Genomic DNA, 531,976 nt, shown 5'->3' on the forward strand with positions numbered 1-531,976 from the left:
CGTCTATTTATCAATTAACCGCCTTTTGCTGAATGACTCGGTAGCGATGAATCAACTACATCAGTTAAATTAAGTGTAAACCAAGTTTATTCTCAAGCAATGCACCCTTAGATGGTTTTATACATTTCTAATTAAAAGAGACCCATATGCACCGTGCTGGATGTTGGTGAGATAGTTTCAGGGGGGGATGGGCTGGAGAGGCGGGGCTGTTGGGTCTGCAGTCTCGGACAGAGCTGGGACACTGTCGCCTATTGATCTGCACCCCTGGCACCTCTCTGCAGACTGTTGTTGAGAGCAGGTCTGATGGCCTTTTCTCTGCAGAGCCGGGCAGATTTCAGTGGTGCCGCAGCCCAGCGGCTGGGATGTGCAGTGAACACAGTCTGCACAACAGCGCCTTGTTTAGCTGTTTCTTTGCCGCTGCTGAGCCTGCTGATAACAGCGGCGGGAGGGCAGGCGGCCCTTGGCGGCAGTGGACGAGGCCTGGGGAGGCAGACTCTCTGGCAGCAGCAAGCTCCCTTCCCACATCCCACATCCACCCCCCCCCCCCCCCCCCCCCACTCCAGCCTGCCTAATCTCACCTCTTTCCTATTCTTCTCTTCTTTTTTTCACAGAGGAGGGCTGTGCCAGTTAATTGCCAAGTGAGAGTGAAAACTATCAGTCAGTAAGCACAGAGGATAGAGCGAGAGGATTTGTAGGAGACCAGCAGTGCTGAAGTACTTCATTATGTAACATGTATGTGCACATTCACAACATAGACAAAGTATATTCAGGCTCAATCTTTCTCTGTCACTCAACAAAATCCATTGCAGTTTTGGGAAAGATTTTGTTGGGTTTTGATGTGTTTAATTTAACTGATGTGAATTCCAGATGAAGCTAGATTCATTTTTGATACAGCAGGCTGCCATAGTAGAGGTCCCCACAGTAACACAGTGAGTACACACAGGAGAGATGGGAGTCAAACTGCTCTCCCCTTCGACACCACAAGCTGTCATCTCATTGTCTTGGCCCGGCACCAGGCGCTGGAGTAATTGCAGCAGCGTGGCATTGTGTGGAATACTTTACAGTCCTACTTTCACATGGACGTTGTTCTTCTTTCCCTGCCTGACACTGCAACCTGCCATAGATTAAAAAAAATGTCTCAAACTTAGTTTTTTCCACTGTCGCTCTGAGACAATGCTGCTGTGTGTCGGGGGCAGAGGAGGTACAAAGGAGACTCCTACAATACTGAATACCAATCCACAGTGTAGTGAAAGGTGAAGGTGGTGGTGAGTGTGTGAGTAGCGATCAGGAGTAACTTGCAAAAAATACAGAAAATAAGAAAATGTTTGTGTTCGACAACTGATGTAAACATTTCTATAGCCTGTAAATGTTAATGCTATAAAGAATTGAACAGTTGCACGCTCAACTTCTCATACCTTGTTAGCATTAAAACTGGGTTTTTTCTCTCTTTTGCCCATCTGCCCCCCTACCATTTCAATTTCTTATTTTAGACCTTAGAACCCTGCTGATAGTCCAAACATACCAGAGGATTAGCAATCAATAATGCGGGTATGTTTTGCTTAGAGCCCCCGCCCCCTTCCCCTCATTCAGGACCCCCTCCCCATATTCTCGTCTTAGGAGGCCACATCTGTTTTTAATATCCATGCCTCTGTGCTGCACAGTTACACAATCATGATCAAGTGTGCTTTCTGAGAGGCAGAAACACTCACAAATACAGACAGGGATTCGTGCCAATACCAACACACACATACACCCTTTCATGGCTCACCAAAGGAATGAAGAACAAGATTTCACTGTGATCCCTGGGCTTTGTGGATATGTTTTATATGTTTAATAACATATCAACGCGTAGCTGGGACGCATATGGCTGGAGGATATTGTGAAATCAATGATCAAGTTGCGAGAAAATTGTTTTCGCAATTAATGTTATGGCACTACTGGATCACAGGAAGCACTGTTTTTACCGTGAATATACAGAATTATTTAATTTGATGATAGACTTAATTATTGGTATGGTTGTAAAGTACAACAATGAACAACGTTCTCTGCCATTAGTCTGTTTTTATAAACGACATATAACCAAAGCTTACATTAAAGTGGAAGGACAAAATCAGTTCTCAGATTTTACAGCTGTCCTTGAACGCCATTGAAGTTTGTGCTTGTGCTGTTCTTTTATTGTCATGCTTGCCCAACATTTATTGAAATCTCTGTACGACACGCATGAAGTATTGAACATCTAGTCCTACTTAGATGACTCATTGGTGTGACTTTCACAAAAAAGCAAGTGGCGGTGACTGTTGTAAGGAAAGAGTTAGGCTGCAGGCAGTGAAACAGAGGCATCCTGTAGACTTTTTCTATTATTCTCGCCACTTTATCTTTGTTTTTTGCCACAGTGACCACATTTTGAAGGAACTACAACTGGAATGAATCTCCTACCGAGAATTCCCGATAAGTTACACACTGGAAGGATGCCATTGGCTGGTTGGGCCCAGCTTTAAGCTCCTCATGCAGAGAATGACAGCCGTTATGACTCCAGATCACCTTACACTGCACTTCCCATGCGGCTCCGGGATTCCTGCACTTACACTTAGATGTCAAGTTATGAGTTCTGTGGAGTGACAGTGGAATTTTTCACAAACTTGTATACCTAGCTGGGGGGGTGGTGGTATGCTTTTGATTACCACAACTGTAAAATTGTGAATGAGGCTAGTTAAAGTTTAATATGGCCGCTCAAATATAACGCAACATCCTTGAGTTTCAAATTGAGATCTTATGTCTTTTGTAAGTTAACTAAAGGTTTACACCAAAACAAAAGTAGATATACACAGAGTATTCACAATAAAAGTCCACATTCAACCACAGATACCACCCCAAAACAAAAACAACATAATATTTAATCCCTTTCTAACCACCTCTCCCTTTTTCGTTTCCTTTCTTCCATTGTGATTCAACGCTGGCATCTTTTACGACTCGGCCAGCTCAGACAGGCTCAGCTCTGCCACACGGACTCGGCGCTGTTGGTTAACAGCATTCTCTGATTCTGTACTCTATAATAATTATCAGCGCCATTATATGATTCCCAGCATTTTAACAGTGTGCCTGAACATACTCAGACATCTCATCAGTCCCAGTTAAAAGCCCAGCGTCTCAGTGTCACAATCTAGAGACCGTCATTTATTAATCATATTGTTTGAGGACAATGCATCAGACCTTTCTTGTTTGGGTGTGTATGCTGTGTGAAACATGCAGGAGTTTATTGTAGGAGCCTTGTCATCGGGTTACTACAGAGAAAGCAAGCTGTCCAAAAGCACACTGCCCCTCCCTCTTCACCTTGTCCTCACTCTGCCACACAACATTCATCTTTAATTATATGCTGAGTGGCACAAATGCTATCTATCAACACGTTTCTTTTTTTTATGAGATATTACCGACAATTATATATGGATGACTAATCTAAGAAGCACTCAAACTGGTTATTGGCTCTGACAGATGCTTAATGAAATACAAGGCATGGGGACAGCTTCTGAAAAAGAGAAGTGAGCACCTTGTAAAAACCTTCCTCGCAAATATATACCTCTGCCTGCGGGCTGGAGCTGATAAAAAGCCATAAGCTTCTCACTCCACCCAAACCTGCTTGTCCACTACCAACAAGTGGGGACTCTGGGCATGGTTGAGGCCAGACAAAGCAAACAATATGCTGACCTTGATGATGGAGATAGAGTTATATTCACTGGAGGCCGGGTGATAACATTTGTGACCTATGCCTCTGGCTGTCTCTGTGCCTGGCTGGCGCTCTACTGGTGCCACGCTGTCTTCTGCAAACCAGCTGATAGAATGTTTCTTGTCTGTTTTCTCACAGCAGATTGCAACCTGTCTAGCCATCCTTGAATACTACTTCCCCCCGCATCAGCAACTCCACCCGTATCACCACGCTTGACTGCACACTGTGAGCGCTACCAGTGCTATCTGCTTCATCAGACCCTGATGATAGTGTGGAGACTGGCGTCTGAGTGGGCCGATAGCCGACAGGCGGTTCAGAAATAGAGATGTGCGAGAATGAAAAAATATCAAGAACTCAGCCATTATTTCCCATCTATCCCTACCGCTGGAGATGACGCAACAACATATTTAATGCTGTTGTTGCGTCAGTGTTAGCGTACGCACCCCCATCAAGCTCTGACCCACAGAGCATCTTTGTTTTGTTTCTTTATAACAGAAAAGTGGTACAATATAATCCTACCCAGCATGCTGGACTTTATCCTTCCCTAATGTTGAGTTTTATACAACATCATATACAGTGGAACGTGCCGCTCTACATGTCCCATCCTTCAGTCGTTTTTCTTTAGCTGAAAGGAGGGGTGAGTGCAGGTCAGAGGTTGAGCCCTGGTCTGCTGTGCATGTGTGCTGCTGTTTCCTGACGACTGTAATTCTACAGGTAGTCTGGCGATGGGGTCACCGCACAGGACTTTGTATTCAAAGAGGAGAACAAACAACCGAGACCTTGACCCTCCAGACCCTCCCCTGAATATCTGCATCTAAAGATTCAGGGATGTTCATTTCAGTGTGGGCTGTGACTGGGGAGAGACTATAAGTAGAACAATTGAAAAGTTTCAGAGAATTGCCCCTCATTGAATTTTTTCCTCAGATCGTGAAAACATAATGGCCGTTTGTTTTGAAATGAAGCCACAGCAGCAGAGCAAGGCAGAGAATTCTCAGCTTTTCTAGCTGACTGGCTGCTCTGATTGTAGCCATCTTTAGCGGGGTCAGTGGAGACTCGCAGTAAATGGCCATGTCGCCAGTTCTCTCTGCTGCTGAGCCGACTTACGAAATAATGAACCGCACAGGCCTGTTTGATTTCCTCTGGAGACAGCTGAGCAGCAGTCTGATCCACATGCAGCCTTGGCTCCCAATAACCCAATCTGCTTCACCGCGCTCCTTCTCTCCGTCTCTGACCCAGAGAGTGCGTCTACACAGGCCTTTTTGTAGGGTACATCTATTCACTGTGATTTATAGAAAATTAAAAAGCTGGGAGCTCAGCTGCACTGCTAACTCTCTGACAGCCTGGCCATGCTCCACTCTGTCTGAGCTGGAAGACATGTCCTCGTATGTCCACTTGGTTGCCATTGTAAGCAATAATTCACATAAAATTGTGTGTTTCCAAGGAAAGGTTCATTCAGCCCGGCAGTGTGGTGCATACTGATCACGCTAAAATAAGACAGCTGGCGAGAATGAATATGATATGTACCACAATATTATGTAGCTGTACATATAGACTCTGCTGTCAGGTGTAAAACAGTATAAATAGTGATTTTGGATTGACGGCCCAGCACTATAGCAGTCACATAATTATGGGTCCATGATATTACAGTGCAAAAGTCAGAGGGACTGGTAAAGGCACAGTCATGAAGGAGTACACCGAATCCAGTATTTTTCTGTGAAATAAGGAGGTTGGCTAGCATGCATGCAGGCAGCCAGTGGTGATGTGTCTTGGCAGGCACAGATAGGGGCAGTGTAGTCATGGACCCAGTCATCATCATCTGGCCGCACATTCCTACCCTATCTATGCAGTAAACTGGATCTCCTTCTCCCTCTTATCAGCTGTCCGGAATTTTCTCTCTCCCTCCCTCCCTCTCCCTCTCCCTGTCCCTGTCCCTCTCTCCCTCCTTGAAGCTGCAGAGCTGACACAGAGCAGAAACGGTTAATGGTCATTAAGATAAGGAAGACGTCAGGCGGCTCCTAGGACGGGCTGGAACCCAAACAGCTCCGGAGCCCACTGCGTCACAACAGCAGGGAAGCACCACGCACATAGGCAGACGTGTAGTACAGATAATAAACATTACAACCTGTTATGACCTGTTCCTCTGGATTTACTAAGTGGAACTTTTATGATCAAAATCAGATTTGTTTTTGTTTGAGATACTTTTATTGTAGCATTTAGTCAACAATCAGCCAGTTATTACATCATGGTGCATTCCCAGAAGACCAACTAACGATTATTTTCAAGTATACTTTAATCCTTGATTGTTTTATAGATATATCAATTAAGTGTTTCGTCCGAAAAAAAACCTGACCCTACCTCAAAAGATATTCAGCTACCATTTGTTGTTACTTTAGCATGAAAAATACTTTATACCCCTTTTTTGTCTATTTTAAATGTATTTTATCGCATTTTTGTCTTTAAAAGTTGCTCTGTAGTATTTGTAAAGTTTTATATATTCATATATAAAAGTTTATGTTTTAATGATTTATTTTGGAAATTTCAATACAGTGTACAGTAGTCCTCACAAGTAAGGATATTAAGAGGGTAACAATGTTCACAGTCAAACCAGGTGAGGATACAAAGGACCACCCCCAATCCCAACAGATGGAGAAAAAAAAGCAAAGCAAAGTTAATGGCTAGACCAACTACGGCAATTCAAACAAAGCTGCTGCATGCTACTAATGCGGGCTACAGATTAGGTGGTGCGGGGCGTCGGACCTTTCATAATGGCAAATGATGTCTCTCTCTGTTGATCGCCCGCTTATAGTCACATAACATTGTAATCATACATGAAACACATTTCAGATTATTAACAAGGCGTGTTGTTTGAGTTTCTGGTTTTTTCTAAACACAATAACATGGATACTTGTTTTTAGCTGTCAGTAAAAAGTGATTTTCTTCATTCAAGAGTTCATACAGTGTTGCATGACATTAAACCAGTGGCTGAGGTTGTAAATCACATTGCATGATTTTAACAACTACGCATATTGAAACATGTATAAAGGTTTAAACACGTTTCACATATTTCTACGATGATAATTCAATGCTCTTATAAAGTTAGTGTATAGGAAATTTTTATGAGGGAATCTATAAGCACAATCTGATCTGTAATTCAAAGACAGTTTACAGGTTTCTCAGCGTGGCATGGTGCTGCCCCTGCTATGATAGACCATTTTAGCTCCTGCAGAGAACAAATAGAGAACAAATTCAGTGTTTTCCAAGTTTCAAATGTGAAGGATTCCTCTGCTTTCCAGAAGCCGATGTAACAACCACAGTTTTTCCTGGATAAAATGCATCTTCTAGCAAAGAAACCATAAAGCCAAATATCTGCTGTGAAATGCAGCATTTCCCTATAGGAAGTTTATGGCGTAGTTTGGGCTCACTGCTGAAATAGGGATTATGCAGAGTACCACTTCACTACGGTCCTTTCCCGCATATAATCGTAACATCTGGTCTTCACATACAGCTAGCTAAAATATGGCTACAATCCATGCCACTGTGCCCATAATCCTGTAGTATCAAAGGACAGGCAGAGGGGTCTCTCTTTCCTCCCTCTCCCTCCCATTCACCCCTGTGTGATGACAGACCCCTGAGAGGAGCCCTTTGTTTGTAATTGAGCTTACCTCATTTTCAAAATACCAGGAGCCCTGCTGGATAATAAAAATGTGCCTATACCGGGGTACATATTTCTGGCAGAAGTCAAACAGTGTTATGCACAGAACACAGAGCTGTACTTGTTGAATTAGACCAAGAGAAGGAAAAGGTTTGTTTTTTTCATTCCGTGACTTCTCTTTGGTCAAGAATTTTTTCCCCACTTCCTTAACTACAGCGGGAGAGTGGCCTTGTGTGGAGTCTGAATCGCTGGGACCTTAGTAATATCCACCAGGGAGCCTGTAATTACTCAGACAGCAACGCTGCCTTCAGGCCACGCCCCCCACTCTCTGCAGGCTCTGCGTCCTGTAAACGTGTCAGTGGCAGGATGTCTATCCTCTCTTTTAATACACTTTCTTACTCACAAGAGGATGGTCAACACTCTCTCAATGCAGACACATAACAGAAGAGCCCTTTAATGTTGCATTGGCCCTATAAAAACCATGAAAACACAGTTATTCATGCTGGTATGATTACTATCCATGTCGTGTAATAATGTTGGGTTTGAAAGCTATAGGACGAAGTGACAACTGCTCCTGGGTTGTGTTCATTGTTTTCAATGAATATCCTCCATAAGCCATCTCCAAAAATGCAAATCTCTCGGAACCCTTTTTTCTCTTTGATAACTGTGCATTTGCACAATATCTTCCATACTATTGGTAGAGCAAAGAAGCGACAGAGTTGCCTGTGGTCATACAAAGGCTCAGAGGAATTATTTTCTCCTCCTAACTTGCACACAATCTCTAGCTCTAACTATCATCTAGATCTAACATCAGTGTGGAGGCTGGCAGACACAAGAATTTGAAATGTGATCCTTGGCCAAGTCCGCCTCCCTCGCCCTAATTGGATGATTATATCCAGAACAACATTATTTTAACTTGAAATGAGACGGGGGAGTCCTTTAATGATAAGTAAATTCCTGTTGACTTGCTATTTGTACCCGTGGCACAGAGTTACCAACTTCACCCTGTCAGGATTGGGAACAAAGCGGGGAATGGCCTCGTCAGCACTCTATCTTTCTCAGTGGTCATCTGTGTATGAAAGAATCCTAAAAACAGACGAGGCCTCTTGAATATTTGCTTAAACTTTCAATGCCCCATAATCATGCCAGTAATGATAGTGTCTTTGCTTTGTCCAAACAGCAGGGGCTCTGTTGTAAACACACAGAAACACACACATACACACGGGCAAACACACACAGAGAGCCCTGGGACGATGATGGACGTGAAGAAATTACAGGCCCAAGGTACTTAGTCTCCTTCTAGTCATTTAAAAACACAAAACACATAAACATAGAAGGAATACACTGAAATCACATTCAATTTATACTAAAACAAATTATTAGTAAAATCATAGCATTCACAGCACGGTCAACCAGTTGGCAGAACGATACTGAATCACTGAACGTCAACCTGACTATTTCAAAGCAGAACAAAACAATCATGTTATCCTAGTTAGTTCTGGATATTACTGAGGTTGTGTTTTCATATAATTCATTACATTACTTTATGCAAGCGTTTCGTATTCTTAGTAATGAGAAACACCCATGTTTTAATGGCTCAGGTCAATGTGTTGGAGTCAATGGCAATGTACTACTGAGTGATTTTGTCAGGAGACATTAACATCTGGAGTAAAAATAGGTTTAAATATCAAAGGCTTGGGTTAAAAAAAACAACAACACATGGGGAAAATTGTACAATTACCTTCAATGTACCAGGCTGCTTGCCAGTTGAACATAAGGTCATGGAAAATGTACATATCCAGCGCAGAGAAAAAGCAAAACCACATAGCAACATAAGCAGTCCAATAGCATTGTCATTCTCAATTTAAAAAAAAAATATTTTCTTTGTTTCCAAATCAAGAAATTCTGCAGGAAGTCAGTGTGATTTTGCACGAGTGCGAGTTTCAATTCATGCACGATCATTTCCTCTCTGCTGACGGAAATGAGTCAGAATAAATTACAGTAACATAAACACGTATACTAATTCAAAACCTGGTGCATGCATCACCCCCATCACCTCTGGTCTCCACGCTGGCAGCCTAAAGGGTGCCATGGCATTACTATAAGAGCAGTATGAACCCATGCCAGAACATGGGCATCCTTTCAGGACATTGAGCGCATGTCAGGGAGGAAAAGGGAACTTGTTTCCTGAATGCTGCACACCAGAAATTAGCATTAGCCTTGTTACAAGCTCAGGGTTCACATCAGGGGTAAGGTAGTCAGTGAGAAGTCACATGACAGCCTCAATGGAACCTGATGTTTGAGGTTATTGGCTGCCAGGCCTTCAGCAGGTGAACAAACACTTCACTCTATATTCTGAACATGCAGCTGCTTCTGGGGAGCAGATGCTGTCATCACCAGGCACAGCGCAAGAGGTAACGCTGCTTTCAGACGCTGGCTTCTCACACATACAGAACTGTCTTAGTGGGTCTGGGTCTAATTAAGATTTGTCATTCCCCTGCAGTATCCTATAAAGAAAGCTGTGCTACTATTAGCTCTTATTTAGCTCCAGCGTGTGCTTCTCATCTATCATCATTACATTTAAATGACATTTGAGGCAGAACGACTTCAGAAAAAACAATATGATTCTTCCAGCCCGGGAGTTAAACATAAACATGCTCTTTCTAAATTCAAAACGTAGTCAGCAATGACTCATTTAAAAGTTTAACTATAGATTCCTTTTTTCTACCTTGATATCAAATATAATAGTCTTCAAAAAATATATGTATTAATATTAATAAATATATCTTTTTCTTGTATTGATCAAAACAACCCCTGAGATATGCCAGTTCAAGGAGAAACTGATACAACTTTGTTAAAATGTGTTTTTTTATCTTGAAGCGTCAGAGTATTTAGCATCCAGATGCTGTAGAGAGTTTACAAGAAATCAGGAAATGCCTTAAAAAGCTATGACAGAATTATAACTCATGAGATGCACAAACTGGAGGAAATGTCCATAAGATCTGAGATTCTTTATATGGTTACCGTAAGCTGACAAGTGTTTTTTTTACTGTAGCATAAAAAACACTAGGATAACAAATGACTTGCAACATGTGTTTGCCAGAGCTGGTTGGCATTTCCTCAGAATGGTACAGACAAAGGCTAACCCAAGAAACACATGACGTCGAACAAAATTAAATTGTTAGCGTGGGTGTATACTGTAAAGAAAGTGCCTGTCATGCAGGGCCTTGTTTGTTTGCACTCTTTCCCAGGCTGCCTGGATCATTAACACGTGGCCCTTTGGCAGCACCCTCTTTGGCACAGAGTGGAGCTGCAGGACGACCATGGCTGAGCTGTATCCGCACAACACGAGATGAGGGCATGTCTTACCCCACCCATCCAAACTCAACCTTACCCCACCCTGCAGAACAGCGTTCTTTGGCACATATCAATCCCCCCTACATTTGCCTCAATGTTACCGGGCCCAGTCCTTAGGCCAAATGTATTGCACATTTTAATGCTTTGGAGACAGTTAACCCAGAGAAATCTTGAGAAATGTATGCAGGTTTTAGATTACAGAAACAATGAGCATGGTGGGTTGAGTAGACGGCCATTTAGTGACCAAGAAGTCCAAAGATGTTTTGTTTCCAGTCATTACTGCCTTGCTTTGTCTAAACCCTTTCAGCTGGCCAGGTACACCCCCTCCGCTCCTCCTATCCCTCACATTCACCCACAATGCAACTGGAGCAAGGCCAGGGCTGCTGTTAATTTTGCCTCATTATTAAGTTAAATGCAGCGCGGGCGGCGGTGCTGGAGCTAATGAGCAGTGCAGAGCTGGCTGTGCAGCTCCCAGCCTCCTGTCCCAGCCATTAGAAAAATTAGAGAGTGGAAAATGAGTCAAGGGTTGTGGAGGCCTTAATTGAAGTCTTGAATGAAACTGTTTCTGATCTGAGTAAACCCTGCGCCGGTTGGGAAGGTATCAACCCTCACTTAGAAACAGAATAGCTCCTGTTGGGACCAGAATGTGCACTTGTGTCAACAAAATCAACATGGTGTCCCACAAGGTGTTTCAGGTACGAACTGATACATGATACACAAAGAGCCTCATTTCAACCAGAAAATGAACTGACCATTTTTCCAGCCAGAGTATGGCTATATTCATAATTAATTTAGTGTGTTTTAGAGACACCCCTTTGGTTGTGTTTATGCAAAAGATGGTATCTGAACTGTGTGGGTGGCAGGGTCTCTGCTCAGGGAGAGCTGTGGTTTCAGAGGAGAAGCTCAGAGCCCGGACACTAGAAAAACACACATGTGAGAGACAAACAGAGCACTCAGCGTATCAAAAGACAAACTTACACTTAGGGCTTTTAAAGAGTGGAAAAAAATACTGATTGCGTAAACTGTTCAAAGCTGTCCACTCCTCTGGTCTTAAGTAATCTCAGGGACCGTCTATCATCCAGCCACTCAGTCAAGACCGTGAGAGACTGGGAGGTTTAGCAGTCTCTATGTTTAGATGACTTTGAGGGTTTTTCCTTTGCAGCCTTGCTAAATTGTCCAAACACGACCACACTGGCATTCATTCGCACTTCATCCCAACGCTGCTTATTCTGACCACACATTGACAATGTTTTTCTGGGAGATACGGCGGAGATAGCTGGCCAAATCTTTGAAAACCAAATCAGGAGCTTACGAAGATCAGCAAGAGGCTCCATTTCGATATTAAAAGAGAGAGAAAGATCAGTCCTCTGTTTAGGTTTGGCTGAACTCTGCGAGTAGATAATAGCCTGAGGTTCGAGGAACATGGGAGGCAGATGATGACGATGCTGTTCTCTGTGTGTGTATGTGTGCAGTTCGAGGGAATTTCCTTAAATTTGACAGACATCTCTGCTTAGATTTATCTCAAGGGTCAGAGGTTGTAGTAACTGAGCTGCATTCAAGTGGTTCATCCAGCCTCTTGTCTCTCTCTCTTCTTTGCTGCAGTGTGGCTGGGGACAGTGAACAGCTAATTCCTGTCACAGCATTGTCCTCCCGCAAGCCCGCTTCTGATGGAGAGCACTTAGCCATGTTTATAGCTGTACAGGTTCAAAGAGAGGCCAGCAGCACAATGGATCAGGGCAAGTTGGCTGCAGCACCACTGTGTGGGAAACACCATAGCACACCAAGGAATCAAAACAAAGACACAGAAGAAGGAAAAAAACGGTGCAAGAATTAAGGAAATGGCCATTTTTTCCCGTTCTATTCTGCCGCGTTGAGTTTGACCGAAAACATTTCCTCAGCACAACAGCGATATTAGCCAAAAACCACTCTGATACAATAATGGACGTTAAGGGAAACTGACAACAGACATTAAGGTCACTAGTGCATCAGTCCAAAACATTTTGTATTCAGCCAAAAATATTTTTCAGGCATTGAAAAAAACATTTACAGATACTGGCCTCTGATTGGAGAATGCCACTTACTCAGTGAGCCATTGGCGGAGGGAATGGGTGGGGGCACAAGGCCATCTATAGAGCAGTGTTGTCAAATTATTACATCAGTGTGCATGACACTGCAGAGTGGTTGTAAAGACTGTTACTTTAAGTTCACTTCCCGTCATAAGAACAGAAATCTATCCATACTTGGCGCCTGAGTAGGCAAAGGTTACGCCACATAAAAAGGGATAAAACTGGACTTTTGGTTTTGTGTAAATGTTTGGCTAACTCAGCTTCATCACATGTCCGGCATTTAACTAAATAGTGTGCTGACTTGACCATCACATACAATGAAGGCAGCCAGTCTTCTCATGGTGGCCTTCTCACCCCAACCAGCCCCTGTGACCTGTCCTTCAGCCCCCCCCCCCGCCCCTCCAATGCTTTAATCCAGCTAACCTTGTCAAAACCACCAGACCTCATTCAGAACAAGCAGATGACTCTCTGCACGCCAGTGGCCTCTATAAATAGAAATTTCATTGAGGAGCAGCAGGCTGAATGGGAGGTATTGTAAACAGCGGGCCAGCCTAAAGCCTTACCCAGGGCTAACCTGGGAAAGTGATGGAAAGAGACATGCTGCAGCCATGAGGCACGCAGTACAATAACAAACTGGTACCGATGTACCACTGCCCTTCACTTTACATGTAAAGGTTTTACCTCACGCTGTTCGCTGGCCAACATCTACTTGCAGACAGAATACTGAGAACATTCTTTGGGTGGATCAACAAAACAATGTGGTTTATGTTTATTTCTGAAGTAAGAACTCTGTCCCTGAGAGATTTCAACTTCCCTGTGGCCCCTTTAAACAATAAAAAATAAGATGTTGTGTAATGACAAACAGGATTGCTCACTCTGCATTATGTGAAACGAGTCAGTCCATACTCTCTTCCACAGCATGAGCGTGTACCTAGTATGTCTGCTTCTTCTCCACACATAATAAGTATACAAATGATGGCTGTTTTTAGCCACATCTCTACATCAATCTGTGTGTTGGGCACAGAGCCAGCAGCCTGTTTCACTAAATCATTATTCAGTTTACTTTCATACACAACGCAGTGCAACAAGCTTACTCTGGCTTGGGTTTTAAGGTTTGGCATGAAAATGATGTCTTCCTCGGGGGGAGAGGGGGGGGGGTTGAATAAATCAAATGATTATTTTGTAAATGAAACTGTGCCGTTCAGTGACGAAACATCTCATTCAGTCAGTTCAGCTATTTACAACGTGATGGATGTTTGACAATTTGATAAGCGAGGATAAGCAGACACATTTATTCTGTCAGTCTGAGCCTGCTGTTGGAGCTGCAGGACAGCAGGGGGCTTACTTTCACTTTGACACACATCTTAAAAAAGAAAAGAGATTTTAAAAGAGAGGAAGTGTTTCCAGATTATTGGTAGGTGCTTCTCTCCATCTATTCACTTTGTCAGTACTGTAACACATGTACCAGCTATAGAGGAGCCTAAACAGGCATCAACCTCATCACACAGAGAGAGAAAGAGTGGGGGAAAGCGAGAGAGAGGCTGAACCGTTTTTAAGCCACTCATTTGATTCACAATTCACACGCAGAACCCAGCCAGGGGGCAGGGATTTTGAGGAGGAGAGATCAGTAGCCGGGCTTAACTTAAAATGTCAAATGCTTTACTTTGACTTCATGGAAAAAAAAGACAGTTCAGAGAACCCGACAGACCACATGCTGCCGAGCACTTTCCCTACTAACTCAAAAAAAATCTCAGGAGCAACAGGTACAGACTGGCTCTGTCAGCGAGCCGTAGTAAAACAACGAGGTGCTTCAGCCCTGAAGGCCAGTGATACCTGATCATCAAACTGCCACCAATTAGAGCATTAGGAGAAGTCATTTATTTTGCCAATGTTTAAGAAGGTGCTAAACTCCATGAACCATTCCCTCATACCCCTGCTGAAATTTCATCCGGAGCCCGGCTGGCCCCACGGAGAGAAAGAGGGATATTGAGGGGCTAAATGAGACGAGGGCCCTGGAGACCTGGCTCACCGGAGTAGACCCTGCCATGCCAAGCCCACCAGAGAAACTACCCCCCCCCCCCCCACCCTCCATCATTCCTGCCCTCGCTGCCCTCCTCCCTTCACCGCCAGGTTGGAGGACTTGTTACTACAAATTCATTGTTCAGGACAGAAAGAAAATCTGCACGCTCAGAACCATCAGTCATGGAGGGGCTACCAGAGCGCAGGGGGTTTGAGGTGGTGACTGACGCCCCCCCCCCCCCCCCCTTTTTTTAGGCTATGACCTAATGCAGGTAAAGGGTGAGGCTTGATGCTATAGACCCCTCCCCTCCATACAACCCCACACACAAATCTCCACATTAAGGTATTTGTTGAGCCTCCTGCACTGAAACTGCGGCTCATACACCAACGGATTGGGTGTTGGGCAGTACACGAGTTTCCATGCATGGCAGGCAATGAAAGGAGAACTCAATAAGCTTTGAGCATAACCAACTCCACAACTCAACCAAAGTTTCTTGAATAACTGAAACAGCAGGACTAAGCAACCCTTCAGGTTATCAGCAGATACAACTGTCAGCAGAAAGACAGGGATTTACCCATAAATCAACATTTAGAAATGGAAATTGCCATCAGTGAACAAAAGGAGGAAAAAGACACGATAGAGAGATGAACTCTGGAGCGCATGCAGGCTGTCTGGTTGTGTGAACAGGAAATAGCGTGTTTGCATGGTGTCTTATCTGAGAGGTGTTTCCAGGTGCTGCTCAAGTGCTTTATCTGATTTAGCCCCCTGAAGATTGTCAGCTCACACCTGAGCTGTGAGGGGTTTATCCAGCTCACATTAATACATCACCATGAACACCTCCAACTGGATGTCTACCCCACTGGCATGAAGACGGATGTACTATAATTCTGGAATTACATTTAGTGAGAAGCAGTATTGAGGAAGAAATGTGGTTCTTATAAACTACCATACAATAATATCCCTAGTTTCTGTTGCCAGTGAATATCCTTGAAACAAAAAAATGTGAAAGAATAAAATATTTGATCTTTCAAAAAGTAAGACGTGCTTGAAGTTGTATCTGTTGCTTCCCTCTTCACAGACCTGCTACAGAGGACTCCCCCGTTTTGATGAACAGTACCCTCTGCTGGCCAGCCGCTGCACTATCCATCCATCTACTACCTGTGCTGTTTAACTGTTCAGCCTCAAGGGGGTGGGAGTATATCCCAGCATGCACTTGGTGAGAACATGTCACCAGTTCACGATGCCAACTAATAAAGACAAAAAATACCATTCGGATTTGCACATATTATCTAAATTGGCTTTGGGTTAAATCAAAATACAGCATCAAACATTTGTTTTTGCAAACAAAGAATCATATCACAACAAATCTATTGAGAAGATAGACTTACATCAAATAATTTCAAGCACCCATAAAATATGATAAGGCCTATTCTTTGAAAGTTTATTTAAAGTCTTAAATAGAGGAAAGTTACCAAAAACAACCAAATCCACGAGCATTAATCTCTGGAAGACTGACTCCTTAGGACAGCCAACTTTTAACTTCTTTAAAACCAGAAAAATGCAAATTACAGGAATACAATCAAAAATAATTTGCAGTGTGAATGTATTCAGTAATTGTGCAAGTGACCTCTTAACTTAAATGTATATGTTTGGATGTAAATCAGTCTCTATTAAGTGTTGTCTGACCAGCTCAAGACACATGATGAGGTGTAATTCCCTACAATCAAGAGTGGCTTTCCTGTATCAAGAGTCAATCGCAAACTGGGGAAGAGGATATTTCATCCAGCGGCTCTGCACAGGGCTCCAACAATAACACCTCCCCACTGAAAGGAAATTCCTCTGCCTCCTCTGTTCTTGGCTGGAACACACAGCTCTCTTAATCTGGCTCTGGTAATGAGGTCATTTCACATAATAATTTTCTCCCTTCCTTTTTTTTCACTTTAACTAATTGAAATCTGGCCAGTTATAGGAACACAACTTTGAGATTGATCTCTATCTTTACTAAGATGCTTCACTGAACTATACGATTAAACATAATATGATGAAAGGTTATATTTCCATATGAGAACCTTTGATCCTTCAGATGTTCAGTCATGTTTCTGCAGCTCAGATCAGAGGCCTTCAGTGAGGTGGGAGTTGGGGGAGAGGAGGGGGGTATGGCAGTAGTAGAACAGACAGAGATGTTGTTGAGAGCTGTGTGCTGCCAAAACCAACTCTGATCACTTCTTCGAAGCCATCTGATCGCAGGAGCAGCCGGCCTGGCCTTAAGTGGAGGTGACAGTGTGTCTAGGAGACACATTACAAGTCAGAGGAAATTGGAGATAAACAGATAAAAGAATGCAATCTCTGTTGGAAGCAGCGAGGCACAGGGGGCAGGAAATAAACCTGTATTTAAGCTGATTACCCGAGCAGAGTCCTGGCCCCTTTCAGCAGCTCCGTACAGCCCGGGCCTCATCACTACCAACGCTGTTAATTAGAGATTTGCTAAGGGGAAAAAAGGCAGCCTTGTCAGACTTGCAGGAGTGTTAGTGATGGCTGGCTGGAGGGGGACATGCAGGGCTCTTAATTGGGTCTGTATGCTGTATCGGTGGCTGGCTGGAGCGCTGGTGATGATTGCTGTGAGCAGGTGGCCGTGGTGGCAGCTCCATGCAGGCCGTCCCAGGCCAGCCTGTCTGTTCTTGTCAGGACCTGGAACACTGAGCAGACAGCTCCTGAGCCCCGCGCTCATTACGCCAAGTTGCCCACCCTGTTGCCTAGCGACGCCTTCACAGTCCCTACACAACACTTCCTCCCTCGTCCCACAATGTAACCCGCAGTCGTGGAGGACTACTTCCACACGGTCCAGCCAGGGGACAGAGAGATGAGTACACTGCTACCCCAGAGTCCTCTTCAGATTCAGCATGCTGTACATTAAGCCAGCCTTCATGCCTCATATTTTCCAACCAACAGTGAACACCAAAAAGTATTATGTCAGAGGCAATCTATGAAAGCTGCAAAATCACTCTGATCCCTCACTGTCTCGCCAGAAGAACAATCCTCACCTTTAATATGTTGGCTGCTGCAATGGGAAAATGGCATTGAGGACACGATTAGAGATTCAGCCTCTACTTTCATCCAGTGTTTCTGGAGTTCAATCAGACAACGTCTCAGACATGCCACAGCTGGTCATACATGACATTTGTGATTACAATCTGTGTCTAACAGCACATCAAACATTTGAGCACACAAATGCAGACATGAACATGTGCAAGCTTTTACACACACGCACAGCAGCATCAGTTAAGATCTTGGAAGCATTCTTGTTAAATCTGCTGTCGACTTTTCTGGCAGCAATCTCCATTTGCACCAGAGTGTAGCAAAAGCAGGAGTGGAGAGGGGAGGGGGCAACTTCATGCAAATACTGCGCTGAACTAAACAGAAATCCAGCGACTGGACTGGCCACAGCAGGCTGGAAGTCAGTGTTCACCTTTATTCCTTTATTCTTCTTCCTAGAAGTGCAAAACGAGAATGTAAAACAGTTGTGAGTGACAAGAGAGCCTGAGGCTAGCCTAACAGGGAGAACTCTGGACTGCATGGGGGCAGAACATGGAGTATTTGTGTTCTATTTGTATTACCAAATGTCAGAAGTTCATGAGGGAAATCTATGTCCCCAGAGGACCTAGCATTTCTTTAGCTGTGGTTAGATTGCTTTGGACAGTAGTCAGCCAAAGTGTCATGATTGAATGGGATTTTGATGAATGCTGCAAATGAAGTGTAAAAGAATCAATCATGTCAGGGTTTGACTGGACGGATTTTGGAGGAGGGCATGTGGAACAGCGCCTTAACTGGAAAATGACAGGAAACAGTAGAATGACATCAGTTATGGCACAGTGCAAGGCCTGTTTAATGAAGCGGAGAAGTCAACGGGCTTCTTTAATGCCTTTTAAAACATGAAGCACACCTCGTGACTCCGGTTGTGAATTAAAAAAAGGACATATTTAATGCGGCCGCAGAAGAATTGGAGCAGAGTTGGAATCCAATCAAAACCAGCATCCCCCCTAACATGCAATGACTAATCTTGCAGTAATAGAACTTATTTTCAGGCGTTATGGCTTCAAACTAAAATGATACCATCTAATATACTGCTGTGCCTATGATCTGTATTATTCAAGTTAATGTAATCAAGTCCAAAGTCTTCTAAATGAAACACAGTCCCTACAGTCCTATCAGTGTTCTAGGTTCAGGCTTTCCGGGGTAAAAAGGTCAAAATTAAAGCATAAAACTACTCTGAAACTATCTACAACGTCCACATTCTGCGCTGCTGCTCCAGTAACTGAAGACGTAGAGAGGGGAAAACTCTCAGCCCCAGACCCATTTCCCTGTGCCAGGAAAGCTTGGGGCATGTGAAAGCTGAAAACCCAAAGGCTGATCATTTGTCATGGGCCGTTCACACGTCTGGAATGTCTCAGTTTGTGCACTCAGAATATCAGACAAGATGGGTGGTGTTCCTAGAGATCAGGGCCGCTCTCATGCCGGGGCGATCAAAGTGAGCGGGGCTAGCGCTACAGAGTTCACACGCAGCTGTGTCTTCCCTGGGGTTGCACTTGGGCTGCGGGTGCTAGACCTCACTGTGGAAGCGCCTGTAAATAAATGGTTTTATCACTGTGTTCACACATTCCTCCAACCAATAGGCAGGCTCGGCCTTATTAGCATAAGCTGCCATCCTCACAGCTGACCGATGACATGACCTCATCACACACTCATGGACAAAACTAAACGAGGCTAGCAAAATGGACTACAGGGAAAAAAAAAGGGAAAAAAAAACATTTTTAATAATAATTGAAATGTATATTTTTTAAAGGAATACTTTATTTTTATTTATTTTTCTGGCTTTAGCTCAATATTTAACAAACAGATGTGAGAGTGCTATCAATTACGAGGTAACTCAAGGAAAAACAATAGATATATTCTGAAAAATACAGGTCTTTAAACATTATTTCGCCATGGGGAATGGGAGTGACTGACTTTGAGGCGGTAAAATAGGAGCAGAGGTCTCGGTTATTGAGAGAGGAGAGTGAGGAAGTCAGGGGGAGAGGCAGGAGGGCATTACCTGTGCTGTGGTCTATCCATGAGGAATGCAAGGAATGCCCAAACCTCTGTAGTCAATATTTGCTTTAGATGTAGTGATAAGAAATGCTTGGTCTATTATCAAGTATAACTGGGAGGCCAGCCAACACACAAAGCCCAAAGGAATACATTCAAACCTGCAAACTCACCAGCTAATGTTTGAGTTATGTTACATGTATCTACCATTTAGAACATGACACGCATAAACAAACATTGATTACACCCTTACTGATGCTATATCATGATCTGACGTTGAGTTATTTGACCTTGGGTGGTCATATGACCTTTGTCCTTGGCATCAGCACCTCAGACTTTCCTTGGCCCAGTGCAGTAATGAGCCTCATTTCACAACCCTGTCATTATCCGCTCTTTTGGGTTGTGGTGAACGGGGTCAAATGGATTTGTTTATTTTCCCCATTCTCCAAAACACCTCTCACCACATTTTGTAACCAGGCAATTGGATATTTGAGATTGAAAATGGCTCAATAAAAGAGAAAAATGAGCCTGCAGACTCACAAATAATGAATCATTATGAAAAAGAAAAAAAGCAGCAGAAAAGGAAAACAGTGGATTTCCTTCTGGCTGGTCTGACATTACAAGGATGTTTAACTTAGGGCACCGAGGGAGGTGAACCACACAAACTAATGCGCCAGACTCAGGAGAGTGAGGGAGAAAGAAAGACAGAGAGAGAGGGAAAGGGAAAATGTAATTAATCACACCACAGTCAGCGGGCCGGGTCTGGAGGAGGTGTTCTTGAGTTCTGGGTTTGTTTGTCATTCTTGAGAGAAAGGCCAGTGGAACAGCAGGGCGGTGCATGGGTGGTCAATTAGTTTACAAACTTCAGCTGTAACAGAGGCATTTCACTCAGCCCCTACTGCCATCCCTGACCAGACCACATCCTATCAGGGCCAAAACCTCATGATCTGACGCAGTCCCCAGGCTCCAGCATGAAGAAGATCATTGCATGTTGCTCGACCTAAATCAACAGCCTGTCACTGTGGTTTCATTGGATTGCCTTACATCCAAGATCTGCCGTGCTTTTAGCCCCTTTGCAGTTTTCCATGCTTCCAATGATAGTCTGAGAACCAGACCTCCTCCGCTCTGTGGATCTGCTATATCCCTTCTCAGGGATCTGTACGTGTTGCACATCCTTTCCGATCGGACTGAATACACTTAAACCTCTCTGGACACATCAGTTTAACTAAAGCTAAGTTTTTTTAAAAATCCAAGGGAACTGAAATTAAATCTGAACATGTGATAAATAAGCTTTCCGGAGCTTGTCAAGAATAAGTCACAGAACCAAGAGTGTCTCCTGGTATGTAGGAGCTTCAGATAATAAAACGCTCAGGTTTTCCAGTTGGAGTAACGCTGGCTTTTACTCTACTTGCTTGACAAATGAGGACGGCATCATAGCTGCAGCGCACCTACCTACACACTTACACACAAGCCCTACTAGTGTTGATGGACAGAAAACACACTATGGATTATAGCACACAGCTGTGGTTTATAGGGTGATAAACACTAGTATCCATCATCTTCTGTGATCAGTGACAGCAGGCCCACTGGGATTAAGAAGCTGACTGGTTTAGTGTGAAAAGGTTTAATGTGCAAAGAACTAAAGCAGACCAAACCCTAATTCTACATTTCCCTACACGTAGAGGATTTTTGGCTCACCAGATTAACTTTATAAGATGAAATATCTCGTACTGTGCTGGACACTGCAATGTCAGGGTGTACGTGCCGACCAACATGTCACATTATGTTCATTTGTGCTCCCATGGATTTGTATCAGTACACTCACACATCCTTATGCTCTCCAGCAAAATATGCATCCATATCTCTGGCTCTGTGTACGTGCAGAAGATTGGGGCTGATTACAATGAATGAACTCAAATCCATTGGTCCTTCTGTGTGCGCGTGCCAATTTGCACGGATATATGTGTGTGGGAGTTCAGGACAGGAACTGTAAAGGTTAAGGTAGTTCCTTTGAAACAAAGGCTCTCCCGCATCTTTGCATCTCCATGAGTCCTTTCCTTCCATACAGTGCAGGCGCCAGAGGCTCCAGACAGCATCACTGCGACTCCTGAGAGGGAACATCCTGGAGCCGCCACCCCCACATTTCCCTTCAACTCCTATAGATGGCTGGACCAATCGTGTATCACATTCATGTATATGTATCACACAGAGGTCCAAGACGTACTCAGATTACTTACTTCAGTTAAAGTACTTACTCATAAGTTCAAAATTGTATTCAAAATTGTACTTAAGTGAAAGTAAAAAATTATTAGCATCCTAATATGCTTTAAGTACTCATGATGCAGAAAAGCCCATTCAAGCAGATATTTTTAATAGTTGTTTTATAATTAATGATGCATCCGTGTTCATCTCTTCACTGTTGCACTTGGTAAATGTGGGGTTTATTTGATTTAAATCATATACTACTGGGCGTGTTAACCTATAGTATATATGAAAAGTATTAGTTGATGTATATTTTGTATTAATAATGTAAATCTGTACTAAAGTATGCACTAACTAAATCTGTAGAATGAATGTAGTTTATTTTGCCAAGAAAATGTAGTGGAGTAAAATAATAAAGTAACAGAAAGGGAAAATACTCAAATAAAGTAAAAGAACAACATTTTTTTCTGAAGTACAGTACTTGAGTAAATGTACTTAGATACTTTCCACTCCTGGTTTCACATAAGCTAATGTGTTCAGCAGTGTAACACAGGCACATGTCAGGCTCTGCTGGACTGGTTGCCTTGTTCTTGAACTAGAGACTAATGACGAGCCATGCCGGCCCTGATCTGGTTTTGCTCAGCTGTGATTGCATAGAGCCCCAGATTCCCCTGTGACTCACCGACCCCATCAACTTCACAAACGCTCCACTGCTGTTTTACAATCTTATCTCTCCGGGCCTCACCTTACACTCTGTATCATCGTCTTCCCCCCATCTCTCCTGCTCCATCCTTCATCCCTCCTCTATTTCCATGCTCTTACTCTGTGTTTTACTGCCACGCTTGAAAATTGAGTCATAACTTCCTGACGGCTCTGTTCAAAGGTCAGCCCCCCGCCGCCCCCTTCCCTCTATTCCTCTCTGTGTTGCCTGCCTCCTTTCCTCCTCTCCCTTTTGGGAGGCCCCTCATCCAACACGCCCAGCACTGCATTCCTCAGACGGTGGGAGCACCTTCAAACGTTGCAGCATGCATCGCTCGCAGGGTGACCGGGCCCCGGCCTCAGCTGCCACCGGCCCTCAGCACCGGGCTCAAGCCCCTGCATAAGAGACCTTTGATTGTTGGGAAATTGCAATGTAGCAGCAACAGAGTCTCCGCGATGACAAGGAAAAAGCAACTGTAGCTCTCAGGAGCAAAGTGATAACTGTATAGTATTAGCCACCTCCAAGCCGCTGAAACCAACTCCAAGTAAAACCCTCATGCCGGAATGGGGCCCCTCGTGTCTGTGCGGGGAGGGTGGCAGCTGCGATAGTGGGGAGCAGGCCTCCGAGCACCTTTTCGTCTGACCCCCAAATCCTTGAGGTCTCTACTACACTGACACGCAGCTCCAGTTTCACCCTCCCAAGGCTTACTATGTGCTCGGCTCTCATAACAATAATGTTCTGGTACACGGTGACATACCACAAGACAGCGAATGTTCAGGGCTGTAATGAACAGTCAATTTGTCCATGAGTCGACCAACACAAATTTAATGGATTCCAGTCTTGACTATTTCCTCTAAGTAGCAGCTAAGCAGGGACATCAGACATTTCATTGCAAAGATTACGACTCAATTTGTATTTTGGAAATACCTGCTAGACTTCAAATGTTTTATTTCGCCTCTGCATAAGGGGTTCATTATTCTGTTGAATAGTAGCCATTAAATGTCATGTACTGGAGGTTTTAAAAATAACGTGTGCTTAAATTATTCTGACATGGAAGGATACCGAATATTGCGATCATTCTGGCAAAAGAAATGACAAGTTACTATCTATATTTTGGCAAACACAGCAGGAATCAGTGACGCACAGTTCAGAGCAGTATTGACAGGTATAACTGATATCAAACCTGTAGCAGAGACACATGTGCACACTCTCTGGTCAGCTCACATTACCTGAGTAGCTGTGTTATATCTGGGAGGCATCCTGGGGCACTGTGTTGCGCTGGACAGCTGCTGCTTTTCACCTAAAGCACAGGCAACATAGAGTATTTCTAAAAAGGGAAATTATGGGACACAATTTCAAGGCGCGCAGTTTACAAAAAAAGGAGCAATCAGATTGAGACATGCCATTAAGATTCATACAGGTGCCAGAACGGTTAGTGAGTTACATCCCATTGTGATTAAAAAAACATGTTACTACTGTACAAGAAGGTCAGTCAGTGTTTGTGTAAATAATGTAAGTATTTTGTTGACAGGATATTTACAATAAGCCCATTCCATAAACTGTTGAGCAATAACTTGACAAAATTATACACGTTTTACTATTTCATCACATAGTAAAGACCAGGGTTTTTGTATCAAAAGAAAGCATTTGGTTAGAAACATTCAAGGACTCCTACATCCTGCACTAGTCCCGTTTGTGTGTGTGAACAGGGATGGCTAGGCTAGGCTCTGTCTCTCCCTTTGGCTGGGCTCCATTGTTAGTCTCCAGCCCTGCCTGCGTGCTGTGATTATCAATGCAAACATCTGGAGGGACTTAGCCAAGGAATCCTATAAAGAACCTAATGGGCTCTTCTAACATTTTTGAAGACTGATTAAGAGCCGTTTCAGATCTTGTTCACATCAATGAGTTCCATCTGTGATTTATTTGAGTTTTCACTGAATTCGTTATCTACACTTTGCTTTTCTTTCAGTGTAATGGGGGTTTGGGGATTTAAAAGAAACTCTCGTGCTTTCTAGGCCATATGAAAGACTGGTGAATATTTGCTTATAGGGCAGCTCATACTTGAATAAACATGGAGGGCTACTCCATCATTGTAGCTGTTTCTTTACCATGAAAATAATCCTAGCTACCTTAAAATGCATGTGAATGCTGAGACTCTTACATACATTGCCCTGCAAACTTTTGTTGACAAGTGTCACTCAATTTAAGTATTGCTGATCATAAACAGGCAAACACTTGCAGTTACTCTAGCTAGAAAGCTAATGTACACTTTACATATAGCCTAGTGAAGTGGCAACCAGGCCTCGCTTTTAAGGCCTATTTGCCTTCCAATAGTGTGACCCTTATGTTTTATGAGGGAGACTAACACCATGAACTACAGTTGTTACAAATTAGGCTTCCTAGAGCCGTAAAGTTGACACCTGCCACTTCAAACCTTTTTCTGGAAGAAGGGACAGCCATTGATAACCGACTAGAAAGAAATACCTGCATTAATACAGGTTCATTAGCCCGCTAGCTAACTAACGTTAATGTCCAACTGGTCACAAGACCACAGGGTACTTACAGGAAATCAAGCTGAGCCATAGCATTGCCTAAGCATGTTGGGTTGTGTGCTCCACGAACTCAGTTCGGGTACTTGTAACAAACAACTTACATGGGTTTCTTTTTACCTTGTTATATCAAACAAGCAAAGCGACGGTTTACTGCTGTTTGACCACAAGATGGCGCCAAAATCAACGTTCCTTTACCAGTAGTGCTGCGTTTAGGTGCCCCTAGAGTGAAGTGTTTTTTCAAGGGTGCGTTGAGGTTTATTTATTTCACTGCAGTAAATGTCAAAATGAAAACCTGGGGATATAAATGTATTAACAAAAAATCCATTCAATGCCAGACGTTGTCAGAATGGTTGTTGTTGAGAGATTTCAAGTAAGACACTTAGTCCTGAATTCATGAAAACATTTGTTAGCTCCCCAGCCTGAAGTTTTACATTTCCGATAGCTGTAAATGCTACCATAAGTCCGGATATGACATCATAACCACAGGAACCACACTTTAGCTCGTAACGGTAGCTGTAGCATAACAGCTAACTTATCAGTATTCAAAACAAAAGCTCTCATAAGCACAATATCTTCTTTATCTCCTATTTGGACGTTAATATGGAGCTGTAGGCAGGACTTATAAATAAAGGTAATAATCTTAAGTAGGGTTTATTTTGCATATGTGGAAAGAATACATATGGGGTACCGCTAACGTTATTATACAACATGTTTTTGTAGCAAGCAGCAACTAAACAATACATTTACCTTTTTAAGATGTGTAATTTGACACAAGCTGTAATTGTAGTAACTGTTCGAAGCTACATGTGATAGCAGAACTACCATATTTTACTACTAGGAAACTAGCGTTACAGCGGATGAAAGATGGAAAAGTAGAGTTAAGGAATTGTCATATTTTTCAATGTTATCCTAAAAAATGAGACAGGAACAGGTTGAAACTGTATATTAACTATATGTCTGCATTATTGGAGGTTTAGTAAATTGACTTGCTGACATTTTGACGACTTGAAATGTAGCCACCCCCATCCACTATGTACTGGATATAAAATCTGACATAACACTGTAACGATGACTACTGATCTCTTCGCTTTCAGTGTTGAGGAATGGTCTGACTGCAGCAGAACCAGCAAAGATGCACAGCCGTCTGCAGGAGTTGAAGAAGGAAGAGGAGACTCTGCTCAAAATAAAAGTCATGCTACAGGACCAGCTGAACAGGCTGAAGGTGAGTGAGAGAATCCACAATGAGTGCAGGGGTTTGTGCTTATGTTTGTGGTAAATCTGTTTTATATATAACATTTTTCCTCTGTGTTTCAGTTCGAAGAGGGAGCTTTAAAATCTATCATTAGTGCACAAACAGAAGAAGGAGCCTCTGAACGCTCTTCCCCAGAAGCTGAGGTAATCACTGTCACATCAGGGGCAACCCTGCTACTATGTACAGGTTCCAATCTGTTTGAATGAGTTTTCTGATCATTTCACACCTAATTTGATTTTTTGAGAATGAAGTTAAGTTCTATTTTACCACACAACACTACAGTGTGCTAGCTGGGGTGTTACAGCTTGCAGACCTGCATAACCTCATTGATTCAAATCCACACTTAAGCCATGGTACTTCGAGTAATAATGTTAAGACTGAAAAGTTGCCAGCTTGTTTATGTGAGTTGGCATAAACTGATTAATTTACCACCTAAGTTTACATCTGTACGACTAAGTTATACATACCCATGTAATCCTGTTTGTCTAGTAGAAATGTTGCTGAGTTTATTGGGTTGTTTTGAGCGCCTTGAATTGTGATGGATAATCAGATTATTTTCTTGCACGCAAAGGCTATAACATTTTAGGACTGTTTTAGTTTTCATGATTTAATTGTATTTATAAACATATTGTATGTACAATTTTTAAGAAACTTGTTTATGTCATATAGCAATTCACATATTGAATTACAGAATACTAGGATTTATATTCGGTTTACTACTCTGAGAACAGTATTTATGGTTTTATCTGCCTTGTAAAACATTGAATATGAAATGCCTTTATGCTACTCAAGCAATGAACACTGAACACTGCTTCAACTTACAGTTTGGGGTTTTCGACTTAACATTTCTAGGAATGACTTTTAAGGCACATAGTTATACATATGAAATATCGCTAGGAAAAGTACCTAAAATAACTAGCAGAGACATACTGCTCTAGCTGGAAATGCATTCTCACTTTGACTTTGTTTCAGGTTCATATTAACCTTGATGATGAGGCCGAGATCAATCAAACCAAACTGCTACTGAATGCCGCTATAGATATCGATATGGAGGAGGAGGAGGAGGATGATGAGGAGGAAGATGAAGAGGATGATGAAGAAGATGACATTGAAATTGAGTCTGGGCCCGATGACAATGAGGAGGATGATGATGATTACTGAGATTCTCAGTGTCTCATGGAGCTTAACTATTTGCACCACTGAAGAAAACCACATGTTAACAGACATATGTTCATTTGTTCACCTGTTTATCACTTATAAAGTTTAATTTATTTGAATGGAGTGAGTAACAGTTACAGTGTAATGATGAGTGGTGCTAACGGTACCCTCCTTGGTCTGGTTTAAGGCACAACAAACCACATAAGAATTTATTTGTCAAATGTTGTGAAAAAGGTCTGAAATGCAGTAAGACAGTGTTATTAGCTGCTTATAGCTTACTAGACATATTGTGCATTTTGAGGATAAGCATTATAATGTGTGGCTGGGCCATATAAGAAGATAGTACGTATACATTATGCAAGAGATGATAACTGTAAGCACAAAATAAAATGTTTTGCATAAGTTTCATCTGACTGATTTTTACAATATACACTTCCACTCATTCTTTGCAACATATGGTATTGTTTTTTAAGATGCAAGGCATACGTATGGCCAATAAGCAGATTCATGTTATTTTAAATTGAGGTGATACCTATTTAATTGTCCTAACCTGACCCAGGCCAATGGGTTATGCAGTGCAAACACTTTCCACTAGCAAACCATTCAGCATTTTCTAAACAGCTAAAACAATACGGTGAGCCTCACAATAAGGCCAGCATTCACACTGACAGCAGGGACAGCTCTGGAGAAGGGTGGTGCTACAACAGGCAACATACAATAGAGAACGCAGCGATAGATATATTCAGCTTTCTACGTGGGCGGCTGTTCCAGGAGAGCTCCCATTCACCCAGGGACACACCTGCTGCAAATGAATTCTTCATAAGGTACGCAGGTAGTTAGACATAATTAATATGCTGAGAATCAGATCGGACTGATGGTTGATTGATTGATGATTGATTTAGCTGGTGATTTAAAATACATTACTAAAAGTATTATTCATATTTGTTATATAAAAAATAACACCTAAGTGTTTTGGTGAAAAATTATCTAAAAAAAATAAAGGTAAAATGGGTTTCCCAATTAGTGTTCATAATTCCATGAGCTTGAGATGCTTAAGGTGATGATTTTAAATGACTAATTTTATCATGCAGCAATGCCATATATTTTGCATTATATGATTAGGCTTTTATTAAATTGATTGCAGACTTATAAGACTAAAAGTCTCTATTGTGAAATGAACTGCATTTAATTTAAGATAATTGGGCTTGTTTAGTTGTAAGGACTTTGACATTAACCTTCACAATCTAACAAGTAGCATTAAATATCTTATTGTTGTCTAATGGTGAGGTTCAGAAATTACCCAAATTCAGATATGGTCTTTATGTGTGCAAACTGGTTCATTCACTGTCATGTGATTGTGCACTGTAAATATATCACCCTCGCTAACATTAACTTTGCTTACAGAGGGGAAACCATAGTTTGTATGGGATCTGTCCACCTCAGCACGATGAGCTCACACTCCATTGAGTTTTAAAGGGGCTATTTGGCTCTGCATTAGATTGGCGGGACCCCCCATAGTCTATCACATTGGATGCTTTTAGAGACAGTTTGATAAAAGTTAATTAGGATTATATCAAAGATTAGTTTCTGTTATTAGTTTAATTTTTTCAAACATTTTTTGAAATGAGGGGCATTAGCATGTGTGTGCAGTACGTGTGTTTTGATGAAATGACATGTTTGCTAACTTGTAATAGTGATTCAGAGATGAAGCAAAGTTATTCTCCTTTGCTTGCAGACGTGAGTGAAGGACTGGAGCAGAACCAGACAGTAACTGTGCTGCAGGCTCAGGAGTACAATGCTGCCCCGCTGTGCGATCAGTGTGTGTCATGTGTTTGTGCTGGTGCTGTGTCTGTCTTCGGCTGAGGACTTCGACTGGACAAAGAACGACCACGGCTCCTTCTATTATGGCACTTTTCCAGCTGGTAAACATAACCTTTTTCTCCAGTAGGATGGAGTTAGTGCATTTGAATGAACTTTTAAGTGATATTATACCTCCTAAGAGCTGTTCAAATATATTTAATAGGATTTTCGTGGGGTGCCGGCAGTTCAGCCTATCAAACAGAAGGAGCCTGGGACACAGATGGAAAAGGACTGAGCATCTGGGACGTGTTCAGTCATAAGAAAGGCAAAATCCAACAAAATGACACCGGGGACTCATCTTGTGAGGGCTACCACAAAATCAAGGTGGGTTGATCATATAGATGTGGAGGGAACAGAACGGGGGGAAGAGGAAATCTGAATATTTCACTGTGTGTGTGTTGTACAGGATGATGTTGGTCTGATGAAGGAGCTGAAGCTTAACCACTATCGCTTCTCCATATCCTGGCCAAGACTCATCCCCACTGGCATTAAGTGTGAGTAACTGGCTGTTAATTCAAGTTTCACTGAACTGAAGTGGCATATAGTAGTTAATGTATTAAATAATAAAAACAATAATAATTAACTACAATTTTATTATTTGCAGCTGACCATATAAATGAAAAAGGTATACAGTACTATAACGATCTGATTGACCACCTGCTGGAGAGCAAGATCACTCCCATTGTAACTCTGTATCACTGGGATCTTCCACAGGTTGGTATAGAAAACATTCATAAACCTTTAAACCTTCATCTTGAATCACAGCACTATTCTTCTTTGCTAAGTGACTGCATTTTCTCCTTCTAGTTCTTACAAGAGAGATATGGTGGATGGCAGAATATAAGCATGGTTAATCATTTCAATGAATTTGCCAACCTGTGCTTCGAAAGATTTGGAAACAGAATCAAGTACTGGGTGACTTTCAACAATCCATGGGTAGGTTCAATATAAAGGATTTGCAGGTATATCATTGACACCCGCCTCATAACATATTCTTTCTGACATAATATAGCTTTGATTATTTGTAAGACCTTGGAATTGAACTACTGTTATCAGACAGATAATCTGCTCACCTTTTCATTTAGTCTGTAGCAGTGGAAGGCTATGAGACCGGTGAACACGCTCCTGGACTGAGGCTGAGAGGAACAGGAGCATACAAAGCTGCACATCACATAATCAAGGTAGGAGAATTCGTGAATATTCACTTATCAATAACACTTTGAACTGAAATGTTAATAATATCTCAAATAATCCTCTTTTTCCATAGGCACATGCTAAAGTTTGGCACACGTATGATACACAGTGGAGGGCAAAACAAAAAGGTAAACAGGGTCAAACTCAAGTTACTTAATTCAATATTTACCTCTACACAGTACTGTTTTGTGTTGAGAGCTGCTGTTTGCATGTGCAGGTCTGGTCGGCATCTCTCTGTCTGGAGATTGGGGGGAGCCGGTGGATATCACTAACCAGAAAGACATCGAAGCAGCTGAGAGATACGTCCAGTTCTACCTGGGCTGGTTTGCCACACCCATCTTTCATGGAGACTACCCTCAAGTGATGAAAGACTTTATTGGTAAGTTAAATATTTAACATCCTGAATCATGAAGTTATATTGGTGATTTGGGAATGAACTAACTACTTGTTTGCACTGGTGGAATAAGTGTTCAGATCCTTGATTTAATTAAAAGTTGCAATATCAGCTTCAGTCAAAGTACTTGAAAACAAGTCCTGCATGTAAAATATAAGTACACGTAGTATAAATCCAATATACTTAAGTATCCTAAGTAAAGTAAAACAAAGCTTTTGTGGGTATTACTATCATATATTGTATTCTTATTATTCATTTATTTTATTATATCTGATTCATTCATGTAATTAACATGTCACTGTAAGTGGTCGAGGTGGAACTGATTTGAACTATTTTGTATGATGATGCATAGTTTAATATATTTAATGAAACAACACATGATAGCCTTATAAAACATAATGCATTGTTGTCATGTTTTATTAAAATTATCAGATGTTTTTACAAAGTATCTAGTATCTTGAGTTAGATGAATACTTCCCTCTGAAATTTAGAGTAAGAGTAAAACCTTGTATAAATGAGAATACTCTTTAACGCTTTAGGTTAATTACAATATCCTCAACGGTATACTTGAGTAAATATACTCAATTACATCCCTTCACTGCTTGTGTGTGCAGGTAGGAAGAGTGTCCAGCAGGGCCTTGGGACGTCCCGTCTGCCCTCATTTTCTCCTCAGGAGAAGAGCTACATCAAGGGGACTTGTGACTTCTTAGGCGTCGGTCACTTCACCACCCGCTACATCACCCAGAAGAACAACCCATCAGGTCGTAGCAGCAGCAGCTACTTCACTGACCGGGACCTGGCGGAGCTGGTGGACCCGCGGTGGCCTGACCCCGGGTCTGAGTGGCTCTACGCTGTGCCTTGGGGTTTTAGACGTCTGCTCAACTTTGTCAAGGTGAAATATGGTGTATACATTTGAGTGAAAGCTAAAATAGTTTTGTGGTCTTATTTAAGGCAATTCATTGGATATTGATATTTTCCCCATCTAGTCTCAGTATGGAAACCCAATGATTTATGTGACGGAGAATGGAGTCTCTGAGAAGATGCTGTGCACAGAGCTGTGTGACGACTGGAGGATACAGTACTTCAAAGACTACACCAATGAGATGCTGAAAGGTAAATTAGTTAATAGTTTAAGCACCTGTGCATTTATGTTGTTTGGTCATTTGTAACATATTTATTTAAAGACCAAACCCATTGTTGTGTTCAACTCACTCTCACTCAGCTATCAAAGATGGAGTCAATGTGAAGGGCTACACCGCATGGTCCCTGCTGGACAAGTTTGAGTGGGATGAAGGCTACTCCGAGAGGTTTGGCTTGTACTATGTGGACTTCAGGAACAAAAACAAGCCTCGCTATCCCAAAGCTTCTGTTCAGTTTTACAAACGCATTATCAGCTCGAATGGATTTCCAAATCAGAGAGAGGTAATAGACACAATGAGTCCTGACTCTAATCCCTTCCAGACAAACCTTTTAAGATAGTCCACCTTAATTAAGAGTCATTGTGTAATGCTCTAATGTGCTGCAAAATCAATTTCAGTTATTTTCTGAAATGGCATTGTAAACCTCCACAGGTGGAAAACTGGAGGAGGAAGGCAGTGGAGACATGCTCCTCTAGTAACCAGCTCCTCGCTGCAGGTCAGTATGTCTTACAGGTGAACTAGCTGGGGTAAACAAATAAAGATTCTGACTTATATATCAAACCAATGGCCAATAGTATTAAAAAAAGGTAAATAATAGCAATTATTAATTATAATTTGACTTGAATATGTGTTGCTGCCCCTCAGAGAACACATGGACAAATTATCAGCTGAATAAGAATGGAAGTATAAACCAAAATTAACAAAATCTCGAACAGAATATCTGAGATATCTTTTTTGTTTGCCCCTCCAGCTAGAAGAAAATCCAAGGAACATGCAGAACTGCCAAAGGTTTGGCTGGTGCATGATGAAATTTAGATCTTGAGGGTATATGTTTTTTTTTACAATATCAGTTTTAGTGTTGTTGCTTTTTGATTGTGCTGTATTCAAATCAACTAACATTATTGCTGGTTAACGCTAACACATGCCTCTGAAATAAGCGCGTACAGGTGTGTACAGGGTGCAACCACATCTTCATCTATTCAAACTTATATCAGTGTGCTTTAATCTAATTTACAACCATAAGCAGCCCTTAAGATTTCACAGCAGCTTTGAAAAAAACTCTGTTGGCATAAAGCCTATATGTGGACTTGTGTTCACAGGGTATTTCACAAAGCAGGATTATAAATTCACTAAGATAACAAAATTAAACAACATTTCAGGGGATTTGATTATTTCAAAATAAGGTGGCCATGTCACAAATTCTACTTTCTGAAATATTCCCATAGTCTGCGTGCAGTTCTCAAAGGGTTAAAGTGTTGTCAATCAACTCTGAGTACTTTCTCTTTTTTTTATTAGAGGAACAGCGGAGTACTGCTGCCAATATTCTAAGACTAATACATGGTAAGGAATCACTTATGCTCACAGATAAAAGATGATTTGAATTAGGAGGAAAATATTAACCCTTTGAATGCTGTGCTTGAGCTTCATCAACCGCTTCATAAGCAATGTCTGAACTATAAAAGAAAGATGCTAGTGAGTTGTTAATGTGTGTGTGTGTGTGTGTTTTGCAGACCCTTTGACCAGCCACATGGAGATGGTAACTGAGATCGTTGTTCCCACTGTGTGTACACTCTCCATTTTGCTCAGTGCCGTCTTCCTCATGTTCCTGCTGCGGAGGCGCAACTAAAACTGTGTGATGCATAAACATCAATACACATGCTTGTATTTAAATGAATCTTTTCTTGAATGGATGATGTGTGAACATAAATACATTACTTTTAAGCAAATATGTCACTTCATTACAGTCATTTGATGTGCATACAATGTTTGCTGAAACAACTGATTGACAATTGAGCCTTTTATAATGAACTTAATACTGGGTAAGGGTTAGTGTGATAAACCCTGCTGCATGTTGGGATTTTCTTACAATATTGAATAGGAATGTTACCATTGCAAACAGCCCTTGTGTTATATTGTACTTTTGTGGTTTGAGTTATTCAGCCAACATCTTTCAACTGCATTATTGAACATTAACAAATTCTGTAAATGTGAGAAAAAAAAATCAAGAACACACTACCAGGGACTAATATTTAATTATTAAAAACAATTGACAATAATACAGTATATAAACAAAAACAGAAACTTTGTAATGTGGTATATGGTATTGCGGAAAGTACATATGGCACATTTACAACATGTTGATTACTGTTGAGACAACAGAAAAAGGCAATAAACAACTCCTTTGTTGTTAAGTTGTGCTCTGTGTGTAAATTCATGCAAAGTTGACGAGACTGCAGCAAACCAAGGTGGTGAAGAAGGCAGTATACTCACTGTCCCCATTCACTGTTTCATTTGGGTTATCTAAAGACAGAACAGATAAAGAATATTACTGTTATCCGCACTTTATTAGGATGATAATTAGTTACTATATATATCTCGCATGAATATTTTGAAGTGGGCATAAAGATCACCTGTTTCAAAGATGACATGATCCACCAGCGGTCTGTCACTCAGCTGTACGGATGTCCGGACCTCACGAGGGCCGTGGCCACTGGACAGCTCAACCGTCCACACCACGGGGTTCTCTCTGTGGAAGACACACAGACATGAGTGATGAGGAAATAGTCCCTGTTTAAACTGTACAGTTGACACTAAAGCGTATATTAGGTGATCTGATTTAGTTTGAATTAGTTACATTTTCATTCACTACAGCTATATTTGGAGGCAGGCGTGCACTTGTGAGCACATTAGAAAATTGTGTGAAACAAAAGTGTTAAAAATACAAATCATAACAAATGTTAGTGGACTTGCTTCCTACAAATGGCCCCTGCTACCTTTCTTCTAAGGCTGGAAGTTATGGCCAAAATATTCACAATAGAGATCCTTTCCTATCTCAATTTATATATAAATATATAATACGTCTTCTGGTAAGTCAGTAAGTTATTTGAAACATGAGATGAAAAATGAAATAACTACACGGTAAGGCCCCTTTGTATATTCACATAATAAATAACTGAGAAATAAAAGTATTGTCATTATTTCTCATGATTAACAACTTAAGGGAACTTCATTTTCACTTTTTCCGAATGAAAATAATGAGGGAAAATAAACACCTGCATTTATAAATCATTTGTTAATTTCATTGAACAATATTCAAATGATATCGGGTTAAAGTATTACACATCAGAATGCTATTTAAAACTTAAATGTTATTTATTATCACAGCCCTACGTTGAACTTTTTGGGCTGTGCAAAGGGTTATATTTCTTACTTCTGGTAGAAATGGCTGATCAGCGCAGGTTTGATTTGCAGTTTGAATTCATGCTCCTCATCATATGGGTATGTTTTGTAGTGCTGCAGACAAGATCTGTGGGGAAATAAAATGGTTCATCTTTAATCTTATCTTTAGCAGATTACATTTAGCACACTTAAAAATCTGCGGAAGAAGATGAATTGATTTACTGTGTGAGAAGGAAAAGTCTGTCGTAGGGCAGACCCAGGAAAGTACTGCAGGTCACAATTACTTCCAGCAGGTGGTGCAGTTTCCGGAGTCTGATCACTTGCTCCTGGGGGTCAACTTCAGTGCTCAGGAAATAATACTACGGAGAAAAGTATTCTAACTTAGAACACTTTGGCGACAGACATTTGAAGATAGTTCACAGTAAAACAGTTTTAACTTACCAAGTGGTTGAGAGTGGTCAATTCTTCCCCTGAGGGAAAAAGAAAACGTTGAAAAAAAAAGAAGAATATCAAAGCAGCGTGTGTGTGTGTGTGTGTGTGTGTGTGTGTGTGTGTGTGTGTGTGCTGTATGACTCACACACTGAGGTTCACTACGACTGTTACACTCTGAATGACATGTGAAGGACAAACATTTATAAAATAAGTAAAAGGGTTACCAATGAGGTAGTTAATGTAGTCCTTTCTCATCTTGTCCAGTCCCATCTCCAGCAGCATGTGGACAGGGGTGACACCCGTGAGAGACACGTGATCGATCTGCTGGTGGTACGACTGCAGGATGAGCTTACTGAGAGAGCTGTTGCTGTCTCTGTGAATCTGGGGGTAATTCAAATAAACAAAGCAAACTTTACACACAACCATCTTTTGGAAACACAGTTTTCTGATGCTGCGTCATATCATACCCAGGGTTTGATGTCACCGTATCTTAGAGCTTCTGTGACCAATTTGAGGCAGTCTCCAATATCTTGATATGAAGTCACACCTGTGATTAAAAACACAATGGGGAAAAAAGGTTGGCACTGTTGCTTTGTAAGGATAAATCAATTGATTTTCAGCTTTCTTAATAGAGGAACTGACTCACTCTTTCTCATCCGAACCCACAGCTGCTCCACAAAATCCAAATCGCCTCGTTCCAAGAAAGAGTTGAAAATGGGAGTGTCCATGTCTGTCTTCGGCTTTGGGTTCTTTTAGAAAATATGAAAAAGCAAGAAATCTGTCTTATTTATCTTGAAATTAATGAACTTGCAAAATTAAAATCCATTGATTTCTTGATTTTGACACTATCTTACCTCAGCTGTTTTTGCAACCTCATCCTGTAGTGTCTTTGCAGTGCCCTGAAGCTCTGGATGAATAATTAAACAAAGACAATCTTTATCTACTATTGTCTTGAAATTCTGATGCAGGTGCTTTGATTGAACAACACAGATACCTTCTAGGAAGGCCTTGGTCAGGTTTACAGCTGATGTGCTTTCCAAAGGCTCCATCCATTCAGTCTCACCAGTTCTCAAACCATCTGCAAGAGTCTGAAATAACAGGAATCTGAATATTTAGTTGTCTATGTACGTACGGATACTGACGATCGTTCACCTCAGATTACTGTGGGACACCAACCTGAAGAAACTCTAGCTCCCTGTACATCTCGTACATTGGGCTCCTCATGTCCCCAATGGCAACTCTGATATTCTGCATGTGAATAAAGATAAACAAGGTACACATCATCCATCACTTTATCCTTTACTTGAAAATGTTAAAATAAAAGTCAACTTGAGACATATAAAAAGTAAGTATTCATGTTAAAGGAAGGTAATGTTTTGAGCGTCAATTAGTGGTGCTTACCAGTGTTGCTGTAGAGGACAGGGGTGGGGTCTCAAGGATACTTTCCACGTGACTCCATTTGAAATCCGCCGTCACACTGCTCTGAGATTCAACCATGGTGTTTTCAACAACAGTGGAGCCAAACAAGCTGAAAGTGGCACTGCCTTTAATCGCTGTCTATAAACATCGACAGATGTTAGAGAATGAACATTAATTCACACTGAATTACAAGAAAGGATGCACACTCACATACCGAGGATGGGGGGTGCCTTTTCTTGTGCTCCTGTTTCAGCTCGTCCAAGGTTATGAGAGCTTTTTTGTCCACAGTTGAGCCTAACACAATGAAGTCAGATTAAAACAAGTGCCAGATTTAATGAAAAACAAATATTCACTCTTTGATAAAGGTTCAACAAAGGGTTATTCAAAGCGGTTAAAGCACTTGAGTTTTACCCTTGCAGGTAATGGAATACAGTTTGACACCAGACACTTTATTGCCCGTGCAGACGGTATCAGCTCCAACCCAGGTTGTTCTAGCCGGATCTGACATGTCACATCGAACCCACAGAGGGTGTAAGGCAGGATTGTTGTCCACAGCTGACACACTAGCATTTTGGGACAATGTGTACCAAGACAGCAACTGCCTGAAAAAAATAAATATATTTTGATTGCCATCAACATTGTGTTAGATACATGGGTTATACAAACCCACTAGATCTGTGTCATTTAGATGAATTTTTCTTAGAATCGGTCACCTTGCTTTCATGATTGTGAACGGCTGTGGTCCCAGTTCTGGGAGAGCATCAGCATCATCCTCATCCTCATTAGCAGTATCATCAGAGCAGTTAGCTGTTTCAGTCATTCGTTGATCATCGGGTTCATTTATTTTTGGAACCTTGTGAAATCACAAAATAAAAACATGATCCAATGGTTAACAATAGGAGGGTCTTTTCATAATATATATATATATATATATATATATAAACAATATCTGCAAGTATCTTGAGTATATCCCTAGATTTAACAATGATGGAGATTCTATTACACAATACAAGTATTGCTATTATTATATCGTTTTTTGTTAAAGCTATTACAAACAATACCAATATATTCATGTGTTCATATTATCTTTATATTACACAGTGATACTTAGACTTGCAGGCACACATTTACATATCTTAACAACATTAACATTACTCACAGCTTTTTCACAAATGAAGACTGTCTGGTTTCCACAGTATATATTCAGCACCGGGATTTTGTCTCCATTCATCTTTAAGATTTGAATGTCCTCCTGAAATCAATCAGATACTTATCAACATCATTAATAGATACATACGACAGATGATACTTAAGTGATAATGAAATTACCTCATAGTTACATAGACTGTTGCTTTCCTGATCTTGGAGAGACCTTTAAACAAACGACATTAAAACACACATTACTACGACAAGATAGGTAGTTGATGGTAATCAAGTAATCAAATATGAATTAATATAAAGGGTGACGGTTCATTCACTGCCTAGCTGTCATTTGACGTAAGCTAAAAAAAAAAGGCTAAACAAGCAACCTTACTAACGTTGAACATTCAAAAGTAAACTCACCGAAGAGTATTGTAAAACTCCTTTGCACTGGAGATCACCCTTGAGCCCATTGCAAACAAAAACCGATCAGTTGTTACAGAACTAAGAACATGCAGAAAATACAAGAGTTAGCAGAGCGAAGTTTGAGCTACTGCTGTTGTTATTTTTGATACTCGCGCGCTCACTTGGGTCCCGACGTCATGAGTTCACAGGTCATCATTTGATCGAGGTTATTTTTAAGTTTAGAATAAATATGGTGAATTGATTAACTCATCATAATTCATTTCTAACATAAACACAAATAAAATTCAACATATAAAAAAATGAAATAATATTTTTTGTAAGAAACGTTTACTAAGAGGTAGTTCGGGCTTTCGGTTCTTCCTGCGCCAACATGGCGTAAAGAAATAGTCCCCGCTGAAACAACTAACTTAAGGTTTTTTGTTTAGCCATGTGATTTTAAACGTAAAAGTCAACCCAATAGTGGGTTACTAATGTACACATTTATTATATGTGTTTCCTTGCGATAAGCAAAACAATTTTGAAAGAATAATCTTTCGGCGGAAGTGATACTCGTCAAGGCGGAGGCATAAACCTCTAAGGGTGACTTACACACTTCCTTTTTACTGTGGCCGCCATACCGTAAGGAGCGTGGTTCCCGGCGAGCCTAAAATAAATAAACGAAAATGGTAAGAAATCACCCTCAGATCGCTATGGAAATGTTGTTCTGTAAGTTACAATGTATGTCATTGCTTGTAGTTGTCAAATAAACCCGTATTAATTGTCTGTGGGAAGCTTAATTCCTGTTGAAAGTGGCAGCGAGATGAAATGCTCTCGGCTAGCGGAGCTAACACGAGGAGCCATTTTGGACGAACAGACTCAATAGACCAAGTTACACGTGTGGCTATCGCCTTAGTGCTAGATATGTTACATGCAGCAGGCAGAAAGCACTTTTTTAAATGGCATCTACTTTTGTTTTGTTTATACTAATGACATGATACTTACTTTGAAGCATTCAAACGCGTTAATGGCATCTATAATGCTTTAATGACTGTTCGGATAAGTCAGGTTAGCACACTCAGGCTAAGGCCAACAGCCTGACAGTTCACGTTGAATTTGCCGAAATACTTACACTTACTACACGAAAATTAGCTTTAGTTTTTTCGGTTAAGTGCGAAGTGCATCTGATTTGACATGTTCTCAATTGCACCGAGTTGCATCAGACTGGTTTTTAAGTTAAGGTGAGCAGTGTGGCCCCCACATGTTAAGAGATGGGTTTGCTGATTCTTAAGACAAGTTTAAATTATTTACATTTCTTTATAACAGACATCTTATCCAGTGTACATCTCATTCGAAGTCCTTTCAATTAATCTGTATCTCAATGTTGTTAAATTTGCTTCCTAGGCCTGTGCCCGACCTCTGATCTCGGTTTACTCCGAGAAGGGAGAATCCTCTGGCAAGAATGTTGTCATGCCTGCTGTGTTCAAGGCTCCAATTCGCCCTGATGTTGTGAATTTTGTTCACACCAACATGCGCAAGAACAGCCGCCAGCCTTATGCAGTCAGTGAACTGGCTGGTGAGTAACTGTATTGAACTGGCATGTTAAACGATTTAACATGTACATAAAAATAAAGTTTCACAGCCCACTTTCATCATGCATTCCCTTAATTCATGTATATTTGTGATTTTGTCTTTTTCAGGCCACCAGACCAGTGCAGAGTCCTGGGGTACAGGAAGAGCTGTAGCCCGTATCCCCCGTGTGAGGGGTGGTGGTACACACCGCTCGGGCCAGGGTGCTTTTGGAAATGTATCCTTTTAAAACAAAAGTTTTTTTTTACTCTTAAACTGTATGAAGCTGGCATGAAAGACTTGCAATGATGGTGTAATTTGCGACTGACTCTGTGACCAGTGACGGTATGCCTGCTGTCATATGCTGGCACAGATGGCTGACGAACATTGAGTCTGAGCAGGTATTTAGAACTCCAGTATTTCTGACTCAGTTGTTGTCAAAACCTCCTTGACTTGGGTCTAGATGTGTCGTGGAGGTCGTATGTTTGCCCCCACCAAAACCTGGCGTCGCTGGCATCGCAGAATCAACACAACCCAGAAGCGTTATGCCATCTGCTCTGCCGTTGCTGCAACTGCCATTCCCGCTCTTGTGATGTCCAAGGGTAAGCTCCAAAAACATTTGTGATGGCTGAAATGGGCTTAAACATTGCAGTTAATATAGAGCTTAACATTTATCTTGCCATGATGGTGTAATTTGCGTCTGAGCCTGTGAACAGTGACAGTTGCCTACTGTCTTTAAGCTGTCATAAGGTATTGAAGAGTATGAGTTTCTGAGCAAGCTTTAGCAACACTGCAGTCAAGTCCACTAGGAGTTTTTGTGGATATCTTTTGTTGACTATGATTATCTTGTCGTTTAGGACACCGCATTGAGGAAATCCCAGAGGTCCCACTGGTGGTTGAAGACAAAGTTGAGGGCTACAAGAAGACCAAGGAGGCAGTGCTTATGCTGAAGAAGCTCAAGGCCTGGAATGACATTAAGAAGGTAATTTAACATGTTCAAACTGGATTTCTTGTGCCATAAGTCTCTCGGCGTGTTCTGGGGTTTCTAAATGGAGTTTTTAAATACTTTCTTTCATTTCTCAGGTCTACGCCTCTCAGCGCATGCGTGCTGGTAAGGGTAAGATGAGGAACCGCAGACGAATCCAACGCAGAGGACCATGCATCATCTACAACCAAGACGCTGGTGTCACCAAAGCCTTCAGAAATATCCCAGGTGTGTTTGGTATACAAATGTGGAGTTGGGTAAATGGCTTTTATTAAGTCATCTTAAACCTACAGATGTATAGTTTAAATGTCTCCGGATGTAGTGGTTGCCAACCAATGGGGCCTCCTTTTACAGCCTTTACCTGGGCAGGTTAAATCTTTCACTCTTGATAAGAATTGGGCGACAAGACTTGCAATGATGGTGTAATTTGCGACTGACTCTGTGACCAGTGACAGTATGCCTGCTGTCATATGCTGGCACAGATGGCTGACGAGCATTGAGTCTGAGCAGGTATTTAGAACTCCAGTAATGGTGTGACTCCAGTTGTCAAAATTGGAAGGCTACAAGCCTTGTATGAATGTGTTTAAATACTGCCTTCTGCTGTATACGTCCTTGAAGTACTCTCAAAGAGGTTCTTTATAAATGCAGTCCATTTAATATGCAGTGGGTATTAGAAACTTAAATGACATCCCTAGTAACGGTGTGCTATCCTTCATTTTTGGAATATTTTGGTAAAAGTTGAAATGAGTTACTTCAAATTACTATTTAAATCAAACAAGATCATTGAACCTCAGTGTTGCTATTTTCCTGTTAAGGCATCACTCTGCAGGACGTGAACAAACTCAACCTCCTGAGGCTCGCCCCTGGTGGTCACGTTGGACGCTTCTGCATCTGGACCGAGAGTGCTTTCCGCAAGCTTGACGAGCTGTACGGAACCTGGCGTAAACCCGCTTCCCTGAAGGCCGGATACACGTAAGAACTTGAGGAGCAATTGCCCTGTAGCACAACTGCTTATGATCAGATCAGTGATGAGCTTCCACTTCATGGTCCGTGTTTTTGAATCTCTGTGATATTAAAAGAAGTTCTGAGTTAAGCATCAACATATTTGTCCTTTACTGTTCCTAATTTTCAACATGTTTACTTAAATGTTCACTGTCTTGTTTCAGCCTGCCCATGCACAAGATGACCAACACAGACTTGAGCAGGATTCTGAAGAGTGACGAGATCCAGAAAGCACTTCGTGCACCTAGGTAAGCGCCTTGAGCTTGTTTGTATTTATTTTAACTTATGAACAATGATGAGTTTCCCACTTCAGGTCCGTGTTTCTGAACCCTGATTATATGGAAGTCCTGAGCAACACAACAGTCATTGAAAATTAGTAATTGAGCAGAGGTTCATATTAAGACTGTGTTGTTTTGTCATTGCAGCAAGAACATCAACCGCAGAGTGCTGAAGAAGAATCCTCTGAAGAACTTGAGGATAATGCTCAAACTGAACCCTTACGCCAAGACAGCAAGACGTCTTGCTATTCTCAAGCATAACCCTGCTGTAAGTACTTTAACAATTCAAGCTGGAAGCACAATTTTAAAATGTATTGTGACTTTGACGTATTGTTCTTTCTCTCAATAGATCAAGGCTAAGATGCTGAAACCCAAGAAGAAGCCTGGAAAGAAGGGAGCACCTAAAAAACCTAAGGCATAAATTTCTAAACTTGCAGACAAGGTTCAGTGATGAATAAATCATTTGTTTCAAATGAATGTGTCAGACTTTTCATTGAACAATTCAGATTTTAAGTTTATTTATTTTATAAATTCTATAATCTTGTAGACACGAGGCAAAAAGGATTAAATCCCACGTAGAGCATTTGTCACGGTTATAAAAGTTAGTTCAAACATAATGGCACTTATGTAAATGTATAAACTAAATACAAGTCTATTTATTGCGTGTTATCTCATTTACAACTTAATATAAATCGATATACTTTACTGTAAGACAATCTCAGCCATCGGAGCACCGAAAGATGAGTGGTTCCTGCAGACCGAAATAGCTGTTGGATGGGTATCACAGGCTGAGGCCGATGGTTCCACGCGGTTGACCTGCTCTGCTTGAGGTTGTCTGATAAAAGGATACCCTGAAGACGGTTCGACAGGGTGAGTGGTACGAGGAAGAATCTCAGATGGCTCAATGCAGAGGAGCACACGTCTACAGCCAAGACCTGTCACCAAAGCCTTCAGATAAATCCCAGGTTTGGTATTCAAATTGTAAATGGATATTACAATATTAACCTTCATTTAATAGTTTATAAATTAATTGCAAAGGTAAAAATGTACAGTTAATATGCAGTAGGTTTTACAGATTTCAGTGACTGACAACAACTTACTGCCTCGTCCCTTTGAACCGCCGGAGGCTCTCCCCTTGATGAGCTGTGCGGCACCTGGTTTAACCTGCTTCCCTGAAGGTCGGCTTAAAGTGAGTATTTTAAGGAGTGATCGCACCATAAACTGTTGTTGGTTATCAGTGATGAGCTTTCACTTCATGGTCCGTGTTTTTGAAGCTTTGTGATATTTAAAGAAGTTCTGAGTATAAAAGTCAAGACATGTCGATACTATTTTCATAATATCGAACATGAGAACTTAAATGTGCAATGTCTTTGTTTCAGCCTGCCCATGCACAAGATGACCAACACAGGCCAGAGCAGGACTCAGAAGAGTGAGGATCCAGAACGCACATACACGTAAGAACTTGAGGAGCAATCGCCCTGTATCACAACTGCTTATGATCAGATCAGTGATGAGCTTCCACTTCATGGTCCGTGTTTTTGAATCTCTGGGATATTAAAAGAAGTTCTGAGTTTAGCATCAACAGATTTGTCTGTTACTGTTCCTAATGCTCAACATTTTTACTTAAATGTGCACTTTCTTGTTTGTTTCAGCCTGCCCATGCACAAGATGACCAACACAGACCTGAGCAGGATTCAGAAGAGTAAGGATCCAGAATGCACTTCAAACACCTAGGTAAGCGCCTTAAATTATTTTATATGTATTCTATTTGTGAACTATGATGAGTTTCCCACTTCAGGTCCGTGTTTCTGAACCCTGATTATATGGAAGTCCTGAGCAACAAAACCTTTTAACAAAATTGTAGTTTAGCAGACATTCATATTAAGACTGGGTTGTCATTTGACTACAGGAACATCAACTGCAGTATGCTGAAGAATCCGCTGAAGAACTTGAGGATAATGCTCAAGCTGAGCAATCACCCCAGGCAGCTTTCAGCCTACCCAGGCTCAAGATCATCAACACGGATCTGGTCAACCACTACCTACACCTAGGTAAGCACCGTAAGTTCTTTTACATTTATTTCAGCTTGTGAACTATGATGAGTTTCCCACTTCAGGTCCGTGTTTCTGAACCCTGATTATATGGAAGTCCTGAGCGAAACAGTTTGTAAAATAAATTGTAGTTTTGCAGTAGTTCATATTAAGACTGGGTTGTGTTTTCCTTACAGAAACATCAACTGCAGAGTGCTGAAGAACTTCAGGATGATGCTCAAGCTGACCAATCGCACCAGGCAGCTGTTTCAGCCAACGCATGCTCAAGATCAGCACGGATCTGAGCGGGAATCAAGACTGAGGAGATCCAGAAAGCACTTCGTACACCTAGGTAAGCACCTAAAGTTCTTTACATTTCAGCTTGTGAACTATGATGAGTTTCCCACTTCAGGTCCGTGTTTCTGAACCCTGATTATATGGAAGTCCTGAGCGAAATAGTTTATAAAAGAAATTGTAGTTTTGCAGTAGTTCATATTAAGACTGGGTTGTGTTTTCCTTACAGAAACATCAACTGCAGAGTCCTGAACTTCAGGATAATGCTCAAGCTGAACAATCGCACGAGGCAGCTGTTTCAGCCAACGCATGCTCAAGATCGTCAACACGGATCTGATCGGGAATCAAGACTGAGGAGATCCAGAAAGCACTTTGTACACCTATGTAAGCGCCTAAAGTTCTTTACATTTCAGCTTGTGAACTATGATGAGTTTCCCACTTCAGGTCCGTGTTTCTGAACCCTGATTATATGGAAGTCCTGAGCAACAAAGCCATTTTAAACTAAATTGTAGGTTAGCGGAAGTTCATATTAATACTGGATTTTGTTTTCATTACAGTAACAACTGCAGTGCTGAAGAATCTTCTGAAGAACTTGAAGATAATGCTCAAGCTGAACCCTTAAGCCAGGCAGCTGTTTGTTTCAGCCTCCCCAGGCTCAAGATCATCCACACGAATCTGAGATTTGGACAAGCACTTCATACACCTAGGTAAGCACCTAAAGTTATTTTCATTTATTTCAGCTTGTGAACTATGATGAGTTTCCCACTTCAGGTCCGTGTTTCTGAACCCTGATTATATGGAAGTCCTGAGCGAAATAGTTTATAAAAGAAATTGTAGTTTAGCACACGTTCATATTAAGACTGGGATGTTTCATTACAGGAACATCAACTGCAGAGTGCTGAAGAACGTGAGGATAATGCTTAAGCTGAACAATCGCACCAGGCAGCTGTTTCAGCCTGCTCAAGATCATCAACACGGGTCTGAGACTTCACTTGTGTAAGTACCTAAAGTTATTTTCATTTATTTCAGCTGATGAACTATGATGAGTTTCCCACTTCAGGTCCGTGTTTCTGAACCCTGATTATATGGAAGTCCTGAGCAACCAAAACTTTTAACAAAACTTTAGTTTAGCAGAAGTTCATATTAAGACTGGGTTCTGTTTTCCTTACAGGAACATCAACTGAGGGCTGAGGAAGAATCCTCTGAAGAACTTGAGGATCAAGCTGAACCTTTACTCCAGGAATCTGAAGTGAAGAGCTCCAGAAAAGCACTTTTCACACAAACGTAAGCACTGCTCAATTTGAGTTCTAAAATATCTTTTTAGCTTGTCAACGATGATGAGTTTCCCACTTCAGGTCCGTGTTTCTGAACCCTGATTATATGGAAGTCCTGAGCCACACAATGTTTATTACTAACAAATGGAAACAAACACTGTAGCCTTAAATTTATGCAAGTTTAAAAACCTTTTTTTTCTCTCCATAGATCAAAACCAAGGTACTGAGGCCCAAGAAGATTCCTGGAAAGCAGCCAAACCTGTCATGAATGAATAAATATTTGATCTCAAATGAACGAGTCAGACATGTCATTTTAAAATTTGATTCACAACACTATTTATTTCACAAAAGCTAACAAAGACTATAATCTTGGCGCTGTAAGGACACGAGGCAGAGGTAAATCAAGCACACAGGTTGAGCAGCATTTGTTATGGTTAAATAATTTGATCATTAGAAAAAGATGGCTTTCAGGAAGGCCTGTAATGTAGCCTTATTGAATACATATTAGTAATTTCACTTGGCATGTAGGTTTGTACACTAAATATACAACTATTAATGGCACAACTTTTAAACCTATTCAGTACTTGGTATAAACTGATACATTTTATCCATGATAAAAATCCAGTCATCAGAGAATCTTGGGTTATGGAGTTTGCTGTACACGCATCAGGCCTCACATTGCTGTACCGTGAGTGGGTGTCAAAGGCTGGTTGAGTCCAATGGTACTGCACAACCAGCCTGCAAAGTCCACCTGCTCTGCCTCTGACTGTTTGATAAAAGAATGCACCTAAGGAAGAGAGTGGGTTAGACTGCTAAAGGGGAAACATTTGGGAATAATGCTGGAAAAATAAAGACACCTACCATCAACTGTTTAAGGTCGGCTCTCTCTGCAGGATTCTTCACCAAACTGTAAAGGAGACGCACATTATTTTAGAGTGTAATGTATTTTAACACCACTAGATGGCAGAAAGTCTGGGCAGGTGTGGATATGGGAGTGTTTGATGCCAGGAATTACTTCCCAACATACCATTTGTTCACAAAGTCTTGAAATTCAGAGCTGAATATCCCGGGCAGCTTGGGTGGGGGCTGAAATGGGAAAGGGTCCAGTCAGCACTGCATATTTAATGATGAAATGGTAACTAGCTGGCTATTGATAAAGCAGTTTACAGATATGTTTGTAGGGGTGCGATCACATGAGCCCACTCACCTCATTTACTATGTAATCAAGCAGCTCAAATATTGCCATCGGTGGTCTGTCTGTACCGTATGCTGTTGGTAAAAACAAAAAGAAGTCGGTCTCTTTCGTCCTTAAGTGTCCTCATCGCTCAAGGTCACTTTATTTCATAAAGATGCTGTCAGTTTTATTGTGTAAAACATGCTGTAATTAAAAGCCCTGTCAGACTTACAGCTGCCTGGTCGCCCGGGGGGCTGTGGCTTTGGGGAGGACTCGCCGCAGGCTGCCTCTCCTTCCACTGGGTAGCCAAAAATCTGTTCAAGCTCCCTAGCATCAGGTGGAGGGATAGGGAAGCGTCCAATGGCCATTTCAACCAGGGACAGACCCATACTCCAGATGTCTGACTGAACTGAGTAATGGGTGCCCTGTAAACGCTCCGGCTGCACAGCCCACATGTGACAATCAGTTAGTGATTTGAATAATAGAGATTGACACTTACAACAATGCTGAAATTCATTACATACAGTGACACTTCCACATGTTTTTAATTTTCACTTGTTCAAATGGTGTGAGAAGAGCCACAGTTGATGCTAAAAGGATATTTTGCATACTGTATATAAATGTATAAAGACAATCGCAGTTCATTTGTGAGTGTCTTGTTGCCTTACACATAAATCTGATTCTTCTGGAACAGGAATTGTAAATGCAAATGTGTGAATGAGAGTAGCAGGAAAGGAGGAGTGTGTCCACTATAACTCACAGACATGTAAGAGCGGGTGCCCACAAAGGAGTTAGCCATGGAGTCTATGAGCTGTCCGCTCACTCCAAAGTCACACAGCTTGATCTCACCGCGGGAATTCACGAGGATGTTAGAAGGCTTGACATCTGAAAGAGTGACAGCAAAATATTTGGGCCAACATTGTTGGCAAGTGTTCAAGAGGGAACAGACGGCTCACAGAGGAGCTGCTGCAAAGCGTCAGTGCATGCTGTGTACTGTGTGCTTGTCACTTATAACATTTATTTTCATTATTACAACACTGAACAAAAACACAGATTACCTCTCTACATTCAAAATAGAGAATAACTGAGGTGGAGAACAATGCTAAGTGTCATGTAAGCCTATTTAAAGCACACAGTGTTCATTCATAAATTGATAACATCTTTTATTAAATGAAATAGTAACTTACCTCTGTGCATGATCTTGTGTTTCTCCCTCAGGTATGAAAGCCCCTTAATGACCTGGAAAGAAAAATATTGTATATCAGTGCATTAAGAGATTTAGAGGATTGAGTTGTGCAATAGACATAATGTACTAGCACATTTGCATAAAAAAAAACAATACAAATGTAGCTGTAGTGTGACGTTCAGAGCATGAAACTGGTAGGAAGTGTTGGAGCTACCCACAGCGATGCTGACTTTGCCAAGGATTTGCTCGGGGATCTTGCCTGCCTTCTTCAGCGACTGGTCCAGGGAGCCACCGTCCTACAACCAGCAGAATATTCAAATATAAACAGTATTTAGGACTCTTTGAAATTCAAATATGATTTATGACGTGCAACCCAATTAAACAAAACCCTTCAACACTAATGAGGTTGTACATGCAGGGAAACACATGCCAGACACTTAGAGCACAGTCTGTAAAGCAGCACTCTAAGTGAATGCTGTATAAACATACTGGCAGCCAGAAGTTATTAAAGATAAGTACCATATGCTCCATGCAGATGCTGATTTCTCCATCGCTGTAGAAAGCTCCGTAGAAGCCCACAATGTAGGGGGAGTTACACTCATGCAGCACCTGCAGCTCCCTAATGATCTGGTTCCTGATGGCTGGCTTGATCTCCAGGTGGATCAGCTGCAACACAGCAGGCAGCAAGTTTTATTTATGATCTTTTATCACGAAGAACAGAAAAAAAAACTGAGATTCAATCCCTCCTTCTGGACTTCTGTGCGCACATGTACACACACATTGTATAATACATGCTATGATCATCAAGAAAATGTTTGAATTTAAATACGACGTTATACTTGGCACTCTTTATTGTGTGTAAAAGAAAAGTAAATGTACTTCATCTTAATGCAGTCAATTAAATAGTACATTTGTCTTTGAAGTGATGAAGTAGTATAATGTATTTATATATCGTGAAATGTAAAATAATAAGTGAAGAACAAGTTTTTAAACATTATACTTATGTACATTTCTTTTATACATGTACTTTGTTATTGTCGACCAGTCGATTTGCATATATGATAGTACTCTTGGATGTTGTGACACAAATCTCTGTAAAAATCCAGTTTGTTAAAGGTTATGAATGTAATACCAATGTACACCTCCTCTAGCTACAACGCTTTTAGTGTCTCCAGCAAAGCCCTCCCATCAGCATCTTTCAGGGCCACAGCTTACCTTCCTCGCCATGATCAGACCTGAGGGTCGGTGAGAGACCTTGAAGACGACTCCCCCGTTGCCGGCACCGAGCTCACAGATCTTCTCAAAGTCATCGTCCTTCAGCTCGCCCACCTTCTGCTTCTGTGTCAGAAAGGCCTCCAGACGTTTTCGCTGCTGCTCATCCAACTCGAGCTCCTCGAGTTTCTTCTGCAGGGCCTCCAAGTTTGTTCTTAGAGAGCAGATCAAAAAGACAGTGAGTAAAAGAGGAGTTATATATTATTAATGTATTCTTCTCAAGATAAAAATGGGCACGGAGTTCATTCTGACGGATTTTCTAGCAGATGTTAATTTGTGCGAACATCCACAATTCATCCCTACCTACTGTATTTAATATGATATTAAAACCTTGGCAGAAAGACAGCATGGAGTGTGACTGCTCCAGGTTCCTCCAGCAGAAAGACAGAAAGTGTTGCAGGGTGTGTTTCAGTGTGATGAAGCTCTTGAGTTCCTCCTAACGCTGATGCTGTTGTTCTTCTCGCTGTTGTCATGGCAATGCCTTTTCTTGAGAAATCTCTTACGGAGCGAGATCTTACGGCATGCTGCTCTTTGACCTCTTCTTCCCCTCCCACTGCACGTTATAATGTTTGTGAAAAGCCAGCTGAGAGCTACTATCATTAACTTTATAAGAAGGTGATGCAAACAATAAGTCATGTTATTTTGATGATGAAATGTAGACTGATTTAAAGGATAGACTTCCGCTCATGTTGACTAACATATTATATTTTAAACTTAAAACACTTCCATGCAAAATTCACTAATAAGGACCTAGATCTTTATCTGTCAACACCAATATTTACCTTTATTTAAAGTACTAGTCTTTTTTCTTTGGCCTGAATATCTGAGGATAATAATATCAGTGGGCTCAGTGTTAATTATGCATTTTCACAATCAGATAGAGCGTGGCAGTGCGCTCTTCTCTGGGCTGCTCTCCACCACACAGCAGAGAGAGGGTTAATTGGTTTTATTTTTGACAGTAGGCCTGCATATCCATGGAGACGAGGTGCTGAGTTTGAGTTGGTTGTGGGAAGCGTGGGTGCTTTGTCGACAAGAGCTGGAGGTGGAGGAGGCCGAAACACTCTCCACACAATACTGTGAGGGACGTCAGTAGCTTCACACTGCAGCCCTCCCCACTACAGGAGAGATTGAGCACGAAGCTGGCCTTTTATGCTCCATCCACACAATGTCCAAGGACATCAACTCGAAGGCAAAGACTCATTATTTCTACAGCTTGGCACAAAGCTCAAGAGAGAATAAGCCTCTTTTACCTTTTGACTGGAACTGCAAAAGTATTTGTCTACTTTAAAGTACAACATTCTATGTAATTATTAATAAGATCCACAACATGGATTGCAGTGGACTGCTAAGGGTCCCTGGGAGGTAGATCATCATGGCATCCTTGCTTCTTTTAATACATGAAATTCTCAGTTAAATTCAGGTAAAATGCACATTAATAGAGTAGTTTGATAATGGATCACAAGAAAGCATGATGGCATTTTCAATACATTATTTTCTGCAAGAGAATATAACAGTGTTTAAAGTTAAGGGAAATTAATAGTTTTGTAGGCACGCATATCTCAATAGCAAATAAGAACCAATTCCTTTGATGTTAAGCAGGATATGGAAGTTGTATATCAAAGAAAAACCAGCAGCACAAACTATGGCCAACTTCTCTGTTGGTTAATCATTTATTTTCTTTTTACACGTTCACATGAACACTGTATCAATATGAAAACAGGTTATAAAGTACACTAGACACTGATATAAATCAATGAATAGCAACACTTCCCTGAATAATAACTGTATAGAAACATCCTTTAGAAAAAACAGGCATATTCTGTAAGTTAGGATGTCTGTGATAGTACGATCTTATACAACATTTCCAAGAACAGGTTGTTGTGTATTTGTTCTCGGATCTGCTCTGATAATATTACATGCTTGGCTGGCATTATGCAGGCCACTCAGTACACTTCTGCCATGGCTGCCAGCCATTTCACGCTGAGAAAGCATTTTGTGGGCTATAATGGCAACTCCTTTCCACCAGAGTGGAATGGTCTGGGTTCATTAGAGGCTCATCGATTGCATCCAGCTCATCTGCACGCCATATGCAACACTTATGCTGCTAGTATGAGCATCAGACAATCCTGTGTGCATGTCCAAACTACCCAAAATCATGGGCTGATGTATTTCTGAAACAAAAGAACTGGTAGGCTTTCAATATTTTTTAGCTAAAACATTTATATGGTATTACAGGATCATGTATAATTGAAAGCTAACATCCTACAGCACAGGCATACTCTGACTAAACAGTTGGATCTGTGTTAAAATGTAAAACATTACAAATGGTGGCGTTTCTTACTAACTGCTTAAGGATCTTAAACAGAATAGAGCTTTATTAATGTCATAAGGGGCTTTATAACTAATTAAACACAATCAGCCAAAATAACAAAGGCCTGTAGGGGTAAACCAAAGCTGTGTAAATGTACCCAAAGCAAGAATCTGTGATACTATTTTAGACTTGTTGGGGGGTTTGTAGCTTACTTAAGAAGAACAGCGTCCTACAGTGTGTCTTGAAAAACACTTTTTGACAGCTGTAGTCGAAGGGAAGCCTAATTTGTGGATGTTAAAATTCTAGTTCTCAGAATAAGCCACCCCCCCCCCCAAGTCTTAAGTTAAGCTAATGCATGTTTCTTCCTCATAGCAGCCTAAAACATAAACATCCCATCATACCCTATGATTAGACAGCAAAGAAGCATGGTTCTTCAAATTCAGTCCTCCTATCTGCTGGTATACAAAATGTTTGGCTTTTACTAACTTTTGATGGAATTCAACCAATGTCTGACCTGTTTGAACAAGTCACATTAATTATACAGTAGTAGTACTGTGGATAAGTCATCCACAACAGCAAATTGTTGTAGGATTATAATGTTCATTTATTAAATAAAAGCAATATTCAACCTTTAAAAACGTAGCTTACAGCTCAGAGATCACCCTTACACCTTTTGGTTCCTTAAGGCCCCTGCAGAGCTAAAATAAGGACATATTACACATTTGGCAGAGAAATGTGTCCTGTTTGAAACTTTTGGAAGTAGCCATGCACCGGTCTACCTCATGGTCCTACTTACAAGTTCAAATGCTCTTATTTCATTGGTTTGAAAACATATTTGGTTCCTTTTTCATCTAACATACAATATACAGTTTCCTTATAGCAAAGAGGTCAGATTATTTTTAATGCAATACAGCATTACTGGACACGTGCACACAGACACTGTACGTTTTGTCCAAAGCAGAGACTTCCTAATATCTGATTCAGAGTTCCTGATCATTGCTTGATCCCGATGCGCTGCTCCTCAGTCAGTTACAGCTGAGCTCCAGCCAAACATTATCTCATCATCAACAAACAAAGCCAAGGCACATCTCTCCCCTGTGATCATTCCCACTTCCTAAATGTGAGAATGTGCTGCTTTTCTTTGTCCTAATAAACTGCATATATTTGTAATTTAAACCCCCTCCCCAACATTTAAAGACATCACCTTGCTAAATGATCAATTCATCAATATAAAAAATACTTTACAGACTAAACATCCAAGCTGTGGAAATAGATTTTTTAAAGTGTAATGCAGAATCAGATCTAACGCCCAATTTGATTTCAGGACATCGCTTTTAACGTCATTTATTAAAAAAGAAAATTACTTTAAAAAATGTAGCACCCTCAGATATATGACCTAATGATAAAAACATTAACTGTTCATGCTCTACAGGACACAACAAAATAAGCCGTCATGAGAGATGACATGTTATGTAATGTTCCTATCAACTCGTGCAGCTTGTTGCTTGACTGACTGGCTACCTCTCTCTGTGAATTGACAACTAGAGCATGTTGTCACAACTGTTTAATATCTCCATTACTGTGTTTTGTTAAAGAGTGGTGGAAACAGGTCTTACACAAAACCCCTCCAAGACACAGCAGTATTATTCTACACGCTTCCTCCGAGCAAAGGTCAATCTCTGTAAAATGATTGTGCACGCAAAGTGGAAGAGATAGAGCGACAATGAAGAGACGACCTGAGAGCTGCACATTATACACCTTTAAAATGGCTGACAAACAAATACAGCAGTTGACCATAATTTGTGGTACTAGTTCTTCATTAATTAGATACAACTTCCATATCCTGTTGCATCGCAAAGGAATTGGTTCTTATTTGAGATATGCTTGCCTTTTTTGCGAAACCATTAATTTCCCCTAACTTTAAACACTGGTATGTTCTCTTGCAGGTCAATCTCTGTCAAAAGACTGTCCACTATAGTGGGCTGTGCGAGTGATGGAGCGTCCACCTTGAGACGACATGAGAGCTTCACATTATACACCATTACCATGGCAGACACAAAGGTGATACACATTTCACTTACTATGTCTCAGTTCCATAAGGTGTCCCTGTAATCAAAGCCAGTGAGCCAACATGCACACTGGCAGAGCCTAAAACCACCTCACCTCAATGGAATGCGCTGAAGACATGCTGAACATTATTAATTATAAGTTTGCTTTTCCTGCTACGACACGCAAACATTCTTAAAAAATAAAAAGGTCTACAAACAATGATGTTAACATTTTCTCTGCTGATAAGCAATGTGGATGTTTTACAAGAGCCTATTTGGAACATTCAGCAGTTTCAATATTAAGTGTAAACTATTGTGCATGAAACTATTAGTTGATCAACAAGGAAACAGCAACTGTTATAGTAGCTTACTGATTGAAGTCATTATGAAGCATAAATGCTGTGTGTTTTTGCACAATAGGTCTGACTGGAAATGCTGAAGCTGTCTACTTGAGTTTAAGGTAAATATTTAGTTTTTTTTACTGTTCCAAAACAGAATACCTTTATTCACCCCAGAGACAGGACATTTACACTCTTAGATTTTAAAGTTCAAAGTATTGATTTAAAAAACAAATCTACTGATTAGTCTAAAATGAAAATGACACACACGCATTCTCAAAAACAACCAAGGACACACACACACACACACACACACACACACACACACACACACACACACACACACACACACACACACACACACACACACACACACACACACACAAATTCATCATCATATTAGGACACTTAAGACATATGTGGAGGAGGTATTCTGTTATGTTAGTGCACATGTATCAAGCCTTTACAGCACGTTGCACATGAACCTGAAATACACGATCAATCAGAGATCCCTTGTCAATGCTCCTCATTCACCTGTCTGAACATCCTCTGATGAATACGTAATATTGACACTCACTCTGTGGCTCCGGTGCCATTGATAGTGTTTCCATCGGGGATTGGGTTGAGTTGGATCGGCTCTGGCTTCCTTCTCTTCTGCATGTTACACAAGATACACGCTGGTGCTGAGACACACGAGCTGCAGGGAATAAAGATGGACACAACGAGGAGAAAGAGCTCTACTGTCAAAAGGCACGGTGAGGTTACTCGACAGAGAATAAGACACACAGCTGTGCAGGAGGGGCTGATGCTCTTCTCAATGGGTGGATGTGAATGATCCGACAGATGAAACGTCACAAAATATTTACATTTGTCTTCCGGACAGCATGGCTGAACTTGGGATAGCGCCCCCTCTGCTGGTGATGGGAGGTAACACCATCAGTGGGGAAAGGTTCTCAGATCTTTTACCGGGTGTTCTAGAATGTGAAAAAATACTCTTGAGTAAAACATTTTAGTTCTGTTAATGTACTAATGTCAACTTAAAGGAAAAAGAACTCATTATTCAGATGGTCCACTGCAGAAGAATGCATTTTATTTATTGCATTTTTATTCTATTGAAATCTGCACTATATACAGTACTTAGCGTACCAAGACAAGACCCTACAGACTAAGCTACTGCAGCCCAATAAAGATAGAAAATAAAGTAGTCATACATTAAAAGTAGTTAAGTACAGTACTTGGGTAAATGCATTTAATAACATACCATCACCGATTACTATGTGTAGTCTAAATCATGGTTTAATTCAGAACTGATGCAACAATCTGGCATTGGTGCATTATTTACACAGAGCATTTCCAACATATTTTGTATTTATCATTTTTGTGCTAATTACAGCGTTTTGAACACTTAACGATAGATCCGTAATAAAGCATTACTATTTTAACACTATTGTAGATGTTGTAATGGACACATTTTTTTACATTTGTATTTTTAGTTTTTGTTAACTTATCTTATACTGTTTGATTCTACTCTCATTTTAAGACAGCTCTTTTAGAATAATCTCATCATCTTTTTTTCTCCAGGTTTTCATCAGCCCTCCACAAGGGACCCTTTCTGTACATGCTCTGGCATGTATTCTTTATTTCAGTCCCAAATCCCTAAGGATTCAGTGTCTGATTTCACCGACAGCAATACCCTTCCTGCTTTAATACCTCCCTTTACACATGCGATACATGTAATAACTGTTGACACTTTCTGTGGCTACTGTGAGGATTAAAAGAAGTTGATGATCTGTTTTATATTCTACTTGAGGTTTGACCTTTACAGGAACTCAGAGATGTTTAACCCCCAAGAGATAGCTTTGCTTTTCCATAAATGCCCCATTTACCCAAAATAAAATGTTATACAAATAAAAAAATATAATATTTCCAGTTTTTTCATTTAACAAAGATGTTCTATCAGGATTCATCTATGAATATAAAAAAAGATTTGAACGTCAATTTTTTATTGTTCTAACTTTCTGATGTATTCTCTTAAATCCATCCTTCCATCCATCTTCTCCCGCTTTTCCGTCAGGGTCGCGGAGGTAACAGCTCCAGCAGAGAGCCCCAAACTTTCCTTTCCCTGGCCACATCAACCAGCTCTGACTGGGGGATTCCAAGGCGCTCCCAGGCCAGTGAAGAGATATAATCCCTCCACCTGGTCCTAGGTCTACCCCTCGGTCTCTTCCCAGCTGGACGTGCCTGGAACACCTGCCTAGGGAGGCGCCCAGGTGGCATCCTCACTAGGTGCCCCAACCACCTCAACTGGCTCCTTTCAACGCGAAGGAGCAGCGGTTCTACTCCGAGTTCCCTCCCGGATGACTGAACTTCTCACCTTATCCCTAAGGGAGATGCCAGCCACCCTGCGGAAAAATTCCATTTCGGCCGCTTGTATCCGCAATCTCGTTCTTTCGGTCATGACCCATCCTTCATGACCATAGGTGAGGGTAGGAACGAAGATGGCCCGGTAGACAGAGAGCTTTGCCTTCTGGCTCAGCTCTCTTTTCGTCACAACGGTGCGGTAAAGCGACTGCAGTACTGCTCCCGCTGCTCCGATTCTCCGGCCCATCTCACGCTCCATTGTTCCCTCACTCGAGAACAAGACCCCGAGATACTTGAACTCCTTCACTTGGGGGTAAGGCTTCATTCCCTACCTGGAGTGGACAGTCCATCGGTTTCCTGCTGAGAACCATGGCCTCAGATTTGGAGGTGCTGATCCTAATCCCAGCCGCTTCACACTCGGCCGCGAACCGATCCAGTGAGTGCTCAAGGTCACAGACCGATGAAGCCATTAGGACCACATCATCTGCAAAAAGCAGTGGTGCAATCCTTAGCCCACCGAACTGCAGACCCCCTCCCCCACAACTACGCCTCGAAATCCTGTCCATGAATATCACAAACAGGATTGGTGACAAAGTGCAGCCCTGGCGGAGGCCAACCCTCACCGGAAATCGGTCCGACGTGCTGCCGAGGACCCGGACACAGCTCTCGCTTTGAGAGTACAGAGATTGGATGGCCCTGAGTACAGACCCCCTCACCCCATACTCCCACAGCACCTCCCACAGTATCTCCCTGGGAACCCGGTCATACGCCTTCTCCAAATCCACAAAGCACATGTAGACCGGATGAGCGTACTCCCAGGCCCCCTCCAAGATCCTTGCGTGAAAAGCTGGTCCGTCGTTCCACGACCAGGACGAAAACCGCATTGTTCCTCTTCAATCTCTTAGATCCCAAAACGGAAAAACGTTTTGATCTATTCCGTCTTTAATTTAGGGTCCATACTATATCAGTCAGATTGTTTGACCTCTGTGGAAAATATAAATCAGAACCAGCGAGGAATGCTTTCACCTGTTAGACAGGAGCCCATCACCTCCCTTAGTGAAAGATGTTTCAGCTGTCAGCCTAACCGGTCCAAGCAGATTAGACATCAAGCACAACTTGAAACAGGCTGCCATTTTACAATCTGCTCTGAAGTCTCTACACACTGCCCTGACAGACACAAGGCCACTGAGGCGTGCCTGGTTTACCGAAAGCATCTTACTGCCAAAATTATCTTTTTCTCCATAAACCAAGACTGACAGAGAGGAAAGATTGGTCGTGTCCTATCTTCAGGCCATGGACAGGAACTGTGTGAATTCTAAGTTGCTTTTGACAAATTGGGATGTGGGAACTCAAGCATATCAGACCTGACTACAGTCCTCGTCTTGCACATGGATCATAAAACATCGACACCAGTGGGTTTCCTTCCTGGGGGGCAAGTAGTTGTGAAGTACAGTGTATTGTATAAAGGTTTCAAAAGCCAAAGTAGTTTGGGTCCACTGATCTGTACTCTCAATAGTTTTTAATTCATCAATTTGTAGGAATTTCAAGCGATTATAGGAGGTGCAACCTTTTTTTTGTTTTCATTTCATACTTTATGTCACACATTCTTCAAGCAAATGGTATTTTGGTTAAACAAAATCACAATATCATCAAAAATTATGCCTGCCACAGATAACTAAATTATTGATACATCATATGCACCACACCATTCATAAAGCATATGTTTATATGGAGGATTCCCTTAACTTAATTGGTTGTGATCTGAACATTGGAACACTAAAGTCCTGATCTAATGACAAATTAGTTTTGATTATTATTTACCCAATTCGAGTTCCAATTCACTTGAATTTGATCTTATCTAATCAGCCATAATAAGTGAAAACACATTGTGTGGGCTGAATCCATTCAGTTAAAATCCCTCCTACACAAACACACTCCAAAACGTTTTTCTTTTTGCTACTTCACTTTGTTGTTTAGCTACACAGTGAAGAATGACACAAGTGAAGAGTTTGTCCCACATATCTGCTGAACAGGGAAAGTTTCTCTGTACTCACCTTTTGTATTGAATCACGTCGTGTATGTACAAGCATGATTTGCTTTTTGACAACATCCTTTAGCTAATGATGGTAGCTAATGAAGTGACACAAGTGAGAGCAGGAAACTTAAAAACACCAGTGATGATAATAGATCGCTGAAAGAGGAGACATGTTGTGTCCATCAGTTAAACTCTTGATATGAATAATAGACATTATTCAAAACTTTTTCAATCCAATTGAATCTTTTTTATGGAAAACGTCTTAGCAGATCCATATTATTATTCAATGCGGAGTAGTTTGTCATTATATCTTAACATGTCTTGAGGGGATCTTTAAAAAATTCAGCAGCAGCATTTCTTTCCAGACTCAGAGTCTCTGATTCTGTGGGTTATCCACAGGCTTCGCTGTCAACAGATTTGATGCTTTTTCATTGTTAAAATGGAATAGAAATGAAAGCTGTTGACAGTGAGGTCTGTGGATTACTCTGTTGATGTCGCAACAGAATGCCATTTCTCAAAGCTTTGACCACCAATTACAACAATTACAATTAACTTATATTATATTTATTTATTACATTTCTTTCCCCTCAGATTTGACCTTAATGTTGATATAAAAATACCTCACAGACTCATATTCTGTCTTTGGTTTGCTATTTTATATATGAATGTATTTTTTCCGTTTTTTAGCGCAAGAACAGTACATACTGTGTGAAGCTTATACAGCAGTATCCCTATCTATGGCTGTATAAGTAATGCACATTTACTGTATTTTAGTTGATAAACCTTACCTGTAAAATGAATGCTATCTATTTTTCTATTGTTCACTTGATATCATATATGATGATTTCTTAATACTTCTTTAATCCCTTCTTTCCAGTCATTTCTCCTCATTAAAATAATGTAAATTGTTCTATGTAGGTAGACCTTTATTTGTTAAGAGGAAAGGCAAAAATGTATACCAAAAAATCATTGCAGCGCAAACCCACATAAAGGAAGATGTTGATAGAACAGATGTGACATAGGCAGCCAATTTACAGCTCGATAATTTCAGCCCAACGCTGTCTCACCAGACATTGCAGCGCCGTGAGGAGACATAAAAGGAACACACCCAGATGCTCTGATTGAGGACAAGCAGCGGTGGTGGGGAACCAGAATATGCTATGTCTTGTTTGATGCTGTGCATTTGTTGCCTCATCCACCACTACTTTGTTTGGGGAGTCTGGGATTTGCGGTCAGGGATTACAGCAGGCCACAAAGGCAACTTCTGAGGCAGCCGATAACAGCAGACAGTCGCTCGGGCTGAGGAGAGGGGCCAGCAATAGGGGTCCCAAACATGCAAATCTGTGCAATGAATAACACATGAATGTTGCCACAGAATGGGACAGGCATTGTAGGACAAGTGGGTACTCTGTCGCACTGTTTTTGTTATTGTGGTAACTGTTTCATGTTATTAAGCAGCATACTATTTCCTTTTTTTGTCATTGGTTGAAACTCATTTGGAGTGTTTGAGATTCCCTCCTTGTTCCACTCTCAAGGTAATGACAATGCAACACATGTATTTCATTTTCAAGCGTTGGTATTTAAGCTCTTTCATGAATTGAAATTCAAATAATTGTTTCCTTCACTTTGAGTGTCTCCTCCTTGGTCTATCAGTTGCAGACTAAAGCGGACTTCTTAAATTAATTTCACCAAAATGAATTGATTCTTAATTGTTCAAATGAAACCCTTTAAATAGTGTGTTTTTCTTGACTAATGCCTCACATACATCAAGATAAATCATTCAAAAGATAACAGTTATAGACCATGCATTCATATTATCAAAAGAAACAAAAGGAAAGGAAATACTAATGTTGCTCCTCCAATGGTGTAATGGACTTTCATGTTTCATGCAGCATAATGTCTCTTTGGCAGTGGTAAAGGGAAGGTGGAGCTGTGCCCTTCTGTTTGGGTAAGATAACTCAGCGAGCTAATACAGCAGCAAAGGCAGCTGTGTCTCCTTTTACTTTTGGGCAGATGTAGTTCATCTGGAGCTAAGCCAAAGACACCACACAGAGGACTGCATGCTCCAAATGTGGCTGCAAACACATTTCTGATAAAGTACGAAAAACAAAAGTCCAACACTAAGATGTACTGAGGCAGAACAAGAACTTGTAAGGGATTGAGAAATGAACACACACAAAACACACACACACACACACACACACACACACACACACACACACACACACACACACACACACACACACACACACACACACACACACACACACACACACACACACACACACACACACAGTGGGGTACAGTGCTGGGAAAAGTGCAGGTTTGTTTTAGCGGCATGGAAAATGTTGAACAAGCCTAAAGCAAACATAAACAGACAGCAACTACTCAACGAGTCTGAGGTTTCATTCACCAAACTAGTTCAAGGGGCCCTATGCTCTTTTCAATTTTCCCTATTCTGTAGTGTGTTATATAGGTTTTTGTGCATGTAAATGGTCTGCAAAGGCTAAAATCCCCAAGTTCCCTCCAGAGGGAGTTCCAAAACCATTGATCTTATAGTCCACTTCTCCATCTCTCTGACTTTATACCCTGTTAATGTCTGTTAGCCATAATCTTAATTGTCTTTCCTACTGAAAATGTAAATCACAAGACTCACAACATAGTTTCAATCTTAAAATGGCTCCCTAAAACAGATGGTGACTGCAGTTTTAAGGCAATGTTACTCAAACAGGAGTAAAAAATACTGCATTTATTGGTTACTATTTTCTGAAACAGGTTAATACGTATTGCTGAGTGTTTACAGCAGCAGGCGGTGTAGGTGGAATGGACTCAAAACAAAGTAAAGTGCTAGTGATCATTGTAATAAAGGAACCTGTCAACAGTGTGGCTCCTTGATGTGTTTTTAATTACAGAGGGATTAAGCTTTATCAGGCTTTGGGTACACAAACAACACTTATTAGTAGGATCCGAAAAAATATTAAATGCCACAAGAAGTGTCCTTTTAAAATGTTTTTTCAGGTCAGAGAATCATTCAGTTAAAACAAGGACATTTACCTTAGATGGCCTATCTGTCACACTCTCCAGCCTCTGACCTTCCACTAAGAAACATACCGCTATTAAATGTCACAGTGTGAAACTACATTCAAAGATTTGCAAATCTTTCATGTGGAAAATCCAAATGGGGATCGTTTCTGTTCTGGCAAACATCCGGATGGTGGAGTTTGAGTTTGTCTGAAACCTTGCAAAGACTTTCTGCAACCAATCATTACTCAACTTCGTCTCTAATCCAAAACCAAAATGTTTTGGAGGCAGATAAGGATATGTCAAGTGGGTTTGGAGCAATTATCTGAATGCTGAAGGTGAAGCAAAAACTCATTCCAGCTGATCTGAGTTGATCCTTTTTTTCTTGATTCAGACGACAGCTGTAGTGTTCACCCTTGCAGAAAAATATAGGATCTAATTATAATAATCACGCTGCTCCTGGCAATGTACCCACCATCACCTCATATAATTTTAAATGCCGCAGCCATGTGGCAAGCTGACAGATGGGAGCTAATCTTTAATAGAAATAAGTACTTTATTACTTTTTGAACTTTAAAGTCTACAGGTTGGTTACCTGTTCAAAGGGCATTTCATGTATCTTGTTATTTAAGTTATAGGAATATTGTGGAATGATGTTAAAGTGGTGTGTGTGTGTGTGTGTGTGTGTGTGTGTGTGTGTGTGTGTGTGTGTGTGTGTGTGTGTGTGTGTGTGTGTGTGTGTGTGTGTGTGTCTGTGTCTGTGTCTGTGTTGAGGCTCGGTGAGGACGGGGGGCGTGCATCATCAGCATCACCCCCATGACGTCACCAGAGTTTAAAGTGGGCCGCGCTTCACCAGTGAAGGAGAGGAGAGAGAAGAGGCAGGAAGCAGCGGCAGGTCCTCTCACTACACCTGACTTCTGCCTGCGGTGTGTGCTGAACAACGCCGGTCTGAACTCCACAAACAACCTGCTTTAACCCACCAGCGTTTTGAGTTTTATCACCAATGAAACATGGAAGCCCGAGTTGCACCGTGGACCCGCTGAATCCTGTTTTGTCTAGGGCAATAACTTTAAATCTCAAGTCTCCAGCCGGGTGAGTTTATTTTCGCAAAACAAAAAGGGCTTTGATTTAATCGGCAGATGATGCTAATAATGCTGCAGTATTCTGTCGCCACCCCTTTACAGTATATGGTGATAAAACAGATTTTCAAATGTTTGTTTAAGGAGATTTGTTACATTTTTAGTTTGTGTTGTCGAGATAGCCCCGCAGTAAGTTGGGGTGCAGTCTTTTGGCATTTGGGAAGCCTGCTGCTGGCTGTTGATGTGACAAATTGTGCTTTCTAATTAATTAGGCGATTGGCGACTCTAGCCTATGGAAATGTGCGTACTTTGCCAAATAAATCAATCCAGAGAGTTTTATAATACTGCAGACATGCTATTGTTGTTTTTGGTTTCTGCATGGCTCGAAAACCGCATTTTCTTCCAGCAATGCTATTAGTTTGAAGACGCATATTTTAAAGTCTGTTCAAAAAATGCTAATGCTGCAGAGGTGTGTTTAAATGCATTAGTTTGAACTGCTTAAAAAAGTTTGATTAATTATGGTGGGCTTATTAATAAGTTATGTGACTGTAGCTGATCATAATATTGTGTTTATCGATTTCCCTGGAATTAAATAATTTCTCATTAACATTGGTTAAAGAAGCGCCTGCGTGACTCCAATGGCTTTCTCAATTCAAGCTGAATTTCTCGGTGAAATGTACAAAAATGTTGCGTCTATCAAAATCAAATATGAGGAGTGTAACATGCAGCTGTGATCAACAACATGCTTCAGTCTAGAAAGACCCAATGCTGTATGTTATGTCATTTTTGAGCCACTAGATGACAACATAGTGCAAGCTAAAGCAACTGATTAAACTTTCATCAGTCTGTTAGTCAATGAGCAGATCTGCACCATGGTGAAATAATGAAATCACTACTGCTGTTGATTTTCTTTTTACAAAAAAAATACATAAACAGACCCAGGTGGCTTTTGTAAAATCAATTCATTTTAAAAAAACTACTGACAGATACAGGAGGTGCACACACACACAGACGGTCTCATGTAAAGCCTACAGTAGAACATGTTGTTTTTTCCTGTTGGAGCTGCATACACTGTATCCTACACTCTGCTTGGGTTGCCCGCATTATAGCAATTTGTCATAAAGTCATTTATCATAAATGTGCCTTGGCACTCCAGCAATGCAGGACTTGTTTTGAACCTGAGACTGACGCTTTGTACAAGATGTATAAGTTCATGTTTTCAACACCAGTTTGCTTTCTAACCATTTGATGACTTTATTAAAGTCTTTAAAGTTTTTTGAGTATTTAACAGTGACACGTCATTTTTAATCACTTCCCAATTGTTTTATCCTACATTATTTCATGCATTATAACCACCCAAATCCGCCACTGTGAACAAATTAACAATTGATCATTTAAAGTATTTTTTAAATCTGTAATTACTATTTGCCTTTTGTAATTAGAAATTACATTACGAGTTACAAAGTCAAAACTATTACAAATCCACTAAAGTAACAAATAAAGGCAGAAAATGTAGACTTCTTCATGTTTGTTTACTCCCACATAGCCTTTATTTTGAATGTCAAACAAGTTGACAAAATCCACATATTCCTTTTAATTGTTTTATTTTACTGTCCTGTAAAAACTGTCTCCACAATATTTGATCCATTATCCCGAGCATAAATAGCCACATTGGTTTCTGTTCGAAATTGTAATTTCTGCCAACCCAATAGGTTTCAAGTAATTTATTTATTCTTTATAAGGAGATTTTTCCTAATCTGTCAGTATATCCGATCAATACTTAATCAGCAAATTTGGCTTTATTTTACTACAGGGGTTAATAATCTTTTGAAGTCAATGTATCCCATTATTATGCGTATATACTTAACTTTTTGATGTACATTAATAATATGAAACCTTTTATAAAAATATATATCATTATGTGCAGCTTATGTGATCCAATATTCATTGTTTTTTCTTTTGCACAAACGGTCGCTTTACTCTTTCTTAGAATAGCATGCACTTGCTGAAGTGGTGTGACATGTTCAATGAGCATTCCATTTATTTGACCCTCTAATAAAGTGTCTATTCATCATCACATGTGAGCTGTATGTTGCTGTTGAATACCATCTGCCGGTCCTCAGGGTTTGGGGTTTGGTTCAAGCTGTGATTTCATACAACTTTTTCCTGCGTGGAGAGGTCATGCTGCCAGAAAACAAATTGATACTCAGTTCAGCCTCAGTGCTTCAGCTCTCAGTCGAGCCAAGGACGGCATTTGCCTCCGAGACGCTGTGAATTCTGACTTTGTTTAATGAGAAGTGAGCGGACACATCTTTGTCTCATTTTCTGAGCTCTTCCAAAGCGACGGAGCCTTCAAGGGCACATGAGTGGCTTGTGCATTTGGTATTTTTCTGTTGTTTGCACTTTACAGTCTAGTAAACCCTTTCAACTGGAAATCCTGATGTTTGGCTAAATCAATTCTTTTAATTAGTGTTGATTAATGAAAGTGTGGCCGTGGAAGGCATACAGCTCTCTCATGTCACAAGACGACATTCTATTGGGATACAGAGAAATTGCTTTCCATGCTAAGAATTTGATTTGCCCACTCATTCACAATGTAGATAAGACATAAGTAAAGTATACGTGAACACTGTGTAAGGACAATTTACATTTCTGAAGGATTTAGAGGACACACTAATTCATTCTTTAAATATTCAATGAATGCAATTAACACTGGTTTGGACACATGCAAGCTCAATAATCTCTTAATCACACGTGAATTAAAAGATTTGGAAGCACTCACCAGCACATATGCCGAGAAACAGTTTTTCCCCATAGGCCAGATATGTTGAATAGTCTCTAGCAGCATATCTAGGTTTGCAGTATACTGTGTTCTGTAGGAAAATAAGTGTGATGGGTGCCCACCAGGGCAAAGCATAGTAAGCTCATTGTTGTAAACTTGACTCTGATTTTGAGAGCTATAAGTGAACACCTCAGTGTTCTGTAATATTTTGAGGCAGTGTTTGTTGTTTTGAAAACTGTTTTTTCTGTCAAAGCCCCTCAAAAGTAACAGCTTGAATGACCTTTATTCTGCAAATTAAGCTGTTTTTGCTTTACGCTGACTGATAGATCTTATTATTTCAGCAAAAGTGCATTGAGCAAATACCCTGGAGCCAAAGCAACTGTACAAAAGTTAATGAAATATAGAAGGCAGGACCTGAGATTTTTTGTATGCTTTTAAAAGCTGTGGCATTTACATTTTGAATGTCTGTGTAGGGGGAAAAAAACAATATTATGCAGCAAACACCCACATCCGATCTCTTATAAGAGATATGTGTCTATGTCAACATTGGAGCTTTTACTGTATTGGTTTACGTTAGCAAACATAACCTTGTTTGAGTCCCTTTTGTCCAACTTTTTTTTGTCTGTACAGTAAAGAAAAGTCCTGGTCAAGCATGATTTGCATCAACCAAGTTAAATAAGTGCAAAGTGATGCTAAATTTTAGAAACAGCATAGCAAGCTGGCATTGAAAAATAAGAAGAAATCTGCAATTTAGATTCTGCTTCAATTCTATGTTAGCTGTCCCAAAGGTCTTACCATGTCTGCATCTGATTACGCTTGCATGCATTTAATTAATAATTCGACAATGCACGGCATTGATGTCGGTCAGCCAGTGCTCTGCAGGGGAATAGATTGCCTGAGTCTGATTTCCAGCCACAGCCTCTTAGCAAGGAGCAGAAACGATGAGCTCAGGCAGATTTCAGATACAGGAGCTTCAGTGTGTTGCTGTGTTAATCCCCCCCCCCCTCCCTCAGGTGCAGGCGCTCTTGGGGAGGAACGCCACGGACCACAGCTCCCCGCCGATGCTTGGCTGCGCTCTGATTAATGCACTCATCAGTTCTTTTCTTGTTTGTTTTAATGACAAGCGTGTCCCTTGTGGGAATTTGGTGACTTTTTGCAAATACTGCTGATGCATCTGCTTACACCTGCCACTTTTTTTCTTTCTTGTCTTGTGAAAGGAACGTTACCATAAAGCCTGAGTCTTTTTGACATGACTAGGTTGTCAGTGGGAGTGCAGGGAAACACGCGACACATTTTCCAACTGAGATACAGGAAGTACATGAGCTGAGGAAATGAGCAGTGATAAGATCCCAGCGTGTTGGGATGTGTTGTGCTTTGTTGATAAGGCTATTATTCATCATTATGCCTTAGACAGCAAAAATCCGCTTCTCCATCTCAGGCATATGCTTTTTATGCAAAGTTGACTTTGCAGTTTGTTGTACTTGGTTTTATAACTAAAGTTTTAAATGATTTAATCACTTATTTAGACTGTAAAGAAACTACCGATAATCAGTGAGCATCCTAAAATGGCTTTTCTTTTTATTGCAAGATCATGCTTGCATTAATGTTGATTTGACAGCATCAAACATATACTGAGAGGCTTTGAACCTGCCTTTTTGTTTGTAAAAAAACCCCAACCATACACATCCCTATTAAACAAACTCAACCCTTTTCCAGAATCCTGCAGTGTGAGCTTTTCATGGGTTTTAATTCTATATTTCTTAGGTTGTGTTTTGATTATCACACAATATCTTTTCATTAATTAAAATTCCTAACATTATGCAATATGTAATTAATATGAACCGCTGACCTGCACTTGAACTCTTAAGGACACAACGTAGGTGGCTCAATAACAGTAAGTCTCCTGTAGGCCTTGCGACACAGGCATGATCATTACTATTCAGTATTCACATTTTATGTTAATTCTGCAACATGATGGATCATCATCATCATCCCGACAAATGCAGACAGGGAAGACTTGTGGTCATGCCACATTTGGCTGCATATATTTGACTGATGATTGATGATTAAAGTGGACAATGATTCTCTGTGCTCAACTGTCCATTAATACTGTGACGCCTATTAGAGTGTGATACCTTGCCTCTGGCACCTTTCAGAGAGGGACCTCATCATAGTGTTTTTGTGCTACTGTGTGTGTGTGTGTGTGTGTGTGTGTGTGTGTGTTTTGTTCTTGCTGTAGAGATACATTTACAGTGCAGCTAACTTCTGTGGAAGTAAAATCTGATTTAGAAACAGAGATGCTTGCATACACTCAGCTTTATTGCCTCATTGCACGTAAACCTGACATAGAACGTATTACAGCCACATTTCAGCCACATGCTGTGCTACTCGTGTTTAATAAATGTTGTAGATGCATCTCCTCTCAGCCTGTCAGATCAGTTCTAGCAAGCAAACTCTGGCCCATTTCCAATGTCTAGTGATGGATCGTTGTGCTATCAGTGAGGCGCTTTGAGCTCTATAACATAAAGCCCCTGTGCTTATTCAGCACCCGGATACCTCGGTATTGATCAATGGCCAGCAGTCAGGGCAGTGAATGGAGCACAGATTGAACCACATATGGGATTTAGATGCTGAATAACTGCCCACTCAACAGGGGTGAATCATGAATAATACACCAGGCAGCCGAGTGTCCCTCCTTTGGCCCCTCGCATGCGATGCTTTCACACTCGGACCTGTCCAGAGAGTAGAAGGTCAGGGCACAGGTACTTGGCACCCCAAGCACCAGTTCCAATCCTGCCTGCCATGGCCATGGGAGAATGGAGAGAATAATGCCTGAAAAAGTAGCAAGTAAGTTTGTAAGGGTGTCAGGGAGGTGTAGCAAAACCTTTGGTTGGATTTGTATGGATTCTTTAAAGCATTTTTATAAAGAGCACAAGGCTATGTAGGTTGAGATGGCAGAGAAAACTGCAATCACAGTCAGTGAGAGCATCAGAGTGCATTACTTTTATTTATTTTGTTTTGGGTTTCATGGTGATGTATTACACTATCGTGATCCATGACACAGTTATATTGTAGTATTTCACCCTACAGGGAAATAGAGATACAGAAAGAGTTTTAACAATGTGAACCTCTTATGAAGCCGATGATTTATAGAACATGTTTCAGTGCATTGTTTCTTCAGCCCAGTGGTTTTATTGTGTATCCTAATGATTATACAAGCACACTCCTGCCTTTGACTTTGGATTTATGTGCATTCTCACCATCAATTACTTTTTGGCTTCATTTGATTCTGTCATGTAGTGATGAATTTAGGTATCTTCTTTGTGTATTCATCAGGCAGGCTGAATAAAACCAAGCAATCCTCTCTTTGGATCATATTTTAAAAATGCATTCAGTCTAAGTAATGGAGGCGTGTTATGCTTAAGGGGATTCAAGGACATTTGAAAGGTCAAAGTGGCAAAAATTAGGCATACATCTTTAATGCAAATCTGGTTGATGGAGCTATCATTTTACTAAATTTTGATCATCTGGTTGCATGATGGCCTGGTTTTATGTGCTGCAGAAGCATATTTTCAGACTTAATAATCATGATGGTAAATCATCCCTCTTGTAGTCATTGACTAGTGATCCAAAAGGTTGGCTGGCTTGCAGAGGGAGTAAACTACTGATATACCCAGGAAAGTTGGAGCTTTTACTCTTTAATATTCTATTGTAATTGGTTATTTTTACAAAAGAAATGTCACCTAAATACACACAGATTCATATTGTGACATATCCCACGGTGTCTGGATTTATCTGAATTAGCAATGAGTTTGGCATGCACTGGTTTGATAGTTACAATACCAAAACTACAGTCCATCAGTAATGGAAATAATTGAGTACAAAATGTCAAGTACAATTGTAGGTACTTGCAATTTACTCTAACTGCTACCTTATGCTTCAACTCCTCTGCATTTCAGATGAAGATATTGTAATTTTTACATTTCAGAGCACTGAAGTTACTTTTCAAATTCATATTTTGTGTAAAAGAATTACAGGATAGATCAATGAAACACAACACATGTTAAAGATAACCCTAGTGGTTACAACGGTACAACAGTAGTGACCCCTTTTGAAGAAAATCAATATCCTGTTTCAGATGTCTGAGCTATTGGCAGGTTCAACAAGAACACTTTCCCTTTAGAGTACTTACACAATTTAATATCAATAACAGTTCAAATTGTCAGTGGGTCAGAATAATTCAAATCTTAGAGAAACATTAAGAATACAAATAAATATATATAGGAATTTAGCTTTTTTTATTACTTGTCTCATGACCACCAGATTAACTTGAGACCCTAAGAGTTAAGAGGTATTTACCAACCAGTTTTTAAAGAAGTGAAAATGAGCTACACCTTGACAAGCATAGTTGTGTTCTGCTTGCACACTGCATCGTCATGACCTTAAGTGGTTCATCAATGTATTCAAAGTCTAATTACGTCAGATATAATGATATATCAATCTCATAGACCATGTACATCATGACTTTGTGTGTATTTTGCTGATAATACTTCTGTACTTCTACTTAAACAAGATCTTAAGTTCCTGAAGTTTACTGGAGTGTTCTCTACACTGATGCTTTGGTACTTCTGTATCTGCTTCTTCCACTGCAGCACATACAGTGATCAGTGAACAATTACACACTTTTATGTGTACCACTAATGTGGAGTGCAGTACTCTTGGTAGAAAAATATCTAGATTGTCTGCACAGGAAGCAAGGTTCATCCAGGCGCAGTGGCTTTTATCTTCTCGCTCCCCCTGTCTGCTTCACACACCGCTTACCCTGCGACATTTGGGACGAGTTTCTCACTGCTTGGCTTCTCACATCTTGGACACTGACACAAAATAAATGAAGACACCAAGAAGACACAAGGTTCAGAGTTGCAAGGGGGTTGGTGACTGAGGTGTGAAACTATTGGAGTGTAAAATTGCCCTGGCAGCCGTGCTGTTGTTTCAGCATTTCATGGCAAGCTGCTCAACTAGTGTCCCTACTTGCCTGTTCAGTGCCTTCTTCCCTTCGCTTTTTGTTCATTGGTTTTTCTGTCCACACCCTAACTCTGCTGAGTTCTGCCCTCTCTCTGTAGAGGATGAAACCTATATAGAATATACTAATAACTGTCTAGGCTGCTTAGTGTGCAAGATTGTGTGTCTGTACTTCCATGTACAGACCTCCAAAGTAATAAAGTAGTTCAGTTTTGTTCTCCTGGTGGGACAGAGCAGAAGGTTCAACAGGTTAATAAGCATGTTAATTTGTCCTTAGATGTCCAACTGTTACGTTATTTTTAGTCAATCACAGGGTGGCTAATTGTCTTTGTGGGGAAGGAGAGCCTTACTGGTGCGAGAAGGAGGCAGCCTGGTGCTTCCTCCTGGTGGCAGCAGGAGGCCGGAGCCAGGCCGTGGAGAGAGGACAGACGTAGCGCAGAGGGCATAGCAAGACATTTGGCTGTCACTATGATGCCTGGGGTTTGTTATTAGAAGCATGGAGTGAAACATAGTGACTAGTCTAAGCAGTATGCAGAGATATGTCACACTGGCATATTGTTATTTTGATTCATCGAGTGGTGTTGTTTCACTAATTAGTTTTATCACGTAAAATGTAGGCCTGAAGCCGGTAATTGGTGGTGCGTTTATGGCTGTGGATTCTGTGCCTGTTCTGTGGATTAGGACCTTAGTCAAATTAATTACAAAATATGTAATAATGTTGACAGTAGAAAAAGCATGACAAAATTAAGGGCAAAGTTGCTATATGCTCTATTCTATTATCTATATTTGATGATTATGTTTACTCACATTAGTTTCAAATTGTCTGCTCTTTCTTTGAACCTATTCTGAACAGATGGATCGCACGGCCCCGCTGCTCTCCTCCCTTGTGTGCCTGATTCTACATTCATAAAGCTAACGTTAGACTAGATTAGTTCCTCTGATGTCCATGAAGCAATTTCTTATTATTGCCTGTGGTGGAGAGCGGACAGACTGCTGCCTGCGAGCACACAGGACTGTGTGTCTGCTCTGACAAGCTGCAGAAAGTCTTTGTGCCCAGACTGAAAGAAATTAAAGTATGAGGAGAGTCCCCCTCCAATGGGCTGTGTCTGGTGTTGGCCTGCCCTGCGGTAAGGCAAGGTTATTCAGATGAAAGATGGTGTTGAGATTAGTGAGCCCTGCCTGAGCCCGTGGACGTCCAGCATGCCGCACTGCGTGATTTATGAGAGTCGTGATATCAGCGGTCGCCGCATGAATAAACCATGTGGCCAGAATTAAGCTGCTGTTAAACGACGCACAGCTTTTTCCCAGGTGCCTCCCCCTCCAAGTGGAATCATGGAAGTTGTGTTGTTACGTTATAGCAGTTTCATAAGAGCGCATGTTGAAGGCCCACTGCCGCAACTGAATAACTACCAGTGTAAATCTTCTCTGAGGATTTTCCTAATCACTCATAATTCCCACGACTTTACCACTGCTGTCAGTGGAGGGTTGGATGTTATAAATTCATTAATGGTTGGCGAGTGACATGCAATGCAACCAAGTTAAAAAGGTTTGAAGGCTTGACACAGGAGTATGTTACTCCACTAAATAATGTATTTCTATCCTATAATTTATTCAGTACCATAATAACTTGTTAAATTCAAATGTTGGTATATCTATCCCCTTTTCAAAAACATATACCAGTGTTAAAACTAATGGTTCGTTTTTATAATTGATTATTTCATCTGCTGGTTTTTCTTTTCGGTAAATAAGAATTACTTTATTAATCCCAGACTGGGACATTTTTTAAATCAATGAACCTTTTATTTGACACATATATCATCAGAAGCACAGTGTTATAAAGTGGGAAACTGAAAAACATAATACAGCTAATAAGTTTCATATTGCACTAATGTGATCTTTCCCTTTTCATTCTCTGTCGGAAAATGTTCAAACCCAGAGCTCAAGCCGTGTGGTACTTTTTTTCCTGTCTTTTGATAAAATATTGAGAACTCACTAGGTCCTATATGTCCTATGTCCTCACAAATGAGTTGAACTAATAATATCCATAACCAGAGCCGAGCAGTGTTATAGTCCCCCAGTGTCGGTCTGAGATTGAGAGATTGTGAAGTTAATCCTTAGCTGGATCATGTCAAGCTGGCATTCCTAATCATTCAAGTGTAATAAAAGAAAAGTACCCAGGAGTGCATTTTTACTGAGATCAGGTATAAGACATTGCTGCCTTGGCGGCACTTCATGCTGTCAGCATTACTGAAATTCCCATAAATGCAGCGACAAACACCCTCTCGGGCTTAACGACTTCAATACGCTTGAAGCCAATGAATTTGGCCTCTTTAAAGTGATGTGTATATAGAGAGGAATACAATGAAAAATCAAGAGAAACTAAGAAAACGACTTGTTGCCATAAAGATAAAAACTGACAAACGTTTTGTTTTCTGTGGTGAAAGAAGTGTAAGGTCTGTTAAGTAAAACTAAAAATACTGTAATGTACTCTGTTTTAAAAGTTAATTAAAAGACCTCTATTTTAAGTAGCTGAGTAAAAGTGCAGAGGATCATGAACAAGATATAAATAAAGTTTTTTTTAGTACTTCTTTTACAGAATTCTCTTATTCTTAAGATGCACAAATGAGCTTTTTTACAATTAATTGCTGGGTTAAATTGAAAACAAATATTTATAACAAATACATCTGATGTCTCTTTTTCTTAATCTGCTAAGCAGCCTGGAACATTTACTGTCCGATAAATGTACTGGAGTCTCTTTTAAAAGAAACACATGTGCAATACCAAAAGGGAAATGAAGACAAAGTTTATCAGCTAAAGCAAATAAGCATTTAAATGACCCTGGAAACAAGAGTTTAGTTGGGTGGTGTTAGAGGATATAGGCCTGACTCTGGATTCATTTACTAAAATAACGATTAAACATGACATCAACTTTAGTCTCTGTTGGTATTTGATACCTGCTAATACATTTAACAATATAGGGGCAAATTAAAGAAAACATTATCATTACACCATGCTCTAACTTCTCCAGCACTTACATTTATCTTACCTAATTGCTTTCCACCACTTAGCACAGTTGAAACATGGGCCTAAAAGATTGCAGAGAAATCCAACAAGCTTTTAAACAAAGTTTGTGCAGGGGGTAGAAACAGAGTTTGGTTTTGTGCTGTTTTCATGCTTCGCTTGTCAGAAACCAGCAAGGCCCCCGACATGTCATCATCCCCCTGGCCTATAACACCATAAAACGCTCAGGTGTGTGGCTGCAGATAGTGGGGGGGAGCAGTGTCTATACTGCACCACAGCGCACCCTCTCTAATGAGGCCTGACTCTTAATGACTCTCAGCCCCCAGCAGCAGACAGGGATGGCCGGCAGTTGGCTTATCTCATTGGCACTCTGTGCTGCGCGGTTACACCTGTAACCTTTAGATCACTCCAAATTAGGTTGCTCCGGGAATCCTTCAGTTGTGATTACAAAACAGATTGAGTGGTCGGGAGGATTCTCATAAAAATTGTATATGAGCCCTCCGCTTGAATCTAGAGGAGGGATAATAGGCTGATGGTGCAAAGACATGTTAGCCCACAACTGATCAGGCATTCTGTGTACTGCTCCAGACAAGATTGCAATACCAAGCAATGTTTCCGTTGACTGGTTTCCATTATGTAGATGTAAATTAACACAAGCAAGGCGAAATTGAGCATTGTGATAAATGAGCACATAGAGCACTAGGATGAGCCTGAGAAGCAGCTGGGATAGATGGGAGGCGAGCTTCTGACTTGTGCCAGTCAGTCATGTCTGCAGAGCATCATTCATGCAAGAGTGCAGGTGCTGGTCAGCCAGGGGACGGGGTGGTTAATTGCATTGCACTTTAATAAGTCACACGCTGAAGACACATGGCTTTAATCATGCAGATGTCTCTGCTGGGGACAGAGGTCTGGCTCATCAATGTTTCTGCAGGCAGGTGTCTGATGTTAACCATAGTGTCTGTGTCAAGATTCAGAAGTCCTTATCCTCACATACCCTAGCTCCGACACACACCTTCACACTACCTGCTTTTTGTACTTTGCACTTGTGTCTCCATCAATAGCCTAAGAGATGTTGCTATTTCAGCAGTTTGTCAGCGGGATCAGATGTAGCAGCTCAGCGATTGAGAGGGTTTCATAGTCTCAGTAATCAAAGTGACGGGGAACAGGAGAGAAATTCATTTAGGGGGAGTAAGGTCTCTGGAGAGCATTTAGTTGGGTGTAAAGTGAACATGTTTGAAGTCAAAACAGAAACAAAATGTTTTTGCGGATGTCGGCAGATACAGGGAAGAGGAGAGGCATACAGAAGAGCCCCAAGTGATGATGAAGCGGCATATTGATCCAACTTCTCTCTCTTGTGCAGAGCTCTTTGTACATCCTCGTTTCTGTATGCAGAATAAACATTGAACAAAAGTCACTCCGACCCAGTGTACCATTATAAAAAGTGGGTTACATTTTTGTCTTTATTTTAAACATGTTGAACCATGTTAAAGGACAAGCCAGGGATCTGTTCAGGTATGAAACAATATCAAGGAGTTTCTTGTCCTTGACATTCAAATATTTAAAGTCACCAGCCTTTTCCTCTGGCTAATCCTTCGCTGCACACAAATAACTCAGCGGAGGCACATTAGGGAAAGTTTGACATGACATCTCAGTGTGATAACTAACAGAAATGAAGAGAGAAATATTAGGTCAGAATTTGCATTAAAAATCATTTCTGTTTACAAAAAAACCCCAGAACTTATCATGTCATCTGCAAATCTGAAGGGTCCTGAATTAAGGTAAGTGCTTTGGTACCTACTTTAGGAGTTAATTAGAAAATCACATAGTTTCAGTATATGTGGAACTTTGCCCAATTGAGCACTAGCAAAATAAAATACATAACAACCTTTACTATGGTTTCTGTTGGGTGAAACAACAAGTGAAGGTGTTTTTTTATCTGCCAAATATGATCCAGTTATCCTAATGTTATTCTATTTAAGTATTAGTGCTTGTTGATAAGGGCTCTCAGTAGACAGGTTCATTTAAATTCAGTTCTGATTATAGACATGACAGTCTATTCTATCTATAATTGTTCAGTCTTCTGTGTCAATGTCTCGCCCTTAGCAACAGCTTACATGCAAAGAAACATCTTGAATTATTTATTTAGCCGAGAACAAAAACAGCCGATTTATTATGTCATGCATATGTTTACATGCTATTCAGAATTCACAACACATACACGGCAGCAGAATCTCATACCCACCCTCTGACCTCCTGGAGGAATCATTAAGAGCAGCTCAGTGAAAGGGATGATAAACACATCAGTGTTCACTTCATGCGTGCATTATCATTGCAATAACCCTTTGTGTATGCTTTGTTAATGAGCACACTTAATGTCATCTTGTCACATTGTGAACAAACCACTTGTAGTGTTTGAAGTGTGAACAGAGTTCATTGTACGAGACCCTCTTCAGTTAATGTAGGCTTTTATTTATGTGGGTAACTAAGAGTATCAGTGGAGAGCAGGTAGGAGGGATGCTGGAAAATGAAATGAAAACTGTGTGGTCGGATGTGCAGGCTTCGCAGAGTAAATTGGCCTTTCAAGAGCAGCTTTTGTGAACTATATTCCTGTTGAGATCCTTGATCCCATAAGAAATGTACGAGTGTGTGTACGTGCATGAGTGTGAGAGCAAGCAAGGGAGCGTGTGTCTTCTGTGTGTCATCATAAGCTCATTATTTTTCTTCTCTCCCACAGATCTGCGACCTGTCATCACCTCTGCCAGTGAGTGTGTGTGTCTGGGCACAGCAGCACTTCTGTCACTTTGTGCTTCCCGAGCCCCTTCAGCCGCCACAACAAACACCCGGGGACCACAGGCTGTAGAATTAGGTGAGCTCAAGGCCACGTGCCTCTGGCTGCTTAACCTGCCTTACCTTGTCAGGAAAATCCAAATGTTATCACCGTTCTGCCTCCCTCCACAGGATTCTGACAGAGAACTTGTGAGGTTTGCAGAATGACGTGAGAAGTTATGAGTATTTCCACTTGTCCAGAGTCATTCAGAGAAATGACTAAGGGTGGTGGTGGTCTAATCACAGGAGCAATAAAAGCTTTCAAGTCAATCAAGCAGGGTCTCTGTAGTATTTAACAGGATTATTTCAGAGGAGGGCCTGAATATGGAAGTAGCTGTAGCCCTTTAAAATCTGTGTTTCTTGATTAATCATCCTGTTAAGGAAATGAACATGACTTTAACCTCTGCCTGCTCAGATGAACTGCTACTTAGAGGAAGTGGAGGCCTGATTGATTTTCTTTCACATGTGAGTGAACTACATGCGGCTATCAATGCAGAAGATTAGCTGAACATGTGAATGCCTGTGTTATTGGATACAGTCACTCAGAAATATTGAACACAATCCTTTTTAACACAACGTGGCACATGAAAGGCACACATAGCTTAATATATAAACAAACTGTCACATTATATAGTATATATATATATATATACACTCCATTGAGCTTTATAAAGATACATAAAGTCAGTTTCCCTATTTATACTCATGCGTTTGTATTTATAAAACAACAATGTGTCTTCTGTTCTCAAGAGGCCACAATCCATCACTATACATAAGATACAGTTGCGCCACTGCTCTGGCATGCAACCGTTAACCTTAAGTACGAAATATGTCGTGTGTCAGTCATGCATGTGTCATCCAAACATCCTTTATCTTTGGTAGCAACGTGCTAAGGTAAATTCTGCTGGTGTGGCGAATCCATCACTGTCATGTCCGTTGATAATATGCACCCTTCCGCCTGTAGGTCTAATGAAATAACCTGCTGGTCTAAACAAATCAGCGTCTCTGTCACTGTCACAGGGAGGTTTCATCTCTGAGATGCTCACTGAGCAGAGCACATGTGGTTTTTGAAGGACTTATTGAAGGTGAAAGGCATAGGAGCAAATGTTAAACAAGCATAGACTTAATCATTTATTGTTTCAGTTCTAGCTGGAATAATGTAAATAAAGTAATGGAATGGTTTGACTTTATGGCAAATACACTTTTTCCTGAAGAGAGTATGATGAGAAGATTAAAACCACTCTCTTTGTAATTATGAATCTAAAGCCAGGAAACATTTTCCAGCTCTTTTTCAGCAATTTTCATAAAATCTTTCTTTTTCGCTCATCTTTGTATGTTTACATAACCATCAGGAGAAGAGCACACAAGTTCAGCTAATGATGTTCCACCTGCCTGAGTCCAAATACATTTTTTAAAATTGTTTTACTGTTAAATTACAATTAATTTAACTTTTTATAAGCTCTGGAATTGCTCGAAGGAAATGTTTTCTACCTTTAAACAAAGCAAATCTCTGTTGTTTCCTTTGTTTTATGCTAAGCTAAACTAACAGCTGTAGTTGTATATTAACTATAGCCTACAGGCATGAGAGTGGTATTTCGTAAGTAAGAAAAATATGTAAAGCATATATTTGAAAAAAAAATCAAGCTTATTGTCTTTAACATATGTAACATTTTTAATGGTAATTTCTATTATTGGAGATTTAACACTTACAAGTTAAAATATGTTCTTATTTAAAAGGCCAATATGAGAACTGAAGTTACAGTCATGGTACAGCCATATATCTTTCTTCCCTTTCTCCTCTCAGAGTGAAGTATGTGGTCATCTGTTTCCCTGCCGGCTCTGCTGCTGGTTCTGGGAATGACCTATAATGTATGGAGTCTGAATCCAGATGACCCTAATGTCTGCAGCCACTGGGAGAGGTAAGCATCATCTGTATGTGTTACCCACAATACATAGAATTTTAGGTTTGGAAGAGGATTGGCTGTATTTAAGTAGCGCCAGCCTCCAGGACTGAAATTTTTGATCCTGGAACTTTTTAAATGTCCTTCCTACAAATGCTCTTAACTAAAGTTTCAGATCTATTCTTAAAGTCCATACAGCATTATCGATCTCACACAGCTCATGTCGCTAGGCTCTGAGAGATGGGAGGAGTTGCAGCTTCAAATGAAATACGCAGGGAAATTGATCAGTGTACTCTCATCCCAATCAATCACAACAGCGATGGAGCCTGAATAATTATTAGTTGTGGCGGGCAATGTCACTTATGAGAAATAAGCAGGAATAATTCCTGCGCTCGATGCAAAGGGGAGGAAAAAGAGGTGTGAAGATATATTATCTGGATTATTGCCTGACCAAGGTGAGTGTACTTAGGGATTGTGGTTCCACCTTGTTGGCATCGAAATGAATTCCCTAAGTGGGCTGTGTTCATGGCTTTGAGGTCCTCCAATATCCTCAGACTGCCTCCAGCTGCATAAATCTCGAACATGAATCACCTAAAAGCTCCTTTCAAGTCCTTTCTTTGCATATCAAAGTTATGGTATTACTTTCATTGGAATGATATCCACTGACAGGACCTATGTACTGTGTATGTATTGTTTTATTTTCCTCCAAAATTCTCCAAGGAGCATCAAAACCTATGTTTCAAGCAATGTTTAATATGATTGCAGTGTTGTCTTTAACTGATGAAGAATTATTAGAGTGGAAACAGTAAAAATACCAGTACAAGAAACCCCCAAAAATTCGATGTATAGAATCAGCAAAATGGACTTAAAGTATGAATGTTTGTTTTGAAGTAAAAAAAACCCTCCTTTTGATAAATTGTAATATCCTCAGGCGTGTTAACATGGATGTAACAGCAGAATTGTGCTGCTTTTAGTCGGTTGAGGTTGAGCTACCTTAATCATTTATTCAAGTGGTTTTCATCCCAGGGGTTGGACCCCCCTCCAAAGAAGGGTTTTGAGAGGATTAAGGGGGAAGGTAAGAATAAAAAAACTAATTCTGTTTTTGTAATATGCTCTCATCTTTGTTTTTGTGAAGTATTGTATTTTACTTGTTGGGCCTTAAACCATTTTTGTGAACTGTTCGCCAGAGGCAAACTCTCTTTGGTTGAACTGCTTAAAAAAAACTATATACATCTGAAACATAACAAAGGGAACCACTCGGTACATTTTTAAAGAATTTATTGTATTTTTTAGGGTATAACATGACATTTTAATATAACATTTCAATAAGGTCATTATCTCAAAATGACTTTACATTCCTTTCTTTTAGCTACGCGGTGACTGTCCAGGAGTCCTACGCTCACCCGTTTGACCAGATCTACTACACCAGATGCACAGACATCCTCAACTGGTTTAAATGCACGAGGCACAGGTACATTTGGAGGAGCAGAATTTGTCCCCATATTTGTTTCATGAATGACTCCCCCTTTGCTGTCCCTCCAAAATCTGAGCTAAGTCAATTTGGGCCACAGTGAATGTCCTTGTTAATGAGTCAGAGAAGTAATCAGATCCTCAATGCACTGACTATGATCACTCCACAGTACATGTTTTAATTATTCCATTAAGGTTTAAAATGGGCATCTCACTAGACACAGACACACACAAAGTACAGCGTCACCTCTCAAGTACTGAATTTTTAAGTAGCAGCTAATTAACATAGCTTTTAATATTTTTTTCTTGCTGTACTTTAAAAAAAATTGCCAATGACAATGGAAAGATATGCCACGGTTTACTTTCAACTTCTATAGGTTTTTCTGCCCTTCAGTAAGGGTCACTCTTTGCATCACGCAGCTGTCTCTGTGTGTCCATTTTTCCAGGATAAGCTATAAGACGGCTTACCGGCGGGGAGTAAGGACCATGTATAGGCGCCGTTCGCAGTGTTGCCCGGGGTATTTTGAGAGTGGAGACTTGTGTGTTCGTGAGTATCCTTTGTTTTTTTAATTTCTCAATGGTGTCAGTCTGTATGTGCAAGATATTCAGAGAACAGGAGTACTTTCAGAGAACAGGAGTACATATTCTGATTGATTATTACTGTAGGCAAATAAAGCTAAAACAGCCCACCTGGACGCTGTCGTCCCTCCGCCTCTGTTGCCCCACTCCTGTCTGATCCTCTTCATCACCACCACGTTCTCAGTTAGCATACCGCCATCCATGTGAATTTACTCAGTTTTAGGTGGTTGAGAATGATTTATTAGGAGGGCACAGCAGGCTGCTCTCTGCTTTACTCTTCCACTATAAGTAATTTAATTGAAGTTGTATAACAATGACAAAAATTAACGAGCCAGGACAGTCCTCGTTACAAACCCAGTAGGTAAAGCACCCGTCATAAAACCACTGTGCAATTGAATAACATAAAAAAAATCTGAGCCTGAGAAAATTGGACTAGCTGTTGTGCTGATTACAATACTGTCATTTTTTTTTTAGCTTCATTAATTGTCATTCTATTTTTATTCACACACATCAAACAGAATATTCTGCATGTTGGCCAAATAAAGACAGAATATATAGCTTCTGAGAGTGAAATTTATGATATTCTCGCTTACCTAATGTTTAATTCCCTTTTTTAAAATAAGATTGGAATCGGACTATAATATTTATCTAAGTTATTTCACAACATGAGGGAGTTACTGATACGGGATACTCGTGTGGGTATGCTCTTTGACCACAGCTGAGCTTGTCCTTGTCTAGGCTTTACCAGCCTCAGGGAAGCAGAGTACCGGGAAGACAGCCAGCACAGAATAAGAGCCGCGATGATTATCTGGGGTTCTTGAGGAGGGAGGCGCAGATTGATCAATAATGTATTCATTAACTATTTGACTGCCAATCGAGCTACTTGATCATTGACAGACTCTCCTGGGTGTTAACCAGGTGACTCTGCAAACAGAGGAGGTGCCTCTCTCTAGTCTGACCTCCCCATTGTATGAACAATAGATTTTATTTTGATATTAAATGTCAAGCTGAGTGTAAAAACAGCGACTCCCCCTTTGACCCTCCTTTAGGTGAAGTAGGGAGACTGAGTTGATAGGGGCCAAAAGGGCAGTTTGGCTTTCTGCTGCCTTTGCAAACTGTTCCTCCGCTTTTAATCCTAGCACTCTCACTACCAGGATTAAGAGATTTGTACTCCCCAAGCTGTTTTGCATGCAGTGACAAAAGGGTGCATTGTAGAGTAAATCGACCCAAAATTAACTCAAGTCATCTATTTCAAGACACTTTGTTGTTTGCTGAATGCAAAATACCCACTTCCCCTTGTGTATTGTTTACTGTAGCTTTCTTCAGTCCATTTCATAAAAAGTCTGTAATGCTTGAAGAGCGTTTGACGTTTTAATCCTGCTTTTTTTTTATTATCATATGGCACAACATCAACACTTACATTAGCTCCAATTAGAGGTGGCAAAACAGATATGGGGTTGTGTAGACCTTGAATGAACCAAGATTATCACACATAAGTCAAATTTGCTTTTGACAGTAAATCAGCAACATTTCCGTTTATGGACGTTTTTTTTGTTGTTGTTTAGAGCATCTTTCTATTTGAAGTAATCGTTTTCTCAAGCTCTCCACAATAGGTTAAACTTTGATCGGTTTTTGCTAATTAGTGCTTGAAGTTTTCGACTAGAGGTCTTTATTAATTCTGTGACCTTTGATCTGTCGTAAGTCATTACCTTAATCTGTAACTAGCCTATATAGAGGATGAGAGGAACTCATTTCCCCCCTAATAAGCATGATTATTACAGTTGTGCATGAGGGGAACTCTCTAATGACAACAGCTTGTAATATCTTCAGAGGCTGGGAGGCTCTGAGGCTAGGAGTCCGTTTTTTGCAGAGCATTTGGGTCGAATGACTTCTGCATGACTCTTGCCTGTCCACTGGTGCAGAGTAAATCTAAAAATGGTTTTGGCGGCAGGCTTGGTTTGGTCCTGACAAAGTTTCAGGCGGCAATGCGCTAGCACATTTCACATTTGGGTTTTGATGATGGAGATGATGAGATTTTTCTCCAGAAAGGGATTCAGTGCCTTTGATTTCATTTTCATTTTTGGCTTTGTTGCATTTTTTTTAATGCTTCAAAGACACGGTTTTAAAATGAATCATCTCTGTGCTAGATTGAGGCATGGGGAGGAAGCTTTGGATCGAGTTGTTTGATATGTTCTGTAGGCATATCTCAGAGATTGATTTATCCATCAGCTACCTCATAATGTTCCACATTTTGTTCACTTCATTTTCACTACCGGTGTACAACAGAAATGACAAACGCATAGAATTAGACTTGGGCAGTCTTTTTTTTTTTTTTTACTGCAGAAAACTCTCAAAAACTTGGAGAGAAGGATACTTTGAGTAAAGTCTATAAAGATATTATACATTTTAAAAGATTGTAGTTTAACTGGGCTAGAATATAAAATGTATTAACACTGAATGACAATCACCAATTAGTTCCATTGTTCCCTGTTCTGATAACACCTCTGCATAATGAGTTAGATTAGCCTTTTATCTAGATGAAAGACTCAATTTTCCAACAGATTCCTTAGACATGAGTTAAGCAGAGTGATTCATGAATTTCAATTAAAATGAAAGACCTACCTCCTCCTACTTTATTATGCCATCCCTTCAGAACACCGGTTCAGATCTCGGGAGAACGGTGTGCTTTATCCTTCTCCATATTCAAAACTTCATTTCCACATCCTTTTTTTTATTTATATAAAGGATGTGACACATTTGCATTTCCCTGTTCTCGCTGATCAGAATTTGCTGATTGAAAGTAAACGAAATCAAGTCATCATGGTGACATTGAATTTGTCTCCTCTTCTCTTTGAATACTCTGCATACTGTGGACTCATTGATTACAGGTAGTCGATCTCACACCTTCGTCAGCACAAATGTTCAAGCTCTTTTCCCTTTTCTTTCCACTTGCTTACTATAATTAGACAGTTTTCTGCCAGAGTACTGATGCTCAGAAATTATCATTCAATCTCTGGTTTACCGTTTTTGCCTTGGGAGCATTTCTGCGATTAGCATCGGCTCGTGGGTGTTTGGGATTCACTCGTCTTTCTCCTCTCCTGCTGCATCTCTCCCGCTGGCGGTGGATCCTAATCGATGGCTGATTGAGTGATAATCTATAGCAGCCCTGTTTAGGCCTGCATCCAGCTCTATGCTGACCTCTCTGCCGGCAGGATGAGCACTATAGTGTTGCACACAGATCTGCAAAGCACCCCAGGGCGTGGGTTTAGAAAGAAAAAAAAACCCCAGCAGATTTTATCCTGCTGTCCTTTTTAAATTCTGACCGTAAAACAAGAAAAAAGAACTAAAGAAGCAGGACTTGAATGAAGTGTTCGGATTAGTGGACTAAAGTTAAAGTGATGGTATGTCTGCTGCCCTTGGAATGTGTATCATCCCTTTTAGCAGTCCACTAAAATCCCTGTTTTAGCGGACTGCTGATTCCCATCAGGCGGGGTTTCTCTCGTCATAGTGGCCACACTGTCTCATTTCTCAGATAAGAGCCTGCCTGTCTTAACCCTGCTGGCCAGATGACCTTGGCTGCCACATATTTATTCATGCTGAGCGCTTTTTTTTGTGATTCTTCTCCTTCTTGTCTTCACTGAAAAAAAGTGGCACTGTGGCATAGGAGAAAACTCTTTGTAGGTCACTTTATTATCCTGCCGAACCGAATCTCCAACTCTTGTGAAAACGCTCCCAGGAATACTAATGCAGACCCAATCAATCGGGTGCCGTGTTGCTCAATATGAATGATCAAGAAAACTGCACACTTAGTAAACACTGAGGTGCCTGGACCTGCTACATTAAAGCCTCACTATATGACAAAGCACTGGCTGATCAAATTAGAAGGGATTTACAGCTTGTTCCTTTATAGCTCAGCCTATAGATAACAGCTCATTGTGCAAAGTAAAGCTATGTGATAAACAAAGATGTTAACCAAGGACTCAATCTCCAGAGAAATCGTTTAGCCCAGTGTCAAGTAGTGGGGATGAATGTTGAATATGAGTGCCATGGCTAAGATTTACTCCCCTGGCAGTATTAGGAGATATTGAGTGTTCAATTTTATGGGCCATTTTCTTTCAGCTGTTATCTTGGTGGTTTTCATTATGCTGTTTATTGGCGGTTTAATGATGTTTTTTACTCTCTGCTTCTATATATGTATGTGCTTAACTCAATTATAAACTAGACTAATGAGGGAACGTCTCTGTGTGTCTCAGCTCTGTGTACAGAGGAGTGTGTCCACGGTCGCTGTGTGTCTCCTGATACATGCCAGTGTGAGCCCGGATGGGGAGGACTGGACTGCTCTAGTGGTGAGTGTACTTTACTCCTAAACCCACAATTACTCACACTCATTTTAATCCTGAATGGCTTTCCATTTACTATGAATCAGCTGTTTTTGCCTCAATGTACGTCCATCTCAAAGCTGCTCAGCTTTATATCCTCTCTTCTTAGCAAACACAGCCAATGGAACAGGTAAGTCACAATGAATTCATTTTCATTTGCGGGAAGTGGAAGTGATTTGCTTGATGAGTATAGCGGATGGATGGATGGATGGATGGATGGTTGCATCCCCCTGTGTCTACCAAGCTCTCTGTTATGGTCTTAATCATGATTAGACTGGTGCCTATGACTTGTTCAGTGGAATGAGGAATCAATGCCAAGCTGAAGCAGACCATTGTTGGCCTTTCTGTTTGCCGGGGTTTCCTCCCAGCTCCCAGAGCGGGTCTCCAGGAGGGATGGTGGGGTGGAGCTACGCATATCTATCCTGCAATTAGCTAAATGCTGGAGCATCACTGAGGCCAGACAGGAAGAAAAAATCTATTTACTCTTTTGTGATATTTATGTCTTCAGATATATAGCGCATGTATACAGGAGGCTATTATTCCCAGGTCAGGACTGAGATAGCAGTCAACATTTCTAACCTCAAATTATTAACTCCAGCTCTCTTCTCCCAGTTGCATTTAACTGTTATTGCCTATTGCATATTTAGGAATGAGTAATGGGAGCTAAAATCATATCAGTACTACAGTTATTGTATAGATCTATGAGTTTTCATTAGCAAAGAGCCATTCCCTGATTAGCAACTGTGTGTAAATCAGCTGCTCTCGCTGCAGCGCTGGCCCATTGGCGGTGGATTCATGGGCATAAATGACAAGCCTGAGCTGTTTGCCGCTGCTCCTGCAGACTGCTGAGATTCCTACAGGGAGGATTTGAGGTTCAGGGCCCCCAGGGACTCTTGTCCCACTCTTGGTTGGTTAGGAGTGCAGCCTTGTGTGCCTTTCAGCCTGCAGGTGCTGGGCTAATCCACCTTATTAAAACAGACTTGATGATTGAGACAGAGGCATTATTCATAACTTTAGATTTCCATACCAGGCATGATTCCAGGCTTTTTCATTTACGAGCTTTCATCTGTAGAAATGAGGAATGCGTGCCAATTTTTAAATTAAATCTGCCCTCTTTTTTCCTTCGTGTAAATGGTTCAGGATATTTTTTTTGTCTTTCATGGTAAATTTAACTTTCACTCAGCTCAGGTAGGATATGTGAGCTTTAGCAGTCTTGTGTGTGGATCTAGCATCACATCTTGCCTTATGTGAGCTGCAGAGCACACATTTACATCTATTCAGGATTCACAATCAATGCCACGGTTTATTTGCTGTTTGTTTTACTGCTATTATATTTTAGTTGAGGTATTGGTGTTAACATCAAAGCCAATTTCCAGAGTGTGAGGGCAGAATGAGCCGATCACGTGATGAAGGATGTGTGAATGTGATGAAAAGTGTGTCGCCCAGGCTTGGAGATGAAGAGCTGCCGTGGGATGCTGAGCGGCCTAAAGCTGAAGTGACAGCCTTTCAGCCAGTGATCTGGAGCCGCATCAAAGGCTTGGACCTCATTTCTGGAGCAGCACCCACCAGAAAGCAGTTTTGTATTTGGGTCAGGTGGTGAAAATAAAGAGTCGGAGTGTTTGTGGCCAGAAGAGAGAAGGCGATAAGGTGGGAGAGATTCAGTGAGTTGTGTTGAAGGCTGAAGAAAGATTTCACCTGTTTTTCTCCTGCTGGTGTCCACCTGCTGTAGCTAGAAAACATTTCATCCTCTCCCCCTGCCCGAGGCAAAAGCCCCACTGAGACCAGCCCTGCCCTGTGGCCCGCCTTGAGTCCTGGAGTGTCTTACATTCATGTCAAGGACATAATGGTATATGTGGACCACAGATAAAACAACATGTTTGCTGTTGGCTTTGTTTGAAAATGCGGAGTCGTTCTACATGTTTCACACATGGATTTGGAGCATTCAGAGTTGAGGTTGTGTTTTCCCAAACAGCTGATGAATGATTAATTGTTGTTGGTTGTTAGTTGTTGTGATGCCTGTGTTTTGTGTTTGTCGAACATATTTCTCTGATTTCATTCATTTTCATTAAAAAGCTCAGGACATTAAAGCAGTGTGGTTACATGCCTCTGTTTATGTTTGCTTTGTCTGTTTTTCTATGTTGTGTTTGCATTTTATGTAGCTTTGCTTTGTTCTCTTTTTATATTGAAATGCAGTGTTTGTTTTCTCTATGAACTGTGTATACCTTTGTTGGTATGGTTTTTCATCAAAACAATATTGTTTTCAACACGATTTTCACCGTGTGGAAAATAAAACATTATCAACTTAAATAAAACGGACATTTTTGCAAAGGCAATAAAGACGGATGGAGCACTGTTATGGGTCTGAACAGTGTGTCTTCAGTCATTTTAGTCTACTGAAGTTTAGCACTGGGTATTGCCAAGTAGTTGTATTATTAGTTGTAGTTTGCAACAAATAGAGTATATTGCTGTAAAAAGACAAGACACGTTATGAGATGAAATGGTAAACCAAATCTTTGCAGCATATTATGAATTTATTGAATAAAAACTATATATCTTTCTTCCCAAATCTAATGAGTTTCTTGGCTTTAAAAGTAGACTTTCTCATTTTAAAGTTAAAAAGAAAGGACCCAGTCTTTTTGCCTTCTTTGCTGTGGACTTTTCAACCCTTGTGATTGAATCCCTCTTGATGAGTCTGTCACACAGGGTCACTATACATATGCTGCAGTAATAACAGCTTTCAGATAAGTATGTACAAGGTATATTTAGCTATGACTGCCATCACTTGTAAAATATTAGGTGCAATGAAGCACTATCATTGATTTAATGTGCTTCAGTCAGATAATGATATGTTCCCAGTGCTGGGGAGAAGAAATCATCGTGCATAAATATGGAGCTTTAAGTGTTTCTCCTCTCTGCCTTCTTGGAGTTTGCTTTCGCTTGGAAATATTCTCCCACTTGTGCACATTAAAAAAATCAATGCAAGAATCTGAAAGGTCCCAGGGAGTTTAGCTTTGTTAACCATAAAGCATCCTTTGTGTTCTAAGAAGAAATCTATCATACTTAATGGTCAAATCTAATGTGGCTGGTCAGCCGTGGCCCATGAGGTAACATATTCCCCCTTAATGTATTCAAATGGGAAGGCAGCCACTGCTGCGGGTGCTATTCACATGGTTAATTGATGAATGTGGCCTATGAATTCTTGTTTATGGTATATTGCACCAGACAGGGTGGTACATGCTACTTATTTTATGTTAATTGTCTTACTAAAACAGAAAGATTATTCATTACTTCGAGTTTAAATCAGTGTTTGGGTTTATGAGATATTGGACTTATTGTTGAAGTAAGCATTTGTGCTGGTGGCCGATATTTACTTTAGCTTTATTAGCTTATTTTATTGCAGATTACATTGCCCCAACCAGAGGAGATGCAATATCAAAGAATAACAAGATCAAAAACCGTGCCAGTGAACTTCCTTTTGGCTTGAAAAACACCCTTGTGAGGACTCCCTCTGGCACCCGTCGACAGAATTTACACATTATTCTCAAAAGTGCATCTGAGCCAGATGGTTCCTCTCCAATCTCACAGCAGCAGGACATTGACATGCATCGCTGTCAAAGACCAAGAGACTGTGAATAACACTGAACGGGACACAGATTTGCTGTGGCTCCACACATCACTCCAAATGCCTCTATACTTTTCTCACACAACTTCTGTCTTCATTAATCTCACAGATTGAGATTTCAATATCTGTGAATGTCTGTGTGCCTTTTGAATGTGTAGAAAAACATCACTTCATTTTTCTTTCGGTTGATGACCCCATATCAACCAAGAAACCCTGAAAAGTGAGATTTGATCTCCACACCACCTCTTTTATAAAACTAAGTGAAACTCAGTTGAATTTCTCATTATATAACCATATAACGATAGACATTTTGCGAGCACTATAAATATTCCAACTATCTTTTTGAAAGGTTTTACTTGCCGCATGTAACAGTTGAAGCCGTCTGCCTTTATTTTGATAGATCAAAGCGCCTGGGCAACTGTATTTCTCAAGGGGACACAACATGGACCAATCTATGGTGCCTCGTGGGACAAAGTGTGTGTGTGTGTGTGTGTGTGTGTGTGTGTGTGTGTGTGTGTGTGTGTGTGTGTGTGTGTGTGTGTGTGTGTGTGTGTGTGTGTGTGTGTGTGTGTGTGTGTGTGTGTGTGTGTGTGTGTGTGTGTGTGTGTGTGTGTGTGTGTGTGTGTGTGTGTGTGTGTGTGTGTGTGTGTGTGTGTGTGTGTGTGTGTGTGTGTGTAGCTGTCCTGTGTTGATGGAGCTACGTTTATGAATGTTACATGGGGCTCCTTGGGAGTGTTGCAGCCAGTTACTGCAGATTTGACAGTGTTAATTGAGATACTACCTCTCTTCTAAATCCTTATCGTACTGATGAACTGCAGCCTTTTAATCTAGGTATCATTCAATCGAAATAGGACAGTTAAAAAATACTGCAATTTTCCTTCCACCAAAGCCACATACACAAGTGACTGAAATAAATTTTCCAAAATGATCAATCAAATTAAAGCTGAATAATGCCTTTAATGTAGATGTTCTATGGGTTAATATGGTATTCTGGAATATTTTTGGCCTTGTTATACTTCTCTTTAGAGGATTTGACATTGTGACAACCCTAATTCTTACCGTACATAATCTTCATGTATTTAATAGTTTCCATTTCATAGGCTATGAATTAAAACAGTTTATTGGACTTCATTTGTGGTAGTGAGAGGTATCTCTGAAATAATGAAGTGGACCTCGTTACACCGGTCCCCTTGCTCTGATCACAACCATCATAAAACACAAATTGTATTTTATTCTTAAAACACACCTGTATATTACATATAACTGAATATTAACTGCAGTTCTGGCAATACTGTATGTATTTGGAAACATCTGTTCACAGACAGACAAGAAACATGTGCCATCACGGATTGGAGACAGGCTTCATTTGTTTTCAGACACAACCCAGCGTTGTTGCCCCCTTTCATTGTATCCCTGCATCCAGACTGGTCATTGAAATGCAGGAGGCTGCATTTTTTTCAACCAGGGTTTCAGACAGCCTGAACACCCCCTTAATGCATGACTAAATAAAACGGGGTGCACCACAACAAATTCCTCGTACGTAGAGATTAGCTGCTATCAAACATTTATCTGCAAGATGTTATTTTTACAAACCGACTGAACAAACTGACAAGGACTTAATGTCAATGCAATATGCTCATCTCCTCTGACTAAACGCTTGAACCAAATGCTGTTTTAACGACAACGATAACTGTGACAAACTGTATACAAAAACAAACATCTTAACATATCATGCTGAAAGATTAGTGAAAGAGATGTAGTAAGGTTAGAGTAATCACATATCTTCCATTCATGATCACACAAATCCACAAGATACCTTTGAAGTTAAATATATTGTTTTAACCTTTTAAACCTTAAAAAAAACTTGATACATTACAGTCACAGTTTTGACCGGTTCATTAGAGTCCCAAAAGCTTCATAATTGTATACATTTCTGCACATCTTGACAATAATACTGGAAATAAAAGCAAAGTATTTTTGAATTGTCTTAATTGCAATAAAATCAAACGTACATAAACAGTCTTTTTAATAGTCACAGACATTACATAACACTAAATCATTACTATGATTCTGTTCTTTGGACAGCATGTCTCCTAATTTCCCAGAATTGAAATAATGGTTGGATATGTTTTGGTATCTGCATCTGGTGTTTTCATCATGTTGTTGCAATTCATGAAAATTAAGCAATGGTTCAAACTTACACAATAGTGTACATGCAGAGGCTGAGAGGGTGCTTCATGCAGACTGAGATACAGTATATATGTTTACTCAATATTTACATATACATTCACATACTATAGTCCACAAAATATTTTATTCAATTTTTGAGGAACTTTACATTTAAACCTTGTTTTAAATGTGTTATGCGCAGTTTCGACACTGATGATGGTCGTTGAATAGGTCAGATTAAATTGTGGATGCTCCTGGCTCAGACAGAGACTGTTTCAGGATGTGGCTCGGACAGCATGCCCCTCAGATCTTTACTCGCATGTCTTTTAGTGACTAACGTGACTTATGTGTGGTATAACTCACTACGCTGAGACTTCAGCTGACTGATGGTGAGTCAATGGAATGAATTGTGGCATACGCTATTTAGCTGACAGCCGCTTTCACTACTGAAGACACAGAAACACACTCAAGTTAAATATTAATAAAATATTCTCACTTAAAGCTGCAACGATAAACCTTTTAAGATATTTTGCATTAGTGTTCTTCATCTACTGGTTTGACTCACACACACATCCAGTACATGTCTTTATAACATTTTCCGCACATGTAAGCCTCATTGGCTGTGTATGCAGATTGACTTTGCTCGGCTCTGAAGATTTTTTGTACCATCCCATTAAGCAGGATTTATTGTTCCCCAAGAGCTCACTGCTCCATTACCTTTGGGAGAATGCCTAAAATGTGTGTGTGTGAATGTGAGTGCCCTTTCTCTCCATGCATATACCTGAGCACAAAAAGCCGGTTGATATCACCGCATGTCGTGTGATGGTTAGGATGATACGATCATTTTGAAAGGAACAGATACAGCATCTAGTCCCACTGGTCATTATCACCGCGATGCTTATTAGTCACTAAGAGAGTAAAGAGTTCCTGAAACACTACACAGCGCTGGGAGTCTGCATAGATGGCTTGATTTAATAAGGACATTGAAAGCCTTATCTCCTGTCCTTAAGAAAAGGTCAGTGTGTCTAAAATAGCTGAAATCCTATGATAACAGTTTAGAGCGATAAGATATCCCCTGAATACTAATTCAGAACAAAGCTGCTTGAAGCTCATTTCACAGTCTATAAGTCGCACTTGATTTTGTGGTCCTTTGCCGTGTTTATGAAATGTGTTAGCAAAGATTCAATACATTTGTATTGATCATTGATTTTGACGACCTTTTCACAGTTCAGTGTGTGGTAGATTGCCAACCCCTGATTCAGACTGCCATGGTGTTACAAATGCTGCTAAGCCTAGTTTTGTGAAATCACCCCAGCAGCGCCGGACGTTCTACTTTCAGTCTTCAATGTCGCCATTTTTTTCTATAATTGAGAAGTGTAACTTAGCCTGTGACCCTTTTAAAGCAAAGTAGTGTCTTCCTTTGGTTGATGAGAGAGTTAAAATTACTCACTCTTATTCAATAAAATAGAAAGATTGGAAACGTCGTATAGCTCAGTTGGTAGAGCTGATGTGTACTGGAGCTTGGTTCCCAAGCGGAAGATCCGGGTTTCAATGTTTCATCCCCTCTGTCTACCCCTTTTATAGCCGTCACTTTATGACCCCTTGGTTGCAAACTGCTGATACAGACAACTGGACCTGTTTGGGTCCTCATCGGCTGCACTTGTCAAGTAGTTGTGATGAGTTCAATGAGAGTGAGATTTTAAATTAAAAAATGTTTTTGTTATTTTTTGGGGGCTTTTTGCCTTTAATCGGATAGGACAGTGGAGAGTGACAGGAAAGTGGGAGAGAGAGTCAGGGCTGAGAATGAGGTATTTTTCCTTGTTCAGTTTGAATCATCTAAAAAAGCTAAAACCCCTAATATGACTCAATAATTAATGAAAAAGAAAGAGGTATGCATAAAACATTAAACTGACCGTTTGATTAAATTTCCACTGTCTTCGCCTGGGACCTACTGACTACACTCGTGCAAAGTCTAATACAGTATTTGATTTCCAAACTATTTGTTTTTGGCACCCGTATCGTCTCTGGGAAGCTGAGGTTCATGATGATTTTGGTCAAAATAATAGGTGTGAGGTGCAACTCATTTATTTGGTATCATCGCAGTCCTTTGGGAGTTGTGTTGCAGTGTCCTTGGTTTGCTTTGGGATTGGGAGCATATTAGCAGTCTTTCTCAGATCCTCTGGTGCACCTGCAATCTCCCGATGTTTAACCCTGGACTTCATTGGAGTGTTGCAGTGATTACAGGCCGTCCTGAGGGACATCGATTGTCCTGCTCCTCGTAGGCAAGCCCCACACAATGCTGACGAATGAACTTGTGGCCCTGCCAAGTCCAATTAACTGTCAGTGCCGCATCGACGAGCTCCTCCGTTTGTTGAGAGTGAAGAAAAACAAACTTTTAATCAAATTTGCCTCCAGGCCCTAGGGTATTTGGGGTTGTATTTTGCATTCTACTGTGTTCTGCCTCGCCTGCAGTCGGCCACTCTCTCCGAAGGTTATATTGCATGTTGTTTGCGTGAGATAGTAGAAATCCTGCACCTTACTTTAATGGCAGCCCTATCTATCCAATGTTTGTGACTGATGAATCATCCGGCGCTATCATCTTGATATTATACACGCAAAAAAAAACTAGGATGCTAGGTCAATTCATGTAAAATGTATTTGCCTGCACTGGCATAGTTTTATATTAAAGTAATTGTCTGCTCTTTGGAATCCCAGTAAAGTTTATCTTTGATGTGGGTTTACAGCATTTTGTCATGTTTCCTGTGTGTTAGTGTCTGGAACATCTATAAGCATTTTTGACTAGTTGATCAGTATAAACTCAGGTTTCAATCTTGATGAAATGTTTCTTTTGAAAGCATTAACATCCACTAATACCCTCTGCTAAGTCTACCAAGGTCGAGATAAACTAATCTACTTTCCTTTCCTCTGATTAGAGTAAAGCAGACATTAAAAGCCCAGAAATTCAATTAAATTGGTGGCTTTTTCCACAGAGGAAAAAAGGAAAAAGGACCAAATGTGAGCAGACTCTATCTCATAGCTAGGGCGTACTAAGTGGAACAAAGAGATGAAGCTTGGGATCTAAACATCGACAAAAGGGCATCTGGCTGATAAGGATCAAAGGAAATTTTAGAGGAAATGTAATCATTACCAGACACAAGGAAGCATTCATGAGGATCCAATCTGTGTTGTGCAGAAAGTTCAAAATGTGTTGTAAGGCTGAGAGAAAAACAACACAACAAGAAACAAGGTCACTGAAGTTGAATTTTTGCACAAAACAGCCTAGCATGTATCGTCGGCCAATGCAATGTTTAGTCTGAGCAGAAAAGGCAGACCTATAGGAGTTCATCATGTCCTGTAGTGTGCACTTCATTAAGACCCTTCAATTGAATTTAGATGGATAAAAGACAGAAAATGCTGACGTACTGGTTCAGGCACCCGCATTCTCAAAGTGATGAATCCCCCTTGAGAAATTAGATTTGCAAAGAAACTTGACACGATGCGGTTCTTTCAGCCTCACACTTTACACATTAGCTTATATTATGATTCTGGGACTCACTTCCTTTCAAGGCCAAGTCTTGCTGTCGTTTGAATGACAAAATTGCCCTCAGCCACTGAACAAAAAGAGGGTTAAGGTCCATGGATCGATATCACTGGTGCTTGACTCTGAAATAAGGTTTTGGATGGAAATGTTCCTGTATCATCTGTCTGCCCTTTACCTAGACAACTTCACTTTAATCAAAAGTGACCAATGATTAAATCTTTTCTTGCGCTGATTTTAAATACTTTAAACGTTGTTCCGTCAGTCATAGTAAATGTCATGTGGACTGAGATTCAGGATTTATGCCCCATGCTGACAGGTTCCTGGAACCTCCTGCTCATCCCAGATGGCTCCATTCATTTCTTAGATGCCTCTTTAATGTTTATATCTTCCTCCTTCTCTCTCTCTCACACTCTTTGTCACACACACACACACACACACATGCACGATATTCCCTAAGTTGCTGTTGTATTCTTTTCACTTCACTTTGACTTTGAGAATCGGGGCGAATAATTCATGGGCCTAGCGAGTTTCAGAGACTGAAAGAACAACACTGCTTTCAGAGCCAGCAGTTCATTTGAGATGAACACTAGGATTTCCTTCTCATTCTTTTTCCCTTTCAAAGGGTCCATATTATCCTGGAGAGATGATGGTATGAACGGAAAAACCCATAATCTATAGTTTTTCTGTGTTAATCAAAGGCTAGAGATGTTTTCCTGTTTCTGTCCTTTCATATGTTACCAGCTCTATTCACTGCCACTGCTCTACATACCTAACTGAGCATTATGCACTGCTGTGGTTTTCAAACTTCTCTTTTCAGATATTTGAATATTTCACAGGATCCAGTGCTAATTTAGTAGGCCATTAACCACACTTCTATGCCACATTTCATCCGTTTCTATATAAATGTCAATCGAACAGAGTTGTTTGAAAGTAAATTATACATTTCTGGTATTTGTGGCTTAGTTTAGATAATTTAATATGCACAGTATTAAGGTATATGACTCACAGATAAGAAGATGGAGGCCACTAAAATGTGTTTACCTTTGCTCTTACAATATAACAGTCTATATGCATTACTGATGGTCAGGCAGGTAGGAGCTCATTCAAAGATTTATTGCTTCATAATAATCATTTGCATAATGTGAGATCATTAAAAAGCTATTATCCTTGTGTTTCTGTGTTATTGGGATTAATTTGGGGCGTTTATAGGCGCCCTGATTGTCTTTTTTTAAACTAAATCATGTGTGTGTTTACAGTAAGGGATCCATACACTGTGGCATGTTAGACACATTAAACTGTTTGTTTGAGTAAACAGCTGATAGGCCCTGTTTGCTTACACTCCACAGAAGGAAATGGGCAAATGCATACAACAGAACAAGTAATTACTTTTCCTACTTATACATTCACAAACTTCTTGGTGTTTGTTGATATGTTTTATTGCCCTTTGACTTCAATTGTATTTCTTTATTACTTATTGCGTTTGTACAGCAAAAGGTCATTCAGATAATTAAATTGTCAGGAACATGAAAAATAAATAATTCACTTAAAATTGTTATGTTTAATGAAAGGTATGATTGTAGACCAGTAAAAAAATAAATCTGATACGAGGGCAAAGCTAAGCAGTGATTAAGGTATGTCCTTTCTGTCCATGATAACAAATAATGTATGCCTTATTAAACTGTTTTAATTTTAGTTTAGTTTTTTCTTTTGTATCTTGTATTTCCCATCCTTGTGTTCCTTGAGAGGTAGCATTGCAAAGTTTACAGTCGACTCCTTCCCAGAGAACAGCGGCTGTGCTGTTAAACTTGGATTATCATCAATCCCCTCCTGCAGCACAACCGCTATTGACTGTTTTTAAAGTATATTGCGAAGACTTGTATTTTTGCCAGAAAGTGCCAAAATATATCTAAATCGACTCGTTCCATCTGCAGTGGCAATTTGAGTTTTGAAAGCACTGCATTACAGCAATCAACACCACACGAGACAAATACATGGGAAAAATATGTGTTTGCAGAACAATCGGCATGCTGGTAGTTTCTTGTGAATTGATTCTTTCTGTAGGAGGGATTATTTATTTTCAAGCTGACCACTATTACATTAGTGTTGTAAGAGGTTTTGAATATTTGGCACTTGAATGACATTAAATGAGCTAACTGATACTGTTGACATTTTCAGATGGCATGTCTGATTGACAACAACAACCACATTTGTTATTTTTGGCAGTCTATTTTGTCTAACATCACCTTTTCTGTGTATGAAGTTTTCATGTTAGCTACTTTAATACAACAAATGGTGATTTCATTAAATGTTCAAGAGAGAAATATTAAACATTTGAAATGAATATGCTATTTTACGCTGTGGACAAACTATCTACATTTAACTGTTTAGTGTTTTCCGTGCATTTATTTTATTAGAAAAGTAAATTGCATCTGAAATGTTAAGTCTATCATCACATAAAAAAGTATTTGCATACAATTTTGTAACAAACCTAAACTATCAAAATTGTTCTACTCCTTTTTATTCCTCACGACTTTCCAAACTCATACTTTCTTATCCCATCCCTTCCTCCTTCATTCTTGAAATGAAACATTGAGCCATTGTTCCTTGCTTATTTTCACATGCTTTGTCCTCTTTAAATGCCTGGTAGATGACAGAGAGGATACCATCATTACAAAAATCAATACTGTCAGAAACAGCAAACTGCTTAGTACACAGCATCTGTGCTGAACAGACCAGCGTAGCAAAAAGGCAATCTTTTCCCATTTGCATCAGAAAAAAAATATTCACAGATCAAAGCGTTGTTTTGCATTTTACTCCAGTTTGTGACCTAATACAAAACGGATCCTTAACCTATTTTGGTTCACAATCCTAATTTTGGTATATACTGGTTTTGAGAAATACAAACTACCCAGAGCTCTATTCCCTAAAGAAGAATTATACATGTAGCCCGGAGCTGTTGAATAAGTTCTGAATACGCGAGACCAGGCTGAGCCTGACAGTTGCAGGCTGCAGATGTCGGTAATATTCTGGATGGGGAAATCTGTGCTTTTATTATTATTATATAAAATAATTATATATAATAATAAATTATTATTCTTTATGTAGATATTAAAACAGACTCTTTCAAACTCGTACCCCATGATAGCGAGTACTACATTCACCTATGAGGGTCTGTGCCTCTTATGTCTGAAGAGAAACCAACTTAGGCTTCATGAAACTCATCAGACACTAATATTTACAATAAACCAACATCTCTTAATGGGCTGTGATGAATATTCTGCATCTCTGCTGCTGGATAATTTCAGGCTATGCACAACGGTGCACTAATTATTAGCATGTGCACATATTTAATATCGCAAGATTTCTTAAACGTTTTACTTATTAATCCCACTTATGCAAATCAGGTCAGTCATCTTTCTCTAATTACAATACCTGAGGCACAACAATGGCCCTCACATGAGCCTAAATGAAAGACACTGCAGCTGAAAGAGCACACTGTGATGTTTCTACTCTAAACCACCAGAGGCTGTGAAATTAAGGATTAAGGTGTCTCAAAGTCATCTCGTCTTGACTTTATGTTTAAGTTAAATTTTTGTGACTTCAAGAAATCTCTTATTCTATTTATATAATCTGCTAACATTTAAAGATTTAAAAAAGAAGTTTTGTGGTTTTCTTTTAGTAACTTGTTTTTGCATCTGTTTATAAATAAACATCTAAAACATCAGCTCTGGCTTTTTCAGGGTGAAGGGAAGTACTTTAGTAGAATAAATTGATTAGGATGTACCTAAAGAAAAAGTAGTAATCCCATAGAAACCTGCATTACACTTTTAAAATAATAAAAGCACAGAAATATTTACCCAAATGATTTTTGGATCATAATTATTGATGCATTAATATGAGCAGTACTTTCCAGTTTAAGTGGACCAAGCTAGAACACATTTGAACTGCCTGACTGTTGTTAGTTTTATCTACGACAATGCTTTATATTGCATTGCTTATTGATATGTCTTTTAAGGTGTACTCTAAATCTTAATTGGTACCTTTAAAATTGCTTTGAAATTCATATTAAAGTGCAATGTTTGCCTCTGAAATATAGAGTAGCATCACTTTTAAATCCCACAGTTCATGTTTCAAAAAACGATACTTCAATGCAGTATTTAAGAAAATGCACTTGGAGTGAGAGTTTGAATTGTGTACACATCAACACTATGGCAATCATTGATAAAATATTGCCCTGATGGTTGTTTGACTTTCGGATGATGGGGGTGCCCCTATTGGCATTACTTGAACATGCATCAGTGTCCACTCTGTGACCGCACCCCTTCCCATCGACTGCAGCTGCCCCGTGGCACATTGTACTTCATCCTAATTACAATTAATAATTGAAAATAGGAAATCAATATGTGCAAATTAAGTGTTGTAACAGTTGGCTTTATCGGTTTGACATTGTTTTTCAGACGACTTCAACATTGCACATGAGACGTGACTGCATCAATGTTTTTTTGTTGTGTCTGTGCTGCAGTACAATCGTGGCTTTATTTATACTCCAGTCACTGCGTTTCGCTATGTACTGTAGATAAACGTCCACCTCTGCTCTGATTGCTTTTTTGTTGTTGTCCTGTGGCAAGAGAGCAAAGGGTTTGTTTCCTGCAGGACAGGGTGAAGGGTAAATTATTAATTGGAAGGAGCAGTGGGCTGTGTAACAATTTGCTGATCCAGAAGCTTTCATGAGCCGTGTCAGGTTCTGTTGAACAAGTGACTGGTTTACTGCACTGATGGCAAAAGCATCTCTCACAGCCTGCGTGCATTACTGCTCAACAAGCCCTGTTTTATTAGAAGTAGAGGGCTGCATCTCTCTTAAGTACTTGTTTTTGAATAAAACGTGAGGTGACCTGGCCTTGTCTGTTCTAAGGAACCCCTGGCCCTGTTAACCCTGTTAGAGCTGCGCTGCAGAGGAGAGCCTGGCACCTGCACGGCTCTTATTGATCCGGGTTCACATCCGGAATAGGACTTGGACAAATGATCAGATCCTCCTCGGGATAAACAACCAGGATGGACTTTTTAATCAGTAATGTACCGTCTTCAAATAATTAAGTTATTCCCTCATTAGTTTGTGGTTCTAAATAGGCAACAGTCAGATCTTGTTACTTCTTATTGAACTGCCAGGTGGTATCAGGATGGAGTATATTATGTGCAGAGTCAGAGCAGCAAACTCTGTTAAAAGAGTCCCTGTGTTGGGTTGTTGGGTTTGGCCCGGTGCTGCTCTTTCCCCCAGGGGGAATGTGAACACCCAGGGCTTGGCTAAGATGAATTAGGGCAGGACGAACGACACGCCCAACAACAGGAGCTGCAGCGCACTGTTATTCCAATTCAGCAGAAGTGTCCACATGACTATTGGCAGTTTTTTTCTGTTTATTTAGAAATTCATTTGTCAAGCTCACAGGGATGTTTCTAAACTGTTTACTTGTCTTGTCTGGGTTTTTCTGAGGATTTATAAATAATAGTGTAATAGTAGAACATGGAGCGGACAGTGGGACCTGCCTTGTAGCGTATTGGCAGCTTTTACAGCCGCAAGTTTAAGAAAGCTGGGAGACATTTATCACTCAATGCGAATTCTCTCTTTTACACAGCAATCATCACTTTCCCTCAAGACCCTGGTACTGTAGCAGGCCTGTCGTCTTTTCACTCTATTAGTCTGCGTCATTGAGTCTGGGAGCTGTGATGAATAGCTGAATGTTGAGTCGGGCTTTTATTGAAAAACTCCTATTACAAATGGTTCATATTGACTGAAGAACTGAATATTACACATTCTTGTGTCAGCTAAATTGTAAGCACAATTGTTTCATTGTTCCTTTCAAGAATTAACATTTGAAAATCTGTAAAGAAAGCCTGTCTCTTCATGCCAGTTTGATATACTGACTGGCCTGTATTAATTCTGGTCATAGAGTGTAATTTGAAAATTCAGATCTGTCAAGGAAAAAAAATGAACAAAGCTTGGGGTACAAAGCGTGAAACAGACAATATGAAACTCGTCGGTGCGCTCTTGTAAAGGGGCAATGCAGGATACAATGAGTCACGCGGCTTTGCTTTGCCACAAGCTCTGCTAAAGAGTAAGCAATGAGTGAAAGGCTCTCCGCATTTTGCCTTCTAATGTGTTGTAGGGTTGAGTTATTCCCTGAGTGTCAAAAGTGTGTGTTAATAATAGTTATGTGACAGTGAGGAACTCAGGCAGTGGGGAGTGAAGTTGGGCTGCGTGCCAAATTTCCCAAAAGCAATAATGTGGTTTTCCTAGTTAAAGTTGGCAAAGCAGCAAGTAAATTTCTGCACACACCACCTTCAGTGGCCAGCGTTTATACCCATCCAGCCATGACTGGAATTGAATTCTGCTTTGCACTGCGTCCAGCGGAATAAATGAAGTTGGTGTCTTTTGAATGGGGAGGGATATTCTGCATTTTAAAGAGCTTGACTCAGGCCCTCATTTTATATTTAGCTTTGAGAGGCTTTCTGTGGCACAGACTCCCCATCGGAGAGAACAGTGGCCAACATTTCGCTGAAGAGACCAAGTTCAGGAGAACTTCAGAATCAAGTCAGCTGCAGAAAGTTCTTTGGTTTTAATCCTGTTGCAGCCAGCCTCAGATCATGCAGACTCTTGAGCACACTTCAAAGCTCAGCACCACCATGATGGCTCTCTCAGCCCATTCTTTGGACATCACCTTCAGAAGTTTACTATCTGCCGTACCCCTCAACCTGATCTGTTTTGTTCCAGCCAAGGGGATTATACCTAGCACCATGGGATTCAACCTTTCCCTGTTTGTGAGGTTATCCAATTTCCAGCTGTTCTGTATATTATGAGCTCTGAGAGTCTGGGCTGACGAGTGTATGTGTCCTCTGGTTAGGCTAGCTGACCTGGGCCGGGACATTTAATGAGCAGGGTCGTAGCTTCTCTTGTTTCAGCCTTGAGTGGGATTCACCGCCTACACACACCACAACCCACAGGGGAGTCTTCATCAGCTCAAACAGTTTATCTGTACTCTCCAGAAGCTGAAACCTCCTTGCCACATGCTAGTTTCTTCTGCTGTTTCTCTCTGTTTTTGCCCGTGGCTCATCGTGAACTCTGACTCCTTAATCACAGTTAAATGCAGTGAGAGCTGGGAAGTGAGAGACTATTGGGTAAAGTTTGAGAACCTCTGTGTAGGAGAGAGACAGCTGGATAATGGGCTTTGCTCTCAATGTGCTGAGGCCTCTAACTGCAAGCTAAAGGAGGTTTAAAACTTCAAATGGTAACATTTGTTGAGCTCCTAAGCGCCAGAAAAAGTCTGCAAATTAAGTGCTAGATAGATTTTGGTTTATTTCTGTTCTCCTCTGCCGCTCTGGGTATTTCTTTTTAAAAAATTTTTTTTTTACTGACATCAAATTTTGAGTTATACATGTAGGAATATAAAAACAGTCTTAATGTGGTCAAGATTGAAGCTGAAACCAGAGGTGATGATGCCTCCAGTTATTTAGGAATTGCATGTTTTTGTACAGCTCTGAGCGAGCACTGTTGGGCTGAGGGAGCTCTGATGAGTGCTTATAGAGTGCTAAACCAAGTTGCAGCTAAACTGCTCATCCATTACCTCGGCCGCCCGCACACCCCTCAGATTTAATGTGCCAGGGTCGTTTGCGTGGCAGCAGCTCAACCTTCAGGGAACTCATTCATGCCGGACTGGAGGCCAGAAGCACATTATATCAAATCAATGTGATCCCTGTAATGTGGCCTCTAGTCTGCCCGACCACAGAAGCAATACAGCACTAGGCCAGCGTTTCAGGACCCCCATCAGGGCAGACCTGTCTCTATCAGGGAAGACCTGATCATCTTCCTGCTGTGCATCTGGAAAAACAAGCTTCAGTGCCGACAATGAAACAGGGTTCATTAACCTCCCGCTCTGGTTGATCACAGCTCTGGCAAAGCGAGCATACAAGGAGGGAACGTTGTGTCTCTACATTTTCAACTGAGTCTGCCATGATGCGAGAATCAATAGTGAAATATTCAGCGTCCTGGATGCTGTGCCGGCCCGGATCCGATCTCAAGCTGAGCTTTTATACAAGGCAATACTGCTGCTGCTAGAAATAAGGCCATACCAATCATTTAAATCACCACTAGATACTCTAAAGAACAATTACCCTGGTGCCAGTGAAGACTGCCTACTACCCTAGCTCAGGGCCGATTGCTCTTCACATAAAAGCTGTTTGCTCATTTAACCTTGAAAATAAACTATTTGCTTGAAGTTATGTGACTTATTGAGTTTTTCTAAACAGATACATCCCCTGAGGAATGTGGGAATTACTTGTTTTACACCCCCTTTAAGACGCCATTTAGTAGTTTGACTGAGCTATTTACATTAAGCCATGTAAAGCAGCTACGTTGTATAGCTTAACCAATGTTCCTGCCAATATCACAATACAGCTGGGAAGACCAATTTTCTCTTTAATTGTTAATGAGGAATGCTATGTGGTCTGCAACATAGAGGATTAACATTGTCTCATCCTGGTGTGACTCCACCAAATTAAAGCTTTCTGCACTTCAAGTTCAATATTAGTCAGTTTAAAGAACATTTATTGAAGTTTGGAAAAAGTGAGCGATTGTCACCAAAGGTACAACAGGTCGATAGTTTTACCTCCTGCAGAACATTTCGGTTTGTTCCCACTTCCCGTTTTGACAGCTGAAGCTGCAGCTCAGAAAGGTGTTAAAAGACCAGTAACACAGTGTTGTATTCAACATTTCTGTGTTCCTCGTTCTTAATCTTCGCATCCTCTTCACTTCTCTTTAAATCACTAAGAGGTGTAAACAGCTTGCCCATCTGCTTCGCTTTTTGCAGATTAAATGCAGCGTTTTGTTCATGTCTTTCTTTATTAGTAAACCTTACACATCTCATTTATATCAGGGTCAAAGGATATCTTCACCAATTTCTGAGTGACAACTATATTTTAATTTGGCACTTGTTTGATAATTTCTACTTGTTGGTTATGCAGATTTTAAGTCATCTACTGTACTGCAAGGGAAGCACCAAGAACAAGCTAAAGCACACTGAGCCTGCATTAATAGGTACACCGAATCTTAACACTGATTTGTAATGTCAGTACGGCTGCTTGTTTCACAGGAAGTTAACCCAACTCCACAAAACTTTCGACCTTTTAACAATTTGCTATGCCTTGTTTTACCATATGGTTGATTCTAATTGTTCAATATTTTTTTTATACACCAAATAAATAAAATATGCATTTATCAAGCTCTAGACTTAAAAAAAACAAACTTAATCAGGTTTATGTTAATGAGCTTAAGTAATCTGAGAAAGTATAAAAGCATTTTAGAGATCTGTCTGAGTCTAAAGGGACAGAAAATCCGTACTTTTACTATTTGTTTTTTATAGACCGGTCCACAATGCATCCATCTATTAAGTGACTTGTTTTTAAAGCCATTGAAATGTTTATCCTGCAGGATTTGTTTTGCCAGAAGCACCCTTTCATAGGTTCTCTGTGGTATTCACCTGTCTGGTTACAGTTTGCTTAAGGTTTTGGAAGAATTACTGATAGGCAATGTACTTTTTTACTGCAGTGTTTGTTGCTTTGCACATACCGGAGGAGTGTTTATAGGTGTGAAACAGAAGCTCACAGAAGTCTCATTTAGATTTCTGGTTCAGGATCTCTCTGTGTGGAGCTTGCATGTTCTTCCTGTGTTTGTGTGTACTTTTCTGTGAAAGTGTGAAGTGATTGTGGTACAGTAGGATGTCAGATCTGTGATGGATAGCAACCTGTTCCTCCGCTCTTCACTCAGTGCATGCATGGATAAACTCCTGCATCATATGAGCCTGAGCCAAAATAAAGACCTTAAATCAATTAATGGATACAGCTTGTGATATTCAATATTTTTTATGAACAAAAAAATAAACAGGAAAAAAGCAAAACCAACAATTCATACTTTCAACTTTTCAACTGCTTAACATTGTCTGTGGCTCTCAGCCTAAAGCCATTGGAAGTATGAACTAGGTTTGTGATTAAATGTGTTTTTTTTGTTTGGTTTTTAGTTTGAATTCTAAATGACTTTGGATGAGTTAAACAGCTGGACACTGCAACTTCTAATAAAATACTAAAACAGGAGAATTCAGAGTATTTGTTGATGCACTAGTGTGTATTTAACTACAGCAGCACAATGGTGAATTTGGGATTGACTCAAAATAAACTACAGAGCCCATGAAACATATTTCCTAGTGCAGCAGTGGGGCTCATTGATGTGTTTGTAATACTTTTTTGACGATAATCAAGTTCTAGCACTCGTACTATATTAATAAAATAAGCATAAGCTGAACATGAATGTCAACAGTCACAAGTGTATTGAAAACTGTCTGAAGTTTTCACAGGGATAAAAAATGTGTTGTGGTGTGTACTTTTCTAAAACATCCACTATTAATGATTAACTATTATATGAACTTCATTTTTGAGTAATCATCGATTGCTTGCATTAAACAGGACTTAAAATTTTCGCAAGAATAATTGTGGATGAATCATCGTCTTTTGTTTTGTCGCTCAGCTCTGTCTGATGCTACTTCTCTGTGTCTGCAGGCTGTGAGAGTGACTACTGGGGACCTCATTGCAGTAATCGGTGCCAGTGCCAGAATGGAGCTAAGTGTAACCCCATCACAGGTGCCTGTGTTTGCACTGATGGGTACCAGGGATGGCGATGTGAGGAGCTCTGTGAGCACGGCTACTACGGCAAGGCCTGCCAACTTCCCTGCCAGTGTCTCAACGGTGCCACCTGCAACCACGAAACAGGAGAGTGCATCTGTGCACCGGGCTACTCGGGGGCTTTGTGAGTACCAGCAACATATTAATTCCTTTGCAACTCTCTCTTTGGTGTCTGTAAAATAAATGTTAATGCAGCATTTGTTGTTTGTCTGAGCGTGCTTTGTTGATACAAAAAAACTGCAGGCTGATTTATGTCTGATTTGTCTGACTTTTAACATATTTGGTGACAGCTGTGGAGAGCGCTGCCCCTCTGGTAGTCACGGGCCTCAGTGTGAGCAACGCTGCCCCTGTCAGAACGGAGGAATTTGCCACCACATCACCGGAGACTGTTCCTGCCCCACTGGCTGGACGGTAGGTCACACGAGTACAGGTGGGAAGGCAATAAAAGAAAAGAAACTAAATGTTGTTGGTGTTCTTCGGGGGAAAAGCGTTTATAACTCTAATGTAGTCTTTACTGCGGAGACTGACATGTTGAGAACATGGACCTCAGGATCAATAGGTTGTGTTCAATTATAAATGAGAACGTGGGATTCTCTACTCCCTGAAAGAGAAAAAATAATTGAAGAGCCTGGTGGGGAGGTTGTGCATGCTTTCTCAAACCAGAGATCACAGAGTAATGTCAAGTACACATGGCCACCTACAGTCAACAATATAGAGTGTTACTTTAAGGACGTCCCACTGGCCAAGTGTTTTAAGGATATAATCCCAGTTGGATTACAGCTGGGATCCTTTGTTGCATGACATCTTGCTTTCACTCTCCCCACATGTCGTTTCTACTGTTAAACTATTGAATAAATGCAATAAAGACAAATCAAAACCTTTTACAGGAATTGAATGCATTAAGAAAGCAATACCTGGTTAGATTTGTAGCATTCCTTTGAATGTGAGAGGAAGAGAAATTCTTCTTTCATGCTATAAAAGGTTGTATTTATGTATCGTAGTGTAATATGTTTTCTGGAAATTCAATTGCGAAAACTGATTGCATATGAAACGACCAGATATGAAAGTCGGTTTTCAGCTAACGTGAGAATTAAGTACCTTACAAATTGAGGTACTTCAGCACATTTTTTTTTTTTTTTCCCAATATTGCTGTAGTGCCTTCCTGCTCATCGATGTGCAAACATCCCACAATTACCTAAAGCAAGAAGGAATTTAAAGGGACAGATACCATAATATAAACTGATTAAAAAGTCTGATTTCCATTTTCTTTTTTTCATTCTGTTATCCATCCCCACTGATTAAATCAACAATGTGCCAATAAAGAACCTGTTATTTGTTAATTAGTCAAATCAAATATAAATGTCCAATGCTGGTGTCAATGATATTCCCACCATGTTCTGGATGTTACTTCAGTTTAGAAAGTGTTTTCAGTTTATCTTAAATATTTAAAGTTAATTTTATAAATATCAGGATATAAGGATATTGCAGAAACATTAACAATATGTCCAAACCGTCCACAAATCTGTAAAAAAACTAATAGTTTAGTGTTTTCAGTCCAGACAAAATAGTGAGTGATGTATTTCATACAATTCTTTGCCTTCTGTTGCAAAGGGTTCAGTTTGTGCCCAGCCGTGCCCTCTTGGCAAGTACGGCATCAACTGCAGCAAGGACTGTTCCTGTCGTAATGGAGGACTCTGCGACCACGTCATGGGGCAGTGCCAGTGCGCAGCAGGCTTCAGTGGACGCAGGTACGCAGCTCACACCTCTGGCAGACAGTCTGCTGAAATATTGCACACAGAAGCCTTTTGTGAAGTACAAACTTTTGTACTCTTTAAAATAGGTCAGATGGGCATGAGTTATTGATATAAGTACTTAATGCAAAGAATGGTTTCATGGAGACTGTTAAACAGTTACTCATTGACCTTTTCTCTTTATTGACGTCCCAATGAAGCACAAACGTGGCTGTTCTTTAGAAAGACAAAGGAATTGCAGGAACAATATCACACTCATGAGAAAAAGGCATTTATAAATGCCTATTAGTCCTTTTGAAGGTGGATTGGAAGCTTTTAATGGGGATGTTTATGTTTAATTAATCTTATACTTCATGCTTGCCTGCAAGGTTTCATGTCTTAAGCCTTCATCCTCTTCCACTCCCAGCTTGACCATTGATCTCACCATGAGCTACATGCTGTTTGGATTCTGCTCATTAATTATAAGTAATGGGTTTATATTAAGGTCTCATTGACACCACAGATCTTTTTAGTTCCCCATGCCTGCCAGAGTAGCCCAGAGCAGCGCAGGTTTATTAGTTCAGCTAAAGCAATTGTCTCTTGGATGGAAACACTTCCTCGACAGGACCTTTACTTTCCTTTATTATTTTGCAAAATTACCCTCATTCATTTTGTCAGTGGCAGGTGAATTAACCTGCCAGGAATAATCTGAGATTGTGTTAGCCCCCACCCTCTCTGTCTAGTTTAATAATACCATTGTCCCCAGATAAAACTAAAGCTGGGGTAATTTAAACATGGACATAACTCGCCCATTTTGTAATGCAATTGTGCTATTTGTAATAGCTTTGTTAGACTCTTGAGATTGAAACTCCAACAGGATTGCATAGTTAAGTCAGTATATTTAAGTGAAGATAAAACTCTACTTCAGTTCTTCATGTGGAGAAACTCATCGACTCTGATGACGGTAAGTCTTGTCCGACTCATGTTGAGCAGTCCCGGCTGCTGATGGCTGGGCTTCCCTGTTATGTACTCATGTGTCAGTTTTGTATTTCAGAAAATGTTTTTAGATTAAATATTCATCATTTAAAAAATGAAATATAAATAATGTATCATTTTACTAAATGACAGTAGTAGCTGATAACTTTAACTCCTTAATGAAATAGCCACAATTTTGGAATTAAGACATCCATTTTCATGAAGGTTCTCACAGTTACATTTATCATTCGTCCTTTCCTTTCAAAACATGTTGTAGATATTAGAACAATACACGTTTTTCAGAATTTTCTGTCACCATGTTAATCCTATGGGATAATTAATTTTAACATTTTAGTTGTGATAAGATGAAAGTTGTAGATTGTGCAACAGTAACAGCAGTGTTGGTATAACAAAAGTGGAATAAAAATAACTAATATTTCAAATGATTATCATCAGTCATTCATCATGTCACTTGAATTATATAAAATATGTACCTTTTTTTTAGGCCAGCAATTTTGCTTATTCTCTCTGTTGAATTATCCTTCAGTTAGTTTATTGATTAATTGCATTGCAAAGTGAATAAAATGTCAAAATATAGTCCAAGATGTTGTTAGACTAAACAAATTACTTGTTTTGTCTGACCAACAGTGGGGGAAAGTATATGCAATATGAATTTTAAAAACAGAAACCTCAAATAAAACAAATCAAAACAAATCTTTTGATTAATTTGATTGCTGTCAACTATTTGATCAACCCAATTTTTTGTTTTACCTTTCTTACATTTGATGCTAGTTAACACACTCCACCCTAATTGTTTAAAATCTACTTTTTAGATGCCTAATTTGAATATTGTTTCTTTTAGGTGCCAGGATGACTGTCCTGTGGGCACCTTTGGGCCGCAGTGTAACCAGAGGTGTGAGTGTCAGAATGGAGCCAAATGTCACCACATCAATGGAGCCTGTCTGTGTGAAACAGGCTTTAAAGGCCCTAATTGCCAAGAGAGATTCTGTCCTCCGGGCCTCTACGGCCTCATCTGTGACAAGTACTGTCCCTGTAATACCACCAACACCGTGAGGTAAGTGATACATCACTGCAAGGCATCACACTCTGACCAAGCATTGAAATAAAGGCCTTTGTGAATCAAGACTTTTCCTACTCAATTTTGCATCTTCCTACAGTAGCTCTAAGCCAGCTCTCATTTTGAAGTCTGGACCCCTCTTAGCCATGTCATCCAGTTAGCTTTTAATCGCAACCTTTGCTTCATTCATAATTTCTCTGCAGCATTCATAGTTAATGCAATGTTAATGCTCTGATTCCGGCTGGAGTTGGGCGCAGACCGTGGAAGTCATTATAGAAAGAAGGAGAAAACGGACACCTCATCTATATGAAACAAGCACATAGACTCAAAGATGGATGAAATGCAGCTGGGGCATACTTCATAATTTGACCCTGCTAAGGATGGAAGTGTGTTGATACTCTACGAGCTGAAACTTTTCTCACTCTTCCTGTGGTTGTCCCATCTTTCTTTCTCATTACGTTGTAGCTGCCACCCGCTTTCTGGTGAATGCACCTGCTCTGCAGGATGGACAGGGCTTTACTGTAATGAGACCTGCTCTCCGGGTTACTTTGGAGAGGGATGCATGTCGCCTTGTAGCTGCACCAACGGTGCCGACTGCCATCCTGTCATAGGCACCTGTATTTGTGCCCCTGGGTTCATGGTGAGTGTCGTATTTCCTCATTGCTATTTAATTATACCAAGATCAGTGGCCTCATTCCGGTACTGTTTTATTGTTATCTAAGATGTTTTATTGTTATATAATTCAACCTTTAATTTGTCTCATGAGATCTAAATGAACTGTTGGAGACTGCAAACATCTGAAGAAGCTTATCATAATTATTTAACAACTCGAAGCAAATGTGTACTGAATGGACAAAGAGTTGGGCAAATAAAAATATATAACTCAAAATGTATTAAAACAGATTGACAAGAAGAAATGGGTGAAAAATCAATACACAAAAACTATTAGAACAACTTTCCTTGATATACAAGTTGATGTGACTTAGACTTAGTAATATTACATGTTGTCCCTTTGTAATTATATTGTTGGGTACGTTAGTTGTTCATAAAACTGCCTTAGGTTAATTGGCATTGTAACTTAATAATTCCATAATAAAGGTAAAAGCAGGTCTGTGAGGGCGTCAGTATTGTGTCTATAATATAGCTCTTTGTTTGATAAGGTTGTTGCTATGGTTTATCATTCATGTCATTTGTGGCTGCATTAAAATGTTTGCGTCATTTTGGTCTCTGGAAGTGGTCCCGGTATTACTTTAGAAGCTTTTTGTACGCAGGCAGGCATAAGCAAGGTGAGATATTTTATTATTGCCTTATTATGGATATGCTGTACTGCACCACAAGAAATCCTAAATGAATCATTCTCTGTTCCAGCCCTTAGCAGACATTAATGATCAGTCGTGCGTATTTTACAAAAAAGGTTTATACGCCTTAACTTGTGGCATCACAGAGACAAGTCGAGACCAAGCTAACAACTATATTTCTGTGCCTGGGAGAGAATTGAAAGTTTGACCTACATACCTTTCCATTTTAGCAGTTTTTCTGCAGCAATTTTATCCCTTTTTACAACTGTCCAATTAGTTGGGTAACTTCAATCAGTTTTCCTATTGTATTTCTCGTCTGGCAATCTGAAGTTACAAAGCAACAAAGACCGAGAGGGTACATTTCTGCCAACATCACATTTCAGTGGAAATTGCTTGTGTCTTACAGCGGGCCACTGTGGTGAATTGAGCTACCGAGAGGGGCCGCAGACTGTGTCTTAATTTGCTCCACCTGTTCTCTTTGGCGGCTGCTGGGAAGGGCTGCCAGATCCATTAAACAGACCTAGAGGGCAGGAGCTGGATAGGAAGGGAGGCAGTCAGATGGGAACAGACACACATCATATGGTGGATTGGTGTGTTGGAGAGGGAGAGAGGGAGAGAGAGAGGGAGAGAGGGAGAGGGGGAGAGGGAGAGAGGGAGAGAGGGAGAGAGAGAGAGAGAGAGAGAGAGAGAGAGAGAGAGAGAGAGAGAGAGGGGGAGAGATTTTGATGCCAGAGCTGCTGCTGCTTTGTTAGAAAGTTAGAGCTAAGAATATTTGTCTTACCTGTAAGTATTTAACTGTGTGACACCTGATCATTATCCCGCAGTGGAGCTTTTAAACATGATTGATGATGGCGTCTGGGTTTTGATCGCTGGTACAGTCTCTTCCTCAGGGGACCGCCGATAGGACTTAGTCTCCCTCCGGCATCTTTGTTCTGGAGTATCATCGGGGGACAAACCAAGCAAAGTGTTGGAGCAGACCGAGCTCCTGCACGCTTGATTTAGCTCTAGTAATTGGACATGCTCTTTTTGACTGGGACAAAGTGATTACATGTTACCTATTCAGGCATTGTCCCTTGCAATCTGCAGCATGTAGTTGCAGTAACAATTCTTCTCCAAAATATGTTTGCCGTTTTTTACAGATTCTGTTGTTACTGCTGTGTCTGAAATATGAATGCATTAGGAATGAATTCCTGTCTGCCTTTGTAGGTGTGGAAAACAAATCATTTTCCTATCTCTCAGGGCTTTCCAGCCTCATCAAAAGGTTCAGAGGTTCATTTTCTGTCTTGCTGCATGAATTTTAAACTGCAGTCACTCATCCAGCAGTTAGATGGACTGCTAAGGAGTGAGACTGATTGGTAATTAGTGGTGCCATTTGCATCTAGTCTCAATGGGTACAAGGCTGATCAATGTTGTGTCAGTGAGAGGCTTTCTGGAAAAAGTGCTCTCCAATTACATTAAGATACTAATAGGTATGAATTTAGTGCCTTGGCCAAGGACGACCTGGCTGCCTCTCAGCGGCTCGGGTCTGGTTACAGCCTCCACTGGCTGTGTAGTTATGTAAGGTCCTGCTGCTCTCGTGCGATGGACTGACAGCCCGTGTATTAATAATGATTCTCCACATACAGACTTCTATCCTTCACCGCTCAGAAGGAATATGAATCAGACGACTAATGAGAGGGCTGCCGTTACCCTCCTGAGAGCAGACCAACCACTGCTCTCTGCGCCATGAGGGTGAACCCAAGTGGAATCGTACGCAGCCGAGGATGCAGCAAAATCCATGTGGTCATTTGTGGCGGCATGACGTTTTATCCATGAGTCCAGTCACCAGTAAATTGCCTGTGCTCTGAAGACAGGTCGAACCCCTCCCCCCTCCGGCCCCCACCGACTGGTCGAACTCATCTCCACACTTAACGACTGGAACTGGACTGCTATTGTTAGCCGTCTAGAAGCTGTCATTTTCAACAGAACAAAGGTTATTGCAACCGATTGATACATTTTTTATTCACAGACAGGCGCTTTTATGTGCCGTTCGGGGAGGAGCGATGTTTTAAGATGTGTGTTCTGCCCCTGGCGTCCACTGGCACATCTTCTCCTGCCTCCTGTTTAAACTGAGTTCAAAATGATAATGAGAGCAGTGAGCAACCAGCAGTCCCCCAGTGCTCTGGTGAGCAAAGCAAGAGCCACTCAGGACTCCTCTGGGCCACTAATTGGAACTCTAAATCATCGTGTCACCTGTCACTCAAAGCAGGGTGTGAAAGGCAGGCTGTGGGAATCCATAGACTGTCTGTGATCTCCAGCTTAGGGAGGGAAGAGACGAGTGAAGGTGGGCTGTGCTCGGCTTTTAAAGCAGAGAAATTCTAATGACATCGAGCTGCAGAGGACAGCAGAAGAGCACTGCATGTCCTTTACCAGAATAGTTAATAATAATAATAAATAAATTAATTAATAATACCAACCCTTATGCAACGGTAAGGGGCTTAAAGGATGTGCGAACATAGCTGCCAATCTTCCATCAGTGTGGTTATTGAGGGTAGAAAGGGAATTGGCTGCAGTCTCAAGGTACCTGCTGTTCACCTTTCTACCCTGTTCACCAACATGGGGTTTATTTGTTTGTTTTTTGTTCTTCCTCAGTTTCGTGTCAACTTCCTTTTATATGCTGTTGGCTACAGGCGGCTGTAGTCAACCATGTGTTTGTTTTGATATTCATGGTGTGGCCAACTGTTTCAGCACTGGGGTGTTTACAATATTCTTCTCTGATCCCAAACCATTATGTGCTTGTGCCTCCACCGACCTGTAGGAATCTGTCATTTGTGGAGTAGTACATGAAAACCACATACTGTCAGTGGTTTGAAGAATGGTTCTCTGGTCCTGAGCACTGCGTATCTTCACCCTTGATTTTAATTATTCGTGATGCTCCAACTTACTTGGGTCTACAAAATCCTTAAAGCAGTGTGCACATTTTTAGTTGCATCTTCCAAAAGGTGTTTAAATCAGAAATGAGAATCCGAATACCTTTATTGGTCCCACTGAGGGGAAATTTACATTGTGACTGCAAAAGTAAAGAGGCAACATATTATTAAGATGCATGCATAAAATATTAGAGATAGAAATGATACAAATTACACCCAGTAGTAGTAAGTACCCATCCAGATGGACAACAATAAGTACAGTAGCAGTATGATTTAATAAATAAGTGTAGCATGTTGAAGTAGTGTGATAAACAAATACGGAACCACATCTGAAGTTTCATTTATAACAGAAATGGTTGTTTTAACCATTAAGAAACACTATTCACTGTTGTATGAACTAATGGTGGACATAAGGGCAGCAGTAGTTGTAGCTTGGCTGGATTTTCTTGCATTAGAGTCCTGTCAGCCTCTCTACTGACGGAGGTGGAGCCAACCCCAATGAGACAAACATTAAGGGGAAGAGAGAAGTGGAGAGATGGGGTGTATTATGTTTTCAAAAGGCAGAGCGTGGCTGGGAGTAGGTGCTGTCTGAATATATAGAGTGCATAATTGGAAGCTGTGAGGCGATAGCTTCAGGGGGGCCATCCTCTCCTCTTGAACTACATTTACCATCAGATTTACTGTTGCTTTGCACCTCATTTGGTCTACTGATACAGTATGACTGGTCTAAATAAGCAGTTCAGTTAGCTATGAGTAAGTTTAGGAAACCTTTCCTGTTTTTCTGTCTGAATCTATTCACACTATATTACTCCTATTTTTCATCTGCCAGAGTCAGCATTTAATGCCATGCGGATTCTTTGCCTCCTGACGTTGCATTATTTCTACCTCAGGGTGAGGACTGTGCTACAATTTGTCCATCGGGTCTCTATGGACCGAGCTGCATGTCCACCTGCTCCTGCCACAACCATGCCTCCTGCTCTCCATTCGACGGCTCCTGTATTTGCAGGGAAGGTACAGTATAATGGACTCATTGTAAAAGGTTAAGAGCAACTCCTGAGCTTTATTAGATATGCTACACTGACTGCACCTTATACACCTTCACATCTTCACGGCTGAACACTTGCACGCATAAAGAGTTAGTACTGATTTCTCTTGCATTCTGTGCTTAAGAATGTATGACTCAAATCATAAAGGATGTTGTTTTTGTATACATACTGACTTGTGCACCGACAAATTAACCCAGCCCTTTAATAATACCCTGCTTGAAAAATTACATTGGAGTTCCCACGTGTAAACTCAGAGGAAAAAAGCACAACAATAGAAAGCACACATTGTAAAGGTTATACCTTTGACTTAAAGATAACGTACATTTATTTGCCTTTACTTAATAACACCTACTTTTACTGTGTATAGTATCAACATAGTTAGGTGATTGGTTATAGTGAACTATCTTTAAAGGTATCTTCTCTGCACAAATCATTTGGGAAAATGAAGAAAATGTTAAAAAAAAGTGAAGGCCTCAATGCTAAAAGTTCAATCGTGTTTACACTTGCCACAGAAACTTCAGTTTGCCACGGGCATCGAAGCAAAGATTTCTGACCTCTAGAACCCAGCACAGGTGTTCAATTTGACCTGTTGAAGGCACTGCAGAAAAACTCAAAGGATCTTCAAAGTGAGTGAGATTCGTCCCGATAGGAATATCTGACCACCAATCCAATGGTTGTTGAGATATTTCCGTGACCAAAGTGGTACACCACCCATCTGAACAACATTATCAGTGCCATGCATTGCAACACATGTATTTTATCAGAACAGAAAATATTTCACCTTTCATAGCAGTTCATCATGTTCCTTAAATGAGTCCCTTTCATTTATCAATGCACAAACACAAGGTTGAGAACCACTGTACTGTATACTGTAAACTATTGTTTTGTGTTACTCGGAGTGACTGTATTCACAAGTTAGAAATAGCCAATAACAAAACAGTTTAATGTGTCTCTACTCTCTCTAACCCCAGGCTGGCAGGGCGTGGACTGCTCCATCCTCTGTTCCAGCGGTACGTGGGGTCTGGGCTGTAATCAGACATGCTTATGTGCCAATAGAGCTGCATGTGACCCTATAGATGGCACCTGCACATGTTCACCTGGGTGGATGGGACTGCGCTGCGGCGAGTCCTGCCCTGTAAGTCTCTCATTTATCTGTGCGGCATCATTCAACGTGGCATGTCTTTGCCCACATGTGAAGTTTTAAAGGTATGGCAGTGAGTTTTTATCATCATCAGGATGGCACCTACGGGTTGGAGTGTCGTGAGCGCTGTGACTGCAGCCATGCTGACGGCTGTGATCCAGTGAGTGGATACTGTCGCTGCTATCCCGGCTGGACAGGTCAGTAATGGTTAAAAAAATATTATAATAATCAGAAAAGGCAGGAAATAAGGACTGATATAACCTCTAAGATCTCAACTCTATTCATTTGTACTCATCATCAAATCAAAGACATCGGAAATGAAGCCAGACGTGCTTATGATACAAAATAATATGACGGGGCACTCATGATTTGAGTTTTACAGTATGTTTACAGAATGTCTGAGCAGTGTTTTGTTAATTAAATGTTGAATTTGTTTTGCCACTGAGCCGGCGGGTGTGTGAATGAGAAATGTTGAGAATGGAGCTCTAAATTAATTCTCTTGGATAACACACTCCATGCTGGTATGCATTCATGCTTATTGCATCCATTATTGGTCATACATCTGAAGTGACTAGCCAGATAAATATTTGGAGACGGAATCAAATCATTGGCCCAGAGTGCTTTCATAAGTTTTTAACACAGACTCTGATACTTTTTTTAATTGGCTCTGTTAATTATTTAAAGTTCCTGGTTGTTGTGAAATCTGACTACTATATTTAGTAATTTGAGTGTTTATTCTTTCTGAGTTGTCACAGATGTATTGAAAGTAAAACTCAGCTGGAAATTAAAACAGAATTGCAGCTAGTAGCAATATGCACAGAGACAACAGGAACAGGGGTAAAAATGACACTTAAATCGAAAAACATTAAAGAGCAGAAAGCTTACTGATTTGGTAAGCGGGGTTATTAACCGATAGTCTGGTTGCAAATAAGGTGCAAATAAATAAAGTGCAAAGAGCTAGTGTGCAAAGAGCAAGGGTATTAATAATACGAATGACAGCAGAATCATTTGCATAGGCGTCCTGTTTGAACTCTTTTCCCCTCTAGACACAAATTCTTACGTTTACATGCCGGCTCATTGTTTCTTGTCATTTCAAACATTTGTTTGCAGCGAAGGAGGTGAGGTAGGAAAGTATGAATGTCGCAGCAAGGGTGAGGATCATTATGCTCAAAAATGAAGCGTCGCATCTGAATGTCAAATACAGGGGCTATCCGAGGACCGGGTCTCTGAGCCTGGGTGGAGAGGTGCAGTCAGGGAGGGAATAGATTCAGCAGGAAAAGGTCAAGCCTGCGAGCTCTCAGCAGCCCACTCCATTCAGCCTCTTGAGCTTAGGGCATTTATTCTAGGAAACAATGTGGGTTTTATTATCTGCAAGAGCGGTGCCGGCAAAATGTTCCTCACATGCTCTGAATCCTGCACAGGTCGGGACCATCTGTCAGCCTTAATTGAGTCACCGGGGTGCGTGGCTGGGGGCAGCATCTAGCCCATTGGGCCGGACAAACACACATGCATGCGCACTTCAATCGCAGAGGCTTGACAATGGGCTCTCTGAAGGAAGGAGCACCTAGAGAGAGGCAGATGTGGGTTTCGTCTCAGGACTGAGTCAGGGATGAAATAAAATGGCTATTTACAGAAACTCTGGAGTTTTTTTTCTCTTGTAAACACTGTCATATCACTGAGCATGCTAGCTCCAGAGTTGGTGTTGCATCCTACTATGCTGTCAACTTGCTCTTTGTATTATAGTGGCTTTAGCATAAACTGTCAAGAAGCTTGACTCTAGATATGTGTGCAAGTCAGTCGTCTACGACCCACACAGTTGTTGCTGAACTGTCGTAAGTCTGACATCAGCCTAAAAAGATGTAAAGGAGTGCTGTGACTGGACACTCGATGCAGGGTCTTCAAGCCAGTCCATGTTTAATAGGACTTTTATTTTATGAAGAGATCCCATGTCATAGAGCAGGTAATGTGAGTGTTTGTTTACATGCACTGACAGAGAGAGAGAGAGAGAGAGAGAGAGAGAGAGGGAGAGAGAGTTAGAGAGAAAGACTCTTAAAGAGGCAGAGAGAGGTTTGCGTTTCTCTGCTCACTCGTACAAATTGGATAGCGGGACCTCTGGCACTTCTCAGTGAAAAGCGTCCTTTGAAGATGCATCAGTACTGGCTTCTCTCGCTCTTTCTTCTTCTCCCTCAGTAGGCATCCAAAGCCCCTCTGTTTGTCACCATTAGACTGAAAAGTGTGATGCTCTGTCCGCATTCCTTTTCTGACAGTGAAGGCAGTGAGGGTTTTTTCTGCCTGGCCTAGCAGAACCTCAAACACACTTGCACAAGCCTTACCCTCCTTTTGATGTCCATGGCAGGGCCACTGACTGAATCACTGCTACCGTGCCCCCCCTCATCAGCACTAACATTTCCTTTCCTTTACTCCTCTGTTCCAGCCCTTAGGCGCCCTGGTTACTGTATAACATTAGTCCCCAGAGTTTAGCCCAGGTTTAATTCAAAGGTACTGCTCTAATGCTGCTTTAATGGCCACACCATTCTCAGATATTCTCACTCAAAGAAAATTTCAAATGAGGCTTCGAACTAAGGGCTGGTGCTTGAAAGGTTGTAGTGTGTGTGTGTGTGTGTGTGTGTGTGTGTGTGTGTGTGTGTGTGTGTGTGTGTGTGTGTGTGTGTGTGTGTGTGTGTGTGTGTGTGTGTGTGTGTGTGTGTGTGTGTGTGTGTGTGTGTGTGTGTGTGTGTGTGTGTGTGTGTGTGTGTGTGTGTGTGTGTGGATATGTGTGTGTGTGGATATGTGTGTGTCTGTACGTGTGCATATGTGTTGGAGCAATATATATTTTAGTTTTGATTCTGCCTCCATGTGCATTACATGTGATTTGCCCCTTAGTTTTTGGTTGGGTGGGACTGAGAGAAAGCAGGCTGCTTTGATGGATATGCTAATGCGTTCATGTGCAAAGCTAGTGTACTGTATGGATGCAGTGTTTTGCATTTGTTGGTTGGAGATTCAGCAGAACACCAAACACACACAGTGACACTTTCAGACTGCGCTCTTGTAGCCTGAGTTCCTCGCTCGTCTCTGTACACTACCCCGGCTCTGCTGAAAGAGAATGGGAGACAAGCTTGGCTTCTCCGGAGACCCAACCTTGTTAATCAACACAGTGAACTGGCAGGGAGCCCCAGTCAGATCAAAAATAAAATGCATTTGAAATGGAAACGGAGTCAGAGAGGATGGGCTGAACTAAAAAAAACACACTCCAAGCTGCTTCCTAATCAGGACTGAAATCAATTGAGGATCCTTGCTTGGTGAATAAACCTCCAAAGACACACTGTGATCAGGCATTGTGAATGCTGTCCTTTTGATGATGTGTTCTTATAGATGGCAGGCTATTGAGAGTATTTCATACAACAACCTTTGCTTTTTTTGTGCACATTTGCTGAATATTTTCATGTAATGTTCCTGCAGGAATCCACTGTGATAATGTGTGCTCACAAGGCTTCTGGGGACCCAACTGTTCAGTCAGCTGTTCCTGTCAGAATGGAGGATCCTGCTCTCCAGAGGACGGGACATGTGTCTGCGCACCTGGATACAGGGGGACATCCTGCAAAAGAAGTGAGCCTCCTTTATCTTTTTTTAAGCATCCTTTCTTTATCCAAACAGCACAAGTCTTTGAGCGCCGCCGTTACAAACTCCATCACAGAACTGACCTTGCTTTGATCTTTGCAGAATTTTTGAAGGGTGAGCCTGCTGAGGAGAACACTCAGTTGTCGGCCATAACTGCTTGAGTGTAAACCCTTCATCACTGCTATCACTTAATCACAGTGTCTTTACCCCGACAGCAACACACACATACACTCCTCACCCCCCTGCCCTGTCCTCAACAGCCAACTCGCAGTGGGAGACTCGCAGTCCTCGCCCAAGGCTCATCAGAGGGTGTGCTCACTGGGAGTGCTAGCCCTGGTTTCTGAACAGGGTCTGTCTGGGGCTGCTCTCAAGTGATGAGCTCACTGATTGGGAGTGAAATTCACAGTCACAAACCTGTAAACATCAATTTGAGTGGGATGTAAGACAGAGACTCGAACAAGCTCTCTGTGTTTTTGTGTGTGTATGTGTGTGTGTTTGTGAGGAAGTTATTACTCATTACAAATTCAATGTTTACACAGATAATGTTCTCATCAGGGGAAAACCTCGTAACTGCAGCCATGCTGTTTTCTCCTGTAGAAACTTTAATTGAAGGATTAAATCCTCCTCCAGACAATAAAGGTGTATCCCACCTGGTGCTTTAAATCAAATCAAACCCCTTGGGGAACATTTAACATAGCATTGTTGTCAAACAACTACCAAGGTTGTCTTTGACAATTCCTAAAAGGTTTCTTGCTTTGAAAATACCAAATTGTCTTCTGAGAGTGGTGATTATTGGAGTAGGAATATAACCAAATCACCAGCTATGAAAATAGATACATAATATTTCATTTTTAAAGAGTCTCGTAAAGAAATACAAATATATTTTTAATAAGACTGCATTCTCTTATCATGGTTGCGCAGTTAACACTCTTTGTATAAAATGTTAGTATAATCACCTTTCTACCACCTTTTTAAATATATCTTCACGGTCCACATTATTTCCATAAAATCTGCATTAACACACAGTGATGTGTTTCCTAAGGTTTATAGATCATCAAGACTTAACATAAAAGGGACTTTCATGATTCTCTTAACTATTTAACTACATCTTTGGCAGCGGATGAAATGGGAGTGAGTGGGAATAAAGACGGGCTTTTCTGCTTCCTCCATCCTTTTACAGTCTCTACCCATTCTTGATTTTTTTCTATATAATCACTCTTGTTATGGACGGTTACTGTATTATATACCTCTTGTTGTCCACTGACTCTCTCTCCTCTCCTGCCATGCTCTGCCGCCTGCAGTCTGCTCTCCGGGGTTTTACGGACACCGCTGCAGCCAGTCCTGTCCGCAGTGTATGCACAGCACCGGGCCCTGCCACCATGTCACCGGACACTGTGAGTGCCTGTCTGGTTTCTCCGGTTCACTCTGCAAACAAGGTAAGTAGCCTTATGTCACTTTGACCTTTTCCTGCTCTTGTCCAATTTTTTCTCAGTAGACTTTTTAGCCATTGCTGAAAAACTTAAGTACAAACCATGTCTGAAAATACTTGCTATTTTGTGTTTACAGGAAATAGGAGAGAAAAGTATATAAAATAAAAAACATTTTTGTATATAATGTACATATTTCCCTGTAAAAATGATATGTTTTTGAATGTTGCTCTATACCACGATATCTTATGGTTCATTTAAAGATCAAAAAAAGTATTCTATCCCAGAATTTAGTTGGGGAACCTATACCTTTCCCTTCAGCCCTCGCTATGATCAGTGGCTCTAATAAGATCAAATGGATGACCTGCTGCCTCTCCCACTGGCATCTGAGCCTTGAAACTTTGAATAATGGCTATTATCAGTGCACTCCAGACCAAAAAGAAATGAAAAGACATTCAACAGGATCCTGAATACCGCTGAGACCCACTATTTTAGACAAAGAATTTGTCAAGTAAACGTTGCCATCCCCTCAACTGCAAAGAGAGCTGCATACAAATTAGTCTTCATGAAAGAAACATGTGCAGAACAAACGTCTTCTTGTTAAATTTATTTCAAGGCAAACAGGAAATTAATTTCTTTTTGTATTGCCTTGACATTTGAATCACATAAAAGATGTAGTTGACAGATAACATCCTAACTTCAGTACAGTTTCTTTTTTCCATTTGTGTGATTAGCATGCTGTACTTTTAAACATTTGTGAGACATGTTAGCATATCTAACTTTAGATTTTAATACGTGTTAACACTTCAGTGCTTGACAATTTCTTAAATGTTACCAAACATTTAAAGGAAACATATAACGATATTGCATGTAAAATGTCTACTACATATTTATTTAGAAGTATTTACTTTTACTACAGTACGTATAAGTTATATTTCAGTGCATCATGGAGGCTTTTTGTCTGTCCATCCTCCATCCTTCAATAGCTTAATGTTAACAGTTTGTCCCCTTATTGACCTGTGAGTGATGATTTATGTGGTCCAAGGTATTTGTCATGTCAGTGATTCTTCACCGGCTATAAAGACCAGTGAAAATCACTGAATTGAGAAAAGACAACTATATAAGCGTATTGTAGATTTCACTTCTAATGATACACCATTTTCTTTAAAAAAAGAAAGTCATAAGGGAACTTTTGGATTCTCTATCATGGCTTTGAGCGATGTCTTTCAAATAAAAGTTTAATAGCTTTGCTGAAGGAAGAGGAAAAAATGAGAGCCCTAATTTGTCTGGTCTGTAATTACTGGTGAGCGGGTGGTAGGACGAAGGTGGCCAACAACACACACATTCTCCTCTTGTCGAACCCTGTTATCGTTGTATCTTGTCCGCTGTCCAGCACACAAAGTCCCCACCTAATGAAGCTCTCCTGGTGTTGAGGCTTGAATCCCCAGAAGCAGCAGTATGGGGAGCCAACCTCATGGCCTAATGACAACCTGCTTGAAAGAGCTCTCGAGAAGAGGGGAAAACCAGTTGAAATGTAATCATTAAAATCAACCCACATGAAAATGAGTCAGACCCATTTCCTTCACAGCCAGCCACCTTATCTGATATTTCTAATGCTGGGCTATTCTCTTTATATGAGACCTTTGATGTATCTGCTGGTGCTGCAGCTCCCTGATGCCGATGCTTAGATTCACCTTGGTTCAATTTGTCTCACGGGCGAACATGGAAACACAATGGTGGTTTCACTGGGAATGACATATTTTATTCAAGAGTGCCGGAGAGCATTGAAATATTAATTTCATGAAAAATGTATTCAGTGGTCTGTGTACATGGTCTATTTTAATTATGTGGCACATCACTCATTTCACTCCAGTGAGTGGAAATGGGGCAGTGGTGCCACAGCAGGCAGTGATTGACTCCTCCTTTTGTTTAAACAGATCACTTCACTTCATGTCCACTCTAATAGAACAATATCATCCATTAGAGGAATATGTTTACACAACCTTTCACAGAATTAGTTTGCCTGCATAAATGGACTCACAATAATGTGTCCAAGTTTGATGTCATAATGTTAATGGATTTTATTATTCTCTGCATGTGAGTGATAATATGCAAATCAGGGTTTGGTGAAGTGATTATTTCCTCTGTGTGTGTGTGTGTGTGTGTGTGTGTGTGTGTGTGTGTGTGTGTGTGTGTGTGTGTGTGTGTGTGTGTGTGTGTGTGTGTGTGTGTGTGTGTGTGTGTGTGTGTGTGTGTGTGTGTGTGTGTGTGTGTGTGTGTGTGTGTGTGTGTGTGTTGCAGTTTGTCCAAGTGGCAGGTATGGCAGGGCCTGTGCTGAGATTTGCCTTTGTACCAACAACGGCACCTGCAACCCCATCGATGGCTCCTGCCAATGCTTCCCTGGCTGGATAGGAGAGGATTGCTCTCAGGGTATAGCTTCTTTCGTTCACCTTGTGTTGGATCGGCTTATTTTCTTTGATTTCCTGTCTCATTGTCTGTCTCCACTCCTAATTTCCCCCTTATATCTACCTTCATATACATATATCATTTTCATGACCCTACACATCCCAGGAACTACCCTCAGCCCGGGCTGATGTAAAACTGATAGCTTGTTTAAATGATTGTTGTAATACATTATGCTCTTTGATTTAAAGTGCTGGAAGCCAAAGATCAATAGCAGAGCTTTGAGCTGTCTTGCCATGAGAAATCTATGTGTGTTTTTTTATTGCATTGACTACTTACGTACAAAGAACGTACGATCAAATTTATGACACATAACCATTGCTTAACTTTGGGTTACTCAACCTGACACATACGTCTGCTCTTCGTCTGCTAGTCTAAATGCAGCAATTTCCATTTCTCCAAGACATTTTTCTCCCACGAGAGACAATAAAGTTGCCTTGACCCGAATATTAACCTTAACACATTTGCTCTAGGAGGGATGTTCTGCAAGGATCTTTGTTATGTGTGTGCATTATTTGTATGTGTAGAAAATATTTAGGCACTTTATCAAACATATGGCTTGTGTTTCATATATGCATGCATACTACATTGTGTGTGTGTGTGTGTGTGTGTGTGTGTGTGTGTGTGTGTGTGTGTGTGTGTGTGTGTGTGTGTGTGTGTGTGTGTGTGTGTGTGTGTGTGTGTGTGTGTGTGTGTGTGTGTGTGTGTGTGTGTGTGTGTGTGTGTGTGTGTGTGTGTGTGTCCATGGGCTTGACTGTGTCTCTGGCGTCTGCAGCCTGTCCCTCTGGGCACTGGGGCCCTGATTGTCTCAACTCGTGTAACTGTCACAACGGAGCCCAGTGCAGTGCCTACGATGGGGAGTGCAGGTGCAGCCCCGGTTGGACCGGACTCTACTGCACACAGCGTGAGTCTCTGCCATCCAGCAATGTAGACACACACTGGCATCTACTGGCAGTCCAACAGAACTGCAACAGATGCCATGTGAGAATCATTTTGGGAAACTGGATGATATTAGGTTTTTATTTACCCCCTTTTTTCTTCAGAGGGAGCAACACCAAATAACGCTAATGGTCACTCCATTGATTTGCTAATTATACATTCCAGGCATTCTAGCAGGGATATTGCACATCATCTACATCAGTCAACTAATTTGAATTCCATTATCTAACACCCCAAGCGTCTCTCTGCGGTGTCATGCTTCTGCTCTTTTGCATGGAAATGACTTTTGTTTGAACTGTTTTGCTTGTTTCCCATATAGACTCTCACTATTTCGTATGGTGTCATTCTTTATCTCCATGTTATGCTAACAGCATAACCACATTTTCTGCTGAAGCAGGAAATGTTTCAATTCCATTCATTCACAGTGTCCTTTATTGAGTATGCTGCAGAGACATTAAATAGTATTGATTTTGGTTTTCCTCTGCGATATGACCTTGACTCTTTACATTGTCTTCCCCTCTCTTTGTTTTCTCCTCCCCTCCCATCACAACATTTTGACATCGGTGTCCAGGCTGTCCTTCAGGGTTCTACGGCAGAGACTGTTCTGAAGTCTGTCGCTGCCAAAACGGTGCAGACTGCGACCACATGACTGGCCAGTGTGCCTGCCGCACAGGCTTTATTGGGACGAGCTGTGAGCAGAGTTGAGTAGGCCCACCACATTTTATCGCTGAGCAAAAATTACCTTGTGCTGTGTGTGTCCATAAACACTTTGGCTCCCACTCCTTAAGTGCTTTAATTTTGATGGATATAGTAATGCACCTCTCTCCCATGCAGAGTGTCCTGCTGGTACATTTGGATATGGCTGCCAGCAGCTGTGTGAGTGCCTTAACAATGCTACCTGTGACTATGTGACTGGGACGTGCTACTGCAGCCCTGGATATAAAGGCATTCGCTGTGATCAAGGTGAGAGGTGATCGAGATGATCGAGGCTCTCCACTGTATTATCACTCAAACACAGATTTGTACACAGTGTTTAAACAACCCACTCTGTGTGTTTTCTCTGTAGCAGCTCTGATGATGGAGGAGCTGAACCCGTACACTAAGATTAGCCCAGCAAGAGGTTCAGAGCGCCAGTCTGCCGGAGCCGTTATGGGCATCATCTTTCTGCTCCTCATCATCATGTCCATGCTTAGCCTGTTTGTGTGGTACAGGCAGAGGCAGAGGGAGAAAGGCCATGAGATCCAGCCCAGTGTGTCCTACACACAGGCAATGCACATCACCAACACAGACTATTCCCTGTCTGGTAAGAGGTTTTGCAAACTATATGGACCAAATAAATATATTCTCAAGATGGACAATTGCTGCATACTACGATGGAAAAATGTATCCTTCCTTCAGCAAAAATATCTAAAACAAAAATATGAAATATCTAAATATCTGTGGGTTTCTAGGTGTTGATTGGTAAAAACAAGCATTTTAACTTTGGATAAATGTATTGTTGGCAAAGACAGATATTTGTGATAAGTTCTTTGTGCATGCTCTTGTATGAAAATCGTACACAAACTGATTGACAAAGATCAAACCTGGCCTGTTGTTAAAACCTGCAGAGTGTGGCAGTACGGTCGCGATGAGGACCAGCGCTGCTGAGGTCAACCAGGCCCAGGGCAGCGGCAGCAGCAGTGGTCAGTGCTTCTCCAACCCCAGCTACCACACTGTGGCCCAGTGTAACGTGGTCTCTACCATCTCCAGCAACCTGGACGGCACTCTGACCCTCAAAGTAAGATCACTCTCCATATGTATTTACATTAAACGTAACTTACTATATAATACAATAACTTACTTATAAAAACATCACACACTGTGCTCTTTCTTTCACAGCCGAGCACTTTAAAAAGTCGGAATGGCGCAGAATGGAGAGCCTACTGCAACCTCAATGACCTCGGTCAGTTTACCTCCCTTACTTACAATAAAACACCACACACAGCTCATCCGGAATTTTTGACTTTGTAGAACCGTTACTTCAAGGGCAAAGGCACATGAGTCGTTATTACAAACCTCATATAGGCACATCCTGGACACAGCTACCCTGTTGTGAATGAAGATGAACCGAGGGTTTCTTGTTAGACATAACCTTTGCTCTGATTTTGATAAGATATGCGGGTTGGACAGGGAAAGCTGTGGTGAGGAGGTGTACAGGGGTCACTGTGAGCTCATTAGTTCTCTTTCAATTCCCCCAGTGGCACATCTCTCTGTGACGGCTTACTCTGGGTCAGAAACTGCTCTCCTGGGCTGTGAATTATAGAGAGTTAAACATAACAGAAAATGACTCTATAATAGCTTAAATCTATTCTTCAAATACCCATATTAGATTTATAAACAATACACAAACATCTGATAAGTGGTTTATAATGCGTAACTCATATTATATGTACTGTAGTTGTTTAAGAATCCTCCTGTAGGCAATCAAAGACTGTGTATAAACTCAAAATGAATAACAACAAAGAATATCGCAATTGATAATATATGATATAAAATATGCTTATACCTATAGACCTTATAGGAAAAATTATCATTTTAACACAAAGTGTAGATCAGATGAAGTCTGAATTAGCTCCATTCATAAATTAACATATAAAAGTATAATAGTGTGTATCTGGTGTGGGGTTTTTTTGGGGGGAAAAAGTATAATTTCCACATTGAAAATCCTTAAAAGGGCATTAACTCTTACCCAATTAAGTTAAAATAATATGTACATGAATATGCACACTTTTTTCGTTTCTTAAGTTTTCCTGAGACACAAGATTATTGCTACCCCGCAAAAAGCCCATTCTCGATGTATGCACAGGTGGCTGCACGTTTTTTTACATTCATTTTGTAAGAATTTAAATTGGATTAAGAATGACTTCCAAAATAGTTGTGATGATCACTCACATCGAGCACAGAGAAACTCCACGTTCAGCAGTTGAATGTGAAAACAGCCTTGTGTCAAACTCTGCACATACAGTACTTCTGCACTGTGCAACACATCCAGCTGGTGGAACACGAAGAAAAACACATTTGCAAGTGAAGGGAGGACTTTAAATATGTGTTTCTTGGTTTGTGGTGATACAAACTGAATGATAGTGTTAATACGGTAGTACCACAAAAAAAAAACGATGCATGTGTCCTGAACACAGGCTCCCCACTGCAGAGAGACATACACAAATCTAAATGTCCATGATTCATTCATTCTCTGCCGTGCTTAGACTTACAGTCTGATGTCTTGATTTGCACATTTTAATTTAGTGTTAGAGCACACAGCAGATTGATCATAATGACAAGCTCCTCTCAGAAAGCAGTCTTGTATGTTAATTGATGTAGCGTTAAACAGGCTTGTCCTCTCTTCACGATGTGTTGTTGTTTGGCACACATCCCATTATGACCACAGTCAATTATGCAGACTTGTAAGCGTTGAGGGAGACATACAGTAACTCCTCACATTCTTAATTTTTCCAAAAATAATGACAGACATAGTGCTTTTTAATTAGATATTTTCGGTCAACTCTTATGCATTTGGGGAATTCATTTTGGTTTTCATATTTTGACTTTCTTTACAGATGTTCAACAGGGGGAGACACAAACACAGAGAAGCTCCAAAAAAGGTAAATTATGTACTATGGATAACTGGGCAAGCGTGCGTGCGTGCGTGTGTAAACAGGTTAGCAGACATGCTGCATGTGGAATCCTGTTCAGCTTCACCAGCACCAATATGCTCAACATCTCAAGAGTCAATTTCCCCATTTGGTTTCAATTCCCATAGGAGACTCTCTCTCCCCAGAATCCTATATCCTTATATTCTCCATGATTTATGTGAAAACTGTCTGCACTTTGGACAAGATCATGGTGGGCTGAGGTTTTGTTCCAAAAGTAATTGCTCTCTATGGCTCAGTGCCCGATACGTCATTTTGTCTCCCACACTGTGCAGTGGCTGCTGAATGTGAGGGACCCATGGGTGTGGAGAGTGGTCTGAAGGAGCTCTGCTGCGGTCTCTAATGAGGCCTCTTATCAGACTGATGAGACTGTTATGGATGAGATGAGCCTTCCACTCTTTTCCCCTTTGTACTCTGATTACTATCTACCACCATTAGTCACCTGATGGAGACAAAAAAAGTACAACTCTTCACAATATCCCTTGCCATTCTCCAGACCATACCAATGTCTAAATTTTAGTGGTCATATCAGAGTTGAGCTTTAATACCCCTGCAATAAGTCCATGACAATCCCTTAATCTTTATTGATGGTGAATATGTCCTTGTCTCACGGCTACTGCAGATTACATCAAGAGCTCCATGTGCAGCAACAGCTCCTGCTCTCTGAATAGTGAGAATCCATACGCCACCATTAGAGACCCACCAGGCCTGGCTTGCAAGCACACAGAGAGCAGCTATGTGGAGATGAAGTCCCCCTCCCACCGTGAAGTGCCCTTTGGAGGCACTGCCACCCTCCTGGGCAATGCGGGCAGGAATGTCTATGATGTTGGTGAGTGCGTTATTGCTCTGCTGCGTGGAGCTCAGCAGGGTCCTGCAGCTTATAGCCTCGCTGGTCATGCTCCCTGCTGAGAGCCTGTGCAGAATGTGTAAGCCTTGATATGGGAAATGTGAGCTGCCTTTCTATTGCATGCGCTTCTTCTTTCTCCTTTTGTTCCTCAGCCTGTGCCTGACACTCTTCCTCAGTGTTTCTCATGTATGTCTCCTACTTGTTTTCCTTCCTTCTTTCCTAAACTACTACAGAGCCAACAGTGAGTGTCCTGCAGGGACCAAATGGCATGGCCACCGGCTTTTCCCAGAGCCCCTATGACCTCCCTCGCAGCAGCCACATCCCCAGCCACTATGACATACTTCCCATGCGTCACAGCCCCACACACACACCCCCGCCACCCCCAGAAAGCCCCAGCTCCCTGCTCTAGAGGGCAAGACCCCCTGCCCCAGATCACAGGGAGCGGCATTGTCAACCAACTTTCAACCAAGGGCCCTCCCTCTGTCTCCGAGTGTGTTCAATTAGATACTGAGATGTTGAGATGTTGAGATGGAGGGACAGCCACAGCTCTTCTGGACCCTACGCTCTTTGGCTCCTTCACTCACGTTTTTTGGAGGGAGTGGAGGAAAGAGTGTCCCACACACCAGCGACCTTTCAGCCATTTTATTTTACTATAGAACTGATCACTCAAACTGCAGCCCGGCCTCTTTATGGACCTCCTGAAGTGGAACATGATGGTTCCAAGCTGCGCAAAGGGCAGCGTACACGGATTGGGCGGACAGATTATTTACAGGAAGAGAGATATCCTCACGCTCATTTTTACCCCATGATGTAGGGTTACTATTCAAGGGCAACCAAGTGTTTATAATGCCCCCTAAACAGAAGTGTTTTTCGCCACAGGAAGGAAGGTATATACTCACCTTGACCATTTCCAAACAGAGAGATTTACTACATATACACATCAGAGTTTATGAAGTGTCACTGTGTGCAGAAGCTGCAGATCACAGTGCAGCTGACATGGAGGGATAATGGTCTTCTGCTCTGAGGTTAGAAAGGTTCAGTCAGAAAACAAGAGGACTCTCTGTTATAAATGTTAAACACAGAAATCCAGAAGAAAACTAAGTATACATATACAAAAATATATAACATACAGTAAGTCTGAAGTTCGAGTCCCCCCCCCTCACTGATGAAGTGGTCAGATATTGTGTTGTTTTTTATGTGAAAGCATTTTCTTCTTGCAAATGTCTTAGTTTACATTTTTTAAATATTGGGTGTTAAGAAGGGATTGATTTTACCTTTTCTGTTTTGTATTTATAAAGGTTTATTTATTAATTTATATTAGTGATGGTGACTTTTTATCAATGTGACACTAGAGTTAAAAAAAAAGATGAGCATGATCAGATAATGGATACCCACTGATGTAGGTAACACACAATTTATCTTCTTGTGAGATGATCAATGTCATTTCGTGTGTGTTTTTGAAGTTATTAAAAATGTTCTTTCTCTCTCTGTCAGATTGTAAATTAAATATAAAGTTTCAGATGACCAATTCAAGACCCACGATATCCTGTGCAGTATTTACAAAGGGAACCACTCTGTATGTAAAAAAGTCAATTTCTGAAATAATTTATGTTTGTATCAGGCAAATTAACTTATATATTATTGAACTGAATTTATTCATTCACTATGTGAATTCCATTTCACCCCCAGTAGAAGCAATAACATGTCGACAATCGATGCCCAGGCTTTCATTAGTGCTGGATATTATGACATCCTTGACCAGTGTGGTGACAGTGGATCATATTTTACGTGACTGTTTTTCCTTCGAGGAACTTTTTTCCAATTGCTGTCATATCAATGCTGCTTGTTGTTTTGGTACTTAAGTTTCAAATTAAAAACCTATTCTGCCATCAGACACCTTGTTGGGTCAGGTTCTCGTGTCACTGTTAGACAGGATGTTGCATTTGTTGCTGTGAATATTAAAATGTCAGGAGTATGAATGTTGACAGGACTGATGGATAGAGGATTGAACTCTAACAAATTAGACATTGTATTTAAGTCTGCTCCTGGGTGACCAAACTGTTGCCAAGAGTCTACAAGTGAGGAAAATCATGGCTACCAATTTTGTCAATGTGCTCTCAAGTTTAATAAGCTTTTTCCTAAATGAAAGGCCTCACCGTGGAGTACAACTTGTGAATTTAACAACATTTTATTGTTGGAAATATCTGATATATGGAGATTTCTTTCTGATGGCATTTTGTTACTCTCTAACAGTTTTTTGTATATACAATAAGATAATAAATAAAAACATGATGTATAGTTTTATAACTAACCGTCCTTGCTTTAAGTAGTTCAAATAATCTCCACCTTGACTTGCTACATCGTAACATGTTATTCGATGAATCAAAAATATATAATACATAAAAAGGAGGGTCATTCACAATGAGTAGTTTTAGTGTTTATACTTTGAGCATTTTTAGCTGGTAAATGTATTCAAGTATTTTAGTTGTTAATGCAGGACAAAGCATTATTTTTGACACTGGTTTTGCTTTATTTAGTTAACCGATTAACCAATTCATAATGGCTGCTTTCAAAAATACTTAAGAGTCATTTTAACCCGTAAGGAACTTTTTCCTGAGCAAAGAACGATTTGACTGCACTGCAGCTAGGTGAGGAGTAGAATCAGTGCAGGTCTACAAGGACGACATAAGTATAAACTTAATTTTTAACGTTCTGTCTAACAGGAGACTACAAAATAGGCACCAACTTAAATTCTGACTGATTATTTAGAGACATCAGCCACAACACCAACACTGCATACATTATCATCATTAACCCTGTAAGGCCCCAGGTTGTCATTTGGTCTTGTTGTTCAGCCTCACAATGGTTTTGGGGAGTAAATGTATTTAAAGGTCCCGCCCTCTGGCTATGAACTCACACAACCCCTGAATCTTCGATCAAGCAACATCTCTTTGTCTTATTGGACTGGATTTCTCAGATTCAATAAGTAAAATGCCTCTAATATTTTTTGGGGGGATTATTACAATGTCTACAACATGTACATGTTTTGCTATTGTGGAATACATTGCATCTTAAGCAGGTGTTGTGTTAAACCTGAAATATGCCTGATGCAGCAAGATCAATGTGGATAATTAGTAAGTAAGTTCGGAAATGTGACATTTTACGGGACCTGTTAGGAGTACTACAGTAGAGGAGTTCTTCAGTTGTAGGAAGCAATTTTCCCGAGCTCGACAGATGATGGACATGCCCTACTGACAGCCAACAAGCCCTGAGTGATGCCCACCGAAAGAAATGCAGCCAGTGAGTCAAGAAGCTAATGGACCAAATAAAACCGAGTACTTCAGAGAGAGCTGGAAGGAGAGGGGCATGAAAAGACGAGGTCACACTGCAGCGGTGAGCACTTTGAGAGATGTTTTTTTACAGCTCTTGCAGCTTGTTGAATACCCTTCCAACAATGAATGGGGTTTCTTACAGTTTAGAGGGAGCCTAGAGAACAGCATCAGAACAGAGCTATAATTTAAATCATTATATGTCAGTTCAAGGGGCACATACTGGAGGTGAAGAGCTCAAGCTGTGTGAAAATCAAATTGATCTCGGCATGACTTCCTGTTAAATAAGTGCTTAAACAACTACTCATTTTCGAAAGCAGGTACTGTAGTGCTGCTGGAGAGCTGTGCTATGCTCTCTGAGACAGAAAAGGAAGGGAAAAAAAGGATTTATAATGGGTCGACTTATTGTTATTGTGTTAGTTAGTTCCTACAAAACTCACACAAATCTTAACAGTGAAAAAAGAAGTTGATTCTATTCCTATTCTAATTTGAGTGTGATGCAGAGAATAATTAAGTTATGCAATGTTTGTTTAACTTAATTCAATCAATATTCAGATATGTACAACAGCCAACATTATGCAACTGGCATGTTCACTGGTGTGACAAGGCAAGACAATTGTTGTTTGTTTTGCATTTTCCTTAAATAAACTAACCGCTTTGAACAGAAAATATGATATATAAATGTACCAAATGAACAGATGTAATCAAGCTGCAGCACAACAACCAACCTTAGCAACAAGAGGCCACGTTTCTTTTCAGACCACGACCAAGGAGAATCAGTATTGGTGTGCTCATAGACGCGACACATTGAATAAAACAACGAGGACTATCTATCAATTCGGAGTAGGACTGTCTCCAGCCTGATTATTAAAATGTTGTAAAATATTGCAGGGGCAAGACGCAGGGACTGTGCCTCAGTAATGCAGGCCTTGGGCATAATCCGTTCTGCTGCAGTCAGCCTGTCAGCTATATCTTTTAGCCAAAGCTGTTTTTCACAGAAGCTGCCTGTGGGAAGAGGCCATACCTCTAAATGCTCTGACAGAGTTGCCCCTTTGGTTTTTCCTCAAGAGGCGGCACCTGTATGCTGACCACACTGCTGCTGGATAACCTGTCAGTTTCAGTTCAGCCTGACGCAGGATGTTTAGAGCCAGGGTGGTATAAATGTGAGTGAAAATATTACATCTCTGGTAAAGTTAAAATTTTGCAGATTAATTACTTCCATCAGGAATCTTTGCTCCATTTAATAAGCTTTTATTTAAATGTGTACTGTTTTACTGCACTCTGCTGTTGATAAGTCTATAGCAGAGCTCAGCTGCAGATCTTTATTGCAGTCACGTCCAGCTACAGGAACTGTGAGGATCCATCACACCAGAGCTGGATCTTTAGCCACTCTTAATGCATAATCAGTATTCATCCCAGACAGGCTGATCATTTTCACTTCTTTCATGTCTACTGCTCCCCAATTCAGATCAAAATGTACCTTGACACACATAACTCCAAACAAATATGGTCTTTAAAAATAAGTCTAGAACATTTTGTGAACACAATATATTCTGAAACATTATAATGGACAGTAAAACCATGAGAGGACACTTTGGTTGACTCCAGATTAGTTTAAAGCTAAGACAGACATTTTAATTTAAAGTGTTCATTATCAACATAGCATTTACATTATACAATATGCACTTACATTCATGTATAATCATCTATATCAATAAACTCACTGTGATAGGCTTTTGTTTTGAGGTGAACTTACCTTAGGGAGATACTGATGATTGATTCAGTCTGGTCATCATTTTTGAATTAGCAAGGGAAAGCCAGTTTATTTATATAGCAGCTTTCAACACAAGGCCATTTAAGCAATAGACTTAATGCACAAATAATGCTTGTAAAAATACTCATATCTAAAGTTATTACATATGTCGTGTTTTTTCATCATTGCACTCATTTTAGTTTGAATTGTTCACCCACTATGAAGCCACAATTATATCCAATATCATGTCATATTATCATTATTATTATCATATATTCACTATCTGTATATTTGTGTATATGTATTATTTTCATCACTATTTTTTTTTGCTGTGTTTCATATTGTTTTGTATTTTGCTGTGGTAACAACAAAATGTCCCAATTTGGGATAAATAAAGTATTTCTGATTCTGATATTACAAATTGGTCTTTAGACATGCTTGTATCTAAATATATTAACCCTCTGGTATCATGGTATCACTCTGGACATTTTTGTCCCGAATGACTAATTAGGATAGTGCATTTGAATGATACCAGAGGGTTAAGTGTTGCTTGCAATAGGCCTGCAGACTGCCTATAGCAATAATGGCGGTTCAAACTGAAATGGCTTCACATCCGACCTTATGAAACTCTTAATCGAAATGGCGTTAGTTAATTACAAGTTCTGCCACGAAGAAAAATGAAAAACTCCTGCGAATAGTTAAAAGAAATGAAAAAAATGACACAAACGACAATGGAAATATGTTGAGTTAAACGCTGCTATTCTTCCTGGTGGCCACCAGGGAGCAGCCACGTCGACCGCACGTGGGAGAATGGGTGAAGAAAATAAATCGCCAGTGAGTTAACTTTTGTATGGGTGCCAGTCGATTATCGCCTCTCAAATAAAAGCACATATAATTCTAACCAAATACTACATGACAAACAATGAACTTAATGTACATTTTACAACAACACCACAGTTTGTGTATATCGGTTCTATGGTGTAATGGTTAGCACTCTGGACTCTGAATCCAGCGATCCGAGTTCAAATCTCGGTAGGACCTGTGTTTTCATGTTGTTTGTGTGTTCAGAAGACGTCATTATAGGGATTAAAAAATAAAACATGTTGACGGACAGAAATGTAAGATAAAGGTCAGGCCTTTCAAACGTTTTAATCAAATGATTATTTCTGAATTCTGGCAACCTTCTTGTTCTTGTTAATTAATTACAAAGGCAACTTTTTGAAGAAATAAAGCACATGGAAGGGTTTGCACATAGTCCAATTTAAAGGTTTTGCAAGTAGGTTTGCATAAACATGTTTCACAAACACAATTTTAACTGAAAATATTTAAATAAATCCTTGATTATATGACTGTTTTGCAGTCGTTTTGAAAGAGGCCTATAGAACACTGAAAGGAGCTTGACCAACATCTTGTTTTACAAAGCCATGGTTAAAGTTTAATAAGGTAGGAGTCAAGCTTTTAATATGGATGATACTAGTCTACAAGCTGAATTATTTATGAAATGGTGACCCCTTGGTGAACCAGTCTGGCATAACTGTTTCTTACATGACCTTTGGTATAGAATAACAACAACAACAAAAATGCAGGAGGCTTGTCAACTGGTTTGGCTTGCATGACATATTATCTGCATTGTGTCAAGTTTTTTGTATTTTCTGCTAGTTACATCAGGCTGCAAAAAGGTCATTTCTTTTGAAGATTTCATCAGTGATATTGACTGTCTATAAATAATAATGTCTTTATTAATCATAAAAAATGACATGCTGTCTCACACCTCAAAGATGACTGATTGTAATTCTGTAAAACAGACCAGAAGTAAAGCTGTCACAGTATTGATCTTCTTTTAAATCTCGTAATTACCCCTTACAAAATTGGTTCTTAATTTCTCCATGAAGCCCCCTTTCTGAGTATCCTTAGATAAAACGGAAAGTGCTGTACCTGTAAAAAGTCTTGGTCTGACAAATGTGTGAAGGAGGCTCGGACTGTTCAGATTACTCTGTTAAGCATGTAAATACTCCTTCTCTTTTCTATTGGTAATCTAAATAGGCTGGCTTGCTCAGTTCAACCCCTTTGACAGCAAAAGTGCATTGACAAGCATTCTCTACTGGTGCCATTTTGACATTCTCCTTGTTATTTGATGGAGTGGAACGCCCACAGGAGCTGACTGTGTTTTGATATATAGCTCCTGCAAAACAAGTCAGTTGATGTGATATATAATTCATGTTTCTGTGTGATGAAATGACTTCAGGCTCATGTTTAATACAGTAACCACTGCAGTTTGCAGACACTATAAAATCAGGGATCTTGACTGACAAAAACATAAAATGTAATTACTGTATGACCACTTGTATTATTTTAAAACAGCATTGACAATGGATGGTTTAATCCACTGATGATGCCATCAATACAATATTAAGTGGCTCTGTTTGGTCTACATGGAAGTAATTGTATTAGTACATAAGAAATTGTGCTGTAAACTGCAGATATGAGGTTGAACTCACTTAACTTCAGAGATTCAACACTTTGTCTCTCTTCCTGGCAACACACCTATCTGAAAGCAAGGCAACATCCCTGTGTGAGGAGAAAGTCTTGGAAGCGGATGATAATTTTTTTTGTTCTTTCTGCATAGATAACCTTGAATGGAGTCAGATTTCTGACTTATGATTAAACCTCACACAGATAAAGGAAAACCCCTCATACTGTCTGCTGCTGCTGACTAGGCAATCAGCTAGAAGTATTCTCATTCAATCATACATCTTGGATTCATATTTATCATGTTCTTTTATTCAACCAAATCTTCTTATTTGAAAAGAGGCAAACAGTGATGGGAACATTAGTTTTATTTAACTCTGCCTCTGTCTATTTTCTCTTCTAAGTCATCTTTTACTTTCAAATCACATGACAACACACCTGCAATGGCAAAACCCTGCAGGTTTCATGTCCGTAAAGATAATTACAACTTCAAAGATTACACAGCAAGAACTGTGATCTCTGGTACACAAATGAGGACAAGGGTACATTTCAACAAAACTGTATGTCTTGGCCACAGAAGGGCAGTAGAGGGCAAGACATTCGGCCACGTTGTCTTAACCACATCAGACACTCTCCTGCATCAATACAGCCTGTCCAACCATGAGAGATTGTGTCTGCTGACTGCCGTTGCTAACAGAAAAGTTAAATCCTTATTTTACATTTTATGCATGTGCAACTTCCAGTTTCTTTTGTGTATTGATCTGATGTATTTTTCTGATGATAGAAAATAGAATACTTTTAGAGTTTCTTATGCTGACAACATTTTTGAAGACTTCACCTTGGACTGTGAGAAATTATACCAGACATCTTTCACAATTGTATTGACATTTAATCACATAGAGATAATATTCTTCCTTTCCTTTTTTAAGAAGAACATTGTATTCATTGTGTTTGGGCAACAATTTCTAGAGGGTCAGTTATATATTAATAAAATAATCATAATCATATCAGTAATAATTACAATAATTGTAAATAAACATCAGACATCATCACAGTCCTAATAATAAATATGATAGTCATTGATAACCATTATCATACTTATAATCATAACATGGCTTTGAAAAGAAAACTATATGAATATGTTTTAATATTCCTCTTGTACGCAGTCGTGCTGCTCATTATAAACTATTTTACATAAAACATTTCCTCACATCCCAGCTGTCATTAGTGTCATCAGTGACGTCAGTGGAGGTTGTAATCAGTCACGTGACCCACGCAGGTCTGGATAAAGCGCAGCTTGGCACCCCACAGCCTGTTCGCATTCATCCAGCCCGCTGTACATTTGTTTTTTTAACGATAAGACATTAAGGCAACGATAATAATAGTCAAAGCAAACACAGAGGATTCATATTTCTTATCAACAGAAACCTGGGTTTTTGTTTTCTACGCAGGCTCATATTCGACTGACCATCTTTTAACCGCGATGTGAGTAGATTCTCCTTTTACTCAGAATAAAAACAAACGACGCCCTCTCGCAGTCTCTAATGAAGCTCTTTCTCATGATGTTTTTTTTATATGCTGTCATAATTGTTGCCGATTGTGTCTGTTAGCGGTCGAACGAGATATTTGATTTAACATGTTCATGTTGGAAGATTGACAACTGACCTACACGGTTAACATATTATATTATTGTGTCGTCTAGCTATTAACTGCAAGAATACTGTAATGCTTTACAGTAAGCATTGCAGCCTGTATGTGATTGATCATGTTTACTTTGCGCCAATTTATCACAAAGAAGTCATATGGAGCCTTTTTATTATTGCATTCCGTGTAGATGCTCCATAAGATGGCTTCTTGTGATGTGGACAGAGGAGAAACCCCCTCTGTAGTATTGTGGCCGCTACAGTCAGTTGTGTTTTTTTAAAGGCACATTTGCTGGATTTGTGGTAAACCAGATATAAGCATTGCACACAATGCAACGTTGAAAGCTTTTAATGCAGGGTTCTTTTTGAGTGTTTTCCAGCACCACATTGTGATATTTTCTCCTCCATCGTTCTGCCCTATTTATCCTGGGCGTGTGTGGTTTCCTCATTGAGCAGCCAGGGTCTCCCCTGTCAAACATAAGGAATGCAAATGGCTGATGAGGGGTTTTCTTCATGGCTAAGAGGGAGCAGATGCTGAGTGAAATGTTGTGGTGCTCCCCTCTCCAGATCAAAATGCCCATCCTCCATGCCCTCCTGCGGTTAACACAACCCTTTAATCCCTGCAGAGCCTGAGTGTCCAGCAGCCCTGCCTCTGTCTCTGGGGTCATAATTACAACAACACTGTGATGCTCATGGCAAAAGTCAAAAGCCTTCATTTGACTTCACTTCACATTGCATGCAGTGTAGAGAGAGGCTCAATCTAAATCTATAAGATATATTTCAAAATCCTGCAGGGCTATTTGGGGCAAAATATCGAACAAATAATAAAAATGTATGAAATATTAAATGGTGTGGATTAGAGAATTGAAACCTTACATTATAAACTGCTTATAGAATTCCATCTCATTCCAGGAAGCATTTAGAAATATGTTGTCACTGTTTAATCTAAAATAAATAACATACAATTTTCAAATAACAATTTTGTCAAAATGTAGCCTATTTTATCTGACAGTTCTTCACAAACTGGTTTAGCGAACCAAAACAAATTGTAATACTTTTATTTGAAATTTTATTGAAGTCTCTTACTTTTCCCTAGATAAGAAGTGTTTCTGAAAATGCGCTTTTTTATTTCTTCATTCCGTCAGCGGTTCATCCACAAGACGTAACAATATTTTAAATGAAGAACTTAAAATGTTGCTAACATTATGGCTCAAGTTTTACAAAATATCAACAATCTGTCATATTCACAAAGCTTACTGATAGAGGTGACTCATAAAAACATTAGTGGAATGGAGAAGTTGGCTTGGTAGCTGCCAAGAAGAGGAAATCCGCTATGTCCTTATTTGTGCAGCTCTTTTGTAAAAAACAACAACTGGTGAATAAAAAGATTGCAGTTTCTGGAGAGACCATGAGTGACTCACTTCTAGTCATGGGCTAACATAGGATTGCCTACAATGAGTGAGCAGGAAGAGGGTTCAAAATGATGACTGTTTGAGGCAGGTTTATTAACAGGCATTTTTTCCACTGAAGAAGGTTTCTAAGGATTTAAGAAGACACCTTTTTTGTTCTAGTCTGATGGAATGAACAGTCAAAGGGATATAATACTGTGTAAAAACAACACAATGAAGCACATGACAGTTAAAGGAGCTAGAAACATTTCTAAGTGAGCATGCACTGCAACATCAACCTCAGAGACTAATGGAAAAGAAAGTACACTTTTTTACAAAAATTATTATTATAGCTTTTCATTTTTATGTTCTGTTGATATTAAGGTTTATAAGATTTTCTCTCAGGCTGCTTTAGAGACTTTCTGAACAGAAAACATATATTGTAACGCTCCAGCATTACAGGAAAAATGTTCACTACTTTAGTTCAGTTTAAGTGTTGTTGCTATGGCGTTGTTGCTATATTAGATTTCATTTCTGGTATGTGGGTCCTTTTGAGGGGGAGGCATAGATGCAGTGGATGTACTGTAGTCCTAGTTGGAGCTAGAGATTACATCTTTATTTAATCCTGAACCTTCCAAGTATTAAACGACACATCCAGCATGCCATCGGTTTTATATTTATTCATGTGATACCTACTGAGAGCAGGTATTTTACAGACTGGCATAAGTAATGTGTCCCTTAAATAAAAGGTGGAGCTACAGAAAAGAGAAATGTTCTCTTTGTTTGTTAGCAGTGAAAATATGCCTGTTGATTTTCATTTTTTATCAAAACCGTTGTGCTTGACATCATGAGTTTAAGCTTTTACAGTGACGACAGAACGTTTGTGAATCTTTGAGCAATTCTACCTGAATAATACAAGTTCTCAAAATGATGCTTGCCAACTACATAACTTCATGTATTTGGAATACTGATCCACATATACAGTGGGGCAAAAAAGTATTTAGTCAGCCACCAATTGTGCAAGTTCTCCCATTTAAAAAGATGAGAGAGGCCTGTAATTTTTATCATAGGTATACCTCAACTATGAGAGACAGAATGAGAAAAGAAAATCCAGGAAATCACATTGTAGGATTTTTAAAGAATTAATTTTCAAATTGTTGAGGAAAATAAGTATTTGGTCAATAACAAAAGTTCATCTCAATACTTTGTTGTATACCCTTTGTTGGCAATGACAGAGGTCAAACGTTTTCTGTAAGTCTTCACAAGGTTTTCACACACTGTTGCTGGTATTTTGGCCCATTCCTCCATGCAGATCTCCTCTAAAGCAGTGATGTTTTGGGGCTGTCGCTGGGAAACACGGACTTTCAACTCCCTCCAAAGATTTTCTATGGGGTTGAGATCTGGAGACTGGCTAGGCCACTCCAGGACCTTGCAATGCTTCTTACGAAGCCACTCCTTCGTTGCCCTGGCGGTGTGTTTGGGATCATTGTCATGCTGAAAGACCCAGCCACGCTTCATCTTCAGTGCCCTTGCTGATGGAAGGAGGTTTTCACTCAAAATCTCACGATACATGGCCCCATTCATTCTTTCCTTTACACGGATCAGTCGTCCTGGTCCCTTTGCAGAAAAACAGCCCCAAAGCCTGATGTTTCCACCCCCATGCTTCACAGTAGGTATGGTGTTCTTTGGATGCAACTCTGCATTCTTTCTCCTCCAAACACGACAAGTTGAGTTTTTACCAAAAAGTTCTATTTTGGTTTCATCTGACCATATGACATTCTCCCAATCCTCTTCTGGATCATCCAAATGCCCTCTAGCGAACTTCAGACGGGCCTGGATATGTACTGGCTTAAGCAGGGGGACACGTCTGGAACGGCAGGATTTAAGTCCCTGGCGGCGTAGTGTGTTACTGATGGTAGCCTCTGTTACTTTGGTCCCAGCTCTCTGCAGGTCATTCACTAGGTCCCCCCGTGTGGTTCTGGGATTTTTGCTCACCGTTCTTGTGATCATTTTGACCCCACGGGGTGAGATCTTGCGTGGAGCCCCAGATCGAGGGAGATTAGCAGTGGTCTTGTATGTCTTCCATTTTCTAATAATTGCTCCCACAGTTGATTTCTTCACACCAAGCTGCTTACCTATTGCAGATTCAGTTTTCCCAGCCTGGTGCAGGTCTACAATTTTGTCTCTGGTCTCCTTTGACAGCTCTTTGGTCTTGGCCATAGTGGAGTTTGGAGTATGACTGTTTGAGGTTGTGGACAGGTGTCTTTTATACTGATAACGAGTTCAAAAAGGTGCCATTAATACAGGTAACGAGTGGAGGACAGAGGAGCCTCTTAAAGAAGAAGTTACAGGTCTGTGAGAGCCAGAAATCTTGCTTGTTTGTAGGTGACCAAATACTTATTTTACCGAGGAATTTACCAATTAATTCATTAAAAATCAGACAATGTGATTTTCTGGATTGTTTCCCCCATTCTGTCTCTCATAGTTGAAGTGTACCTATGATGAAAATTACAGGCCTCTCTCATCTTTTTAAATGGGAGAACTTGCACAATTGGTGGCTGACTAAATACTTTTTTGCCCCACTGTATGAAGTCTGTGATGTGGTATATTTTCTTCACACCACCCACTGTCAAAACGCCTCTGTAGTTAATTCGATCTAATAAGGAGGAACAGCATTTGTCTCCTTATAGCCACACCAATAGAGAACATTTTAGTTTTTGTCTTTTTTATATTATTATTTTCAGTAAAATTGCTTTTGTGCCACTTATTAGTAAGTGCTAGAAAAGTGTAACTTATGGAGCAACATGAAACCGTTATAATTTAAATTAGCATCAATGGCAAACACAATATTACATCCTGTGTAAACCTTTACAGGTCTTTTTATGTTTCAGAAACTGATGGTACAGCTCATAAACACTAAGCTGAATTTTTAAAACCAGAGTGAATATAAGTAAAAGTAATTGTTTTATCCATTAGTGCAACTATACTGTATATATATATTTTTAAATGTTGCATTTGGGCTTGCTGAGTCATCAGTTATATCCCCAGGGCTCATCACTGCAGAGCACAAAATAACTGGCATCAGAACCAGTGAATCAGGGAAAACACTCATGAACACATGTTGACCAAAACACTGCAACACAATGAACAACCTTATGATGATGTGTCATGATTAGGAAGACAACTCTCTCTGATGTGCTGAGCGATGTAATGAAACAGGAAAATATTTCACCGAATTTAGTTGATAACTGGTTTTTGAATAGTGGTACGGCTCAGATTTGTGCATTTTACTATATATTATCTTCCTTTTTTTAATGCTGTTATGTTAGCATTGAGTTTACGCTATAAGCCTGTAAGCAGTGCTTAGCTTCCTGCTCCATTACTCGTCCATTCGGGGAACGGCGCATACATCCATTAGCTTTAAAGCCAGTGGTAGCCAAAGTCCTAAGTGGTTGAGATATGGTCACAGCTTCTCGTGTGCACTGAGTCCTCGCAGTGACACATCCAGCACAGAGGAGGGGAATAACTTAATGCTAACTCCTTCACATCCCAGTGGGGCAATAACAGGCAGCTGTTTATCAGTGTGCTGGTGAGTGTGGGCGCACTGCAGAGAGAGATAAAGCAGGCTCTTCAGCTAAAGCACAATAAGCCAGCACAGAGCAGAGAGCTCTCCCAGGGCTCCGTGCTTTGTGGTGAAGCTAGACTAACAAGCTGACTCACAGGTACTTCTTCTATTCCTTTCTTTTTCCCAACATTGTTGAGCGCAGAATACATGTCGACTGATTATTACCTTCCTGAGAGCTCAGAAAAACCTTTCGTTGCACTTCAGTGCACCCCCTCTTCATTTCCCAATGCTCTATTATTGTTCTGGTATTTTTCCTTTCTGCACACTTTTCTTTTCTTTTGTTTTTTACAAAGGCATGTGTTTTATTTAACATAATCGGTCATAGCATATAGCAAGGTCAGTGGTCTTAAGCCCTCCCATATTTCTTTTTGAAATATGGTGTTTTTGCAGAAAGGAATGCACACTAAATGCTGCCAGATGCTCTCATTATATTCTGATGTTTCTTTAGTGTAGTTTGCACTTGTTAAAAGAGCTTATGTGTTACATGCTGCATGGAATCTCGGTGTGTGTTGATTCAGGGAGACAATTAATGCAGTATGCTCAGAGAGGTCATTTCCCGGATGGCAAACGCGTGTTTTCTCTTTTGTTTTTATGATAAACCACAGCTAGCAGTATCATTAAAATGTATAATGGAAGCCCCCTCCTCACTGCCCTTCTCTTTTCAGCCCACAGTGTGGGAATGGGAAATGATGGAGGATAAAGGGCCTCGTGTAGCCGACTACTTTGTGGTTGCCGGCTTCACCGACTCGTCCAAGCCTCTGGAGGAGGAGCTCCACTTTGATGATGCCGGTCCCAAGTCCGTGAAACCAAAAGCCCCCATCACCGACGTAGCTGTGGTGATCCGCTCCCTGGGTGAAGAGGTGCCTCCGGGTTTCACCTGTGTTGAAAGCACCCCCTCAGGCCTCTCTGCAGAGCTCAATGCAGCCAGCCTCAGGGGCCCTCAGATATTCCTGTGCTTCAAACGAGGCAGAGATAAGCCCCCACTGACAGATCTTGGGTAAGTAGTGTCACTGACCCTTTACTCAACAAGCACCACTAATCGCTTCTTTGCCTAGGGTCACTTTAATCTGCTTTAAACACATCCTCTAGTCTGACATCTCTTCCATGAATACATTATCAGAGCACTCCAGTTATGTTTCTTAAAGATGTCTTGTTTCAAACGGATCCGACGTGGCTTTGTGTTTCAGGATTCTGTATGAGTGGAAAGAGAAACTGAAACCTGGATGTCACATCGTCCAGACCACGCCCTCAGGTCGCCCTGCAAACATCAGCAGCTCCTCGTCACAACGCATCTACATCACCTACCGCCGCGCACCAAAGAGCCAGCCCCACACTTCACTGGCCGTCACTGATGTCTGCATCATCATCCCCGGCAAGGGGGAGACACCCCCTCACACCTTCTGCAAGGTGGACAAGAACCTCAACAGCAGCATGGTGGGTTAAAGCACTGAAAACACAAACACATCTCCAGTGTGTCGTTATGAATAATGCAGGTTCTGATTGATCTGTAATGTCTTCTCTCATATTCCAGTGGGGATCCTCAGTCTACCTTTGTTACAAGAAGTCTCTGGCTAAAGCGAACACAATCGCATACAAAGCAGGTAAACATGTGTGCAGGATTTGTATATTGACTATGTACTTAAGAATTCTCAATGAGGACATTTCAGTTGTATTCATGTAGTCCTGTAAATGAAAATATAAGGGAGTTATGACAACTGTTTTATACAGTAATTTGTGGATTGGTGTCCAGGTCTGCTGTGTAGGTACCCCGAAGAGGACTACGAGTCCTTCCCCCTGCCTGAGTCTGTGCCTATGTTCTGCCTGCCCATGGGGGCAACGGTCGAGTGTTGGCCAGCACACACAAAACACTCCCTGCCTGTTTTTTCCACATTTGTACTGACGGGTGCCTCTGGAGAAAAGGTAATACAACCTCTTTACATTTTTGTTACCAATAATCATGTTCCTTTTCATAATTATATGTGCCTTTGCGAAACAAACCAAAATATACTGATTTTGACAAATACCACTCTGTTCAGAGGCCTGCAATTGTGTTTTCATCATCATTCGTTAATAAGATTTCTGCTTTTGAATACCTAAATTCTCCCTTAATTGCATCATTTCAGCCAGCTTCTCCAAAATCCTCCCTATGTGTTATAATCCCTCATGGATCAGTTTGTTGATGAACTGCAGTACTTTTTTGTAGAAAACCAGACAATTGTAATTCAAGGCTTGACTGGAATCAAAAATGGTCTAAGGGCTGTGTTTGGAATACTAAAAGGCTGAAGTCTTTGAAAGCAATGCAGCATAAAAGATTTTTTGCAGCTCATCTTTTGAATAATGGATAGCTCATGCACCACTTGGGCTGTCGCATAAGTTTTAAATGCTGAATGCCTCAGTGCTCAGTGCTTCTTCCCTGCAACCTCTAGTTTGCAGACAAGTCCCTTGGAACTTTATGCCTGAAATATGTTGTTTATTTATTTTGGAGGAACAACTTCAAAGGATGTAAGAAGATTTTGTTGATTTGTTATGATGAAAATTCTCTTGTGAAGTTGCCACAACAGCTTACCTTTTTAATAAGTTCTTTCAAAGGACCTCTGACTGCTGTGGTTTGTTACTTTGTAAAGTTGCATCAGGATGTTAGCAAGTCTTTTTTATCCGTGCTCTTGTGCATTTTCTGGATACTTTTCATTAATATGATCCGACTTACATTGTGATCTTTTTGTTTGCAGGTGTACGGAGCGGCCATCCAGTTCTATGAGCTTTACTCAGAGGAGAATCTGTCTGAGCGTCAGCGCTCACAGCTCAGCCTGCCAAGCTCTGATCTGGTGTCTGATGGGAGCAGGAGTGTTTACAGCAACAAGAGCATCTGTCTGCTCTCCCACTGGCCCTTCTTCCAGTCCTTCAGGAGCTTTCTCACTTTCCTCTACAGATACTCCATCTCTGGGCCACATGCCCTGCCTATTGAAAAGTAAGAAATGTTTTCATTCTCTTTGTGTCAGTCCCTCTGGTTCAAATGTGTGTGTCCTTGTCTTGCCCTTATTGCTTCAATAAGTTGTTTTTATTTTACTTGCAGGCACATCTCTCACTTCATGCAAAATGTGCCATTCCCCTCCACTCAGAGACCACGCATTCTAGTGCAGGTGAGCTCTTAATGCGATATTTGACGAGTGAAGTCATGACCTCAGTTCTGAATGCTTATATCATTGAAATGTATTTAATCACGCTGTAGTTTTGAGCTTAATCCCTTTCCGCCAATGCTCTAACACTCTCCTGTGTCTATCACAGCTCTCTCCACATGACAGCCTAATGCTGAGCCAACCTGTGTCCTCTCCACTGCCTCTCAGGTAAAGAAAGATCACTAAAATACCCCATTATTACATAAGGGCCATACTATATCTGATTCCTTCTTGATTTAAAACCTTTGTTTAGTGGGGGCAGCCTGTCCACATTACTGCTGAATCTGGGCCCGAAGAACGCAGCCACTCTGCTGGTGCTGGCCGTCACGGAGCACAAGATCCTGGTTCACTCCCTGCGTCCAGCGGTGCTCACAAGTGTAACCGAGGCCCTGGTGTCTGTAAGTAATTTCGAATCAAGCTTTATTTGTAATGCACTTGTCATACACAAAGCTAACTTAAAGTGCTTCACAAACCAAACACTTGATACCAAAAATAAAAACAATACCCTCCCACTTCCCAAGTATAACCAGTGTAACACATACTGTAGCTTTGTGTTTAAATGGAACACTTTATACAAACACAGAACTGAATAAGATCAAATAAAATACAATAAAAATAATAATAATAAAATACAATTCAGTTAAAACCTCAATTAAAATGCTGGGACTTGAGTTTGTCTTTGTTTTCACTGTGGTTCTGAACTGGCAAATCTAATAAATATCTATACCCAAGAGCATTAAGAGCCTTAAAAACCAACACATAATATAATATTTGTTTAATATTGATTCTGTAGCTCACAGGGAGCCAGTGTATGGAATTTACATGTATTTGTTTCCTTCTTTTAAACCTTTCCTTATAATACAACTAAAGAAATAAGAAAGATTGATGATTCACTTGCGTGTGAATCGATCACATTGTAATTTTTTGATAATCCCTTTCAGATGATCTTCCCCTTCCACTGGCCATGCCCTTACATCCCTCTGTGCCCGCTGGCTCTGGCCGGTGTGCTAAGTGCTCCTTGCCCTTTCATCGTGGGTGTGGACTCCCGTTATTTTGACCTTTATGTGCCCCCATCTGACATCAGCTGCGTCGATCTGGACACCAACACAATCTCCCAGTAAGTGCCCGCTAACTTCTCTGTGATATAAAGCTCTGGAAAAAATTAAGAGACCACTCCACATTTTTCTTAAATCTTTATCTCTACATGTATGGCAGCCATTTCAGTGACTGTTGAATTCCACCATAGAGAAACATTGTCAGTAGTTTATAGAATACAATAATAAATAATAATAATTCAACTCAAAGACATACCTTTAATTATAAAACCAGAGAAACTGATAATGATGCAGTTGTCTCTTAATTTTTTCCGCGACTGTATGTCCACCTTTAACTTTAAATCACCCAGCCAAAAATAATCTACCCATGGTTTAAGTTTTTATAGATCTGCTGTTGAAAGTTCTTTCCAAGGTTAACTGTATCTGTCAGTGAGAGCGTCTTATGTAATGATATGAGCTGGAATGTGAAATGTTCTTTATACAAAAAAAGCACATTTGGGTTAATGCTGGTCTCCCACATCAATTTAAAAGCTGTGTGCAAAAGATTAAATTGTCAGTGCTGATGTCAGTTAATCCGTCTCCCTCCTTCTATCTTTTTACAATGTTTCTTGACTGTCCTCCCCTGTAATGAAAACCATATGCTGTGCTTTTAGAAAAGACGACAAGAAGGCTTTAACGTGGAAAATCTTGCCAAGGAGAGCCTGTAAACATCTTCTGAATACCCTGAATACGATCTATCAGCAGCTCACGGAGGGTGAGTCCAGTCTGATGCTGCTGTGGCCTTTATATTTGGATTGATGAATAATTTATCTTGAGTCTGTTGATTCAGCCTTTACAGTCCATTTTACAGGAAACTCATTGGATGCTTACACTGCTATATGAAACCACAATGTTTAGTAGATCCCAGGGGACTTGAAGTGTAATTTAGCCTGTCTCCACTTTTGCTCCACCTGTCTGATCGAGATGTACTTAGATTAGTCATTTACTGCAATTCCCAGAAATACTTTTGCCCCGATACTCAAATTTCAGCATATCAAGTGGCTAAATGTATTAGGGTCTATTATAGTCTGTAAAAACAGAAATATCTGCCTCTTCTCTACAATGTATTTTCTCCTTTGTGATGGTTCAACATTGTTGTAAAAGCAATACCAGTCTTGAAAGAATCTCTTTGATTGCATCACATTAACATTTATATTTTATGTTTTACTTTCACACCGTGTTTTAGCTGAACTGAAAAAATAATGAGAATAGTCATACATCATGATACGTTTAAAAAACACCCAAAAATGAATTGCTTGCTAAAAGCTGTCGTGCACTCTGGCATTGTTGTTCCACCATTTTAGTCCGGAGTGAATATTTTCTACAGACTCTTGGTCCCCAGGGAATGAATACTTTTGACTTTTTAATAGATAGGCACGAAAACAATGAGATGGTTTGTAATCTTTTATGATGTCTAACTTATCGCCCAGTACCATATTCTAAGTTTGTATTTGCTTTTTTGGTTTACGCACAAATACCTGCAAAGTTAATTACATTGTCACTAGCTTCAGTACGATCCTTTAGCGTCACCAAATTGTCAACATTTTCATTTATCACATGATATACATCTTTTTTCGAGAATGATTGGTACAAAATTGAGGACAGATCATAGACTGCATTAAATAGGTTTACAGTCTTTTAGAATGAATTCAGATTTATCTCTAGAGCCATGATGTATCAAGAAGTCTTGAGACATTCCTTTTAGTTTCTTGACATCCGTTTATCCGATCAACTTCACACCTAGGTTGGTGCATTGGTGATGATTCAAGGAAGTACAGTGTCGAGTGTTAAAGTGTCTTGATCAGCGGTTGATACAGAAAGAAACAATCAGCTGAATTGGCAAAGCACTCCTGTCAAATGTATTTGTTTGTCCAGTTCTTGATCTTTATGTCAAAGCTCAGCTGTACTATTAATATTACTATCCTGCTAACACATTCAAAGGCAGTGCTGAAACTTAACATGTTAGCATTGCAGCAAATTACCTTAGCTTAGTTTATGCTGGTTATTTTTGCAGCCAAACTGTGGCAACAAAGTGCCAGCATTTTCACAGCTAGCACAGAAAGGATGTCAGCATGACTTTTATTTATGCCCATTTTAGAAGGTAAAATAAATAACAGTTATTTTGGCTACCTAATATATAATCAGAGCTGTGTGCTGGTTTTAAGGAATAAACCCTAACCTCTTTGATAAAAATTAAAACTGCTATATATTTTGTGATGAAATCCATTAGTGCTTAATTTGGATGGTTTTAAATTAGCATCTTTTTTGTTGTTCATGTGCTGATGCGTTCTACATAATGTAATGTCGTGTGCACTCAGGTGGTCAGCTGAACCGTGAAGATGTTCAGATGGAAAACACAGTGACTGACAGTGAGCTCAACGGTGGGAAGAGCCTCCACACTCTGGAGCTGGAGATCCAGGAGGCCTTCCTGCGCTTCATGGCGGCCATCCTGCGAGGCTACCGCTCCTACCTGCTGCCCATCACGCAAGCCCCCTCTGAAAAGACCACCGATGCCAGCTCCCTCTTCGACATACAAGGTCAGTTTTACCTGCAATGCCTTACCTTATTCACCCCAAAAAACATACTGAAAGCTATTTTTGTCATGCATATACATGAGTCAGGGCTGTAGCAGGACAGCGGGTGAAGGTCTGAGTGCTGCTTCATGTAAGTCTGGCCTATATCACAGTTGTAAGGACTCTGGTGATTTAGCTGAAGCCTCAGTGGAAATTAGTCTTGGATGACAAATTGGAGAAACGGACATGATTAACAGCACAATGTCCTTTCACATCTGTGTGCTCTTATGCAAGCGGAGCAGCAGAGAACAATTTTTTTCATATGACAGTATTCATTTCCTGTAACGTTGGTTAAGCCTTCATGTTGACCCCGCTTGCGTTACAAAAGGCTTGATAACTAAATGTACAATCATTTGTTTTCTCATATCAAGGCCCACATGTCATGTTTGTCATTACATATTGTCTTTTGTTCCACAGGTTTTCTCAAGAGCAGAGACCGCTCACACCAAAGGTTTTACTCCCTCATGACAAAGACTCAAATGTTCAGCCGTTTCATAGAGGAGTGCTCCTTCGTCAGTGATAAAGATGCCAGCCTGGCTTTCTTTGATGAGTGTGTTGATAAGGTGAGGAGTAAATCTTTACTATGGATTTTTTGTGTCGGAGATCATTCATCAAAACAAGTACGAACAAATGCTTCAATAAATATATATCGTCTGGCCTCCACCTGCTCCCAGAAGAGACGGAGCTGAGGCATTTAGAGGCAAGATTAATCACTTGCTGTCCTCTCAATTAGGATGTCTTAATTAAGGTCTTGGTTTAATTTGAAGGCCCTAATAAGTAAATAACAGGAATTAATCGAAATAAACAAAGCAATTAAAATTGTAATAAGCATCTCCCTTGAGCCTGGTGTGAACGTCATTGATGAGCTTTTTCTAATCCATAGTAACATCAGCTACTTCAGACACTTTAAAAGTTATTTTGTGCAATTTCTGCTACTGCCCTCCTCTTCTTCTTTCTGATTTTCTGCCTTTTGTCTTTTCTGCTGCTCTGTTTGTCATCATGGCCTATTGCCTGGTAGCTATACACCACTGGATGCAAGGTAAGAGCTTGCATTGTAGTTTAAACCTTTTATGTTTGTGAAATGTAATCTTTAAAAAACTTTTCACCCTTTTTAGCTGTAAGTGTTTTCCTTTGTTCTTGGTGCGTGACTCAGCTCAGAGTATTTTGTCTGTCTGTATTGAATAAAACAAAGTGAGGGGAAGGGAGTGAAGCTAAAAGTGCAGGAGATGTCTTGGAAGTGCATTAGCTGTCAGTGTGTGTCAGCAATCTGCATTATTGAACCAGGTGCCATAATGAAGCACACAGAGAGTTCATGCAGAACAGTTGGAGACTCTGAGGTGAGGCTGACACAGTGAAATTAATAATTTGTGCTTGCCTTTCACTGAGATGACTATGCACTTAAAGTCTCTTTAAATTATAACAGAAGAATGACAGAGAAAGACGGAGGCGATCATCCTTAGTTGTCAAAATGTAAAGAGTTTTTTTTGTAGAAATCCCACAGGATGTTGTCCTGCTAATTGTTAGTCAGAGGGTTATTCATTTGAGGATTTGACAGCTTTTCACACAACCTGCCCCCACATGTGTTGTAACACATAACAAAAAAAGACAAAACATTGCACTATCCTCCAAAAAACAACTCTGTTCTTGCAAACTTGTGCAATCAGGATGTCACGTTTACATCCTGCATGCAGAGTACGTGCTCCTGTTAAAGTGGTCATTGCGGTTGTTATTGAGAAGTGGAAGCATTGATTCATTCAGCGTCAATGCTGCTGAGGTTGACAAAGAGTGTGTGATTGAGCAAGACTTCTTGGGTGTAAGAGGAAGGGCACAGAGCAGAATCGAAGCGAGGGTCAGAGAGAGTTAGTTGACTGAATCATCCACTTGGCTGAGTGGAACAAACCATGTAACGCAGTAGCACTGGGGAGCTATTCAGCAGCTGACAAAATATTAACGTTTTTGTGAAGCACGTCCCAGATAAGCTGGTAATAGATTCCGATAAGCCTAGTGCATGCACATCAGCATAGCAGGGTTTTTATGATCTCCCATAAAGCTTTCTGTCATGATTTTTCTCCTAAAAGAGAATGTGATTTTACCTTGTAATGAATCACAAAGGAGTGCTACCGCTGTCTTGTTGTTAAGTCAGACAGGAAGGCAGAGGTTTCTACATTTTTCTTCTTAGATCTGTCAGTTCTGAGCTGAGGAAAATGTGGCACTGCTGTCAAAGTGGTACAATTGAATTGTTTCATGTCCCTACAGAAACATGGCATTCATTTTGTCCAGGTCACTGCATCCTGGATTCATTCAGTCTTTGGGGAGACATAGGATCAACCCCCAGCCTTGGCAGCGCCCTTTAGATAAATTGAAGTGGGACACAAGCCATATTTCTGATGTAGATGGACTCATTACTGACATCTGTTTGTCCTCGGTGACCCTCATAACTGATCTATGGGCCCTGACAGTATCAGATGCCCATGAGCCCCCAGGCTCCATTGTATTTCATGCTAATCTAAGAAGACAAAACAGAGGGAAAAATGACAAATATGTTTTTCTCTTGAAACCCAGATGGACAGTGAGCGACCAGAGGAAACCAGACTGATCGAGCTAGATGAATCCCACCGCAGCGAGCACACGGTCTACGTCAACCCTCCAGAGCTGCCTCCACTACCAAAGGGAGAGGAGCATCCTCTGTGCTATAGGTACCACAGATCAATCTCTTAAGATGGGCTGCTTCTTTTTTCTGACACGCACTTCTCATCGACCCTGGGTGCACACAATGCTGCTCCCGAAGCAGAGACATACCATAAAATGTCTCTTGTTACTGCTTAAGGGATGTGTGATTATTTTGAGCCTTGCTTTAGGATAGAAATGTCAGTGTGCAAGCTTACAGGGTGTCAGACAAGCTATTGTGCTGGTCAGTATTCATGCAGGGTTGTTCTTTATTTCAGTTTTTGTGTAAATGAGTGATTTTATGTCTTTCTTCAGCTACTCTGGATTCCCTGTGCTGAATGCAGAGCTACTGGAGCCGCTGGACGGACCAAATCCTCATTCAGCAGGCATGACGTCACGTCACAGCAGCCCAGCCAGCCCCACGGCCATCTTCAGGCGCTCTAAACAGGTCAGCCGTATGAGTAGTGAGAATTTTCAAGTTAACTTCGGTCTTAGAGGTGAAGAAGGGTTTATTGATCTTTTACCAGCTTTTGTTATTTTAAAACATAACATACCTTTTCATTCTTCAATCTGATACTTATTTGTGAGTATTTGTTTATTTTTATGTTTGCAATTTTAAGAGTTTAGCTAATTTTACTGCTGCATTCCTTCCACATAATGATGGAGAATCGTTAATGCAAAATTCAAATGTGGTTTCTAGAGGATTATAAATGACCCCTACATGTGATGTTTTTTTCTATTTCAGGAGATCAAATCAGCTCAAAGGATGGCCAAAACCTATTCGTCAATGCCTCAGATGTGGTCCAAGTGTCTGCTGCGCCACTGCTATGGCCTCTGGTTCATCTGCCTCCCAGGCTTTGTTGACACCTGTCACTCAAAGGTGCGGGCTCTGCGAACAGCTTACGACGTGCTGAGGAAAATGCAGGACAAGAAGCTGCAGGCTCCAGATGAGGTGAGAAACTATCAGACAACACACAACTATAAACACATTGAGCAGTGTATAATCATTTTAAAATCCTGGTGTTTTCTGTCCAAGGTGTGTTACCGTGTGTTGCTGCAGCTGTGTGGGCAGTACAGCCAGCCTGTCCTCGCTGTCAAGGTTTTGTTTGAGATGAAGAAAGCTGGAGTTCAACCCAACGCCATCACCTATGGGTACTACAACAAGGTGGGTGTATGTACTGTGCATCCTCACAAGGATGAAACAAACAAGCTAATCTGACTATAAATCAGACAGTTTTGTTTAAATCTGAAAATGCTCATTGTTCCAGGCGGTGTTGGAGAGCACGTGGCCCTCCACCACCAGAGGAGGACACTTTCTGTGGGGAAAGCTGAGGAACGTGGTCCTAGGTGTGTTCCAGTTCAAGAGAGCGGGGAAAAAACAACAGACACCACAAAGAGATCCTCAGCTCTCAGGTAGGAATATAGATGTCCTGACACATGCATTTTATATATTATATATACTGTTATCTAATATGTGGTCCCCCCTTTCTTACGATTTATTCTTATAATAACCATGCTTAAATGTTACATTTTTGAGCCATTCTTTAACAAACATCTGGTGAATTATGCTCCATGCAGTGATTACTTAAGCTGTTAGAAACACACAGTTAGATATGAACTTTGATTTATTCATTTTTAAATTTGCTAGTCATATATCACTAAGATTATAAAACACTAAGAACACTCTCTTGTAAAAAAAATGAATCAATCAAATATGGAATCCTTGTATTTTATCAACCATAACATATTTTCAGGCATATTGCCCAATATGATAACAGACATCATATATCATAAACCCCCACACTGACTACCTCCAACCGCAAAAAAACACACACCAGTAGTCATTGGTTTGTACCTAAGAATAATCAGGTCTTAACTTTGTTTAAGATTGCATTAGGTTCAGTGGTAATTACTTTTCAACTATGCACACATTAAGTAAATAAAGTAAATCACATGGTGTTTTTAATTATGAGAAATTAAAATGAGTATCATCCTGTGGGGGCAGTCGTTTCTTCAAGTCTTCTTTTCTGGTCTAATAAGAAGGTTTTTCCCAACTCCAGCCCCCTCCAGCGCATTACATTCCCAGCCCCGGTTTTCTTTAATGACACTCATTAAACAGAGTGAAGAGGTTTTCCTCCCCAGCAGACACGGCACACAGGTCCCTCTTTATGCTGGTCTCTAATTCCCAGTTATACTCTCATTACCATAAGCAATGTTGTGTAAGGGGCTCTGATGAAAAACATCATGCTTTAAGCATATACTGCAACCTTGTTGTTTTTATTCTTGAGAGTTTATTCTTAATTTATTATTGTACACGACATTAATAGTAGCATGATCCTTTAGTTATTTAAAAAATAATTATTTAGTGATTTTACAACTAGTGAACTGAAAATGTACAATTTAATGGGATTTGTTCACCCCCCATGTGGCTGTCCTTTGAGTTAAAGATAAGACATAAAAGGAAACCTTGATTCAGTTTTTCGTCCTTTGTATTTCAATCCCAATGACAGTTATGTGGCATTCAAAGCATTTGTGTATCTTTGCATTTGCTGATAACGATTGCGTCACTATTTTGTGATTGTTTACCCACAGCCCTGAGACCAGATGGGCCCAGGTCTCATAATCCTGTTGGTACGTCATTTGTTTTAATCATCCTTTTCTGTTATCTCCTTGCAGACGGCAGTGATCTTGACACAGTCAGTCATGGCAGTTTGGACAGTGCTAATGACTCTGCTGAGCGCACATCCATCGACACAGACTTCACTAAAATGGACTCCAGTGATGATGGATTTAGTACAGGTAGGAAACATAGTTCTGCTTCTCTCGTTTGAACTTTATCACTCTCATCCGTTTATTGCGTCACCCCTGCTACTCATGTCCCAACTTTTCTTTTGAAAAATCTATTTGGTTTAATTCACCACTTCAGAAATAATGATGGCGCCAGGGATGTCTGCCATGTCTCTTGCTCCTCTCCAACTTATTATTGAGTTATATCCTTTTATAATATGCTGCATTGTTGGAGGAGCTCGCTACCTAAGATTTTCATTGCCATAACTAGACTGTAGCATCTGACAATAAAAACCGTTGAAACCTTGAGTTCACAACATTTAATTTAGCCTCTGACTACCTCAATGTCACTGGGCTAAATTAAAAAGTGTAAAGGCTAATCCAATAACATTCAAAAGTGATTGTGGAATATGTTAACCATGCAATCATCAGGAGGCATAGCACATCCATAAAGTATTTACAGGTGCTGAGGAACAACAATATGCACAAAGACCCCATTTATATTATCCTATTTAAAGCGGAGGAATGGAAAACCATTTCTAGACAAAATATTATCATGTCAAACATTGTAAAAATAGAAAAGGAACATTGGGAACAAGCTAGCAAGATGCAAGATTTCTCTGTATTTTTGCAAAACATCTAAATCAGACAATAAATGGATTGGTTGCCTTGGAAAAGACTATTAGTCTAAGGCCGGTAGAGGCAACAGGGTTTATAGTTGTCCATCAGCATGAAAAAACGCTTGCAATAACAATACCGTGGATGTGAATCTGGCTTACTACCAGTTATGTATATCTTAGCAGAAAAACAACTGTGTAAAGCAGAAACACTGTGAGGAAAACAAGCTTTGTACACCTTTATGCTGTTTGACCTTGTGGATGTGATGAAGATTTTCAAAGAGTCTAGTCCTCTCTTGCTGCTCCTGCTTTTCTATTCTGGGAGTGCTGTGTGATGTAAGCTGTAGGGACTATGACTGCACTCTGTTTAAGAACAACTCTCAGATCACTTGTCACATATAAAGCCATCCATGAATAGCTATTTTCTGATTCACTCAGCTCTTTCTAAAAGAGGAAACTTAGAAATGTGAAAAAAATACAACAGGAGAGTAAAACCTCTTATCTTTTCCAGGTGGTCAGTCAGACCAAGGCTACGATTCATTATCCAAAGAGGAGGAGAGGATATGCACCAGAGATAGTGACAACACACCACCGGTGGAAGACAAAAGTCCGAGGCAGTCCAGTGAGTTATGGATCAGTTTCTATCTCTAATCTTTGACACTGAGCTACCATGTCTGCAGTAGTGAATCACAGCTTACTGGCAGCACAATGAATGTTCTCCCTCTAAAAGCTTCACTCTCTAAAAGCTGGGGGATCATATGGCAGTGTGGGTGTAGTGTATTCTCCACTCCTCCATTTGTTGTTATATTTAGATGTTCCTGAGAAAGACTGTTGACGGATGAATGTGTTACCTAAGCAGGTGATTGTTTAAATGACAGGTACTGTGTCAAATGCTGTGCTTAATTACAACTTGCCATGTTTGATGCAATCTCTGTTCATGCTTTTTTGAGCAATCGCCATCAAAAATCGCTATGGGCGTTTCAGCAGGGGCATAATTGTTACTTAATTTTTGGGGGATGCAGGTTTAGCTTTATGCTTGCATTAACACAACATTAAGGTTGATGTTGCATTGATGCAAGCATTCAATGAGATTTTAAAGAAGTGGATGGTTTTACCAAATGCACAAAGATATGTTTTAATGTTCTATCACCCTAACAATTTGATCTTTAATTTTAATGTCACTCTTTAGCACCTGAGATTGAGGTTGCAGTCAGCAGCATCTCTCCTTCTACCAGAAACTGCAAGTCAACAGATATCAGAGCAGGTATGTTTTGCAAGACTATCTTAGAATTGAATAACAAAAGCCATAGATTGTAGTCTTATTGTGTGGGAGCTGAATGTCCTGACACATGTGTTTTTGTCACAGTCAATGGCTTCATGAGGGTTCCCAGTCCATCTTGTAACAGCAGTCTTTGTGGAGTTCTCCCAAAGAAAGAGAGGCCCAAATCTTTGGATTTGTCAGATGGACAAGGAAGTCTACGGCTTACCGTCCCTCAACTAGGGTCAACAAAGCAGCATCACCTAGCTGCTGACAGACTGCACGGAGTAGAAGAAGAAGAGGCAGAGACTGATAATCAAAAAACTATGGTGGAGAGAAGTGTCAGCTGCAGCGGTACAGCAGAGAGACCAGGAGTCTCCATAGAGAGGAGTGTCAGTTGCAGTGCTGGAACAGTGAGCAGAACAGGAATCGAGAAGGGGTTTGACCCTCTGTCACTGATGTCGTCAGATGCAGCAGAGTGCGATCAGGAGAACGGCGACACACCCACGGCCCGACGCGACCTCGCAGAGGAGATTGAGATGTACATGAATAATGGCAACAGCCCCCTGAGCAGCCGCACACCCAGCATGGACCTGCAGAACCCCTCAAGCCCTTTGTTTCACCCCACCTCGTCGCCTCACACCTCCCCTCGAACCTCCGCCCTGCTGCGCTCCAACACGCACCTCCCACTGCCTGTGAGGTCCAAAGAGCGGCTGAGGACGTCACCGTCTCTTCCCCTGGGTATTTGTACCAAAGACAGGGAGAGGCCTTCCTCCTTGGTTTCACCCTCCTCACCTACCCCCTCCTCCTCATCATCATTCTCCATGGACTCTCTTTTTACCCCAACTCTTGACATCTTCAAGAGCAGCATGTTATCAGCAGGGAAGGGCGTGGCTGAGAAGGCCAGTCGCCTCTACTCCCGTCTGTCCTCTCAGACTTCATTGACACAGGTTGGTAGTGTAGAACTTTTCCCCTTACTAATGTTTACCAATTAATCTGCTGATGAAGCTACCTCCTATATTGATATTTCTCTTCTCGCACACAGGATGCAAACAGTGACCGGATAAGTGTGTCCTCACTGACGTCAGGAGAGGCGGACTGCTCCTCACTGCTTGATCATGACTCCTGTCTGGACCCGGATGGCTTTACCTCCCCCCAGCACGGCAGCGTATCCCGTCTGAGGAGAAGCCCAGTTGTAGGTCATACCAACCTAGGCAGCCCCAGCACCCCTGACAGAGTGTTCAGGCACAACTCCTTCTCAGGTTTGTAGCCCCTACTTTAAGATATTGTTGGAATAATGCTGCTAAAGTTTTAGTTTTACCATGAATCTTAAAATGTTTGCCTTAGACGAACAACACGATCCATCTTTATTAAGTGTAGCTGGCAGCCTTTACAAAGGCATCAACGATGTGAAAAGTCATAGCTTACAGCCATGCTTGTTAAATTGCTTTAATGTTGCATTGGATCCTAGCAAAACACTCTCTTACGATCTAAATTTAGAGTTGTTCTCAGTAATGGAGAGCGTCGGCTGCTCTGTACAAACTAGGCCAGCAACGGTGAAAGCTGATTCAGTGTGTAGGCTGCTGTGCACCGAGCCACAGGCCCAATGCTAAAGATAAACCCATGAACATGCATATGTGCATGCATACTTACCTACACAGACCCAGTCACACAAATTTGAAATAAAGATTGCTAAACTGCAAGACAAAAAAAGTCTGCTTTGATTTGCTGCTTAATTTAATTGTTCCACTTTTGCTGTATTTAATCCAGACATGCAGCTTTAATAATAATTTGAATCTTGGCTCTGTCTTGTGTGTCTAATTGTAAAATCCTCTATTGTATCAGGTGGTTTGGCACTTCCATCTAAAACTCCTCACACTCCAGATTCCTCCCCCGACACCAGATGCTTCCAACCCACTCCCAATTACACCATAGAGGTATATTACTATCTTATATAAATCTCTTATCAGTCACTCATCTGGAGATTATCTCAGACTCTCATGATTGAGTGTTATATTGTCTCTGCTGCTTCTTATCGCAGGTGCTGATGTCCAGCTGTTCACTTTGTAAGACGTGTGACTGTCTGGTGTACGACGAGGAAATCATGGCCGGCTGGACAGCAAACGACTCAAACCTGAACAGCACCTGTCCTTTCTGCGGCACAGCCTTCCTGCCTTTCCTCAATGTGGAAATCAAAGACCTGAGACCACAGAGCAGGTAAATGTTCCCTTTATACCAACCAGTACAACCTATATATGCGCATAGTACTTCAATCAATTCACTAAACTGATAATATAAGGTTGAATGTATTTGATCTCACACTGTATGCTATATTGTTTTATTTGTAGTGGCTAGCTGCCTTTTTCAAGAGTGCTGCACACACACTCAGACTTCAATAATTTATTGATATTCTCTGCGTCTCCCCTCAGGTCTTCTAAGGAGAGTAACCTTGTTACAGAGGAGGACACGTCAGCGACTCTCAATCCTGAGACCAAAAAGTCCTCTACAGACGATGAAGCTCAGTCCTCTGCAGGTCCCATTCAGAAGCAGGGGAACAGCGAGTGGGCAGGGTCGGCACCGGTGACGGTGCCCTACCTGAGCCCTCTGGTTCTGTGGAAGGAGCTGGAGAGCCTGCTGGTAAATGAGGGTGACCAAGCCATCTCCTCCCCGAGTGTCGTCGACCATCACCCCATCGTCTTCTGGAACCTGGTGTGGTACTTCAGGAGGCTAGAGCTGCCCAGTAACCTGCCAGCTCTAATCCTCGCCTCCCAGCACTGTAGCCACGGAGAACAGGTAAACACGTGGTATTCTGTCAAGCACACCCACATATACATTGCGTGGATTAACCCACAAGTCAACATTTTAATAACTCGGCAATGAGGGAATCGGGGAAATTTGCTGTTCTCACCTTATTGTTCAGTTAGATGTGGATATCGATAACACTCTTATATCTGTATGAAGTCCGACCAAGAGATTGGGATCGATCTTTCTTGTAATTCTCTCCATGAAAGTAAATGAGTTTATTTCCCAGATGTCAAACGACTACTTCAAACCTCTTATGAAAGAAAGAAGAAAGTTCTTTAGTGACCCCTAGTGGTAGTAGACAAAACCAAGCAATGCATAAAAGCAGACCATAGACAATACTTATTGTTTGCTCTCTATTTTTTTAACAAATGAAAACTAATTCCTCATCTACATAAAAAAAAGACATTTAAATTATTCCTGTTACAGCTATTACATGCATTAATCTGTTTGTCCCCCCCCCCCAAAAAACACTCCTCAGAGCGTTTCATACGAGGACAGTAAGCAGGTGCTTGTGAGGATAATGTGGGACAACCTGAAGTTGCACAAAGACAGAGTCCTACCCTGCTATGTCCTGTGGAACTCGCATTGTAAGTTACAAACGTTATTTTTATCTTATTTATTTGATTATGTTTCAAAAGGTTAAATTAGCTTTAGGTTATTATTCTGTTGGCAAGTTTGATCAAGGTCAGATATTTACATGTAAATTAAATAATGCATATGAAGTAACAGGAAAACATGCATAATTCAGATCAGGACTCATGGAGTCACTCTGACCTTATCAATGCTTTACTCTCAGAATGTTGAGTGATGGAGATGAATGAGCCTTTGATCAGAGCAACTTTCTTCTCTTGATCTGTGCAGGTGCAAACTCCCTGGTTCGCTCTGGGCTGTGTGAAGAAGGGCAGCTCTTCTCTGTGGAGCTCCTGCAGAGTTTTGTGAGGAGCATCAAGAAGAGTGATGTCTATCAGCCCATGAGCCAGATCATTCAGCTGCTGGGGCCAGAGCTGGGCTTTAAAAGACAGAGGTGAGGCGATAAAGGATTAAGCTGTAAGCTGTGTATTACACATGATATGAATGCAAAGTGTAATTGGTTTTTTTTTTTTATACAAAAAGGAGCCTGTACCGAGATTTACTGTTCCTCGCTCTGGTGGCTTTGGGAAAGAACAACATTAATATCAGTAAGTTCAAAAGCATGATGTCCTGTTTTAAGCCATACACACTGTCTGTCTGGTGCTCTGTCCACTACTTTGATCCAGACTAAAATATCTCTTAAGCTATTGTAATGGATTGATATGAAATATGGAACCGTCTACATTTTTTATTATCTCGTGAAATATCTCATTCACCAGAAGGATTGGCACAAGATGTCTCTTTATACCCCCTTCAGGATGAATTGTGATCCATTTTGTTATCCCCTGACTTTTCACCATCAAGGAGGCATGTTCCATTGACCATGTTAGCATGCTAATGTTAGCATTTAAATTGCCTCTGCATCACTGGTTTTGTGAAGTACAGCCTCACAAAATCCTTGTCACTGCTGTATACTACTCTTTCTGTATTTCCTTTTTAAATATAGTTCAATCACATAACATCCACATTTCTAACAAACTATTACGTCTTTGCAGTTGCTTTTGACCGGGAGTACAAGTTGGCATATGATCGCCTCACCCCCAACCAGGTAAAACTGACACACAACTGTGACCGTCCCCCGGGAGCTGGAGTCATGGAGTGCAGGAAGACTTTTGGGGAGCCCAGTCTGTAAAATACTTCTCTTGTCCCAATATTTTTTCCTCTACCCATGGTCACTACTGTTTTATTTAGGACTGCTCCTCAGACTCAGGATCGGCTCACCTGACTAAGCACAATAGGAAAATGACACTTAATGTAGAGCAACTGCCACGAGTTTATACTGTTAGAGCTGAGAGACGTAGAGGGACGGCCTTGTGTTTGTAAATATTTTAAGAATCCACTGTATTTTCATTGTAACTATGGTGAGATGTTTGTACAGTTATTATACAATCTATTTTATGACTTTGTTTCTGTTAAAGCTGTGAGTAAGTATGTAAAAGTAAGTGTCACATTGAAATTCATAAGTGGTCCTGGTGACCTTGTTAAGACAGTTGTTGTTGTGTGCGTGCGTGTGCGTGCGTGTGTGTGTAATAAGTACTTGCTTTGAGTCATTTGTGTTTTACAAAGCACTTTGACAAGATGAGCCCTTGTCATTCATTCCCATTACGTAACGCTGTGACCCAGCAGCCTACGCTTAAGTGAATTTTTATTTGACAGTTGCGCGACTCACTGCACTGTTTAACATTTCCACTGTATGCAGTTAATGAAGGCAAAGCAATGCCTCCTAATTTTCACCCTGTACAGATAGCAGGGCCATGCTCATATTCCTGAATACACTAAACTAGATGGTAACAAAAAATACAAAACATTATCATTTCTAAAAACAAGGGAGTACCTAATTATTGTATATGCACAATGTTTGTTCATGTATCCTTTTTTGTAAAATGTACCAAAATAACCCAACAGGGAAAAATCCTTTTTGATTAATTAACATTTTATAAGCAATACTTTTTTAAATGCAATGAGTTATGTGATTATGGGACCACCGAGGATATATTTCCTTAAACCGAGTACAATCAAACTAATAGTAGATGAATAAAAACAGAACATATTGTTTTCTGTTGGTTAAATCAACACAATGTTTTTGATAGAGAAAATAATTTATTGACACAGTAATGGATCTTTAAAAACATATTGGATTCTTGTATTTTGCATATATCCTTTTGGTCTTTACTGTATTGTGTATATGTCAGTTTTACATATTTGGACAAAAGTGCACTGTTTAATGTGACATACAGAACAAAAAAAGGACATTTTAAATCTCTTTGAACAGACGATGGTGCACGTTTCTTTGCACTGAGAACATTAAAAGATGTTAACGTCTGGACGACAGCTCTGCCCTGCCCTAAATCAAAATCATTTCGGAAAATGTGTGTGATTGTTCACTGTCTTTCACTTTTAACTGACAAAAACCTGCCTAGATACCACAGCTTATTACTGGACTCACCACAATAACTTATGGTGAAACGATGCTGGATTAAACATGGCTGTGTGTTTGCAATCAACACCAACATCACAACATGGACTGTACATTTCCATTTTAATCACCTTATAATTTGTGACAAAAAAACAAACACTGATGACCAAAACATCATTTGATGTGTACATGTTGTTTACACTATTTTTCAACAATGTGAATGACGTATTATTTATCATTTGTAACAGATAATAATTTGTATGATTTTTATATAAAAAAGAAATCAAATTTCTTCCCTGGCTGGATCTATAGTTTGCTTTCATTCATAAATAAACACGTTTATTCTACGGATGTTCAGTTTGATCATTTCCAAAATGTGTGTTGCTATGCCTGACCTTTGCTTTATAAAATGCATGAAATAACAGTGAGTTCAAGCAAGCTCAATTTCTCTATAATGAATGTTATTAAATATAAATAACAAACAAACAAATGTTGGTGCAAGTGTATGCATAGAGACAATACAAAATTCACATTTAGAAACCATCAACCCTTGCATATATTCTAGATTTCTAAGGACATCATGTAGAGGCTGATTTTCAAATGGGGAAATATTGCTCATATCCCTATTGGTGTTCATTCCTTTCCACTTCCTACAATATATTACTTCGTAGTAAAAGATGCAATTTTTACAAAAAGTGCGTATGTAACAAGTTCTAGGACAGTGACGAAAAATGGGTTTAGTTGATGACATACCAGACACATTTTACTGTCGTCAATGCAACTACACTAGCCTTCTGCACAGTTTCTATAAATATTTAGAGCCATGTTCATGAGATCCATATACAGTACGTAAGTAATTCCCTTCAGGAGTCAATACACAGAATGCCTGCCAAAGAGTTAGCTTCTGCTCACACGTTCAGATGGAAACAGGGCAGACAATGATGCGATCCTCCAGCATCACACTAAGCACCAGGAAGATAAAGTAGAGCAGGAACATGGTCAAACCCAGCGTCTTATTCATCTTCCACTTACAGGAAGCAATTGAGATGATGACAAAGAGTAGCATGATGAAGAGCAGCACGATGGCACAGAAGAGCCCGTTGCTGCTGACGGCCATTGGAGCAAAACCGTGGAAGGATGAGTACAGGAGCCATGGCACTGGAAGACTTTTGAAACAAAGTGACAGAGCGAGAAAAATAGGAGACCATGGAATTCATCAGTGAATCAAGAGTGTTCATTAGAATTGTTGTTCGTGATACATGAGGCAATTGCAGCTCACCCCACTGTGATGTCAAAGATGTTGCTGCCTACAGAGCTGGACACAGCCATGTCCCCCAGGCCTTTACGCGCCACAATCACACTGGTAATGAGGTCCGGGATGGAAGTCCCTGCAGCCAGGATCGTTAGGCCCATAATCTCCTCTGAGATGCCGATGGTCTCACCCACCTACAGGGGCAAACTAGAGTTACATGTTCATTATACATGCATTATGTAATAGCCAAGCAAAATGAACATCAACATTCAAAGAATGCTGTATGCCATTATAAACACAATGTTGATTTATGCATTTAATCACAAATTATACTGACTCAAAATTCATTTTAAAGGATAACATTAGTTCAGTAGATCATCTTTCATTGGCCCAAGCTACTATATTGAGTGTACGGATAAAGACATTTTGGTTGAGCATTACTTAATGCAAGTACAATTATATTTTTTATTAAAAAGATCGAAACTGGGGGAATATGTTACTTTGTACTATGTTAATGTTTTCTAATTATAAACGCAGAAGATAAGCACAAAATGTGGGTGTTATTACGAAATGAAATTCAAATGTATTTCATTTTGTCAGGGTATTACATAATAAGCTGTGTCCATGGTCACATTTCCTACTCCATCTCTAACCTAAACTCCAGTAGCTGACCTGATGGGCCCACCAAACCATGAAGTAGGAGAAAACAGCAATCCACAGGATAGAGCCCAGAAAAGTGATGACAAAGAAATGTCTGGATTTCTGTACAACAAAGGAAGTGATGTTATAGCAGGCATTTAAGATAAAGCAACTTGTCTCAGAAATGCTTTTGTCTTTACTTGGTTGCGAACATCTGGAACTGTGAGCCACAGAGGGAAGATTATGGGCAGCAGGAAGAGGTAGGTGACTTGTTTACGTCGTGTTTCAGGCCAATTTAAAGACAAAGGTTCATCTTCTTTCTCATCTTCTTCTTCATCACCCTCCTCCTCATCTTCTTCTTCTTCTCCTTCTTCTTCACTGGACTCTTTGCTATCTACTTCACTGTCATCTTCATCACTGTCAGAGCCTCCTGACCCATCATCTCCTGCTGGCACATCATCCTGACATGAAGAAATCGTAATGAACATTTGAAGCAGAAAATAAATAAAAGAACAACCAAAAGAAGCCTAAGGTAAGGAGACCTTTGCCTACAGTGGTTGCTTCATTCATTTTGACTCTTACATAGACAGGTATCAAAGACTGACTTCTGGGCTTTTTAAGTACCACCAGGACCCGGGTGAAGAGTACCTTCTTGTCCACTGGTTGCTCCTGCTTCTCTGGTGCTGGGGCCGCCTCTCGCTCTTTGGTCGCCTCAGGTTTATCTCCACCATCTGTGAAATGAATATCTTGTGCATTTTTAAAAGATGTTATCATCATGGCAACTGAATTGAATGAACTGTCTGTATGTATGCACTTTTTATTTTACTACTGCTCACCCACCCAAATGATGCTAATGAAAAAGTTACACATAGGTCGCAATATCTTAAATCATTATAATGGAGAAATTGTAGCATAGACATCCGTTTGACTAACTCAGTCAACATGTTGAAGTATTTTGGCCACATTCCACATTACCTTCACCTTTCTCTTGAGTTTTGTTCTCTGTTGGCCGTCTAGCCACATTAGTCAGTGTCTCAGCCTTATCCTTAAATTTTGCTACAAAAAAAAAAGTAAAACAAATTTAGGATTATATGATGAATCATTTCAATTTCACAGGATAATGCCCTAAGCCCTTCATAAGTTAGGCATTGAAAAAAACTGGCAGTAAAACACAATAACCTAAAACAGCATCATAATCTTATTTGAGCAAAGTCATGAGAGGACAAGTGAGCTTATCAAAGGAATAAGACAAGGGGCACAGCATAAGACAAGACATTTAAAGAGTAGTACAATAAAAAACCCATCATACTGAAGTACGCTGTTACAATTTGTTGGACAAGTATGTATTGTTTGTTTTTTTAATGCAGGAATTTGCTTTTCCCCTCAAGCAAGCATGGTTTATAACAGAGGTCAATATAGATTACTATGCCATACACGGTATCAAAATATCAATTTTTATATAAACTTGATTTGATATGACATTTAAAGCATGTCTAATCTTGGAGTCAGGCTGATACATTGGCTTCTGGCTGTGATCCAGATGTTTTGACTCTTCAAAGGCTGATTATTGTGTTTGTTGCCTGGAGGCCTGGTCAAACCAGGAGTCAGAGCCAACACATTTTGACATAGTGAAAATATGAACATTGTTACAAGAGACACGACTACCTGAGATACAGCTTAGATCACTCATTTATTATCTAACTGTTTAACAGCTCCCACAACATTTCTTATAATCATAAATGATTCAATTACTAAAGGTGAATAACAATAATCTGTTGGCAGAGACAGCTGTGTGTCTTCAAGATTTTTTTCCACTGTGGGCCCACACCAGATGACGCCATAGACCGAGGTATTTATCTGCTTAGAATAAATCTTAACTAATCCATTTCCAAAGACAAGAATGTAGTTCCCAACCACTCTTTACAGGAGCCCTTTTAAAAGGCAGACAATGAGCAAATATTAAGCTTCAGTGTGGTGATATGGTACTCACCCTCTCCTATAGGGTCTAATGTGTGGATCATGAGTTGGAAGACGGTGTTTCTCATGGTGCTGTTGTGTAAAGAAGCTGAGCTCCCCCCTCGCTGAAGGGATGGCTTTAACTGGGGAGAGAGACAGCTGATGACACCATAGCTTCAACAATGAAACATCAATGATAGACAATCGTGTAGTAGTGGGTGCAATGTTTTTGTTTTCTTCTTAACAACATAATGAAGCAATTGAAGGAAGGCTTGTTTAATACAAGATAAATGCAACTGTAGAAAAGTCAATAAGATGTAGGATAACAAGTAGATAATTAAACATTGTTAGTGTCTAGGAGGATGTGGTTTTATGTGTCTTTCTTATTGCAGTTTATTGTTGTCTTTTTTTACCTTTAACCGATTCTTGTCCTCGATAGCAGGAAGGGCAGTATGTTCAGCATCGCCGTTTAACTGCGTGCAACAATGATATTAACAGAGATCATTCATAGGAGAGATCAACCAAAGTTCTTTCCTTTTGATAGAGCCTAAATATCCATATATGCCAAAAACCATATTGGGGATTTTGTTTGTCAGAATAAAGAGATAGAACTCTGTTTCATCAACAGGATAATGACTTGATCAAATTATACCTCGTCCTGTAACATCTAAAAAAACGGTCAAAGATGATTATGTATGATGTAAAAAAGCATTTTAAATAGATTAAATAATTACATTTGCTGGACATACAGCTCCATCAGTATAACCATGTGTGCTCATACTGTGGAGCAGAACCTCAAAGGATTAGTTTGATGTCATTGATCAGCTTGGGAGCCACTAAAGCCTTTGCTAGAATCATTTCACTCTTTGACAACATTTGCATAAAACCCCACAGGTTGCAGTAGAGATGTCACGAGTGATGAGTAATTTCTGTTACAGTAACAAATTACACTGACACCAAATGATGAATAAGGGAAAGGACACGTTACACATTCAAAATTCAAAAAAAAGATTTGCAAACGTGTAACTCGTGACGAGATACTTTTGTCTTCAATAGCTGGATATTTAGTTCTTTAAAGCTCCATAGATTTGTTTTCAATTGCATACCCCTGTAATCAAAAAGTATGCTAAAGTCCTTAGGAGCAATACTTTCTCTCAGATTTAAGAAAACCCTTTGATTTAAATTCCTTCAAGAATCATTGTTGTGTCAATTAAGGACATGGAAAAACAACATTTAAGAGTCATTTTCTGACGCCGGAGCGCTTACCTTTTCAGGGTCCCCTATAGCAATTCTCACAATGTTCTTGTTTTTGAAGAGTAGGGACTTGAAGCTTTGTTCAATTTGCACATTAAACTTCATGAAAATCACATAGAAAGTGTAACAGGCCAACAGCATCACGCTCTCCCACCACATTATGACATTATCCAGGAAGAAGATGATGAGTAAGATAAGGCCACATATGTAGAACGATCCATCTCTGAAAAGTGGCCACCAGGTGAGATGAAGTATCTCCCGTGAAAACAAAGCACACATCCCAATCACAAACAAAATGTTGAACACAGCTGAACCAACGATTGTGCCGATACCCACATTGCTATGGGCGATGAAGACTCCTATCAAGGAGGTGAACAGTTCGGGGGCAGAACCTCCAGCAGCCATAAACGTGGCTCCTGCTACATCTTCAGAGATGGCCAACCTTTCTGTGATCACTCCCAGCGCAGGAACAAAGAACTCATCACACACTATTGCAAGGGAAATGAACATGTACATCATCCCAAAAACGTGGAGGATAACCCAGCCTTGTCTACGGTCTTCAATAGAAAAAAGATCTTCAGGGTAGTCTCCTTTCAAGTGTGGAGCTTCACCAGGAAGAGCTGAAGTTGGTGGGGGGGTCTCCTGTGGAGGCTCTGGGGCCACATATATGCAATGCACAATAGTCCTTTTTGTAGTTGCTGATAATGGAGGTTCAGTGGGGGTGAATGCTTCAAAATTTGAATTTATATCTGAATGATGCGTCACATGTGTCTCTGGTGTTGTTTGATCTGTGGACTCAAATTCATGTGTTGCCGTGAAAGGTTCCTCCAACCCCCGAGTCTCTTCTGTGGCCTCCTCGACCCCTTCTGTTGAACCTTCTCCAAAATCCCCTCCAATCTGAGGCATTGGTAAAGTCTCGTACAGTCTGGCACTTACTGTCAGCTGGTAGACTGTACAAAGAAAAACCCCAGAGATGAGAAACAGGACCCTGCCGAGCTGGAGTCGCTTCCTCCTTGCACAAAACATTTTCCTCCAAAGAAGTGGTGCTACTGCCTATGGAGACACCCCAACTCCAGCTCTCTCCCCAGCAGACCGTGGGGCGATAGAATCTAAAACTCTGGTGGCGTGACTCATGGCATCCTCAATCCCTTGGCAGCCTGTTGTGTTCCAAAAGAGGCATCAGAGACACAATGATTAGATAGCAGGTTGTACAGAAGTAGGTTTCATTTGAAAACAGGGGAACTATTCAAACAACCACCAGATAATCAAATCAATGTCTACCATAGTATTAGTGATAAGCTCATTTAGAAGCAGCTTCATCCGCATGTTTTACCAAAACGGAACGCACATGACAAAAGACAAAACAGAAAACATTAGACAAACAATAGAACACTGAAAGGAAAAATAAATAACTCAAATGAAATGTCTTTTAGAAAATGGTTAATCTAATTTCTACACAAATCACAGAGAGAAGAACGCAATTTATTTCAATTAGAGATGCAGACTTACCACAGAACCAATGTTTTCCAGAGTCGACAGTGCAACAATCTCTTAAGGCAGATTTCCTCTGATGGTTATTGTGGTACAAACAACTCCAAACTGATGCAAATGGCCGCAGTGTTATGTAGGACACGGTACAAGTCTTTACAATGGCTCAGCATAATACCTGAAGTCTTCTAAGAGGATTATGTGCATTGTCTCACTCTTACTTTATCAAGAGCCTACCTTAGTAATATTTAATTTAAGGCAACATACGTATTATCTGGCCCTTGTTTGTAAAGATTGATACAATAGACAATAAGGGCTTTTTTCTGTGCTTTTATTAAACAAACAAAACTAATAATAAAATTAAGAAATACAGATTTAAGAGAAATGAAGGTTCCAAAATCAGGCAGAGGATACAAAGATATATTATTAAGAGTAAAATGTGTAAATCTGTGTATATGGTTATTATTTTTTCAAGCTTTTTTGATATAAAATATTAATGTGAAAATAGTAGTACAAATGTAATATATATCTACTCTAGTATATACAGCTCCGGAAAAAATTAAGAGACCCCCTCCAAATTATTCTCAAATCTTTATCTCTACATGTATGGCAGCCATTACAGTCTCTGTTGAATTCCAACACAGAGAAAAAATGTCAGTAGTTTATAGAACACAAAAACAAAAACAAAATAATAATTTCACTCAAAGATGAGATGAAAATGAAAATGATAATGCTGAAGTGGTCTCTCGTTTTTTTCCGTGGCTGCATGCATTATAGTAGATGTGTTTTACTTTTGGAGCAATAGGGTATTTGAAATTCCAAAAATGTTTCCACAAAAATAATCAACATCATAGAAATCAGTTTAACCATTAGGACATCGATGTGGTTATATGGTACAAATATGACTCATCTAAACTCCCTACAGAACTGACCACACTCCCTTCAAGTTTACATCTAAGTTCTTGGGAAGACGCAGTGTAGCAACAGGTTTTCAAAGATAATTGAGATCATAGTTCTGCATAAGGACCTGGAAATATCTTTACTTCATTTGGGCCACAGAATATCTGCAGCCTTGGGTCACAGCAAAAACTGAGTCACACTTAGCATTATTGGCTAATAGCAGATTAAACTGTTACACTTGCCATCAAATAATAAATCCTACAAATCAAGGAGTAATTAAGGAAAAATAGAAAGCAAACAAATATGCATTTTAACATGAGCTTTTGTACAAACATAATTCAACATAGTTTAAGCCGTTTCCCACCCACTAAACAGGACAGACGATGATGTGATACTCGAACATCAGGCTGAGCCCCAAAAAGGTAAAGTAGAGCAGGAACATGGTAAAACCAAACATCTTATTCAACTTCCACTTACAGGCAGCAATTGAGATGATGAAAAAGAGGAGCATCATGAAGAGCAGCACGACAGAACAGAAGAGCCCGTTGCTGCTGACGGCCACTGGAGCAAAACTGTTGAAGGATGCGTACAGGAGCCATGGCACTGGAAGACTTTTGTAAAGAAAAAGATAAATAAACCTTCAGCCTGTAGCCTGTATGTCAATCAGAGTTTATTTCTAAATTGTGAATCAGCAGGTTATTGCAGCTCACCCCACTGTGATGTTGAAGATGTTGTTACCCACAGAGCTGGAAACCACCATGTCCCCCAGGCCTTTACGCGCCACAATCACACTGGTAATGAGGTCCGGGATGGAAGTCCCTGCAGCCAGGATCGTCAGGCCCATAATCTCCTTTGGGATGCCGATGGTCTCACCCACCTACAAGTGTAAACCAGCCCTCACAATGAATATAATATACAGAATTAATCTCACAGGCCAGAAAACAATCGTAGATTCGGTTTCAATACAAAATCATGATTTCAAAAATAATTTGATCAGAATTAGAGAAAAGGGATATTCATGTTGAAATAGAAAATCATTCTTTACTCAATTAACCTCTTTGTTGAAACCACAACTTGTCCCTTTAACTGTATTACCTGTTAGCCTTGTCTTTATTTGCCCTTCTGTAGTTTAATCTTGTATAATTGTTCTTATATAATACGTAAGGACATGGAAATATATAATAATAACGTTTTTTTTACTTTTTTATTTATCTTTCCTTATTTCAGTCTAGACCTACTGCAAACCCCTTGAATTTTCTCACTTGGTATTATCAAAGGTAAGGCTTATCTCATGTGATCTTATATTAAACTTGACTATAGTTACTGACCTGATGGGACCACCACACCATGGTGTAGGAGAAGACACCAATCCAGAGAATAGAGACCAGGAAGGTGACCACAAAGAATTTTCTGGATTTCTGAAAGACAAAACACTTGTGGGATTCAGGAAACCAACAGCTGGTCTCGGAGATGTGTCTGAGTATTTACCTCGTTGCGAACATCTGGAACTGTGAGCCACAGAGGGAAGATGATGGGCAGCAGGAAGAGGTAGGTGATTTGTTTACGTCGTGTGTGAGGCCACTTTAAGACAGAGGTTTATTTTCTTTCTCCTGTTCTTTTTCTTTTTCTTCTTTGTCATTTTGACTTTTATTAAAGTGAATGCTGCCTCCACCCCGTCCAGCATCTTCAGAGCCCCCTGACCCATCATATCCTGCTGCCATGTCCTCCTAGAAACAGGCATTGGATGTGATCATGCTGAGCAATAGTTAATAAGGCACAGGAAATTAGAAAAATAGAAATGTGTGTTTTCTCATTCATACATTTCGTAATGATGCTTTCTAAAAGATTTGACATATCACAAACTGTGTAATTATTTCCATAATTCCAGCAGTAGCTCAGTCAGTAGGGGCTTGGACTGGGAATTGTAGGGTTGCCGGTTCAAGTCCCCAAACAGACATGAAATATGGGAAGTGGACTGCTACTTGGAGAGGTCCCAGTTCACCTCCTAGGCCCTGCTGTGGTGCCCTTGAGCAAGGCACTGAACACTCCAATCCCCCTCCCATTGCTCCCGGGCACTGCTCCTAGTACTAGGATGGGTTAAATGCAGAGTGTGTGCTCTGCTGTGTGCATGTATGTGACTAATAAAGAGGGCTTCATCCTCCGATTCTATCTATCTAGTTCTATTTTAAACTAAGTGGAGAAAACATTTGTCATTGTTCCATAGACTTTACTCAGTTACGTATAAACCAGTATTGTGAACTAAGTATTCAAACATTCTTAAGTATGAACTCCATGTTGATCAAATGCCTGAAAACTGTTCCATGGAAAATACCAGATGTATTATATTTACTCAGTGAAGAGTATAGTGACACAACAAATATTCAATCATTTTAAGGCAAAAATATGTGTTGAAAATTGCTTACCTTTTCAGGTTCCTCCAGAGAAGTTCTCACAATCTTCTTGTTTTTAAAGAGTAGGGTCTTAAAGGTACGCTCTATTTGAACATTGAACTTGCATATGCATATCACATAGACAGTGTAACAGGCCAGCAGCATCACACTCTCCCACCACATTATGACATTATCCAGGAAGAAGATGATGAGTAAGATGAGGCCAAGTATGTAGAACGATCCATCTCTGAAAAGTGGCCACCAGGTGACATGAAGTAATTCCCGTGAAGCCAAAGCACACACTCCAATCACAAACAAAATGTTGAACACAGCTGAACCAACAATTGTGCCGATACCCACATTGCTGTGGGCGATCAATACTCCTATGAGGAAGCCAAAGAACTTAGGAGCTGATCTTCCAGCAGCCATGAAGGTGGCTCCTGCTACATCGTTAGCGATGGCTAACTTTTCTGTGATCACCCCCAGTGCAGGAATAAAGAATTGATCACACACTATTGCAAGTGAAATGAACATGTACACCATCCCAAAAATATGGAGGATCACCCAACCTCGTCTACGGTCTTCAATAGAAAAAAGATCTCTAGGGTAGTCTCCCTTCAAGTGTGGAGCTTCACCAGGAGAAGCTGGAGATTCTGTAGTATTCAAATGATGAGCCACATGCATCTCTGCTTCATCTGTGGGCGTTAATTCATGTGTTGCTCTGAGTGATTCCTCCAACCTCTGAGTATTTACTGTGGACTCCTCAAACCCCTTTGTTGAACCTCCACCAAAGTCCTCTCCAATCTGAGGCATTGGCAAAGGCTCATACAGTCTGGCACTGATGGTCAGCTGATGGAGGGTACAAAAAAAAAAACAAGAGAGGAGAAACGGGGCCCATTTCCATTGCACTTCTTTGTTTTTTGCAAAATACATGTTGAGGTGGTATTGGCTGCATAAACCAAGAGGCCTAAATAGGCAACAGTCAAGTCCAGGTTTCCCACTTGCAGACCATGGAGGTTCAGAATCAAAAACTGTGTACTTCTGGTCCCATTCTGAAATCCAGCCTATTGTAATAATATACAATTACAATCAAGCAGCAGGTGGAGGAGCACAACAAGTTTGCAAGAACAAAATTATATTTAAATAATTGATTCTTGCCTGCAATAATCAAAACATAAACTTAGGCTATTCGTGTACACAAAACATTGTCTACCTATCACAATAATTAGCCTCTTACCATTAACTAAATGCACAAAGAAATTGGAACCACAATTGTAGGACGATGATAGTTATGGATTATACCCTGAGTCTAAAAGGATTATGTGTACTGTCGTATTTTATCAAAAAACACTGGTCATTGGATCCTGACAGCCATTTTTTTTATTAGATGACAGACAGTGTGAGCTGTCTTACCTTAAGTCGGACGATTCTTCCTCACTCGTTCCTATAGAAAGGATTCACCAACGTATTAAATCCTAGGATTCTTACCGAGATCACTATGCCAAAAGCTAAATGTGCACTTCTGGCTGGGACACGATATGCTATTTCACAAGCACCACTTCCACAACACGTGCAATTCTTTGCACAAAAACAACTTCTCATATTGAATACTTTTTTTCTACCCCGAGTAAGCGCCGGGAAGTTACCTAAATCAAAACTTTAACCCTTAAATGTATAACCTGCAAAAGGTAGTCAAATTTAAAAAATGTCCTCTTATTGTCTCGGTTTATTTTTCAGCCCAAAGGTTAAAAAAATAAACTCTAGAACACATAGGAACTATTTATTCTAGAGGAAACTGCGGTCACCCGGACGGAAGTAGCGTTGCACCTTATAACACAAACAACACTGGATGGCGATCGAAACGTTGAATGGCACGTATATATTTATGTTGTTCTTATATAAATCATTCACTATATAGTTCAACTTAAATATAAGCATAATCATATGCTCGTTTAATATCAAGCGCCACATTTATTCTGTTATGTTTCAAAATGCTTGCGTATGTTAGCAGAACAACTAGCCAACATTAGCTAACAGTAATCTGCTGGAACATGTTGTTTTTCTGTTCAGCTTTTAACATAGTTACTGTTCGCTGTGTGTTCAAATGCGTTTCAGAGACAGATGCCTCATATTTTAATTCATCTAACTTCCGCATCTTTTCTTTTCCTGCAGTGGGAGCAAGTAGGAGGTTACTTTAATTATATTGTATTCCTGGTGGTCTATATAAGCAATACACCATGCCTACCGTGATCTTGATGGACGTGTCTCTGTCCATGACACGGCCGGTGTCACTGGACGGCAGCGAGGAGTTCCAGAGGAAGAACCTGGCTGTCCACGGACTAAATATGTTATTTGAACACATGGCCTCAAACTACCGCCTGGAGTTCACATCACTGATGGCATTTTCTTCCCTCTGGGAGCTCTTGGTGCCTTTCACTAGAGATTACAATGCATTACAGGTAAAATGATAATAAAGTGCATCAAACAAAGCTTTGCAATCAAAGCCAGTCTTACTTGTGAGTAGATTTGGGGATTTTCTAATAGATGTTTGTTTTTTTGTGCAGGAGGCTCTGGGCAACCTTGAGGACTATGACAAGACTTGTGTTGAATCAGCTCTTAATGGAGTTAGTAGCGTGGTACAGCAGGAGTGGGGCAGTGCCTGTCCCTGTCAGGTAATGTTGTCTTTATACAATATCATTACACCAAATGTTTTTTCCATAATGATTTCAGCCACTTGAACCTATTTCCTTTGTCCTACAGGTGGTGCTAGTCACTGATGGATCTCTTGGTATTGGAAAGGGCTCCCTTCGCCATTCCCTCCAGTCACTGAAGCATCGTGCGGATGACAAAAAGTTCCCCCTTCCTTTCCCCTTCCCAACAAAAATGTTCATCATGTCTATAGCCAACGCAGAGGAGGTACTGAGCGAAACAACATTTACTTTCTATTTGCCTGTATCCTGATCTTGAGTGTCCAGTGTTAAATCAAGAAGGACTTATCTGTATTTTATGCCAGCAGCTGATTAAAAACAACATGGTGAACCCATTGACTTGGATTTTATATATTAGATGTTGAATAAATCCTATGACGAGGTACCCCATTTCTTGTGTAATTGCAGCTACAGATGACTGATGCCATGAACAACTTGGAGGAGCTACTTCATCTCAGCGGAGGTGATGGACAGATCTTCACTATGGAGGGACCTCTTTGCATGAAGAGTGTACAGGCCATGTTTGGGTAAGACTCTAAATGGAAAAATGGTCCAGAATGTGTTTCTATTCTTGTTTTATCTGTTTACTTTGGTGACTTTGAACATGTTTCTTCTTTTGTTTGTCTTCAGGAGGCTGATTGATCACGCGTACTCTCCCTTTCATGCTGTCCTGCACTGTGGGAACCTTTCCTCAGACGTTCAGGTGTTCCCTCGGCCGGAGCCTATAGTGATGGATGAAGAAGTGGATCCCATGCCACGCTCAGTCAATCCAGGTACCTATATCGTTTCAAATGGCAGCTAAAGCTTAACCATGTTTTTGTATTACTCATCTTTGTTATGTTTTACATCTTTCAGATTTGGAACTAGTGGGCTTTATTGAAATTGCTGATATATCCAGTCCTCCTGTTATATCCAGACACTTGGTACTGCCCATTAACGTAAACAAAGGTTAGTGTTGTTTTTTATTTTTATTATTATTTTAACTTTTTTAAGCTTTTTGTTACAAAGTATACAACATCTGACAATATTACATAACATAATTTAAGTAATAAAAGAAAAGACAGAGACTACACCTGACAGAAATGTATACAATAACCAAAATAGTCCAGTGTTCTCTGTCTCACCATACCGTCAGGAGTGAATAAAAAAAAACAACAACAATAAGACAACACAAACCGCAACAAAAACAAACAAACACACATGAAATAAAAGAAAATAATAATTAAAAAGAAACAAAAATAAAAAAGCCCTGAGAGGAGAATCCAAACCTTTGATCAGTACAGAAAAAATACAAAAATAAAATACAGATATCACATAGCAGCCAGCTTCAGACATTTACTATTTAGGTATCATCAAGCAAGGTCAAGAACGGTTTCCACATTTGTTCATAGTAGTTTGGTGCATTCCCTCTGCTAAGGCGCATTTGTTCCAATCTGGAAACAAAGACCATTTCGTTAAGCCATCTCTTATAGCAAGGGGGTGATGAAGACTTCCTGTCAAGTAAAGTATTTTTTTTAGCTGCTACCATGCCTTTTTTAAGGATCTGCCTACAGTGGGAAGGAAGGGTCGAAGTCTTCTCAGAAGAGCCGAAAATTGCCAGGGTACAGTCTGGTTGAATGTTTATTTTATATTGCTTAGAGAACCAATTAAATATATCACGCCAAAAGTTGTCCAGTACTGAGCAGTGCCAGAATAAATGTGAGAGTGTGCCTTCGGCCCTGCCACATCTATCACACATGGGAGACACTGATTCAAATATTCTATTAAGTTTAGTTTTGGAATAATGCAGTCTATGCGTGACTTTAAATTGAATTAACCGATATCTAGAGTTTATAGAGCATTTATGTATATTTGACAGGCCCTCCTCCCATAATTCCTCCGACAGTGGGACTCCTAGTTCTTTTGCCCATGTATCCCTGAGATGACTAGCACTTGCTGGTGCCTCAAAAGCAGTAATGAAGCGGGAGATCAAATGTTTGGAGTGTGGTTGTAATAGGAGTGTATCATAAAAATTACAATTGTGTGGTCTTGTTGGGAAATCAGAGACTTGCTGCCTTACAAAATGTCTGACCTGTAAGTATCGATAAAAATGTGACTGAGGGAGGCGATATCTAGCCTGGAGCAGGGGGAAGGACACAAAGGTGCCTCTCTCTCCAGTCCAAAAACACCCCATCCGTCAAACCTGGTTTAAACAAATGATAACCAGTTATTGGGGCATTCACCGAAATCTTTGATAATCCAAGAATTGTTCTTATTTGATTCAGTATCTTTAAAGAATTACTAACAACAAAATTGTGGCCAGATAAATTGTGGGACAGTTGTACATTTGAAAAAAGCAGTGCTGGAAGCGAGGTTTGTGACCAAGACGTGGATTCAATCTTAAGCCAAAGTGGAGAGGAACAGTCATCATAAGGAGGGCCCCGCTGCCAGAACATAAGAGCCCTCGCATTCGCAGCCCAGTAATAATGCCTAAAAACAGGAAGGTCGAGGCCACCCCTTTTTGCCTTCCTCTGCAGATGTGCCTTAGAAGTGCGGGGGGGTTTTCTGCCCAGACAAATGACAAGATAGCTGAATCCAATTGCTTAAAAAAAAATAATGGTAAAAAGATAGGGAGGTTTTGAAAAAGGTATAAGAACCTTGGAAGGGCCACCATTTTAACGGCATTAATGCGGCCAATCATAGAGAGAGGGAGCAACTTCCATTTCCTAATATTAGCTTTTAGTTTATCCATCATATCTAAATAGTTCAATTTCAGTAAAAGTTTGGGATTTTTGGAGATCTTGAGGCCGAGATAATTAATATGGGTAGTAACAAGTTTAAATGGCAAAGATTTCAAAAAAATAGGACAGATATTTGTCAATGGCATGAATTCCCATTTGTCCCAGTTAATTGTACACCCAGACAGTTTACCAAATGATTCTATGTAATTCAGGAGGTTGGGTACTGAGACCCTTGGGTCTGATAAGCAGACCAATAAATCATCAGCATACAGATTGACAAGGCTTTCAACATCACCAAACTTCACCCCGAGAATGCCTGGGTGGCCCCTTATACCCACTGCAAGTGGCTCCAAAGAAATATCAAAGAGAAGAGGAGAGAGTGGGTCGCCCTGCCTCACACCCCGCTGCAGATTAAAGGGTCGGGATCTATCTGAGTTAGTGAGAATAGAGGAAACTGGTTTAAGATAAATTATTTTCCACCATTCAATGAAATTTTCCCCAAATCCAAATTGTTTTAGTGTCTTCAGCATGTAAGGCCTTCTGGGCGTCGAGAGATAGAACCGCAGGTTGTGTATTTTTCCCATGCACCGAGTATATTGTGTTTAAGAGCAGACGGACATTACTAAAAGAAAACCGACCTGGAATAAATCCAGTCTGATTGGGGTGTATGATTGTGGAAATATGCCTCCCTAATTTTGTAGCCAGGACTTTAGTTATTATTTTCAAATCAGAATTTTTAAAAAAACAGGTCTGTAACTTGCAGGGTCTAACTCTTCCCTTCCTCCCTTCAAAAGCAAGCAGATATTTGCTTCATATAATGAACTGGGGAGCGTTTCATTTCTCCTAGAGTCATTCATCATCCGCAGCATGAGCGGAACTATTTTGTTATGAAATGATTTATAAAATTCACAACCGAAGCCATCTGGGCCAGATGCTTTTCCAGAGGGGAAGGATCGAATAGCAATCAATAGGTCAGTTTCAGAAAATGGGGCGTCTAGATCCTCCCTCGCTACACTATCTAATTTGGGAACATTTAAATTGTCAAAAAAGTTACAGAAATCTGCTTCAGTAGCCTGTACCTTACTCGAATACAGTTCTTTATAGAAGTCCCTGAAGCAAGTGTTTATCTCTGTCGGATTGGTTAGGAGACTGCCTGATTTGGGTTTTATCCTGTGAATAGCCTGCTTAGCCCTTTCGCCCCTCAGTTGGCTGGCTAGCAGTTTCTCTGGTTTATCACCAAGTTCAACATTTTTCCGCATAAGTTTGAGTAGCAGGCTTCCAGCGCGTTTATTGAGAATATTCGTATTTTAGCTTCAAAATCTTATTATAATCAGTGGATGAGAGAGAGTAGGTCTCCTCCAGCGCCGGGAGCATCTTTTCAATGTCCTTCATGCGGCTATTAAGTTCTTTTTTCTTAGCTGATTCAAATGAAATAATGTGGCCCCTCATAACTACTTTGAAGGTCTCCCACAAAATAGAATCAGAGACTTCCCCATTATCATTTGTAACAAGAAATTCGTCTATACGTGCCGTCATATGCTCAGTAAAAGACTGGTCTTCAAGAAGAAGAGGGTTGAAGCACCAGCTATATTTTGGGCTAGACAGAATGTTCTTGAAGTTAAGAGAAACTGGACTGTGATCCGATATTAAAATATTATGATATGTAGAGTTAGTAACACTGGGCAGTAATTCAGAAGTTATCAGAAAGTAATCAATCCTGGTGTAGGATTTCTGGACATGAGAATAAAAAGAAAACTCTTTATCTGTAGGATGTTGCAGTCGCCATATTTCAACCATGTTCCTCATTTTAATTGAATCATTCAGAATTCCCACTGAGGTTGTTGAGGGAGGCGGTTTCGTAGAAAGTCTGTCTAAGACTGCGTCAAGATAACAGTTAAAGTCACCCCCAATAATAACATTTGGGGTAGAGGCTGGTATCAAATCAAATACTTTACGGAAAAAATCTGGATTATCAATATTTGGGCCGTAGATGTTAAGCATCGTTATTGGAAAGGAGTTTATGTGCCCAGATATCATCAAGTACCTGCCATAAGGGTCTGCAGTCATACATTCGAGGCGAAATGGTATATGTTTTCGGAAAAGAATGGCAACCCCCCCTAGAATTGCAGGTAAAAGGTGCTTGATAAACTTGGGAGATCCAATTCGCTCTCAACCTGCGTTGCTCATTTACACTAATGTGCGTTTCCTGAAGAAAGATTACGTCCGGCTTTAATGACTTAAGATGCGAGAAGACGCGACCCCTTTTAATCACATGACCCAACCCCTTGACATTCCAGGAGACCAACGTAAATGTATCATGTATACTGCCATGTGTTATATTATCAGGTACTGACATTATCTCTAAAATGGAAGAAAGCTGGTAACCTCTCAAGAGTGCACAAAACAAAGTAAAACGAGACACATAAAGAACATACGTTGTAGCATGAGGTAACACACTCACACAAACCCATGAACCTAAACATGACCCCCATCCGCCCCCAAGCACTTCCCCAAACGAAGCACGGGCATCCCTTCATGCTCGGGGCCGCTACGCGCACGGCCTGAAACCCGCTTTCAAAGTTACCTAACTGTTGAAGCTGTAATGGCTAACTCATTATTTGAAATCTGAAAAATCAAATTGACAGTCTCAGAAATTGTTGCACACTGTTATCAATATGTGAAGACTAGCATTGCAATAATGCTTTTAGCCCTACACACCATGGGCCACAGACCCCTTTAAGATGTGTTTCTTACGTCAGTGTTAATAAAAGTCATTGCCTCACTCGGTGCATTAAAAACCTTGAACCGATCCTTGTGCTTTATCCGGAGCCTCGCTGGGAAAAGTAAGCCGTGCTCCACCTTCAGCTCCCGTAGCATCCGCAGGGGCTCGGTGTAATTCCCGCCGCTGCCGCATCACTTCAGGCGTGTAGTCCGGGAAAATCAGCACCTTGTTTCCTTTATAATCCACTTGTCGATCCCTCCGGAGGCGAAGAATGAGCTCCTTCTCCCGATAGAAGTGGATCCTGGCGATGATGGCGCGAGGATTAGCTCCAGCTGTTGGAGGCGGCCGGAGGACCCGGTGTGCCCGGTCGATAACCACCGGTGACCGAAAGCTGCCCTCGCCGAAAAGCTTCGGGATTAATGCCTCAACGAATTCTGTTGGTTTGCCTAGGGTGACCAGATTTGAGGTGGCGAAAAAGAGGACACTTGCGATTGTTGGGGGGGAAGTCTAAGTACAGTAGACTTAAGTGCAAAGCGCCATTCAATTTAAGTACACGCTTAATGGTCCCATGAAAAACTGTGAAAACCGGACGTTTTCATGAATTTATAAAACCCCCCCGGACGCTCCGGACAGGACATTAAAAGAGGACGTCTGGTCACCCTAGTTTACCTCCTTCTTCATTCTCAGGAATGCCGATAATTCTGATATTATTGCGACGCGACCGGCCCTCGAGGTCATCCATTTTTAACTTGAGCGCGTTGTTATCATCTTTCAGTCCCGAGACCGTCTTCTCTAAGCAGGTGATGCGGCTCTCATGGTCCAGGATTCCCTCTTCCACCGACTCTACCTTCTCCATTAGTTCCTTTTGAGAACTCTGCACTATCTGAAGTGTCTGCTCTAGCTTGTCAAACCTGTCGTTCATTTTTTCAAGAATCTTGTCTGCAATTTTTTAACGGCATCTGCTCCGTGTCGCTGCCGTCGGAGTCATGTCTTGGCTGATCACCGCTAGCACTGTTAGCGTTAGCAGAGGATTTTTGAGATAGCTCGACGATTTGATACTTCTTCCTCGGCATTTTGTTGCATAAACTTAACTGGGTACGCTTCTCGTGTGTGAGATTATTCCCGAGGCTAATGAAATAAATGTGAGACTGTCAAAATAGTTAATTTAAGTATTGGCACGGAGGAGCTCCTGAAAGTACGTCTACTCCATGCGCTGCTCACTAGCGCCCCCCCCCTTTTATTTTATGTTTTAAAAGGAAAAACTAATAATTCCAATCAGCTGTATTGCATTGCTTTTGATGTAAGTGATTTTAACAAAGACATTTTTGATTTTCTATAAGGGGTGGGAGGTTAAAACCAGTATTCCCCCTGTTGTTTATTTCCCTACATTTAAATGTTCCCTGCTTCAAGAAAACACAATTCACTACAGTTAACATTCATCCATGTCTTTTTGCAACCAGCAGCAGCAACACAAATCTGCTTTGTTCTTGTGACCTTGGGGTGAAACCCTGCATAAAACACAAAATCAATGAGCACTCAGCAAGCCACATGTCAGGTTTCAGTATTTTTAATATTCTTTATTTATTTTTGATTTCAGAGGTGGATGAAGTTGGCACAGGAGCCACCGATGAGCTTGAGGAGGAACCCTCTGCCAGTCAAATGGCAGGCAAAAATCCAAACTTCTGTGTACTGTTACATGGCAGCCTTAAAGTTGAGGGCATGGTGGCACTGGTCCAGCTGGGGTGAGATATTTCACTTTTTCAATTCTGTTGTGTTCAGAAATTAGTGCGTTTAAATATTAAGACACCTGCTGAGTGAATTGAGTTTTTCATTATAAAATGGCCTAAACTATGTGTGGTTTTCTTCAGGCCGGAGTGGTACGGCATGCTTTATTCCCAAGCAGACAGCAAGAAGAAATCAAACCTGATGATGTCTCTGTTCGAGCCCGGGGCGGAGCCTCTGCCTTGGCTGGGCAAGATCACACATTTGGGACCAATTTCAGGTAACTCTTCACTGCTCCTTGTTTATTTGCAGTCATGTAAAACAGCAGTTATTACAACAAAGTATAAGATCTCTTAAGCATACTGTTCTCTGGCTTCTTGTTCCTGAAGGTATGATTTAGTATAAGGTCATTTTAAGGTTATTGTTTATCTCTGCATTACAACATAACCTATGACACACTAACCTTTTACAGGTCAATGCTTATTTTTTTCCTAAAGACCAAAGGCCTTGGTGTTTATTATCAAGCAGTTAATAATTACACAGTTTATATTTGGCTGGTATTCAATGTGTGGCTTCACTCTGCTGTTTTGTTTGTATTTCAGAGGCAGCTGAAAATCCCTACGGAGAGGATGACAGTAAAAGTCCTTTCCCTCTGCAGCCTTCAGTCAAACGAAGCTATGCGCAGAATGTCACTGTGTGGATTAAGGCCAGTGGTCTACAGGTACAGTAAAATCACTGGATACAAGCACCGCTAAAGCCTTTGGATAATTTATGATTAGAGTCCACGTGCCATTTTTCAGAGGGAAGGTCTTCCCTTAATCAGAAATCCTTTATTTGTCCCGCAGTGTGGAAATTTACAAGAATAGCTAGGACCTATTTAAATTAAAAGTATCATCATATTTTCTGCTCGTTGATGCAGACTCAACAGGCTCCTGTCTATAGGGTTTATAGGAAGGCCTGCAACTAATGACCTTTGTCCATCAATTAAATTAATATTAATTTTCTCTAAAATGTCTTTAAAATGTCAGCCCCAGATTCCAAGGTGTTGTCATTTAATGTTTTTTGTTTTTTTTGTCATTCCCAAAACCAGAAGATATTTTATATGAAATAAAACCAGGAATAGTTAGGAAACATTCATATTTGAAAACAGTAAAAGCTTGTTTGTCAGATATATACGAGTAGAGCCTTTACCATCTGTTCAATATAAATCACATGTTTAAATGAGTTGTTGAATGACTGTTTCTGTTTAAAACATGACAAAAATGAGTCAAAATGTTTAAAGGGTTACTTCTGGACATTGAGTATTTCTTTTTGTTCTCATCTAACAGACAGATGTGCAAAAGATCCTGAGGAATGCAAGGAAACTGCCTGATAAAACTCAAACCTTCTACAAGGTAAATCTAGCTGAAAATGTCTCTTAAATTAGAACTTGATCAATGTTTTCCATCAATTTAATGTCGATTTTGCAATTCAATGTGTCAGGAGCTGAACCGTCTGCGGAAGGCTGCCTTGGCGTTTGGTTTCTGGGAGCTCCTGAAGGGAGTGGCCGACCTGCTGGAGAGAGAGTGTACCCTGCTGCCTGACTCGGCCCATCCTGACGCTGCTTTCCAGCTGTCCCACGCAGCACAGCAACTCAAACTGGCAAGCACCGGTGACTCCCAGTATGCTGCTTTTGATCACAATATTGCTCCCATGCACACTGACTTCTCCAGCTGAGCCTCGTCTGAATGAGTTAAGAACTGACTGAAATCCAGCAACCTCTGCGTGTGGGGACCAACGATGACACAGCGTCTGCTGAATGTTGTTTAAAGGACTCATCATAGGGGCCGCTTCAGAAACCGTGTGCAACCAAGATGATTCAGTTGTGATACCGTGCACTCCTTCTTTGAGACTGCCTAGACATGGCAAAATGTAGCTTGTGAAGGTTTTGTAAAATGTAAGTGTACATATATTTTTACATGTTCCTTTTTCACAAATTGACCATCATTTTATTAACTTTTTATTCATTGTAGTAAACCTGTCAACATTGGTTTTCAAAATTCAGATAATTGCCAACATACAGTTTCTACAAATCAGGTTACTGAAGGGACAGAAAACTTGTATTTTAGCAGTCACCAGTGTAATGGTCCCTGAGGTTTGTGAGATGTTTCAGAAATCCGGACTGATAACAAATACAGTATTTGTTGAGAACTTCGTGCTTTCTTCATTCATACACATTGTATTATAAATGACATCAGCAGGACTACACTGCATTAAAAATCACAGACGATAAGAAAAACCAATGTAATCACACAGGATATCAGGTTCTATGGCTTATTACAGCTTTTAACTAATCTACAAAATATATTTTTACATCCAAGAGATTAATCATCAGTAAATGAGACTGTCAGTACAATGATGAAATATTGCATCATCTGTGAGATGTTCATGTTGACCACTAATTAAATTATTTTAGTAAGGAAAACTGTGGAAAAGGAAATTATCTTCATAACAAAAACTGTTTGACCAGAGCATGGTTTAAAAACATTTTAACCATGCGGGCAGCAGAGATGTTGTTTCTGTTTTAACTGTTCTCAGTTAGCTTTCCTCTTTTTGGTGCGGAAACGCTTCTTCCTCTGCTTGTACAGATGACGAAAGTTGATAAACAGTCCTAAAATACAAAACCAAAAGATTGGTATCAGTACAAACATGTTGACATTAGACCACATTTGCTCAAATGTTTATAGATAATGATTTATATGCAAACTTACCAAGAACATGACGACCAGATACATGTACAGGACGTAAGAGAAGCTGACGGAATTACCGATGGCTTTCGGCAGAGGAATGCTGAAGAGTTTGGTCTCATCAAAGATGGGAATGGATTGTATTACAGCAACAGCTATAGGGATTCAGAGACACATTAAGTACTTGTACGTGTTTATTTTTTATTGATACCAAGAGACGTGAACAAGCTCACCTTCTGCTAAAACACCTAATGGATAGAGTGGTATCCAGATTGTGTACCGCAGCCACGTGAGAGTTTTCCACTCTGTATTGAAGCAGCCCAGCATGTAAAATGGATACCTGAACACAACATTCTCATATTTTAGAAACTGGTACCGTGAAATGTTTGTCATTTGTATGATATACATTTACAACATTGTTTAAACGTCATATCTTTTTGAAAACAATATCCACAATTCAACAACAGGACTTAAATATACTGGCTTCATACAAAAGAGACTTGAGAAGAAACATGCCTTAGTCCAATGACATGACAGTTCCCTACCAACCATGACGATGCAGGTGCTTACTTACCGTACAATCTCAATGGCACTCCACAGGTAGAAGACGAAGAACACAACAGGCCGGTTGTGCATTTCTTCCAAACTACCAAAAATGATGAAGAGGACAAAATTCCTTCCAACCACCTAGAAAGAGAAAAAAAACCCACACAAAAAAGTACTTTCATTCAAATTGTTTCAGCTCTTTGTAACACAAAGCAGGTTTCACTTCACATCAAACAAGCATTGAATACCTGTATAAGAGTTGGAACGACACCCGAGTGGACAACACCAAAAGCGGCGTTGAGGACTTCAACTGCAGCCAAGATCTGGCAGAAGAACATCACGTACGATATGGTGTGAAATGTGTCGTAGAGAGAATCTGGAAAGAGATTTGTATTATAAATGATAAGTCCTGATCAAAGAAGGAAACAAAATTACAAATGTAAAGCCGAAGCCGTTTTAGATTTCCTCACCTTGGCCAAAGATGAAGAGCCGCACGGTCATGTTGACAAAGATCCATGAAAAACCAAGGAACTGCACCAGGTTATAGACAAACAGAAATGCTGTTTTCAGGCTGATAAACCCTGGAATATTTGAAAGAACAAAAAACATTGAAGCAACTTCCATCAACTTGCTTGAATAAAGTTATATATATATATATCGACTACATAGAGAAACACCTCAAACAATCATGGGAGATGTGCTCTCACCTTCCTCTTTATGCCTGGAAGCCTTCAGCCTGTTCCTTTTCTCCTCCTTATTAAAGAATAATAAAATAAAATGTAGGTTTATAAGTTTTCAATCTTGCTTTCTGTATCAGTAGTACTATCTTAATAATCCAGTCATCTGAATTATTGAGTATGTTATTTAACTAGTTGTTAAATGTACTGCATTTAAATGTCCTTATGATATGAAAACTTGTGTCTTACTTTTTCCCGGATCTCCATCTCAGCATCTGACTCGTCCAGCCAACGGTCAAAGTCAGGAGCCAAGAACACTGGTTTGCGCTCCTTCAGCGTCAGTCTCTCCCACCAGCCTCGCTGCCCTTTCTGCACCGTGATGCTCACCTGCCGCTGCGTGGACCTGTGGCTCACCTGAAGAGAGATTCATTTAATGAGCACAGTCAGCAAAACTAGAAGGAACAAGAAAAAAGGAGCAGCAGATTACTAGGAGTGAATTATAAATAGAGACATACCTCTGACTTTACTGGGGAAAGAAACTCCAAGCTAAACTCGTAGTCATTTTGTCCTTTCGCACCATGGCCCTGGGCTACACACACACACACACACACACACACACACACACACACACACACACACACACACACACACACACACACACACACACACACACACACACACACACACACACACACACACACACACAAAAGTCACAAATCATTCATTTCATAAAACATTTGCATTGACAAATAACAATGAAATGTATGTTACCTCTAAACTGAAGCACGTTTTCATGTACATGCACATCAATATCCTGCAACAAGAAGCAGAGAGGCAGATGACAAATACTTCCTCATACAGATTTAGATTTAAATTAAATAATTGTATTACAACCTCAACACAACTGGACAGAGACAATAACACCGTTGAATTTGAATTGAATGTTACTTTTACACTTTAAAATCCATCAATATTGAATTATAGTGACATTAAAATACCAGCAACAACAACTTGTTCTTAGTTTCAAGATACTTTCGAGGAAATGAGCTGTATTCACACCCCGTGTCCGATATTGTTTCCATTTTCTTTGTAACACACAGTATAGTGAAGTGCTACAGGACAAAAAAGTATGACTATGATGCCATATTTTAAAAGGATTAACTAACCTATGCAACTGACTGTGTAAAGACTATGGTACACACATTTTATTAAAACCATGATAACAGGCCTTAACAGAAGGCTTTGTTAATATCTCTTAAAATGATCCTTACAACATGCAAAGTGTACAGCTACCCAGCGAGGGCATGTTGAGGAAACAGCGCGCTTCATTTGCGTAATTTAATATTTACCCTTAGACGCACAAAGTAATGCACATGCCCGGACAGAAAGCATGTTCCTGGGTAAACGTAGGTCCTGTCTGAGACTATTGTTAGCTGACCTGTGCGTCTGTGAGCTCCACTCGCAGGTAAATGTCTTCGTGGCGTTGAGCCCAGTATACGAGAGGTGTGAGTGGCATTGTTCCGCTTTTTTTGAACAAATATCAGTTTGAACAACAATGACTAAAGTCTCCTCGCGTCATGCTAGCCCGTCAGCAAATACTCGCGCGTTCGCCATCTGTCAACGTTACGACGTGCTCGTACACGAGAAGTCGGTTCCGCTCTCCTCTGATTGGCTGGTGGTGAATATGTACGGAAGTAGTAATCCAGAAGTGGTTTACATGAGCCAGATTGGGGTTTGTTTACACTCTTTCTTGATAGCATGTTAATATGCAGACAGAGGAGCATGATTCAGCTGTAAAAGCTGGTTTGTTGAAATCTTGTGGGGCATGCTGTCGTGTTCTTGTCGGCGTGACGGGAAGCGTTGCAGCGTTGAAACTGCCTGTGTTGGTATCCCAGCTTCTTCAGCTCTCTGGGGTGAGCTGCTTCATAATCATTTATCTGCTGAGCCTCCTTTGAATGACTGAATGAATAGTGAAACAAAGAACCTGCTTTACACCGAGCTGATGTCTGATAACTGAAGGTTTATTGAAACATTATAAAGGATTACGGACAATGACAGAACAATCAGGACACAGAGGAAATGTCCACAATGTAGTCACCAGCATTTCTGGCCAACTGTCATTTTAACTAACCAAGTTTCTTATAACAAACCAAACATTATACCTCAGGCCGAAACATGTTTAAGCGCCAAAACATACTATATGGACGTCACAGCTTCTTTTCTTATCTCTAACCCCAAGTATAAATACTTTAGATTGTATTGTTTATGACTGCTTTCAACAGGGCATGATTAATGAGCTTGTAATCCTCATCTAAGCAACTGATCCTGTTTGGCAATTATCAGACACAGGAATGTCCCAGGCTCAAAGCAAGGGAGACACACAAGTATTCAGAATAGTTGTGTGGTGGATTAAATCTGTTCATACATACAGTTAGTTAAATCGGTTCGTATATACAGTTAGTTACTCTCTGAGGTCATGGAGAGTAGCAGAGAAGATGTCGTTCAGGGGCCATATGGTGGGCAATCGGATGTCGCAAAACAACGTCTGGAATACGTTAGGGGACCCCTATACATGTCATTTAGTGAGGCATACATTGTCATTGATTACATCCTGTGAGCACCCACATTTTGGACACGCGCACACATTTTCTTCTATAAATTGTATGCACAAAGACAGTTCGGGGGGACTTCCACAATTGGCTCTGGGAACCTCGTATTGCCCGTGTTGGTGTATGATACTATGCTGTTTGTAATACAGCTTATTATATACAAGCTGGTGTCTCCGGAGACTTCTTCATCATCTTCACAAACATCGCTACAAGATATACCTCAGATTTGGTGTCACGAACAGGATGTAATCAATGACAATGTATGCCTCACTAAGTGACATGTATCCGTTCCTACGGGTCCCCTAACGTATTCCAGACGTTGTTTTGCGACATCCGATTGCCCACCATATGGCCCCTGAGCGACATCTTCTCTGCACTTTCCATGACCTCAGAGAGTAACTAACTGTATTATGAACCGGTTTAACTTACTGTATGTATGAACAGATGTAATACTCCACAGTGGATTTAATTTAGACTGATTGGGGTCAATGCTTAAGAGTTGAGGACTTAATACGTAATGCTATATAACTCTCTATCTATGGTACTTCACTTGTACAACAACCACATTCATCACATTGTTTCTCCACATGGTAGCATCTCCTCACCTTAACCACAAGATGGAGTTGTTGCAGCTGTTAGCCAGCTGCAACATCCCCAGCACTGAAGTGTGCGGCTGTTATTACAGCCCTCTTATTCAGAAACACTATCGTTATTTCACTTTACATCCAGCCGTTTTCATTTAAAGCTTCTCAAAGTACAGTGGGAAAATATTGACAAAGCAGGGGCTTCATCATACTTGCAGCTTTAGAAGAAGCGGCATTCATAGAAACCTCAAAAGGCCGTCAATGGGAAACTAAAACCTAAAACAAGAAGTGACGCCTGTATTACTCTTTACCATGTTTTGCAAAACTTAAAATGCTGTAAACATCTTTTATATTTGTTATTGGACATTCAGCTTGAGAGAGAGAAATTCAAACCCCAGGAATTAAACTAGTCAATGATTGAATTTTATTATGATAATATTGTCTAATTCAATTATTAAATTCAATGGTTCTGAGAAGTCAAAACCACATGCCCATGTGTTATTGTGCAACCCTGACAAGACAATTCTGAGAAAGATGTTCATGTATACTAAATTGCAATACCCATAAAATGTTTTCTAAGAAAAAGATCAGTAACTTCCACTTCATATTCCACTCTAATTAGTTTCCCATATTATCAATATCATAAAGCAATAGAAAAGTATGCTTTTAAAGACCCTGTGACTGTCACTCTCTTGTTTTATGCTTAAGGTGGACGTAAGAGTAGTCACTACAGAACATGCCAAGCACTTCTACAATCCTGCAGAGGTTCCAGTTAAAATCTACGATGACAAGGATGAGTGGGAGGTAAAAATGAATCTATCAAATGTCATAGTTAACCCATTATGGTGCTACTGATAAGCTGACAAGATTGTCTAAGATTCCTTACATTTATATTTGAATTAAGACAGGAAATCCGTGACACCTATTTGAACAATTTGAACACATTCCACTTCATGCACCCTTCATGTTCTTGAAATTAAAATATAAAAGAATGCCCTACTCAAAATCACAACGAGTGATTTAGAGTGTGGCGTAACTTGTCCAGTAGTTTCATGACAGCTATCACGTTGCTGAGGTCAGGACATGTTGAGACATAAAAACATGGTCAAGAGCCAGAAGGATTGAGAAACTCTGGTCTAAAGTGTCAAGCTATCTAGAAAGGAAGTGAGGAAGTGTATTATTGGTTGTGTTCCTCACGGCATGTCTCTGTTCTAGCTTTGGACTCAGAGATCTGACCCTGTGTTGCACATTGAACTAAGGCGCTGGGCAGACCTTCTTGTCATTGCCCCCCTTGATGCCAACACTCTTGGAAAAATTGCTAATGGAATTTGTGACAATCTCCTGGTGAGAACATCAAAATATTATCTGACTCCCTAACAAATGTGCTTTCATATAATATATATTTATATAATAGGCTTTAAATTATTTCCAAGTTGATTGGTCTTTGTCATTGGCAGACATGTGTGGTAAGAGCCTGGGATACCAGTCGCCCTCTCCTCTTCTGCCCTGCCATGAATACAGCCATGTGGCAGCATCCCATTACAGCCCAGCAGGTATCCAGGCTCACAGAGTTTGGATACGTGGAAATTCCCTGCATTGCTAAGAAGCTAGTATGTGGAGATGAAGGTGGGTTTTCAGTACAATAAAACAAATTAAGATGTAAAAAATGTACACATATTAAGTCTTATCTTATGAGACTAAATTTGCATCAACCTGTTGGTTTGGCCAATGCAATGAATACATTGGAGACATGAACAGTAGAAAAACTAACTGATAATACCCTACACGCATTATATTCTTATCAATTTAGTTTTATAATTACTATGTTAAAATGCAGGTAAAAAATAAATAAATAGTACTGAATATAAATAATTATTAACTGAAATGACAAATAAGTTGTCCTCAAGGGCAGTGATTCTCAATAGAACTTGCAGTGCAGGATAAATCATGACATCAATGGTCTAAAGGCAAATAAACTGGAATAAATTGCAAAAATCATATTCATCGCGCCCAGAGGTAAACACATATTTTTGCACAAGAAAAGGGTATAGAAACTTATATCTAGAAACTTGCTAAAAGAATCCAGAAATTTTTCCAACTCCAGCGGTTCAACTTCTAACCAAGTGTAGTTGCTTGGTACATGCAGACATCACTGTTGTATGGTTCCAGAAGCAGCTAAGGTTGCTCCACCTTCAGGTGTCATTACCAGAAGTTATATACTTGTATTTTTTCATGGAGAGTAGAAACTTCAGCTGGCACTTTGACATTAATAGTATAGCTATATATACTTTACCTTGTTATAATTGATTAAGATCAAATTGATTCCTTCTGTCATACCTTACCGTTCGTTTCCAACAAAGGAGTTCGTTGTCCGATTTTCATACCTGATGAGTTTGCATCAGTGTTCTTCTTCAGTGACCTTTTTGCACTCATACACATCAAGTGTGGAAGCTGTTGGGAAAAAAACTATGTTTTTCTGGACAAAATGCACATAAAACTTTAAAAATAACTATCAACCGATAACCAAAATTACAAATGAATATTCTGAACTTTGTTTTAAAAACATTTTTTAATCAGCAATCCGTATCAAATATAACCCTTTCTACAGTGTGCCATCACATCCATAGACTAATAGATATCTAAAAAACCTTTGCTTTGACTTAGTTGCAGCAAGAGGGTAGGTTTGTATTACCAGCATAATCAGTCTCTGCACAACACAATTCGTTTACTCTGCAGAATGTGTTCGTGTAACTCTCTTACTGTTACTTTGTTGCAGGTAAAGGGGCCATGGCAGAGGTATCCACTATTGTCAGTGTTGTCAAACAATATCTTCCGATACCAGATGAGACATCTCAGAAAACCTAACATGTTATTGTAAAATGATCGTTGCACCAAAGGCAAATAGAAAATAATCGTGTTGGCTTGTCTTGAACATGCACATGATAATCTGCTCTCATCTATTTTACCTAGTTGAGAAAGTGTGGATGTGTACCTACTTTCACTGACAACTACCTGGCCGTTTTGTTGCATGGTTTGAACATGTAAATGTACTTAAACGCCTCTTGCTAGTACACATACAAGTACAACTATTTGGAATTATCTACCATTACTCAGCAAATGCAAGCTCTGCAGCATGATGAGCCAGAGTAACAAGAACGACTTGTGTGGGAGTGTCCTTTGATTGATGGCTATTAAAACGATTCAGTGCTGTTCTTTCACATGAAACGTGTATTCATTATTAAGCTATACAGACAAAGATTTTAAACGCTTATGATTGTACATTTCAGTTGTTTACTCGGCACATATAATTAGAGACATTTAATCAAGCTCATGTGAATATGTGGAAGATGTTGTTCATGGTATAACAGGTTTTCCTCACTGTCCTCCACACAGGTATAGGTACATCATTGTTTACAAAATAAGATCAATATTCTTCCTTCTTTAAAAAAAGTCAAGGTAATGTATGGGCTTGTTGACACCCTGTTGTGTCTTCATCAACACAAATGAAAAAATACTGTCAGTGTCAAATGTAAAAAAATGTCAACCATGTTTGTGAATGTTTTGTTTTTTTCTTTTGTCTTAATAGCAAAATGCCTCTGTTAAGGTCAAAGGGTTTCTTGTTTTTTTTTTTTAAAGTGAGATTAGGTTTTATCAGCAAATTGTGGAATGTCAAACATTTTGGTAGTGGAGATATCAGATGTTTACTGTGCTAGAAGCAACAGATGTGTACTTGAGCAAACTGGTCATTAGGCAAAAAAGTCACTAAATGCACATCCTTATAAGGTCATCCATTTAAGTGCATACAACACCCTTCTTATTTGAGTATTTAGAAGATGTCATGGCTCCTAAGGGGTTAATTATGTGTGATAAGCAGCGGAAACTGTCCCCCGTAAGGCAGACTGTCTATTGCATTCATAACATCAATGTGTCAACTGAAGAATGGATGTTCTAGAGTCAATTACCATTGGGTGCTGCTCGTTCCTTTTTTATTGAACATACTTTCATTTGTTCTGACATTTCAGTTTTAGTATTAAAAGAAAAAAGTATTTATAATGTAGTGGCATAGGTGTTTATGATGATTTTAAGAAGTAAATGTCGGCTTTTTCCCCATAGCTCTAGGCTCCAAAGGTTAAGTGAAGAAACCCATGGTTAACATAGCAGTCTGAATTGTGTCAAGAGAAGCCAGACCAGAATGTCAAACTAAACCAGACAAAGGGTTTGTGTATATAAGTGAGTGGAAACAGATGTCATGAACAACTGTCTTACTGGTAATAAACTAAAAAGGAACTCATCCTTGTGGGTGGAAATCTTGGAGGTATATCTCGTCTTGATTATTGCAAAACAGATTGAGATTGATAACAAAATAAATCAGCAGTGTTGGTATACAGTTAATGATTGTCCTGGATCCGAGACCTTAACACTCCCAACATTAATCAATCGAAACACATTAACTCAGAAATGGATGAGGTTAAATATTATATTGTTACGTAACAAACATAATATGTGAAAACACAGAGTTGCTCCCAGCAATCAAACGTGTGGCGTCTCCCAATGGAATGGAAGAATCGAACAGGTTATCTAGGAACTCCCCGCACACACACATCCCAAGTTTCAAGCGTTAGCCTGCCCAGTGAACATATTAGTAGATGCATAGGTCCCGGTCTTTTGACCTTGGGAGGTGACAAGTCAGCCTACTATCTTTTTACCTTTTAAGGCCTTACTCCCAGAATATGCAAGTCATACATGTCAAAGATGTTGCAATATTGCAAACATATGGTGTGTATATTTAGACCACTTGCTTCCAACTTTCTGAATCAACGTGGTTTTATGTAATTAAATACATTGAACTTAGATTGCATTAACAATTAAATTCTCCTTTTATTGTTTTACTGCACTATTGAGAAACATGGAAGTCATCCTGATAACATGCATCACCAGTAAATCATCATTTGTATTTCTTTGTCATCGACCTGTAAAAATGCACTTTTTTCAATTAAGAAGGTAACCTTTCCTTTAATAGCAACATTTGTGCTGGTTATGCTTTATTTGTATATACTTTCTAAGTAATGGTAGTTCTATTTTATCGTAGGTAATGTTTGTTCTCATCAAATCCAAAGGCAGGCAGGTGAAATTTGGTTTGCAAATAGCCTGGGGCTTTTACACTGCTGAGCTGTTGAGGTTTCAGCACATGGCGGCATGTGAATGGCTCTCTAGATGGAAAAACATCCTCCCCTGAACCGTAACCTGTCGTGCTGCTATTGGCTGTTGTGAGGTTCCATTAATGATGCCAAAGGGGCATTACATCAGCCATACCTGCATGGGAGTGTTGCTGAGACTTTGACAGCTCTGGGGAAGGTACAGCGTGCAGTTGCGCCTTATAAAAATAACACAACTTTCTCATAAATATGGACAAATCTTCAAAACCACAACACAATTGTCTTCTCGTCTGCCACTTCAACACCTGTTTATCAAAAGATAAACAAGAACTTGCTGAACAGACTTCCAATAATATTATTGCATTCTCAGCTTATCAAACCCTTTTGTTTTGAGAATGAATGTAAATGCAGGATAAAACTTTAAATCCCACAAACACTAATACAAATACTAAAGGCTAACCTGAGAAATGACAAAGCACTAAGTGTATAAGAGACCCATACAGCAACATAGCAACTGGTTCCCGACATGGCCTTCAAACGTAATTGTAGCTCGTGATTTATGACTAATACTAGTTTGTCATTCAACATTTGTTTGTTATTCAATTTGGTTGAATCGTTACCTCGGTTGCTCGACAGTGACTTTTGACTTGAATTATCCTCATTCCAATATCAACTAGCTAAACATATTTAAATCCATTATTGTTACTTTCGATATTTGAGATGAAGATACCTGAGGGGCCACATATGCAGTTACTGCTGCCTCATAGGCAAGTTTGTGTCCCGAGCTGGCCGATTCATTCGGGGTAATCTCCTCCCCTCTATCTTCTTCCTCTATGTTCTCTAATAAAAGTACTCTGGCCCAAAAATACCTTTTAAAAAAAGAGAAGACACCCGAGAACAACAAGCATTAAAAGTCCACACAACCCCGGTGTTAGAACAATCATCTTAGATACAAATTACAATTCAAATCAAAAACACAAGGAATTAGTCATCAGATATTAATGCTTTAAAATCCTATGGGAGAGTGAGAGAATATTCACAAAAGCATCGCGCCTGAAACTGGGTCAGGTAAAGTACAAACTGGATTGTGTTCTATTCAATGTTTTCATGAAAGGAGAGATGTGACAGTTAATACAAATAAATAGTCAGATACTGCATCTCTGAGTATGCAGCAACAGCTCCTTTTTATCAGGAGTTCAGTGCAAGTATGACTTTTTGCCATTTCCTTGAGCTTATTAAATAACATTTAAAAAACATCTTACATTTACTATAATCAAAATCACAAAATACATGCAGAAGCTGAGCAAAAACTGATTTTAAGGTGTCTGTAGTAACTTGGATGTGATATGATAGACGGTTGTAGGTTCAGCATGATAGAAAAAGACAGACTTTGACTATCAGTTGTCAACATTGCGCAATGCATACTTTTCATGGTGTGTCCAGTAGGTTCCATACTGTACATACATGGAAAGACAAACATGCATTAGATCTATATGACAACTTGTTCTCTGTCTCACTTTGTGTACACGCTCAGGTCTGTGTCTCCTGTGTGTCTGTCACAACTGGAGCAGTCTCTCTGGGCTCAATAGTTCCTGTCCTGTGGGAGTGTTACATCAGAAACTACATCCTGAGAGATCACCTGCTCTACTCCCTGTGTCACCACAACTCTTCTTATTGACTGTCAGGCATTTAAAAGTGGTAAACACAAATACAATTACTGAGTTACATTTGTCTTGACATATTGCACTTGTATGTTTGTATTGTGAGCTTTAAGATAAGATAAGATGTACCTTTATTAATCCACGTGGGGAAATCTGAGTACATGCATATTGCATACTTAGATACATATTGCAATGTATGATACACAAAAGCATTTAAAAACTGTGCCTTTTCCATAACAAATGGTAAAATGGTTCATCAAATAAAAGTCTTGACAATTAGTTGTTTTGATTAACTGCTGCCTTTAAACAACAGCTACATTTTAGACCTACATCGAACAGTCTGGCAAACTATTTTGCTGATGGTCTTACCTCCATCTTGATACTTATACGCCTTGTGGAGTATTAAATCTGTTCATATATACAGTTAGTTACTCTCTGAGGTCATAGAGAGTGCAGAGAAGATGTCGTTCAGGGGCCATATCGTGGGCAATCGGATGTTCTGTAACAACATCTGGAATACGTTAGGGGACCCCTCTGAACGGATACATGTCATTTAGTGAGGCATACATTGTTATCGATTACCTCCTGTGAGCACACACACTTTGGACACACACACACACATTTTCTTCTATAAATTGCATGCACAAAGAGAGTTCGGGGGACTTCCACAATTGGCTCTGGAAACCTCGTATTGCCCGTGTTGGTGTATGATACTATGCTGTTGTAATAAACCTTATTATATACAAGCTGGTGTCTCCGGAGACTTCTTCATCATCTTCACAAACATCGCTACAAGATAAACCTCAGACTCACCATGATGTTCAACTACTTTTTATCCAGGATATTATGACCCCTTTGAACAAAACATGTTATTGACATTGATAGCTTATTGGGGAAGACAAACACTTCTTTGAGATAATGAGTTAACCTTAAAAAACTGTTACATTCATCAACTCAATCTTATTGATTATTTGTATGTATCTTGGATATTTAGCACAAGGAAGTTTCACAGAAGGAAATAACCTTCAGCAGGAAATTACAGCCAGTAAATAAGAGGAAGTAGAATTTAAAAGAAAGATAATCCACCTCCTCATAAGGTATATTCATTCAAACTCAGCAAACAGGTGTACAGTGGGGATATAGGTTGGAGAATTACTGATTCTTTCCTTTCCAGCCCAAAAAAGTATGTTTATTGCATCATTTTTGCATTGTATGTTTAAGCTATGTGTTGCTGTTTCCATATGGCACATTGTTAGCCCCTTAATGTTCTGTGTTGTTTAGCCTTGAGCGGAAATTCCATGGTAACTGGAAATAAGGGAGATGTGAAAGCTCTCTGTGGGGAAAAGTTCCTGCCTCCTCTCCTCAGTCAAACCCCCTGACGAGCGCGTCTTTACCTGCGGGGCCACAGGGCCTGATGGAAGCCACCAACTTGTCTAGACTAAACTGAGGCGTCACATGGGACACACAAATTAGCCTCCAGTCCACAGGTGAGGAGGGACTGGTATGATGCAAGTGCAACAAGAAATGAACTCATTCATTGGAGATTCAATCAAGTGGAAGAATTTAAGTTGACATTAATGTTGGGTTGCCTGTGTCTTATAGTGCTATATAGTTAAATCTATTTTATTTACTATAACGTATTTATTAGTATAAAAGCATAATGCTCATGAATGTGTTGAATAACAAGATGTGAAACACAGACTGTCTGAGGTAATGGCTGACCTGATTTTAACTTTGGTCAACCATTAACTACATTAGGATGAGGTCAACCAACGGTGATCCTGTGCCAGAATGTTCTTTTAAAGCAGTCTTTTGTCTACACATGCCACCTATAAGATATATAATGCGTGTGACAGATGGCCCAACCGCTGTGTTTTAAGGCAAAACCTGGAATCGCAGATATTGGATAGGTGTAGGTGTGATGTATTACATCTGTTCATATACAGTTAGTTACTCTCTATGTCATAGAGAGTGCAGAGAAGATGTTGTTCAGGCTATGAACATATACATATCACTTTAGTGGTGCATACATTGTTATTGATCACCTCCTTTCGGCACAAACACATTGGACACACACACACATTTCTCCTATAAATTGCATGCACAAAGAGAGTTCAGGGGGACTTCCACAATTGGCTCTGGGAACCTCGTATTGCCTGTGTTGGTGTATGATACTATGCTGTTTGTAATAAACCTATTATACACAAGCTGGTGTCTCCGGAGACTTCTTCATCATCTTCACAAACATCTCTACAAGATATACCTCATAGGCTACTCCAAATCCTTTAAAATCCTTTCCTTTGTCTGTGCCAAAAACGATTCAGAGTGAATCCTTTAACACCTCTGTGATTCTCTTCTCTTTATGTAAATGTGAAGTGGTATCACTTAGTGACCCAAACTTGTTTAAGCAATGTGAATGGAAAACACATAATAAGATGTGATAAGTAGCATGCTTGCAGAAAGACCTTCTTCATGTAATGTCTTTTGCTCACTTTTATGGAGTGAAATAATATTATCTTAATTATGTGGACCCCCTGGATTTCCCTGACGGCTAGACAGACCAAATTCAGGTTTAGGAAAACTGAAAAAGTAGTGAGAAATCTGGCTGGAGAAATCTACTGCACATATTGGCTCATTAGGGACATGACCCCACCACATTTTGAAATGGACAATTATATCCCCACAAAGTATAATTTCTTTACAATGTCCTGAAAAATGTGATAAAGAAATATGATGACATCTCAGAACATAGTTTACACGTTTACACTTTGTGGGTGCATTTCTGGGAACCAAATTGGTGCACTTTGGACATCTGACGCATTTATCATTATAAGGCCTACTACTTTACTGCACCTTTATTAAATAAATGACTGTTTTTAAATCCCTTTGTATAATGTGTTATACTGCACTATTTATATATATACTGCGCTCTTAATGTCTTTCATGTTTGTAAAGCACTTTGAATTGCCTTGTGTTGAAAGGTGCTATATAAATAAACTTGCCTTGCCTTATTTTCAAATGAGTAGCTAGCAACATGTTTTGTAATTATATTATTATCCTGTGGCGGCCATGGCATGCTGATTAAATAAATGAGATATACAGGTTGCTCTGTTTATTGTGACAGCATTTATTGATAAGAGGTATAAAGGTTATAAGAAATGCAGGTTAATGTATAATTATTTGGCAGTTGGCGCGCAATACTTGTTCCCCCTAAATTCTTAAACAACAAATATATTGTCAAAAACAGAATAACAGGGAGAATAAGACAGCGCAATACTTTTTTATCTGAAAAAACATGTCCCAACCACACTAAAACAAAGTGACGCAAAGCACACACTTGTGTCATTTTTCTAATAAACCAACAAACTCTTACTTCACTTAATGTAGCATCCGCAGCCAGCTGGCAGTCGGACACTAGATAAAGCCAATACATGGCGGTGGATGGACGGAGGGTGTGACTCCGCCTTTTGATCAGAGAACATCCTCCTCCCTTTTGTCTTGTCTTCAGTTTGTTAACTTCTCCAAAAGCCGCATGGACTTCGGGCGCGCGGCTCACCCATTTTGGCAAACATTTCCTTTCATTGCATGGGATTTAAGCGCATCGGGGCTGACCCAGTCTACTCACAAACAGATATTCCCCCTCCTTCCTCACAACTTGTGTTTCATGGAGTCTTCGTGGAAATCATTGATTGTCAACACGGCAGCAAGGTAAGAAAAACAACTTTAATGCTCAATCTCAACATGTCCACATTTACCAGTGACTAGCTATAAATCAAACAAATATTGGTTTTACAAACACACATGGGTGTATCTTGGGAAAAAAGCATGACCGATTGTAAAAATATTGCATGCACACATCGCACTGCAAGTGTGTGAAACTGTTTTTTTTTTGTGCCCACACTGTGGTTTTAGTTTTACAGTGGTTTATGACGCTTTGGCTGCCTGTATGGAAATCGCTCGCACTCTGTCTTGTGTTATTTTCATATTATTTGCGTCCTGTTCATTTTTGCAGGCGTACTGGTGTACTGAACAACGAGCGTTGTGTTCTCCTGCAGTCCAACCCATGATACATATGTGCCGCATTATCTAAATAAAAAAAAAGCTGCGAAGACACGTTTAAAGTTCCGTTTTTATATCTGTGCATGAGTCATTTTATTGGTTACTTTGAGGAAAGAAACGTGTCATGTGAACTGGCTGACATACTTGTCTGGACCTGACAGACTCGTGAATGAATCATAGGATAAATGATTTAATTCAACATTTTTTGACAGACCAATTAAGTGATTTATTTGTATTTTTTTTGCCCACTTACTCTTATCCCACGTGGTTTGAGGCTAGTTTGTCAGTTTAGGACGGTTTGCTTTCGGAAGTCGCACTCTCCATCACCCCTACCCTACAGATCTGTGAGAGCTAACACACTTACACGCACACAAAACACACATACACATTGCAGCACTTTTCAGTCAGTTAAAACAACCCTGCGCAGTTTCCTCCATTCACATAAACCACATTTCTCCACACCATGTGCAGATAAGGGATCGATCTGTACTTTCTGAAAGGTGTCAACAGGATGACCAGATAACATCTCATAGCATTGCATTTGCTGTATGAGCCTGAATGAGGCCTTATTGATGTAGTGGTCATTACGGCCTACATGTAAGTCATAATTTTTTTCATATATTCTGCAGTTTGCTGGATTTGATCCAGCTGTTTCAACATATATTGTCAGATGTGAATTTGGCAGCATGTCAAACGGCAGCAGCGATGTTTTGCAATATGATCTAGTTTTGGGGTGTAATCTGGAAATGATTGTGGATATACAAATAACACATGTAGTAATACAGTTAAAATAAAAACCTTAAACTGTCTCATCCTGTTAATGCTGATGTCAGTGTGGCAGATGAAGTCACCTTTCCTGCCCCTCCTACCCAAACTGACACCTTTTTTTAAAAAAACTGAAAATAGATCTTACACCTGATTATGTTTATGTAAATATAAAATATTTGTTGCTTGCAGGCTCAGTTGTGAGGATATGCTGCCTGCTAATAATAAACTGAGTATATTGACTAACTGTCAGACATGAGAACACAGAACCTCAAATGGTAGGCTTTTCTGTTTTTGGTCATACATGATATATCTTTTTTAAAACTATTTTCTGACAAAGCGTACCAGCAGCTTAACTGAAAATAAAAATAACATGTATGCAGCCCTGGAAGAAGTGTGTGAAAAAGGAACTGTGGTATGACTCACCGTTTGTGGTGATAAAATGCAGAATAGAAACGTACAGTCCGCTGTAGTGTGGGGTGTCAGGATAGCGAGATGAGAGCAGGAGATAAAATCTGTTTGTGAACAGCAAGACTGATGCTTTCTGATGTGGTGTTGATGACACATCTGAAATTAGCCATATGTATTGTATTGTTAACATTCATTTTGGCAGTTTTCTGTTATTTGGCAGTATAGGAAAAACCAGAACGAACTCGGGGTGTTGTGGTAATGTGGCATGCACCAAAACCACCAAGTGACAAAGGTGATATACCAAGTATGACTCAAATACAGTATCACAGTAATTCCGAGCTGTTGTCATTTTCATATTTGCAGTCATGGCAATGAAGTGAACACTGCTTTATATGACACGTGTATTGTATCACCACCATAACCGGTATTGATAAGGGTTCCACCATGTTAGCTGTTTTGTTTAATGTAATGTGACAACTATGACGTTGGCTATTTGTAGAAAACTGATTCACTTATTTTTCTTGCATTAAGTTATGGTTCATACTTGCACATTTGTACTTCTTTGCTACTTATTGCGTTTGCTTCCCCTTATGTGCACCTCATGATAAGGAAGTGTGTGACTTAAGCTACAAGATTCTTCAAGGTTGATAAAATGCCTAAAGCTAGCTGTTATCTAATGATGACTTCTTATGTGTGTTTTTGTGCTCAGTCCTATCTGATGTCTGAGGTGGTAGTTTATTCAAGTCACATTTAAAATATGGATCCTTTTAACCAATTTTGCACAGATGTTAAATTAAAATTCCACTGACTAATTGTTTTTATTCCATTCACAGGTTTGGAGCCATATCATTGCACCTTCAAATTAAAGTAACTACATGATGAGCAGCCAGGCGATGCACATTGACCCGTTGTTTCGACACAAGATGCCGTTATTTGACGGGACCATAGCATCCACGGGACTGTCCAAACCTCCAAATATGTCTGGTTTCCTGAGTAAGCCGATGCTGCAGTACAACGGCGCTTACTTCACTTATGACCACAGAGGAAAGGACAGAGCAGGATTTACTCCTCCTTGGAGCAACTCAAAGCCCTCTCTGCTGGATGGCAGAAGTCCTGTGAGTCACCTTTCTGGCATGGAAGGACCAAACCACATCATTTACAGGCAAGAAAGCAAATCTTTAGAGGAAGGCCATTCTCATTCTTCCTCTTTGCATCATGCCCCAGTAAAACAGGGCTTTGCGTTATACACAAAAAGTCCAGGGTTCAGGAGTCCTGCTGCTGCTGCTGCTGCTGCGTCCATAGCTGTTAGAAAACCAAAAGCTGGAGGTGAGAATTCATCTCCCCCATCTGAAAACTCTGTTTACTTAGCGATTCCTAAGCCACATTATGTGCATAACCCCTGCTGCGATGAAGTGGGTTGTGTGATAGGACATCAATACAGTGTGGAACATGGCTCGCAGAGGATACCCAGCACTGTATATGAGCATGATTGGATGCAAAGTGATGCTCACTACACTGAAAGACTGCCCATCCAGAGGACAGGACAAGACACACTGCTGCAACAGAGAGGTTTACAGTTTGAGCCCAGAGCCGAACCAATAAAGAGGGGGACATACAGCCCAGGTAGAGCAGGGACTTTTCCTGCTATGATAGACCCAAACTATAGCAGTTACCCCTGCACCCCGACTCGCTCACTGTATGGTTCTCTAAGTGAGCAGAGCCAGCATTTACAAACCTCCCCCAGAGGCTACCCTAGCCTATACTCCTCCCATCCCACATATGAGCATATGACATCAGAGGTTTATCAGGAACATTCTCCCATGTCCAAATATGGCCAGCTAACACAGCACCCGATGTTTTACTACTCCCAAGCAAATGTGGAGGTAGAAAACAGGTCACAGTGTAAGCAGAGGGAAGATGTGCCTGTTATTCTCAAGCACACAATTCCAGACCCCCGGGAGCATTACATATTGCCTCAGTCTTTTCATGGTGAAATTCCTTTGTCTTGCAGTGAAATGTTGCAAAATCATGTCCTAATGCGGAGTTTTGACTCTCAATGTTATGCAGTTCCAAGATTTCATTTGAATGCAAGCCAAATCAGATCCCCCCCAAAAAGGCAACTTGCACCGCCAAGCTTGCACTCTGATCACATTGTTTCCCAATCCAGCCAAAGCATGGCGCACCACATGGCCTCTGCTACAGACCAACATAAGGACACACCTAGCCTGCATGTTGACCAATCGCACACCAGCTCACCATTCCGACGTGTTAAAACAAGCAGTCCTGCCAGGCATGTAGAACCACCTAGTGTCTCCCCGTCCAGCATACAGATGAACAGATTTCATTCCCCCCTCACCAGCATGCACATGGACCGACCAATCTTTTCAGCAACTGGCTTGAACATGGAAAGAATCCTAGACTATTCTTCCAATGAAGCAAATGTTAGGTGCCCAGAAAATCCCAAAAGTCCTCCCGTTTCCCCACAAACATCGCTGCCCCGGTCACTGCATCACAGTTCAAATCAAATCCAAGCAGCTGTAGTAAATCAGGGAAGTGTCCGTAAGATCATTTATTCCCCCCTTGCACCAGGAAACCAACACAATGGCCCTGTGTCAAGTTCAATCACTGCTGTTCTCAAAAGGCGACTGAAGAGAAGTATTTCTAACTCCTTTACACCCATCAAAATAAAAGAGGAGGATAGTGATTTATGTAAAGTGGAATTTGTCACAAAACGACAAAGAGTAGAAATGGAGGATGAAGAAGAAAGAATCCAAACTAGCTCCCCTCCAATGCCAGTTATTAACAACGTCTTTAGTCTGGCACCTTACCAAGCATACCTGCAGGCCTCTGGAGTTTTGTTTTCAGGCAGAGTACCTCAAAGAGCCGTCCACCCTTCTGAGCACCGTGACATAGAAAACAAGCCGGACATCAAAGTGAAAAAGCCGGATCAAGATGAACATCAGCCTGTTGTCTGTCTGGTTCCCCAAAAAATCTGTGCAGCTACTCCAACAGAGAAGTCTGTTGTGAAAATATTCGAACCTAAAACTATTAAAGTGGAAAAAGTGGATCCAACGGACACAGATGACATTAGTCAGAGGTACTGCCCTAACATAACAATAAAGAGGGAGCCTGAAGAGACTGACTCCTACATCAGTGGGTCAATGTTGGTGATAAAGAAATGTGAATCTGATGAACTTGAAAGTAAACCCTCATTAACCGATGGAAATGAGGCTTCACATAAGACGTCAGATCATTCCAAACCTGAAGTGTCTAACCCTAACGCTGCACATACAAACTCATCTTCTTGGGTTGACACATGCTTGATACCTAAACCGATTACTTCACCTCACCCACCTGAGATGAAAATACATTTCAAAAACATTCCTCCAGAGTGTCTGAAACTTTCCACCTTCAATATAATTCTCAGTGATACGAAGCCTTCTCCCCCTCCGCCACCCCCAGAGAAGCCTCCTGCGCCGCCGATAACTGAAGTCCCAGCAAAACAAGAGCCCCAGGCGCCAATCCGCAAGCACTTCTTAGAGTTGCACCTGTCCCTCTGCAAGCTAATATCTAGCTGTGTGTTGGCCTCCCCAGAGCAGGAGCTCAGAACCTGGCTGTCTCAGTTGGAACTGACTGTACCAGCATCTCCTCCTACCAAAGTTCAGAAAGTGTCATGTTTTTTGGGGGTCAAAGCCAGAGTGGGGTGGCTCAATGAGGAGATAAAATCAGCGCTCCATGATGTCCTGCAGAGGTTGAGAGAGTACACCTTTCAGAAAAGCTGTCCTTTTCCACATGTCATGAGGACGGGGGCCGTGTTCCTCCCCATGCTGGTGGTGAAGGAGCTGCTGTTTCCGACAGTGCAGGGCAGCTTCATCGATCAGGTGCTGCAGGAACACAGAGTGGAGCTGCGGCCTACTACGCTCTCAGAGGAAAAGATCCTCATCCAGCTTCATAAACGAGCCTGCTCGTCCAGGCTGAGGAGACTCATGTCCCTCAAACACCTGCCGGACATCTACGCTGATGTTGTCAACCTTTTGTATCACGCTTGTGTCTGCAAATATCTGGGTGAGTGCATGATCGCTGCTATGAAGTAGTTATTTGTATATTTTTTAAATGAAAAGTATAAAACAGGTATTGAAGTAATGTAATGTCTCTTACAGTTATCTTTTTTTAGTCCTTTTTCCATTTTCTTCCCCCAATAAACGTTGGTCTGGGGTGGTAATATGTCTGATTTTGGTAGCATCATTTCAGACAAATTAAAGGGGCTATAGTTTGCAACGGTTGTGTTTTTGAACATTCATGGAAAATGTTGGACACAACTACTTTTTTGACCAAAACTGCAGTTCAAATGTGCTTAAGGGAGACCGAAATTAATCAACAGTATACATTTGTCCGTAAGATAATTTACATGAACACAATTTCAATAGAAACCTCACACAGGGGATTTTCCCAATAACTTCTTCAGTGATAAGATTTGAATATATTTGACAATCAAGTACAGTTTATTGGTCCTGCAGCTGTAGAAATGTAACCTTTCACCTCCTCATGAATCAAAAGTAGAGAAGAGTTTTGGTGTCATTTGTTATAACTGTCATTTATGATGGATCATAAGACTGAATGATATCATTCTCATGGTAATGTCTGAGATAGATCCAATAACATGATGTTTTCATGTACAACTACCTAGCAAGATTACACCTCTAGCTGGACCATTTGATATGTACAACAACACTGCCAAACCAGCCATACCAGCCTTTTCTTGCATATTCCTGGAAATCCCCATGTGAGATTCTCATTGGGTAGATACTAGTATGACTTAGTGATTCCTCTGGATTTGTTTTACGAGGTATCATATCATGACGGTTAAGTGTATCATTTACTTCCCTCAAACAGTCTTTTAGTAATCCTATCATTTCTGCACAAGTGGCCATTATTATAGAGAACAAATTAAATATTCAATATAAAATCCATTTATTTTTTACAGAATCAACTTCAGCTGACGTCCAAAAGAAAGTCCAGGTATATTTATTTTTTATGTTGTCCCTCAATCTCACTCCTCTTTGCTTTTGCTAACAAGAAAGCAGGACACCTTTCTGCTCACTTTCAGTAACTAATCACATTAATTTGCATGATTGCATTGTACCTGTTATGGTGGGTGCTGACCTGGGTTATCTGTGTAAAAATGAAACTCATCTCCATGATTTTGAAAAATAGTATTAGTGGAACTTAAGGGTTGTGACACAGGCTGTTGAATCACATTACTGGAGGAAGGAAGTGAAAGTCTGCAACACACGCGGTGGGATTAACTTTGGCACTGTTTGAGCAGAGAGAAGATGCTGATAATCTTTGAACTGACCACTTCCCTTTTCAGTTAAAACGTGCATCTTTGCTTGTTTAGTCTCAATGGGAAGTGGTGTTGGAGTTGTGAGAAAACAGGATTTTAAAGATAAAGCTGTCAATATTCTCTTTTTTTACTATCAACAAATCCCATTAAAAGACCAACACTTCCTGATTTTCCTGCCTGTGGCTCTCAGCCCGAAGAATATTTGTTCCTACTGAATGTTTTATGCTTTTGTTTGGACTATTTTTGCACATTTAATCCACTGGATAGTATTGTTTTGCTCCACTAGGATGCATGTTGTTGTCCTAAATCACCTACAGTGCACCCATGTTTATCATAATGAATGAGCATGGTAGTGCAGTGGCATCGCTCATGTATCTGTGTTAAATCATTTTCAGGCACCAAAAAAAGGTCTATAGCAGAGAGCAATAAGCAACTTTAGGCTTTGGCTGCACAGACCAGTTCATTATTGATGTTAGTCTTTTCATGGGATTAATTGGCGCCAAAAATATAAAATGTAACCTGTTTCTAATCATCTTAATCTTTAACATCCAAAATCATATGTTTCATGTAGTTACTGGGCTTAATCAAGTTTCTGTTCAAGATGACTAACAGTTCATATGGTGTGGGAGCAGGTGACTTTGGCATATGAGCATTTCCTTGTCTTACTATTGCTTCACTGCTGATTTATCCCTGACTGATAGTACCCCTCGTAGCAGCTGAGTCTTTCCCCAGCCTTCGTGTTTAATCCCACAGCCTTCTTTTCTGTCTCTGCTGAAAGGGTGTTTCATGGTGGAGGATCATGCTGTCCAATCAGCTGGTCTGCTGATATTAATAGAATAGTTTCTTGTTTTTCTGGTGTGCTGAATAACCGCTATGGGAGCAGTGATATAATTCAACCTGTGTTGGACTTTGTGGTTGCTAGCTTGCTTTTGAGAAATCATCTGGTGGGAAACAAAGACTCACAAATCTTGAACGTCTATATGTATGTGATGATTCCCTGATTACTTGATTCATTCTATTAACACCTGCCTTCCCATTTTTATATTTCTGGCACATCTTTGTATTCACTTTGACTTATTCTAATATCTATACTCCCTGTGTTGCAGGCTTAGCTTTGGATGAAACTGCTGACAGAGAAAAAGATGGAAGTTGTGAGGAGACTACTGTTTGTTCAGACATCACTGTCTCAGCCTCAGAGTCACCCCCACATATACATACCAAGGACCACGAATCAATGTCAGATTGGGACAATAATAAAACAAAAAGCAGGGTGAAGTGGAGTTCGAAGCGAATGTTTCTGGACAGCAGTTCCTCAGTTGATGACGATCCAGATGAGACAAGGAAGGCCTTAAGTGGAAGCTTGCTGGATGCATTTAGTGAGGAAAACTGGAGTGGGTTTCAGTTTGAAGGGATTGAGAACAGAGGGAGTGACTGTATGGTTGCAGATGAGGATTCTTCACTAAGCATCCCTCCTGAGAATTCATGGATGTGTCCTGTGACCTTGGACAAACTTTCTCCATCTCCCAGTGACACCGAAACAGAAAATGACTGCAGTCTGCCTCCTGTCAGAGACAAGTCTCCGGTGAGATCCAAGAAATGTTCAGGCGTGGTTCTCAAACTGAGGAGGATGTTTGGCGAAGGTCTGAACAGAAAAAGGGCTTGCTACCAAGCAGTCTCAAACTCTGGGACAGGTGCAGATTCTTCCTTCTTGCAGACAGGTGATGGGGAAGGGAGCAGAGACAGGGACATTTACAGAAGGACGTCCAAAATAACCCACAGGTGGCATAGGACAGGAAGCTTCTGTCACGCCTTGAGACCTCTTAGCTCTTCTAAGAGGAAACACAGATCACTCTTAAAGATCAAATACTGTCCCTACTTGACTGCGTGCCACAGCGCTGAACACAGAAGTCGGTGGGTCCTGCGTTCGGCCGTACAGACGGCTCGGAGGGCCATGAGGTTCTACTACCCAGACCTGGTTGGGAAGAGGATTCGCCATCTGTATGAGGAAGACGACAAATCTGAAGTGTGGTACAGAGGGGAAGTGCTGCGTGTCCACGAGGCCAACACAAAACCTCTAAAGACTATATTTGAGGTCAGGTATGACAGCGAGCCGGAGTGGAAGTACTACCTGGAGCTACTTATAGACTATAAAAAAGGCTGGCTCAAAATCGAAGAATAGTTTTCCCACACCAATGTCTTAATTCAAGTTTAGCCTTTTGCCAAGTCAACGAGTGTAATAACAGTTCTTAATTATTTCCTTTTCGCCGTTTTTTTTATTTGCCTTAAATGTCGGTCTTGCCTCCCCAGAAATGAAGCTGGACTGGATTCTTGCTTTTGTATTTGGAAATGAGGTTAGCTTAACATTCTTGTCACTTGAGTGCAACAGGATGCATTTTTAGGGACTGACTGAAGCCAATGTGCCACATCCTGTACATACCGGTTTGAGCTCTTATCTTTTGACACATCTGTTATCTCTGGAAATGTGAAAGAATAGAAACAATCTTGCCTAATTTTAAAACGACTGCTAAAACACCTGGTTTTACTTTAACTGTAAGCAATTACGACATTTGGTATTTATTGTTGTTTTCTGAATTTTATTTTGAGTGAAATTAGTGACTTGTACAGTTTTTCAAAAAAGATTGCCATTAAAATTAAAAAAGCACAAAAACAAACACAACGTAAAGACATCTTTAAAGGCCTTCTCTGTGCCAGCCTCATTTATGTTGGTTTACATTAAAATGCCAGTTTTTTAACTTATAACAATGACTGTTTATTTACCCTGATGACTGTAGTACATGTGTGTGTTGTGTGTGATTGAAGCTGGACAGGCATTGGTTTGGGTCTGTACTAAAGCTGCTTAAGGTCTTTAATGCCACCCACGCTGCCACCCTGCTGTAGCGTTTTAATCACTGTGAACATAAAGAGACTTTCACCTCAGATCATATTTTATTTTGTATAATTCTGACTTCTGCAGCTGAATTTTTTCATGTGTTTTTCTCACGGTTTTGAAATAAATGTTTGTAATGATCAAATGTTTTGTCTCATGATGATGAAATGCCATTTACTGCTAAACATATTAGCGTATTAAATCTGGTGATATACTAAGGTAGATACTCTTTGATGTCATAGGTTGGGTAAAAGGAATGTTGGGTGAGAGGAGAGTGAAAAACAACATCTGGAATCTTTTAGGGGGCCCCTATGAACTGACCTATGTCACCTTAGTGGGGCACACATTGTTATTGACCACCTCATGTGAGCACACACACTTTGGATGCGCACACACATTTTCTTCTATAAATTGCATGCACAAAGACAGTTCGGGGGGACTTCCACAATTGGCTCTGGGAACCTCGTATTGCCCGTGTTGGTGTATGATACTATGCTGTTTGTAATACATCGTATTATATACAAGCTGGTGTCTCCGGAGACTTCATCATCTTCACAAACATCGCTACAAGATATACCTCATATACTTTGGGACTACTCTGTTGTATTTTACTCACCTGAGTTGCATGAAAGGTTTTGAATATCAAAGCTATATTTAACAAATCTCACCATCTGTAACACCGGGATTACCAGCTATACCTTCTCGCCATGTAGAGCAGTTTTACCAACCTTTTTGGTCTCGTGTCCCCCTTGAGCTCGTCGTCATTCTATAAGTACGCCCTCACTCATCTGTGATGATTCGCCTTTTTTTTTTTGTTAAACCCTTTGTAATCATATTTAACCCAACTGCTTCTTAGATGAAAATCACTTGTATAAGTAACACATGCATTACAAATAATACAGAATACAAATGCATTTAAACTTTACATTTACACTTCTTTTCAGTGAAAAAAAAATGATACTAAGACTTACTTCTAACAGCTTTTGTTAAGACTAGATCTTTTAATGAGACACTTGAGCTGGCTTGTCTTTCATACGTGTTAATAGTTCTGGCGGCAGGACAGCAGGATTATGAAAATTCACACAAGTAACCCTTGGGCTCACTGTACCCCCGCTTGGGAACCACTGATGAAGAGGACTAAGTCAATTAAGGACAACTACAGTCTTGTGTGACTATGTTGTCCTAAATATGTAGCAGAGTCAAAACTATATTAACCTATCACCTCAGAGCCGATGAAACTTGGTCATTTCAGAAGTTGTGTGCCGAATGTGTTTTTTCCCTACATCGGTGTAGGTGTCATACTGTATCTGGTAAAACAGATGAGTATACAAATGAGCAGATCGTTTTGTAAACATTACCTTTTGAAAATAACCTAAAATATAAACATTCAGTGGAATAGCAGTATCTTTGTCTCCATCCGGTGGCAGAATACTGACCTGCACATTTATTTTCTACATTTTCAAAATAGCTTTTTCTTTTGCTGGAAACTGTTTTTCCAGAGATGGGTTCAGCTTATACATCTAATAACCAAAGTACACAATGGCAGTCTTCTGAAAGTAAAAACCTAAAAGTATTTTGAATGAAACAGAGATGTTGTGTCCATTATCAAACAATGACCCGGGCCAGAGTGATATTTGCAACATTTTGCACTTTAATATTTTCTCCAAAACAGAACACTAATTTCCCCACATTTTTACACTAATAGGAAATAAAACAACTTCGATAGCATAAAGAAAAAAGATATGTAGAAAAGTATTAAAAGTTTTTGGATGTCTCAATTTAATGTAAATAGCTGCTTATGTTACTTCAAACGGTAAGTCAAAAATGTTCATGAACTACTAGCAGACACAATGGAACAGAGTGAGCCCTGGAGTGTTTAGTTTAATGATCCCAGCTGAGCTGGTGTGTGACTGCAGGACAGCTACGCCCATCTTTGAATACTAGCCATAAACTGTCATCAATGGTTTGTGACTTAAGAGACAAAATGAACTCAAAAGTGACATCATACAAACAACCAGCTGATCGTTATCATACAATCTGCATTAAAAGTGGTGCAAAGAAGTAACATTTTTTGCAGAAAGTCAAAATGATCCAAGGAAAGTTACCAAATGAAATCCACGCAATTCTGGAAGACACAGCTCTGCCCAGGCCTGTCGTTCCCTACATCGCAAAAATACACAGCGTAGAAATGAATCGTGGATGTTTTGGTAATTATGATTGCGATCAAACCTACTCTAATGACTCACACAGTACTCCCAAAAATGAGATTTCTCATGACATTTATTCAAATAAACAATACAGTTTATAATTTGCTAGGATGAAATAATAAGTTTGAAGACATAAGAAGCATTTTGGGTGAGAATTCCCCAAAGATCTGAAACTGGGTTAAAAGATGTGTTTTAATGAAAGCTGACACGTTGGTGTCATCTTCTGACTTGCATCAGTGCCTGTTTATCCATGTCCCCTCCAGTCAATCGTGTGAGGACTGCCATATTGCAGAGAGATGAACGAGCATTTACAAGCAGAGAGCTTGACAACCAGAACCACCACATAGAACAATGCAAATCCTGGAGGGGCACTGACATTTCAATGTTGAATCCTCAACCCATGTGCGAAAAATACAGTCTTTAATGCAAAAGCATAACGTTTTTTAAAAAAACTGTCCAATAACCTTTAGAAGTTTATCCTATATTCTTCATTTGCCTAGGATCACAAGTCCACCTGTGTAGCTTGGTTTAAAGCTTTGTTCATCCTAACCACAAGGCAAGAGATCTCTTAAAGGAGGCACAGCCACTATCTGCCACATGCCACCCAAGTATTCCCTGCTAGAGTGATGCAAACGCCTGACCCTGTCTGACAGTGATCCAGCCCAATTAGCAGCACAAAGCTGTGCAGTCAGTACATTCTATTACCCTCATTCAATCCCCAAGGTGCAAGCCGAGCTTCAAGAGGGCTACCTCAAGCCACGTCGGGAAAGAGAAAAAAAGAAAAGAGTGAATGTCACTCAGTTTGGCTCTTGCAAATAATTAGTAATATTCTTAAATGTTAAACACCTCTAAAAACAACTATGGGGGTAACGGCAAAGGTTAGAATATGAGGACACGGGGCGTTGCATTCAACCTCCCCTCTGAACGGTAAAATGGGTCTCTAACTTAGCAGTGCACTTTAACAGAGTCATTCAGCTGATAACTTCGCAACTAATAGACATTCTTTCTACCAGTCCCCATTTAGAATGACTTATAAAAAGGTGGACCCTGTGTACTGCGCTGAAGAGACTGAGGATGATTGGACGAAAGGCTTGTTGCCAAAGACATCCGAGCTCCCACACAGTGGCGGGAGTTCACAGACTCAACTTACATGGCCAAGTACACCTTTCTCGATATGGGTAAAGAATAAATACTTCAAAATTTCAAAATTATGCAAACACGTGCCACTCTTGCTCTTCCATGCATATGGACTATTTACAATTTGGAAAATCCAGACTTACTAATTTGTTCTTTAGATGGTTTATTTCTTCTTTCCCCCCTGAAATGTCTTTGCCCCTTTGCAATCAACCTATCAACATTCAGCCACTCAGACAAGGATCTCACCACATACTGCACACATGGCCAGGACAATTAAAGCTGTGTTGAAAACATTTTCACACTAATGGGAAAACAAAAGTCAAAATCAAAAACACAAAAGATTCACAAGCAAATAAAACAAAGGAAAATAAGATAGTTCAGGGGAGGTGTTACAATACAAGCCCAAAGGATGTATTTGTTTAAGATGGATTCTCTGCTTTCTCAAGACTCCACTCTGTTGCTAACAATACTGTAGTACACTTTCTTTTTATTACTCTACCTTTTATTTAAATATAATTTACTTTGAAGATTTTGTTAACAAATCCAGGAAAAATGATGCAAAAGTGGTTGGTTTGCCAAAGGAGAGGCGGCAGAAGGCCCGTGCTGCCCTGTTAAATTGCATCAGCGCTCTAGTTTGTCAAGATACTCAAGAGTCCGTTGCATTGGGACGTGTCCTCAATCCTCTATGTACTCCCACAGGTCCTTCTCATAGCCTTCATGCACGTGCTGTAGCAGCACTCTTCGCCTGCTCTCACAGTATCTGTAGAAGAACAAAACACTTAGCGTCTGAGAACATGCATGAATGTAACCGTGGATGGCAGGAGATGACGATTTACTGACCTGTACTTATCTTGTACTTTCTGCTTGATATCCTGCAAGGAATCCTGGGAGATATCCCGCTCTAGGTAGCCAGACAGCACCTCAGTGGCATTTTCCAGGTCTGCCTGGTTGTTCTGATGAACCAAAACATTGGTAAACACTATTATTCTGACAGAAATGTCACCTACACTTTAATAGCAGGGCTCGTCAGGATCTTTGAGACCAAGGGCCCCTAAGCTGAAAAACTAAAGAGCAGGGACCCCGGCCAACAACATGTGTAAAAAGTAATCAAATGTATTAAAGCTCTGAAATATCATTTAGAATAAGTAACATTAAGCCACCAGTTCAGCGTTAAGGATTAGTAGTGCACAAAAAGAGGTTGAGATTGTCTAAATTAAACAGGTTGTGTCTTTTTATGAATAAGCCATTTAATTTGAGTAACAATATGTTGCGTTTTCTATTTAATTACATTTTTGAAAAACGTTCAAAAGAATTAAAGTATAATTTAGGGGGCCCCCAGCAGTAACTCTGAGGGCCCCCTCGTGGTCATGGACTTCATGCTGATTACTCCTGCTTTAAAGCCTTCTGCCAAAAGGCCTAGCTCAGACTACAGGACTTTTGGGTCATTTCCCTTCCATCGCCCCTTTCAGCAGTCAGGTGACTATTTTGGTCAGTGGACTCGAACTGCAGAGAGGAAGGATGAATGGAGATGATGGCAGCATTTAGTGGGATTTCTGTTTGTTTACCTCAAAAATGATGGACTGGTTGTTCTTCTTGAGGTAGAAGGCAAAGACGTAGGTGAACATGAGTGTAGAGCGGCACTGGCACAGCACATCCACTGCCTTCTTCAGAAACTGCACCTCGATCCAGGACATGTTGTGCTGCTGCATCTCCTCCATCTTCTGCTTGACCTGAGCATAGAGCTTGTGCTCAAAGCGCAGGCTCTGCATGTGGTTCATGTAGCGGTTGCAGTAGAACAGGTACCTCTGCAAGGCTGCCCTGGAGCGCTGCACACAGGAGGGAATTGGCCTTGACTCAAGCTTTTAAATCCAATTCATTTGCAAATCTTAAAGAGACTGGGTACATTTAAAAAAAAGAAAGTCTCAATTGTATTCTGCAGGCGTTTCAGTTAAGAAGCCATTCTTCAGCATCTACCATGTTCTAAGAGTTGTAAAGGACATGTTTTATTACTTACACGTAGCATCTTACCCTGCATTCTTTCAACTCCACTGCTTTTGGATTGACATACGTTTACGCGATACACAGTACCTTGTTGAATTTCACTCCGGAAAACGCCAAAATAAAATGGCATGCAAGGGCTCCTAAAAGGTATTATTATAAGTCAATTTTTTTTACCACCTCTTGAGCATCTCTGGCTGCCTTTGCATCATCTTCATTGTAGCGATTGCAGTTGTACCTGTAACATCACCAGGTTAGAACCATCTATGCATGTCACTCCTAATTGACAATCAATAGTAAACCACTTTATATGTGGTCTTGCTTTCTCACATTTCAAATATTTAACATTCTAACACAGAAATGGAAGTGCTTTTATGACCATCTGTATATTGTATGAGCTCTTACCAGGCAGAGCCGTGGGGTTCCCATGGACCCAGGCAGACCCAGCAGAACTCAGCTTTGCAGTTCTGGTTCCGACAAACCATGTGATTGCAGCCACCATCTTTCTCAATGGTCACATGGCATTTTGGACACTCCTGTCATGAGAGGAAAGTAATGAGTTTTGCGAACAAATTATCTGAGAAAATCAACAATAAAAGGCTGTAGATGTTTGAGAAGCAGTTTGTATCTTATAGAAGTCTAGAGTTGTGTGAATAGTCGTTTATAGAGGCCTGATGTCGTGTGCCAAGACATTCAAATGTATTGTGGGCCCACAGTAGTCACACCTATAAGGTGAGCACACCGCTATCAGAAGTCGACCATATAAAAGTGATGAAATGTATGTACACCTTATTAAAAGGGACTGTACAGTCCTTCATTTTACCCATGTTTAAAATCATATTATTGTTCAATATGATCAGATCAGTATCAGTATGTACATTTCCTTATGATCATCAAACTAGTAACGTAACACAAGCCAGACACACATCTCTGATTCCATACCTTAGTATTTGCTGCAATCCAGTTTGAAGTTTCACTGTCATCATCACATTTCTTAATCCATTTTCTCAACCACTACAAAAGAACAAAAATAAGAGATTCACACAATGAATGCTAATCTTAATAGGTTATTATTTCTATTAATTATATACCCTTTCCCGATTAGCTTACCTTACACTTGACAGGATCATGCCAATTCTCTCCACAGTTGAAGCTGCACCAAGAGAAGGCAACACAATACAAATATAGACAAAGTTTAACAATCAATTCTAAAATTTCATAATCAATAATCAAGGAGTGTCCCTGGCTGTTTACAACAGTCTAATACACTCAACTCTAAACAAGCCATCTTACCAGAACTGACGGCCACACTTGCACCTCACTGGCTTGGCATCAGGGTACTGGACTTTGACAACATGATGGCAGTCTGGTGCAGGGCACCACTTTAACAGTCGATTGCACTTTGAAGGAGTAATGAGAGGTAGAATATCAATCCATAGTTTAACGGGCGCTGAAGTACAAATAAGGTCCCTGCTAAACATCACAAATCCAGGCTTCATATTCCAATAGATCATACTGTTAAAGAGAAGAAAATCTCAAAGCTTACCTCTACAAAACTATTCGTTATTAAATGCTGGTACTTCAACTTCACTTTTGAATCTGTTATGAGGCGCCTATAGGAGAGGTCAAATCATTCATTAGCCTTCATTACATAAAATAGATGACTTTGTTCAAAGGCTTCTTCCTTCATGTGCATGAACTCGAAAAACATTACAGAACACAAAATAGATTTCAAACAATTTAAAATCTTATCGAGTAGCTCAGTCAAATAAAATGTCAATTGGTGTTTAAATATTAATTTGTCCGCAATTCATCGCCATTTAACAACACATCTGCAAATAAATGCAGGCGTTCAACTAGGTGGTACAAAATGCACTTCATGAAACTCAATGTGAACCTTAACTATTGAGTCGGCTAGATGTCCTGCTAGCTGGTCTGATCAGAATGTAGGTTAAGACAATTAGTCATCTTAAGAGCTGGCAGATGGGATTAGTGTCTGCACTTTCAATATGAAGGTGTACTTTGCCGGACTACAGGCAGAACATCAACAATGTAAAGCAGCCGAGTAAAGAGGAACTAGAGAACCCTTCACCTCACTTTTCGTATGCCAAATACCCAAATTGGGATCAATTGGGATCAAAGTAAATCTATTCTATTGTAAATGCAAGGATTTTAATGAACAGTTTCTTTTGTTATTTAGGTTATTGTTCTTTGTTAAATGCACTAAATAAATCTCATTTTAGAGCAATGACATCATCATCATCTTCCTGTTATTTACAACTTGATTGTAACTGCTTTACCCAACAGTGTAATGTACAGTATGTGCTTTATTGTTTAGCACAACAATGTAATTGTTTAATGTTGCAGATGTAACAATGCTCTTTCTCAAGTAGTTTGTAATTCAACTGCGTCCGTCTGTTCACAAATAAAAAATAAAAAACAGAAATCATTCGTTTCCTTTCGCTCACAGTATATATATATGGGATCACTGCTGACTAACATGCAACAAAACATCAAAACAACTAAAAGCACAAACCGATATACTCACATGACTGTGTTGTCATCAACCAAAATGTCACAACTATGAGCAGGACAGGAAATGGTCTGGGAAAACAACACAAATCATTTCCGTCAGCTCTACAAACATCCAACAGTGACTAGTGCTTTATAAAACAGCTGAGTGGGTACCTGTCCCATTCCTTCTTCTATGATTTTGGTGGTCAGGTAATCTCCCCAGCACTGCATGCAGAACTTGTGTCCACACTCCAGGCCTGTAAAATACTGTGAGAGAGAAGCTCCTCATGAATAAACACAAACAAGACATCACATGATTAGAAGCAAATGCACCTCTGGTAACCATGCAACCCGAAGCCTTCAGGGTGGGACCATTCAAATAAATCCAAATCTTTCATAACTATTTTTTTAACAAAGTGATTTATAAAACAAGTGGATCATTTTGTGTGCTTCAAAACACTAAATATCATAGCTGAAACACTTCCTGACCGAGATAATAGAAATGTATTCTTTTTGGAGTTTGAACCTTGACTTTAAAGTCATTTTTATTGGATTCATTTAACCTTATTTACATTATGAAATCCTTATTAAGTGGTCCGTCATCAAATGTGTGAAGTGTGTTAGAAAACACAAAACTCAAGAATGCATTCTGTACTAGATTGAATCAAAGATGTCATAAGGTGAAATCAACCATCTTATTATGCTCAACTTAAAATGTTACAAAAATAAGTACTAAGTTTGACCACATTTGACCATAAGAGCGCTCAAGTTTCAGAGGTGTTACTTAAACAAAATAAAATTGCAGCATTCAGATGTTTGGATTAGAAGAACATTGATGCTTCCTGACGGTTGCTGGGTAGATGCCTTTTGATGTTTGAAAGGGTTGAGATTAAAGTGGTACAAAACTGGTTAAAACAAAATGTGTACGGAAATTGAATGTGATTCAAATGTTTCTGCATAACTCAAAAGGTGTGGGGTTTTTTCTTTTTTAAACTTCCCTTCAACACATAATGGCCATTAATGGTTCAAACTGTCATTAGGCACCGACACAACACATAAACATCAGACTTAGGGGCGTAGGAGCTAGTTAGGCAAAAGGTTGCACTTGAACACATAGCAAAGACTGAGAGGAAACAACTCGCCACACCGGCAAGAGTGGGTATTCATGGTTTGAAAGGGGAAACCGACAGACCCAAGACTGCAGCCTTAGTTTTGATACACACATTATAACACCACTCTCGGTCACCATTTAGCTTCATTCCAAATGGCGTTATGAAATTATCCATGTAAGGAAATTATCCAAAGGAAGTTGTTTTCCACACTTCCCTTTTTCTTCTTGTGCGCTCATTTTCTTGAACTGAAAACCCTAACAAAGGGGATTTCTTTAATCAAACACCTCCACCGCTGATAACACATGCTGATGCAGGACCAAAAGGTGCATTCTGGGTGGGACACCTTGCAAAAAACTATGGCGACAGACACTCACTGAACGGCATGAAATTGACCGACCATGATGTCGTCAAGGCCTTGAAGGATTGTACTGGCAACACCAAATCGGTATGCAGGTATTCATTGAAAGGGGCTTGCAGGCAGTATGACCCTCAAACTATGTACTACTATCAGACCTTAACATCAGGACTGGTGGGTAACATTATTGAGATTTGATGTTTTTTTTAACATGCACAGTAAAATTAGATCACAGTAGAGATTACAACTTTAAAAAACGGTGAATGTGGTTTAGTGTCAATTAATGAACTCAATGTTTAATGGGTCTAAAAAAACAATTGTGTTATTTATGACAGTGCCTCAGTTTTGCATTAACCAGCTTAAGAATCTCTCTTAAATATCTTTAAAAATTTAAGCCAGGAAGACACAGCTTTGTAAAACAACTTACAACATTATCGCTATCATAAACAACGGCATGAACCAGAACAGACATTGAGCGACTGAAACACAATGCTGGTTTTATAATGGGACTTACAGAGTTGGGGAAGTTCAGATAGCAGATCTGACAAGGCATGTCCTGTGCCGATGATCTAGTGTTGATTGCAGGACGGATCCTAGGCTTCTTGCTGGGGTTAATGACATGACACTCGGAGAAAAGCTTGTCCAGATTACCATCAAAATACCTGTAATAATTGAGACAAAAATAAATCAGTGTTAGGAAGCATTAAGAAAGAAACCCTTCCAGCTACTTTAAGGTGACAGAAAAAGATTCTTACCTCTCCATGAGCTTTTCTTTATCCCAGTTGAAGTGACTGAGAAGGATTCGTGTTATTGTTGCAGGATTCTAGAAGAACAACAATGGTTGGTTAGAAATAAAGTTTGACATGAAAAGAAACCTCCATAAATGCCAAGTTGAACTTTCTTAGTGGCAAAACACACCGCTTTATAACATAGGTTTCAAAAAGGGTTAATCGGAGCGGTAGATTAAATAGTTTTCACTTCCCGTCATGTTTACTGCCCAGCCATCTACGTTAAGCGGTGTTCCTGCTGATGGTACGGCCCTATTCAACGCTTCTCACTTACGGGGTGTTTTTCAGATTTTTGTTTCCCCCTGCTGATAGTACCCCTCCCAGAGTAGTCGGGGTAATCAGCTGTTCCCCATAGCAACACTCCTTGCAAGGGCTGTGTGAACGATAGAGTTGTTTGAGCCTGTTATTGCAAACCTAAACAGGTATGTCTTTTTGTCATTTGTAAAGCATGGTGTGTGTCAAGTTTTGGCTGCAAGGTTTTTTTCAAATCTGGGTTGAGTGAAGAAGAACAAAATGCCGCCAGGTTTGTGCAGCATATCCTGTGACACGTAAGTAGCGATTGTCTATAATCAATTAGTGGTCTGCAGTGTGTTTCATCATCATCAAATAGAAACCTTCAAATTAAATCCACTGCATCAATTTCAAACCCATCCAACTTCTTCTGCAATCTTAGGTTGTCCTGTACACATTGACATTTAATATTGTATTTGTAGTTATAGGATTGTACAATGTCCAAAGCATTGCAATATTGATGACGATGTGGCGAATATACTGTACATGTCACAAACAGTATTGTTACACGGTATGAGGCAGACACTTGTTAATAATGATTAATAATATTCAAATATATTCTCTGCAACCGGTTCTCTACTCTACTCTAAAAATAACAGAGCTTATTCACAATTTGGTGCGCCCTGCAGTTAAGTTATGGGTCTACACTGCAAACTAAGTGCTAAATTAAGAGTTGACATGCAAAGTCAATGGAAAGTGGCAACCAAATGCAGATTGGTCATGGGTTGTGTCTGCACAAGTGGAACGCAGCATGCTTGTGTGAGCAGAGTAGTGAAATATGAATCACAAAATCTAATCTCCTCATTACAAACGGCTAACAAATTAATCATCGTAAGAAAACACAGCCATGGTGTCTGTTGGTTGATCAAACGTCTCCCCAAACTGATGTGTCACTGGAAATAGGCATTTAGGAGTTTCCCTGTAATACATGGGTATTATGTGTTAACTTCAAAAAAGGGTATTAAAAACATGTTTTTCAAATCTGTAATGGTCAACTTGCATGAGAATAAGCATTGTTCATACCATCTTATATCTGAATGATGGTGCAACAGTACACTACATTATGTCAGTGCCATGGTCCAACCCTTAAAACAAAACTACCCACTGAAGATTGTTCTCTGGAATTGCAAGATTAGATAAGGCAATTGTCTCAACGTACCTGTTCATACACACAATGCTCATTTGATTCCATCTTGGTGTAGTTTAGGGTGGGAATCACGGGGTGATTAATGAGACACTATTAATAAAAATACGGTGTTCAGTTATGTGTTATGTGATGATAAGTGTATCGTAATTCAAGTTTTTTATGTTGAGATATTATTTTTATAATTATCAAAGGAATGTTTTTTCCAACAGGCTGAACTGCCACAAAGCATAACAGTTCATGAATTAAAAAAATATACAATTGAAGATGAATACACCTCAAGAAAATAAACCAGAACATTTGGTACCAATGTAACAAAAACATATCACATCAAATATATGTGGAACAAATCTGCTCAAATCATCAGTTTTTTTTATTTTTATAATCAGTATTTAAAATCAATTCTGTCCCTGAAATATATTCAGTAGACAGTTTATTACATATACCTAGCTAGAACTATTTCAGTCCAATACAACCACTGCACTAAATCCTATTTTTATGATGGTTCCAATAGTGTTGTGAAAGAGTTGTTGATTCAATTTGACACTCATTTCAGAGGATGTAGTTTATTTTGCTGTTGACATGTATTACAGAGGGGTGTTCCCAATATTTGTTTTACCATTACTGGGGTAAATTGGGTTAGGAAATATTAGAAATTAAGTTGAGTATATCCAGCAATAATCTTCAAGACCGTATACGTCTTTCGTAAGTTTGCACTGGAATCTTTGCCTGTCAATAAAGTCTCTATGGATGAAATAAATCCATCAGCCACTTGTAACTTTACCCCCGATGAGCATTCAGAGGCCAGGAACATCCAGTCACTCTTGACATTTGAAGGCAACGTCACCACAGTAATTTACAATAAAGTAAATCCAAGTGAAATAAACCTATTGCCACATACTATACATTGAAAACTTTTAAGCAGAAAATAGGTGTGGTTATTTACATTTAATGAGTTGTGCGTTGCTGCAAATCAATAAAATAAAGCATGTAAATGTGAATACTAATTATATGAAGAGTCACCATGTCAGTTTTTCTTACTTTAGAAACAATTGCCATGCGGCTGTACTGTATCTACTGTATTGATATTTTAGCCATATTCAGCTTTGGGCTTGTTAATATTGAAATAATGAAGCACTTCCTTGTATGAAATGCAAAACTTATGAAACTATAATAATAGTGACTGGTGTATTACGAACCCTTTTCATTTTATTCTGTACTCAAGTGTAGCTGAGGGAAAGGAAATGGAGGCCCAAGATAACGCTAAGCCAAAGGGCTCCGATGGGTTCCCCCTTATAATTAATTTACCGTTCGCTGTGTTAAACTATACGTTAGCTGTTACAAAACCATAACAGTGTTTCTTGGAATCTTTCAAAACTTTGTTGGAAGTCACGGTTAGATAGCTCGTTATAACGTTCATAACCTAGCATGGAACTTGCTAACCAAACTCAATGACCAAGCCTTTCGACCATTATTAAAATAACGTAAGCCTGTATGTTATTTACACAACATTTGTAACGTGGAATTGAAATTGCATGTTTAACGCAATCCAGCTGTCGACTCGTGTGAGTTAGCACTTACCTTATTCCATCACTAAAGACGTTATGCCTTTCAAGTGAGCTGATGGGTTAACGGTTACAGTTGGCTAGTTAGCAAGCAAGCTAGCTAACTTGCAAGCTACATTAGCAAACGGTGCTGCCAACTTCTCAATGGGATTAGACTACTTCCTGGCATAACATTTGTACAGAAATTGCTACATAAATGACTACCTGTTACTGTTTTCATATGTTCATTTCAAATACTACACACAGAAGATAATTATGTTGAGAAATGTCTAATTCTAGAAATGTGTTAATCTTATTCCTGTAGTGGAGCTTCCAACTTCCAGCAAGTAAACTACTCCTTACAATGCTAACGGCTAAGCTAACGTCCATGGCCTGTTTATGCTTCACCCAAGCCTGGACCCCGGTCTTTCCTGACGCCAGCATACCAGAAAACCTACCTGTATGACCTCGTTGACCTCCCTGATACACTCCACCATATGCTGGAGGATCTGCTCGGCAGTCAAAACCTCGAAGCGGTAGTCCTCCTCCTCCTCCTCGCCGGGACCGTGGCCACCTCCACCGGTCTCGCCGCACTCATCTCGCTCCCCACCGGCCACCACGGGATCGACCAACTCCACATCTCCGAGCTCCAGGTTGTCGTCCTCGGGCTCCTCTTCGGCGCTATCCTCGCTACATTCCTCCTCTTCGTCGTCGTATTCATAGTTATAACCCTCGTCTGAGTCCATTCCTAGGGTGGTTATCAACTTGTGACAAGCACACCTAAGTCTACAGTGTGTGAAATGTTGATTGCGGTACAATACGAAACCCCAAATTATCCGAGCCTGTTTTTCAGCTGCAGCGAAAATAACAACAAAACGTCGCCGCTGCTAAGCCAACAAAGAGACACAGCGTCACAAACTGACGACGGCCTTACGTCAGATGGACCGTACAGGAAAATGTCAAACATATACTTTTATTAACATGACACACTTTTATTTCACATCTATATGTTTGGAAACGTTTTTTAAAATACATGTTTTTTTAAACGTGTAAAAATGTACGCCCTATTTAAACACGCGAATCTAAATTTGTTCAACAAGTAGGCTATAATCAAAACACCTCCTCCCGATTGAAAAATAGAATAAGATATTATAACGATTAGGCGAACAATTCAAATCAGACTTTGTCTGTCATGCCTCTTGTGTTTGGACTTTGTCAAACTGGCGTATTTTAGGGAGTAATAGCAGCCTTATTTTTGTGGCCCATATTTGAATCATGGCAATTCATTTATTTTCTACCAGTTACAGTTTATCCGACGTAATCGTCCCGGACTCCAACTATACTCGTAGAATAAGTATAATTGATGCTGTGTGTGCTTTATTAAAAAAAATAAAAATATAGAAAACCATATATTGTTGTGGTCTATATAACGTACAAACTGTATGATTGTTTTTTTTACATTCAGATTAAGAAAGAAAGAAGTAAATAAAGAAATAAAGAGAGACAGCCAGCCCCATCGGAAAAAAACACCCACACCTTAAACCCCGGTCATGTGACTGCTTGCTCTTAGGCACCTGACTTGTTCAGCTGGACAGTGCAGTTGCTCTCATTGGAGTTGTATGGATGCCACCATGTTTGTGCTTAGTTCCAAACGATGCAATCGTCCAAAATTTGATTTGCTTCTACTAATTATCCTTGCTCTTGGCTTACACACAGTGGAGGGAGTGTGGCCACTACCGCAGGCTTTCACCACCTCACTCGAGCGATACCCTCTGAACTCGCAGGCTTTCTACTTTGGATACGGAAGACAATCAGCTGCACAGCCCGGCTGTTCTGTATTGGATACTGCATTCAAGAGATATTTTTCTCTCATATTTCCTGACTACACTTCTGGTAAGTGATTTGAGGTTAAAATGAGACTACGGCTAAACGAAAGAAATGTAACGCCTTCCTGTAGTTAAAATACTAACGACAATGAAAATAGAGAAAAATGCTCACAGGGTTTGTTTATAATGGTTTGTTTTTCATGTTGGCTTTTGAAGCAGTTCAATAGGCTTTGTAGAGACTGCAGCTCAGCTTTCAGCCTGACTGCCTACTTTAAAAACCCACAATGACAATGACAATGAACCAGTACAGCACAGCTTCATGTTTGTGTTGTGTCAAAATACCACAGGTTATAGAATAACTTCAGTGTGATACAAACATTAAACATGTACACACTTTAACCAAGCTACTAGCATCTGTAATCATTTTCCTTTTATGACCAACAGGTAATGGTCCTCTGCGATTCCATCAGAATAAACCATTTACTGTTGAGATCAGTGTTGACCATGATGATTGTGAGAGTTACCCCAACGAGGACTCTTCTGAGAGATGTAAGTATTGACACTTTATTCTGAGCCTAAGCATCACAGGTAAAGTACACTTTGGTAACAACTGTCCCAACCGTTTGGATTCAAGGCTTTACCTAACACTCTTATTTGTGTTACAGACAATCTGAGTGTATCAGCGGGAAAAGCAACTCTGAATGCAGAAACTGTGTGGGGTGCAGTAAGAGGTGATTATAGCAAAAACATGTAGGCTATGTCAGAAAACAATATAATAACATCCAAAACATGAGGACCTAAAGATTAATCTAAGATGCAGCTCAGCACCGCTGAGTGTGTAAATTCATTTTTGGGTTGTTTTCATTTGATACAGATTAACCAACATTTAAACTGATGGATCATAACCTGTAACTGTGGAGTGTTATGTAGCACCCTTTCTGACAAGCAAGCATGACAGAGCCTCCCTACGACTGTAAAATCCAACTTAATTGCAGAGTTATTTACTGTTGATTATACGCTTTATATCCTCTGATTAAGGTCTGGAATCCTTCAGTCAGCTGGTGTATCAAGATGAATTTGGCTCAGTAAGTGCTCTAGAGTTAATGTTTATTTTAAAACACAGTCTAACTTTGTCATAGAGCTTAACTAATGTTTGACATGGCTCAATTAAATCAAATCTTTGTTTGTTTTTTGTTTTAGTATTTTGTTAACAAGACTGAGATTGAGGACTTCCCCCGGTTTCAGTTCAGGGGGATTTTATTGGACACTTCACGTCACTATTTACCTGTGCCGGCCATTTTGGAAACTCTGGTAATAATCACTTGACATTATCCGAACTTCAGCCTTGTGTTTCCGTTCAATGGAATTAATATGTATCTTTTTTGTTAGGATGCAATGGCCTACAGCAAGTTCAATGTGTTTCATTGGCACATTGTTGATGACCCCTCCTTCCCTTACCAGAGCAGCACATTTCCTGATCTTTCCAATAAGGTATGTCATGTGGATGAAGCCAGCAGTCTTGTTGTATCATGACTTTACTCATGTATTTTAACTGCAATGTAGCTGCATTAGATGACTCTAACCTTTATTTTAAAATAGCTTTTAACTACGTACACTGCTTTTGAATATATGAGTTAGGAAACTGCAGAAAATTTGCACCCGCGCTGAACAAAGGCTTCTTGCTCTAATTCAGGGGGCTTTTCATCCGATGACTCACATCTACACACAGTCAGATGTGAGAAGGGTGATCTCTCATGCCAGGCTTTGGGGAATAAGGGTCATTCCTGAATTTGATTCACCCGGCCACACCCAATCCTGGGGAAAAGGTAACAATATAAACATTGCTTTATCCAAAATGATTCCAGCTACTTGATTTTGAACATATAGAGGACTGGGCTTTATGCTTGGTTTTGGTCCTGAAGGAGTCCTGTCTGCCAAACCTTAAAAGGAAAGTCTATAAATAGCCAAAAGACATGTACTGAATCTTGTGTTACAAGACCTTCTCTGTGACTAAACAAATTCCTGCACTCAACAGACAATGCGATAAAGGTATTTAAACTATTGCTGAAGGTAATCTTATTGATGAATGTTTATCCCCCAGGGCAGCCTGATCTGTTGACCCCCTGCTACAGCGGTAGCACTCCTTCAGGAACTTTTGGCCCTGTTAACCCGGTGCTACCCTCCACCTACCAGTTCATGACTAAACTATTTAAGGAAGTGTCATCTGTGTTTCCGGATTCCTATATTCACCTAGGAGGGGATGAGGTGGGGTTTACGTGCTGGTAAGTTGAAATACGATTGATCATTTCAATTCATGCTCACTGTTTTATTACCAGCTTTGTTGCTCACATTCTTAATGAATGTTAATGTGTTAATTTGTTTAACCTATTCATCTAGGTTGTATCTTGTCCCAGTTAGGTACATGTCTCTGAAATTACAAAAAAACAAGTCTCCCATTCACTCCTTACACGTCCCGTAGGAGATCCAACCCTGATGTCCGAGCATTCATGCACAAGATGGGATTTGGAGCGAACTTCGCCAAACTGGAAGCATTCTACATAGAGAGGTGTGATTTTTTTTAAAGGCAGCATACTGTAGAATCTAGAAAGTGTACCAACAAGTCATTGTTATAAATGTCGTTAATGTCTCTATTTCCAGCATTGTAAACATCACGTCAGCTCTCAACAAGACATCTATTGTGTGGCAGGATGTGTTTGACTACCATGAACGAGTAAGTACACCCCAACAAATAACCCCTCTATACAGTATGTAAGTAATATAAAACATGTAATTATATTATAGTTTAGTTTTAATATAAACTCATTTCTTCCTTCTTTATTCCTTCAACATTGCAGCAATTTACACAATCAGTATTTGAAATGCTGTTATTTTTCATTTTTTATATTATTTATTTGATTTTATATTATTTTATTCGGTGTCCAAGTATCTGCATTCACTGAATGAGATAATTAAAAGTTATATTAAACACATTTTTAAAATCATGAAACATATTTTTGTCATAATAATTTCAAACATCTTTATTGTTGATTTTATTCCTGTGGTAGGTTGATCCTTTTAAGATGCTGAAATGAAAACATTTTTTGTTGTTGTAAATGTTTAAAGTGGGACAGCTGCTCTTTGGTTCACACATGCTAGCCATTTTTACACTTAAATCAAATTAAACCTGTGTGGCTAAAATACACTCAAATACACCCTTATTCAGGCAAATTACTTTTATCTAATACATTATTATTTAGAACAAAAAATCAGCACGGTTTAATGGTTTGAACCAACTGACCAACATTTTTAAACAGATTACAAAACCAGTTCATGTGAGTCTGATAGAGTATAGCATTGTGTTGCAGCGCAGTTCTCTATCAGTGGTGGAGGTGTGGAAAGGTGGCTGTTACCTGTGTGAAGTGCGCAGAGTGGCTAAAGCAGGGCTCAGGATCATTCTGGCCTCCCCATGGTATCTGGACCAGCCAGGGCCCACACACGACTGGGCCCGCTACTACACTGTGTGGCCCCTCGATTTCAAGGGTCAGAAAAGAGCCTGTGTGCTGTGGCCAGTTGAAGTTTGACTTTCTGCTGTGGTTTTTGTTTCTGATAATAATAATTACCAGTTAAACATGGTTTCCTCTAAAGTACACACATATTTTCTTTTAATAACCACACCACTAGGTGGCAGTGAAGCCTAAAAGACATAATCTGGTTCTCATTTCAATAGAGTGTAATAAAGGTATACAAAATGAAGCATAGCATATTGGTTTGTTGACAGGCTAGTTTTATGGAAGACTCTGCTTTTGCAGCATGAAACCAATGTTATTATCCTTTTGGAGTTCAGATGCTTTGCCGCATTGTGTGAACCATGTCTTGGTAAAAGCTTGTCCATAATGATAAAAGCTTTTGAAAAGCTTAAAAAAAAAAGATATGTCATTTGCAATATAGCACAGAAGGGCAAGACCGCATGTTGTTTGTATCCTTGATCAGATCCCTAAGGACACAGTGCTGCACATCTGGAAGGGCACACCAGCTAACTATAAGGAAGAGCTAAGCAGGATGACCAAAGCTGGCATGAGAGTCGTTCTAGCTGCCCCGTGGTACATCAACCACATTGCCTATGGCCAGGACTGGCGCAACTCCTATACCGTGCAGCCACAAAACTTTTCTGGTGTGTTCATGGCCAAGTTATTTATTATATAACCTGGGTCGGTTATGGGCATGTGGTGGGAGCATGTAGAGAACCCTTTAAACATTGACTTGCTAAGTGTGTAGACTTGAAGTGGTGTGATACATTTGAAGTGAAGTTTATGATTAATAGTCAACACATTACCATTTTTAAATAAAACCCATCATACTATTAAATCAAAGCTTTTTATTGTCCTCACTTCACAGGCACTGATGAACAGAAGAAGCTGGTGATAGGGGGTGAGGTCGCCATGTGGGGGGAGTATGTTGACGCCACCAATCTCACTCCACGTCTTTGGTATGTGATTAAAAAGACTGAAATCATATAACTAATCAATATTTGTAAGTGCAGTAACAACTTGCAGGACGTGAATGAAATCACTCTAAACAATGTCACTTGTTGCACCCCAAAAAATCACAGGCCAAGGGCAAGCGCTGGAGCAGAGAGATTGTGGAGTGATGAGAAGCAGACCTCAAGTGTAGACAAGGCGTTTCCTCGCTTGCAGGACTTTCGCTGCATGCTCGTGAGGTACTCTAACTTTTCCCCCCCAGGACTGGTAAAGAGGGTTATGCTGGCACAGCATAACATGACACTGTGCTCTTGGTCATAATCTTTGCTTTTTTATACATTGATGTTTCTTCTTCCCTTTTTTTCTCAAGGCGTGGCATCCGGGCAGAGCCTCTGTATGTCGGACACTGCAAACACGAGTACCAAGGTATTTGAAGATTCCGGATGGATTTCAATCCCAAGGTCCTGCTGGCTAATCTCTTAACTAATCAAGTTAAAATGTGCCTTCTTTTAAAGTGGTGTTACATCTTTAATACATTTTGGATGCATTGATTCTTTCTCAGGGAATTTTTTATTATCTATATTTTGTAATCCTCATTTTCACTCTTCAAAGTGCGGCACTCTAATTTTAAATTGAAATTGATGAATGCTGTATATAGTATAGAATGTTGCTGCAGTTTGTACTATTTCACTGAACTTAATAAAATGATGTAGCTCTGAATACTTTGTCAGTCTTTCTAACAGCTGTTACTGTAACACTTAAGACAATTCAAATCTGAATGCTAAAAAAGCACAAAACAAACAAATGTAATGGATTTTTCACACAAATTGGCAGTTTAGATGTTTCAGGTACTTTGATGTTTTCTTGGTGGAAACAAAACATGACAAGAACATGTACACTTCACAAAGACACTCAACTCAATGTATGTCATTATCAGAAAGGTCGGTACCAAAAACCATATCGTCTGCCAACTTTTCTTGGATACATGCTAATCAGTTTTCCCTAATCCCACTTTGATCAGATATGAGTGAAACATTCCCTGGGAACCTACTTTCATAAAACAGGCAAAGGGTGTCAGGGTTGGGGGAGAGTGTAGTAAGGAGGAAGGATTCAGGATTTAACAAAAAGCGAGCTTTATTCTAATGAAAGGCTGTTAACAAAACACAAAACTAAGGAAGCAGGCAAAGTAAAAACCAAAGGCAAAAGTATCAAAACAAAACTATAACAAACCACAAAGGAGAAGTTGGACAGGGGAGGGCAGACGATAGAGATCTAGACATGACATGAAGTCCAACTCATGGGAAGGGTGACGGGGGAAAAGCGACGGCAAACGAACAAGGAATAAAAGGAAAGACAAGACTAAATACACAGAAGAGTAATCGTAGGACAAGACACAGCTGGGGAGGGGAGGAGAAACACAAGGGCAACAGGTGATCACAATGAGACAATCAGACAGGAGGGCAAACACAGGAAGTGACACCAGACAAGACACAAGCAGTAAGATACATTTTAGAATAAACTAACAAAAACCCTATAACCATGACAAAGGGTATCTGTCTCCCTAAGGGACACGTGATTTCTCAGAGCACCCTAAATGTTCGGCCAGTTTTCAGTCACTTGGACGAGGGCAGCTCAAACAAGAGATTGTGAACACTCATAGTCAAAATGGCCATCAATTTTAACATTATCTTAATTTGTGACTGAAGACTCTGAGAGGATCGGTCCTTCTGCTGACACTAATAAGTTATGGTTGGACTAAGAAACCTTGGCGATGCCATGGGATAAATTATAGAATAAGATATGGGGCTGGATCAAACAACCGACCTTCAATCAATTGAAAGGACATAACCCAGTAAGCTTCTCAGTTCCTTTGTCAGCGGTAACATGGATCTTCTCTCACTGATGTTGATTTGCTTATTGAGTTGAGCTGACATGACTTTGATACGGACTGAGACAACTGATTTTCTCATTGTATGGATTACAGTAGTGCAGATGGCAAGGCGGGGCAATCCCTGGTAGCCCTAGTGCTGACACCTCTATCCTTCCACTTCATCTGACTTGGGGGTGACAACAGGAATTGCTGAATTGAACCTACAAAGCTTAAGCGTGAGCATTGGGTTAACCATCCTCTACTGCTATACTTGAACTCAGGCAGTCATCCTGAGTCACAGAAGCTTATGCTGTAATAGCAGACACAAGATTATCCTGCTGGGAAATTTAACTGCAGTCATTCATTACAAATTAACTTTTCATTTGAGTTTTTTCTCTTTTATTTTTAAAGTTTTGCAATGGTGGACACATTTTATTTAATGTCAAAATATATTATAGTTTTATCAGAGTCCTAGATTGATTTAGGGTTAAAAAAAAATCCACAAAAACCTACTATCAGTTATGACATATTTGTATGCCTTTGCAACTCAGACACCTGTTCCATGTGCATGAAGAGGACAGCAACAACTCTTAACAAGGTAATCTCCCTCTGACAATAATACAAACAAGGAGATTATATAAAAAAGCTGCTTAGACTGACAGAGGTTTGTGAACTACCATCCAAGGTCATACTCAGAAGGATAAGAAATGTGCACATATGTGCCTTTACATGTTTGATGCGCTGCAACGGACTGCAGTGAAAAGTATTTTAACTCTTATATGGAAAGGTTAATTAGCTCTTGAATAAATGAATAGCTTAATCATGCCAAGCATCTGAGCTAGGGTTTAGCAGTGACGTGTGTTCAATCACCTACAGGGCTCTGTCATCATAAATGTTCCCACTAAATACATAATCATCCAGCTGGCTCATAACGGTGTGTTGCTAAAGATTGTCTGCATCTGCGCAACAATCACAGGGCTGAGGAGTGAAGAAACATGACAGTTATCCCACCCAGGCAAAACCTCAAAGCAGCACTTAGCTGATGGTAGCAGCATCTTAGCTGTGCCGACAACTGGAGAATCATAAAGAAAAAATAAAGGACTATTATATGTTTGACTTTGATAGAAATCTTAAGAATCATTGCTGTAGAGGACCATTAACAGTGATCAAAACTTTTCAGGTTTAGATACTTTTAGTCATTTCTGTCTGTATATGTCTGTATAGTCTAGTGTGAACAAACTTCCAAAACATTGTCTGAGCACGAGAACTCAATAAAGGTGCATTTGAGGTGTTCTGATGCCATGTTTGAGTTTTTTTTTGTTTTCTTACTCTGTTCGAACACATTTTAAATACAGTCTGGATACAAGGTGATATAGAATTTTCAATATGGCCCATTAGTCTTTGTTCTAGTTATCTCGTCTCTCCTCTCACTTAGGCCTTAGAGCTCCTACAGTCTTTCCCCACAGTTTTGTATTGGTATGAGCCTGATAGTTGATTTGGCTTGCCCAAAACATTCATAAAACAATGTCTTCTTCAGATAATAACAGGACCAAGCTGACGCACACTGTCAGAAGCAGTAAGGACAACCAGGAATCGATCTTATTAGGTGGATAGCTCCCTGGAGCCAAGCACTCCCTGCTAGGAACAGAGCTTGTTTTGACTTGTCATTGAATGTTGAATATTTTCTTAGGGATAGTTTAATATTGAGGAGAGAGCAAGAGAAACTTAGAGTAGGTCCAGCAGGGGCTGTATCAATATGGTGTCACAGAAAATGTCTATAAAATACATCTTCTGTTTCTGACATCAGTTCGAAGCTCTCCTTTGTGCTTTTTGTGTTCCTACTCTTTCCTCCAAGAATTTCATCACACAAGGTACTGTAGGACAAGCTACCAGAACTGTTGGCCTCAGGTTGGGACTTTTTCTGTAAACTGTGGCATGTAAATTTGCCTTGGGCAGGCATGCTAGTCAAATTGTTTTTTTGTTGTACACAAGGCAGAGCAAGGAAAGTTTTTATGGCACCTTAAAACACTGTGTTTTAAATTATAATCAATTGTATGCTATTGAAAGTGTTTTACATAAGGGTCAGTCTTGTACAACTTTAAACAAAGTGTAGTGAATTATAAATAAATTGTTTCACATGCTCAATATATGGATTTAAAAGCACACTGCAGTGCTCAAAAGCAACTCAATACAATGTGTTGCATACTATAATAACAACTTTGCAACTATTGGAGCCGTTGAAAAAAATCTAACGTGTTTTGTTTCGGTTTCAGGATTACAAAACTGATTCAGACAACAGATTCAAACAGGTCTTTGTGCATAGCCCCCATAGACTGCCCCTCGTTTGTAATCCTTTTATAAACCAGTTAAGTCCAACAGAAAGAGCTCTGTTTCCAATACTACTTTGTTTTCCTAAAATCAAAAGTGACTTAACAGGGATAACAGAAATAAGTCTGTTGACACAGCAGGCAGTCACATTCGTATTTTTAGTGTCTTTGCCACTTTTGATCTGATTAATGAGCTGAGCTACATGCCATGTAGCAACAGTGAATATAGTCAACGCTGTAGCTTGATGGACCGGTACAGAAAAAAACAAGCCAAGTTGTTGATGTTTCTGCCATATATATTTGTTACCACCCATTGAGTACAAGTGAAGAGAAGTCTGAAAATCAATGTTTGCAGTAGTTGTACAAGTGCACAACATTTGGGACACCAATTAGGCAGCCAGAGGCTCCAGAGAGCCACCATATGGCAGAGGAGTGGAATTAAGGGTCAACTTGTTGCTGCTCTTTGAATCTCTGCACTAATTGTTTTTCTTGTCATCGCCCCCATTCACGCTCCCCCTCTAATAGGACCACATTTCATGGAAGGTTAAGCTACTTTGCTGATTTGGGGTAGCTGTATTCTCCTGAAGCCATTAGTGTCATTGACCGGGCCAATATGGCACAAAGGGACTGTCTTGAGTGTGGGGTTATTCTACCCTGTTAACAGTAAACTGAGACATATGTTTACTAGAAGTAAGACAAATGATCCATATTGTATTGAATTTTAATAGCAGTGGATTTATTCCCTTGTTGACTAAAAGTAAACTAAAACCTCAAGTTAGTACTGTAGGCAGAAGTTAACATATTTACTTACAATTGCTAAAACATGTGAAGCATCTCTGTCTGTAATGCTTCTATAGCTTTTCTTATAACACAAATGAATGTAGGTAGCCTATGTACTGTATATGTTTTAGAAGCAGCAATCTGTGAAATGCATAATAGGAAAAAGCAATAATTTAGACAACAATGTTAATCGCCTTTACTCTACGGAGACACTGATGATATTTACCATGAAGCAGCCAAATTTATGAGGCCATTTCATAACAATGTTGTTGAAAAGTTAAAACATATTTGGTTTATTTTCTTTTTCAGTGGTCACCTTTGTTTAATCCAGTTATGCATGTAGGAGGTGTGACTGATTGATTTACCCATAAAGACAGTAAAGATTAAGAGGATGACAAATCAGCATTTGCTTACACAGCGCTTAGTGCTAATCTCCTTGTCTTCCTTCAGAAATCCCCCAGACGTCTCACACTCGTTCTGGCAGAGAGAAAGAAAGAAGAGGACAAGTACTGACTCTATTGACCCCCATTACATGAGAAACCACCAGAGAAGGACAACATCCCTGGATCAACATCATCGATCATTTCTGGAGTAACTCTCTGATGACCACCGAATAAATTAGGCTTTAACTAAAAGATTTAGTAGAAAGAAATACAAATTCTGCGCTTTGTAGGCATTGCCATTCATCAGGACTTGACAAAAACGCTCTGATCCAGCTGGGCACCTTAAAAAAATACTTTATACAGAAGAGGAAATACTTCTATTTATCTAAAAACTCTTTATGAAGTGAAGTTCAGACAACCGGACAATCTGAAACATCTCAAAATGGAGGACCACATGACCAAAAGGAACCCGTTTTCTTCTTACACATGTAATGACTTCTCAGATGGACCACAAGGTGAGCCACGATGCAACAACATTTAAAGAAAAATGATGCAAATATTATGTCAAGGAAATGATTTTGTAAGAATAATTATCTCTGCAATAGTTGTTTTGTGTACAGTGCCGGCGCTAAGGGGGGGCATTCGAGGGCCGTGCCCCCCCTAGCGGTCATTGATGCCCCTCCTACCAGCTGTGAAGCATATTCTCGATCTGTCACAATCATAGACTGTACAGTCTATGGTCACAATCGACTATAATTGACGCTGAGTCAATGACCCAATGCCCCTCCAGTAGATCTGCTCTGGCGCCGACTCTGTTTGTGTATACCCAAAAGAAATCTGTGCGTTTTAGTCATTGATTGATCCTTGTAGTTTCTCCTATCTGCCCTCTACAGAAATGAGTCCAGTCCCAGGTAAAGCACATGGCCACAGTCTGCTGTGTAACGTGTGCTCTGATTCAAGCAGCGGAAAACATTATGGCATCTACGCTTGCAATGGTTGCAGCGGCTTCTTCAAGCGCAGCGTGAGACGAAGAATCATCTACAGGTTACATGTTTATGTAATAAGGCAGACATAAATGTCTTATGTATGATAAGGAAATACAACTGGTGTAATAAGTCTTTATTGGTATTTTAACACATTACTTTTTGACGATAACACAGGTGTCAGGCTGGAACAGGCAGGTGCCCTGTAGACAAGGCTCATCGAAACCAATGTCAAGCTTGTCGATTAAAGAAATGTCTCCAGGCTGGCATGAACAAAGATGGTGAGGAAACTAGTATCTAACGTGTGCATTCATTATTTCTGTGGCGTTGACTGTTTTCACAAGATATATTGCTTGTCTTTTCGCCAGCTGTGCAGAATGAGCGACAGCCTCGAAGCACAGCCCATGTGAGTCTAGACTCTATAAGTGTAGATCCTAAAAGAGAGCACCTGGCCACCACACAGGTGCTCCCTTCCTCTGCTAGCTACCCGTCAGTCATCCGCAGACCTCTGGTCACTTCTTCCGTCCCCACCTCTGCCACCATACAGCCCTGCAGCAACCCAAACAACTACCAGCGATTTATGGCCAGTCTGCTGACTGCAGAGACCTGTGCAAAACTGGAGCCTCAGAATGGTGAGATCTTATGAAAGAAGTTAACTTAAGGTGGACACAACAAGGAACTTATTAAGGATTTGAAATACATGTTTTTATTTGGTTTGGCTACTTATGACTATGATAAGGGGAGGTTTGCCTTTAAAGATGAACAAGATTAACATAATAAAGAAATGTCTTAACTGAATTGTAACAATGTTTTACTCCCAGTAACCCTATTGTTTGTGTGACTCTCTTTTTGTAATGCACAGCAGAGGAGAATATTGATGTGACAACCAATGACTCAAAAAGAGATCGGTCTCCCTCTGACTGTCTTATGTCCCCGTACACCTCCAGCTGTTCAGAGAATATATATGAGACATCAGCACGCCTCCTCTTTATGTCTGTCAAGTGGGCAAAGAATTTGGCTGTTTTTGCGCACTTGCCATATCGAGACCAGGTGAGCCTGACCAACACATTTTTGTTTATTGAACAAACTGAATTAAACATACATAAACCGTGTGTGAGACCATTAACATGCATTTCTGTGACGTCCTCAGGTGATTCTGCTCGAGGAAGCTTGGAGTGAGATGTTCCTCTTGTGTGCCATCCAGTGGTCACTGCCCTTGGACAGCTGTCCTCTTCTGTCTCTGCCAGATCTTTCTCCCACACGGCAGGCCAAGACCAGTCTCCCCAGAGCTGACCTGCGCATCCTGGAGGAGGTCTTTAATCGCTTTAAGGCCCTGGCGGTTGACCCTACTGAGTTTGCTTGCCTGAAAGCCATTGTACTCTTCAAGCCAGGTGATGAGTTTTTCCTTCAGCAATATGAATTTGTTTTATGGACATTGTGACTAATGTCATGCTGTTTTATTGCAGAGACACGCAGCCTCAAAGACCCAGAGCAGGTGGAGAATCTGCAGGACCAGTCACAGGTGTTACTAGGTCAGCACATCCATTCACTATACCCCAGCCAAGGTGCCAGGTGAGCCTAACTCTCTCTATGATCTACAAACATAACAACACATGGAGTATATCCAGTTGGTCCTATGAAAGCCTAAACAGAACATGATGTTCACAGTAATTTGTTTTTGGATTTTAAGGTTTGGGAGACTAATACTTCTGCTGCCATCCCTCCACTCTGTGAGCCCGGAGAAAATAGAGCAGCTGTTCTTTCAAAGGATCATCGGCAACACACCCATGGAGAAGCTGCTGTGTGACATGTTCAAAAACTAAGACACAAATAAAACGAGCACAAAGGAAAGCCAAATGACTCCTGGTACAAAAACACAATGAACCAACCCTCAAGCAACATGTTTTCTGTTTTTTACCTTTTTTTACCAAAGCAATGTTAAAATAGCACAGGAGGAAACTTTTCCCCCACTTTAAGTCAACAAGTATGCACTCTTCAAAGTTCTTCACGTTCTAATAAATAAGCATACAGGTTAAATTCAGTGATTATTTCGTGATTTTCTTTGTAAATATTGTAAGTAGTTTGTATTTGAAAGAACTGAGTTGGGAGGAAGCATGTTTTTTTATTAAAGTAAATGAAAATGAACACATGTGTTTTGAAGAGTTGTCCTGATTAAATAGAAATTGTGCTTTCGAGTATATGTCCAGCTTTAACTTATTACAGATACATTTGAAATGTTTTACCAGTAACAAGTCATTGCAGTGTGTCATTGCAACCATTTCTCTGAGGTTACTTACTTAAAAGAGAGCCCTCACTTATTATCTTTGGTCACAATTTTCAAATAAGGTTGCCCAAAAAAAAACGCCAAATCAAGACCAAATCAAATACCGGTCGGGACCTAATAAGCTTGGTCTACTGTACAATAATAAGAATGAGGACAGAGCACCCTCGGGAAACTTTGCATGGTGCTGGACTGAAAATAAAAAATACCTTACATTTGACCATTAAAGTAGTCCAGTATCTAACTGCAAATATATGTTTAATGTGAAATCTTGAAAGATAAAGATGTATAACATTGTGCTATGTTGTACATTTAAGCAGCTACAGTAACGATAGGTGGCGGTAATGGTCAGATGTAGCCTACTGATGAACGTGAGCCGTCAGTAAACACCGAGAAGAAGAGCAGGACCAAAACACGGAAGAGCTTTCCGTTAGGTATAAATATAAAGCGTCCATTTAAATAACCAACCAGGATGTTCGGTTGACAGATGCAGCGGAGGTTGATTATTAGTAGGAAGTTGCTTTAAATAAGAAATAACAGTTGTTTGACTTCATAATGTTCAAAAACTCGTACACGCTGCTCTCTCAGAAGGACTGTCCCAAGAATCCGGGCCTGTTTGTGGACCCTGGCCGCTTCACTCAGAGAGGACACTACACAGGCTTCTCTTTTGACAACATCCCCAATGTCTCTGAAAATGACTTTACTGGTAGGCAGCTTACTTTACGTATAGAAATGAATTATTGTAAGGTTTGCCATTGGGCTAAAGTCAAACAAACCAGCCTCAAATATTTTAATACAATATTAACACTATTTTAATTTATATATTTCATTGTTTAAAAATGAGCGGTTTGCTATTAATGATCAGCAAAGTGTTATTACTGCGTATTCCATCGTTGTTTTGGTCTCCCTTTACCTTTAACTGTACTGTCCTCAAGGGAAATGTGTCTTCTACCCAGGTGATACAAAATGCATATGCACTCTCGTTTAACATGAAGTATAATACATAAAACATTTGTAAAACAAAAGCCAAAACGCCTCACTCTACAACAAATATAACATGCATTAAGTTAAGGTTCAAAAAAGCTTGCATGAGACATCTTGGTTACTTTTAGAAACCATTACATCCATAAATATAGTTGCTATGATGAGTGAATCCCCAAGGACACTGGATATGAGCACTTCCCATAACTCCCAATTTTCTCACGTTTTAGAAATGTCGCCTTTAACACACAGATTACATTATACAATTTTCCCATTCTGACTGGTTTACTAAAAAGTACTTCAAAGACTAAGAGTCCTTCTTTTTCTTTAAGATGCCTCCCAAGGATGGCTGTCCTGGATCTGCAACCTAATTGTCATCTTCTTGGTGTACATCTTCACCTTTATAACATTTCCTATAACAGGGTGGTTTGTACTGAAGGTAAGTTGAAAGGATCTCTCATCAGGTATACCCTATAATGTCCACTCTCTTAATAAACAACTGTGATTGTTTTTGTTTGTAGACGGTACCTAACTACCAGAGGATAGTAGCATTTCGTCTGGGTCGAGTTGGTCCTCCAAAGGGCCCTGGTATCGTCCTTGTGCTGCCTCTCATTGACCAGTGGCAGAGAGTAGACCTGCGCACTCGTGCTTTCAACATCCCTCCCTGCCAGGTAATCCACTATACTGAGTTCATAACTAGTTTGTTTACATGCTGTAGTACTGATCGAATTACAGAAAGTCTTTACTAGCCAAACTTAAAAAATAAAAGTAAAGAGTAACATTTATCAGCATTGCCTTGAAAAAAATCAATCATAAAAGTTTCACATTACCTTGGAATATATTTTTGAACCATAGTAAGACTGTGGAGTTTGTGCCCAATCACTTTGTTAAAAGTGCATTAAAAATAATTCACTTTATTGCCAGGAATGACTACAGCAAGCAAAATGTGTCTTAATTTAGTTTTCCCTGCAGGTGGCACTCATGGTGCACTGTTGAACGTCTGAAATGGGGAATGTAAACTGATACTCAGAGATGTATAAATTATTAGTATGTGATAGCACATCAGGTTACACTTAAAGATGTAACCTCATGCTGCCTGCAATTTATTTCCAAATAATTATTCAAAATGTTATAGTCGTACTTTTCCAGCTTATACTTACAAACAAATAGATACAAACAAAAAAACCTTTGTATAAAATAAGTTTGTAGGAAAAAGAAAAGAAGAATCCGCACCGGGGTTATGGTAACATTTAGTTTTAAGTTCAATTCATGTGTGTACATTTTGTAATCTTCACTGCATTTTACCAAAGCTTTTACATTTCAATAAAACTAAAATATCAAGCTCATGTCACAAGTTTCTTATGAGTGCCAAGACTCTCCTTATAAGCAGGCAGCATTTATCAACAGACAGTATATTCAGCATTACACTGTAAATATTTCATAGTCAGCATCAGCTTTAAAAATTAAGACTCAAAATTCTTTAACCTGTGAAAAATTGATAAATGACCGCAGCATTCCACTTAAATTTAATTCTGCTACCGTAGGTGATCACTCTGGATGGCGGTGAGTTGTTAGTGGGAGCAGACATCCAGTTCAGGATCTGGAACCCCGTCATGTCCGTACTCTCAGTCCAGGACCTAAATGCCTCAACCAGGATGACTGCACAGAAGGCTTTGACCTACAGCCTGGCCAAGAAGACTGTCAGGGAGATTCAAACTCAGAGAGTTAAACACGGAGAATATCTTGTGGTGAGAATACACTGGACCTACTCTGTCTGCTGACTTTTCAGTGCATCAGGTCAAACTAACATCCTTTATTGTTCTGTACAGATGGACATAAATGAGATGACTCGACCCTGGGGGCTGGAGGTGGACAGGGTTGAGCTTGCTCTGGGCTCTGTACTCAAAGCACCAGAGCAAGGCTCCTCTGCACCGCTCATCATGCCCCCTGCTATGCCTGGACTGGAAGGTATCACTGGCCCTATTCAGCAGTTGGCTATGCACTTTTTGGGCCAGAGTGGCATTCAGCAGCCTCAACAAGGTATCAACTCACATGTAAATAACTGTTTCTGTACAACATGTACTCATTCTGGTGTTGAGTAATACATCTGTTGCTTTTTCTCTTCAGAGGACTGCATAACTTTTACAGATGAGCTCAGCAGTGTAGCTCAGACTGTCAAGGCCACACCATGTTCTGTTGAAGAGCTGCTCGACGCTGTCAAGCTCCTGCTCTCTGAGACTTTGGTCCAGGAGGTTGGGGCCTGCTTCCAGTTTGATGTGAACACGGAAGATGGTCAACATCATAGTTACTTTGTGGATTTGAGCCAAGGTAGTGGTTTCTATATTACAATTATACAAGCAATCTCCTTGAGATGAGTTCTGTATTTGTGTAATAATATATTAAGTGTAATAACAAAGTACAGTTTTATTAATATAAAATATTTTGTGTGTGTGTGTGTGTTCTGTAGGCAGCGGTGCAGCTGGAGTAGGGTCTTTGTGCAGAGAGCCAGATGTGACACTGAGCATGAGTGACAGCGACCTTCTGGCCATGTTCCAGGGTGGGCTACGACCGTTTACTGCTTACACCAGCGGCAGACTGAAAATCCAGGGAAACATCGAGACTGCCATGAAGCTGGAAGAACTCATAAAGTTACTTAAGAAATAGTGATTACATTGGCATTCCTATCTTATTTATTCAATCTTTAATTGAACCTGTACAGTGCCTGCTTTTCATGTATACATTGATTATGTATTAAACTGATTTCCTTTTACGGACGTGTCTTTCTTTTTCACACTTTAAAAAAACCACAGAAAACTCTTGAAGGTCGTAAGCTCTAGTGTAAGTTGGCGTAGCCTCACAGTTTATACACGGAAGATTGCAGGGGCCATGATACAAGGTAAAATATACTAACTAATACAATTAATACAGCTCAACATACCCACACATACTGCATTGAGAGGTATTCTGCTTATGAATCTATTTATCTACTGTAGAGATTAACTGAGGAGCCTTGATGAGCATAGCAAGGGGGGCCAACTATTTAGACCAGCCTCCTTTTTTTGCAACAGATTTTCCTGGGAGATCCAGAGTAGTTCCTGAAGGTAGAGTACAGTGAGAATTTATGTTGACATGATGGCCAGGTCGAATGTGTGGCGCAGTCCGGTGATGGTGCTGACAGCAGGTGTGCACTGCAGCAGCAGCAGCAGCAGTTTGCCGACGGTCAGACAGGCGTACTCAGACAGCAGCATTGTCCGGCCTTTCAGTGAGATTCCCGGACTGTGGAAGAATGGAGTGGCCAACTTGTACAACTTTTGGAAACTGGATGGCTTTAAAAACCTTCACCGTATGATGTTGCAGAACTTCAACACTTTTGGACCCATTTACAGGTATGGAAGGCAAAGCAGTTTGCATATATAGAAGATAAGATTACTATACATGACACCATCGTATATCTTAAGTTAACAACAACATAAGCAGGCAAAACTAATGAGGACAAGTTTGAAATGAACATTTTTGTCTAAATATAAACTTTTATATTCTTGAAAAATAGTTGTCACTGGAAATGTTATCTGAAAACAAAGCTGACTTGTTTACCCTTCTTTTCTTTTGACTTTCTGTATGCCAGGGAAAAAGTAGGTTATTACGAAAGCGTTAATATCATTAATCCTGAAGATGCTGCTATCCTGTTCAAAGCGGAGGGCCATTATCCTACCAGACTGAAAGTTGAAGCCTGGACATCATACAGAGACTACAGGAATCGCAAATATGGAGTTTTATTAAAGTAGGTGCTCTCTTTACCCACTTATACCTGTATGAATTCTGTTTTACCAGTATTTTGAACCAAGGATTTAAAAAATTGCCATAAGATTATGCTTATTAGTTGTTAGTCTAAGTTATCATCCGATCTTCCCACAGGAATGGAGAAGATTGGAGATCAAACCGTGTGATTCTGAACAAGGAGGTGATTTCCCCAAAGATGCTGGCAAACTTTGTGCCATTACTGGAAGAAGTGGGTCAGGATTTTGTGGCCAGAGTTCACAAAAAGATAATGCGAACCGGCCAGAACAAATGGACCACTGACCTTTCTCAAGAGCTCTTTAAATATGCACTGGAGTGTAAGAGTGACTCTTTCTCGACCCATCATACTATAATTTATTTTACTCTCTGTGCAGGCCAGTGCCCATTTATTCTCACATATTGCTATCTTTGTTTTCTCTGTTTAACACAGCTGTGAGTTCAGTGCTGTATGGGGAGCGTCTGGGCTTGATGCTGGACTACATCGACCCTGAAGCTCAACATTTCATCGACTGCATCACCCTCATGTTCAAGACTACCTCACCCATGCTGTATATACCTCCTGCTCTGCTGAGGAAAGTTGGAGCGAAGGTATGGCGGGACCATGTGGAGGCTTGGGATGGGATCTTCAACCAAGGTAAGACTACCCAGGATTAACATTTCAAACATTGTTTGACTGTCACAAATAGAGTCTTAGTTCTGTTTTTTAAAAGTCACCTATTCTAGTTTTTGATTTTAATGTACATGTTGCAGTTTGTAATTTCATTTGTTTTCTTTTTTATGTATCAGCGGACCGCTGCATCCACAACATCTACAGGCAGCTACGTCTGGAAGCTGGCACTCCAAAGAAATACCCAGGAGTCCTGGCTAGCTTGCTCATGCTGGACAAACTCTCGATTGAAGACATCAAGGCCAGCATCACTGAGCTAATGGCTGGAGGAGTAGATACGGTAAATACCAAATAAGAAAAATCCTGTATTTCCCGAATGTGATACATTTTTGGCTTTCTGCTTGATTCTGTTTGTGTTATTCAGACTTCTATCACGCTGCTGTGGACATTGTATGAACTAGCGAGGCACCCCAACCTCCAGGAGGAGCTGAGGGCGGAGGTGGCTGCAGCACGGGCTGAAAGCCAGGGAGACATGTTGGAGATGCTGAAGCGGATTCCTTTGGTCAAAGGAGCTTTGAAGGAATCACTGAGGTGAATCTAACATTACAGTTACAGACATACAGTACTGTTAATGATAGGCTGCTGTAGAAATGCTAGATGTACATTTTTTAGGGGATAGTTTGACTCTTTCAGTTATGTAGTAATTCTTACTAAGTAGATGGCAATTGTGTCTTCCATAAAGTTCCTAATATAGACCCTTACCTTGATCCCTCAGGTTACACCCGGTTGCAGTGAGTTTGCAAAGATATATATCAGAAGATATCATCATTCAAAACTACCACATCCCAGCAGGGGTAAGAGGCAGTTTCAATTATAAATAATCTAATTTTGTTTTTGTGTTTGCGCATCATTATGGCAACTACTAAACTTTTTGTGTTTTATCCTGTTGTGTCTAGACTCTGGTTCAGTTAGGACTGTATGCAATGGGAAGAGACGCCAAAGTGTTTCCCCGTCCGGAGCAGTATCAGCCCTCCCGCTGGCTGAGGACAGAGGCGCACTACTTCAGGAGCCTTGGCTTCGGCTTCGGCCCCCGTCAGTGTTTAGGACGCAGAATAGCTGAGACTGAGATGCAGATCTTCCTCATCCATGTGAGATAAACGGAGAATAAGATGTTTTTCTATATTTTGTGTGTCATTTACACAGCATATTAACTGTGTTTATTATCTCTGGTCTTTGCAGATGCTTGAGAACTTCAGAGTGGAGAAAGAGCGCCATGTGGAAGTGAAGAGTACCTTTGAGCTCATTCTCTTACCAGAGAAACCTATAATCTTGACGTTGAAGCCCTTACATATTAATCGGTAACAACAACTTAGAGAGAAATGTTTTGTGCATGATAAGCCAGACCTTTATCACTCACAATTGTAACAGGCTTCCTAAACCATATATATACTAAATAACCACTGCTAACCTAAGATGTTAATGGAAAAAGCTAAAAACCATTTACCTCTGTAATTCTATAACTAATGAAACATAACTATATGTACTGTATATTACTCAATGAGATATTTTACCAGTAATTGTAATGTGTAGTTTCTGTGTTTAAAATATTTCAGACAGATGCTTTATTCCGTGTGCACATGGCAAAAGTATTTTAACATATCAACAAAAGATTAATAAAACAATACTTTTGATTCAAAATATGTCCTGTAAAATGTCATTTTATTACTAGTTTATCTAAATATATGAGTTATCTGAAAATATTGGTATTTTGAATATTGAATCAAAGACATCTGTGAGTGTTTAAGTTTGGTCTGGGTCAACAGATCTTCTTCTGCTTCCTCTGTCTGCTTTGCTCACTCAGTGATTGTGGTACAGATCTCTATTAGAAGCACAAATGACCCACGTCACATGAAATTAGTCATAAAGCACAGCACAGTATCTTTCAGGTAAAATTGCAGCAAATTGCACTCAACTGACCGAAGGAATATTATGAAGAATTGTGGTAGACGTCCGGTCGAAGCCATGCTTGTGCTCGCTCAGTCTGGTCAACATTTCTTGTTTCTCTCTCCCCCATAAATGAGAGTTCTCCTCCAGCTGTAATACATGCAAACAAAGGCAAATCATCCTCTTAAACATTAACGCAGAGCTGATAAGTGACAGAATACAAATTAAATATTGTATACATATGAGATCGTTTTTGCACCTGAGCCTCCAGTGTTTGAACTCTTGCCTCGGCCCTCACCAGCTTACTTAGTAGACTCAGTCTCTCCTCGACTGGAAGGGCTTCTTTGGTCTGAAGGGACATGAAACATGACACATTTAAAATACAGTCCTGAAAACACGAGGAAAATCTAAGCTGCCAATCCCCTAAACTTTAATCAGTTGACAGTATAACATCATTTTCACATCAGACTGTCTCTGCTGGTCTAATGTGTAGGTGTACCTGTGCCGACTGCTGTTTAATGACTGGGGCAGGCTGCTGGGGAATCCTGTCCAGCTCTCCTCTGAGACGACTGTTTTCTGCTGCCAGGGCTGACTTTATCTCTTCCTTTCTGTTATCAGTGCCAACTACATAGGAGGAAAAAATGTCATTGCTTCTGCAAATATTCTTCTGTGAAAACATGTTATCTCACCACACTGAATCCACCTACCTTTTAGCTTTTTAACCAAAGGCTTTCTGTCACCACTCTGTTTACTGTTCTCTCTGAGCTCTAATGCTTTCTCCATCTTCCTTATCACCTGAACATTGGATGGAACAAGTTTATAGTATGCTATACATTTCGAGCTGTCATAGAAAGAAGCATTCCCTGTTTTGACACAGATTGAAACAGACTGTTCACCATTTCCTGATGTTTCACTGTTGCCTCCAAGCTTGCCATCTTTGCCAAGCGGCTGGGGTGGTGCTGCAGATCCTCCTGTGGCTGCTGTTGAACTCTCTGAAGCTTTAGTAGCTCCTTCTCCTTGTTGTTCTTCTGCCCAGCACAACATATTAAATAACAGAGAGTAAAATAGAATAGAAAAACTATATAAACATGACCTATACAATAACACTAATTACTTAATTTTTTCTTGTGTCACAAGTTTCTTCTATACCTTGATCAGATCATTCTGCAGTTGTTGGATTCTGTCCCTTTGAGAGGCGGCCTTACTGGTCTCACTAGCCAGCTTAAATTTAAGAGAGGCTAAAACAAATAGGGGAAGACTCATCATACACAGGAGTATAATAGGAGCATGATGATTCTACACATAAACCATTTATTTGTACATATGTGTACAGGCATAGAAATGTTGCTTTATTTTCCTACATTATTTGTTGAAATCAGAAAAGGGACAGCTTATTTTATAGAAGTTGAGACTCAACATCTGCTAATGTATAAAACTTCATTTTCAGTGACTTTTCAAATTTAAAATGATTAAGATGTCAGTTCTGAAGCATATGAATAAAAAAACCCATCAATAAAACTTTTGAAAAGTAATGGATTTTCTGTTTGGTGGGACTTAAATCTGTTTCCTTTGCTTTGCTGCCAGCAGAGAGACCTTCATGAACATCCTTTCATTGAGGGTCGGAAACTGTCCTTCAGCAGATAAGGGATGAACTACCCACAAAGCTTATCTGGGTCCATGGCCAAAATGAGCTGCCTTATCACAAAAAGGCACATTCTGCTTGGGAATAGACACTCACAAGGATTAGTTAGCACACAGCGAGCCACCTTGCAACATCCCTCCTTCATCTGCTAGTGAAATGCCCTGAATCCATCCAATATGAACTGAAGCTTCAACAACTGCTGAATGGATTATAAACTTTATGACACTAATGAATCAAATTGTTTTTCTACTTTTGATTTCAACCTTAAAGAAACAAATGTTAACTATTGCTTTTGCATGGTTTTGGTTCAAGCTCAGTTTAACACAGGAAACAGATAAATGTGAATGGTTGGGTTATTCAAACTTTTCTTCTCTGCTGTGGTTACCGATACAATCAGAAATCTCAGCCCTGGTCATGACGTGGTGTTTGCCAAGGTCCTGCTGCAGAGACAGAGCAGTGCGGAGATGGCTCTTTTCTGCCTCCAACCTCACCACCTGCGTCCTCAGCGCTATGATGTCTTCTGCCATCTTACCCATGGCTGAGCGATAGTTTTCCACCTCCTGATGTAAAGATGTCATATGTTAATTAACGTCATTTAATACAATACACATATCACTTTCAGGAACAAAAAATGGCACAAGAATTTTCTATATATCTGATGGGACAATTTCATGGTGATGTTTCTATATCACCACCACCACTAGATGTCTCTTCAACCCCATTATTAAAGGGGTCGTCCAGTATGTAGACAACAACACCTTTTTCTAGACTAAGAATTTAAAAACATCCCAGCAGCACAGTATGTACAGTTTATTACAAAGTCTCCCAGAATGATTGTTTTCTGCTGGTTTGGGATAGGTATAGACATGAGAACTGGGACATGACTGGAAGCCAGAAGAGAGAACATTTTGCCATAGAGTGGGATGCTCTTGTAATCGATTGACTAAGGTTTTGGTACAATGAATACATGACTTGGGCTCCTCAAATCCAAAGGGACACCCTATCCTGTGAAGCTTGTTTGTCATGGGGGCTTTAGGCAGGGTTTTTGGATAAATCCTAGTCGTGCATTCATGGAGCATCTTGTGTGAAAGCCCATTTGCTGAACAGAAGAGGAAAAACTCATGCCAAATTCATGAGGGTATTTCAGGAAAACAGACACAAAAACAAGACTGAATAAATAAAATCTTGAGCCTTTTTGTTTGTTTTGTTTACATGTTTTTGCCCTTCTTTCCCTTTGAAGACATACTGTATGCCATTCCTGTTGGCTTTATGTTGCTGCAGAGCCCTATTATCAAGACATTTCTCTGTGAGGCGTGTGCGTGGTGTCTAGCAGCTTATACATGCTCATTGTTCTCTGGTCTGACACATGCTCATTCTAACACATTGAATAGACAGAATTGAATGGAGACTGAGGGCAGGGTCCAGCTGCATGTATGAGGAGGGGGCGACGATCATTCCAATCTTCGGATGGTGTGGTTGTGACTCCCGTGGGACTAAAGAGTGAAATTGAGCATCTAATTGAAAGGGCAAGGACAAGGTGACAATCATGACTGTAGAGGAGATGGTGTCCCTGCTGGGGGCCCACAGGCATGATGGGAAGGACGCCTCCCCATGATGAGTCTGGAAAGTCCAATCATGTGTCAAAACATAAAGGGGAGTCCTCCTCTGCCTGTGAATACTGGAGGTTCCCCCATCTCGCTGTGATTTGGGGACATTAAAGTTGCCTTGCTGTCATACATACTGTCACTTTGGGAAACGTGTATCCCAGACAGAAGGCAGCTGGAGCAGTGTTGTAATAATGAGATATTTAATTAGGTTTTCCTATACTATTATCATTGTGTATGTACAGTCATTTTATACAGTAATTGTGTGCATTGTCACTATGAATTCTCTGATTAATTCCCAGATGTTTGCTTTCCAACACTTAATCTTTTAAGACCGACATGCATTAACATAACATCGACATGGATAAGAAGTTATTAAAATTATGAAGAAAACCTTTCAGTCACAGGAGAAGTCATGATAGCATTAACAACAGCATGGGCCAACAGCTTCACCGCATTTTTCTCAAACCTCCTTGAGTGCATTAGTCTAGGAAATGTTAATCCTCTTTTTATCTGCCATTTAGTCACTGATCTCCGACACTGCTTCACCATACTGTCCCATTTCATCCGCCTTTCCATGTCCCTGTTCCCTAACTAAACGTGACAGAGGGGATTGCTTCACTGATTCAAGAGTTTAGGTATTGATTTTGTCTAATCACCTTAGTTTGGAGGTCGGTGATCTCTGCCATGTGTGGATCATCTTCAAACTCATGCAGAGGGGGTCTGAGGCACGAAAACATTTAATACAAATAATGGATTAGGAAAATATTACATGAAATTATTTGTGTTAGTCATACTAAAGTATCATTCATACAATGATCATGACAGAAAATCCATGCCTCTTGAATGTAGCTGTTTTTCTCACCGTTTATGTGGATGATGTATATGATAGGTGTAATTTATGTTGGGTTGCTTGACCTTTGGTCTCTCCGGTTCTCCTTGGGCTGCTCTCTGTGGCCTTGGATTTGCTCCAGTGAAAAGGTAGCAGCCATTTGGTAGGATCTGTGCCAGGGCATCATGGTATGGGAGGTTGTATCTATCCTTTAGAAAATAAGATGTAGAGGAAATATTGTTCACATTGATAACATGTATCTCAATATTGGACTTAAAATTGTCCCAGATAATAGCTCGTAACGAACATCAACCTATGTTCTGTTTAACCAGATTGATACTCAATACACAACATTTCCAAATCTTATCAGTAGTGTTTATATACACGATTTTAAACTGATGTGTTTCAGAAGTCTCCTAAAATAATTTGACTGTGTTTTGTTCCTCAGAAAGCCCAGCTGTAAAACACAGTTAAATGGTTTGGATTTTCATATGCTCTTTATTCGTGATATGCGTTAAAGTTTAAAAGAAGTCTCCTTCCCAAATCAGTCTTAAATCAGAATTGATGTTACGAGAGATTGTTCGTAAGAAGTCCAACAGGGGGTTTGGAATTTAGTGTGGACTAATTGACCCCAAGCTTATGTAACATCAACTACATCAAATCTATAGGTCTAGTTTGTGCTATAGAGAATGGTTAACATTTCTGTATTTCAATTTTTCCAACATATTTGGTTTAAACTGGTTGAAATATCATTATTATAAATCAGAGCGTAAATCGGATTTCAATAACACACAAGGGTTAAATACACAAGAGAGCCACAAGCGAGCAGCATTCATTTGTACATTTGGTTGTTAGTAGTCCAAGCAAAGTTGTATTTTACAGAAAATGAAAGCTTTCATCCAAAAAACATTGTAGCTCTGCCCCCTCAATACACACAGTGCTCGTGTGTGGCCTGTTCTACCTCTCCATCTTTTGATTATAAAGGCTGTTACATCACTATGCATACAGCACCCCCTCTACAACAAGAGAGCACTTAGTCAACAGCCCTTAAGTCCTTCAACATGAGGCATGCATATACAGTGTTCTTTGTCAAATACTGTGGTTGCCAGGTAGCACGCATTCAAAGAAATGACATGAAAAAGAGTCATTATCTATTATGTTCCTACAGGCAACACACATACCTCCACATTAAAGGAGCCTACCTTTATAGCTGCAGGGTTGCAAAGTGATTTAGTCTTTTTGGATGCACTCATCCAACCGAAAATATCAGAGTCCTCGTCAGAGGAGCAAACACCTAACTAATGGTGGATGTGAGAGTTGGACCTCTGTCATTAAATCAGAACAATCAACCGGTAACTACAACACGAGCCTTAGCAACTGTCAGGCCAATGAGATTAATTCATGTTATGTACAAAATAATGTAGTATCATGTTTCAAATTCAACCTAAAGCAAAACAATGGTGGGGAATTTGTTTACATCTTCAATTCTCTAAATACAATTTTTTCAGTGGTCTTTTTAAATTACCTTGCTACAATGACTGAACCAATTTAGCAATCATACCGATGCTTATTATTAATTATTCTGAAGTGGGCCAATCTGCATAAAAAAAGATTTTACTTTTGGTACTTGTAACAGAGTATCTCTGACTTCTGTTTGCTTAAAATCTGAGTACTTCTGCCACCGTTTCACTTTTGATTTGAGCATTTTGTAAACAAAATCAACCTTTCTCTTCATACCTGGAGGCCGGGTGCAAGAATCTATTAAATCAAAGGGAGGTTCCTGATCAGTAAATGCCAGCCCCCACATCAATCCTGTCTCTGGATAAACAGATTGATGGGGACTGACTAATGATTTCTAAGAGACGTGCTGTGCAGCACCTGTGGCTCCTTCTGAGCATTAATACCAGATTCAATCAACTCAGTGAGAGTCTGATGTCAAATCTCTAATTCCATGATGAAGGAATACTTGACATAAATTCAACTATAACATTATTTAAAAACTCAATGACACTAAAGCTGGATTTTTGGATAACAAATCAAACACATTTTCAAATAGCAATATGTATCTCCAAATTTGGCCTTTTCATAAAAAGGTAAAGAATATACCATTCTGTGCACTTGCTTATATGCAAATGTATGGAACCGTCAATAGCATGGATCGATGACTCTCCTGCTTGGGTAGCTCATTAGGCAGGAATAGACTATCATTGATGGCACAAGATCTGATTAAAACCAAATGATTTAAAAAGGGGGCAGGAAGGAAGAGTAATCCATTATGTAAAATGCTTTGCCTGGCACTCCTCTTACTATCTCAGTTTACTTTATCTGCAATCTGTGAAAACAATGTAATATACTGTATGTTAATTTGGTCACACGTGCATGTTCTGCAAAATGTACAAGACGTACAGTAAACAGTAGACTTAAACAGGACAGGATTTTAGTGCATAAAGAAATCTGCACTTCCCTTTTGCCTTTGGTTTTAGCAGGCAATGAATAGTGTTGGACACAAATTAGCTTAGAAAAACAGCTGCCTGAAATGGCAAAAACAACCCCCTGAAAAAATGAAAAAACTATTTGAAAAAGTGTGTTCAAATGTGAACACAGAAAAAACATTGTATCATTGTGCAGGTAGCTAAACCCAACATTGACAGATAATTAAACACAGTTGTATGTAACCATGTGCCTGAATATCTGTTTCAGCTACACATGTAAGAGTCTGCAGTCTGGCAGTTTTTAGATAAATATTTGTATAACTGGCTCTTTAATTCACGATAAATAATTCACTGGATGCTTGCAGCTATGTGCTCTGTTAGAAGACATAATCTCTTCTAATCCAACAAGGGAAAACCTGTACAAGTGAAAACACTTCCCGCAGAGTCTAATATCACATTATCATGTATGAGACCATACAAAATGATTCATATGCACATGTTTTGCTTTGCGTTTGCTTGTCGTGTTCAGAATGCCTCTGACCCTGTTACATATAATCTGTGGAGAGCTGTGGAGGGGATTGGGATGTGTGCTGTGTGTCCCCATGCAGGAGAGGGGGGCGTGTGGGGGGTGGGGGTCTAGGCTTTCTGTAACATCATCAGAATTCAGCACACAGCCTACAAAAATGCAGCAAATGGGCTCTTCATTGGAGTGACAGCTCAGAGCTTCAATTAGCCTGCCAGAGCAAGGCGTCTCCCGGGAGCATTCTCTACGTCCACAATTTCCACCTTTTTCCGGCCACAACCTTTTATTTTTTTCAAACCTTCATCTGATCCAGACATCACTCTTTTCCCACATTTGACCTCAGCATCCTCTCCATCTTTCCTCTCTTTAAAAGCACCATCCCATGGTACCAATCACAAATGACAAGCAGAGCAGAAATACTTGTGTGCTAAAACACGTGCAGGTAAAAGCGGTGTTTGATAACTGAAGCAGAAAGGAGAAAAGAAACTGAGAAAAAGAGGATGTAGTGGTTTGCACACCAGGTGCTCTCCCGTCACCACAGGAATTCGACACAGCTGTGTGGCAGCTTCTCTCTTATTACTTTACTGCAGCAGAGACGTTAAACAAGAAATAATGTGATTAGAAAAGAGAAGCCAGAGTGAAACTATTTCACTTGGATTTAATAAAAATGCCTTTCTCAGTTCTCATATTTTGGATGGAGATATGAAAATAGAAATGTCTAAATCCTCATTCATTTTGACATTCAGTAGAGACATTGTGTTTTCACAAGATATTTAATATATATTTAACTCTTATAACATAATTTCATAGTTACATTAGAGAGTATTTAGATATGGAGATATTAAACTGCATAATTCTGAGTAATTTTTTTTTTTTAAAGCAATAATTTATTATAGAACTGAATTGTATCTTGGACATTTCGGATTCAATTTCTGATTAAATAAAACTGGTGATAACGAACCTGTATTTAGTCAACATTTAATTTCACCTTATTGTTGTTGCAACCAGCTGTGGCTAAAATGTCACCAAAAAATGTAATTACTGGGCTACTGGGAGAAATTGGCATTTTGCTATATATAATCATAACTGGGCCCCTGTCAGAAAAATAAAATCACATCTGCAGTCAGGCGGTATGTGGGTATAAAGGTTTTTAAAATATTGCAATAGAGAGAGATACAGACCAATCGGAAGAATGGAGAGAGGGGTGTGTGTCAAGGGCATCATGCAGCTTTGATTCAAGGACGTATGACGCTGCCAGCCAATCCTTATGAGGTCCACAGTGAGACCAAAGCCAAGGATTATCAGTAAATCAACATCTGTCAATTACGGTTATGCTGTCGTGAAACCACAGTGCTCCGATAACAAACAGGGCATGCACCTAAAGGCAGGGTCGGCCCTGAGCATAATGACTGGTGTGTGTGAACGAGTGCAACACAGCACAGTGTCAGTCAAAAAACTAAATCCAGATTTGAACAAACAGCACATCATTGAATCCTATTTCTGATGATGACATTATGAGTATTACTGACTGTTTGATTTTCTTGAATACCTCATATTTTTTACACTAACTACTAATATGTACTTGATTTATACACTGTCTGAGTGCTTCCTTTAATTATAACCATAAGATAACAGGGGCTTAGGAACCACCTGATTTGAATTAAGGTACAAGTAGTTAAAATGTGTTGATAAATACAGTAGTTTAGTAAATGCAATTAGTTAGAATCATACAAACTATTAGAAGAAGAGATTTTTGCATTGAGACACCAAGCCCCCTTTAATTTAAAACTGATTTTTAAATACATACATGTACATACAAACCAAGTCTATTACCTATGCTGACCATTGACATTTTAAGGTTTACTTGACTGTATATCCGGTGTGTTTCTGTGAATCCCTGATCCTAATCAAACATGTATAAGTAGTGTGACTAAGCCTTTTGGGACAATGAAGCAATTTCAACCATCCCTAAAGCCTTACCAACAGCAGCCTGGTATCCATGTCGCAGTCAGCCACAGCACAGTGAGTATCAATGACTGCTTCCCCTGCCGGCTACACATGACCTTTCCGAAATGCTGTACAACCGAAGCTTAATGACTAACACACCAGTTGACATTTACCGAAGCCAGCTTGCTGTTGAATAGTTCAAAGAAACATCAAAATGTTAATGTTGCTTGTACCCAAAAGGGACCCCAAGAGTGAAAGATATGGAGATATGAAACTTAGCATAGAAGAAGTAAACACAGAATACAGCAACAAAGTTTCAGTTGATTTATTAAAAAAATGAAATGGCAAAGACGGGCATCTAGTTGAAAGTCATACTGGGTGGCTATAATAACGACTGTCAGGTTAAAACAAACAAAGCTTAATAAATTAAACATCTTTGCTTGAAATTAAAAGCACGCCATATCCTGTCTGAGGCTGTGAAAAGGGCATGAAGATTGATGAGGGAGTGGAAGGCGTGCATGTTGTGTGATACATCATTCCTACTTTGGCAGGACTGTCACTCGGATTGAATTTACATCAGGAGGCACACAAGTGATGCAATGATGTCAACACCCAGCCACACACTCCTCCCTCAACCCGAGGTCACACGAGTCCACCGATGTGATTACGAAGCTCTGAGAGAAACACCAACTTCCACCCAGGAGCCTGTCAGGAGATGGAGATCATGAGAACACTGTGTCTGAAGAACAATGGCCTGCATCTTGATTATCCCAGTATGGGAGAACAGGTCAGGAGAGCAACTGCTATAAAAAAATAGGGTCAATGGATCCAAATGATGACCACATAAATTGTTCCCGTTCCAGTGTGTACTTACTGTGGAGAAGATGACTACTTGGAGTGCTGTTTGGTATGCCCTCATCAGTCATATAGCTTCTATACAACCTTGGAAAAGACCATTTGTCATTTGTAGAGAGGAAATAATGGCATTATCCCGGGGTCCATCAGAGGGTTAAAGACTTACATTAGCCTCACATCGACCGAGGCAAGCAGAGCACGGAGGGCCGACGGGACATTGTGCATTCAGGGTACAACATTAACATTTCTAAAATCAGATAAGAAATAGTGATAGAGAAGTTAACCCTTCAACCCTTTTTGTGCAGCACATTCTCTGATCCTTAATGAACAGGCTGGGTTATTCAGCAGGGCTTCCTGATGGACAGCTCTGTATAGATGGACAGCTGAGAGGCCATTAGCTGAAGCTGAGCTGATAAAAGACAAGCCAGACAATAGCTGACATTGCAGGAACAGCTTCATTGTGAAGCAACAGTCGCAGCACATCTGTATTCAGATCAGAGATGATTGCGCAGTAACACATTTAGCTGAGGTGGGAACAGCAAAATAGCCTAAAATCCATTCTCCACAGTATGCTCCGGCTGCGGGTAAAGATACAGGCCCCTGCATGACACTTCAAACACAGCAGGCAGCCCAGTCTGCGCTCCAGACAGGAGCCGAGGAGCGCCGTGCACCCCCACTCCGTCCTTATCAGAGAACAACAGGAGAACGAGGTAAGCAACTGAGGAATTAGCAGTAAATAGGCCTGGTAAAAGCTGTTTAATCACTCTACTGTCTGTTAAATGTAGAATCATGCGGTGCTTTATGCAGGGTTTACTTCCCAGGATATGTCTGTAGGGTAAGTCAAAGTGGGAATTTACATAAATGTCTCTTTCTTGTATTTCCGTGCCGTGTTACACATTAGAAAGAAAAGATTAAAATGTTGGTAATAATAAACACGAGCTTGGGGCTTTTCCAAAAAACGTCCCTCAGAACCTTGGCTTGTGATGACCCAGTGTCCAAGGTCTCAATGAAAAATCACTCAGCTCTTATATTTACACTCAGACTGAGCCGCCCACTTCCATGACCCCCCCCTTCCACATGCCTGGTTTGCTCCATATTCTTTCTTCCTGCTTTTGTCTGTCAAGGCCAGCTCATATCATTTTTAGTTTTGGCTACATTTAGACAAGGACAGTGCAAAATGCCTGTTGGCTTGGGTAATTGCATTCTCTTGAGAATTTCTCGAACAAAACAGAAATGGGAAACAGAAACAGCAACAGTATGGCAGGAAGGTATTTCTGATGAAAGAGAAAAGTCATGCAGTCAAGAACTAGCTTTAGAATAGCTTTTAGACCTTCAGGTAGAGAAGCTTAAATAGCCAGCTTCAATCTAAATTGGGTTCCTTATTGGCTCTTTTACGAAACATATTGTGCAGAGGCCAATATAGTAAAAACCAAACAGGACGATCAGAATCCACAGCACACCTCACAGTGACAACGAAAAGCCACCAGATGTCACTGTGGCCCCATTTCATCTCCTATCAGCTGATCGACTGACACTCTCTGTGTGTGAAAAACACTGCAAGACTCTGCTCTCTCTGCTGTGTCTAAACTGCACAGCTGCAGTGTGTGCAAAGCGTCTGTAAAGCTATTACTATTCAGGACCAGTTCCACTCTTCCCGTCCATTTGTCTGCAATACTCTCAAACCACAACAGTGCCTGGCGGCAAGAGGCTCGGAAAATGACTGTACACTGCAGCTCTGCTGGAGTAGGACTGCATATATTATGCTGCATCTGATCCCGGGGTCTGGCCTGTAGGGAGTACCACAGCCCTGCCAATAAAAAATACATAAAAGCTTCTCACATTCGTTCTGTTATTATTGAAGTAATTGCAGGGGTGATTGGAGAGCAGTGTGACAATGAAATGCATGATAAATTTGATGTCATGTGCCAGCAGCACATGGGATGAAAACGAACGAATTACACATAGTAATACATGTCATTTGTATATACAAAGGAGAACATTTATGAAAATGTTCCTCGACCCGTTTCTCTCTTTCCTTCCTTCCTTCTGTTATCCACATACTGCATTTACAACTTTCAGTCAGATATCACAAAAAGTGAAAGTATTATTGCACATATCTACTTGAATGCTGCTATAAAGCTTCTGTTTGTTCTGTCAGATGGAAAAAAAGTAATCAGATTCTTTTCAGGGCAGCCATTGCACGAATCAATACGACATAAGGGTACCTGATGAATTTGAAATGTGTACTCAGTGTGGATATTGATCAGGCTCAGTCAGAAGACTTTTGAAAGCCCATGTAGATTTACAATCAATGTGTAGTTTAAAACGCATAACTCCACCATTATTAAACCAACTTGAGTAAGGAGAATGTATTTGAGTATCATAAGAAATAACATTAATCTACTTCTCTAACCTGATCGCAGTCTGATGTTGTTTTGAATAAACATAGAAGCTTTCTTGTTTATCAGATACGGATTAGACAACACATAGTACTGATACTAACAGAGAGCTGGATGGGCGTGGTGCTCCAGCCTGGGAGGGCCAATATGAGTAAAGGGCCCCTCCTCATGGTTGGCATCAAGCAGGAAAGATGGGTAAGTCATTGAGAGTAGCGTGGAGCATTTCAGGATTATGGATGTTTAAAACCATCACACAGTCAAGGCATTGAATACTGATTTAAAGTACTGATTACTGAAAATTCAAAACTTGATTAAGAAACAAGCCTTTGATATTTTTTGCTAATGTTATGTAATGTTGATGTGCTTGAAATTGAAGATTCATACAGCCTGACTTAACATGGCGGTCTATCAGAAAGGCTGTATCATGTGCGACTGATCACGTTCCTGTGGCCCATCAAAATGAGAGCTGTGTGCTAGAAGGTACTCTCCAGACTTCTTTCTAATATCATTAAGGGCGGATACACATCGCCTGGACTAATCCAGCTGTTCCCCACAATTACATTTTAGCCTCTTAGACATATCTGGCCCAAGTTCATTGCAATAGTGCTTTCCGGGCATGACTTTATGATTGAGTTACTGCCTGTAAAGGGAGTCTCGTGAAAATACTTACGAGCCCTACTCAAAGTCAATCCAGCTGTACAAATGGACTTCTTTTAATTAAAGAAAACCCCTAGTTTTGTTAAAGGATGATCCGAATTAAGGCTTAACCCATACCTGCCAGAACAATACACAGAGAATTACAGTAGAACAGTGATACATTTCCCCTGTGTTTACCTGGTAAAATACTTAAATTAAAATCAATATACAAAATCCTTTTATCATTCACTGTATTATGCTTTTAAGGTAAGTCAGAACAAAGTTGACAAACTGTAGCACAAGAGACATGTTTACATAAAAAAAGACGTACATAATGTATGTGCATTTATAGAAATCAGTCCAGCCAGCAGGATGAGACGGCGCACGTCTCAGAGACAGTCTAGCTTGACTCTGTGTTCCGTATTTTGCAAATTGAATGCTACCTGAACAAATGAATCCTTTATTAACCTGGCATCTGGAGGCCATCTCATAAGCAGACTTTTCCTTGAAGCACAGCTCCAATCAGTCTCTGAAATAAGGGTGCTGAACTGCGATGAGCACCAAGGACACGTAGTCTGTGTCTGGGCGTGTTTGAGGAAGACAAGAGATGGTCACGGAGGAAATACAAGGCACTAAGCTATGCGTAGTCACACAGTCCTTGTCTTCGTAACATTTGTGTGTTCTGCTTGTCTGGGCCACCTGCCACCTGCCCACTGACACATGAATGATATTGTGGCGATGTTTCTCTTTGTTCTATTAAATTCTGATTTAATGGGCTATTGAACCTTTCGATCTTTCTGTTTGGGCCAGCTCCTTCCATCCGTAGCTGGGCTTGTAATTTATGGTGTTGCAGCGTCTGACAAACCAATCTTCTGCCTCAGCAGAGGAGTGTATTGACAGCAGCTGCAGAGATAGCGGCTGTAAAGTGCAGCTGTGATGATGTGCCTCTCCATCCAGCAGCGGGCAACCAGTTGCAGCGAAGCCCCCTGCTGCAGCCCATGAGGCTGAGAAGAACAAAAGCATCAAAGCCTGAGCTCTCCTCCTCGCTCCTCTCTTAAAGGGAGGGGCTGAGCTGTGAAGGGGGGAGGCACCATGTGTACTTGATTCAATTAGGCAGTCTGTGAGGCCTCCCCTGGGAGAAGGCTGCACAGAGAGGGGCTGCAGGCCTGTCTAACAAAGACGTTCAACCCAGCCCTTTGCCCCTTCTGAATCCACCTCATTAGTCAGCCGAGTAAGTGTTGATCATCTCTGTCCCCTCTGCAGTACGAGGAGGAGCACATCATCTGACTGTGGCTGAAGCAGGGCTACATGAAACAAATATTTCTTAACCTGGATTTTCATTGCAGGGTGAGTATTTGCACTGCAGAGACTCTCTAACTAAAGAGGACAAACCCCTTATTTGGTACAAGTTATGTATACCATATAAAGTGTGTAAACTGAATGTGTGTTCATCTTGCTGTGAAATGTAATATCTGCTGCTGTCTGTCCATAGTAGTTGAGTCCCTGCAGCAGAAACAGAAATTGATACAGGGATTCAGGATGAGAAAATAAACCAGCAGAAGTAATTTCTCATTCCAAGTTGTGTGTGAGCATCAACAGAAGCCATATCTCTTGGCAAACATCAGTCATTTCCACTCTCTGACTCACACCGCAGAAACCCCGGCGGTTTTCAAAGTTTCCTCTGTATCACAGAGAATAAGTAGAGCGTTTTGCTCTTTTTAATGTCAGACAGATAAATACGGTCGGGCGACATTAGTATTCATTTTCTGTTCTGCCGGTCCTTTGAAAAGCAGCAGATGTCTGTGTTTCTGCATTTGCACGTTGTCATAGTCGCTTAGGAGCAAGGGTGGAAAACGAGAAAAAAATAGAAACATCTGTTTGGTCCGCTTTAATCAGTGCCAAGCCATACCTGTCAACACCAATCTGTTCTAAATATATTCTCAGATCATTATAAAGAGATTGTGAAATTTAGCAAGATGCTTTCCATGATTGTTGGAGGGACGGTGTTTGATCCATGGGGAGACTTTTGGTTTGCATGCCATTATTAGCCATCATGCAATAAATTGAACTCAAGTTACTCACAAAAGTAACTTCCAACTTGATATGATCACCACAGATAAAAAAAAAACCTAGCCACTGGTCTGTTCAGTCACAATGATACCAACTGCTGGTGTGCACTCACACCCATCCACAGGCCTACAAACCTGAAGCCTGACAGTGACACCTGCTGTGCTCTGGGACCACTTGGCTGTTTTAGCAATCATTGCCATCATAGGAACCGGAGATAATTACACAGCTTCCACCCACCAGACTGGCCTGCTTCACTAAAACTGTATTGCTCCTGTGCTGCAATAACACTTGTCTAAATGAATGCACGGCACTTTACTGCACGACTGACAGCGCCCATTTATTCTGCCATCCAACTGGGAAGAAAAAACAAATTAATTTGGCACTTAAGGCCCCCACCCCTGTGAATAATGTATCACCCATCCCTCAAACCGCAACCCCACCCCCAAAATCACCACCATTATTCAACCCTCTTTTTATGATTCCCAGTTTTGAGTAACACAACTGTTCTATTTAAGCCTATCACATTTGTACAGAAATGATCACTGCTGTTTGATTTCAATCTGCTCTTGTCAGCATTGCCATCAATCTTGAATATAATTGCATTTGTCTAAAACTAGCATTTATGCACCGTCTCCACATTAAATACAGTGGAAAATGTCCATCTGTCAAACTCAAAACTGTAAATTGTACTTGTGCCCTAAACACAAACCAATTGATCACACATTTCTTCAAAATCAAGTGAATTAAGAGCTTTATCTTTTAGCTGCGTCTGTTAAAGGTCCATTACATACAGTATTTGCTAGCCAGTCTCTTTGTTCTCTTCACACCGTTTAGTTTATGGACTGGGCGTTGGAATAACAGATCTCTAACAATTATCACTTGTGCACCCAGATCCCAGTAACACCTCTCCTCCTCCCCTAGAGGAGGACAGACGTTGGGCTTTACACTCTCATGTGCCCCATTATATTTATGCAAATGAGACTAAAATCAGGGGAAATCAGGGGGCATCCTTTCCTGTAAGTGTTGATTAGCAATAAATGCAATATTGTATACATTATGCATGAAGTCCCTCTCAGTGCAGCTATACATTGTGACCTTGAACACAAGGCCAAGTATGGGTTAATACACCAAGGCTTCATTTTAATAGTAAAATAATAATAATTTGTCATTTTTTATATTCCTTAAAACTCTGTATTAAGGAACTCAGTCGGAAAGTGACAAATTATGTTATGATCTGCAGTTATTTACAAAACTAAAAATATACTACATACTACTTAAAAGCCTAACACACAAGAGAGCCATCCCAACTGCAAGGAGATCTATTAATATCATTTGGCTACAGCCTGCCAATGAATCAGGCCTCATAAAATAGCCAAACAGCAGGAGGGAGACAGACCTGGCACACAGGTGGCACAACACATCACATCCAAGACTGTCACTCTGCTCCCGAGAGCTAGTAAACGGTATTTTCTCAGATCCCATAAAAGAGGCTGCATTAAGATAACAATGTTGAAAAGCAATTATTATAGAGCAATAAAGTACATTTAGTACCCTCTCCAGGCAAGTGGCGCTCATATTTTTTGAGTAACTGAGCTGAGAAGTGAGGCCTGTTGCCCCACGGCTATCTGGAGGGCTCCATGAGTAAGAAATTAAAGAAAAATGACAGAGCAGACATTCATATGTGCTTTGTTAGCGTAAGATCTTTGATAAAACAAATACCTTTAACCTTTCTTTTTAAATGAGGTTAGTGATCAGCTTAAAGGTTTTTTTTAAATAAATGCTAGAAAGCGGATAAAATTAGTTGTAAGATCCAAAGTTTCAACGCCAGAAAATGTAGGGAATTCACTCTATTGTAGCTCCGTCACTGATCCATTGAAGGTAATATATTTTTTTATAACAGGAATCAGAAATATGTGCATTATTCACCTGAAGGAGGGAACTTGTATAATATAACAAAAGCTGTTTTTACAAAGGCATTCGCTCAGGATTTGGAGTGTTTAGTGAATATAGTATTTACTTGACAAAAAATGTCACCATGACTGGATCTAAACTGTTAAGACAATTTGAAATTTGACTGTAGGGAAAATCATCACACACAATAGCTGTTGTCATGATAATACTGAACAACACATTCTGTAAAACCCAGATAATTAAATGAAGCTGTACAAAAGTAAGTATCAGAAAGTGAAGTAGAAGCAATTAAACTCCCTCTGCCTTGTTTGTGTGATCAGCTTCCTGTGTGGCTCCTGGTGGAGTTATTTGCGTACATCAGAAACATACAGTAAACACTGGTGAAACCCTACTGAAAGGATTCAGAGCATTTTAAAAACGTAACATTCCTTATTTAGCGAGAATGTAACTTCTTAATGTTCTCCCTTTATATGGTATAACTCCAACATCAGTGTAGCATATCCAGTAAACATGTTAGCGCAGTGTCGTGCAAAAAGCTGGTTCAACACAAACTGCATCTCGAGGGGAAACAACCCGGGAGGCAGGCAGCAAACACAGAGGAGGAGCACAGCAACACACAACAAAGTCTAAATTAATGTGGCTTTTGGGAAATTCATCAACATACTGTAAATCCATCTTTAATCTGCTGTAATTCTATATTAAACTCAGCGTGTCCCCGGGTTAATAATGAGAGGACATGATGATCAACAGTTGGCACAGCGAGGCTGACCGCAGCAGGCGGTGCTGTTGTGGTATAGCTGGTGGGAGAGCGTGCCCAGCACCTGGCTGCTGCCCTGAGGGGAGCTGGCAGATGGTACTGACGCTGGGGTGTGCATCCTCATATACTGAGCACAACTAAGCCTTACTCCCTGGGCCTGCAGGTGAGGACAGGAGTGCCAAACAGAGTCCAATGGACGGGGCTGGAGAGGGGCTACAAGGGTCACAACATGCCCCTGGCAGACAGATGTTTCAGCTCATTAGAGCTTATCAAGCCTCTCTGCATATTTTACTGAACAACTGAATTATTTATGTCGGCAATGTCTGCATCTTTCTGTAACCTGTCTCTCACCCATTTTCAATATGTTCTGGCTACATGCTATGACATATAGGCGTGGCTCATGCTAAACACACACTGTGGATTGCTTCAGTGCATCTATATGTTTTACCAGGCTGAGCATGGTTTAGAAAACTGAATGCCAAAAGTGTCATTTACATGCAGCCTGATGAGTGCTTATCCATGGGGACCTTTGAGCCTTAAATGTCATTGGCTGAGGCTCCTCTGAGCCCACACAAAGGTCACCAGTGACACCGACTCCTGAGCTCCTTATTGATTCCCAATCCACCATCATAATGTCTGACAATTACAGACGAAATGGAAATCTAAATCATGGAAACAGTCTAAGGATGTATCTAGAATCATAATACTGTGCAAATACATGTATAATTCAATCTAAGGTCATGGATTCCCTCGTGTGTTGGTGGACACTTTTCCTACTTAGGCATAATCACGCATTGTGATTTAACCATAGTATAAATACTTGATAATTCTATTAATATTAAACATCCACAGTTAATCCAAGACGTATTTTGAATGTGTAAAAATAGAGATGCCCAAATCGGGGAATGACAGATAAAGTGTTTAATCTGACCATCTATTATTGCATAAGTGACACAGTTAAACCTAATCCAAACCTGCTTTAAATTAAAGTTGGCACAAATGTAACTATTAGTATAGATTTTAAATAATTCAGGAGTGCCATGTAATTAAATGCCGGCATCAGACTGGCACATATTTGTTTTAAAATACTGACACAAAACTGATGACATTTTAATAACTTAATAAAGCAGAAAAATAAACAAACAGAGCAATGTGCAGTATGGAGAGGGTGAGTGTGTATGAAGTGGCCTGTTGCCTGCCTGAGCACAGATGGCGGCAGAGCAGGATGTACCGACCTGTGCTTTTGCCCACAGGCGCGTGCACACACACATATGCACACACACATACATATATACAGAATAATCTCATATGCATGGATGCATATGTAAATACTGCCCTCATACATACACACCCACATACAGTAGGTGATGCTTAGCCAAGTTAGGGCTTATTCTTCAGCCTAGAAACTGCAGAGAGACATATTGGTCTTTTGAGAAAGTGTCACACTTGTTTTTACAAAGATCAGTAGTCGAATCCTAAACATACTTTTAATAATCTGTAATAAAAACAGCTTTTGTCCCTTTTTAACGGTAACACAAGACATCCAGACATGTCGATCAAAGGCTGACTGCAGTTCACAGAGACATCCAAGGCCAAGCAGTATAATTAGTGCACTGAGCGATCAATATTGCTTGCGTGGGGGTTGAATGCAGAGGAAAAAAGCAATCTAAGGTTTGGAAGAGAAATGCTAAGGAAAGCAAAATCCAAACAGGCGGCATATATTACAATGTGAGAGATTTGCATCAGTTGGAAGTACTCACGGTATGTAATGAGGACATACCAGGAGCAGGATATCCTGCTTTTGGGATCCATAATAAAACTACTAATATTCATTATTTATACTCTTAAGAGAGAGGTACACAGTGTATTGATTACTAACAAAAGCCATTGAGAAATCCTCAGTGAGCATACAGACAAGTGGTAAAGACCGAAGACAAATGGCAAGGCGTAAAGACAGGAAGACGGATAGAAAAGGTAGATGAATGAAGGCGAGGGTTCAGCGTATCGATTGACAGAGGAAGAGTAGAGCTCCCCCGGGGGCAGAGGGGCCTTTTTAGCACTGTGTGAGAAGAGAAGGATGACATGTTTCCTTTTTGAGGTGTTGAGGGACCGCTTGCCATCATGGCCAAGATGGAAAGATGCATTTGTGGAGAGTGTGTGGCCACGGCGCTCTGTGGCGTGACAGACGGTGATAGCGAGTGACAAACAGAGCGCTCTGAGAGAGGAGAGGAAGACATACTGGAGTCCAGCTCCCCGCCATGACTCTGGGACGTCAGCCATGCCCTGCCCCTCCTTGCTCAGATACAGCCATCAAGAGGAACATGGAGCTTTTGATTTGATCTGGATGCTTTTATGATACATCATCCCGTCGTCTTTCTGGAAGCACTTCAGGGGGAAACCCAATTAAAGTCGGCCAAAAAGAGCAGAACAAGCACACCTGAAGTCAGCTCAGTCCAGCGAGGTGTGGAGGAGGAAGGCAGGAGGGTGAAAAAATATTGTGGTCACAGCCAATCCTGCTGCTTGTGGGGTGGAAAGTGTTATCCTTTAAAGCAAAATTACACATAAAACATTATTCATATTAACAATTATTCATTGATAAGAATTCTACGACGTACAATTATTTTTCACAATACAATAAAACTAAAATCTTCAGATGCTACTTCTGGTATATGTATTCAGACAAATGCCATTTGCATTAAATTGAGTGATGGAAACATGGCTTCTGTTGAAAGAGAGAATTGCTCCTCCATTTACGGAGTAATAAGAATTTGAAATGGCTACCCCCGCTGACAAAAAGGCATAAATGAAAACATGATGTGGGCGTGGACGGCCATCCCTGCTGCAGATTAAGGTTCTGACACTTTGCTAGGAAATCCATTTGAGCGAACAAAATAAATAAAACATTGAGTTGTACCATTTGCACCTTGGCAACAGCTCTACTATTATTAGAAGGCCGGTAGGTGCAGGATACGCAGAGATGGAAAAGCTCCAACTGTGTCCAGACAGGCCAGACTCACATAACACAGTCTGAATATGTTACCAGGCTTTATATAAGACTTTACACTCACACCTTATTCACTGATGTTTTCATCAAAGATCAGAAAAGAAGATAACAGATGTATTAATATCAAACATCCAGTACAGAATATTTTGGATGAAACTGATTCAAAAGCATCTCCTGTTCTCTAAATAATACTCTGCTGGCAGTTTAACATTTACAAATAAACAACTAGACATTCAAGAAAATGCTTATTTGCTTTTTTGAATCAGATCCGAAGCATGCTAATAAAATGGTTGTATGTCTTTATTCTGTACAACAACAAAACCAATGGTTGAGCCATTGTTCTTTTTGGCTGGAAGCAGTGACTTCCTGAACTCACGCATCATCATGAGGTTATCAGGAAACCTCCAAGTCACTGCACCTGGCCAAGAAAAAGTTTGGAAAACCCTGTTTTCACTCTCAACGCTAATACTAAAGGTACATAGTTGCTGGCTGTAGCTTCATATTTATCATAAAAAATTAGAGTTTAGCAATACTATCAACTCAGTAAAAAAGAAAAGAAAAAGGGTGGCAAGAAATAAGACTTGGCCTTGGTTAGAAAATGTCACTTTAACAGATGCATTATTAGTAAAGGCGGTTCCTTTCAAAACATAATCACGCCCATGTCTCCTTCCCATGTTCAAGCCTTTTAGCTTGCAGTGCACAGGACAGTTGTCCATTGTCTCTCTTAATTGATGTCAGAGCCCCGAGGTGCATTAGTGCTTTGCAGGGTGTGTGCACGCTGGTGTGCATTTGCCCTCTGTGTTAGAAGCACCGGCCTCGCCCACCAGCTGCACAACACAGACAGAGCATATTGATTATACTGCTCATGGAGGCAGAATAAAAGCTGGGGGGGGATATTTTTTCTGACTGACCTGTTTGAGTGATATTAAGGGACAATCATAGCCGCACTGGGCAGCATATCTAGTGTAGAGATATTTTCATCAGGCTTCACCATAGTCTGCAGGAACGCCTAAAAGCAAGACTGATTTATTGAGCAGGAAGGAAAGGAATAGAGCGTGCACATCACAAATCTCTCACACGGCCCAATCTGCAAACATAGCACATCTCTAATGGTCAGTTTAAGTTATGCAGTATCACAAGCCGCATTTAAAATCATGCTATTAAATTCCACCTGGTGGGCACAAGATCAATGGAGAGATTCAGTTAATATCAAATTCTCACTTTGCTTGATTAAGTTAGCATCTTTTTCATCTTACAGAGCTGTGATTGGGTATCTTATCAGATATTCCAAGATCTAATTAAAGCAAAACGATTTGTCCACTTTATAATTGCTCCAATCCAGAGCCCGTAAACTCCTCCTCACATCTCACTGGATATTCATCACCACCAGAGGCTTTAATTCATTTATCAGCCAAACGAAAGGGAAATTTGAGGATGATAATAAATATATAAACCAGCTGATGTTGGATGGGGAAAAGTGAGTGCACACCCAGGGAAGGTTGTACAGTATATGTAGTTAAAGGGAGGAAATAGGCACAATGGGCAAAGCAATTTTACTGCCACAGTGGGGCAGTAGTCCATTAAACTACAACCCAGCTCGTAGTATGAAACCTCTCCAGCAGCAGCAGTCACTGCTTTATTCACCTAGTGAGATATAGTGTTGAAGGTTAGTGAGGCTAGCATCTGTAGATAGGGGAAAAAAACACAGGACTTCACAAACAGTGATTACAGCTCAGAGCTCTCAAGAGGGTCCTCCATTAACAACGCTGCACAAATCAATGTTTACGACCACCATAAAAAAACTGCAAACTAGAAAGCCCCCAAAGCTCGAATCATCCATACAATCTGTTCTTTACACAGCATATTCAAGCAGTTTCAAGCAGATTTAAACTGATACCAGTGCACCAGCCCTTCATCTTCCTGCTGCAACTGACCCTGTAGTTTAGTCACTATGAGATACAACATATGTACTGACCTTGATGCGATAATATACTGTATGAAAGGCATTACCAAGATGTTCACTACACCGTATGAAGCTGGGTAGAGTAGAGAAGGCTGCTGTGGAGAAGTTAGTTTGTTTGTTTTGAGACAATACAAAATGCAGAATATTGGTTAATTAAAAAAATTATTGTACAAATAAAATAACATGTGTAGGTGTTCAAAGAGCCCTACCAACATCAAATGAATAATAACACATATGATTAGGGTCATTTACCCTGGGTGATTGTTCACCTTGACTAACTTTCCTTTTAAAAGTAGAACAGACAGAATAATAATTTAATTTGATGTCATACATGGCAGAAATAATTAAGAAATGTTTGCTATTTTAGTTGTAAAATGTTGGTTTGGTCATTATTTTCTTAATGCAATTATTTTTAGTCTGATAAATATGGAGATTATGTTTTGGTACATGCCATATATCCCAAAATAATCTTAATAAAATAAAGATAACTGTAAGACTAAAAAAAGGAATAGCTTAAATATCAGACATCTTTATCAGATTTTCTTTCTGTAAAATGTTAAGGTAGCACTGAGTACATCAAATCTCCCAATTATATATTTTAAGATAAGGCCTGGATGTTATAAAATAATAAGAGTTGAAATGAATGATTAATACAAATACAGTTGGATATTTGAAGAAAAAGCAACAGAGATTGTAATGGGCTAGGCATAGTTACACAGGAAAGGGTAAAGAAAGCATGGATTATTCATGTCTATTCCCACAGTGCAACAGCTCCTTTCTGATGGATTGTGCCCGGGGCGCTGCTCTCTGCTCAATACCAACAGTCGCAGGCAGCCCAGCCTCACGCTGCTCCACGCAGCCGTGGTGATGAGCTCCCCAAGAAACACAGACAGGGCCAGCGGCTCCGCTCTCCTCTCTGTACGCAGACATAACGATGGTGTGTGGTCTGAGGTGAACCTAAATTTAAACTAGAGTATCAATAGGAGGGTAGTGGAAGAGAGAAGTAGCAGGAGACAAGTGCTGCTGGCGTTTGACTGAGCTTATTATAATTTAACTGGAGTAGAGGAGTTAACGTGGATCTGTCATACCAATCAGATGACAGGTTGAGGTGCAGGGAGGCAGTGAAATGTGGGCAGAAACATTGTCACCTTCAGTACAGTGCAGTAACATGTACTGAGCAATTTCTCTGCACCAGTTTGTCATCCAGAAAGAGATGTTGGAGTGTTTGTCTTTGTGTGGATGTGTGAGCTCACCTGGACTGGCTCCAATTTGGAGTTGTGTAAAGGCTGCAGGGGTGTTAATGCAAGAAGCAGGAGGTGATGCTCCCAATGTCAGCCATCTCTGCAAATAGAAAGGCAGGTAGATCATTTTATTGTCATTATTCATTCGGATTTTCAGCATAGATTGTGCTCCTTTTTTGTTGTTGTTTTAAGTTGTTTGTTTGTCTGTTAGTCATGTTCGGCAGTATAACCTTGAACACAATGGATGTTGACATTTTTAATTCCACACAAGAAATTGAGAAATCTGTTTAATCCCTGCCTCCCTCAGTCTGCAGTGCTGAAATAGCTTTCCTCCTCCATGAGCTCTGAACTGAGAATGAACCTGAGATTTTTTTTCCACTTCCATCTAAGAGGCCTTTCAGTAGACAGCAGGAGTCGTTGCCAAATATCTCTTGGCAGAGGATTTAAAAGACGTTCAATATAAAGAAATGCAACATGATGTGGGTCAAATCTCAATAAGAAATATTGCCTGAAGCCATCAACGTCCCAGACAGCAAGTGATAGTGCAGACTGTTTGGCCTGCTGAGAAACTGAGTAATCCTGAGATTTTACTTTTACAACAAATTCCATGCCATCTCCTAGCAATCAGCAGGTGACGATGGACAGCAAATGATGTCCTGTAAGGGTCAACTAACCATTCAAAATACCTTAGCAACAGTTGAAATTGTTCACTCTGCGGGCCTACATGTCAACCCGTGACTTTGCTGTCCTCCAATGAGCTTGCTTCGCAGCAGAGGGGGGGAGGCGTCCGTAGGCAAATACAGCAGGAACCTGAACAAAGGGATGAGGCTTCTGAAACATTGTCAGACCATCAGTATTCCCCCCACATCCACTACTATCACTCTGCGTACTCATTCACAGTCTTATTTAGCTTTGTGTGTAATTATGCTGTCACTTGACAGGCAGACACCGAGCCCCATGAATACACAGACCCATGCTCGACAATTATCATCCACTGGGCCACTTTGCACATCTAGGTAATGCAATTTTTACACATATATGCATATTTTGCTTGCAATACTCCCCACAAGCTACTGGAAAATATAATGCATTAACATCCAGAAAGAGACCAGTCAAGTGCAACAGTTTCTCAAAGCATAAGTCTACATTTTCACCTACAAATGAATGTTTTTTTCTAAGCGACAGAGGGACATCAGAGACATGCATTTCGATGTGTTTCCTTCTCTTGATGTTGGGAATTCAGTCAGTACTTGAAAGGCTAGTTGTACTGAACGCAGGGATAAGAAAACCACATTTCCTAAATATTATGAGGACTTTCTGAAGACAAATTTGCATCATTGCATTTAAACAGAGCTCTTTAGTTCACTTTGAGTCAGTTACAGTAGTGTGAAATTGAAAGATTACAGCACAAAAAAGACATACAAAGCACTAGAGGCATTCAATCTTAACATCAGCTTGAGCTAGCATGATGTGTATTATCTGGAACAAAGCTTTACAAACAGCTTCCCAGTTTTACGATTTCTTGCACACACACAGCCTTGATCTCAGTCAACCATGACATCTCATATCAGTTATAAAGTAAGTCATGTTTTCTGCTGGTTACTCCTTCCAGGGCGCGGCATTGACAAAGTGCAGGGATGATTACAATGCTTTGCTCCAGAGCTCTGCATTTATAACAGTTTAATGCATCTGTAGATAAAATAACAGAAATTCCTCCCTGTTTCTTGTCTACCACATTCAATTACAAGATTAAAAGACCAGTTTGTTTTGAACATTAGATAGAGTCAGATCGCCTGAAAGCATTTATGGCTTTTAGCATGTCAGTAACAATTAAAATTCAGTAGGGATTCGCCAAAAATCATCCTAATAAAATGAGCCACAGCGAGATGGTAACCCTCGACCCAGACAGATCATGTTCTGTGTTCTGAGCTCTTTGTGCTGTAATGTGCGATCTGAAACCGAGCCCACACAACATCACCTGATAACTCTGTTCTGTGCGGTAGTGCTGTACTCTTTGGCTGCTCACACTCTCCGTAGGCATGCAGCTCCCGGAGTCCTCTTCTCCCAGGAGGCGCAGTGTGTGGGCTGGTGGGTGCAGTGGGTCACCTCCTGACGCCCCCGCCTACCATCGCCACTCTACCCTGCCTGTGAACGCAGAGATGCAAACATATGCAGTATGCTGATCAAATAACACTTATGTGATTTCCAATGTTCTTATTCAGCTAGTTTTTGAGAATTCTCCGTCCTGCAACTTTACGCCACACAGCTGAGATTTATGTTGGTGTATTGTTAAATATTATGTTGGTTTTTTTTGTACATTAAAATACACAAGAACAATGCTTTTGGGATTTACCAACAAAGTAACTTCATTATGAACTGTATAAACAGAGATGAAGGTCATTGGAAAATGTTGATGTTTTGAATGACAGTGTTCAAATTGAGACTCCTGTTTCAAGCATATGTGCAATAACCATTTATCAAGTTCTTGGTGCAGTATATTTTAAATTTTCATACTGTGTGCACACAAGTAGCTGACTTATATAAATTTCAGAGAAGGCACAAAGCTAAGAGGTCATTTCCATTGAAATAACAGCGTTTTCTTTCGCAAGACGTTACAAAACACACCTCCTCAGAAATCGGTCCAGCTCAAGCTAATCACATGAACAGGCCAGCTTCCCCCCGAACCTTTGAACAGGCTAATCAAATATGCTCTCTCTCCCTCCAGAGGCCTAATCCCTCTTAGCTTGGACGTAGAAAACGTGCCACCTGCTTCCGTCGTACAGCTTGAGGCCTGACTGCCCTTGTGACACCACGCTGCCTCTAATCTCTTGAACAAATGCATAGCTTCATCTGGATGCCACTGCTGGATCTGGACTCACCACAGTATACATACATATATCCATCATCGCTCACTAAAGTCAGGCTGGCTTGCAGGCTGGGATTAATAGACTTTAACCAATTGACTATATAAGAAATTAGTTTTTTCTCACTAAGGCCAAAGACTCTGAGAGGAACATCTGTTCCAAATTCCCAAACAAAGGACCAGGAATCAGGCATGGATAACTTGGATTACTGCACATCAATTGGCTACTGCAGTAATCAAGAGGCCTCTGTCAAGCAGAATTTGCAATGACTGTAATGGAGACTTCTGAAGCAACAGAGATGAAACTCAGAGAGACACGGGAGAGCTGGAACTTGATGGCAAACACTGAAGGTTTATTATGAAGTTACGGCTGGAGATTTGACAAGACATTCGCTGCAGCCATGAGTTGACACAACGGTTGCCTGACCAATTCTGAAGATTGACACCAACAGGCAGGAGTAAGGAGAGACGAACCTGAGAGCACAGCACCACAAGGTTGCAGGCCTGTGCTCAACGAGGGCAGTAAAACCAGATATACTGGGTCAATGGTATGGGCCCAGGAAAACATTTCCCCAACAATGACTACATTGTTATTCATTTTCATTTAAATATCGTCTGAAGTCAGAAAAATGAAACTTACAGGGGAGTTAATGTGAAGATGTGTTGAGTTTCACAGAATTTACACCAAGCTTGTGTCACTTCTTTCAGTTGAGACAATACGTTAATGTGTGAAATGCATCATGATACATTTAGTATGAAACATCATCCGTCGCTGAATTGTACTTGACGTGTTGAATCCCCTAATCTACGCTGCATACATAAGAACTTGACTGAACAGTAAATGAGTAAAATCGTGATTTTTGTGTTGAAAGTGCTTTCATCTTCCACATCTGCCTACACAATATTTTCAGGATCAAACCAGACCAGGCTGAGATCTGAGTGTACAGAGAAAGTAGAACACTAGAGTTCAGATGCGAGTTGCCTTTAATTTGCCGATGCAGTATTCCATTCAGGATAATAGAGGTTGTTTAAACAAGGATGGAGATGTCAGGCTACATTAGCATCCAGACAGGCTCTGCACCCAGAGGACTCAGCAGTGCCGGGAAAATCAGTCATTAAATTTGCAGGCGCTCTGCAGATCTCCACTGTCTGTTTATGGGATGCGGGACAGCGTTTTAAGGCCAGGATGTATTTACCCAAGCACAGGTTCATATTTCAGATTCACCCCGCAGATAAAGAATCGCCCGGATCAGATGACACTGAGGCCCAGGATGATTTGGGAGAAGTTCAGTTGTACAGCGATAAGAAATATATTAACGTTTCTGCATTTTGAAAGAGATAGTGTGCCGTCTTTGAAGAGCAGGTTCTTGGAAGTGCCCATTCAATATTTAAAGCATACTATTAAGACACCGGCTACCAAAAGGACTGTGCTAAAAATACACATTTGCCTGTAGTTCAAGCTTGGAATAAAATGTATTATTATACTGAAGGCTTCAAGAACTGCTTACATGTGCATTTCAAAATAAAAGCTCAGCACCAATATAACTCATTTTTGAGGAAGTAATTTCAAGGAAATCAATGAACTGCTGTGTGAAAATCTGTGAATTTGTTTAGGTACACCTGTACAATCGAACACTGTAAATGTTGACAACATCATAGGGAGAGAGTTTATTCAATTGCATGGTCAAGCCATTAATAGCCTATTGGTTTTTGTACGTTCTGTTTATGGGATTTTTAAAACATGTATAGTATTTGCTCACAAGATACTGGCAATTGTCGCCCTTATAGAAACATCTATTCAGTGTCGACGCCATCAATAAAGATGCCTGCAAAAACAAATTGTTATGAATCTTTTCAAGTTTGTTGATGTGGCAGCAATTATTTGAGGCATACAGTTTACACAATTGTTGCTCTGCCATTATCTTTTTGATTGCCGATGTGATGTTTGCTACTCTGCTGACTTCAGCAGCCACATTGACTTTGTCAACAGCTCCTTGTTCGTCTATTGTAAACAAAGGATTTTGTTGTTTCTCATTTCAAGTGCCCTTCCCCCGTCTACCTTTTGCCTCCCAAAGCCCTGGTTTGTTGTTAGAAGCCTTCAATTGGAGCCTGCCCCCTCTCTTGCCTCAAAGCGGGTTGCAGATGAAAAATGTATGACTGTATGCCTTGAAAACCTCCATTTGAAGTGCTGCAGTTCCTCTGATGCTGCCCCCGCTGATGGCGACTGCGTCTGCCGCCTTCGTTCCACCCGCGCTTTGCCTCACAGTGGGAGTGCTAATCAGGGAGAGAGGGTAGGAAGGTGACCACTACACTTACTTTAGCAGTATTCCCTAATCAAGAAAAGACTTCTATATTTTGCCGCTGTATAATAAGACGTTGATTAGCTACTTTTAAAAATCATTGACTGCAAATTCCACCCAGTACAATTCTCAGTACAGCAACACGTCTGCATGAGTGTCTGTCTCTGTCTATAATCATATAAGAAAGAATCATTGTTGTTTTAAATCTCTGGCAAGAGCTGTGATTTGGCGTCTGATTATCTTAATTGTAAAGGCTTTGAGCACTTTCTGGATGACCTTTAATTTCAGTTGGAGATTTATTATCAAGAATTTCCCTCCTTTTCCTCATAGTTGAATGTGCTCACTGAGAGTAACATATTCAACACCATTATTTCAAAAGCCAACTATTGCGAAATTGGTATTTTAATATGAACTGCAGAACTCCGACAAAGCTTTATCCAACTTTTAGTTTTGTTTCTTTCTTTTTTAAGTGATCAGGTCTCTTTAGAAACACCAGAATTTAAGTACAATTTTCCATGAAATACCATGTAAACAAAAAAAAAAAAGAGCTAAAAAAGAGGATCAATCAAACTGGTGAAAGTGCAGTCAGGTTCACCGGAGATGAACAATGGGACAAGTCCTAGACAGTGTTTATGTTTATGTGTATTATTGGGATTGTATAATCCTAAAAAATGAGTATTGCGTAACACTTCAGCTATGCATATTTCAAACACCTGTGAAGCATTGAACCCTCAGTGAAGAAGGATTTAATCACCATACAAAGCCACAATGACAACCCGTGCTCCAGGGCCAAACATGCGGGCCATATTTCTAATGCCTCTTCATCACCCACATCCAGTAACCTGAAAAAATGTTTTCACACATCCCTTTAAACGGTTGTGAAATGTGCATACGATGTAACAATAAAAACAATATGCTAAGTAGTGGATGAGTAACACCATTTAGACTGATTCATTAACAATCAGTTCATATAAGAACAACAAGAGATGAAAAAAATACCAGATCTCTTAAAAATAGTCAAAATAAGGATCTCTTCAGTAAAATGAGAAGATACGATATGAAAATGTGAGCCACAAAGTAATCATAGAGTACATAGAAAGTATAAATAATTTACATTTGACAAACTCTTGTAGATGAATTCCTGTGTTCAAAGACCTTGGCAAAGCCTGCTTTCAAGCACCAAGTCACACTGGTTCCTAAGCAACAGGTAATTTCACAACACATACCGCTGTACGTGCAGCAGCGGCTTTTCATAGCAGGGATTCAAGCCAATTTAAAGTCACATCTGATGGCAACCTTGAGCCACTCAATACTGTTCAAAAACCTCTGTTCAGAGCTGGGGGGTGATGTCACACTTGTCACAGGAATAATAAGTTGAGGACAATGAAGCACAATGAAGGAGCATTCATCTTCAGCAGCACGGTCTTCCTCACGCCGCGTGAAACAACATTCCCCTGCACAAGCTGCCGTCTCCGGGCGCAGCCTCAGGTTACTAAGTTTAAACAAATATGATCAAAACAGACTCATCACAAGGTGGCCTCCGACACATCAGCTTTTTAGAGTTATCAAAATATTGTATTCAGGAAAACCTCATGCTCAAGTTTACATGACTCAGCCACACTGTGAGAAGTACTCAATGTTAAATGGATGTAAAGGGGAGTTATGAGATAAAGCACTGAAGATACACCAAATCAATGTAACGATTATCAAAACATTTGCAGTAACTAATAACAGGAACGAGCCATCACATTTTGAATCATGAGGGAGGATAAGCCCAGTGATTTTCCATAGTTATCTTATTGTTTAGAAAATAAATAAATAAATAATTGATCCACATATAAATTATTTCAATATAACTAAAGGTTGATATGACTTCATTATTTGTGCCAGAAAACCTAATCCAAAAATAATTCAAACTAAAATCATTGTTAATTAACTTTAATATGAAAATGGACTCAACCATAAAGATGTTCATTTGTCTTCAGTAGGGACAAATGGGCTTTGGGGTCACAAAGGTATAGACAAAAGAAAGTATTTGAGAGGGACTAATATATTGTTATTTTTCATCTTTGCACTGTTGTTGTTGTGTTGTTGTTGTTGTTGTTGTTGACAAATGGCAAAAATAAACAATATTGCCAGTCTTGACTCTTTAAGTGTTTTCTATATTAATACTAATATTCTCGGCACTGTATCTGCAGGACTCACTGATAACCTTAAAGATCTCTTGTCTTCAATGGATTGAACTGCACACACTTTGACACTCTTACAGTCCAATCAATACATTCCAAGAATCAGACTTTTTTCTTGAAAAACATGTTGTTGTAAAGCTAGAAAAACAGTAAATCATTTAATAGGATTCTTTGCAAATCTTTTTACTGTTTGAACCATGCAGTGTATGGTTTGCAGCCAAATTCATACAGTAAAAATGTATGTATTCATACACTATGTTCTCAATCAGTATGTAGCTGTTATTAGAAAGCAGGGATTGAAATGCTATCCTTCCCCTCACCTTAGACTCTAACAAACCCCACCATTTTGGTTTTGGGATTCACAGCACAAAAAAAAGAAGCTCTGAGCTGCTGCTGATGGACAACTACACCACACTAGCTCAGTCTCACGGGACCGCAGACTAGTCAATAATTTACAGCAGAGCAAGAAATTCTATAAGGAGCAGAAATATAGTGGACAGTAAAAAAAAAAGGGAGGAAGTGAATAGAGTAGATATGGAGGAGATTGAAGGCTAACCCCTGTTTGCCAGTTTCTGACCCAGCGCAATAAGATGTCAGCGGAGGCTTTCAGGGATCCTAGCTGTCAAACAACTAGACACTTAAGTACAGGGGAGCGGTCAACATGGAGCACAGGAGGAAACACAATCTTCCATTTTCTGTGGATAGTGTTTAACAAATAAATACATTTGATATTAGATCATGTGAGGGAATTGGTGCACTACAGGTATACAGAAGAATCAGATTTTAGACAATGGAGCATTGATGTCTGCAGCTAAATGCAAATCACTGCAGAGCATATTTGCATCAGTGTTAGTTAGCAGCATGAAGACAGTATGAGGGACGATGTTAGATATTAAACTGGCGCGTAGCATGTGTACATCTGACAACAAGCCAGACAAATGATAGAGATAATGATCTACAAAAAACAAATTAACCCAGGTTATTTTACTCATGGAGGGACAAAACCATATGCAACTGAAATATAGTAGAGTAACAAAGTAAGTATGTGTGTTTTTTATATTAAAAAACATGTCTGATTATAATTATGAAAGGAAACAGGAGAAATCTGGTCAAAAAGTCCCTCTTTGTTGCTTTAATTCACAGTATCTTGTTTTTTCCTGTTCAATTTTACATGTAATAAAAAAAATGTGTTTTCAGTCTAAATGATCCAGCATTCAGTGGAATCACAAACACGTTACATGCATTTAAAGGTACATTGCAAAAACTACACAACATCCCAACATGATACCACAGAATAGATGTTATATCAATGCAAGAACAAAGGCTTTTTTTACTTGAAAGCAAACAGCCTTAGGCATGTAACATATAAATGTTGCTGCCTGCTGAATAAAAGGAGGAGTCTTACAGTGCTGCACAGCTCCTGTTCTCCCGAGACAGAAATTCCCAGCAGGTATAAGGCGGGTCTTTTGTCGGGATCAGGGCACACTTTGAAATAATGACGCTCTGTTGAGTTTCTTTATCTGCAGCGCACATCAATGGATCAGTGAAGATGGTGAACAGGGAGAAATTCAAAGACTATTTCTGATACTATTAAAAGTGCTAAAACGCAAAATCAGTCTGAGAAATAAGGTCATTTTGGGGTATTTACTCAAGTTAATTTAACACAAAAGAACCACTCACTGTACCTGTAAAACACACAGAAGATTTTGAACAATGAAATACATTTATCCACTATAATTAGCTACAATAACAACCCTTCTGAATTGACTGCACCTTTGGGGTCTGTTAAGCAAACGGGCCCTGAAGTGCCACTATCCTTCCCCCATATGCACGCCACCTCCCCTCTACTCACTGGGGCACATACATGCAAATGACAATCTGCTGCCGTACTAATTAAGGTCTGCTGTAGGTCACGTGAAAGAGAGCTGTGTGACTCCTTGAGCTCAAAGAGGCGGTTTTTATTATCCAATCACACTGTGAGCAGCCTATTGAGGCAGATACGGTAAGGGCCGGGATGTTATGAAAAGTGTGTCATAAATCATTTTTGAAGCAGCATCTGAGAGACTTGTATAAAAAAAATAAGAAGCGACATGATGTATTCTGCCCTGCCCCAAGTATGCCCGCAGGAGGTTTCCTTACTGGCTTATCCTCAAACCTCTCCAGGAAATGTGACTCAGTTCTCCCCAGCAGTCATCCGGGGAATCAATAGCATGATGTCATTGTGACAGCAGGTGGATATCAAAACCAATACTGATAATACATCAGGGAAACCCTAATCACAAATGCAGTAACATGATATTTGGAAGACAAAAGTGCATGAAAACACTACCGCTATATTAATGCAATATTTTATTTACTGCTGAGCACAACTAAATAGTGCTCTGTGGGCTGAACTACAGAAATCACCTCAGAATTTACATTATTATTATACACTGTGCAAACAGTATCAGGAGGGGACACAATGTTTCTTTGATAATCAACTCCTGTCTTTAAGAATCACCTCTCTCTTTTATCATCTTGTCCTGACTATGAAACACATCAGCTCAGATAATCTGAAAGTCATTTCATTACAGATCTAACACTCCTGTCGAGCACTGCAGCGAATACTCCAATCCAAAAAAGTTAGACATTGTTTTTTTTATTAATTACAAAGACTCCTTTCTCGTGTCAGACCGTGTTTACTGAAACCTTATTTATGGCTGCTAGCATTCCTCCTTTAGTGTTGGATGAATACACGTCTCTTTGTTCAAAAGGTGACATGTGGAGCGAGGCCTTTTGCTAATGGAGTCTGCCGTGAGTGATGTTCGTAGGAGAGCTACGCGGTGTGACGGCACTACAGTCTCTACGGGATTTACCGTCAGCTTCTGAGAACACCCAGATTCCCGCTCGTCTGGCCATTTGTGCTGAACTGACTTTTACAAATCATCACACTGATCACTTCCCTGTCTTCAAAGCAATGACCGTCATCCATTAACAGTGACATGAGTGATAGGAGTGGTTTTAGGAAAACCAAACTAAACTTTTCACTGTACAAATCAATGCATAATCTTTCTGTTTTAGAAAACTATGTTCAACTCATTCAAAGAGGTTATCAAGATTTTGCATGCAGTGATACTATCTGTTGCTACATCCAATTATAACAAAGGCACTGCAGTATCTATTTTCTGTCATAAATGGTCTGACTTGTTCAGAAGTAAACTAAGCTATTATCTCTGTTTTCAGATAAGAATTGCTTCAGTAACACTCATAAAAATATGAATGTTTTATTGCTGCGGGTCAAAATCCCTCCGCTGACAGGAGACCAAACAGAAAAGCAACTATTATGTTGATAAGAAACCATCTTTGCTTTGCTACAATGAATTCTGTTATGAAAGGAAAACAGATATAAGTGCATTTGTGCCCAACGGAAGAAATGTGATCCTTGATATTGATCCACTTAATTGATGACCCACTAGGCTTCATAACTACTGCTGTTGTAGGAATAATAATGAAGACGGTCCCATGCTGAGGAGATTATAATGTAATATTAACAACGCCTAAAAATGTGTTGCATTTGGAAGTTGTACTTATGATTTATGTTCTGATAATTGTTGGGCGATTTCCTCTAATGCTTATATAGTGTATTCATTTAAGGATATGGCATGGGTGAATCTCTGACACAAATAAACTAAAATGCAAGCTTTATAGCACACTGCATATTGCAAACTAGTATTGTATTGCTTAATATTATACACAGTAAGATGATATTGTCACCTAATTTTAGTTTAATTTCCATGCCAACAATCATTATGATATTAAAAGGAATAGTCCAAAAATGGACACAGAGCCTGAAAATATGTAAGTCTAACTATCAGAAATCCACTTGTGTGGGCAGTACTTAAGTGTTCATCTCCTCATGTAGCCTTAGAAATATCCCAATATCACAGACATTTTCTGTGTCTTTAAAGCATAGCAGGATATTCCCCACATCTGTTGATATCTGAGACAGGCTCTTGATTCAGCCTCATTTCAGCAGAGACGTGTGAAAGTCAAGCGGCTCTGAACACACAGTGAGACGCGGCTGCAGCTTCAGACTATGAATACATTATTCATCAGAAAAAAAGCTTGCAACGCTTTGAAAAATGGTCAGACTCAAATAATGCTAAAGGCACGCAAAATAACCAGACGTTGGATTTACAAACCGCATGAAAGGGTCACTTCAGCTTTGATTCTAACTATGGAAAATAGACAAAGGCAATCCTTTTTTTCTTCCTTATCCAATATAATGTTAAATGACTCTTTTTAAACACAGTGGTGATCAGAGCAACCAGCATCCTAAAATAAAAAAAGGTAGGATGTTTTACATTTAATACTGCATTTACACTTAATTTTACCACAAACAGAAGCTTTACTGTATTTATATGATAATAATTTCATAAAGCACACACTTTACATCTCTTAACAGAAACACTACAAAACACTGATGCTAATTCTTGTGTCCCCAGAAAATGAAACCTAAAAAAAGAAAATCTGTATTTCTCTGCCCTGAAATGTCCTCTTTTTCATTGTGGTAGGCATGCTGGGATAACATTTCATTGCATAATTAAAAACTCTGAGATGTGAGAAATGCAAATCCCCCATCAGACTGAGATCGGACATGTTGCTTAAACAGCAAAATGCATATTCATAGCACGTTTTCTGGGATAAATTGCGTGTGTGCATCATTTCAGAGCAAACTGATTACGGTGCCTTTCATTTTCCTTTTCCTAAATGAGACATTTGTTGTGTTTCCCTGTTTTAAAAGCCAGATATAAAAGCTGAATGTAGTTTATTGGCCATTGCCCAATACCCAAGCGATGTAATATCAATCCTTAAGAGTAAAGTACAAAATAAGAACAAACAAAGCAAAGAGGTCACAAGATAAACCTTCATCATCCGAAATTCAACAACAAACCAATAATCCACTGCCGACATGACCCCCGTCGGCAAATCCTTTAAATGTATGCTCACACAGACCACCCAAACAACACACACACACACACACACACACACACACACACACACACACACACACACACACACACACACACACACACACACACACACACACACACACACACACACACACACACACACACACACACACACACACACACACACACACACACACACACACACACACACACACACACACACACACACACACACACACACACACACACACACACACACACACACACACACACAGAATGACAAAATAGAGGCCATGGCAAGGACATCATCTATCACACTGCCACGCATCACCCCAACATCACACAGATATCACACACACCAACATCACACACACCAACACACACACAACATCTAAAAGAGCAATAAATACTCAAGCAGAAAATGCTTGCTCGGTTCGCTTTTTCAAACCATGTGTCATGCTGTTTATCTCACTACAAAGTATGATACAGTACCATAAACCAGGTAAACAGTTATTTAAGTACACCAATACAATGTTTTAAAAGTGTGAAACAGCCATAAAATGAATTGCATCTGTTTAAAGCATTAACTGTTCAGTAATGAGGAAACTGTCAGGGAATTATCGGTTAATTTGTAATTTCCTTGCATTATATTGTAATAGTTAATATTTGTCCACCACTGTTTATACACATTAAAATAATAGGTGTACCTTATAAACCGGCAAGTCACACAACACACAGCTATGATATCTAGTAAGTATTTATCCTGTAAAACCTCCGGTGTAAACTGTCATTTAAGATAAACAGATCATGAAAATCAAATCAAATTCCTGAGTGTGTGCGGTGTGTCTGCCAAGGTGGTTATATAAAGAGGATTATTACACAGAAACTCAAACATGACCCTGCCTCACTGCCATAAATTCAGGCGGCCTTGTCAGGCAGTCGCAGCAGGAACGTGAGAGACTGAGCGCTGCACACCGGCGTGTCTGCGGCAAAGTGATCACGACCACTTTAATAACTATAAGGAAGATTTGTACTTGTCACAGGCTCCTTAGATATAACATCCCATTCTCCGTGCTCATAAGCTGGGAAATAAATCTTTCACTCCCCGGCCCACTACAATAACAGCAATATATCAAAACAGAAACGACCTGTGGGACTGAAATGGATTTCTTTTTCTTTTTTCTAGAGCTCGTTTAAATTCAATCAACTGTAGATGTCAAAAAGCAAAATGAAAGCTAATCTACCACAGATTATTAAAATCCATTAGAAGCCAGAATACTATTTGGGCCCGGCTTTTTAGATTTAATCACAATAATCAGTGTGTCATGATACATCTGGAAAAGGGTTATGTACATAAAGTAAATATAACCTAAGTTAAAAGTATCCTTAAAGCACAATTTCCTAGTCGTCTTCAATAGAGCACGGTGTTCAATTTGAGACTGATGGTCCTATTTAGAGTAAAAAATACAAAAAAGTGTTGTTTGCTTTAGGGTGACGACCTTGTGATTGATAGGTTGCTAACACAAGACATCGCCATGTTTGGGGTCTCTGAGTTTTTGTCTTACTTCTATAATGCTCTCAAAATATGTTTTCAGTTAATTGTAAAATGTTGGTTTCAATAAAAGTCTAATTGAATGTTTAATTCCACCTTTTTGTTCAAAAAACCAAAATGGCAACATCCTAAAACAAAGATGGCAATGGCCAAATTTGCCAAACTCAAGGCTTCCAAACTGTACTCCCCAAACCAACGAGTCACAAAACAGTGAATTTGGAGAGAAGTCTTCAATAAACCAGTAGCAAGAAAACCACTTGTGTCGAGGGAGTTACACTCTGAGTGGATTGAACAACTTCACAGCAAACAGGGACCTGACAAATGTGGACCAAGAGACTTTTTTATAAATCTTTATCAGTACATAATTAATATAGTACAAGCTTGTTGAAAAAGGGTTTCTTGTATTAGTCGCACACAAGAAGTTGACAGCATGTCTCCTAGCAACACCGGGCCTCAGATGTCAGTCAGCTGCTGTCATGGAAACTCCCTTCCAAAGGCTTAAACTTAGACACTTTTACTACTAATATGTCTCAAATATGTTTTAGCCTCGTAAATGCAGCTTCATTGTAGATCCTTACAGCATAAGTGAGAAGAATGTCAATGTCATACTATCCCACCTCAACTAGAATGTAAACAACAATGATACAACAATGTAAATAGTACACATGGACTCATATTAACCCATGGCCATGTGCCAAAGTGTAAATTATTAATTAAACATCATGACGTAAATCCAAGCTGTTTTTAAACCGAGCCAACTGTGTAGAGCTGGAGGGGGCGTGCTGGAATATGCTCACACTTACTGAAATTGTACTGAAATTTACAACTGGCCGACCCAATTCAACTTCATTACAGCTGTCAACAGAGATAAGCAGTTCTTTCATGTCCGCTCAAATGTAGATGTTTTTCCACCTCGAACACACGCAAATCCAATTATGTTCTAATTGAGTGTTACAAGGCTCATTGATTATGACAGAGGCAGTGCAGAAGACTGAGCCAGAGAAAAATATCCCCAGTAATTAGCCCCACGCACCCAGGAGGCCTTCAGCAGGCATGATTTAATACCGATGCAATATTTCTTGATATTACTCAATTTAAACTGACTTCGCCAAAAATAAAATGCCAGGATTTCAAAGCAGATACAATTGTATCTTATATCAAAGAGTGGGTTTAAAAACTTTTACAAGCTCCAAAGTATAGTTATAATAATGTCTTTACAGTATTTCATTGTTCTCTGTGTAAGGGAAGCTGTGTTGGCAGATTGCTAACTCAGTCCGTGTTTTGTTTTTTTCAAAAGAGAAACCACAGTCAGCTTGTTCATAATGGTTTGATAACTTTGCTCCCTCAAAAGTTATTTTAAGTCCATAGACCAAAATGCTGGGAAACAGCAGCAGGGAATATGATGTACTCACTTGCTTTTGTGTAGAGGTCAGGAGCAGGTCATCTTTGGTTGCTGTGTGGAGGAACTCTTGATAATACATAAAAGCTTGCACTTGAGATTCCTTCTTCAGTGTCCCTGGCAGGAAGCTGAAAAAAGAGAAGAATAACAAGCAGGTCTTATATTCAAACTATAGGACACACTTTAGCAGCTGGGTAACCTCTAAGGGTACAATCCCAAAATACAAATTGTTGTTTTACTATGAACATAAACAGAATCTAATTTCAATAAGGAGACTGTTGCCTCTATTGAGGCAGTAAGAGGCTATCACAGCTCAAATGCAATTGTAGGACACCAATGCAAACAAACTGTTGATATAATGATGCATACTTCGAGTTTTTTTGTGAAACTCACAGCTGTGTCTTAATGATAATTGTTAAGAGCAGTTGCAGTAAGGCCAAAACACCTTTTTTTTACCAGCTTGAACATCGACATCTTGATCTGATCCTCTCACAAGCACAGCGTCTGCGTTCAGATGATGATTCTAACAAAAGAAACACAGCAACAAAAAATGCATTATAAACATAAAGGCAAACGTTTTTTGAGATGGTACAAACCCTTCCCATGCTGGTCTGCACAATGATGTTCAATGCGTCACGAATCTGTCTGACAGAAGTCTCCACCACAAGGTCGCACAGTGGGTACTAGAAATGATTGCCCTTGTTGAACTTCACACTCACCTTCGTTCATTCCACTTTGGTGGGAATCTCCTGTGTTGTAAAAAGAAAATCCTGTAAAATAAGAAATATGTGTCTGTATACAAAGTAAATGTTTGCTTTGTCGATACAACTATGGCAGGAACCTGAAATGTCAAAAGAGCAATAAAAGCAGGTTGACACAAAGATCATTAAGTACAAATAACACACAGCTAAAACAGAATATATAACTTAGTTTATTTCAAAAGCCTTAAATATATTTGTTATCAAAAGCCATTTCTGCTTGGAATCTCATAAATCAATATATTACAAAATTGCAGTTATCTTAGTCTTACATAAAACATGACACTATTAGTCAGCTCTACATGTTTCACAACAATGATTCATCAGTTTGCTTGCAGCAGCACGTTTATGATGTTCATAAACAACAAGATAGAGATTGGTCAAAGTCCAAATCATACTGCATTTGAAATGTCCGAAAAAAGAAGTTGAACAGTCAGATTGTTGTTTTGTATATGGGAATATTGATCTCCTCTGAGGTGGATGCATAGTGGAAAGAGATTTAAACTCAAGTCATTTCAATTTGTCCAAGCCAAGAGAGCACAAGGTAAGTGCCTGACATCAAACTAAAGAGCATTATGTAGGCTTTAGAGTGCAGTTTGGAAGTATTTGGGGTAGTTAGTGCTAGAAATGGTCAAGAAAGGCCAAAAATGCGATGCCTTGGTGCTGTATTTTAGTTTTGGCGCTTGATAAAAAAACAGCTGCTGGTGCTTGCAGTCCTGCTTTGACATTATTCCACCTTGCACGCCCACATGGCGCTGCAGCACACCTGCAGGCGGTCGGTAAGTAGAGCTAGCATCACAACGTACAGAAAACTGATTAGCCTGTGTTGCTTATATTAAAATAAACTCACAGTAAAACATCCAGGCTGTATGCTATGTTTCCCTTCAGGAGTGCCTGTCGGTCTATCATATACGAGTAAAATACACATTTAATTCGCAGAGTCGCTGACAGTCCTGTAGGCCTCCACGTGAAACAGAGGCACAGGTGACTCAGTTACCTTCCGTGGCTCTCAGGCTGAAAGTCTCTTTGTTGTCAGAAGATCAAACTCGGCTTCAAAGGGATGAAATATGTCCATGATGTCTGTGAGAAACCAAATCCGGAGGACCCTGTTGCAGCTGCCCTCCACAGAGACACGCATGCTCAGCTGTGAGAATTAGAATAATGTGCGAACAAAAAGGCATTTAATTCAATCGTTAAGAGCTAATTGTTTCAATGTATAACACAAAATGTTATTTCCCTATGAAGGGTTTTGCATTCCACACAGTGAGTTACAGTCAGCATATTTTCTAAAATGTACGTTGTTTTTAGAAATAATAATAGTCATGGAGGGGGTGGGATAAAACCTTTTAAATGTAAAGCATTATATCCATGCATTATATTTTGTATTGTGTTAACAACTTTTATAAGCACTGAGGTATGTCTAAACTGTGTCTCTTCACTTTTAACTACTTTTTGTGTGCTTGACTTGTCACCGTTGATGGTGTTTCTGTTTGAATAGTTAGAAATGGATTAGTAAATCAATTATGTTTGTTTTCACAAGGCTCATGCTTAATATATTTCCAACCAAAAGGCTTAAAAGCCGACTTCCTAAACCTGATTCAAGTGAACTGTCTGGTTAAATCAAAGTGTGGCTCTCTGATGTAATTATCACTGTTCAAAGCATTCTTTGTTCAGTGACCCTTTTATTTGCTGGGCTGCTTTTTCTTTGGGAACACATTTGGAGGCTTACTATGCCGGGCAAACTGTTTTCCCTGTTTCTCAGGAGTGTTAGGAGGAAAGTTTTGTTGCTTTTTAAAGTTGTGTGACTGTAATCCCGGCATAATGAGTGTATGCTGACATGGAGGCAGTGTTGCAAAACTGACTTAGTCTCCTCCAGCTGCAGCTTAATGTAAGAACCTCTGCAGGCATATTCTAGATGTGTACAGCCCTCTATGTATGTATTTGTGCATAAAAAAACATGGGAATGTGAGTGCATTTGCTGACGCTTAATTCAACTTGTTGCTTATAGAAAACTATTTGAGCTAGGTGTTGCAATGACCCTTGGCCTTTTCCTGTCTGTGTAGCTCTCACATTATTGTGCTTTACATATGTTGGAGGCTCTTTGTGATCATGATGCCCGACTTTATGAATGCTTTTCTCAATAATTCTCTTGGATTCAATAGGAAAAACCTTCCTATCAAAAATATGTAACAGCAATTAACCTATTTAGTTATATTTTTGTGAACAACATGTGCGGCTGGACTGTGATTATTATAGAACGGAGATTTGTCATGACTCAAGATATGGGCTTCTGCCCAGTGCAAGATCCAAGGATGACAACAGCTGGGTCACACTGACATAAAACATGTAAATGACCTCCAATAATGTTAAACAGTTTTGAAACAGAAAAAGATTGAAAAATCAGTAAATCCTCATAACTGGAATCTTAAGACATTCAGATTTTTGTCTTTACATAATAATAAATGAGTTCAATTTGTTTTGATAGAGACCGCTGCAGTGATTAAATACTATAGTTACTCTATTCTTTTTTTTTTAGGTCCATACAATGGAGAGTTGTCTGTGATTATTGTGGGATATTATTTGTGTCTTATCAGCTGACAAAAGACACCACAGGAATGGGAAAAAAACTTGGATGAATTTCCTCCCTCTGGGCATTGTGACTATTGTTAAATCCAGCTCATTCACATATCATGTTCTCATATCACGTTCAAAATTTAGATTTACGGTCCTCATTTTCTGTCTATGATCTTTATCAGTTAACAGGTTTACTTGTGTTGCGATCTGGAAATCACCTGTTGTCCCATTTGGGTAAGTCATGTTTTTCTTGTAAACAACATGTTAAAATAACTCGATACCAGTGGGGAACGTAAACAATTGCAGGCATTTGGTTTAAAAAAACGTTTTAACGTGAATATGCCCTTGGACATCTTTATTTTAATTGACCTACTGTAGACAAAGTACTGGGATGAAAAAACCCTTCCTTGATTCTTATCAGGCTGAAGATGCAGAGTTATGTTGTAAGGTGTCACTGCCTGGCCTTTACACTTCGTCCATTGTCTGGCTCCATTTGGCCTTTCCCAAAAAGTGATCATCATGATATTTCCCTGTTATCAATGAGGAACTTTGGCCTGATGGAAAAGGCCCATCACTCCCAGCTTCCCACACAATCCTAGGTGGAGATTTATAACTCTGCAACTCTAACCCCTTCCACCATTGGCCACAGGTCCAATAACACAACACCAAAAGTAGATGTAATCCCAGTAAGCCGCAGGTGGCCTTCCAGATTGGCTGCCCAGATCTCAACTTTTTCCCTCCTTTCACACACTGCCCCCCTCTCACTCTCTCCCCAGGATCCCAGTGTGGTGGTAACCCTCAGCTGAAAAAGGGCCTTTGCAGGGTTGTGACAGCACGCTGCAGCCAGGACCTGTCACTCTCAGCTCCACCGTGGGACGAGGGCACCTGAAAACCGCCTGTGAGGGAGAGTAACAGAGCCAGAGTGAGACGACACCAAACACAGGGAAGCAAGGAAGTGTCTGGTGCAACAACAGAGTCCGACGTGGGACTTGGGAGACATTTTATCTCTCCATTCAAGGGGATCTTAGCAGTGTGTCGCCTGAGATATCCCGGTTAACCGTTCTTCAGCCTCCCTTTTAAGACTTTACACCTTTTTTTAAAAAGAGACGGCACAATGGATAAGAATGCTTTCGTGGACTATGAGTACCCAGACTTGGATCCTTTGCCATCCAAAATTGAAGCAGAGTGAGTACTTTATCCTCTTTCAGTAGACTTATGTTTGACGCTTTTAGAATGATTTTTCCACTTCAGTTTTGTATGCTTTAATTGTTTGTCTACAACCTACTATCATATAAAAATCAATGTCCATATTTAGGTTTTTCTCAACAAGTCTTAGCAACTTTACAGCTATCATTAAGATATCCGATGGAAGGTTGGCACACAGTAACAGCGTGTCTCATTCTGATGCCCCAAGAATGCACGTTATGTCAGTTTTGCCCACAACATGTTTGACAGTATAAACTAAATAAAAGTGTTTTCAACACGAAAACATTTAAAAATGTTTTACTATCTGTTTTCGCCGACTAAAAGTAAGGATGTGGTACAACATGCCAAGCAAAATGGATCATAAGACCTAAAGCTCATACAGGCATCATCCTTTGCTCCTGGCCCATCCCACAATGCAACAGGGCACATGCAGAATTTCCAGTTCTTTTTAGGATGTTTTTTAAACCTACTTACTATATATTCAATGGCACAGACTGTTAAGAAGAAAGAATATTAGTATTCAATAATTGCCTCAGATGACCAATATGACAGAAATATGACCAATCTGTCAAGTGTAATGAATTATTAGCCTCCATGTTGAGCTAAAAACATCTGCCTGTAAATTAATAGACTGTTGAGTTGTGGTTAGAAAGCTTTCATTTTGCCACTACTGTAGCACACTTTATTTTAGGTAGCTGATTTTTAGATATCTAAATATCCTGCTGCGCTTCCTCAACAGTTGGCTCTGACTCAAGAAATCTTGACATTTCCTTAATTCAGTTACAAACAGTCTGCTCTGAGTGAGAGTTACAATTTCACAAGTTGTTTGGAAAGGTAAAAGACTGTTGTCAATAACTGTATTATCAGAAACTATGCACGTCTTTTTTTCCTTAATACTGTTAGTCCCTCAGCCCTGAAAAGCCTCCTCTGAATTTGAGATTTGTAATTACTACCCCATGACCAGGCATTCCTGCTCTTCTAGTGTACAGGAACGTGAACATTGGCATTTGTTGTTTTCCTGTGTCACGCTGATACCAATCCGTTTAAATGCAAATCTCTGCTGCAGGATTTCAGCCACAAAATTTCCAGCCTCAAATAGTCCTCACAGTGACGTGTGAGAGGTTTAGTGAGGTGTGGGTCTGCTCAGTGAGTCAAATCCTTGAGTCTAAAGTTTAATTGTTTTGCTCATGTGTGAATGTTTTGTTCCTTTTTTTAGAATAATCCCTCCATGTGACCCCACTGCTGATGACAGGCTCTACCACATTTGCATCACTGCGATATCTGTAAGTCCGATTTCCTGTTGCAACCTCGCACTCACGTCATTGACTGTCATTCCTTCACAGTGTGTATAATATTGCACCTTGTTGACGGACATAAAGCATGTTTTATGGTGTGCTGCAGAGATATGATTTTTTCTTCCCTTTAATAAAGCTATGCAAGGTTTGACTGTTAAAGTCAATCCTGTCTAGTGTTGTCAGTTGTCATGGCTGCTTGACTATTAGTTGGCTAGCTGTCACAAAACATTTTACATTTTTTGTAATATAATTAAGCAGAATGAAGGGCCCTTGTTCAGGGGTTTTGATCAGATTCAGGTGTAGATCTGGGAAAGATACGCCTATCCTCTTTCAAAATGCGAGCCTGGCCCAAAACATTATTTAGTATATTTTACATGCAGTATTATATATTTGCTCTCCAAGTGATTCAGAGTTGCATTACATTAAACAAGTAAAACAACTGAAATCTGAATATATCATACAAAATACGTTATTTACAATGGTAGCCCTCACACCATAATGATGAATCCTCTGCACTCACTCACCATTATGAGTTCTATTAATGTTCCTTATCATTACTGTTTTGATTAGCATCGCACATAATAACACCATGTTTCCTAATGATGTTACTCTGTATTCACTTCCTTCACTTCCTTCTTCTGATCTCTATTTCAAAGATGGTCCAATTTAGAGCACGGGGGTCTTCCCATCCTTGTGTTTCCTAAATGTGTCACAGGTCACGACAGGTCATTGAACCCTCCCTGGTCAGTGATCCTGACTGATGACAATTCATTTAGACCACATCCATGGGGAGCCCACAGCTGCATGCAACTCTGCAAATAATGTTAACTGATGTACCTTCTCTTCCTAGCTCGTGGTCATGCTGATCCTAGCAATCTTAGCCAGACACCGAAAAGTGGGTGACAGACAGAAAGGACTCCCAGGTTTACTCAGGTGAGGCTCTATATCTCTTCATTCTTGAACGATGATGAACATCATGGTGAAATGTGACATCATAAAGCTACTTCCTTAATATGCTAACGCTAGTTGCTTTGCCCAGTGAAATGCATATTATTTACACTTCTGGTGACCATTTTCCAAAACATACAGCCAATGTATGTCGTTTTTACCTGGTAGTTGTTAAGTTCAATTCATTAGAGAATGTCTCGTTCCATATGCAACACTTAGATTACCTTGAGACTATATGGAAACGAGATAAGAACCATTAGCTTTGGCGACTTTTAGCTAACTCTTAAGTACAATGATGACTGGTGTTTCCCAAAATCCCTTTAACACAGCAGCAAGGAAATTATATGAGGGCCGAAAAGATAAAACAGTGGTCATAAAGGGTCATTTCTAGGTGTGAATTGTGTTTTTGGAGGTGGGCGCTGATGAGATCCTTCATGCTCTCTGAACCTTCCCTGGATTAGTTGTGGGTGAAAACTGGGATGGATTTTCCTATGTCAAGCATGTCTTGTAGTCAATCTGACTATACTGACATGAATGGAAGAACAGCCTGGAAGGTAGAAAATCCCCAAAAAATCTGATACATTTTAAGTCAGGATGTTAGACCGCGTTTCTAATCTCAAACTTTTCCTAAAAAGTGTGTAATCTCTGCTCAGAAACCGTTTCATCCAAATGTGAGGCTACTAACATGTGGGCTCTAAATACCTGCCGCTTGATTTCACAGTCCAGTCAACTTCCTGGATCATACGCAGCACAAGGGCCTTGCAGTGGCTGTGTTTGGAGTGCTCCTGTGCAAACTGTGGGGCCTGATCATATCGCCAAACCCCCTCCCCTTCATAACAGACACGGAGAATAAACGTGAGGAGGTCATCTTGGTTCTTCAGTAGCATCAGCCTGTCTTTATTCAATTTTTACACGGACTGTAAATCTTCTATTGCCACTTTTTCATGTTTATCTCAATAGTTATTTTGGAGAAGAAGATGTAAGAAAAGTTCTGTTATAATATTAGACCAGCGTAAATATTATAATTATTTTGTAAAATATCTGTTATGTAATTAAATTATTTTGTTGCTGTTATTTTCGACTTAGTATGAAATAAGATGAGTGAAATAAGGATTGACTGTAAGGAGTTGGTTCCTTGCTACTTTACACAATCCCCAAACAGTACAAGGTGCAGCAGAGTTAGATCTTAGTTCTCATCTCAATCTTACAGTCACTAACACACACATTTTGGGGAAATGGTTTCTTAATCTTAACAGCGAAGCAGAATTATTTGTTAAAGTTTCAATCTTGTGCCCTTTGTTTTAGTAAATTACAAATCAGTTATATGACTTTTACGCTGTGTGTCTTCACACACTTTGGTTGTGTTTGCAGAGAACTGGGTGATCCTGGGAATCTTCTACTACCCCGCACTATACTACCCTCTCCTGGCTTGTGGCACTTTGCATAATAAAGTTGGCTATGTTCTCGGTAGCCTCTTGTCCTGGACGCACTTTGGTGTTCTGGTCTGGCAGAAAATTGACTGTCCCAAAACAGCTCTGGTAAGCAAATATGGCATCTACAACTGCCTTCATGAGACAGCGAAAGATTCATGAGGAGTTGTATACATTATCAGTGGATTAATTGTCACTTTTTTGTCATCTGCAAGAGTTTTTAAATGTTCTCAATAATTACCAGTATATGTAAGAGGTGTGATTTGAAAAGATGAATATCAGGCTTTACAGGAATTCTTGAATTCATGGTTGGATCTTTTAACCTTACCCTATCCCAGATTAAGTGCAACATCCACATTGTTTAGGTTTTCTGTGCATGAATGCCTACGACTCAAAACAATTTGTTCCCCTGTCTGTTTGTCTTAATCTAGAAGCTTTGTCACAGTGAATCAGTTTAGTGCGTGTCAGCGAAACAGACATCCAGTCTTTTCTTTAACAGTGACGATGAGCCCACCATGAGCTGGGACACATCATCAGTATCTGAGCTGATCTGCATGACTAAGCTTGACAGGAAGACAATAGATAATAATACCTTTCTTAACATGGAAAAAATAAAAAGTGCACGCTATTAGATCACATCATTTGGTGTAAATGCATTTTCTATGGCCCTCAATCATAATTCATGAATCAATTCATTTTTCAGATATGCTTGTGTTGTTGTTGGGATCCCATTTGGCCATTATGCAGACTCCCATTACAACACCAAAGCCATGTGTTTCCCATCTCTTTGTCAGTCCAACATGCAGTTTTACTCTGTCACTACAAAACTCTCAAAACAAGTTGCTGGGTGATTTAAAGTCTTCTTTTATTCCTTTGCAGATACACAAGCACTACTCCCTGTTCTCCAGCCTGCCCCAGATAGCTTGCTTGGCATTCCTTAGTTTCCAGTATCCCCTTTTTCTATTCAAGGGCTTACAGGGCAATGAGAAGAACAACGCGACAGAGGTAAGTTTGCCAAGCCGGCTTCAGGTCGGTTGAACAGCCCTTATGGCACTAATTGTTTGGCTTGTGTCTATGTTGATTTATAAATTGTCAACTTCTATGTAGGCCCTAACTATTATAAAAAAAACTCCCTAAGTCGCACATATCTTCTGAACCTGTGCACGTGAGGATGTATGAAAGCCCCCTGCTAATCAAGGGGCTTACCGTGCTCATACAGTCTAGGCTGAGGGAAAATGTGAAGTCCAACGCAGCATGCAAGTATAATCATTTTAAGTAGATTTGACGTAATTGGTTTACGTTATGTTCTTGATCAGATTATGAAAAGGTTGCCTTGTTTTTTCCCTGAGGACACACAATGCTCTGTTTATTTGTTGCTAATCTCTGTATGGGTGGGAAGAGGGGGTGAGGCAATTGCCTCGAGTTTGACACACTTCCCCCCTCCTTCTCGGCTACACCCCACAGCAACGTACCTGACACCATAAATCTGAACAGATACAGAAACGTATCTTAAAGAGGCTTAGTTTGTGAGCAATGTTTTTTTTCTCATGTTGATTTAAAAAAATATATTTTTACGTGTGTTCACCTAATGCCTTATATGTTTAGCAGTTTGAAGCATTTCTAACCCAAATACACTATGCTTTGCCCAACTAACTTAACCGTTTTACTATTTGCTATTGTTGGTTTAAACATGGTTTCCATTTTTAGGATCTGAGCAGCAGTTACTATAACGACTATGTGAAGAAAATCCTTAAGAAGCCCAACAAAATCAGGTGAGAATTTTAGTCTGTTTTCAGTGACGCTTATTATTATTATTAGCATTTTTGTTGCATGTTATCTTTATCCTTAGACTGCAAAATGTTGAAAATTACAAATGCACTGAGCCTTTAAACACAGCAGCAGTGGGGACTTTCTTCCCCAAATAATAAACTCGGATTAACCCAGTTTGTATCACTGGATGTTACTTTTAAGGAATCTGGTAGCTTGAGAGATTAATCCCCTTAAACAGGCACATTTGTCAGGGCTCTGGTAGACATTGTTTCTAGTGCAGATTTCTAAAAAGGCAATAGCAAGAGACAAGCCTACCAAACACCTAGAAATGGGCCCAAATCCTTTTTACATCCAGCATTTATTATCTTGTTTCAAACCCATTTGAACAGTTTGAAGGGTGTGAAATAATAACATTTTAAAAGGATGAAATAACTTCCTGCTTTTATTGTAGCCCATCCTTCTGTAATCCATTTTCTTCACTGATATTATAAGTGAGCTTTTACCTTAGCAAATGCACAATCTATATACAATAGAAATATCAATGATAGTCTGGAAGGAAAACTATCCACGGGAAATAGATTGCTGCCCTGTTTGTAAAAACTAATTATGTTTCGTCATACAGTCGATGCAAATGACCCCTGTGTCATGCAGAGATTTAGGATGAATTAAAACCAGAGAAATTAAGCATTTTTCCTCCTTTTGTTAAGAATGCTTACTTCTTTTCTTAATATATATTTCATGTTTTTCAGCTTGATGGAAAACTGTCTCGTTTATACCAACATTACCTAATCCCATGAATTCATTGAAGTGTAGTGTAAATGTGTTTCTCTGTCTACCTTTCCCCCCAGCACATCGAGCACTGAGACACCAAAGCTTCCTCAAAGGATAAGTGATGCTGTGAAGTCATACATTTATACACCAGAGGAAGGTAAACATGTCATCTTGCTCTTGTGTTACGGCTGGTCATGTTCCAGGTCTTTTGTCTTGTGAAACGTTAAGAACAACTGATGTTTTGTTTTTTTTCAAACAGCTTTCCGTTTCCCTCTGAAGTTGGCTATATCTGGTGTGGTGTCAGTTATTACCCTGTATCAGGTAAGAACAATATCTCGAGTTGAAAATAAATAAAGACAGTCAGTAGACACCTATAGCTACACACTGTATTCACCTGATTGATGATCCAAATAATTGTATAATTTCCATTGGTTGTTAATTGTTTGTTTGTTTTTTTTGTAGGTGGGTCTTCTTCTGATCTCGGCAGTGGTGCCTCCTCTCCAGACTGCCCGCTCAGGAGTCGATGAAGACATCGCCAACGTTTTAGCTGGCTTCAAGATTATGCTGTCTCCCGACAAACATGAAGTGGTTAGAATAGTTACACATTACATGTGGTGTGTAGAAGGTGAGTGAAACCAGACACACCCAATTAGTCGTATAAGATATGCAGAATATGCACAAGCTAAATGGTTTGGGAGCATAATGCATGTCTGACATGCTGCTCTGCTACCAGCCACCAAGAGATCTCAGATCATCTGGGAAATTATTCCAGGTGTCAGAACAAAAGATGCAGAAGCAGCTTTGAGTGTTTATGAATAAACTTCCAGATCTGTTGAAGTCCGCACTAACCCTTTAGTTTGTATACATCAGAGTGAAAAACCTTTCTGTATACCATTCGTTTTCAATAGGGTCATTTCACATCTCATTGTTACACTTCTGCACATCTTGCAGCTTCAACTGTATTTCCAACTCTATTTGAAACTACCTTTGATCTCTTTATGAATTGTCTTCTTTTCCGTTTACTTTTTTATTGTCTGTTAGTTCTTATGTAAAGCACTTTGAATTGCATTTGTGTCTGTAATGTGCTACACAAATAAACAAACCTTACCATTAAACTTACGACACATTAGAGTCTTATAACATTACAAGGTCGTCCTTTAATGCCTGTTGCACATATATTTGCCCTGCTAATTGTCAATTAATGACTTCCTCCCACAGTTAACAAGCTGATAGTTGTGTGCTCTCTTTCCTACAGTGTGCTTCATCTCAGCGATGACCCTATCTGGCTTGGTAAACCTGGCCATGCTCATGCGGTCCATGGTCCTGCATCGGTAGGTGTGAGAACAGGACAGTGCAATCGCTGTGTTTTTCTTATGTTTTTCTTTTCTCTTCCCAAAATGTTGAAGCATTATGAGCATGATTTCCATTCTGGTTCCTTCATTGCAACATTATAGTTCACTGAGGAGTTATTAAAACATAATACAGTACTAATCATCCAGAGAGACAGACTAGCATTCAGTCAGTGTTAACTGCTGCTAGGATTGAAAATGGCTATTAAGATAAGAAATGAAATACTGTCCCATCACCATAAATTAAGAAGTATTCAAATAAATGGGTTTCCATGTCGGGTATTGAATTGGTTTTCGGCTGTATCCCATGCTAAATTACCTCTTCAATTTACTATGCAATTTGTGCATTTATGGATGAGTGTTTTGCATAGTGTTGCATTGTCTTGATTGTGTCTTTGCGTGTGTAGGTCAAACCTGAAGGGGCTGTACAGAGGAGATATCTATAATGTTTACAACTGCCAGAGAAGCATCAGGGCTTCAAGGCCAGCGCTGGTCTGCTGGATGGGATACACCAGCTTCACTGCGGCTCACGTTTTCCTCGGTACAGTTACACATTTATTAGTATAGATAACATAAGAAATCGTAATCCTTTATTAGTCCCACTGGGGGAAAATTGTGAGTGTTACAGCTGCGAAAGAGATAATGGTATATCAAGTAGCATCAGCAAACAAAGTATGATAAAATAAATAAACCATCAAAAGTAAAACAAATACACAGACTGAATGGTTGAATTCAGATTATTGCACAGGGGAGACATTGATTTTGCGAAGTTTAGTATATTATAAGTGAAGAAATAATAGAGATTATGATGATTTCAACAAATATTTCCAGCATGTCTTTACTATTTAAATCTGGTTTTGCTGCTAAACCTTAGATCTCTATTTGTACTTTACATATTAACCACTAAACAGAGGGGATATTGTTTCACATCATAGTGCTAAAACAGTAATTACAGATTTAGATTTGGTCAAATAGCCTCAGTCGAAAACCTCATGCCATATTAATATCACTCAGTTGTCAGTTCACAACTCCTTTTATGTCGGTGTGAGTTTGTCTGTGTCTCAGCAACATTAACTACATTTTGGGTATTTTCAGGGTTTGATTTGTGACTCATGAATGAGTACTTGTACAAAATCTGTTCTTGATGTTTCCAAGAGAAAGGTTATTCCATACCCCTCCATTCACAGTGATATGGTAGTGAAGGGGGGGTGCAGTGTAGATTTGTTGGATGCTGGACAGGGTGTAAGCGTTGAGGCCATAAAGCTCTCATCTCTTCTCTACAGGCATGATCATCCAAACCATGGTGTTCTTCCTCTGCCTTCTGGTCGCTGTCTTCCTCATCATCATGCCTATACTGCACGGAGAGAATCTGATCCTCTTTCAGATCCTGTTGAGCATGTGGTGAGCGCTGTCATATTTTGACCTCTCTGTCCGCCGACTGCATGACTAAGGCAGTACAACACGCTGTTGTCTTTTTGAAAACCAAATCATTTCAGTTTCAGTTGTGTTTTCCTTTGAAATCATTTGAATAGATACAGGTTAACCTATAAATAAATGTAGAATGGGGATGCCTTTTGGGTTCTTGGACATTTGAAACCTGGAGAGTTCAAAGTTTTAACAACAACCTGATACCTGTATGTTGCACTGAAATGGCTTTTGGTTATACATTGTTATGTGAGTTGAAAAGGGTCATTTGTTCCACTGTCTTTCTTGTATCCCTGCCAGAGATGTCTGATTTGTTCATTTGTGCCCCTTCTAGGCCCTTCTGGCTGATGATTGTCTTGGCTGTGCTGATTCAACATATTACCGGCAGGTTTTGCTTTATCAAAAAAATTGCAGGCACACGAGACCTACACAACAGGTGAGTCACTTTACTTGTTGTCTCTATGTGCAGTTATATTATGGTTTTTAACTGGTGTGTTCAATGCATCCTATCCTGTGTTACAGGGGTAATTTGTTCCTGCTGACGTACCTGCTGTTTCCTGTCAATGTTCTGATCGGGGTGCTGCTGGCAGTGTGGCGCATGATCATCACAGCCCTGTTCAACATTGTCCACATGGGACGCATGGATATCAGTCTTCTGAACCGCAACGTGGAGGCGTTTGACCCAGGTTAGAGGGATACTGCACTCTTTACAGGTGGTGACCATTATGTCACTGTCTGGTTAGCTGACCAGGTCAAACAACAGGTTCAATCTCATCTGCATTACAACCTGTCTTAATATAAATGATAGCTTGTTTATTGGACACCCGTTTTCTTAGGATAAATAAAGCCTTAATTTCTCCATTATATTTGACATGTTCCTACATTTGCTCCTTTTTATTTTCAGACAGACAATGTTAACATATTCACAGGCATTAGCATTATGCTCTTACTGTTTTTTTCTCACTGTGGAGGCTTAAAGAGAAGCAATTTTGTATGAGTAAATGCACTTTTACTGATCCCACTTAGAGGCTAGAAATGCGTATCCTTTCCACTTTACCCTGCTAGTAGCTCTCTGCAGCCCGTATGATATCTGTGTGCAATGGACGGGGCTGTAATTGCACACCGACCTCTGAAATGGCTGCAGATTTAAGACATCTGTTGTCAGGAAAAGCAGGTGGTTTTTAAAAAAAAAGTGTGATTGTATGGCCTATTATGTGTGATTGCCTTAAAGCCAACATGGGGTGCAGTCCCATGTGTTTATTGCTTTTGCCCAGTCAGTGAACCCCCCCCTCCTGTGTCTGCCTGCAGCCTACCGCTGTTATGCTCATTATCTGAAGATTGAGGTGAGCCAGTCGCACCCGGTGATGAAGGCCTTCTGCGGGATGCTGCTGCAGTCCGGGGGCCAGGAGAGCAATTCTGCCCAGAGGTCACGGGATGCTGAAGAGGGTCTGTAGCACAAAACTTACATTATAAAGACTTTTCCTGATGATTTAGCTCACACTGCCATCAGTGTATTCATAACTTCAGATATTAAGGATGGTGTTTCTCTTTGTTATTATTATTGTCTGGTGTACGCCAACGTTCCTCCAACGTAAATAAATTGCCATGCCCTTTTTTTGCTTTACTGAGTATATAAAGCAGCAGGAAGCTTTAAGTGTAATTTATTCTAAATAAACTGTAGTGTCAATGTGTATGGGTATAAAAGAATGTCACATGGTGCAACAAATTGTTCATGTTGTTCTAATAGTTTTTAGACAACAATGGAGGTCTATGGCACAGATGAATACGCTATATAGTGCTTTGGCTACACAGGCGATACTTGTTGGAGAGATAACCTCATTGTTGGATTTTCTCTTCTTCATGACGAATACTAACATTTAGAATATTGCCGGCCGTATGCTTTAGAGATAAACGGTAGATTTACATCGATATTAAGGTCAATGTGACATTTTTAATTTCTCCAGAGAGGTTTAGAATTCAGTGGCGTGTCACGGTAACACATAATCAGATCATCACACCGTATTGCACGCGCAGAAGAAATGAAAGCTTAGCCGTTGTGATTTAATATGTCAGGAGCAAATTGAGTCTTGTGTGGAATAATTTACAGTCCTGCTGCTGGTCTCAATCAAATCTGTCATAAACTAATCAGCTGTCCTTTACAGCGTGCCCACACTCACTGAGCCCTCTGCCTCTGTCTACTAGAGACAGTATAGTCCTATAGGTCCCCATTATACATAATAATCCCCCAATGTATCATTTATGTAATTTACAAACAAATATAAATAGCTACTTTAGGGCTGGTTGCTGATCTTCAGTGATGGTACGGGCTCAAACAGGAAGTGATAGTCGCCTACATGTGTGGTGACCAGAATACATACATTAAAGTGGCCAATTAGAAGGAAAATGCATCAGGATTCATTTATTGTTGTGGAATTCAGCTCTACACAGCTGAGTCCAATTACACATGTGCAGTGGAGTTGTTGTTTGAATCCAAGGAACAATGCATCATCATAAATAATCTATTGTATTACAAAGATTAGTTCTCGAGTAGCTGATTACACAGATGAGCTATGCTAATTGCCTGTTTCGTATTCATGTTGCCCAAGGGCTTAAGCTTTCAGTGTGTTAATGGCATGCCCAATATGCTCCCACTATGCTTAGAGGATTAGAATATGATTGCTTTCTATTATTACTCTCTCTGTAGTATCTAGTTAGTCCTTAGTGGCCTCCAAGTATTGGTCCATTTTAGAAAAAGATAAAAAAATAATTGTGACAATAGGGCTTTTATGTGACATACCATAGGTGCTATCATGACATTTAAATGTCCTCAGGGATCCAGCTGGTCAATCAGGAGAAGAAACAGCACAAAGTGTCCACTGCAAAGAGGGCCCGCAGGCACTGGCATCTCCTCTACACGCTGGTCAATAACCCCTCCCTGGTGGGCACCAGGAAGCACTTCCAGCGTCAGACCACTGAGAGCTTTCTGAATGGGAGCCTCAACCGCAGCGCCAAGGACGGGAGCAAAAAGGAGGCAGCAACCAAGGAGACGGAGGTGGCTGCCAGCAACTAAACAGGAATGTGACCCTAAGGATAGGTACAAAGTCTTCTGGTTTTGGGGGCAAATTCTACACCGAAATAAGTGCACTTATTACTGTTCAGTGCCACATGTAGAGAAATTCACCAAGCCTTTCCTGTGTGGAGATTGTGTGTCCACTTTGTGCTTTTCATGTTCTCCTGATCTTTATGTGTCTCCAGTCTGATGGGAAAGCTTGTGTGGAACTGATCTCATCCAAACACACTCATTATGTAACCTTTTTTAATATGTTTGTGTGCTTTTTTTGGGAGAGCATTTATTTGCTTTGTGTTTCAACCTGTAGGTTAATCACATACATCTGGTATTATCATATACTGCAGATAAATCAGATTTGTAGTCACCCAAACTAAACACACAGACATGCATTCCACTAAAGCATCCCTTTTTTCAGAGGGTAATCATTTGTAGAAATTTCACTATTTAAGAATTTACATAATGAGCTATTTTCAAGACAGGGTAATACATTCCTTTTTTTCAATTTTACACATTTGTTGTAATTGAATAACCTGTGGAATGGGAACTACCAGACAAATTAAGGTGTTTGTTGTTGTTTTATTTGTAGATATTTAAATCCAAAACCACTTGCTGCTAACAGCGTTTTCTTATTGTTATATTCTACAATCTTACATCGTTATTTCTCTACATCTAAATGTAAAACAGCGACTTTTAAGTGATACGAACAGCCGAATTGTCCTTCTGATTACTGTGAAAATAAATGCCAAACTAAAGTGTCTGTTTTTATTGAAATATGTGTTTCTATAGCAGGTTAAATGCATGGTGAACAGCTGTTGCTTTGTGTTGCGAAATGAACTGTACCGGCCAAAGTGAAAACAAAGGGAGGCTTTGTGTTGATCTCCTATTTCAGACGAGGCAATTTTTTTCTTTTTCACCTCTTTCTTCAACACTTTTCAAAATTCTATCTATTGTTTTATACTTAATCAAAAAAACATGAAAAAGATATTAAACCAAGATCGTATTATTACAAAAAGGTCACAAGAAAAAATCACGATTCAATTAACCGGGTTTAAATTGTTTTTAAATCAAAGCTGCTGGTAAAGATAAAACATTATTATTTCAGATAGGCCTACAATAAAGTCTAATAGATTTTTATATTTATTTTTTTTAAATAATCCACAAGGTCAAAGACAAATCAAGAAAATAGTCGGTATAGTTTCATGTTTTATTAATTCCACTTACATAAAATGATATCAAAAAATCTTGAAAGGTCACGGGTTTTGTTTTTATTTTCGTTTTACAACAGTTCACAAAAACTCACTATATCCAATTACAAGACAATCAGTGCGCCCTTTCGTTGAGGCTTCATAGAAACTTACCGTAAAAAAAAAATAATCATTTAAATTCACATGGCTTTACATCACAGTTTGACAGTAACATCTAAAGTCCTCTACACTACACTAATAAAAACCACACAAGGAAATACGTGTGACATGCCATGGACACGTTTATTGTAAAAAGCGAGAGTATAGCAAGCACCCGTGGATTAAGAGGTCGAAGTCGCACACTTTTAAAGCCTTACATTACGTCAAACAACATTTTGTTGGTAAATATCCTGGGATATCCCGTCAAGCACAACACAGTTAAGAGTGATATTTCCCTTGTTGGACTAACAGGACAGTGGGCAAAATCAGCACCGACACAAAATGTGTGTTTCTAGCATCATTAAATGAAAATCAACATCCAAATCTGCGACTGGATGCGTAAAGCGGAGCTGGAGTGTCGACACCTGAGGAGATGGTAATTATGAGATGTATTTCTCATCCTCATCAGACCCAGTTAAGAAAAAGCAATTGGTCCCTGATGTCAGTGTATTTTAAATGGCTTTTAAAAAATGAGGCAATTTTTGTTTCTTGTAATCTCCAAAACAGTGATTCAATATCTATTTCTCCTTTAAATTACGCATAACTCCGACAAAATCCGCACCTCGCCGGTGTGCACAATTTACGCCCATGCCCGTGTGTCGCTGTCCTGCAGAAAGGGAACATTTCTGCTGCTCTCCTGTCAGTTTTCGGGTCTTATAAACTGTAGAAATCTGTGCTTGCATTGTAAACGTATGTTGCTTATTTTAACCGTACAGTAGACTACAAATGCCACATGAATCAAATCACAATCTCAGGTGATCGACGGACTACTTTCTGAGGTAAAAAAAAATACAAGATCCACCACTTTTTTTTTGTATGATAAACCATCGTTGTTCACGTGAAGGAAATGGTGGGTGAGTTACCTGCTTGGATGTAAGGCTACTTTAAAGTAAAATATGTTACAGCATACTCGCAGGTATCCGCGGATCTCAGCGGCTGGGCTGCTTGTAGTTTCCGTTGATCTCCTCCGAGATGTTGACTGCCTCTGCCCCCAGCGGTAACCTGTCACTGTACTCCGAGCCCACCTCAAACTCCTCCGGGTTGGTTTTGGTTGAGGATCCGGGGATGGACCCTGTCACCACGCTCCCCTCAGCCTCTCCGTCTCCTTCCTCCCCATCGGCCTCCCCCTCCCCCTCTCCTAACTCGCTGGGGTCGAAGGTTTTCTCTGACTCCACAAAAGACGCTCTGGGATCAAAATCTCCAGTCATTTGTTTCTCCATCTGGTCCGGATTCTGAGCCTTCATGATCAGCTTGTAGGTCTTCCCTTGGTACTTGTACAACAAATGGCAGCAGGTGGCCCCCAGTAAGGGAACAGTGGCCAGGCCCAGTAGGAAAATGCTGACCACCACAATGATAAGCAGGGAAGGGATCTTCTTCCTGGTTGTGAACACGACTTGGACTTGGCAATCCTGCCCCCCATAGGTGAGACAAAGTGTGTAATTGGTGCCAGGCTGTAAACCATGGAAGCGGTAGGCGTTAACCCCCTCCTCTATATTGGACCACTGAACCATGGAGTGTCCATTGCCTGTATTTACACAGAGGTAGAGCATGTCCACTGCGGTTTTACTGGTCGAGGACTGTAACAGCCCGATTGCATCTTTATTTACTGTTTCCTGGTTTTCAGTGTGACTCAGATGGAGGTTAGATTTGCTGCTGGGAAGCTGCAGGGGATTCAGCTGCACTTTGGCCTCTGTCTCCGACACTTCTAAAGCAATAACACCAAAATCAAACGTGTACTGCTTCAGGTCATCCAAGCTCAGGTTGAAGGCGTGGTTAGAGATGTGTTCACTGCTTTCTCTCACGCCGCACTTGCTGGCAAAGTTGGGGTTCTTTGAGCCATCGACCTGCCCCGTCACAGCACTTTTGTCTGATGAACTGCCAGCACTGCCCTTTGTCTTTTCATCAGGCTTGTTCCAGTTTATGTCATTATTTTTGGACATCTTGGGCTCTGCAGGCTTTTTTACAGAAGGACGGATCTTGTCCACCGTGGAATCACTGCCACTTTTTTGGGCGGCTTTCATAGTCAGTTTAATACTGTTCTCCGCCTTACCTAAATCATTCACCGCAGAGCAGCTGTAATTCCCATCTTCTTTTTTGCTCATGCGAGGGATGATGAGAGAGCCGTTTCTAAAGATGAGGAATCTATTGTTGGTTGTTTTGTCATTAATTGGCACATCATTTACCTCTCCAGTAGAGGGCAAGGGGAACAGATAATTCTGATTTCCTACAGTGACATCCCAGCTGACCTGTGGTGTGGGGCTGGCTAGTGCCTCACAATTTAAGATGACCATTGAGCCCTCGTAGAGCTCAGTGTTCTCAATGTTGGGCTCGTAGGAGATTTTAACAGTGGGGGCCTTGCAGTCCAGTTTGGGAATCAATGTAACCATTGTGCCCTTCAGGTGTTCAGGGGCCTCGCATGAAACTGAATTTGTCTCAGGGACAGAAATTTTTGTTGTCAGGATCCAATCCCTCAGCCACTCCAGGCTGCAGGAGCATGTGAATGGGTTGTTAAAAATCTGAAGGTGTGACAAGGAGGTGAGAGCACTGAAGGTGCCCTGCACGATGGTGGTGAACTTGTTGTTGTTGATGCGCAGCGACTTCAGGTCTTTGAGAGAGGAGAAAGCGTCCTTTGGAAGGTTCACCATCTCATTGTTGTTCATTTTCAGAAGCTGCAGGGCTGTGAGGTTGAGCAGACTGTGCCATGGAAAGTTCACAATTTTGTTGTAGCTGATGTCCAGGTTGCGGAGCTGGATCAGGGGGGCCAAGGAGTCTGTTTCTATGGTAACTATCTCATTGTGGGCCAGCCAGAGAGAGGTGACCTGCATGATATTGATGAAGCTTTTACTTTTCAGTAATTTTATTTTATTGGCAGAAAGGCTCACGGTGGTAACGTTAGAGGGGAGACCCAGGGGGACCACCAGCAGATCTTTGTAAGCACAGTCAGCAAACTGGTGGGCAAATTTATCCTGGCAGCTGCAGAGCTCTGGACAGCACTGCACAACCCCAACCACGGTAGTCCACAAGGCAAGGAGCTGCAGGAGCCGTCCCGCCATTTTCTGCACCTGCAAGCATCAATTATCAAACATTAGCCAAAGGGCACATTTTGAGTGGGCAAACACACAAGATGCATTATGTCCATTACACCAGCGGAAATGCAATGGGAAAGCTTTTACATCTAATATCCACTCAAACATAATTAACTGTGTGGTTATGTATTTGATTCAAGGCTCTTTAATGCAACATCTAAGACACTGAAAAAAATCCGCCAAAGACAAAAATAAAACTGCTGCTGTCTCACAATCTGATACCAATGATCAAATTCAACGTTTATTTTTAAATTTACAGAGCATCTTAACCAAGGGATTGAAATATAAACATATATACATTTTTTAGCAGCTTTGGACGCGTTATAAAAGCATACATGCACATATGCTGAGTATCATATTTGCAGCAATTTAAGGGTCAGCTGTTCTCTCAGCGCGCCTTCACAATCCGTTCCGGACACACTGTCACTATTAATGGAGATGTTTGCAGTTAATCAAAACTATTTGACTTTCAGAAATTAAGGTTACATTGCACTGTTGACATGATCAATTTGAACAGAGTTATTAAGCCCTCATGATCTCAAGGGCATCTGTCCTTTTGATACAGAGTTACAATTAACCTACGTAGGTATGTTTTCCACTTGTAATTAACATCTCGATCTAAACACTTCTTTTCTCATCTGTAACCTGCTTTAACAGCGCCATCAACTACTTAATCGTCTTACCTGTGCAATGTTAACTTCTATTCCTGTGTCTTATCACTTCCTGTTGAGTTTTACAATCCTCTAAAACAAGTTTAATGGTCGAAAAAACTGGAGTCCTTTAATGATCCGGATCTGTTCACATGACTTTTGAAGGCGTCGACAGCGATGATCAAGGGCGGTGGAGGGAACATTTTCCCTGTGAGTCGCTGTATCCGTCCGTCGCTTTTTTCCTCTCGAGCGTGTGTGAGATCCACTGCGCGTTCCCGATGCCACGGAGCGAGAGAAGAAACCGTGAACGCGCAGCCTCTCCCATCTCTCTCCTCACTATTAAAGATACAGAAGCTCCGGGTCCTCCACCCTCAAAGAAAATTCATAATTCAGGACCCTATGTTTAATTTATTACCCCGACCCAAGTCTAATCTTTGACCTCATTCGATGTGGCTGCAGACTATTGTCTTTAATTAAAGGAAATGACAGCAGCTTCCAAAAGCACTGAGTTAAGTTTAGTTGAGCTGCGACTACCGGGCTTACATTTGCTGCAATATAAATATAAATACAACAACAACAACAAAAGCTAACAAACAAACAACACAGACCATAGGCAGAATTCAGAGGAAACAAATAAGAGGAAAGACCCATAATCTTCACATCACATCAGATAGAGATAAGTTGATTGCATTTCATTATGTTATTTGACACTAGCCTAAATGAAGCTTTAGTGAATGTTGCAACCGGATTTGGCAAAAAAATAATACACGTCTTTATCGAATTGTTATTTGCAAATATTCTCCATTTCAAACATGAAGCCCTGTATTTATTTAAGGCTAACCCATTGGTTTACTTGTAATGTATATGGTCACTTATATCTATAACTTTATTATCTTTTAAAAAAACGTCATTGTTGTTTTTTTGTTAGATTTCAATCATTTGTGAGCCTTTATAAGTCATAATTGTCGCTGAGATGTTTAAATCCTATGATTAGTATCCGAGGGGGACATGTTTTCTGCTCACATACTGCCATCGTGTGGGGTACTGTGGTATGAACTCTGCTAGTTTAAACAACAGCCCACTTAGCTACAGTGGCCAGTGCAAAACACTGGTTAAGTTAGTGATAAGATCACAGTTGAGAAATGTATAGACTTTGAATCATATTCTTCTAATTCCTACAAGCAATAAAGTAGAATCCTTGACTCATAGCTTTGCATGAACTTTTTTTGACATGAGTTTATCTGATTAAGTGTTGACACTGTACGGCATAGTTCACTAACAGGTGGATTGCAGTCCGGGTACGGACCCTGACGCCGACCTATGCGGACCCGGACCTATAATCAATACAACAATAAGGGATTTTCATTTTGACCGGGCAATTCCATTTTAACCGGCACCAACAGGGGGCGAAAGAGACGAGTGAGTGATACAGGGAGATAAACACAAGAAGAACAGACAAGTTAACGGGAGAGAGAGAAGAGTGAGGGGAGAGTCAAGTTGGATACAGAGAGAGAGAATGTTGTGAGTGGAGCACTAATCAGCACCTTCACATGTGTATGAGAATGGCCCTGGCACCATTTCAGCCCGGATTTAAAATCCTGGCCGGACAGGCTAGAGCTCAGTTCTCTCACTGAACAAAAGAAAGTCAGTGAGGGAGTGGAATATAAGAGGGAAAGAAAGACAAACCTTAAAACTGTTCAATTGTTATGATGTGTTCAGACTGATATGTTATATAATTGGCTGAAACTGTTACGTCAAGATGTGACACGGTTAACAAAGAAAAGGGAAACTCAAGCTGCTGCATGCTGTATGCTGCTGCCTGCTGCTGCACTTTATTTAATTTTTGTAAAATTAAGCACTTTTAAGATGCACACATTTTCAAAAGCTGTTTTATTTATTTTCTCTATTTTATTTGAAATGCAGGACGAGTGGAACATTAAACACATCTACAGTATTATACTGTTTATCTGTATAGTTCAAGTGACAATAAATATTGTTGTTTTTGAATTGCACTGTTTGATGAGACAGTCAGTTGTTGATTACATGCAGACGTTGATACAGCTACTAGGTCACAGCTAATGTATATCACACTCATTAACGTGAGTTAGACATTTTGATGTTCCGGACCTTTGCTTGAGGAAATGTTCTCTAACTGGTCCTCGTTGAATTTTAGTTGAATACCCCTGCTGTACGGGTAGGGGTCCACTCTAACTTATTATCTTTCTTTGTTACCTATTAACAATGCATTTTGTGATATTGAGGTTCAGTATTATGATATTTATGTTGACACAAGTCACACACAAAGTATAATCACCACCACAATGTCTTTGAAAGCTAATGAATAGTTTCTTAATCCCTTTAGGGAACATGTATACATTTATTTTAGGAGACTAAAATCTATGTTCACTATTTGATGTTATTTAACAAAATATCACATTGCCCAGGCTGGAACTGGTAAAATGTCTAAATGGGCATATGAGTTGTTTTAGGACTTAATATTTCTTTGTTTTAATTATTATTATTGTGACCCTATCTTTGAAGACTTGGTTTTAGGGTTAAGGTTCAGTTGTATGTGTTTCTTCTGTTAAACAACAGTGACCTCTATTGTCAGATGACTGCAACTCATGGTCCCAAGCGTCCCCAGTATAAATGACGCCTATGCTGCAAATACGTACATAATCTGTTTAATTGAATTGAATGTGTTGTTTGACCTTGAGGCTGCACGTTGACTGAGAGACATGTCTGATAAGAGTAGATTTTATGCTGAGGGTTAGGTGTATTATGCTTTCATAGTTTGATATTTGAGGTTGTAAATATGTCAGTCCTGTTATCTGTTATGACTGTAGACTGAATCTGTATAATTATTGTACACTTAACCATTCTGTAAAAGCACATTTTACTGTATATTCATACAAATAGTACATGTATTTTGTATAGTGTTGATTTTCTGTGTTAAGTATGAAAAGTGGAGTTTGTTTTTTAAAACCCAGGGTGGGGTTCCGGCCATGAACGGTTTGGTCCACTTAAAAGGTTTGATTGTTTGTTTTTTGTATCACAATTACTTGGCAGTCTTCCACCCTTCCTTTTCTGGAGCCACAACAGGAAAACAGAGCTGTAAACTGTGGCCCAATAAGGCATCAAGGTCTCTTCAGGCTCGTATCAGAGCACAGCAACCAGCAGAATCTCATGTCCCTTTATCTCAAAGTTTAGAAACACTTTATTCATCCCAAACTGGGATTATTTTGTTTTGTTACAGCAGCAAAATACAATATGAACAAATAATTAGAAATAAAAATAAGAAATTCAAAGTGCTTCTTTTTTTTAGTTAACAACTTTTTATTGTTATTTTTGATTAATTCATGTTAACAGAAAAGAGCATGTATACACATTCAGATATCATTTTAAATTAAACTTAAATAAATTCATGGAATATTGTGCATGTACATACACCAGGTAATTTGCAAACAATTCAAAGTGCTTCTTAAAGGGCAACAACATAATTCCAATATGTTATTTCCATTGCCTGGGAAAGCTCAGTCAATCAAGTCTCAAACTTTTGCCATCATCGAGTATAACATCTGGACATGCTTAGTAGACTACAAATGGGAGACTTTATATTATTGTATTGTTCTCATTTGTTAAACAGAAAATGTGCTCATACACTTACACCATTCTCTTGGGCGCTTCCAGTGTGAATCATGTTTCAGCACTCATGTCCTTTTGGATTTGGAAGAAAGTTGCTCATGATTACCAAAATGTTTTGACTATCTTAGATCATAGGAATAAATTGCATAAAAGGAACCCAGTGATGCTTATTCATACAGCATGTAGCCATGGTTACATGCATACATGCATACAGAGGTTCCAGCATACATTTAACAGGGTGGAGCAAACAATGACTAATAGTGGTGAATTTGACCGCAGCTCCATGAAAACATTTTGTTTAATCTTCCCCCCTGAACTGCAAGTAAGCTTCTCAACTGGCTGCAGGCCGGTAGACACTAAACTACAGGAGGCAGTGAGCTGTAAGGTCAGGTGACGCGTCAACTGCAGCTTAAGCCAATGACTCCATGACCCTAATTAAAGTGACCTGATCGCAAGATTGTACAGTAGGTGACTCTTCTGTAGCCACATTGCACTCACTGCTGTTTAAGCTACAAAATAACAGTTTTAATGTGTACATGAGGCTAACTCTTTCTCAACTGTGTTTTAACCACGGATGAAAACAACTCAGTCATTTACGGTATTGGTGGAGTCGAACACCACACTTAGTATGACTCCAAATTTATAGGCAATGCATTGTTGTGATGATAAATGTTTTCCTAAACTTAGGGTGACACCCTTACATCGTAACAGCAGGGTTGGTCGCAAAATAACAGAGCGAACATGCCTAAACTAGTACCACTTCACTCACATCAGTTTGTTTTTGTGTCAGATATCTGAGAAAGGAAAGCAGAGTTGTGATCTGGGTGTTGATCTTAAATGTTAGATGACAGAAAAAGAAAACAGCAAGATCAGAAACATTAAAATATAATATAATATATATACAAATATTCTTATCTGAGAAAAAATCTGACAGGAATGCAGGATTTCCCTCCATGTTGACGTGGCCAAAGAGATAAGTAGTTTTGTTGTGAATAATTATTCTTGTAGCATCAAGATGCCGTCATTAGCAAGGTTGACACATTGGATCCAGGAATAAACAGATTAAGATAAAGATCATTACATCTTGTCTCTACTCCGCTCAAGCTGCACGTGGTATACTGAGTCTGATAAACGCATGACCTACTGAGGACAAAATGAACTCTGTTCTCGACACCACTTTCAGGTGTAGAGGAATGACTAAGGATCGTTTACAGTCTTTATGTACACTTTTCAAGCAATCATTATACAAAAATAGGACACTCTGGCTAGTATAGAAGGTATCGTACCAACATTTTATTAATAAAATAAATATATTTATTTAAACATCTAAAGAATAGTGTGTAGTTTAAATTAAGACAATGTAACTTTTAGAAAAGGAGGTCTTCCTTTTACAATAAAGCATAACAATGATTAATTGAATATTCTCAGGATTTACTGCTGGAGCCTTACTAGGTCTGAGACTTGATGAGCTTTTGGTTCCTAGTGATTGCTCACTTTAGCCGTATAGTGCTCTAATGGACATTACTAAGCTGGTTCTTTTATCTATTTTCTCCAAATTATCGCTTGTGGAAACACTGGCTACTGTTTGAGAAAAGATACATAACTTACTTTAAGATAAATAACTTACTTGAAAAATACCTTATTTAAAAATAGCTTATATATAAAACTCTGTGTACATGCTGCAAAACTAATACATTATTAGACTTAAATAATGTTTACCCTGCAGCTTCTCCCATTGCCTCCCTGACCACTGACTGTTTCGGCAGTGGGAGAGTTAGACCAGACAGAAAACATGTGCCCCCACCCTTCCTTGAACACAAATAATCTGTTAACAGTGTCCAAGTTGGACACAGAAGGAAATGACACAGGAATGTTACATTTATTTCTGACCTCTGATAGATCTTGCCTCAACACGTGCACACTCTTATACATACTAACTTTGTACTGTAGTGACTGTGCATGAGATTTGGAGCCTGGGATGATTTTAAAGGGTTTGGTTTGGCTCTTGTTGATAGGAATTCACTTCTTACATTTTCCCTTTTCTCAGTTACTCAATGACATTGCAGTAACTTATAAAGGACACTAAGGTTATTGACTGATAATGAGAAGATCCAAACACACACCATTAGTGACCATCTCATTACTTAACATGGGCCCTGCTGACCAGTGGTTCTGCTTTTTTGCTCCATCGTACACCACCTCTTTATACAAAGAAACCTGGCTACAGCATGTTTCTATGGACTTAGAGCTCTTACTTTTCTGCCGAAAACAGTGACCACTTTGGGTAAAGTGTGGGTTCCCTGCAGGAGTGTTCCTGCTTCGATTGTTGAGTTGCAATCTCCGTGGAAGTGAGTTTCCTTTAATGCTGCTTACATCCTGGACAAGGACAAAAGGGCTAAGGATATTGATGCTTGGTTTGTAAAAACAGGAGGTATGGCCAAACACAAAGGCTTTATAAAACGAAACAAATGCTAAGTTTAAATAGTAATTTGTGCAAAGCCTATCTGAAAATCGCAGACACTGTGACAGCCAGTGTGAGGGGGATCAATGTTATCTGCAGCACCCCAGCTGATGCATAATTAATTGTTATATGGTTATTGTCTCTTTCAGTGTCTCTTGTTGTAACCTGGATCGTTTGCTGTTTAAGCTGATACGTTTTCACCACTTTGGTGTAGTCTCTCTCCTTGGAAACACACTCATAACCACCATAGTTCTCTTGCGTCATGGCGGGGATGAGGTGCAGGCAGTTGGACTGCATTTGTAGACAAGGGCTTCCCTGGCCTGTATGCTCCCAGGTGTACACAGCGTGGTAAGAGTCTATAGGACATGACAGATAGAAGGGGACACCCAGGGGAACCGAATAGGTTGTCCTCAAATCCACTGTAGATAATGAACCAGTCTCCCGTTTGGTCCGGTTAATTTGCTTTTGCTCTGCAAGTAAAAAAGAAGATAAAATAAAGATGAGACCAAAAGCTGGTTATACCTAACTAGGTGGGTACTATTAATAGTCTTATCGTTAAGTTACCTTCGTCAGATGGGTGACACACACTTCTGTTACCGTCAAGGATATTTTGGATGCCACCACTGTGAACAAAAACATAATATAATTCAACAGGTGAATTTCTTTGTGAGAGATGAGTGACTTTGCCCAAATTATCTGATTTCTAAACCTATTTTAATCGTTTTCCTACATATTTTTATGTTATCACTTGCAGAAATGCAATATTTACAAGAATATGCACATGCTCTCCAAACTTACGTGACAGTCGGAGTGCATCCCAACTCCGTCCAGACACAGTAGGGGTCCCGGGCCAGAATACAATCTGCACAGGACTGGTTGTACTCCTGACATCTCTGAAGGTCAATGATCAAAATTTTCTCCGAAAAACCCACCACTAACTTTCTCTGAGCAAGAAACAGAAACATGATTTCCCTTTAAATCTGCATTTAAAAAAGATTTGTGTTCTTTGCAGGCAGTGCAAAAAGCTGAATTAAAAAAAAAATTTGGTCAAGGGAGCCCCCGCAATGCTTACTTCCGGGTTGGCCTACAAAATACTTCATCCCTGCTCTATCATCACCATATTTGTTCACCCAGCGCAGTGTCTGTCACAAACCAACAACAGACGACACCGCGCTGTAAAATGCATGACATTTATAATACCTTTTTGGAGTCAAGCTTCATTGATTGTACGGTTGAGCGGCTGGAGAGCTGTGTTTCAGAGATGATGAAAGGCTCTGCCCCATCTTCTAAGACTTTATGGATCTTCCCAGAATCTGTTGGGACAGCACACAAACATTTTATGACATATTCTGGGAGGAATACTGTATTATCAGCACGTTGTGTCTCAACAACATGTATAGACAATGCCTGATGACAAGCCAGATCAACAGGGAAACACTCAGACCTTGAAGTAGCTAAAAATAAGTGTGGAAGCCAAGAGCTTGTCTGACTAAGAACAATCAGTTATTTCTTTGCAATTAGAACATACCAGTAGCTAGAAGCAAAATGTTATGCATGCGACCATCTGCTGCCCGCACTCGGTCCACAGCAATCTTCGTGTAGTTGTTGCTGCTAACATAAAACGGAGCTGTTTGATGCATGGATTGAACCCAATCAGTCATTTCCGGGTAATCCTTCACCATATTGACGGTGGTCAGTGGCAGGTTCCTGCTGTTTTTTACACACTGAACAAATGCACAGATTTTTCAGATTGTATACAGTGTAGGAAACTCAGGCTAAGCAAAAATTTAGGTATACAAAGCTGAAGGCACCCCCAGATGCAAGGAAAAGGGTTTTCTTTACAAAACATAGCAACAAGTGCTCCTCCTTCAGGGAACCATTATGCACTATGAGTCAGAAATAGGGTTGAGCTCAAATACATTATATTTAAAAAAAAAACATGTGCTCTTGATCTACAGAAGGAAACACTGAACAACATTTGATGGGGAAGTACTGAAAATACATATTTTCCACATTCCCACCCATTTATGCCTGTGTTTAGACTTTACACCTTGTTAGAGACATGTTATGCTGTTTCTGCACAGCAACATGGTAACAAAACAAATGCTTACTGTTCCTGGCCTTGGGTTGGGAATATCTTTGTTGTAGCCCTTGAAAGTTGAATTCTCAAATACGTCTTCAATCTTCCCTATTGTATATGTACACACGGCTGTGGCGTTCCTAGAGGAGAAATAAGATAACTGATGTTAGCATTAAAAGATACAGATTATGGTGGTGGTGGTGGTGGTTATGATTGTGACCCCATGCCTCATTCTGTGTGCCTATTAGCAGAAACACTCAAACAGTAATGAGTGGATTTTTGACCCCAAAAATATTTTTGGCATAGTGCAACAGAGATTTGACTAACTTTTAAAAGTTTGGCCAAATAGGGTGCTGCACTTTGAAAATGGAAATGCAACCCTGTCAATCCAACTTTGTGTAACCTACCAACACTCCATAACCCTTACAAAAAAGTTGAATTTACAGATCAGACGATCAGAAGCCCTGCCAATTTTACGAACCTGGTGGAGTGGCCTTCGACTACTCACCTTAACTAAAAGGGCTGAAAGTCAGGTTAGCTATTGATTTTGAACATCCTTTTAAAAACATGTGTTTTTTGAGTTCCCCAATCCTAAAGTAAGTGTTAACTCTCTGTTCATCTCCTTATGTAGGACTTATGTCCTACATAAGGAGATGAACCAACAAACTTTATAGTTTGTTGGTAATGAAAGGAACACTCAGTGAATGTCTGGGTGTAACCTGTCTGGAAAATGGACCATTACATAAGAGGGTCACAACAACACATGACATAACCTCAGGCGCAGATTTGGACTAGGTCTTGGTTATATTTTTAGAATAGAATAGAATAGTGGTGTTTAGTGAAAAACACTTCAAAATGCGGAGCTTTCAATTTAAAGTGAGGGCTATTCTGTGTCTGCATGTTGCTCATGTTTTTGCTTAGTTGCTGATATTAAAAAAGGAAGGGAAAGTGTCTCACCAGCTGCTTGTAAAAAGGCCATAGACTGTCGTGTCAACCCAGTCCTCGCCTTGCACCACATAAATGTCTCGAAGATGGTTGAAATAAAGCGACTTCTCAGGAAATCCACAAACAAGCCGGGCCTTGAGGAAAGATGTCCATATGTTCTGGAAAAATCTTTTCGATCCACCTTCATCTACCTGCAGAATTACACAAATGAATTACACCAGGTAGACTCTTTTCCACTTTTCATGCAAACTGAAATGAAGGGTTATTTGATAGGACTGATGTTACATGGACCTTAACCTGAAACACAACACCTAACCGCTTTTGGGGAAGGTTGAGTTTCTCCACAGGTTTTCAAAAACAAGGGCGTTGAAAAGATTGTGTTACACCACAATAATAATATGCAAGGCTAGTTGTGTTGAGGGAGTAGAAGCCTGATGTATTCATGTAGGCTTAGTGAGCTTCAGATGGTTGCACTGCTGCCAAATATATGAGTATGCATTTGTCAAAGCCTGACAACCATAACACTACAGGAAATCACTTGAGTATATTTCAATCCCACTTTTTAAAGCTAGTGCATCTAACTAAATTATATCAAACCGGATAATACATTATCAGTGCAGACAGCCTAAGAACTCAATATGTACATGACAATATGTCATTCTCTAATAACAAAACCACAATAAATGGTGGCTCACCCACAGGTGTGTTCATGGAAAAATTCTAATGTCAACATCAAACAAAACCTTTCATCTCCTTTGTCTGGTAAATTCAGGAGGGGTGACTGTGGGAGGCACAGACAGCGCTTTCACAAAACATCAACATAAGAATCTGCTGAAGTGACAAACGTTTAAATATCTGTTTAATTTTAAAAGAAAAGAAAATAACAAAGTAATTGTGTGTTAATCATGCAAAATGTATTTGTTTATGTACTGCTTTCAAAAACCTAAATTAAGTGTGGTTGATTTGCTTTGCAATCATGTTTGAAGACACAGCTTCAAAATGTATCCTTGAGCTTGGTAACAGTTGACAAAATAATCTTACCTCAAGGTCTATTTAGTAGGTATTCTGATACCTTCGCTCATATTACATGACCTTCATTAATAATTCATTTATTTCCAAGGAGAGGGAAAAAGCGTTGGGTGGATTGATACAAAATGATTGACAGTGGTAATACTAAGTCTTGTTTTGAATATCAATGTTAGTATAAATAGAACTGAAGAGATTTTAGGAAGTTGTGTGTTACAGTTACAGTAAAAGAGCTCCACTGACGTAGGCTGAGTCCACTTCTGTGTCGCACGTACCTTACAGACTCTGGCAACTCTCGATATCCAGGGGTCAGCCTCCGGGTTGTGATCCGAGTTCTTTTCCCGGAAGAATATGTATATTTTCTCGTTGTCAGGCTCTTCCCTCCGCTCCACCCACGTCGCAGAAATAAATGTGGGCTCTGTGAGAGGAGGATAAGTTTACCAAGCTGCTTCCCTGTTTTCAAGATGAAAGAGCTCTAATGAGGGGCAAAACAAGCTGACAGACTGGTACCAATCAGGAGCATACTTTTTAAACAAGATGGAGTCAATAACTCCTGCAGATTTTTCCTGCTTGTCTTCTTGAAGTCAATCAACATTATGAGTTTACTTCAGTCATTTACCCACCTGAAATCCAGTTGTCATACATCCAGACATTAGTTCTGCTACCAGCTTTCCTTCTGAATTGTAATGAACTTCCGTCCGTGTCCAAAGGCGCTGCTGAATAAAGATCCCCCTCTGAAAATAGCATCAAATGAAAATCCTCAGAGATGTTTAATTATTGAGTGGGTATATTTCTGAGAACTGGTTACCAACTCATGACTTGAAGTGGTATATAACCACTAGTCCGCAAACCACAGTCACAATTTTAAATTGTACTTAACATACCTACAGAGAGCGAAATAACGTTGTGCGTGTACACAAACGGAGAGATACCCATCCCCTCATAACTCTCCACTATTTCAAGAGACTGGTTGTTCACTGAAGGAAACTGTAGAACAACAGGAAGTTAAACAGAATATTGGGATTAGTTCTGCTGGACACAGAAGCCACTGAACAACCGATTGAAATTACACACAGGATGCTGATCAAAGTTTAAGCACAACCACAGCTACACCAAAGAACTCCATGCTTTAATCATCTTTGCCTAGTTGCCAGTAAAGTACCTACCCACATGAACGACGGTATGTCAGATACATGTGACATAAATGCAACATTTTCACTGATGTACGCAAACACTTACAAGCTTCCAACACTGCGGTTTGTTTCCATTTGTTCCACAGACAAACAGGCTGTCCTGAAACTTCTCAATCACAGTGATAACATTTTCACATCGGCCCTACAAATACAGAGGCGAATATTAAACAGACATCACACAGAACTGATTATATTTTCATTTTCAATATATGTTTTTTAGAAAACCTGTTCAGCTGTCATTTCTGATTATAAAGACCATCACTGTCTACTTACTTACCTCTTCGCAGTGTTGCTGGCCCGGGGCTTTCAGGGAAAAATTCTGCAGGGGGAAATCAATTGGTGTAGAAATGTATTAAGGTCTCACTTATGGATAAATTATACGATATAAAGAAAACAATAACATATTTTAAACATCAGGCTCTTCCTAATAGAAGGGCTTTAAAATGTAAGAAATAGCTGGATAATAGATAAAAATAAGAAAAACGTAGGAAAGGTTTTCTTTCTTGGACCAAAACAATTCCACTTAGGTTAATGTCTTCTTCTTAAGTAGCCTTGGCCGCTCCTCCCACAGACTAATATCCATTAGTGTAATGAACATTTATGTCTGACTTATGGTCAGAACAGAGGCCATGTAAAGCAAAAGACAATTAACAATCATTAGCCTATCATTTATTATTTTATGTGGATTAATAAAACAGAAGTTTTCTTTTGTAACAATCTGTGTCTGATGGCCATCTGCTGCAAATCTAATTATGACCCCATCAGCATCACGAAAGGACTGCCACCTTCATGAACCGCAAATAAATCCAGCTGGGAGTCCATTAATAAACCATGAGATAAAGAATATACAGGCAAGAGACACCCACCTCCATAATATGAAAGCCCTCCACATCAAGCTTCAGCACAAAATCCGTAGCTCCAATATACATCTCTCCTGAGTCCTCATGATAAAAGAACACACTATGGTTCTGATGAACTGGGTATTCAAATCCACCGCAGACTATATCTAGAGGGGGAATAACATCACGCTGTTATCAGAGAGTACAGTTGGACTACGTTTTAGCGGCTTTAAAAAAGGATTTCATGACAAAATGAACTCTATAGTTCACTTTTCAAAACATCGGATTATAGAAGTGTTTCCTGGGGGAAAAAAACATGTCAAACATTTCAGTCATAGCGGCGAAGTGAAGCTTACCTTTGCTCAGAACTCTGGGATTGTCTTTCGATCCCAGAGTCGGTGAATTAAGAACTAGTCGAACATTTCCAGCAAGCCAGATAAAGAATATAATAAATTGCATCATGTTGGTCCTTACAGGGTCAACATTTCTCTTTTTCTGTAGGGCTCGACTGTCCTCAATCCATCTGCGAGCTGACTGTCCACCTGAGGACACGGACCGTAAGAGCAGCAACAGTAGCCAAAAAAAGTACGTCGGGAGGCTGAACCGTGGGCGGCGACTGTATGTCCTGCACTGTTGCTGCTAATGTTTTGTACAAATACAAAAGTATTACCATCACAATATATTTAAAGTACATGCAGATTGGCCGATTTCAGTGTTATATGTAACATCATTACACAAAATCCTAAATGTGTTAAATAAAGATTGAAAACAAAACATTGAAAATGCTCAAGTACAAGTCCCTCAAAATTGTAGACTAGACCTACTTTACACTACTGTTTATAAAAATATATTTGAAGATTAATTAAATAATACTATGTAGGCTAATAAACAGCAGACCTAATAAGAAACAAGTACCATTATAAAATAAGTGTATGTGGTACAGAGAATACTATGTGATGAACTCATTTGAAAGTGCCATTCTTTGAAATAGCCTTCAATTTCCATGCACATCTACATTTGTAAGTACCAAAGCAAAGAGATAAGACTCATTTAAATTAGTAAACATGTCTGATTGCTTTTGCAGACAATGTCTTGGCAATCTTATTTATTATGTTGTTGCTGTCTGTTCTATCCCACACAAAACCCATGTAAAGGCATTAGGCTGATGTAAAGTATTGTATTACCTTATTACCTTACTTATTTACTAAATGAATAGCACACATGTGGCTCACAGACTCCGTTAAAGGATCTACTGACTCATCTGATCTGGAAACATTTCCAAACTGCCTAATATTTCCTTCCTTCTCTTCTTCCTTTTTCCAATATCAACATCAGCAAAGGTTTCCACGTACTCGTACTAGTTTTCGGCTTTTCAGCAAATCAAAAATAAAATAGCTGGCAGTGAATGAGACAAAAGGCTTAGCTGCAGACTATACTCTGGGTCATCCCGCAGGACGGATTTATATGGAGCAGGTTGATTATTCCAGTGGAAACAAGTGTGACTTATCTGAAGCCATGAGAATCACGCCCTGTGCCACAAGTCCTGCAGAGAAAGAGAACAGAGAAGAGAGAGAACAAGCACATAACATATTTCAATGAAATAGTTAATTAATTACATATCAAAACCAATATGAAAAGCTGAAAAAATCATATGAAAATAAGATGGTTTTTTTCACCATCTTTAAACCTAGAAAAGCAATTCCCACCGCTGTATTAATTATCAAGGTGAGAAAATAATGCAAACTATCCTCTTAACCAATATTAACTTTTGAAATGCATGATAACAACCATGTTTTTTTTTAATCAAAGTAAGTTTAAGAACCAGGATTTAAAATACTCTAACATCAGGACCACAATAACTTGTCTGAAGGAACGCCCACCTTTCCCTCGTCCAATCGGTGTGAGGAAACGGAATAGACTTCCGATTCCGTTCTTCCGTGTTCAACATCAGCTGACTGACACAACCATGGTAACACGTTGAATTATCTTATTTTTGACTGTAGTTTTATTAATAAGAATCCGATTTATTTATAGGACATTATAGTCGCATGGTTTATAAATGTCTCATGGTTAATATTTACTTCAACTTTATCGATATGCACTCCTGCTTTATGGGAGCTAGCAGGCTAGGCTAGTTAGTAGCTGTAATGATGGGTGGTTAAAGTAAGTCAGACGCTATCGTTACATTGTTCAAGGACTGAATTTTGTTACTGTACAGTAAAAAACATATCTGATGTCTTGTTTTGTAGCGGTTCCGTTTCTGTGGAGACTTGGACTGCCCCGACTGGGTACTTGCCGAAATCAGCACATTAGCTAAAATAGTGAGTAATAATGTTAGTTTATTTGACTTTAAGTCTATCGTGCGTTTTATTTTTAAACTAATACCTGTGTTTTCTTAATAATCTAACAGTCTAGTGTCAAAATGAAACTCCTGTGTGCTCAAGTGCTGAAGGATTTGCTTGGGGAGGGCATTGATGTAAGAGTTTGATCATATTTCCACATAATCTCTTACTTTTTAATATATATTAAGAATTCACTCAAACTGATCATCTTCTCTTTCATCTTAGTATGACAAAGTTACAAAGCTCACTGCAGATGCAAAGTTCGGTAAGTCTCCCTCATACTGCAAATCTTTTACAAAACAACACCACAGATTACAGCACCTCCATTAAAACAATGCAAAATAGTGCAAAAATAAAAATGTAGTTGTATTAGTAGATGTTTCAATGTGTTTGTAGTAAACTGAGATCAAATACTTTTACATTTACAACAATGAATCATGTGTTGTAAAGCTCATCGTGTGTTTTGTGTGTAATATCTTAATTGGCAGAGTAACTATAGCTGTCAAGTAAATGCAGATTATTCGCCTTTTATATGTAGTGATGTTATGTGTAAGATAGCAATAAAACTTAAGCACTGATCTAGACTGCAGAATAGTTCTTGACAAGAGTGCTTGATTAAATGTGGGTCTACTTAAGCATACTACTGCTGGTGATGTAATAAACTTATGCTTTACACACAAACCTAAACATTTCTTCTAAAATACTAATTCATGATGTCAATCCATCTTGCAGAGAGCGGAGATGTCAAAGCTACTGTGGCAGTGCTCAGCTTCATTTTCTCCAGTGCAGCAAAGCATGATGTTGACAGTGAATCTCTGTCCAGTGAGCTGCAGCAGCTTGGTCTGCCTAAAGGTAAGTTTATTGGTGTCCTTCATGTTTTGGTATCAAAGTATAGGATAATGTCATGTTATCTGTAGTAACACAATTAACACACCTCTCGAAAAAATGTTGGCATTGAAAAGAGCTTGTGCGGCAGAAACCCAGGGGTTACTAAACAACAAAGGGTCTCTGAAAACAGAGTTGTGTATTTGTAAGATTTTCACACATGAAGAAACATGCAGGTCCCAGATTATAGCCTACTGTATTATTATTAGAAATGAAGCCATAGCATAAACGGCTATTGTGTAACTAAATATGATAAAACACTGCATTCAGCTTGACTTGAAGGTGACCCTGTCTATGTATGTGCAGTTTAGAAAAGGCCTGATTAATGGGGTGTGTGATGTTGTGCATTGTGACTTTGGTGCATTGACGTATAACACCATTACAGCCGACTTTAGATTGTTTTTAAAAAATTTGTCAAGATTTCCCCTTTATTTGATAGACATAAACTACTTTTCAAGTACTTTTTGGCATTACTTTTTTTCTGTTACTGATTGGATAGTTCTGTATTAATGCACCGATGACAGTTCTTCTACTCAACGTGTGTTTTAACACTTTTCTTTGATTATGCACAATAAATCTTGAATTCACTTTAATAACTCACACAATTCCATTATTTTAGAGCACACGACGGGGCTCTGCAAATCATATGAGGACAAGCACTCTGCACTGCAAGGCAAACTAAGAGAGACAAGTCTGAGATGTAAGTATTTCTGTTTGTCTTGTCCTTTTCGAAGAGGAAGACAAAACTAACTGATGAGGAGTGTTGTCTTTGGGAGGTTTTTAGCTGACAAGTGCTATCAATTCTTCCCGGTAATGAATTTCAGTGGGCAGACTGGAGTCTGTGTCCTGGCGTATCGACTATACTCTAAGCTCCAGTGAGTTGAGGGAAGTCAATGAACCACTGATTCAGCTGAAACTGCAGGCACAAGGAGCGGAGTCAGGTTCATCAGAGACCACTGTTGTTTCTGTTTCTGCAGACAAGTTCAGAGTCCTGCTTGCAGGTCAGCATTGCTTTTTGTCAATTTGCAATTATTTTGTCAAATATCACTGTTTTATTATAAATGATAATGTTGTGATTGTTATTTCCCTCTGTGTTTCTGCAGAACTCAAACAAGCACAGGCTAGGATGAATGCACTACAGTGAAGATGGGACAAAGAAGTCAGACTTGGATGTTTGATCAAGAGCTGGACACAAATTATGCTGATAGTCTGCCAAAAGTGCCATATTTACATCTTGTACAGTATAATTCTTTTTAAATTATAGTAATCTCAAAAGTCATGTGAATGGCTTTTTATTTGTATTTCCATTGACTGATATTTAGTCACTGGAAGAGAGCACATGGCTAGTCTTAACTCTTATCAGTTGTGCAGTGTTTTTCTAACATATCAGGAAATATTGGTACACATGTTTACAGACTGAACAAGAATGCTGAATGGACCATTTTTGTAAAATATTGTATATTAATTCACATATCTTGATTGAAATTATGTTACTACGCTGTGTTGCCAACAATAACAAATAAAACGTGAAATGTAGAGAATTAGCCTATGTTTCCTTCCAAAACGCATATACATGTCCCAACATACATTGGGACAGGACTGTTTGGTTCTGTAGTGATCATAAACTCTATTCTGCAATTCGTTTTTCGTCATTTAGTATTAAACATGAGAAAAACGTGGTTGAGAAACACGTTTAAAACACCGAAAATAGCTAATTATAAATAACGGGATTATAGGCATGGAGATCTCGCGACATCTTTGGAATCTTGAAAGTACGGCGGAGATCTTATGAAACCCAACAACCACAACACGTTTTATAACAATCATGCTGTGAAGCCCTGCTTGTGCAACACTTGCACACCTTGCAGCCCCACAGAGACTGGAGAAACCCGGAATAATCCGTGGGTTATGGGATATTCCTGAGGTTTTAAATTAAACTGACTAGTTTGTCCGTGGCGTGGTCTACTTCCTGGTTAGGTAAGTTGTTTTGCCCCGTGATGCCACTCGCAACACCCATCTTCGCAACTCATTGAAAATGCCTTATTTCTCTTTTTCTGACTTTTGCAAAATACACCCAGGCCATGCATGATTTGTCATATTGTGTTGTCTGTAGCTAAGTTAGTGTATTCTTAGTAAACTGAAGGCATTGATGTGTCGTTGTTAGTCTATGAACGAGTGTGAGTTTTTGTGACTGTTTATGTGCTGTGTGTATGAGGCAGAGAGGCCAGGATTTTAGAAACACTGAAGTCTTCCACCACAGTCCCAACCCATGTTTGAAAAAAACATTTGAAAGTGTCCCTGCCAATATCTATAAATGCTTTTTGGAAACTGCCTCCAAAAATTCTGTAGTTTTTTGTTGTTGACCTAAAAGCAGTGTGGCACACAGTGTACTCAGTGTCCATTAAAAGTAGCTACAGCCCTTAATGTTTAACTTTGCTCTACCACTTTATTATTTGCAGTTCAGCTTCAAAATGCCTGAGGGACCAGAGCTCCACCTGGGCAGCCTTTATGTCAACAAAATGTGTGCTGGAGTGGTGTTCACTGGCCCTGTCAGAAAATCTGAAGTCAGCAAGAGCCCTGATGTGCCCTTCACCTGTGAGGCCTATCGCATCACTGCCATTTCCAGAGGGAAGGAAGTGAAGCTCACGCTGACGCCTATGAAGAGTGATGAACCAAAACAGAGATCCAAGGCAGGCCAAGCAGACCAGGCCATGGATGTAGTCTTCCGCTTTGGGATGTCAGGCTGTTTCCGCTTCACCACAGAGGATGAGCTGCCCAAACATGCCCATCTGCGTTTTTATTCTAAAGAGACGCCCTGCAGAGTGCTGAGCTTTGTGGATACACGCAGGTTTGGCAGCTGGCAGCCCAACGGGACTTGGCAGCCTGACAGAGGGCCCTGTATCATGTTTGAGTACGAAAGCTTCAGGTTAGTACTGATGAGTGTCACTTAAGTCAGCTGCTAGACCAACGCCTCACTCCATCACTGACCAGTGTTTGCTTTTCCAGGAAGAACGTTGTGACGCACCTGTCTGACCGCACCTTTGACAGGCCCATCTGTGAAGCTCTGCTCAATCAGAAGTACTTCAACGGTATCGGGAACTACTTGAGGGCTGAAATCCTTTACAGGTGATGCACATAAACATACCACTGAACTATAAAATTAGAAATTGTATAGATATTAATTAGGGATGCACAAATAACAAACTTATTAAGTGAATCGGGTATCAGCAATGACATGAGAACGTGCTTTGAATATGGGCCTGAAATTAACCATGATTTAAACAATGGAACATCAGATTTTTATAAATGAGTTTTTTCAGTAACATTTCATAAAAGAGTTAAGTTTCCTATGGCAAAAAAATGTTATCCTCAAATAACTTACCAAAATAGTTGCATATACATTTTTATGCCGATGAACTTATCATTACATCTCTCATTAAATACAAGTAGGCAGATTCTCAGGGCAGAACACCTGACAGACCTTGACTCACAGTTGGTCTGAACACACAGCTAAAGAAACAAAACAAAACTTTAGCAACATGGTAGTAACTTTTCTTTGCTTTTGTTGCTTCCTGAGTTCACAAATCAAGTCAAACATGAAAGACTATTAACTACTTTCTACTATGTATAAAATGAGGTTTTTCCTGTGAGTTTCAAATTTGAAGAAAAGGACTGATTGTCTGCTTTGTATTGTCGATCAAAAGACAAAACCCACTGTCATGAGTCTCAAGGTCTGTCTCCATCCAGATATGAAAAGAGTATCTTTGTTCAGTTTTTGGATCCTTTCCCTGCGGGCGTAGCATAGATTCAGACACACTTTGAAAACAAAAGAGCCTCTGTTTCACAAAAGAATGGATCTAAAGTAGTTTCTTTTTTTAGGTTGAACATCCCACCCTTTGTGGTAGCGAGGTCCGTACTGGAAGGACTTGAGTCAGAAGATTTATTTGACAACGAGAAGCCTGTAAAAGCTGAGGTGCGGGACACAAAGGTGACGTACCCCAGACAAAGACTTTTTTTTCGATCAGACATTTGACAATCACAGCTTTACATTATTAAACAGTGTCTTTCTTTCTTCTGTGCACTAGGACTCAGACAGAGTTAAGAAGGTGAAAAAGGAGATGGGGGACCTGCTCAGACTGTGTCATACAGTTCCTCTGGAGGTGGTGAACCTAGGTTAGTTTCAAATTGAATAAAACACTCTTTCATAAATTAATTAAGAGATATTTCAAGTTGATTTGATGGTGTTTTCGTCCTAGGTGGAAAGGGCTACGACCCCCAGAAGAACGACTACTCTGCCTTTAAGGCATGGCTGCAGTGTTACTATGTGGATGGGATGAAATCATTAAGGGACCACAATGGCAGAACTATGTGGTTCAAAGTGAGTTCATGGAAATAATCCTATATTTCAATATCTGGCTTCTTATTTTATATGTCACTGATACAAATATCTACTGTTGTTCAGGGAGATCCAGGTCCCATGGCAACTAAAGGTACCTTGATAACATTAAACTGCAAAGTTTAGCACAAAATGCATCTAATAACTGATGCTTGAACAGATCTGTCTTTTCTTACTCAACAGATTTAAAGTCACCCAAGGTAAAAAAGAGAGCAATGAAAACCGAGGACCATGATTACACAGATAAGAAAAAGGTATGTCGCTTTTTTTTCACATGACAAGTAATGAACTTGACAGATGTAACTTTTAACATGTTTGATTTTATTAGGGGGCCAGAGGAGGCAGAGCACACGAAAGAAGAAGGTGGTCAAACAGGGAATCCAAAACAGCAAAGAAGGAAGAAGTTTCAAGTCTTAAGGAAACTGAGGAGTCTGAAAAAGTAAAGACGCCTCAACAAAAAAAAAGAACAGCGGCTCGTGGGAGGAAGACCAGCTGTGCTGAGCCAGCTGCAGGTCTGCTCATGATATTTTCTCAACATTAAATTAAGGTTTATCTCTACTGGGGGAGTGTTGGAAAGAAAAATTTAATCTCATAGTCGTCCTTGTTGCAGGTCCAGAGAAGCGGAGCGGGAGAGTTACCAGACAGAGCAGCAAATGAGGAGAAAAAGGGGGGCCCCACTGTATTGGGTGTATGTTTTTATACCTTTGAACAGTTTGTAATAAAACACAGATTACTGTAAGAGTTCTGCAACTGTTTATTGTTTTGATGCAAAGTTTTCAAATCATTTTTTACATATTCTCATCTACAAGTAGCTCAGAAAGAGGTAGTCCATGTAAAGTTTCCTAATAAACTGTAGCACCATACATTTGATACTAGTTTCTAACTTTTAGGATTTGGTACTTTGTGACTACCCTGGGGTTGGTACAAAAAAATATGAATGGTGTCTTTTACAAAATGAGGAGAAGTGACACAATTTGAAAGGGGCTGAAGTCCAGAGTGATTCCCCCTGACGCATTGTCTGCCGGACGGGTGGGGTCTGGCTTCTCAAGCAGATTACAACTGAAAGGGAAAACAAATGTTCTTCTAAGAAGACAGTAATAGATGCCAGACAGACGTAAACATGATACAAATAGAAACACTTACTGCCAGGCTTCCCTGAGTGGAAAGGTGGTTCTCAGAGTGGCAGTGACGCTGCTCCCATGGGACTCATAAAGTCGGACTACGAGTGCGTCTTTCCTGTCCTCAGCCTGTTATGGTAAATGGAGTAAATAGCCATTAGTGGGCTAAGTGGATTAAGTCACACAGTCAAGCTTAGCACTTACTGGGTTACCTGTTTAATGGTCTCAAGGATCACTGCTGTAGTGCTGACGGAAAAGGCACTCCAGGGCTCGGTGTCAGCAGTGCACCGGATTGACCTCAAAGGGAAGTTGAGGTTGTACGCAGCCTGGATGACGGAGGCATCTTGGAAGGATCCTATATAAATGAAAGGGACTGTTCATGAATATTACAGTGGGGTTTGTGAGGTTCTTTTAATGGAAGTTAATTATCTACAGTAGATGGCAGTCAGTTTGAGGAGCAAACTGGGGTTATGGCTTGGAAGTAAAGTACATCAATGTACTGCTGCGGACAGGGGCAGCAGTTAAATAGTTTTTAAGCCACTTACATTTTTGAGAACTCAACCCTACCTGTGTGTGGCATGATGGCGTAGGTGAAGTGATGAATCCCCATGTCAGCATTGACATCCGGAGCCTTAGGTGCTCTCAGTCTAATAGAAATACATCTACTGTTAGCTGCAGGAATGATAGACAATAGGAGAAACTCATTTGTAGAGTTGTTTTAGTAAAGCAGCGGGAAACCTTACAGGGACAGCGTCATAGTGTTCTTGTGGACTGAATAGCCGTATTTACAGTCGTTCAGCAGTGCGACCCCAAAGTTGTGCTCCGACAAATCGGCCCATTTGTGACCCCAAACCTAAGAGAGAGAAGTCATGATGAAAATAGCAAAAAAATACACACAAACCATGTTTGTTGTGACCCCATCTATGTTGTTATACAGTTAAGGAGTGCAGGACCAAAACAGGACACTTTGAGTACATTAAGCTGTACATTAGCTACTTGTGTAGTTGATTCCATGGCAGTGTACCTCAAATCTGGCCCAGTCCCATGAAGTGTTCCTGTGTGTGGGTCTCTGCAGATGGCCAAACTGGATCTCATATGTAGCATTCGGGCTGTGAACCCGCACAGGGAATTCCACCTTAAGAAACTTGTGTGACTCTGCCCACGTCACCTAAAATAGGAAGAGGCAACATTAGGATTTACTTTGCGATCAGTGATTCTTAAGATCTCTCCAGATATCATACATGTTAGAAGGTACCTTTGTGTTGAATTTGATGTAAGGACACATGGCGTCCATGACAATCTCCTGTGTGATGGTGCTCTTATCACTGATCCTGAGCGTGTAGCTGACACTGGCTCGGAGCCGGTCTGAGTACACCAAATGAGGAGGCTGCACCACCTCCACAACCGGCTTCCTATAGGGTTAATCCTGCAGTTAGGCTCTTTATATACATTTCTACAAAACCTGCAAATACTGTGGTGTGTATCAAGGGGGCCAAAGATGGATGTAGGAGTAATAAACAACACCTTGTCTGCAGATGGTAGTCCATTACATCCCAAGCATCCCAGTACAGAGGGACATCATCAAACATGACAAACTGGTTGCCATGAAAGCTGTCAGAGATGGCTTCTCTGAAAACAACCAAAGGGTGGGTCATGTTAATACAGTACATAATAAAAGGGAATTCAGTGTAAATGTTGTAGTAGAAAATATGTGCTCCTACAGTACCTGTTAGCGTTGATCAAATACAGAGACGCCAAAGTGCCATCTTTGTTTACGACAGTTCGTAAAATCCCATTCTCCATGAGGAATGTTCCGTCGGCCTTTAATGTTACACAACATCTCGGTTAGCCAAATTAAATTACAACAAAGCTAAATGAATTAAATGCTCTCTATATATAGCACATACTTGAACAGTGACAGTCACTGGAGCCACAGGCTGCATGTCTCTAACAGGAGACAAACCGATGCTGGGAACTCTCACCAGAGCTGCAATACAACAGACACCACATTACCATATAACATATGCAGTTGTAGTTTGGAAAACAACAACATGAATTCTGTAAATATGTAACATACCCAGATCAGGTGTACCAGGGCCTTCGTGCATCTGGATGACTTCATGGCGCTCCCATGGCAGAGAGTTGAACACACCAGAGGAGTTGCCTTTTGAGCCGAGGGCTCCACAGGCACCTTGCAGCAGGGCAGCACCATCACTGCGGATATCTAAAGACACAATGAGTTGTTCTTTTTCATTTATCTTAAACGTAAATATGTATATGCCTGTGTTTTTAATGGACAGCTATTGAAAACTAACCTTCATAATACCGGAGTGCATCATCCACAACCATCTCTATACAGCTGCCGGGAATCACATCATGGAATTGATTTAGCAGGAGAAGCCTAAAAGGGAAACATGTTTTTCATTCTGGAACAACAGAGACTATTTATTTATTCATCATCAAACTTTACAAAGGTGTATCCGGACCTCCAGAGCTCCTGCAGTTTTTCCACAGGATATATAAAAGTATTGTCCCGACAAAGCGCCAAGCTGCTGGCTATCTCAATATCATGAAGCAGCGTCTCACACTGACGGTTCCCCTGTTTAATCTGGAGATAAACCAAGCATAAAGAAATATGACTTTATCATACAGAACTGACATCTTTGATATGTTTTTATACTTCACACATTTGATTTGTATTTGTGGTAAAGTAATACCCTTTTCCTCGAATGGTATATTTAGTTTTTGTTATTCCTCTACATTTATTAATTTATCTTTACATTTGGCAATAAAGATTATGAGTATACTATCATGATAAGTGAAATGCAACACTCCAAGTATATCATGCATGTCAATAATATATATTTTCCATAAAGCCTACCTGTTCATAATGCTTGACCAACCATATTTATACCCAACATCAAATACCCTTGAGTTTCATTGTGCTACTGTTGTTGCTATGTGTTTCTAAACTATTTGTGTACTTTGGTGGGTTTTATTTTGTTGTCATGGCAAAGTATAATTTCTTCCTATAAATGAAGAATCTGGTTTTATTCTACCTTCGCCTGCGTGGTGTATGTGCCATTGTGCAGCTCAAGAAAGAGCTCTCCGGTCCAAGTACAAAGCAGGTCGGAGTCAGCCTGAAGTTGGGAGAAAAGCTTGTCAGGACTGGACATCTGGACCCTGAGAAACACAAGAATCGGACATGGAATTGACGAAAGAAGTCTTTGGTTACACCATTGTGGTTGATTATGACTAAAGCAGGAAAGCATTCACTAGTATTGTAAAAACACCCCATGATGACATCAGCTGAAATCATTCATATCCTTTTGAATCTAACAAGCTTGGTGGAATCCACTGTCTACGTGCAGGCACTCCCCATTACAGAGGTCCCATAGAGCTTTAAAAGTCATATAAAAGTCATGACACATTTACTTGTGGGAATTGTCTTTGCGTCAGTTTGGGCCTGGTTTTTTTAAATCACAAGTGCTGGGTTCAAAGCGTGTGACAGGAACTGACTTGGGAAGTCCATCTGTGTCCTGGACCCGCTGCAGTCTGTCTAGCATCAGCTGTGTTGGTCCACCGCCACCATCTCCAAAACCAAACAACACTGAACTGTGGTTCGCTCTGCCCTTGTCTTTGTTGTTCTTCACAGTTTTCACCAGCTGTGGACAGAGAAAAGCCCTGATGTAAGCTTTGTAAGGATTGTAAATATTCTACTCTCAGACTCAACATTCACTATGTTATGTGAACTATAAAACAAAAACTCACTTCTTCCACCTTCCCTTTCATTTCATAGGAATTTCCTGGTGGGAAATGAGTTAATACCTTCGAGCCGTCAAGACCTTCCCAGAAAAAGGTGTTGTGCTTAAGGAAAGAGAAATCAATACTGAAAATCTGAACTAAACAATTCAAAGGTTTTTTTTGTTTTAAAAACTGGTGCCCAGTACCCTAACCTACTTACAGGAAAGGTGTTGACCAGGTTCCAGCTAAGCTTCTGTGTTAGGAAGTTAGAAATGCCAGAGCCCTGCATTATCTGAGGAAGTTGGGCCGAGTAGCCGAACGTATCTGGAAGCCAAAACTGAAGAAAAGAAGATCAAATGGTGCAATTTCACGCAAATGTGAGGAAAAGCAAACATAGGTCAACTCAAGTTACGAAAACATCTTTTTATGAATCCCTACCTCATTGCAATGGATCCCAAACTCGCGGTCAAAGAAGCGTTGGCCTTCCAGGAACTGTCGGATCATGGACTCGCCTGAAGGAAGATTGCCATCCTGACAGGCAAATGTTGAATTAGTTCATCTTAACGGGAGATGTCATATGCCATGTGGAGATGTTGTGTTAATAACTGTGCAATATATACCATGGCTCTTGTATTGTATTTTGTAAATTGTGTGCTTCTTGAATATATTTTGTGTATCTTGGGTGTGATAATATTAAGCTGTTTTTGGCTCTTTCTGCTGTACAAATGAAAATGTCCCCTTTGTGGGACGAATAAATGTATTCTGATGTTCATAAAATAGTATGGAGTGGTAGCAGCCCCAATAATACAGTTAAACTCTTAAGATACAAGAAATGTGATCACGTTACCATTTCCACCCATGTTCCTCCTACTGGAATGAACTGGCCTTTCTTAACGTAATGCTGAATCTCAGAAAAGAGTCCTGGGTACCAGCTCTTTACCCACTGGAACTGCTGGGCCTGGATCAAAAGCAAAAAAAAAAAAAAAAATCCAAACTGTTAACGGCTGCTAAGCTTAGTAAATACTTCATGGTCTTTACAAAACTATGTCAGTGATGGATTACCTGGGAGCAAGTGAATACAAACTCTGGGTTCTTCTCCATTAAACGGATCACTGTCACCCAGCTTCGGCCACATTTGCGAATAGTCTCTTCGTAGGGCCATAGCCAAGCTGCAGACACAGAAATATTACCTAATTAGAACAATATTTTGGAAGATTCTTCAAATAGCAAGTTTCTTCTTCAAAAATAGGCAGAATCTCATTTTAAAGTATATAGATTTAGAAAAAAAGGCTCAACAAAAGAAAAAGCCTGAATTGTATTATTTCTAAATAAAACAGTCAAACCGTGTCAAAATTATAATTGAATTCAGTGACTGCAACTAAAACATCTGACCGTTATTTGGTGGAAGATTCTCTTCACAGAGGGATGAATTTAAACATTTTACCCAAATTGGGATCAATAAAGTAATTCTATCTATCTATTTTATACATTAATTTGAGACCTGAGTCTATGTGGCAGTGACCCATCGCATGAGCAACGTGCTGGCTTTCTCCGTTCCTCTGGCTGAAGAAGGTGTGAGCCAGGCTGTGAGCTTTAGAGAAGGAGCTTGGGTCAGACGGATCGCACAGGTTCACCATCTCATTCACAGTGAAGAGTGCCTGGTAGCCCCTCTGCTGTCCCTCTCCAAGTTCCTGTGAAGGAAGAGACACGTTAACTGCCATTTGAACTAATGTAACATACCAACATGTACTGTTTTGTGTGACTTCACCTTTGCGATGTCAATCATCATCTCAAAATCAGTCAGCAGCTCCTGAACATCACGGTTAAATACCACCAGCTCCGCCTTCTGTACAGAAAACTTCCTGTTTGGATCCGGAGCTGCAATCATGGATCTTGACCAGCTCCAAAGAGCCCATTACAGGCCATTTCTACATAAAGGGTGATACTGGAAAACAGGAGAAAATACAAACATTTCAGTGAGCAATTGATTACAAAAGCAGCAAGGAACTCATGTTTTAGGAACTGACCTGTGTGGCTCCTCATCCTTCAGACAGTCAGACAGGATATAACTCGTCTTTTCACCCTCTTTAGAAAGGCCCTACAAATAAAGATGTCAAAGGGAAGTATCGTCATGTGTTTAGAACTGCATTTTGCTACTTTAATGCAGTCTGCTGCTAAATTACCTGAACTGGCTGTTCATCTCTCCAAACCATCGCTTCTCCATCACTTTCCCACCGAAGATGCACCTCTTTCCCTCTCCAGGACTCAGGGATGCTCAGGGTCACTTTAAACCAGCAGGTCCACCACCTTCAACAAGCATCAATCATGGGTTACTGCCAAGATAGATGGCCACAAAACAATCTGAGGGTGATACAAAAAAAAAGCTGAAATGTGTACTTACGTTGGTCCAAAGGTATCACCCACTTTATAAGGTGCAAAGGTCTGATTGGAGGCTTTTGCAAATGGGATCCGTTTGGATGACAAGAATGAGTCAATGGACTGCAGCGCACAAGAGTCTCCATAGAGTCTGCAGACAATAATCACGCAAAAAGTCCCTTATTTATAAACCCCCAAATCACAAAGTCAATTAAATATGATAAGGTCAATGTTAAGTTAAAACTACTAAACTCCCAGAAGACATTTAACAGTTTTGTTTTCATTCTCACTATTTTACAGATCGTTGGTACTGATCTGCAAACAAACACTGTAAGTTATCATACTAATATTGTGAATGTACATGTAGTATATGCATGAATGTAACATAAAACATTCCTCTCTTACTGAAAGCACTGTTGTCTGCAGTTGAGTAGGCTACTTTAGTTAATTATTGTCAAAGTGAGTGCATCAGTGTAAAAGAGTCATTACCGTCCTTTCAGGTTGCAGTCTGTGAAATAAATGTCAGAGATAAACTTCTCTGCCCTCTCCAGGAGAGTTCGCCTGTTCTTCAGCACAGGCTGGTGATACATCACGAAACACAGAAAACACCTGCAGGCTTGCGGACAAAGGTGAATCACGGAAAATGCACTGAAATCTACAGAAGACCCGGAAGTGAAACGTATTGTTATTGCAGCTAATGTAAGCAGCCACTAGATGGCAGTGCTGTCAAGGGACTGACCACTGACGCACTCTTTCACTGTAAGGGTCAAGCTCTCTTTATACATCTATGGTCATAACGGGTAGGTGAAGTGTGCAAAGCGTCGCCAGTGGGCATCCTTTTGCTTTTAACAGGTAACATAAGACATCTTTTCTTTCCTTTTTGGGAGGTGGACTTCAAAGTCAAAATATGTCCCATACAGTAGTTGAATGTTATTACAACATCTACTGAAGTATTGTAGTACCTTTAAGAACAATGATGAGTTACTTCTACTTAACATTACTCTCCTACATACTGGAGGCAATCATTTCACTTTCTTTTTGTTCCATTAATTTGATCACTCACATTTCTTTGCAGATTTAGCTCCCTCTTTCCCAGTTGCAACATCATGTTTTCCACAAATAAATGGATCCATAATTAATTTGTTGCTTATTCTTGTAAGATTTTGGATGCAGGACTATTTATTGTAACAGAGCATTTTTACACCGTCGTACAGTTTTTTCTTATTCAATAACAAAATGCAATGAAAATGACATTTTAGTTCATAAATATCTATTTTATTCTGCAATTCTTCAAAACCGAATACACGCAAAGTATGCTAACAACTGAAGAACAGTATGGCACAAATAAATGTACAAAGAAACTACAGTTTAACACATGGATTGGCACAAGATTTAAAATATGGCAATGATACATCAACTGTGTGATGAGGCTACAAGCAGCAATGACCAGGCAACATGATCTTCTGGTGGAGCACTGATAAATGTCATGGGAGATCATGTGTGCTGTTGTTACATTTTATTATGGAGAAACATGTGCTTCTCTTTTCCAAAGTAATTTTATCATTTTACGAGATAACTTATTCAATCAGTGAACAGTAATCGCAGTTTTCTCTCACAGTAAGTCTTGCCTTCTAAACTATAGGCATGCAAATACTGAACATAAACTGTAACATCTAAAATGAAATGGCTGGGGAAGCCCTGTAACGATGACAAGTGGTCCCTTGGTTAACTGTACATGCTGCAGTCTAACAGAGATTCTCCCATAGGGGCTGGGAAGTTAGTCTTGTGATCAGACGGGCGGACAGAGGTTAGGGGTCAACCCACGTATAGCCTGAAAACACAAAAGCCTTTTTTTTCTCAGCATAATTCATCGGGAAGGAGCTGTGTGCTTCTGTGTTTGTACTGAGCCAAGCGCCCTTTTATTATAAAATCCATGTAGCAGCTCTAAGTGCAGGGTTGGTGGAATAATGTGGTGTAGCCCTTCCCTCTCAGGCCACCCTACCATCAGCGATGTCTGTCAGGTCTGTGCCCCTATTGTTTGGCTTGTGGTCAGGCTTTCCACAATGCAGGACAGCCAGAGGGAACGGGTGCCACGGTCCGACTTGACCTGAGTTTCTCACCAGTTCAGCCACTGCCTTATTGAATTTGCCTGGAAGCTCTCCTTTAGAAACTCACCACATCATGTCAGATAAATAAAAGGGGGATTAGAGGGGACAGCTGTTCCTCTTGCTCTAAGGAAGTAGTCAAACAGCATAAAACAACCAGCATGAAGGCCGACCATGTTCCGCCTGCCACAAAAAAAGAGGAGTCCAGACTGTGGCTTGGTAAAAAAAAGGAATGCTTCCCAAAAACCCTGCATGCAAACTGAATCATGTGATCTACCAAAACCATTCATGCTTCCACAACGCATGGGAGAATTTCACAAATTCAGGATGGGGGAGGACAATGGTCTCAAGTTCATTTGAAGAAAGATCCAGAACTATGGGCTATACTCTTGAGCCGTACTCGTCTTTCTCGCCACCGTTGTATCCAACACCTTTGCTTTTGTCCTGTTCAGCACCAGCTCTAAGGGATAAAAGAACCGTAATGCATTCAGAATTGAATTAAATCTTTAAAAACATGCAATTTGCATTCTTAAATTAAGTATTCTCCCTTAAGCTGTAGATCTATTTCATCATTGACGAAGTTTTTTGTAACTGAGTTCCAAGATATATGAGCAAGAGGTTCGCCGTGTATAAACAGAGATTTGCTTGATGTTTTGTGTTTGTGTAACAAATCATATGGTTATAACTCCGGAAGCCGGATGTAAGAGCCAGAGAAGGAACATTTGAAGATGAGAGGAACATTTGACAGAGTTTAATGCTGACAGCGTGCCAGAAACCCATCTGTGGTGATAATGTCATTCAGACTTACATCTCCAAATGTGGACTTAGCATCATTAGCATAAAGAAATGAAAAAGGGGAAGTGATATCCACTGATGGGGAGAGACAGCTTCAACCCTCTGTAGAGCTTCTAATATTTCTGCATTTTATCTCAAAGACATTTTAAGATACCATATATGAAAGCAGATGTACCTACAATGTATGATGTCTTTAAACAACTTCAGCCTAAAGATGCATTTTTAGATATTTTGTTTGAGATTTGTTCATTTCACCATCACAATCACAACAACTGTATAATCTCCCTGTCAGGTTTTAATTTGAAGACTATGAAAAACAATATATTAACTATAGACTCTGTCAGGTCTTTTTATCTTAAATTTTGTCTAAACTTTCTTTAATTCTATTTCAAATCAGTAGTTAAGCCACTGAAGTTTTAGATACATTTATATTTTCATCCTCTCCCTATTTTTTTCCTTCTGAATGTATGTAGGAGTAATCCAATGGTTACATAGCACCAACACGAACATTTTCTTTGTGGGTTTGGATTGTCACATACTTCAACATTAAAAGATTAACCTATCATCCCTTCGGTTCCTATCAAAATAGCAAACCATTTCATCCATCTCATGTTTATTACAAACAGCTTTAGTTGTCTCTTGAAGTCACACAGCAATGCAAGCCAAAGTCAGTATTCCCAGGGCACTAGTCTTTTTTAGAAAACCACATTTGTACCAAGTTGGCTCATAATTTATGCATCGTCATTGTCGAGAATGAGGGCGGCACAAGTGATTGCATGTTCCCAAACATCTCAACTAATGAGGACACAAGTCCTATAAAGTCTTTGATTCTTATTTTTTTTTAAACCCAATGTTTGAGTCAGTTAAGGTTAACTACGTTCTTGAAATACCCATTGCAATCGTACACTTTATAGAAACAGTAAACATATCTTCCCACCTAAAATAAATCATTGAAAATCTAAATTTGTGAGCTTGGATTCAGACAGACCAATGTCCTCAAATGGACACCAGGTTTGACAAACAATTCGCTAGCTTTAGTCTATGTAATAATGATGGGAATGATGACAGTACTGGAGATCAACAAATTTAGCTGTTGTCTTGATTTGTTGTTTTTGCCCTTTGCTTACCTTTTCTGCTTTAATAGACAGCACAATAAAGAGACAATAAGAACAAGTCCCAGAGCAGAGCCTGCCAGAATGGTAACCAGTAAACCTGCAGAGCATGAAGCAACACAAGCAGAGAGATTATGTGATGATCAGTGTGTCACAATCTTCTCCATGTTTTCATGTGCAGAACTATGTGTGAATGTGTGGTAGTTTTGTTATTATTTTAAAGCAGTAATATATTGTTGTAAATTAAAACAATAGGCTAAATATTCAACTTTTAATTGTATTATTTATGCATTTTTTGTTATGTTAGTATACACCACACTAATGTATCATAGGATGCTCTATGCAAAATATACATGTATCCCCTCAAATGGTATGGTTTAGTTTGTTCATCTATCAACACAAGGCCATCATTCCTGATAGCATTTTCCATTATTAACAAGTTAACTAATTCAGATGAAGAACAGTTAGGTTTAACTATGATGTTGTGCTATTTGTTAGAGCTCTACAAAGTGAGTGCTGCTTATGAAATTGAAGAAAAAATACAGGAAGGAAGGAAGCGCAAAATATACAAAAGCAACATACCGGTGTTTATCCAAGAAAGGTCAGCTGAGTGACAGAGAAACAGGGAGAAAAAGAAGGTGAAAATAGAAAAATAGACACCTAGTATATGGAACCAGTTGGAGAAGAGCTTAAATGTGTAAGATAAAACAACATTTTCTAACTTAAATGTATTTTAACAAACATGCTGACAGTAAAGACACTCATAGTGGCGGAAAATATGTTACCTCAACGATCTGTTCTAACTAGATGTCAGTAAATCATCTCAGCCATGTGCTAAGACATTCCTGGATTGGTCATATTGGCACGCAATTTGAGAATGCTTCAATATTAAGTCTTATTCCAGGCACTTTCATACATTGTTCCCAGTGTATGCTGCTGGGAACTCCAGCCCTGTGTGTTTCTGAAAAAGACTACATTTTATGTTCACAGTGAAGGGTGCAAATGTAGCAGGGAATAAATCTGCCATTTTTCGATTCTTGTAAATTGCTTTTATTGAAAATAGGTTCCCGTAAACAGTATCAGTTCCTTTAATGTTGTAAATGACATTTGAAGAGAAGAACAAATTGTAAGGCATGTCATGTAATGCGCTGAAGCTCTTGCAAATTCTTTTGGTTTAACTGCATCTCTATACTGTGCAAGACAGTAATTACTAGTAAAGCTCCATAATCACCACACTATAAAACTGAACTTGCTGTACTGCATATTATATATATATTCTTCTGCAGACATTTTCTGTACTATATGTAGCTTGATGTATATAAATCTCTAAGCGTGGAATGTATGCTTTGCAGCAGTTTATTTTAAAACAAGTCATGGCAAGGCAACATATACAAACAGACCTAAAGCCCACTGTGAGAAAGTAAAAGTTTCTCATTTTTGTAGATTTTCGTGACAGAAATCCACTTTGAGTTTGATTTATTATTACAATATAAGCTTGAAGCACTGAGCACAATCACTGGTGATGACTGGTTATGCATTGGCGTATGTTTTGCAAAAAAAAACATAACTACAGTAAGTTACAACTTTTTCTGTTAGAAATGTTATTATAATGAAGTGTAGAAAAAATAATTTAATGTTAAATACATTTGTAAGAAAGATGGGTTAAAAAATTGCAGGGCCTCGCATTTTGTTACACACAAATCATGTCTGCTACACAAAGTGACATAATGTGAGATGCAACTATGCCAGGAATCTCTCTAGTCTTCCCACTCCATTGGCAAAAGCCAAGGATGAGGATAACCCTGGCTGTGTGGTTTCCTGGGAACAGTAGCAAGCGGGAAGATACCATAGTTTTTCCCTGGCACACTTGGTTTAATTGCTGTGGAAGTCTTTTGCTTATTCATCAAGGCTTTTGTTAAGGAGCGATTTAACTCGAAAGCCTCATCTGTTGGCCGTCCACGAAGAATGTTTCTGATAGTGGGGAGGGCTAAGTCTGACTTACAGTCCAGGTAGCTCTTTAGATTGAGCTCTGGAAAAGCTTTATCTCTGAGAGCCTGAACCAGCTGATTCTCAGCGTGAGACAGCTTGAGCTGATTAAAAACGTTCTGCTCCAGTGAGATGTAGCACAATGCATCGTCAGCCAGCCCAAGCTTTCCCACAGGGTGGTGGTTCTGGCTCTTCTTCCGCAAAGATGGATTGAGCGTGTGTTGTTTGGATTTGGCTGGAGAGTGCTGGTTCTTGAAGTCTTTCTTCTTGCCATGGAGCTTCTCTGAGCCACTTGGTAGGAGTTGATGGAGCCCTTCATCAGCGAGGTCTGCTAGGTCACCAACAAGCAGCTGCTGAACGATTCGCTTCCTCGTGAGGGGAGATGTGACTGTAAAAGTACCTTGCAGTCCTCTGCCTGCATCGACACACAGCCAATCACAGCTTGTTAACCATCCCAGCCTGTTTGATATTTCTTGGAAACGACTTTGGGCCTTCACACCCAGCATGCAACAGCACGGCCTGTAGTGTTAAACCTTAAAGCACAAGCCATCGCCGCCGATGAAAGATAAAAGCAGAGGAATCCACACTGCCATGTCAAAACATGTGCTACTGGGAAAGCATAGCTCTGAGGGGAAGCTTTGGAAATGCGGAAAGCATGCACATTCATACCACACTGCAGCATATGGAGCTAAATACCATACAGTGTGGTACACCAGTCAACCACATAAAAGGTAACGCTTTAAAGACCAATTTAGGGGCTGCACACTTCTCAGCATGTCAAAGGGAACGGTTAATTTGTTGTGTCTTAAAAGATGGCCTACTTTCCAAGAAGCTCATCAAAATCAATCAAGCTTTAAGTTGTTTAAGACAGACATCCACGTGAAAGCTCAACAACAAGCAGGTGTTAGCGAACAAGTGAGACAGCCCTGAAAAGTGCCCATACATCATTTAAACCTGTCCTTTTTGCAACTTTTAAAGCAGTGCAGAGGCATTATGTGTCATTTATGTGACCTTTGCATTTATGCTAAAACAAGTAAGCAAGCCCATGAAGACAATACTTACCCTCTTTAAAAGATACCAGCACCACCCGGCTGTCGGCAAGCTGTGGTCTCCTGAAGTTTCCATTCAGAGGCACGGGGGATGATTCCTGGGCATGGGAGGAGTAGAGGGCTGTTGCCATGTCTAAAAACTAAAGACACCACAAAACAAAAGCATTTTAAGCACAGAGATTTTCCACACCAATTAAAGTTTAATGTAAAGGGGCAGACTGTATTAAAATGTCTGTAAAGATGATTTAGGAGCACCTGTTTTCGAGAAATTGTGACATGATTCCTGAAAACTGTCCACAGGACACTGGGATAGCACGGAGGAGTAGTCAGGGACCCGTCGTAGCGGAAATACTCATCCAAACGTGCCGGCAGCATTGCTCTGATGTTGAAACCCGGCACCTGCACTCGCTGATCTGCCAGGACAAGTTTGTGTAACTGATTAATAACTAGTCACGTCAGAATGAGAGTTTATAGATTCTGAACCCCAAAACACAGAAAAAAAGACTTTGTTTCACAAAGGTAGCTGATATTGTTCACTACTCAAAACTTATATTCAGTGTGGCAAAACTACAAGCGATAATAATGACGTATGACTCACCCCTGTATTTAATACCGTTTATGAACCTCAGAAACTGTTCAAAGGTCGGACTGAACTCTCCAACCTGCATGACAAACAAAGTTAGATGGTTTCTGTTCCATTCAAATCAACAACTCACCGCCCCCGATCCCACAACGTCTCACCTCGATCAGGACACCCAGCACAGCCAGGCCGTCAGATTTGTCTACAGCCATGGACATATTGGGATACTTGTCTGAATTGAAGTGAACTACATGCATCTGTGAAAGACAAGGGGAAATATGTAAAGACCCTGTGGAAGAATTCAGAAAAAAAAAAAATCATAAAGTTACAAGAGTCAAAACCTTGAGTTTGTTGTGCTTTTATTAATTCATGGTTGAGATCTAATAACAAATTGATATTATATTATAAGATAAAATGTTCTTGTGCATCTGTTCCGATTTTTTACTAAAGCACATTTTCTTTGTGTAATTGCCATGCAGTAGTTTCATGAAGCCTGAAGGAACGACTAGCGGTTAATTGTTGTCACTATTATAATACATGCACAGTAGATGTTAATTGGATTGGAAATAGCAGGTGGTGTTCAGGGGATGTAACAAGGTGGGAAGTGTAAGACAAGTGATAATGCTGGAGATGTATTACAGGCATACATAAATGCCAGACTGTCAGTTTGTTTGGTCGATTCTGTTTAGTTCAACAGAAAGGCATGTTAGTCATTCTGGCCAAATATGACGCAACTGTATCTACAGATGTCCTTCTCGTATGGGAATTAAGGGTAGACATTTGAACTATTTCTGGGACATTTCCTATCAGTCCTCCCTCCATAACAACATGCCATCAAGGAACTGTGGTTCTGGAGTATGGAGCGACTTGAATAGATGCATGTCCTTGACGAGTCCACTCAGAGCTTCAGGACAACCGCAGCACTTTACATGTGGCTATGCTGCAGCTGAGGCATGGACACATAAAAGGAACCCAGGTTGCAACCATTTCAGCTCCTGTCCACTATAATTCAAATGAAACCAATTCATATAAAAGTCTCCTTTTTTGGTTCATATTGTAAAAAGACTTTTAAACTTCACTCTCTGCTTTACTTCAAGTACCAAAGTATATAGAGCAAACTGGTGTGTGAGAAGTGCTTACAGGGCTTGACACATTAAATAGCACAGACAACCACTCATTTCCAGAGGTGGTTGAAAGCCAAAGCACATAATAGTCTGCTACACTAATGCCTTTAAACCCTGCAGAAATAAGACAAACTGTCAGACTGTACATACTGAGGCTGAGTGGAATTATGTCTTTGCTTTAAGTGTGTGCGACCCAGTCAGAAGATGCGCTTATTTGATAGGTATGATTTATTTTGAAAAAAAACAAAAACCTATGACCTTAAATTGCCTCCTCTTTATAACCTAAGGACTCAAAACATGTTTACTGTTAAAAAACGTCTCACTCTCAAACTTCCCCCTATCAGATTGCTTTCCTTTTATTTTGTATCTATTTGTTTTCCTTAACTCACTAACTATGCTTCACATTGCTACAACTCTTAATCCACATGTTGACGTTATATTTCCCACCAAAGAGAAAAAGTAACTATTAATTTGTACTCTTTGTGCTTTTGTGTGTGCACTTATAAATAAATATATAGAGACTATATAATTAAAGTTGTCTGTGTTTCTACAATTGTCCATTGTTAAAGGCTGTTCTGTTTAAAAAAACAACTAAAATGTAGATTATAAAAAACACTTATAGGTCACTTTAATTAGAAAGTGTTTTGTACATGTATCCAATTAGAACTTTAAAGTCAATCAAACAATAAAGTGGAAGATGCACAGTAAGCCTTTTCTAACTTTTGTCTGACTCAATGCCTGCCACAGTGTCAAGAAACTGGAACAGTGATATGCAGATGCAGAGCTTTTAGCCTGAGCAGCGTCTGGAAGCCTTGAGGGAATCAGTCTCTTTAAATCCTCTGCCAATCAAGTCATAACGTATTAGGTCATTTGTCAGAGACTGTCAACTGACGCTGCAGATGTGAAATACCTTATCGCTGATAACAAACCACACATTGACTCCTTTTTTATAAAGTAAAGAAGCAACACTACAGCATAGCCTACACCATTACAAGAAAAACAGTTCTGCATATAAATGTCGTTAAAAGTCAAGTATTATAAGCAGAAAGTACTTCTAAAGTTCAAAGTAGAACAATTCAGAGTGTTGTATGCATCATACTATACTGAAATTATTTGTACTTTTAGTATAGGGTGGTGTATTAAATGGATCATATTATATAAGTGTAACACTTAAAATCTTAATCTGTAAAGTGAATATAATGTATGAAAAGTGTAGTAAAGAAAAAGTATGTTGTTGCAAAAAAACACATTAGTACACAATATCATATTTGTACTAATATATAAAGGTACTTTCAAATAGCATCTTCTCTATCAATAGTGGGTTGTGGTAAGACTAGCCGTGTGTGTGGTTTACCTCTGCTGCATACTGCTTACTGTTCACCGTGTGCTCAGAGCCTGCAGGTCTGCTGGACGAGCCCCAGTGGAAATGGAGTTGAGCTGCAGTGTAGCGATGAGGCAGGCTGGAGATGTGCATCTTGGAGGGCAGCGATATTTGTACTGTGGATCAGGAGACATGCAAACCCACAATACATAACAGAGCAGGGTAGGGGTTACTTCAATTAACATCAGGGAATCAAAGAACATCAACTTAAACCAGGGGTATCAAACTAATTTTAGTTCAGGGGATACATACAGTCATCTCTTATCTCAAGTGGGCAAAAACAATAAGACAAGTAAGTGATTTTTTAACAACTGTATGCCTCAGTGTATCAATTACACATGTGCATTACAACCTACAGATCACAGTGTATCTACAAAGTCACAGGTACCTGAAACTGAACAAAATAGTATTTTACTTTATTATAAATATTTTAAATTCATTTCCACATCTGTGTGGTAAATCTGTCAAACTTGAATTGACACACCACCATACTGTACAAACTAAAGTGAGGACTATTAGGGAAGAAGGTTAAAGTAATACCCCTGCTTTTCTAATGTATGAAATGTTTACATACATAATATATAAAAAGTTGTACAAATTGCAGTTAATGTCTTCTCTGTAATCTTTACACTTTGCAAAGTCATCCCGCGGGCTGGATTGGATCCTCAGGCGGGTGGGCCTTATGTCTGACACTCCTGACTGAAACTTAATCTAAAGTGAGAAAGTCAGCATGGCCTGCTCTTGGCTTCTGCAAGGGTAAGCTACGTGACTTCAAGTTGAATGACGCAGGGCGCTTTCCACATGTTCGTCAGTGTGTGACAAATGCTTACAAGAGAAAAACCTATGTCAGCTTATCCCACACACACACGTCTGGCTGATGATGCCACTTAGCCCTTAGAATTGAGGCCCGTCAGTCATGCACATATAAGCATTTGTCTGGTGGTCTTTGCAGATAATAGTTACTTTGGGTAGACATTACATGTATGTTTTGGTGTTGAGTTTTCCACTGACATTTTTCATTTCAGCTTCTGCATCCTGCTTAAAGTAAGAACCTAATGACACCAGTTCTTCAGCACACTGTTTAGAGCCATAGTTCAAACAACCTCACTGAAACTGTTTTTATCTTCAAAGGAAACTAAATCATATAACATTTAAGTATAATTTGATGGAATCATCATATTCATCTGCCAGTCAAGTCATATAAATATTTTATTCTCTGGCACAAGGGGCATGGTTTTCTATTTTCTAATTGCTATATTTAGCGTATAAATGTCAGACTGTGTTCTGTATGGATATCGATCATCAAACCAAAGTTGTTCTTTTCTTTTGTTAAAATGCCCAGGAGAGTCAGAAGAGATGACTAATCACAGCTCATATTTTCCCAGTCAAAACATGGGGCTCTTTCTTTGGCTGAAAGGGCACCTCAGATAATAAGAGAGAGATTATGGTAAATTGCAGTGGCAAATGCAGAGAGAAGATCCTCCTGTCATTTACTTAAGGTTGACCCAGAAATAACTGTATGTCTCGAGGGCGAAAAGTACCTCCTCCACTTTTATCTAGGACCATTTGCAATGAATACAATAACTGGTGCGAACCTTGGCATGCACTTAAGCTTAAACACTTGCTTGGTTAATAAAAGTTTTGTTATCTGTAATTAAATTAGTTTAAAATAAACATTTACTTTAATATATGTAATTTGTTGATAACACTAATGAATTATACTCACCAGAATGCCCATTATTTCCAAGTGTCAGCTGCTCATTTGGCAACAGGTTGTAGTTTTGGATCTCGATTGGACGTAAAGTTGGGTCGAACCTTAGCAGCTCTGACTTGATGTCTATGGGAGACTGGAACGCTCCCCCACAATATGGATAATGTTTGGACCAGTGGTGCTCTCCTTCTGGCCCTGCAACAGCATCAATGTAAATGATAACCAATCAAACATTATCATCTGCCCCTTAATCAAACTCAAATGTCACATCAAAAGCTTGAGAACACAGTGGAAATATACTGAATGTCTTTTCAAAAATTGAACATAGGTGGGAGAAGTACTCAGATCTTGTACTTGAGTAAAAGGTAGAGTGTAGGAATACTCTGTTACAAGTAAAAGTCCTGAGTCCAAAAGATTAATCAAGTAAAAGTACAAAAGTATTAGCATCAGAAAATAATTATTGTACCAAAAGTAGAAGTACCAACTGGTCCATTTCAGAATAATATATATATTATATTTTCATTATAATTGTTGATGGATTAATGTGGCAAAGGTGCAGCTAGTTTTAATTATTTTGTCTACTGCAGGGTAGCTTATGAATGTTACTCCTAATCGAAAACTGTAATATATAACTATATCTACAAAATGAATGCATTCGAGTAAAAGTACACAATTTACCCCTAAATTGTAGAAGTGCAAGTATCTCAAAATGTTACTTGAGTAAATGTACTTAGTTACTTCCCACCACGGAAATTAAACTAAGACAATTTAAGATATTTGAAGTGTTTCCCAATGTGACGTTGAATATGCGGATGATACAAAAATGGGCCGGGTATTGTTATTACCCTTCTGAAATCTTGATCTGTAATCAAGGTCAAGTGTTGTTATTATCTATGCACAAGGCAGCAAGGGACAGGCCGGTGGCTTCTCTTTTGGTCCTTTCTAAAGTAGCTGTAGTGAGAAGCAGACAGTTTTTGCAGGGAAAGCCAGTGAGAACACTGTCTCTCTCCAAATGAGAGGTTTCTATAAAGCACAGGACACTGAAAATGGCCACTTTGGTCGAAAAAGTCATGCAGTTTACAAAGTGACCTCAGCGGCATGAGGGTGTCTCCCAATGCTGTGACTGCTTGGCCATAGCCTTGGAGATTTAAAAGTAATTGAGAAAGACAAAAATAAAATAGGGAAGCTCTTGGTTTCTGATATTTGAATTCACTGTATTCACTGTAGTGTATGGATTCATGCTGAGTGTTTCAAACATGCTCAGTGAGGCTAATGGTTTGTGTACTGAACCCAATCAATTCTGAAATAACATAATTGTACGTGAAAAGCAAATGACCACAAAGACCCCAAATGTCCCAGATGTCACCACTTCTGCATATTTGCCACTTTTGACTATGTACCCAGACTTCAATTAAATATCTACCATTCACCAAATGCCAGCTGACCATGGTTAAATATGAATGACGCAGCATGAGGCCGGCCCCGACCCCACTGTCTTTCATGCAAATGTGGATTCATTTTACAAGACATGTCAAAAGAAATCAAGTGAACTTGTGAAATCACTGAACACTTGTTTGAAGCAAAGTTCAATCCAGGCAAAGCCTCGCTAAGCTAAGGAAGAAGGTTAGTCTCATGGCTACAATTAGTCAGTGTCCACTTCATTAGCGGTTTTAATGAGACACAATCTGCCCCTTAATAATGGCCCTCAGGATGCTTTGTCGGCCCCTTTGCAGTCCTTGCTAGAGTGATTGTGGGTGTTTACAAAATAAACGTGGGTCTTTTCCTATGAGAAAATAGTGTTAAATATAACAATTTATCATTGTATCAACCAAACATCAATGGTGCGGGTAATACAAAAATAGTGGAGAAGGCAGAGCTAGTCATCACTAGCATCATTTATTTTACTCTAATGTTAATGTGCACTGTGTTGTACTCTGCCTGCAGGTGTAGTGTTGAGGTGGAGAAAGATCCTATGAGTCAGCTGTGCCCCCATCGACAGAAAGTGCTACCAGCCCTCAAGACCATACTGACTACTATGACAAGGCCTGTTGGTGGTTTGACCTGTAACTGAGGATGAATCCACCACGCTGAACCTCAAAAAGTGCCAGAGATAATTATTTTTATATTACATCCTTTCTTAGCAGACATCACAGGCCTCTCCCCGATGTTGACTCAGATGTTATTATTAAAATAACAAAGGTGTCTATTACGGCAAAGTTAAGATACTCCCTTTAATTGACACACAAATTAAATATTTTCCTAATCTAATTTTCCATTATTGGTTTAAGTTTTTTTTTTTTCATTTTCCAAAATGTCTACAGGTAGGAAACCACCAGTGTGAATAGAATCCACAAAGGGCCATGTTATTCCATTAATGACAAGCCAGTGCTGTAATCAGCCTTTCTTAGAGGTCCGAATTAAACACGTCACATTTCCTCTAACTGTAATTGTTTGACCACACATTAATATGCAGGGAAGCAGTTCTTTTCTTACCAAGCCCTGATTTGCATGTGAAAGGATTTGCACACAATAAAATAACAAGGACATGAGGTTTGAAAAATGATTCATGTAGTCAACAGTCTGTTTTATATTTGACCAAAGCATATGTTAGGAAAAAGTAAACGTAACTTCTTCGCCTCGCTACTTATTGGTTTTAACGTTAAGTCCCTGAATGCAACAGACTTTCGGGAAGCAGTAACACAATGACAAGAGGTCAAGCTCTGAGCGCAGTTTATGTAAGAGTTTGCCCATAGACCTTAAGGCGTGATGCAAAAGCAGTCAACCACTTATGAAATGTTGTAATTATAGAGACTGTAATGAACTCTAGAGTTACACGGGCTGACATAGAGAGAGAGAGAGATGTCAGAACTGGTTGTCTTTGTAGGTCAAACAAGGGTCACAGAGCGTTTTTTTCCCCATGCATTGGATACTGTTTACAGTTACATTGTTTGTGGCATTTTTAGCTCAAAGCACTGCTCTGGGTGTTTTACAACAGTAACATCTTCTCTGAGATATTTCCTTGAGATTTGTCTCAAATGTAATTCAAATTCACATTGGTAATGCTCCTTTAAGGTTAGAATACCACCATGCTGATAAAGACATTCAAGTGCAAATGGTCAGCAGTTGAGAACTGGATGCAAATGCCCTTTTAATATCTTCTATTAACAAATGATGAGGAAAATATTAATCAGACTTACCATTGTACGTCCATTTTGCACCTGAAACAAAGAAAGACAATTGTCTCACTGTACATTGAAATACATTGGAATAACTTCCCACCAGTTAAAGGAGGCAGCATGAGTCATAAAGTCATTATATAAACAACAACAATTACTAAACCATACATTTAGAAGAAACATCCAAAGTAAAGTTGTGTCACCCATATTCAATGTGCAGAGGTGCAGGTGGATAGTGACACCTGCAAGAAAGCATCTTTTCTGCTCTGCCAAATTGCCCAAATAAGTTTAATCTGCAAAGTTCTTTTAAAGTATTTGCATCATGTACTTTTTGCACGTCTTTTAAAGATCTTACCATGCAGCACCGCGAGGAATGTCAGCTGTAGTAAAACAATAGGTGTGAAGCTCACAGAGTGCATCTTGATCGCCGGAGCCCTCCCTCGTGCGGCAGTCTGACGTTAACACGGTGCAGAGCAGCAGCTGGGAGCACCGGAGTGCGAGCCTTCAAACCGGCTTTTATACCCATCACGTTGTCAGCTCCATTGTAGCCCGCGCTGACGTCAGAGCAACAACAAAACCAGCCTCCAGATCCACCGACGGTGACAGCGCGAGGACTGCACCGCAGCCAAGAGAAGTCACTCATGTTGGGCGCAAGCTGCAGGCGGGCGAAGATGTGGGAAATGCTGAGTGGCGTGCACGTGCCACTTGTTAGGCTACGTGCGACCCCTTCGGATTTTGTGACGCTATGGGTCAAAAAGGGTAAAGTGTGAGGGCTCTACAAGACACACCTGCACACACTGTAAACAACTCTTTAAAATATCTGCCACCCTAACATAATACTAATTTCAATCAACATTTTCTGATCAAAGCTATCAAAATACAATATGACTTTTGTTATATTTCTTAATGTTTTTAATGGGTTTTAACTTAAAAAGTAAAAAGTCTGAGTTGTTAAATTACCCCACTGCACCAGCAACAATTGAAATGATAGAGCTGAAATAACTAATAAAAAAATGACTCATATATACCACAAAAGTACTAACATATCACAACTAACCTAGTGTCATTATGCATTTCTTTGAACTGAGTCTTTCTTTGCATTTCTTTACTCAAAAATGTGTTGCTGTTTGTTTCTTCACTAATTGGATGAATGATGCATGTGCAAAATTACTTCCCACATCAGCTAAGGGGTGTGTGAAGGCGTGAGGAGTGTCTCACCTTTAATCTAAATTTAAGATATAAACTATATGTTAGTTTGGAAGATGATAGAGGTCTAAAATGCAACTTACACAAGTGTGTTTTGGGGGGAATAAATCTTGGATTTGGGATTTTTCAATTAAGGGAGAAGGAAAACATGTAATGTTTAACAAGGAAAAACCATGTCAGGCAAAATCTATAAACGTATTAGTTGGAGTACAAGACACAATTATCTTTTTTTTTTTAAACCTTGGCTCATGATAAGGATTATCATTTATTACAGATGAAAGCCTTACGTTGTGAGAAATGAAAGCTGATGTGAATACATAACTATGATACCAAAATAAGAAGATAAACTTTCTTCTCTCTGGGGTTACTCTGCAACATGGACAACAGGATTGAACTTACTCAAAACTATGTTTGTAGTCATTTTTATTTCTTTAGTTTTGTTGACAACTGTCTTATTGACCTGCATAACAAATAAAAAAACTGCAATTTCACTGAAATATCCTCACATATGCTTAATTGTGTGTGTTGCTGTTCTGGAGCAGGTATCGTGTTTAACTAGAGCCGAACTGTTCCCTAAATGAGGTGTGAGGTCTTTCAAACAACACCCATCCAAACACTATTGCTTTATTGATCTTGTACTCGGTTTACACTCTGATATAAAAAAAACCATCACTTATGTTCTCTATAGTAAAGGCAATAAAAGAAAAAAAGAAGAAGCCTATCCCTGCAGTTAACTTTTGTTTCGATTGCAGCTGTCACCATTAGGGAAATGTTGGTCCAAAGGTCAGTAATGACAACCCACTCCCACTGTAGTTTACAACCCTGCCTCACTCCAGAAGAGACAGCTCGAAGACAAGCAGCAAGATGAGGCACTTGTTGTTTTTGGCTTTAGTTTTTGCTGCATTTGAAATCAGCAATTCGATTCCAGGTACATCAATCTCTTTTTCTTCTCCATTTAAATGTGTAACTAGAGAATGGTTTAATTAGTTTATAGAGGTTTACATTTCAGAATAGGCCATGCTAGCACACAGGCTCGTCAAATGCTAGCGTTGTGTATTGCTGCTTTTATTTAAGAATATGTTGTTTTAAAAATGTTTCTATAATTGTTTTTATGTTTTATTTTACTTAAATCTAATGTTTCAAAGAGATGAAGTCTCACTTCCGGTCCTTTAATAAAAAAGTGGCGGAAGACTCAATAAATTGGCTGAATCATGTATAGTATTAAAATTATGCCTGTGCCATCAGAAATCAATAGACCTGACGGGGAAAAAGTTTTTAGTACATTACATAAGTCTAGACTCCATCTCTCAGCATGATATAATTGTATTGTTCCTGTTTTTTACCCTGATTTCCATGCTGCAACTTGCAACTGAGGCCCACAATGATTGTCTTTAGCTGTCAAAAAAAGACCAGATGGTATTTACTGTATGTTTACCTTCTAAGAAATGTTATTAACACACTGCTAACGATTGTGATAAACTGACTGGACAATTCCCTTCTCTATAATTCTCAATCTTTTAAACACTGATATCATTTCTGTCTGCGCCTGAACACAATGAGCTTAACCTGAAACCGTTTGAAACCACTTCCTTCAGGTTATATCTATAAAAGGGCGGGAGGACTGAAAATGCACCATAAATGACACATGTTATTGCCCTCATAAAAAGAGGGAGTGGGTATCTGTTGATGGGGTTAGTTAAACATTAGTTTTGTGCTGGAGATTTCTACAGAAACACCTATAACTTACCAAATACTGTACTCAAAAATAAGAGCATAACCTTTGGCATAAAGCATAGCTAACACCATATTTTATTTTTCATCCAACAGATTTCTGTCAATTGGAGCATGATGAAGGCGAAGGCACAAGCTTTACCTTCTCTCTATTTTACGATCCTGTCAAAGATCAGTGCAACCCTTTCCTATACAAAGGCCAAGGAGGAAATGCCAACCGATTCCTGAATGAAAGAGAGTGCATAAGAAACTGTTCCGCCAATGTAGACAGACTGTACCCCATGGATGGTAAGATGGTTTTAAACACTCATAATGAAAGTATAGTAATGTTCCAATTTATTTTGAATTACCACTCACTGTTTCTTAAACACATAAAATGTCTAATGTAAAATCAAAGACCGCTTACTGTACATTTAGATGAACACAGTAGAACAGTAGAGAAAAAAATCCTTCTTCCTATCTGTTGTCTGAGGACTTTGGAACATGAACTGGCCCATAAGGTAGAGTTTTATGACCTAAAGGACCATGAATGGGAACCCTTCATCATCATGATCATGATCATCATCATCATCATCATCATCAGGCGAGGGCGAGAGAAAGAGACTATATGATGAGGGGCTTATTGGCTGTATGGCGGTAACCTACACATAATATCAACTCCATTGCTTTTCTGCTTGTAAATGTATTAGACACAAATAACTTTTTTCACCTTCATTTCTTCGAAGATGGAGGAAAAACACGTCAGGTTGAGTGTTAGCAATACGCCACCGAGTGGTGGAAAGCTAAACTACTTTTAATAAACTGTCGAAGGTTTAATGATATATTCTGCCACCTGCTGTATCAATAGCTTAGAATTGTATAGATAACAAATCCTAACTTTCAAATTAGTCTTATTAATCAGTCGGATCACTGATATGATTAGTAAGGATGATGTTTTATCTTCACAGTGTCCCAAGCTTGCCACTTCAAACATGCTGTTGGTGAGTGCAGTGGCAAGTTTTTGAGGTATTACTACGATTCTGTCCACAACAAATGCAAAAGGTTCCTTTGGTCTGGATGCATCGGAAACGGAAACAGATTTTTTGACCAGGCCAGCTGCAATGCCACCTGTGAGGGCATCCACGGTGAGCATAATCTCTGTTTAATGTACACATTTACTGAAATAATAAAAATATCAAATTATTTTACTGAGTCAATTATACTCTTAAATGTATTACAATGATGTTTTAACATGATGTCAATTGTTTTTGGTAAGATGACGGGAATGAAGCTGAGGAGGAAGAACCGGACACTCCTATTGGTCAGTAGATACTCAAAGAACTCATCCCTGTTTTAGTAAAGTGCATAAAACATGTTTCATATACTTTTATCTGAAAATTATGTTTTAATCTATTAACATGCATCCCGGTCATCTGTCTTCTTCAACAGCAATAATCTGTGGAGTTCTGCTTGCCCTCATTGTTGCGTCTATCATCATAACTGTGACTGTCTTGACCATTCAGTCAAAGTAAGACTGTTTTTCTTTGTCTTCAATCTTACATAATGTGTTATCACTAAAAAGGAAAAGCACATACCTTGCTGTTAATGACTGCTCTCGTCTAATTTTCTTGATATCAATTTTTTTTCTTTAGGAAAAAGAACTCCAAGAACGGGGCAGCAGGGAAAAGAAAAGACCCCCAGTCTGGCTCACCTCTACAAGTTGAGAAGGACATAGAAATGTCATAGACACCTCAATGGCAACATGCAAAGTTACCATTAAATTGGATTTGTATTATAATTATACAGGCCTTGATACTTAACATAACACTTAATCACAGTTCAATTTAGATTTTTTTTAACTGACATATATAATAGCTACAATTGCATTGCAATTTTGATCAATTTTGTATTTTATCACCTACCACTTCTGCAAAGTGATGTTTTTTTAAGTTGAATTTTTCCTGGGAGCTTTCATTCAGCAATCCAAAATAAATCTAATAAGCCATTGTGTAATCAAAAGAAACCAGATTTAAAATCTTAGTAAATTAATTGATTTGTTTGTTTGATTAGAAAACCTTTCTAATTTGGTAATTGATTGTTGTTCCAGGAAAAATGTCAAAGGTTTCCTTTATTCTAGCGTTTTAGTTGTTTAGCTGCTTTTTTCTGCCTTATCTGATTGTAAAATGAAAATATTTTATGACTGTTGCTGGGACAAAACAAGTTAGGATCCAGGAAGTTGTGATGACTGGTTTTAGAAAGGATTTCTCAAAAATTCTATAGACATAATTAATAATTAGTGCAGCCTTAAAATATACACCTATAGTAACTTTAAGGGGAAATATTTCCATTTAAAGCAAGTAGTTTTGTTTTTATGACAAACACACAAGTATAAACAAAAGCAGAACTACATGATTACAAGTTTGGGTACTATTCTGCTTGTGAATGACCACCTTTAATTCTTTGAAAGGATAGTCTTGTAACCATTTGTATGTTTCCAAAACACAACTGCATTAATACTTGGCTCATAGATGTGCAGATTAATGTCTGAAGTCTTCTGTAGGGACGTCCTTATTGTAAACCCAACTCATTAGAGCTGTTTTTGTGGAGTGATGTCCACACACACTTTGTGATTATGTGTACCTAAATGCTCAGCATTTGTGAATCTTTTGTTTTAGTCTGCAAAAATTTCAATATAAAAGTGTCAAAAAACACATTTTACATTTCTCACATGTATTCTAAAACATATGGCTGTGATGTCAAATGGCCATGCTTTGTATTTTGGATAATAAAGCAGTTTTGCCGAACAAAACAATTGAAGGTCATACTTTATTAAAAGATGTTTCAATGCAGTTTGTGATGTATAAATTCATCTAATAATTAATGATCATCATTATAACCTTGTATAACCTTTTACACGGTACCTCTTTAAAATAAATGACTTTCCTTCCTTGGTGGTCAATATTTGGTGTATGGGAAGAAGGTGATATATATTTGATATACGTACGGAGGGGAAAAAAAGGTTTACCGTTATCAAAATGAGTAAGAGGCCCACGGAGAATATGCAACGAAAATATGTCCAAATTAGGGACCTATAAAGTACATCTTGTCTTATATTATATTGTTTGAATCCATTACGGGCGACATATTTAAGCCAACCATTTTCGCCTACATGAATAGGATAATTGTTTACCATCAGTTTTGTCCTAGCCTATAGTGTCATGCCAAAATAACTTCACGTTAATTCTTAATTTAAGAGGAAATAAAGTGTTATTGTGCCAACTAGTTGTGGTTTCCGTATTGCAAAAAGCATGCTAAAGTAGCTAACATGAATGTTAATAAAAGGTGTCCGTTTTAACTGCTTTAACAATTGAACTCACTATTCACAACGTTATCTGTGATCGCCATGGTGATCGGAAACGTAGCGGTTGATCGCTACTACGCATGCGCGAGACTTCTAAGTGAGTTAATTCTCACAACATTGCTTAATGAGGTCTACATCTTAGAACTTCCACAAGTCAGTAGGTATAAAGGCAATAAAAAAGCCACTGACACTAATAAGAAAACAAACTATCATCCATATATGTACCACTAAGCGGTCCGGGGAGTGTAAGCGAAGCAGGAAGTAAGCAAACGCAACTCAGAAGCTTTTCATCTTTGTTTTGTAGTTGGCAAACACCCCAGCCGGCAGTCACTGCGTCACTTCCTCAAGTTATTTCCATTTGTTTGTGGCAAACACCAGCAGTTACCTAGTACCTTACACACCAAAGAAAACGTTACTATTCTTACTTATAATATATCAGGGCGTAAACGGCATCACTTTTGTTTTGTCAATTCTGCTGTACCCTGAAATTATGTACGAAAGATAGACGCTGATGCGTTAGCGAGAGAAAAACAGGGAAACGTGAGCAGAAGTAGTTTGTCGGCTAACGTTAGCTAGCTAGTATAGGTTAATTGGCCACCTATTGTTAGCTGACTGGTTCCCGGTATCGTTTTGTTTGTGTAGTGCTAACGTTGGGTAAGCCTCACAATTTTGGACTGATGGAGTGCCCTCATCTTGGCTCAAACGTGAGCTGTCCTCTTGATACCTCCAGGCTTCCTAACGGGACTCCGTCCTCCTGGTGCTGCAGCGGTAAGTGTTTGTCACTCCTTCATTTAACGTTAAGAGGTTGTCTGCAATAGTCAGTGATTTTGATCCAAGCCTTCAGTGATAATCCCACGTTTTTTATCAGATACAGTCAAAGTCAACAGAAATCACAAGAACACATTTCATGAACAATACTTGAGCAGTAAAAAAATAATATATAAGTTCATAAAGTCAAGAATTTGTGTTTAAAAAGAAGTGCTTTGTATTTGTATGCAGAAGGAAACATTAAGTCTGGTGTACCATCTTGAATAATTTTGATTCGTATGTTGTGTGTGACTAAATGTTGGTTAAACTTATGGGAATGTTTTTAATGAACTATTTTGTTTGTTGTTTGTTTGGCTATAGTGTGTATACTGCATGTATTAAAGTAGGGCCACCATAATGAAAAGTAAATTCTCATGCTAGTGCTAATAAGCATTCTAATAAGATACAACAAGATCATAATAGAACACAAAAGGAAATAAAAGCAATTAATTGTCTTAATAAACTGTACTATTCTTAATTAAGACTCCATCTTCTTCTATCTCTAGTTTGCAGGTCCAATAAAAGTCCTTGGATTTGTCTCACCTGTCTGATGGTCCATTGTGGAAGGTAATTTTGCCAGTGTATGAACATGGAAACTAAGTTTGCTTAATTTAGGTAATTTGTAAACTCTTTGGAAGTGTTTCAAGATTCCTCAAAGACTCTTTCAATGTTATTAAACAAGGAAATCTGTCATTTCAAGTTACCAACTTTCTTTGGACAAGGGAAAGTAGTTGAAGCTATGAAAATGGGTTAAGGTATATTTGTGTGCAGCAGCAGACTGTTTTTTTTACCAGATAGTTGGAAGAATCTTTGAGGATTTTTTAAATAAGGTCTTAACATTAGCATTTACGGTTTGATAAATCTTGCAAAAGATTCATATTAACTCATTAATTTCTCTGGGAAAGAGATGCTCTGGTTGATGTGCAGCATCTATCATAGATCAAAACAGATTTTTAAATGTACTGTTTATTTGTATCAAAATACTGATTGTTCCAGATGTTGTGTTACAAGTAATTTCTTTTTTTTTAAAAAGATATGTCAATGGACATGCGAAGAAACACTTTGAAGAGAGCCAAGTTGTTGTCATTAGCCAAAAGAAGAGCGAGAAACAGGAGAAAGAGAAATCCCATCATTCCGTATGCATGGACTGCAGCAACTACAGCGTATTCTGGTGAGTGTCCTTTATGACCAACCTATCTACATAGGCAATCTGTGACCCACTGTGGGGCCGTGCAAAGTCATAAAAACAGTCAAAGTACACTATACAGTGTGGTAATAGAAACCAAAAGTTCCTTTAGATCTTTTTAATCAATGCAACATCCGTCTGATGGCAAGCCACTAACGGCCATATGTTAATTAAGAGCACAGCGATCTGATGTGTTTGTATGTGTCTTGACTAATGTGGATTTTATAGTTACAGATGTGATGAGATTGTTGTAAATGACACCAAACTCGGGCATGTGCAGAAGGTGAGGGAGCATCTGCAGGGTTTAGAAAAGTAAGTACAAATCTCAAGAAGTATTTACATATTTAGTTTTTGTGTCTTGATCATTTGACAGTGTTTTACTGAGGAAGCCAAATAAAAATGCATCTGCCAAACGATATCTTCATTATCTGATGATGTACACAAAATATATTTCAGAACATAAACGGTGTCCAGATCAAATATTTCATTTCCTCCTACAGCTCAGCACTGATGGGTGATAGACAGAGGAAACGGAAACTTCAGGAAAGCCTGGCTCCAGACAGCAAGTTGTTAAAAGACAATGTAAGAGGCTAAAAATATTATTTATTTATTTTTGAAACAAGAAAAAAAATGTTGCAGCCTCTCTACAGTTGTTTTCCAGCCAAAAAACGGTATAAAACGTTTGTTTTACAAGCCTGTATTTTCACTGGGGGACTCATAGTAGCCTTCATAGGCCTAAGCTCACAATTCTTTAAATGTTAGCTTAAAGCTTAGTTTTAAGTTATGTTCTAAGACCTTTTTGAAATGTATATATATTAACAGACATCTTTTCTGTTTTTCATTCGTCTCTGTCAGAACGGCCTGGCTTTGGGTGCTACAGGCCTGCGGAACTTGGGCAACACGTGCTTCATGAATGCCATCCTGCAGTCCCTCAGGTAAGGGATGAGGAATGTGGTAAACTGGGCTTCAGCATGGTTCAGTGGCTCTGCCCCTGTAGACCCAGGGCCCCACAGTCATTCATCCTTTATTAATACAGTCTGGGGCACAGTCAGGGGAGTTTATACTGGCTGCATGGAAACAAGATCCAGTAAAAGGACAGATTTCTCAGTAAACACAAGTTTCCTGGTTCTGAAACGACTGTGGTGTTGTAACAGTTGCTTTATTGTAGACCCTACCTAAATATGCCAAACTTTTTTCATTTCAGTGTTCGCATCGAAAAGCAACAACTTGAAATGGTCCTCATTAATTGGCCAAATGTACACATTGTTGTATTAAGATTATAACAGCTTCCCAGGGAAATACTCAACATTATGCCCCATCATGTGTTTCTTTGACAGCAACATCACACAGTTCAGCTGTTATTTCAAGGAGTTGCCTGCAGTGGCTCTACGCAGCGGTAAGACAGCAGGAAGAAGGATGTACCACACCCGAAGCCAAGGGGACAACACTGTGTAAGGTCCTCTTTTCTAGGAGTGAAGATTTATGGGCAGAGTGTGTTTATCAAACACTTATTTTAATAGCATAACATTTACAAAATCTGACCTATCATAGACATTTTCTCATGAGGCTACTGACATCAGCAATGATCTTGTTTCTTGTATCTTGACATTCTAGTCTTGCACTACGCAAGACCAGAATGTCAAAGTACAGAAACAGTGGTTGAATACAAATAACAAGAAAATAAAAGCACTGTAAGGCAATCTGACACAACTTTCTTGGAGAGTGTGTGTGAATATTGATATAGCTTTGAGTTTTCAGTTTTAAATGTAGCATATTAAACATGCTTTCTTTGTGTTGAACAGGTCTTTGGTGGAGGAGTTCAGGAAAACCCTTTGTTCCCTGTGGCAAGGAAGCCAGACTGCCTTCAGTCCGGACTCCTTATTTTATGCTATATGGAAAATCATGCCAAGTTTCAGGTATGCCAACAGTGTACAGATAATTAAGCTCATCATGCTGAGCAGTTAATTGTTTTCCTTCGGTTCTGTTTCCTGATTATTATTAGTAGTATTGTCAAGATATTTGAAGATCACCGACTGGAACAACCTATAGTGAGTTATTACACAGAAAGGTCATTGAAAGCTTTGTTTTTGTGTCCAGGGGCTATCAGCAGCACGATGCTCATGAGTTCATGCGGTACCTGCTGGACCATCTCCACAGGGAGCTCCAGTGCGGTCGCAACGGGGCGTCCCACCCAGTCTCTCCTCAGGAGGGGGTCAGACTCTCCACTGCTGAGGGCAAATGCTGCATGTAAGCCCAGGCAACCTTACAATTATTTTGTATATCTCTGACGAAGTGGACACATTAAGCATCGCAGGCATGCCGCTATCCATTACATGGCTAATGAGAGTCTGTTTTCTTTTTGTTGTTTTATTAGCATATTTTACTATGTTTAATTTGTTCACTTATTTCCTTTTTTTTAAAGCAAGTTTAAAGTGTTTACTATTAGCCTTAAGAAGTCTAAATGATCTCATCATTCAATGTTGACGTGGAGCATTTAAGAAAAATCTTAATGTGCATTTATTAAAACTGTTTTGTGTTGAACAGAAATGGGACTGCCAGTGTTGTCACATCCAATTTTGGTGGCATACTTCAGAATGAGGTGAACTGCCTGATATGTGGAACCGAATCTAGGAAATTTGATCCATTTCTAGGTAAGAAAACAACCTTTGGTAGCGAACAAACACCAACAAATTAAAGAAAGTATCAGTATTTTCCTCCTTTTTACAGTGAAACATTAATAATGTTAACACAAATACTCAGTGGCTAATAATTGAGGCAGTTAAATGTATGAGATAATTTATTTTCAGTTTTTTTTGCACAGATCTATCTTTGGACATTCCAAGTCAGTTCAGACAAAAGAGAAGTAAGGACCAGGAGCCGGGGCCAACCTGCACTCTTCGTGGTAAGTCTCCCACTGTCAAATATAACGACTCATTAGACAGTTTAACTTACCAATTGCAAATAGTTCAAATAAAACCAGTATATTATATTTGTTTGTTTTTGCTTTAGACTGTGTACGTAGCTTCACTGACCTGGAAGAGCTGGATGAAACGGAGCTGTACTACTGCCATAAGTGTAAGAAGCGACAGAAATCCACTAAGAAGTTCTGGATCCAAAAGCTGCCAAAGGTAGAGACATAAGTAGTCAATTATGTTACATCAACTTAATAATTTCAAGATTATTCTATTGAAATAAAATATTCCTGAGAAAATTGTTTTTGGGTATAATTGGATGTTTCTTTTCCAACTGTAGGTTTTGTGTCTGCACCTCAAGAGGTTCCACTGGACGGCCTTTTTGAGAAACAAGGTGGATACCTATGTGGAATTTCCCCTGAAGGGCCTGGACATGAGGGGCTACTTACTTGAGGTGAGTTAAAGCTAAAGAAATACAAGATCATGGAATTCCACATTATATATTTTACATTTTTATATTTCATAAAAGAGGAAAATGATGAAAAACAAGGAATAATAATTTTGAAAATGCAAGTGAAGTTCAGTCAGGAAACTACGACGGAGTATTAGGGCCACATATGAAGAAAAAAAATATTTTTGCCGTGACGAGATTAAAGTCGACACGGCGACTTTAAAGTCAACATGTCAACATTAAACTCGAAATGTCGAGAATAAAGTTGAAATGTCATGTCGAGTTTAATCTCGACATGTCGAGATTAAACTCGAAATAAATGTCGAGAATATAGTTGAAATTAGTTGGGAGACATAGCAACCGCTCCCACAGGTCCTGCACTGAATCCGAAATGGCTTGTGTAGATCATTTGGTCAAATTATACTTCCGAATTGGATTTAACAATAAAGAGATCCTCGCTGTTTTAGCGCAGAACCACAGTGTGGTGATTAGTGTAAGAACCATGCGTGACTCAAACTGCACCTGTGGAGCGGTTGCTTTCTCTCTGAATAGTTTTCAGTGTCAATTGACATAAAATCGAGATTATTCTCGACATGTCGAGATTAAACTCGACATAATATTTCAACTTTATTCTCGACATTTCGAGTTTAATGTCGACATGTTGACTTTAAAGTCGCCGTGTCGACTTTAATCTCGTCACGGCAAAAATATTTTTTTTCTTCATATGTGGCCCTAATACTCCGTCGTAGGAAACAGTCCAGTGACGTGGTAAGAACCGTTAGGTCAGAAACCAGCTGCTTTCAGTCTGGCCTATGTGGAAATAATTGGTATTTGTGCAAAATAAATAAATATCCTTACAAAGACTTTTATTAATGTGCCATTCAGTTTCCTTTCTGTGCGTCTGTTGTCATGGAATTTTCCAAGAGAAACTATTGTGAATTAGTCAAAGCGGAGAGTTATTTTACTGGTCTTGGCTAAGTCTTACTTGTTGGAAAAATCACAATACCACAAAAATGTCGAGTAAATTAAAACATTTGTAATGAAGGGGTATGGTTTAGTAACTTTAAAAAAAAGTCAACACTGTAGTTAAACAATGGAAAGATCTCAAGTGAAATGCTATACAACTAACTTGGTAAAGCATGGGAAAGATGACAGTAAACCAATTGGGTACAGTCAGAGGAGCCGCAGACAGCATGAAGGCTAAAAAGTATTTTTATAGACACGTATTACAATAGCTCCTTTGCCAAACCGGTGATTTAGCCAAACTAAATGTTACCCTTGGTCTGCTGATGAAGGATTTATATCAACAGAGGGGGAAAAATATGTTTAGGGAGTTCGCAACCTGAGATCTCAAAGGTTGAGATTATTGTGCAGTGCATGTACACTATTATACTTGGTGTTTACTTTTGGAAGTCTCCTAACCAATGCCTGCAGAGGGCACTGTTTCACAGATATTTGATTTGGATTTATTTTTTATTTGATGGGGACAATGCAATTCCAGTACAGAGCATGAAACTGATGAACTGCAGGGATAGTTAATAGAATAAAAAAAAACACATGACACTGACAAACTTGTGTCAATGTGATTGTGTAAACTGTTCAAAATGTCTTCATGTCCTGATATAAAACATGTGTTTTTTGACCCTCTGTCATGCTGACTCTGCAATCATCAACGTATTTTAGAATTTGAGAAATTGTGCGATTCTCTGGCATGTTGCTAAAATGCTAAATGCTAAATGCTAAATGAGACCTTTACGTTGTAAATCTTTGAAAAGTCTAGACAGAAAATATCTCATGTTGTCTTTTGTTATGTTTGCAGCCAGAGAGTGCATCAGCAGACAGCTGCCTGTATGATCTTGTTGATGTCGTAGTGCACCATGGATCTGGGTGAGTATTATCCAGGTTCAAACACACAAATGGAGGAGTTGTAATTCATTTGCTGAAGCTTCATCCCTCTGATTATAATGTGCTGTTTTAATAAGCATAACGGCATCTAGAGTGCTGCAGCATCTTGAATATTTCAGACTTGGTTGAGGTTGATTGGGTTTTTTCCCCTCCAGCTGACATTTTATCACATGTTCAGACACATGCAAGATGTGATTCTGTCACGCAGCATAGTTAACAGCTCAAGAAGATAACACGCAACTATAAATCTAAACATGAGCATCTGTTGACCAGCCTATGGCTTTTGGCAAAGCTGGTCACACTATGGCTGTATTAAAAAAAATAAAATGCAATTTTGCTGAGAGCTTTGTAGACAGCTGCAGTTACAAAATGTATGTATCCACAAAATGCTGAAAGGTATTAGTTTGAAAGTCCTTAAAATGTGTAAGATATGCCAAGAAATGTTTACCATGGTGCTGCAGTTTTACTTATGGCCTCTAAGTGGCAATGTTGTTCTGCTGAGCTGAATGTGTTCCTCTATCTCTAACCTCACTAGCAATAGATGCAGTGTGGTAGAAGCGAGACAGCCGTTCATGATATATGCGTCTGTGTTTACAGGGTCGGATCAGGACATTATACAGCATATGGCAGCCACGAGGGCCGCTGGTACCACTTCAACGACAGCACAGTGACTCTGACCAATGAGGAGACAGTGAGGAAGGCCAAGGCCTACATCCTGTTCTATGTGGAGAGGACTGGACAGGTGGCCTCAGAGAAGAGGGACAGCAGCAAGCCTGCTGCAGAGACAGCGGTTATTGACAGCGGACCTTCAGAAGCAGTGGCTCAGGACAAGGTCACATCAGACATGGTTCTGATGGATGCAGCCGCCTCAGACATGAAGACAGAGGACTTGGAGGCCCGGGATAATGCTGTGTTGGAAAATGTTGGCGAAGAAATGGCTGAGCTGGCCTCAATAGAGGCACATAATACCTCAGACAAGGCTGCAACAGAGGAGGCCAGCCAAGCTATTCAAGCTGTCGCACAATGATTTTGTCACAAGACTTTTTACCATAGCTTCACCTCAATCACATTTCTCACAGTGCTTGATTTTAAATAGTTAATTTTCACATTTTATGAATGTGTAACTTTTTTTTGCATGATTGCATCTTGTTTCATTTGCTGCTTTGGTTTCGTTTAGACCTTTTTGTGTTAATTTCCTTGACGTTGTATTCCACAGTTGAGGTAGACTCTTCTGTGTTATAGATTCCAAAGGTGATGAAGTTAAGCTGTAGCCTTTAAAACCTCACTTGGTCCAATGTTTAGCCTAGACTGAAGAGATTGGATGTGTCAACACACTGTCATTGTCAATATTTGGAGTTTCTATTTTTTTAAGTTTCTAATTTTGTTATTTCCATCACTTAAAATCTCGTAGTTCTGTTTTCAGTTATTAGGAGAGATTTTAGGATATAGAATGCAATGCATTTGTTGACTCAGAAGTGATTATGTAGGCTTTAGAACAGGGGTGTCCAAACTTTTTTTCACCGAGGGCCACATACAGAGAAATACACGGAGAACTGGGCCACTTATAGAGGTGAATATTGCCTCAAAAGTTAAGTCATAAGTTAGCAAAACAGATCAAATGTAGGTGAATAATGCGCGATACTTGAAAATGCTTTAAGAAAAAAGTGTCTTTAGGGTTTCATTTATTTAGTTGGCAGCTCATTCCTTAAAACAGAAGCCTCAGATTGCTGATAATAAGAGTAAATATGAAGGTTCAATTCCATGCTTGTTAGGGAAATAAGTTATTGGGTTTTTTTTTATCAACTAAGATTTGTTAGAAAATGTTTAAAATTTTAAATGACTGAATTTATTTGAAAATTGGGCTCATTAATATATATGAACATATATATTTGAGAAGTACAATATAAGACAAGCAAAAGTTTAATTTGTGGGCCATATTGCATTATAGTTTTAGAATTAGCAGAGGGCCGATTCAAAATGGCCTGCGGGCCGCATTTGGCCCCCGGGCCGTAGTTTGGACACCACTGCTTTAGAAGGTTGTTTTAACTTCTCCACCAGAAGCATTGTAAGAGAAAGGATAATGTTTGTCTGTATTGTCGTTTGGAGTATAATTTAACATTTTATGTTGATCTGAAATTGACTTAAAAACATGACCTGATTACATTTACTTTTATAACATGTATCATGTGAACATGATGAAATACATTGGAGAATCTTTTTCAAAAGTTTGTTCTTTCCGAACCTCATTCAGAGTGAAAAGCCCCCCCTCACACACACACACACACACACACACCCATTAACACAGCCAGAATGTAAATGGGAATACAAAAGTTTATTTCTACAATTATTATTTAGAGCAGTTAAAAGTAAGTTAATTCAGTCAATCCTAATATTTTCTTTTAGTAATTTTTTAAATGGCAGAAGGTCAGATTGTTTTAATGACTGAACTCAGAATAATAAAGGCCATGAACCATGCCACCGCACTCTTAATTGAGGAGAAATATCCCTCAAAGTCCAAGTGCAGTGTATTTTTGAGTCACCCACTCTGCTGGAACATTTTTAATGTATGCCTTTAATTTTTTACTGATGTTTATTCACATATGTCAATTTACAGTATTAAGAACAAGAAAACTGAACGGAGAACTGAAACAATAAATAGGTCAAGCTAAATTAATTTGTAAATATTTTGGACAAGTCATTATTGAAGGATGAGTAATAGTTCTTGCTTCTCATTTAATGGTTACTGTTTTTCATTTCAAAAAATGTATAGGGGGACTTCATCTTTTAGGAAAATTGCATTGGGAATTTTTTTTGTTTTTGATTTTATTTAGCTAAACATGATTAACAGAATCGTTAATGATGAAAACAATCATTGGTTGCAGCTATATGTCAAAGACAAATTATGATCCAAGACTATAATGTATTTCTTACAATGTTTTTCAGCGGTTTAAATCCCTTGAGAAGCTTTAATAGCACATCTAAAATTGAAATATTTACAGCATGCCCATCATTTGATGCACGTTAGGAGCTTTCACATGTTTGGACACATGCTCACCAGAGGGCTTTCTTGTGTATATTATTATCTCCAACACACTTATTATATTTCTACAGACCACTTCCTTTTGAATGTCCAAGTACGACCTTAAAGGAGCGAGAGTACATTTTTAGCGAGCCTTTTTATGTTGTTTTCCTCTTCCCTCTAGCGAACATCTCCGCCCACCACACACTCACATAAGAGCCCCCCCCCGGGACACGTGCCAGCCAGTCAATCTCCCGCTCAGGAAGGAACAAGCTCTCCTGTATGATGAGCAACAGCTGCTCCTCCTCGCCTGCTCACAGGTGGCTGTGGGCTCCATACTCTGTCCCCATTAATGACACACACATTTGGACTTTCTTTTTTACCCCCCCCCCCCCCCCCCTCCTCATGGAGGCTAGGTCACATGCTGCTAATAATAAGCTCACATTGCAATGTGTTTGTTGGATCAGAGGTCTGGATACACACATCATGACACAGTACAGACTGTAATCACTCTCCCAACAGTGGCATTTCCAAATGTCCTGCTTTTTTTTTGGATAACTGGAGCAGGACATTACTGGTAATGTAGTATGGACTGAGGACATGGATTTAATGATATTTTGCCTTTTTGTCATGTCAGTTAGTCCTCTGTGCTTCATGGGCCAAAGAGTCACAGTTCACTGTTCCTTAAGGTTATGAGAGGATAAGGCTGTGTACATATCTGGTAGGCAATAGCAGTGGTTTCCAACGTGGAGGTTGGCAAAGCTTTATGGGGTTGCAAGTCCTTCTTGATTTTAAGGCTTGTAAGAGATTTTTTGAAAGAAGAAAATATCATTGTTCTTTAAACTTTTAATTAAGTAAATGATGTAGTACTCCTTTTAATACTAGATAACAGCTTAAGACAAGCAGAAACATGACAATAGAACTGAATAAAGAACCCATCCTTAATCCAAACTGAACATAAGTAGCTTTAAGTTATTTTTGGATGAACTGAATTAAACGGCATGACAAAGTGGGTTACAAAACAGACTGTTATCAGCCCTCCCCAACAGTGGCATCCCCCCATGTGCTGCGTTTTTTCTCAGAGAACGGTCATAGCAACAGAACTAACTGGAAATGCGGTATAGAGTGAGGTCATAGATTTAATGATATTTTGCCTCTTTGAAATCTCAGTGCCCTCTGAGGTTCGATTGTGCAACTTCAAAACACACTGTCACAGTTCACTGTGGTGGTATGATGGGGCCCCCCTCAGCCTTAGAGGGGTTCCAAGGCCTTTTTAATTTTAAGCGATATAAGACAACTTTCTTTGTTATTATACAGTTGGACTGTACCAAATAGTTATTTTTAAAGTTGGATAATGTTAAACATAGACATACATTCTTTGAAATCTCACAGGTTATAGCCTTCATGCTAAACAGACTGGTCCTGCTTAACAAAAGTCTGCAGTTATAACAAGGGAGCTTAGAACAATGTGAACAGGTTTAGAAAGAACGAAAAAAAATCTAAATTTGTATTGTAAAAATTGACCACATGTCTTTAAGAAATGTATCACAAGATTGATATCCCAGACATACCTTTTATACTTATTAAAACAGTAACAATTTGCCTCTCTTATGGTTTTCCTGCTAAAAGGTTCAATTACTTATTTATAGATTCTTAAAATAGCAACCTTCTCTAATAATGAATAAATAATGACAGTGAAACCAGCCCTCTAGAATCAAACAGTATAATTGTCTTTACTAAACATACATCATTCTGCAGGTCAAACTATTGCCTGGGCTGCTTTACTGCAGTCCTATAGATTCTTGAGATGTGTCTGTTTTGTGTGTCACTCTGTGTGTGTGTGTGTGTGTGTGTGTGTGTGTGTGTGTGTGTGTGTGTGTGTGTGTGTGTGTGTGTGTGTGTGTGTGTGTGTGTGTGTGTGTGTGTGTGTGTGTGTGTGTATCTGAGAACTAGGCCAGGCCAGTGTAAACATCTGTTGGCTCTCAGCAGCAGTTACCACCTGTTGAGAGCCATGACAGATGGAAAGGGAGCGTATGTCTCCAACACTTCCATCTTTGAACGTGCCGCCAGTTGTCTTCCCAAAATAGCCTGCACTCCCCGGCCTTATATGTGCAGGCCTGCAGCGTGTGCCTGCGGAGGCATCATGTATCTGGGCCACACAATACAGGCAGCAGGCGCATTGTTGCTGTTATCCACAAGGCCTCTCTTTCAGTCTCGGGACGGCTAACCATGCATGTCACCCAGCTCAACCGCGAGTGTCTCCTCCACCTTTTCTCCTTCCTAGACAAGGACAACCGGAAGAGTTTGTCCCTTACCTGTCACGCGCTGCGCGAAGTCTTTCTGGACCCCCGCCTATGGACCGTGCTCCACTTCAGCTCCCCTTGTCAGCTGACCCGGGACAACTTCGTGCTGGGACCCTCGTTGCGTTACCTGACGGTCTGCTGGTTCTCGAGCAGGGTCCTGCAGGTGTGCAACATCGAGGACTGGTTGAAGAGTTCGTTTCAGAAGGACATCTGCAGCAAACACGAGAGCCTGGTCTCCACTTTCCTGGCCCATGTCTGCCACATGTAAGTGTTTCCTTCCTTATTAATTCACTTCATCCCAATTGGCAGACATTTTTTTTTTGTCCCCATTTTCAGATCAAAACCTCCTATCTTAAATTTTGTGACTTGAGCATTACGTTTTCTTTATGTGAATAGAAAGGTGTCCTATACTCGTAAGCTAAAAAAACAAATACAATAGAAACCTGAAACTCCCTGCATGATCACAGTATATGGAAACACGACAGGTAACATTTTCTGCTTAATGCATACTTTTACTCTGACAGAATTATTGGCCTTTATGGAAATTAAACTAATTTCAGTGCAGTGAAGTATCTTTACAGTGTTGTATTTTGACTTTACATAAGTAAATGATCTTAATACTTTTTACAACCCTGGACAGTACAAACCACAACATCAAATACCCTTAATCAAAGGTTAACATGAGTAGCTTTAACTTAGTTTGGATATTGACGTACCTGTTATTTTGTCCAACCCTGTAGATACTTCTCCCTATAACTTCAACTAGAGGTTTCCTTTTTGTGCTAAGTACATTACCGAATACTTAAACATGAGCATTGACATGTGTGTCTTACAAAAGCTTCTTAGTTTGGTTAGATATGCCTTGAGGAAAATCATACCATTTCCAGCATTCTCAGGGCCATTCCCACCCACCACGGAGGCTGGATTGTTTTCTTTTAGAGGCACATGGCTTACTGAAACTGCCATGTTTAGCTGTAGGCAGCAGGGAAGACAATCATTAGAAACAGATGGTGTGTCTATCCAGAGCTGAATATAGAGACAGAAAAGTGACACATCTGTGGGACATTAGACTAATTCTATTAACTAACATAACTGTGGTCAAATATCAAATTATATTTATTGAATGATGTGACATTTGGATTTGATAGGTTACTGAAACTGTAGCTCTGTTGACTCTCAGCCTTGTGTGCGTGGCTGGCTGCATACAGGACTCGGCCTGGAGAGGCTAATGAGGTCTCTGCATAATTTCTTCAAGGCAGCCAGTAATAAGCATTGATGTGAGGGAGCCTGGCCACCGCAGCTGGCCTGGCAAGAGAAGAGAAGAGGAGAGGAGAGGAGAGGAGAGGAGAGGAGAGGAGAGGAGAGGAGAGGAGAGGAGAGGAGAGGAGAGGAGAGGAGAGGAGCTCTTTGCCTAAGTGTATGACCCTGTGAGGATTTCCTGTATTGCGAAATTTGAGACACAAGCCATGAGAGCTGTGAGGCCATTCAAAACTAGAACCACCTACTTTGTCTGGGTGCTATATCTCAACTCCCTTAAGGCACACTCATTGCATACTGATAAACCCTCCCAAATTGTCTAAGGGAAAGGAGAGCAAGTGCACGTGACAGAGTGGGAGGGGACGCAGAGAAGCTGAGATAAAGAGTCAGCTGCAGACTGCACAGGCAGGTGGAGCTTACAATTGGCTCTTTGTTGTTGCCAGAGGAAAGAACATGTGCGTCTGTCTACGCCCGCCTCTTCCTGGATAAGACTCCACGCAAACTCTGACGCCATGCTCCTGACTGTCTTCATTTATCTTCATGGAAAAAAACTATAAAACATAGAATGCCTTTGGGCCCCTTAGTTTACAGTGTGATGCTCCTGCCAAATGACTTGATTTTTGAATATTATGAGGTCACAGTGTTCAGTATTAATTTAAATACATTGATACTTTTCTCTCTGTTATAACGAGTGCACATCTTGGGCTTATTAACTTATGACTTCTGCCTACAAAGTGCAGTTTCAGCTGACAGATGCTTTTGGAAATATTCACAACTGATTTGGATAATAAAAGATTTCAACTCAATATCCACTTGATAATTTGGCCAGACAAAATCACTGTTAAGAAACCAAACCAAACCCATTAAAGAAAAGATTACAGGTTAGCAGTTTACTGTTCTGCTTATACTCTGGTGGTTTTATACGATCAACATCGTGGAAAGAAACATTAAAATAAACCTACATACGGCAGGATGGCTCATTTTTAATTGGCATGTTTTTGTTCCCTGATTACAAGATGGCCTTTATTTGATCCTATTTTTTCAAATTCTGATACTGAATTAAATCAGATTTTAATTAGAAAAGGTGTAGCTTTGTGATTTGCTGGAGTGGATGAATTATGCAACAGTGGTTGATGAAGTTTTTGTTAATTTGTTTTTACCTTCATCCACTTAGTCACATACTGTTCTCATTAGTGACTGCTGAGTCTCTAAATGCTGCTGGTTTTAGCTGTTGTTGTTCCAACGCCCCACATCTTCTTCTTTTTTTTTATTGGTTAATGTCAATACTGTGCAGTCACATCTGCTGATAAAGCCCCACAGTGCATGCAGCAATGCAGCCAGTCACGTGGACTGACTGTGCAACCCCATGTTCAGAGGTTACTGGGGCAGCACCCTCAACACTTGCAGGAAACTGGAATATTTTTGGCTCACATGTGGTTATGTGGTAAGATTATGTAACTCTTTATGTAATCTACATCAGGGAACGTGAATGACATCCTCCATCCGTTGCCATCAGGGAGCTCTCTGCTGTAGGCCTGCCAGTTGCAGTGCACTCGTGATACTGAGTGGAAACATGCAGTAAACACACATTTCACACCAAGCAGTTCACATCCTTTTATAGAAATGTTTACTGTTAAATTGAGAATGAGAAAATATGTTTTGGTCACCCTGAAATTCATGAAACATCCTGTAATTGTTCTCCATGTATTCTCACAAGCTTTTGAGTGGACCGAAACACATTCCCAGGGGGACAGCATACAGAAAAGCTTATTCTAGGTATTAAACAGCTCTATCTTTACACAGATCATGTTGCTGCCTCATGGTGGTGTTGTTTACATCTCATTCTCATGTGGCTCTGATCATACACCCTATCTCTGTATCCTCTGTTATCTGATTCTATTTTGAGACATGTGAAGAGTATTCATGTGAAATAAGGACACACGTCAAACAGAATTGATAACCTAAGGCTAGTCCATGTGCAAAAAACTAATCTCTCCCTATACAATTATGTCTTAGCCTGATAAGTGACGTTGACACAGAGCAGCTCTTTGTACTGATTGTCCTCCATCATGTTTGTGGAAACCTGATGTAACTCTCTGTGCCACAGGTGTCCCAACCTTCTCTGGCTGTCCCTGTCTGGCTGTGGACACATCACCGACAATGATGTGATCTCTGTGCTGCAGAGCTGCAGGAAACTGCGCTGCCTTCACTTGGAGAACTGTGTCCGCATCACTGACTGCAGCCTGCAGGGTGTGGCGACGCATGGAGAAAGTCTGGTGGAGGTAAAGGTGGACTTCTGCAGGAACGTCACTCAGGCAGGGCTGCAGGCTATCAAAGAAAAGAGGCTGTGCATCCAGCTGAGTGCAGAGAGGAGTGCTGATATGATCCCAGACAGCAAGCCTGAGGAGAGGCTGCCACTCAGGAGGACTCTGCAGAAAGTCCTGCAGTTCACCTGATATAAGAGCTGGAGAAAAAGGACGGACATTTATTTCAATGTTTAACTTATTTAAAGACTTGACTGTGAGGCCTTTGTTCTAATTGGAAGTGGTTATTAGAAGTGTTTTGCACCTTTTTTATTTTGTATATGCTTTTATACAACACACATTGAATGAATCTTCCTTACAAAGACATGTGCCTTTTTATATCTGTTCCCTGTTATCCTAACCAGGGATAATTCCATTCACACTCAAAATTAAGGCTGTATGTTAATCCAGATACTTCAGTAAGTACACTGCTATGTTGAACACTGTGTGCACTAGGAACTTACTTGCATAGTGTGTGCATTTCATTAGGGTAGTAAAGCAAAGTCAGACACAGCATTAGTGTATTCACAGGTTGCCTTATCAGTAATTCACATCAGTAATGTTTCCTTGTCGTTAGTTGATGAGCAGTCAATACCTACAACTACAACTGCCGCGTATACAGTATATGGTAAATTTGACGTTACAGTCAGGCTAGCGATTTCCAGTTTCAGTTTCCAGTTTTTATGCTAAACTATGCCAATTGCTGCTCAAGCTACACATTGACCATTCAGATGCAGGAGTGGCATTCATCTTCTTATTAATGCTCAACAAGAAAGCAAATAAGTGTTTCCCAAGATGTCAAACTATTCCTCAAAATAGAACTTGATAGTTTGATTAAAACATCACACACTTTCCCCAGCGGACTTTTGCACTCATACAGTACGAAAGAACAAAAGGTGTGTGTTACTGTGTGATCTGTGTCTGTTGTGATAAGACATGTCAGAGCTCGGAGGATGGGTTCTCCAAGGACAAATTGTCCCTGCGCCTGTGATTAGATTTACGTTATATAAGGTTGTGAGACATATGAAAGTAGGTTGAGTGCGTCTGTCTGTAAATGCCATGTGACCAATGTACTGCTGCAGGATACTCCCAATCCTGTGAGTGCATCTCTAAAGAATCAACATACATTTTCACTCAGGGTCAACTTAATGAAGAAGCCTTTTTTCTATCCTTAGAGAACATGGGCTCAGATTTTGTTCTTGAACTGGGTGGAGCAAATCTTCACGTTCCCTTTAAAATGTTACAATACTGTTTTTCTATTAACTGTGTTTTTATACTCAGTGTGTATGAGAGTTGTTTTTTTATTTATCTATTTTAAGAAAATGACCATTGCTTTGCTATTACAAAAGCAAACACAACTTTGACCAGGATTCTATGTATGATTTCTGCTGAGGCAACAATGAGGAGTGTATTGATCCATCGTTGCAGTGTTAAAGAGGACATATAATGGTCATTCTCAGGCTCATATTTGTATTTTGTGCCTCTACTGTGACATGTCTCCATGCTTTGATGTTCAAAAATGTGTTTGTTTTTATCATACTGCCTGTCCTGCAGCATCTCTTTTCACCCTGGAAAGTCCTGGAGTGCTATCCAATCGAAGCTCGAGTGTAACATAAGATTCCAATGGAGGAGTTTCAGGCAGGGGGGGTAGTGTGTGTGTGAAACCTTTACTTAATCCATGCTAGCCTTTGCAGAACATTTACATGCACAAAAACCTATACAACACTCTACAGGAAAGGGACAACCCCTAAAAAGTGTGTTATATAGAACAGGCACTTTCTACAGCATCATCATGCAAATCTTATTTGCCGAATTGCATTAAGAAACTTTATTAAGAAATATATTTTTGATTTTTCATACGTAATGAAACATAATGAACAGTATGTATTTGGAGTCCATTTGTTGTAGACAATCATTGAAAAGACATAAATATAATTCCTGTAAAACCCAACATTAGCACATTAAGTTGATAAGAGTCAGAATAGATATACATTCGATCAAATTAAACAGATACAATTATGTTAATATATAGGCTATCCCTTCTTATTATAGCTCTCTTTGTCAATGGTATCTATTTAATGCAAACCAGCCATGTGTGAGGATAGCAAAGCATGTGCTGTTTTAACATAAAAAGAAAGCCCTAAACCATTTATTCAATTACAACTGCTGTTTCACAGAGGCTCACTGTTTAGAGGCCAAACATCAAATGCTGCATTATTCACCATAAAGAAATATGCCTTAAGTGATTATGGGTCAAGATTTATGGGTTCCAGGTGGCAAGTCCTAAGGCTCATCCGGCTGCATATAGGACGCAGACATGTAACAGCACAACTGTATCAAAGCATAACTCATCTCCACTAGAGGCAATGAAATGAAAAAGTAGATTTTGAAAGACCTGTTGCCCAGATGCATGTCCTTAAAAGAACTGCCTTTTGCAGAGCAAGTTCTTTAGAGGCAGCTGCAGCCTTTTCGTTACTAAGTTATGCAGCTTATTCTGTTTATCGGAATTGTGAATAAAGTATCCAGTCTTCACTCAAATGGAATCCATGGGAAAGTAATGAACAAAAGGACAGATTGTGCCTGAGAGGAGTGTATTTTGAAATTGTCCTTTTATACAATGATATAAACAACCATTTTATGTCTCTGTGACTTTAAGTTTGAATTATTGTGAAACACCATGAACTTAATTTATTGTATCTGCTATTCAGATCTCAAACATTTCATGAAATTTCTGGTTTGTTTTTTATCTTTACCAACAAATTCAGATAAATTGCATCTTTTATTCAGTCAGTCGGTCAGTTTTATTTCACTTTCCTCAGCCACTATTGTTACTTTTTTGATTGCCAAATATTATTTCATGAGTGAACTGGTGTATATAAATCCTACACGATGCTTCTGTCTCTCGCTATGGATTGTATAGGGGCTCAAACTTGTGTAGGAAACCCACAGGTGAAACAGACTGGGTCGGGGGGTTGGGGCAAACTATGTCTTCAAACAGACCACACTTTACAATTATATCCTTCTTTTATGAGAAAGTCTGCTTGATAGTTCATGTTTTAAAAGTGCATAAGCGGAATATTGTGCCAAAAGGCTCCTGGTTAGAACCATAAAACAGTTCTTCTTTATGAGCTGCTTCATGAGAAATCCTAGAGAAAGAAAGAATACATTGCCTAAGGGGACGTTGCAACAGGTGACATTGCCAATTTTCTCTTTTTTGTTTTCTATTATGTAACTCTAATACTGAGAGCATGCGTTTGTGTAAACTTTGCACCCACTTGTTGGCAGATGTACTTTCCATAGTTATGTATATAGCCAAATAACCCACCCAACAGTTTAAGCCTCTGAAAAAATCTTATTTGGTAAACTCATATTATATTTAGCTGTTAAATAAAGAGTAGAGTAGAGTACAATATGCAGTTGTGAATAACATGTAGTGAATTATAACTTAGAATAAAAATGGAAGGGCTCAAGTAAGTAGAATTCTCAAAATTTCACATCTCTTGTGTCAATGTAGGCATACACACCACTGCAGACTACTTCCTTTGAGAAATGTAACAAAATAATTGCTCAACTTCAGATTATCTTCTGACTGAATGCACATTTTAAATAAAAGAGCAGTAGCTCTGCATACTCTGGCTGGACAAAAACTGAACAAAACAAAAAAAAACAAGATTTGATGGAATTCTAATTAAATATTCTACTAAATTCCAAAGTAGTTTAGGGGCTAATTGTAAGGGATTGGTTTAATGTGTTACCCTCATATTAGAATACCAAATTTAATAAACACATTTTAGTGAAGGGAAACTCTCTCTAGCTGTCTAATGATATACATATCATCTGCTCTAATCACGACAAGTAGCTTCATGTGGAGGAATGAGAGCCTTTCCTTTCGAAGGCTCACCATTTATTTTTCACACAAAAACAATAAAAGATCAATATATAAATAAATTGTTTTCGAGTGATCTTGCTCAACCTGATTTCTAGTAGGTGACAGTAGCATGTCATATTTTTGTTTTTGTCTGTAGCCATTTTTTATGTTCCCACAATGCAACATTTTGTTATGCTAATAGCATCACATTAGCATACAATATGCTAATGTGTTAGCATCAAGCGGAGACTAGGTGCAGCCTACAGGTGTCTGGTAAGCTAATTTCTCTCTTACTCCACAACTCTACAACTAGTTGTCTACAGGCCCAACTTTTGTGGTGGATGTTATTTAAACAAAGACAGTTGTTGGAACCGGATATAAGCGCGATTCTATTTTACTATCTACTATTATTTGGCTGGATTCAAGATTGTGGAGCAACAGAGACTCCATGATATAATGGCATAAACCACTGCAATATAGCCTTGTCCTGCCATCCGCAGAGCAGATTCATCATATACAGTTGTGGATAGTAACAAAGTACATTTATTGAAGTACAGGACTTAAGTACAATTTAAGGGTATACTTGTACTTAACCTGAGTCAATTTACATTTATCTGACAGCTTTTAGTATCTCTAACTTTTTAGATGATTAGCTAATACAATTTAAATGTTTAAACAACTATAATATATAGTTACAGGTTAAGATATCCAGCAGCAGTATATATACTAATTAATATTGTATCTACCTTTACCAGCTCTGATAAGCATACTAATCAATAATCATAATCCAGTCATTTTAATATCTGAAATGGGCCGTAACATATAAGGAGTACTTTTACTGTTGGTACTTTTAGTATATAATATAGTAAGATTTTGAATGCAGGACTGTTATCTGTAACATAGTACTTGAACAATTTAGTTTTAAAGATTTAGGTTCTTCTTCCACCACTGACCATATAACATAAAGCCTTTCAGGGTGTCAGCAGGCACTAAATCTAGCATCTTATCTTCAGGATTCATGCTGCGAGAAGGCCTTTGTGGAGCCAGTAGCACGGGCCTATCCCCCAGAGGGACGATGCTGCTGTAACAGATAGAGGGGGACTGAAGCTATGGAGGTAAAGTGAAAAGGGTAGTCATTTGAGCCCTGAAACTTGAAATCAGCCGTTTCCTGACAGCCTTATAAGGTCAGCCATGGGAGGCATTTCAAGTGTCCACCCACTGATTACTCACCCATGGATGGGATGAGGGAGGGTGTAGAGACTTCAGAAGAAGTGAGTTAGGAAAAAGAGGGGGACTTGTGTTTATTGAATACTTTTTTTGCGAGTCCGTGATAGAGGGAGAGGCTTTACTGTACTCCACCTCAATAATGGAGTAGGATGTCCTGAGCCTCAGTGTGGTAACAGATGCAGAGTCATTGGGTTGAAGCAAATAATCAGTAACTGTGCTACTTTTTACAACCAGAGCATTTGAGCCTCAGAGCCTGGGCAGTAAGCTGTAAAACTCTACAGTGAGGATGAGTAATGTGGTCTAGACAGTGGACACATGTGTTATCTCCTTCTTTATGAAACATGTTGTAAATTCTTCACTTTCTACCTCTTTATCACGTGGGAATATTCATGCAAGCGCTGCGCACACTTTAGTTGATTAGATACCTCTTACAAGGTCTCTGTCAAGTGTAATATAAATAGAGGTTATTATATAATATAGCATGATATATTTTAAGTACACATTGAATAGTGTATATTTATGCATTTGAGATCAAATATCTATGTAATACTTTATCCAACCAGATTGAATATCTTTTTTTATATGTAAATATCACAGTTTAGATGCAGCTGTTTTTTTAAGCTGATGCTTGGATAGAAATGCTTTGGATTAGAAATCCTGCTCCTTGAGGCTTCTTTTAAAGGACGTTTAGCTTATTGCATCGGTGGGCTTTAACACCAGTGCTATATGTCATTGGGATCAAGTCTGCAGATGGGCTAATTTGATAACGTTTCAGAGGTTTGAGGCAACTGTCTTGATTTAAGAGTCTTAATTCTCGAACTCGAGGGGACAGCTGGGATTGCTGGGGAGGGTTGATTGGGTGGGATTGGGAGGGATGGGCAAGGGAAATTGGAATTCAGCTGGATATTGCAGCCATTTTATGTTTGTGTACATTTATGACCAATGTGTGCTGCTAACAAAGTGCAATATAACTTGAAAATTCAAATAAAAATTGTTAAAAGAAAAAAAGAGTCTTCTCCAATTCTCCATATTTCCTGCTGCATTAATTCGAAGATATTTTTATTACAAAATGTCTGGCAACACAGCATATTCAGGTCTTTCAATGCTGGATTCAGAACCAGAGAGTGTGTTATTTCTCCGCCCATACATACTTAAATTGTGTAAGGTGTTGAAAAGAGATGGTCACGCAGCAGAAGAGGAGATAGAGGTAAAAAAAGATTATGCAAAGCCACATTGTTGAAGGAAGGCTGGCTCAAGGACATGGAGGTCCCGGTAAGAGACAATGTTTGTGTCTGTCACAATATGACAACCAGAATAAGACGCAGGAGCCACATCACAGACGGAGCTTTGAATCATTTGTTGACGGTCTCTCACCTCCCACTTATCCATGCTGTGAAACCGGTATGAAATTCTGAGTGAGTATGTACCGAATATACACTCTGTCCATTTCCAATTTGAAACATTTGTTGGTAAATTACTGAAAAAAGAAACTTCAATACGGATAATGTATATTCTACATCCCGCTGGCCTTGAGCAGACTCAGTTTCCACTTAAGTTCTTACTGCCACTTCCTTTCCTCTCACCCAGAAAGCATCATGTAACACCTCTAAAAAGGGACGCCTTCAGATCAGTAATCTGATGCCACACTAATGGCATTGCTTTGATTTTCTCATTACATTTATTCAGAGCTAGTTTGTCTCTCAATGTATAATGCTGCAGATTAAAACAGACCCACAGGTTATTGGATTTATTTTTACAAAACGTGATGCGAGGTGAATAGAGCATCCTCATTTTGTGTCATTTCAAATTTAAATGTTCCAGATGTAGTTTTTGACAGACTCAAGAAAAACTTCAGAGATCAACTTATTTTCACAACAATATGTATTTATGCACACATTTCTCTTTCTCCCCCGATACATTCAGTATGATCTAATAATTCCAAATTTGATTTCCCTGTGGTTCTTCGCTAACTTGTTTTGGCCCGAGGCACACGCGAAATATGAGGCAAGAGCACACAAAAGTGGGGCTACTGCTCCCCTGTGAGCCAGAGGACGGGTCTATTTCTGTTTCCGTCTGTCAGAGCATCCACAAAGCCTGCTGAGCGCCGGCCAGAGCACATGTGAGGGAGTAACAGGAGCACTGAAGGGGCAGACGACGAAGGCTCTGATGATGCTTCTTGGCTAGACTTCAGGCAAGGACACAATCAAACGCAGCGCACGATATGAAAGAGCACACTGAGCTGATATCGTACACCGTGTGCTGTTTTGCTCGTCCCCCATGAGGCCTGGTAATTAGACAGGCAGTGTTAAAGCCCTCAGAGTCTGCTGTCGATCACAGCTCTCTGCAGAGAGGTTGCTTACTTGGACCGGGCTTCCTATCCAACTGGTTGCACTCTGCAGGGGATGTAGGAGGACAGCAAGCCTCCTCTGACGTGAGCATGGATGAAGGACATAGCAGCAGATGACATGTGCAGATAGGAGTGGGAGGCTGAATGAAGTACGCTTGTGAGTCACAGCATGGGCACACTAGCGTGCTACTTATAATGACAGGCTTTCAACTTGGGTTCATATTCTGATCACTCTACTGTTGTCAGCGCTCGATTTGCATCGGAAACATGGATGGAAAGGATAAGAATCTCAGTAATAGGTTTCTAAACTTAAGGAATGCAGCGTTATTAGACTAATCAGCCACTAAAGTTCCCTGTCTACTATATGTTCTGTTAGAGGTCAGCCGTGAACATTGTTGTGCTCATTGTTATGTTGTCATGGTCAATTACCTTCACCTGCTTTATGACATGGCAGAATGAAGACAAAACCATAGAAGTGCATACACGCTGTTTGGCACGAGTAGGAAAAGCTTTGAAACTGTCCTGTCCATTATGTGATTGTAGCCTCACTGTGTTATCAACTACCTGTCAAACTAAATAATAATTCTAAACCTGCATGTGAACTAAATCTTTATTGGTGTAGATCGTTTACTTACAAAATTGGGTTTGCAAAATTGTCTTACAATAGCTTTCTTATTATTATAAATGTTATTTATACATTTGTATCATAAGATGATTATCAGGGATGCATTCATATAAGCAGCATTCTTGCTGTCTCATGTACTTGAGATACAGCTAATGTCAAATACCTTTTTAGATTGTTGTGCCTTAAATCCTGCACAAACTTAAATCTTATTCACTCTCAATAAATATTAAGCAATCTATTTCTGAAACCTTATTTTGTTTCAATTCAACTTGTTGACAACACCTCTGGTAACAAATGTATGCATATTGAATCAAGAGAGAATAAAACAGGATGAAGTACCAGTCAGTTCTAGTTATGTAAAAGATAATTTCTCAAATTTCTTGAACAAGTTGATTGGTCTGGAAAACAGGTTAAACTTCTCTTACCACATTGGAAGATTTTCTTCTTCCACTTTTTAGAAGAAAATACAGCTTTATTGACTAAATTAATTAAAAAGAGGGAGATTTTGGAGATTTATCATGTTTTAAAAGCTATTCACATGCTCTCGTATGACAACAATATGCAAAAATAACTCTAGCTGGTTATAGTGGAGTAAAACAATCAAGACTTCCCTGTGAGGTTTAGCAGATTAGAAGTAAATAGTAGTACAAGATGGAAGTTAAGCACACATACCTCATAAAACTGTGTTTAAATGAACTTGATTAAATGTTTCTTTCCATTACCGGTCGTGGTCACTTTACAGCAGAGCAACATGACGCGTGTCCTAGTGAACCCAGGGACCTCTGACCTCATTCTCATGATTTCCTGCAAGATATTTGGCTCAGCTGTGGCATTTTAGCTGGCTCGTGGTGAGGTCAGGTTAGGCTTAGACCTCATATTTCACTATGTGTCTTGTTACATTCTCTTCAAAAGGCAAAGCCAAAGGTCATGTCGGGCCAGGCGCTTTAAGAATAACTAGTAGATGTTTCCTGTCAATACAGCTTAAGTAAATGACAAGGCACTTGCTTATGCTGCCAAATCAGCAGCACCCTATTGTATTTCAATAACTGCTTACCAACGACGTGATGGAAAAAGAACATGTTTGAAACATTACTGTAAACTAAAAATAATCTTTCCTTGTGGTTTAACTGAATTTGCACATTTGACATTTGGTATCAACATACAAGAGTTTGTTCTACCTTATTACTTACTGAGTACATTTTTAGGCACTAAGTTCAATAAACATCTGTCAAGTCCAGCTGACAGTTTGAGTTTGTGTCGAGTCCACAGATTGATTAACAACATGCCACTGTGTATTCACTCTCTCGCTAATGGATGTTTAGACTTCACTGTTAAAGAGTAAGTAGCTGAGTTGGTGTCTCATTTGCTCTATTTCTGAAAGTGATTGACAAGAAGTATCGAAAGGGGAATAGAATAGGGGGGGGGGGCATGCAAATATATTAGAAGATTGATACCATGTTCATATTTGTTGTTACACCACCTTGGATTACCTTATATAAGCATACAATCTGCAAACAGCTGCTCTATCTGTCTTATCTGCCCGGCCTTGTCCAAAGGTAACGGGAGCTGTCCAGAATCTCTAAAGCTCACTAGTTACAAGTTATATCCTGTTTGCCAAATTTGCATAAACACGTGTGAACACTAAAGGTGTCGTTTGTCACTTAGGGTTGCCGTTATGAGCGTGACTGTTACTTGGCTCGGAGCAGTAACTAGGCTAGTTGTTGCTGGTTGCATGGCAACTCAATTCCAATCAATAGTTGGAGGCAGATTTAGTTACTTCTGGGGAAAACGAGCCTTGCTTTTCACTTCTGTTTCCTGTCTTTATGCTAAACTAAGCGAACTGGCTTCTGCATGGTGGTAGCTACATGTGTTTACCTTGCATTGGGAGTTATCATTCTTCTCATCTTAGAAAAGCATATTTCCTTAAAACTTTAACCTGTTCCTTTATCATACCCTGGATAAATATGGACGTAGTCTCCTTGACTTCCCCTATAGGTTTCTGAAGAGACGTGTTAAATTTAAAGGCTGAGGCACTGACATTGCAATCTTTGCCAGGATGACAGCCCATTACTTAAAAATTCCTAAAATGTGCAGACAGGTGGAGCTGAGGCGGGCGGGGGTAACGCAGCAGAGAGCTAGCAGCTAACCTTTAACAACACCCAAGTTGTCACTCACTGGAAGTGACCACGCTGAATTTAAAGCCTTAATATTAATAAAACAGGTGACTTTTATTAAAATACTCCTCTGTACAAAATGAGGAATGCATATAAATAGTGAGAATTGGCTACACAGACCAAATCCGTTTCTAGTACCAGGCGGTAAACTTGTTTATTTCAGCGGTTTGTGGGTCTATGGGGATTGACTTGGTTTCGGAGCCAGCCTCAAATTGCCATTCGAGGAACTGAATTTTTGGCACTTCTGCGTGGGCTTCATTTTTTGGCGTGAGGGTTGCTGCTGGCTCTAAATACATACCAGGAAACTGTCAGTAAAATTTAATATGATGGTTCTAGCAGATGCTTGAGAAGATTTGAATTTATCTCATAATCTTTATCACATCACATGAATTTACTCTTAAGTTAGAATAAACCAGACAAACAAAGAATACACAGTGAATCAGTGTGAGTGCTTTTATGTGAAGTCTCAGCAGGGGTGGAAATGTAAGTCTCAACAAACACCACAGATGAATCTTAAAGAACGACTGAGGCCAATGACAGGTCCCTGTGTGTTACACGTTTTACTTTAAGTGGCTCTGTGTCAGCTGCAAGAGAGAAGTTGTTATGATACACATCAGATGTTATTTATTGTTACAAATGGAGATTTAAAAAAATTAATTGTATTGAAGCTCAATTCTCAGTTGGCTCTAAATTGATTACTTTTCAACTCCACTATGACATAAATATTTTAACCGCATGCCTTCAAAATAAATTATTTTGTAAAATAGAAAAATAAGTTTCCATTCAGAGATACACACCAAACCACTAATTAATTGCTCTTAAAACAATTGGGAAGCCAAAAGAAACACACTAATGCACGTTGGTCCACACACATAGGCTACATTTTGCACATACTCAAACAAATGTACACAAAGCCGTTGACCTGCAAAGAGAAATACCCCCTCCTTGGCTCTTGGGCTGAGCCATCTGTGACACTGAACCCTCTGACCTTGTGAAACAACAGACCCGAAAAATTAGCTTAAAACATTTGGCTGAAACCTGTCCTCCTGAGGATCACATGTCACACTCAAAGTGTGGGGTTATTTCCCCTTTGTCACGCCTCTTTACCATCATGAACATGTGTCTGAGAGGTACCTTTTATGTTTGTTTCCATTACATCATATCCTCCTTACATAACTATATGGTTTCCTCTGCTTGCTAGACCAATATTGCATGCTGCTGTCTGCTTCGCAAATAACTGCACGCTAGTTTCTTCTGTACTGTTTGAAGATGTCTTTTGCTATTTAGTGGAATAAAAGGAGAAATTTGATCCTGATTGCAGACAGAGATTTATATCTACAGTAAGAGGAAGTTGTAAAACTTTATCTGGAAAATTACCCACAGTGATATGATCATGTTTTGCTGACGTAATGAAAATACCACAGAGAGGATGGGCTTAACTTGGGGGTATGCAAGCCAACACAGAAAAAAGGCTACTACCCATAAGCTTTATGGGTAGAGACTAAAAGTCTTGGGGCTTACAGCAAAGGTAGATTGTGCCCGATAAATGGTTTTAATGTTGAGTGTCCTTGACTGGCTGAGTTTGTGGCAACACATAATAAGCTGTGTGCTGTGTGACCATTAAACTGTTTAACCACGATCCCCTTAAGCTGAGGTCCAATGAATGCTGCGTGATTTCAGACCTCCGTGGAAAGTTAATGGGCCATGTGGGAGGCTTGAGCTAAATTTAGTTAGAGTTTAGAGTTTCGTCCCTACAATGAGGTTTGTGCCCAAAGTCAACAGAACCCCCTCAAATCTCCCCCTGTCACCACCACTCTATAGGCTGTTGGCAGATTCATTTGCGCTTGACCTAGTTAGTGTCTCTAGAGATGGAGGAGTAAACACTCGCCATTGCTCCTCTCCAAAACAAACCTGGAATTTTCCGGACTTTACACACCCAGTTCACAGGCCAGGATAGTGTCAACAGAAAGGAGCATATGTTTTTTATTAGAATACTTTTATAAAACATTGTTATATGAAATATGCATTACCTCCATCTTACTTTCACTTATCTTCAATTATCTCAAAGTCCAATTAGGAAATCTTTTTCTATTTATGAGCACAGTATGTTTCATTTAGGTATGTGCCAGGTGTACAGTAGGCTTTGAATATACTATCCGACATCTGCTCAAATATTGACATTATAATTAAGGCAAGTATGAAAGGAGTATGATCAGTCACATGATTAGAGAACATATTTAGATGTTGCACGCATTGATCTTTGATTCCATTTGATATGCGGATAGGTTAATATGAGATTGAAATGTTGATGTGTAATCAGATATTTTAGAAAGTAAGATATAACTTATAACAGGAAAAGCACAGGTGTAATTGTTGACATTAATTGTGGAAACAGTCTATTAAGGTGTTACAGGGTCCTTGCTCTTACACACTGTCATGCCTTACCCATATAGGTTGGTTTCACGTGACGTCACATTGCTGCATCGCGAGAGCGCGAAATTCAGATGGAGGGCAGGAGGTGAAGTAGCTTCTGAGGATCTGCCGTCCGAAAAAATGCCCATGTTTTGTGTAGTTTACGGCTGCTCCAATCGTTCTAACCGAGAAAAAGGAAAAGATGTTTACCAAAGATTGTCATTCACAAAGGTGATAAATGTAAAAAGCTCTCAGAACTAAGCCGTAAAAAGTTGCTTTTAAACCTACGTCTGTGGTCGGGAGGAGCAGAGTCTGATAATGCCCGTGTCTGCAGCGACCACTTCGTCAGAGGTATGTTAGCTAGCTAACTTGGTTTTTGTGGCTTTGTTTATATAGCATTAGGTTGTTGTTAAATGCTCATTTACCTAGTAATGATCATTAAGTTGCCGGTAGTCTAATATGGACTTCATTGGGACTTTTTAGCCTGCCCTAGCGCTTTGAGTGACGTTGAGTCGGTAGACTGGGCTCCGACGGTCAACCTCGGTTACCAAAAAACTAAGCCCAAATCAGAGGCATCTCTTCAACGAGAGCAGAGGATGAAGCTCAAGGAAGACCAACAAACACAGTCGGAATGTGCAGAGGCTATGTTGGATCTCCAACTGACAGCTGAGAGCCCGGATATGAAGCAGACAGCCGAGAGCTCCGAACCGAAGCAGCCAGCTGACAACCCACAATCAGAGGGCATCAGTGGGAATGGGACATTAAATGATCACGGTAAAGAACTGTACTAAGATGTGTAACCAGCATTATTATTAAATATTACAAATGTGATCGTCAGAAATCTATGCAAACCTCAAATTAGGTTTTCACACACGTACGCGTACGTGCAGTAGTACGTAAGGATCGAGAGAACGATCAAAGGTTTGTCTTACACGATGGACGTTTTCCTCAGATGTTCTCGGTCGTCCACTCTTCCCTTCATCCAACACCGTCCCTGTCTCCATAAATGTCCTGTTGCCATGCACGAACTGACAGACGTCACGGCGGATATCTTCCAACAAACACTCACCCTGGTGAAGACCAAACGATAATCATTGTGGAGCCGTTTGGTACCGAGGCTGTGGACCCACCCGCTGACAAAAAAGTCATATGCCTCCAGACTTTTATAGGCTTTCATCTGCTGGTTGGTGTAGTAGGATGTCTGAAGCACCAGATAGTTTGTGATATCAACAGCCTCGATTGTCGGCACATCTTTAGATTTGTGTGGAAAACTCACTCATCTTCATGAGATACGGGTCACGGCCAACGATATTTGTTAATTAATTGCTTGTATCTTTGTCTTGAAACTGGATCTAAATCTGTACAATACGGACTCTGCAACAGTTTCCTCCATAGACGTATTCTCAATTTTTACTTCCTGGCCTCCATCTGAAATCTCGCCACCTTCGCGCGTCATCATAATCACGTGACTGAAACCGAGCAGGTGTTAATGAAGTAACAGGAAACATGATAGGAAAAGCTCAGGTGTTATTAATTACATTAATTCATTGTTTCATTCAATTTGGGTGAATCTTGAGCTGTCTTAAATCACTTCCTACTGATATGAATACGGTATAATACACACTCAGTAGTTTCTGTATTGTAGGCCTTCATAGGGATTGTGCAATTTTAGTTTTTTTATTTCCTTTGTCTATCCTAATGCTGTCTTTTTACACATTTAAAGGCTCAGGTCTCCAGTTGTTTCAAGCCTAAATATTGAGTCACAGACCTGAAAATGTACTCAAAAATATGACGTAAAAACGTCTTAGCTATACCAATTAGCTACGATGCCAGTGGCAGCAGAAATGGCTGTCTGAATCATCTGGCTCTCTCTTTTACTTGACTGTGAGTTGCTCTTAAAGCACTTACTGTATTGACAGAATAAAAGGCTGTGACTATCGACATATTCATTCTCTTCAAAAGCCTTATATTAAAGAACAGCTGTACAAAATGTAACAACGGCTGTAAATCATGCATTCCTGTGCATGCTGCATTTTCAAATACCTATGCAGCTATGTAAGAACTTAAAGAGGACGCTCTATTCTATAAAAGTCAACGTGCTGAAGATCACATGGAGGAAGGATGTTTGCACATGTGTCTTGTGGGCATGACGGAATGACAAGACATAGGGAGTGAGTGTGCATGTGGGGTGGGGGGGTGACGTTATGGGAGACTGACTGACGGAATAAGGTGTTAAAATGCCTAATAAAATAAAAGTTAGGTGTTTAAATGTGCTAACAGGTCAGTGAGGGGGCAGAAACAGGATTAGTTGTGTATGTAGAGTGATATAACGTAGCCTATGATTGTGTGTGTGTGTCACGTGTTTGCCAGAATAAGCACAAAGCTGCACGGGGGGGGGGGGGGGGGGGGATTGTCTGGACACAGCAGCAGTAAGGCAGACCCTCTTGGCTCCTTCCACATGTAATTTCTGCACACATTGACACCTGTCCTCCCCCTTACCTTATCAAACCCCCCAGGCTTTTCTCTTGCTATATGTATCTTCATCTCTGTATACTCAGTGGCCGTGCTAATCCGCTGTATGGTTTTACGGTAATGTTGTTCACATTTGGAAGTCCTTGCATATGTGCGGCCTCATTTCAGCAGCTTCAGTGCAGGAGTGTGTGTCCTGTGGTTGTCACAAGAGTGCCCTTTTGGTGTTCCTGTTCCAGAGGATGTGATGGTGCAGAAGCAGCAGACTCCTCTCTGTTGGCCTTGTTGAATCTCAGCAGTGCTCTTCTGAAAAAAGCTGGAGAGATGCCAGGTATTTTTTTCCCTTGAAAAGGTTGGGATGACATTCAAACAAAAGAGCCTAATGTGGGCCTCACAATGTTATGCAAGTGTACGACTGCAGCAGCAGTAATAAAAAAAGAAAAAGAAAGCATAAAGCCCATGGTTGAGCTTTGCTGCTCCTATTGGTGAGGAGAGCAGAAACATCACACCTGGAGCAGGGCCCGGGACACGTGCTAGCCACAAACAACCCCTGCTATTAAAGATCAGTTCTGGATGGACATTTCTGAGGACTGACTCTTAACAGACTAAAGTAACTCTGAATGGGTGACTCATGCATGTCTGCTGCTCTGCTACAGCAGTGAGGGGTGACTGAGGCATCTCAAGGTGAAAACTCCCTCTTAAATTCTGCCTCCTGGATAAACTCACCACGCTCCCTGTCAGCTCAGAGCCCTGACAAACGTTAGTATTGACAGTCGACATAATCTAAAACATAATTGGCTTCACTAAGAATATAATGTGCGGAAGATTGTTTTATTTTGAACAAACAGGCTCAGATGCTTCAGTACGGTTGATGTCTGCAGATTCACAACCGAATGTACTTTATAGGTATACTTCTACTGTAGACGGTAATGAGAAAATGCTTTGCCTCATGAGAGCCGTTATCACTGCTTTCCTTTACTCTTTCCTTCACTTATTTGTTTTGTTTTCTCTCTTTATTTATGTCAGTCTACTCATCTTGTTTTGCCTTTCATCTGTCCTTGGCTGTGTGTCTGTGTTAGTGTTTGTCATGCTTATTCCTATGAACTGAGGAAGAGACTTTTCACTTATTTCACAAACTGCCTGACAAGCCAAAATCCATGGTGACAAAATACCTTAAGTTTGCAACCAAGCTTAAGCGAGTGTTGCATTATTTAGGTTCAAGAGGCATGCAGCCAAATTCGGCTTTGTTTGTTTCATCAAATGTAGTAATTTAGACACAAAGACAAGATAGAACAAAAGGTATCTTAGGTTTACCTTTGCATTGATGTTTGTAATAATCCTAGTGTTTTCTTTTATCATTGAAACATCTCTTTAAACCTCTGAAAGTGCACATCTGTGAAGCTGTCTGAGCAGGCCTGTGAGGAAGTTTTAGGTCAAAACTCTGCTATGAAAGCGCTATGATCATCAGCTCCTCTCCAACTGCGGTTGGATGGCTGCCTACAAAGAAATTATCAGCACATATCGCATCACTTTTAGATAGGATCTCGCACTAAAACGCCCACATTATGATCCCATAAAAGTCCTAGCAGAGGGAGCGTGGGTAGTTCCACATTGGACGTGGATTTGGAGGCTCGTCTGTTTACAGCTCTCCACAGCGAGCCTGAAGTAATGGTCAAACCTACGGAGAAGTGTCTGTCCCGTGTCTACACGTAATGATACTCAATGATCTGCTTATGTCACACCACGTGCTCACAACCCTCAGATGAATCCAACAATGGCAGAAAAGTCAGAGAGGAGCAATTTTTCTCTGAAATCGGCTTATGTAACCCTAACCTTCACATTATTATTAGATTATACTGCTACTTGCTCAAAGTCTTACATCATCTGAAATCAATATGAATTAAAAGATAATCAGTAATACAAATGAATCACAATAGAGTAGTCTATCTTAATATACCTTTTTGAAGTGGAAACAAAGACCAAAAGCCAGTCTGTGAATTGAGCGCTGGCCCCAAGTTCAAACCAAGTGAAGGAATGGTTCAGTGTGCGAAGGTAATGCTTGTGTTGAGCTCACAGTGCTCTGCATCATGCGTAGCCCTCCTCATCTGTGCGTGGAGAGTGCAGGCTGGAGCACTTACATAACCCAGTTAAAGTATACCCCAGTCACATGTAACATTCAGTCCTGCAGATAGATATCCCACTGTCGCTTGAGCTGCTCTGGCAGCCGTTTAGACATTAGAGAGAGTCTAAAGACACACACAAACACACACACACACATTTGACAGTGATTCGCTGCCAGACTTTCTCAAGTGCCTGCATGTGAACTGTGTGTGAAAAATAGTCAGGGAGACTTCTCTCTGACTGATGAGCATGTGACTGAGTGGAGTCGGACCGGGAAGAAGCCACAAAGGGAGAAGGAGGGTACACGATGCGGCGCCGGAAGTCCAGCCCTTTAAAGCCACAAAAATGTGCCCAGTATCGCTTTGCCTCTGACTGCATAACCTCTCACACCAACTCTAAATGCTATTGGCTGTTCCTTGCCACACACAACTGGTGCTCCCCCCCCCCTCCTCCTCACACTGCTGCAGCGTGCCCTCACTACGTGCAGTCACATTTCTGGTGTGTGGGTGGGGTTAACTGGGCTGAACTAGCATTTACTGTAACATGATGACATATCTGGAGGAGTGAGCTACACTGGAGAGAAGTGGAAGACACGTTTTCTAACCAAGATTAACAAGAGTTACAGAGTCCGGACTCAGGGGAGCTTTGCCAAAATTATGCAAGAAGCTCACTTGCTTAGATTGTAAAATTCAGTCCATCATGATTTGCTGTTATGTGTAACATGTACAAATCATTATGAAATAAGAGTGGGCTTAAGAAAAATGTAGTCTGACACTCAAGGTAGAATGTTTCTGTTTCAGCTCGATTGTAATAAGGTTTAATGCATTGAAAGGGCAGACATGCTCAATTTATATATCAAGAGAGGTGAGCAGCTGCTCCAAGGCCTTAAACTAAACAGGGAGAATTATGTAATCCTGTCAGAGCTTTGAATCACTGACAGAACCACAAATTACATCCTACCATCAATTGTGTTCATGAAGTCCATGGGTCTTTTTCATTTTCCTCATGCCTCACATGTTTGAATTGTTTTGTGTGCTTTCCAGCAGCTTCACTTGTTGCTTACACAGTAATGAACATACCAGTCGGTCTTCTCCTCCCTCTGAGCTCAAACACAAACCCGTGCCTGGGTAACGCTCCAGCTATTAGTGGTAAGCAGTTAAATGTGAACAGTGCCTTTTGAAGCACGCTGATTGTGGTACCAAATTGAAAGACGTCCTGCACGGTGTAGCACACACACACACACACACACATCAGTAAAGGTCCACATTTGGGTAGAGAAAAGAACATGGCCTCAAACCTGGATCCATCAAGCTGAGTCATGAACAGCTCATTGCAGGGGACAGCTGTTAGAAAGACAAGTCACACACAAACCTGCCGCCCTGCCAGCAGCACCCAAACACTCTCACAACCGTATACACTTGCAGCTTACAGGTAAGGACACGTTCTCTTGATGTACAGCACAGATAGTCAACTGTAGCTATCAGCAAGCGCTCCACACTCAACTGAATATTTTCAATAGTTAGCTATTGCTTTAGACCAGCCACCCCGTCTGAAGACTACAATCAGATTGTACGCTACTGTAGAGTGTACACACATATACAAATTCCAATACCGGGGTTCGAAACATTCTCGATCCAGAGGGTGAGGCGTGGCACTGATGTTCACCCACGCACACATGCTGCGTATTCCAAAAGGGTGGGTTAGGACAGATGTTCAGAGTATGCCCTGTAATAAAATGGGCGTGGGGCATTGATTTGGCTTTCATTTTTTATGAATGAGAGTGGGAGACATCCAGTCCCTGTGGAATACAGAATCAGCCAGCCTCTCTGACAAATTGAAAATCACAGCGCCAGTTTGTGTTGAGTGACTCATCCCGGATCCTGAGAGGAGAATGCAAAGATAAAAGAGTTCCTTTTGTGAGGAGATTGCAAATTGCTGCTGTTGTTCTGTATGTGGATGACAAATTGCAGGGCAGCTGAATGGAGCTGGATTATTGTAAATACATAAAGTTCCCAGAGATGACAAAGAAGATTTACTAAGACATTCAGAACAATCTGTGCTTTAACACGTTAAACAAAAGACGTTTGAGTAGCTGTTCTAATCTGTTATATAAACGCAAACATTGCTTTTCTACATTGTCTTCTGTGTCTCTATAGTTTAAAGCACGGCATGGATGTGCATGAAATATCTCATGTACACCCCCCCCCCCCCCCCCCCCCACCTACAAATGTAGATGTCTTTTTCCTGTGCTTTGAAGTGGATGAGATGTACTCCGCAGTGTCATGGGAGGCTTGAAGGCAAAAAAGGGAAATGAGAGTTCAGCAGACTCGGAGCGTCGCAGAGTCTGGGGTCGTGGGAGGATCTGGTACTGGGGAGCAGAACAGGACAGGAAACTGTTTATGTGACGTTTAATAGATTGTAGCTTACGAGACAATTAATTCACCATGAGTGGCTCACAGCAGGCATGTTGCTCTTACAGACTACATTGGTGCTGTGGTGTCTGTGGAGTATCGTACACAGCAGGGTATGATTTTAGGCACAATAGCAAAGAAGTACATCAAGCGTCAGTACACCGTGCTCGATTTGACCTGCATGCTCCTCAGGTAGTCATAGCCACATACGCTCATTGCACATTACAATGGAGAAGGCTCATCAAAGAAAGACAGCCAAAGAAGTCCTTTGGCTTTTTATTTCAGATACCTTTTGTACCTAGCATCTCCTGGGCAGGGTTTTTGGCTCTGCAAACATCTCACAGTGCTTTTTCACATGCGACCTCTGCTCACTGCAGTTTTTAAATTCTGTTTGCCCTTGTGTTGAATTGAAGGACACGAGGAGGGGGAAGGTTATGCTTTCTGTAGGTGGCTGTCTCCCAAATGCACATTGGGATCACATTTGCTGAGAGAGGGTTTGTGACTCACGGTTGGCTCCAGGATCAGGATGCACGTCTGGCAGAGGGCCCCTGATTTCTCCCCCTCTCAGTCAAACAGAGGTCCTGTGAGTCACGCCCAGGCTGTAGCCAACAAAGGAAAGAAATTAAGATTTTTAAAAAACTCTCAGAATATGAATTGCCTTATCAATTACAACTACTTTTGTTTTAAATGAAATTATATACTTGAACGACTGGTAACATGAAACAATGACAATTGAATCTCAATGTTTAGGAATTTATCAAGTTATTACAATGTGGAGACTGAGTATATATTTTTTTAAAGGAATATGTTCTGTGTTTAAGAGCGAGTATGAGATACCTCAAGGCCTACTTTATCGAGGATTTTCATTTTATCCTTTTTTTTTTTTATCCACCATGTTTCACCTTAAAGCTATAATAAAGCTTTTTTAGAACAACATTTGATGCACAAAACATTTCTTTAGTTTATCAATTCGGACAATTTAAAATAGTGGACAGTGCCAAAAGGAATATAAAGTGGTTAAAACTTAAACACATCGTAGACTATTCTGTCTATGGAGTATTTTAGATTTTCATACTGTTTTTAACATGTTATTGGTTGAGAATTTTGGCAATGCTAAATGATGTACAAACTTCCTCCACCACTGCAAATATAATCTGAATTTAAAAGCGAGACTGTGTGGACCACCACACTTCCTGACTTTCATTTCAAATACAATAGTCTGCTCTCATGAAATATCACTGTTTTCCCTGAATCTGCTGACTGTGTCTTTACCACTCTGCTCGGTTCACAGACATGCCACAAGTCAGTCCTCATCACCCGGATGATATAAGGCTGGAGAACGCCTGCAGTGACCCAAACTAGCCCTGGGTTGACTTTTTGCCCAGCTGCTGAAATGAAACCGATCCGCGTGTCCACGTGTTTGTGTCATTTCCATCTCATTTGCATATGTAAACCGGCCTCGCCTATCGCTCCGCTGCTGCACCGGGAGCTGACGCTGATTTGTCGGTTGGGGGAGTTTGAGGAGCAAATGAGAGAGCCGGTCCCCGCTAATCCCGCCCTCCCAGACACGTTGCCTTGGGAGAAGCAACACGGGCGGATAGCTGGCTGCACCGTGTCCTCACACACTCACACTCTCACACACCGCACGTCCGACACATCAGCTGCTCTCTGCCCCACACTGCTGCTGGATTTACCGCTGAACAACGGAACAGTTGCTCCATCCTGGGAAGGTACGCACCCTCTGATCTTCTCCTCCCTGATACACATCACTGATCACCTGTGTGTGTGGAGGTGAGACATTTATTTAGGATTTGGCCAGAGGAATTTGGCGCCGATATGTATTTGTATAGAAGGATTAACAGCTATAAAATGGCAGATAAAGGTGTGACAGTGATGATTAGTCTCGTGTGTATTCCTGGTTAAATACAATTTATTATAACAGTGCCTGCTGCCAAATTTGCCATGCCTGATGAGGAAGTCTATTGTGTCTGTTACCTAACTGTTTTGAAACCTGCATTTAGGCTCACAAATCAGTTAATTCCCTTTTCGTTTTCACTGAGAAGAGATAATAATGTTTAATCTTTGAATGAGGGAAATATTCCTAATGTGTTTCTGTTCTTCTGTATCAGAATGTATATGTGTGAAGTAGTGGGCATCTCTATTAGTGTGGCCCTTCCACACAGGTAGACATGGATATCATAACGGATTTCTGCTATGAGGGAATTTTATTAAGAAATGTGTGTTTTTTTAAACCACATGTTTAAGTAGATGTTATCAGTAAATAGTCTGTATTTCAGTTTGAAATATTGAAGGCCTGCGTGGTGTACTCAAATGGACTATTGGAACAAGTGTGGTATGTGAATGTGGTTTTAAAATAATTCAATCTGACAAATGATATCATTATCATAAATTATATGGACTGTTGCATATTATGAATTTGCCAAGAAATTGGTGTTGGTGTGTCTTGCAGACACAAACATGAGACCGAGAATAGACTTTTATTTCAGGATGTATGATAAGATTTAATAATATATGTAATACGATGTAATATTTAGAATAGTTTGATGATGGATTTTGAATTTAAATGATTAATAACTTTTTTTATATGACTTATCAAGATATAGTAATGCATATATAACCAATTAAATTAGTAGTAATTAATAGTAATATGTATTCAGCCCTTGGATGTGATAATAAAACAGTGTCAGATATATATATGATGCTGAGCATCTTGAATACAACAATTGTTTATTTCCAAGTAGAAATGAACTCAGCATTTTTTTACAGCTCTTCCCTCTAATGTTTGCTAATCTAGCTCCTTATCGTTATTTTCTCACTAAAATTGGTCAGCTGTTGTCTCCCTGAAGCATTATTATAACCTTCAGACAGAAACTTTTTTTGCGTCTGTTTTGTTGGGGCTTGTAAATCAGTCAATCTCTGCTCCACCCTCCTCCGTAACAATAAGATCAGAAGGTGGTCGTTCTGTGACAAAGACCAAGGGAGCAATTAACTCTCCTTCCCTCAGACTTCACAGGAGGCAGGAGACATGCCAGGCGTTAAGCACTCAAAACACAGAAAATAATCCCTATGCTGAAAATCTTTATTCTCACTTCCTTTTATCCTCTAATCACTGAGGAAACATGTTGGAAAGATCCTAAGATCCCACAAAGAAATGAAACATCCGTGACATTGAATTTAGTCTGAAGAGTTTTTATTCTCCAGGCATTCTTCATGTTGGGAACAATCAGTGCCAGGCTCTCATTTTCTAAAATCCTTTCCCCCCACAGTGGTGTCACTAATGTTGATGGGAGGTCTGTCTGAGACGCTGGTCGTCATGGTGGCAGTCCCCTGCCCCCTTTGAATAAACAAGCTAACAATGTTTATGAATGATTTTGGTGGTAGCAGCTGGCAGCTGAATGAAGGGAAACGCTCAGGCTATCGATTGTAAAATGTAGATTTTATGTCTTTGTTCTTTTCACGATGTGGAATTTTATAATGAAAAAAATGCAAGAGAGAAAAGATCTGAGGGTCTGGGGGTATTAGCTGGATAATTATGGACCCTTGAATGTTTGGTGTTTGCTGTGAAAAGTGGCTAGTCTGTGTTTACTGGCTCAGGTGTTGCATCGGTAAAATAAACAGGTCATTGTGGCTTGAACAACTGTGGTCTCACTGCCACCATCTGCTCACAGTAGGCTCGCTGTGTGGAAGCCTTTATTCATGTCTGTTTCATGTTTTTATTTTACTTCTAGGCAAACCAGTGTTGTAGCATATGTGGCTGGGTGATTATTTATTTTCTCTATTGTTGCATTAGTAACCATGGCTTTCTGTCTGTCAGGTCAGTGATGGTCAGTGCGAGTTAGAGCCTACAGCCAAGGATGTCTGCTACAGATTCGGACAACTCCATTGACTGGCTGGCTAGTGACAATGAGGACAACGAGAGCGAACAGGAGTCTGACTGCACAGGAAAGCACAACCACACAGAGGATCCTTCATCCCCCAGCAACCCGCCACACCTTGGCCCATCTGACAGCAGCTGCCGCTGGGGCAGCGAGGTGAAGGAGGGCGACTGCAACTGGAGCGAGGTCACAGAAGCCTCCAGCCGGGGATTACCCTCAAGCTGCATAGAGACAAGAGACAGCGCCATTGGACTGTGTAAAACACAACATGGAGAAAAAACGAATGGCAAAAACACTCAGCAAGCACTGAAGAGACCTCACAGCTCCGCAGAGGAGGAGTGCAAGGAACGGCAGCTCATTTCCAATGTGTCAGAGAAGAACCAAATTTTCCACAGAAAGGTGAGCAACTCTGACTTTCACACAGGAGGTGTTTAACAGTGTCAGCAAAACTAGAGCATGCCCTATCACCTATGTCGTCTCCCCTGCTGGTTTTGAGTCATGCATCACATTTCCAGTAAAACTGACTCTCCCCTGTAACTATAACCTGGATAAGTAATGCTTTTCTTAGGAGCTAAAGGAGTTATGTTATCATAAATCAAACTTCAATCAACAGAACAGTAGGCGCGGAGTTTGGCTGTTATCTAAATCATTTTCAGCAACTTTTATATTAATATGAACACCGATTTGTGGGTTGATATCACCTACAAATGACTCTTATTTTTGTTTTCAGTGCATGGAGCTACAATGCTACATTCATCCACTGTCATCGATCTTGAATGGCCTTCGGTCGGGGAGATACAGAGAACGTAAGTCGCTCATTTATAATCTCTTGCAGTAGTATCACGCTGTTTAACTCAACCATTCCTTAGTTTAGTCTCTATGTATGTTTTCTGTCTTAGAAAAACCAACAACATTAACAATAGACTGGATAGACAACATGCCACATTTCCTGGAAAATGTGCCCCTGATATTTGAGATTAAGATGACTGAACCATTTATTGATTGTTTATCAAGAAACCACAACTATTTCCTGTGTGTGCATGTGTCTATCTTTTATAATGGAGCTGGTTATGCGTAACGCTTCTTGGCAACTTTAAAAAAAAATGTCCCTCTTTAATAAGAGCACATCTTAATCTTATTTCTATGCCAGTTCGAGGCAGTATCACGGTTCGGACCTCCTCGTAAATTAGCTGTTGGCAGAGAGGAGTGAGAACATACTGTACCACAGTCTCCACTAAAGCAGCTGCTGTTAGCGAGTCTCCTGATAGGCATTATAAGGATTTCTGGAAGAAAGTGCCATGTACAAACAGACTCTGAAAACTGCTTCATGTGGGAACTTTGTCAAACCTTGTGTGACCCAACACTTCCTGGCCACAGAGGCAGGGAGTCTGCTCCTCCACACACACATTTCACACAATCCATCTGCTGCACAGACTCAGGCCTGCTGTCAGCACAGTTCATGTGGCTCACGGTACGACTTTATTCTTTTCCAGGACTAAGCAGTTTCCAGGAGAGCGTGGCCATGGACAGGATTCAGAGGATCATGGGTGTCCTGCAGAACCCCTGCATGGGGTAAGTGTCCTCAGCATGACCCACATACAGACAATGATATTCAGTGTGTGTTTTTGTAGCTACAAACAGATACTGGGTTATGTGTGCTTCATTAAAATCTGTGTTGCCTGTGCAAGTATGTTGCCTTCACTGATCACAACTACAATACCCTCAACCTAACATAGGGTGCTTTCTGTCTTGGGTCAAAGTGGTCGACAACATGTCTGTGACACATGGCTCACAGCAGGTTGCCCTGTGAGTGGCCGCTACCCCCACACACTCAGAATACATTTACTGCAGGGATGGCTGGGTCTCGCTTTAGCAGGGCATCTTGTTAAAAATGTATCACCCTCCACTGTGGGAGCAGCACACTTGTGTCTGCTTGATTAGCGCTCCACTGGCCAGATGGTATAATGGGATATGATATCACCACTTTAAAGGAGAAAGTCTTTGTCCCTGAAATACAGTCGTGTGTACATTTATTGATGTTGTTAATATTTTTGAATCATAAAACAGCCAATTATTGCCATTATTACGCTCTCAAGTCTCTGAATACACTGTACACACAAAAAAAAATTGGGTTGAAATCAATACCACTATAATAATACAAATATATTGCTTCCTGGCTAAGCTTGACTCTTCACACGTGTTAAGCCGCACGTTCAGTAACTCAATTAAAATAAATTCAACTAATTCAATTTCCTTTAAATTAATATTGACTAGGGCTGCATCAACTAGCTTCCTTTTTTTTTTATTACTTAATTTATGGATTTAGTCTATAAAAAGTCAAATAATGTGAAATGCCCAATTTCAGGTGTTCAAATTGCTTGCCTCGTTTGCCAAAAAAAACAACAAAAAAAAAGGAGGATATAGCTTACATTCAGATCAGAAGCTGGCACCGGTAAATATCAATTGTCTGAACTGTTGTCAAGCTATCTTGTGTTGATTGCAATCAAACAATCAGTTTGATAAAAAACAGAATAGAAGTATAGCTCGTTATGATCATATTCACAATATCACACGGCACTGACGGTCTGAAGTAGCTGCTTCATGTAGCATCTTCCCTCTGAATTTTAAGCAGCACTTCTGGCACCTGTATGTAGGGCAAAGCATCATGCTACACTGATATAGGATGAAATGGTAGACTGATATAAGATTAAGTGCTGCTGAGTCTGGCGCAGACTAATTGGAGCCCTCACCCACCAGCTGCTGCCCTCATATGGGAGACAAAGAGTGGGTGTGGCAGCCTCCCCGCAAACAGCCGGGACAGAGGCTGGAAGGTGGACCAAACCCCTCCCTACCTCCTTCCCTCCCTACCTCCCTCCGTTTCTCCCTGTGCCTGCTCTGTATTGCCAGCTGGCCGCCCCTGCAGCAACACAATGGTTGATAGGATCAAAGTGACTTTTTTAGCAGTCACTGTTGCAGATAATCTTTCACATGAATTTAACATGCACTGAATGGAGTACAGCAGGAAGGTCCTGATCATATGACACAGGCTAATCCCTACCCACCATCTGGTTTTCACGGGTGGGAGTTAATGGGGCGCTGTACCCTGTTACACACCTCACACGCAAACTGCGTCACCATGATTAGTTTATTTTCACAGTGACGCTGTTGGAGACCGATGTGGCTTTGGGGTTTTATATTTAGAGGCGAGCGGAACTATTATACATCAGGCCACGTGTGAGCTCGAAACATGTGAGAAATAGAAATGTGCTTAAGACAACCCCCCCCCCTCAAACACACACAGACACACAAACATATGGAGTGCAGGCTTTGCTAAGTGAGTGAAGTGTTAGTCTACTGTTCGAGATTGCCTGTTTCCAGTTTGATTTTGATTGTGAATTAAGATTCAACGGAAAAGATGATTGGTAAAATGTGACTAAATTTCTCCCTCTGTTTCTCTTTCCTTCATCTTTCCAGGGAAAAATATATTAATATTATTCTTAAAATGGAAGAAATGCTGAAGAGCTGGTTCCCTGATGTAAAGCTCAACGATCAACTTGCTGATCCCCGGACAGAGGAAGCCATTCCTACCAAGAAACCGAAGGTAAAGCCTTACAAAAGCAGAACTGTTATGCAACATCTCTTTTGTGGAGGAGGCCTTCTGCCAAGAGTGGTGACGATTCAGCGAAAGAGGGATAAAATATCTATTATTATTTAATCACAGGTCTGGGACTGGGATGGAGGGATTAGCAGCTATTTTTACTGAGGTATTACCACAGTCTTAGGTTGGCTAAGAACAATGACAGGAGAAAAGGTAATTTTGGAGGGAGTGTTCCTAAGGGGATAAGAAAGGTAAGAATACTCTGGAACATTCCTTGGCTTTTAATTGGTTAAGAATCATTTCTGTGGCTAATCCTGACAAACCCTCCCATAAACATGGTTTTAATGTACTCTTCATTTTATTTCAGTCACCACAACAAAGCATTCAAAGCATCAGTCAGATTAAGCAAGCAATGAGCAAGATAACTTATAAACAGTGTAAAGGAACAGTTCAAATGAAAACACATTTTCAAATAAGTGTTTTTGCAGCTCTGTCTTCTGAATTAGGCATCTGTTTGCTTACATTTCAGTCTCTTAGTAAGGATAGAATAAGTCAGTGTCATATTTTTTGTGCCCCCTTCAAGTGGGCAAAAGAAATCTGTCTTTTTTAATTAGAACATCGTCGAACATGCCTACTATTTTAAATCCCACTGTATTGGGTCCAGTTTTATGTGTTGCTTTCATCCTATGGACATTCAGGTGCATTTCTCTGCTCATTTACAGTATTCTTGTTGATTAATGGACAATGTCTCTTAATAATAAACTATCAAATCATTAAATCAAAGTGTGTTTCTATCTTTTACACAAGCTATCTCCAGTAAGCGTCACTGCAGTCGTGAGCCCTGTCACCGTCAGTGATCCTGCAGCCGGCGTCCAAACCCTGAGAGTCACCGACCTCACTCCTCCTGGAGCTTACTCTGCCAGTAACCTGAAGTGGCTCCACACCTCACCCATCTGCTCCCCTGTAGCAGAGCAGGCTCAGGCCGGCCCCAGGCTCCCGCAGCTCCCCGAAGACCTAACGCAGGACAGCGCCGTGTCCTCCAGCACGGACAGCCACGCTAAGACAGACTCAGTGCCCAGAGGCCCTCCGCCGAGCAAAATCAACGCACCCTGTCTAGAGAGGCTCCTCAAATCAACAGAAAGCATCATCTGCAAGGGGACGGGGGCTTTGACAGACAGCAGCTGGTCCTAGTCCACACAGACGGCTGGGGGTCCGGCTGTAAGCACCGCACAGACCCAGCCTAGCCTTGCCCACCATGCCGGGAGCCAGTCAGCTCGCCATTCCAGCCTTCGGGGGAGACAGGAGACTCCAAAAGGGACGTCACAGAGTCCACTGTAACGTGGAGGAGTGTTGACGGACATGTTGTACTCTGTATGGAAATGTGCCCTCTCTGACATAACAAGTGTCTGCTTTAGTTTCCCCTTTTTTTGACTTACTCAGTTTTTTTGTTTTGCACTCCTGAATAGCGTGTGTGAGAGTGGAGAGGATAGATGCCGAGATCTCTGGAGCCCCTGATTCCACAACTGAACCGTTCCCACTGACCTGTAGATGCAATAATGCAGAGTATCTGTGAAACCGCCATTATGCCTGAAAGGTAAATAATTGCAGGAGTAGCTTAAGTTCGAAAGGATTTTTCAGATATCCAGACATGTAGGTGGTCTACATATTGTGGCATAAATGTGATGATTTCTCTCAACCCCACCCTCCAGACCCCATGACTCCAATCTTAAGTTTATTGATGTGACTGTTACTCATTTGTATACTTTATAAATAAGTCTTTTGGTACAACTGTTCTACCTCAGCGGGCACCACGTCACAGTTACTGAGTAGGAATGTGAACGGTATGCTCAAAGTCTGAACACCTCAGCAGATCTGCAGGGAGCCAAACGGCCTCTGACACGCACTGCGAGGTCTGCAGTACGAGTCGTTCTGCTTGTACAAACAGAGGATGCTCTCTCCATGGGGATGCAATCATGGGCCTGACTGGTGCCATTGTAAAGAATGTCAACTGCAGATTTCTTCTTCGAGTCTCCCAGTAGAAGGCAAACAGTGCCTGTAACGTCAAGCTGTGCCTGTAAGCCGGTTTGATGAAGAGAGAACCGTTCAGAATAACTGCTCCTCGGTGGGATGTACAAAGCAGGAATTCTCACTCTCCTGCCATTTCCTGTAACGAGTAAATTATTCAGATCTTGCCAACGACTTTCTGTGGTGGAGTAGAACAATTATTTTATTTTGCCACAGAACTAGACAGTATGTTAGACCAGCAGAGAGGGACAAGGTATTTCTCTGTGTAAATCTTACGGAAAAGGTTGTCGATTTACCCTGAAAAGTGGCCTTTATAGTGTGACATTTTATACTTTCAAAATAAACGTGGTTATATTTGTTTGATGCAAAAAGGCTCGGATTGTTTTATTGTGAGTTCTTCTTACATGTAGGCTCTTTGAAGTTATCTTATGTGCAGGGAATCAGCAATAGCTCAAGGTTTGAGGCACATTTTCCACATGCCACCTAGTTGTCTTATTAGTTTTAATGTTCCGCTCAGCTTTTTTCACTTTTATGTTGAGTTTTATATCCAGCAGCACTTTGCAGTAACACAAAAAGGCAGAGGGTAAGGCACCGCAGAAAAGTACAACTGTGTCAGCAAAAGGAATTTGTTAGTCTCATAGATCTGATTTATGTCACCATTAGACCAATTATTGGGTGAATAGACTGGGAACACTCAAAGAGAGCTTACTTCCCGAAGGAATAATAAGATTTATGGTTCATAAAGCAGTATGTAATTTTCAGCACATCAGCTCTGACATACAGAACAAGTGAACGTGCAGTGAAATTTACCTGCTCATTATCACTTCGCACTTCCCAGAATGTGAAAGTGGTATTTATTATTTTCCATATGCACTTTCACATGCCTGTTGGCAAACCAGCCAACTTTGTGACCTGCTTGTACAACCCAGACAATGAGACACTGACAACTCACAGAATGATAATTACAGAGGCAATGATAGACATATATGTAATACTAACGGTAAGAAAGAAAAAAGAAAAGAAGGAATAACAGGAATGCACGTTTCGGGAAAAGGCAATGAGCCATCTACTGCAGAAAAATGAAGAGATTATGACTGCTGCATTTCCTTTCTGTGGCAGTCAAACAGACTTCAGTTCTTTGTGATCTAAGACATCATTTTCTGCCTGGAGCTTCTGAGAAACTTTAACCACACTGGCAATAGACATGGAGTATTTCTGCCAACAAGAATAAAATAAAAAAACTACTTCAGTCACCCAATCTAAAACCAAATACTGCCATCTATAGGGGGAAAGGAAAGCGTCACACTCACTCTTAGTTGCTTAAAGGGTCGATTATCGAATGCACCGGAGTTCAGTTCAAGGAGGAATGTTTTGGAGTCTAAATTCACCATAGATTTATCCTCCATTGTGATTATCCCTGTGGTTAACACAAAATGCCATGAAAGCTACTTCATTTCCCCCCTCTCTCTCGTTTGGAAAACCGACTTAAAAACCACAATATAATGCTGCTTGCTTTTACTAATTATTTTCCTTGGTGAATTTAAACTTTTTCTTGAAACCACTGCAGTTAGCTTCCTCTTGACAAACCCATTCGATTCCTTTCTGTATGAGCATGCTGTATCACAGAAGTGTGTGACCTGGAAAACAGTGTGTTAGAAACTTAAGGAGATAAAAAATGATCCACTTTTTGGGGGGTCTTTCTTTGAATTGCGCAGTTCAGCCACGTTTCTGTTTTTCCAGATTAAAAGGAGTGATTGGCAGGAGGTAGAGGGGTCGATTACCCAGACTGCATTATTTTGTTGCCGCCCCAGATTCAATCTCCAAGAGCAAGGCTAATGGTTTAGACTCACGTGCACAGACGATCTGACAGCACCCAAATCCAAAAACAGCTGGCACGGATCTGCCTTGCACTCGCCCAGAAAAGGGAAGTTGTTTTGAATGTAAGGAAGAGCCGCAGCAGCAAAAAGGCACCTTTCTTACAGATCCTTCAAAGGGAGTTAAACCCAAATCACATTGTTGCCAATTTTAAACATGTGATGTGCTGGGAGATTTTACAACAAAACAAATCGCAAGGAAATGTCATTAAAAAGGGGTTAAGATGAATAATATTAATGCATTTACAAAACGAAAATGTGAAGCCACGAAGGTCTACAAGGACAATGTTGTTTTTATACTTTGATTGTAAAGTATTACTGCCTATTGTGAAACTACAAAAAGGAAATTGACAGTGCCAGAATATATAACAAACTAGACATTCATTATCTGAATCATCACCAAAATGACATGCTAACTGTATAGACCAATACAACCACAGACAAGCCTTCATGTTGCTTTCCTTTTTAGAGGTCCACAAAGGTTATGCTTTACAGAATTGATTGATATCAGAGTTTTTTTGTCCAGGCAAAACTACAAAGACTAATTATTACTGGAGGAGCAGGGATGGGAGCCTTTTGTTGAAGGCATACAAAGGCGAGAGGAAGAGAAAAAATAGAGGGGGGGGGGGGTGGGGACAGGTCCATGGTTCCAGTTGCAAAAGCTCGAAGGAATAATAAAAACAGCTTTATTCTCTGCAGCTCCCCTTTCATTTTAAATTGGCCCTGATTTGAGCTCCAGCTGAGTGTGAAATGACAAGGCGGCATGGTGATGAATCAGAGCCAAGGTGGCGACGCTTCACTCCGCTGCAATTATTTATATGTACCAATTCATAGAGTTGATTCCTCAAGTGTAGAGGCAGATGTGAAGTCATTTCCCCATCTGGTGATGCATTTAAAAAGTATAAATAACAAATTGCATGCAATAAGAAACCTTTGGCACCATACAAAGATTCAATTACATCAGTAAAGGTTCTGGAAACTTCCTCAAGCTGTAAAATTAAATCAAGAAGACCGTTTGTTATACAACTGTTAGATAAGGTTTGTGTTAAAACAGGCTTCAGGCTTTAATCTTACAATTTTCAAATGCAGTCACGACCAAATTCCTCTAAATATCACATGATTTTATGCTGCAAAACACTTGCTTCCAGAAAATTGCAATCTTCTAGCATTTCAGACTCAGACAAGGATCAGTCGCTCTGTTATTAACTATAAGTCTCAAGTGTCAGGTAATTGAATGAGCATAACATAATTTGATCAAAGCCATTATATCTGCTCTTTTCTGACAAAGCCATTGAAACCAAAAGAAGACTCTGGTTTCTACGCAGGTCGTAAGAGCTTTGGGTATTCGAAGGAGATGTTTCAGAACACATTTGTACCAATATATCATTCCTGCAAAGCAAGGACTGGACTCATTATGTTATTATGAACAGTGATTCATTCACACCCTACAGAGATAATAGTCTCATCTGTCAGAGGACTGAACACCTTTAATTAGAGACACATGAACCCAAAATATCCCCTGCTCAATTATAACAGGAGCAGGTTACACAGATGATGAAACAGTAGTCCATTGCTACTTTTCCCTGGGGATATTCCATCAAAGCTCAGAGGACTGTGCATAAACACTGGGGAGGGCTGGTTTGTCATGTGACAAAACAAATTGCAGATTGATTACTGAAACAGACTACAGTGGCATCTGCTCTTCAGCATACTGCCATTGATTTCGCTGTCTCCAATAGGTTATCCTCAGCCCTTTTTGCCGTGTTCAAAGAGCACCGTTGCCATTTTGAATGTGTTTAAGCAGCAGCATTGATTTTAAATGTTTCTTCAGATGCAGGTTTTTCAAACAGCTAATGATGAAAAGTACATGCACAGTGAAGTGAATGAGTTTTGAACGGTTTTAGCATTATATAAACGTTTTATCATACACAATTAGTTGACTCTTAAAGGGTTGAGAAATGCTCCACAGAGCACGCTAAGAGCAGAAATGATGAGGGCCGTTAATGACATGATTAAATATTTTGTCCTTGTGAATGATTACATCAATAACTGATAGCAATAAGACAACACATAGTGAAAGGGATTTTAAAAACAAGGGATTCAATTCACTCGGTCTGTTTTCACAATGTGGTCAGCTGTCACTGATTTGATGTTTCCTATTTGCATTTTTTCCAGGTTAATTTGTTTTCCGCTTTCCAACATGCAGGCTTCAGAGACCAATTAGTTGAGCGAGGCACCATCGAGCCTAAACTGAACTCTTGTGGGCTTTTGATGTTACTGAAAGATGCTTTAAAAGAACAAGTGAGGAGCATTTAAGCTCAATACATGCAGGACTTCTCATTTTGGGTGTTGTTGGAGCTTTATATTGCTTTATATCCTTTAATAGGTAAACAATTATTTTCCCTCCAGTTTTTTATATTACATGCATTATTATAAAGTGTTATTATTTAAGTTAATGAAAGTCGTTTTCTATTCTTTTATTTTGAAGGCATCTTCAGGCACTGGGTGATAGGGCATTGTATCTGTATGGCCCTGAAGGTCATCCAACACATGAACCTATTTATATTTGATAGAGCAGATTATAATAGGTTGGATTATTTACTGTAAGAACAACAACACATCCAACAACCACATCAGAGATGACATTTCCTTCTTGGCAAGAAGTTTGCATAAACTGGCTTACGAATTTAAATAATTATGACACATTTTTGTAAAGATAAATCAGGCAGTATTCATATTAATTAGGACTAATAATGTTGGCTTGAAAAAATATATAAGCCTGAGAAAGTAAAGGTCTGAAGCATGAATCAGTCGCCCACTTTTGAGCATTGACAAATCCTCAGTTTTCCTAATTGCAGCAAAACACATCTTTGATAGAAAGGTCAAACAATGAAATGTAAGGCCTTTAGGGGGCGTACAAGTACACTCTTCCTTATAATGAGCAGAAACTGTCACCTCTCTTGGGTCCAATCATGCAGGTGTTGGGTGGCAGAGGAAAGGATGAAACAGGTGAGGGTTGAGACAAGTAACAAAGACATGCAATGCGGTGACATATCAAGAGCACAGAGCCTAAATATGGCCGCCCCTTATTAAGTCCCATTTCCAAGAATAGAGGGCAGACAGAACTCTTGTAAGTATGAATAATGGAAGCAGCCTCCTGGAGCTCATTTCCAGAGAGTGATCTTCATGCTATGCAAGTATGGCCTAATGATCACACAGATAAAGTGAGAGGCTGGCATTCATGATTTATGCCCTCAGGTCTGTTTCCAGAGTTATGCAGCCTCCACCGTGACTTTGTTCATGGAGCATCAGATACTTGCAGGAAATAAGATACACTATACAGGTCACGTAGTTAATTGCAGATATAGAACTAGTCAACTCACAACTAAATTTACCACAAGCAGAGGTGGAAAGTAACTAAGTAGATTTACTCAAGTACTTAAGCAAAATCTCGAGATACTTGTACTTTAATTGAGTATTTCTATTTTATGCTACAGTGTTCTTCTACTCCACTACAATTCAGAGGTATATGGTTTACTTTTACTCCACTACATTAATTTAACAACTTTTGTTACTTAGCAGATTTTGATTGGTGGTGTGAATTATAATCAACACTTAAAAATGACCTGGAGTAAATTCACAAGCTACTCTACAGTATACAAAGTAATTCAATTAACTGCACCTTTACCAGCTTTGAAAACACGTTAATGCGTCAATAATTAAAATCCAAACATGTAATGTTTATTATTCTGAAATGTTATAAATTGCAACAAGAGTACTTGAATGTTAGGTATATTTTGATGCTGATACTTGTGTCCTTTTACTTGAGAAACATTTTGAAGGAAAGAGTTTTTACTTGCAACAAGATTTGAGTACTTGACCCCAAGAAAGCGAACTTTCACAATTGTTTTACTTGAAGCGGCAGATTTCATGTATATTACTATAGATTCAAATAAAACTTGTTCTTTCACATAAACATGTCCTTTTTTCTTAATTAAAATGCATGTTGAAGGCTTACAGTTCATTACTTGAATGCTCAGATGAGTTTCTTTTGTCTGTATCCTTTATCAATGATATTCTGTCTTCTCTTTGTAAGCCATGGTCGCACAAAACCATACAAACCATTATTCAATGAATGTGAAATAATCATATGTTTTTGCATAGCATTGATCTTCATATTATTCATTTGTATCTGCATTGTTTTCCTGTAGCAATTCCATTTTTTCACTTCCACTCGTAGTCCAGATAGCTGTTCTGCTCACTAGGTGGCACCATTGTGAAAGAAAAACTTAATATCAGCGGAAAACTTCTTCTCTGTACAAAGTTGGAATCTTATACAAATAGATTACGTGTCACCAGTTAATGCAATGATCTCAAAGTCTCAACAGGGTGGGATTATACAGATTCACTTTCAGCAGAGGTCCAATACGAGCATAACAGCAACATGTTTTCTAAAAAGTCCACATTTGGATAAGTGTCAATGACATGATAATAAGAGTCACCATGGCATGTCACACAGATTCACCTGCATGCAATTTACAGTAATGATATGAGGAGACTTATTGGATCATGCCTGCTTCATGCAAACCACATTACAAATCACAGCTTGGCCTCCTGACACATCACTGAGTCAAGAAGACTCAGTCTCTAGGCATCTGCATCTCTTTCCATGAACGACTTGGTTTTGTGTTACTGATATGCAGCATATGATTTTGGACAGCCCTCCTTATTTGTCTTCGTGAGAGACCCATCCATCACATCCTCCCAACAGTAAATCTGCAGGAATCCCTTGATCCCGGACCCTGTTGCTGGTCCACCACATAATTGATCCCAACATACCAGCTGTGACACTGATACACGAGATGCTTCAGACCAGACTGTACGACTGCCTGGAAGCCATGTCATTTCACTCTCCATCAATGACAAAGCTACAAAGGACTCGGGTCATATTTCAGTGAGACATGGATGAAATATTTACAGTCGCTCCATACGGACGAGTGACCAGGGCGTGCTTTAAATGTTTTCTGTTGTCATCCTATGCCAGTAACTCACAGGTTGTCATTGAACAGAAAGATATTACTGTAGTATTGGAGAGTCCCTGTATTCTCTGTTAAGGACTTGAGATGTATAAAGACAACATAGTGCCTTTTTACTCTGAATAAAGGCAACTATTAACTTTTTAAAGAAAAGCCTTTTAAATATTTCACCCTATAGTAAGATATTTTTTGAAGGAAAGTGTACATGTCAAATTGTAAAATATTTAAGACTCAGACTTTTCCCAATCCAGGATAAAGCTGTTGATTCGGTGTGTTACATAACATGTATCCTGCTGTTTGCGTGTATTTATTTACATAAAATATAAAGCTGAAATCAGAGTAATAAAGTTGTTCATATCGATTTAAGCAAGAATATCAGTCGTATACACACTTTCTGTTTACTTTCATATAGGGACGAGGTCTAGTCTGGGGAAAACAGTTGTTTTAAAGGACATAAACATGATTTAAAAAGTCTGGGAAATTAGCCTGATGTCAACCAGGTTGAGTCTGCTTCTGTTTGAAGAATACATATCTTTTTTTGAAAATGGGGTCATGGAGTTAGAATGAGAAAGATGTGGGTGTTTATAAGGAAGGGAAGGTCAACTGAATTGAAATTATTGGTTGCATTACGGGAAATGTAAGATCCTGTGGTTTTGGAGCTTCACACACCCTAAAACCTCCAAGTTCATTCTCTTTGTTCTGTGTCTTTTGTAAGTCACCCAACTTATGTGGGGGTAGTACAAATATATATTTAAGCCCCTTTGCTTTAATATGCAGCATGGCTTGTGTTCTTATTCTGAACATTACGTAAATGTGTAATGCGATACTGAAGGACAAACAGGCTCACATATTTCAGACCCACTTGTTGATTACTTTCTTAGCATAAGTCTGTAACTGGCCTACATCGTATCTCTGCCAAAAATGTATTTAGTTCAGGTCAAATTATCCCTACAATCTCGTTCAGCCCAACGGGGCGCAAACAACATTTCTCTTGTGAGACAAATAATGGACCAGTGCCCAGGGGAAAATTCACTATCATAGTTACTGCACATTGATGTTTAGATAATTATGTGTTTATCCAAAGGGCAGGTGGTATTTCTGTTTCATCTTATTATGGTTCAACAGGAACATTGGCTTGGGGCATGACATTTTAAAAAGCCAGTTTCTACAGACATTCAGGGAGGGGTTGAGGGAAGTTCAAATTTTTTTAAAGAAAAATGATCATATCAAATAGAAAAAGTTGTTTCCTACGTATCCCGTGTGTTAATGCAATGCTGCATTGATTTGGAGTCACTTGATCACGTGACCTGGATGATAATCAAAGGGAATGAGACATTTCATTTAATAAACTTTCACATTTTCATAACAATATTGAAGGAAAAACACAACAAAACATTATAGGGGGCTGCTCTAGATATGGGGCTAATGTGCATCGTCAAGTCAGAGGGTCAATGGTTCAAACCCCAGTTCCTGCAATCAACTTCTAAGGGATCTTTGGCAATATATTTAACCCCTAATTGCTCCCAAAGGCATGACTACGGTGTTGATGGAGACACTGTTTGTCTTTTTACTTTATGGAACTCACAAAAGTCATGTTCATTAATTTATTAACAAAAATAAAATGTACAATACATACAGTATACAAGTGTACATACATGTGTGTTTACTACACTGTTTGCTTCTTTTAATGAGCTAAAGTACAAATAACAGTGACAGTTAAGACATATTAACTTCCGTTACTTATACGAGATAAATACATCAGGGCCTAAAAATAGTTTTAAAAAAAACAACAGTAAAATGTTTGTTATGTTTATTTGTAAATTACCTACTGTCCTGTTTAAGCACAAAATGAAATGCAAGTATTGCCCTATTGGCAACAAGTATTTGACAGTAATTTCAAATAGTCTATATTCAATACAGTAAACACATAACGCTGTATAGTTCACTGGCACATTATTCTGATATGGCAATTGAAAATGTTCATAAATTCAAAAATAGTCTACACAGACATTACTCTATGTGAAGCACAACATATAAACCGTTTACCATATTGTTGTTCTGTCTGTGCTTTGGACATCACACTTTTTTTACATTCACACATGCAGCCCCGCAAGACAAAATTAAAAGTATCTAACTCGGTCAATATTGGATGCTAGACAACAGCTGAGGTACTTTTAAGACCCTGAGAGGAAGCTGCCTACATTCTTGAGGACGTGCTAACATTGGCCTCTCAGTTCCTGTCTACAAGGGCAAAAAAAGGTCGCTCGAATTTACAAATGTATTGCTATTAACACACAGATGATAATCTGCTGGTTTTGTGTGCCACTAAAACAAGCAGATTGCCTGGATCAATAAAAGTCAAACAAGTAATTTATAATTTCTTCTTATGTAACAGCTGACCATGTGTTTCAAAAAGGTGCAGATTACATGTTTTGCAACAGGAACATGTCCAATGATGCACTTGTTGCTCTCAGGAAGTGCTGCTTCTCTTTCTGCTTCTCGGTCTCCTCTTCAGGATGTCTTCCTCTTGGTCACTTTCACAATCTCTCTGAAACAATCAATAATATTTAGGTTGAGATACAGCAGTAAAAATGGATGTGTGGTGTGAGGTAAAAACAGAATTTGTTATCTAAACTACTTGCTGCAAAACAAAGCAAAATACCATCAATTTAAAGTTAGGTTGGATATTCAACAGACATTCATTCCAGATTCTGTGAAACTGAGGAAGAAGACTGGACTGAATATCAAATAACTAATTTCCCCGCGTTGCAAATGCTGCGCAGATTAATACCGCAAAGAAATCTGCAGAACAGAACTTCCAACATTAAACTATCACAGTTACTGTAAAATAAATTAATTAAAGGGTCAGTTGATACCACTATAATTTTTGTGAAGTACAGGATATATGACGCTCCTAGATGTAGCTTCATAGCGTAAAGGGAATTGGGAAACTGCTAGCCTAGCAATGTCTTTCCTATCCTAGTGATAACAAGACTACAGGAAGTCAGTGATGTTAGAATTCAGTTGGTGTCTAGGCTTTATGCTAAGCTAACTACAAGCTGGCTGTAGACTCATATACTGTACAGACGTGGAAGTGGTATACATTTTCTCATCCAACTCTCAGGAAAGAAGAGCTAATAAAAAATGCAAAAAATGTCTATATTGAGCCATAGCTTTTAGCTTTAATACTGTGAGTCCTTACCCCGTCCTGCTCAGGCAGCTTGTTGCCTTTCTTCATGATCCGCGTTAAGTGGTTGCACAGAGCAACAATTCTGAATGACAGCTGTTGAACAGATGAAAGCAAAGATAATAAGTCCTGAAACAAAAGAAACAATTTGTTGGGAAATGATCTAACTTACCTTCCACCTGCGTCTGGCATACTGTCTCTTAAAGTTTTCCAAGTTGACCACAGACAACCTCTTCACCATGGCCTGCCTGGTATTCAGAGGCTGCAGAGACACAGTGAGGAATAAAATAACAGAGGAAGTATATATATATATATATATATATATATATATATATATGTATCCAGTATAATCTGAAGTAAAACCAGATATTGAAATCTAAGATGAGAAATCACAAGGATGTTATACAAAGAATTTATTTTCTTTTTTTAGACAACAATGAAAAATGTCAGTGTGCACATCAAAGTCCAAAAACTGTAACATCTGACGACACTTATAAAGACGTGAGACATTGAGAAACACATGTTGTCTTATCAAGATGTTGTATTTCCTGTTTGCTCATAAAACATTTCCAAGAAAGAAGTACAAAAGGTTTTAGAAATAAATAAACTCAATCATTAGTAAAAGTGCACATTACATCCATTACAATAATCTTAAAACAAAAACGAAACACACATTTAACTTTACAAATTGATAAGTTTTGTGAAATAGACAATAAACAAATAAATACACAGTCCTATAATTGGAATACAATTTTAAAAATCCCTTTTGATAAATTCAATAAAAAATTGCTGTGAAATCCTTTGTCCTCCTCTGGCCCTTTCACAGTAAACACATTCATGACTAATATGTATTACTACAAACCTGCTCAATCAAATTAGAGCATCATTTTCAGTAAGTATCACATATAGTCAGAGCAAGGCTAGCCGTTTCCCCCCATTTTAAGTATTTGAGCAAAGCAAAGATTATCATCTCCTGCTTGTACCTTCATAGTTACTGAACAGATACAAAAGTGCCATCCATCTTTACATCTACCTCTAAGCAAAACTGCGTATCTGTAAAAGTGTATTTCCTCATATTCATTTCCCTACTCTTACAGTTATTTTAATTAAAAAGTATTGTACCACAGAGTTCAATCAAGAAAAATATAGATATAAAGAAAGAAAATGTAAAGACTACATTCAAATATACATTCAAACCTTTGTGCAGCTAAGATGTTGAACATTTTCATAGGATGTATAAGGTCAATACAAGTAAGTGTTCCTTTGTGTAAGTTAGTCAGACTCTGTGACTGGCTGTTTGTCCTCAGGATGCAGTTGCCTCCTGCAGGACTGGTGCAGCAGCGCCTGCCTCACATCCGTGTTCAGGCTGCTGCTGAGGATGCTGTCGTTGGCTCCTTCAGGGTGCAGAGAGCTCATCACCTCCTGCAGCCACTGCAGCTCAGAGTTCAGCTCCTGCCTCAGAGCGTCCAGCTGAGTCTGCCTGTGGCTGTACTTCCCACTGATGCTCTCCAGGCTGGCATCGATTATCTTCACGTCCTCCTGCAGCAGCCTCCTGGTTGCCTGCACTTTACGGAACTCATAGTGGACCTGAGAAAGCTGCTTCCTCGCAGTCTCACTCTCCTCCTTGTACCAGGCCTCCTTGTCGTTGTAGATGGAGAGGAGTGCTTCAACATCACCCTGCAGAGCGTGCCGTGCTTCTGAAACCTCTGACAGCTCCGTCTCCATCAGACTGACTTCTCCACCACATGTGCAAAACGCTCAAAGTTGGCGTACGTGTTGTTCTGGGGCATACTGAAATGGGACTGGATGGTGTACTCCTTTAGCCGCTTCGTCTTCAGCTGCTCCACTTTCTTCTCAGCCTCAGGGGCAGTGCTTTCCTCTTCCATGTAGTCGCAGGACTTCAGACAGAAGGGTGAAGGGGGGACACTAGAGTGAGAGGCTGTCTCATTGTTGCATCTTGAAAACACACACAGCGATGAATATCCCAGCAGATGTGGCACTGCAGGGTTAGTGTGTGACCCTACAGCGAAAGCCATGACAGGTAAGAGTACCACAAAAACACAACAGATATTCCTGTACAGGATTTTGTGTTTCCTGGCTTCATGCTTTAATCCAAACAGGACAAAGACTCCGGAGCAATCACCATTCACATGCATCTCTGCAGCTAATGTTGGAGTAGACGTCTTCAACATTACAGAGGTCGTTAAAGGTCCATGCCGTTAAATACCACAAGTAGTGACATCTTGATTTAGTTCAATCGCTTGAATTTCTAGACAAAATGTCCGACTGCAAAGTGTTTAGTGGTGGAAAGAAACTTACCACATGTACTTAGTACAATTTAGATGTAGTTGTACTTAAATTGACTATTTACATTGTTCTTCTAATTTATAATTCCTCCACTACATCTCTATATTCATATATACATAAATGAATATTGTATATTTTACTCCACTTCATTGATTTGCAGATGTAGATTAACAAAACACAAACAACAAATAAATTAAGATCAACCAAAATAAGATCAAACTTGATTGATCCACAGAAAGCTACAGAGTAGCATGTGTAAACTTTAAAGTAGCTTAGCATTTACAGTATCAGCATCTGTAAAAACAAATCAATACATCTATAATTGTAAATTAATAATATGAAATATATATATTATTCTGAAATCTGCTTAACGAGTACTTTTGTCTTATATATAAGTGTATTTTATTACTAATACTTCTGTACTTTCAAATGTTTTAACACATGACTTAAACAGTATATCTTTATTGTTATATAATTGTTAAGTACTTCAGTGATGGAAACAATATACAGTGACAGTGATAAGAATATTTTCAACAAGCCAGATATAAAGTAAATAAAGTTAGTGCATGAACTTTGTGAGCATGAGATGGATTTTCTCTTTTAATGACAAACAAACCTGTACCGTGATGTAACCTTGGACATCCACTGTTAACTGCTGTTTTATCATGTAGCATGAGGTAGTTATTGGGAAAACAAAAACATGCTATAACCCACATAAAATCAAGCGCATACCTTAATCCAGTGATGGTTGAGGGCCTCTTGTATTGTCATCCGTTTTCTGAAGCGATAAGAGAAGGAAAATGCATCTCAGTAAATAAACCCACACAACTCCATCACATGCAAAGCAGAGTGAGCCTACACACTTTAATAAGTGACTAGGAAACATGTTAAGCAAGAAGAACAAGATCACATTATGCAAGGAACAACACAACATCCTTTTCATTATTATTTACTTTGCAGTTTATTATGCAGCCTGTTGTTTAGGTATCCAATTGTGTAAACGACATAAGCTAAACTATATCCTTGCTTTAGATTTCTGTGGCCTTTCATTCATTTGGATCAGGTTTGCATATTATTGCACTTTAATGCAGAGAATCTTCTAATACTGGGCTTTGTAATAGTGGTCTGACTTCACCTTTGGCCTGAAGTTGTTTATCAGTTATTTTACCTTGTGTCCTTCACCAGGAGCTGACTGATGAAGCTCTTGGCCAGCTCGCTTGTATTACTGAAGAGCTCTTGGTCAAACTCGTAGTCCATCGCTGAGATGTTTCCCAACGTTTCTTGCTTCGTGTCACCGAGAAAAGGAGATGCACCACTCAAACTGGAAAAACATCCACACACTCACTTAGTCTATCCTCAAATCTCTTCATCTACAATAAGATTTCCGATTTATAATCACAAATCGTACCAACTTACAGTATATACGTGATGACTCCGATGCTCCTGTGAACAAACAGCACAATGTTAATCCAAAGTTATGCAGTGCAGCGTGTATGGATGGCGGTAGGCAGAGGTAATTAAAAGCTCCTACCACATGTCTGCCTCCAATCCCAGTTGCTCATAGTTGACTATCTCTGGAGCTGAAAATAGACACACTCCTGCTTCACAAACAGCGCTAGGCCAACACCAAGACTCCATCATTGCAAACACATCGCATATTGAAACACTTACCGACAAATTCAGGGGTCCCAAAAATGTTTTTGAAATCTGCCCCAGCTTCGATTTTGTGTGCCAGTCCAAAGTCTATAATTTTGATGCGAGGTAGACGAAGGTTCCTGTCCAGCAGCATTACGTTTTCAGGCTAAAGTGCAAAAAGGAAAACACGGGGCAATTTGTCAGCAGATTTCTTCTATACCAAGGTTGGGTGATTCATAAACATTAAAACAAGTTACCTGGTTAAACTGCCTTTTGAGTAAGCATTCAAAAAGAAATTGTAATGGTTACACTCTTTCTTGTAAGCATGAAATAAAGAAATATTAAACAACATCTTGGAACATTTGGTTAATTACTTTCTTGTTGAGAAATAGCAAAGAGAAGATTGATATCACAGTCAAGTTTGTACACAAAACAGGAAGCAGCTGGTTCTCCTCTCTAAAGAAACAACTAAATCTTTTGCAGCTTAATGATTAACAAGTCTTTTTATTCTATCCCACTAAAAGTAACAGTGTAAACAAATCAGTTTACACAGTTAATGCTGTTATGACTGTTATTGGTCAGGATAACTACAGGAAGTTACAGATCCACACTAACACAAAGTTTGTAAAAGTTCAACTCATACATCGTGTTGTATGTAGATAGGCTCCTCTAAATCAATATAAAAGTCACAAGCTTTGTAAAGTCAATTTTAGAGACTGGAGAGACAGTTTCAACCCTTTTCGGAACTGGTTATTAACCTCATTTCACGGAAAAGGCTAAGTATTAATGAGTCACATGAGTCACTAAAGGTCACAGGTTTTAATTAAGCCTTTTACTTAGTATTCTTTTTAAAATAATTAAAATGATGAGGAGCTTCAGCTGCTGTCAAACAGGACAGTGAGCAGCAGCAGTGTGGGCGACAGTGCTCTCTGAAAGTGAGGAGATAACCCTGTGGCATCTTTATCTGAGAGTCTGGACTTCAGCCACAGAAAACAGGAAGGAAAAGGGATTCAAAATAGCGAGACTCTTCTGTCACAAAGCTACATTAAACACCTGCTGTCTGTGACATTGTATGTATACAGTGCAGTAGAGGTGGGGGTAAAAGATATCATCATTACAAGACATACATAGATTTAAATAACATATGGAGCAGGTTGTACCTTTAGATCAAAATGCACAATCCTCTTGGAGTGGAGGTACTGGACTCCATCTAGGATCTGTTTGATAAACTGAGTGGCCTCCTCTTCACTGAGAGATTCCTTCTGAGCCAAGAAATCAAACAGCTCTCCTCCAGACACCCTGTGAAACACACACACACACACACACACACACACACACACACACACACACACACACACACACACACACACACACACACACACACACACACACACACACACACACACACACACACACACACACACACACACACACACACACACACACACACACACACACACACACACACACACACACACACACACACACACACACACACACACACACACACACACACACACACACACACACACTTAGTGACTCATCCTGTGGGTTCAGATAATCTGGAGCAAGGACTCTCTTGAGCGTTATCTAAAGTGAGTTCCCAGGATTTGGATGCAGTGGTTGAGGATGCCTTAGATATGTTTGTTTGGAATAACAGTTTGCCAGAGCTGTGACTTATATTACTTTGCATATTAAGATACCTAAAATCGTGTTGAAATGTGGTGTAGAGCGGCCTTTAAATAGCTGGGATTTATATTATATAAAGTTTGTTTTGTAAGTGTTATTTTATTACGAGGAGGACGTTATGGATTTTCCTGTGTTTATATTTATTATTGTTTTGATTGATGTTACGTCACATAGGGGTGGTTTCGGCTCTTTAATTCGGGACGGGTGAACAGAAACCGCTTGGTGATCTCTGCTTGCTTGATACAAGCTTTACTGTTTTCTGAGTTTTCTTTAAAGCAACGGACGCTATTGTATCATTAATTTGGATGCGCGTTGCTTTTCGGACTGCTCATAACACACACTAATAGACTGAATGTCACACAGTGTCTCCTCCTGCATCTAACAGGAACTGCTCTGTCAGTCTGTTCCCACTGCTTTGATTCAGCAGAGCTTTCTTTTAGCCCTAATTAAGAGCTCCATGTTCCCGGCACTCGCTGGACCCAAGCGGTGCCCTCTGAGGCCTCTTTTCAACACAAGCCGCTCTGAGAAAGACATTCAGTTCTTTTTGTACATGTGATTTCACCAAAAGGGTTTATTAGCAACACAGATTTAGAAGAGTTCATGTTGGAACACTCTATTTCTAACAGGTATTGTGACGCATTGCTGACTCACAGTTCGAGGATGAGCACCACGTCTGTGCGGTTCTCGTACACGTCATGTAGTGATACGATGTTGTTGTGCTGGAGCTGCTGCAGGATGTCCACTTCCCTCTCGATCTCCTCTCTTTTAACGCCACGTCTGCTGGCCCGACTCTGACGCTTCTTGATGAACTTGGCTGCATACTCAACGCCTGTGCTCTTCTCTATGCAGCGTTTGACAATTGCAAACTGCCCACTGCAGACACAAAAGAAGAAAATAGGCACTAACATTATGAAATGCTAATAACTTATGAGTTCATATTATACGATTAGGTTTGTGACTTTTATATTTCAAGAGGTAGAACAATTTATAAACTATATAACTAATGATGAAGAAAGATGTCAGGGAGGAAGACGTGTAAGGGAGGAAGACGTGTGTCAATTCTGAGGAAATATTGAGGTGTAGTTCATCTCTTCCTGTTTCCTGGCCAGACAGAGAACAATCAGATAGGCCTGCAGTGCGGACAGAGCTGCTGTCCTCCCACTCAACCAACCTTCCTGCCAAATTTCAAGCTATTCTTCTTCTCCAGAACCAGTCAGCTGAAAGAATCTCCAAAACCCTGAATATTTCCCAACTGCGGTGTGGCTTTGAGATAATTTCCCAGCGGATAGTTGTTTCACTTTTCACTTTACAGCCAGTGGACTTGTGATTGAAGTCATGTGTACATTAGTTTGAATCCTATATACTAATGTTGTTCCAGCCTAACGACAGGGGTGGTGACTGCAGTAAACTTGTTAAACTTTATTATCACCCTCCCCCGACATAACCACACAGTCAGTTCACTCATAATTGACCCACTGAGAAGTGTCAAAACATCTTCCAGCGCTGTCGCCCAGTTAAACACATGTGTTGAGTCTCCATGGCTTTATTATCAGACCAGCAGTAATCTCTGCCTGTGGCCACTCCTGCTGCTGTGGGCTGACCTGCCCTCTCTTTACATTCAGACTCTGAAAACAAGCCTCTCAGTCACTGATCCTGCAGAATAACATGAGGGCGAGTGAGGAGGCAAAGCTGGCAAAAAGCTTCTGAATTGGGAAGATGCGAATGAAGAGGAACATTCAGTGAACTCTGCATTCATTCGTGATTGGATAAAAGCTATTAAAGCCTGTAGACACAAGAATTTACTGTAAAATCGTGGAAATGTTTCGATGCACCATACAAGTGTTGTATTTTTAGACACTGTGAAAGAACACACAGAGAGAGGACACAGATAATTACTGGCAGGCATATGTTTTGGACATAACTGTCCACACTGAGATTCCAGGGTGGCTGTGAGAGGCTGTCCAGTCTGTGCCCACTATCATCATGGTGTCTAGTGCACTAAAAATAGGCTCTTCTCCACCTGCCACATCTCCACTGCCGCTGCTGGGGAGAAGGAAAAAGCCTGCTGGAGCCGCTGGATGAAGGCTGTCCAAAACACATCACATACTAAGGCTTTAAATCATATTTTATTCATGTTGACATTAAAAGGTTTTAATTAACACTAGAAATCCGCACATCTTTTTGATTTCAGCTTGACTACTCTACTATTTTATTGCATTACATTTTAACCAAATACTTTGTCTTATACTATTTGAAGACTCAAGAGTGTTGTTAAGTCTATACGTCCAAATGTATTGAAAAAAGATGGATGTTATCATTTCTATCATTCTTTCCATCTATTTACAACACAATTTTATCTCAAAAGATTTCCTGCTTCAATTCATATTTGTTGATTTAAAAAGAGTCTGCACATCGAGGCAAACGTTTTATTCATAATTCAAAAAGGAAAAAACAATTGAGTTTAATACGAATCCATTGATTTATGGTTGGGACATCATTTAGTATCTACTCCACTACTACTCTTTAGTAGAGTTCTTGCAATTTTTACTTTTTATTTTAAAATGTTGTCTTATTACTTACTTAAATGTGTTTAATGTCTTATCCATACAGCATTATGTGGAATTGTTGGAGGAGCCATCTCTACACTGTAGCTACTGCACAGATGTCAATAAAGCCTTGAATTGAATCATGACAGACATTCAAAGCTCCGTTCGGAAAACTCAATGAGCTTCCAATGCAAAAAAACTGACATTTCTTACAGCCCTTATGGATGGAAACGATACTCCTTAACACAGCAGTTTACTAAAAGAGACAGCTCTGCCCCAACAATAAAGGAAAATATGGATTAAATACACAAGGAACTTTCCTAAACCACATTACAGTTGGGCAGTTGAGCCAGTTTTCTGTTGTTGAGGCACACCCTGTCCTCTTACTGAGATGTACTTTAACCACATACACTGGAGGGACATAATGGGAACTTCAAATATTATGCTGTGGCCTAAAGAAAAAGAAAACGTGCCTGTAAGTGTCTCAAACACACAGTATTATTAGTTGCATGGATTGCATTTAATTACACAGGTGTTTAAATAAAAAATATTATTTAAGGCCTCAGTGTAGCTTCCAGGTTTCCAGAGAGGTTTCTGTAACCACAAAGCCTCTGGGATTTATTATTAAGCTTTTTAGTTCACATCAGGACCACAAAAACCCTGTCAGGATCAGATATCAGTGGGAACATGACCTAACAGAAAATACAGGAGATAGTTGGGGGTGTACATCGTTGAAAAAGGTCTTCAAAGAGCCACAGACGCCACAAAGGAAAAACATAAACAGGGTAGGAATCTGAAATACTCCGTCTATCTGTTCTATTAACAGGACATTTCCACCCCTGAGACATCCCTGAATGGCTCACACTGTCTGAAACGACTACGATAATGTGTGACCTGAGGAGGAGGGAAACTTGCTCAATGGATTCCACTAGCATAAACAAACATCAAGCACACTGAAAGGATGGAATCTCACGTGGCAGCAGCAGCAGTGTCCTTGATTTGAACAGAATGACCCCTCGTGTTGTTTGTTGTGGCCCAAATGTGAGAAAGAACATAACAGTCAATGCAAGGGGCTTTACTGAAGTGTTGCTACGAGGTGCAGAGTAACACTGGGAAAAGCAATGATGCTGGGAGTGGTATTCCACAGCGGGCCAGGCGTGCCGGCTGTCTTAGCTCTAAGCCGGCCGGTGGGGCTGAAAGCAACGTCTCCCTGCTGAGTTTCCACTTCCAACAGCTGAAGGTCATTATCCACAGCCAAGGTTGGAGGAATGCTTGGACAAGTGGCGCCGGCCCAATATTTAAACACATTTCTCAACGGAACCTCTGGGGTGGTGTTACAAAGACAGCCAGATATATAATTGACCAAGCCCGGTCCCTGACCATTATCTGTGATCTGTGTGAAGATGAACCAGCTCAAAAAATGACTCATCATGGCAAAAAATATAGTTTCTGTTCGGCAATCGAGCCTTGAAAACCCTATTATGATTAAATATATCAACAATTATGCCCATAACATGTTCAGGATACACAAGATTCCCTCTTGTTTTGGTGTGGTCCAATGTCAACAATCTCTCAAACATCTGGCTGTAAGAGTGTCTGCTAGTAACAGGGTGACCTCTGTCAAAGGGGGAACTCCGGTAATGTCGTAGAGGTCAACGTGGAGTTCCCTGCGTCAGGCGGCACTGAATAAACACATTTTTCCCCCACACAACAGCAGGAATGTCTGCTAATTACAGCTGACTACAATCATTCTTATCCTCCTCCTTGGAAATGCATGCCAACTGTAACCTCTTTAGATACATCATGTACAGAAGATCCCTTTGGAGACATTTTAGCACCATAATGCGTTCATCTCGCAATTGTCAACTCTTTTCACTTCAACACATCTCACACCTGTGAGGGCTGCAGCCTTAAGTGTGCAATGCGCACTCTCTGCATCCTGTAACCAAACTTCTGCAAATTGGAAACATTTCTCTTATTCATTTCCCTTTTGCATGCATTCTGCGAGTATTTCTAGAAAATGACAGATACCGCAGTACACAGAGAAAGATTGTAAAAAACATTGCATATTAAGGGTGGTGTGATGTGTTCCTGCATTCAGTTGAGTAATACAATTACAAGAGACTACAGACAGCAGCTCTGTGCAGCTGTATTTAGGGACAGTGGGACATTTAGCTAAATGCTAACTTTAGCATGTTAGCATGCTCTCTGTTGGGCTGGTAGGTAATCTTAAAGGTCCCCTATTATGCAAAATGCAGTTTTTGCTGTCTTTTATACATAAATATTTGTCCCCGGTGTGTAAGGAGACTCACAAAGTGTCAGAAAATACAACCCTCTCTCTTTTCCTCCTTACCCACATCTCTAAAAACGGGGGTACAAACGAGCTGATCCAGATTTGCTGCCGATGTGACGTTATATCGGAAATGTGGGCTGGCTTTACACTGAACTCCTGGCAAGGTCCCGCCCACGTGAAACGTCCCAACCTATCGTCTGCAATATACAGTCGAGGATGAATCCCCTCCGAAGCACCTCTTTGTCTCTGTGCAGGATGTCTGCAGGAGGTTGAGTTGGTGTGTATATATTACATATAATGTCACTGTTCACTAAGAAGTGTTTCAGAAATAATGCTTGATATGATTTTGAACATAATATGGTGTTTAATCACGGCAGCGTTTAGCTGAGTTTCTCCGTTAGAAACTTCTCTCTTCAGACAGAGAGATCATGACGCTCCAAAGCGGCGAGGCCAGCTTCAGCTCAGCTCAAATTTAAAGCGACAGTCACAGAATCAGCTATTTAGAAAACGGGGCTGAAATAGAGGGATAGCGGACATGCTTAAATGCATGATCTGTTTGGTATTTTGAGCAAAACACGTCAGAGACATGTTTGTTTTTAAATATATTTGAGACCTATACTATATGCCATAAAAGACCATAATAGGACACCTTCAAATTAGCCTTTTAGCATGCTGCTATTTGCTGATTAGCATCGAACGCAAAGTTTAGCCGAGTAATCATAGATGGATATATTTCTCAAAAATATTAACATCAAAGTCAGAATCCTCCAGGGGATGAAAAATGGCTGTACAATATTTATTTGCAATCCAATAGTATCAAGTTATTTCAGTCTAGACAAAAGTAGTGGACCTACAGTAGATCCATGTCACTAGTGGAGCTAAAACAGAAAGTCCATTATGATGAAAGTGCATTATTCACTGATTTAAAAACAAGGAGGAAGTTTACAAGTTTTTAATTTTGTTCAGGCATGCAAAGACAATGGCACTTCCCGTCTAATGATGCATCCTGTGAATTGTTGCCATAGCTTGATCATGACTAACAGAGATGATGCATTTTTTATAATTTAATATAACTAGCAAAGGCAATAGTACAATTATAAAAGTTATCCGGTGTTCTGATGAAACATGGACAAGAATGAACCTGTTGTTGACAGGTAGAGTTCACAAAGTTCTCCATCTGCTCTGCAGCCACTTGTGTCACTGTTCACTTGTCTCAGCAGTAGTGTGGCAGGAAACACTGTGGGTTAACACTGTGACACTTCCTACTTTACGTCATCATAAGTGTCATCACTCAGATGGTAAGACAACAGAGTAAATGTCTCACATTACCAGCAAAAGGTTGTTCTACAGATTGGTTCACCAAAAACTAAGGTCAGCAGTGGAAAGAAACATTGAGTACATCTGCGTGGGGCCCTCTGACATTAAAATCTGTCAATAGGGGTTCAGCATGATGAATCAACTTTCCTGCAGCTATATACTCAACAGTTCCATAGGGTACAGAACATCTTAAATACTCAACACAGATCAGTTTTTGGCCCCCCTCATCAAATTTCCCCACCCTCTTGAGGAGGATTGAGTAACATTTCCATTGTTGCGTGCATTGGAGAGCCCATGAGGCTTTGACAAACTGTAGGCGGGGTGGGCTTTATCCTACAAAAACACTACAGAGTTGTCACAACAAGACAGAAGAACAGCAAGCAAAGAAATCCAGCTGCCAAATTGGTTTTTAAAGTCTCTGAAACTTTTTGTGACTGAAAAGCATTTCTGTTTTCAGTTGCAGGAATCAGTGGCTTTAACCACATCGGTTTTCTATTTCCCATGACAGAGATGCTGAGCACAAACAGAGCTCAGCCCACAGCAGAGTCTTTTTTTATCAAGCAACACGTTTCCAACCACAGTGGTATTGTCAGACCTTAAACAACACATGTCCATGCCTTTCATACAGCAGATTAATTCTCCAAAAACACCCTTTATCAATCCTTTAGCTATATACACTTTAGAACAAATAATTCAGTAATCTTTTATTTGTTAAAATCCACGAATAAGAAAACATTTAGCCTCTTTAATAAATGAAAAGCGCACCTAATGTTTGAGAATAATATTCAATCATAAATTGTAATCAACAAAACACAACACATTTAAAAACAAAGACAATAACACATACATCTTAGAAATGTTATTCAATTAGTATAGATTCCCACAAAATAGCAAAGTTGTTCATATTAATGGCTTATAACTGATTCACAAAGCATCAGTGCATGGTTTATAATATCTACTAAGCGTAGTTGCAACTTATAAAGTGAACCCTAATTAAAAATGACAGCCATTGTCATTTAAGCAAATTGATTAAATATCCTAATAACATTTAATCTTTTAATATGGAGATGCATGTCATTACTTCATGAGGCAGATATTTGTGAAATGAAATGAAAGTGTGAATGCTGGACACAGAAACTCTTCTGTACAGAGGTTTAAATGCAGCTGGAGTCACATTTCAACACCAGGTATTAATTTTCCCTGTCAGGGTGTGTCAGAGTAGCTCTGCAGTAAATGGCGAGCAAACACTGGGACATGAAGTATATTTTCACTATTAGTGAAAGGTTAGAGGTTAGACCCTTTCCTTTCACACCCTCTCTGTCTGTTAGCGAGTGGTGCACATGCCAAAGCTGCCCTTAATGCATAGAGTTGCTTCCTCAACACCAGCTGCACCCTGCAGAACTTCCTTTAATCTATTTCCCCATGGAACACCGTTTTTTCAATGTCACATTTGATTAACACTCATCCAATCCACTTTAGCAAATTGAAAATGAGAAATTTTGATTTTCTTTCCTGGTTAGAACATATCGTGCTAAAAAGAGTTTGTCCTAGAGTGTATTTACTTTTGAAACGTTATCTCTCGCTGTAAACTTCAACCTATTTCAACACAGCAACACTCCCTATTTCATGCTTAAACAAGCCAGCTGTTTGCAGACCTATATCCACACATGAGGATCACTGCTATGATCACGACAGAGGCATGCAGCGGAGAGCTGAGTCACACTCTTAGTCACACAAACATAAGGAGGATAATTTTCTAAGGGGTTGAAATCAAACATCTCTTACTGTACAGCTTTGAAACACACTTACCTTCCTAGTTCTTCTCCAATTTCATAGAAATCGTCCACATTTTGTTGTTTGAATACCGCCATGCCAGGCGTCTTCATTGATGTGATTTATCTCCTTGATGCGCACCACTGGAGCCCGTCTATCCAGGTCTTCTTCTCTTAATCAGCAAGTCCAACCCTGCGGATAGAAAGAGGAGTTCTTGGTGATTTCTGACTGACGGGATGAATATTTTTACAAGTTCCAGCTTGCTGTATAGCATTCTTTTAGGGAGGTGCACCTTTCACTGCCTGTTGAGAAAGCTTTTAAAAACATCAAAGAGTATTTAAATCAACAGCAAACACAATTAGAAAATATTCACACTACATGTCCTTCATTTGTCTAAACACTGTTTATTGGATTTCATAAACTAACACGCACAACTTGTCCAACACCATTCCAAATGTATCAGTAGAAGTAACAGTCTAAAGATTAGAACAGGATTACTAATTAAAAGAAAAGAGCATTTGGGGGTAATTAGGGCAGGACATGTGAAATTTGCTAGTGTTGTGAAATCTTTAGTCTGGTAAACAGGCTGGCAGCAACATGTGCTTAGTAACTCTTAACAATTAGAATTTGAAAACACCATAGTAAACCATTGTACACTTATAGGAAGCAACAACAAAAAACTATAACACTACACACTTGAAAAGTTTCATGTCAGACATGAAGTGGCTCCACAAACTGACCTGATGTCGTCACTTGTCATAAAGATCTGATGATAAACTTGCATCGGTTCCTTACAGTCGGTTGTCCCTCCTCATGGCTGCAGTTCAGGCACAAAACGCTCCTCTGTTGTTTTCTGTCACATATGGCAGCTCCATCAGGCTTTTGTGTCTGCATTAGTCCCTCCCCCTGATGGCTCCATTATGAAACTGCACGCATGAGAGGCAGGCTATCAATAAAGATGACTGACATGTCTGGTGTTTATTCAAAACTAGCATTTTAGGAGCTGAGGATTACTGCAACAGGTTGAATTCCTTTTACTTATTTACTACTAAAAACAACTCACTCAGTCAGCCAATGTTTATTGATTTGGTCTTTTAACTGGTATAACAAAAACATACAGTGGCATATATTTAATCCTGTAACATAAAAGCTTTGAGAGTTTTTATGATTAAATGATACAGATGAACAATGAACAAGATACTAGAGGTTTACATACAAGAAAGGGAAGTACCCTGTATCATTCTGAAGTCAACTTGTCATTACACTTGTGCAATACATTGCTGGGAGAAAAGGCAACAGAGAATAGAAAGAAAGGGTGATAACAATACATGTAGCTTATTCCATATGAATAGAAACTGACAAAACATATGATCAATGTGAAATAGCCGTAGAACAGATGTATGTTAAAATACGGGCAAACATACTGTAGGACAAAATTAATGGACCTTTTTTTTTTTTTTAATCTCAAACCAATCAAAGTTGAATCTCTAGAGAGACCTGCTCTCGTGGATAAATACAAAATCAATCTCTGCTTCTACAGGTCACCCACCATTCTCATTTCCCTCATTATAAACAACCACAATTCTTTCAATTGATAACAAGTTCAGCTGAGCTGAGCATCTGTAAACAGCTTAAAAGTAACATTTAAAAAAGGATAGTAACTGTAAACAATATATCAGCATACAAGAGAAGCGGCTAAGTAATTACACTAGGACTCGAAGATTCCCATTGCAACAACAGTTTTCCACTGTGGATTTACCAAATAAGATTTCTTTCTAAGCAAGTAAATCCATTCTTCCCATACTGGTCTGTTCAACATTTTGAAACAAAGAAATGGTGTAAAGAAAAGATGGTCACAGTGCTCAAGAGTAAACTGTTTTTGTAAGTACCTGGATGTGGAAGAAAGATGTTGCTACACACGTTTTGAAATATCCTGAAACACTTCCCTCACAGATTACAAATCATATTTCTATTTTTCACACACGATCCTACCGGCAGCCATTGTATCAATACAGTATTATAATCTGTATGAATCATACTGTGTGGAGGGTGAAAAAGTGTAAACACAGGCGAGACAAATGTTATACTGCCACACTGTGGACAAGAGATGCAAATACATCAAAGAAGTAATAACAGCATTATGCATGCACAATAAGTATCAGGGGAAATGTAACACTTTAAACATGTAAAAATCCCAATTAATGTTTAGAAAAATTAAGACGTTACTTTTAAATAGGGCATTGCAAATGAGTTTAAATTCACGTATCTTAGAACAGGTATAACAAAAAGGTCAGAATAGTCATTTCTACAGATTCACTGATATGGTATTTTGAAGTCAAAGCTTTTTCCCATTATACTGCTAACCAAATCCGGTGCCTGTTACCTTTTTTTAAGTTCAGGCGCAAATTTTGACGTCAAACAGTTTGAAATTTTCAGAAATGTCTTTGGGAACATTGAGTAATGAAGTGGTACTTAAGTATAAATTGACATATTAAAAACAATCTTGCAAGTTTAAAGTTATTTGATTCTGAGACACATCAAATGTGAAAAGTGTTCCCCAAAATTCCTCAGAACCACGAACACCTGTGAGGCTGGAATGATGATACGATTTTGGAACGACTTTGTGATCATAAGGCTCTAAGACTTTTCAGCGCATTTTGAATTTCAGCATAAGTGATTGAAGTGCATTTGATAGACAAAGGGGTAAACCACAACATTGTGTCGTTAAGTGGCATCGGGAAAAATCTAAAACAATTATCAAAGGTAAACAATCTTAAGATATGTATGAAAGGAGTTGGGGGCATAAACAGCAAAAAGGAAACTGAAGTAAACTAAATGCCATACAATCAATCCTTCAACAGGCACTGAATCACCATAGATTAAAAGATCACAGCAAAGTAGAAAAAAGAAATACTGATTCAGACCACAAAATAAAGTTTGGCATTGAAAGTCGAAGAGGCATGATAAAGCATACAACAATAAGTGTTTTTGTTTGTTTTAAATGGCAGGAATACTGATAGAAAGCCCATACGGCTTGTAATGTTTGGCCTTTTGATGCAGTTTCACTCAAAATGTATAAGAAGTTAATTGGTTTGTCTCGGAAGCCAACTCCAATAATCCTTTAGGAAACATCCCTTGTCAACTGCGACACGTCAGTGGCATCCTGACATGGTCTTTTCATACTTCAGCGACAGACTTAACCTCAGTTATCCTCCTCATCGTCGCTGACGAAGCTCCGCCTGTCCTGACTTGTCTCTCTCTCCCGGAGGAAGGTCTGTCTGATAGCCTCCAGCTCCGTCAGCTCCAGACGGACCTTCTCCAGGTGGAAGGAGCGGCGGTTCTGGATTGTCCTCATGGGGAACGGGTTCATGTCCCCAAAAGCGATGTTCATCAGCTTCCTGAAAAGACAAAAAAAGAACATCAGTCTGGGATGGCTTGCTTTTGTTCTGCATGCTGTTTGCTGTGCAGATTTGTTTAAAGTGTTTCAAGTTACAACTCATATTAGACTTTATATAAGATGTTTGTTTGTAAACCATCCACAGAGCATGAAGATATGATAAGCCAAGGCTATTGTCATTACTTCAGACACACTGTCCTCTGAAATACAAAAACACATTGCATTTGCTGTACCTTGAATCCAGGATTGTACGTGTGAAGTATCTGAGATATTTGAAGATAGCTGTGGAATCCTGCAGCTTCAAAAACTCTTCCTCTTTATACTTGAAGAGAGCGAGGGCAGAGCGAAATATGATCTGTGGAGGAAATGTATCAAAGCCATGAAATCTACTTCATGACTATCCATGCGTGACTGTCCCATAATGATAATGAAACACATCATCCCTGACATGCAAGGCCACTAAAAGGCTAGAGGCCATATTTATTTATTTTAGAGGAATGTCTGAACAGTCTTGTTATGATAAAAAAAAGTGTTTTATTTTTCAAGTTAACAGCTGACAAAATTATGAATCACACCACAGAGCACTGCATAGGGTCTACATTAATAAAATGGCTTTATCTATATCATTTCATACAGCAACAATGCTATCACATGACTTTTGGGTTAAAGTGTTTGCCCATAATGATGAACCCACAGAATTGTTTCCAGTTCCTTCCGGCTCTACGGAATAGCTTCAGTTTTAGAGCTTTCTTTAACTCAGTGTTTTGGTTTGTTGGCTCACAACTTGACTGTTTTAGTTTACCTTCCTCCCTCACATACTTAATGTACTTCAGCTGAACTGCAAGAAACAAAAGCAGACAGCCAAAGCCTTTAGTACATCAACTGGAAAAACACAGTGTCGCCATTAGAGGCTAAAATGCCAGATATTCCCAGCAGGAGATGGAGGACACCAAAACCGAAACAAAAAACTGAGTATTGGTCTTACTCACAAACACAATTCCAAGTTCAGTCTTATGTTGCTATGCTTCTTCTGGATATGTAAATAAATAACACATACCACTGCCCCCATTACGGATAAAACAGTAAACAATCAATTGGCTAGCAAAAAAATCAGGCTTAAAAGCTCTTACAGCTCTCTGTTCAAAGAGGAACTGAAGGGTTCAAATGCATGTAGGTTGTTGGTTAGATAAGGTTGGAAAACAGTGTGCTGAACTGAAAAAATTGCACTTGTGGAAACTTGTTAAGACCCAAGCAGAAAGCTAATCCAACATACCATCTGTAGAAGAAGGCCCATTTACATTCAGCCAACTAAAATGCTATAACACAATTTTCAATCCTCTCCTTATCTCATTTTTTAGTTTCCTTCAGAGCTCTGTCAGCATGTCCAGACAGAAATATGGTTATGCTCAGAGGATCAAAGCTTCATTGTTTTGTCTGCGTCTCACCTTTGGACCTTCATAGAGAAAGGCATCCCAGATTTTGAAGAGGATGTCGCTCACCACACTGTCCACAAACACCACCAGGAACCAGTTGAAGGTGATGAGGGAGAAGTCTACCTTGTACTGCTCAAAGTGGAGATGAAGCCGGGGGAGTTTCTCACTCATCAGATCCTTGAACACACGCTGGTCAACCTGCACAGATACAACCAACACACACTCATTTATTCTTTATCATGACCATATATCTTTATTTTTACAGCAGGATAGAGCATGGGGTCAAATCTAGAAGATAGAAAGTAATCAAACAGGGCAGATTGCTTCTGCTGCATTATTCTATTATCAATTATTAAATGGTACACTCTGGTTAATGAGGCAGCAACGTGTCCCCATGTGTCCCAATGCTTTAATATAACCTTTGAGCTTGTTTACCTGTGAGCCAAGCAGAGTCTTTGTGTAATAGTCTCTTGGCATGAAGACCTCCACAATGGCTATAAGGCACCAGAAGGCATCCTCTTGGTCCAGATAGAGCAAGGCAATAGCTGCCAGCCTGAAGAAAAGACATGCAATTTATACAAGTGATTAAAGAGCATAAAAGAAGAGATAGAGAAGGAGGGATGGTAGAATCCGTCTTGTACCTGTTGAGTCCCTGGCAGTAGCCAATATCCGGATTCCTCCAGGAGAAAGCCATCAGGACGTTCCTGAGTTTCTGGATGCCGCCTGCACTCGGGGAGGAATAGTGCTTGTTGTTGGGCAAAGTACGCAGCAAGTCCAGCTCGATCTGCTTGGAGGCCGGGTTGGGCTTATCCTGCGCCACGTTCAGTAAGGTCTCATAATAGTCTGGCGGCAGCTGGTCCCTAAACTTCTTGACATGGAAGGAAACGCACCAGCGCCAGACCTTGGAGCGGTGCTCATGGGGAACGCCGCACCGAAACAGGGCCTTGAGCTCAGGGGAGCGAACCATGTCTCTGTTCATGGTGCTCGACAGATAGTTCTCCCACTTCACGCCCACCGACACCTCCTGATCCGTCATGGAGAGGGTCTTCAGCTCCAGAGCTCTCACCTTCGCATCAAGCTTCTCCTCCTCTTCCTCTTCCTCAGGGACGGTTTTGAAGCCAAACGTGTCATACTCACTGATAACAGATTGAGGAAGAGAGAACACGGGGGGGAAATAATCATCAATCAGTGATGTTCAATTCCCTTTAAAAGTTATTTACACTTTTAAAGGGACCAGCATTTGCTTAACCTACCTTCAATGCTACATCACTTACTGTAGAGATCGCCTGAATTTCTAACAATACAGTTTGACGAGAACATGCATGAGCTTGCAGAGCAACAGCAGTAGCTAACAAATACCAATTAGCAGAGCTGGTTTTTCCAGAAAAGACAAAATGAAAACAGATCTGATGAAGAAATGTAATTAGTGGCCATCAAACTTTATAATAACTCTGCCAATATCATGTGCAATACTGCTCGGAACTGTACAGTCTTTTTACATTAATTATTTGACCATCAATGTTTCTTTTAGTTGTTTAATTGGCTCTTTTTATGGCACTGTTAGCATATAGTTTTATTATTATAATTGTTACTTTTGTTATTACGCTGTTTATCTTCGTAACTCTGGCACAACAATTTCCTTCGGGATAAATGAAGTCTTATTTTGTCTTATCTTCTCTTAACTACATTTAGTCGCTTGCAAAACATGTTTAAATGAACTGAAAAATGTTCCATCAATTCTGTAAAATCGCTCTTACAACTTTAAAACATTAATAATATAGAAAATGTGAAATACTTTTAAGTGTGGGGAAATAACATCCATCATAACATCCATTCATAAAGGCTTTTTTGGCAGAGTCCATACCTGACAGTATTTGGTTTAAAGATGTGATGGTCTTGCTGGTCGGAGGTCTCTGCCTGCAGCGCGTCCTCTAGTAATCTGGAGATGACGTCTCGGGCTGGGCTCTGCTCCGAAGACGAACACACCGGGTTCTTCACTTCCTGAAGCAGCACCAGATACTTACTCTCCACCTGACACAGCTTGGCATCCAGGGCCGTATACTGCAGCAGAGACATTTTATCAGTATCTTTGTTATCAGAGCTGACGGCAGGCAAGATCATCTTGCATTATTCATCGCACCTATTTGGAAATTTCTGAGGTTAAGTGGGCACCTACTCAGGCCAATGCTGGACTTCCCCTGCCAGCTACGCGGACTTCCTGTTTCTATTAACAGAGTTACACCATTACCAACAAACACAAGACTTACCTTTGCTTCTAAGGTCTTTTCTCTACTCTCTGCATTCCTGCGTAATACTGTCAGCTCCAGGATCTCTTTGTTCAGGAACTTGTTCTGGGTTTTGTAGCCTTGAAGACTGTCCTGAAATTGGAGACACATGTATCGAGTTAAACACCGTACAAACTTAAACAGAGCATTACCAAACAATGAGAAAACATTTAAACAACAGCTTTAAACTGTCAACAGTATAAGAAGTTAAATTCTATAACCTGATATATCATTTATATAGTTCTAAACACCTCCAGTTGCGATGATCTGTATCCTTTCTATCTGCTTTAAATCTGCTTTCACTCTGTACCTTGAGGATGTCCACCTCCTGATCTTTGTTGGGAGGTGGTGAACCGTCGTATGGGTTGCCACTCTGCTCGGAGCTCTCCTGCGACAGTTTGATGATGACTTCATCTTTGGCCTGGATGGTCTCCATCAGCATCCCCAGCTGGTCATTTATCTCGCCCACCTTTATCTTCAGGCCCTTCAGCTCTTGCTGCAGACTCTCCTTCTCTAAGGCGAGGCGCTCCATGTGGCCACACAGGGCCTGGATCTGTCCGTCTTTTTCCTGAAGCATGGCCTCCAACTGGACGATCTCTTCCTGGGTTACTGCCGGAACCTGAGTCTCGTCTGAAGCCACGGATGAATCTGGAGCCGGGGCTGGGCGATGCGTTGGCTGCCTTTCGCACTGCAAGGTTCTCAGGGTCTGCTGCAGAAGTCTCACCAGCTCCTGGTCGGGTAGAGTGAATATTATTTGTCAACAAAACATCTTGCAGGTTCAACATTATGCTTTTAAATACGGGACAGCTGGATATTCTCCTTGCTGGAATTTTACTTTAATAACTGCGGAGCATATTTGCTATGATAGAATTATAATTTCATTTCATAATTTCTTACAATTTACAGTGTTGGGGCCAGATGCATAACTATATAACCAAACAAGGGTCTCTTCCAAAAATGAATTTATTGTTTTCTGTAACAACATATATCGTAAAAGAAACAATAAACAATTTTTTATTCTTAACAATAAAATATTGACCTACAATGTGGAGTTTGGCTGCCTCAGCTAAAATGAAGACCACACAACGTCCCAAAGAATGACAAAAACGTTTTTATAATTATCTATTATTCAACAATCACTATTATCTTTTATTTATGGTAAAAAATAAAGGCCCAATTTTGTACCGCAGAGGCTATTTCTTTATTGTTGCTGTTGTTTCTGCGGTGATTTGCTATGTCATTTGAATGCTTTGGGGGGGTGGCTTACCGTCTACACTAAATAATTGTCTCAAAAGAAACCCTGCTAGTTATAGTATGTATAGGCCACCTAAGCAGCAACACAGCCCTCACAATGCACAGATAACCAGTTGCATGTAATGACAGAGCATGAAACTAAAAAAAAGTTTACCATGAATATTATTAGGTGTATACTGTGGCGAATACTTAGCTCACATATTTTAACTGAAGTGTGTGTGATATAAACTCAAGCATGCACAGTCACTTGCATGTCATGGTCACACATTTGCAGATAAAGTAACTGTCACAAACACAAACATCTTTTATGGCCAACTGTTGCTTAACACTGTGTATGGCAAGGTAGAAAAACTGTCAAGAGAGGAATGAGGGTCAAATGAGCAAAGCCCAACATAGTCATGAAAGAAGGCCATTGTTTTCATGAGCACCACAGACAAAGAAGAATAGGTGGAAACATATATTTCTTTGCGATGTTGCTAAAAAAAAAAAAATCGGTCTAGCTTCAACACAATCTTCAGCCAATATGAGCTAAGCAGTGCCAGGAATGACTGAACATCAAATAACAGTAACCCACATACAATCAGCTGAGTCACTTCCTCCTTTAATTATACTAAAAATGTTGAGCTGCCTCATCACCACATCACAATGGAAGAAATAACACACACATTACATATTAGTTGGTTAATGTTGTAGTAGTTGTGACCAGTTGGCTAGTTTTAAAGCACTGAAACAAGAACAAAGAGCAGTGGGAAGGAACTTCACAGATGTGATTGTTGTTGAGAGAACTGCTGTTTCCTCAGTTCTCGCTTAAGCATGACTAACCATTTGCTGTCTTCCTGCAATAGTGAGAGTATCAGGAGTACACCAAACTGCTCAGTCAGACACCAGGCTTTTGCTGAATTAACTAAGTATAAGTAAAAGCACTTCAGTCGTCCTGGTATTCATCCTTATGTGGCTAATACACACATTAAGTCAATCCAGCCATGGTTTTTCTACATTAATTTTGAAGTCTTACAATTACAGTAAACACCCCCATGGTATGATGACTAACAGCTCAAATTAACAGTTCAGGACCCTAACAGGACCCTCTGAATAAAGCTCTTAACATCAAAGTTAATACTACTAACTATATACTGTCTTTTAGTGTCTCAGAATCTAAATAATTGTAACCATTTCCGCATAGGCTTTCTTGAGACTTGTATGTGAAATAACAGGAAAATTGTACCTTGTGACTGGCCAGCTCTTCTCGGAGTTTGGCCTGTTCCTGCTGCATGCGGCTCAGCTCTTCCTGCTGGCTTTGCAGGCGCAGCTGAACATCGAAAGGTTTGCTGCCGTTACACTCCACTGGGGAGTTCTCGGCACTGCGTGTCTCAGTGGTGCGTCCAAACCTCCCAGAGCTCATAATGTCCCTGAGCAAAGGCTTCCTGGGTCGCGCTGAGTTGCGCACAAAGTCAAATGTAAACGCTGATCCAAAGGAATCTGAGAGAGGGATAAATACGTAAAGAAATTAGTGACTTGTGTTGAGCAGGCAGAATCGCTTGGGAATAATGCGTTGTTTGTCCATTTGTCAGAGTATTGAGCAAATGAGTCGCGCAATAAAAGACTCTTTGGGGGATGTAAGTAGAGTGTGGCCAGAGGAAGCAGGGAGTGGCCGTACTTCTGTGAGCCTCTGGAGGATGTTTCTGTTCAGGGAAGTCCTTGGCTGGAGCATCCACGAGCTCCCACTCCTCCGCACTGTTGTCTTTGTTGGTGTAAAACACACTGCGTCTGCTCTCACCTCCTCTGCCCGGCCGCAGATAAGACATGGAGTTCCTGAGAGAACAGAAACCAGAAGTAAGGATGAGTAAGACCATGACTGTGGAGCTGTCATACTGCTGGACATTAAGAGTCTGCTACTATGTGGAATATTTTCAAATCCACAGGGATCAAGGGCAAACTGCAGGAAGGCTGATGGTTTGCTACTTTGTTAATGATAACATTTGCACAAAGAGCCTTTGTCGAGGTCTTTGCACGTCTCCCACAGGCACTGGCAACATAACCGTAGCTGTACACAATGCAACACATAATACAGGTAGGGATGTCCAGCTTTCAATTGACAGGAGAGTATTATTTAGATATAAGGCGTTTTTTTGAAAACAAACATAAATGGAAGGCATTCTTTATCGCAAAGAATGAAAAACACGTGAGGTTTTTCACAATTTTAAGTGTGAGACCACTGCAACCACACAATTATTTGTCGGCATCTGCATGCACTTTCACTTTTCTTTCTCTTCCTACCAGCAACCCAAAGCCTAATTTAACAACACATTTCTGCTCTGATCATAAGTTACTACTGATAATAGTCAATGTATTTCAAAACAAGAGAAATCATAATAAAAACACATGCTATAAGGCTACCACCCAGTAAGAATGCTCCACGATTCCTGTGCATCTCTCTTCTTATCACAGATACAAAGCACATTTCTAACCATTTAAAGAATTTCAGTGTTTTGCACCATTTGAATAGATGTGTTGTACGACTCAGAAAGGGAACTGTTGCACACTACAAACAATTAGTGAGCTATGGATGTAATCATTTCCTCTCCTGTAGTGAACCTCAGGAACAACTGAAGAGGTAGCTGTATTCATCTCTTTTGGGTCACATAGCACATCAAACTGGATGTTCCAGTTAGACAGGAACTCAAACAAAACACTTGTTGGTACGATATCATAATTATTGCTCGGCCGTACCTGAGTTCTGAACCGAAGTTTCGGATGGAGAAGTTGAGGGGGTTTGTAGACGCGGAAGAAGGCCCTCGGGCTGACTGGATCCCCACCTTTCCTCCACAATCTGTTTCTGTCTCCAGAGCAAAGTCATGGCGGACCTTCTCCATGCTGTCACTTAGCTTCTCAAAGACAAGTGCATCTGAAACGAAAACACATTAGAATTCATTTGTACAACATGATAATAATAACAACGCTTAATCATATCAAAAGCACTGCTTTTTCAGGACCGCAGCTTTATCCTCTATGAAATTACATTCTCATGACACTGAATGGTAACCAGAGTGCAGTGAAGCAACATTTAGAGTTACCCAGAAGGCCATTTACAGCAGGGTGGACGTCTGTGGTTTCTTTAACCATCAGGAAATACAGTATGTAGTATGTCTGAGACCAGAAAGCTAAGAATAAAGTTTCCTCTTTGTTTGAAATGAGTTGGTTGAGTAAAGGAACATTTTATAAAAGACAAACCAACTCCACAGAAATGTTGATGCATCAAAGTGTGAACCACATACTGTAAATGTTGTGACACTGCAATAAAGTATGACAATGTTCAAACTCATGTTGTTCCGATGAAACATTTAAGCTGACATCTTCAAAGAAAGAACAACAAGTTCTTCCATACTCCCGAAAGCTGTGCCTGCTTTATTAATACGGTTAAATGATTCCCACATTTACAGCATAGGTTGTTTTGATGAGCTGTATCCATTTACTCACTAGCTTAACTAACACATTCTTGCATTTTGTTTATAGTGTGAAGAGAAGCTTAGGCATGTTAATCTTTCACTAGCCGTGCAAAAAGAGCAAATAAAACATTGAATTTGCTCTGCCGAGAGAAAATTCCTGTTAAGGAGACTAATAATTACGCATTTCTCTTGCAACAAAAACATTTCTTCACAGCTCGCTAACAAAACGTCAATAACTTCTAATAAAAACAACAACACAGGGTGTCATTTGTATGTATACAATATACATCTTGTTTAAAGTGGGGCTGTGCAGTGTTCAAACTCAGAATCAGAATACCTTTAATCGTCACAAAATAAATAAAGTATAACAATATGTCCAACAAACTACCGTACTTCTAACCTCTGTTGTAAACACAGGGTTGACATTAATTCAAAAATAAAAACATTAGTCATGCATAAATAATGACAGGAATAGGAAGAGGCTTTTTTACAGCTCATTTCCCCTCAGCTAAAGCTTAAACAAATGAAACGTGTCGTGTACCTTTACTGACCTGAGAGTAAAGCTAATCCTTGATATTATGATAACTTATTTCATAAATACAATACATTGTCTTATGTTATAATAATAGCTACTATGTTTTTTTCCACTCTCCATCCCTGGATTTTGTATTTCCTTAAAAATGTCTTATTTTAGATGAAATATTTGGTGAGAATAGTTGTGTTCAAAATTTCTAATGTATTATATGCATATAGACATTTTTGATACATAACTAATGTTGTTATAGTTCTTGTCAGTTGTCTGATATGAAGCTCCGTATAAAACAATTATTACAAATAATAATTCTATTCTTTGACAGAAATGATGGGATCAGATGAGCTGTATATCCCAATTTTTTTTAGCTTGACTTATCTTTCAGTCAAACCATGTGACTAGCCTGTCTGACTTTATGAGGGTCGAGGGTCAACACCTAGAATGTGAAAGGTTTACAGAAGCATTTTGTTTACAGCGTCTTTTTCATAGACTGTATGGTCTTTTCCCAGGAAGTAGAACAATTAAACTTTGGTGCACATACATTGCTTGGATAGTGGACATTGCTGAGTATTTATATTTTATATACATCCTCTTTGTTGTTTATAATGTAGATGCTTGTAAGATGCCTATATTCTATCATATAACAGAGGCAGTTAACACTGTGTACACAAGTGCATTTAAATAAAACACACCCCAGATAAAGTAGACGTGAACTCCTTTCTTTGGCTGTATCTTGATTTTTCATTTAATCAATGCTTAACTAACCACTCCTTCAGTAGGAACTCAGGAACCTGGCGACAAAACAACTCGACTTGTTTAAATATTAATATTTCAGATAAATGTGTATACCTTCAGCCTTATCACAAAGAAGCCAAGCTGTGAAAATAAGTTTCCATACACATATGTTTGTGTGCGTCTACCTTCTTTGCCTACAAGGCCGGTGGGGGGGTAGGCCAGAGTCGGGGAGCTCCAGCTGTCTTTCTGACCTGAGCCTCGTGTGTTGCTGTACTCCCAACGCTTCTGCTGTAACTGCTGGAGCCAGTAATGCATCACCTGCCTGCTGGGGGCCTTTAAAACACGCACAAATACACACAATTAACGGACAAGCAAAATATATTTTAGCCATAAAAAAGGTAAAAAGGCAATGCAATCTTTCACATTGATATCATTACAGCATGGAAAGGAAAAGGAGAGCATCTGTGGAATTAAACAAAGCAGAGGGAACAGCCTAAGTGCACTTTAAATAGCAGGTTACTATTAGGATCCGTCATGTGAATGAGAGCAGGCGCTGGTTTCAGTCTCAGTTCCAGCCTCAGGCACTGCAAGCTGTTTGGTATTAACCATTCACACCATATGCTAAAAATGTTCCAGAATCGAGCGAGCAGCCGGCTGAGTAAGCCCAGAGCTACCTGTCACAGTCACATGACAGCAGAGAAGACACCATCACATCAGATGACCCTTTGCCAAGCTGCGGGGTCATGGGGGCAGATGAGCTCATGTGCATTTATATACGAAAATAGTTTCTCCATGTAAACTGTGCACTGTCTGCGTGTTTGGGGCAATCAGCTGAGTAATGTGCTTATAAGGCTCTTGCTTGGCAAACTTGATTCACAAGCATATTGGATTTTTTTTAATCAGAATCAGAAACAGGTTAATTGCCTAGTGGGTTTACACGTTTACAGGAGTTTGCCTTGGTGTATATGGTGCATACATAAACACAGGCAAAGAAGATACATTGAAAGAAAAGGACCAACAAATAAAACAATCGTAAAACATATATAGATGTTTTTAAGCACGATATTATTTAAAAGTTGTCAAATCACAACACGTGATTTAAGTTTTGCATATCCAACAAAAAATCAAAACTGAAATTAACACTTGTACGAATGGGTGTGTCTGCCTATTTCCACAACAAGAAAGGAAGTGACAAATGACAGCAAAGCAGTGCGACACATGCTGAAACATTTCTACCTTCAGGAGGAACTCTTTTCCGGCGGTGCGGATCTCAAACTGGCCCTCTTCCCCTTCCACATCGTAGCTGAAGCACGCATCGCCTATTTCGATGTGCCCGAGCGGCAACGAATCTTGGGGAGTCTTGAAGTAATACAAATAACATTTCCTGGGATCGTACACGAACCATCTCGGCTTGTACCCCCTCAGAGGCCCCTTGCCAGACAGTTTGTTGAGGTATCCGCACAGTTTGGAGGCCTGCTCCTTCGCTGCGTCGCTGTCGGCCACATCCACAGATCTGGAGCCAACCACCCGCGGAACTTTGGAGGAGTTTGCTTCGCTGCCATCCTCCTCTTCGTGCATCTTTCCTCAAAGTTTCTTCTTCGTGCAGTGCAGCGGATGCCAACTCCTGTTTCCATCCGCATGACTGCCTGCCCCTTAAAAAGGGCATTCTGGGAGATGTGGTCTTAAGTCAATGGGTACGTGGTTTGAGTGTTCAAGAGGAAGCAGTAACGCAGGGTGGTGCTGTTGGATCAGATGTGCAACCTGAGATACTTTCTCTGTTACAGATGATAAAAAATATATAATCTATAGAACAAATAAACGAAAAAACAACACATGTTTGGTGTTAAATTAAAGACATATTAAATGCATGGAAATGGCCAAATTAAAATTCCCATAACTGCAGATACAGTGCTGAAACAAACCCAAATTAGAGCTATTAAACAACATACAAATTCCCTGTTAGGGACCATATGGTAAACCTTTGCTGTTGGGCCCCTGTTGAAAACGGCGTTCAAACCACATTGCCCTCAAGAGCTTTTTATATACAGCATGCAAATCTTAACAACAGATTAAAGTTTTGCAAATAAAATATCAGTAAAACATACCTTAAGTAGAATAAACACGTTAAGCAGAATGGGTCCTGTCTTTGTTACATTATTGTAATATTTGGTTAGTTGTATTAACAAACAGTTACATGTGGAGAAAATTAGCTTGATTTATATACTTTTGGGGAGTTTAATCTATAACAACTTGTCTCTAAACTGTTACCTGTACTGTCAATGTATCCAATTCTGGCACAGCAAAAGAAAAACATTGACATTTCAATCCAAATTATGCAGTGTCACTTAAATACAAGCTCAATACCTACGGCAGTGAATTGCTATATGTAGAGTACTAAGGAAAACAAAAATAACTACTCCTGGTATTTGTAGGAGCAACATTGATCCATAAATCACTCCTGTATGCATACAGTATATGTTATCGCCTTTAATGTATAATGTGTTATGCTAACATGCATTTAACTATATCTGTTTCACAGAGAGACCCACACATAAAACAGAGGGCTATAACAGAAAAGAGTGTGTCCAGTTGGAATATTTTCAACTGGGCTCCAAGTTAAATGTTGGATCTGCAGAAATCAACACCCGGCTAAACAGGTAGATTGATGATTGTAGAACATGCTATGACATGATGAATGTGGGTCCTATAGACAGTAAACAGTGCATGACTGGACTTGTGCTTGGATACTATATGTTTATTATTATTGTGCAACTTGTGTTTGCTGCTAATGACATGATTATATTTGTCAGATTGAACTTTGGCTCAAGGGTGAGTGTTGTTTGTGGGATGCTTGTTTTCCATTCAGATTAAAGGTGAACATTTTGATGTATTTACATTCAACCAACTGTCTCGTGACCTTTAGAAAGCCCACATCCCCCTCATAGCTATGTCTCCACATGACTGGAAAATATATTTTGTCTGGTAACTGTGTGATGGCTCTTACTTGTATATACAGTAGATACAAGTAGATAAAATAAGATGATCACACACTGTTAAGGTATGATATGCAGTTATCATTGAATCTTCACAAGCACGGAAACAGTGATAACATTTGACCTCAATCCTCTCAACACCCCCAAAGGAGCACATAGTGACTCACAAGCGCTGTTGAGATGATGTTGAAATTCTACACTGTTGTACTGTAGCAATACTTAATCATACATGGAACACAGCAGTTCATTTATTGGGCAAACATTGGTGGGAAAAGGACAATATGTCTCAAATTTCCAATCTATTAAAATAGCAAACTAATCTAGTAGACATTCAGAATGACATTGATCACACTTTCAGAGTCATGTTCAATCATCTGGAAAAGCCGGCGGTTTGTCTTCTGAGATCAAAATAAAGGAGAATTGCTATAGTGAATACATGCTGAGAATTCAGGGACATCCCGCTCACCATGACACAGGCTCTTTTCGGTTAATGTCTATCCCCCACAGGGACTTCCTACAGCTCACCACTGAGCAGAAACCAACAGAAACATGATTCATGAGGACTGTCTCATCCCTGGGAGTAATGAGTTAGCCATTTTTTATGACAACCTTAAAAACAAGGCTGGGAAATTTGTCATGTTATGAAAGGTTTTTTTTATGCCCACTAAAATCTCTTCCCAAACATTTCCATTTTGTTTCATTGGCTCCTGCTATGTGAACTTCAATCTGAGTTCATTGCAAGCCTATGTAAAAAAAAACACACACAGAAAATCAACTATTGACGCAACTTATCTCCCACAATCACACAGTCTGTGGGTAAAACATCTCCTCTTGCAAACCAACACACTGATGTGCACACAAACCACAGTTTCTGCACATCTTACTTTCCATTTCTCTTCAGGAAGCTCCTGCTTTGTGCAGAGGGGCCTTAGACGTCTGTGACATGCAAATGAGCTGTTTGAACTGTTTTGTGCCGTGCGAAGCGGCAATGCTTTCCAAGCCGGTGGAAAAACGTGTGTAATTGTAAATGTCATCAGTCTATATCTCCCATGTACAGTTATACTCCCTCAGAAGAGCTTCTGTTGGAGATAAACGACTGACAGAGTTTGAGAGGAGCTTTTTAACATTCGCTGAAATGACACCAGGTTCACATCACACACTCTCCAGGAAAGGTATGTACACGTTTATCACCGTGCAGTATCTTCACTTCACATTAAACTCATAATAAAGCCTTCATGTATCTTTTTCTAGGGATTGAACAACATTGCTGTATGCTCTACAAACAACCCAAAGCCAGATGTGAGAAGATCTGCCACTTTACAGAGTCAAGGACTAAGGATCAGAGACATACAAAATCCCCCTGCTTCAGGAACTGTCTGACTTTTTGCTTCAAGGTAAGTACAGTAACCAGATCGCCATGAATGGTCCCTTACGGCTTTAATGACTAACTTATTTCCGTAGATCTACATGCAAAGTCAATTTGCTTAACATCACATTACAGCAGAGGAGGTCATTGCCTCATTTATTTAGTGAAAATGGAACTTTGGACATTTTGGATTTGCATGTTAAATTCGCCCCCCAAAAAATATTGTAATTTAAAATTGAAGAAATGTTGTATAATGTATGTTTGTATAAAAAGTATGTGTATGAATGATGTGTTATTTCCTGCAAGAAATAGAATATTGAACAACTTTTAGTCTGTGGTTGACGCCTCCTGGAAAATAAGCAAATCAGCCGGTTAAAATACACCCTCACTGTTTGGGAAATGAATGCAGGTTGTCTTCATCGGCTCTCTTTGTGGCTTTGTTTAGGAGCGGGCGAGGATGGAGCAAAGGGAACCGCGCCTGGATGTTGAAGGGACTGAAGGAGGACTCAGGGAACTGGCCTCAAAGTGGTTTATAGACACTCAGTTACCAAACATCGTCCAAAACGGCTTCTTCCCCAGCTGGTTCCAGGGCTTCATCACAAGGAAGTGAGTTGTTATTCACATTTTTATTTGCTATGAGGGAAAATGTGATTATTTGATGCTCATTATTAGAATAATTTGTTTTTGACAACAAAGATATCTTATTCTTCATGTAAAAAATGACCAGCTACATTTTTAACATACACTTTTTTCTAGTTATTAAGCTAAAAGTAGTGTATATGTGTTTTTATTTTATGAGCACTATCAGTCTAAGTCAGAGTTTACATCAGATGCAGTGACCATTGATACAGTACAAAGCAGACATTAATATACACCTACATAATCCAAAGGGACAGTTTTGTCAGAGCCTGTGTATTGGTAAATGACAGTTTTACGGAAAATACCTAAAACAAAATGGATCTTCTTTTGATGCAATGTAATTTCCACTGGAAATTACGTGACCTGCCTTTCCCCCTCAAAATCCAGCTAACTTTTTCTGTAAACTCAGGACAAATTAGGCTTTTGGGAAATACTTTTTGGGAGTTTTAAAGTTATTTGTGTCTATCTACAGGGAGGCAGAGGAAATACTCAGAGAAAAGGAGCTGGGCTGTTTTCTGATCCGTCTCAGTAAAAAGGCCATCGGATACATTCTGTCTTATAAGTGAGTATTGGTTTGCTCTAAAAAACCTGTAACCTGAGTCGTACACTGATTGTGTTTTAAAGCAAGCGTATTAAGTTAACATGCAAGTTTAAAAGGCTACAAATGTTCGTTATCACTTAAATCTAATTAGTCTTGATTTCCTGTTGTAGAGGCGGGGATCGGTGTCGACATTTTGTGATAAGCCAAAATGAATCAGGGAAGTTTGTAGTGTTTGGCGAAACTAAAGGCCACGACTCGGTCTATGAGCTCATAGATTACTACCAGACGAACGCCATTCAACCTTTTGATGAGTACCTGGCATCTTCCTGTTTTGAGGTAAGACTATGGTCCTCAGTCACTTTCTTTAGGTCACATTTATGGAGAATGAGGGTCTAACTGGTGTTTTGTTTTTGCAGGCACTTGACAAAGAGCTGTATGACACAATCCAGGTTAGCCCTAAAGAAAGGCCTGTTGGAGCTGTGAAGAACATTCAAACACCACAGATTAACTCAGCGAAGCTTCCTGCCCTTCCACGCAGGATACAAGAGGTGAGTACAGTACATTAATCACAGGAGAATTGTTTTTATAGTTTATACTTTCCACACCAAATGTTGCTGTATTAACACCCCCAAGCTAACTTTAAGAACCTGGCTTGTTTTGTAAAACAGGAAGTTCCTCCTTTGCCTCGGAGGAGCAGGAACATGGACATTGGTCCGCCGAATGACCCGGAGAAGGCTCTGTATGCTCAGTTTAAGAAGCAAACACCCAGGGAGATACCAAGATCCCAACTCATCTGTCAGGGCAATTTCCCTGGAGATAATCCAGTGAGACCTGGGAGATCAACAACTCAGGATCAGAACAGCAGGAGCAGTTCTCCGTCTGGACCAGAGTCTGTTTACTCTGAGCTTAGCCTGCTGGATACCAAGAGCAGGTCTCTACCGCTTTTGCACAACAGCTGTGAGGGAGAGCAGTCTTACAGGCTGAGTGCACCCCCCCTAACGCCACCAAGACTTTCCCCTAAGCCCGTCAGACAAGCCAATACTTTTGGTCCGCTGCCTGAGGGCACAGACTTTTGCAGCACTCAGGATCACATGAGTGACACTGCTGTTTATCACCTGGCTGGCAGAGCTAGCAGCCCACACAATGCATCTTCTGGGACTGGATCTCCAGAGCAGCATAGGGATACAGTGTACGCTAAGGTCTCCAATAAAGGCCACTTCTCTCATACATATGAGCAGATTCCTGGCCACAAGGACACAGTGACACCTGAACCCGACAGCAACACTTACGAGCCTCTGAAGAACGTCAGACCCAAAAATGGTCAACACACCTGTGGGTTTAAGGTTAGTTATGTGGGTCAAATGTTTCCATTTAAACACTTTTAAAAATGTTTTTAGGGTTGATTTAATGTTGTTTTCATTAATTTTAGCGTGTAAAGTGTCTTTGAGTTCCACGAAAAGCTGTAAATAAAATGTATTTTTACTATTATTATGTATTTATTGATTCACCTTTTTTTTACCTCCTGCAGAATGATAAATGGAAATGGCTGTTCCCCGAGATCAAGAAGAAATGGTGATGTGCTTACCTTACCAGCTACTAATGAAATGTTCACACATTTTTCTCTACACTACAGTGGTCGTGCCGTGCAGTCACTCTGTGAAACAACATTTGTAATATTTTCAACCTGGGTCCTCATGTTCAGAGCTTAACCAATGACATCTGATGTCATTTCTATTTTAAATACATTTATTTAAGGAAACATTATAGTCTATTGCCTTCATCACATGTAAATAAACAACACATGCAAAAATAAGAACTCATTATTATTTTCCTCAGAGGAAAAAGGATGTACTGTGTTTCTACTGCTCTTCAAACACATTTTGACTAAACCCTGCTCCCATCAATGTTGCGCTTCACTGACAGGAAACTTTATTTGCATACAGATTACAAACACATGTGTATGGCAGCAATGGGGAAGTGTGTCAGAGATGTTAAAATAACATTATCTTCCATCACCTGCTTCTCCTATACTCTCTAGATATAGTGTAAGTGTTTCCCACTCAGACAACAGTATGATCTGTGAACACAAATGTGCTCCATGGTCTGGTTTCAATGCCAGTGATGAAATGCACCAGGATATTTTAACCCACTAAAATATTAAACATTTCAGCTATAAGAATGCCAACAATATGTTGACGTTCCTAACATATTCCTCCCAAAACTAAAAAACAAAAGATTATAAATTGACATATTCTTATAAACACAAAAACTAGATCTGATCTGTGCCCTATTTTGTACAATAGGGTTTCTGCACCTGAGAATACCTCCTCATGCTAACAGAGGAATACACCCCTTAGGTTAGCATATATACTGTAAGTAGTATGTTAAAACACTTATCTATAAAACATTACCATTCTACAATGTTTTTTATTCATATATTTGCAAAAGAAAAGATGAATTAGCTATTGTAATTGCAAAAAGTCAGAACCCAGGAAATATTGGTACATGACACAGTAGCACTGACTTTCCCAAGAGTCTCTTTATCGAGCAGTTTATCAGACCTCCAGCGTAAGGAATAACATTAAATCACAATAAACTAAAACAGACAAGATCCCATTGAGTGAAATCTGTATGAGTTTCACACACCGTCTGTTCACAGAAACAGTTGCGTACAGTAACCGTTGCTTTACAGCTCCAGTATCACATTGCACCAGAAGCTTCTCAGCTGGAATCATAATTAAACAGATGTTCTCTGTGAGACCAGTAATTAATGAAGCCACACAATCAGCACTGTATTACCCTGAATATTCAATGCTGCCCTCATAAAAGCAACTGGAGATAATGGGGGAATTAACTGCCTGCTCTGATGGCTGCACACTGTTTAACTGACTTCAATGTATTCCCCTTTTTGGGTAAATGAAGACACTTAACATTTACTTTTTTCCTATTATTCATAGCTGTCAGCGTGCATGAGAACACTATCCATCATGTAGCTATATTCGGTACAATCATATTTTGGTGTTTGCCATATGTATGTCATTTTTTTGTCTGCTATAACATATAAGATTAAGCCTGAAGAATTGACTTGTTTGGTTTATTTTTACCATTTGCTAAAAGGAAAAACAATTCCCTCAAAACACAATTGAGTTCGGATGGCTTATGCTAGGGGAACTGACATTTCATGTTGCTTTAGCCTACCTCTAGTGTCCAAATGTCTACGTTCTAACTGTTCTGTATTCATCAGCACAAAATAAACAGGTCATATTTATTTTAGCAGCTATGGCAGAAAGGTGTCAGACGACTCAGATTTGACTGTTAGCTGAAAAACACGACGTTCTGCATTTATGGATGCCCGACATCCGCTTGCACAGTATGACTCACTGGTACAAGTTGAGCTGAAAACATGCTGTACAAAACCAACATGGCCCTCCATATGTACATGTTGCAACATTGTCCAATACAGCAACAGGAATCATCATTCAACATGACCATTTCCTGCAGCTTGTGTGCAGGATGTTATCATGCTTGCTGACACAGCTCACTCCTAATGACCACTTCCTGCTTAACAAGTTATTAAAGCTAATATGATGGGCTATGCAGCGGGGCAGCCATTTCCTCATCTTTACTGTGCACGCTCTTCGATCATCATGGTTGGGTGGGTTAAGATGAACTGGTTATATAGACGGAATATTACTGAACTCATCCAAGTTGCAGGTCAGGCCTTTCATTTGAAATGGTTTGTTTTTAGTTTAAAAGCAGAGAGAGCTCCTGTAAGTATTAGTTGATGCTTTTTTCATTGACAACGCTAAATCTCATAATTTCATTCTCATACAAAAAAAATCAAGACAGAAAAAAAACATTTATTCAAAGTAAGACAAATACCTGAAGTCACATAAAATACTGTAACACGTATATCCAAAAGATGGCTGTATTTGTTATCTTGTGATAATGGCTGAAGCAGAAAAAGCTACCAACATGTGTTCAGACAATAGAGCCCTTCATGTATCTGGAAAACAGTAAGTTATGATTGTCATGATCAGCTCCACAAGCAAAAACACAACCCCAAATGATTAAAAGCAACGCACTGCATGTACAAATATTGCATAGCTCATATAAAACATCTGGATGCCCTTAATGCCAATGCTGTGCTTTTACTCAGTTCAAGCTTTGTCCTTAACCTTATAAACACTAAATATGTTGTGTGTCATTGTAGGAAGACTTTTTATACTGTATCTCATGTACAAGATAGGTAGCATTTTATGCATTTTTGACTGTGTTCAATATGCATTAATACACAGTGTGGTTTCATTTATAATTTTAACTGTAAAATGTGGAAAGAGTAGTCTGTTTCTTCCAACAAGAGACCAGTCCTTGCCAAGCCCTTTTATAGGTGATAAAAGGAAAATACATTTTCCTTTGCAGTAAAAAAAAATCTATGTCCTCGCCAATGTATCCAGCAATATCATTTACTGCTAAACAGACATTACTGAGGCCAGAAAAGTGTGGTGTCAAACATTTTTTTTGACCATGGGAGCGGGAGACAGGCACTGTGCTGTGGCCTGGATAGGTGCAGCAAAAGTCCTGAGGTTCACAACGCTGCCGACCTTTGAAACCTTCCACGGTGCCCTCTCAGATTCGTATATGAAATGTACTGCAGAAACAAAGAACACATTATGAGACACCAGGATTACTCATAGTGCATGCACACAAACGGGCTTACTGTATGTGATGAACTCACAGGAATCAGGGAGAGATGTGTTGAGCATTTCAGTGGGGACAGAGAGTGGTGAGTCCATTTACATATAAATTAATCTATATAGTGGTGGCTCAGGATTAAAGTGATAAACTGGCAGTTAAATGATGAAAATGATTACAACCCATCTGGGGTTGACTAAGTAATCAGGGACACACAGCTCAGAACACTGCAGCATGAGGGATAATGCATGTAACGCCTGGTGTACGTGTTATATTCATACATGTATGTGTACACATCATATTGAAAACATTGAAAATAAATATCAAGTGAAGAAATGATTACTCTAGCGAGGTACATTTAATCACCTTAAAAAGTCTGGAGCCCTGGTAATCATGTTTTCAAAGTCAGCATAGGAGAGTTTGTGGTCTCCGTCTAAATCCGCCTCTTCGATGGCTTTCTCGCACACCAGCACCACCTCTTCAGGAGTCAACTCCTCCTTCGTCAGCCGATTCAAAGTCTTTTCCAGGTCCTCTTTGCACAGGTAATTATCCACATTGAAGTCTGTGAGAAAAATAGATTTATGGTATTGATTTATGGAAAATACAAACAAACATTTTAAAATTGAATGTTTTAGTAATTTGTCCTTACCGTATATTTTGAAGGCATATATGGCCTTGAGTTCCCTAGGAGCCATTTCACTAAGGACTGAGAACATGTCCACAAATTCATTGAAGCTGAGGTTCCCCATCCCATCCTCTGAGAACGACTCGACGATCCTGTTGCAGAAAGGGTTTTCCTACAGATAAAAGAGATGACAACCTTTACATAAATCAGTGCACATGTTGATACACATTCAAATACATGTACGATTCACTGTAGTATGTGGAACATTGATCTTGGAACATTGAGAATGGAAGTTTTTGTTTCATATTTTAACAAGCTGTGTATGTGCAGAGGTATAAACTGGTTAGGTGTTTTTTGCTGATCCCAGGGTTAAACTGAAAAAAGCTGACTCCCTCTAGCTGCTGGTAGGGTGAAGTCAATATTTATTTATTTTTTATGGTTGCCTAACCACAATCTGCAACTGAAGATTTTATATCACTGGCAATTAGCTGACACAACTTGTAATAAATTCAAACTGAAGGGGTGACCCTCAGTGGAGACTTGGACTTGAATCTTTACCTATACCAATACACAGCTGCGGAAAAAATTAACAGACCAATTCAGCATGATCATTTTCTCTTGTTTTATCATTTATAGGTATGTCTTTTTGTTAAATTGTTTTTTATTTTATTTTATTCTTTAAACTACTGACAATTTTTCTCTGTGTTGGAATTCAACAGACACTGGACTGGCTGCCATACATGTAGAGATTGAAGAAAGAACATTTTTACAGTGGTCTCTTAATTTTTTCTGGAGCTGTATAGTTCAGGCTCAGCAAAATAAGCCATCGGCATTCTAAAGCAATACCGCTTTTAACTTCATAAGAGATGTCAGTGCAGCATGAGTCATTCCAGTCAACTCAACACAGCTCATTAAAACTCAAAATGTAATTATGGTTATGAAGCTGTAGATGGTTTTAGTATTGTTTTGGTCTCATGAATAAATACTGTCTTGAGTGGTCTCCCTCCTCCTCCTCCTCTTCTCCATCCTTACAGGCCTTGCAATCATGTGACAGTTTTACAGGCAAAAGTCAATTATGCCCAGAGGAAGAAGACATTATGAGTCTGTGTGCTAAAACCAAGGTGGATAAGGACTCCATATAAAATTGTGTGGTACTTGTGTCTGTGGCGCAGGTGAAGGTAAAGGTGTGTGCGAGGTTATGCAACATGCCATTCCTAAAATGTCTGAATGTTCTTTTCAAATGGCACGGGCCTAAAATAGGAGAAGATACGGCAGTCAGTGTTGAGAGGCTGAGCGTTTCATGGCACATTAACTTTCATGATCTCACAGAATGTGGTTTCATGCCATCATATCCATGATGGCGATGGTTAAAAATCAATGCTGTCCTCTGACGGAGAGTGTTTATTGATTAGATGTCTGCCTACACAAGTTGTGGGTGCCATTTTTGTTTTATTGTCCTTACCGCATAATCCAAATTAAGTAAACACAACACAGGTACACTGCTGGTGAAAACACAGTATGGCTCATCCATTAGGAAAGAGTTTTAACACAGAATAATGAGGTACTGTAAAGGAGGATTTACCTTTAATTCTGGCATGTTGACTATTAAGGCTAAAGGCAGTTTACAGTCAGGATCATTGGTGTAGTCCATTGGGACGAGATGTGGAGCCAATTCATGATATCTGCCATGCAATCTAGAATAAAGAAAATCAACACAATTATATTTCTGTTGATGCTTCAGGTAATGACAATGAAAAAACATGCTTTGATTTTTAAAACACCTGAAACCAAAGATAGGTTAAAACTTTAATTATCCAAGGGAAATGATTTGGGCTTACACACATTTGTAGCAAAACTCATGAAGTAGGATGATATAACCAACCCCTCTCTGTCCCTCTTGTTCTGTTCTCGCTGTGTGAATGATCAAATAATAATATTGGGAAAGCAGCTTATTTACAACCCCACTTTCACTCCTTTAACCAATCTTGTCATGGTTTACCTGCGTTGTCAGAGCAGAGACATTAATCAGCAGGGAAACTGGCATAAAACTGTCAAATTGATGACATTTTATTGGTACTCTGCAAGAAATGAATGAATAAACCTGCAGTTCTAATGTACCATGACGCTGGAAAGTGCTTTATAGATTCAGGTTCTGCACATTTGCCTTATTAACATTATGTTTTATTTCCAAAAAACACAATATAACAAAATCCCTTAAAGTGTATAATCCACTGTTAATGCCAAGATATGACATAAGGTTGAAATCTAAAATCCGTTGGACTTTAGAAATGTTTCCCTGATGTTACGTAACTGTGCTGTAACGCTGCAGCTGGAGACAGAAACAAGAAGTGTTTTATGAAGGTCATAAAGTGGAGGACCCAATTACGCCCTCTGCTGATTGTCAATTATATTTCCAGTCCACTGAAACTAAATTTGAGTCAAAGTCAAGTCAATATCACTGACAATGAACATGTACATGCACACTGTTTGTTAAAAAGAAAAAAGGATGAAAAGCAGCATAAATGCAGAGAAAATGAGAATGAACTTTACAAATGAAAAACATAGAATCAAGCGACCCTGTTCATTTTGATCCTCTATTAATTCTTGATAGTTTGTGTAATTTTAGAAGACGAGAACAGGTGAGACAAAAGGACACACACGTCTACATTGTCTTAATGTTTGAAAAACAACAACAACCACAACCACAACAACAACAACAACAACAACAACAACAACAACAACAACAACAACAACAACAACAACATTACTGCCCATATACTGATTTGGTCATTCAGAGCCAACAGTCCTCTATGCAACTTTCATTCTTTTCTAATGTTACACTGAGACATTCTTGAGTATCAGCACTTCATTTCTTTAAGTAGCTATTTATCTTCCAACATCCAGAACCACTGATAAAAGATACTGAAATGTGAGCATTATTGGCCAACTCCATTAATAAGAAAAGCAATTTGTTTAATTTATGCCTGTCATCCACTGGCTGAGTGACGGGAAGAGAGGGTTGATGCTGCCTGATGAATCATGATACCTTGTGTAATCATGAAGAGTAGATTGATATTTATTTCATTTCTGTAAGTGTTGAGGTTGCACATGTCGAAAGAGGTAGAAATGTGACACTGAAAACAACACCAGTCAGAAGGTCAACATGGCTTTCAAAGGTTTAGGTAACGCTGAACATGTAAAGATTTTTACTTATCTCACATAAAAGCAATCTTCATTGACATAAGTGCACATTTTGTGCAATTCATGTAATTACATTTGTCTGGATTATCTGTTATGCTGCAGGCTGTTGATGGGAAAATGTAAAAGGATAATACAATGGCTGCAAGATTGTCATTGAAGATTTTAGTCTGTAAAAGGATATCAATTATATTTTAACTTTAATTTCTACTTCACAGAAGCAACAGTAAGATATACCACATAATATTACTGTATGTGCTCAGTATGGGATAGTTTTATGACCACATTTTATTAGTTCCCATTTGAGGTGTAATTTGAATCATTCTAATGAGCCATTGATCAAACAACACACATGTAATTGTGTTATACTTTAAATATGACAGTAACTATAAATACTGTACTGTATATATTTGAAGGAATGCATGTGTTAAGGCTTTAGGTGAGCTTTTCAGAAATAAAATGTATACCTACTATTATTTATCTTCCCCTGTTTGAACATTGCCCAGACACAACACAGCTGCCTATGAAACAAGTCTCAGCATTCGGTTCCCAGGAGAGCAGCAGTGTGCTCTGATGACTTGGCAGGGCTCACACGTGTGAGACACTTTGAATTCCTCCAACAGGAGCCAAATGTACTCTGAAGTGGTGATATTTTTTAAACACTCCCTTGTAATGACAGTATACGGTGATTTAGTATACAGTAATACATGCGCTGCACATCTTTACAACAGAACAAGTAGGGAACATGGTGAAATAAAAGACGTTTGTTTGGTAACATTATTGTGTGTCAGCTCTTTTGCGACTATAGCAGGTGGTTTATAACCAACTACAACATATGTGAGCAATGCATCAGAAGCAAGAGGAAGAGTTGATAAAAGTCTTACCTAAGAATTTCTTTGCGGGTAAAAAACGTACAGTCCTGCAATGACAAAAGAAAGGGCATGTATGACTGTATGAAAAGTGTTTATGGAACGAAACCCCTTCAGGCTACATCTTTTATGAAATCCTCTCAATGACACATCTGTGAGTCACGTGAACTACCTTTACTGTAAACGCTAGTCAAGGTGTCTGGTGTCTCTTATGATGACATATGTGAGTGTTGTCACCGGCCACTTGCAATAGGAACGATGTTGCGAGGGCAACATGATCTGCTGTTGTCTGACATGCACGTGTTGGCGCACACATTATCCAACAGGCCTAGAGTAGCCACCTCACTTTACATCTCCCCTTGTATCCATTCTTATCTGAGCTGTGCTTGGAGTGGGAGAGGCAGAGCAGAGCCAGCTGATCTCTAGAGATAAATCTACCCACTCAAGGCCTACTTAGGATGATTGGGTTATGATAAGTGTGTATGTAAAGCAATATGTGACTAATTATCAAAACCAACTAGTCTCAAACACGATAGACCATATTATAAGTAAAGGCTATAGAAAACGTCATTAGTGCACACACAAAGTTGAATTACGTGTAAAATCTTATATTTTATCCTAGAAAAAAAATGATTGAAAAATGAATTTATGCCAGAAAACAGAAACTAAGTCAAACAGAAAGTAACAGTATAATAATAAGGTTTTTAAGGAGCAGCAGGAGTAACCAGAGAGGCTCTTGAGAAGTGAACTGTCTCCTAAGAGTAGAGTTTCACAGGCTGTCACACTGGCTTGGCATCAATTATTGAGTCCACACCTAATCACATGATAAACCTGTGCACACAAAGATGAGTTTCTCCTTCCCAGGAAAACCTGGATCATTGTTACAGGAAACAGAGAGCCAGATCTTCTCAGATATTTGCAGAACAAACACAAGATCCTCAATGAAATCAAAACATTCTGCTATTCTCCCCTCAAAACTGTAAATATTTAAACAGTAGATTCATAGCTGACCAGTAGGAAATTGATTATTGCAAATTAATTATCGGAGAAGACTATGACCAACTGGTATTTATAGTAAGTTTAAATATTCAGGCTTTTTTGTTTAACCCATTTAATCCAAAACACATGGGGTTACAAAGCAAAATAAAGAGAAATTGTGAAATATAACAATAATTTCATTGTAATTGTCATAAATAATCGTGGAAAATGCATGCACATATGCATTTAAACACTCACAATTAATACATACAAGCATGATAATGCTGTATGCCTAGTGCTTTATAATGACTTATTTTATGATTTAACAAGACTTTCTGATTGTGGATGTTGGCATGAATGATCTATTCCAACATGCTTCAGGTACACACGTACATGCAAGCTCACCTGGTAGGCATCGAGTTGCTCGTCAGTAAATATGGTTTGTTTATTACCCATCTTAATCAGGTAATCTGTTGCTTGTACACATTCACAGCACTGAACGTCCGAAGCCTTTTCTCAATGAAAGGCATTTAGGGGGTCCGCGGCAAAGACTGAGTCTCCGCTCAGGATGCCGGCACCTTGCAAACTCTTAAAGCAGATTGTAGTTGTTGTTGTCCTTATTGAAGATGTCCGCCATGACTTTTAAACCTAGAGAATGAAGCAAAAACAGGAAAAACGTGAAAGTTAAAAGAAGAGCCGTGTCCAGTCTTGTCATAGCCATCGGAGGTTGAGCTGCAAACTGATCTGCTTCTCTTAAAGCAGCCGGCTGTCCACAGGAGGCAAACCAATAGGACCCCAGCCTCAGGTAAAAATAATAATTAAAAAAAACCTCACGGTGAACTAGAACCTTCTGGTAATGAAGAGGCGGTCTTCTATTGATTGTAGAGTTTCTTAATGTTGATAAAAGGATATACCGATAATTTTATCCGAAAAGACGATAATAAACTGATTGTAGGCATTCTTTAACAATGTAGGCTGCAGCATATTGGATCAACTGATGGCTTATATAAGTCCCTCATCAGAATTGTCGTTTTAAACATTTGCTAACGTTGCCTATTTTTTTTATAGTATCCCTTTTACATTATTATTATATATTTTATATTCTATATGAATTCATTTTCATTTCCTATTGTATTACACCAAAGAACAAGGCAAATTGTAAATACATAATTGTCAATTCACCTTGTTACGATTTTCACTCTCAATTTAGGTTTGATGTCACATAAATAATATATAAAAATAGAACATTTCCACCTGATATGAAATGGAATACAATCATTAGGGAATAAGTCTCAAGTGGTAACATACTCTACTCAGAATGCGAGGCACCTAATTATATTTTGTACTGATTATCTTGTGTACTTCATTATCCTAAATGAATTGAGTAATTCCCATCTCTGGCAATGTGTGCCCAAAGGCACAAACACACTCACCAAGAAAGTTTGATTCTGACACCAATACTTTCCATTAACCCACTTTTCAAAAATTCATCTTTTTGTAGGTTATTTAATCCCTGATTGTATAATACTTTGAATGCTCATTTATTATTTATCATATTGATTTAATCACCACTTAATTGGGTTTTCATTCGGGACTGAATCAGAATTGCTGCAGAACCACAGCAAACCCCCATGAAGTATACTTTTCGGCAGTGCTATAACAAGAACAAAATTTAAAATTGACTTAGGGAACCTGTTGCACAGAAACAACATAAATACTGTAATACATATTCCAGCCCCGTCCTTATCTCCCCTCTCTTACAGTCCATTAGTCTTTGCAAATGCTCTGCATTATGCTGGACTGCAGGCTTTAATCCACCTGCCTCCTATTATTGCAGCACAGCAGTACACTGTGCGTGTCCTGACTGCACCCCAGGACAGATGCCAGTTTTACATTTCCATAAAACAACCACTGCCTTGTCTTTCCACCACATTGGTTAAAATCATCGTTTTTTATTGCGGTAGTTAAGTTATCTTTCAAAGTTGCTCAAGATGGACTCTAAGCGAGATAAAGACCAAGGTAAGTTGCCATGGATAGCTTGTTGCTACGCTAGCCACTAGCAGCTTGTGCTAGCTGGCTGCGTCTTCAGCTAAGAGCCAGCTAACAACGTATCGTTCGTTACACAACATTTTACGTGTGTCATCATCAGGGGAAAAAAAATAACAATTAGAATATCATTTAATAACCCACCCACTTTCATCCGGCTGAATCATCCTCGCAGCCGCTGACTCACAGCTAAGAAACAGATGGCTACTAAACACAAGCTAACAACATTTACTGGTGTCAAGCTAAGCTAAACACCATCAGTCTATTTGATTATTGCGGGTGTTGACATATGCAAGATGTGTGTTTGGTGGCCCTACTCATCCCACCCATGACTGTTTCCCTCATCATTATGTCATGTTGTAGTACCCTGTCTGCCATTCATTTTAAAATGTGCATTCATAGTATAAATTCAACTGGGGATGACAAATCTAAAAGGATAGAATGTGAAAATAAAGAGCCCACCATCCTTATTTTGGTTACTCTGATCTTTTTTGTCAGGTGAATCAGTCATCCAAGTTTGGAGGCTCATGAAAGTATTCATGTTTATTTAGGGAAAAATTCTGCCTAAGGAAATTATACGAAATATAACTTCCTCAGTTGTTATTCATGCAGGCAACTGGGGCGAGCTAATACCATTACAGACAGCACTGAGGAAAGCTCATCTGCCTGCATGTGACCCCTTCCCTCTAGAGCTGGCAGACGAAAAGCTCATTGTGCTGCGAGATATGAAATGCAAGGTCTGCCTGAATTAGTATTTTTTGTAGAAGGGTTGCATGGGTTGTTTGATTGGTCCACCATACACAGAGCAGACAGTGCTTCCGGCATTCTGCTCTTGTATCCCTGACTCACACATCCTTGCTATGTGATTGTGTTGCATATGTAAAAATAGAAAGCGTGGTTTGTTTTTCTGCACTCTGCATTTCTCTGCTTCTTCCAGATGCAGACTCTGAGAAGATAACGCCGATGCTGCTCAAGTCACGTACAGGAGAATTTGATTTAGAGTCGATACTGTTTCTCAAATTGAGAGGTCTTGGTAAGTTGTAATTAACATCTGCTATTTAACCCCTTCAGAAATGCATCATTGTTTATAATACTAATTGTATGTCTTACAGGAATAATTGATCTTGGATGCATTGGAGAATGTATAAATTTAGAGAAACTGGATCTCTCTGGAAATAACATAACAAATTTAGCTCCTCTAGCATCTCTCCGGCTTCTTTCTGTACTCTGTTTGTCTTCCAACAGGATTTCCAATTTAGGTAAGATTTCAGGAGCAATTTTTTTTTTTTTTTACATACTGTATGTTTGTTCACTTATCAAGGAAGTCTCTGCCATTAATATAATTAGATTTCTTAATGCATGTTATTGCTTTGGTACTTTCAGAACCCCTGCGCAATTGTGAAGGTTTACAGAACTTAAACTTGGCTGGTAATATCATATCCAGGTATCACTATATGACCATTGACCAAATGCTTACTCTAAATGTATAAGAATGCCAATATGTCACTGATTACAATGTTAATATCATAGTGTAAGAACAATTTCATGTCATTGATGTTTAAGATAAAGATATTTTGTTACAATTATATTTTGATGAGCAATATTCTGGATAAGTTGTGTAAAATCATCTCTCATCTGTTTTGTTCTTTGACAGCATTGAGAACCTACAATGCCTTCAGCTTTTGAGAAAGCTAGAAAATATACGTCTTAAAGACAACACTTACAATTATACTAACCCAGGTAATTTTTTGGTTACTTTGCTTTAAAACAATCTAGTGAATGGAACTTCTTGTGAAGTGAACTCACAATATCTCTCTCTCTTCACAGTGTGCAGGAACGCAGCATACAGAAACATAGTTCTTGAGATGTTCCCCCACATCAAGGTGCTGGATGGTAAGGTTTACATTATGTTTTCATTTATTCTGCTGCATAACATTAACTCTTAGACTAATGTTACATTTTTTATCCTGTTTTTAAATTGTAGGGGAAAGAGTGGTTGGACGCGGCAGTGAACTGTACCAATTATGCAAAGACATTGATGAAACTATCAAAGGTACATTATTGATTTAGTGTGTGTTTGTATCGTAAGTTGCAACTTATTACGCTCCATGAGATTATGAGTAGTTGTACACAATGTTTCATTGTCATCATTGAAATGTTCGGGATGCATTCATGTCTTCTCCCTTGCTCCCATGTCTAGCTGGTTCATACAAGAATGGACAACTTGTGGAACACAGTGATTGCAAACCATGGGTTGAGGATAATTACTGGGAGATAAAAAGATCAAACAATGCCATTATTGAAGAAGCCTACAAACAGTTCAATGGTAGGAGTTCCTTTTGAAGGGCCTTTTTTTGTCATTTTAAGAAATGTTTTAATTTCATTTGTTCTGCAGTCCACCGTTTGTGATCCTATATCATAATTGCCCTACATCTCTTTTTCTACAGATGTACTTCATGAATGCAGACTCCTGAACAACAGAGCCTCTCACGTTATTTCCCAAACTGAAAGATCCATGAGCCTGAAGAAGCAGCCAAAGCAGTATGCTATTTGAGTCGGGCTATTTGAACACATTTCGTTTTTGTTGTATGATGTACCATGGCTGTACTGTAGGCTTTTCAAATTACTAAGCTTTATCCGAATGCTTGATCAGTATCAGACACATGCTTTGTATTTGCATTGTGAGGCATTTGTTGAAATTCTATCTCATCCTATGCATTGAGTATCAACAATACGCATAAGTGGTTTGAAAACCTTAATCTATACTGACACCTCTCACTTTGGTTCAAAGATGTCCTTACTTGCACAGTGTGCATTTTGTACCATGTTGTATCCTGCATTTATGCTAGGAGCTATGCTGCTTAAAAATTTCTATAAACTTCAAGTAAGTATTCCATATTGCATTGCTGGATAATTTGGGGAGTTAATGTGTCCCATGCTGTTTGCTTTCCTTGTCAGTTGAACTTTTGCAATAAGTGATTGAATGATGTCTCAGCTGTTTCTATTTGTTTTATACCATAAAGTTTATTATGTGTACAACCAACTTGTGTAAAATACAGTGCTTACAAATGTGTTCTTCAGAGCTTTGATTTGTACTTGTTTTCTTTGGATGACTGAAACTACACCATACACAGAGGTGGGAAGTAACTAAGTATATCCACTTAAGTACAATTTTGAGATACTTAGTACTTTACCTTAGTATTTCAATGTTATGCTACTTTTTACTTCTACCCCACTCTTCTTTTGAGGTAAATTGTGTACTTTTACTCTTCTTCCTTTTCATTTTGTACCTTGTACCTTTATTTACTTAAATAAGACTTTAGTTACACCTGGAGTAAATTCACAAGCTACCCTGCAGTATGTCATTCAAATTAGCTGCACCTTTACCAGCTTTGATAAACACATTAATGTATTAAAATAATCAAAACATACAATATATATTATTCTGAAATAGGCCATTTTGCATTATGAGTACTTTTACTTTTGTTACTTTAAAGTATATTTTGATGCAAATACTTTTCTACATTAACTTGTGTAACACTTTAGTTTGCAGGACTTTTACTTGACTATACACTACTTGCACATCAACAGTCAAAGAACATGCATATGAGTGATGTCGACTTTCAGTTGCACTACACTGGCGCCACTTGCTGGCCTTTCTACTGAACTGTCTGTGCTGCAGTTTAAGTCAAAGTTTGTCCCTACAAGGCCGTGATTCACTCCAAAATATGTCGTTAGCCCGTTTATGATTAGGGATTGTTTGAGCAGATTGTGTTTAGTGTAGTTTATTGATTTAAGTGTATTACTCCATATAATACACACAAATTCACCTACCTTCAGTACTATTCCAGGAAGAGTTCCAAAATAAGAGCAAATGCAACCTTTTCTTTGTGGGTCTGAATTTAGGCTGAATTAAAACATGTTTAAAAATAATAAAAACCCTATGAATTATGCTGTAATCTGATTTTAGTATATATAAAGGGTTTATTTTGAAAAAAGAACATTGTTCAGAGCGGATATCCTCCTTGTTCTGTGGTTATTTTGACAGTTGCTGCTGGCGTTGCAGTATCTTCGACCTTGGCTGGTAAAGGATGGCAGGAAAGGCGTGGAAGTCAGCGGTATGTACGAGGAAAATATGTGAATAGTTGCAGCAAACGCATGCCATTGTATTCTAATAAACTATTTAACGTTAGCTTATTTGACTGTCGTTCACTAAGAGAATCATTTCCGGCATACCAGAGGCAGTTCACCTAGCTAGGCGCTAAAGCTACTTTCTTGGAGTTACTATAGCAACCTGACTCTAGTTTTAGTTGACTAGTTAGCAAGCATTGAACGAAAATGTAACCTTAGCTAGCAAGCTACATGTTTTCTTATATCATACATTGTTTAAAAAAAGTCATTTTATAGGTCATTTTTCAATGGAAACAAAATGTGAATGTAATGTCCCTTATCTACAGATTCTTAACCTACTAAGACAGTGGGGTTTATCGATCAATGGCAAGGATAAAATCGAGGCTCAGGAAGTAAGTTAAGCAAACGTATTTCGAAAAGAGCTAAAGCTAGTTAGCAATATCCCTCAGCAAACATGTTATTGAAATCTGGAAGGGGCATAATGTTTTGCAAGTCAGAGCAACTGTAAGCTGTCAGTTGTGTAAAGGTGACCTCTTGATTCGCTTTTCCTACTGGTGATCTACGTTTCCCTCTCTCGTGATGTTGCTGTGTATCATCGGCAAGGGCAATTTACTGTGTTTATAGTCATTTACACTGAAAAACGTATTATAAAATGGCCCTTTAACAGCTTACATGTTTACAATTAATGACATCCACTGCTGTGAACTGGATTGAGTCTTGTCTTCCAGAATGACCTTTGCAGATTGCTCCCATGTCATGCTTTATCTATCTATCTATCTATCTATCTATCTATCTATCTATCTATCTATCTATCTATCTATCTATCTATCTATCTATCTATCTATCTATCAAGTTTCATATTATTGTACTACTTTTATGTGCTTTTAGGTTTATTAGAGTGACTAAGGAGTGGTACAACATATCTTTATTTACTTTTGGTCATAAAGTGCGTTACATGTGAATAGTTATCCAGATCGAGTAGTCTATACTATAAAACACAATTGCTTAATTCTCAGGTCATCACCATTCTAGTATGTTTACCACTCTTTTCTCAGTAAGCTTTGCTCAATTGATTTGTTTTTACTATATGTATATACTTTATTACATTTTGGAAATATACAACAAAACACTGTACATGACTCTATGTATATACTGTACACTTTTGTATGCTGTCAAAATCGAACAAACGTAGAAATTATTTTATTTTTGCCTGTCAGGTGTCGCGAGTGGTTGGAGCTTTGAGGACAGAAACTCCACAACCCAGGACGTATATGCGTGGGGTATGTATTTTTTCTGAAGAACTACACACAAGATCTGATGTTACTTATTGCTTATCTTACACTGTGCATACTTATTCTTTTATAATGGTATGTGGTTTCTTTTCTGCTTTACAGATTCATACTGTCACTTTAATCCCTGGTGATGGAATTGGTCCAGAGATCTCCTCTGCTGTCATGAAGATATTTGAAGCAGCTAAAGTTAGTACTGGAGGAGCAGCACAAAACAAGATTTTCCACTAAGAACATTATCCAGCTAAATAATTGTTTGGGTTGCAATAGATAACTTTTTATTTGTATTACTCCAGCCTCAATACTTAGGAGACCAATCTGATCCAATCAGTAAACATTCAAGTCTGCTTAATGTATAATAATCTAATGATTTTGCTTTAAATTCCCTAATTTAATCCAGGCACCTATTCAGTGGGAAGAGAGAAATGTTACAGCCATAAAAGGACCTGGTGGTAAATGGATGATTCCTCCTGATTGCAAAGAATCGATGGACAGAAACAAAATTGGCCTAAAAGGTAACCTGCTCAATACACTTTAAATTACAAAATAAAAAATAGATGACGGTTCATTATTGTTAATTATCAATATTAATTCCCAAACTACAAGACCAATTAAATAACGATATCCTTTGTGTTAGAAAAGGTTTTTGATTCAATTTAGTTATTGATGTTTTGGCAGGTGAATCAGAAAATCATTTTGAATTACTTTTATTCTTCAGGTCCTTTGAAGACACCAATAGCTGCAGGTCATCCCTCTATGAACCTGCTGCTCAGGAAAACCTTTGACCTTTATGCCAACGTCCGCCCCTGTGTGTCCATCGAGGGCTACAAGACCCCCTACACTGATGTGAACCTGGTCACCATCAGAGAGAACACTGAGGGGGAATACAGTGGGATTGAACATGTGGTAAGACCCTAAACAAAACATTACTTTTCCAGCTGTTAAATTGTTTACAGTTTTGCTATATTGACGTTTTGTTATTTTCCCATGCACAGACCACGTGTGATATTAAGCAATTAGATCAATGTTATTAAGTTTGTCCCGGATTTGACAGTAAATCTAATTTGGATTTGTTTATTTTCAGATTGTTGATGGGGTTGTACAGAGTATTAAGCTCATTACAGAGCAGGCCAGCCAACGCATCGCAGAGTATGCTTTTGAATATGCCAGAAATAATCAGAGGGCCAGTGTTACTGCTGTTCATAAGGCCAATATTATGTAAGTTAAATTTAGTAGAAAGAACATTAACTCACTGTCATTTTAAAATCTATTCCCTTGAATTGAATTCTTGTCCTCTTTTGACGTTTTTATAGGCGCATGTCAGATGGACTGTTTCTGCGAAAATGCAGAGAGGCTGCTGAATTGCACAAAGATGTGAAATTCACGGAGATGTACTTGGATACTGTGTGCCTTAATGTAAGTCCCAGTATTTTTAGATGGACATAAAGAATGTTTTGTTATACACTTTCCTAATTAATAGTGGCATTTTTATACTTGTTCTTATAGATGGTACAGGATCCCACACAGTTTGATGTATTAGTCATGCCAAATTTGTATGGAGACATCTTGAGGTAAGTAAATATTTTACAAAGTGAACCTTAGAGCCTAGTATGTACAATAATAAATCTAAAGGTAAGTGTATGTTTTTACCATTACAGTGATCTTTGTGCTGGACTGATTGGAGGTCTTGGAGTGACTCCTAGCGGGAACATTGGGGCCAATGGTGTTGCCATTTTTGAGTCGGTAAGTTCTTATTCAGACTCTTTCATTTCTATTTTTCATCAGGTTGCACTTCCATCATCAAAGTAAATGTTGCACAGTAGATGTTCATAGTGTGATACTAATTGATTTAAGCACATCAAAGCCTAAAATGTCAAACATAATGATTGATTGTGATTTATTTCTCCCGTCAGGTTCATGGAACTGCCCCAGACATAGCAGGAAAGGACATGGCCAACCCCACCGCCCTGCTGCTCAGTGCAGTCATGATGCTGCGGCACATGGGCCTGCATGGCCACGCCAAAAATATAGAAGCTGCCTGCTTTGACATCATTCGAGACAAGAAGGTAATATACTTTTAAAGGAATTAAGACACACCGTTTTGGTTTTATTTGATTGGTAATTCAATTTTTATCATCCATCTTCAAGGTTCTGACAAAAGACCTGGGCGGGAACTCAAAGTGCTCAGAATTCACTGAAGCAATATGTCAACGAGTGCGAGATCTGGACTAAAAGGATGCTTAAAATACCCCAGGTTAATTATTAGGGTCACGATATGTCACCATGTTACGATGTATGTGTACATTTTAAACCATATAATGTATATTAAAAATCAATCAGGAGTTAAAGATCCTAAAAGTGTTGTTGTTACATCTGCAAGCGCAAATTAATGTCTTAAAACCAACAGTTACTGTAATTGTGTGTGTATATGTGGATATTGTTTATTTATTGGCTTAATTTGGCCACTTCAAATGTAATTAACTTAAAAAATGCAACTTGTAACGTCCATGATCACTAAAGTAACACTGAAAACGTTTGTCAAACAATCAACTATGTGTTTTACATTCCTAATTCCAAAAACGGATTAAAGCTTTTATAAATGTAAACATAATCAGGCTTCAGTTACGTGAAACAGATGTATTTGCAAGTTTTTATTTTCTGTCATACTGCTGCAAATATCATGAATGTTTGATGAAACATAAATATCACTATGACATCTGATCTGCCAGACTTTCATTTATTGTTATGCAATGACTTTACTGTCTGCTGCTATGATGTTGAATCTAGTAATACGTTTCGTGGTGGAAGAATATGTAGAAGAAGAAGAAATACTTTATCAATATATTATAAAGATATTCAGTTTTCACTCTGTTATACAGTTACAGTTGAAATACACACGTGCACACACAACACTGTATGGGGATTAAAACTAGTACCCATGCGGTGACCACCATACTGTTCCAAAATCCAGTCTTTACGGACCAAATAACAAATACCGAAATGCAAATATTATTAACACAATATGCAAAATCCTGTCATGCAAGTAAATGGTATGATTTGAAGGCATTACAAATTTTAATTGCAGACCAGAGTCAAGCATAAATCAAAAACAAATATTTCAGCCTATGAGAAAATGCATAAAGATAGTGTGAGTTTGTGAATATCTGTATTATTCACTATTACAAATGTGGTCATTTTGATAACGTACATGGTTCCTGTATTATTTATGCATTCTGAACACAAGACACAGACATAATTAAATACCATGCATTTCCTCAAGAACAATGAGATATGGGACACATGATTTTTATACTATTAGTTACACAGTCATTCCTCTAGGAACATGAAACTACTCTTGATAGAGGCTCTCTATTACCTTGTGGTACATCTTCAACACAACAGGGCGACGAAGCTTCATTGTGGGACCTGAAACGAGGAATTAATTATAATGAATAGTTTGGTGCAGTTTTGCAATTTCTTTGCTTTGAATATAAAAAGTGTAATCTATTTATTATGCAACATCCTCAACCTATCCATGTACTGCTTGATTTACCCAGCTCTCCTCCCGAAACAGAGAAGTCCTTTCTCAGGATAGCCCACTTTTGTATGCATTGGGCATTAGAGGTGGCTGTAGAGTTTACTCTGTTGATCGCTTCTTGAATGGTCCGGTACACTTCTTTGTCTTTTCCCTCGATGATGTCAGACACCGTGGTTGCTTGGCTGCCCAGCTGTCGGCAAAGCTGCACTGCCTCACCACTCAGCTCCTCCGTTGGCTCCATGGTTTCTGTATCGCTACAACACTGGAACATGGGATTACATTGATGGAGTTGTTATAATTCTCTCTCTAAGACAAGGAGAACATTAAATGAAAATGGCTAGTTAATGTTAGTTTGTGTCTGTACATTGTGTATTTGCAATAACCCTGACTTTGGTAATGTCAATAATGAAGTGTAGCGTACAATGTGCCATCATCTGGATAATATCTGTTGGCAAAATTGAAGATACCTTGAGTGTTAAAAGCATTGTCAAGAACTTCCTCTTGTCCCCAATGAGCATGGCGTTGCTGATGATAGGTAGCTCCTTTTTCACTTTTTCCTCTATGGAAAGAGGGGGAATGTTCTCCCCTCCAGCTGTGATGATCAGCTCTGAATGGAGAGAGAGGGCACCCTGACATTACATGGATAGCAGGGATAATGGAGCCGCATGTTCGGTGCAGAACAACGTGCACTTAGTTGTGGGCAATGTACAGAATGTGAGCTAGCGACCTAACACAAGCAATTTTCCTGAATCAGCCTTATTTGTTCTACCTTTTATTCTCCCTGTGATGTACAAGAAACCCTCTTCGTCAATCTTGCCCAAGTCTCCAGAATGCAACCATCCATCCTCGTCCAAAGCCTCTCTCGTTTGGTCTTCCATGTTGAGGAAACCCATGAAAATGTTACGTCCCCAAAAGCAAATTTCGCCTGTCCCCTCAGAGTCAATGTTGACCATTTTGTATCTACAGCCAGGCACCACCTTCCCGCAGCTAAGTCAGAGAAAATAAATGATACAATTTTAAAAAGCACTTAGCAGAAGCAAAGAAATTGTACATACAATTGTTCAGATCCTTGATTTCTATTACCTTGGAAGTTTGTAAGCTTTGGGACCTGACATAAAGTGAGGTCCTGTGCTCTCACTCATGCCATACGCCTCATACAACCGGATGTTCAGGCCCAGGAAAAACTGCACTGTTTCACTACTGATCGGTGCAGCTCCGGAGAAGAACTTCTGACAGCAAGACAGACCCAGCTCAGTCCTAAGCCTCTGAAGCACAAGGCTGTCGGCCAGTGTGAACAGGAATGGTTTCTCATCATCCCTAAAAAAACAAACAAAGAGAAAATGTCAATATTGAATAATCCCTGCATTCGACTGGTCAATTAAATTCTTCAAAAATATGCAAGTTTCATCAGCACTTACTTTTGTGTACACTTTTGATTGGCTTCCAGACTGACTGACATTGCCCATGTCACCAGTTTCTTCTTCACAAATCCGCACTCACTTATTGCCTGTTTTATTTTCTCCATCATTTTCTCCCATACCCGTGGGACACCCATGTGGGATGTAGGACAAACTTCTCGCAGAGTTGTTATCAGGCTTCCCTATCACAAATAAAGGACAAACAGAGCTTAAAAAAACACATATCAAGGGACATTTATTATTGACAACATTATTCTGATTATGTTTTGCACAGCTAAAATGTAATTTGAATGATTGATTGAGGAGAATAATGCATATGTGGAAAGTAGTAGTTGCATCGACAGGGGAGTTATTAACTTTAATGTAGTAAAAGTCTTACAAAGGAAAAATCTCTTTTGATAGATAAAGTTACCCTAATATCTATTTATTTACTAGATTATGGATTGACATTAACATTCATTATCTATTTAGGCTTAATTATATGTCTTATTGATACATATTATAATTGCAATTATTTAATCGTATTAAATAATGCCCCTTTTTGTTTGATGTGCTGTATAGCTGTCAGTGGTAGGGGTTATTGTGCATTATATCTGTGGTCTCGGAATTTGTATTTACCTTTAGGGCATCTGGCTGTGCAAAGTATACCAGCTCACCCCACTGGATGCCCGTCCACATATCATAGATCTGAGCGGCGATGTGGCTGAGAGGCAGGTAGCTCACTAGTGACTCCTGTTTGGTGTCAGCTGGCTGCATCTCTCCCACCATGCTGGCATGATTGGCCGTCCATGTGATCTAACATCACAGATAAATACAGTTGTTCACACTCATATGACTCTGAGTAAGCGCGGACTAAGAATAGTAAACTTACATTGTCATGACTAAGCATAACTCCCTTTGGCTTGCCCGTGGTGCCAGAGGTGTAGATCAGGATGCAGCATTGGTTGGCTCTCTGGCTGTCAATGATGTCATCCAGCTCATTCTCAGAAACATCTAAACCCAGATCCATGAAGTCCTCCCACTACCCCAAAACAGCAACATAGAGCGTCAAAGCCTGAGCTCAACAGATGCTTTGATCATTTAATCAGGAGGACTTACAGAGTAAAGGTTTGGGATCTTCTGCTGGGGGTGTCCACTGTACTGCACTATGGCTTTCAGATGGGGCAGCCTATCACGTATCTAAGGTATAAAGTGGGAGACATTTACATCAGTATGTTTCGTAAGGGGATAAAGATCTTTATGTTAAATAAGTGACAGTACCTGCAGGATTTTGTCCAATTGCTTTTGGTTTTCCACCACAATTATGTTGGCTTTGGAGTCACTCGCCACATACTGGCAGGCTTCTGGTGAGTTAGTTGCATAAATTCCTGTCATTATCCCCCTAAATGAAAATATTCATCATAGTCGCAGGAGAAAAAAAGTAAATGGATGAAACTTTGCAAAATGAGCAGATTAAATAATAACAACAACAACAACAACAACAATGCTGTCTATTTGGGTAAAGACTAGGCTGATTCATGTCAGTGCTGTTGATGCTGTGTCTTTCTCACCCCGCCATGATGGTACCGACTGAAGAGAAGAACCATTCTGCTGAATTGAATCCCAATATCGCCACTCCATGGAATCGTTCTAAACCAAGCTGCACACATTTTTGTATTTTTTTCAAATTTGCCCATTGATAGAACTCAATAGTTTTTCAAATGTAGCATGTATTACACACAATGCATTGTTTTTATTCATAAAACATACCTTTATAAAACTCTTTGCTGCTCTCCGGCAGAATTGATAATACTCTGAGAAAGTTATCTTTTCCCATTTGTTGTCCATCTTGCTGGCCAGTGCGTACATGTTTCCATATTTTTCAACAGAGGCTTTAAACATTTGGTGAACAGTAACAGGTTCCTCTGGGCATCCTTCTTCTATTCTCAGTCTCACACCGCCTTTAGCATCAGTGGTCCAAAGAGAACTAGCTTGAGCAAGTGGTGTGCCAGCAAACTGAACTTCTAGGTCTTTCTTTCCTGAGAGGAGAGACAAAGGAAATAAGAAACATATAATCTAATGCTTCCCACAGAGGAATAAAAGCCAGTCTACAAGTCCTGTATTTCCCCAGACCCATGAGCTCACAACTCACCTACAGAGGCATGTTCTTCATTATCTATCTGCACATGTGCCATAGACTCCTGAACTCTGAAAAATAAAGAAGACAGATGGGCTCCCAACAGCTCATACACACTCACATTGTGGCAACTCAGTCATCACATGGGTCTAATTTTCAGCTGCGCTGTCTAACTAACACAATGTCAGGCTTTTGCCAGAGCTGAAGCCCCTTTGTTTAGTTTGACAGAATATTTTCAATGCAAGCTAAAGTTTGTCCACTCACACTCATTAAAACTCACAAAGTCCAACTCTCTAAATGCAATTACCGTGTCTATAACCCTGTGTTACGTCAAATTACAAAAACTGGTACAACTTTCATCACACTTCCAATTTTGCATTGTAGTCATTTCAAATGAAAACAAATTCATCGAGTTCCTTCAGCCTTAACTTGCACAACTTGTCCTACAGCTAATTGAACTTCTACTTAAACATAGTGTCGTCTAATGAGACTAGCATCTCCTCCTCTAGATGAAGTTATTTCAAAATTATTTTTGTATTGCTTACCCATTTTCTAGTAGATTTTCTCCCTTCTCCTCACCAGTAAATTCCATACTGTCGTAGATCTCTTGGCAGTGAAGCAACAGGTTATTTAAGATCAAGCCTCTTGATTTGCGAAAAGGAAAACTTTACAAAATCGACTGGTATGATACAGAAAATATTTTTTTTGGACAAGTGGACTCTTAAATAGTACATGGACTTTTGAGTGACTGGTAACAGCAAGCCCCAGGAAGATGTTTATGGCTGTGAACAAATCAGAAAGTCCTTGAGAGTACTGCATGGACCTGTTGGCTCAAGAACATGTCCAGAATTTAAATGAGCTTAGTCTTTTCTCATGTAAAACAGTATGATTATAAGAGTACAACCCAATTCATAACAATTCTACTTTAAATGTTGACCAAGATATATGAGTTGCATACTGATGGGAATTATAATAACTCAATATCTGAGTTTAGTATGCCAAAGATTGATCAATAATTATCAAAATACTAATCACCTACAGTTGTTGTATAAAAACTGAGTTTATTTACTCAGGTACTGTTTCTAAGTACAATTTAGTGGTACCTACTTGAGTATTTCTAATGTATGCTAATTAATACTTCACTAAATGTAAGAGGGATACTATGTTTTATATAATGATGGATCCTCATAGAGTTATGGCCAGAAGCTGTCTTCCAAACTAGAAGGCTCAATTTAAGAACATTTAAAATGTTTTAAAAAGACTGCTTTGTTTATATTCCATTGTAGTACATTTAAGTTTGGGCTTTGTGTCTTATAGTTGAGTAGTTCAAGTTACAGGATGGATAACAGGAACTGCATATAGAAATAAAAACAATACTTTCATTAGGTGAGTCACAGCAATGACTTTCAAATTTAGGATTGGTAATGTATTAATAATATAGATGTAGGTATAAAACTAAACTGATTGGTTTAATGTAGCTTTCAACCTGCAATATCTGATTTATTTTGGCCACCTGGGGGCAGCAGGTTCAGTCAATGATTCTCTGTATGTTCATTACAACCTGACACCTTTTCACTTAGTTTTTCACGTTTTCATTTCATATATTGATATTATAAAAAATATTGATAGTGGCCACATTGTGGTTCTTTCGTAGGAAGAGTTGGATTTTAAATCACCTTATAAAACCACCAGTAACCACCATGTCAAGAGATGAATAAAAGGTATAAACAAATATTGTACTTTTTTCTCCATCTGACAGCCATGGTCAACATTAGTTATTTTGCATGGAAATTCTGTATAGGTACAATTCGAAACAGAAACAGTACATAGAAATATGCTTCACCTTAAATGAATCATAAAAGTGTTGACAACATAGTTAATAAAAATAATATTGTGCCCATAACAATAATATGTTGACACTAAAGAAGGCTTACTCTCTTACCTCACCTATACAGTAGTCACCCAAGAATGAGTAAGCATTATTATGCTTTTGCTGCTTCTATAGTTGTAGCCTATAAGTGCTTTTTGCAACATTGCTTGGCGAACTACATTTTCATCCACATTAATATAACTTTAAAGTGAATGCAAAGTTTCTAGATGAAGACAGCCAGGCTGATCATGCACCCCTCCCCCAGGTCTTTTGGTTGCTTTGGTCTTTTCTAGACTGCAGCCCAACGACACTTCCGGCCACTCTTCCCACAGCTCTCTAGAAAGTTCCACAGCGAGGATCGAGCGACTATAAGAAGAACCAGCCATCTTCTTTCACCGGCCTCCCCGTAACCCTTACTAAAGGTAGAACAGTTATATATACAGGCAGGTAAGTACTTTAAACTGTGCTTTAAAATACTGCTAAGCTACACTGCTAATGAATGCTAGCTCTTTTATTCAATCTCGACGTAAAAAAGGCTATGTGTGTGTATGATTGATCGTCATTTTACCCCACGTCTACTAACGTTATCCGATTCAGTCTACTGTATTTAAGCCATCGGTTAATTTGTAACGTCGTGTAGCACATGCTGAAGTGACATTTGTTCTTTTAGGAACAAGATTATTAGGCGACGTTAGGTTTTTCCTTCAGGGCTACCCATCATATTTTATGTATGCTGATTGGTATTTGCTTTATTTAGATCTAGGTTTTCACCATGGTTCACGAAACCGGCTTCTACGATTTACTCGGTGTCAGCCCTGAATCCTCGCAGGATGAACTCAAAAAAGCCTACAGAAAACTCGCATTGAAATATCACCCCGACAAGAACCCCAATGAAGGAGAGAAGGTAAGTTTGTTGCATGTAGCTAGAGACCCTGCAGCCGTTTATGGACAGTAACAAATGCTCCTGTCTAATTTTAAACTGCACGCCTTGTTGAATTGACCCTGGGTACTTTCTGGAATAAGCTGGCAGCTCCTGTTTAGGTACAGGAAGATATGCCCTGCTGTAACTGAGGTCAAATGCCTCAGTAGGGTGTGAAATTTAAATAAAATGAAAAAAGTGGTCTTTCATTCTACTATTAGATTATACTTTTAGGCTTATTTTGCTGATGGATTTGAAAATAACTTTGCTCTGATACCAACTACAGGGCCATTACCATCAAAATATGATGATAAGGTAGCAGTTTTCGCCACAGTATCCTTATATAATCTGTAATGTATACACGCTGTTAACCTTAGCAACATCACCTAACATTGGCAGCTAGCAACATTACCTTATATTAGCAAAACTATCTAATGTATATAAATATATTCAATGCTGTATTTTATCCCATACTTTGGTTGGCTTTTGAGAATTGTACTTGAATGATCACTTCACTTGAATGATCACTTGTTTACATATCTATCTAGCATTGTTAAAGGGAGCCTGAGGCTTCAAAAATGTCATTTGTTTGCTCTTTTTGTTTTGATTGTTTCAGTTCAAGCTTATATCTCAAGCATATGAAGTGCTGTCAAATCCAGAGAAGAGAGCCTTGTATGACCAAGGAGGAGAACAAGCGATCAAAGAAGGAGGCATGGGTGGAGGAACTTCCCCAATGGACATGTTCAACATGTTCTTTGGAGGTGGAGGAAGGATGCAGAGAGAGAGGAGAGGTAAGGTTTTATAAAAGTAATCTAGCAGCTGTTTATAAATAAAAATCTTCTGCTGTATACAAATTACCTTTTAAAAAAAAAAAGTTTTTACTCGAGCGCTGATAATATTAGCGATAAGGATGAAGTGGATAAGTTTGTTGACTGATTTGGCATCATTTGCTCATCATTCAACACAAAACTGAAGAAATTGGGTTAGATCCCAGATCAGTTTGAGATAACATTTCTGTTGTCATCCACGGCCAGTACATCACTGGTCACTTGCTAAAGTGAGCATCTATTTTGTGCTTTTGTTCTACCAACTGCTTTGAAAATCTTAAAGTTAAGCTTAAAGCTCAACTATTCAATCTGGCTAGGTGGCATGGAAAATTATAGGGATTTCCAAACCTCAAAACATTTTTCATAAATATCTCTCATGGGAGGCACTAAACTAACCCTAAGGAAACACCACTTTTAGAACTGTTTAACTCATTTACCTGTTTTTCCTGTAGGGAAGAATGTCGTCCACCAGCTTAGTGTAACACTGGAGGAGATGTACAATGGCAGCACAAGGAAGCTCGGACTTCAGAAGAACATCATTTGTGACTCATGTGAAGGTACATAGTGTTGTCATTTAAAGAAAAAAAAAATATACATTAAATATTGATTAAATGACATTATCCTGTTTGTTACAGGCTATGGTGGGAAGAAAGGATCAATGGAAAAGTGCTCAAGTTGCAAAGGAAGAGGTGTACAAGTCAAAGTGCAACAGATTGGGCCTGGCATGATTCAGCAGATCCAAAGCGTGTGTGCAGACTGCCAGGGGCAGGGAGAGAAATTTAGCTCTAAGGACCGCTGTAAGAGCTGCAATGGACGCAAAGTAGAACGCAAGAAGAAAGTTCTTGAGGTTCACATTGACAAAGGTATGTTGTTTTCCACATGTGATGCTCACTTTAAAAGATGTATGCAACTGTGTATGTATGTTGTATAGTGCAAGTCTGTCTTGCCACTAAAATGAAACTGGATGATTTTTTTGCTGCAGGTATGAGAGATGGTCAGAAAATAACATTCAGTGGAGAAGGGGACCAGGAACCTGGACTGGAGCCAGGGGATGTTATCATTGTTCTGGATCAGAAGGATCACCCTCTGTTCCGGAGGAAAGATGAGGATTTGATAATGAAGATGGATATCAAACTAGCTGAGGCTCTGTGTGGTTTCAAGAAGACTATTCAAACATTAGACGACAGGACGCTCGTCATCAGCTCACTACCAGGTAATTGACTGAAATCAACTCGATTCCATTGCTGCCTCTCTGGTAGACTATATTTGTAATTAAAATGTAGTAAACATCTTACTTTTTTCCGTCAACAGGTGAAGTAATCAAGCACAATGACATCAGATGTGTTCAGAACGAGGGCATGCCAATTTACAAGGAGCCTTATGAAAAAGGACAGCTAATCATTAATTTCCAGGTAAGGTACACTGAACACTTGACTTCCCCACTGTGACAGAAATCTGAACTACAACCTACTGTTATGCTGTAAAGAAAACATTTATTTAAGCTAACTGTAATGCATCCCACAGGTTGAATTTCCAGAGAAAGACTGGCTTCCAGAGCATCTCATGTTCCAGCTGGAAAGACTGCTTCCTCCCAGAGAGGACGTGATGATTACTGATGACATGGAGGAGGTGCAACTCTGTGAGCCAGATGTGTCGTCACAGAGAAGGGCCAGTAGAGAAGCTTATGAGGAAGACGAAGAGGGTCCCAGAAACGGGGTGCAATGTCAGACACAGTAGTTGTAAAATGTTAGTTGTAGAGCATGTGGTATTGTTTAGGTTTTTTTTGTTGTGAAAATGCCTTTTCTTTTTAAAATTCAGTTTTTCACAAAAAATAATGTAACATTAGGATTAAAACAGTTGCCAATGCCATTTGTGTGACTCTACGGGACACACAAGTGGAGTATTCCCTCACGTCTCATTTGTGCTCCGTAAGCGATCAAAAACTGTATTTTGGTGTCAGTGTCTTGTATGTTCTCTATTTAAGATCTGTGTTTTATACCCATATGTTTCCAAAGAAATCTATGGCACATGTTTTCTTTTTAAAAGCTGAAAGGACTACTTGTATGCTTTCTGTGAAGGTAATTTCAGTCATGACAAACACTTTTTTTTTCTCAATAAAAGACCCAACAATGCTTTAACTTTTATTACAGTGTTTTTATTTGGCTTATAGAAATGTAATTTTAATCATCTTGCAGAATAAAATGTTTGCTGGTTTACAAATTCTTCATAAAAGTTGGACATCTGTATAGTGACAGGACCTGCTGTAAATGAATGCACAGTTGCTTTGTTACATAATGGGGAGATCGTTTATCAACAGCATGGCTTAATTGCAGACATGATTAAGTTGGCGATCCCCTTTTAATGTTGCTTCCTCCTGAAAGAGCAACCTGTAAAGCAAAAATGAAAATAAGTTAAGTATTACGAGATACAGATATATATATATACACATCTAAAAAGGTTATAAATTCATAATCGACAAAGTACTTTATAGGACTGGCAATAATTCAACTTGTGTGGATAGTTTACCTTCTGTCAGTCTGGCCTTTCCTCCTTTTGACTGGCAAAGCACTGTTGCGCATCCCACACAGAGTACCACTGTCTGAGCATGGCTGAACACTGTGGTGATCTTGTAGCAACCTATAAAGAAACATGATTAGATTGTTATTACACAATTGCCTCAGCTTAGGTTTTCATAAATGCCATTTGAAATTAGATATTGAAGATAGCTAAATCACAGCAAAAAGTCCAGGTATGATAAAACAAAAACGAATAAAAACACTGCATTTATCACATGTCCAAAAAAACTGTATCATACCTGGGCACTTCACGTCCATAAAGTAGGAGTTGGGACTCTGAACCAGCCTTTTCTTTTTATGTTGTCTTCTCTCATGTTCAATTGTAGGGTGGAGGAGGTCTCTTGCAAGCTGGAGTGAAAAATACATATAAAAGGTGACATTTACTTTAACAGTTTTCAGTCAGTTAGACCTGAGCCTTGTTTAGTAAAATAAGTAAGTACACCAGCTGTCAAGATAATATAACTGCATTTATTACCTACATGTATTAACGGTTACAATGCTACTCCTGGGATTAACAAGGTAGGCAACGCATTTCGCAATGTTATTAAATTGATACATCTCGTCAAATAGGTCAAGATATAAACTAACTTAGATTTTAGAAACATAATGTATGTTGGAATAACACTAAACACAGGTACAACGTAGCTTTTCTTTAAAAGTAGTGTTTGTTAAATTGACTTTGTACACTATGATCAGCTGGGAGTAACCGTACGAATGGCCTTGTGTTGAAAAATATACAGGAACAGATTATTTCCTGGGCAGGAATCACTCCCCAACATGTTTTATAGGATACACATTGGAAAGATTTGCGTTTCAGCAATTAGTCGGTGCCCGTTCCAGACAGGGCTAACGCTGTTAGCTAACTTTCTCGCCATGTGCTTCGGCTGTTACACACTAACAACACAACTTTCAGACCGCGGACACAACGGTATCGTGTGGCAGTGGGAACTCGACATATGTACCGACAGTTGACAACACAATATAGGCACTCTAACTAAGTAAATTAGTAACTTACAGGCATTTTCAATGGTGTGTACTCGCTTTGCTGTGCTTCTGCGAGCTGGTTGGTCAGAAAGAGGATCTGTGCAGTTGCAGAAGCCCGGGTTGCCAGACCTGCGCTATCGTTGAATGCTAAAACAGGTATCTTGAGAAACTTCAGATCGCCTTTAATAAATGTTTGTAAGAAATTATGTCAGGTTTTATGCCAAGGCAATCCAATTGCGTTTAAACAATATTCTTATTTTATCATTAACGACTCAATTGTAGTAATTTGGCAACTGGCCTATGGTCTACAGTTGTATTTGTTTAGTTGATAACATCAGATTGGTGGGTAAGGGTGACTTTCTTCGAATAATCATCATCATCATCAACATCATCTCAGTAGTGCACTAAGAGATGCCTCCCACAAAGTTATCCCTGAAAAAGGATGAAGGTGGCTCGCTGCTCCGTCCGTGGGTTTACAGCCCAAACCTCGCCACCTCACCGTGCACAGCGCGGCGGGACCGGATGTACAGGGCACCTGCTCCCGGCGTGACAGTGTGTCAGACTCCTGCAGAACAGTCTTCTACCAGCTCAATCATCTCATTTCGTACCATGCCTAGTTGGTGCTACTTTTTTTGGCTGTTAATCACCAATTCTGCTGGACAACCAATATGTTTAAGATTAAATTGTTTACCAAACAAGTTGTATATCCGTTTCATTTCGCAGTCTCCAGATTGATACATTTCAAACCTAAGCGTTTTGCTTTGTATGGACACTTTTAAACTTAATGCTGAGCAACGGGCCAAAAGCAATTTCGTTTCATTGTGTTTTTAAGATGTACAATGGTACAAGGATTCCCGTCTCTCTGATTAGGTGTCCAATTTAAATAGCTTTTTCAACCTAAGAAGATTAAAACAGCTTAAAAAACAATTAAAAGTGAATCCATGAAGTGTTGTTTGTGTTTGTATTTTGTCAATTTATAAACCCTTGTGATTGTTTAAATAAATTACATTTATTATTATTATAGTCATGGCTCAAACATTATTCCTGCAAAACTACATAGACCACAATGCAAAGCAGAACCTGACGTCACACTTGTCGGCACCGGTCTGCTGCTGCCAGTGCCTGAGACAGCTGAGGATTTCCAAACGGGGATCCCGACTCAGTACGGCCTAATATTACCGAAACGTTACATTGTACCGTGTGTTTAAATGGCGAAGACGTACGATTATCTCTTCAAACTCTTGCTCATTGGGGACAGCGGAGTCGGTAAGACATGTCTGCTGTTCAGATTCAGCGAGGACTCCTTCAATACCACCTTCATATCCACAATAGGTGAGTACCCCGCTGAAAACGCCCCTCAAGATACATCTGACTTAATACATGCCCCTACTGATAGAAAATAAGGCTTTACTGCACTACACTAGTGGTGATCAATATAGACCCGTAATGAAACCAAATTTCTTATATTATACAGACCAACAATGTTTAAAGGGGCAGTAACTGCACAAGAGTAGGACAATGGGACTGAGAGACACATTATAAGGATCTGATGCCCTTGATGGCTCCAGGGAACCATGGAGGTTAGAATTAGATCAAAACTACAGTCATGATGTTTGACCTTTGGAAACCGTATTGAATTGTGTCTCCTTTTTTGTTCCATTCAGAATGGTTTCAGTAGGCTATTGTTAAATCCATAAGGCTTAACTCTCCGTATACTGCAAGCAGATACTATTGCTGTGAAATTGAATGATGTCATCCTTTGCTGACATAGGGAAACCATTTAATAAAAAGTTACTTTAGGTCAAAAAGGGCAGCTGCTTATTGCAGAAGTGCCTGGTTTGTGGTTCATCTTAGCAACATGTTTTTTGATGACATGTAACTTTACAATGCAGTAAGCGTCAGCAAATACCTCTCTTTGTTTGTTTATTCAAATGCAGGAATAGACTTCAAAATCAGAACAATTGAGCTGGACGGAAAAAGAGTCAAGCTTCAAATTTGGTAAGTGTAATTTGAATATGTTTTATTTCCCTTTTTAAAATTTCACGTTTGACACCACATTTCATATTGAATGTTTTTAGGGACACTGCAGGACAGGAGAGGTTTCGCACCATCACAACTGCTTACTACAGAGGAGCAATGGTAAGATCGCTCCTTATCCTGCACTGCTTCCTATTGGTTTATCTTGCATATCACAAGATCTATGAAATTGTTTGTGAGGAGGACTGTTTTTCTTCACAGGGCATTATGTTGGTTTATGACATCAGCAATGAGAAGTCCTTTGAAAACATAAAAAACTGGATTAGAAATATTGAAGAGGTGAGCTCAGAATCACAACTCGTATAGAATCCAAAACAAATAACATAACATGATTTTATATTTGGTAGAGAATACTTTATGACATTAACATTTTGTTGCAAGACATATGTACAACTTTGCCAAATGGGTGTTTTGATTTCTTCCAGCATGCCTCGTCTGATGTGGAGAAGATGATCCTGGGTAACAAATGTGACATGTCTGACAGGAGACAGGTGTCCAAAGACAGAGGTGAAAAAGTAAGTCTCTCTTGAACTAACAAGCAGCCTTGAGCAAGTTAAAATGATGTGCATTCTTGAGTGACCCTTACATGGTGTGTTTGTTTCTTTTAGCTTGCTATTGATTATGGAGTTAAGTTCTTGGAAACCAGTGCAAAGTCTGGCCTGAATGTAGAAGAGGTAAGAAACATGTTTTAACCCTGAAAGCACAACATAATACAAATGAAAATACTCATGTACGTTTTTCTGTTTTGTCATTCTAGGCTTTTTATAGCATGGGAAGAGACATATTACATAACCTGAGCTCAAAGACAGTAAGTGATTAAGAGATTCTTATAATAGGTGCAAAGGGTGTAAAGTCCACTGGGGATGGGAGGCACATATTCCCCTTACTTTAAAATGTGATATAAGCATTAAGCTTTGCAAGCAGTAGCAATTCTTTTAGACCTTCTATTTTGCCTCCTAGGCCACAAAGAGACCACTCCCCTCAGCTATTTTGAGGTGGATTTTTAAAACTGCAGCTGGAGAAGACAACTGCTGCAATTATTTTTGGGGAAACATATTGAATTTATTTTGTTTATAGTCAATATTCGCCTAAAAATATGCAAACAATAGAAAATCAGTCAAACAAGCGGCAGATTTATCATAAAGCATCAGCCCTTTATTAAATAATACCAAATATTTGTATTTACATTAGGTACTTCACATTACTATTCGTATTACTCATAAAAATGTTGATTTGCTTGATTGAAATGAATATAAATGCCATAAATAAACGTATGCCTCTGGTCGGTGCTCAGCCTTACTTTATTTCTCCACTTTCATATCTCTCCTTGCTAGACTGACAACAATGCCGGAGGATCTGGCAAGCCAGTCAAGATCACAGAGAAAAAGTCGAAGAGGATAAAATTATTTAAGTGTTCACTCCTCTAGGATTCTCGGCTCTTGCATGACTTTTCTGTTCTTGGAGGGCTTCTGCCTCCCGGGCGGCAGCAGCGGCATCATTGGTAATATTCAGAGGGCCTTACTTCCAGCTGAAGCTCACAGGTTCATGATGTTGAGATCCCATCCTGATCTGCTCCTGACCAGAAGAGGATCAACAAGGAATGAGGCCTGAAACTGTTTATCCGCTCATGCAGAAGACTAGTGCGTGATTGTCAGCATTAGTTCGTAGCTGGCCATGAAGTGTCTGCTCACAGGAGGCAATGACTCTGTTGGCTTTTATAATGCCTCTGTTGGATGTCATTGAAAAATACTTTATTAAATAGAATAAAGTTCTGCATAGTTGTCTTATAAATGGGAGTAAAAAAGAAAAAAAATCTGAATCTTTCTTAACTCGTAGCATTGTTTTATACATACTACCTATTGTCATATTTACTATGATGATGCTGTCAGATAGACATATTGAGTCTGAGCATTGATTGTATTTGTCTGTGTAAATGTATGTATTCAAACATGCCTATATTCTCCTGTTGGACTGACATCATTTCTATTTGTTCATATGCGCCTTGAAGGAGTCACAGTATTGTGATAGAAAAGACAAAGTTGTTTATAAATATAACTGTCTGTCTTTTAAGGAAACCTTTATGTATACAGGTTTTTGGTGTCAAAATGAAACTGAAAGGGTGTTTGTTTCTTGGAAGATGTACCTACATATTGTTATGCCACCGTCAGTATTTGCATGAAAGCTATAGGGATTCATCTGAGTGGATCATTATTAAGCACATTTTACAGTATCTGGAAAGAAAATGTTTACAGACCATATTTAAAGTGTCAATCATACTTCCACATGGATCCACATGTTTTTGATGTTCACATTGGGTCATTATGTCAGCACAACTAACTTGATTTATTTTCACCCGGAAGTGTAGACATCAAATATGGAAACACAATGACTGGTTAAAGCTGTAATGTAAAGGGTTGTAAGCTATTGTACATTACACTAATGGAAGTCAGTAAAGTAAGTGGATCTTTGAAAGAGCTTTGTTGATTTTTTTACTTTACTATACTAATACTACTTTCAACTTACATTAACTGCATAATTGAAAATGTTGGAGGGTTTGGTAACATTTTCTTTACTTTCATTTTGTTTTTTGGGAAATCTATAACTCAGTGTATAACTTCCTTATTTTTATTCCCCATTCTGTTTTTAATCTCTCCTTTTTGTGTCCATTATTTATTTTCCTGTACATCATCTTCTTTTTTCTCTGCCTCCATCCTCCTGCCTTCCTCTCCCCCCACCCTGCAGGCTTGTAAGATGTCTTTCTCGCTGCTGGAGGCTTTTGGCTCCTTGTCCACCACTTTTGCACTCCTCTCGTTCAGATTAAAGCTCTGTGACCTGTGAGACGGCAAATTCTTTGCTTCAGCTACAGTCAGATACTCTGTAGTGTCTGAGAGGATTCTCTTGGCCCTCATCTTAGTTTTGTCTGTGATGGGTTCTGCTGCTGGAAGAGCTCCCTCACTTTCTAAAGGAACATGATCTGTCTGAATCTCCTCTTTTTTAGGCTCTGTAGGTGCAGTGCCACTGTTAAACTGCTGGGCGATTGTTCTCACTGTTGAAACTCTAGGCATGTGTCCAATTGTGCTAGGGTGCAGCTGGTACTCCAAGTTTTGTGGCCACCGATCTGGTGCTTGAGTGACCTGCTCCACTACTGATCTGTAGCCGGCGGTGTCATCACTAGCATCCTCTGGGTTATAGACAATGCTGCTCATGGCTCTCTTCTTTGTGATAGGGTCTGTCTGTTTTTCGATTTCAGAAGGGATATATCTCAAAGATTTTGTCCTCTTTGGTGAAGAGGATGTTCTTGGCGGCAGTTCGGGCTTCTTCATGGGTTCCTCTGCTTTCACGGGTTCATCCGGCGGGCTGATAATGATGGTGCTCATAGACCTCATCTTTGTTACAGGTGAGGTGGCTTGGTCTTCGACTGGATAGTATCTTAAAGATGTTGTCCTCTTTGGTGAAGAGGATGTCCTTGGCGGCAGTTCGGGGTTCTTCGTGGGTTCCTCTGCTTCCACGGGTTCATCAGGCGGGCTGACAATGATTGTGCTCATAGACCTCTTCTTTGTCAAAGGAGCGGTGCCTTGGTCTTCGACTGGATAATATCGCAAAGATTTGGTCCTTGTTGGCGGGGAAGAAGGCATAAGGCTATCTAGCACTGTTTTTCCTTGTCTTATATTGGATAAGATCTCATGACTTGATGCTGCAGAAAGAGGCTTTTGTTTACAAGGAGAAATGAGAATTTCCACACCTGATCTCTCCAAACCAGCAACCTCTAACGTCTGACCACCGTCATTTTCGTTAGGAGAACATCTACTGGATGCTTGCCGGAAACTCTTTTCTCTTTCTACACTAGTTTTAATTCCCTCGTCTATTTTCTGCTTTGCTGCCAAGTCCTCCAAGTCCATGTGGAAGCGGTAAAGACTGTAACCATCAGCGCTGTTAATACTGCTCTGGCGAAGTAGGGAGGAGGGGTCACACACAGAGGAGTTTCGTGAGTAGGTTCTGGTCAGCTCCAGTCTGTCTACCCCTGCAAGCTTTTCCAGTGCGACTGCCATCCGTCCGTGGATCTCCTCCAGCTGTGCCAAGCGCAGATCCACAGTCTGCAGAGAGGCCTTCATGTTGTTCTCCCTCTCGTTTACCTCCTCCAGACGCATAGACATATTTTCAACTCTAACAAAAATACCAGAGAAACAAAACCATATGTAAGAACAAACTGTTTTCAACATGCTCAACAATATCAAAGCTTCACTTGAGAAGTGTGTTTACCTTTCTGAAGTAACCTTGATGCGTTCATCAGTTGAGGACTGTTGCTCGTCCTCTTTCTCACGGAAATATTCCTCCACACACTGTTCTTCAAACTCATACAGACATTTTAGCTCCTCTGGATTCAGCCTAAGCTCTGGAAGAAAAGGATTACATGATGTGTGCCAGTGTGGTTTATTCAGAGCAATACTTTTCTGTAAGTGTATGTCTATGAGCTACAATATGATTTTCTTGAGCCAGGATGAGACTTTAAATTAAATAGTTAAACCACCATTATCATCAGTGGTTACTTACTGAGTCCGCGGTCCTTCTCATCCAGCTCTCCCTCTTGTTTCTTCTTAACACACCGCCTAAACAGCCTGTTGAAGAGGATGTAGAGGTGGCTGAAGATGATGAGTGGCGGCGGCATGATGGGACGGTCGTGGAACGTCATGATCAGCTGATATCTCTGAAACTTCCACACTTGGTTGGAAATTGACTTGATTTCACAGAAAGTGTTGCTGTGGGACAGGAAACCAAATACAGTGAGTACACACTGTGAAAGTCGTCTTTTCTTTACGATAATAGAGCAGTTAGACATTCGGGCATATACTTACTTGAACACTGCAATGAGCAAGTTGACCAGAAGAATGTTTGCCACCAGAAGATAACAGGCCATAATGGCCGGGGTGAGCCATGCACCAGGGATACATGGAGGTAGTTTCTTCCCATCCTCGTCATATAGATGATCACCACATGGAGCTGCAGGGGAAAATTGTTTACAGTTATACAATGTATTCTGATATCTTTAGCTTATAGATTTGAATGGAATTTTTGGCTTAAAGACTACTCACGGTTGATTTCCATTGCGTAGACTAGGAAACAAACATGGAGAAAGCGTTAACATTCATAAACATACGGTTTTATATCATAATTATGTAAATTCAAGTTTACAAACATGGATGAGAGGACTAATATCAAAAACCAACATGCTACTGATCAAACATTAAGATAACTGGTGTACTTTTTATTTATGGCCTCTTTATTGTATTTTTATATTTTAACAGGCAGATGAATTAGAAACTTATTTAGAAAGCAACTGTTTTTATAATTAAGAACCCTGCCGATTTATTATTTCCCACTAGTTGTTGCCTTCACACTGACAGAAGAAACATCGACTTTAAAACTTGAAGGCAGATGATCATGCTTGAGGAGATGGATAATAATACCTATCCTCCACTTCCTCAATGCTAAGTGAGTACTATGTATTAAACGTTTTTATAAACATGCCAGCAGAGGGAGACACAGTATTAAGGGTTTATGGTGTGTAGTATATTGTTACTAAACATAACAGAATTTAAGACAGATGTAAATGTAACAACGATCATCTGCCCAGAATCAGGAAACAGAACCTTACTATGAATTCTAGTCTTACGGTCTATCGAATCCGCAAAAACCTCCCCGTATATCATCCAGTAGGGCATGTAGAAGATGTTTCTGGCCAGCCGCCATGTGGGTTCCTCATCAGGATGAAGGATGGCTTGCCTAGCCACTCCGAAACTCATAAGCACCACCAGCATGATCACCACAAAGTACATCATATCGATCATCTGAAAGACAAGAAACACACAACCATTCAAACTCTGTTGACTTCTCTAGATTCTACTAATAGTGTGCATGTCATGTGATATTAACAAGGATTTTTGAAACTGTTTTTGTAGTTACCATCTTTCCTATCATCATCACATAGGGTCCGAGGTATTTATTGACTCCAAAGATGTCCAGAACACGAATGTACCAGAAGATGATGTCTATGCAGTAGATGACTCTGCCGTAGCCCAGGTAAGGTTCATTCTGCAGCCGTAGCATTAATGCAAGAAGGAAGGTGCAAATGGCAGCCAGGTCTGTGATGTTCCAGTACTCCTCCAGCCACACACTTATCTTCTGTTTCAGCTTCCCCGGCTCGGACATCAGAATCTAGACATTGAGGTTTAAAGGTCATCTAGATACCACAAACTCTCTCTTACATATAATAAGTGAATCATTTAAAATATCACATTTTATGGACGGTATACCTGTCTGATTTTTTCAGAGCCAAGTGTGAGGATGTATGCGATGACAGTCCACTCTTGTAGGGATGGCCATCGCTCCATTTTCACCAGGATTATGTAGTTGTACAACATCAAATAGCCCAGATAGCAAATCTTTTAGAAGAAGAAAGACCAACATGTAAGTGCACTTAAGTAACTACACTTCTTTTAATAAATAAATTCTGTTCTCAAACTTACAGTGTTGAACCAGAATTTGGTGAATGGCGCATTATAAAACTCAAAGAACCTAGTTGCTATTGGGATTTTACGGACATGAGTGGTGCCCTCTTCTTCATCCCCCTTTCGGGAAATTGCATCATTACCGTCCTACAAACAACAGCAAAGCTTCTGTTATAATTGTTTACCCTTCACAAATAACAGGTATATAGAGTATGTTTTGGTCAGTGTGAACCTTGCTGGATTTTGCGTCGTCATCTTTGTCTTTTCCCTGTTCTTGGCCAGGTGCATTATAGGATGCATCTTCTGCAAGACGGAAGTCCAGCAGTAGAATCAAAGGAGGAAAGACGATTCCAAGAATAACCTAGGTGAGAAAATGATCACAGTTTTTGTAAGACACAGTGAGTTTAATGTTTGAATACAGTGAATGACTTTACTCTCTAAGGCAAGTGATACAAGTATTTCATCTTTTGATATGTTTTTTATGAATGCCCTCAAAAAAGTCTATAATGCCCACCTTGAGGCCGGGGTTTTTGCCCATCCTTAAGCATCCCATCCACATGTCTGTGAGCAACATCTGGCAGCAGGTGTGGGCAATGAAATCACGTTGCTTAGCAGCGACAGCCAACTTTAGACAGGTGGAGTTACTCCAGTTAACCAGCTCATATGTTAAGAGTTTCATGGCCACCTGTTCGTCATGCTTGTAGGACTGGTCCAACAGTTCGTAGGCCAGCTGGCCAAATTCTCTATGAAAGAAAGGAACAATAATATTAGTTTATAAATTGCACTCCTCGAAAGCAAAAGAGAAGTGGACATTTGTAAAAATAATTACAAGACACGTATTGTAAAATGAGCCTGAGTTCTTCAGAGTAAAGAGCAAGAACCCAAACGTAAAGGTGCTCAAATGAACAAGAATTTAAGAAAAAAATATTCTAATTGTGGATCAATAAAAAATATACACGTGTGTATTTCTTTATAGAAAACAACTTGTGACACTACAGGTGATGTTTAGGTAGGAGATGTACTGACTTGGAGTTGTTCTCCAGGTCTTGGGATATGTCATCCACCAGTTCACTCTCAGAGCACTCATGGGCCATGGCTTTATACAGTTTACAGGCCACCAGGGCTTTGGCCATAGCTTCTTCTCCACGCTGCCATAGAAACAGCGCCATCTTCTGGCGCTTCATCAGCACCGCCCACAGCATCAGCTCATGAAAGGGGAACTTGAATCGACACATCTCTGGATCATCCACATCAATTTCCACCTCTTCCTCTTTCTTCTTTTTTCCCTTTTTCTTGCCCTTTCCCCTTGGTTCATCATCCTAACAAAAAACATGATGTGATAGATTATTTTTGCTGTGTGTGCTGTATTGTTTCTGTTACTTGAGAGTATTTTGTTTGAAGAAAGGGTACCGCACCTCCATTCCTAGAAGCTTTAGAGCCTTGGGCTGCAAAAAGAGAACAAAATATGATCATTTATACCAAAATGTTACTGTATCTGGTGAAAAAGCCCTCATCAATTGTTTTCTTCCACTCATGCGTACCCTTTTAAGTCCATACAAATTATTGTAGAGGTTGCGGAAGGCCTTCCTGGTGTAATTGCTCCTGTAAGCTCCGCCCATAAAGCACTCCAGCACCAGACCAATATCGATCAAAGTGACCTGATAATCTGGAGGAAGGTTTCCCTGCAAAATCACCAGACTAATATATAATCTAGGGACTGTATCAGAATGATATATAACCCTAAAAAAGTGTTAATTTTCAGAAATTATGCAGGAAAAGTGAACAATTAATGGGAATGATCATTTTACCTTTTTGATGTCCCTTACCACACCATTGAGAGAATTAATAGGGCCAAGTTTCTGAGAGATGAGCAGAGTGATTGTAATTAGTGTCAACCTTTATGAATTTATAAAGCTTGTATTTTTGATTCTGACTTTGTCTCATTTGAATTTGCTGCAGTGTTTCAGGCCCACCGTGTTGTATAACTCCTCCAGTCTGGGAATTGTGACAAAGTGGTGAATATTGACCCCATTCTCAATGAGCAGTTTGACAAAGTCCACTCTGTCCAGCACTAGAGCATCCATCATGGACTGCTCCAGAGAGTTCACCTGAGAGAAATTAATACATATACATATGGCTTATTATTTAGCCTACACATTACAAACTTTATTATATTCTCATCTACTGAAGTTAATTTGTTTCATAATCCCTTCTCTTACCCAGCGAATGATCTCCAATTTCCTTGGATCTGTTTCCTCTGGAGGTTCAGCCTTTGCTTTTCCCTTCCCCTTTCCCTTCTTTCCCCGGGCTTTGCTTTTAGGAACGGCGGCGGGACTCTTCTGCTTGTCCTGGCTGGGGGCTAAAGAGGTAGCACTGGCCATGGCACCGGCAGGCTTACCAGGCAGGAAGTGAGGTAAGTAAAAGAAGTTTAAGTACAAACATTTATCTTTTATGCTATTAGTATTACTTGGATTGATGCACAAACATTGATTTTTCTGTTCTGCTCTAAGTCGAGGACACACAGTTGTTTAAAGATCCCCTCCAGACATGTTTGAAGACATAAGCTAAACTTATTTTTGGACGGAGGGGGGCCTTGAGCAACTCCTTCAAAACCAAATGATTTCCTTCTGTACTAAAATCATCCATGCCAACTTTGTTATTGCAGTAACTTCTTTGGAGTGAATAATTTTCACTTTTGAGATGTGAGAAACACTTACTGGTAAATTGTGTCCATAAACAAAAATGTGATTGCGAGCAATATCCACTCTGTTCCAGGCCAGAGCCAAGCTCAGTTGATCAGCTGCTGCAGCATTGGTGCCTGACATAAAAGAAAGGAAATTATAGAGAGAATAGTAAGAATTTAGTTAATTGTAAGTTAAATATGGATGTGAATTGATAATGTGCGAACATGTGATGTTCAAGTGGGATGCAGCCAGATAATACCTTTTAACAAGGCAGTAAGAATGGCCATTTCAATATCTTGTTGTCCTTCAGAACCCATCCGAAAAACTGTGATCTACATATAAGAAAGGAAGGAAAAGCCAACTAAAGCCATATAGTGTAATGGATGAGTAAGTTGCAGACAAACAGCATTGAAGAATGAATGAACAATTTAACTTGCATTCCCAATCTCATAAACATGTTATGATAAACTGATGGCAGATTCTTTCGGTAGCACTCTCACTGCAGGCTGACCCTTAGAGCACAAAAAGCTAATTTTACTTGTCACAGCGTGATAGTGCTTTCCTTGTGACAGACTCGACTATATCAAATGAAATTACGCTGACGGGCCTGTCACATGTGAAGCTGGTAAATGGAATTAAGTTTGCATGAATACGAGGCACACAGCCAGAGATTTCAGGACTGGTCTCGGGATGCGTTGATAATGAGCAGCAGTAACACTGGAAACTCGTGCTTCTCCTGTTTCAGACAGTCGTAGGGTGCACTATGAGCTTTTTGCAAATGGGGATTCTTTTTTTGTTTTGCTGATGTGTTACATCACTGTAAATGTCAGCCCTCTTAATCAGAGTTTTTATATATCTGACCCAGCTGTTCACATGGGATGCACTTAGGATAAAACGGATTATTTGGGGACTAGACTGTGACACTGTTTCACCTGTAGGTAAGGCATGGCACTTTAGATTAAGAGCAGGCAATATAGTGTGGCCTCTCGGATTCGTATAAAGAGCTCAAACAACTTGGTGACTCTGCCACATTTTCTGGGTTGCATATCAGGGGAAAGTAAGTGCCTACAGCAGTATGATCTTTGAGAAAAGCAGTTTAAGTTGATTATCTGAGTGTTTTGGCGCATTAGGCAGTCTAGTACATTGGGGATGGAGGATGAAGAGTTGCTAGTGAAGTGATAGCACTCTGGGGACTGAAAAAAGCCTGGGAAGTGGAGAGAGAGAGAGAAACCTGGCTGAGGATTAGGGAGATGGATCCTCTTTTCCATCTGTGTGCTGCATGCTTACTGTGATTTGATGAAGTAAGAGCCTCTGCTAAGCAGGTGGTAGTGTGCGCTGATATTTCCCACCCAAATGTATGGAGTGTGGAGATTATATGCGCTGGGTATTACAAACTACTAATCACTTCACTTACTGAAATCTGAAGGAGATGCAAACATGCTGCAACTATTTATGTACACTTTGGACAAACACTCAGGGATTAATCTGATATATGGGAAAACTGTCACTAGAGTTTTAGCTTCATCGTAGAGCTGTGTGCCACATTGTTTACATTATAGTAAACACTTTGACCGCTGAATTACCCACCAACACTTTACAGCTGTGTGCTTATACATGTGGGCTGATGATGTCCCACAGGGAAGATGCGAATGCCCTAGATTACATGAACATACCACACATGATCACAAGGAGAAATGACAAGCACGTTTTGGGGATTATGTTTATTCAATATGTTAATGGGAATTCACAGATGAGTGGAATGGATGGAATGGAAGGACGATGGAGACCAGATGTTTCACAACTCAGAAATGTTTATTGATCGACACAGATTTTCATATACAGTATACTTATGGAATAGCTTAAAGATATTACAGTTAATATTTCTATTTCATCTCTCTACTCACCAGTTCCCTTTTCTTCATGCACTCCGTAACCATGAGCAGGATCTGCTGCGATTGGCTTTTACTATAGTTGAAAGTCTTCTGAATAGTTACCAAAAGTTGCTCTCTGGCATCATCATTAATCATGCTGGAAGAGGAGATTCAAAGAGGATATTTCAGCTTTTTGTTTTACTAGTGGAATAATGTCCTAGTAAATCGAAGAAGAAATCAACGAAAATCTCACCCTCCTTCCTCTGAATACTTGTGTGCGAAGGAGATGATGTCGGAAGCTCGTCCGCTGCCGTCACACACCACCACGGGGACGGGAGGCTCGTCTCTCAGACTCTCCAATGCAATGGAGATCACGTTGGGACCTCCCTCCACTATCATACACACTAGAGGAACCCCCTGACCCAAACCTGCAACACACAGCCAAAAATACTCAGCCCATACATCCATTTATCATTTATAGTCATCGGATAACGTAACTTTCAGGATGAAATGTTGATGCAGAACATGTTGATGTGATGTGTAAACAGACAAAACCGGACGAGGGAAGGAGTGAAGTCATTGGTGACATTTGAGCATCCCTTTGCTGTCCCTGCCTTAACCGAGCTCCAGGCATAGGATGACAAAGGGAAGCCCACAGGCCACAGAGGAGCTCTCCATCCACAGGTCCAACAATACACACCATGGACAATGTTTGTTAACATTACACTTACGTGTGTTGATCTTCTGCAAGGAGATGTGCTTCTCCAGCAGCCGGCGGAGTTTGACCTCAGAGCCGTATTTCCCACAGGTGCCGTTGTCAGTCAAGATGAAGTGGGAGTGGCTGCTATTGAGCACAGCCAGCTTACTCAGAGGGTTTGCCATTGTCTGATAGGGTTTGGTCACCTGGAAAAAGGACAAGAAATTAGTGTCAAGAAGAAGAAATTTCAGTAAGAATGGAAACTAAATGAAGTTAAATGTTCTCACATCTTTCCCGATGAGATCCTCTCTGTTTTCCAGGATCCCCCATGGAGCGATTCCTATAGCACACACCTTCCCACGTGACTTGGAGGAATGGTCCTTTAAGGCGTCTCCGACATGACGCATCACCCCTGGTAAAAAGAGCCAAATAAATCATGAGTTTTACATGGGATACACCGTGGTTGGGTAACTGCATGCCAAATTCACATTAGCTTCTCACGGATGGTCATTTGTGATGAATTTCCCACACAAAAGCTCTAATTACAGTGCTTAAACCTGTGACAATGGGTTGATAAAATGTCCCAACAAATTTGTGGAATAGGTATTGTGCAATGAAAATTTAGGGCAAAGATAATCTGCTAATGTCACAAATTGTTATTTTATTAAGTGAAAGTTAAAAGCATTATTCTGAAGTGTCAGTGTCCTACCTGTGTTGACTCCGCCTGTAATAATCCAAGCCCCGGTGGTGACGGCGGCTTTTATCAGGCCTTTGCCGAACACTTGCTTGAGTTTGGGTGAGAGGTCAAAGTTTTGGAGACCTCCATGCACGGAGATCAGTAAAGTTGGCAGCTCCAACTGCCAGTCCTTCACCATCAAATGCAGAAGGTTGTCTGGCTTGGTGTCATAGGAAACTCGGATATACTATGAAAGAAAGAACAGTTGTGACTTCCATAAAAAACCCACTTTCACTTTGCAGGAATTTTTCAGTTGCTGGGACTCACCATGGCCTTGTTGACGAATCCTCCACCCTGAAATTCCACTGTGCCAAAGGAGTCCGTTGGGTAAGTCCGGGTGTGTTTTACCACATTCCATTTATCCCTCTGGGTTTCAATCTGCACCAGCTGGTTTGCTTCCTCCAGCGAGTTGGCCCCAGCGGGGATGGCCACATGCTGCGTTGTCAGCTGACCACAGGCACATCTAGATAGATCACAAAGCAAGCATCATTTAGAGAACACGTTGGTCTTTTTTAATGTGAGGCCCTGATTTCCTGGTGTTGAAAAGGAATAGGAATTCTTGAACAGTACACTATCCAATGGTGAACTGTTATTAGTTGCCTTTGCCAAGTGTTGTTTAGTCTACTTATGAAGGCCATGTCTTTCCTCGAAACACATTGCACAGGCTCTTTCATAACTGACTATTTCTGGGAAAACTGTGCCTCAGGGAACAAAGGCCTGCACTGCCTGGCTGCTCTTGGGGTCCTGGTTAATTAACACTTCCAATAACGGACTCGGAAAATTCTGTTTTAATCCTGGTAAATGCCCCAAAACCTGCTGGCATGATTCAGAAGATTAACAGATACCAAGATAAATGTTTTCAAACTCTTTAAAAAGGTCACTCATAGTGAATTTGGAGCTTGATTAACATAATAAAGACTGGTGTCAGAGTCTTCTTTTTATTTATGTTAAAAAAATGTATGCACTTGTATAGCGTCCACACATAAATTTGACTAAAACGGAACATATTGTATTAAGATCTCCCAAGCAGTAAAAATATTACAGCATATTTCGCCATCATATGATAACGAGTTGCTGTTTAAACCTAAGACCAAAAAGTTTAAACTAAATATTTAAAGATCAATTTAAAGAGAGTAATTACCTGTTTGGATCCTTGGTGGGAAATTTGTGAACACATTCTCTTTTACAAAAGGTCCTCTCAATCCAAGCTTTTGCGGCCTACAAAGAGAAAAGAGAAGAAATAAAATAAAATGTTAGCTCACATGGTGTCAAAGTCACAGGAAGATCATAGATGCAGATAAGTCATTTAAATTACACGATCAAAATCCTCTTGGTTGTAATCCAAAAGAGGAAGACTATATGCACCCTGTAAAAATGTGAAATTGCAGAAAATATAAATTCAGTTTTGAAATACCGTTTATATTGCATGCCCACTGGAATCAACAGGAAGCCCCTTTTTGTAACTTTGATTATTAGGGCCCAGTTCATGTTGACCGACACATTGTCTGCCCGGGCTTGATATGCAGCCAATGATAAGCAACGCAACAAAATACTATGCCAACGCACTTTGTCATATCCTGCTCTGATTACTCTCTGATGTTTCAGAGCTGTACAAAAATACCCCGAGTTCAAAGCAGAGTTTCTCTGAGGGCCATTGTTGATGGTTAAGGCCCAATTAAAACTGAAACACTGGAAGGACTTCTTTCCAAGAAAACAATTGGAAGGTAAATAGGAAAAACATCATAAACAGCATTGAGAGCTTTAAGCTAGACTAGAATAAACTCTATATTAACTTGTCTGAAGTTATATGAGTATAAATTAAAGACTTGTGATTCTTGTCACAAGACTAGAATCATAAGTGCCAATAACAGTGCGGATAATGTTCTTTCTTCATCTGAACAATTTGCCTCAGCCAGCGAGTTGGTGCCACAGAGCTGCAAAAGCCACAAACTGACAATGTAAAGTCATACAAAAAGAAAAAGGGTTATTGAATACAAATGTATGGCATGTAAATATACCAGATAGTATGTGCTATTATTAATAAGAACTGGAACCGAACAGCATGGATAACATTTTAAATGTTTCAGTCCATTTAGCCCTGCGCTTCACACATATATTAAAACGTTTTTTCCTGCTCTTGTAATGTTTGCTACTGCAATGAGCTAATTTTACCCACCAAATACTTAGTATTTTTTTAAAATGTAAAACAAATGTTGTCATATGCTTGCATGATGACAATTAGAATAGCTTATATATTATTTTTATAATGCTTTTACCTTTGTCGCGTTTGGCAAAAAGAAATTGAACGCCTTGGATGTATTTGTAAAAGTCCAAGTCAGAGTGTGGGTGTTGCTGTCTGTCTTTTCTCAGCAGTTTAACATCTCACTTCTATCATGCGTCATTAAGACTTAAACTTAAACAGTGCTTTCTGTTCTAAATCACCACATCTGAATTCACATCCACAAGAAAAAGAAAGATGAAAAAAAGCAATTCAGTTTTAAAAGAGTTGATACACTTACACACAGTCCGAGCTGCAGGGTCCTATCAGTAGTGCTGGTGGAGGTTAAACCTAGAGAGCAGAGAGGAGGTCTGCTGCTTCTGCTGCTGCTGCACTCCCAGTGAAGTGCTCCCACTGAATCCCAAAGGACATGAAACTTCTTCACTTTATGAGGGCCAGCTAATATGATGAGCATGTGAGCAGGCTCTTTGTTCGCCCAAGTCTCATGACTCCGGTTCAAGGTAATCCTTTTGGGAGTCCCATGACCCCTTCTTCATGCCCACAGGGTATTTCATCCTTCGCTTGAACAAGGCACAATAAATCTACTTTGATAACCGGCCCCTAATCTCCCAATTTGTTGAAACTCCATTCTTTGTGTTCACTTCACAGTGTGGAAGATCTTAGCTTGTGTGTGAAGACAGAGCAGACTTGCTAACCCTAAAAACACTGCAGCCTCATTTAGAGGTTCCCCAATTTTTCATTTGAAACATTTTTAACCCCTCCAACTACTTTGATTTCAACTCCATTTGCATAATTGGGAGAATTGGATGCATGCATTCTTTTGGAAGGCGCCTTGTTAAGACATGACTGGTCTCCAGTTGGGGGCAAGGTCAGTCAATGCTAATTGCAGTTAATCTCTATTTCTATCCACCATGTTTCTGTGGATGAAAAGAAAATGCATGAGACCAGCTATTAAATATTGTCTTGCTTTTTCCTTTGGTGCTTTTTATAGTGAACTTGCATTTAAGAAAACATCCTTAATTTTCTATAAGAAATAGCCTTCCCACTGGCTTGAAAAGGATGCTACTGTTTAGAAAAAAAATCTATTTTAGGTGCTGGTTGAAATCCGCAAACTGAAACTGTGTGAATATCAATATACTTCTGTTTGTGTAGGGAAAAATCAAATATGACCTATTAAGATACATTTAAAATGAATCACATTTTTTGTTCATGCTGGATTTAATGGAGTTATTCAGTTAAAACAATTTGAAGTCATTAAGGGTTTCTGGGAGCACTTTAATGACTATGGGAAGGCTTTAGGTGAGTTAAAAGCTGAGAGGGATTTAGCAAGCACAAAGATGTAGACATCCATTTAAAACCTGCCTCATGTGAAATGGTTTAATAAGCTCTCCTTTTATGGTTGAAGTGAGCAGTTTGAGCCTGACTGTATATCAGAGTGAAAAACACAAGAGAGGTTGGTGCTCGATGGATCAGAAAGACGGAGAGAAAAGCTTTACATCCCACTAACCTGCCCCTTTTGGTTCTGCTCCGGTAAAAATTGCACAGGGGCCGCTGTTAATTATAGCCGGGGAAAACAAAGTTCATTTCCAGAAGGGTTTGGTGAGCATGTCGCAGTTATTTCAGCTTACTTAAACTCATTAACCACAGCAATTAAAACCAAAATCCAGTCAGTAACCAGCCTCGTTAAGAGCTGCCTGTGAGCACTTAGTAACAAAAACCTAGAAGAATTAGATACTGAGGGATCAGATTGTGTCACACCAAGCCAATTAACAAGAATTAAGACAAGCCCCTGAACAATAAAGAACATTCATACCAAAATGCTACATTTTCTGAAGAAATAGTCCTTCAAAACAAAGATGATTGTGTGGAAATGGAAATAATGCTGACTAGGTTGCTGATGAGGTCACAGAAAATGTGTAAAACATATATACAGTATGATGCCTTTTTCCTCAAATTCTCTCCAAACAAAGTACATTGCTTTGGTTTTATCTAAATACGTCTCCATCCTGATTTAATAAATTAGCACTTTTACCAGTTTCACAAACCATTGGACAAAGTATTTGTGTCAGTTAAGATGTATGCCATATATTCATGCCTTTTTTTGACTGGAATCACATGGTCCTGGTCTCCTGACCCACAGCTTAGTGAGCAACCAGATCACAGCAAATTTGTTCCAGTGCTGCTACAATTACACAGCCTGTTCAGCTTCCAACAACCATAGGAAAAGGTATAATGATATCTGTATGGAAAGACATCTGACCTGGTCAATTTCAGTGAATTTTGAAAACATAATTGTTTACAGTCGGTGGCTTTAAAACGTGGAGTAAAGCTGCATGTGGGATTTGTTCTGAATATTGAAGTGACGAGGGACTTCACACAACAAAAGCCTCATCAGCACAAGTGAAATGGATCAGAAAGGATTTGGGGGTCCTGGTGGTATGTCACCAGGGTTCAAGATAAAAGCAACTAATTGCTCCGCTTTGGTTTTGAATGGTGATGTGGTTAGAGCTTGAAGCTTTGTGACTGGAAGGTAGCCCATGTAGACTCTTTTACTGTCTAAAAAATAAATCAGACTCATGGTCCATCCCACGTGGAGCGAATAACAAGCTGCCTTTTACGTATTTTCACTGGGGGGGAAAGACATTTGTACCGGACGACACACTCGAGTTATAGGCTCTGGATAGGCAAATTTGCATTAACTGTGAAGCTAACTGTTTTCAGATGGCACTATTTGTAAATGCACTCATTGTTCCTCCTTGGTTTGAAAATCCAGTTAGCCATCACATGAGTGCAACATGTCACTGATTAGCCCCAAGAGTGGAGGGAGTCACAAGACTTGTTTTAAAGCTGCTGGTTTCCCTGAAAGGAAAGTCTGACAGAAAAGGAGAGCAAATTCATTTTACATAAAATCAAGAAGTCAGAATTAAGTCAGAAAAATGTAGGAATATGTTATTTATTTTTTTATATTTCAAGAAAAGGATCTCTTAGCATGTAGAGGGTACAAGTGAAATCCTCTCCAAACATTTCTATTTATAAGACATGACAGGAGGCCACACACAGTTTTAAAGTTTGAACAGTTTTATATGTACATGTCTGCCTTACATCCCATGTCATGTTTATTAAAAAACTAATTGTACCACTTGAACACAGATATGGAGTGTTTGTGTGATTCGGCCAGATAGATATAGTGTCTCAACTTATGGCCAACAAGTAGCAAATATTTGACCTTTTTTGATATGGATAGATAGATGAATAGATAGATAAAATATAAAGAAATCATTTAGATTACACTATAACACACCATTAACCAAGATATAAAATTCCAATTGAAAGTAAATAGTATATTGTGATATAAATAATATATAAAGGATATTCGAAAAAGCGTGCAAATGATTGCAGTACAGTTTAAATTAAACATTATTAATTAAATGCAATGAGGTGAGTGTGAGTTTAAGATGTGCAGATGTATCAGCAACTAAACAACTACAACAGGATTATTGAACAAGCAAAAAGTGTAGTTAAAAAATACTAAATAAACTTTGTAACACATGACAACGTGTAATTTTATGGGGTGTTATTTTTTTTTTAGCATTTAAAGGCAACTTACTTTGACCATTTCTTTTATAAAATCTATTTGGATTGATTCATAGTTAAGATACAAAAACCCAGTGAAGTTTGTATTTAAGTAACAATATACCAATTTAACTTTAGGACAGAATGCTGCCTCCTTTAAAGAACCAAGATGTTAAACTTAACATTTTCCAAAGCTTTGAACCTTCACAAATAGGGGTCTGTTATAGTCCAACCCCCGACCCTGAGCCTTAAAGCTTTCTGTGGATTGTTGGCCCTCACCTGACCTGAGCCTGACGCTTACATCACACAGTCATATGGTCTTGCGAACCCTCAGTGGAAATGGTAGAATTTCTTTTATCACAATTGAATGAAATGTGTTGCCTTTTATTGATGGAGCAAATTTCTTTAAGCCGTGCAAAAAACATCATGTCTGTAAATATTTACACCCTCAGGGATACAGATGCTTTTAGGCACTTTCTAACTAAATGTTTAACCTTAGGCTACCAATTCCTGATAAAAGAGGCAAAAGGTCAGAAGAGGCAGCATGCTCTAGAACAGTGATAATGGAAGATGAAAAAGATAGAAGTTCATTTATGGCAACAAGGTAATATCATGTGATCGCATTTAACTGAATGTGCTCTCTGTTTGAGAACAAGCTCCCAACAAGTGAGACTTTTACACTCATTTCTAATCATGTGCCATCCGCCTAGACCCAAAGAGAAATTGTCTTTCCTCTGTTTCTGATGCACTATATTGTCGATGAAACATAAATCCTTCTTCATACCCTGTATGTAAATGATAAGGTGTACGCCTACTTAAATAGAGAATATAAATCCCTGATTAAAGACTGGCATAACAACATGACGAATACACAGAAAAAAGGGCAATGTTATCTCTCAGGAGCCTGGACTTTGCAGCCATTGTGTTTATATTTAGCAACCCATCAGATCTCAAAAGAAGTGCAGCTGGGAGCTGATTGACATCGCTGATTGCTTTACAGTAAAATCCTCATATATAAAGGCTATGGATTATAAAAAGAATATTAATCTAATAATGCCCGCTGTATTTTATAGAAACCCATCACGCTAAATTGTTGAAATGACATCAGTGTCAGACACTCTTGATATATGAATCAGGAGTCAAGCTGGGTAAACACATGGTGAACAATATTCCTCAGTATTAAAAGGAAAAACATATTAACTGGAACATTGTGATGTCAATTATGGATATGGAAAAGGTAATCTACAAAAGATGAATTTGAATGTTTTTTATTTCAGTGTATTTTCCATTTGTATATTTTTTTTACAGGGAAAACTAAAGCTTTTTACATTTTAGGTTTATGCATCAATACTTTAAAACCATTTCAATAAGAAAGTGGAGGGTTTTTTATGACCTCGTTGCTCTTAGCTTACATGCATCCACAATAGCAACTCAAACTGAGTTAGTTCACAGTCATTCTTTAATCCCAGCATGCTCTGCTTGTTGGATTTGGAGCAGAAGCATCTATATAAAAATGACATCTTTCTTGCTTTCAAGGACATGTTATCAGGAGTGTGTTAATCACATGAAAGTAGACTTTAGAAAGATCTAAAAGTCCTTAATCTGTCATGGCTGTGGTGGTCCATACTGGGCCATTATGCAGGATTAAACTGCAGCACTGAAGTGAGCGCCTCTTGAAGCCCACTCAGCTAAAAACACCACTTAACAGTTTGCGGGGCTCGTAGGGCAGAGCACATGTGCACACCCATATGTGGACAGCAGTCCTGAATGATGTATGTCATAATGCAGGACAGGGTGGCTCTAAAATGACTGGTTAGCATTTAATGTGACCAGCTCGTAATACTGGCTGGATGTCACATGCTGTGCAACACAAGACATTTTCAGCAACAGTTATAAGGTTAATAGATAACACAAATAAGATGAGATAAAGTGCATTTAGCCTCTATTTATAAATAACTTGGACTAAACTGAACACCACAAATACATTTTAAGAACAACATTATATTACAAGCCACTATTTTTTTTAAACAAACTGAAACACAGATTAGACCTGGTGTGTTAAGGTAATGCAGAATACCCTGTTGAATGTGAAAGGCTTCATCTTACCTTCTGTGACTCAGATGTGGTGCGTTTGAGGGAGCCCCGTTTAAATGTGCCCTTGGAGTCCATGTTGAAGACTTCAAGACTTTAAGTCAAATTTACTTAAAGAAGCGATCAGTTGAGAATGGCAACAGGTCAGGGTTCAGCTGCAACGTCCACATCAGAAACAGACCAACACCCTGCTGGACATGCACCACTAGAGAACCAAGCATGGCAGTAACCTCTGGATTCACACTTCAAAAAATTATCAAAGATTCACATCTTTTAAGGTTTCATCGCATCTCTCTCCTCTCTGCAGCTCATTCTCGACTGACAAGACACAGATCCCAGCCAGGGATATAAATCACTCGATGACACACTTGACACATAGACCCTTTTCCTCTGCCCCACATCCCATAATCAGGCTTAATGCAGCCAGCTCTTATGAAGGCCCAGGGTCTAATGGATAGAGATTTAACAAATGGTTATTGAAGGTAAATCTACTTTGGCACATCACAACCCCAAAACAGGCTTAGAGAGACCATGCAAGCTGTGAGGCTAAAGTTAGCCGGCGGAGAGCCAAAGGTTGTCCCACCAGATGAGGCTCAGTGTGTCTGACAGGGAAGACAGGTCCCATCAGGGTGCACATAGGAAGGTGTGCACTGACAGAGCGGGATGCAGAGGCAGAAGCCAGAATGAACACACAGTCATTTCAAGGTGCTAGAAAGCAGTGCACTGGGAGAAACACACCAGGAATATTATCACCTATTATCTTAAATTGCACACGGTCTGCTTTCCATTTTCTTAAATATTCAGAAAGCTCTTACTAACAGTGCAAAATGCTTTATTGTCAAATGGCTGTGAGTTATTTCCATCATAATAAATTGCATGTTAGATTTAATAACTCGTCCCATTCGATTACAATATTTAACAGTGTGTGTGTTCCACATACTGTTAAGTAGTTTTTACACAAATGTAGACCTGCTGGATGTTAAGAGTTTCACCTCGTTACTATACAAATACAATTCAGAAAACAACTTAAGCTTAATGCCACATTGCATTTGACCTACACTGAGGGGCAGATGTAGTGTTGGCTTTCACTTACAGAGCTTTGAGTATGGAAAACATAATGAATTGTATTGCTTTATTTATAATGTAATCAATTCCAGACCTAAAACCTGTTATGTGATGGGAATTTAACATCATATTCTTTAGCTTCTAAGAAATTGTCATTTTTAAGTGCCTTAACTTCTAAAAGTAAGAATCAGATATATCTGTTACCTTGTCTTTTACAGGACGTTGGACAAATTAAAGAGCAAGGTGTATACATCATTATGTAGATGTGGCTTTTTCTGTAGTATCTGAGCTACAGATGAAATACATTCAAAGACAGATACATTCGATATACAGCAACACCCTCTACTGGAGAATAAGTGGAATCGTGCTCAGTGGGAAACAAAAGGATAGTTTGGATTTGATTGTCAAGCGACTTTGTCTAAATTATAGCAACATTCATGGAAATATTGAAATTCAACATGGAAACATATAGTGTAAACTAAACAGCAGCAGGATAATCTATTTATATACAGTATATGACTGTTTGAAACACATACACATATCTAATGTAGCAGCACACTAGTGAATCTGTTGATTCCAGCTCATCATTGAGCTACTGTATTTACACATGGTAAAAAATGTAAATGTAAAACAGCTAAGTATAGATAGGATTCATATACTTATAAATGTTTCGATATCGGATAGAATTTTAAATAAATACATAACTTTGAGGATTTGAACACAGTTTTGAAGCACAGAGTGTTTAATGACCCGGCAGTGGGAGGACAGCAGGGTTTATGACGATAAACAAATCCTCCTGTACTAAAAGGGAAGCTCACAGAAACACATTGTGATACACTGCAGCAAAAGCCGGTGTAAATCCAGAGAGAAATACACATTTAACTAATCCACAGTATGAAATCATCTGTTGTGCTGTTGTCAATGTGAGTATTAAGTTGAAACCTACCTGGTTCAGTCACAAACTTAGCAGAGAGACTTGTCCAAGTATTCTCTTAATCCTCTACAGCCATGTGTCTCTGTGTTGTCCATTCTATGAGAATGGATAATGCGTAATTTCTCCAAGTAAGCAGACACAAATAAGCTTCATCATCTGTCGGGAGCTTTGCATGTGTCAGTGGAGGAGATTATTTGTCTCAGAGAGAATGTGGAGCACTGAATGGAGCAGAAGCATGGATGAAAAGGGATTTGAAAAATGTAGTGAGACTGAAGAACATCGCATGAAATGTATCACTACATGGTCATGATGTATGTTAATATGTGAATGATTGTAAAGATGCTGCTCAGTATGTATGGGGAGGAGTGTCCTGTAAGGCAGTAATGCTGAGCCCAATATTGGTTTCCCCGGCTGTATAAAAAAGTATATATATATATATATATATGTATAAAGTATAAAGCATATCTTACCCTGTTCTGATTAGGGGAGTCACACATGGTTTGACATTGCTGCAAATGTGGTTCGTAGTGTTTTATATGTTGGTTTTATACTGAGGACATTGACACACACATTTGTAATGTGTTATACAGAAGAGGAGATATTGAAATCCACAAACATTGCAATAGGATTTTGTTCACAGGCAGAAGGTAACATTTGAAGAAAATCCAACCTGACATCATTGAACAGGCTATTCTTGGCAGGGAAGGTAATCACCTTGCAGTCAGTGCTCAAGAAATATACCCCCCCTTTTGCACAAATGTATGTTAGAAAATGAAACCTTATAAAGATATAATTTTAAAACAGTTCATTCAAATAGTCAGCATTTTTTTCAAAATCTATTAGTGAGAATGAATGTGACTGCTCTAAGTAATTTAAATGCTCTGCTAGGATTACCTGCAGCAGATATCAGCTTCTGGTACACAATGTACCACAAACCCCTGACTATTTGAAGCTCATCTTTAGGGCACAGGTGTCTTTATAGAAAACCATTCCCAACGTAAACCACAAGAGGGCGGCCTGACCTCTTGTATAACCCATGGACGTTATTCATTATCTCTGACCATGAGGGTCACAGAGTTGTTATAACAAACACGTTGTTCCTTAATACTATCAGGTTGTCTGAGGTCATCTGTGTGTCACATCCACAATCACAGCCAGACCCATGAGCAGAAATCTGCATACTCAACACAAACAGAGAAGCTTGTGTCCTTCACTTGACATCTTACTTCAGACACTTGTTGCTGTTCCAAGTTCAATTTACCAGTTGTTTAACTCGATAATTTGTAAACGTCCTGTGTGACTAATGCCAACCCTTGAGCCAGATGGGATAAGGCTAACAGCTGGAAAGCAGGTTAGCGTGAAACGACTTTCACATGTGATAGTCTGGAAGGGGACACCCTTAGAGAAAGAGGACATGTTTCACTACGTGCACTTCGTCTGTGTTTTGGAAGTACTTCTTTGTTCACGTGAACTGTGAAGCGCTTACAGGCTCCACCCCTGGAAAGGAAACCCAAACATTTAAGTGCACGCAACACGAGTAGAGCAGAGAGCTGCGGGGGAAAAACACCAAACAAAGGCATTTAAGTCTGTCTTTGTTTCCGTGTGTTCGGTGTTTTATCCAGTCAATCTGCTGTGACCTACAGTAATGAAACAATAAACGTGTGTGTTTTTGAGTCAGTGAGCAGCCAGTGTTTCTCCTGGTTGCTAAGGAAACCGACAACACCCTCACCTGAGACCTTCAGGTGTGTTCAGTCCCTCAGTGCTGCAGGGAGAGCAAACACAATCAGCTGATAAAAACATGAACACAGTTTGACAAATAGATTAAAAACAACTGTATGTTCCATAGTTACAGAAGGCAACAAAGATGGGTTAGGGTTATACATTTCATTTCTCTCCACGAACCAAACACTGCCTGAACCTACGGGCAGGAAGTGGTCGTTAGTGGTTTGTTATGTGTGGGTCATGTAAGCACACGTTACTTCTGCTCTCTGCATTTAGCACCTTGTGTTCCCCACATAATAACCACGTATTAGTCATGACAGTGTAAAAACTTGATTTGTATGTCTTAAATCAACAAAAGGATATATCAAGGAGGCGTGGAACTGAGTCAGGGATGTCAATCAAAAACAGTCTAACTTGGAATTATGAGCTCCTGATATTAAGTCATTATTTAGCTGTGGTTGTTGAGAATGTAATAACAGATAAATATATATAATGTTATTTTGAAGACTCTTCTTTATATTGGTTTATTACTTGTGAAAAGTAGGCAAACTTTTTATAAATTTCACATCCCATTTTATAATTCCTATCCCATTTGTTTCATTATTTATTCTTTACACTCTTTATTTATTTTTCCACGCAATGCCCTTTTGCTGCAGTTTTCACATCTGATGCCAAGCTGCGTTCTATGTGAAATATTCATGAAATCTGATATTTTAGTAGTATTGTAAATGTATATGACAATGAGAGCCCACTTTCTTTTCTTGCTGTAAGATGGATCCTAACTTTGATCCCGAAGGAGTAAACATACAGTCTGATTGTGGGAATTTCCAAGAGATGGAAACTCTTGCTGTGCTCTTTATTCTTCTTAGAGGGTAAAAACATCATGCGGCCTTCTTGTCAAAATAACAATTTTGTTCTTCGAACCTGTTTTAATGAGCAGGTAATGTAATTGATATTTTTGTAAATTATATAGAGGTTTTTTTCAAAGGTAGAGGAGGAAGCCCCCTGTGGGTCACGAGTCTCAGAAGACAAGTCCACCAATGTCAGAAAGAGGATGTTTACAATGTCTGGGGCTTAAGAGGGGCCAGAGTGTGGTGAAGTATAAATAGGCAGCAGTGTTGAGCAATGGGTCTTCCTGAAGGTTACAACTGAGGAGAATAACATGAGATGTTGTTTATATGTTTATAGGAGTTGTCTTTCTGCGCTCTGCTGTCAGCACAAAATGGATTTAAGACAAGTAGGCGTGGCAGACTATAGGTCTCTTTGTGGCTAACAGCTTCACTGGTGAACACCGGGCCGCCTTGTGCACTTCCAGCTGTCTGCTTTGCTCTCGGAGAGTCTCATTGCACACCACTAGAGCAAAACTGTTCCTGGAAACCTGTCCCCCAGGGAAAAATGCATTCCATAAATCTCAAACATGGTGCAGCTAATCGACCAGCCAGTGTACATACAGTATCTCTATTCTGATCCTCACTTAGCACATGCTGGCGTAAGTCATTTCCAAGTTTGACCTGGCGCCCACACAAAGGTTAACAGGGAATCCATATGCTGCAGTGGGGTTGTTAAACAGCAGCTTTGTTGACCCGCAGGAAGTTACTTCAACCACTGAATCCATTTTACAATATGTCTCACTGAAGTGAAGAGTGGCTCCTTCCTTTGATCAGAGCAGTTGCATAAACCCCCATGTTTGTGATTGCAGTTTCTGTTCTGTCAGGAGGGGAAGCACATAAGCCTTTCCCAGGGAGCAGTGGAGCAGATCCTTCTCACTGGAGGAGGGGGTGTTGAATCCGCCCTCAGCTGCATAAACTTCCACAACCAGCTCATCATCCAACATCTAAACAACCAGATGTGGGATTTACACTCAAGGGCCTTATTTCCACCACACTTTCCCTGACCTTTTAAGGGACTATCATGAATTTTGATCTAAGGAGGATCTGAGTTGCAGCAACAGTCTGGAGTTGTGAGACGGGAACAGACAGCTAGACAGAAAAAGAGTACAGAACTGCTGATCAACATTTTAACACCAGGAACCAAAGCCACATGATGCAGTTGGTTTTGTGTCAGACTACGACAACAGTTGTAAAGAATTTCAGAATTGCGATTACTTTGCTTGTTTGATTACCACTTCGGCCGAAGAGCTGCAGTGAGCGGGATTACTGAGCATTATGTGCAGAATGTCAATATTTTCATCTGAGCCACAGGCTTCTGTTAATGCCATGACTGACATCGTTTTATCTGAGAGCAATGACCTCTATTCTCAACTAACTTAAGGATCTAAAACAGTAAATACTTCACACGAACAAATGGATATGCGTTATTATTCAAATTCAGCTTGAAAATCTACAAAACAATTATTATCTTTGGTCTAGATCATCTGAAGAAAATATTTTAAAATACTTTTCCTGTTATTAATAAAGCTGTTTTGGTGTGTCCCGACCAAAAGCTCTTGATAACCATTAATCACATGACCACAAATAAATTGTATGGTATAATTGAAGACTCATAACAAACATAATTAAAAGTCTAAGCTCAAAGACTCAGATGCTATATTTATTACAGCCCACACCACAGAGAGGAAACAAGGTTTAAACTATGAGTTTGTTTCTTCATGTTGCCTTACTAATGACTGGATTAGATAATACATTCTTGTCATGACAAGATGTCAGGTCTTGTGAGGCACAAGGGCCAATGTCACTGAACACATTAGACACTTAGGATTTATTCTTTGATTTCAACAATAATTACCAAGACATTAGTTTTCTACACCTTCGGTACAATACAAGTTGATGATTTGACCTCTAAGTGTAACGCAAAAGGGATTAGGATCACAGATAATAGCGAGGGTTCAACCTCTGGAGAATTCAAACGTGCTCGGTGCATCTAATGGTAAAGATATGAAACAAGATATTTCTTATGAATGGAAGCTGTTGATGGTGCTGAGGATTCAACTTAATTAGGTTTCATCCTCTTTTAAGCATAAATATCCACAAAAAAATCATAGATATCTTGACATAACCTTTCATAGTAATTTAATGTTCAGGGGTCAAGAAGAGCTTTTACCTTCAAGTCTGTGCTGAACACATTTAAGGAGTAACCAAAAACCTTATAAACCATCTTCTTAATATGTCAAAAGCAAATTGTAACACCCTGCCCCTCAGACATTAGTCAGATGCGCATGCAATTAAAAAAGTGAAATACCTAAACTTGCAACCAAAAGTTGTTATCTATTTAAATAATAAGCTAAATCTGGCTTCAAAAGTTACATGGATGTCCTGGGATCAAACACACTTCGACAGTTAAAACTGATCTCAATCACGAGAGAATAGTTACAACGACAAATAAACAATTGTAATTGCAATAAATCACAGGAAATTTCCAAACGAATATATAAATATAATCAAACACTAATTAACATGTGTAAATATCTGTCACAAGACAATACTCTAAAATAAAATAGAATTGCTTCGTTATCTGAGCAGGAGACAAAGAGTCAGAGGTTCTCGTATCTTTATTGATTGTCTGGGGGGGTGTAAGAGACCATAAAAACGCCTGTCAAAGCTAGTCTACAAGCACCTGTCTAATCCTGCTGATCATAGCAACATTGCCATTATCTATGGGCTCTTGCCTATGACTGTAATTAGAACTGCCTTGGGTGATCTGAAACACAGATGGTACTGGGAGACTAAGCAAACGGGAGTAAGGTAATCGTTTGGGGCTTCAGCAGCAGACAAATCTTTAAAGACCTGAGCTGACTGAGGCTAAACACTTAAACAATGTAGTCAGGGTTATCCAGTCTTATCACATTTACTGTAGCTTCTTCATTCCAAAGAAACACTGTCAAGCTGTGTTACAGTCATAGGTATGTAGTCTGATGGACTTGAAATGAAATTCAAGGATGTGAAATGTAGTTAATTAAATGAGGAAAATGACTATTGAATCACATGAAGACATGTCCTTCTTGATATTTATTAACCTCTTCAACCTCGCCGAACTCAGCCATCATTCAGTCACATGTTGTGCACCAACACATCATTCAAACCCAAGTAATTTCATCAGGATCCCAAAGTTATTCTGGGTTTTGAGTAAATGTCTCATCAAAGCTCAGGTTTCATTGTCTGCACTATATCAAAAATAGTTTCTCTTTCTAACTCTATTATTCATTATTAGGCAACAATTCCTTTGAGCATATGTGGTCTGAAAGAAAACTAACCTTCTGAACTATGATCACAGGTAATTTCAAAGAGAGGGTTTTTTTCCATTAGCTGTTTTGTGAATGCATAAGTACATGCACGTCCCTTGAGACGATGAAAGCTTGATTCAGCAACTGAAAAAACTGCAACAAAACGTGTTACTCTGGCAAGGGCAACAGCTGCCTTCTCAGCAGGAGGATATATCAATAACTGCAATAAAATGTGACAAATGTGAGCATTTAAAGACTGAAAAAAAATGCTGCTAATAGTTTAGTTTGCTAACCATAGCCAAAGGTTATTCTCATAGAATTGCCGCAATATAACAGCATTGAGGTCACAACCTTGATTGTGATGTTCAATGTTAATGATAAGTAATCCTACAGGTTACTATATGAATAGCCTGTTCATACACATGCTCGTTTAGTGAAAAGGGCTTAGGACAGAGAGTGAAGAGCTGCAGAGAAGGGCGGTGTTTTCAAAATTTAGGTTTTTTTTTGCCAACCCCAGCTTTAGATACAAACGGTTTCCTCACACTCTCAGGAAGTGTAGGGTTTGGCTAAGACTAAGCTGACGTAATACAGAAACTCCCTGCAGCGAAGTATGTACCTTGAGGATTATGAAGCACTTAAAACTTCATAAAGGGATCATAAAAGAGATTTATGATAGTCACTCAAAATGAGCAGCTCCCTCTTTTAAAGTTAAAAGTAGGAGGTAAACTGAAGTTCTGGCCACAATCACTCCATTTAGCTTTATTCTTGAACGTGGAAACAGGCGATGAGTAAACATTCTTGGCTCAAGGTCAATATACTTTCACCCTTATCACATGGTCTTTATCAACAAATTCAATTTGTTTTAGTTTCAGTGTGAACACCTGCATTTAATGGCATTTGAGAAAACACACGTCTGATGAGGACTTTGTCTACAGTCAAAACCCTCGTAAAAAAAATAATAAAGTAGACTTGAGTTGTGGTTGTTTGTTCCAACTTTTTCTTTTGCAATACAAGGAATTATGTTTTTTTTCCCTTATTTTAATAATTCCACAGGATGTTTTATTTGGTATTTAAAAATGTGCATCATCCAGGGGTGAACGCCTCAACACTTGTGCTTTTTGGATGCAGGTGTGAAGGAGCTTTGCAGTCACAGCATGGAAAAGATGAAAGAAAATGTCAAGTTTAACACATGCACCACCCATATGACTGGGTGCACAGACTGGTGCAACCAACACAAGTCAGTTTTTTGCATACATCAAAGATGTGGTATGGGCATGACACACATGTAGACTTTTCCTTCAGTGTGCTTAAGCTCTGCTTTTTGTTGACCTACATACAACATTACCATGTCAGTCATCAAAATCAGCCAGCCCATAGATCCTCCAGACAGGAGACACCCAGAGAACATAGCAACAGAAAACTCTCCTCCCACCTCTCTCTCCTCCCTCCCTCCCTTCCTTCCTCCCTCTAAAGCTATGCAGGCCAGGCTCTGTAGAAGCAGCCTCACTGGGCTCCAGCATTGGGGGAAGGGACTAAGTTAACATATGGCTTATTGTGCATTGTAGGCCATGCTTTCAGCTCATCATCAACATTGCTTCTTGTCGTGGCACAAAACCATGCTGGATCGCTGGGCCGTTAAATTACAGTGCAGACTTTTGTAAACAAAGTAGCCTATCAAGTCTTCATTTTCTGACAGACTTAACCATATTCTGACTGTGGAAATAAATCGTTCTTCAGTTTGACACAAAACTCCTCAATGTGCACTGTCTAAGTTATTGTCATCGAGGCTCAGCTCTCACCACCTTAATAACAACGTGTGTAACACTTACAAGGGGTAATCACATTGGCTGTAACACCCGCAGACAGCTGCTTGTAGAGAATGATGACTACCTGTTTTATAACTATGTTTGCTGTGTAGGAAAATGTGTTGCTGGCACTATGTGGCTCCATCGCGTGTCAAGCAAAGCGGTCCGCCACAGTTTGGTGACGCAAGGGGAGCTATTAATACCTCAGGAACGGGATGTTCTCGCTTCAGCATTGGGGTCATTCGAGGATAAACAGCGTACGTCCCATGTAAACGGTGCCGTTACGGCGAGAGCAACGATACGACGTAAGTTACGTCAAGAAGTTTAAAGGGAGACGCTGCAATGTTTTGCTTTTCAATGCATAGCACCTCCCACCCCCCTGCTTGCACCGGGCTCATCCTGCGGTCAGCCTGGTTCATGCACCCTTCAGTCTGCGCGGAGCCTCGCCCACATGTGAACCCGGTGACAGGGGAAGCGCACTGTAGTCCAGGCGGTGTAAACAGGCATGTGGTGTAACAAGCCCTTTGGAAATCTTATGTTTTGAAATTCAACCTGGCTATTTTCGTTTTGAACTCATTCTGCTCCAGATGAAGACTGTTAATGCCACACAAGCAAAATACTAAACCCAATGTAATGGAAAGATGGATGACAGTAAATGCCTTAAAATAACTACGCTCAATCCTGAAAAAATGAATTTGCAAAGGTGAAGTAAGGACAAATCAGACACAAAGAGCAATGGGTGCATATGTTTATTTATGCAACCCAGTGGTCTAATTAGTGGTCTAGCATAAAGTACAGACAAACTCATAGTGAACTGTTTCCCCCAGAATACCCAGGAGTTAGCAAAGGAGGTCAGACTGTCTGTAAAGTAGATTTGTACCTATATATTTGGCTTCTCATGGCCAAATAAATATTTAATTGATCCTCAACAAATCGTTTAAAATATTGGGCGATCAACATAAAAATGACTTGCTAATATAACTATTTTATCAGTTGCTTTTCATGCAAAATGTTGAAGGAGGTTTCAGCTTCTCCAATTTGGGGATCTGATGTTTTTCCTCAGTTTTATATTGATGCACATTGCATATCTGGGTTTTGTTTTGTTTCAGGGATATTATGATAAACATTTCCGACTATTTTCTGATGTTTTATCAGCTTAATGAGTAATCGGGTGTTGGTGTAGAATTTGTTTTGTCTAAATATATATACTATGTATTGTTACTTGCTGTAATCTTGAGCATGCTCTCGGTTTATTACTCTTGTATGACGATCTCTATAAGTGCCTCTGTTGAATGGCCTTGGAATAAGAGACCCTCATCTCTATAGCATCAGTGCAACTAGTTAATGCAGTGCCTGCGGACTTACCACCCAGCTGAATAGTGTGTTTCAGAGTCAGGTCCCTTTACCAATGCCTGTGAGGCACATCCCTCCCCAGCCACTGCACCGATCAATGCCTTCTGAATAGGGCCACTACTGACCAGCAAATGGGTGCAAAAACAAAACTGTGTCCGCTTCACTTTGCTCTTTTGAGCTGTATTGTGTGGAGTGGACAAAGCCACCATGCTATGATGTAAAGGAACAATGATGGTAGTACATAGCCCTGGCTCAGCGTCAGTGTTGGGTCAAGTGAGTGACGTTGATTTTAGCTTGTGATTCTGTCTTCCACTCTACATGTATCACAGTCGTCACTTTCACGTCATAGGACAGAATAGTCGGCCTGAGAAGGCTCTAATGCTTTCAAATTATGCAGCAATTCAACACGTTCCATCAATGAGTGTTGGGCAGCACTCTGTTCTGTGGTGGTGTGTTGGGAAGGCAGCACCGAGGCGGGGGAGGCAGGCAGGATTAACATACTGGTGAAAAAGGCTGCCTCTGTTGTGTGGCTGAACATGGACAGCCTGGAGGCACAAGCAGAGGGAAGATGACAACCAAATTGAACTCCAGCTTAAACAACACCTCCCACCCTTTTGTGAAGTGATGCAATGACCCCCTACTTTCAGCCTCCACCCCCTCCATGCAAGGTGCCTCACAGAGCACCTAAGAGTTTACTATGTGTCCTCCTCTTCTTCCTTCCAGTCTAAACATGCTTGTTGTTGTTGAAAAAGGATGACACCATTTTGCAATTAGGCCGCTTAATCATGTTCGTTATGGAAGTATTCATGACAGATGTTCAACAGTGCAAAAAATATGTTTACGTGCAATGTTACCGTATGATTGTGTTAACATTTACAAGTACATTATATAAATGTGTAAATTGATGAGCTCTTATTGTGTTACCTTTGTACTGAGACAGGCTAGCACTATTCAGCTTTTTTAAAGACTTAACTAAGCTAAATGGCTGCTGGCTGTATCTTTATATTTGCAGACCATAATATTGTATTGAGCTTCCTAAATAACTCACACTGAGAACCATAATGCCAATTATTTGTTTTGAAAATGAGGCTTCACTTAACTTACCCCTGACTCACTAAAATTGGAGAGTTCATGTGCACTGCATCATATGGTGTGTCTTGGTGGCATCATTTTCCTAAAAGAGAACACCCTGTCCTTTTTGCACCATAGATCCTGACTGGATAAGGATGCTTTTTTTGAGAATAGCATGCAACAGGAGCAAGGACATGTGATTTTATCTGTACATGTGCAAGGTAATTATGTGACTTTCACTTTTGTACTGACTCTTGAAGATAAGGGCCGACTGACACTGTAACAAGTATAGCCAGGTCACACTTTTCCTACATGAACAGGTAGTTTGGACTTGTTTACTCAGCTCAGCTACGCCTGACTGACTCAGTGACCTTATGTGATTACTGCATTCACACACGCTGTACCTGTTGTTTTACTTCTTCATCCAAAGCAAAGAAACAAGGAATTTTTTTTTTCATGTAGCCTTTAGAAACACCAGCATGTGTGAGCCACATTGTTAAAAAAGAATGGGTGTTAGGTTTAGTAGGCTACCTGCTGCTACTCTTTAACACCTGTAAGATGTCTTCAGTCTGACTAATCCTGTTTTTCTATACAGGTGAAACAGCAACCTGTGTTGACATTATTAGTCATAGGCCCCAACTGTTGATGTGTCACTGGGGATGAGTAAGCTGTGGATCGACAACAAAGTAACCATACCGTTTATTCTGTAGCAGTTCTTACCACTCGAATAACTTGAATTTCTTTTAATGGGTGAGTAAGTGTCTCTGCTTTACATGAAATCACAAGTTAGATCTGTATTGTTTTCTCATAATTGAATAACAGATAAGACACACGACATTTCCAGTATCAGTTGCGTAACAGTTAGCACTCTAAATTGGTTTATTACTTCTTCGGTCTTGATAAGCGTTAGTTCCTTTTCGATTCAGGGAAGTTCAGAGTGACTTTGCAATGTCAGCGCTACATTAAATGATTCCCAAAAGGAAATTCTTAGTCAATAAATGATCTGGGTTTACACGACAATTGTTCTAGCCATGGTAACCTTTAATTTTAATCCAAAACCATCAACAGGTCAACATCCACTTTTCCATTTGTTTGGGCCTAAACTTTGGCAAACTCAGATTATGCACATGATAACTTTAATCTCCAGCATGCTAGCATTTAGCTTAAAGCAACATTTTGCCCAAATAAAGCCTCACAGATGTGCTAGCATTTCTGTGACTCGTCTCTTGTTAAAAGAATAGCTTACATTTCGTGGTTCTTCATAGCAACTTGAAAAAATATTTCCACATTTTGGATCACAGGCCTACACTTATTTGCTTTCTTTCCTAAAATTAGATGAGAATGGCCCTCTGATATTCACCCTCACAATAACCAATCTCTCTCCTCAGTCTAAACCTAAACAATCCAACCAACAAAAGCAACAGATGCTAGCCAACCAGAGGCAGAGTATGGCAGGTCATTCCTTCAGCATAGTAGCAGGGCGTATGTTTGAAGCAATGGGCCTTCGTAGCAATAGCCACCAATGGTTTTTGGGGTAATAGACTGCAAGACATTTATGCTATGGATCAAACTGGACATATTTCTAACTGTTGTCATTTCAAAACAATGTGAAGTGTCCAAGCAAAGCTTCACAGAACTGCTAGCATTGCTATTAGTCTTTAGACTCTTAATTTATGTTTTTCTTTCTTGACTTTACAAACAAAAAAAATAAGTTTTTTTTTAAATATGAAAGGACGTTAAGTCCTGGGAGTTTATGTGTCCGTTGGGTAACATAAAAAACAAACAAAAATAAACTGTTCTGCCTGAAGTTAACGACATCACTGTGTTCAACTCTTTTAGCCATGTGTGGGGAGAAACTCAGGTCAGCCTGAGGTCAACGCCTCCACTGAACATCACCACCTGCTGCAGAGAAGAGTGAACTCTGCCAACAATTTATATCCACTTGTGGTGTTTCATGCTTTTATAGATCATTGTTGTTTTCTCTCCCTGCCTTGAGAGTCTGACCTTGACACGGCAGTCCAACCAGATTGTTATAGTGGTCAGGCTGTCCTGTGCTTAAATAGGATCTCTCCCATTACAAACAGAAGTTAAGAGACCAATCACGCTGCCGTTCCTGCCTGAGAACGTTATGTGAGTGCCAGACAGGGTGTTGTTTGGACAATGTGCACTGGGGGTTGGTGCTGGGATTTGGGAACATACAAAAGGTCTCTTGAATCATCACATTGCTGCTGCAGCTAAAGGGAGAGACATTTTACCATTTCCCTCTGAGTGAGATTTCTCATATTAGTTTTAAATGATCGCTTCTACAGCTGCTTATTACCTTTGGAGAGGTTTAGCTTGTAGAAGCTGCAGCTGATTTCCTCACTCTTCTCTCTTTTGGCCTTCGTGTGCTTGATGCCCAGTGGGAGTTGATAAACACTTGCAGTTTCTACACAGCTCTGGGAAATAACCCTGTGAAAGAGGAACCATGCCCTCTTGTCATGCTGTCGTTCTAAGAGATCGCCAAAGCAGCGCATGAAACACAAGAACACCACCTTTTTGTGGTGAAAGAATATGTAAAATAATACAGCCAGATGGCCTTCTGAATGCCACATCGCCTTGCTCATGCTGAACACTGGGAACTTTCTAGTGTGGGCTTTTGTGCACAGTGCTGAAAGTGTGCATTCATTCTCACAGGAGAGCATCAGCTGCAGCAGGAAAGCAGGTCTGATCCTGTATCGGCAGAATGCAAGTTTATTCTTACTCTTAACAAACTTGACTATTTTTGTTAATTGGTTTTTAAGCTGGATAAATAAGAGATGAAAATCTGTGATTGAGAAGACAATGCTCACGGGAAACATTATGTACTACATGGTGTCAAGCAATTGCATCCTATCAACAATTCTGTTGTTTTCCCCTGGAAACATTGGGGTTAATTTAGGTGCAGGGGGTTAACAAGGACATTCATCCATGTCCTTTGCTACTAATCAATAGCATCAGCTGGTTTGTTTTCTGCCCGGACTTTGTAGCTGGTGATATTCTATTTTCCGCAACCGACTGGCTTCTGTTTGGAAAACTCAAAGTAAAAAAATAAAGTCGACTTTTAATGATTTATTTTGAGTGTTTGATAATGTTTATACTGACTGGTTGTGAAACCAGCACCATGAACTAAATGATTGCCTAAAAATGACAAAACCTCCATATCACACAGTTTTTACTCTTTTCCTCCCCACAATGGTCACTTGTCCCTCGCTGGAGGATAAATTGAAGAAGACATAGCCTGTGGTGGCTGGCTGGCTTTCAATTGGCAGAGACCACCGAGTTGCTCAGAGGAGGGTTTGAGCTAAATTGCTAGTTTGCTAAAAGATAGCTGCCATCTTTAAAAGAAAAAAAAATGCACAAGCTGTTGATGTTATATTGAGCAGAATATCTTTCTCGAAATAGTTCATTGTCACCACAAATCAATTAATGAAGGAATTTGTTAGGTTTCTATTTTAGATCTGTGCATTTTATATGTTCGAAATAATTTAGCTCTGCAAAGCAAAACTGTACAAAGGCTGCGAAGAGGATTTTTTCTTTTGCCTTCGTCGAATTTGAGCAGGCTTAACAAAGATTTGTCAGGAATAAACATTCACGCTCTTTGCTGGAGAAAGGATTGGATGGTTGTCCTGAAGCCCCAGAGTTTGTTGATTGCTCTAAGGTGACACAATAATATCAGTATCAGGGACATCTTGTTGATGATGAACTGCAGTCCATTTCTGAGACACAAACTCACTTGCTTTTGGAAGATATATTTTGTAACTTCTTGTAACATTGTGTGTGATTTCATTACATGTTACGGGGTAATCATTATGGTTGTATTGTGGCATAAATGGCATATTCAGTGTATGAAGAGCAAATGTTCTAATGTAATACTTCCACAAAGCTAATATGTTCTTATATCAACTAATACCTTTAGAAAGCCAAACTTACTTTTGCTGGAACTAAAAAATTGATGACTAATCAAGTAGAAGAAAATGAATCTGCAGCGATTCTGAATATAGATTCATAGATGCAATTACTTCTAAAGATTTGGAACCGAAAATGACAAAGTATTTGTTTGCCTTTCTCCATATTAAAATTAATAACATGAACTTTTGGATAAAATGCAGACATACACTTAAAAATTAATCTTCAAAAATACTTTAAAAAAGTGTGTTCAATGAATTGCCTGACTTGCAGAATATTGAGAAATGAATCATTAGTTGCATCCATAAGAAATATATCTTTTCAAATAAAACGAAAAGCTGTTTGTGAATGCAGGCGTGGACACTGAACAGGATGCTGCAGAATGATCCACCCCTAGGATAATGCATGTACTCTTTCTAAAGGTCTCTGCAGTGCATAGCTGTGTCGCTTGTGAGATACATCATCTGAATGCATGGAGGCAACCTGTGGTGAAACTTCCAAGTAACTCGTGTTGTTCGGTGCATTTGGGGACACGCTGCACCCAATGAATGAGCACCTCCTCTGACGATGCTGCCGAGCGCTGTCGGCCGACACGCCCCCAGCATGGATACAAGCAGCAGGAAGAGCCTGGCGCTCAGGAGACACTCACTATGCTGGAGAGTGTTTGAAGCCGCGATGGGAGTTAACACATCCAACTTTGTACAGCTCCTGTCACCGGCGTTGTTGCACTAAACAAAGACTCTGGGTTTATCTCTTTTTGTTCCGAGGGGGCTTGTCTGCATTTTTGACCGAGGCGTTTCTCTCGCAGGATGTTGATGATATTGGAAAGCCGGGTAAGATCATAAAGTCAGTTCTCTCTGATGAGAACGACCTCCTCCTCCTCACCACCACCACCACACAAAGGGAACCACGGAACAAGTTGTTTTTCTCACGGAATCAATTTTTATTTTTTGAATGTCATTAAGAAGCAGAGGGGGCTGTTTCAAAGACAAAATGGATCACTTTGCAGCAGAGTGCCTTGTTTCAATGTCCAGTCGTGCAATTGTTCACGCTCCAAAAGGAAATAGGGAGATTAAACCAGAACCCCCGTCCTCCTCCAGGAACGGAGAGGAAATTAAAGATAACTCCTCTCTTTTTGTGGTGGCGCGGATTCTGGCGGATTTTAACCAGCAGACTCCAAACAATGTTGCCGAGCAGGCAAAAATAAAGGATGAGAGCATGCCGAACCTCAGAGATGATGGAATCTCTGCCACACCTACCACCATCTCCGATCCTTCCCTCAAACAAAGAGGCAAAAGATCGCGAGGTCGAACTGAGCAAGAATCACCTCAGAAAAAGCACAAATGCCACTATTCAGGTTGTGAAAAAGTTTATGGCAAATCATCCCACCTCAAAGCCCACCTAAGGACACATACAGGTCAGTTTCATTGGATGCAAATGTTTGTTGCTAAATGTGACCATGAGTGTAGTGTCCTTGCATTTGTGAGAGTGGATTATTAAAACTGAGAATACTGATAAGAGATGTGCTTTCTATTACATTGAAAGCGGTATTTCGGGTGCTTGACTGATAGGTTTCCTCGAGTCATATGTGTAAAAAAGTCGTCACGCGTCCACCCAAAATGTGAATATCTGACACACGCAGTAGAGTTAAAGTCAGAATTGGTGCATAGTTAAATATTTGCATCATTCCTTTAAGTCGTGTGAACTTTGCGAAATGTCCTTTTAATTTCGGGTGAGGGAGGGTAGGAGGGAGTCAAAAAATAGTGCCACTCCCACTCAAGCCTGGTAGCTTTGTCACTGCTTTCCTCTGCTTTCCCCTGCATTGGACAGCGTGTACAAAGCGAAACTGCAGTGGACATACAGAACAAAATCACACAGATAGGGTTTCTGCTTCCCTTCTCCGCGCAAAACCACGCAATGCGCACATCACAAAATAAGCATGCACAAAGTTTTCCAGATCAACCCGGAGAGTGTAGCGTCGGCCTGGGAAGGGCTATCAAATGCGCTCCATACAGCAGTAGGCCTACGCTACGTCTGATTCCTGAAGGACCATACCTCCATATTTGCTTTGCATTCCACAGGATAGGCTACTGAGGGGGGAAAGATGTAGATCGACTCAAATTGAGGGGGTTGATATGTGCCGTGCGGTCGCCTGTCTGCCCAAAGTCCTTTGTTGTGATGTGCCACACCCCCGCTAGACAGACTGCCAGCTGATCTGGCCAGCAACAGACTCAGCTAGCTGAGCCTCGACTGAGGAGCCTCTCCTCCCCTCTGCTCTGTAGACTGCAGCTCACACTCCCTCTCCCCATCGCTATCCTCCAATATTCACACACCGCTAAACAGCCTAACAGCACATAAACACTTCTCTCTGGATCACATAAGAAAAGCCTGATGTGAGCTTGACCCATATTTGAGTCTTATAACATTTTAATTTCAAATCAATCTATGCAAGAAAAACACACATTGAGCCACCCACCCCCCTTTTTTGCACAATTAACCCCTCATTTGTCTCAATATTAAACTGTGTGACCCATGCTTACAGGGGTACATTCTCGTCTCATTGTCTATTCTTTCTCTCTGTCTGCCTTTGCATCAGGACACACTCCCCTGTCTGGCTTTCTGATTGGTTCGTGTCCTTTTATTACTAGATTTATTATCCTTTTAGAAGAATTTCATATGGGTGCCATATGTGATTAAACTATAAAACTGAAAGTACACACCATAGGCCTGTTATGTTACATTCCATTGAATATGCTGGATACTCCTGCTGGTTTTGTTGTATCCTTGTCCAGTTGTATTATTAAGAATTACACATTCACCACTGTTCATGAGCTGCATCTTGGTCATTCATTTGTGAACCTCAGGGATATGACACTGATTTGACTTGTATATGTACATAAAGTAGGTAAATAACGCTCCAGGATCATTATGTTTTTCTCCTAAACTGTGTGTTCATGTGCAGTTGTATTACTGTCTATCAGCCTTTTTTCCTTAAGTATTTTCTTTCTTTTGGGATACAGTCCTGTGTTTGCTACTGATTGGTTTGTATTCTATCATTTCTGCAATGGGGACGATTTCTGCTTATTTGATTGGATATATTCACAGAACGTGAGTCATCTCTCTTCAGCTGCCTGGTGTCAGCCAAACTTGCAGCAGTGCTCACTGTGCTTCCCCCCCCCAGCCCTGACCATGTGTTTTTTGTGCAGCTTTTTTTTACTCCCCATAAACCCTGCCCTTGTCTCTTTGCCTATTAAGCATTTCCTTTCGCCCGCCTCTCTGTTTGGGTATGCTCCCGCGTCTGGCTTCTTGATTGGTTTGTGTCGCATGAATTCTGGTAATAATGGCTCTTTCTGCTTATTCGATTGGATAGTCCCAGAATGTGGGTCATCTGAGTTCAACCAGGCTGCCTCAGCCAACCTTGCAGTGCTTTCACCGAGCCAGACTCTCGCAGTGTGCTTCCCTTCAGCCCCTACTAGCAGAGTCAGGAGAGAATAGATTCCAGCCCAGTCAGTCTCAGACAAACACCGCTATCTAAGTGAAGGGGGAAACACTGCTGCAGACTCTAAACAAAGAAACAGGCGCAAGCTGTCCTCACTTGACTTCTGTAATGCTGAATGCCTTACCATTCCAGCGTTTGCAATCCGTGTGTGTGTATGTGTGATTAATGATTTGAGTGTAAGAGGAGCTGAAATCTGAGCTACATTGTATTTAATAAGAAAAGCAATTCTGTTAGTAGCCTAAATTAACTTCACCTAATGTAATTGTCTAAGATCTTATTTTAGGCCATGCAAGAATGTTTTATTTTACGTTATAATATTGTTTGGTGGCCATAGCTTTTCAAAACGGTGTTTTGTTGTATTCAGATTCTGTTTCAGTGTACTGATATACTAAAACATGTTTTGAGTGCAAGTTTTCCTAAATAACAAACTACCTTAGCCATGAAGAGAGTTTCATCTTCATTTTGGTCGCATTATTTGCAGTTCTTGATGGAATAAAGCAATGGACATTTGAAAAACAAATTCAAAAGCAATGCGTTTTTAAGACTCACAGATCCCTTCTGTGTACATTTTCATTATATTAAAACAAGGCCTGTGGATTATCCAAGGGAACCAAGATCTATCTATTTAAAGATAATACAACGTCATTGGTTTATGTTGCACTCAGTGATGATGGTTTATTTCAGTTTAGGAGAGACACCAGGGTGAAGCAGACATGAGGCAACACGCTGCAGTTAAAGCGCTCATTATACTGCATTGAGTTTGATGGCGAAGAATCCTACACAGTTAAGGGGTCTAAGGTTACCAGACAGCTTTTGTCTGATCTCCTTTTGTGGGAGGTGGGGCTTTTCTCCAACACATATACTTATCCTGCAGTATGGAAAATGCAATCGTGTATAACAGAAATACTCAGTACGTTTAAAATGAAATGAGGAAGGATGCATAAACAAAACTGCTTCTGAGAATTTCTTAGGATTAACCTCTGTACCAGCTGGTTTCTTTTATACATGTTTTGTCGTCTCATTGTCTTAAGAAGCATAACTGACCCTAACGATGAAGACCCACTTTTCCAAGAGGGGTCTTGTGATCATGAAGTACATGGTGTTCTCTGTGAAGCCTCATTACTCTGCTGTGGTCGTGTCATGCAGACTGCCATCTCTAAAGGAGAGATGGCCTCTGACAAGCTCATTACAAGCCATGTCTTCTTCAGAAAGAACAGCCCAGGCCCTATATGCCCCCCACAGCTGGGCCTCACAAAAGGCCATCTTGTCAGTGTCCGGGACCCATTCGAAAAACTATTTGAATTGCCGGGACGATCAGGGTCAATACTTCACAAAGACAAAGACCCTAATGACATATTTTACAGTTGGTTTGACGTTTTGTCTGGACCTCTTTTGTGTTCTGCTGGGGGTAGCTCATATACTGCGAGATGGCCGTAAATCCCTCTTCTGTCTGTCCTTAAAAAATAAATGGTACCACCTGGCAGAACATTTCCACTGCCATGTAGACCCAGTTATTCATGCATGCTTTCTATTTTAGGCCAAATAACTGTGGTTAATGACACTTTTTTAAACGTGAAATTATCCAAAATTCCACATGGAAAAAAGAGGCAGGAGCCTCTGATTATATACACTGAATCTCTGCCAGTGGTTTTATATTTGGCTGCACTGCTACATAGAGTGCACAGTGTTCCTGTGTGGCTGGTTGCAGTGATGAGGTAGCAGGGTGGAGATTGGGGTTTTCCTACTCTTGCTTGAGCCTGACCTTGACACAGCGATGGGTACAAATTGTACTGGTGCACAAGAGGTCAGTGTGTCTACCTGCCACACTGCAGGATTTCCACCATCCCACCACGTTGCTAAGCTGACTCCTTGTTTTGGAGATGTTCACAGTTTCCACCAGTCCCCATGATTCTGGTAACATTACAATATTGTGTTTAAAACTATGCTAGCAGCATCATTCAGACGGTCCCCCGCTGTGGGCTGGACTGAAATATCTCAACTTTAGATATTGGAATGTGTACACCCATAATGCACAAAGGATTCATCTCTCTGACTTTTCTTGTTTTCCCGCTACTATGAAGTTGACATTGGTGGTTTTGAGTGAAATGTCCCAGCAACTGATTGATGGCCAAGAAAATACATTACAGAACTTTGATACATTCCCTTCTGGATCAATTTAATTGCATTGGTGATCCCCACATTTTTCATCTAGTGCTATTAATGAGTCAAAAGTAGAATTTGGCCAGTGCTTTGGTTACCTGTAACTGCAAAATTGTTACATTGCCAATCAACCTGAACTGTAGTTTGTGTTTAATGGTAATTAGCATGCTTAAACTAAGCTATTTGCTACGTGTCTTAAGCAGTACCTGCTTAACACCACATTTTAACATTGTCATTGGAAGCATATTAGCATGCGGAAATTAGCATTTAGATGAAAGCACACATAAACCTAACCCTCATAAAAAGGATGGCTGTCTGGCAAGTCTATATATTTACTGATGCACTTCTGCTTTATGGTGAGGTGTTTTCCTTTTGTATGAAATATCTTTGGGTTCTGAAGGCAATGTGCAACAGTACAGTATGTGTTCAATGGAAACAAGGTATTAGTTAAATCTACTTGATCCTCAGGATGTAAATTAAACCTGAGTGGAGCCACCATCTTGCCTGTTATAATCCTCTGGTGCCGGTTCCTGCCCCATGAAAGACTTCTCTGAAGCGTGTGTTGGTGCACATGCTGTCCACATGCTCTCCTATATGGACATGTAAAGCTCACAGTGGGATAGTTCCTCACCAAGGCTGGAATGTAAATCTGATTTAACTGTGATTAAGCAGCCAAGCATGCATGGTGGATACTTCTAACACGGAAAGGCCCCTGTCAGGCGGTTCCCTGGCTGTGTTGCTTTCAGTGGCCCACAGGGCTCATGTATTCTTTAGTTAGCTCTGGAGTAGTTCTATAAAAGCTGCTCTGTCTATCCCCCATCAGGCCCTCCCACCATTCTCCAGCCTGCAAAGCAAAATAGGTGCTGAAGCGCCTTGTGTTGCGAGGCTGAGTCCTGGCCACGGCTTGTGGCGTGGTGTTGATTACCAGCGGCAGGAAGACAGGGATACAGACCCGTGGAACACTAAGCTTTTTCAATTCTCCTGTTCAGAAGCCACCAACCGCATCTTGCATGCAAGGCAGGGATCTGCAGTACAAAGATGGAGAATATACAGTGTACCAGGGTGGGGGTGGGGTAAGATACCGGGATGTTCACTGTCAATGCCCTCCATTGATGTAGGTCATTCATTCAGCTGCATCTACAGCTAATCTGATTAACGTTAGAAGGGCCGTGACCTCTGCAGCAGAGCACACAGCAACTCGCAGGGTCTCTTCTGAGGGTGCGTCTCTGACTGTTTCCTCTGTGTTTTGTTCAGCTCAGCTTGATGAGAGAGTTAAGCTAATGTCAAAGTGAATGTTATGTCTCTGGCTGGGCTGTTTATGTTCCCTACGGTTTGTAAGGTGTGTCCCCTTCTGTGCGTGATAAATCAGACTGTGGCAGACCACGACACACAGGGGTGTGGCCCTCAGCACGTAATGAGGAGTATTTTGTGGAGTCTCTGGGGAAGGAGGGTATAATCATCTACTCTGTGAGACAAGAAAATATTTCTCTCCCACTCCCCGTCAGAGTATATGGTATAAAATTGGACAGGTGGCACTATCTCCAGTCTTTATCTGCTCTTATCACAGTGTGGTGAGGCCTCTCACAATCTAGCAGGGCTATGGCTCTTTGTTTAGTGCTGTTTAGTGAGGTTTGTCTACCACATTTGAAATTAAGTGTCAGACTCCTTCATTGGAATGAACTGGCTGTGAGGAGTCCCTTCTCCCACCTGCCTCTGCAGACAGATTGCAAACTGCAGCTGTGTGCATGTCCTTAGTTAACCAGGGTAAGATAAGGAGACTGCCTGCAACACATCAAGGTTGCAGGTTGTTTTAGCATGCACTCAAGGCTGAAAGAAAGTGCCCACTCTAACTAATTGAGGAAAATATGATGAGCTGGTTTTGGCAATTCTGGCCAACTACCCTTCCCTTAAAGAGTTAAGAGAATGAAGTAATGTATGGCTAAGTGTGTGCAGGAATCAGACGGTCACACTCGACCCCACTGCATGTCTCTGGGGTGAATGTCAATAACCAAGCGGAGTGAGTTACGGTTAGTTCGCACAGCCTGTCTGATTGAAATGCATTACAGGAGTGCCCCTCCTGCTGAGAGCGAGCCTGCTGCTATTGTTCACAACCCAACAGCTATAGGCCCACAAGGGGAGGCATCCTATTCAACGGAAAGCAAGGTCCCTCTCAAAAAGACAAAAGATGATAATAGAACAAATTCTCTCTGTTTTCTGAGCTTTTTTCCTGAAAAGATGGTCCTCATCACCAGCAACTCACCCACCCAAAGCTCCTTTATTGCTGCGGCTGAGACAACTTATTCTTCTCCAAGTTGAATGGAGTTTCTGAGAAAACAGGTTTTCACTGAGTTAATTTGGCCATAGAAGAGCAGCTACGTAAACAGTTCTGATCTCAGATATGTTTCAGATCAAGCGATGCTGTTTTTTTTTCCGGGCCTGCAGATACTGCTGTGTGAACAATGGAAAAAGGATCTGTAGAAGCCGTAATGTATATTCTTGGTTCTGCACACAAATGTTAGTGTTCAGATCATCTATGCACGTGATGTGTGGTGTAGAGGGAGAGGCTGCGTACGGTTGGGTTAACCCTCTCTGCTCCAGTGGTTTAGCCGAATGAGGTACTCAGCAGTCATTTTAGTATTACCCAAAATCCCATGGATGGTTGTCTGCTGGCTCCCGGTTGGTTACAGGTCATAGTCTGTTGTAAATAAGCAACCAAATTACAGGATTGTACTGAGCCATGCCACTGGAGTTTGTGGTATCCCTCTTATTTCATGTTGCCAAGCTGACTGCCACTAAGCCAGCGCTGAAGTGAGGTAGCTCTAACTCTAATGAGCTGTGATCCCCAGTCTGACTTAGTTTTACTTTCCCTACTCGAGGTGTTTGCTTGTAAAAGTCCTTGAAGGCTTAGTGTGACCCTTGTTTTTGTTATGAACTCAGTAAAAGATATTTCCTGTTCTCACTGTGCAGGCAGAGCGATCTTAACCTCAAGGTGATCTCTGATGTATCCACATGAATGGTGTTTTTTCCTCTTCTCACACTGCAGAGCTATTTACTCTAGCTCTCGTATGGCAGGCTTACACAAATGTTTCAGCTGTACACTGTGTGAGTTTGACTCATGCCTGAGGACACACCAGGAATGTTATCTACTCTTGTTTAAATGCTGGTAGCTGTTGTTGGAGCAGGTGACCAAGTTGAGTTTCTGTGCTGCTGCTCACGTCAAGAAGAGATTTGATCTTGCCTTTGCAGACAGCATCCCTTACACCAGGGACACAAACCCAGATTTGATTTCTGTGAACCAATTCTGCAGAAAACGAAGAGCGGAAGATTCCTAGATATGAATGAGAGACGGGTGGTGGGAAAGGAGCAGAGATGAGCTGTTTATTTACTGACCCAGTGGCCTTGGAGAGAACAGTTATATAACAAGAGTACCTGTGACATAATCGCATCGCCTTGGAGGGGGGACACTCGTGCTCAGTAGGAATACAGTTTTCGTGCATGATGTAACTCACTTTGCGGGTAACTGGGTCACTGTGTTCGTTTGGAAAAGCTTCCCCGTTAACCCCCCCCCTCGCCCTATGCAACTGACACATTCAGAGAAACTCAAACCACACCCTGGATGTGGACGCTGCCAAAAGATGGGATAACCAATCGGTGGGGCCTGGCATCCCGAACGCCAAAATGCCCTGCTGTGACAACACTGTAACTAGATGGGAATAGGAGCAGGGTAAGGGGAGTAGCTTGCAGCAGAGATGCTGAGTAATAGCTGCAGTCTCCTAAAATATCTCACAGAGTGACATCCTCCAAGCACAGAGGCTAATAACCCCTATACTTTTCATTCATGATTAAGCCGTTTGTTCCCTAAACCTCCTCATTGTTACCAGAAAATTGGTTTTCACTCCCCTCATTGAAATCCCCATCCTCATGTTATGAAAGAATCACAATTAATGGGGGCATTGCGTGTTTCCTTTCTGTTATGTAAGTGAACCTTTTGAAGGCTGACATTAAAGCAGCAGGATTTTTGATGCATATTCATATTGTCGACCTAAATTCTAAAAGCAGTTTAGCGGGAGGTGAAAATGTGCAGCGCGTCTGTTAATTTATCATTTTCTAAGAAGCCACAGAGCTCTAAATAATTTGATGCGTCTCGGTGAGTTGCTGTTGGATACCTGATGCTACCACTATGACTGCATTACTGTATCAAGGCAGTAAGACTGGATATCTCAGCCTGCCTCTCTGGTGTCTTGTTAAATATTCATGTAGTTGGATCTCTTACACTGGTTATTGAGCTTTAAGCAGCTAAGCTCTACTTTTTAGTCAATAACTCATTTTGCATTGCCAGGTGACAGCACATAGAATAGAATCGAAGAATCGGAGGATGAAACCCTCTTTATTTGTCACATGCTGCTTCCTTCACTAATAAGGTATGAAATCAGACTATCATGAGTCCCTGCAACAAGATGAGTGTCTGAAAAGATAAACAGCCTCCTTTTCTCCAGGGTTCATTTCAGGTTTTGTGCGTAGTGTAAAATAACCAAAGCTTTTCTTTGTATTAAATCATAATTCATGCAGGGCAGATGGTTTCTTTGTGTGTTTACTCTTGCAGAAGAGTGTGAACCGCATAGATGTTCTGGGAAAAAGGAGACAATGATGTGTGTGGTGTGTATATGAAAATGTGTATATGTCATTTACAGATTTTACATACACTAAGCATGCAAGAACTTTTGTGGGCAAGGCAGAGTTTGTCTGGAGCTGAGGTGAGGCGTCAGAGGCAGAAACACAGAATGGGCTGTCTAGACTTGCTCTGTCTGTCTGCATGTTTTGTAACCATGCAGTATAGGGGGGAGGGACAGAGACTAGTAGTGCACGAAGTTCTTGTTTTTGAGACTCACTGGCATCAGGTAGCATATGAGTGTTTGATGCTGAACAGCACTGTTTTCATTGTGGCCCTGAGGGAAACCACAGAACAAAGACAGATTTTGGCAGGCCTGTGATTATGTACTCATTTGTCATGCCACCTAAAAACATTCATGCATCTCAAGGTCTATTCTTTTTCATACCTCAAACCCTTGGCAGAGACATGGTCTTGTTGATTAATTATTATTATTTTCATGAAAGAAACATAACATTAAAAGCGTACGGCGTGCCGCCCTAAGCTAAAATACTGCAAGGTCACGCTGGTAAAATTTGAACGCTGGATGTAGCTATTGTCAGGCAGAAACTTACTGAAATGGAACTAAAAGGAATACATTATTAGACATATTGGCCAGTGGATGCACAACGCTGCATTTAGGCTCCATGCACGCTGTTTCCACGTCAGCATGGAAGGAAACCACAAGAAATATAATACCATCTGGCTTTGACTAGATTTGTGTCAAAGCCCACTTTTATTGCCTGATGGAAGGGGGAAGGGTGTAATTTCCCATGTGCCGAGTCACAGATAGTTGCATGTTGGAAAATGGGCTGGGTAACCATTGTGAGTGTGATTAGCATCTGGAGCTTAGATAATTAAACTGTGCCTGCTCCTACAGCACAGTGCCAATTTTTGGGTGATTTACCCCAAGTCCCACGTCTCATTAGTCTCACTTTAAAAATGATATATATTTTGAAGATTGTTTTGATATCTTTCCCTTTACATCAGCCCTAGCAAAAAACGTTGTTATCATTATTCATGGATCATATGTTTTGGTGATAGGGGAAAACATAAAAAACAGTTTCACTCACTGACACTGTCTTTAAACTTACTTAAGTGATTCTCCTTTTAAACATCATAGCAAGGGTGTATTTAGCTTGTTTTGGCCCATTTACTAAAAATCACACACAATTCCTGCCCTGCATCTCCCCAATAGTAGTTTGAAAAATGTTGCTGAAATATATATATATTTTGTATACATTTTCATCAGAAATGGGCTACTATTTACTTTAGTGCAGTGTTAAAATCAATCTGCTGAAACTTATAGACTTTGAGATAAGTAACTATTTAAAGTCAACATATTTGTATTTCCTTTCTGTCATAGTTACTTTACACAGTTACATTTTTCAATATGAGGATTATAGACGCAATGCAGTACCACACAATAATCCGCTTTGGCAAAAGTATCAGTATACATGATGTTCGCTGAGTACCACACTGTAGCCCCCTGACGTCAGGGTGCACAGGTGCAATGAGTTTTCCCTAATAGACTGAAATGATTGGAAATTCTGCATGGAATTCAAAAGTGTAGTGTACTAAACCTTCAACAGAAGTGTCTTTTTAAGCTATAACATTCAAAACATGGGACATTTTTGGACAATGGCCATCAAAGTAGGCTGAAACTAAGGGTGACTGTTCTTAATGCCATATTACGCTGTTATTGTGAGATTGTAGACTGATGTCTCTCTTTCCCCCGGTATGTTACAGGAGAACGGCCTTTCCCATGCACCTGGCCAGACTGCAGTAAGAAGTTTGCCCGCTCCGATGAGCTGGCCCGCCACTACCGCACCCACACGGGGGAGAAAAAGTTCGGCTGCCCGCTTTGTGACAAGCGCTTCATGCGCAGCGACCACCTCATGAAGCACGCCCGGCGCCACTCAGATTTCCAGCCCGGCATGCTGAAGAGGCCCCACGGAGGCAGCAGTGGCAGCACCACACGTCCCGGCTCCCTCAGCGACTATAGCCGCTCGGACGCCTCCAGCCCCACCCTCAGCCCTGCCCTCAGCCCCGCCAACTCGCCTTAAACTGAAACCCAGTCGCACTTTCAGCCTCTGACTTGCGAGGCTTGTGTTTTTGTCGTAACACTTGTGTTGCACACTTGTCAGCAACCCCCCCTTTGCTATTCCTGCGCTTGCTGTGGTGTACCATACTGTACATAACTGCTTATTGTAGTGCAATTAGTTGTGATCCTAAAAGAAGGTAATGCCTTTCCCAGACGGCAATATTTACATTCTGTACCATACGTCTGTATTTTTTAAACTTCTGATCATGGCTAGTTGTCCCATGTATGTTCTCAGTCAGCTAAACAAGGTTAAGAAGGAAAAAAACGCAGACACCCTGACAAGTCTTATCAAAATGGCTTTTTCTTTGTTGTCTTTTGAACAAGTGAGGAAAAGGGGTTCACACACACACACACACACACACATACACACACCTCAGGATTGAAGACAGTTGCTATTTCTGTAGTACCACAGTACTTAACCGTACTCACATTGACTGCACAATATACTCATCACTTTACTCTGAAATTCAACAGGGGTTGAATTTTACGCCCTGCTCAGGGATGGCCTTGTTAGCTTGAAAGAATGAAAACGGGGAAGAGAAACATACAGTACATATATAACAGCCTTACACTCAACACAATTTGCACTCTTTGTTTTTTAGTTGGTTTTCACATCTCGAGGAAACTAGCCCACCGGTCAATCTTACACAGAACTCATGTTTTTGTTTTTGGAGACTTCATATGTAGTGTAATTGCTGTGTGTTAACAGAACGATCCCCGACTTCAACCTCAGTAAACAAGACGCATCTGTTCCTCCACTGCAACGTTAATATTCAGTTGCCATTACACTGGGTTAAATATGTATTTAATTAAGCAGCGGTGTGCAGTGTATACTGTGAAAATCTGCATTGTGGGAGGATTATATTGGGTTAACAGTTTTTATGGGTATTCTCAGTTGAAAAAAGTTTAAACAGAGACAGTAAAGTTTCAAAGCAGCTGTTCATGCTTTTAAAGTGCTGTATCATCAGCCAGTGTTTCACACAAAAAGGAAACAAAGGGACTTTAGTTGAAACAATGTTTATCCCCTTCTGAAGCACATAGGAAAAAAGTACCAAAGACAAGAGTGAATGAAAGCTTTCTATTCAGTCTTGTAAGCCGCCCTTCATTGAGGCCTGGGGCTGCTGGTTGGCAGTATCACAGGTAGAATCAGACAGCGGGCTCACTTCCCTCCTGGCTCTGATTTTTTTGTGGCCTCCCTTGAGGAAACAGCTGCATCCCACAAGAAGCTATTCACAGCCCGCAGGAGGAGTTCTAACATGCCATTCCTGGGGAGTCTTCCCTCGCCCATCTGGCTCTACCTGTCCTATCAAAGAAGCTCCAACTCCGCCAAATTGCGTAAGGTGGGAGGGTTAAATGTAGGCCAGAGTTCTGGGCAGAGCCGGAACATAATGGAGTGCAGAGCGAACAAAGCAGCTATCTGCCATAGACATGCAAGAGAGGGCTGCTCCTGATAAACGAGGTGAGGTTTATCACCGGCTGAGCAGCAAAGAGTAGGAGACACCCCCATCTTCCTCCCTCCAAACTGCAGAAACAGTGAGCGGAAAATGGGTGCAATAAGCGTGATGATTCGACCTGTAGGATAAGAGTATAGAGACATGGGTATGAACAACAGTACTACCTAGACAGCCCTAGCAGTGTGGGTGGGACACACCCAACTACATCCTAAGCACAGGGAGACATTCTCTACTACTCCTGGAGAGTCAAATTTCACAATGCCAAGGAAAAAAAACGTGAAAAAGTACACTGATAACCCAGAGCTCTCAAACAGCTGCTTTCAAACTTCTCTCTCACATTTGAACCAAAACGAACATATCAGCAAAGTGCAGTTTCACCAGCCTCACATGGTCCCTCCCTGTGACGCTCAGATGTCCTGTGAGAAAGCTCACTTGTGTTTCTAGACAGACATGCCTCAATAAGTCAGGCAAAAGGCACAGTAAACTTTCCATGGAGGCGGGCACCACTATCAAAACTGCTGCAGCTCCGCCGGTCTGTGTTATGCCTACACTTTCTCTTAATGCTTCAGCACTAAGACCGGAAATAGTCTCATCAATGTATTCGCTCCTGTCAGAGCCCTCCAGACTGTTGTCATCATTAATCGCGTGTGCTAGCTTCTTTCTACGAGTGACTCTTGACCTGCAGTCTCGTGCTTCACACTATATGCATGTTAACAACTGCGCTTTGGAAGCGCGGAGGGTTTTTAAGGCGGTCTGGCAGGTGTTAAGTTCATGAATGGCCGTCCTTGTCCCTCGTTCTCCACAGCAGCCATCTCTCTTTTAAAGTTGTGAAGAATCAGCTCTGTCACATCCTCCAGAAAGAAAAAATCCCTTATTTAGATTGAATGCAGTAGTTTCTTAAAAACACCCCATGTTGAGAAAAACCCAACCCTCTGTAAGATGTTAAAATAGTTTCCTGTAAGATGACACTTTGAATGCCACTGATCAGCAGCTCTTTGTGAAAGAAGCACTGATGGGGTTTTACATTTACCATTTCTGGGGAAAAAAGCAACTATGATTTTCATAAAACAAACTCTTCAGATAGCTGTTGAGCAGCTTCTTGTGGTATCTATCCGTGACTCTCTCTTTTTTTTATAGTATCTTTTTTACTTGGTTCATAGTGTAACTTTTTCTTGCAAAAAACTTTTCTGAGTAGCTCCCCCTCAAGCAGGTGTCATGAATCGATTCTCAAACCATAATCTGCACATTTACCTCAGGGTCGACATCCGCAAAGCAGACGATGGGACAGTTTGTGGATTTTGTTGTAACATCAGTTGCTGCACAGAAATGTCAGCCAGCCTCCCCCAGGTGTTCCTGGGTGCTTGGTGCTCACTGCGGGTCAGTGTCCGACCACACTGGAACACAGGAACGCCTCCGAACGGGGCCAAGCTCCTGCCTAAAATGTCTTCATAACATCCTACAGTTTATACTATTATGCGCCTTAGTAAGCACTGGGCACTCTGGAGCTCTTTTCAGTGAAACGCCCCTTTAAACACCGTTGACCCTTAGTGTCAGTGGACTTACAGTAGGCAACAGGAAGCTCTACCATCTGAAAATAAACAGACTGTGACAGTGTAAACATCCAAATCCATCCAGACTGCACCAGTGACGTATAGGCCTCCACAGGCACGAGTGTCTCGTAACTTTTATTCTCACTGTACCAAATCTACTTGAATAATTCAACACAAAAGGCCATTGAACACAATTTTGTACATGTCCATTTTTACTGTACTTGCTTTTGTTTGTCAAATAATTATTAACCTCCCTGGAGAAAGGTGTATAGTATGTTGATTTATTTTAAGTTTTTTTTTTCTCGATTTTCCATTGTCTTCAGGTCATTTCAGCAACATTTTTTACTATATCACAGCTAAGGTAGACTGTTTTTGTCGGGCTGTTTAAAGGCAGCATGTTTTGTTAAAGAAACATAATTATATTCCTTTTTTATGGGGTTCACCCCTTTAGTCAGACACACATTTAAACTCTGTTGATGTCAGGATGCAGGTTATTTCTAGCCTGTTATCCAAAAGTTCCTCCAGGTCAGAAAATGAAAGGATTGTTTGGGATGACGATAAGGAAAGGAAACCTCCTGACCTCCATGTTCCACAATTTCAGATGGAGTCACTTAATTTCTTTATTGTTTAGTTTTTTGAACGTTTTCCATAAGTGTAGAGACCACAGCATTGTGAGTTAGCAATGTATTCATCATTTTTATTATTGCTTTTTTTGTCTCATATGAAATGCTTGTATATTTTTTCAAAAATCATACCTCTTGAAATATTGGACTTTTGTTGTACCTTCATATCTTTTTAAAACATCCATCATGTAGCTTATGTTTGCTTGATGAGTAGCACAAATAATGGTGGTTTTATTTGTCCCGACTTGAATGAAGAAGGAAAGAGACTGTTTTCTGTAAAAAAAACAAACAAACAAAAAAACACTGGGCTACATTTTATATAATCATCCTCTGTTGTCAGGGTCCTACATTCTTGTAGATTCAAAAGGTAATATTTCAAGGAAATAATAAAACCTTATTTTTTATCAATTTGTGTTACAAAAAAACCCTTCTCTACTGAAGACCATTTGTCTAAGTTTAAATATGTATTGAAATGAAGGATGATGTCCGCTGTAAATTACTATGATCCTCCACTTCAGCATTTCTAAATCCAACTTTACGATTGTAATCCTGGTAATATTACAGCTTTCCACATCTGTCAGACAAGAAAGGACTTTAAACATTGACAAAATACAAGGTTTCTATAAAATGATAACTGTGTACCAGTTAATATTCTTTCTGCTAATTGTAAACGTATATTAGATTGATTTGGTTGTTGCCTTCATATGTAAAGAACTAACATTAATCTTTTTTTCTTAAATTCCTATTAATTACATGAATATATCACTGATCAGACCGTTTCATCTTCATGACTGGTCTCAGCGAACAAGCATGATCGACGCATTGTGTGCCAAAACTATACTGGTAACTTCTTAAAGATACAAGAGTGGAGGGTGAAAAAAACCTAGCTACTATCAGACATTTAACAAATGTGTACAGTTTTATAAAGTGTGACATGTTTTTATGTAATGTAAGGATTTAATGAAGCAACTGTGTATATTTAATATGCAAATGCTCTAAGTTAAATATTTCTTTTCTGCTTTATGTAAACATTTTTGATTGTGTAGCTTTGTTTTCATTTGGTGTTGTTATTTAATTTGTACTTCTTTCTTTTTTTGCTGTACAATACTCAAGCAATGTATAATGGCTTATTACAGGTATTTTTTGACATAAACAATCTTAATGAATATTAACGCCCAACCATTCCAAAGGATTGAAAATTGCATTTGCTATAAATGTGCTGCTTACATGGACCCAATGCATTTTTGTAGATTATGAATAGAAGTCTGTCTTGACTGTGAGTTTTTACACGTTGTGAGTTGTGCACAAGGTACGTTTCTCATTGTCAACATTTCCCAGGTTAAGTCTCTCCTCTCTCCTCTGCAGGCTCTTCGTACAGGTTATACCAATTGGAATGAACAACACACATGCAATATGTTTAAGTATAGAAATGTATGATATTTAAAGGAAAAGGACATACAGAGCATGTCTTCCCTCACAACAAAGGCCTGAAGATCTATGAAATGTTTTAAGAGGCAGCCATGAAAGGAGAGAGTGGTTCTCGAGCAGTGAGAAGGAGCTTTGAGTTTTTGCAGCTCATCACAGCTCAACAGTTAAAAGATGTTACCAAATGCTTTGAAGGGAAAGATGAATGTTGCAGTAATTCTGAACCCAACCCACTTTGGACACCTGGGTTCAACTTTACATGCTGATAATTGTTGATCGATGGATGTTATGCTTGATATGGACCTTTTTCTACATCTCAAATAAGCAATTTTGTTTTATTTTATTCTTTTTTTCTGAAAATCACTTGAATGAACGATACCTGTTCAATCATATGAGCAAACAAATTGTGACTGAGTAAAAATATGAGAAACAAAAGAGACTGAGTGAGTAGGAACATGCAGCGTAGCAGACCACATCTGTTGGTACCCTTCACTGACTATGTGGTCTTGCTTGACTGCCTGAACTGACACTGTGCTCTTTACTGTAGGAATGCACACTGACAAAAAGGCTTTTCAAGCTTTGGACATATTTGCCCTTAAAGGATTAGTGTGTTCTAGGTTATGCAGTACACAGTGCTGTGAATGACCTCCCTTTAACTATAAAGAGAGAGCCTCTCACCAGCCCCTTGGTTCTGTTTCCTGTACCTGTTTGTCCTCAGTGTAATGTTGCTCTCTTGATACCTCTGTGTGTTTCCCCTCTGCCCATCACCATCAGTTGCCTGTTGTAGTGACTCTGTGGTGCTGCTTCCCCTTTCAGCACCAGTATAATCTAATCTGTAAATAACTTGCGACTCAGCTATGGCCAGTACATTCTCCGTTGACCTCAGTCTAACCTTCAGGTGTCATTTTTTTCTCTCAGCAAACCAAAATCACTACATTCAAGTATTACAGTTGTACAGTTCCTGGGATTTCTCACACATTCAATGTGCTGGTCTTAGCTGCTCTGCTGTACCTTTTTATGGCATTATTTTTTACATGTTAGACAATATATTGTGACCATGTCCTATGCAAATATGAAAAATAACAGATTGTTGGAAAATGTATGTTGTCATAACTTGTATGCATGAAATAGTGAAGTTTACATTTGGAAATAAATTCATAAAATAAGCAGCTACAAGTGTTCTTTTTTCTTCTTATTTCCGCTTCGGTTAAAGGTCTACTGGGATTTTCCTCCAAACAGCAACCACTTTGGCTAAATCAACACGCATTATATTATGGGGTAATGATACGTGCTTAAGACATAGGCTAGTTTTATAGAAAAGAAGAACATAGACAGAAGAAATAAGCAGGTGATACATCAAATTAATTGGTGAACTTCTGAATTGTTGGTAGGCAGATTAAGTTAACCTTTGACTCAACCAGGATTACTGTTTCCCCCTGTTCCAGTCTTTATGCTAAACTAAGCAAAGCTAAACTAACCAGCTTCTAGCTGCAGCTTTAATGTTATATAACAGGTTTTGTCGATTCTAAAGTTAACTTTGCAATTGTTTCAATAATTGGGGTGGCTCTTAGTGAAATGCTAAGCTGATAAGCTGTGATACAGTCTATATTTCATATGCTTTTATTTTGAAAGGGATTTTGCAACCTAGAGGTAGACAGAATTGCAATCGAAAGTAATGTGTTCGGAAACCAACCTAAATGCAGAGGATGTCATTATACTACAGCCGTTATATTGTGCAATCAACATATACTTCCTAATCACAAGTTACTGGAATGTTTTTGCTTATTCATGTGAATAGGAGGAAGGAAGGCCTACTTGTAAATGTCAGATTTATGAATATTAAATCAGAATTACAGCAGATTAAAACTAGAAATGGGTGAAATGTCTCAGTTGGACAGCCTTTCCTCACAAGCGTGCAGTGAGCTTCAGCATTTTTCTTGCAACAGGAAGTACACCTTGTTCCCTTATTTCACCAATGCAAATATTTACAGTAACTGCTGGGGTATCAACAATGGGTGGGGCACCAAATGCTGGGGACTCCTTCCTTCCTTATTGTCTTTCAGGCCAAAT

The 531,976-nt window shown here is 39.9% G+C and overlaps 43 protein-coding genes, 2 long non-coding RNA genes, 7 other non-coding genes and 8 pseudogenes across 89 annotated transcripts; 41 read left to right on the forward strand and 19 right to left on the reverse strand.

Moving 5' to 3' along the window:
• The first annotated feature begins 25,807 nt into the window (after positions 1 to 25,807).
• On the forward strand, positions 25,808 to 28,168 carry snapc5 (small nuclear RNA activating complex, polypeptide 5). Its single transcript, XM_063905986.1, has 4 exons — positions 25,808 to 25,983; positions 26,447 to 26,574; positions 26,667 to 26,747; positions 27,577 to 28,168. Exons 2-4 carry the CDS (start codon positions 26,485 to 26,487, stop codon positions 27,763 to 27,765), a joined length of 360 nt encoding a protein of 119 aa, XP_063762056.1. The 5' UTR covers positions 25,808 to 25,983; positions 26,447 to 26,484; the 3' UTR covers positions 27,766 to 28,168.
• Positions 28,169 to 28,406: 238 nt separating this feature from the next.
• Positions 28,407 to 34,685, forward strand: lctlb (lactase-like b). 6 transcript variants are annotated; one of them, XR_010167844.1, is made up of 16 exons: positions 28,407 to 28,586; positions 29,498 to 29,684; positions 29,786 to 29,946; positions 30,029 to 30,116; positions 30,227 to 30,336; positions 30,430 to 30,558; positions 30,708 to 30,803; positions 30,890 to 30,944; positions 31,034 to 31,195; positions 31,825 to 32,102; positions 32,197 to 32,323; positions 32,433 to 32,632; positions 32,782 to 32,845; positions 33,101 to 33,174; positions 33,646 to 33,690; positions 33,861 to 34,685. XR_010167844.1 is itself a non-coding variant. In XM_063905936.1 (15 exons), exons 2-14 carry the CDS (start codon positions 29,558 to 29,560, stop codon positions 33,163 to 33,165), a joined length of 1,662 nt encoding a protein of 553 aa, XP_063762006.1. In that variant the 5' UTR covers positions 28,407 to 28,586; positions 29,498 to 29,557; the 3' UTR covers positions 33,166 to 33,174; positions 33,861 to 34,680. The 6 variants fall into 6 exon arrangements, 5 of the variants coding, with proteins under 5 accessions (XP_063762006.1, XP_063761969.1, XP_063761994.1 ...); XM_063905936.1 differs by lacking the exon at positions 33,646 to 33,690 and having other exon boundaries at positions 33,861 to 34,680; XM_063905899.1 differs by lacking the exon at positions 33,101 to 33,174 and having other exon boundaries at positions 33,861 to 34,658.
• Positions 34,147 to 39,131, reverse strand: zwilch (zwilch kinetochore protein). The gene is made up of 18 exons (XM_063905886.1): positions 38,944 to 39,131; positions 38,710 to 38,752; positions 38,540 to 38,632; positions 38,094 to 38,233; positions 37,792 to 37,982; positions 37,595 to 37,674; positions 37,363 to 37,518; positions 37,138 to 37,209; positions 36,956 to 37,049; positions 36,816 to 36,868; positions 36,608 to 36,710; positions 36,429 to 36,508; positions 36,186 to 36,342; positions 35,971 to 35,999; positions 35,752 to 35,888; positions 35,561 to 35,656; positions 34,761 to 34,876; positions 34,147 to 34,650 (listed from the first exon to the last, which is right to left on the reverse strand). Exons 1-18 carry the CDS (start codon positions 38,991 to 38,993, stop codon positions 34,562 to 34,564), a joined length of 1,779 nt encoding a protein of 592 aa, XP_063761956.1. The 5' UTR covers positions 38,994 to 39,131; the 3' UTR covers positions 34,147 to 34,561.
• Positions 39,132 to 39,462: 331 nt separating this feature from the next.
• rpl4 (ribosomal protein L4) lies at positions 39,463 to 43,229 on the forward strand. Its single transcript, XM_063905974.1, has 10 exons — positions 39,463 to 39,611; positions 40,327 to 40,498; positions 40,623 to 40,729; positions 40,955 to 41,093; positions 41,349 to 41,473; positions 41,575 to 41,704; positions 42,292 to 42,448; positions 42,643 to 42,726; positions 42,904 to 43,024; positions 43,106 to 43,229. Exons 1-10 carry the CDS (start codon positions 39,609 to 39,611, stop codon positions 43,175 to 43,177), a joined length of 1,110 nt encoding a protein of 369 aa, XP_063762044.1. The 5' UTR covers positions 39,463 to 39,608; the 3' UTR covers positions 43,178 to 43,229.
• LOC134860718 (small nucleolar RNA SNORD16) lies at positions 40,793 to 40,891 on the forward strand. The gene has a single exon (XR_010165299.1). It is a non-coding gene; the product is annotated as a small nucleolar RNA SNORD16 (small nucleolar RNA).
• LOC134860739 (small nucleolar RNA SNORD16) lies at positions 41,169 to 41,268 on the forward strand. The gene has a single exon (XR_010165305.1). It is a non-coding gene; the product is annotated as a small nucleolar RNA SNORD16 (small nucleolar RNA).
• On the forward strand, positions 41,887 to 41,985 carry LOC134860728 (small nucleolar RNA SNORD16). Its single transcript, XR_010165301.1, has one exon. It is a non-coding gene; the product is annotated as a small nucleolar RNA SNORD16 (small nucleolar RNA).
• LOC134860655 (small nucleolar RNA SNORD18) lies at positions 42,497 to 42,568 on the forward strand. Its single transcript, XR_010165268.1, has one exon. It is a non-coding gene; the product is annotated as a small nucleolar RNA SNORD18 (small nucleolar RNA).
• Positions 42,766 to 42,833, forward strand: LOC134860680 (small nucleolar RNA SNORD18; annotated as a pseudogene).
• A 478-nt stretch (positions 43,230 to 43,707) lies between the features above and the next one.
• On the forward strand, positions 43,708 to 46,645 carry LOC134879459 (uncharacterized). The gene is made up of 10 exons (XR_010167847.1): positions 43,708 to 43,945; positions 44,136 to 44,210; positions 44,409 to 44,490; positions 44,666 to 44,807; positions 44,984 to 45,138; positions 45,310 to 45,464; positions 45,638 to 45,787; positions 45,960 to 46,076; positions 46,252 to 46,364; positions 46,563 to 46,645. It is a non-coding gene; the product is annotated as an uncharacterized LOC134879459 (long non-coding RNA).
• Positions 43,989 to 44,060, forward strand: LOC134860669 (small nucleolar RNA SNORD18). The gene has a single exon (XR_010165273.1). It is a non-coding gene; the product is annotated as a small nucleolar RNA SNORD18 (small nucleolar RNA).
• On the forward strand, positions 44,259 to 44,330 carry LOC134860661 (small nucleolar RNA SNORD18). The gene has a single exon (XR_010165271.1). It is a non-coding gene; the product is annotated as a small nucleolar RNA SNORD18 (small nucleolar RNA).
• Positions 44,529 to 44,596, forward strand: LOC134860685 (small nucleolar RNA SNORD18; annotated as a pseudogene).
• On the forward strand, positions 44,847 to 44,914 carry LOC134860699 (small nucleolar RNA SNORD18; annotated as a pseudogene).
• Positions 45,173 to 45,240, forward strand: LOC134860702 (small nucleolar RNA SNORD18; annotated as a pseudogene).
• On the forward strand, positions 45,499 to 45,566 carry LOC134860691 (small nucleolar RNA SNORD18; annotated as a pseudogene).
• Positions 45,826 to 45,893, forward strand: LOC134860707 (small nucleolar RNA SNORD18; annotated as a pseudogene).
• On the forward strand, positions 46,115 to 46,182 carry LOC134860695 (small nucleolar RNA SNORD18; annotated as a pseudogene).
• Positions 46,410 to 46,477, forward strand: LOC134860714 (small nucleolar RNA SNORD18; annotated as a pseudogene).
• Positions 46,646 to 46,671: 26 nt separating the features above from the next.
• On the reverse strand, positions 46,672 to 55,516 carry map2k1 (mitogen-activated protein kinase kinase 1). Its single transcript, XM_063905959.1, has 11 exons — positions 55,261 to 55,516; positions 49,930 to 50,140; positions 49,234 to 49,380; positions 48,933 to 49,010; positions 48,716 to 48,767; positions 48,289 to 48,413; positions 47,761 to 47,968; positions 47,562 to 47,623; positions 47,382 to 47,440; positions 47,216 to 47,261; positions 46,672 to 47,141 (listed from the first exon to the last, which is right to left on the reverse strand). The coding sequence occupies exons 1-11, from the start codon at positions 55,341 to 55,343 to the stop codon at positions 47,028 to 47,030; spliced, it is 1,185 nt and encodes a 394-aa protein (XP_063762029.1). The 5' UTR covers positions 55,344 to 55,516; the 3' UTR covers positions 46,672 to 47,027.
• Positions 55,517 to 62,971: 7,455 nt separating this feature from the next.
• Positions 62,972 to 130,549, forward strand: megf11 (multiple EGF-like-domains 11). The gene is made up of 26 exons (XM_063907718.1): positions 62,972 to 63,192; positions 76,739 to 76,870; positions 78,635 to 78,749; positions 80,101 to 80,202; positions 80,648 to 80,748; positions 85,034 to 85,126; positions 105,091 to 105,337; positions 105,504 to 105,624; positions 106,825 to 106,961; positions 108,781 to 108,993; positions 109,462 to 109,636; positions 114,094 to 114,214; positions 115,221 to 115,384; positions 115,485 to 115,587; positions 118,850 to 118,996; positions 120,310 to 120,444; positions 122,737 to 122,865; positions 123,674 to 123,802; positions 124,409 to 124,537; positions 124,672 to 124,800; positions 124,904 to 125,140; positions 125,445 to 125,614; positions 125,716 to 125,779; positions 127,434 to 127,478; positions 128,149 to 128,355; positions 128,607 to 130,549. The coding sequence occupies exons 3-26, from the start codon at positions 78,643 to 78,645 to the stop codon at positions 128,780 to 128,782; spliced, it is 3,381 nt and encodes a 1,126-aa protein (XP_063763788.1). The 5' UTR covers positions 62,972 to 63,192; positions 76,739 to 76,870; positions 78,635 to 78,642; the 3' UTR covers positions 128,783 to 130,549.
• A 3,875-nt stretch (positions 130,550 to 134,424) lies between these two features.
• trnaq-cug (transfer RNA glutamine (anticodon CUG)) lies at positions 134,425 to 134,496 on the forward strand. The gene has a single exon. It is a non-coding gene; the product is annotated as a tRNA-Gln (tRNA).
• Positions 134,497 to 137,197: 2,701 nt separating this feature from the next.
• dennd4a (DENN/MADD domain containing 4A) lies at positions 137,198 to 162,950 on the forward strand. Of its 2 annotated transcripts, XM_063904522.1 has the most exons (31): positions 137,198 to 137,409; positions 143,246 to 143,577; positions 143,768 to 144,014; positions 144,112 to 144,181; positions 144,331 to 144,500; positions 145,310 to 145,548; positions 145,654 to 145,720; positions 145,866 to 145,924; positions 146,010 to 146,154; positions 146,698 to 146,873; positions 147,465 to 147,565; positions 149,169 to 149,387; positions 149,841 to 149,986; positions 150,442 to 150,462; positions 151,986 to 152,119; positions 152,406 to 152,538; positions 152,836 to 153,042; positions 153,127 to 153,255; positions 153,359 to 153,503; positions 154,767 to 154,889; positions 156,006 to 156,116; positions 156,684 to 156,758; positions 156,861 to 157,702; positions 157,798 to 158,014; positions 158,598 to 158,689; positions 158,794 to 158,969; positions 159,182 to 159,545; positions 160,036 to 160,144; positions 160,419 to 160,581; positions 160,671 to 160,735; positions 161,183 to 162,950. In XM_063904522.1, the coding sequence occupies exons 2-31, from the start codon at positions 143,267 to 143,269 to the stop codon at positions 161,317 to 161,319; spliced, it is 5,193 nt and encodes a 1,730-aa protein (XP_063760592.1). In that variant the 5' UTR covers positions 137,198 to 137,409; positions 143,246 to 143,266; the 3' UTR covers positions 161,320 to 162,950. The 2 variants fall into 2 exon arrangements, with proteins under 2 accessions (XP_063760592.1, XP_063760600.1); XM_063904530.1 differs by lacking the exon at positions 150,442 to 150,462.
• Positions 162,710 to 169,442, reverse strand: slc24a1 (solute carrier family 24 member 1). 6 transcript variants are annotated; one of them, XM_063904551.1, is made up of 11 exons: positions 169,214 to 169,433; positions 168,986 to 169,018; positions 167,717 to 168,861; positions 166,864 to 166,923; positions 166,485 to 166,593; positions 165,470 to 165,550; positions 165,143 to 165,240; positions 164,695 to 164,955; positions 164,528 to 164,617; positions 163,883 to 164,049; positions 162,710 to 163,769 (listed from the first exon to the last, which is right to left on the reverse strand). In XM_063904551.1, exons 3-11 carry the CDS (start codon positions 168,728 to 168,730, stop codon positions 163,520 to 163,522), a joined length of 2,130 nt encoding a protein of 709 aa, XP_063760621.1. In that variant the 5' UTR covers positions 168,731 to 168,861; positions 168,986 to 169,018; positions 169,214 to 169,433; the 3' UTR covers positions 162,710 to 163,519. The 6 variants fall into 6 exon arrangements, 5 of the variants coding, with proteins under 5 accessions (XP_063760621.1, XP_063760630.1, XP_063760613.1 ...); XM_063904560.1 differs by lacking the exon at positions 168,986 to 169,018 and having other exon boundaries at positions 165,476 to 165,550; positions 169,214 to 169,432; XM_063904543.1 differs by lacking the exon at positions 168,986 to 169,018 and having other exon boundaries at positions 169,214 to 169,432.
• Positions 169,443 to 169,506: 64 nt separating this feature from the next.
• LOC134878517 (sodium/potassium/calcium exchanger 1) lies at positions 169,507 to 174,247 on the reverse strand. The gene is given in 7 exon segments (XM_063904593.1): positions 169,507 to 170,703; positions 170,803 to 170,969; positions 171,421 to 171,510; positions 171,581 to 171,681; positions 171,684 to 171,819; positions 172,516 to 172,729; positions 173,896 to 174,247. Coding segments are annotated over 6 exon segments (888 nt in total). The 5' UTR covers positions 172,666 to 172,729; positions 173,896 to 174,247; the 3' UTR covers positions 169,507 to 170,459.
• A 25-nt stretch (positions 174,248 to 174,272) lies between these two features.
• Positions 174,273 to 184,544, forward strand: ints14 (integrator complex subunit 14). Its single transcript, XM_063904607.1, has 12 exons — positions 174,273 to 174,353; positions 174,655 to 174,941; positions 175,047 to 175,154; positions 175,243 to 175,398; positions 175,599 to 175,717; positions 175,821 to 175,963; positions 176,046 to 176,138; positions 182,230 to 182,374; positions 182,501 to 182,634; positions 182,957 to 183,075; positions 183,683 to 183,748; positions 183,837 to 184,544. Exons 2-12 carry the CDS (start codon positions 174,720 to 174,722, stop codon positions 184,068 to 184,070), a joined length of 1,539 nt encoding a protein of 512 aa, XP_063760677.1. The 5' UTR covers positions 174,273 to 174,353; positions 174,655 to 174,719; the 3' UTR covers positions 184,071 to 184,544.
• Positions 184,320 to 187,941, reverse strand: hacd3 (3-hydroxyacyl-CoA dehydratase 3). Its single transcript, XM_063904621.1, has 10 exons — positions 187,742 to 187,941; positions 187,075 to 187,117; positions 186,819 to 186,892; positions 186,553 to 186,717; positions 186,334 to 186,379; positions 186,097 to 186,207; positions 185,875 to 186,002; positions 185,655 to 185,767; positions 185,314 to 185,420; positions 184,320 to 185,235 (listed from the first exon to the last, which is right to left on the reverse strand). Exons 1-10 carry the CDS (start codon positions 187,817 to 187,819, stop codon positions 185,075 to 185,077), a joined length of 1,026 nt encoding a protein of 341 aa, XP_063760691.1. The 5' UTR covers positions 187,820 to 187,941; the 3' UTR covers positions 184,320 to 185,074.
• Positions 187,844 to 193,808, forward strand: ppcdc (phosphopantothenoylcysteine decarboxylase). Of its 2 annotated transcripts, none has more exons than XM_063904633.1 (5): positions 187,844 to 188,035; positions 190,205 to 190,300; positions 190,712 to 190,840; positions 190,954 to 191,122; positions 192,273 to 193,808. In XM_063904633.1, exons 1-5 carry the CDS (start codon positions 187,859 to 187,861, stop codon positions 192,359 to 192,361), a joined length of 660 nt encoding a protein of 219 aa, XP_063760703.1. In that variant the 5' UTR covers positions 187,844 to 187,858; the 3' UTR covers positions 192,362 to 193,808. The 2 variants fall into 2 exon arrangements, with proteins under 2 accessions (XP_063760703.1, XP_063760710.1); XM_063904640.1 differs by having other exon boundaries at positions 187,965 to 188,216.
• A 5,983-nt stretch (positions 193,809 to 199,791) lies between these two features.
• Positions 199,792 to 209,924, forward strand: c2h15orf39 (chromosome 2 C15orf39 homolog). Of its 2 annotated transcripts, XM_063904127.1 has the most exons (5): positions 199,816 to 200,021; positions 201,769 to 201,840; positions 202,382 to 205,613; positions 206,533 to 206,567; positions 207,999 to 209,924. In XM_063904127.1, exons 3-5 carry the CDS (start codon positions 202,424 to 202,426, stop codon positions 208,002 to 208,004), a joined length of 3,231 nt encoding a protein of 1,076 aa, XP_063760197.1. In that variant the 5' UTR covers positions 199,816 to 200,021; positions 201,769 to 201,840; positions 202,382 to 202,423; the 3' UTR covers positions 208,005 to 209,924. The 2 variants fall into 2 exon arrangements, with proteins under 2 accessions (XP_063760188.1, XP_063760197.1); XM_063904118.1 differs by lacking the exon at positions 201,769 to 201,840 and having other exon boundaries at positions 199,792 to 200,021.
• A 2,117-nt stretch (positions 209,925 to 212,041) lies between these two features.
• arih1 (ariadne ubiquitin-conjugating enzyme E2 binding protein homolog 1 (Drosophila)) lies at positions 212,042 to 223,778 on the reverse strand. 2 transcript variants are annotated; one of them, XM_063904160.1, is made up of 14 exons: positions 223,328 to 223,778; positions 219,858 to 219,925; positions 219,617 to 219,764; positions 217,810 to 217,902; positions 217,670 to 217,725; positions 216,668 to 216,734; positions 216,415 to 216,521; positions 216,232 to 216,274; positions 216,064 to 216,135; positions 215,527 to 215,657; positions 215,302 to 215,359; positions 214,689 to 214,949; positions 213,964 to 214,076; positions 212,042 to 213,883 (listed from the first exon to the last, which is right to left on the reverse strand). In XM_063904160.1, exons 1-14 carry the CDS (start codon positions 223,613 to 223,615, stop codon positions 213,799 to 213,801), a joined length of 1,590 nt encoding a protein of 529 aa, XP_063760230.1. In that variant the 5' UTR covers positions 223,616 to 223,778; the 3' UTR covers positions 212,042 to 213,798. The 2 variants fall into 2 exon arrangements, with proteins under 2 accessions (XP_063760230.1, XP_063760222.1); XM_063904152.1 differs by having other exon boundaries at positions 215,299 to 215,359.
• A 658-nt stretch (positions 223,779 to 224,436) lies between these two features.
• Positions 224,437 to 229,893, forward strand: hexa (hexosaminidase A (alpha polypeptide)). Its single transcript, XM_063904140.1, has 14 exons — positions 224,437 to 224,762; positions 225,140 to 225,244; positions 225,361 to 225,426; positions 225,734 to 225,780; positions 225,896 to 226,006; positions 226,085 to 226,186; positions 226,389 to 226,521; positions 226,797 to 226,977; positions 227,175 to 227,261; positions 227,354 to 227,426; positions 228,686 to 228,866; positions 229,091 to 229,181; positions 229,305 to 229,412; positions 229,544 to 229,893. Exons 1-14 carry the CDS (start codon positions 224,489 to 224,491, stop codon positions 229,605 to 229,607), a joined length of 1,623 nt encoding a protein of 540 aa, XP_063760210.1. The 5' UTR covers positions 224,437 to 224,488; the 3' UTR covers positions 229,608 to 229,893.
• Positions 229,894 to 234,627: 4,734 nt separating this feature from the next.
• On the forward strand, positions 234,628 to 237,661 carry nr2e3 (nuclear receptor subfamily 2, group E, member 3). Of its 4 annotated transcripts, XM_063910577.1 has the most exons (9): positions 234,628 to 235,048; positions 235,427 to 235,577; positions 235,694 to 235,797; positions 235,885 to 235,922; positions 236,064 to 236,148; positions 236,379 to 236,566; positions 236,667 to 236,907; positions 236,983 to 237,088; positions 237,207 to 237,661. In XM_063910577.1, exons 1-9 carry the CDS (start codon positions 234,976 to 234,978, stop codon positions 237,337 to 237,339), a joined length of 1,119 nt encoding a protein of 372 aa, XP_063766647.1. In that variant the 5' UTR covers positions 234,628 to 234,975; the 3' UTR covers positions 237,340 to 237,661. The 4 variants fall into 4 exon arrangements, with proteins under 4 accessions (XP_063766647.1, XP_063766628.1, XP_063766639.1 ...); XM_063910558.1 differs by having other exon boundaries at positions 235,885 to 236,148; XM_063910569.1 differs by having other exon boundaries at positions 235,885 to 236,148; positions 236,382 to 236,566.
• Positions 237,662 to 238,182: 521 nt separating this feature from the next.
• Positions 238,183 to 241,548, forward strand: stoml1 (stomatin (EPB72)-like 1). Its single transcript, XM_063912336.1, has 7 exons — positions 238,183 to 238,503; positions 239,111 to 239,217; positions 239,300 to 239,449; positions 240,323 to 240,526; positions 240,608 to 240,818; positions 240,906 to 241,106; positions 241,246 to 241,548. Exons 1-7 carry the CDS (start codon positions 238,353 to 238,355, stop codon positions 241,440 to 241,442), a joined length of 1,221 nt encoding a protein of 406 aa, XP_063768406.1. The 5' UTR covers positions 238,183 to 238,352; the 3' UTR covers positions 241,443 to 241,548.
• A 312-nt stretch (positions 241,549 to 241,860) lies between these two features.
• On the forward strand, positions 241,861 to 244,883 carry LOC134883857 (cholesterol side-chain cleavage enzyme, mitochondrial). Of its 2 annotated transcripts, XM_063912325.1 has the most exons (10): positions 241,861 to 241,879; positions 241,973 to 242,164; positions 242,404 to 242,559; positions 242,694 to 242,893; positions 243,007 to 243,210; positions 243,363 to 243,523; positions 243,608 to 243,774; positions 243,959 to 244,037; positions 244,140 to 244,331; positions 244,423 to 244,883. In XM_063912325.1, the coding sequence occupies exons 2-10, from the start codon at positions 242,124 to 242,126 to the stop codon at positions 244,543 to 244,545; spliced, it is 1,323 nt and encodes a 440-aa protein (XP_063768395.1). In that variant the 5' UTR covers positions 241,861 to 241,879; positions 241,973 to 242,123; the 3' UTR covers positions 244,546 to 244,883. The 2 variants fall into 2 exon arrangements, with proteins under 2 accessions (XP_063768395.1, XP_063768385.1); XM_063912315.1 differs by lacking the exon at positions 241,861 to 241,879 and having other exon boundaries at positions 241,892 to 242,164.
• ccdc33 (coiled-coil domain containing 33) lies at positions 244,783 to 269,803 on the reverse strand. 2 transcript variants are annotated; one of them, XM_063912358.1, is made up of 12 exons: positions 269,630 to 269,803; positions 268,956 to 269,043; positions 249,239 to 249,414; positions 249,033 to 249,096; positions 247,155 to 247,329; positions 246,277 to 246,365; positions 246,024 to 246,155; positions 245,835 to 245,922; positions 245,627 to 245,751; positions 245,387 to 245,476; positions 245,161 to 245,277; positions 244,783 to 245,062 (listed from the first exon to the last, which is right to left on the reverse strand). In XM_063912358.1, the coding sequence occupies exons 4-12, from the start codon at positions 249,060 to 249,062 to the stop codon at positions 245,000 to 245,002; spliced, it is 909 nt and encodes a 302-aa protein (XP_063768428.1). In that variant the 5' UTR covers positions 249,063 to 249,096; positions 249,239 to 249,414; positions 268,956 to 269,043; positions 269,630 to 269,803; the 3' UTR covers positions 244,783 to 244,999. The 2 variants fall into 2 exon arrangements, with proteins under 2 accessions (XP_063768428.1, XP_063768417.1); XM_063912347.1 differs by lacking the exons at positions 268,956 to 269,043; positions 269,630 to 269,803 and adding an exon at positions 250,408 to 250,498.
• Positions 269,804 to 284,210: 14,407 nt separating this feature from the next.
• On the reverse strand, positions 284,211 to 284,966 carry LOC134883110 (uncharacterized). The gene is made up of 3 exons (XR_010168233.1): positions 284,918 to 284,966; positions 284,644 to 284,721; positions 284,211 to 284,326 (listed from the first exon to the last, which is right to left on the reverse strand). It is a non-coding gene; the product is annotated as an uncharacterized LOC134883110 (long non-coding RNA).
• A 369-nt stretch (positions 284,967 to 285,335) lies between these two features.
• stra6 (signaling receptor and transporter of retinol STRA6) lies at positions 285,336 to 301,830 on the forward strand. Of its 4 annotated transcripts, none has more exons than XM_063911208.1 (20): positions 285,626 to 285,735; positions 285,896 to 286,119; positions 287,713 to 287,764; positions 288,307 to 288,715; positions 289,953 to 290,019; positions 290,882 to 290,964; positions 291,701 to 291,834; positions 292,351 to 292,517; positions 293,289 to 293,414; positions 294,117 to 294,181; positions 295,028 to 295,107; positions 295,210 to 295,271; positions 295,413 to 295,575; positions 296,206 to 296,281; positions 296,707 to 296,840; positions 297,583 to 297,700; positions 298,059 to 298,160; positions 298,247 to 298,410; positions 299,033 to 299,170; positions 300,556 to 301,830. In XM_063911208.1, the coding sequence occupies exons 4-20, from the start codon at positions 288,645 to 288,647 to the stop codon at positions 300,792 to 300,794; spliced, it is 1,989 nt and encodes a 662-aa protein (XP_063767278.1). In that variant the 5' UTR covers positions 285,626 to 285,735; positions 285,896 to 286,119; positions 287,713 to 287,764; positions 288,307 to 288,644; the 3' UTR covers positions 300,795 to 301,830. The 4 variants fall into 4 exon arrangements, with proteins under 4 accessions (XP_063767271.1, XP_063767261.1, XP_063767278.1 ...); XM_063911218.1 differs by having other exon boundaries at positions 285,896 to 286,102; XM_063911201.1 differs by lacking the exons at positions 285,626 to 285,735; positions 285,896 to 286,119 and adding an exon at positions 285,336 to 285,500.
• Positions 301,831 to 301,984: 154 nt separating this feature from the next.
• islr2 (immunoglobulin superfamily containing leucine-rich repeat 2) lies at positions 301,985 to 306,287 on the reverse strand. Its single transcript, XM_063911178.1, has 2 exons — positions 305,967 to 306,287; positions 301,985 to 305,259 (listed from the first exon to the last, which is right to left on the reverse strand). Exon 2 carries the CDS (start codon positions 305,248 to 305,250, stop codon positions 303,127 to 303,129), a length of 2,124 nt encoding a protein of 707 aa, XP_063767248.1. The 5' UTR covers positions 305,251 to 305,259; positions 305,967 to 306,287; the 3' UTR covers positions 301,985 to 303,126.
• A 4,165-nt stretch (positions 306,288 to 310,452) lies between these two features.
• On the reverse strand, positions 310,453 to 318,703 carry sema7a (semaphorin 7A (JohnMiltonHagen blood group)). The gene is made up of 14 exons (XM_063911230.1): positions 318,479 to 318,703; positions 318,150 to 318,289; positions 317,561 to 317,602; positions 317,330 to 317,425; positions 316,975 to 317,077; positions 316,714 to 316,824; positions 316,366 to 316,508; positions 315,077 to 315,255; positions 314,151 to 314,259; positions 313,568 to 313,763; positions 313,240 to 313,352; positions 312,838 to 312,983; positions 312,604 to 312,662; positions 310,453 to 312,509 (listed from the first exon to the last, which is right to left on the reverse strand). The coding sequence occupies exons 1-14, from the start codon at positions 318,582 to 318,584 to the stop codon at positions 312,079 to 312,081; spliced, it is 1,974 nt and encodes a 657-aa protein (XP_063767300.1). The 5' UTR covers positions 318,585 to 318,703; the 3' UTR covers positions 310,453 to 312,078.
• A 1,289-nt stretch (positions 318,704 to 319,992) lies between these two features.
• commd4 (COMM domain containing 4) lies at positions 319,993 to 322,890 on the forward strand. Of its 2 annotated transcripts, none has more exons than XM_063911262.1 (8): positions 319,993 to 320,091; positions 320,372 to 320,443; positions 320,533 to 320,598; positions 320,690 to 320,729; positions 321,197 to 321,316; positions 321,969 to 322,049; positions 322,174 to 322,350; positions 322,453 to 322,890. In XM_063911262.1, the coding sequence occupies exons 1-8, from the start codon at positions 320,089 to 320,091 to the stop codon at positions 322,491 to 322,493; spliced, it is 600 nt and encodes a 199-aa protein (XP_063767332.1). In that variant the 5' UTR covers positions 319,993 to 320,088; the 3' UTR covers positions 322,494 to 322,890. The 2 variants fall into 2 exon arrangements, with proteins under 2 accessions (XP_063767332.1, XP_063767342.1); XM_063911272.1 differs by having other exon boundaries at positions 320,064 to 320,285.
• Positions 322,891 to 323,102: 212 nt separating this feature from the next.
• On the forward strand, positions 323,103 to 326,500 carry neil1 (nei-like DNA glycosylase 1). 2 transcript variants are annotated; one of them, XM_063911248.1, is made up of 10 exons: positions 323,103 to 323,326; positions 323,809 to 324,275; positions 324,356 to 324,475; positions 325,229 to 325,322; positions 325,435 to 325,522; positions 325,606 to 325,727; positions 325,812 to 325,839; positions 325,929 to 325,999; positions 326,074 to 326,257; positions 326,356 to 326,500. In XM_063911248.1, exons 2-10 carry the CDS (start codon positions 323,821 to 323,823, stop codon positions 326,400 to 326,402), a joined length of 1,209 nt encoding a protein of 402 aa, XP_063767318.1. In that variant the 5' UTR covers positions 323,103 to 323,326; positions 323,809 to 323,820; the 3' UTR covers positions 326,403 to 326,500. The 2 variants fall into 2 exon arrangements, with proteins under 2 accessions (XP_063767318.1, XP_063767311.1); XM_063911241.1 differs by having other exon boundaries at positions 323,104 to 323,326; positions 325,229 to 325,337.
• On the reverse strand, positions 326,476 to 333,646 carry man2c1 (mannosidase, alpha, class 2C, member 1). Its single transcript, XM_063911166.1, is given in 27 exon segments — positions 326,476 to 326,804; positions 326,889 to 326,992; positions 327,076 to 327,218; positions 327,431 to 327,510; positions 327,607 to 327,716; positions 327,888 to 328,031; positions 328,119 to 328,275; positions 328,388 to 328,492; positions 328,590 to 328,684; positions 328,771 to 328,850; positions 328,941 to 329,087; positions 329,179 to 329,264; positions 329,350 to 329,471; positions 329,923 to 330,046; positions 330,383 to 330,528; positions 330,635 to 330,730; positions 330,828 to 330,944; positions 331,046 to 331,138; positions 331,455 to 331,565; positions 331,670 to 331,776; positions 332,109 to 332,298; positions 332,376 to 332,500; positions 332,503 to 332,552; positions 332,635 to 332,705; positions 332,791 to 332,914; positions 333,009 to 333,134; positions 333,473 to 333,646. Coding segments are annotated over 27 exon segments (3,066 nt in total). The 5' UTR covers positions 333,574 to 333,646; the 3' UTR covers positions 326,476 to 326,692.
• Positions 333,647 to 334,331: 685 nt separating this feature from the next.
• Positions 334,332 to 348,593, reverse strand: ca12 (carbonic anhydrase XII). 3 transcript variants are annotated; one of them, XM_063900488.1, is made up of 11 exons: positions 348,358 to 348,593; positions 348,024 to 348,044; positions 344,842 to 345,021; positions 343,089 to 343,231; positions 340,772 to 340,867; positions 340,629 to 340,692; positions 340,286 to 340,443; positions 340,044 to 340,170; positions 337,578 to 337,601; positions 337,011 to 337,095; positions 334,332 to 335,548 (listed from the first exon to the last, which is right to left on the reverse strand). In XM_063900488.1, the coding sequence occupies exons 1-11, from the start codon at positions 348,419 to 348,421 to the stop codon at positions 335,470 to 335,472; spliced, it is 1,041 nt and encodes a 346-aa protein (XP_063756558.1). In that variant the 5' UTR covers positions 348,422 to 348,593; the 3' UTR covers positions 334,332 to 335,469. The 3 variants fall into 3 exon arrangements, with proteins under 3 accessions (XP_063756558.1, XP_063756566.1, XP_063756550.1); XM_063900496.1 differs by lacking the exon at positions 337,578 to 337,601; XM_063900480.1 differs by lacking the exons at positions 334,332 to 335,548; positions 337,011 to 337,095; positions 337,578 to 337,601 and adding an exon at positions 338,038 to 339,396.
• A 1,339-nt stretch (positions 348,594 to 349,932) lies between these two features.
• On the forward strand, positions 349,933 to 353,865 carry si:dkeyp-73b11.8 (BPTI/Kunitz domain-containing protein). Its single transcript, XM_063876821.1, has 6 exons — positions 349,933 to 350,136; positions 351,036 to 351,227; positions 351,887 to 352,063; positions 352,195 to 352,239; positions 352,368 to 352,446; positions 352,571 to 353,865. Exons 1-6 carry the CDS (start codon positions 350,073 to 350,075, stop codon positions 352,662 to 352,664), a joined length of 651 nt encoding a protein of 216 aa, XP_063732891.1. The 5' UTR covers positions 349,933 to 350,072; the 3' UTR covers positions 352,665 to 353,865.
• Positions 353,866 to 354,616: 751 nt separating this feature from the next.
• usp3 (ubiquitin specific peptidase 3) lies at positions 354,617 to 363,765 on the forward strand. The gene is made up of 15 exons (XM_063875390.1): positions 354,617 to 355,047; positions 355,593 to 355,653; positions 356,120 to 356,257; positions 356,501 to 356,584; positions 356,773 to 356,854; positions 357,128 to 357,207; positions 357,610 to 357,723; positions 358,075 to 358,188; positions 358,370 to 358,519; positions 358,817 to 358,923; positions 359,094 to 359,174; positions 359,282 to 359,400; positions 359,525 to 359,638; positions 361,455 to 361,522; positions 362,138 to 363,765. The coding sequence occupies exons 1-15, from the start codon at positions 354,957 to 354,959 to the stop codon at positions 362,565 to 362,567; spliced, it is 1,833 nt and encodes a 610-aa protein (XP_063731460.1). The 5' UTR covers positions 354,617 to 354,956; the 3' UTR covers positions 362,568 to 363,765.
• A 2,942-nt stretch (positions 363,766 to 366,707) lies between these two features.
• Positions 366,708 to 373,212, forward strand: fbxl22 (F-box and leucine-rich repeat protein 22). Its single transcript, XM_063898168.1, has 2 exons — positions 366,708 to 367,126; positions 370,227 to 373,212. Exons 1-2 carry the CDS (start codon positions 366,789 to 366,791, stop codon positions 370,573 to 370,575), a joined length of 687 nt encoding a protein of 228 aa, XP_063754238.1. The 5' UTR covers positions 366,708 to 366,788; the 3' UTR covers positions 370,576 to 373,212.
• An 18,428-nt stretch (positions 373,213 to 391,640) lies between these two features.
• Positions 391,641 to 399,966, forward strand: LOC134883289 (circadian-associated transcriptional repressor). 2 transcript variants are annotated; one of them, XM_063911597.1, is made up of 6 exons: positions 391,641 to 391,806; positions 393,912 to 394,371; positions 394,703 to 394,778; positions 395,466 to 395,544; positions 397,447 to 397,573; positions 398,378 to 399,966. In XM_063911597.1, the coding sequence occupies exons 2-6, from the start codon at positions 393,952 to 393,954 to the stop codon at positions 398,759 to 398,761; spliced, it is 1,086 nt and encodes a 361-aa protein (XP_063767667.1). In that variant the 5' UTR covers positions 391,641 to 391,806; positions 393,912 to 393,951; the 3' UTR covers positions 398,762 to 399,966. The 2 variants fall into 2 exon arrangements, with proteins under 2 accessions (XP_063767667.1, XP_063767676.1); XM_063911606.1 differs by having other exon boundaries at positions 391,644 to 391,867.
• A 10,126-nt stretch (positions 399,967 to 410,092) lies between these two features.
• On the reverse strand, positions 410,093 to 424,230 carry dapk2b (death-associated protein kinase 2b). The gene is given in 11 exon segments (XM_063901597.1): positions 410,093 to 411,428; positions 411,431 to 411,590; positions 412,732 to 412,777; positions 413,168 to 413,320; positions 413,416 to 413,442; positions 413,531 to 413,579; positions 413,671 to 413,800; positions 414,795 to 414,933; positions 415,975 to 416,196; positions 423,289 to 423,444; positions 423,993 to 424,230. Coding segments are annotated over 10 exon segments (1,467 nt in total). The 5' UTR covers positions 423,366 to 423,444; positions 423,993 to 424,230; the 3' UTR covers positions 410,093 to 410,964.
• Positions 424,231 to 424,315: 85 nt separating this feature from the next.
• Positions 424,316 to 437,973, reverse strand: tbc1d2b (TBC1 domain family, member 2B). Of its 2 annotated transcripts, none has more exons than XM_063901531.1 (13): positions 437,571 to 437,973; positions 436,520 to 436,667; positions 434,352 to 434,526; positions 433,279 to 433,433; positions 432,847 to 433,100; positions 430,678 to 431,097; positions 430,350 to 430,460; positions 429,947 to 430,143; positions 428,724 to 429,218; positions 428,518 to 428,635; positions 428,095 to 428,280; positions 426,883 to 427,004; positions 424,316 to 426,650 (listed from the first exon to the last, which is right to left on the reverse strand). In XM_063901531.1, the coding sequence occupies exons 1-13, from the start codon at positions 437,910 to 437,912 to the stop codon at positions 426,455 to 426,457; spliced, it is 2,919 nt and encodes a 972-aa protein (XP_063757601.1). In that variant the 5' UTR covers positions 437,913 to 437,973; the 3' UTR covers positions 424,316 to 426,454. The 2 variants fall into 2 exon arrangements, with proteins under 2 accessions (XP_063757601.1, XP_063757610.1); XM_063901540.1 differs by lacking the exon at positions 437,571 to 437,973 and adding an exon at positions 436,855 to 436,924.
• Positions 437,540 to 445,315, forward strand: LOC134876573 (SH2 domain-containing protein 7-like). 3 transcript variants are annotated; one of them, XM_063901573.1, is made up of 10 exons: positions 437,540 to 438,028; positions 438,874 to 438,991; positions 440,385 to 440,499; positions 440,579 to 440,721; positions 441,139 to 441,299; positions 441,805 to 441,894; positions 442,044 to 442,209; positions 442,290 to 442,421; positions 442,542 to 443,216; positions 443,402 to 445,315. In XM_063901573.1, the coding sequence occupies exons 3-10, from the start codon at positions 440,463 to 440,465 to the stop codon at positions 443,447 to 443,449; spliced, it is 1,452 nt and encodes a 483-aa protein (XP_063757643.1). In that variant the 5' UTR covers positions 437,540 to 438,028; positions 438,874 to 438,991; positions 440,385 to 440,462; the 3' UTR covers positions 443,450 to 445,315. The 3 variants fall into 3 exon arrangements, with proteins under 3 accessions (XP_063757643.1, XP_063757654.1, XP_063757633.1); XM_063901584.1 differs by lacking the exon at positions 438,874 to 438,991; XM_063901563.1 differs by lacking the exons at positions 437,540 to 438,028; positions 438,874 to 438,991 and having other exon boundaries at positions 439,036 to 440,499.
• A 398-nt stretch (positions 445,316 to 445,713) lies between these two features.
• cib2 (calcium and integrin binding family member 2) lies at positions 445,714 to 454,538 on the reverse strand. Of its 3 annotated transcripts, none has more exons than XM_063901645.1 (7): positions 454,429 to 454,538; positions 452,644 to 452,886; positions 451,276 to 451,310; positions 448,776 to 448,887; positions 447,218 to 447,365; positions 446,935 to 447,130; positions 445,714 to 446,524 (listed from the first exon to the last, which is right to left on the reverse strand). In XM_063901645.1, the coding sequence occupies exons 2-7, from the start codon at positions 452,692 to 452,694 to the stop codon at positions 446,503 to 446,505; spliced, it is 564 nt and encodes a 187-aa protein (XP_063757715.1). In that variant the 5' UTR covers positions 452,695 to 452,886; positions 454,429 to 454,538; the 3' UTR covers positions 445,714 to 446,502. The 3 variants fall into 3 exon arrangements, with proteins under 3 accessions (XP_063757715.1, XP_063757723.1, XP_063757707.1); XM_063901653.1 differs by having other exon boundaries at positions 454,433 to 454,517; XM_063901637.1 differs by lacking the exon at positions 454,429 to 454,538 and having other exon boundaries at positions 452,644 to 453,035.
• lrrc61 (leucine rich repeat containing 61) lies at positions 454,020 to 457,357 on the forward strand. The gene is made up of 9 exons (XM_063901625.1): positions 454,020 to 454,257; positions 455,222 to 455,317; positions 455,397 to 455,543; positions 455,668 to 455,728; positions 455,939 to 456,024; positions 456,112 to 456,177; positions 456,269 to 456,337; positions 456,485 to 456,610; positions 456,732 to 457,357. The coding sequence occupies exons 1-9, from the start codon at positions 454,230 to 454,232 to the stop codon at positions 456,836 to 456,838; spliced, it is 786 nt and encodes a 261-aa protein (XP_063757695.1). The 5' UTR covers positions 454,020 to 454,229; the 3' UTR covers positions 456,839 to 457,357.
• An 835-nt stretch (positions 457,358 to 458,192) lies between these two features.
• Positions 458,193 to 462,425, forward strand: idh3a (isocitrate dehydrogenase (NAD(+)) 3 catalytic subunit alpha). 2 transcript variants are annotated; one of them, XM_063901607.1, is made up of 12 exons: positions 458,290 to 458,402; positions 458,742 to 458,807; positions 459,633 to 459,695; positions 459,810 to 459,893; positions 460,105 to 460,219; positions 460,423 to 460,610; positions 460,789 to 460,922; positions 461,018 to 461,120; positions 461,211 to 461,275; positions 461,363 to 461,447; positions 461,618 to 461,770; positions 461,853 to 462,425. In XM_063901607.1, the coding sequence occupies exons 1-12, from the start codon at positions 458,376 to 458,378 to the stop codon at positions 461,934 to 461,936; spliced, it is 1,167 nt and encodes a 388-aa protein (XP_063757677.1). In that variant the 5' UTR covers positions 458,290 to 458,375; the 3' UTR covers positions 461,937 to 462,425. The 2 variants fall into 2 exon arrangements, with proteins under 2 accessions (XP_063757684.1, XP_063757677.1); XM_063901614.1 differs by lacking the exon at positions 458,742 to 458,807 and having other exon boundaries at positions 458,193 to 458,402.
• acsbg1 (acyl-CoA synthetase bubblegum family member 1) lies at positions 462,343 to 468,104 on the reverse strand. Its single transcript, XM_063901552.1, has 14 exons — positions 467,322 to 468,104; positions 466,792 to 466,847; positions 466,410 to 466,678; positions 466,211 to 466,299; positions 465,921 to 466,041; positions 465,759 to 465,839; positions 465,532 to 465,681; positions 465,279 to 465,455; positions 464,661 to 464,842; positions 464,326 to 464,559; positions 464,012 to 464,229; positions 463,710 to 463,849; positions 463,258 to 463,504; positions 462,343 to 463,130 (listed from the first exon to the last, which is right to left on the reverse strand). The coding sequence occupies exons 1-14, from the start codon at positions 467,366 to 467,368 to the stop codon at positions 463,054 to 463,056; spliced, it is 2,088 nt and encodes a 695-aa protein (XP_063757622.1). The 5' UTR covers positions 467,369 to 468,104; the 3' UTR covers positions 462,343 to 463,053.
• An 827-nt stretch (positions 468,105 to 468,931) lies between these two features.
• dnaja (DnaJ heat shock protein family (Hsp40) member A) lies at positions 468,932 to 472,536 on the forward strand. 2 transcript variants are annotated; one of them, XM_063905487.1, is made up of 8 exons: positions 468,932 to 469,093; positions 469,404 to 469,550; positions 470,182 to 470,356; positions 470,845 to 470,949; positions 471,028 to 471,255; positions 471,375 to 471,605; positions 471,704 to 471,804; positions 471,917 to 472,536. In XM_063905487.1, the coding sequence occupies exons 2-8, from the start codon at positions 469,419 to 469,421 to the stop codon at positions 472,127 to 472,129; spliced, it is 1,185 nt and encodes a 394-aa protein (XP_063761557.1). In that variant the 5' UTR covers positions 468,932 to 469,093; positions 469,404 to 469,418; the 3' UTR covers positions 472,130 to 472,536. The 2 variants fall into 2 exon arrangements, with proteins under 2 accessions (XP_063761557.1, XP_063761565.1); XM_063905495.1 differs by having other exon boundaries at positions 468,984 to 469,089.
• Positions 472,526 to 474,237, reverse strand: rps27l (ribosomal protein S27 like). 2 transcript variants are annotated; one of them, XM_063905526.1, is made up of 4 exons: positions 473,984 to 474,237; positions 473,208 to 473,316; positions 472,919 to 473,029; positions 472,526 to 472,779 (listed from the first exon to the last, which is right to left on the reverse strand). In XM_063905526.1, exons 1-4 carry the CDS (start codon positions 473,987 to 473,989, stop codon positions 472,751 to 472,753), a joined length of 255 nt encoding a protein of 84 aa, XP_063761596.1. In that variant the 5' UTR covers positions 473,990 to 474,237; the 3' UTR covers positions 472,526 to 472,750. The 2 variants fall into 2 exon arrangements, with proteins under 2 accessions (XP_063761596.1, XP_063761587.1); XM_063905517.1 differs by lacking the exon at positions 473,984 to 474,237 and having other exon boundaries at positions 473,208 to 473,349.
• Positions 473,279 to 478,461, forward strand: LOC134879157 (ras-related protein Rab-8B). The gene is made up of 8 exons (XM_063905505.1): positions 473,279 to 475,284; positions 475,890 to 475,950; positions 476,031 to 476,091; positions 476,191 to 476,268; positions 476,415 to 476,504; positions 476,598 to 476,663; positions 476,747 to 476,797; positions 477,324 to 478,461. Exons 1-8 carry the CDS (start codon positions 475,161 to 475,163, stop codon positions 477,414 to 477,416), a joined length of 624 nt encoding a protein of 207 aa, XP_063761575.1. The 5' UTR covers positions 473,279 to 475,160; the 3' UTR covers positions 477,417 to 478,461.
• LOC134879119 (transient receptor potential cation channel subfamily M member 1) lies at positions 476,196 to 484,900 on the reverse strand. Of its 2 annotated transcripts, XM_063905450.1 has the most exons (17): positions 484,715 to 484,900; positions 484,469 to 484,603; positions 484,304 to 484,354; positions 484,037 to 484,177; positions 483,911 to 483,940; positions 483,522 to 483,814; positions 483,010 to 483,238; positions 482,728 to 482,856; positions 482,514 to 482,642; positions 482,301 to 482,429; positions 481,951 to 482,202; positions 481,643 to 481,835; positions 481,080 to 481,100; positions 480,843 to 480,987; positions 480,541 to 480,746; positions 480,250 to 480,382; positions 476,196 to 480,153 (listed from the first exon to the last, which is right to left on the reverse strand). In XM_063905450.1, the coding sequence occupies exons 1-17, from the start codon at positions 484,874 to 484,876 to the stop codon at positions 478,656 to 478,658; spliced, it is 3,876 nt and encodes a 1,291-aa protein (XP_063761520.1). In that variant the 5' UTR covers positions 484,877 to 484,900; the 3' UTR covers positions 476,196 to 478,655. The 2 variants fall into 2 exon arrangements, with proteins under 2 accessions (XP_063761520.1, XP_063761530.1); XM_063905460.1 differs by lacking the exon at positions 484,715 to 484,900 and having other exon boundaries at positions 484,037 to 484,193; positions 484,469 to 484,561.
• A 195-nt stretch (positions 484,901 to 485,095) lies between these two features.
• trpm1b (transient receptor potential cation channel, subfamily M, member 1b) lies at positions 485,096 to 491,440 on the reverse strand. 2 transcript variants are annotated; one of them, XM_063905467.1, is made up of 10 exons: positions 491,003 to 491,440; positions 489,625 to 489,701; positions 488,751 to 488,946; positions 488,457 to 488,670; positions 488,035 to 488,159; positions 487,782 to 487,953; positions 487,304 to 487,478; positions 487,084 to 487,207; positions 485,439 to 485,511; positions 485,096 to 485,313 (listed from the first exon to the last, which is right to left on the reverse strand). In XM_063905467.1, exons 1-10 carry the CDS (start codon positions 491,174 to 491,176, stop codon positions 485,102 to 485,104), a joined length of 1,542 nt encoding a protein of 513 aa, XP_063761537.1. In that variant the 5' UTR covers positions 491,177 to 491,440; the 3' UTR covers positions 485,096 to 485,101. The 2 variants fall into 2 exon arrangements, with proteins under 2 accessions (XP_063761537.1, XP_063761545.1); XM_063905475.1 differs by lacking the exons at positions 485,096 to 485,313; positions 485,439 to 485,511 and having other exon boundaries at positions 486,991 to 487,207; positions 491,003 to 491,438.
• Positions 491,441 to 512,889: 21,449 nt separating this feature from the next.
• klf13 (Kruppel like factor 13) lies at positions 512,890 to 531,082 on the forward strand. The gene is made up of 2 exons (XM_063909232.1): positions 512,890 to 513,860; positions 524,500 to 531,082. Exons 1-2 carry the CDS (start codon positions 513,398 to 513,400, stop codon positions 524,814 to 524,816), a joined length of 780 nt encoding a protein of 259 aa, XP_063765302.1. The 5' UTR covers positions 512,890 to 513,397; the 3' UTR covers positions 524,817 to 531,082.
• The last annotated feature ends 894 nt before the right edge of the window (positions 531,083 to 531,976 follow it).

The sequence above is a fragment of the Eleginops maclovinus genome, chromosome 2 (assembly GCF_036324505.1).
Source record: "Eleginops maclovinus isolate JMC-PN-2008 ecotype Puerto Natales chromosome 2, JC_Emac_rtc_rv5, whole genome shotgun sequence".
In the NCBI taxonomy this organism is placed as follows: domain Eukaryota; kingdom Metazoa; phylum Chordata; class Actinopteri; order Perciformes; family Eleginopidae; genus Eleginops; species Eleginops maclovinus.

Coding starts and splice junctions, on each gene's coding strand:
- LOC134879157 (XM_063905505.1), top strand. CDS start 475,161: ATGGCGAAGACGTACGATTATCTCTTCAAACTCTTGCTCATTGGGGAC. Junction 476,092..476,190: donor CTTACTACAGAGGAGCAATG/GTAAGATCGCTC, acceptor TTTTCTTCACAG/GGCATTATGTTGGTTTATGA. Junction 476,664..476,746: donor CTGGCCTGAATGTAGAAGAG/GTAAGAAACATG, acceptor TTGTCATTCTAG/GCTTTTTATAGCATGGGAAG.
- ints14 (XM_063904607.1), top strand. CDS start 174,720: ATGCCTACCGTGATCTTGATGGACGTGTCTCTGTCCATGACACGGCCG. Junction 175,964..176,045: donor GCCACGCTCAGTCAATCCAG/GTACCTATATCG, acceptor TACATCTTTCAG/ATTTGGAACTAGTGGGCTTT. Junction 176,139..182,229: donor GCCCATTAACGTAAACAAAG/GTTAGTGTTGTT, acceptor TTTTGATTTCAG/AGGTGGATGAAGTTGGCACA.
- trpm1b (XM_063905467.1), bottom strand. CDS start 491,176: ATGCTCATCATATTAGCTGGCCCTCATAAAGTGAAGAAGTTTCATGTC. Junction 487,954..488,034: donor AGGATCTCATCGGGAAAGAT/GTGAGAACATTT, acceptor TCCTTTTTCCAG/GTGACCAAACCCTATCAGAC. Junction 485,314..485,438: donor TCTTACTGCCTTGTTAAAAG/GTATTATCTGGC, acceptor CTTTTATGTCAG/GCACCAATGCTGCAGCAGCT.
- rpl4 (XM_063905974.1), top strand. Junction 42,449..42,642: donor TCCCTGAAGGCCGGATACAC/GTAAGAACTTGA, acceptor GTCTTGTTTCAG/CCTGCCCATGCACAAGATGA. Junction 42,727..42,903: donor AAAGCACTTCGTGCACCTAG/GTAAGCGCCTTG, acceptor TTGTCATTGCAG/CAAGAACATCAACCGCAGAG.
- LOC134876573 (XM_063901563.1), top strand. CDS start 440,355: ATGTCATCAGTCTATATCTCCCATGTACAGTTATACTCCCTCAGAAGA. Junction 441,300..441,804: donor CAGGGCTTCATCACAAGGAA/GTGAGTTGTTAT, acceptor GTCTATCTACAG/GGAGGCAGAGGAAATACTCA. Junction 443,217..443,401: donor AACACACCTGTGGGTTTAAG/GTTAGTTATGTG, acceptor TACCTCCTGCAG/AATGATAAATGGAAATGGCT.
- c2h15orf39 (XM_063904118.1), top strand. CDS start 202,424: ATGATGAGCAGCCAGGCGATGCACATTGACCCGTTGTTTCGACACAAG. Junction 205,614..206,532: donor TTGTGTCTGCAAATATCTGG/GTGAGTGCATGA, acceptor TATTTTTTACAG/AATCAACTTCAGCTGACGTC.
- zwilch (XM_063905886.1), bottom strand. CDS start 38,993: ATGGGCTCAAGGGTGATCTCCAGTGCAAAGGAGTTTTACAATACTCTT. Junction 38,753..38,943: donor GAGTTTTACAATACTCTTCG/GTGAGTTTACTT, acceptor GTTTGTTTAAAG/GTCTCTCCAAGATCAGGAAA. Junction 37,675..37,791: donor GTATTCCATTACCTGCAAGG/GTAAAACTCAAG, acceptor TCATTGTGTTAG/GCTCAACTGTGGACAAAAAA.
- cib2 (XM_063901645.1), bottom strand. CDS start 452,694: ATGGGTAATAAACAAACCATATTTACTGACGAGCAACTCGATGCCTAC. Junction 451,311..452,643: donor AGCAACTCGATGCCTACCAG/GTGAGCTTGCAT, acceptor TTGTCATTGCAG/GACTGTACGTTTTTTACCCG. Junction 447,131..447,217: donor ATATGCCTTCAAAATATACG/GTAAGGACAAAT, acceptor TTTTTCTCACAG/ACTTCAATGTGGATAATTAC.
- nr2e3 (XM_063910558.1), top strand. CDS start 234,976: ATGGAGGACCACATGACCAAAAGGAACCCGTTTTCTTCTTACACATGT. Junction 235,798..235,884: donor GGCTGGCATGAACAAAGATG/GTGAGGAAACTA, acceptor TCTTTTCGCCAG/CTGTGCAGAATGAGCGACAG. Junction 236,567..236,666: donor ACTTGCCATATCGAGACCAG/GTGAGCCTGACC, acceptor TGACGTCCTCAG/GTGATTCTGCTCGAGGAAGC.
- islr2 (XM_063911178.1), bottom strand. CDS start 305,250: ATGGCGGGACGGCTCCTGCAGCTCCTTGCCTTGTGGACTACCGTGGTT.
- LOC134883289 (XM_063911597.1), top strand. CDS start 393,952: ATGTCTGCTACAGATTCGGACAACTCCATTGACTGGCTGGCTAGTGAC. Junction 394,372..394,702: donor ACCAAATTTTCCACAGAAAG/GTGAGCAACTCT, acceptor TTTTGTTTTCAG/TGCATGGAGCTACAATGCTA. Junction 397,574..398,377: donor TTCCTACCAAGAAACCGAAG/GTAAAGCCTTAC, acceptor CTTTTACACAAG/CTATCTCCAGTAAGCGTCAC.
- LOC134879119 (XM_063905450.1), bottom strand. CDS start 484,876: ATGGCCAGTGCTACCTCTTTAGCCCCCAGCCAGGACAAGCAGAAGAGT. Junction 482,430..482,513: donor CCAAATTCTGGTTCAACACT/GTAAGTTTGAGA, acceptor TTCTTCTAAAAG/ATTTGCTATCTGGGCTATTT. Junction 480,154..480,249: donor ATCAAGGTTACTTCAGAAAG/GTAAACACACTT, acceptor TATTTTTGTTAG/AGTTGAAAATATGTCTATGC.
- snapc5 (XM_063905986.1), top strand. CDS start 26,485: ATGCACAGCCGTCTGCAGGAGTTGAAGAAGGAAGAGGAGACTCTGCTC. Junction 26,575..26,666: donor ACCAGCTGAACAGGCTGAAG/GTGAGTGAGAGA, acceptor TCTGTGTTTCAG/TTCGAAGAGGGAGCTTTAAA. Junction 26,748..27,576: donor GCTCTTCCCCAGAAGCTGAG/GTAATCACTGTC, acceptor ACTTTGTTTCAG/GTTCATATTAACCTTGATGA.
- megf11 (XM_063907718.1), top strand. CDS start 78,643: ATGTGGTCATCTGTTTCCCTGCCGGCTCTGCTGCTGGTTCTGGGAATG. Junction 105,625..106,824: donor CCTGCCCCACTGGCTGGACG/GTAGGTCACACG, acceptor TCTGTTGCAAAG/GGTTCAGTTTGTGCCCAGCC. Junction 124,801..124,903: donor AGGCATTCGCTGTGATCAAG/GTGAGAGGTGAT, acceptor TTTTCTCTGTAG/CAGCTCTGATGATGGAGGAG.
- acsbg1 (XM_063901552.1), bottom strand. CDS start 467,368: ATGGAATTTACTGGTGAGGAGAAGGGAGAAAATCTACTAGAAAATGG. Junction 464,843..465,278: donor CACAGCCAGATGCCCTAAAG/GTAAATACAAAT, acceptor TATTTGTGATAG/GGAAGCCTGATAACAACTCT. Junction 463,131..463,257: donor TGTTTCGGGAGGAGAGCTGG/GTAAATCAAGCA, acceptor TCCTCGTTTCAG/GTCCCACAATGAAGCTTCGT.
- slc24a1 (XM_063904551.1), bottom strand. CDS start 168,730: ATGTTTTGTGCAAGGAGGAAGCGACTCCAGCTCGGCAGGGTCCTGTTT. Junction 166,924..167,716: donor CTATAGGGGACCCTGAAAAG/GTAAGCGCTCCG, acceptor TGTTGCACGCAG/TTAAACGGCGATGCTGAACA. Junction 164,956..165,142: donor AGCAACCAGTGGACAAGAAG/GTACTCTTCACC, acceptor TCTTCATGTCAG/GATGATGTGCCAGCAGGAGA.
- neil1 (XM_063911241.1), top strand. CDS start 323,821: ATGCCTGAGGGACCAGAGCTCCACCTGGGCAGCCTTTATGTCAACAAA. Junction 325,728..325,811: donor GCAGAACTATGTGGTTCAAA/GTGAGTTCATGG, acceptor ACTGTTGTTCAG/GGAGATCCAGGTCCCATGGC. Junction 326,000..326,073: donor ATTACACAGATAAGAAAAAG/GTATGTCGCTTT, acceptor TGATTTTATTAG/GGGGCCAGAGGAGGCAGAGC.
- stoml1 (XM_063912336.1), top strand. CDS start 238,353: ATGTTCAAAAACTCGTACACGCTGCTCTCTCAGAAGGACTGTCCCAAG. Junction 240,819..240,905: donor CATTCAGCAGCCTCAACAAG/GTATCAACTCAC, acceptor TTTTCTCTTCAG/AGGACTGCATAACTTTTACA. Junction 241,107..241,245: donor CTTTGTGGATTTGAGCCAAG/GTAGTGGTTTCT, acceptor TGTGTTCTGTAG/GCAGCGGTGCAGCTGGAGTA.
- rps27l (XM_063905517.1), bottom strand. CDS start 473,334: ATGTATTTTTCACTCCAGCTTGCAAGAGACCTCCTCCACCCTACAATT. Junction 473,030..473,207: donor TATGGACGTGAAGTGCCCAG/GTATGATACAGT, acceptor GTTTCTTTATAG/GTTGCTACAAGATCACCACA. Junction 472,780..472,918: donor AAAGGCCAGACTGACAGAAG/GTAAACTATCCA, acceptor TTTGCTTTACAG/GTTGCTCTTTCAGGAGGAAG.
- dnaja (XM_063905487.1), top strand. CDS start 469,419: ATGGTTCACGAAACCGGCTTCTACGATTTACTCGGTGTCAGCCCTGAA. Junction 471,256..471,374: donor TGAGGTTCACATTGACAAAG/GTATGTTGTTTT, acceptor TTTTTGCTGCAG/GTATGAGAGATGGTCAGAAA. Junction 471,606..471,703: donor CGTCATCAGCTCACTACCAG/GTAATTGACTGA, acceptor TTCCGTCAACAG/GTGAAGTAATCAAGCACAAT.
- hacd3 (XM_063904621.1), bottom strand. CDS start 187,819: ATGCCACTCACACCTCTCGTATACTGGGCTCAACGCCACGAAGACATT. Junction 186,003..186,096: donor GCTCTTCATCTTTGGCCAAG/GTGAGGAAATCT, acceptor ATCTCTTTCCAG/ATTCTCTCTACGACACATTT. Junction 185,421..185,654: donor AGTGCCATTGAGATTGTACG/GTAAGTAAGCAC, acceptor TGTTGTGTTCAG/GTATCCATTTTACATGCTGG.
- idh3a (XM_063901607.1), top strand. CDS start 458,376: ATGGCAGGAAAGGCGTGGAAGTCAGCG. Junction 461,276..461,362: donor TTGTATGGAGACATCTTGAG/GTAAGTAAATAT, acceptor TTACCATTACAG/TGATCTTTGTGCTGGACTGA. Junction 461,448..461,617: donor GTGTTGCCATTTTTGAGTCG/GTAAGTTCTTAT, acceptor TTCTCCCGTCAG/GTTCATGGAACTGCCCCAGA.
- sema7a (XM_063911230.1), bottom strand. CDS start 318,584: ATGATGCAATTTATTATATTCTTTATCTGGCTTGCTGGAAATGTTCGA. Junction 314,260..315,076: donor GGCCTTTTTACAAGCAGCTG/GTGAGACACTTT, acceptor TTTCTCCTCTAG/GAACGCCACAGCCGTGTGTA. Junction 313,353..313,567: donor CATTTTGCTTCTAGCTACTG/GTATGTTCTAAT, acceptor CTGTCCCAACAG/ATTCTGGGAAGATCCATAAA.
- commd4 (XM_063911262.1), top strand. Junction 320,444..320,532: donor TCAGCACATTAGCTAAAATA/GTGAGTAATAAT, acceptor ATAATCTAACAG/TCTAGTGTCAAAATGAAACT. Junction 320,730..321,196: donor CACTGCAGATGCAAAGTTCG/GTAAGTCTCCCT, acceptor TCCATCTTGCAG/AGAGCGGAGATGTCAAAGCT.
- arih1 (XM_063904152.1), bottom strand. CDS start 223,615: ATGGACTCAGACGAGGGTTATAACTATGAATACGACGACGAAGAGGAG. Junction 216,522..216,667: donor TAACGAATAGTTTTGTAGAG/GTAAGCTTTGAG, acceptor ACTCCTTCAAAG/TGCAATCGACTGTTAAAGTG. Junction 215,360..215,526: donor GAACCCCACGGCTCTGCCTG/GTAAGAGCTCAT, acceptor GTGATGTTACAG/GTACAACTGCAATCGCTACA.
- ca12 (XM_063900480.1), bottom strand. CDS start 348,421: ATGCACTCTGTGAGCTTCACACCTATTGTTTTACTACAGCTGACATTC. Junction 340,444..340,628: donor AAACGGTATTAAATACAGGG/GTGAGTCATACG, acceptor TTGTCCTGGCAG/ATCAGCGAGTGCAGGTGCCG. Junction 339,397..340,043: donor GCTGGTATCTTTTAAAGAGG/GTAAGTATTGTC, acceptor GTGTCGATGCAG/GCAGAGGACTGCAAGGTACT.
- tbc1d2b (XM_063901531.1), bottom strand. CDS start 437,912: ATGCACGAAGAGGAGGATGGCAGCGAAGCAAACTCCTCCAAAGTTCCG. Junction 431,098..432,846: donor AAGAGCTGGCCAGTCACAAG/GTACAATTTTCC, acceptor CTACCCGACCAG/GAGCTGGTGAGACTTCTGCA. Junction 427,005..428,094: donor TTCTCTATGAAGGTCCAAAG/GTGAGACGCAGA, acceptor TTTCCTCCACAG/ATCATATTTCGCTCTGCCCT.
- map2k1 (XM_063905959.1), bottom strand. CDS start 55,343: ATGCAGAAGAGAAGGAAGCCAGAGCCGATCCAACTCAACCCAATCCCC. Junction 47,624..47,760: donor CCCCGGGCGACCAGGCAGCT/GTAAGTCTGACA, acceptor TTTTACCAACAG/CATACGGTACAGACAGACCA. Junction 47,262..47,381: donor CAAGACTTTGTGAACAAATG/GTATGTTGGGAA, acceptor TCTCCTTTACAG/TTTGGTGAAGAATCCTGCAG.
- dennd4a (XM_063904522.1), top strand. CDS start 143,267: ATGATGGAGGATAAAGGGCCTCGTGTAGCCGACTACTTTGTGGTTGCC. Junction 143,578..143,767: donor CCCCCACTGACAGATCTTGG/GTAAGTAGTGTC, acceptor TTTGTGTTTCAG/GATTCTGTATGAGTGGAAAG. Junction 160,145..160,418: donor TGTCCTGTGGAACTCGCATT/GTAAGTTACAAA, acceptor TGATCTGTGCAG/GTGCAAACTCCCTGGTTCGC.
- si:dkeyp-73b11.8 (XM_063876821.1), top strand. CDS start 350,073: ATGAGGCACTTGTTGTTTTTGGCTTTAGTTTTTGCTGCATTTGAAATC. Junction 351,228..351,886: donor CAGACTGTACCCCATGGATG/GTAAGATGGTTT, acceptor TTATCTTCACAG/TGTCCCAAGCTTGCCACTTC. Junction 352,447..352,570: donor GTCTTGACCATTCAGTCAAA/GTAAGACTGTTT, acceptor TTTTTTCTTTAG/GAAAAAGAACTCCAAGAACG.
- stra6 (XM_063911201.1), top strand. CDS start 288,645: ATGGATAAGAATGCTTTCGTGGACTATGAGTACCCAGACTTGGATCCT. Junction 290,965..291,700: donor GGACTCCCAGGTTTACTCAG/GTGAGGCTCTAT, acceptor TTGATTTCACAG/TCCAGTCAACTTCCTGGATC. Junction 297,701..298,058: donor CAGATCCTGTTGAGCATGTG/GTGAGCGCTGTC, acceptor TGCCCCTTCTAG/GCCCTTCTGGCTGATGATTG.
- LOC134883857 (XM_063912315.1), top strand. CDS start 241,908: ATGATGGCCAGGTCGAATGTGTGGCGCAGTCCGGTGATGGTGCTGACA. Junction 242,165..242,403: donor ACTTTTGGACCCATTTACAG/GTATGGAAGGCA, acceptor TCTGTATGCCAG/GGAAAAAGTAGGTTATTACG. Junction 244,038..244,139: donor ACTACCACATCCCAGCAGGG/GTAAGAGGCAGT, acceptor TGTTGTGTCTAG/ACTCTGGTTCAGTTAGGACT.
- lrrc61 (XM_063901625.1), top strand. CDS start 454,230: ATGGACTCTAAGCGAGATAAAGACCAAG. Junction 455,544..455,667: donor CAACAGGATTTCCAATTTAG/GTAAGATTTCAG, acceptor TGGTACTTTCAG/AACCCCTGCGCAATTGTGAA. Junction 456,178..456,268: donor CCACATCAAGGTGCTGGATG/GTAAGGTTTACA, acceptor TTTAAATTGTAG/GGGAAAGAGTGGTTGGACGC.
- lctlb (XM_063905899.1), top strand. CDS start 29,558: ATGCTGCCCCGCTGTGCGATCAGTGTGTGTCATGTGTTTGTGCTGGTG. Junction 29,685..29,785: donor TTATGGCACTTTTCCAGCTG/GTAAACATAACC, acceptor TATATTTAATAG/GATTTTCGTGGGGTGCCGGC. Junction 32,324..32,432: donor CACCAATGAGATGCTGAAAG/GTAAATTAGTTA, acceptor ACTCTCACTCAG/CTATCAAAGATGGAGTCAAT.
- ccdc33 (XM_063912347.1), bottom strand. CDS start 250,458: ATGAGTGCATCCAAAAAGACTAAATCACTTTGCAACCCTGCAGCTATA. Junction 249,415..250,407: donor GCAACCCTGCAGCTATAAAG/GTAGGCTCCTTT, acceptor TATTTTCTAAAG/GATAGATACAACCTCCCATA. Junction 245,923..246,023: donor CAGTGAAACATCAGGAAATG/GTGAACAGTCTG, acceptor TCCAATGTTCAG/GTGATAAGGAAGATGGAGAA.
- hexa (XM_063904140.1), top strand. CDS start 224,489: ATGGATGCCACCATGTTTGTGCTTAGTTCCAAACGATGCAATCGTCCA. Junction 226,522..226,796: donor CACCCAATCCTGGGGAAAAG/GTAACAATATAA, acceptor TTTATCCCCCAG/GGCAGCCTGATCTGTTGACC. Junction 229,182..229,304: donor AATCTCACTCCACGTCTTTG/GTATGTGATTAA, acceptor AAAAAATCACAG/GCCAAGGGCAAGCGCTGGAG.
- klf13 (XM_063909232.1), top strand. CDS start 513,398: ATGTCATTAAGAAGCAGAGGGGGCTGTTTCAAAGACAAAATGGATCAC. Junction 513,861..524,499: donor CCACCTAAGGACACATACAG/GTCAGTTTCATT, acceptor GGTATGTTACAG/GAGAACGGCCTTTCCCATGC.
- ppcdc (XM_063904633.1), top strand. CDS start 187,859: ATGACTAAAGTCTCCTCGCGTCATGCTAGCCCGTCAGCAAATACTCGC. Junction 188,036..190,204: donor TTTACATGAGCCAGATTGGG/GTTTGTTTACAC, acceptor TTTATGCTTAAG/GTGGACGTAAGAGTAGTCAC. Junction 191,123..192,272: donor GCTAGTATGTGGAGATGAAG/GTGGGTTTTCAG, acceptor ACTTTGTTGCAG/GTAAAGGGGCCATGGCAGAG.
- fbxl22 (XM_063898168.1), top strand. CDS start 366,789: ATGCATGTCACCCAGCTCAACCGCGAGTGTCTCCTCCACCTTTTCTCC. Junction 367,127..370,226: donor CTGGCCCATGTCTGCCACAT/GTAAGTGTTTCC, acceptor TCTGTGCCACAG/GTGTCCCAACCTTCTCTGGC.
- usp3 (XM_063875390.1), top strand. CDS start 354,957: ATGGAGTGCCCTCATCTTGGCTCAAACGTGAGCTGTCCTCTTGATACC. Junction 359,175..359,281: donor GCCAACCTGCACTCTTCGTG/GTAAGTCTCCCA, acceptor TTTTTGCTTTAG/ACTGTGTACGTAGCTTCACT. Junction 359,401..359,524: donor GGATCCAAAAGCTGCCAAAG/GTAGAGACATAA, acceptor TTCCAACTGTAG/GTTTTGTGTCTGCACCTCAA.